Here is a 576,716-nt window from a genome sequence, read left to right as displayed (position 1 = left end):
AAATTTTTTAATATCATGTGACATCATAAATAGGATATTAGAAGACATGATCTAAGCAAATAGGAATAGAAAGTTATCAGGAGAATGAATGGAGATGAAAAGGCAGCTGTATAATATAATTAAAAATCACAAGGTGCCTGAGAGGCTCAGTCAATTAAGTATTGGACTTCAGCTCAGGTCATGACCTCATGGCTTGTGAGTTCCAGCTCGGCATTAGGCTCTGGGCTGACCCCTCAGAGCCTGGGGCCTGCTTCAAATTCTGTGTCTCCCTCTCTCTCTGCCCCTTCCCCACTGGTGCAGTCTCTCTGTCTCTCTCTCTCAAAAATAAATAATCGTTAAAAATAAAGAGAATTGCAAAGAGACCAAAATTGTAATAAGATCATCAAAATCTTCACTGGAGGGAGTAAAATCAGGCTTGCCAGTATAGAAAATTGAATCATTAATGTGAAGGATGCACTTAGAAATACTCTCTGAGGATACAGGGGAAAAATATAAAAAGATCAAAGGATAAAGAAAGAAGATGGCATGTAGGGAGAAGAAAGAAAGAACGGAGATACCTGAGAATTGTAGGGATTCCCAAGGAGCAAGCTAGAACAACTGCTGTATATGCATCAGAGAAAGAAATAATTGGGGGTAAAGGAAAACTTCCAGAGGTGAGAGAAAAATGGATTGGCATTATGGAAAATAATGAATCATGGTAATAATGAATATTTCTTGAACGTCTACTGTGTCAGGTGTTTGTCTAAACAGTTTATCCCTATCAAATTTAATTAATTCATGACCATACAAAATTATGGTCTCCACTTTACAGATACGGCAACTGACTCACACAGAGATTAGCTAACCTGCCTGAGGTCAAAGAAGCAAAGGGCGAAGTCAGGACTAGAACCTTCTAACTACTGCCCTATAATAATGAAATAAAGCCCATGTTTAGATAAATCTCAGCAAATATTGGTAGTTACCTAGGTAAAGAAAAAAAGTCAACAAAAACACTCAAAAGTGAAAATAAGCAAAAAACAAACAAACAAAAGGAAGTCATCTGCAAGGCACAACTAAGCTGATAGGAGCCATAGGGGCAGTTTCAGAGAAATAGTTGCAGTTACACACAGCCCATCAGTTTGTACCATGTGACCTAGGATTTTTTTTTTTATTTTAGAGAGAGAAAGGGGTGGGGGAGGGTCAGGGGAAAAGGGGGAGAGAGAGAGAGAGGGAAGGATAGAGGGACAGAGAGGGGGAGAGGGAGAGGGAGAGAAAGAAGGAGAGAATCCTTAGTAGGCTCCCTGCTCAGTGTAAAGTCTGATGCAAGCCTCATTTCCACAATGCTGTGATCACAACCTGAGCCGAAATCAAGAGTCAGACACTCAACTGACTGAGACACTTGGTACCCCAAGAATTGCATTTCTAAGATTTCAGCTTGAGGAAATAATTGATTATTTTATACACACACACACACCTATTTATACATATATACATTATATAAAATATATGATATATCAATCTATATATTACATATGATTTATGTAAAATGATATTTATCACCATTATTTATAGTAGCAAAACTCCAGTGACTAGTGACCAACAACTAAGATATACTTAAGTAACTTATGTTTGATATGTGTAATGAAATTATTATATAGTCATTTCAGTTATGTTTTGGAAGACTTTCAGTGACATGGAGAATGGCCCTTGATATAACGTTAAGAGGAAGAACAAGAAATGGAACACTGCATATAGACAGATCACTATTTTTCTGATTCAAAATGTGTGCTAGCAGTGATGTTATCTCTGAGTGGTGAGAATTCAGGTGAATATTTTTTCACGTCTAAATTTTTCTGCAATTTATAAATTTCATACAATAGTGATGCATATTAAAGAGTGTTTAAATAATCAATAGTCAAGTGTAAAGAATTAATTTGTGAATAATCAAGAGCAAATACCATCCTAAGTAAATAATCTTTGTAAATAAAAATTCTTTGTAAATAACGCCTATGCAAATTGTCTTTGTAAATAATCAGTAGCAAATATCATCCTAAGAGAATACCAGTGACGATAAATCAAGGACCTTTGACCCAGAGGTTCTTTGTAAATAATCAATAGCAAATACCACCCTAAATAACAAGAGGACCATAAATCAGTGACGATAAATCAAGGACTTCATTTATCAGTGACGATAAATCAAGGACTTTTGACCCAGAGGTTTATTTTATGTATGACTCTGCCTTCATCACCTGGAGGATTTTTTTGTCTAGTTCTTAACCTCTGTAAAGTTTCCATACTTAAAAAATGGCTTCTCCTTTTGGAACGAAGGAGGCTACTGTCCTTCATTCTCACTATTCTCTCCCTTTTCCAAAGAACCAAATGAAAGTAATATGAACGTTATTTGTAATTTGTCAGCTTCATCAATGCAAAGTCCTGTATTGAGGAGAAATCTGTTATTATTTTGGGGATTCCAGCACCCTTTGAATGTTCTATTTTTGAAGAATTCCCCACCTTTGAGTCTGTACCTCTTCAAGACAGACACTGGGAATTCATTTTCAAAATATCTCCTGCAGTGGGACCTCAGGCAAGTGACCTAGGCTTTGTCACTCAGATGCTCGCACATACAACTTGAATTGAAAGTTAGGGACACAGGGGTGCCTGAGTGGCTCAGTCGGTTAAGTGGCCGACCTTGGCTCAGGTCATGATCTCGCGGGGCTTGAGTTCAAGCCGGCGTTGGGCTTTGTGCTGACAGCTCAGAGCCTGGAGCCTGCTTCTGTTTCTGTGTCTCCCTCTCTCTCTGCCCCTCCCCCATTTGCACTCCGTCTCTCTCTGCCTTTCAAAAATGAATAAATGTTAAAAAAAAATTTTTAAGAAAAGAAAGGGACACAAAGATGCAGGCACAGAGGAATTCCTTCAGGGACAGTAGATGAGGCTCTAGGTAGGACCCACGTGCTCAACGGTGAGGAGTCTACTGCAGCAGTCAGATGTTTCCACAAGACGTTTTCCTTTCTGTGTTATCTCCATGAGTGTGTGCTAGCTAGAAGTCCTAAAAAAATTACTTTTTTATTGAAACTCAGCTAGAGTGGATTCTGCCTTGGCCCCAGCAAACAACCTGAATTTGAGTTCCGTTCCAGCTAGTTTCAACAGAAGTCACATATTCTTTCTAAGCCTCAGTTTCTGTACACAATATCTCATTTGATGGCAATAACCTTATGACACTGGATCTGTCTTCTTCAAAGACCCCATTTCATACTCCACTAAGGCCATACACATGCCTTCTTCATTCTCTCCTTAAAGTTACACTCACTAAACTGTCTCTCCTCCCCTTTGATTTGTGAGAATGTGTAAATTTGGGCCATGGGATTGCAATAAATCAGAATCCTAGAATTTGGGGGATGGATAGGATTTTAAAGAATTTCTAGCTCAACCGCTCAACTGATAGATGAGAAGTCAATGTTGGGAACTTGTATGTTGACACTTTATTTCCAATCCATCCAAGCCACTGAACATATTCTGGCCCTCCATATTGCTACGAATGTAGAGTAAAATGTGAAACTAAACCAGTTGTTTTGTCTCTGTGTCACCTAATTTGAGAACTCTTAATAAATGGACTGAGGTGATCAGCAGTTCATGTACTAGAGAAGCTCATCCCAAACAATCATTCCAGAATATAGTAGACATAACAATCTTGTGGGTCATTTTCCTGAGGAAAGCTAACCTGGTATGTCACTTTTGCCAGTCACCAGCACTTTCGCTGACAAGATGATATCTAACAGTTCAAATAGAATTGGTAAAAGAGCCAAGTTGGCAAACACACAAACTGTATTATCCAAACTGTTCTACACTGAACCTTAGGCAGTTTCTCCAAAGTGAATTATTGACCAACTTGCCTAGAGTCTATAAGGCTTCTACTTCAATTTTTCTTTGTATATTTATAATTACACACTTCTCTCAGCATTGTTGTCCTTTGCCTTGGGTAGATTTCAAACTAAATGTAACCCAGAGACCCTGTCCCTTTGCTTACCTCAGATCTTTTACTGTGGGCTCTAATTTTCTGGTTGAAGACTCCTAGTCAGTGACCACATCTTGTTTTAAGAGCATCACGTTTCTTCTTATTTTATGAATATGGGCTGACACAGATGCCACTTGGCACCATAGGAAGAGGCTGAAGGCAAAGAAAGGCCTTGTAGATGAAGACCACAAGCTAGGCTCAGACTCTGAAGCCCTCCAGTGCCCAGCTTTCGGCAGCCAAACATGGCTGTTCCTTTCTACTCTTAGAATCAACATCTCAAGAGAATGTATATACCAAAGCTTTGAGGCAGATGTTCTAGGGATGGGACGTAAGAGTGGGCTCTCCAGTGAACTATTTGGTTCCACCACCTGTGTTCTGCCATCCATTGAGAGTGCCTTTGTGTGCACATGTATGTATGTACACAAGCCCACGTACACATGACTTAACAGGGGCCGGTCTTCTGGTCCACATGTGGACAAGTTTAACCTCAATGCTTCCTCTCCCTGCCTTTGCATTCTGACTTACTCCTCAGTCCAAAGAGGCATTCTCACACTCCCTAGGGCTATCGGGCTCTCATGCTCCACTCTCATTTGCCAGATCAAAATTTCCTCTCAGTATTGAAAAGTCATTCACACTAAAACATTTGGACTTGATGCCCCTACTCCTGTTACATTCTGAATTTCTCATACCTCTTCCTCATTCCTCAATGACTTGGGCACCTGACTTTCCTTTCCTCCAGAACTACTTCTGCCATCATGACTGGTGGCTTTAGCCTCCACATGCTGGCCCATCTACCATTTTGGTGTCTTAGTTCCTTAGCTCAAATGATTGTTTCCCCACCTCACCTCAGATTCTCATTCACATGGTCACTTCCTAGATTTCTGTGACTAGAAATGGTCCAGTTCTCTATCACATTACAACTACTATTATTTTTACCAATTGCCACACCTTTATATCCTCACTGTCCTCTTTATACAGTCCAAATCTCATGATGCACCACAAAAATAATCTCCTTTAAAACACCTAACATTTTTTACCTCACTCTCTTTCTATTGTGCTTGCCTGGCAAACATCAACCATAATTATACTCATTGACCCCTATATGAATAAATTTTACTACACAAAACTAGGTAATTATACCAACTGGACTCACTTCAAATTTATAATCACAAATCTCAGATAGGCATTCAATATTGCATGACGATTCTAGAAACTTCTCTAGTAAAATTAACTTTTCCACTGAAGACAGTTATTTCATACTTTTTTCCCCTCAAATCACACACTCTTTTCCCTATCTCTGTTGATGACTTTGCCTCAGACTTTTTAGGGGGAAAAGGTGCAGTAAGATCAGAACAATCTCATTTTCCGACTATCAGTTCTGCCAACCTGCTTACATCATACGTTCTATATCCCTGCCTGTGAAAATGGAGGTAGTGTCCCTGCTCCCATCAAAGAGAAACCTCCATTATGCCCTGGATCCCATCCCATTTCACCTTCTCAAGTACTTTAAGGCAAATGTCTTTTTTTCTGTTTTAGGTGAAGTATAGTTGAAGGCAAATGTCTTCTTATCTGACACAATTGAGAACCATACTTGATCCGTAAATTTAAAATGCTAATTAAACCCAGGCATCATTAAGATAATTCTAACTAACACATACATATTCATTCATTTGCCAATCTTCTGCAGGACAAAGATTGCATTTCTGGCTCACCTTTTGCATACACTGTATCTTCTGCAAATTCTAGCTTTGGTTTCTTTAAAGTACAGTGAGAACTGAAAGATATTTAAAGATGATGTGAGGTCACTGTCCTAGTTTTACAAATTCTCCCAATCTTTTATAGTTGCCTTGCCCATAACAATGGAACAGCACCTTTTTTAGCAACTTGCTAAAAAGTCTTTCCAAAGCATTCAGCTAATTTTTCATAAAAACAATTTTTTGCATGATTTCTTCATTTTATGTAATATTTCATTAAATTACATAATTACAGTAATGAATAGGCTGTATTAGTCTACTAGAGCTGCCACAACGAAATACCCCAGATGGGGTGGCTTAAACAACAGAAATTTATTTCTCACAGTTATGGAGGCTGGAAGTCCAAGGTCAGGGTGTGAGCAGGTTTGGTTTCCCTTGAGGCTTCTCCCTGGCTTGTAGTTGGCCACCTCCAGCATATAGTTGTTGTTGTTGTTGTTGTTTTTCTCTGTGTGCATGCTCTGGGTGTTTCTTCCTCTTCTTAGAAGGACAACAGTTCTACTGGATTAGGGCCTTACCCTTATGACCTTATTTAACATTAATCATCTTCTTAAAGGCCCTACCTACAAATACAGTCATATTAGAGCTTAGGACTTCAACATAGGAACTTGGGTTGTGGAATACAATTCAGTCTATACATTAGGCATTGGCAAGTTGAAGGATGGACACAATTGCCTCTTTGTAAACAGTAGATCAAACTAATGAACACAGTAGTTCATGGAGTTTCAGAGTATGAAATACCAGCCACGGGTACCATTACTTTAACAGAAGAAAAAGAAGGAAAGAAAAAAAGAAAAGAAAAGAAAAGAAAAGAAAAGAAAAGAAAAGAAAGAAAGAAAGAAAGAAAGGAGGGAAGGAGGGAGGGAAGGAAGGAAGGAAGGGAAGAAGGAAAAAGAAAAAAGAGAGGACAATTAATCCATTCTCAAGTCAAGTGGAGGAAATGGAGGTTAACAGAATTTCAGTTGTACCTAGTATATCTGCATTGTCCATTTCTTCCTGTCTACTGTACAAATATGCCTTAAAATAATAAATATTTTAAAAGGTTTTTTAATGAATCTTCTTTGGCCTCTTGTCCTTCTGTCTAATACTGTTTCTCTTTTCTCTCTTCCCCTTTCCTCCCTTCCCTTCCCATCTATTCTCTTATTCTCTTAAGTCACAGAAGAGCTGTCCAAACTCACTGTCTGCAAGCCCATCTGCACTTCTCATTCTTTGCTATCCACTCTGATTGGGCATTTTTTCCCCACTCTAACCCCACTGTACAAAAATAGTCCCGATCAAGGTCACTGTTATATTCATCTCGCCAAATTCAATGGTCTGTTTTTCTGTTCCGCCTTGAATTCTCTTCGATGTCTATGCAGCCGGTCAGTTGTTCCCCTCCTTTCAAAAATGTTTTCATCTCTGGTTCTGTGACATCCCCTCTCCTGGTTGTTTTCCCTATGATAAAATTAAACCTCTAATCTTGGAGCCCTCTTACTATCTTTGCTTACAATCCCTCCTTGAGGTAATCCTCATCCTCCCCTATGAAATAAAAAACCACTTCTATGTTGATAATTCACCTATATTGTTGGCTAGATATCTTCTCTCGTGATGGGTCTCATCTATCAGCATACACAACACCTCTACCTGAATACAACTCCTGTTCTCAACTCCCACCTCAACACAGCAAAACCCTTCTCTTTGCATCCTTTCTGTACTTAGTAATGGGGCTGCAGTCTAACCAGTCACTCACACCAACAACATAGGAGCCGCCCATGTTTCCTTTTTCCCCTAACATCCTACATTAAATTCATCAGGAAGCCATCAGTTCTTCTCCAGGATCTATCCTGAATCCTAACGCTGATTATACCTCTAGGCTTCCCTACTCTATTGCATCTGCCGCTCTCTCCCCTGGGCCACTCCCAAGACCCCTGTCATCTTCCACCTCCATTCTTGCTAGTATATCCCCTACAGACCATCCTCTACACAGAAAGATGTAAATTGGATCATGTCACTCCCCTACCATAAAATTCTCTGACGGTTTCCTTTATTTTTGAGTAAAATCTAAATTCCTCCTCTGGACTAGAAAGTGATCTCACCTCTACTGACTTTTTGGCCTCATGTTTCTTCATTCTCTCCATCATGCCCTAGCTTTCAGCCACACAGGCCTTCTCTCTCTGTCCCTCAACACAGCAAGCTAGTTCTCATCTCAGAGCCTTCACACATGTTGCTTCCTCTTCCTGGAGAGTTATTTCTCCAGATCTTTGCAGACTTACCTTCTATTCACTTGGCTGCCAATTTGCATGCCATCTCTTCAGAGGGGCCAGCCCAGACCACCCTAAAGCCACCTGCCCAGTCTTTGCTGACCATTTTCTCTGTAGCACACTTACCAGTATCACATATTATCATTTTTATGCATTTATTTACATGTTTTATTTTCTGTCTCCTCACTTGAATGTAATCTCCTTGAGTGCAACGTTTCTGTACGCCTTACTCACTATTCTATCCATAGTATCTAGAAGAATGACTTACCATGGGAGATACACAATAAATAGTTCATTCCTGACAGAATAAATGTAGATGACTACTATGATTAATTACATACGCACTTTTTTTTTTTTCTGAGAGCAGGAAAAATCTTAAACCTAGGGAATTTAATTTTGTACATGGAATTGAGGGTGTTGGTATGTTGGGGGGAAGAGGAAGAGAGGAGTGGCGGCTTCCAGGGCTGCAACAATCAGACCATGTACACTGTTCTGGTTTGCTTGCTTCTTGCCTTCATTTTTTCTCCTTGAAGGAAGGAGTTCAGTTCTGATGATGTGAACTCACATGTCAACCCTGTTCCCTGTGATCTTCTATGAAACCTTACTACTTGCTATTTCCCTATTCCTCAGATATCCATCTCCTGGGGGAACTCCTTTCCTATCGGCTCTCAGAACCAGCCACATAAGTTGTGTGGCCCAGTGCAAAATGAAAATGTGAGGATCCTTGCACAAGATGGTGATGGCACAGCATTAAGCCAAGAGTGGGTCCCTTCTAAGGATAAGGCTCCAGGTGACTACACAGGTCACACACCTATGAAATCCATCCATTAGGTCCTTCTTCTCCAGGTTATAGGCCCGTTTTCTTTCCACACATCCTCCAACACACCCCAATTCTTCCCTCTGTCCTGACTTCTGTCTTCTGATTCCATTCTCAAATGCAACCGAATCCAAAGAAAGGCAAAATGAAAATGAGAGACTAATGAGCAGAGGGATCTGGGAACTTGAAACCTCAGGGAACGAGCATGGGACATAAAGTATGGCAGGTATAAAAATAAAAATGCTTGCTCACATTGTGGCAGGTAACAATCACAGATAGCTTAAAAAGCCTGGATTTGTCCATGTTGATGTTTTTATAATTCTCCCAGTTAGTTTTGCTCACAAAAGGGATTAGACACAGAGTGAAAAATGGTGCTCAACATTTACTGTGGTCATGAATTTCATCTTTTTTTTTTAACTGCCTAGCAAGGGAAAATCCATCTTGTTATTCCAAACTCACTGAGCCCGTCCTTCTTCATCTGTACACGAACTGAGCTGTACAATTTTCCACCGTTTCTTTCCGCTGGGAGAGATTCATTCCGAAACTGAGTTCATACATGAAGAATGAAGCACAGCTCATTGCCAGCAGGCCTGGAGTTTGGCGCTTTTCAGTGCATCCAGGACATGAGCAAGGCTTAGAGAAATGAGGTAAAGAAATGAAGTAAAATATTGGGGCAATGAGAGAAAACTGTGGACTCGGGGACCTTTGTGTCAGTCTTCCTTTCAACAGCCACCTATATTTGATAGGCCAAACGCAGTTTTCTCCTCTTCCCTCCTGGCATTTCTTCAAATGACATGTGTCACCACTGCGAGGCAGTCAGGTCACTGGAAGTAATGTTTTCAGCCCTTTAAAACTTTCAGTGAATCACAGTTCATATGAAAAACAAATAGGCTACTTCTTTCTTTTCGGGACATCACAGCTGCTTCTCTCCTTTTCCCTGCACTTCCCAGAGATTTTTTTTTTTAACAGAGTCTGGTTATGACCTATTTTGGTGACTTGGATCACCATGGAGATGACTGATTCCCTAATTTAAAATATCTTCTGCCCAATTCAAGCTACCCGTTTACTTCGACAGTGAAAGCTGGCACTGAGAGATTATTTTGGAGAACCAAGAAGCTAGAATGCAAATTATCTGAGGTGACATTGTGACGTAGCAACTGCAGTGTGTCACCATCTGCTCTCCAGTAAACCTTAGCTCTGAAGTGCAGGGAACTACTCCATCTTGTTTTCAGCCATGACCCGTGCCTCTTGGTTCCCTTCTGGAGCTGGACGGATCTTGAACCAAAGTTTGAACTGGCATCCGGACCTGAGCTCCTTCTCCAGCTTCTGCTGTTGGAGGGCTGGTTAACAGTCTACAGGGGCCTTTAGTACCGTGAGGTGCAGTCTGCTGTGTGAGTCAGTATGAGGCTCCTTTGGTCACTTCAGACTTCATTTGCCACTAAGCAGAGAGAAGTCTGAGTAATGAGTCAGCAAATAAGAGCAAGATCTTCAAACTAGAGACAACAGAAGGAGAATGTTTCTTGAAGTGTTATGGGAGTGTCTCACTGAAGCCATGAGTAGGGACTGCACCTTTAGGAGATAGGCACCAGGCACAGGCTCTCACCTCCCCTTTGCGTCTACTCGTGCACCTAGCTGCCTCTCTGACCCTCTTCCTCAATCAACATCAGTGTATTCACCAACAGGAGAGCAGACTCTGGAGCTGGGGTTTGCATCCTAACCATTCCATGCCTCAAGTTTCTCTTCTGTAGAATGGTGTGTGGTAACAGTATCTACCTCATAGAAGTTGTTTCGAGGATTAAATGAATTAACACCTGTAACGTGTTCTGAACAATACCTTACATCTATTAAGCTCCCCTCAAACAAAGCTTTCTCTGCTTGCTTATCAGTGTTTCCTGACTCAAGCATGGGGATCCCTGTTCTGATTTTTATAAATCGGGTCTAGAAGCTCTCTGCTAATTGGCCCTGCTGCACTGCATGGCAATTTCATATTCCCAGGGAGCTAGCCACTCCTGGTCCAATTATCTGTGGTAAAGAGTACTGGTGTTGGGGACATATTAGCAGGAGTTAACATTCACTGAATGATAAGTACCGTTCTAAGCACTAATATTCATTAATTCATAACAACCCCAAAATAGTTACTATGATTAACCTCGCTTGTCACATGAGGGTCTATAAGAGAAAGAAATGAAAGTAATGGAGAAGCAGAATTTGAGCACAGGATACATGCATTTACATAGGCCATCAAAGTCTTGCTCCCAGTTTTGAAGCAGGCTCTTGGAAAGAAGACAAAGACAGGTTGAATATGATGGGACTCAAGACAGGGAAGAATGACTAGCCTTGCTTGTGCAGAAGAACCTTGAGGATGGACATCTCTGAAGAAGATACAGTCTCTGTCTGTGTGAACTGATGTTATATCCCGATGTGACCTGAAACCCATGAAGCAGAATTATCTGACTTTCAGTCCCCATGACCTTTGAGTGAGTTTCCGGAAATCACAAATACAATACTACTGAGTCACACTGATGGAATTTGCATTTTGTAAGTTCTTAAATACAATGATCTTTAGGCATTTGTTAAAAATTCTTCTCAACATATGCATATATTTATATGAATGCATTTGTATGAATGGATGTATATAATCCAATGCATTTATCAATATAAATGTCTTATGGTGTGAATTGTGTGGGTGTGTATAATACCATGGAAATTCTTAAATCTAAATATCACATAAGGTTAAATTTAAAACTTTTAAGTTCTTGGCTCATTTAAATTCCAGTAAAGCTAAAAAATAAAATAACCCTGTAGTCACAGGTTATAGCCTCTGATTTTCAGCTTCAGAATCATCTATTCACCCTGATAAGAATAGAAAGAGATCTTTGACTTTTTATAGAGTGACATATTTCTCTTTTCCTCTGTGGATCTCTAGCCATCTTTATTTTTCTTCTCTCCCAAAAAAGAAAGCTTATTATAATTCCTTTACCTAACACTTCTCACCCCCACTGGCATCAAACAAATTTCCACTTCTGAAATGCTTCTTTGTTGCACACACAAACCTTCTCTGCACATTGAGAATCAAATACTGAAAAATCATCTGCTGCATTTCTAGTACCCACCGGATAACTCAACGCCTGCAAATGTGATCCAGCCTTCTCAAAACATCCCAAGAATCTAATAACTTAAAAGAATCCACATTTCAGTAAAGTGAAACCCCTTCAAATTCTTTAAGTACAATTATTATGCCCTAAGAGGGTTCGGACTAATTTGTTCTAAAAATATTAGGCTACCTACCACCCATGTTCAAACTGAATTTGGTATGGAAGGAGAACACAAGACAAGCAAAACTTATGTTTGCCTTTAAGAGTCTTAAAATCAGGGGCACCTGGGTGGCTCAGTTGGTTGAGCATCTGACTCTTGATTTCAGCTCAGGTCTTGATCTCACAGTTCGTGGGTTCAAGCCCCACTTCAGGCTCTGTGCTGACACTATGGAGCTAACTTGGGATTCCTTCTCTCTCTCTCTCTCTCTCTCTCTCTCTCTCTCTCTCTCTCTCTCAAAATAAATAAATAAACTTAAAAAAGAGTCTTGAAATTAAGAACAGAATTTAAGGCCTTTACACGAGTTAATTATTCTGTATCCTTTCATTGCCATGGCACATGTTGGAAAACCAGAATTCTTAATGGCTTAATGGAAAGATTCAAAGTAATACTAAAACAAGTCAGTAGTAATCACAATAACATAGTACAGGAAGAACTGTCTACCAGTATCTGGAAACACATTAAGAGGACTAACATTACCATTCCTTGTCAACCATTCAGTTCTTGCCCATTGGCCAGAACTCTTTACTGACTCAACCCTGTAATTTTGGATACTCAGAGACAAAATCCTCAGGCTCCAGGGGACAGGCTTCAGGGGACTTTGTTTTGCCACCTTATTTCTTACTTCAAATTGTTCCAAACCTTGTCCCATGTGATTAATTCAACATTAATAAGGTGATTATTTCAACATTCTATCACTGTGCAACACTGTAATGTCCTATAACCTTGACCGTAAGGAAATATATGCATGTGTACCAGCCTGGGCTCTTGTGTTGGCAATTGAGTAACCAAGCATCCCAGTTTGCCAAGGACTGAGAGGTTTCCTGGGATACAGGACTCTTAGTACCCAACCAGGAAAGCTTCTACCAAGAGATAGGAAACTCAATTCAAATTGTCTTAATTTAAAAGGAAAATCAGGGGCGCCTGGGTGGATCAGTCAGTTAAGCGTACAACTTCAGCCCAGGTCATGATCTCGCAGTTTGTGGGTTTGGACCCCACATTGGGCTCTGTGCTGACAGCTCAGAACCTGGAGCCTGCTTCAGATTCTCTGTCTCTCTCTCTCTCTCTCTGCCCCTCCCCCCCTCACACTCTGTCTGTCTGTCTCTCTCTCTCAAAAATAAAGACTAAAAAAATGTTTTTAAGGAAAATAGTTAACTTATGTAATGGCAAAGACAAATGGCTTCAGGCATGACTAAATCCAGGGACATGAAAATCACCATAATATAGTCTCTTTCCATCTCTTGGCTCTGTTCCCCTCCTCCCATCCTAGGCAGACTTTAGTCTCAAACCCCACATGGTAAAGTCTCAGTTCTAGGCCTAAATACTCCCAGACTCAAATGGAGCAAAAAAATGGAAGGCTTCTTTCTTCTATTCCCAACACTTGAAACAAGGGCTTAGTTTTTATTGCCTCAAGTTGAGTGATGCACCCATCCCTGAACCAAATCCTAAACCAGAGGGAGAGAAATGCTTGTTAGCTTAAGCCTAGGTCTCATGCCCACGTAGGCATCTAGGACCACTTATTCATCAGGCCCATGGAAGCTGTGGCACCAAGGAGGAGTACATGAGAGGTTCTCCAAAGGAAACCCAAAAGTAGGAAAAAAATGGATTCTGGGAAGCCAAAAAAATTATTAATAATCCATGCAACAAAAGTTGGTGGTGTCCCTCAGTCACTAGTTACATGGAACAGATCAGTTGAAAGCTATTGGCTTAAGAAAGTCTTATAGATAAGAGAGAAAATATTGATGAGAAGGGACAGTTGATCTAAGGAAGACAGTAACACAGCTGGACAGTAAGGATGGGGCTATAGCAATAATTCATTAACACTGATGTACTGATTTTAGGGTAGCTTTTTGGAGATCCTCTATCATTTTTACTATGCTTCATAGTGAACTTTTCTGAATTCTGTTACTGCTTCTTCCTGTTCCTACACAAAGGTATAGCTAAGCCACAGATGCAGAGAAGGCAGAAGCTGTATGGATGTCAGAGGAGGTCTGAGCCAATATCTACATTGGAGTTTGTTCAAATTGCCTCATCTGCTTTTGACTGAAGTTACAAGAATAGAGGCTTGGCTTTGTCTTGAAGTCATAAAATTCATTTTATTCTGGTGTCAGAAGAAGCCAGCCAAGGCCAGAAAGTTAGGAACTTTTAATAAGAATACAGTCTTAACTAAAAATAAGAGAAAAGATTTCAAATCACACTCACTAGCTGACTTCATAGATTCTCTGGGGGGTTAATCACTCAATATAATGAAAAATAAAACGAAAAACAGGTGTCATTAAGACTATATCTTATCTAAACCATGGGCAGGGAAGAATAATGAAATAATCTCTTAGAATGCCTTTGTCCTTCCGGGAGGGAAACAACAGCCAAGTCTCAGAGTTCCACAGGTGGCCTATTCATCTTCAGGTTTCTTGGGAATAAATAGCATTTCATATTTCAAATGTTCTCTTTGCGTTCACATACAATGTTCTCATTCAGTTCTCACAACAAACCCGTGAGGTTGGCAGATAATCGGTTCCATTCTGCAGACAGGAGAAGCTATGTGCAGAACGGTTAAATAACTGGGCCAGTGTTCTAGGACTCATTCATGGATTTAAGAACACCCATCATGGGTTGTGAGGTTTTGTTATTATAACTGCCAAATACCACCCCCAGTAAGCTGTGTACATCAGTAGTTCTGCTTCTCCAGAACTGGACCTTGGCAGGCCCACATGTGGAGCAATTTGTTAATTCATTCATTTGCTGAATGCCTGTTCTAAGGACTCTGCTGGGTGCTGGGGATACAGAGACGAACAACGCATATCTCCTGCTCATAATGAGCTCTCTGCCTAATGTGATTTTCTCTCCTTGTGTGTCACCAGAAAATGTTAAATATAAGTGGATTTTTGACTGTGCATCTTCTTTTCTTTTGTTTTCCATACTTCTATTTTAATTATTATAAATTTAGACAGCAAACATAATAATAATTGCAACTATTTACTATGTTGCATTAACTGCAGTAGGCACAAATTTATGGGGCTTTTTATTATATTTTTAAGAGAGAGAGACAGAGAGACAGAGAGAGACAGAGAGAGAGAGAGAGAGAGCACAAGTGGGGGAGGGGCAGAGACAGAGGGAGACACAGAATCCAAAGCAGGCTTCAGGCTCTGAGCTGGTGGCACAAAGCCTGATGCAGGGCTTGAACTCATGGATGGTGAGATCATGACCTGAGCCAAATCCAGATGCTTAACGCACTGAGCCACCCAGGTATACCAACTAGGCACAAGTTTAATGCAGTTTTCAAACCAGATGTGCAGAGCAAATATAGCTTATTCAACCTAACTATAAATTACCTGATGTTCCTTCTAAGGCCCCGGGTTTTAGTCAAGAAGAACAAATAACTTTGTCCCAATTCTATGCAGAACTCCAGAATAATAATTTAAACAGCCCCTTAGATAGTATTTAAGCAATATCTAAGGAGCAAGTCAAGCCTTTCTGAAAAATCTTATTCTGAACGTTAGAGGTTGAATATCACCCATTCTCTTTCTTTGTATTTTTTTGGAACCAGACTCTAATCCTTACCATACACATACCTCATTACTAGTACTCCTCAAGATAAATGTCCCATGCATCTAAGAAGGTTTTGCATTCGGAAAGGCTAAAAGAGAATAGTTATTAATCACTTAAAAATATAGCTCCTGTGGGGCACCTGGGTGACTCAGTTGGTTAAGGGGCCGACTTCAGCTCAGGTCATGATCTCACAGTTTGTGAGTTTGAGCCCCATGTCGGGCTCTGTGCTGACAGCTCAGTGCCTGGAGCCTGCTTCAGATTCTGTACCTCCCTTTCTCTCTGCCCTTCCCCTGCTTGTGTTCTCTCTCTCTCTCTCTCTCTCTCTCTCTCTCAAAAATAAATAAAGATTAAAAAAATTTTTAAATAATAAAAATAAAAATATACTCCTGCGAAACATACATTATCTCCCCAAATTTTTACAGAAGCTCTAAGAGAGAAGTGGCATTTACAGATGAGTTAGCTGAGATACAGAGCAGCTTAACATCATGTTTAAGACCACAGAGCTTATTTATTTTGCCACGTGCTTAATAATTGGGCCATGTGACTTTACATGTGACTCTCCAGCCATGGCGGGGAAAGAGCTGCTATGTGGGGCTCTCCTCTTCCAGACTGAAGGGTAGCTTCCTGTCTACTGGGCAGAGAATGCCTCATTGTTGTTTGTATCTCAAGTGTTTAGTACAGTGCCAGGAGCACAGTAGATGCTTAGTAAATGTTTGCTGGGAGTTAACCACTTGCAGTCACTCTGGCATGGTTCTTGTTTTCTTTTCTCAATGTCCATTTGACAAACTGGGAAACTGGGCCACAAAGACACAGAGCTGGTGATGGCCAAGAGAGGGTTAGCCCAGGATCCTGATTCCCAGGCTAGATTTCTTCCCTTACCCCTAGCATTGCACACAGCTCTGAGGCATGCCTGAATCTTGCAGGAAGCCCCAGTGAATCACTGTCAGATGGTCTGTTTTGGGCATTTTGGGAAGTGTTCCTAGAGGAGTGCGAGAGTCTTCTCTGAAGACAGGCTCAGCAACTAGAAAACAAAAATTTGAGACCCTGCAAGTTCTGCAATGCCTTCCCTCAGGGGAGGTAGGAACTCCCAAACCCAGGCCAAATTCTGGATTTGCAGGCATATACAATATCTGCTAGCAAGATAAATCAAACTTGATTTGTTATGTCCTGCAATGTGTCTCATAAATGCTGGCAAGAGTAGGTATAAACACTTTACTCATAAGAGGCCATTCAATGATTATAGCAACTCCCCAACATAGGTATTATTACTATTATTATCCACATCCTGCAGCTGAGATACAGGCTCAAGATACTCCACTTTTGCAATGTCCAAGAGATCTCGGGGCTGTCTGACTTTAGAACTCCTTTGAAAACCGTGCACTTCTGCCTTCTAATAGAACAATTCCTGTTCTGTAACTCCAGAGTGCCTCAGTCATTAGGGAGTCAACTTTAACCCTGACCTTGGTTCTCAGCAAGGCTCAACTCTAGATCTCTTGCTTTTATATCTCTAAGAGGCTGCAAGCCATAATGCGGAATGAGCAGGAAATACCAATGTTGAAATCTCAGTCGGGAGATGCCAGCTTGATGGCCCTGACAGGGTCACGATGCCAAAGGAACATGGAAGGAGAGGAAGTGCAAGCTTACAGTGAGGAGTTGCAGAGGCCAGCATTCTCACTCTGTGCTCTATTCCTTTTTAGCTTGGAGGCCTTGGACAGGTAACTAAATCTCTCTGTGCTTCATGGCCCTCACTCATATATTGTGGTTATTTTACAGGGATATTGGGACGACCAAAGGAGAAAGCCCTCCCAAAGCCCCATGACTCGCACATGGTAAACACTCAAAATATGTCACCTAAATGGACAACAAGGAGATGGATGAGCAGGGAAAGAGCAGGAGAAGACACAAGATGTGCTGAGTTCAGGTCAAAGGGTAGAGGAAGCTGGGATACCCAGGAAGTGATCTTACTATCCTTCTGATTCTCCATGCTTTTACAAATTCAACTTTATTCTGCCCTGTGAACTGAGAATCTCTGCTAACACTGACGTTTCAATACTAATAGCCAAAATGTACTGAGTACTAATAAGTGCCAAGTTCTGTGTGTGTTAAGTATGAATTATGTTAACCATCTACACATTACTGTTCAGTAGGCATTATTTGATCCCTGTTCTACAAGTGAGGAAACAAAAGCACAGTGACATTGAGCATCTTGTCCATTCTAACAGGGGTGGACTGTAATTTCAACTTGGCTAGATATCCCCTGAGCCTTTGCTTTTAACTACTCAATGCCTCTTGATGTTTCTGCTACTGACCATGACCACCACCATCATCCTTCTGATCATCATCACCACCATGCTTAATTTTTTTGAGCTGAACCATCCTTCAGGATTAAGAGCTTTACATATATTAACCTGTTTAATTCTCAGTCTTATGAAGTACATATACTTAGCATCCTCATTTTATAGTCGAAGAAATGGAGGGTCTTACTCAAGGTCAGGCTACTGGTGAGTGCTACAGCCACAGTTGAGAGGCAGGCATTCTAGCTCCTGAGCCCATCACCAAAATACTTTGCCAGTATAATACTTCACGATGGCTTCGTGTGCTATCATTTACAGATATTCACATTTTATATATTTTTAAAATTTTTTAATATTTATTTATTTTTTTGAGAGAGAGAGGGAGAGACAGAGCACACAAGTGGGAGAGGGTCAGAGAGAGAAAGACACACAGAATCCAAAGCAGGCTCCAGGCTCTGAGCTAACAGCACAGAGCCTGATGCGGGGCTTGAACTCACGGAACTGAGATCATGACCTGAGCTGAAATTGGAGGCTTAACCGACTGAGCCACTCAGGTGCTCCCACATTTTCTGCTTTAAGCCTCATGACCATCCTCTCAGGTAGGAAATGTTCTTCTTATTTCATGGAGGAGGAAGCTGATGCTCGGGGATGTGATGTGCCCAAAGTGACCCAGCTGGTCAGTAACAAAATCAAAACTAAGCCAGGTCTGTCTGAGAAGTCCTTTGTTCTTTCTATCATACCACAGCTGCCTATAACTGTCCATTCCATCCTTCTTCCCCTCCCCATTCCATCACAGATACCCCATATACACCTTTTGGGACATATTTCTTTTTGTACTACCTTTCTCCTCATTCAAAACATCTCAATTATGATCTGAATCTAAACTTACACAAACCTTTAGTTACAAATCAACCTGAAAATCCAATTCATGTGAAGATGTTAAGTGTTAAACTGCCCTGTCCAGAAAAATAGGATTTAACGTAAGATTCAAGCTGAAGAAATAACACCTTAAAGGTAGGACATTAAGCAAGAGCCAGACCAGCAGAACAGGTATGACCAAGTTCATCCAATGGCACTATCCCCACACCATATGCCCTGCTGATCACAAAGGAAAACTGTTCTCTCCCTCTCCAACAGGTACTTCGCTCCAGTAGCCAATTCAAAACCTCCTTATCTTCAGTCATCTCCCAATCATCTTCAAACCAAGAAGGAAATGGCAGACAAGCCAGGGACCATGCACCATGAGAGAAAAACTTCTCCTTTTCTCTGCTCTCATAGCTACATTTCTTTTTTTTTTAATTTAATTTTTATTTGTTTAATAAACTTATTTATTATCTATTAAACACTTTAAGACTTGTCCATAAACATGTAAATTTAAAAATTAGAAAACAGAACATTCATAGCTACATTTCTAAGAAGAGGGGACAGCTGGGCTCACTGGAGACAGCATCTTAGGCTGCAGGCCATAAGCAAGTAAGAGACAATTACTCCTTAAAATGAAGAGAGTATCAGGGTACCTGGCTAGCTCAGTCAGTTAAGCATCTGACTCTAGATTTCAGCTCAGGTCATGTTCTTGTGGTTCGTGAGTTCGAACCCCACACTGGGCTCTACACTGGCAGTGTAGAGCCTGCTTGGGATTCTTTCTCTCTCTTTCTCTGCCCTTCCCCAGCTCACTCTCTCTCAAAGTAAATAAATAAACTTTAAAAAAAATGAAAAGAATACTTCAATCCCAGAAGGTATTCTGAGGTCTGAGAACCCAACATCAGTATAAACCAAAGTCATGGTAGAATCAATAAGGAGGAAAAGAATGAAAATCAATCATTCCTCTGGTCACTAATATTAAACAGATTAATTTTGCAAAATTATACACTCTTATCTTGGTCATTACCTAGCAAGTATTTTAATTAGATAAACTCTTTGGGAAACAAGACTAAATATTACCTTTTTTTTTTTTTTTTTTTTTTTTTTTTTGGTATTTCACATGGTGCCTGGCAAATAGGAGAAATATTCAAGAAAATAATTGTTGATATGGAATCACTGATTCGGTTGAAGCATTGATTCAATATTGTTACATTTTTACATTGATCCCAAACTTGACAAGTTAAACTTCTGCTTTTATTTCCATTTGCCAACTTGTAACTATTTATGAAGTGCCTACTATGTGCCACATACTAGGATATGCATTTAAAAACACACAAGGGGCATCTGGTGGCTCAGTCAGTGGAGCAGTCAATTTCGGCTCAGGTCATGATCTCAGTTCCATGAGTTCGAGCCCCCTATCGGGCTCTGTGCTGTCAGCTCAGAGCCTGGAGCCTGCTTCAGATTCTGGGTCACCCCCCCCCCATCTCTGCCCCTCCCCCTCTTGTGCTGTGTGTCACTCTGTCTCTCAAAAATAAAGTGTTAAAAACATTTTTTTAAAAACACACACAATTGCTGACCTTTAGAATAATACAATCTAGAGCAAAGACTGCTGAGAAATAATTACCAATGAGGTGAGTTACGGAACAGAGAGGCCAGGATACTATAGGAGTGTACATTAAGGTGCGTTCACCTTGTTTGGGGCTTTCAGCACATCTTCTCTGAGCAAAGCTCAGACCTCTGTGGGATTTGATGAGTTAGACAGGAGGCAAAGTGGGATCCAGGAATATGTGAAGGTTTAGATGCCAGAGAAAAAACTCTTTAGAAGTAAAGAAAGACAAAGAGAAAGCATGTGTGGCAAAAATAAAAAAGCAAGGGTGCCTGGCTTGCTCAGTCAGTTAAGTGTCCGACTTCACCTCAGGTCATGATCTTACCCTGCGTCGGGCTCTGTGCTGACAGTCAGAGCCTGGAGCCTGTGCCAGATTCTGTGTCTTCCTCTCTCTCTGCCCCTCCCCTGCTCACACTCTGTCACTCTCAAAAGTAAAAAAAAAAAACAAAACATTAAAATAATAATAATAATAATAGTAATAATAATAATAATAATAATAATAATAAAAAGAAATAGAAAAGGAGATCAAGGATATGACCTCGGGTGTCTTTTAAGCCAGGGTTAAGACTTCAGGTTTTTTCCTAGAGGGGATTTGGAAAAGACCTTGTGGGTGCCCCAGTGGAGGACAGATGGCTAAGAGCAGATAGCAGGAAACTAGCATACTGCAGGCAAGAAAGGTGTGAAAAGTAACTTTATTAACCAGTAAACAGAAACTGCTCACCTAAATAAGGTATACATTCAAGCAACCACCAAGCCATTTTTGTAGCATTCTTTCCAGAGATCTTTAGAATTTGAAAAGGGAAATAATAAAAGCATAGTGAATAGACAGCAGGATCAGATGCTGAAGGGTAGGTAGAAGGAATTAAATGATTAGTCAGCATGAGTGCTGAGTGCCTTCTAACTGACCATGAATATTCAGGTAAATGTGTCTGGCTGGAAGATTACTGAAACAGCAGGTACCCAGTGGACAAAATGTACTCAAGTAAATTTCTAATTAACAGACAATGTAGTATTGACTGATGCCCTGTTAGGTCTAAGTCTGGGTGTACAGATGGCAGCCTACATCCAGGCAAAAGATGAAATATTCAGTAACCATCTGGGTAGGCCTTGCCATCACACCAGATGTCTGACTCATTGGAAACACCTGGAATATTGACCTGACTGTCTGCTTTTCCTATGAAAACCTATAGTGATGCAAGCCTGGCCACAGGGTCTTGGAGAGGTTACAATATCCATTGACTATGGTAGGAGTTCAGGGAAATATATATTCAGGTAATTTGGGTGGATTCTAGTGCCTAGGCCAGCTGCTTCAATGCCCAAGAATCTAGTTTTTCTGTTTATATATGTAAGACTTGACCCTGCAGTATTATGCTACAATACGAAATCAGTCGTCACTCCAAAACACATTTAAATCCCCATCTCCTAAAACGTGGTCAGCAAACCTGCCATCTCATAATGTGAAATGTCAGTGTTTCCCAAAACTATCCCTCTTAGAACTAAAATGTGTTAGATAGGGTCACCTGCCTCATATGAAATCAAGGACTTCTCACAATGTCCTGTAGAGTTGGCTTTGCTTGGTTATTTCCTTACAGATGCCATAAACTTGTACTTCTTCTGTCTCCTCCAGTTTGAAAACAGAATCAGAACCAGAATTTTAGGGGCAATCACTAAGTTCTGATCAAGAATCTTCCTACAGACATAAAAATGTTGATTCGAAGGGGCACATGCACCCCAATGTTTATAGCAGCACTACTGACAATAGTATAGAAATAGTTCCAAAGTATGGAAAGAGCCCAAATGCCCATGGACTGATGAATGGATAAAGAAGATGTGCTGTGTACACACACACACACACACACACACACACACACACACAATGGAGTATTACTCAGCAACCAAAAAGAATGAAATCTTTACCTTTGCAACAACATGACTGGAACTAGAGTATATGCTGCTGAGCAAAAAAAGTTAGTCAGAGAAATACAGATATATGATTTCACTCACGTGTGGAATTTAAGAAACAAAACAGATTAACATAGGGGAAGGGAAGCAAAAATAAGATAAAAACAGAGAGGGAGACAAACCCTAAGAGACTAAAATACAGAGAACAAACTGAGGGGTACTGATGGGGTATTGGGTGGAGGGATGGTCTAAAAGGGTGATGGACATTAAGGAGGGTACTTGTTGGGATGAGCACTGGATCATATGTAAGTGATGAATCATTAAATTCTATTCCTGAAATCATTACTACACTATATGTTAACTAACTTGGATTTAAATTTTTAAAAATGTCTTAAAAAAAGAATATTCCTACAGACAATGAAAGCCTACCTGAAGGAGAGCTCTGAAGACAACAGAAACCACAGGAACCTCAGAGTCTCACCATTGGGGATCGTCTCTGCATATGCACTGACTCTGTCTTCAGGGTAGTATAGTTCTAGTTTTAAAGTGGTCTAAGAAAACAAATCAGAATAACTGACAAAAGAAAACACATTTACTCTTTTTGAAAAACCCTTTTGAGCGAAATGTTGTCACTTCTTAGCTTATTGAGGACTGGAATCTATTTTAACTTAAAGTTTGACTTCCTCATCAAAATGTTTGGGGATAGCACCCTGTATTGTATTGGCTTTGGATGCTAAGAGACATGATTTCAAGTTCTAACTCTGACACTTCCTAGCTGTTGGATTTTCCTCAACCTATGGTAAATCTTTTTGAACAATGAAATACTGCGTCTAAGTTAGGAATTGTATGATTTTTTTATATTCACATATAAAGTGTACTTAAGGTTCTATCCAACTCTATAATCTATATAATGTTCTTGACTTCTTTTGTGATTTATTTTGTCTTGCTAGAGTGCTAATGTTAATGGTCTAGAGTGCTAATATCTTTCTATTGCCTTTAATAAGGCTCGTAAAAGACAAAGTAAAATATTTGCTAAATAACTTAATACAGCCAATTTAATTAAAATAAGGTTTTAAAAGGTGGTCATGTAGATGTAAACTGGTATAAGTTTGTTTCCTGATTAGAAAAGTATAGGGGCTCCTGGGTGGCTCAGTTGGTTAAGTGTCTGACTTCAGATCAGGTCATGATCTCATAGTTCATGAGTTCAAGCCCTGTGTCAGGCTTTGTGCTGACAGCTCAGAGCCTGGAGCCTGCTTTGGATTCTGTGTCTCCCTCTCTCTCTATTCCCCTCCCCTGCTCGTGCTCTGTCTCTCCTTCAAAATAAATAACCATTAAAAAAAAATTTTTTTAAGTATATGGAATTATTGAAAAGAATCTGAAGACTATAGAAAGCATAAAGAATAAATTTATAAATAATCACTGTACTGAGAGGAATCATTAACCTTTAGGTGTACCTCTCTCATTTTTTGCCTTCTGGGTGTGTGTGTGTGTGTGTACATGTATACCCATGTGACTACTAATTATTAACAAAATTGGAGTCACCACATACTGTTTTGCATCCCAATTTTAAAATTAAGAATAGCTTCTTTTTCACGCATTATTTTAAATAAACTTGATTTTTAAAGGCTGCCTAAGGATTTCTTCCTATGGATGGGCCTTTTGGTATTTAGGCATTGAGACTTATCCATGAATAGGAATGGGGTAACACTTTGGGATTCCCAATGTCCTAAGCCAAGAATTGCCACTTTGCTATTCAAGGAGAAAAAACCGAGAATTGTTTGAAGGTCTTTCTCTAAGCAATAATAAATATGAGTTAGAGAGGCTCCTACAAGAACCCAAACATTAGCAATTTAATTGTCGGTTATCATCTCATCCCTCCCGAGGTCATGGAATCAGGAATTATCTTCTTCATCTTACGCTTTAAAAAAGCAATTGCAAACTTTGTGGTTTATCTTTTCAAAGAGAAATTTGACATATTTGGGATCTCTGGCTACTTTCATCTAGAGGAATTCTAATACAAACCGAAGGTGGAAGAAATTTAGCATTTCAAGAAGAAGGAAAACTTTTCCTAACTCCAGAATTTTGGAAGAAGGGAAGCTTTGTTGAAGGAACTTGAAATCACCCTGGGAATACATGAAGCTTGATTCTTTTATCTGCAGACATAGTTAAAAACAAACCTTAAATCAAAAGGAAAAATTGATGTGAGTGCTTTGAACAAACAGTAATGATTTATAAAAACCTACAAGTCCTAGAAATAGAACCTCCACAAGTCCCTCTTCTGCCTCCTTTTTGCTTCCTGGGCTGTAACCTAAGTTCAGGCTCTCTCCCTGCAGGCTTACCCCCAAACCTCTCACCTTTATCCAGTGTGTCCCACAACAGCTGAGCACATCAGGTAGAAGAGAAAATAGAGCAGGGTGTGTGCCGGGACCGTATTTTCATTTTCAGTACATCCGTGGAGGTTTTGAGATTTGGGGTAGCAGAAGCAATTGGGTGCCATTACTACAGAAGTTATAAAACCTAGTGGTTTTTTTTCCTTTAATATATGAACTTAATGACTTCTAGTCAACCCCCAAATGGAAGTCGGGCTAGATCTTCCTAGAATGGCTCCTTCCCATCACTACATTTCTCCAGAGTCCTGGGTATCCTAGCATATGTCAGCAAGTGAATTAGGGGAAAGCTACACATCATTCCTTTCAAATCTCTTCACTCAATACTCCCTTCATTCATTAATTTTTATGTCACTGAGGCATTGGCCCTAAACCCTCATCCTCCTCTATCCACATCCTTTGTCAATGACTTGTTTTGGCCAGTGGAGTATAGCTCAAAGTGGCTGTGTACCAATTTGAAACCTATTCTTTAAAAGGCACCATATGTTTCTACTTGCTCTCTTGTGATCCTGCCTTCTGCCATCATAAGAACACGTTCCAGCTAGCCTGCTTTTCTGAGCGGGATGAGAGGCAGGCAGCACACCCAACCTACAGCTTGGAACCAAGCCCAGTTAAGCTGTGTCTGATCAGTCAATCTCCAGATAACTTGTATATGCATAAGTGAAATATATGCTTACTGTCATATGCCATTAGGATTTTTATAACTGTTTGTTACACAGCAATCGCTGACTGATAACATTTATGCATGCATGCCTTCTTCATTCAACAAGCACTTAGAGAATATCAGTTGTGAGGCAATGTGCAAGGTTGGCATTAGGCAGAGAACAAAAATAAGATGCAGTCTCTGCTCTCATAGAACATATTTTATAGTAAGATAAGTAAACATGTAGTTATAACATAGTATCCTAATTATTTTAAGAGTGAAAGTACAGGGTGCTACAACAGAACACAAGAATGATACCTAACTTGGAGAAGGTCGATTTAGGATATCTTCGTGTCTGGCCCACAGTAGACCCTATTTGTAAAATAAATTTTGAATAAAAAATAATAAGCTAACACCAGAAGAATAAATAATGAGGCAAAACTAGTGTGCATAAGAATGGACGAGTGAGAGAGAAGTATTCCAATGAGAGAAAACAGCAGGGACAAAGGCCAAGTTGCCAGAAACTATCAAATATGTATTTACCTCTTGAATACTAGTTTGAGATATCTTTGCATGTAAATCTATGGTGCTCAGATTTCAGTGAGCAAACAAAAAAGCTGAGATAACGTGTTTAAAATGTAGATTCTTCGTCCATATATCTAGAAATCCTGACTCAGCAACTCCAGTGGAGAGCCTAGAAATCTGAATTCTAGTAGCTCCCTTGCTGTATTTGAGATGGCAAAACTACAGAAGTAGAATTAACTTCCTCCATAAATATATTATTTTCTCCATTTCCTAAAAGGCTTTGAAACAAAAAACAAAACATAGTCCTTAATTACTGATTCCATTACCTAGTTCTTTTAGTTTACTTCTTTTCTATTTCTGGGCAGGGGGCAGGGTGATTTTAAGAAAAAGAGACTAAGACTTCAGAGCCACTGAGTCAAAAGTTTATTTCTTAGACCAAAGCAAAATGCCTAAGAAGGGTTTTCTGGGACTTCCTTGTTTTCTGAATGGGTACCATTGCTCTCTATACCTAGAGCTCTGATCATGCTGTAAAACTCTCGGTTTCTTCTCTCACAACAGCTATTTTCCCCCTAATTTTTTCTCCTTTACCCACTTGGTGAGACCCCTTAATCCTACAAAACCAGGCTCGAATACTCCACTGGGAAATCTTCCATAATGCTTTGCAGAATTAATGACTCATTCATTCATTCATTCATTCATTCATTCACAGACTTGACTGATATACTGAGAACTTAATATGTGCCAGGCATTTGAGATAGCTTGAGGAACAAGGCTTAGTTCCTGCCATCAAGCTTAAGTTATTCTTCCTCACAGAGTTTTGTTTTTGCAGCTAATTGTTGGAGCTACGTTTGCCAAGCATTTAGTTTGCTCCAGGATCTGTGCTAAGCCTTCTATTTGCATTGAAACCTATAACATGTTTCACTAGCCCCATTTTATAGATGAGAGAAATAAGGCAGAGAGAGAGAGCTTAAAGAATTTTCCCAAGATCTCATTGCAGGGTGAAGTCACAGAACTGGGATTTGAATGTAGTTAGACTGAGTTCAGAGGCTTTGCCTTAATCATGTGATAACACTCCTTGCTATAACTTTATCCAAACATTCACTGTATAGTATTATAATTAGCTATTTACCTGGCTGCTACTCTCATTACACTTTGAACAATTCCAGAGAAAGCACAAAGAGAAAATCAATTTTACGTCACAGAGTACTTGGCATATAAAATATATATTAAAAAATAATCACTGGCTCATAGAAATTGAAATGTTTATTTCCAACAGCGAGTGTGCTTTGATAAGTGAAGCATGACCAGACTGAATTGTTGTGTATTTCTGGAACTGGAGGTATAATGCATAATTTAGAATTTGGATGGTGTTCAATTTTAATCTTGTACTACTTGGCTGGATTCATGTTGTTTGGTTAAAATAGTTTCTTTTATTTTCGGTTATTTTTTTTAAGAAATGCATTGTAGTAAAATATTTATCTTTTGTTATATGTTAATAGGAATTGAATTCAAATCTTCTTTGATATGGTAATAATAGCAAAAGTGCACTAAACATTTCCTCTGTGCTTGACACTATGCCAAGCACTTTACTTGTACTCTCTCAAGTCTTCCTCAAAGGATTTGGACACACAACTCTTTACTGTCAACTCAGACTTCCGGTTCCAGCTCCAAGGTGGAAAGAGCTCATAGGTTATCAGTCCTGCCTTTACAACAACAAAAGGTGGGCAATCTAAATATCAGTAACTTCTGAAACAGGCAGAGAACTAAGGTGGAAGGACAGCCACACTGAAATACAGAGACGGTCACATACAGAGTCACAGACAGAACTGTTTATTGGCAGCAGGAGCCACTAGAACCATAAATTGGTGGGAACACTTAATGGTGATTTTTAATAACCTGATGGAGTCCGAGTATATATAGTAGCATGACAGAAACAGTCTCATGAAGGGGCTACCATCTCAGAGGGCCCTCAAACTTTGATGGGTTCTACCACCAGGAACATACCATGTTCTCATAGTGAAGAACCAGGGAAGATCCCTTCCTGCCTTTGGTGGAGGTGTGGGGGAAAGAAGAGGGGGAGAGCAGTAATCCTGCTGAAATACTCTCAGAACCTTCTCCGTAACAAAAGCCTACTTTCTAAGGAAAAGATTTGGCCAGCAATGCCCTCTGGGAGAAGGGAATTCCTCCTACCACAACCTCCTCTCGGTTTTGTGTCTCACAGAAAGGAGGGAACCATAGTCAACATAAGTCAGGGCTTTAAGAATATAGAATGGAGTGGTGCTTAAGTGGCTTAGCCAGTTGTGTCTGACTCTTGATTTTGGCTGAGGTCATGATCTCATGGTTCTTGGACTCAAGACCCACATTGGGGTCCTTGCTGACAGCTCAGAGCCTGCTTGGGATTCTCTTTCTTTTTCTGCCCCTCCCCTGCTTGCATGCAGTCATGTGTGCTCTCTCAAAATAAATAAATAAGACTTAAAAAAAATAAAAAGGAAGACTGTAATGTAATTATAAGATTATGGAAACTTCTCCCTCTCCACACCTTGTCACTGCAATAATAGGGCTCTGGTATAATAACAGTGGATTACAGTTCAAAGAGCTGCAAGATATACATTCTCTCTAAGAAGAAGCACTTAGGGAATTTCAAAATCAAGGGGAGGGACAAAAACAAAGACACTAGAAGAATATGAACCTCTGGCACCTACAGAGACAGCAAGCATTAAACGGAGCCCAACTCCTAGGCAGATTAACTCAAATCCTTAGCTAAAGTTCTTAGTACCAAGTACAACAAAAACCCAGACTGTTCAAGCTAGAGACATTCTGACCTGAAAGATTCTAAAAATTGAGGCAAAGGGAGGTTTAGGGCAAATCTGTTAAGACATCTTTACCAATATCTGAACACAGAGTCAATCCCAATGAAAGCCTGTCAATTCTACTAGTAGTTAGGGCCAAAAAACGAAACTATCAAACCTGGATTATGCCTTGAGCTGTCAGTCTTGGTACACAGAAGAGCCCAGAAAGTATGGGAAATGGCCACTGGCAGAAGAAGTGTCTTTTTAAGACTTGTCTCCTCTGCTTCTAGGTTCTCACACTTCCAAACCGCACCCTGTTCCCAGGCACTCCTGACTCAAGGTTAGTGTCAAGCTGACGCAGGTTGCCAAACACATCAGAGAAGAGTCTTTTATTTTGGATAGGTGCTCCACTGCCTGAAAACTTTTTCCTTATCTCATTATTTTTTCTTTGAGAGTCAAATCACATGTCCTTCTCTGTGGGATCTTCCTGAATCTCTGTCTCCAGCCTTCCTCAGGATTCTCATGACAATGTCTTCTTTCCTCTGGTGATACACAACTGTAACTCACTGTGTTCATGTCTGTTTTCCCCAATGGACTGCGAGTTCCTCCAGAGGAGGAGACATGTCTTATTCATCTTTCCTTCCCCAGTATCCAATAGTTCTTGGTGCATGCATGGAAAGTGCTCAAAGGAGGTTACTGTGAGGCATAATGATGATAACAATAATAGAAACTATTTGTTTACTGTGTATTATATTCTATACCAGGTTCTCTGCTGAGAATATGCATTATCTCATGCGATTCTCACAATAATCTTTATAAGGTGAATATTGTTATCATTGCTATTTGTGTAAGCAAGAAATTGAGGCTCGCAAAGATAAAGTAATTGCTCATGTCCCCCAGCAGGGCAGAATTTGAACCCAGATGGCTTGTTTCCAAAGCCCATTCTTAGGCTAAGAAACACTGTCCTATTGTGAATATCCCATCACCAAAAGGCAGACATAATTTCTAAAATGGAAAAAAAAAGTTTTATATTTATTTAGTATGGAATAATGTGCCACCAGAGTTCTGTTTTCTTACCCAAAAGATATATCTCAGAAATATCTCAGTTATTCGTTGTAAGTACTTAGCAAATTGCCTTTAGGAGGGTAACCTCCCTTTGAGTCACTGAAGGTAGAACTCCGTAACACAGTGGGTGTATTAGGAAGATGGCTCCACTGCCAAGGGAAGAGAGCAGCATGAGGTCTTTGGATTCGGGGATGTAAGAGGAGGCTCTGCCCAGTCCCCAGCAAAGGTGATGAGGAAGCATAAGGCAAGCTGACAGGCCACAAACACCCCCACTCCCAGGTGGCATATGTGTGATATTCCTCAGGCACTCCTGGTTGCCCAAGAACAAAGGAAAGGAGGAAAAAAAAATGGTTAACTGATAGAGATCATAGTTTTGCAAAACCTAAATCTCCATCATCCCTCCATAGTGATGTGGGAAACAAAGACAGAAGGAAATGGCAGATAGAACTATTTTCCTTATTACTTGCAGCCCACTGACAAATACTTGAGGCTGGCAGAGTAAAATCTTTCTCCAGGAACGCCCTCCTGTCTTAATGTTAATGCTTTGCTAGAGGGAAAAACAACCTTAGCTAGGTCTCCAGTACCTGTGAGTCTTCTTTAGCATATGGAAGTCTCACTGGAAACTTCCCCTGGACTTTACCTCCCCCAACTCCATAGTATATAACCAGTCTCTCCTCATGGTCCCTGGGCAGCTCTTCCTGCCCATGTGCTTCAATAAAATCACCATTTTGCACAAAAGACGTCTTCAAGAATTCTTTCTTGGTGGTCAGCTCTGGACCCCATGAATTCCACTGTCACTCCAAACACCTCATCAAAGGGAGTGGGGGAAAGGAAATTCATCAGGACTCTTGATCCATGAGATGCAGGAATCCTGAGCTAATCTTGTCTAAAGCCAGCATCTAGGAGCTGGATGGTGGCCTGGTTAATGAGCACTATTCTGAATGCCAGAAATGAGCCTGTACCAGCATCTAAGGCAGAAGGCACAATGGAGGATACACAGTGCCCACCATGGTCCTCCAGACCAGCTGGGTGTCCCCTCAGTTTCACCGACTATTTTCCTCTAGACGAGCTGCCACAAAACTGCCTGCACCTCTCCCCATGGTCACAGCTGAAGATGACATGCCCTTATTCCAGCTGCCGAAGGGGACTCTCTCATGATGGCAGGGATTGAAAATACCTCTGATTCCATCATATTAAAATGGCTTACTTTGTTATCAGCTATTTGGCTGTGTCTCTGTTAGGTTTTTCTTCTTACCCATCTAATTTCATCTGACAACAACAGAGATACATAATGTGCAGCATAATTTGGACACAGCCAGGGTCACCTAATGAAACAGGGTGCTGTCAAAAAAACCACCAGATGCCGAATAGAAGTAAGGCAAGATTTTATTCACAGCTGGGCCAAACCTGATCTCCTGATCTTAAGGAGAAAAGTGCAGAGAATGGCCCCGAACGAAGGTAGCAGTGAGTTTATGTGGGTTTTAGCAAGTCAGAATACGCCATTATTTGGTAAACCAATTACAATTTACAACATTTCATGGTAGCGACACACAGACATTAGTTTTGGCGGGAACCTATCAATTTAAAGTTCTTTGTCCTAAGAGGGTTTAAAATGACCAATCATAGTTAGACACCTGGGATGCCATAGGGCAGCTAGTATGTGACTTTTTACACGTTGGTCTTCCCTAGGCCAGATCTTGGTAGAGGGGGTGGGGGAGCGTTTTGCATCCTAAGTTATCTATTTAGCAAGCAGGCGAGGTCACAGAAGCGAGATATGGCAGTTAGTAATTTCCGATAACCCTAATAGGGAACTACATAAGCCTTTTATCTCAATTATTCATAAAAGGTGAGTTTAAGCCAAACTTATATACAATAAGCTTTCTGATATCTTATAAGCTGACCTATTACACTATGAAGGGCCAGTGGGGGTAAGTCTAATAACTGCTGGTGGGTGCCATCTACATGGAAGACATTCTGCTTAAGGTAACAGGAGATCAATGTGGGATGGCATGAGATTTTTCTCCAAGTATATCAGGCAAAGATTTGGAAATCCTCATTTTTCTTGTTCATGCTGAAAAGGTGTGAGCCCTAGAACTTTGACATTACCTCAATTCAAGCTTGAAATATAGTGGAGTCACACACACACATGCACACACTCTCACACACACACACACACACACACACACACACACACACTAATAAAAGGGAGCATGATAGGATGGGGGAAAAAAAGCAGAAAAGCTTCAAACAGAATTAGCCAGTCTTTAAATTCCTCAGGGGCTTCTTAAATCCCATGCCACTACTGGCTGATGATGAGGTTTTTGGGGTGATAGTGGAGTTCGTGGGGTCCAGAGCCGATGACCAAGAAAGAATTCTTAAAGACGTCTTGGATGCCAAAAGGTGATTTTGTTGAAGCACAGAGGCAGGACCCTGCATAGAAAGAGCTGCCCCAGGACCATGAGGAGAGACTGGTTATATACTATGGAGTTGGGGGAGGTAAAGTACAGGGGAAGTTTCCAGTGAGATTTTCAAATGCTAAAGAAGACTCACAGGTAAGGAGACCTAGCTATTGTCAAGCTAAGGTTGTTTTTCCCTCTAGCAAAGCATTAACATTAAGGCAGGAGGGAGTTCCTGGAGAAAGGTTTTACTCTGCCAGCCTCAAGTATTTGTCAATGGGCTGCAGGTTACAAGGAAAATAGTTGTATCTGCCATTTCCTTCTGCCTTTGTTTCCCACAGCAGCTGATGGTCCATTTCTGGTCAGATGGGATGTCTGGTCTGCCTTAATAACCTGCCTTGAACCTTTACTTCCGCCGCCAGGTAGTTTGCATGTTACAGACATGATTTCTGCCTCTAAATGTACATTGTCAGAATTGCATCAAAATCCAAATGCCATTAAAGAGAATCTCCATTTCTTAGTTGAGTTGTGGAGAAAACGAGGCTGCAAACTGCATTCGCCATCTTCTTCCACGGACCAAGATATCACAACTTCCTAAAACATAGTAACTCATCTTGCAAAAGCATTTTGGTCACTCTTACCACTTCCAATACCTCTGAGGATGCTCAAAAGCCTGTAGCATGCATTCAAATTCTGGATTTCAACTGTCAATACAAAAAGAACTATACTGAAAGAATGCCATTTGCCTAGGAATGCATCCTTAATTTGAAGCTCTATCTCCCTGAACACCTATCAGGCAGGGTTCCTAAGGTGGCCTGTACTTTAATGCAATGTGGAAATGTGGAGAAATGGACCACAGCTCCCTTCCTTTATCTTTCTACTTCTAGAAGACTTAACTTCACACAGGACAGGCTAATGGAATTTTCCAAAGGGAAGTTATAAAGGGAACTGGTTTACTTCTGGGTTTTAAGCAGTGGCTGTACAGAAAATGTTGAGCTCAGGATTTTTCACATCATCCACAGCCACATCACCGGTAGTTAATCCTGAAGGATTCAAGATATGCCTGGTTCATTTCAGACTCCACTGAGTCAACAATAACAGAAAGGTGGTTTTCATTTCAGTAGAGACTAGTTTCCTAGCAACAAAGGCCACAGGAAGTTGAGACCCATTAAGAAAGATAAGGAAACACAATGCTATGATTGCTCTGTGGCACTGAAATTCCTCTTTAGACCTGAACTTCCAATCTGTCTGTTTTACAAATTAATTCATATATGTGTATGTGTGTATATATACACATATATATAGAAGCAAGAAAGAAATCCTGGTGCTTTGTCAGAAAGCAGCAGCACTGCATACTCAATTACAGTTTCCATCTCCATTTAAGATTTTGGGAAATACCTGCCAGCATTGAAATATCTTTTTGATAACAGCAGACCTTTTGAGTTGAGAATTTAAAAGATTCTTTGCTCTAAAAATGAGAATTTTCTAGCATGTCTAATTTTCTCATGAATGGTAAATTAGCAAATAAGATATTTGGGTGTTCAATCTCTAATCTGCATAATAATAAATGCTCTCAAAACAAAATCATCTATTTTATATTCTTAGTGGAAAACCACTTTACACAAATTTTAGAGGAGATGTAATACTTTGCATGTAGAAAGCCAATATTTACCTTCCAGCTTTTATATAGCTGTGAATAATAATTAGTCATTCTCCTTCAGATCTCAGCTTTTTCTCTAAGAGAATTTAGACAAAGATTGGAAAGCACTCACTTTTCATGTTCAGGCAGAAAAGAGGTGAGCTCTAGGAGAAAGGAGAAAGATGAAGAGGAGGAGGTGATAGAGAGAATGGTCATTGCCTGAGTTTAATTCAAAGCACTTGTAGAATTGTGGGTGTAAGGAAGAGTAACAGTTTTATAAAATACTTAGCTGTAATGGCAACCAATTACTGGGTGCTTATTGTGTGGGCATCTTGGGCTAAGAGCTTTATATCTACCATCTCATTTAATCCTCACATCAACCCATGAAGTACACTCTGTCACGATCCCTTCTTTCTAGCAGATAAAACTGATGCTTAAAGGTTAAAAAACTTGCCCTAAGTTACGCAGTTGCTAAGTGGCAGAGTCTAACTGGGGCTCCTGAGCTTATGTTCAGTCTTCCTAAACGGTGAAACAAAATTGTGGGTTGCCATCTGTTAGCACGTGGCTATTCACATTATCCAATTTATCCCTGGAAAGCAAGAAGCAGAATGTGGACCTAGCCCATCCCACTGCTGAGTTCCTGTTCTTTATCATGACCCTACTGCCCTCCCATTAGGGTCCTCCTCCCAAAACTAGTTTGCAGGTTTGTTTAGGGTACCCTCGGAGCTCCAAGGAAGATATTTCATAGACTGTACAAACACCAGCATATTCTCAGCCTCGGTAAAAATCTAAATTGCCTAAATATCCTATTCACTTTTGTACATTTTAAATTTTGAGGTTCAGCTTAGATTTCACTTGGAAAGAAAAAGGACAAACACAAAGCAGATCACTAAACCACAATACAATGTCTTTCATCCTTCTCCCATGTTGACTATGCCTATAAGGCTCTCAATCCTTCAGATGAAGCTGAATGTTTTCCTTCAATTATTATTATTTTTTTACTTTGTATCCAGATATTTTGGGCATAATTGAGAATATTTCCCCAAGGGTAGGCTTCCTTTCCTGAATGACTCAACACACTTAAAAAGAAAGCAAACAGAAAGCATACCTTTAAGGAATGATTATACACGGAAATAGCTGTCAAGTGGGGAATTAAATAATTATGCCAGAACATATGGTCTCCTTGTTACTACTTTTTGTACTCATGTGCTCTGCACTGACTGGCTCGCACTGAAGAGATGGGCCAATCTCTCCTCTTTCTGAGTCTTCAGGACCTTATTTTAAAACAGGTATAACATTAACCTTTCAGACACTGTGAAGTTGAATGGGATAAAATGATGACATAAATTTGCAAGCCCAAATTTTGCTCTGCAATAAATGTATATTTTTTCTTCAAATCAACTTAAATCTTTTCCAAGTCTCTACCTACCAGACTGGCGTGAAATTCAAGCACAGCCACTCTAAGGATCTCTCTCCTCTCCTGTCATCATCCTGCAATTGTCAAAGTACCAAAGACTCCTCTAGATATCTGCCTCTCCTGGGTGCCAAGGAGGTCGGGTGGCTCTGCTCTGTCTTGGCACTCTTGGGGTACAGACTGTCAGAGAAACAAAATATTCCAACACTTGTTAAAATGGCAAGGCAGAATTATTCAGGGCTATTGCAATAGGAGTAGAAACTACTGCAATGGGGTTCTATAGTTGAGGAGAAAGCATGGACTGAACTCCAAATACAACAAGGAAAAGTGCCATTTACAGCCGAGGAACAGAATGGGGTGGGGAGTCGATGGATGGAAAATTACTAAGACAATAGGGTAATTCTTGCTAAACTGACCTATCAAAACTCTTACTGAAGTCCAGCCAGGGTGATTAGATATCACCAGGGGATGATGGAGAATGAGGAGTTGGATCATAACAGATCTCAAAGATGGGGATTTCCAGCTAAATTGGCTTAGCAGGATTCTTGCTATATTTGTACTCTATAAGGACAGAGACAGAAGACCAAGTTTGGCCAAGTCAATCAGAGGGCTAAGAGGAGCCTTACTAAGGTTTGGTCATGGAGGGAATCTCTATCAAGATTACTACAGAGAATAGGATCTTGTGCCTGGAGTCCACCATTCTTTGTATATCTGGAGTCAAGCCACCTTCAGAAGCCACCTACAAAGAAGGGACTACAATGCTAGACAGCAACCTAGACATCTCCCTGCTCTGGAGAGGTGGGTGAATGTGGAGGACAGCTCATGCCATTTTGAAGGAGTTGAGATGTTTATAAGCACCAGGGAGAGCTATTCCTGCTTCTGGCCCTTCCATAAACCTCCCATGAGTGAAGAGAACACAAACCTGACTACCTGCCAGAAATGGGGCAGGAGGGGGAAAGGGGGGCAGTGGTAAACTTATAGACAATAAAACTCAAATTAGTACCTCAATAAAATCCCCCACCTTGTGTGTACAGTATCTAGTTCCAGACCTATCACACCAGTAGGAACTCAAGAAGGAACCCTTATTTTTATTCCGCTATGGGTAGTCAATCTCCCTGGTCACTGATTTTCAAACTTATGTTGTGTTTTGATTAGCAGCACAGTCTCTCATCTCGGGAAAGCTTATAGAGAAGTCCCATTTGTTGAAAACGAAAGAACAAAAGGCCAGAGTTGGTGCCCTGGTGGTCCACCTCCTCACAAGAAACCCTAGAGCTCCACAACCCTAGAGGGCACATTTGGAAAACTGGTGCCCTCACTCAAGGGCTGTTGCATTTCTACAGTACTTATTATGTTTTAGAATACCAAGAAAATAATGCTTAATAAGTTTGCTATCATATTTCACTGGATTTAAAGATGTATCAAGTATTATATACACCATTATTTTGGGAATCACCGGCCAGTAAAAAAAATGTAGTCGAATAAACTATGACATGCCATTGCTTAAAAAATACATCTGTCTCTCAGATCTGTTAAAATGTGAAAAAAAATGGGCATTAGAATTGACAAGATTTAGCAGTGAGATGACTTTTTAAGCAGCAAAGGAAAATGCAATCCAAAGCAAGCAAGGTACTTAAGGGATATTGTTTGAATTTTTCTGTTTCAATTGACAATTGTCTCCATTCTCTGATGACAAAATGACACCTTTTTTTTTCCTAAATATAACTATTTAAAAGAGGGATAAAGAGTGAAATGAAGAATATGCATGACTGCAAAAAGTCAGAAGAATTAATTTGGTATTGTAGATGGTTCATTTAAAAATGCTAACTCCAACAATTCAAGATAAGATAAAAACAATGGGATTATTTTACCAAATTATTCATAATTTATCTAATAATACTCAAATAACTACAGAACTTGTCAAATGCAACTCTAGAAAACTAGTTATACATTATTTATTTAATACCTTTGGGAACCTGTGTACATTTGAGGAGCAAAATAATTTGTTATTTTGAGAATAGATATTATAAAAGCCTCCTTTTTTTGAAAGTAATTTTGAAAACTGAAGCATTGCTTTATATCCATTATATGATCCATTAAACACCATCATAAAATAATAGAATTAGTTGTGATTATGTTTTTATTATACCATGCTGCTTTACATTATGCTTAATCCCTATGACCCTAACACATAATAATTTTTCTCGATAGAATCAGATTTAGGGACTGTGAAAATAGCACAAGGAGAGGAACAAATGTTAGGGCCAACTGCTTCTCCTTGAGTATCTACTACATCCATCATTTTCTATTAAATGACTCAGGGCAGAGGGCACCCTGTTGAAGAATGGGGCTTTGTTGGAACAGTGGAGGGAACAGAGGTAGAGGCAGTGAAAAATGCAGACAGCTCATAATTCTGGTCAACCCACTATCTATAGCACCACAAGCCCTGGTGGAAATAAATAAGGTCCTGGCAATGTGTACATAAATTAAAGCAACCCAAATTAGAACAAGCAAAGCCTATTTATTCAGAACTTGCTATGTCAAGGGAGGCAGCCACCACCACTGATGGTATTTGACAGACTCAAAAGCAGGCAGAGAAGTGGAAAAGCCTATAATGGAAAAATGGAAAGCTTCAGGTATGCCTTCATTGGAGCTATTGGCATAGAGAAGCTGGAGGCAGACTAATTACAAGTGGGGCATCCTGTTGTTTAGGGGAACATATTTGACTCTCTCTGGTTGGTCCTACATTGAAAACAGACAAAAATTAGGGAAGCTATCAGTTATTGGCCAAGTCTGGATCCTTTAGGGCTCATTGCTATGGGGGTTGTTATGTGGCTTCTTGAACTGGTTGCTGTAGGTTAGTATTGGTTACTACAGATCATGGGCCAGAGTTCTATTTTTGTATATAGTCTGGCCATGGTTCATTTGTATACTGAGTCTCTCAGCAGGTAGACTGAGAGCTCAAAAGACAAAATTGTCCTGGCCACAACTTGAATTTTTAACACTTTAAAACAAATTCAAATTATGTGTAGGTAGAAACAAGACAGAAAAAGAAAATGAAAAGACTCCATTCCATAACAGTAGTCCCTAGATGTCATCTCTGCTAATAGAGCAGGTGGACTAGACTATTACTTTCATAAACAGAATATCCACTTGTATGAACATGGCACGAGGCAAATGGAGAAAAATGTTTCAGTATCAGCCAATGTCCTTGGTTATAAGCAGCAGAAGCAGACCCTGACAGAATGGGTGTTTAATGAAAGGGTGTTCATTGGGTGCCGCACAAAATCACTGAAAGGCCTCGAGTACTGGATTTGAGGTAAGCTTCTAGAAACAATTCCCAAGCCATGCAGCAGAGCAGATCTGTCAAGAAAGCTAGCACAGCTCTTGAGCCTTAGATGCTAGAGTCTCCATCACTTCTGTGTCTGGCACTAACTTAGCCCACCTGCTTCTCCTAGCAGCACCAATGCTCTCTGGGCCAGGTGCTGGATTTTGCAGTCTCAGCCACGATCCTGCCAGAAATAAAATGGATACTGCATGGTGTCTGCCTCTTCACCATTGCTGCTTCTGATTCAAAGCCCTGCATGGGTCTATCTGACTGGAGGAATCTCTGTCAGATGTGCCATAACGGAATGAGGAAAGGAGAGTTTTCTACTTGGGAGAAGTAGGATTGGTAAGGCAGGAATTTCCACAAATAGAGAATATGGGTGTTCAAAGAGCAATGAGGAGTCACAAAAACATGATAAATGCCCACTACAGAGCAGGACCCAACACTCTGACTTTCTACCTACACTGTAGGTTCCTAAGGGCGGGCAAAGGAATTGTGCAGGTCCTTTTGAGACTCTTTGATGCTTAAAGATGTCATCTGGACATTTAAAAAGAAGCATGTAACTATTACTCTGTAAAAGGCTTTGTCTGAAGCCAGGGATTATCTCATGAGATGGGGAATAGATGCAAAAGCTTTGATGCCCTTCTTTCTCTATTTCAGATTGACTTTCTCTGGGTTCAAGGACAACAGAAGTGCATCAGATTTCAGAAACTTAAGACTCCATTACAAATTTTGCTTTATGTCATATACTGTACATTCTGATTTTCTTACCTTTCTCCTCTTAAAACATATTTTCTACACTGAATTTTATATTCTGCTATATTATCTGTATTTCTCTTCTTGTTATTTTAAATATATTTTTTTGGAAAAAATGAGTTGCTATGGAATAAACAAACAAACAAATATGTAATTTGATTTAGCTCAAATCTCCCTTTCTCACATATGACTTGAGACTTTGTGCATACTATCAACATGAAGAAGTTTCTGGTATCTTAGTTGTACCAGCAAACTTAAAGATGATCTGATCATTCTCATGCCGACAGGGTGATGTGTTTATTAAACTCTTAACTTTAATTTTCTTCAGCTGGGAAGGTAATGACACTAACTACCAATTATGGAACTCATAACATGCCACTCACTGTACTAAGTGCTTTATGGTGGTTATCTTGGTTAGTCTTTATAGCAATCCTAGGAGGTAGGTACCATTATTATGCCTACTTTGTTGATGAGGACACCAAGACTCATGGAGATGTAGTGACTTGTCCATAGTTTCATATTAGGTGGTAGATTTCCATAACTTACAGTCACAGCAGAACACCATGATGAAATGGCCAATGTAAGAAGGAGGAAGAGGAAGAATCAGGGCCTGTGGCCTTCTCTATGGTCTGCAATGCACAATCTTCTGTTGTTCTTTGTGGTCATAATACCACTTCCGGCAATAAAGGGATATCCTTTAATGCTTCAAAGGGAATTTGAAAGGAAATTCTCATGCTCATCCAGACGACAGCCTAAAACTGTCCCGGACACAAGTGGGATGACCACACACCATGCCTGTCCCCATGTAGGTGAGGAGCCTAGACAATATCAAGGCTAAGTCAGCAACTCTTGTCCATCTACCTGACAACCTCAACCTCAAGCTCTCACATGGCTATGCATTCCAAGCAATTCTTTTCTTTTCCATACTGTGGAAATTAAAGGAATATCAAGGCTCATCTAGGCTCTTTAATTTGAAAAATCACTTAACTCATTTTTAGAATACTCAATACTCTACTTTTCTTCTGGCTATGACAGTGCAGCTTCTATCTTGCCTGATTCATTTTGTGGGTGTGTGCTTATGTGAGTTTAAGTCTCTTGGAATTTCATCTGTGGGAAATTTTTAAGACCAAGGTTGAAGATGAGTTTCTCTAGAAATGATTTCCATTTGCTTCTTCCAGACACTTGGATGTTCTTCCTACCTACAACCACTTTAAACAAACTTCTTGACTTGAGGTTTTTAGGGGATACAAAGCCCCAAATGTATTTGTGAACAGGGTTAATATTATGAATCCTCAAGAGAGGCCATTAACCATTCCCTCTCCCCAAGCCAAAGCCAAGACTATCTTGGTTTGTGGGGTTTTATCTTTTCTAGTTTATCCAGGAAGGTGAACACTTTTGAGGAGTCCCTGTTTTGAGAAGGACTTCCCATCTTGTTAAGCTCTAGGTTTTGCCTCCTGTCTCCTATGCAAAGCCAACTAAAACTGAAGATCTAGGCACTAGAGATTCCTGGATACTCTCTCCACTAATGTTATCTTTCCATCAACTTGGTTACTTGTCTGGAATTGAGTTTTTAATCAATTTGGCTTTTTCTGACTTTCTAGTGAGCCAGCTATGCATTTTAAAAATGTTTTTGGGAGCACCTGGGTGGCTTAGTCAGTTAAGTGTCCAACTTGGGCTCAGGTCATGATCTCAAGGTTCGTGAGTTAAAGCATCACGTCAGGCTGTGTGCTGACAGCTCAGAGCCTGGAGCCTGCTTCAGATTCTGTCTCTGTCTCTGTCTCTGTCTCTCTCTCTCAAAAATAAACATTAACACCCAGACACACAGACACAGACACACACACACACACACACACATACACACACACATATTTTTTTTCACCTTTCATTCAGCATTTTTATGATTTCAACCTGGAGTTTTTTTTGAAGAAAATCTAGTTTGCCACAACATAGGAAACATTAATATCACTAGGCTATGTTTTAAAATGTAGGTTTTATTACTGCCATTGAAAAGACAGTTTGTTCCACTCACTGGTCGCAGGAGGTGGGGGCACACCATGCCTGGGGAACGGTGGGATTGGGGGTGGGAAGCACCAGACATGATCAGGAGGCAGAGGGAGAGGGAGAGTTCTGTGGCAAGAGCCTTTGTGGTTTCTTCAGAAAGAAATTAGGACAGAGTAAGCAAGCTTAAGACAGGCTAGTTTGAATAATTCAGCAGGCTCTGGGGTGTAGGAGTTGTTTCTAGTTATCTGGCCCTGGGATGATTAAGGCAGGGGAATAGCAGCCTAGAGTGGAAGAGCTCAATAAAGTTGGTGGTTGGGAGTATGGGCTCCAGATTGGAAGGTTTGCATATGAAAGGCACACTCACAGGCAAGTGATTTGCTATCTCTGGCAATTCCCTAGCCCTGGAAGAGCCTATCCTTCCCTCTAGAGTTAGCAAGGCTCCAAGATGACAAAGCGTCAAAAACACAGAGTAAAAAGACATGATGAATAAGGCTAATACAAATATAGTGGTATATAAGGTGTCATGTGTTTTTTAAAGAATAGTTATCTAAATTCATTTTCATTTCACCTTCTGGATGGAAAACTACATGAGGAGGGGTGTGTGTGTGTGTGTGTGTGTGTGTGTGTGTGTGTGTATCATAAGCCCTGAGAAACTGAGATTCATTGATGGTCATTTCAATCTATCAAACATTATTTGAATGTAGATTCTACCTCTACTGGAATCATAAGCCATGACTTTAAGAAACCATTAGCACTGGGACTATAAAACATTTATGAATCAGATTCACAGCATAGTTTCTAATACTATCTTAGTTGATTGCTTTCTTAGATGTCCATTTTTTCCATTCTCTCCTGTTCCCTCTCACCATTCTTAAAAGACACTTAAATTTAAAACAAAAAATTAAATCATAGGTAAGATGTGTAATAACACACAGTCTTTGCTGGGATTTATCCATAGGTATAGATGATTGTGACTTCAAAGGATTCATGTAGAAGAGCAAAGCAACTTCCTCCTTGGTTTTCTACTTCAATCAAATGACAACTGCTTTTGATTATGAAGTTGAGTAAGTTACCTAATATATTCCAGTCACATGTCAAATTTCCCTTCAATTCCATCTCTCCCCAGCAATGTTTTAGAAAAGCATTCTTGGAAGGCATGTTTCTTCTCATCTATAGACTTGATCCATGCTGAGGATAAAAGCAGTCCGTCCTACAGTTCCATGAGTTTTGCAAGGCACTGTGCCAAATTCTCTCTCAACACTCGAGCTAATCATTATCCAAATTTACATGTGGTCTAAGTGTGGGTCCTATTTGAGGAAGGCTTCTACAAAAAGAATGGAGACAATGTTTGTGAATCAACACATAAAGGCATCCCTTTAGAAATGACAAACCAGGACCACCATTCCCATGTTTGCCTGAAGACTCATGCCAGTGGGATAGGATTCAGCACAAAATCCAGGAATGCCAATGCAGTTGAAGTATTCTCTTTCCCAGCAGTGACTCATTGCCTCTTTGAAGTTACAAACATTAATGTGGGTAAGGGTGGCATTGGACTTCACGTATGTGATAAGTTGTTGGCACTTGAGGCTGTAAATCGTCCGTACCTGATGCCAGCAATCAGCCCATTTTCCATCTGCAAATGAACATTTCCCAAAGCAGAGAACATCTTAATAATCCTCTATTCTTTAGGAATACAGGCTCTCCCTGTTTCTTTGTTTAAGGCAACACAGAGCAATGAGTGTTTGGACTGACTCTATCTGCTCTCTGATAGTTTTATTACATGCACCCTGTGACAGAGGGAAGCCTTCAGCCAAATGACCTCATAGACCAGATATTCAGGGAAGGCTATTCAGACAGTTGAAACATCTGAACAAAAGCCAAGGAATATTTTCTCATTTTCCCCTTCCAGTAATGACCTGAATGAATATGTTACAAGATGCCATGGAAAATGAAAGTAGTCAAATGACTTTCTTTTGGTCTATTTAGTATTTAGGGGAGAAGGGGAATCAACAGTAAGTGGGAGAAAGGATAGTTTGAAGTAAGTGATAAGTTTAGGGACTCCCAAAGTCTTCCAAAAACAGTTTTCAGATCTTTAGAAAGTTGTCATATTTGTGTTTATGTGCTCCATGCTAGGTTTGCTTTTAAAAAAAATCTCCTGATGACAGGGGCACCTGGGTGGCTCAGTCAGTTAAGCCTCAGACTCGATTTCAGCCAGGTCATGATCTTGAAGTTCGTGAGTTCCAGCCCCACAACAGGCTCTGCACTAACTTCACAGAGCCTGCTCGGGATTCTGTCTGTCTCTGTCTCTGTCTCTGTCTCTGTCTCTGCCTCTCCCCCACTTGCTCTCTCTATATATAAACTTAAAAAAAATCCCCTGACATAAATGTTATAGATTTTTAACAGTAAACAGTCTCCAAGCTCTTTTTTATTGTACCCCCCCATTATTAAAAACTATTGATCATCCACCTTCAATATATAGATCTAATTAAGAATTTTCTGAATAAACTATTAATAAATTGCTTTTATTTTAAATTATTAAAATTTAATATATTCAAAAGATACTCAGAATTTAAAAATCTTCCTATTTGTGATGGTTTTGAACTTTTATTAACCAACTCCTTAAAGTAGAAACAAGTCAAATGACAGTAAAGCATGTTGGTGCTCATTCTGTATATTATAAAAGCATGGATATTCACTTCTTTTTTCAAATTTTTAAAAATGTTTTATTTATTTTTGAGACAGAAACAGACAGAGCATGAGCAGGGGAGGGGCAGAGAGAGAGGGAGACGGGAATCCAAAGCAGACTCCAGGCTCTGAGCTGTCAGCACAGAACATACACGGGGCTCGAACTCACAAACCGCAATATCATGACCTGAGCCGAAGTCGGACGCTTAACTGACTGAGCCACCCAGGCACCCCAAACTTAGGTATTTTCTTAATTCATAGGTTTAAAATTCATAATCTAAAAGGCTAGTAAAGCTAAATATTCACCATACTGCAGACATACAAAAATGTAAATTTACTGAAAAGTGACAAGTTAAAGCAAATTTATAAAAAGTTAAAAAACATATACTGTTCAAACATATTTACAGATAAAATGAAGCATTACTGAAAAATAACCCAAATATTAAATATAAACTAATACAACATAATTAAAATTGAAAGTGGAATATATGTGATTTTTTAGAATGCAATCCAAAGTGTGATAAATTAGCATAAATTTGTTTCTGTTTCTGGAAAAGTTTTATGTCTCTACTTAAAGAATGGTAAAGAGAGAGAGATAAGCTAACTCCAAATATTTTCCTTTGAGTCCTAACTCTTCAAATATTTCCTCCGTTTATTATTTTGAGGACATATTAAACTTTTTTTCAAGAAATATAATTTTTTAAATGATGGTAAACTATACTGATTTTAAAGAAAGCATTTCTGATTCATCTTGGTCTGGTTTCATCACATATATACTGAGATTCTAAGACAGATTAAGTTACCTTTATCAGTGTTAGTATTGCCAATTCATTTTCTGCTTATCCAGAAAGTCTCTAAACCCAAAAAAGAATTATTCTTTCAATAGAAACTTTGCCAATTATGACTTTACTCTTTCTCTTGAAGGTTTTGAAGATATTGAAGAACACTTTCTAAGCAGCTGCTTCTGTTTGATTTGAAATTTTAAAGCAGTTTATAACTCTCCAGGAACATCTTAAGACAGAAATAATATAGATTTTAGCTTTTTAATATAAAAATAATTATATTGGACCCCTCAAACCACACCCCCCAAAAATAACAGTGTTTCAATACTTGAAAAAACAGTGCATACCAGAATATCAGGATACTAAAAACTGTGTGATGATACACTTAAGGAAAAGTTCACCAACAATGTTGGTGAAACATATATCTATATATAGTGGCTTTATCAATAGCACTCAGTCATCAGTGGCTGTGTCTATAAGAGGACTCAGATCAAGAATAGAAATTCAGAGATGTAGATTTCTCATTTTTGTTTACATTTTTGGTATTATCTTTAATTCAGGGATTCTTTACATCAGGAATCTTTCTGAGCCAGTATTCAATTTTGTGAGGAATAATTTAAAGCCAGATCATATCATCTCACTAAATTTTCACTAAAGGTATCTTCACTCTACCTTCACTCTACCTTCATTATTAATCTTCACTAAACTAAACTGTCAAAACTTAAAGCCAATGCATTTAGGGTGATCTGTTGTTTCGGTGTCACTACAAGCCATATGTTAAAGCCCTACCCACTTCCCCAAAGGTGTTTGGAGGTGAAGCCTTTGAGAAGTCATTAGGTTCAGATGAGGTCATGAGGGTGGGTCCCCCCATAAAGGAATTGGTGTCCTTACAAGAAGAGGAAACAGAGCTCTCTCTCTTTCCACTATGTGAAGATAAAGTGAGAAGGCAGCTCTCTGCAAGCTGGAAAGAGACACCTCACAAGAACTCAACCATGCTGGTGCCCTGATATTGGACTTCTAGTCTCCAGAACTGTGAGGATCAACTCATATTGTTTAAGCCAGCCAGTCTGTGGCATTTTGTTATGGCAGCCCAAGCAGACTAAGACAGAGGGCATTAATCAACTTTCTCCTGGGTCAAAATCATCTTCTTCCCTTAGGATCCCCTTAGCACCACAAGTGATGATCCTGGGATACATTGCCACTTAAGGTGGTCTGTCAACCAAAATGATGTACTAGTAATAAAGCTTCATTTTCCTTTTGTTTTAGGTTGAAACTAAAGGTGAGTTAAATTTCTAATGTTTCCATCCTTCCTCCCAATAGATGATTTTGCACATCGCATGGAGTACCATTTCCCAACCTCTGTAGGGGAGAGAATGAGCTCAATCAAAAGGACAGGCAATAAACTTGACTTAGGGACCTGGATCTGGGAGGGGTGGGTGGGGACAGGAGCTGGGAGCAGCCAGGTGCATTAAATGAGGGAGGGGGGCTCCCTCTTTATTTCAGGCACTCCTGCTGGGACCATTAACCACATCTTGTATATACAAAGGGCCACAGCTCAGCATAGCACTAGGACATTCAATCAAAAGTTATTAAATGTAATGGAATTAAAGGATTTGGAAACATTATGTGACTAATTTAAGTCCCCAGGCTTGGTACATTCAACAGACAGCCAACATTTGTCCAGGGCTAATTCAGGGCCTACAGAGGTGGTGGCGTTGCCCCAGTTGTGGGATTGGAAGTTTCTCATTATTTGGCAGAGAGATGGAGAAGGAGGAAAAGCTAGAAACAGCTTCACTGAAGGGTTAGATTCAAAACTGGAGCTTAACAATAGATGGAGGGTTTGCAGCGTTTCTAATCTGCTTTGAAAATGGGTCCTTTTTTTTTTTTTTAAATATAAAGGCAAAGCAAATTAATTACAGCAAATTGAGAAAATAAAGATAAGCCTCCCTTGCTAAACAAATAAGAAAAGGAAAGAAAAGAGGGGCGCCTGGGTGGCTCAGTCAGTTAAGCATCTGACTTCGGCTCAGGTCATGATCTCACTGTCTGTGGGTTCAAGACCCACATCGGGCTCTGTGCTGACAGCCCAGAGCCTAGAGCCTACTTCGGATTCTGTCTCCCTCTCTTTCTGCCCCTCCCCTGCTCATGTTCTGTCTCTCTCTCAGAAAGAAAGAAATATTTTAAAATATTTAAAAAAAAAAAGGAAAGAAAAGAGATGGACTAAAAGAAAAAAAATCATAATCTCACCAAGGAGAGACAACTATATATCAGAGTTAAACTTCTAGTGTATATTCCTTCAGTCTTTTCTGTGTGTGTGTGTGCGTGTATACAAAGAAAGAAATTGTTGTATACATGAACACCCTCAAAATTCACTCTTCACTACCTCTACCCCAGGATTGAGGCTAAATTCTTCTACCTTCAGACTCTTTTTGATTGACATTATCACCACTTTCAGCATAATGATCAAATAATTGAAGATACATTTAAAGAGTTGGGGGAGGAGAAATTAGGCTGTAGGAGCCAGGGTAGAGCTAAATTCCTTGGCACAAGGCAATAAGAGGGTTGGGGAAATGGTTCCCCTCTAGTGGCCACACTGTTCCGTAGAGGGCACCACTGCTCCACCCCAGAACTCCCTTGCAGCGCCCAGGGCTCTGTGGGTGCTACATTTCCCTGCTCTGCCCATGACCACTGCTGCTTCTCTGGGTACAACAGGACCTCCCTGTGACCACCACTGCTCCATGGGGGCTCCAGACCAAAGGGGCTACACAGTGCAGCATCTCTTGGGAGACACAGAGAACAGCTCTGTCTGCCTCGATTTACTTTCTGCCAGATAACTGCATGTGATGTCACAGGTACATTTGTTGTATTGTACTCTTTATTTATAGCTGCTCTGCTCTTTAAAAGATTCATATTTCACTCAGGGGGAGGCTCAACAGGAGGATAATCTGGGGGACAACCCTGTCCTACAGAAAGACATCTCTCCACACAGAGAACTATTACTATGTTGCTGGCTCCAGGTGGTGGTATGGAAGTCCTTTTTCTTTCAGCAGGAACTCTTGCCTGATAGCATCCTCAGTCCTGCGCAGACTTCTCCCAAATATGCCTAGACATATATTTGCCCAGCAGAGCATGTGATTTTCGTTTATCATTTTTGTTCCCCTCCTCCCCGCCCCAGGAGGAATCTTAGCTTTCATGGCAAGTAGCCCTCTAATTACCATTTCCACATCTACACCTTTGTGCCAAAATGCCCAGAGAGGTCAGAATTCTCTCAGCCTTATTCACTGACTTCTCATTTCTGACCTAGGCTCAGAAAAGTCCTAAATCCCATTATTACAAGCTGCAAAGCAGGATTCAATCTCTGAACCCACACTATATGGGGTCATATTTTATAATATCTTAGGAAAAACCATGAAACACCACACTAAAGTGTTTGAACATAATTACATAGACAATGAAACCTTAGGGGTGTGTGTGTGTGTGTGTGTGTGTGTGTGTGTGTGTGTGTAGGCACACACACATTTGTTTTTAGCAAAATGTACTTATTCACCTTTAGGGGCTATAATTTTTTTTCAGTCTGCTATGTATGTCCAGCTAAAATTTATTTATATATCTGACATGTATTTATAAATCTCAAATGACCAATGGCTGAAAAAGTTTTAGAATATTTAATAAATACAGAAAAACTTTGGATCGCGAGTAACTTGTTCTGTGAGTGTTCCACAAGACAAGCAAACATTTCTAATAAATTTTAACTTGATAAATGAGTGATGTCTTGCAATAGGAGTAGTATGTGATGCCGAATGTCACATGATCACAACTAAGCCAATGGTTCCTCTCTTCCTCTCTCTCTCTCTCTCTATCTATCTCTGCAGGATTGTGGATGATTGTCTCCCATGCCCAGATGCTCAGTCTCAGGCCCTGGTGTTTGGCAGAAAATAGTGATTGGAAGGTGCCCACAACTGGCACTAGTGTATTTTTTGTCACTTCAAAGCTCCTATGGACAGCCCTTTGCTTTTCCATACAAGAGTAAGCTTAGGAATGCTTTGCTCCATTCTAGGTCAGGCTGCCTGAAGATATAGACCCTTTCCTCTGCTGCCTTATTAGTACTGGACTGTAGTCAACATCCCTCCAAGCATATACAATGGCCCCATGCAGAAAAAGATTCCACTGAGCCAGTAGATAGCTGTGATTCCATTATACATAGTGAAAGTCGTCCTACACAATAACCCTCCTCTCTCTCGTCTCCCTCACCCCAGCCATGAAAGTTTTCGAAGGTAAGTGCAGGATAATTTGTTTTTCTTTACGTTTTGTATTTTCTTCATTATTTTGTATTATATTACAGTATTGTTATCATTTTTACATGAATATTTTGGGGTTGTGGAATGAATCATCAGAGTTTCCATTATTTATTATGGGGGAATTCACTTTGATATACAAGTGCTTTGGATTACAAGTGTGTTTCTGGAACGAATTATGCTCGCAACCAAGGTTTTACTGTAACTTGAATTTAAGCCAAATGGCTTTGTACACACAGTGATTATATTCTCATCTGCTCAGCATCCCTTCCTCTGCAGGAATCAATTCTTACCTATTCCATGTATTAGGGAGTCAAGAGCTAGCCCACTTCTTTCGGCTCCTGGCATCATGTGTCTCAGGCTCAACCAATCAGAGTCCTTCAATCTCTAGGACACAGTGATGAGTTCAGGAAAGGGCATGTGATTCAAGCTCCATCAAAGTCTCCCTGACTTTTTTTTTCACTAGCACCATCAAGAGAGACTTTATCTCTTGTTCTGAATTCAAAGCTATAAGACTATTGTGAGTTTGGAGCTATTTATTGATAATTCGTTTCCCACTACAAAGAGAGAGTCTTCTGAGAATAAAACCAGACAGAGTCTAACTGAGCTGAGAGATGCAAAGAGAAAAACACAACTCTGGTGATATTATTTGAGTGCCTGGGAGCAACCATTCTTGGCTTCCCAGTTGTATCAGCAAATACACTGCTTTTTTCTTCTTTTATACTTAAACCAGTTGAGGTTGGTACCTGGCTTTACTTCATAACACAAAATAAGCCAAAACTGATAACCAGGTTCAAAAAATGAAAGAAGACTTGATCTAAACAAGAGGGAAGTATTGTCCTTCTGTCCTGTGATAGGTAAACAGAACCCGATCAAAGGGAAACAATGATTTGCACAATTTTGTCCTTTTACAGAGAAACTTGAGACTCAGAGAAGCTTATTATCTTGGCCAAGGGAACATAGCAAGTAAGGGGAGAGAGAAGGATGTGCATGTAGGTTTGTCTCCAAAGTTCACCCATTCTTGAGATAAGGAAAAATTACCTACCCTGCCAATATATGTCAATAAGCAAACACAGTGAGGGAAGAAGACAAATAAAATAAGCATGCAGCTTTCCAGCACTATCAATTTATTATGAGTTATATGATTCACTTTTCTGTTCCTTATTGATAAATGAAGTCTCTCAACCTCCTTACCCCCAAATTCTATCCAGGTTAGAACCTGTTACATATTTTCCTCTAAGCCAGAAAAATGGCTGATCCATACCAGACATAAGTGATGTCCAGTGCAAACTGGCTGAGATGCTGTCCTACTCTAAAAGGTGAATGCCTTTCAGTTCTTCTTAGGAGCATCTTTAAATACCTCTAATCACCTGTTCTCCTTTTGTCCTCTGTTCAATTATAATCAATTTAATTCATTGCAATTCAATGAATATTTATTGAAAATATTATGTGCAAGGAGCCGTGCTGGGCAGATGACCTAGTTAAGGAATGAACTGAAACAAACATCAAAAGAATGAGCGATGTTTTCCATTCCTGTGATCCATTTTCCACCCTCCAACCTCCATAACTAATCCTTTGTGTACTGGAGACTGGGTCTCCTGTTGACAAAGAGAAGTAAATTGTTTCAAAAAGTTGAGGCCACTGTTATCGGTTGAACTATGTTCCCCAAAATTCATAAGCTGAAGTCCTAACTCCCAATACCTCAGAAGGTAACCTTATTGAAGTCATTAGGGTGGGCTCTAATTCAATGATTGATGTCCTTATTAAAGGGTGAAGTTTGGTCACAGACTTGCAGAGAAGGTAGATGATGGGAAGATACAGAGAAAATACCATATGAATACAAAGATGACCATCTACAAGCCATGGGGAGAAGCCTGGAACAGGTCCTTTCCTCAGAGCCCTTAGGTAGAACCAACCCTACCACCATCTTGATTTCAGACTTGTAGTCTCAAGAACTGTCAGACAATAAATTTCTGTTGTTTAAACCATCAAATTTGTGATACTTTGCTATAGCAGCCCTGGCAAACTAATGCAATCACAAATTGGCTATCATCATGTAGGGTCTGCTTGGCCTTCATGTTTTTATTTTTTAATTGCACCAAAATTTTCAAGTTAGGAAATTCATCTGAAAAAAATCTGGATTCCTGAAATGCTAGAAAACCCACAATTCTGGAATTTTATTCCCATGTGACAAAAAACACCTGGAACCGAGGAGCAATTTGCTCCTCGCCAGTCCACTATGGTCCTTCCCAGCAGAGTTCATCTTGCATTCGCTAAGGCTGAGTGATTGCTGCCAACTGGCATCATGTTAGAGGCCACTGTCTAGGGGTCTAGCATAGGCTTACTGAAATACTGGGCTGGCCTGACCCAAGATGGGAAGTCTCCAAGGCTAGAGGAGGGAGAAGTAGTATGACCACAGGAAAAGAGGCTGGATTCTAGGTGATGTGAAGGGGGTAGACTCTCCTGTATCAAGAGTGACAGGAATCAGCAATCACAGGAGAGAAGAGGTGGGGTGGGGATAGAGCATGGCTACCTGGATCCTGAACTCATGTTCTGTGTTATTGGGAGCCATGCTGAAGGTTCCTAGAGCCAGTCTGGGCATTGAAGACATGATGTCATGAGTAAAGGCCCTGGAATGATCTATGTGGACAACAAAAATCTCAGTGGCACCATAATGGACTGAAGAACAGAGGCCCTTCCTCATATTTTCCCGACTACATTAACCCAGCAGGACTGCTAAATGCTGCCTATGCCACTAAGCCACCCCGATAACGACTGATAATGGATTTGTTGTCAACCCCAACAAATGAGATTCATTTAGACTTAGAAAAACAATATAGGTGAATTTACTTACACTATAATAGTGCAGAGGAAATTTTCAAAAGGAATGATTGGTAGTACAGCCTACTCTTTTACTTCACATCCGCTTCATAAATGAGGCCCAGAGAGGTCAAGTAACTTGTCTACCAGCACACAGCCAGTTAATTGTTTTGAAAACAAAACCGATTTTCCATCTCCTCTGTGGGTTGGTTCTTCATTAATAAGCTCCCAGCAGGTAGGTTACATGCAGCAGAAAGTTGAGGTTGCTGATGACCTCTTCTCCACCCCTCTTTTAGTTCCAGAGAGTGGAGTGGCTTTTCTTCTCTATCCAGGGAACCTGTGCCCTTTCAAACAGGTCTCCAAGGAGCTTTGCTGAATAAACATGAATACCTGTAATCATTCCGAATTGGAAAGCAGCATAAATGGTCTCAAATGCCACTGCTTTCATCTACAAAGCTTTTCCCCAGTGTTAGAGTTTGGCATTTTTCATCACTGTGCTTTAGCTGAAACAAAACCTGGTGAGGATAAGTGAGGAAGGATAACTGCAAAGACAGATTTCCTAATATATGAAGAAGTATACCAAGTAACGATGCAGATATTTATAATAATCTTGCCTTAATTACCTTCTAATTCCAGAAGTAATTTTTACTGTGTAGAGATTAATGAGAAGCTAACTTAATGAACCTTTGGCAAGTCCTGGAAGAGCACTCTTTCGATAAAAAGATTACTCTGCCATTCACCAAAGTTCTCTTCAGCTCTCAAAACCCTTACGAGTGTGAGTAAATGGGAAGCTAACAACTGCCAGTGAAAATGGAAGAGACTCTGTCCCCGGACCCCAATTCTGGGCCCTGGACCTTCCCCTCTACCAGCTCTCAGATGCAAAAACACACAGTAGTTTCTCTAATGCAGGCAGCACCTTTCACTTATCACTTTCTGAAAGAGAAGAGTGGGGAGGCCCTGGGAAACTTAGAAAGCCTACATTCATTGCACAGAGGAGCAAAATGAGGCCCAAAAATAATCCCAAGATCCTTTGGCTATATACAGGACTGGACACAGGAACCCAAGTTTTCATCCCTCCTTCAACTGTGGAGTTTTCATCCTACAGTAGGCTGGCAGTGCAGGGTCTTAGGGTCTCTGTGGCCCAAAAAATCCCACAATGGGCAAACAGTGACAAAGTTAAATCAACAGGTTTGGTTTTTATGACATCAAGCAAGCAGTTTGATATTCTCTTCAGTTAGATGATATGCTTTTTAAGAATCTTCAAAAATTCTGCCTTTATTGAAGATTCCCAGAAAATTGAAACGTTTATTGAGGACTGATATTTATTGAGCACTTACATTGTGTCAGGCTAATTGCGCTACAACGCGTTATCTCAGTTGATCCCTCCAGCAATTTAATGGGGTGAGCTGTATCCATTCCCTCAACTTTACTGATGAGAACAGAAGCTTAAGAAACTTTCCTTAGTTCATACAGATAGCATGTGACATATCCTGGATGCAAACCCAGATTTGTCAGATTTTGGATTCCAAAATCCATGTATTTATTTTCTATTGCTGCCTAACAAATTATCACAAATTTAATGGTGAAAATAAAATGCATTTTTCTTACAGCTCTCACAGTTCTGCAGGCAACAGTCTTGGTAGGTTTGGCCTGGTTCTACTGAAGGTAACTATCATAAGGCCACAATCAAGGTGTAGGCTGGCTGGGCTCTTATCTGAAGGCTGTAGAGAAGTACCCACTTTCAAGATCATTCAGGTTGCTGGCAGAAAACAGTCCTTTATGACTATAGGACTAAGGTCCCTGGTTTCCTATTGCTGTCAGCCAGAGTCCAATCTATGCCCCTAGATACTACCTGCATTCGCTCTCACTCATCCCCCTCTACCCTCAAAGCAGCAAAGGTACACGTCCTTCTCATGCTCATGCAATTAGATCAGGACCACTAGGTAACCTCTGTTTCTTAAGATCAAGTGACATGAAACTTCAATCACATCTGCAAAAGTCCTTCCCAGCAGTACCTAGATTAGTGCTTTATTAAAAATAATAACCAGGGAACAGGAATCTTACAAGGTAGAAAATGACACAGATTCAGTGTTCGGCAGTACACAGGGTGAGATCAGGGAGTGGTGGGGACTGAAGAGAACCAGCTCCTCCGGTGTCCCAGTCACAGAAGGCTGCCACTATGCAGCTCACCGAGATTGCTGCTACATGGGAAAGTAAAAGGAGTGTTAACAACTCTTCTGATTTTTCAGGGCCAGCCATCTGGATTTTTATAGGAAATCATTCAACTAGAAAAATTTTCCAACCAGTTTAAAAATAAAACCTAGCCATCTTCAGATGAGAAACGACCTTTAGGCCAACAGTTGGAAACGAACGAAACAGATACAATGGTCAGAGCTGCTTACTTCCGGATTCCTTAATCCAGTTACTTGTGGCATTCCCCACGTCTACAGCCCCATCTTTGCCTGCCTCCGTTCTCTGTCTTGAGTACCATACACAGTTGCTTACCCCAATACCCCAATACAAATGGTTTTCCATAATCAAACCTTCAGAGGGGGTTGATCTTCAGAGCTTAATGAAGTCTTTCTGAAGCAGCCGGTATAGGGCTCCTTCAGATGGTCTCAATGACAGATTATCTGTTCTCTTTATAGAAAATCTGTACAGATTGCCCCCAAACTGTTGATTGTCTGCCTGCTCCACTAGACCATAAGCTCAAAGAAAGCAGGAAACGAGGCCCATTTGAATTGATATCCCCTTAAAGTAATTGCCTAGGTGAGCTTAGTAATGATTTCTGCAATGAACAAAAGACATTCTGCCACAATGTTCCTAAAAGGTCACTAGTCATCCTGCACCTATATTCATCAAAATCTGTACGACTCAAGGAAAAGATGAGTGCTTTGCTTGAGAGGCTGAGTTTGGAAATCAGTGAAACAATGGCACTATTGTTTAAAAGTCTTTTGAATGAACATCCATTTTAAAAAGTCATTATCACTCTAATAATTAAAAATGAATCCCCTCTGGGTGTGACACAGCACATATGTGGTCTGTTGAGCCACAAACGAACACCTGGTGCTGTCACCCAGCCCGCTCTATGGTACAGCCATGGTAGACAGAGTCAGAGGAACTTTAAAAGAGAAATGCTAGTAATGCGGTAACTCCAGCAGTCCCTGCGGGTTTTATATTTCAATAGGTAAAAAGAGTTTTAAGGCACAAATTTACAATTATGTATACAGACATTCTACATTTTCGCCCTTAATCCTTATATTAGAAGGAAACCCTAACAGAATGTGTCTAGAACATAGCGAGGGCAAAACCATCTGTTTTCTATCACCTTGTGCCTGTGGAGTTAACTCCAATAACACTGTTAATCCAAAACAGATCAGACCCTGGACATTCCAAGGAAACAACACACTACAGTTCCTTGTCCTTGTTTCTGGGATGTTATCTTGTGCTGTATATATTAACTGGTTTCTCTCTGTTCATTATCACTGCTGTGGAAACGCTTCCTAGTAGGACTGAATGGCCATGGACAGCTCCTGTGGGCCCTTCCACAGATACTCCTTTTTACCTCATTCTAATTAAATATCTGTTCACGCTTCCATGTTACCCCAAAATGTAGCTGGCGTCTACACTTTCATGTCTAAAAGAACACTGGGGTGCCTGGCTGGCTCAATTGGAAGAACATGAGGCTCTTGGGTTTAAGGTCATGAGTTTGAACCCTGCATTGGGTGTAGAGTTTATTTAAATAATTATATAAAAACTTTAAAAAAATTAGTGGAACATTCTTTAGAAAACCCACTGATCTGGAGTCAAAAGGTCTTGTCTAGTCCCATCTGCCATTAGCAAACTCTGTGAGCCAGAGGGAATTACCTCAGCCCTCTGGGACTCATTTTCTTCACTTATGAGAAAAAGTTCCTTTGAACCATAAAGATGTATAAGTCACCTATACTGATTAGGAATGGTCTTAGTTATCAGTACGTCCTTTCTTACACAGTTGGCATGAACTCTTTGGAGTAATTTTCTTTATAAAGAACCCAGACTAGTACACAAATAGTCTGCATCTCTGACGACCAAATAAACCATAGCTGAAACATAAAACTACACAGTTACTCTGACAATTAATTTACACTCCAAAGGATTGTTTCTTTGGTTACATGGAATTTGTTTTCCATGCTTCTCCTCATCTAAGAAAAAGAGATACATAATTATGGAATGAAGAAACTGACTGCTTCTAAACCTTTACTCAGAAAGAGTGGGATTTTTTTAAGCAAGCAAATAAAAAACCTTTAATATTTTTTTTTGTTTCCCCAGAGAGCAAGAAAACAGAATCTCACTGGAAAAAAATACCAGATACATACATCAAATAACACACACACACACACACACACACACACACACACACACACACACAGAGACATCCATCCCTGGCAAACTCCATCGATATAATTCATTGCTCTGATCCCTCCCAACACATGCTGGGACTCAATTCTTTCCTTTGAAATTTTCATGTGATATGGACAAAAATAAATTGGATTAACATTATGAATATGATTTCATGAAACTAGAGTCTTGATATGGAACCAAACCTTTACAGTAAATGGGAATATTCTGAATAGCAGGGGCCAAGCAGGCAGGTGTGGCCAACCTTCAACAGGGAGACCTGTGTTTCAGAAATGAGGTGCACTTCTCATTTCTCAGTGGACTAGTGGTGTACTATGGCCATCTCCACACAGGAAAGTGAATCGCTACAGGGAGTATGTAAGACAATCCAAGAAGTATGAGAAAGAAATTCTAGAAAACACTAGAGCTTCCACTTATGATTATTTTAAGTAAAAATAAAAAGAAATTAAGCCTTGCTCATATTTATCATATGTATTGACACCAGTATCTTCATATAGTATTTATTATGGTCTGAGAAAGTGGATTCCTGAATCATATTGTTTGAACTAAGCTAACCCTCATGGAATAGACAAATATCTATTTTGTAAAGACACAGAATTTTAAAGATAACGTCAATAATCCAAGTACAATAATGGAAGAACAGACATTTGTCCTACTCCAAGCATAAACTCTATTTTTTTAAATACAAGTTTTATTGGAGAAAAACAGAACCACCATGTACACAGGGGAAAGAGCACACAAATTCAACTGATACAGAACAACTGAAAGTCACAATTACCCAATGTTGCTTGCAATTACTTTTCAATTTCTTAAACAGCTCCCCTCAAGTTGTTTTTTTTTAATAGTCTTGCCAGTTTTTCAGTTGAAACAGCATCAAGTTTGCAAAAAAATAAGAGCCTCAGGGAAGGGACCAGGTTTCAAAGATAACAAAAGTGACACAAAGGCTCTCCTCCTAACAGGGACCAATCCAACCTAGAAATTCCTGAAGAGTAACTACTGAGTCTTGTGGAGTAGTCTATATATCTCAGAGACCATCAGGTATGAGTTAGATATAAATAGCAGTGATAAAAATAAAGTACAAGTAAATGAAAGCCTAAAGGAGATTTAGAAGTACTAGCTTTCCAAGGAATTAGTGGATATAAATAGTCAAGTCATGGTAATACTTGGAAAATGATGTATCTGTGACCTTAGGTCAAAGGAGAAAACCAAGTTAGAACAGTATCATGAATTAACTTTGAAACAAGATTTGACCTATAAACAGACCAGGTCTACTTTATATTATATAACCAATTGAAAAATAAATCAATTATACTGAATGCAAACGAGTTTTGTATTTAACAGCATGCAAACAAAAGGGTGGTAAAGATTTCTTAAGTGGAAATGTATTGATAAGGTAAAGGAAGATGGAATGGAATTTGTTGAAAATGTGCCTTTGCTCAAGTACAACTAGAATAAGCAATTTATTTCTTCTTTAGGAGCAATCCAATGATGATAAGTGTGAGGAAATTATTCATACCTGTAGGAGTTAACTTATGATTAACTCTGTATTTGTGATTGTTTTTTTTCTATCATTTTGACCTTACAATATTAGTACCCTGTATGAAAAATACAACACTGTTTGTATAAACCGAATTGAAACAAAAAATCATTAAAGATTAGAATGACAGAAGCTAATTTTATTGGTTATTTATTGCACAATTGTCTTGATTCTAGAGTAGCATCAATTTATAAACATCTTCCAGAAAAAAAGTGAAAAAGACAAAAAAAAAAGAAACATTGTTAGGTATATCAATTTTAAGACACATTCCAATTTCAGAATGTGAAAACATGACTTAGAATCCAGGAACTATGATCTGGTACTGTGCTAAATGATTTGCATAAAAGTAATCACAATGAATCCTTGCAACAATCCTATGAAGTAGGGGTTATAATTCCTATTTTATAATTATCCTATAGGGGTAAGTGACTTGCCCAAGGTCACAGTTTATAAATGCAGGGCCTGCATGGAAGCCCAGATCCTCCTGGCTCCAAAGTCCCTGCATTACAGAAGCTGAGATCATTAATTTTTTAGTGGTCATGTCATCTCTGGTTTCTGGGTCATAAGAAAGAAAGATCTTATTTTGCTTGGTGCTTGTCTTCAAGTATTTCTGAACCTCCCTCATGGCTTAGCTCCAATCTTTCCAAATATGTCTGACTTGGAACAAGATCAAAATAAAAGAAGAAAAAGATGCATGAGTAAACACCAACAGATAGTAGAGACTGGAGAGGCCAGCAGATTCTTAGGAAATATTATGCTCTCAGAGGCCAAGCTGAATGGTGCAGGGAACCTTTGTGCTTAGCAGAAAGGCAGCAGTGAATCACAATGCTCCTGTTCAAGGTCTAGTTCCATGTCATCTGAGGAGCAGCAGGGGCTTTTGCCCAAATTTTCTTAGAAGGTTTAGACTTCCAAAAGCACTTCAGGGATTACATAGCCCCTTATTATACAGAGAAGAGTCCCTATGAGAGAAATGACCTACCCAGGGTCCCATAGGGGATTGCTGATAGATCTAGCAGCAGTATTCAGATTTTCATGGTATCCAGATTTCATTTTAATCATTAATCATAATCACTACCAGTTGTTGAGTATTTACTATGCGCCAGGTCCTGTACTGTTTTGTGCACAGTATTCCACTTAATCTTAACAACAGCTCTGTGATACTGACCCCATTATCATGCCTACTTTACAGATGACGGACATGAGGTGTGAAAGTTCAATTATTTCACCCAAGGCCACTCCTACAGTAAGACATGGAGCAGCAGAATTCCAAACTAGATTTGTCTGAGTGCAGAGCCCACAGACTTCTATGCTTCCAATTTACAATATGATTCATTCCATCAGCTCGGTGCTGTTTTTGTCTACAGGGCATGTCTCCCCATGACACTAAGTACATTAACCACACATGGGATGGATTAACCCACCATTTGTTACTGATACTGAGAGCTATGGTATCACATTTTCATTCCATCAGTCAACTAAATTTTCTGATAGGAAATAAACAAATTGAAAATTAAAATACTAATATTACTTAGCTAATGTGTCTTTTAAAACATGTTGGCTATCCCTCTACCTATCTTTCTGTCTATCCATCTATCTATCTAACTATTCAATGATGATGGAAATTTTTTTCCCTTTTGCCAATAACTAAATAGTAATTGTTCTTAGCCAGTGAGTACATTGCCATGGTAGTTGCCCTGGCTCTCTCCCTTCCCAATTCTATGCCAGTTAATTTCATGAGTTTGAGAAAAGCCCATGTCATAGGCACATTCAGATATTTTCATTGCTGACGTGTAAGCCCTCAGTGTCTAGAGATATAGTTAAAATTTCCTTTCTAATTGGCAATACTGTCCACTACAGCTTTTCTTTATATGATTTGAAAATGCCTCATTTCTGCCATAAGAACTATTTAACATCTTCCTTTAAAGAGTGTTGCTGTGAAGGAACACCTGAAAGGATCTCCAAGGAATGGTCTGGGTTGTTATAACCTAATCAGCAAACCATGGCCTCTGGGCAAATCCTGCCCACCCCTTTTTGCTGTGAATAAAGTTTTATTGGGACATAGCCACACCCATGTTTTATATATTACCTATGTCCTAAGTGAGTGGTTGTATCAGAATATATTCCCCACAAAGATTAAAATATTTACTATCTGACCCTTTATAGACCCCTGGCTTAGTGGATCTGTAGTCACTTCTAGAATTTCACATAAAATGTGCACAGAATGGGTACCTTCTTTGCCATCTCAAATATCCTCATTTAATACTAACCTGCACTGAATGGCTAATGTATGAAGCCTGAACTATGAGGGAAATAAAGAAGCATAGGATCTACTCCTTGTCTTCAAGTTAATACTCAATGGTAGATCCCTTTGCTAAGGGGAAAAGAGATTTCTTATATTCTTTTACTCCCCACATTATTTTCTGAGAACTGCATCCAGCTAGTCTTAGTAACCATAACTCATGATATTTATACAGCACTGTTCCAGCACACAGAGTGCATGAACATAATTTTATTGAATCCAGAGACCAGGATCTCTGTTTTCTTCCCTCACTTAGAGTAGGAGGAAAATATAAAGTGAGTCAAAAGCTGGAAATGAGCAAAAGTTTCCCTAAGTATGAAACAAAGTAGAATAGTTATCTCACCATCCACAAACAAGTAGATAAAGATATGGCACAAACAATGTTGATGCCCTAACAACTATTACTATGAACATGATTCATGGCCATATGAAAAATTCATACAAAATTCCTTTACCCAATAGTCAAATTCCTCAAATTTATGACTCACTCATCATCCCCTTCTATCATCTGAAAGTAAATCAAATATTCAGGTCCTATCATGTTTGGGATACCTTGGGTTTTAATTTATCATTTCTCCCTTTAAAAGGCCTTCAGGGAGAAGGTAATAATTTGATGGATTATACACTTCAATCTTTCTCAAGCCGTGTAGCATCCTACTGCTTTGTGTTAGAGGTAGATTGTTTCCTCTCCACAAGTAAACCTTTAAGTCTCACCCATTAACGTTTTAGGTTACTTAATGGCCTTATATTTATATGATGTAGCTTACAATGATAGCATCAAAAATTTATGGTGCTATCACATTAAACTAGAGGAAGAAAAACTTTATCAAAAGTGGTTTAAAAATACATCTCTATTAAGGTGAACAGCCAGCAATCTTTACAGAAAGTGTTACAGATAAACGGACCTGATTTATTGTAACTGTTTTCCAACCTTGCCACATTCTCATGTTATTGTGATTCATACTGGTAAGGAAGTGTAATTTCTGACATCTTAAAGTGTGACTTGATTTTTAAATCCAAATAATAACATGCCTTTTTGCTTAAATGGAGATAAGTATTTGGTAAGAATGAACTTTCCTAGGGGTGCCTTGATGGCTCAGTCAGCTGAGCAACCAACTTTAGCTCAGGTCAAGATCTTGGGGTTAGAGCCCTGCATCGGGCTCTGTGCTGACAGCTTAGCTCTGTATCTCCCTCTCTCTCTGCCCCTCCTCCTCGTGTTCTCAATCTCTCTCTCAAAATAAACATTAAAAAAATATTTTTTAAAGGAATGAATTTTCCTAAAGATAATATACCTCTGTTTATCATCTAGACTTAAAATTAAGAACAGGTTGGGCACCTGGGTGGCTCAGTCAGCTAAGTGTCTGACTTTGGCTCAGGTCATAATCTTGCCCCACGTTGGGCTCTGTGCTGACATCTCAGAGCCTGGAGCCTGCTTCAGATTCTGTGTCTCCCCATCTCTCTGCCCCTCCCATGCCTCTCTCTCTGTTTCTCGATAATAAGTAAACGTTAAAAAAATTTTTTTTAAATCAAGAACAAGTTTATTTAATAGATTTTAGTATAGACTACAATTGTTATATAATTAACATTAATATATCTTATATTCTAATATTTATCTAGTTGGTTATTAGGATATCACTGTAGTTTACTTAACTTTTAAATATTAACAGGGCAGTATGCATATTTTTGCAGGCACAATTGGATGCCTACATAATATGTACATAATATTTATTCCCTTCACTCAACCTCTTCCTGCCTATAGAATGCTAATTTTGTTTGAATATCCACGTTCTTTAGTCCACTTTGCTTCAAGGGAGAATGGACGCTAACTGGTCTACATTAATCATGAGATTTAGATTAGCATGTGAGGCAGGCCAATGAACCAAGGGCAAAAGTCAGCTAGGGTCTTTATGGGAAACGGTTTTGGTTACTAGAAAACTTTGGAATAATGGGTGCATTACTGGACATTAAAACAACTTTTTTTAACATTTATTTATTTTTGAGAGACAGAGCAAAAATGGAGGAGGGGCAGAGAGAGAGAGGGACACACATTATCCGAAGCAGGCTCGAGGCTCTGAGCTGTCAGCACAGAGCCCAATGCGGGGCTGGAACCCACGAACCATGAAATCATGACCTGAGCTGAAGTCAGACACTTAACCAACTGAGTCACTTAGGCGTCCCTGGACTTTTTTAATGTATACATGAGAGACCTGAAACGTGGCAGTCATTGATACCAGAGGCAAGAAACTAGGTGAGGAAACAGTGGACAGTCTGAGGATGATGCAGAAGGGAGGGTTCTCAATGACGCCCTGAGCCACAGGATTAGTCAACTCAGCAGTTAAGCTACCTCGAAAATTCTTGTTAGAAGAAATGATCTATCTTCTTTAGTATTCAAGTCTATTTAAGTTGAGGTTTTCTGTAACTGGTGGCTTAATGCAGACTGATTCACACTTGCTAGTCAAGCTACTATTTAGCTATTTTGGGGGTTACCGCCAAACAAAACAAAAACATCAGTTCAAAAGGGGAAAGCAGACACAACTTTTAGTATTCCATCAACAATCATCTAGTGGGTACCTATTAATTTCCATTTTCTTTACATCTAAAATAGCTTTGTTCCAGGTACAGGCTCTTAAAGTTGTCCAGCTCTTAAGTGATCTAACTGCACAAGAGGAAGATATTCCTCCTCTGTGACACGTTCTCCTGCCTTTAAAGGACAATTGAAGCAAGGATAACAAGCCTTTTCAAAAATGCTCCAACTTGATAAAGAAAGAAACTAGGATCTTGACAGTTATTCACAGATAATAAAGGAGAGGTCAGAGAGATTTACTATTGTGTTAAATCTCTTAGAAAACATTAGTGATAAAATGACAAAGTCCATACTGTGAGGGTAAATTTAATCATTAGGCACCTGAGAATGTTAAAGTTTTTTACTTTAAATGGTACATATTTTTCCTAAACTTTAAAAAGAAGCATACTTGGGGCGCCTGGGTGGCTCAGTCGGTTAAGCGTTCAACTTCCGCTCAGGTCATTATCTCATGGTTCATGAATTCAAGCTTCGCATCTGGCTTTGTGCTGACAGCTCAGAGCTTGGAGGCTGCTTCGGATTCTGTGACTCTGTCTCTCTCTCTGCCCCTCCCCTGCTCATGCTCTGTCTCTCTCTGTCTCTCAAAAAATAAATAAACGTTAAAAAAAATTAAAAAAAAATAAATAAAAAGAAGCATACTTGTGTGTATACACACAACCTCCAAATTACATAAAAAATGTGTATGCTTAGTGTGTATTATGTACTTATATATGCGTATATTCTCTCTCAAACACACATACATATGCATAAATGTTCAACTAAAGAAAGGTCTGGAAGAATACACAAACTATGAATTCCTCTCTAGATATTAAAGCAGTAGAGGTAGACTAAGGAAGACAGAGAGAGCAGAGAGCCAAAGATGATGATATTTAGTGGTCAGACTTTATATGGAAAGCACAGATTTCTTTTGTATATATAAAAGGCTTTTAAGTACAAGAGCCTTAAAAATGTTCATACTTTTTGACTTAAATTCTCCTAAAACCCATCCTATAAAAATAATCCTGAATGTAGAAAAGATTTATATATAAAGATATTTTCTGCATAACTATTTGTAATAGAAAAATATGTAAAACATCTTTATAACTATAGTAGATTCTTATCACAAAATATTTAGCTATTAAAATGGTAGTTATGAAGAATTATTTGACATGCAGAAATACTGAGACTAAATAAGGAAAAATTATTCAGGATGCAATTGTATATGTATAGCATTATCTTTACCATATAAGAAATCTAGTGATTTTGAAAACAAATGCCAAAATAGTACTATTCATCTCTAGGCTCACATGGCTCTGGATGGTTTTTTTTCTTCTTATTTATAATTTTCCACAATGACTTTTCTATAATGAGTCTAATTCTACCATTTTATTTTTATTTTTACTTTTTAAAATTTTTTGTTAGTGTTTATTTTTGAGAGAGAGCGAGTGAGCACACACCAGCAGGGAAGGGGCAGAGAGAAAGGGAGACACAGAATCCAAAGAAGGCTCCAGGATTTGAGCTGTCAGCACAAAGCCAGATGCAGGGCTCAAACTCATGAACCATGAGATAATGACCTGAGCCAAAGTCAGACACCCAACCAACTGAGCCACCCAGATGTCCCTAATTCTACCATTTTAAAAGTTATTGTAAAATCCTTAGAAATATTAAGTTAGAACATATATTTGAATTAAATACTACTAAGCTTGAACTAATTAAAAAACATATATTAACGTTTGGATATTCAATATGAATGTATAATGCTTTATAATACAGATGAAATACATTTCAAAAATTGATTGTCTATTAAACCACAGTGACAATCTCAAAAATTTTTACATGCTGAAATTATCTTCCCTGGCTGTAACACAATAAAATTAGAAATTAATAACAAAAGAATGACAAAAATAAAAAATACACTTGAAAATTAAAATCAACCCTCAAAATAAGTCCTAAAGAGGGAATATAAATTAAAATTATAAGCTCTTTACTTTAACGATTTAAATGATTTTTTAAAAGAACACTAAATGTCAAGATCTGTGGGCTATGGTCCAACCGGTATTCTGTGGAAAATTTATAGCTTTTCATGCATTTCCTGGGAGATTAGGAAGAATGAAAATAAATCTAACTAGAATTTAGTGGAAGGAAGTAGCAAAAGAACATAACCAACTCAAAGCAAGAAATGTCTAGTTACAAAGGTGAAAATAAGTGATTTTTTTTAAACCTGAAATTTACACAGTTAGAAGAATTGTTCAACAAAATAAAAACTTACTTGACGGCAACATTTTGGCAAATCTCAGCAAGGAAAAATGAAAGAAGACACAAATAAATTGCACCGGAAATGAAATAGGGGACATACTCTCAGTAAAAATTACATCATAGTATGTGTAACTCTTTAAAAACACATTTAAAAACTGGGATGAAATGAGTATTTTCTAGGAAAAGAAAATGATTCAAACTGGCCACAACAGACTAATAATAAGAGAAGAAACTAAAGATGTATTCTGATAACTTCTTTTTAAAATAAAATCACCAGGGGGGCCTGGGTGGCTCAGTCGGTTGGGCATCCGACTTCGGCTCAGGTCATGCATGATCTCAAGTCCCTGGGTTCGAGCCCCGTGTCGGGCTCTGTGCTGACAGCTCAGAGGCTGGAGCCTGCTTAGGATTCTGTGTGTCTCTCTCTCTCTGCCCCTCCCCCGCTCAAGCTCTGTCTCTCTCTCTCAAAAAAAATAAACAATAAAAAAAAATTTTAAATTAAATCACCAGAAATAGTTATAACACATAGAGCTTAGAAAAATATGGAAAAATTGCTAGTCATTTTATAGAATTAGCATAGTCACAAAACCAAAATCTACCTATGATAGCATATATACAAAAACACTCTGTGCCAATTTCACTCATGATTATAGATTTTTTAAAGATAAATAAGATATTAGAGATTCAAATGGAGAAGTACATAAGAAAAATGATGTATCATCACGTAGAGTTTATGACAAGCTGAACCATCCCAAGTAAATATGATTCAATATTGAAGATGTAAATATCCTTTACACGCTGTACCATAGCTACCAAAAACCTACAAGCATAAATACCATATTTAGTAGTCAGGTGGTAGATTTCTTTAAAGCAAATGAAATATGAGGATGCTTAATGTCATCACTGCCATTTTACATTGGACTGGAGGTAGTCGCCAAAGTAATAAGACATTTATTTATAAAAGAAGAGGCAATCTTATAATTATTTCTAGATATTTAGATCATTTACCTGGAAATGATTAATTAATAGAAATCCTCTTTATAGATTCAGACAGGAACTTCTCCATGTCACCACAACAAAATCTGTAAACTTCTTTAAAGACGTACCCATATTTTCCAATTTCTCTCCTGTTCCAGTAGGTGAGTCTCTGCTCCCATCAAAGATAAGTCCCTCCACTGAAGTTCGAGGTTTCACTTCTCTTTTCTCAAGAATTTTGCTTATTTGTATTTTTTCCTCACTCTTTCCTGGATCTTTGGTTACTTCCTTCCTACTGGATTATTTACTTCATCAGACAAAGAAGCTGATATGTAAAATCTTTGAATGACAGCAAATCATCCCCTAATTCACAGGACTTTTTGAATACCATTTCATTTCTTTACCCTTTTGCAAGAAAACTTCTGTAAGGAGTGAAATGTCTATTCTAACTGTCTCCATTCCCCATCTTCCATAATTAATAAGCCACTCCAACCAGGCTTTCCCCCCAATATTCCACCAAAACTTTTTGTAAAGATTTTCAACTATGCTTCCTCTTGTCTAATCTCTTAATGGCTCTCGATGGAGTTCTTGAGGAAGGTCTCTCCTTAAAACTCCATCTTCTCTTGGCCTCTGTGACATCTCTCTGCTGCTATTCCTCCTATCTTACCTTCCCAGCCTCCTTTGCTATCTCCTCCTGCAGTAACGAACATCTAAATGCCACAAGGACCAAGAGTCTGGTAGTGGGTTCTTTTCCTGTCTAATTATCTTCTGTCCTTATATTATTTCATCTGCTATGGCTTTAAATTCTATCTATGCACTTTTGAATTCCAAGTTGATATCCTCAGGACTGACTGTTCCCCTGAGCTACAGACTCATCTATGTAACTACCTATTTGACATATTCACTTGGATGTCAAGTGTGTATTTCAAAATAAACATTTCTCACACAGAAATCTTCATCTTCCCTCTCCTTTGTACAAACCATGATTCCTCAGTGTTTGTTATCTCGGTAAATGGCACTACAATCCACCCAGGTATTCAAGCCAAAGCCTAGTTATCCTATCCATTGAATGCATCAGGAGTTTGATTTATTTCTACATCACAGCGTATCTTGACTGTGTCCATTTCTCTCTTTCCACTGTTGTCAAACTAGTCAAGTTACCATCACCTCTCAACTCATACAATACAATACAACGTCCTTGTACTACTTCTACTCTTGCTCCTTGGAAGCCTTTCCTCCACATGGTGTGAGCAGTTGCTTTACAATGTAAATCAGGTTGTTTCGCCATCCTGACCTTTTAATGGCTCTCAATTTTACTAATTCCTAACTTAAACTTAGAATAATATTTGAACTCCTTGCTCTGGTCTAACTAAAATCTTCCTATTATTTTGGCTACTATTTACCTCTCTGAACTCCCACTTCATCCACTGCACTGTAGCCATGTAAATTCATTTTATGTCCTTAGACTACCAAGCTCCTTCCAGCTTTAAGGCATTTATGTTCACTGTTTACTTTCCCTGGAAAACTCCAAAAACTGAGTCTCTGGTCTTAAGCACCAACTCAGGGACGGCTTCTTTCGTGATACTTCTTAGAGTATCATTCGCCTGGGATATCACTCACCTTTATTTACAGCACAACAATAAAATCACTGTGCTTATGTATTTGTTTCCTTCTTTGTGACTCATCTTCCTCCACTAACATGCAAAATCTCTGGGCAGAGACCTGGCCATATCTCCAACATGTGACACATAACAAGTACTCAATAATTATTTTTCTAATAAAACACATGATGTTAACTAGCTAAGTATTAGAATTAATAAATGAGTTCAAAAAGATGACCAGATACTATAGCAATAGTTAAATTTTAGTGGTGTTCTTTTTAATAACAACTAGAAAATATAATAGATTTTTTACAAACTCATTCATAATGGCAGAAGAATCTTATTAAACTACTATCAGTAAACCTAACAAGAAATACACAAGAACCTATGTGAAGAAAACTATAAAACCTAATTGAAATATAAAGAAAGAAAATTTAAGTAAACCAACATATCATTTTTCTGGATCGGATTTAAGAAACCAATTTTCTTAAAATAAAATTACAAATTCAACTCTGTCTCAATAATCTTAAAGGTTAAAAAAAATCTTAAAGAGCCAATTCTAAAATTCATCTGAAGAAGAAAATAAATTAGAATACCTAAGAAAACTTACTTTAAAAAAAAATTAGAGAAGATTTAACCTTTTCTGACATTTTTAAAAATCAGAAATAACTTAACGGTACTGAAATAGTGTAGAAATGGCATTAGACAAAATCAATGGTTCAGACTAGAAATCCATGTATCTAAAAGAATTGGGATTAAAATAAATGTAATATTTCAAATCAAGGAAAAGGAAATTCTATTTTAAAATGGTGTTAAGAAAATTATTAACTTTTAAATAAAATAAAATAAAATCCATATCAAGAATTATATACAAATACAAATTCCTTATGGACTCAAGAGCTAAAATACAAAATTAGGGAAATATTAGAAAAATGTATGATAATTTCTTTAAATTTAGGGGTTAGAAAGATATAAAACCCCAGTAGATATTAAATGGGCTAACAATTTAAATTCTCTTAATGAAAAATCATAAATGAAGCTTAAAAAGAAGTAAAAGACCTGAGGAAATTATTTGTAACAAATATAATACACAAAGCATTGATATCCAAATGAAAAATACCTATAAATCAGTAAAAGGCAACAATATAGAGAAAAAAAAATGGACAGAGATTGTGAACAGACAATTCAGAAGAAATACAACTGACCAATAAAAACATGAATAGATGCTGAATCTAATAAGAAATTATGGAAGTTTCTTTAACTTAAAACACTGATATTGTGGGGCACCTTGGAAGCTTAGTCGGTAGTGCATCCAGCTTTGACTCAAGTCATGATCTCACAGTTCATGAGCTTGAGCCAAGCGCTGGGCTCTGTGCTGAGAGCTTGAAGCCTGGAGCCTGTTTTAGATTTTCTCTCTCTCTCTCTCCCTCTCTCTCTCCCTCTCTCTCTCTCTTCTCCACCCCAGCTCATGCTCTTTCTCTCTCTCTCTCCCAAAAATAAATAAATAAACTTAAAAAACATAAAAATAAAACACTGATATTCTTATACCCATTGTCAGTCTGGTAAGAAACCAAGAAAAAATAAAAAAGGTGGGGGGACTCATACAAATCAATGGCACAAAAAAAAAAAAAAAGAAAAGAAAAGAAAAGAAAAAAAGAACCTGATTAAAAACTGGATATGGGAAGTGAACAGACATTTTTCCAAAGAAGACTTACAAGTGGCCAAAAGGTACATGAAAAGGCACCCAACACCGCTAACCATCAGGGAAATGCAAATCCAAACCACAGTGAAATACCACCTCATGCCTGTTAGAATGGTTATCATCAAAAACATGAGAAATAACAAGTGTTGGCTAGGATGCAGACAAATGGGAACTCTTGTGCACTATTATGGGAATCTAAATGGGTACAGCCATTGTGGAAAAGAGTATAGAGGTTCCTCAAAAAATTAAAAATAGAACTATCATAAGGCCTACTGACCACCCCATGGTAGTCTTATTTTTAATTTTTTGAGAGACTTCTGTACTGTTTTCCACAACAGCTGCACCCTCTTACATTCCCACCAACAGAGGAGTTACAGCTCTTCTCAGTCCTACCTGAATGATGTGAATCAGGATGTACAACTTCTGTTTATTCATATGTAGAGTTAGAAGACTAATCTGTCCCTTAAATTTACTATGAGAATAAAATTGAAAAACTAAATTAAATAATTAAATAAAATAACTAAATTAAATTAAATTACAAATTGCAAGCTCACTAGCTGGCACACAGCAAGTCCCTAATAAAAGGATAATTACTGATGGTGGTGGTCACGGTGATGATGATAGTGAAGATACTGGTAACAATGATAGCAATAGGTCACATTTGTTTGGCTAAGGACTCTGCTAAATCCTTTAATGCAACATGTCATTTTATCTTTGTAATCCCCTGAGGAGGCATGTGCTATAGCATATACTGTAACAGCCTGAATTTATAGATGAGGAGACTGTGGTGTGATGAGATTAAGTAACTACCAGAGATATCATTGAACAAGTCAAGGACTGGAGGTGGAGCTGTAATTTGGCTGACTCCCACATGACTCTGAAATCCCTTATTTGCTTCTTCCTTTGAGTCAAGAGGCAGGAAAAGTGCCTGTCCTGATAACTTGGGGACAAAATTAACCAGACACATTTTAAATTTTGTTTCTTAAAGTATGCTTGCTGGACTGCTTGCTTCAGATTTACCTTCAGAACTACAACCTGAGAGTGGAGCCCTGAATTATTGCTTTTTTTTTTTTTTTAAACATATTCCCCAGTGGACTTGAATGCACTGACTTTTAAGAACCATGGGTTAATCAAATTATATGGCAGGAACGTGGAATATGCCTTGGCTAAACCTCACCTTTTTTTCTTTCTATCAGAATTTCTAACAGTCCATTTTCTTTTTAACCCTTCATTTATTTCTACTCTAATGTTTATAATTTCCTTCCTTCCACTCTGGGCTTTGTTTGTTCCTCTTGTTCTAAACTCGTTTAGGTATAAGGTTATGTTCTTTGAGATTTTTCTTGCTTCTCCAGGTTGGCCTGTATTGCTATTAACTTTCCTCTTGGAACAGCTTTTGCTGCATCCCAAAGATTTTGAACTGTTATGTTTTCATTTTCATTTGTCTCCATATATTTTTCCACTGCTCTTTGATTTCTTGCTTGATCCATTGATTGTATAGTAGCATGTTATTTAACCTCCATGTATTTGTTTTCTTTCCAGATTTTTTTTCTTGTGATTGCTTTCTAGTCTCACACCATTGTGGTAAAAAAAAAAAGTATGCTATAATTTCAATATTTTTTAAAATTTATTGAAACTGATTTTGTGGAATAACATGTGATCTATCCTGGAGAATGTTTCATGTGCACTTGAAAATAATGTATATTCTGTTGTTTTTAGATGGAATATTCTATACATATTTTTTAGGTCCATCCAATCTAATGTGTCATTCAAAGCAACTCTTTCCTTGTTAATTTTCTGTCTCAGTGATCTATCACTGATATAAGTAGAGTGTTAAAGTCCTCTATTATTATTCCATTACTGTCAATTTCTTCTTCTATGTTTGTCAATGATTGCCTTATGTAGTTAGGTGCTGTCATGTTGGGTGCATAGCTATTTACAATTGGTATATCCTCTTATTGGGTTGTTCCCTTTATCAATATGTACTGTCCTTCCTTGTCTCTTGTTACAGTCTTTGTTTTAAAGTCCATTTTGTCCAATATAAGTATTGCTACCCAAGCTTTCTTTTCCCTTCCATTTGTATGATAAATGTTTCTTCATCCCTTCACTTTCAATATGCATGTGATTTTAGGTCTGAAGTGAGTCTCCTATAGACAGCACATAGATGGGTCTTGTGTTTTTAATTCATTCAGTTACCTTATGTCTTTACCAGAGTATTTAGTCCATTTACATTTAAGGTAATTATTGATAGGTATGTACTTATTGCCATTTGTTCCTTGTTTTATTGTTGTTTCTGTGCTAACTGTTCGTTTTCAAGGTTTTTCCCTTTGTTTTCTAGTCAACTGCCAAGCATAAGCCATAACGTCAAATTATCCTCACCACCTATCTGGGACACATTCCTAAAATTACTTGGGATTACTCTTCTTTCTGACCTTTATATTCCACTGATAATTTAGTCAAGTTGAATTTAGCTTTTTTTCTTAATTTCGGTCATTAAAAAAATTATAGAGGGCTAGGTCTTCTGGATGAGTTACATAGTTCCCTAGGCACATGAATCCTGAGGAGTACACCAGCTGTCTCTGGACCAAGGAATAGGGCTGTGTGTGTCTCTTTGCTTCTCCCTTTCCTCCTTCTCCATTTTCTCCTCTTACTTCTCTCAGGATAAAGATGGAGAGTAAAATTTTTACCTGCTTCCCCTTCTGTAGCCATATCTCTTCTGCTCCTGGACCTCATTGTTTATGGGCCACTATACATTACATCTTAAAAAATTTTTCAACCTCCTAGCACAGAGGAAAGCAGAATACTGAAAGTCATCCTCATAACCCATACATGTGAAAGTCAAATGCTTCTTCTGTGGGAAACTTGTCATGTATATTCTTTTGCCTGCTTTATTCTGTTGCAATGACACAGAATGATATGTGTTTGGAAGTTCCACTGAAACTGACCATCTATAATTTACAATAGCATCCCTCTCCTGTAGCTGCACCTGCACATCAGGAACAATAGAAAGATTATTTTGGCAGCTAACCCCTTCCCTGGAGAATTAGAGTTAGCAGAAGAAGCTAACCCTCTCTTCAATGTGTTCACCTAGATAAAAAAGGAAATATGGCACAAACCCTGGCTCAGTGCCACTCAGTCTTTGTCATGCTCTGATTCGAGCTTATACTTGTACTTAAGGATTGTTGATTTAACTTACATTCTTCCTTTTCAAACATGCATAAAGGGGGTCAACAGGCAATGTGAGTTTTTTCCCCTTTCCCCTCCAAAGTTTCCTGTTTGTGGGCTCTCCACAGATGTTTTCTGTTTGTAGCAGCAATGCACCAATAACTTAGTTCTAACAAAAAAGCAAACAGCTTGCCTAATGGCAATGCAGCTCTGATGGAAACTCCCCCAGCTAGTCAAGGAGGGAATGTGGTTATTGTAAACATTTATTCATCAGGCAGTAGGCCTCTATAAACCCCTACCCTGTAAACCCCCATGCTGGCCTCTGACCAATCTGCCAGGACTTCAAAAAGAACATGCTGGGGGAAGCAAGGAGGCTCTGGAGGGTGCAGGTCCTTTCCCTTGGCTGGACAAGCCATCTGCCATTGTGGTGTGGAGAAGCTTGAGCTCATGTTTATGGGGTTTGGAGTGAGATCCTGGATGAAAAACTGGGCTGCAGTTCTCTTCAAGGGTGGATAGAGAGGGAGTACGTATCCATGAGGGAGGCAGCCGGAGTGTAGGGTTGCCAGATTTAGCAAACAGAAATACAGAACACCCAGTTAAATTTGAATTTCAAATAAAAGTTTTTTAATGTAAGTATGTCCCATGCAACATTTGAGACACACTTATACTGAGAAGTTTCTCGTTTATCAGAAATTCAAGTTTAACTGGGTATCCTCCTGCATTTTATCTGACCCACTCTCTTGGGGGTCTTCTTGACAGTCATGGACCTCTTCTGGCTTATTTCCTTCAGGGATCATTACTTCTCCTTGCAGCCTGACCTGTTGGGATATGCTTTTGGAAACTCTGAAAATGAAATATCCCTTCCCTCACTCCTTTCTCCCGAGGGTATCCAGGTGCAGAGATCCAGTGAAGTCTTTCATTTCACTTTCTGGCATTGAATCCTCAGCATGCAGCCAGATTCTCCCAGTGGGCAAGTTGCTCTGTGGGAAGGGGAGAGGCAATTCTGAAGTTGTGTTAACTCCTTCAAGGTCCCAGGATTCCATTTAGTAGGAGATATTCTTGACAGGAACGTTCTATGCAGCAAACAGCTTTGTCCAAGGGCTCCATTTCAGCAATTTGGATATCTCTGCGAATAGATTTTCAGCTTGACTAATCACTGATCTGCTGTGAACGATTGTTTCATGTACAAATCAGATGAGTACCAGGGGCCAAACCCACGAATGGTGTTGTCTTTTTGCCAGAAACGATCCTAGTATGGCTGATGGTGGTCTGAGAATTCAGCCTAGGTATGGGGTTGAAGACATCTTGTTCTCTAGGCTCAGATCTCTCTTTCGTAGGATGGTTTTAAGTTGTGTTGCAGAGAACCCTAGGTGGATGCTGAAGCAGCCTGCATACTGAGCCCCTTCAGCCCCATGCCAACCAAAGTATAACTCTTTTATACTTAGGGTTTTCTCTAAGACTGCTTGAAAGGAAGTTTATGTAGCTAAAAGCAGGGTTAGAAATGAGTGATCTAGGTGTACTCTGGCTTCCCTAGCAATACCTCTGCTTCAAAAGAGTGCCCACATTTCATCAACACTTTTCCAAAACTCTTCACACGGCCTTCAAGGTCTTCCAAGCACTGGCACCATGCCCCTCCATTCTCTTTACCAAATTCCACATGCCTGCATTCCATTTACACCAGATGCTTTGTTCTCTAAATAACCCATCCTCCTTCACTTCTCTACTCCTGTATCTTGAAAAACTTCTCATCTCTCCAAGCCTAATTTAAATTGGTCTTCATGGAAAAATCCCCATCTTCTCCCTCCTTCTCTCAGAGTTGGAAATAAGCTCTCCTTCCCTTACCCTTTCACGGGGTATCATGCTGTGAACATACTTTTTTATTCATTGTTGATACAACTCCACCCTCGACTTTTTCTCTTGGAGAGGAGTAAACTGGTCTCTGTGCCCCCACAAAGCCAGCACAACAGGACCTTATGTGCAGTAGTGCTTGATGAACCTTCTCCTTGCCTTTGGCTGCTTCTTCTCCCTCATCTGTCTTCACCAAACTTCTCATATTCAGAACCTAGATTGAAAATGGCTTCCTCCAGGATGCCTTCCCTGACTCTCTGTTCTCACCAAACACCTTGTAAGTACTTTTATTATAGTATCACATTCCATTTATAATAAATGATTTAGACACATGCTTTCCTCCCACAAAGTGAGATCCTTGAGGACAGAAACTGTTCTAATCACCTTCATAACAAAGCCCAAGATCTCATATTGAATTGGTACTTATATAATGCTTATTTTTTGTAATCTTTTTAATGTTTCTTTATTTTTGAGAGAGAGAGAGAGAGAGAGAGAGAGAATGAGTGGGGGAGGGGCAGAGAGAGAGGGAGACACAGAACATGAAGCAGGCTCCAGGCTCCTAGCTGTCAGCACAGAGCGCAACGCAGGGCTCAAACACATGAACCATGAGATCATGACCTGAGCCAAAGTCAGACACTTAACCGACTAAGCCACCCAGGCACCCTTATACTTATATAATGCTTATTGAATGAATGAATGAATGAACAAATGAAAGAAGACCAAGTGAACAAAATTCAACCAACCCTATTTCTCACACATTAACCGATTTAGGGAAGCATGGTCTTTGGACTCTGATTATCCAAGTTAGATTCCCAGCTTTTCCACTTATTAGATATGTAACACTGGTGAATTAACCATTTTGTGCCTCACTTTTCTCTTCTGTAAAATGAGGACAATTATTCCACTCTCCTCATACAATGGTTATGAGGATCAAATCAGATAATCAAAGTAAAGTATTCCTTATTCCTAATAAGTACTAATAAATATTGACGATGAGGATGATTACTGTAGTTAACCTCATTAAAACAGGAAAGGCTACTGGCCTTTACAAAAAAAAAATTAATAATCAGTATGATTATTTTAGCAACATGAATCCATGTCCAGGATTTCTGTAATATATACAATTATGATAGCATGGCTTATTAAATATATTAAAATATGACTCCAGCTCTATCCTGGAACAAAAACAAATGCCCTTATACAAAAGGTGTATCAATCCCCAAACTATGGGCAAATTGAAAATATATTTCATCCCCTGATTCCGTCAGATCTCTGTCCCTGTGGACATGTACTGATTGCCCATAGGGATGAATCTGTAGGTGGCCCTGAGCAGCCCCAGCCCTGCAAGTAGATACTTCATTTCTATTTAGACAGGCTCTTTGAGTCAGTACCTCCGTGAAATACAAAGGGACAGAACTGTGAAGGGTTTGACTGTCTCAGTAATGACACATGGAGTAAGTGACTGCTAGAGCTGTTGAACCTTTGCACTCCTCATTCTTACTGCAGAGCCATTTTTTCCCTCTTTTTATGGTAGTCCTTTTCTGTCAAAGTGCCTTAGCTTTATTGATTCTTATAATTACCCCAAGTTCCAGTAGCTTTTGATCCTTCAGGCATATGGTTCTAGTCCTCATTAGCTTAGTGTTCAGCCAGTCTCTATATCTATGAGGAATGGAAATGGGACTATGGAAAGGAATATATCAGCTTTGGCTGCCAACTATTTCCACACCAAGTCACATTCATGGGCTGGTGTCGACAGAAGCCAGAGAAGACAGGAGAGGCCATAATCTATCTGGGAAGTCTTCACAATTCCAAAGACATGGCCAATCCATGGCCCATAAGCAACCCACAGTCAGTAGCTGCCTATTCAAATTATAGCAGGGGTGGATCAGAATATCTCCTTCCAGGTTCCAGAATGGAGAATGGTAGACTTGAGGAGCACAGGGTGGCCTCTTGTCTGGGAAGGAAATATGTGGAATTTATATTCCATATGGGTTTCATCAGAGAAAAAAATATTTGGCACACACAAGGAAAAAAGAATAGAGTTCTTCTCCTTTATAATCACTGCTTATTCTACACAAATAGAGGAAGGGAATTTGGGAAAGAGGGAAGAAATTGATGTTTTACTTTGGCACTTCACTTCCACCTGCTGTAGCACTAAGAAAGAACCACAGGGCACCTGAGTGGCTAAGTTGGTTGAATGTCTGACTCTTGATTTCAGCTCAGGTCATGATCTCACAGTTTGTGGGTTCAAGCCCTGCATTGGGCTCTGTGTTAAGAGCATAGAACTTGCTTGGGAGTCTCTGTCTCCCTCTCTCTCTCTCTGTCTCTCCCCCACTCATGCTCTATCTCTCTCTCTCTGTCTCCCAAAATAAATAAATAAACTTTAAAAAAAAAAGAGCCACAGGCTGAGGGTCAGACGCTCTGACTCTGGTTCACCCTCTACAACTAACTTTCTGTGTGAGAAGTCACTTCAGCCCTCCCATCCATAAAATGAAGGCTCAAAATAGCTCCTGGGAACATCTACAAAATGAAGACTCTTGCAATCAGGTGCCTATAGCTTTATCTGTGACAAGCTCCTCCAGTGATTGGGATGTAGATGACCCTCAGACCACTCTTTGTCCTTCCTATGACCCTGAAGTTCTCTTCAATTATAAAGGTCCACAATTTAGTGTTCAGGTGTCAGCAGAGCAGTGAAACACTATTTCAAGGTTTGGGGACTTACGTGGCCACAAGGACATCAGTGTTCATTGATCATGAAGGTGGTTATCTCCTTTGGGGTTTGTGTTCTAAAGCCGTCCCCCTTCAAATCCTATTTTCTAGGTAGGGTTATGCTTGCCAGTGAAAGGTGGGCAATGATGGGCAGAAAGAGGTTGAGATATGAGCATCTGTTAGTGGAAAAAATGTACTTGTCATGTCAGCAAATATAAAACCAAGGTGGGAGTCAGAGAGAGGTCTGGATTTGGGGTTGAGCCAAATTAAAAGATGCATGTAGTGGGGCACCTGGGTGGCTCAGTCAGTTGAGTGTCCAACTCTTAATTTTGGCTCAAGTCATGATCCTAGGGTCATGGGATTGAGCCCTGTGTCAGACTCTGCACTGAGTGTGGAGCCTGCTTGAGATTCTCTCTCTTTTCCTCTGCTCTCCCCCACTTACTCTCTCTCTCTCTCTCTCAAAAAAAAGACACATGCAGTAAACAGCTGTAGATCTACTTCCTCTAAGTTCTTAATAAGGGCTACTTCAAAAGACTCCACTTGTAGATCAGCAAAATAGGTGAAAGTCCACATGACCTGGGGACTGGCCATCCATTTTTAAAGTCATTGTTATGAATGAAATATAAAAACAGGTTATACACCAAATATCCACTGGATTATAGGCTCCACAGGGAGAAAAGGGACTCAGTTAGTCTTCTTCATCTCATATTCTCAAAGCCCAGCATAACACCTGACACATAATAGATGCTCATTAAAAATATATGGAATCAGGGCACATGGGTGGCTCAGTTGGTTTAGTGTCCGACTTGATTTCTTCTTAATTAATGATCCCCAGGTACGGGGATCCACTGAGTGTGGGGCCTTCTTGGGATTCTCTCTCTCTCTCTCTCTCTCTCTCTCTCACCCTCTCTCTATCCCTCTGCCTCTCCCCCTTCCTCAAAAAAAATCTATGGAATGGAAAATGATATTATTCTTTAAATTACTGGCTATAAAAAGAATAAAAAATAAAATGTAAATTTCTGTTTTTAATTGTCCCTTAGGTGGCAATATCAGAAAGTATACTTTATCTTTTAATGCCAAATTAATGGACTCCCAGTTCTTGCAATGCCTGAAGGTCAATCTGTTCATTAGTTTATGTATTCAACAAATTGAATCCAGCTTGCAAGGGGGCTACTGAGATGGAAGAGACACTGCACACATGAAGCTGACAATCTGGTATGTAATTGCAACCTGTATACAACCTGAGAAATTTCAGAAAGCATTTGGTAAAGCTAACATTTTGATTTACTAGAAACATGCAACAGAACCTCTGAGATCTGAACTCATAATATCCAAAGGAACAAAGAGCAAAATTTCTTTCAAGCACTTATATATCCAACAGAGAAATCCTGAACATCAAAAATAAACCAGAAGCTCACATTATGGGAAATAACTTAATTTCTTTCCCCATCACAATTCCTCCTACCCTCCTTCTACACCACATGCCACACCTCTCAGAACCCACTCTCCTCAAACCAAGCATACCTCTAACTACAGGTGACCCTTAAACAACATGGGTTTGAACTATGCAGGTCCATTATCCGTGGATTTTTTTTCAATAAATATGGTACAAAACTGTAAATGTATTTTCTCTTCCTCATGATTTTTTAAAGTAACATTTTCTTTTCTCTAGTTTACTTTTGTAAGAATACAGTATATAATACATAGAACATCTGAAATATGTATTAATCGGCTGTTTATGTTATCAGCAAGGCTTTTCGAATGTATAGGCTATCAGTAGTTAAGTTTTAGGGGAGTAAAAAGTTACATGTAGATTTTTGACAATCTGAGGATTGGTGCCCTAATGCCTGTGGTGCTCAAGGGCCAAGTGTACTGCTTATTACAGTCAGAGGCGGCAGATTCCAACTGAAGTCTCTGTGAAATAAGTAGTAAACTTTCCAAATGATTAAACACTGAGAAACACTGATAACATTTCTTATGAGAAATGTTCAAAGTCTGACTTGGAGGCTACAGGCCAGATCTAGAATCCATCCTGCTTCCCCTGTCTCTTCCAGGATATAAGTTTTCAGAACACCTAAAAAAAGGTGGAAATTTCTACCCCCTGCTAGTTGGACGGTGGTTGGCCTGAAGACTGCTGCCTCCAGGAAAAAAAAGCAAGGACCCAGAGAGACTCTGACAAGAATCTCAGAGAAGTAAAAGACTGAACAAACATGGCTGGTTGGAGAGGGCACTATGTCGGCTGTGCCATTTCTTTGAGTGTCCTAAACAAGTGGTTTTGACCTTGCCTACTGTTCAGTACAATCTATGTCTCTCTCTTTCTTCTTTAATTGCCATTAAAAAAGTTGAAATGCACAATGAAGGTTGAGTTTTCTAAGTTGATTCTAAGGCCACCAGATTAAGCTCCAGATGGTTATTTCCTTCAATATATCTGTGTGTATTGTGTTGTTGTTTCACAATTTTTTTTTCTTTTTTTCTTTTTAAGGAATGAAGTAAAACAAAGCTGTTTAGAGAAACTTTGGAGTCTAATTCTGTAGCAACCCAGGTGGTTCAAAGATTTGGGCTGGTAGTTCTGAACAGAGGTGGTATAGTTCTTCAAAGCTTGTTTTGGAAATCTGTGCAAGTGCTTAGGTTTCACATTGATAGGGGCACCTATCATTTGGGGAGGCTGGGGATACTAGACATCTGGCCAACTTCAACAATTCAGCAATAGAAAGAATTCTCCCAAGATCTGCATGATTTCTCATCCTCCCAAAGGATAATCCTGTAGCTGAGAAATGTGTTTATAATTATCTTAACACAGAATCTTTGTTTTCACATAAATTTAAAGGTTTTTATTTTGCACTGCTTCAATATAAAGCAATTTTCTACCAGTGCAACTACCATGGATATCTCAAGAATTTTTTTATTACACTTTTTTACTTTCTCCAGAACTTTACCTAGAGCTGTTCACCATTTCAGAAAAATAACAGCATTCAGCAAATGCTTACAGTATTTGAGTCACCAATTCAACTTCTCTGTCATAGTCATGGTGATTCAATAATGTACAGAGGTAAGCATCCAATTACGTCCCTATGCCTTCAAGGGAACATAGGCTTGAACACTATGTATGTTAAAATACTTGGCGTTTCATAATAAATAACATTTATTTTTTTTATATTGTACTTATGACATTTTAATTTCCTGCTATTGTTAGTATTATGTAGATTAATAACTTATACTATCTACAAAATTTATTTCAGGATACAAAAGGGACAGAACCACAAAGTACTTACTACAAAAAGAGGTAGTTAGGTGGGTTTTCTATTCCTACTCCTTATTTTTAATCTGTCTAAAGTGAACTACCTATGTAGCCACCATCCAGGTGAAGCAACGGGGTATTGCCAGCACTGCAGAAGCCCCCATTAGGCCCTCTCAAAGATGATCTATCTCCCTCTTCCATTTAAAAGTAACCACCATTTAGAGGGAGCCAAGATGGCAGAAGAGCATGGAAGTTTTTGCCTGTCTCACATCCATGAAATACAGCCAGACCAACACTAACCCATCATGCACACCTAGAAAACTGATCGGAGGATTGACACAACAATCTGCACAACCTGAACCATAGAATTCAGCAGGTATGCAGTGCAGAGAGGTGAAATGGGGAAGAGAGAAGCTGCGGAGGGGAGGTGCTTTTGCAGGTGGAGAGAGGATGGAGATGGTGGGGAGCATAAGGGAAAAGCACCCCTCCCCAGAAGAAGCTGGAGAGAAAGTGGAAAATTGGAAACAGCCACAGGGACTAAACTAAAAAGGAGACTAAACTAGAAAGGAGAAAGGAAAGGGTTTAAATTCCATTAAGACTGTAAACAGGGGGAGCACAGAGTCTGCAACTCACCAGCTCAACACCTGGCGGTGCTCTGATGGGAAGGGCGAATCCCCAGGAGCGGAGTGGGGTCAAGGAGGTTCTCAGGCCACACGGGAAAAAGCGGTTCCACTGCTGGAAGGACATTTGGTAGAGGCTGTTAGGCAACCTGGGCCCAGCAGACCCCAGAGATGGCCACATTTGCTGGTGCTGGAAGAAGGTCATTAAGGGTGAAGCCTGGTGCCAGATGGGTGTTGTGATTTTCCATAATCCCTGAAACACTGCTGCTACACTGTCTCGCGAACTTATTCTGGGGGGGGGGGGGGGGGCTGGCACCTGGCCGCAGTCTCTGGATATCGGCAGCAGCACAGTCTCGTGAACTTTCCTGGGTGTGGCCGGCATTCGGCCATGGCTCAATGAGACCCTCCCATAGAGGGGCAGAACAGGTCAAAGCCACAGTCCCTCAGAAGTAAGGGGTTGGGGAAATCAGCCGCATCTGAGAAAAAACCGGGAGAGAGGTACTACCTGGGGCTTGGTCACGGACAGTGTAAAAGCGGGGAGTGGATGAAAGCTAAAGACAAAGGACAGGTGCACGATTGCAAATGGGGGAGAATAGAGTTCTGATACTGGACACTGGGTAGCTGGGTGATGCCATTTTCACGGCTCCCACACATGCGCATATGCACCTACAAGCGCCACAACAATCCACCCCAGTAGGCTAGCAGTGCCATCTAGTGGAGAGGGGAGCTGTTACACTAAGCACTGCCCAACTGGGCCAACCTCACTCTTGACACAAGTCTCACTGCTTGCTTAGTTTATGGATGATAAAGCGCTTCATAGTCTGACTTCTAGGGGAAAATGAAGTAATTTCAGTAGTGTTTCAGTCTGTTAAGAGGTCCATCTATTCCGTTTCTTCCTTTGTTTTTTCTTTTTTCTTTTTTTTCTCTTTTTCATTTCTTTTTCTTGAATACAGAAAGAGAAAAAATTCATTTTTATTTTCAATTTTCATTAATATTTATCTTTAAATTTTTTCCTATATTTTTTACTTTTGTGTAAATTTGTTTAAATTCTGTTTTACTTCTATCATTTTATTTTAGTCTACCTCAGTGTATTCATTTTTTCAAATTTTCAAATGATTTCCATTTTTTTCCTTTGTCTCTTTGTTTCTTTTTTTTGAATACAGAAAAAGAAAAAAATTCATTTTTATTCTTAATTTTTATTAAAAATATTTTTCTTCAATTTTTTTCTATTACAGCTTTTACCTTTGTGTATTTTTTTTCAAATACTAGTGTACATCCATTATTTCATTTTAGTCTATTCAGTGTATTCATTTTTTCAAATTTTCAAATGATTTCCTTTTTTTTTCTTCTTTCCCCTTTTTTCTCTAATCTTTCAAGACACTATCAATACCCAGACCAAAACACACCTAGGATCTAGCATCATTTATTCAATTTTTTAGTGTGTGTGTGTTTTTAATTTTTTTAATTTTAATATTTTTTTTAATTTTAACTTTTATTTTCATTTATTCTACATCACTAATTCCTTTTCTCTCTTCAAAATGATGAAATGAAGGAATTCATCCCAAAAGAAAGAGTAGGAAGAAATGACAGCCAGGGAGTTGACAAACACATACACAAGTAAGATGTCTGAACCAAAATTTAGAATCATGATAATAAAACTACTAGCTGGAGTCAAAAATAGATTAGAATTCCTTTCTATGGAGATAAAAGAAGTAAAAACTAGTCAGGATGAAATAAAACATGCTACTACTGAGCTGCAATCACAGATGTATGATGCAACAAGGATGGATGAGGCAGAACAGAGAATCAGCAATATAGAGGACAAACTTAGGGAGAACAATGAAGCAGAAAAAAAGAGGGAGATTAAGGCAAAAGAGCACGATTTAAGAATTAGAGAATTCAGTGACTCATTAAACAGGAACATCAGAATCATAGGGGTCCCAGAAGAAGAAGAGAGAGAAATAGAGGTAGAAGGGTTATGTGAGGAAATTATAGTGGAAAACTTTCCTAACTTGGGGAAAGACACAGATATCAAAATCCAGGAAGCACAGAGGACTCCCATTAAATTCAACAAAAACCGACCATCAACAAGGCACATCATAGTCAAATTCACAAAATACTCAGGCAAGGAGAGAATCATGAAAGCAGGAAGGGAAAAAAAAGTCCCTAACCTACAAGGGAAGACAGATCAGGTTTGCAGAAGACCTATCCACAGAAACCTGGCAGGCCAGAAAGGAGTGGCGGGATATATTCAATGTGCTGAATCAGAAAAATATGCAGCCAAGAATTCTTTATCCAGCAAGGCTGTCATTCAAAATAGAAGGAGAGATAAAAAGTTTCCCAGACAAACAAAAATTAAAGGAGTTTCTGACCACTAAACCAGCCCTGCAAGAAATTTTAAGGGGGACTCTCTGAGGGGAGAAAAGATGAAAATATAAATAAATAAACACATACATACATACATACATACAACATACATACATACATAAATACATAAATAAATACATAAATAAATACCAAAAGCAATAAAGATTAGAAAGGACCAGAGAACACCTCCAGAAACTCCAACTCTACAAGCAACATAATGGCAATAAATTCATATCTTTCTGTACTCACTCTAAGTGTCAATGGACTCAATGTTCCAATCAAAAGACATAGGGTCAGAGAATAAGAAAACAAGATCCACTTGTTCACAAGAGACCCACTTTTAGACCTAAAGAAAACTTTAGATTTAAAGTAAGGGGATGGAGACCATCTATCATGCTAATGGTCAACAAAAGAAAGCCAGGGTAGCCATACACATATCAGACAATCTAGACTTTAAAATAAAGACTGTATCAAGAGATGCAGAAGGGCATTATATCATAATCAAGGGGTCTATCCACCAAGAAGACCTAACAGTTGTAAACAATTACTCCCCAAATGTTAAGCACCCAAATATTTAAATCAATTAATCACAAATGTAAAGAAAGTCACTGATAGTAATACCATAATAGTAGGAGACTTCAACACTCCACTCACAGCAACGTACAGATCATCTAATCAAAAAATCAACAAGGAAACAATGGCTTTGAATGACACACTGGACCAGATGGACTTAACAGATATATTCAGAACATTTCATCCTAAAGCAGCAGAAAATACATTCTTCTCCAGTGCACATGGAACATTCTCCAGAATAGACCATACTGGGACACAAATCAGCCCTAAGCAAGTACAAAAATATCGAGATCATACCATTCATATATTCAGACCACAATGCTATGAAACTCGAAATCAACTACAAGAAAAAATTTGGGAGGGTAACAAATACTTGGAGACTGAAGAACATCCTACGGAAGAATGAATGGGCTAACCAAACAGTTAAAGATGAAATTAAAAAGTATATGGAAGCCAATGGAAATGATAACACCAGAACCCAAAAAATCTGGGGCACAGCAAAGGCGATCATAAGAGGAAAGTATATAGCAATCCAGGCCTTCCTAAAGAAGGAAGAAAGATCTCAGATACACAAACTAACCTTACACCTTAAAGAGCTGGAAAAAGAACAGTAAAAAAAAAAACACCCAAAACCAGCAGAAGACAGGAAATAATAAATATTAGAGCAGAAATTAATGCTATCGAAACCAAAGACCAAAAAAACAAACAAACAAACAAACAAAAACCAGTAGAACAGATCAATGAAACCAGAAGCTGGTTCTTTGAAAGAATTAACAAAATTGATAAACCAATAGCCAGTTTGATCAAAAAGAAAAAGGAAAGGACCCAAATAAGTAAAATAAAGAATGAAAGAGGAGACATCACAACCAACACAGCAGAAATAAAAACAATAATAAGAGAATATTATGAGCAATTATATGCCAATAAAGTGGGCAATCTGGAAGAAATGGACAAATTCCTAGAAACATATACACTACCAAAACTGAAACAGGAAGAAATAGAAAATTGGAACAGACCCATAACCAGCAAGGAAATCTAATCAGTAGTCAAAATCTCCCAAAAAACAAGAGTCCAGGGCCAGATGGCTTTCCAGGGGAATTCTACCAACATTTAAGGAAGAGTTAACACCTATTCTCTTGAAGATGTTCCAAAAAAATAGAAATGGAAGGAAAACTTCCAAACTCTTTCTATAAAGCCAGAATTACCTTGATTCCACAACCAGACAGAGACCCCACTAAAAAGGAGAACTATAGACCAACTTCCCTGATGAACATGGGTGCAAAAATCCTCAACAAGACATTAGCCAACCGGATCCAACAATACATTAAAAAAATTATTCACCACGACCTAGTGGGATTTATACCTGGGATGCAGGGCTGGTTCAATATCCGCAAAACAATTAGTGTGATTCATCACATCAACAAAAAAAGGGGACAAGAATCATATGATCCTCTCAATAGATGCAGAGAAAGCATTTGACAAAATACAGCATCCTTTCTTGATAAAAACCCTCAAGAAAGTAGGGATAGAAGGATCATACCTTGAGATCATAAAAAGCCATATATGAATGACCCAACGCTAATATCCTCAATGGGGAAAAACAGAGCTTTCCCCCTAAGGTCAGGAACAAGACAGGGATGTCCAGTCTCGCCACTGTTATTCAACATAGTATTGGAAGTCTTAGCCTCTGCAATCAGACAACACAAAGAAATAAAAGGCATCCAAATCGGCCAGGAGGAGGTCAAACTTTCACTCTTCACAGAGGACATGATACTCTATATAGAAAACCCTAAAGATTCCACCAAAAAACTGCTAGAACTGAATCATGCATTCAGCAATGTTGCAGGATATAAAATCAATACACAGAAATCGGTTGCATTCCTATACAGCAACAATGAAGCAGCAGAAAGAGAAATCAAGGAATCAATCGAATTTACAGTTGCACCAAAACCCAAAAAATACCTAGGAATAAATCTCACCAGGGGCGCCTGGGTGGCTTGGTCGGTTAAGCGTCCGACTTCGGCTCAGGTCATGATCTCACGGTCCGTGAGTTCGAGCCCCGCGTCGGGCTCTGTGCTGACAGCTCAGAGCCTGGAGCCTGTTTCAGATTCTGTGTCTCCCTCTCTCTCTGCCCCTCCCCTGTTCATGCTCTGTCTCTCTCTGTCTCAAAAATAAATAAATGTTAAAAAAAAAAAAAATTTAAAAAAAAAAAAAAAAAATCTCACCAAAGACGAGAAAAATTATACACTGAAAACTATAGAAAGCTTAAGAAAGAAATTGAAGAAGACATCAAAAAGTGGAAAAAGATTCCATGCTCCTGGATAGGAAGAACAGATTTTGGTAAAATGTCAATACTACCCAAAGCAATTTACATATTCAATGCAATCCCTATCAAAATAACACCAGCATTCTTCACAGAGCTAGAACAAATAATCCTAAAACTTGTATGGAACCAGAAAAGACCCCGAATAGCCAAAGAAATCTTGAAAAAGAAAAAAGAAAAAGAAAAAGAAAAAGCAGGAAGCATCACAATCCCGGACTTCAAGCTGTACTACAAAGCTGTAATCATCAAGGCAGTATGGTACTGGCACAAGAACAGACACTCGTATCAATGGAATAGAATAGAGAACCCAGAAATTGACCCACAAAGATACAGCCAGCTAATCTTTGACATGCAGGAAAGAATATCCAATGGAATAAAGACAGTCTCTTCAGCAAGTGGTGCTGGGAAAACTGGACAGCAACATGCAGAAGAATGAACCTGGACCACTTTCTTACACCATGCAGAAAAATAAACTCAAAATGGATTAAAGACCTAAATATAAGACAGGAAGCCCTCAAAATCATAGAGGAGAAAGAAGGCAAAAACCTCTTTGATCTTGCCCGCAGCAATTCTTACTCAACACGTCTCTGGAGGCAAGGGAAACAAAAGCAAAAATGAACTACTGGGACCTCATCAAAATAAAAAGCTTCTGCACGGTGAAGGAAACAATCAGCAAAACTAAAAGGCAACTGACAGAATAGGAGAAGATATTTACAAATGACATAACAGATAAAGGGTTAGTATCCAAAATCTATAAAGAACTTATCAAATTCAACACCCTAAAAACCAATAATCCAGTGAAGAAATGGGCAAAAGACATGAATAGACACTTCTCCAAAGAAGACATCCAGATGGCCAACTGACACATGAAAAAATGCTCAACGTCATTCACCATCAGGGAAATACAAATCAAAACCACAATGAGATACCACCTCACTCCTGTCAGAATGGCTAAAATGAGAAACTCAGACAACAACAGATGTTGGCAAGGATGCGGAGAAAGAGGGTCTCTTTTGCACTGCTGGGGGGAGTGCAAACTGGTGCAGCCACTCTGGAAAACAGTATGGAGTTCCTCAAAAAGTTAAATAGAACTACCCTACAACCCAGCAATTGCACTACTAGGTATTTATCCAAGGGATACAGGTGTGCTGTTTCAAAGGGACACATGCACCCCCATGTTTATAGCAGCACTATCAACAATAGCCAAAGTATGGAAAGAGCCCAAATATCCATCAATGGATGAATGGGTAAAGAAGATGTGGTGTTTATATATATATACATATATATACATACATATACATATATATATATATATATATATATATACACACACACACACACATATACATATACAATGGAATATTACTTGGCAGTCAAAAAGAATGAAATCTTGCCATTCACAGCTACATGGATGGAACTGGAGGGTATTATGCTAAGTGAAATTAGTCAGTCAGAGAAAGACAAAAGTCATATGACTTCACTCATATGAGGACTTTAAGAGACAAAACAGATGAACCTAAGGGAAAGGAAACAAAAATAATATAAAAACAGGGAGGGGGACAAAACAGAAGAGACTCATAAATATGGAGAACAAACTGAGGGTTACTGGAGGGGTTGTGGGAGGGGGATGGGCTAAATGGGTAAAGGGCACTAAGGAATCTACTCCTGAAATCATTGTTGCACTATATGCTACCTAATTTGGATAGAAATTAAAAAATAAAATTAAAAAAAGAAAAAAGAAAAAAGAAAAAATACAGTAAAAGTAACCACCCTCTAGACTTCCATGAATATCTCTTTGTAATTTACCACCTAAGCACACCTTCCTGAACACCAGTTTTTCTCCCTCACCTGCTTTTGTTGAATCACCTGTAAATGCAATCATAGAGTGGATGTTTATAGTTTCTGATTTCTTTTGCTGTACATTATGTTTACAAGATTCATTTGCATTGTTGTGTCTAGTTAGTACTCATGTCTTTTCATTGTTGTATAATATTCCACTGGGTGAACAAACCACAATTTACTTTTCCATTCTACTGCTGAGTAACAATGGAGTATTTCCAGGTTTTGGTGATTACAAACCATGCTATGAACATTCCTGTCCACACCTCCTGGTATATCTGTGCACACATTAATGAGGAGTATATTTAGGATTGCCAGATAAAATACAGGACACCTAGTTAAATTAAAATTTCAGATAAGCAATAATTGTTTATTATAAATATGTCCCAAAGATTGTACGGAGCATACCTATACTACAGATTTATCCTTTATCTGAAATACTAATTTAACTTGCATTCTATATTTTTATACTGCTAAATCTGGCAACGCTAAGAATAAACCCTTTAAGGGGAAATTGCTACTTTATAGAATAAATGTAACTTCAGCTTCACTAGATAATGCTAAACAGTTTTACTAAGAGGCTGAACTAAACCACAGCTATCAGCGTATGAGGGTTTTGTCGCCATAAACTATATGTCCACATATATGTGGGTCTTTTTGTAGATTCTTTTCTATCAGACTATTGGTCTATTATGGTGCCAAAGCCACACTGTTATCATTACAAAACACTAAGTCTTGATTTCTGGTAAGGCAAGTTCTCCCACCCATCTTCTTTAAAAGTATCTTATCTATTGTTGGTCTCTTGAATTTCCATACACATTTCAAAGTCAGCTTGCCAAGTTTTATCAGAAAGTTGCTAGTATTTTGATTTGATATCACATTGACTCTACAGAACAATTTGGGGAGAATTTACATCTTTATAATATTTAGTCATCTAATTCATGAATACTGTATATAACTCTGGTCCTCTTTTTTTTATAAAAAGGAATTTTTATTTCTCTAAATTTCTTTCTAGAGGGTAATTTTTTTTTAAATTTTAGTTCCAGTATAATTAACATACAGTGTCATGTTAGATTCAGGTGTACAATATAGTGATTCAACATTCCATATATCATCCAGTGCTCATCACAAGTGCACATTCCTTAATCTCCACCCCCTATTTCACCCATCCCCCATCAACCTCCCTTCTGGTAACCACCAGTTTGTTCTCTGTACCTAAAAGTCTAGTTTTTTGGTCTTTTTGTAATTTGATTTGTTTGCTTTTTAATTTACACATGAGTACAATCATTTGGCATTTGTCTTTCTCTGACTGACATATTTCACTTAGCATTACACCCTCTAGCTCCATCCATGTGGATGCAAATGGCAAGATTCCATTATTTTTCAAGGCCAAGTAATATTCCCTTATATATAGGTACTATATCTTCTTTATCCATTCATCTACAGATGGACATGTGGGCTGCTTCCATAATTTGGGTATTGTAAATAATGCTGCAATAAACACAGAGGTGCATATATCTTTCCAAATTAGTGTTTTCATTTTCTTGGGTAAATACCTAGTACTGGAATTACCAGCTCATATAGCAACTCTATTTTTAATTTTTTAAGGAAACTCCATACTGTTTTCCACAGTGGCTGCACCAGTTTGCATTTGCACCAATAGTGCACAAGGGTTCTTTTTTTTTCTCCATATCTTTATCAATACCTGTTATTTCTCATGGTTTTTTTAATTTTAGCCATTCTGACTGGTGTGAGGTGACAACTCATTTTGGTTTTGATTTGCATTTCCCTGATAATGAGTGATGTTGCAAATCCTTTTATGTGTCTGCTGGCCCATCTGCATGTCTTCTTTGGAGAAATGTCTGTTCATGTCTTTTGCCCATTTTTAAATTGGATTATTCGGGTTTTTCTGGCTTGAGTTGTACCCATTGTATAGTGGTATCTATCATATTTTAGATACTAAGCCCTTACTGGTTATGTCTGGTCCTCTATTTTTTAAATCAATTTATCCTTTAACATATATATCATAGTTATTTTAAAGTTCCAGTTTGATAATGCCAACACTGTATCTATTTCTGAGTCTAATTCTATTGTCTTTTTTCCCTTTTAACCATGAATTGCATTTTATTGCTCTATACATGTCCTAAATATTTATGTTTTAAAAGACAGTAGAAACAGAAGTAATATTAATTCCTAGAAAAGGCCACATCATTTCTAAGAGGCTCCCTGTATGAGAGGAATGAGGAATCCAGTCTGTAGTTTTATTGACTCTAGCTTTATTGCCACTGTAATTAGATTCAGCTCACCAGTGATTCAAATGTTCTAGGAGACTGAGTGAGATCTGCCATTCGGCAAGGCCTAGAATCCAGTCCTTAGCAGATGCTGGAGATTTCTTTATGCTTTAGAGCTGAGCCACCCATTTTCTGAGCTAGGGAAGATCTTACTTCGCTCTATAACCAGGTTACCAGCTTTGGGGGCCACGGGGGAGTACTCTACTGTTTAAATACAATTTCAGCTTTTGGCACACCTCAGAACCATTCTCTCCACCTCCCTCCTGCTCCCAGTTGTGGAGAAAAGCTGGGATGGACTCAGTGAGGATCTGATGTACTTCAACCATTTTCTTAGCTCTTTGTTTTTCTCTGACAACTCAGAAAGCAACTTTAGTGCCCTTGATAATAGTAACTTTTTTAGCTTTTATTATTGATTTGATTTTCTCTGCTGTAGAGAAATACAATTAATTGTGTGTACTGAACTTTATCCAGTTGTATTGCTAAATTTACTTATTAATTCTACTCATTTGTCTATAGATTCCTCTGAGAGCCAAATACAAGGAAGCTCTCAAAGACCTCAGTAACCAAACCTCCGCATGCCCCTTTGGTGAAGAGTGTAATTTCTTTCAAAAGATGTTTTTAATGTTTATTTATTTTTGAGAGACAGAGAGAGACAGAGCATGAGTGGGGGAGGGCCAGAGAGAGAGGGAGACACAGAATCCGAGGCAGGCTCCAGGCTCTGAGCTATCAGCACAGAGCCCTATGCGGGCTCGAACCCCGAATCGTGAGATCATGACCTGAGCCGAAGTCAGAGGCTTAACCGATTGAGCCAGCCAGGCACCCCAGAGCATGTAATTTCTTGAGCCAGATTCCTGGGTTTAAATTCAAGCTCTGCCACTGTATGCTGTATGCTGTTGGACGAGGTTTGTTTGGGGTTTTTTCTTTCATTATTTTTTGTCTCAATTTTCCTGCCCTATAAAATAAGGATAATAACAGCACTGACTTCATAGGTTTGTTGTAGACATTAGATAAGTGAATATATGCACGGTAGTGAAAACAGTGCCTGGTACACAGTGAGTGCTCTCCAGGTGTCAGCCCTCTCTGCCTTGGTCTCCTTTCATACCATTGTCACAGGCCTCCCTCCACAAGGCTCCCTGCGCTCCAACCTCAGCCAAGCGTTTCCCCATGGCTGGGAACACACTTCTACCTTTTGTTACCTGGCCAACGCCTAACTCCTCAACTTTCAAATCATATAGTGCTGCCCTGAAACACAGAACCCACAGCACTGCCACCACTCCAGTAGAACAGATTCTCTAGCTCTGCTGCCACCAAAGAGCAAGCAGCAGAAAAATACCGCCCTCTGTGTCACACACACAAAGGACAGAATTCTTTCTTTATCTCAAAGAGCATTTCAGTGTGTTTCGACATGTGTACTCAATTAAGTTATTAGACTCTATTGTATCTTTGGTTAATTCTAAATACTGTAAGAGAAGGATTATTTTTTCCATAGAAAAAGGGTTTTAAATTTTTTATAAAAATTGTATGTGCTGTCCTAAAATGCAGCTGGAGTTTGTTTGCATAATATCAGGTTTCTCAAAGTATAGTGTAATAATTAGATACTGCTGTCATGATGAGAGTTTGGAGCTCTGCCGGCATGTTTTTGCAGTGCTGTTGCCATCTCAAACTTCACCCTCTCTTTTGGAAACTCTCCATATTTTCCTTTGGTACCAGCATAAAAAAAAAAAAAAAAAAAAAAAAAAAAAAAAAGGCTATGGAAAAATATAATCTCCGTCCAGACTCAAAGAGATCTCCAGTGAGATATGCTGAAACAGTACAGATATGCATCTGTTTGGGAGTTTTGAGGTGTTTTGCTTGGAACAAGGAGATGGTTGATACCTTCCTCTTCTTAAGTCTTACTTAAGACGTTATGCATCAATACCCTGAGACCCATTTCCCCTCCATGTCACCACCAATTTATTTAGTGATGCTGAGAAAATTCTTCAATTTTCTGAGCCTTAAAGTAGTACCTTTCAGAGATGATCTTATAGATGGGAGGTCAGCAAAGTTTTGCCTTTTTCTTTCACTATAAATGGCCAGATAGTACATCTTGTTGGCTTTACAGGCCATATGATCTCGGCTGCAGTTAATCAACTTTGCTGTTTTAGTGTAAAAGCCACTAGAGCTATTCATCAGTGAATGACCATGTTTATGTTCCAACAAAACTTCTTTTTCAAAAACAGGTGGCAGTCTGGATTTGGTCTGTGGCTGTAGTCTCTGACCCCTGCTGTAGATAATCACCTAATAAACAAGAATATAATTTATTCATTTGTTTGTTTATTCACTTATTCATTCAAGGAATATTTATTTAGGGTTACTCTGTGTGTCAGGCACCACTCAAGGCAATGGAGACACAGCGACAAACCAGAGAGGTCTCTGAAACTTACTGTCTTGACAAAAGACTAACAGTAAGTAAGTAAACAAATAATTTTGGATAATCATAGGTGCTTTGAATATTCTAAGGCTGATGTGTGCTGGGAAATGTCTTGGGACTGTAGGACAGTGCACATGGTATTTGAGATATGAGTCTCAGGAGGTGACAGCACGTGTCTATGTGCTGGTGCCTTAGGTAACATCATCGTTAACCCTCATTACAACACGACAAGTGGCATTTTGATACTTTTTTATAGAACAGGATAAAAACTTCAGAGGCTCAGAGAATAAAGATAATGTGCATGCAATTCATAACTGCTAATGACAGAATGAGGATTTAAACCTAGGTGCACTTGTCCCCAAGAGCCAAGGACTTCCAGTTTCTCCCACGAACTTTGCTAAGAGTCCTATGCAATGGTCCTTCTAGCTTTCAATGAATTATAAGAAATCAGAACTGGAAAATAACTGAGAGACAACGTTATTCATTCATCCTTTCATTTACACATCATTCATTCCTCTAATGTTTACTGAGCACGTACTGTGTACCAGACACAACTGAGGATACGATGGTGAGACAAACAAGGTCTCCGACCAGAGGGATGCTGGTGAAAACTGAAAAATGGTTCCGTGGAGGTGGAGAGACCTGACTTGTACGATTTGACAATTTCTATGATGTTAAAACGTCCCCCATGGTTGATTTCCAGCTGCCAACTTGTGAACTGGCTTGCAAAATTTCAAAAACCTGACAGCTGGTTTTTGTGAGCCCCTGAACCCAGCTGTGCACACCAGTGTGCTATACACCCTGAGGACTTACAACCTAGTGGAGACACAGACAAGTAAATGAACCATTTCAACACAGGGTAGGAAGTACTACTGTAATAGGGGGTGGAGGTAGGATCCTTTTGGTGCTGGGTTAATGCAAAGAATGGGTACTCAACCCAGACATGAAAATAGAGAGAAAAAAAGTAATGGCTGTGACATACTTGACACCAAGGATGCAGCTCTTTGGAAACATTTGTATTTTTATTGATAGAAATCTTCACTTCTTGTAGAAATACCTGTCATCTTGTGGGCATACTTCAAATGGCCCTTTGACCAAAGTGTTTAGATTGTTATTCTGGTTCTTTACGTGGTAAAAGGGAGCCCAATGTAACTCAAGGTTTGGAGTTCGAGTCTCCTTTCTGCTGCTAACTGCTCCTATAACCACAGCCAGGCGACTTGGTTCTCCGTGTATCGGTGTCTAAACGTCATAAGGAATGTCAGATGTCAGCACGTCACTATCAAACCTCTCCAGTTATAAGAGTCTTCTTTAGATGAAGCCTCTTTTCTGTTCCCCTCCGTGAGGACTTTCAGAGGGGCACAAATGACTAAATGGAATTCTGTTCTGGTGTATCATTGGCCACTCCCATTTTTTAATCCCCAGAACTACTGAGAGAAGGCCCAATCTTGAACGAAAACTATAACTGGGCTCCAAAAGTAAAAATACCTGTAGAATCCACGGTATTTCAAAACTGAGATAGGCCAGGAACACTGATGCCATGAGGATGGCCTTGTGAAAATGTCACCAGCTCTAAAACAGCTAGCAAACTAAGACAATTCCTGGGACTTGCAGATCTTGAGAATCTTTTCAGTCACATCTGCAGGCATCTGCTGAATTCTAACACTCACCCTCTCTGCAAAGAGACTGGGACCTGTTCACACATCAGCTGGAAACCCTGTTTGGGAAACAGCTGTGGCAAGAACACTGATGGCCAACATGTGTGTGGCCATCTTCACACCCCAGAGTTGTAACTGCTTTTCTGGTGTTGCTGACAGGCCAGATCCTTGAGCATTTTCAGGTTGCATCCCTGGGTTCCCTGCTTCCCACGGTCTGCAGCTGGTTTCACTGAGACTCTCTTTCCACAGTTAGCTCAGCTCAGTTTGCCTCTTGTACGTCATCTGTGTGGGCAGATAGCTCGGGATGGCTCCAGCACAAAACACAGCAACTCCAAGCCTTGCCTCACTTCATTTTTAAGTGAGGCTCACATCTCCATGACTGGAGATGTGATTAATAAGGGGACCACAGCTGCAACCTGAAAATCTATTTTTATGACTGTTCCAAACATATGCATTGGGTTCATTTGGAATCCGTTCCTATGACTTTAGTTCAAAAGCAGTACCTAGCGGTTTTCAGAACATATGGACAGTGAGCTGGGATGAAGGCCTTGTCTGTATCCCCGAAGCATAAATTAGATCTAGAGACTCAGATTCTCCACTCACACTATCTCCCTTGATGTGGTTAACCATTTAATGACCAAATTCATACCTCACTGTGTTCTTTGTGAACAAAATCTCACCCCACATCAAAAAGCTACCTAGTACCTGAATCTGTATGAACCACATTACAATATTCCACAATACAATACATTACAATTGTAATGTACAACAATACATGGCAATCTGTATGGAACCATTACAATATCCCCATTAAAGTATCAGTAATTGTATAGTCAAGTGGATTGACTGATAGGCAAAAAAGAGGTCACAAATTTTGTCAGAGAGACCCCAGGGGATGCTGGAGACCATGGAAAAGTAGAAATCTCTGGCGTCAGGAGGCAGCTTTTCTTTTGTTCAGCAGATTGCTGTCATGTGGCAGTGTAAGCCAGGCCTACGAGGGCTGCTAACATTCCAAAGGGAAGCTGCGATCTAGAGTTTGGTGTAAATCACCTCCATTTTCAATGGATCACAATAAATTTACTTTTTGTTTAAACCCATGGGCCAAACATCTTTGAGTTTGAAGATGGCATACAGACCACAATTTTGTAACCTCTGGAATTGATGCAAGAACTCTCTACAAAAACTTCTAATTTTTAGAGATGTTGCCACAGCTTAAAAAGGTTCTCAAACTTCATCTCCTACCAGTGCCATACACCCTTCTTTTTAAAATATATTTAACTTAGTTATGATACAAGTTCAGGAATGTGCATATATCCCAAGTGCTTAAGTGCACAGGTTCACAAACTGAATATATACATACAACAGGCACTCCGTTCTGGAAATAGAATATTATACGCACTCTAGAAACCCCCCTTATAGTCACTACTCACGCCCACAAGATTAACCACCATTGTACACACTTTTCTGTTACCTTTTTTTCTGAGTAAAGTCAAATTAAGGAGTCACACAAATGCTATCTGTGCATGAATCAGTACCAATAATGCAAACTGGGGGTTGCCAAAAGGCAAAGTATATATATCACTGTCATGCTGGGATCTTTGATCTTATATTTCAGGCAATTTATCCACACAGTTGAATAGAACAGCCTTGGCCAAGTTTTCCATCCCCTTTGTCTGTACAAACAAAGCCAAAGGAAAGGCTTTGTATTCACCCTCTTTATGTTACCTAATCCGGGTCAGGGGAGCCAAGCGCTTCGCTAACTACATGTGTAGATAAAATCCAAATCCATATGTAGTTTCCTGGTCTCTATGATTTGAGTATCAAGACTCTAGCACATTTTTTTTTTTCATGGAATTAGCTGTATGTATGAAACACAGGACTTTGCCTCACTGAATTTATTTATCTTACCTAGTTTATGACAGACCATCAGGGAGGCCCGCTGTGCTTTGGCCTCTCAGTATGTTTTTCTTTCCTTCCTTCAACCATCAGCAAACAGTTTAAATTTTTTGGTTCTCATATTTTTTGTTTTGAAAGCAACCTGAATCTGGCAACTTTTTTTTTTAAGTGAGAAATAAATAATCTGTGAAGCACGGTATGGCACATTTGGCACAAGATAGTAACACAAAAAGAGAGACGTTTGTACGGTTTGGGTGGAAACACACGCCAGCAACCGGGGAAAGCAGTCCCGTGAACTCACCATCGATCGCGATCACTTCCTGATTGATTCAGCTGCAACACATGTGCTCTGGCTTCCGGCTACAACTCCCAGCCGCTCCTCCTCCATGCCCGGCTGCGGGCAAAGAGAGAACCACATCACGCTGCCACCACACAGCCCTGCGGTCTGTATGCATCTCTGCATAACCGCATGCATGGACCATTTCACAAAATGCCCTTTAAAATCCCACTTCATTAATAATCTACGAAACACAATTGGAGAAACTCTGAGATGCCTTTTCACCTATCAGAGGGGAAGTTTGTTATTGCAATGTTCGTTGCTTTAAGAGTAAGACAGATGAGACTTGAGAGCGAGGAAACGGGAATTCTCGTTGAATGCTGGAGGCAGTGTAAATTGCTACCCCACGCACGTTTTGTAAGGAAACACATAGCAAGTCTGGGAGGCTGGATTTTGGTGTCCATGGCTTTTGCTCCGACAGGACAAAGGGGCTTTTCAATGTAATTAAGGCTGCTAATCAGGTAACCTTACAATAGTGAGATTATCCTGTATTATTAGACGGGCCTAGTGTAATTACTTGAGCCCTTCACATCAGAAGAGGAGGCCCAGAGATGCGGTAGCATGGGAAAGATTTGACACCACTGCTGGTCCTAAGATACAGCAGGCTCCGTGCAAACACTGAGGAGGGGGTTGTAGGGGCTTAGGGAGGCCCCAGCCCACAGCCAGCAAGGAAACAGACACCCAGAGCTACAGCCTTAAGGAAGTAAATTCCATCAACAACACAACGGAGTCAGGAAACAGATTCTCCCCTGGAGGCTATAGAGAGAATACACCCACTGATGCCTTGATTCCAACCTTTTGAGACTCAAAGCAAAGAAACCAGCCAAGTCCACTTGATATTTTTTACCTACAGAACTATGAAATAATAAATAAGTGTTGCTTTAATTCACTAGATGTATCTTAATTGGTTATGGCAGGGTATCAACCACAGTTCCCTAGAGGAACAGAACCGATCGGATACATACGTACATACACAGTTGACCCTTGAACAGCACGGGGTTAGGGGCGCTGATCCCTAGTGCAATGAAAAATCCACATATATCTTTGTCTAAAAACTTTGATAGCCTACTGTTGAAGAGAAGCCTTACTGAAAACATAGCCTATTAATACATATTTTGTACAAATATCACATAGTGTATCTTACAATAAAGTGAGGTAGAGGGGCGCCTGGGTGGCTCAGTCGGTAAGCGTCCAGCTTCGGCTCAGATCATGATCTCACAGTTTGTGTGTTCAAGCCCCATGTCGGGCTCTGTGCTGATAGCCCAGAGCCTGGAGCCTGCTTTGGTTTCTGTGTCTCCCTGTCTCTCTGCCCCTCCCCTGCTCTCACTCTGTCACTGTGTCTCTCAAAAATAAATAAACATTAAAAAAAATATTTTTTTAAATAAAAGGAAAAAATAAAGGTAGAGAAAAGAGAGCATTAAAAAAAATCATAAGGAGGTTGCATCTGGGTGGCTTAGTTACTTAAGTGCCTGACTCTTGATTTCAGTTCAGGTCATGATCTCACGGTGATAAGATTGAGCCTCCCTGGGTCAGCTCTGCACAGACAGCGCTGAGCCTACCTAAGGTTCTCTCTCTTCCTCTGCTCCTCCCCTGCATGCGCTCTCTCTGTCAATAAATAAACAAATAATCGCAAGGAAGATAAAACACATTTACTGCACTGTATAGAAAAAAAAATCTGTGTGTAAGTGAACCTGTTCAGTTCAAAGGTCAACTGTATATGTAAGAGGAGACTGATTACAAGAGTGGGTTTACCTAGTGAAGGGAGGCAGAGAAGTACCACAGTGTGCAATGTGCAAGCTGGAAACCCAGGAAAGTTGCTGGTATAATTCAAACTAAGTCTGAGGCCCCGAGAACCAGTAGCTCTGACGACCAGGTGCAGGAGCTGATGGATGTCCCAACACCATGTTGATAGAATGTTCTACCTGGGTTCTGGCTAGGGTCCTAAAGACCAAGAATAAAACTCTAAGTGTAATTTGCTCCACACGGTTGGCACAGGAGGTCCCTGAAAATTAGCCCTCACTAGTGCGGGTGAAACATCCAGGGAACAAGATGCTCCTGGGCTCTTCTCTTGACCATCTGTTGAAGGGGATGAAGGTGCTTGGTGTTCATCTTAACAATGTATGATAGAGGGGAACTTCAAAGGGCACCTACACAGAACTTGCTACCTTCTCTGGAGTTTGGAGGACACATGGGTTGGGGTGTGACACATTTCTTAGTAACTCATTTGTTCACTTATTAATTCATTCAACCAATATTTACTGAGCCAGCTAACATATACTATGCATTGGGCTAGGTAGTAGATTCTGGGCCTCATTTTGTTTGTTAAACCTTCAAGTAATCTCATGTATTTAAATAAAGGAACTAGATTGCATCCCGGGTGAACATTAATCCTTTCCCCAAATCCATTTGTGCTTAATTTGCATAAGTTCCAAATTTGAATTTGGTAATTTTCCCCACCCCAACCTCAGGACATATGCTGCACTCTCCCTTTAGCTCAATGTGGCATAAATGATGTAAGCAAATCGATGCCCTTTATGTCCCTAATCATAAGTGATTGATTTAGGTATAAGCTATGAACCTAACAGACCAATGAGATACAGTGAAATTTTGGCAGGGATTCTTTGGATAGAGGCAGTTTCTCTTGTTCACTAGATGTGAACTTGAGGGTAAGCGGGAACTGGAATAGTTATAGCCATTTTGCTATTATGAGAACCCTGGGAACTGGGTGGCTACAATGGAGAGAGCTTAGGGACACTGCTTGAGCCCAGGATAAAGTCATAACTGAAGCTAGCCTTCCCCCTGTAGTACTTATATCTATGAGCTAATAATTGTCATTTTGTTTAAATAATTTTGACTTGGGGGAGTACCACTTGCAACAAAAAATGCCCTCATAGTGACAGCATCCTACACTCCTTCCTGCTTTCAACTCGAAAATGTTGCAAGGTTGAATTTAAGTTACCAAAATAGAAATTCTTAGAGGAAAGGCAATATGATAATCTAGTAGGTTTAAAACTATACACACATTTGATTTTGAATGCGATAAAAATGACTTTCTATCTTCAAATATGTCTAACCTAAAATTTTAAATCAAAATGCCCTGAGGACTGAGAAAGTGTGATAAGCCAATTAAGAAAGATGAGAATGCTTTCCATTCTCTTTTAAGCTTCTTTGATTAACCCTCTTATTTTCCAGGTATGCACAACTCAATTTGAAGAGTAGGTGTCTGGAGAGAAAATGCTAGAAGGGTAATAGAAGAGAAAGAAGTCAGCAGTTATTCCAACACCTAAATATGTGTCAGATGCCTCTGATCCCATGAAGGAACTTTGATTTTAGCTACCAATTTCCTTTTTTTGAATTCTCTCCGGGGTCTGTGCCTTCAATAACACACTAGAACGCATCTTGTCATATCCTTAACATCTGGAATAAAGAAAGATGTCCCGGAGAACTTTTGGCTGCCTTACACTCCCTTGGAGGAAATTCCCTGAGAGTTAGGATAACAGCGTGTTAAACAGCCATCCCTCATCCGTATGACAGTTCAGCATCTCACCACATAAACGGATAAAACGCCCCTAATTTTTGCAAGTTGACCCTGCGGTTAGATGACTTGTTACCAAAAAATTCAATCAGCCAATCAGGTATTTGCAAGTATCCAGAGGTTTGACATCTTGTCTGCATATCCTGTGACAGTACTAATTGGATGATGTAAAAATTCCCATCTCCCTTGGTCATTAAGCATTTACTATCATTCACATATGTGCCAGCCAAATAATATGGATTGATTCACACCATTGTTCCTGCCCCTCATGGAGTTCGCTAACAATTATATTAGAGTACACAGAGTGGTAAGCAGAGAGCAGCAGAGTACCCTGGAACGGGGCAAAATCTGCACAACTGTGCATGAACTCTTGTGTCATAAATAGTACTTGACAGAATGAGAAGTCCACTGGTGAAGAATTCTAGTGTTGATGAATTCTTCAGCACGAGAGCTTCGTCAAGGACCATGTGGTTTCCATCTTTTTGCTCTGGCGTCATGAGTATGTGGTCTCTTCCGGCTCATCCCCTCATGGCTATGAAAGAGCTGCTGCTGCTCTAAGCATAACTTCTCTTCACAACTCTATCCAAAATTAGCAAAGGCATCTTTTTTTTAATCAAGGTGTAAAAAGTTTTTCCAAAGGCCCTTGAGAAAACCTCCCCTTATTTCTTGTTAGCAATAGCTAGATCATCTGCTTATTTCTAACATAATTTTTAATAACAGGGAATGAACGATCAATTAGTTGGGACCAATCGAGATTCTCCCTGTGAGGATAGGGAGGCTATCAGATTCCCTTGATGCACAGATTTACCCAAAATTAACAGAAGTGAGCTCTGGTCAGAAGAAAGAAGGACAGGATGGCTATTGCGGTTTAACAATAAACGATGCCAACCACAAAGTTAATAGAAATATAACAAGTGCTACAAAAGCACCGGCAGGGTGGGGGGGCCAAGACAGTTAATTCTTCCAACTTCACAGAAGCCCTGATGCTGGAATTGGCACTTGACACATGAGGATTATTTCTCAGGTGAGTAAGGAATGGTAATAAATTCCAAAACGAAAGAAAAAGAAAAATATTAATTTGAAGGTTATGATACTTCTTATGATGAGATAAATGTTTCATATACTTATACAGGTACCACAGAGACACTGTAGGAAAAATCTAAAAGAATTTTCTTTTCATTTTTTTTCAAAACTGCTATGTATTTTTTTATTAAAGCATACACATATATACGTAAGCATTATTTTTTTTTATTTTAAACACAAAAAGTTAGAACTAAATAAAAAGGGAAATTCTTGGTTCTCACCCTGGGAAATTCAGACCTAGAGGCTTAAACTAGGCTGTGCACCTCAGTAGGGACAAGTTTTCAACAACTCTAAATCCAAATCTTGCAAACTTAACAACCGCAGGGAAAGTGAATGGTTCTCTCCCTTTGTGTGCACTAATGTTAATACACTAAAGAAGAACACTGATTGGTCCAGTTGGGTCAGTTGCTCAATCTTCAACCAAACACAGTTGCCAGAAGGATGGTGTTACCCATCTAGGCCACTGGTCCTCTCTAATAGCGGCCATACTGGATATTACCCTTCCCCTTAAACACCCCTAAAGAATCAAAATCAAAAGACCACGTAGTAGATAATCCCATTTATGTGAAATCTTCAGAAGAGGCCAATTCACAGAGATGAAAGGTAAATTACTAGTGGCCAGGGGTTAGGCAAGGTTAGGTATAAGAAGTCAATAAGAATAATGACCCCTAATGGATAGAAGAATGACCCTTAATGGTAGGGAAAATTTCTACAATTAGACTGTGTTGATGACTGTTGAACTCTGTGAAGATGCTAGAAACCCCTGAAATTAGCCCATTAGAAAGGTAAATTTTATGGTATGTGAGGTCTATCTCAATAAAAAAAAATCTTGTGTGTGACAGTTAATACCACTACCACCTAGAGATAATCATGTTAATATTTTTGTGTACACCATGCAGACTCTTCTCCAGGCATGCATACAGAACACGCATTTTATTGTTAGCATGAATTCAATCATATATATACCACATAATTGATTTAACTATCCTTCCCTTAAAGGAGGAAATTTTTCAAAGCGCTTTCCCTCTGCTTCTGATGGGTTTTGTATTTATGAGTTAGGATAAAACTCTGACTCATGCCTAAGACTTTATAAAACTCATTGTAGAAAGGAAAAACAGAAAATCCCAAGCATTAATCTATTTATTTTTAAAACTACTGTTGTCAGAACAATTTCATGTTGACTTGTAAGTGGAACTCTTTTTTTCTTCCATGCTATATTTAGAGCATTAGTTTCCATAACGACAATATGTAATTCATTGTATAGAGACCCAACCTGAGGGGCATTCTCTGTTAAGAATCTTTATACTACGAAAGTGAAAGGCAGTTCCATAAGTCATTAGGTCCAGTCTTGTGTCTCTGGGATAGATTGCCCAAAACCTTTCAAATAGATGGGCTCTAAGCTTATTTTAGAAAAATAAAATGAAAAACAAATCCTGAGGAATCAAAATCTTACTATCTCATTTCAAACTCTGGTACAGGATTCTGTAACCAAGGTGTAAATGATCTAACTCGTAGGCATTCTCTGCTCAGTACAGTCTTAAATAAGTCTCATTGATTGTCCCCTTGAATGCTAAAAAAGTGACCCAAATAGCCTTTCTTGACCCAGCCTTATCAAACATGGCTAGGCTTGCTTCTTCAATCCAAGAACATACTAGCAATGTGCAACTTTGCTCACAAAGGGGAGATTTTTCTTCCATGCATTCGCTTCTTCCTTTGTAATTAATACCAGTGATATTTAACCATTTTGGCTTAGCCATCTCTTTGAGACTCTGATGAAATCCAGACACTATTTCCAGAAAAATACACATAATGCATACAATCTTATTCAAATTTCAGAGATTTCATGAGTCCTCTGAAGCCCATCCAAATTCCTGCAAGGTTAAGATCCCTAGATTACAGACTAATAGATTTCTCTCTCTTTCTCTTTTTCTCTCTCTCTCCCTTCCTTCCTTCCTTCCTCTCTCCTTCCCTCCCTTCCTCACTCCCTCCCTTCCTTTCTTCCTTCCTTCTTTCCTTCCTTCCTTCCTTCCTTCCTTCCTTCCTTCCTTCCTTCCTTCCTTCCTTCCTTTTCCTCGTTCATTCATTCAGCCAAACATGTAGCTAAAGATATGCCCCAAACTCTCCCAAGTCCTTTGTTGTCCTGTGGACTTCTGCTGCACCTAGGAGATTTTGTGGGGACCCACAGTCTCAGAAAGCATGACTGTTCTCCATGCTCTGGCACAGTACAATTCTGTGCACTGGGAGAGATTCTCCTTGCTCTACAGAAATTTGAGTTACTTTGATGCACCTCTGTGATTTTCTTCTAGATGGGTAGTTCTTTGTAGCTGCATGAAAGCCGTTTTCTTAGCAACAGAAACAAGAGCTGGAGAAAACAAGATTCTAGGTCAGAGGTGTGAATTCAACCTCAGCCCCACTACTTTTGCAGCTGCATTGACCTGGAGAATCACTTGATCTCTAATCCGTAATCTCCTCCTCTGTGAGATGAAGCTGCTAATGACTACCTCACATTACCTCCATCTGGGTGCTTGAGTAAAGTAATAAAAGAAGAAAATGGATGTAAAAGCATTTTGTGAACCACAAAACAGATGATCATTAGTATTATTGTCGTTCTTGTTATGCTATTGTTGTTGAAAATCAGGCTCATATCTTCACTCCTGGCTCTATAGGGTGGCAGACAGGTGCCAGAGCCTATTCCTAATCTGACTTTTTCTCCTCTATTTTGAATTTGAATAAAGCAGAACAGGTAGCACATTTCCAAAACTGTGAGACCTCTCCCAAGGCAGTTCTCAGCCTCTTGTCTGCAGCTGTGTGATGCAATCAATTAGAGGGCATTATACACACGCATTTACTCCACAGAAATGTAGATAATGACTAGACATTTTAAAAAATGAAGGCAGATTTTAATTGTTTTTCTTGGAAGTATCTTGAAAATACCTTTTTCAATGGTGTAAGGAGTCTTTGGGTGGCAAGTGATAGAAATCAACTCATTTGCCTAAACTCTCAGATGAGAAATAGATTTTCAGGATGAGACAGTGTTCTGTGGATTACGTGAGTGGGCCTGATCTGTGGGACAGTCGGGACCCTCAGAACTCTGCCTGTTTCTCTGGGTGGTGTGCTACCGTGACTCTTGGATCTTTCTCTCCGATCAGCTTCCTCTGAACCTCGGGTCCAATGGCAGGCAGAATGTGGCTTTAGTCAAGTCCTAACTTGACATATCTGTGCCCAATGTCCTAAACAGACCCCATTTACTTCTCTGTCCCAATCTCACATTCCCCCAATGAGGAAATGGAGTCTTATTGGCCTGAGTTTATCATGGGCTCCTTGGGATTTAAAAGGACACCAATGCTCCCAATTCTGTTCCCTTCAACATCTCTGGCTTTTGTACTCTTCAACTCTAGAAGAGGGAATTCTTGTCTTGTTTTGATTTAACCTAACATGCATCAAAGTTGAACTGCTTGGTATAATCCGGATTGGGGGTGGGGTGGGTAATTATATCTTGTAGTTACTCTTTTATGAATGATGACAACACACAAGTGGCCTCTAAGGAGGGTTCTGGTCTACAGGAACAAGACAGGAACAAAGTTGTCTGTGTCCTGCACATAGACCTAGGCAGTCCAGATGCTGGGCTGGGCTGGGCTGTAAAGGGGAACACGTGGTGCAGAGATCCACTATGTATAAACCACACATGATTTTATGGGAAAAGATGTACGCGACTGTGACTTTGCTCTGTGGTCATGATGAGGAAACAGACCCTTGTCTTTATGTCCTCGTGGATGTTACAGGACACAAAATACAGATGAAATTGAAGTCTTGAATTGAGATTTCTCTCGGGACTGGCCACCAGAAGGCCTTCCTCTTTGAGTGTGCCTAAGGCTCATCTCGGAGCAATATGTCTCAACATTGGGTCTGTAACACACCTCATTTACAGCATTTTGCCTTTGCGCACACTGGACGGCAAAGCCTAGTCTTTCCACATCTGGTTTGTAGTCCTTGGTTGAGAACTGAACTCTTCCATGGCCTGCAAGGCTCTGAGTGATCTAGCCCCAGCCTTCCCCTCCAGGCCCAACCCCAGCCATCATTCTGCTCACTCAGCGCTGTGGGCGCAAGACCTGCTGGCCACATCTCCAATCCCAAGAGGCTTGGCTCCCTCCAATCTCAGAGTCCTGGGCATGTTCTCCACTGCATCTGACCCATTCTTCCTTAATCTCCTCTTTCTCCATTTATTTGACTCCTCTCATTTCACTCTCAACATGAATGTCTCATTTGACAAGAAAGCTCTTCTGGATCCCCAGGCCAGACCAGCCATGTGTTATCAGAACTCCCATTGCTTTTTCCACAGCACATACTGGCTTACAACTATGTACCTCTGTTATTATTTGATGAACACTCATCTCCACACTAGAGCACAGCTCCATGAGGATAGCTCTTTGCTGTTTTGCTTGCCACACTAATATGTTAATATATAGCACAGGTAATTAAAATTTCTGGCACAATGATTAAAATTTCTGGCTTTGGAGAGGTACTACCTGAGTTCAAATCTCACCTCTACCACATAATAGGTAAATGTCAGTATCCTCATCTGTAACCTAAGTATAATAAAACTGCCTACTCTCATAGGATATTGTGGGAAACAAACTCATTCATACATGCGAATTGCTTATTGTTTAGAACAGCACCTGGCAAACAGTATTCACTCAATAAATATGAACAATAAATGGAGGGTTAAAAAAATCACGGAGAAACATTTCCAGAGAAAGAGTGGCAATGCCCCATTTTGGATTCAAAGAAAGGAGAGACCACTCCATCTTGAGTCCAGATTATGTCCTCGAATTTGAATCCAACATATCCTGGATGTTTATCAAACTTCTAATATAAAGTTAAATTGCTTAGTCTCCTAGCAGAGCCCTCAGAGAGTGCATAAACAGCACACTCACAGGAAAGCTTACTGTGATAGGAGAAATGAGCCCATCCGTGTTTATACAAATGATAAATTCTAGGATAAGACCATAATGTTGTTTTGCATAGCAAGTGGCAGCTATGATTCAGTTGTTTCTAAACAAGGACAAGATAAAGGTGAGCTTGCAAACCTGTAGTCACCTTTTTCCCAACTGAAGGGCAATATTAAAATAATTTGTCACTCAAGATTCATCTTATCACACACATTCCTCCAATTTGTTTCTTCAGGGAGCAAGGCAGAGTCATGGAGAAATATAAGGGGTTTATTGACAATCTGGGCTCTCACTCACCAAAGTGGCTCGTTTTCTTTTCTTGTCTGTCAATCTCCTAACTTGTTTTCAATATATCTTTTTACCAAGTCATAACCATGGGATAAGCCTCGACGTGCTTCCTGTTCTAAAGGCATTTACTACTGATTCAGTCTGGGGTTGGAACATCTCATGGCACTTGTGTGACCTTGCTAGGCCACTGTAAAGCCTAAGGAGTGGATGAATGTGGGGCTCAGATGAAACTGGGATTACAGATTACATACACAATTGAATGCTTTCTCTCCCATTCCCATTTCTGCTCTTTCTTCATACCTTTTGTTTTTCTCCCTACCTATAGGCTTTTCCACATAGCAGAAACATGGCTGTTGACATTCCCCAATTTTAAATGCTTGCAGCTTTACCTCCCTCCAGGAGAGGATGACAGTCTTATCTAGAACTCCAGTCCAAAACTTCCAGAGAAATGTCCTGAATGGCCAACTTAAGTCATATGGCTTTCCTGGACCAATCAACTGTAACAGGTGAAACATGATGAGTAAGAGCTAGGGATGTAGCCCAGAAATGGTGGGCAGACAAAATAATGTGTCTAGCCAATGTACTCATATACCCCTCTTCTTGTAAGTTTCTGCCATGGTCTTTATCACTTATAACCTCCATACATTAGAGAGAACATGTTCACAAAGTGAAATGAAGGAAGTCAGACCCTGCGCATCTGCAATGACGTCCATCAAAAGCATCTGTGTGAAGCACTCAGATTCCGAGCTTCTTTGCCGATCTCATTAAAGCTAGTTCATGGTTTTATATACATAACATCCAAAGAGCTCCAGCTGGTTTTTTCTTCTCCTCTGCCTCTCTACATCTCTGGAGGAGACATATTGCTAACTATAAGGAACTAAGGGAAGCTGAGTCTCTGCTGGCATCTGGACAGATGTAAGATATATTTTAAACAGCTGCTGTTGTATTCCCCCAAACATTCCCTTTTGGAGTATTTTTTATAAAAAGAAAAAAGGAGGACTTTTGAGAAAGGGTAAAGTCCTAAGGAAATACATGTTAAATGGGAGGATTTCAGGAATCATCAATAGGCAGGTGGTGGTGCTGATACTGGTGAGTAAAGGGAAGAACCCTCCAGTCATGCTTCAAATCACAGTGGTGCAGGAAAACTAAGCGGAAATTGCACTGAAACAGGAATATTCCACAGAAACCTTTTTTTTTGGGGGGGGGGGAGGGGTGTTGGAGCACAAAGATCGTTACTCTTCTAAGTACTAAGATGTCATATCAAATACAAACCGTATTTTGTAGTTGAGTATATGTAAGTGCTTCAGACTTTTAAGATGAAGGAAATCAATCTGGTAAATGAGTTCATTTTGTAGACGCAATTAAAGAATCCACAATGAACTTATACTCAGAGAATCAAATTTTTTTGAGTTTCTATTTACTGTTGATTAGGAACCAGACATTTTATAACTCTGTTAAGTTAAAGAAAAATGATCAGGTACCATGATTTTCTCTCTTGTCTCCTAGAAAATGATAATCCAGAAATTTATGGTTTTATTCTCTTAAAGGGCATTTCACCAGTTTTGTATCCAATTGAACAGTCTTAGCCCAGCCTTACTTAGTTTTTCCATTCCCTCCATGATCCCAGTTTTCCTATCATCCTTGGAACGTGCTTGGTCATTCTTGTAATGCTTTCATGAATACATTAGATGTATTCATGTATTCTCTCATGAATACATGATAACTTGACAAGTGATGAACATTTGTACAAAAATGATGTTTAAATGTGTTAACATAATGACTCAGTTTCTCTCTGGGCTCCAATTTCCCATTCCTGGCTTCCTTTTCAAATCTCCTGCCAGGTAGATACTGGGCCTCTCCCCAGAGATGCTAATTCAGTGAAATATTGAGGAAAAAGTCTTTTTTTAACATCCTTCGAGTGATTCTAATACATTGTTAAATTTGACTCACTGCCTTGGTTAACATTAATAATAATATTAATAGGAAAACCATTACATTTATTACATTAGATCAGAGTAATAAAAACTATTGAGGGCTTACTGGTTAATGAGCCCCTATGCTAAATGCACTTCATGTTACATGTGCCATTAATCTTACCTAATCCCTGTCCGAAGCCTAGAGATAAAAAGACCCTTGGAAAGCTACATTAGTTTTTTAAGGCAACTGGGATAGATACTAGGATACAAAAAGAATGCCTTCTAAAGTAAAAATAACAACAGCTGATCTTAATCAAGCTCCGTTCTCTTTGCCAAGGTCACTACTAAGGAATTTACACTTGGTCTCATCCCTTTGCCTCACACCAAAATTCAGTGTTCTTGCATGACCCATCAATCCATTAACTCATTCAAACAGCATTTTTCAAACTTCTCCCATTTTCTAGTTACCCTCTTAGGGACACCAGGGAACATTGTACCTCATCTTTAAGAAGTTTATCATGCTTACAAGGCCAGAAATAACTTCTTTTATCCAGCAATTAGGCTCCATCCAATTTGGGTATGTTTCACTATACTCCAACAGTTGCCTAGGATAATGATCTCCCAAATTCATGACCTTGGATGATAATCATCGCAGAGCTGATCTGTCAAGCTCACTACCTCATAGACCTCCTAGACTCCTTGTTAGAGGAAACCGAGGTCCTACCAATCACTGCAAACCCCAGCGTTTTTCTCTCAAATGGATTCTGGTTTGAAAGGTTCAGATTAAGTCTTTTGTCAGTAAGGAAGTAGTTATATGGTACAGGAGTCTGCAGATCTCAAGGGCTCATGGGTACAATCCAGGAGGTCTTTGAACTTGGATGGGAAAAACCGCATCTTTGTTCTTATTAATATCTAATGGAAATTACTATTTCCTTCAATTATGCATCTAGGTAATAAACCATAATATCTATGAAATCAGTGACTTTATTATCAGTACAGATATTTTCACACTATATTAGTTTTTGTAGGTATCTCTTAATATCATTTATACCTATCACCTCTTCAATATTATGTTTATTATACTTGCATCTAGATCTTGTTATTCCATGCATGAGTAAAAAACCACATACATAGCTGCATCACGAATCTGCTTTTAAATATTTTGATGACCGTATTTCCATATAATTAATTGGCTTCCTTTGTAACCTTGTGTATTTTTTATGCATTTGAAAACATTACTCTAAGAAGGTAATCCATAGGCTTCACACCACACACACACGCACACACACACACATGTGCAAACATTAAGATTCTGTATACATGTCACTTTCCCTCCCAGCCTCATGATAGATGCTATGCAATATAGAGAAACATCAGGCAGAAAGCATCTACAAAAGAGGTATCTCAATACCACCATGATTACCTAAATTCAGAAATGCCACCAAGTACAGCAGGTATGAATCTCAGTACACAAACTTGGGTGTGCAAGAAGTTAAACTATTTTTTTATAACTTAGTTCCTATTATGAACCTCTTTCCATCAGGAGGGCAGAGTTCAGGGTGTATCCTTTCAGGGGGTGGGTATATGGATTTCAGAGGGGAGTGTAGTGCCTGGTCATTGTGGAACAGGCTTTATCTGACCAGTTTCCCCTCTTCTTTGGTGTCTTCAACCCTGACTGACCTCAGTCTCTTGTGCAGCAGGCAGTTTCTGGGTGGCACTTATTCCTAGCCCAGGGCTCCTTTGGAGTGGTCCCTTATTGCTGAGCCCCACCAGGTGTTTGGGAAAGAAACAGCCTGCTCTTCCCAAGCCATGCCTAGAGCTCTGTCCTTTTCTGCATTAGGACCATCTTCCTGGAAGTACCCAATAGCATTTCTACACTGCAATCTCATTTTCTCCCAGGTGCAGCCAAAGCTGGGTGACTCTCTTCTCTCAGATCCCCCAAATGTTCTAGCCTTTTGTCCCCCTTACTCCTAGTATTTCATCCATGTGGGCAGCAGTGGGGGAAGCAGAAGGGAAGAGATTGAAGCCATTTTTTGATATCTGCTTGAGTCTAAAATTCCTTATTCCCCTGCTCCTCCTCAATTACTCTTAATTTGAACAACTTTCTAGTCTAGAAGGCTAGAAAGCTTTGATCCTACTTTCCCTATGCTTGATTCTCCCCCCTCCCCCAACTCTAATCCAGCAATGTGAAATGCAAAAGCATACTATTAAAAATTCAAAAGCCTGTGCTCTATGTCTGCTTCTCCCAGAAGCAATCTTGGCCAATTTAGGGAAGAGTGAAGGGGTTCACAGGAAGCATGAGGAACAACACATAGGGTAATTTCCAATATTCTTTCTGCAACAAGAACACACAAATTCAAATATCAAATACATGAACTATCATTGAAAAGAACAAATCCTTTTTCGCTGTCAGTGAGAAATTCCATAAATTAGTGGAAAATAAAAACGATGTGTTGCGACATGGATGCTGGGTGTTTGGAGAGGCTTAGTCTGTAGTCAAATGACGTGCTTCCGTGTGCTGTGTTCTCATGTTATGGCAATCAAAATAACGGCTCCATAAATTAAGAATGGTTGCCTGTCATCTTGTATTAAGTTCTGTCTAAGCCCCCGGATTGTATGAGTTTGCCTGTCCTGTGTTTCTACAATACTCTAGGTAAACATCTATCTTTTAACTCTGGGAAAACTCTACAGAATAAGGCAGTAAGGAATGAGCAGTGAGGAAGACTGTGTTGCCAGGCAGAATTTAGCTCTGAGGGCAGGGGAATTGGGTGGGTCTTCTACAGCAAAAGATAACAAACCAGTCTGTCTGTGGGGTGGGAGGCAAGCCAAGCCCTGTGATATTGATTGCCTGCTTCCCTCTGGGCTTGTGTGCTGGGTCAACACTGGGTGTGAGTCAATACAGAGGTTCAGGATCTGCTTCAGGATCAGTGTCCAGCTGCCCCTGCTACAGACCCAACGGGCTAAATTGGGATTATGGTTCTCAAGTCCAGTCTGCATTTTCCAGGAGCTAAGAGGTCAGACCAAGGCCAACACAACTTAACACTTTATTATCTGCTAATCTTTCAGCCTCCTGTGAATAAGCTCTTGGAGGGCAGAAACCATGCTTTACTCAGTGCCAAGCCCCATCACTCTGCATGGGGACAAGCAGATAGGATGCGCTCAGTAATACCTACTTCCCGGTGCTTACTGAGTACGTCTGTTGTGTGTGGTTCTGGGCTGACACTTGAAATGCACTATTCTATTTCAGCTTCACAAACAGCCTCTGAGATACAGACAACATGTGAGGGAGAACAAACATAGCACCTCAGGTCACACACCTGGTGAGTCACAGGGCCAAGATTGGAGACAGGAGTGGGGGAGAGCTGAGGCCTAACCGTTAAACACCTGCTATGCTGAAGAGAAAGCCCTCAACGCATTCTACAAGTTCACCAGGTGTCCGGAGCCTGCACTCTCCATGTCCAGAGCAACCGTAGCCAGAGATGCAGAGATGTGTCAACTATAGGATTTGCGTTTCCATGGTTGCAGGGCCTGGCAGGATTTCTGCCTACCATAAAGCAGAGGTGAGAGTCTGAGCTTCTTTGTCAAACGATAAATCCTGACATAGCTATATTTGTATTCTCCAAAGAGTCCAAATTCAGCTCACTGTGCAGCAGCAAGAAAACCCACACGTACAGCAGCACCAATAGAATAGGCACCCTAAGCTCACTGCATTTTCTTAGGGATGGTCCTCAGGCTCTGGTTTCCTAATTTGTAAAAAAAAAAAAAAAAAAAAGACACTTGTGGTTCTCTATCTCTGGACTGGCAGCTCAGGTTTTCAAACACAACTTTCAGGTTTCTGCTCAACAGAGTTTTAATTTCAGCTGTTCTGAGGCCAAGTCTGGGAGTCTGTATCTTTGTTGTTGTTGTTGTAATGTTTATTTATTCTTGAGAAAAAGAGGCAGAGCACGAGCTGGGGAGGGAGACAGCAAGAGGGAGACACAGACTCTGAAGCAGGTTCCAGGCTCTGAGCTGTCAGCACAGAGCCCGATGTGGGGCTCGAACTCATGAGCTGTGAGATCATGACCTGAGCTGAAGTCGAACGCTTAACCAACTGAGCCACCCAGGCACCCCCGGGAGTCTGTATCTTTAAAGCTCATGTAGTGCTTCAAATGCTCAGCCTAGTTGGGGAAATATTAGTCTGGGTCATTTAGTCAGTCTCTTCCTGACTGGATCACCCATTTCGGGGATTAAATCCCTGAGTATTGCCATGGGTTTAGGGTGCTATGGAATTTTTTTTTTAGTAAGTTTATTTATTTATTTTGAGAGAGAGAATGAGTGAGTGAGGAGGGGCAGAGATAGAGGGAAAGAGGGAAAAAGAGAGAGAGAGAGAGAGAGAGGGAGAGAGAGGGAGAGAGAGAGAGAGGGGGAGAGAGAAAATCCCAAGCAGGATCCATACACTCAGCACAGAGCTCAGTATGGGGCTTAAACCCATGAACCACAAGACCAAAACCTGAGCTGAAACCGAGAGTCGGACACTTAACTGACTGAGCCACCCAGGCGCCCCTAGGGTGCTATGGAATGTTTAAGAGGTATTTGGGGATGGAGACTAGGGAAGATATTTGAAGAATATGAGCATGCTAATATATCTGATGGGTATTAAGAAAGGCTTAATAGTGGACACCTTTACAGTGGACATCTATTGCCTTTGCCTGTGCAGGTTCATTTCCCTACTTTTGAAAATGATATTCTTCTTAGAAATTGTTTCATTCCCAATTCTTCACCCATATATTTTGGGTGGTGTTGAACCCACCCTCTTCCTGACTTCAGAGGTAAGTAGGGGTTACCCTTGCATGGCCAAACAAAATAGACGTGGGACTTAGAAGGCAAATGACGCTGAGTCTCAGTGCTTTTGATGGCTTGGTTACAAAACTTGGCACTGTAATCTTACAGCTGCTGGCAGCCTTCTTCTCTGATTGCAGGGAGGATGCTCAGCGGAGAAAAATGAGACCAACACATAGGAGACAGATATCGTAAATAAACTTTTAAAAGCAGAGACTACAAAGTTTTAAGCAATGATGAATTTTATTACATGAAGATTGAATTTCTGTCAATGACACCGTGGATGCATTTAATAGGAGGCTGGCAAAATGTGACAAAGCATTTATAATGTGTGTGTGTGTGTGTGTGTGTGTGTGTGTGTGTGTGTGTGTATGTGTGTGTGAGAGAGAGAGACAGACAGACAGAGACAGAGACAGAGAGACAGAAAAAGAGAAATATCTAGAATATACAAGGACCTCTGGAAATCAAGGAGAAAAAGATTGCAAATGGGCACAGGATATGAATAAGAGATTTACAGAAAAGGAAGCTCCAAAAAGAGACAAGCCTATGATGACTGCTCAAAATCATGGTGGTAAGAGAAGTTTAAATTAAAAAACTACATATGACATATTGTTTATATCCATCAAGTTGGCGAAAATCAGGATATTGCCAAAGGTTGGGAGCAACACAAGGATACAGGAACATCCATATATTGTTGAGAGTGGAACAGGGTCGGGGGGGTGGGGACCACTGCAACTCTTTGGGAGCAATTTGACCCAATGTGGTTAATTTAGTTCTACACAAACCCCATGCCAGTGACCCAGGAATGCTTCTCAAGGGTCTGCATACCAGTGGGTGTCACAACCAGGTCCACAGAAGGACATGTTTTGGGTTTTCGTAGAAATACTGTCTACACTGGCAGGCAGTTGTAGGTTCCCACCCCTGGAAGAAAGAGTGAGAAATGAGAAAGGACTACACCGTGGATTGCAATGGAACAGTTGGAAAAAAGAAATGAAAAAGAAGAACGTATAGAGACATACAGATGTGTGTAAGAAAAGGAGAGGACAGTGAGAAAAGAAGAAAAAAGTGTAAGATCTATAACCAAGTGCTATTTGCATAAATTAAAAATATATGCACATGCAGGGCTCCATCTCACGACCCTGGGGTCATGACCTGAGCTGAAATCAAGAGTCGGACGCTTACCCAACTGAACCACCCAGGTGCCCCAAAACAATATACATTTTGAAAAAACACATTCAAATAAAAGTATATACACATTCAACACATTAAAATGAATGCCCAAAGAGGATCCCAGCTCCTATGGATTTTAAGCAAAAAAGTGAACAAATAAATATTGGATGATGTCGATAAGAGCAATGAAGGAAAAAGCAAACAAGCAAACAAATGAACCCAAGTGCCAGGAGAAAGGCTAACAAGAAAGATCTACTTTGTGCTGGTAGGTAGGTCAGGGAAGGCTTCTCTGAGGTAGTGATATTTTCATTGCAATGGGACCCAGGGATAGTATTGGGGTCAATAGTTTTGGGAGAGCAGCTGAATGGAAGAAAAGCCACAAGAAAAGTTCTGAGGTAGGAGAGAACTGGACAATCAAGGAACTGAAAGAAGCCAGATGATGGTGACCAGAAAAATGGAGTCCTTTTCCTTGAGAGCTCCTGGGTTGTGGTGTGACATGTGTGAAGATGGGAATACAAAATCAGAACCACCAGAGCGCAGGTTGGGAGGTGTCCAAGGGTCCTTAGCGCTAACAGGCAGCAGACTACTCCCCTGGTAGCGCTGTGCTAATGCCACGTAATTAGCCTGAGCTGTAAAATCCATTCTTAGTTTGCACAGTCATTATGGGGAGGAAGAGTAACACGTGGTCCACGGAAGCCTCCTTGTAGTTTTGCAACGACCAGCGGGGGTCTGGAAGGGAAAGTTCTGCAATTTTAATGTGAGGCCCCTGCGTGGAATTTATGCACTCACCAGCTCCCGCCTGCTTTAAAGCCTTCACAAAAGAGTAGTCTGAATAGATGGAGGCTGTGTGGGTAAGTGGGTAACAGCTCAAGCTTGGGATCTGAGAGGTCTTGTCTTTTTACAGTGGCAACCTCAGTCTGATGCTCCGTAGGGGCTCAGTTGTATCCATGGGATGGGTAAGTAAAGAGCACAGGCTCTGGAAAGCAGAATTTTGAGTGAGAAAGGCATGACACAGGAAGAACTGCACACCTGCAGTTCTCCCCCCCACCCCCACACATGCACAAACACACACACACTGCCAAAGCCATAGAGAAAAGCAAAATTAAACGGAGGAAGCACCAACATGCTGGCAGTAGTTATATACATTCCATGGTGGGTCTGTGGGTGAATTTAATCTATATTTTTCTTTCTGATATTTAATATATATTTCTGTAACTTCAGTTTTCATATATTTCTTTAACAGAATAATTTTTTTTAATGGAAAGGAGTCATTCATAAAGGGAAGAAAGAATGCTATTGAAAATGGCCCTGCCACCTCCTTTTAGGAGACGAACTGCATTCATATGTTTTTGGTGACTAATGGTTATGTATGTTGCTATCCATATCTGTATCTATATCCCCAAAGTCCTGCTTTTGAATGTGCAGAGACTGGGGGCTCAGTCAGTTGAGCATCCTACTTCGGCTCATGTCATGAACTCGTGATTTGTGGGATCGAGCCCCACATGGGGCTCTCTGCTGACTGCGTGGAGGCTGGACCCTGCTTCGGATTCTGTGTCTCCCTCTCCCTCTGCCTCTCCTCCGCTCACAGTCTGTCTCTCTCTCTCAAAAATAAACATTAAAAAAATTGAATATGCAAAGATTGAATTGGAGCATCGTTTCAGGTGGAGTTGAAAGCTAAAATTGTTGTGCATGAAGAAACAACAAGATACATGAGTCTGCGCTTGCATCTGGGGAGAGAGGGGCCTGAGAAACACGGCAGCAGACAGAACCCCAAATGAGAAATGAATGCTGAGAAATCTCCCATGATGCGGATTTTGGAAATTATTGAGAATAGCCATATCTAGGTTTCCATGTTGCCGGCTGGTAACAAAATATCTCCTATGGGCCAGACCATGTGCTTGGGGTTAGGGCTATGATATGAAAAGGAGAGACAAGACCTCTGTTTCTGTGGCCTTTATGTTCTGGGGGAGGGGTTCCTAATAACAATTTGTATTTATATAGCACTTAATATGTGCCAAGCACTGTTGGCAATACTTCACATACGTTAGTGCCTCGTAACAATCCTATGAATTCCTTATACCACACATGCAAAGCCTTTTTGAAAATAACCAAGTTAAATAACTTTCCCAAGATCCCTTAGCCACTAAATGATGAGGCTGGGATTAGAACCCACCACTCTGCTTCTCAGGTTCACAAACAAAGGCAGTGACAGGTTTCAGTGATTAACAAACCAGGAAACCAGGGATGGCATCTCCATGGACAAAACAGACAAGGACAAACCAGGCAGTAGACTGTAGGGTATCTCAGTAGAGACCAGAGGGAAAGAATAAGGAAGTTACAATCCCTTCTTCCTCACCCTGCTCCAAGTATCTTTTGCATGGTATCTTTAAGCCAGTTTCCAAAGAGACATTATTACAAACCAGCACAATATAAAGCGATACAGAATTAGCCAGGTCTTGCAGGGCTCCAAATTCATGCCCAAAGTACACAATGTGCTTTTTAAAAGCAAGAAAGTAAGCTTATTTTGAACAGAGATGCATGGATGGTAACATTGCCCATTCATGAACGATCATTGCTAAGTGGAAAATTATTCTAACAACTTTTATTGTCCGGAAGTAATCAGGACTAAATAGCTTGTGAGAAGCAGCTATAACTTTCCAAATGAGACCCATTCCAAAGTATTGCCTTGGATTTTCTGACCATAAGAAAGGCTCTTGGTGGATTTGATAGACATGCCGAAGTACGTGCCTTGCTTCCATCCCCCTGCTTCTGAGTGGGCCCCTTGTGAAACACCTTGTGAAATCTGCTGGACCCTGCTGCTAGGCAGATGTTCCTCAAGAGATCTCCATGCTGTAGAATCTCCTGTCTCCTTTATGCCTCTCCTCCATGTCCCTCCTTCTTCCTTCCCTTTGAACATGCACCACATTTTTGGTGGCCAGAATTAGATCATACATACCAATGTGGCTATATGCCTTCAATTAAAATATTTTATTTATTTTTTAAATTTTTAAAAATGTTTTTATTTATTTTTGAGACAGAGAGAGACAGAGCATGAGCAGGGAAGGGGCAGAGAGAGAGAGGGAGACACAGAATCCAAAGCAGGCTCCAGGCTCTGAGCTGTCAGCACAGAACCCGATGCGGGGCTCGAACCCGTGAACCGTGAGATCATGAGCTGAGCCGAAGTTGGAATCTTGATGACTGAGACACCCAGGCACCCCCCCACTTACTATATTTTTACCCTGTGTCAGTCCTTCACTTTGGTACTTTACCTACATTTAATCTTCAAAATAATCCTACAAAGTTATTATTAGCCCTGCTTTACAGATAAGGAAACAGACTAGAAAAAGTCTCCATATTATAAATGCTCTTAAAAGTTACCCAGTGTAGGGGCGCCTGGGTGGCTCAGTTGGTTGAGCGTCTGACTTCGGCTCAGGTCATGATCTCATGGTTCATGAGTTTGAGCTCCCCCTGCCCCGTGGGGCTCTGTGCTGATAGTTCGGGACCTGGAGCGTGCTTTGGATTCTGTGTCTCCCTCCCTCTCTGCTCCTCCCCTGCTCACACTCTGTCTCTCTCTCAAAAATAAATATTAAAAAAAAAAAAAAAGTTATCCAGTGTAAACATTTCACAGAGGGGATTACAGCCTGGAGGTCAGAAACTTTTCTAAAGTCCAGTCAACCAGTGGCTGAATTGAGACCAAAGCACTGGCCTCTGAAGTCCCGAAGAAATTCTCTTTCAATTACAAAGCACAGCTTTTTGTGACCTTTTATCCTTAAAAAAGGTCAGAACTCTGACAAGGCATTTAGCCTCTGGGAGCCTGTTTAAATAGGCAAAACATTAGAGTTTATCTCATAGAGCTTCTTCAGGGTTAAATAAATAAATGACTATAAAGCACCAAGTGCAGCACTTAACACATTCCAAGGACTGATCCTCTGGTAGCTTCCACTCTTACCACTATTGTCATTTATCTTAGTCTGTTTGGAATGCTGTAACAAAATGGCACAGACTGGGTGCCTTATACACAATAGAAACTGACTTCTGCCTGTTCTGGAGGCTGGAAAACCAAGATGAGGGTTCCAGCGATCACATAAGGGCTGTCTTCTGGGCTGCAACCTGTTTGCCGTGGCCTCACATGGCGGAAAGGGCTAGTGAACCCTCCAGCCTGTCTTCCAGGAGAGTACTCACCCCTTTCATAAGGGTTTTACCCATGACCTAACTAACACCTCCTGAAAGGCCCCACCTTCCAAAATGTCACACTGGACATTAAGATTTCAACATAGGAATTTTGAGAGGATGCAAACATCCAGACCACAGCAATTTTATTAATTTATTAATAGGAAAACTAAAGGAAACAGTCACTGAACGCCTTGATGGTAGGGATCATGCCTTTAACTCAGCACTGCATGGAACTTCCTAGCACCCTGCCTGATCAAATCAAGCCAATGAGCTGGCAAACATATGATGGACCAGTCAGCCTCTTTTTACTCCAATGCCAGTATCTTAACCCAAGTGAGGTGTGCATGTCCCTGGTGGCATTTAGGATGATTCCAGATGGCACGTGTTTTTACATTTTAATAGGTATGCATTTATTTTAATAAGTATTAGAAAAATACAGCTAAAAGGTAAAATCACTGATATAATGGATAATCTTGCTCAGGATGGAGCTAAAGTAGGTCAATTTAAGGAAGAATATTAAGCAGATAATAGAAATGGCAGTGTGCCATTACAAGAGCTAAGGTGGGATGCAAAGACACTTTGGGAAGCAGTGATTTAACATACTATGATGATGACTGGGCTTGTCAGTTGAGAATAGTTTTATTTATTAGTAGCAGTAGTCTTTTTATTTTACCACTATGCTCTCTTCTGAAATAGCTCAGTCAGCCTGTATTTTACACATACCCTCCATGTCTCTGTTTTTGCTCTAACTCTGGCTTAGAAACCCTTTTCTACTCTCTTTACTTGGATAACTCCCACTGGTCCTTTAAGTTTTGGGTAATACACGTGTCTCATCAGAGAAGCAGTACTCTCTGGTACCTTTCCTCTAGCTTCGCCAAGCATCTGCTTTACAACCCCATCTCTGCACTTAGCCTGTTGTACAGGAAATAAATGATCACATGTCTCTCTCTAGCCCTACATTTCTGGAGCTTCTCAAGGGCAGGTATCATGCCTTATTCATCTTTACATCACCAGCACCAAACACAGTGCTTGGCATAAGGAAGCCACTCAATGTTTGTCTGAAATGAACTATGACTCCAGGCTGCAAAAGAGATAAAAACAATGTTTCTTCTTGTTGGCCCCTTGAAACTGACTGCCTGTGGAATGCACAGGGCAGTCACCAAAGAACTTTGTAGCTATTCTGTCTCATAAATATTTTTCAGCTTATCAAATGTGAGAGAGTCAAGAGGTGAATATACTGAAGAAGGGATAGCATGTGTTCAGGCTCTAGAATATGCAAACTTCTATTCTTTGGAACTGGTAACCTGGTTTGAACTTGCAACTTTTAATTGGGACAAAGCCCTGGGGAAAAAAAAATCCCTCCCATATGCAAATGATTCCATCTGTGATCCTGTTAAACATTCGTTACTTCAGCAGAACCTTGCCAAACTGCCACATTATGTCTTCTTTTTGACAATTAACATTTAATCCAGCAACCAAAGAATGGAGAAACAAATAGACTGTGGACTCATTTTAACTAAAGTGAATATTAAATAAAACACAAACCTGAACATTCATTAAGGTCCTGAAGAACTTGCCAGGAATTGCTATTCCCGCCAGTGTGATGAATCACTAGGCTATGAACTTTCTATCAGGACAGAAAAGTATACTGGGGGTAGGGGGTGGGTTGTGAAGAGATACAGATTCTATCTCCAATTTTGCTCTTGGGTAGGGTCTTGGGCAAGGCAATGAACCTACTTAGACTTTAGTTTCTTCCTCTATAAATTAAGGGTTTGGACTAGGTACTCCTAGGGTTTATTATTAAGTGTTTAGTCAGTACTTATATTTAATTTAGTAAGTATCTGTTGAGTACCTACAATGTGCTAGATAGGCACTGTTCTGGATCTTTATAGGCAATAATTGGCAAGATAGACAATGTCTCTGTTAAACTGGAATTTATATTTATTTTTTAATGTTTATTTATTTATTTTGAGACAGAGTATGCACATGAGTGGGGAAGGGGCAGAGAGAGAGAGAGAGAGGGGGACAGAGAATCCCAAGCAGGCTCCACACTGTCAGCACAGAGCCCGATGTGGGGGTCAATCTCATGAAGTGTGAGATCATGACCTAAGCGGAAATCAAGAGTGGGACGCTTAACCAACAGAGCCATCCAGGCATGCCCCTGGATGGAATTTTTAGTCTGATGATAGAGGTTAAACATTAAACAAATGATTATGTATGATTATGCAGGTAACGATTTAAGTGTGGTCACACTAAGCACGATGAGGATAGTGTGAGCACACATGAGCGAAAGGCCTTAGGGTAGTCCCAGAGGTCAGGGAAGGCTTCCCTGCGAATGTGACATTTCATAGCAGTATCTGTGGGAAGAGAGTGGCCCAGGGGAAGAACAAGATGAAGGCTGGCCCAAGCAGAGGAAGGAATCCAAGTGCTTGGGGAACTAAGAGTAACTACTGAGGGGCTGGACAGTCACATGAGCTGTAGCCAGTCCGTGCAGAACAGTGCAGGCCGTGGAAAGTTCTGCTTCTTTCCATGGCAGTGGGAAGCCATCAACAAGGGTGAGATAATTGGAGCTAAAAGACAGTAATTCTGATTAAGAGAGGTTTCTCTTCTCTATCCTTATCTCCAATTTGTGATAGGCCCTTGTTGGCACGATCTTAAGGTGAATCTGTGAAAATTAATAAAAGGGAAGCCTCACCGAAGTAGACCCGGGACAGCAGGAGGGGAGCCTAGAAGGGCAAGCTGAACTACTCAATGTCAACTTTGGAAGCACTGCCAATCACAACCCTAACGGAAGAATCTCGAAGGAGAAGTCACCAATGACAGGCGTCAGCAGGGAAAGATGTGCACCTTATCTCCCACAGGTAGTCGACACCCCTGTAGCCCAGCCAATGAGAAACCATCAACAACCTGAACTCTTGCTTCTCACTTTCCATCTCCCACCCTCTCCCCCATAAAATAATGTCCTTCTCCTCTGTTTGCTGCAGTTGCCCTTTGTTTTGCCGTAGCTTGCTTGTCCCAGATTGCAATTCTCTGCTATTCTCTGCAATTCTCTCCTGAATAAATCCATTTTTGCTGGTAAAATAACTGGTAGTTTTGTTTGTTTGTTTTTTAAGGTTAACAGATTCTTCTGGATTATAATTACAAAAGCAATATTGCCATCAGAGGCTTCTCTGGGGTTCTTGACTAATTCCACACGGGCTCACGGACTTCCCACAGTTGGCAAAGCTTGCTTTGCACATTACCACAATATTTCAGCAAAGAACACGATGCCAGAAGCTTTTGCAAACTCTTACCAATGGCGTGGCCACCCAGATGCTCTTAGGCAACAGACCCTTTTGTAAGAGCAAGGTAGACAGTGTTTTAAAGGAAGTCAGTGCCCAGCTTGCTATTTGGACTCCAGAAAGCTCACTTTCCCCTATTTCTCTTTTCTTTTTAAAGGATCTAATAGCTTCCATTTAGAGGTTGAGGTGAATTTAAATCATCTGCTCCCTCTTTCAGGGGAACTAGCATCCTAGATTTAACTCCTATTGTCGACTGAAAGGCTCTGTACTCAAAAAGACTCAGAAATCAGTCAGTAGATGGGGAGGAAATTGTGGTTGTTTGGAGGGGGAGGTATGGAAGGTTGGCTTGAGAAGCTTTTGAAGTGTGTCTGTGTATGCTTCAGCCACATGTCACACTAACCGTGAAGCATGTAGGAGCCATTTGGAAATTGGCTATAGCACCTACCCCCTCACAAATACTCCAGGAGATTTTTTAAAATTCTGCCCTCAACAAAAATATTATGTTGTTTTTTTCTGTATTTAAAAAAAAAAAAAATGTCATCGCTTCCTAAAATGCTAAATCCTGCTACAAATTGTTGATGCTCTTGAGCACGGACCATAACAAGTTGACCCAGTTTGGGGACCTGAAAGTCTACCTTGCTCTGGGATAGATTCAAGGCTCATAATTCATCTAGTAAAGAGACGCTATTTGTCGTTAGGCTGTAACTTTAACCATTTGGTGTAGAGCCAATCCAGCAGTTTACCCTGAGGAGACTGGAAGAGAAACAGGTAGGATAGAGTCTAGGCCTGTAATTCCTAGAAGGGCTATGTGGTTAGGGGCCTGGGCTACTGACCAGACTGGAACAACAAGCCCAGGGTGTTTGAGGATGTGCTTCCCTGCGGAGGCCAGCACTTCCTCAGACAGCTCTGCTGGAGGTTGTGGTCGTGAAAAGCCCCATCTTCAGATACTGTAGTGAGAGCGGAGGTGACAGAATCGCCAAATTCTGCTGTCTGGGGCCACACTGCAACAGTCTCTCAGAGTTGTCACAACAAGGAAAACATGGTATAAGAGAGTGGGTTTTTTTGTTTTCTTTAAATTTTTTTTAATGTTTATTTGTTGTTGAGAGAGAGGGAGAGAGAGAGAGAGCACCAGCAGGGAGGGGTGGGAGAGAGAGAGGGAGACACAGAATCCAAAGCAGGCTCCAGGCTCTTAGCTGTCAGCACAGAGCCAGATGCAGGGCTGGAACTCACAAACCGTGAGATCATGACATGAGCAGAAGTCAGACGCTCAACCGACTGAGCCACCCAGGCGCCCAGAGAAATCCTATTCTGAATTAACTGTAGGTCATGGTCAGCAAACAAACAGGAGACCCACAAATGTCAGAAAGCCGGCTTTAAGTGCAACGTACAGCATCTGAAAAACACTCACTAATTTCCTTCCCAAAGCATATAGCGTCTTACCTTTAACCAAGAATTTGTGGAAGGAAAGAAGGTGGGTCCTCTTTGTGCTCTGGATCTCTGGCAACTCTACCATGTTACTGTCCTGTCAGTGAGTGCTTTAAAAACATTAGCTTGAACCCAGCCTACACTATTAATCATCCTGTTTAAGGAGATCCATACTGGCCATTCGGCAGCTGTTCCTCCAACCAATATGACAATAATTTCACAGACTAATTCCAGCTCCGACAAAGAGGGATTCAGATTCTACCTCTAGTGAGGCAAATGTCTTCAGCTCTCTGAACTCCATTTTCTTCGTATATAAAAATGGAAAAAGCCTTTTTACCTTTGTTGTCAAGGATTAAACAAAGTGACTTTTTTTTTTTAAGTGCATAACAGGAGTTCTGACGCATAAAGGATGGTCAATAAAGAGACCGTCTTACCTTTCCTCCTGCACCTTCTCAGCTCCTCATCCACCCCTCCCCCCCCCAGCCCCCCACACACCCCGGGATGACCAGTGGCTTCCATCACAATAGATCACTGCCCCCAAGAAGGCAGACACTAATGATGGACAGAAGCAGTAAAACATGCTTCTTAATCTCCCATTTAGAAGCTGCATGACCACCGATAAGTCATTAACCAACCTGTGCCTTAGTTTTTTTTTTTTAACTGTTTGATGGAGATACCAGTGACTACCTCAGAGGCTGACTAGGTTAGGATCAGGTAAGAACATGTACGTAAAGAGCTTGGGACTCTGCTTGAAACACATACCTTGTCATGAAAACTAGGTGTCGTAATAGGTTGTTGCATTTGATGTATAGGCTGGGTGATGGTAAGACAGGTATATGAGAGAGAAGGAGAAAAAGAAAAAAATCTCATTTGTTATGAAGAAAATAAAATACAATATATTATTATCAGAGAAATGTAGCCTGATTCCATAACTATGTTAGAGCTTCCCATTCCATGATTTTACCTACATAGTTAAGGAATGGTAGAGAGGGAAGAAAACATAGCTCAATTATTATAGTATTTCCAAAGTTTTTACAACATGGCGGGCAAGCATTTTCTGTGAAGGGCCACCAAGTAAATATTTTAGACTTTACAGATCACATACAGGCTCTACTCATATGTTTTTATTCTTTTGTTTTTATTTTGTTTCTTGCAATTTCTTACAAACATTAAAACCATCTTTCGGCCCACTGGCCAACATTTGCTGGTAAAATCAGTTACCGTATTTTAGAGAAATTTGAAGAAGGATGTAATGAGTAGCTAAGCTTAGAGTTTAGAGCATTACATAATTGCTGATAAGGGAGAGAGATGATTGCAGTATGGGCAGTTAGACTGCTAGTCAAAACCACTGACAGATACAAGCAAGACAAACCTAGAGTCTAAACCCAAGGCTTAACGAGACATTCTCTCCACACCTAAGTGTCTTGGGATTTATTTGTCGCAAAAGCAGCAGGAAATTTGTTTAGCCAAAGCTGCTTATGACTGTTAGAAGAGAATTCTCCATGGGCCTCTTGGGTTTCTGCACATCTTGCAAGTAAAGCACTCACTGCCCATCTGCTCCAGACTATCTTTTAAGGGATACTGGTGTAGTGAACAGCCTCGTGTCTCTCAGGAGCAAAATGCAAGCATGTTACTGCCTTCTATAAAAGATCTGGGTTCCCTAAACTTTAGGCTCTTTTCCTATGACACACATCATTTCACATGCAAATAGCAGCTGACCTTCTTCCTGATGCAAGGAAAGGCCATGAGTAATGAACAGCCCTTCATTTCTTACCGTGAAACCTTACATCATCTGTCAACATCCACAAACCTCTGGCAGGATTACTTCTTAGCTTGCATGTAGGGGGAAAAAAAAAAACCTCAAACTTTTTACAATTTTTAACAGTGACAGAAATGGAATGAAGATGAGGAAGAATGATCTAAATCAAGGAAACCAGAAAACACTGTTTTAAAAGCTACCTTAACAAAGAGCATTTAACAAAGTCTGAAAACGGTTTGATGCCCTGACACAGGAAAGAAGATGGAAAGAGATGGTAAACACTGACTCGTCCAGCCTGTTTGGGTGATTTGAGTAAATGTGTCACACCGCAAGAGCCCTCCACATCTCTCTGGTGCCTCTATTAAAATCCTACCCACTGTTCAAAGGGATTTTCAGATATCACACTACCTGGAAGTGACCTCTCCATTAAAGCTCAGAAATGTATACTACCCATGTTAACATAGCATTTCGATAGTAGTGATCTCACAGGCAGATTGAGGTCTCTTAAATGGTAAATCCAGAGCTGATAGCAATGTGATCAATAAATGCATGTTTTATTTGTTTAGCTTTATATTATGACTTTTTCAGTCTTATGTAGATTTAAGAGCGATGACCCATTTTTACTTGCTTTTGTATCCAAATTGGATGATTACTGTGGGCTGAGTTGTATCCCCTTCAAATTAGTATGTTGAAGTCCTAACCCCAGTACCTCAGAATGTAGCTGTATTTGGAGATAGAGTGTTTTAAAGAGGTAATTATGTGGTCATTAGGGTGGGTCTTAATCCAATATGACTGATAGCCTTATAAAATGAAAATTGGACATGGATAGGCACATAGGGGAGACCATGTGAAGACATGGGTAGAAGATGGTCATCCACAAGCTAAGGAGAAAGGCCTCAGAGGAAGCCAACCCTGCCAACCCCTTCCATCTTGGACTTCTAGCCTTCAGACTACAAGAAAATAAACAGGCAAAAAAAAAATCTGTTGTTTAAGCCAAAATCTGTGGTATTTTGTTACGGCAGCTCTAGTAAACTAATACAGTCCTCTATATTTAGTTCTTAAATAAGTGGACTTCTTAAGAAAGCTATTCCTGCCTCTGGGTTAGATATCTCTCCTATTTATTGCATGACAGCTTATACTAACCTCTGTCATATCATATATCTTTCACACTGCATTATTATCTTTCAGTTATTTATTACTAGGCACATTATTATACAGTATCAATTACATCTAATGCAAGTGACAGAAAATCTGATTTATAGAAGATCAAGCAAAGTGGAAATCTACCGAAGATTCAGGAGTAGATCTAGCTTCAGGCATGTTTTGATTCAAGGACTCAAATGACATCATCAGAACCCATTCTATTTCTATCTCTTAGCACTGCTTTCCTCCACACAAGCCTTCATTCTCAGACTTCATGTGATGGCAAGATGGCTGCCAACAGAGCCAGGCTTATATAATCCCAGGTTCAAGGCCAGCAAAACAGAAGAAAAAGCTTGTTTCTCAGTAGTCCCAGCAAAATCCACCAGGTTTCATCTTGTTGGATCGGACCACACACTCATCTCTGAACCAATCAGCGTAAGCAGGGATGCAATGCTCAGGCCATGGTGGAGTTACATGTTCCCCCAGCAAGTCAGAGGTAGAGTTAGACACCTGGTATGCATGGACTGAGGGAGAGGTACAGGGAAGAAGAAAATTGAGATCCAGGAGAAGGGAGGATGGGTGCTTGGCAAGCAACTTGTTTGTTGCTCTGATATGACTGTTTAGCTCTCAGAAACTAGATACCCCAGTCTCATTCTATCTTCTGGACCCAGCAAGTTTACCTGAATATAACAATAGCACCAGGGAGTGTGTATTGAATGAATGAATGCGGCAGATGTGGAGTCATCAGTGAAACATGAGCTTTTCATTCCTGCTGCAACTGGACGGAGTACCTATGAGTCTCTCTCATCTCCATAGTTAGAAAACAGCTTGCAGCCTCACAGGCTGAGCCTGGCCTGGTGGAGGAAATGGCCCTCTTATCTTCCCCAGCAGGGAACACACAACAACCTTGGTGAGATTGCGCATATTGACTCCGTGATCAAATTCTATCTAGACACAGAGGAGTGGGTGAAAATTAAGACAAACAAATGGGGAAGGTGTGGAGACACGAATCCTACCCTAAATGTTTCTGTTCTTCATCTCAGCCAGCAAGTGGGAATTGAATCAGATAGGTTACAGAACCACCTAGTGGTCAAATAGCATCCACGCTCATGGTGTACAGACTCCAGTTGGTGTGTGTAATGAGCTTAAGCATTGTCTTTCTGGGACTGTGGTGTACCCGGGTCACCGAAGGGTCCATGTGCCCTCCCTGGCTTCCACTTTTTCTCCTACTTTTGGAAATGCCACTGGGAGAAGAAATTTGGGATAAAATGAGTCCACTAGATTGGTTTTTCATTTCTACTTTTGTTACAGAAATTGTTGAGAAAGGAGGGATGTTGAAATGGCAAAGGAGACTAAAAATTTTAGTGAAAATGTCAGTGCAACATGCCCTCCTTATATCTGGTAATCTGTGGGCATGAAGGTCATAGGAGGGTCCTTCAATTTCTACCTCGTATACTTATGTATTCTTTGACTTATAATACATAACGAAGTAGATGTCATTGGATTAGGGAGCTTTTCTCTGATGTTCTGGGACCAGCGTGTGGTCAACCTGCACTAATTGATTTATGAATCTCCCATACATGGGATAAACAAATGACATGGGCATAGGCAGTGGCTTTGGCACTAAATGGTGCTGAAGTTGTTCAGCTGAGAAATTAGTTAATCCATGGGCCTCATTGGTTTGGATACTCCAATATTCTACAGGGACTCTTGTTTCTGGCAGTGTGAGACTCTAAGATCCTGTGACTTACCCCCAAGGGAGTTGGTCTGCTGAGATGTTTGGAGGAAATGAGGCTGGCAGATGAATTTGACATCTTATTCCATTTTGCTAATGGACACACAGCCATGATTTAAAATGCAGCTATGTGACCTAAGATGTTCTATGTGAAGAGTTCTAAAGGTTTTAGATCTAAAGGGTGGCTCAGTCGGTTGAGAATCCAATTCTTGACTTCATCTCAGGTCATGATCCCAGGGTCGTGGGATTGAGACCCACGTTGGGCTCCACACTGAACATGGAGACTGCTTGGGATTCTCTCTCTCTCTCTCTCTCTCTCTCTCTCTCTCTCTTTCTCTCTTTGCCCTTCTCCCCTTCCTCTAAAAATAAATTTTAAAACCTACAATTTTTAGATCATAGTATATATAACAGAGTTAGTGACAGTTAAATACATGATATTTACAGAAATATTATCAAAGTTGTATTTAGAAGGGTTATTCTGTGGCCCAAAGGACTGGAGATTGAGAAACATTGGTTCGCAAGATACCAATTAGGAATGCTTTATATAATAATTCAGGGCAACTGTTAAGATAATTGTCTTGACAACTTCTTTGCTAACATCAAATCTTCCATGTGCCTATTACAGTGCCTGGAGATGAACATGCTTTGGTTGAATGCATGTTTATGTAACTCTGGATGACCACTCATAGCACAGTAGGGGAAGGAGGCACAAGAGAGACACGAAAGAATACAGAAGACTTATCTCATATTGGATGGAAGGAGCTGGGGAGAGAGGACATCAAATGAAGAAGACTCTGCCGCTTGCTCATCACTGGAACAGCTATGAGAGAAAGATGGAAATGGAGACGAACAGGGTGGGGGGACTTGTGGATTGTGGAAACGCAACCTGCCAGGGCCAAGGAGAGAGGAAGAGAGAAGATGAGTTTCATTCACTGTGTTTATGTTAGGTTTGAGTGGATTGAACAAGGGTACAGCTTAAAGAAATGCCCAGCAGGCTGCTAATGACAGGGATTTGAGCATAGGTGAGGGGTTAGTGTTTGCAATACAGTTTTGGATCTCTAACGTGGAGGCAAAGGTTCAAAATGTAAGAGAAAATAAACTACCTTGGAGAGCAGGATGTAAAGACAGAAAGCTGAGGGCCCACAATTGAGTTCTGAGGAACATTCACTATTCCAAAAAGCGTTGGGAACATTGGAGAAACTTGCAGATGATAAGCTTCTCTAATTGCCAGGTGAATCCATCTCTACTAAAGGCCAGGAGAAATTACTTGACATTTTAAAGGCAGACTAGGGAGAGAGTTGTTCAATGTCAGATATAAGGGGAAAATCCTTCGGAGATACACAGAGGGTATAAAATATCTCCATCCTTCAGTTGTGCTGTTTTAAAATTCTTAAAAGCAACAAAAATCCAGGTACTTCAATTAAAAAGTTTGCAGCTGAAGTTTGCTTTCATTCCAGCCCATTTGAGTGCACTTTTTCCCTTCTATTTTTGCTTTGTCTCCACTTTGTAAAGAGGTTGTTTAAACCTGTGCCTCAAATTCTCACAAAGCAACCCAGCCACGAAGGGAAAATCAAAAAGGAAGTACAGTGCATTTATAACAGCTTTGCTGGGAATCAGTGGGAGGGGAAACCAAAGGATGCTGCCCAGACCAGTGACCCTTGAGCACTGGGAACAGTTAATTGGCAAACCAGGAAGGAACATAATGGGACGGCCAAGAGTGGCTCAGGCAACCTTTTTAGGATGAAAGGACTACACCTCTGGCAGTTACCGTTTTTCACTTCCTTGCTTCCCAATGGCCCTCCTTTTGTACATTAACAAAAACAGTACCTTTCTAGATGTAATCAGACATCTGGGAACAAGGGACAGAAGAGAGGAGCAGGTGAGCACAATCGTTGCCTTGGGGAATGCCTAGGCATCAAGTAGCTTGTTGGAGGACATGTTGAAATGAACATAGGTGAGTTTTACTGATGGGAGAGAAATCAGTCTCTCCTTTTCATCCTTTTTTAAGGATGTGTGTGTGTGTGTGTGTGTGTGTGTGTGTGTGTGTGTGTGTGCGCGCGTGTGCGCACGCATGTGTGTTACCAGCTTTGATTTGGATAGGTAAATGGAAACACATGATTATTGCATGGTGATGTAAGTATGATCGAAACAATACACTTTTTTACTAGGCAGATATCTCATGGAAGCAGGACCCAGGTGTTTCCTTTCTGAAGGAAACTCCCAACAATATTGAACAGCACGGAAATCCACTGTTTACAATGAGAACACATTGACAGAAGAGCCCAGTAATTCTCAAATCGAATTCTTTAAGTCTTATAACACTGTAGATTCAGCTCATGAAGCTACTGAAAGGGGGATAAATCAAAAAGCAATCATTTTAATTATCATGTTTATGTCAACTTTAGCCAACTGCTACAATAATATCACTTGGCTTGTTTTACTGTAATTAATCCAGTAAGTATACAAAGAAAACAAATTGGAACTATTTATAGTTCTGGAGCTAAGTGGAAATGAGATATTGCTCAAATACTACTATAATAAATATAGACTGTTGACACTCCTTCAAATTATGCTTAGGACTTTTAACCATTCATGTTCTTCTTCAACTGTATTAACCTCCATGAAACCAAGAAAATTCCAATAGTGGATCTCATCAAACTTATTTGCAGATGTGCATATGAGGTTGAGTAACCAGGCACTTGCTTTAAGACAAAATTGGATAAATATAGTTAAGGAAATGTTAACTAACATGCATATGCTGAGTGCATTTAAAAAAAAAAAAGTCTTTGCAGTGAGGTGCAAACATATGTGACTTCATGAGTCAGTTCCACAGGATGAAAGCCATGATCAAGATTCACATCATTTAAAGGGCATGGATGCTTCCAGGTCCAGACAAAACTGAATTATATGTAATCAAAAGAAAGTATACATCTGGCACAAAATGGGAAAAATCTATATTAAAGATAATTGTTTTTTTAAAAGTAATGTCCCTCCATCAAAAAAAAAAAAAAAAACAAATGAAAATTGTATATAAGACCACTGTTCCACTGTTTATGCACAATACATGCAAATTAGGTCCCAAGTAATGATATTCATAATTGTAAGAAAAAAAATGTCCAAATTTCCTCATGATGCCAGGTTACTACTGCTGCTGAGACTACTACTGTCCACAATGATATATGCTACTTACTACCAGTGCCAGCTTTCACTTTACAAGGCACCATGTTAAGTCCTAAGCATTCTTTTGCTCCATTAATGCAGAGCCCCATATGTAGATGCTGTAGTTAACCCTGTCCTGCAGATGACAAAATTGACGCTGAGAGAGGACATTTCCACAAGATTCTAATGGGGAAACTAGCTTCTGAGCACTAACTGGTCAGATTAGAAAGCCTAGGCTCTTAACCACTATATTTTCTCCTAACAAATATAAATTTTAAATGTGGCGAGTTTGAGGGGGACTTACAAACACAGTCGAACTAGCCTGCTCTCTGTCTTGGTGTGAACAGGCCAGCTCTGTGATTCAAGGGGTCTGGCTGAGGCTCTGAATTTCCCCCAACCACAGGTTAACACAGCTAGTGTATGAACATATAACTAGGTTTGTTATTTTAAAAACAGTGCCCTGAATGTGAGTAGCTCTTTGGGTTGTGTAAAGCCATTTCACATAAAGGGTCTTTTTTGATCTTCTACTTCAGTGAAGTGGACAGAGACATCATTTTTACCTTCGTTTTACAAGGAGTATGAAATTTAAATTTTACTGAAAGCTATATGATGGGTTGGGGCAGAGAGAGGGGTAGAATCTAGTTCTTTTCTTTTTCTTTTCTTTCCTTTTCTTTTCCCTTCGTCCTTTCCTTCCTTTCCCTTCCCTTCCTTCCTCCTTCTCTTCCCTTCCCTCCTTTCTCTCCCTTTCCCTCCCCTCCCTCTCTCCTCCCCTTCCCCATTCCACCACCCTCCCCCCTTCCCTTCCTTTTCTTTTCTTTTCTCTTTTCTTTTCTTTTCTCTCTTCTTCTTCTTTTCTTTTTCTTTCCTTTCCTTTCTTTTCCTCTTCTCTTCTCTTCTCTCTCCTTGCCTTTCTCCCAAACACTATCCACTTCTGCTTGGCCCTCCCATGTGAGGGAACATATACAAAACACACACATAAATGCACATACAAGATAACTGTGGTGCCCCAAAGAAGTCCTCTAGGAGCTTGCTAAACAAAGTAAATAACAGCTGGTAGGGTCAAAGCTTCATGTTCTCCTTTAATCTAGAATTTAGAATAAGAGGTACACATCGCTAGTTAATTCCAGAACTGAAACAAAATTACCTAATCCAAACCTCAGAGAGATATATCAGCTTCTGATTTGTTGGGGAAAAAAAAGAGAAAGAAAGAAAGAAAGCCCTTTGGGAGATGGAAAATTTTAATTTACCTATCAGTTTAATGTCATGTATGTTTTTTTTTTTTTCTAGTTTTGCCTTAGGACCGAAAATAAATTATAAGGCAGCATGAATCTTTTTCAAATGTCACCATCTTTTTAAGCTTTTATAACTACTCTCTAAGTCCATGGCTACACTCATTTTTAGCTGTGTAACAAATGGGCAAATACTTTGAATCTTTAAAATAATCTAAAGCAGTGATAATAATAATGCCCACCTCATTGGATTGTTGTGATCTTTAAATGAGATATAGATGTGACACATCTGGCAGGGGGCCTGGCACATGGTATGTGACAAGTACTTTTTAGTGACCAATTTTATGCCACAACATATTTTTAAATGCATACTTGAAGGCAAGTGTGCAAATAGTGATTATGCTTTTGTCAATTTTTTTAAAATCTTGAAGTTAAAGTTAATCAGATTTATTGCCTATCAAATGCATCACTGAAATGGGAATTGATAAACACTGATTAATTTGTATTTCTCTTAATAAAGGGTGTAAGTTGCCAGACCTATGATGACACAGTCTCTGTCTTGGAGGAAGTTACTTAGTTTTGTCTTTACTCCCAAGTTTGCTTTGTGAGAATCTCCCTAGCTTGCGAGCTCCTAGAAGGCAAAGTTAGGTGTTTTCATTTGTATTCTCTCAGGGTCTACCACATACTAGCCACATACTAGCGAAACACTTGTTGAACACTGATTTGATGCTAGGAAACTAAAACTCATTCACCCATTAAAAGAATGTATAACGGTTTTGAGACTCCTGCTTTATTTGGTCAACCATAGCACCTTTATTTATCTGGAATCTAAATTCTACTCTTGGGCATGCACTGCTTTTTTCTATTCTGAACAGCTCTTATAACACACACACAAAGGGGAGGGAGATAAAAAGAGAGAAAAAGAAAGAAAGATATAAGAGAAGTAAAGACAGAATAAATGGAAGAGGACAAGAAAAAAGAATAAATTTCACTCTTTATCTTTCACAGAATACCCTTCAGTATTTTATGATTGTTTTTGATATGTCCATTTAAAATTCTTATCATTGCCCTTCCATCTAGTTTCTCATTCTTTGAGGGTATTCTATAAAATACAAATTTGAATCAAATGGTAAAGATTGACCACTGTCTCAGGCTGTTTCTCCACTTAAAGGGATCAAGTGTTTTTGTTTCAATATTTTAAAAATGGGGCACCTGGGCAGCTCAGTCAGTTAAACGTCCAACTCTTGATTTTGGCTCAGGTCATGATCTCATGGTTCATGAGAGTTTGAGCTCCGCATCGGGTTCTGCATTGAAAGTGTGGAGCCTGGGAGAGGAGCCACGATGGCGGAGCAGCAGGGAAGCTTTTTGTGTGCCTCGTGTCCATGAAATACAGCCAGACCAACACTAAACCATCCTACACACCTAGAAAACCGATTGGGAGATTAACACAACAATCTGCACAACACAAACCACAGAATTCAGTAGGTACATGACACGAAGAGCTGAACTTGGGGAGCAAGAAGCCCCGAAATGTAGGGAACCGCTTTTGCAGGCGGAGAGAGGATGGAGACTGGGGAGGAGGGGGGGGAGTATACGGGAAAAGCACCCCTCCCCAAAAGCAGCTGGAGAGAAAATGGAAAATTGGAAACAGCCGCAGGGACTAAACTAAAAAGGGAGAAAGGAGAGGGTTTAAATCCCATTAAGACTGTAAACAAGGGGAGCGCAAAGGCTGCAACTCCGCAGCTCGATACCTGGCGGTGCTCTGGTGGGAAAGGTGTATCCCCAGGAACACAGTGGGCTCCGGGAGGTTCTCAGGCCACACGAGGAAAAGCGGTTCCACTGCTGGAAGGAGATTTGGTAGAGACTGTTGAAGCCACCTGGTCCCAGCAGACCCCGGAAGGCAGCCACACTCGCTGGTGCTGGGGCAAGGTCATTAAGGGTGAAGCCTGGTGTCAGATGTGTGTTGCGATTTTCCATGGTCCCTGAAATACTGAGGCTACACTGTCTTGCGATTTTTTTGGGGGCAGCGGGCTGGCGCCTGGCCGCAGTCTCGGGGCACCGGCAACAGCAGGATCCAGTGGGCGTTCCTGGGTGCAGCCGACATTCAGCCATTGCTCATTTGGCCATAGCTCGGTGAGGCCCTCCTGCAGAGGGGTGGAGCAGGTCAAAGCCACAGTCCTTCGGAAGTAAGGGGCCGGGGAAAATAACTGCATCTGAGACAAAACTTGGGAGAGAGGTACTGCCTGGGGCCTGGTCACGGAGAGTGGAAAAGTGGGGAGTGGACGAGAGCTGAAGACGGAGGACCGGTGCACGACTGCTGATCCAGGAGAACAGACTGGGTGGCTGGGTGCCGCCATTTTTCACAGCGCCCACGCGTGCGCATGCGCACGCGCACCAAGGAGCACCGCAACAATCCACCCCAGTAGGCTAGCAGCGCCATCTAGGGGAAAGCAGAGCTGTTACACCGAGCCCTGCCCAGCTGGGCCAACTTCGCTCTTCAAGAACACAAACCTCACCACCAGCTTAATCTATGAACTATAAAGAGCTAGATGGACTGACCTCTAGGGGAAAACAAAGCAATTTCAGTCTTATTTCAATCTGTTAGCACGTTCATCTATTCAATTTTTTTCTCTCTCTCTTTCTCCTTTTTCTCTTTTACAATTCTTTTTCTTAAATACAGAAAAAGAAAAAACTCATTTTTATTTTCAATTTTTATTAAAAATATCTGTCTTTAATTTTTATTACTATATTTTTTACTTTTGTGTAAATTTTTTCAAATTCTACTTTACTTCCATCATTTTATTTTAGTCTACTTCAGTGTACTCACCTTTTCAAATTTTCAAACAATTTCCTTTTTTTCTTTTTCTTTTTTTCTCTTTTTCATTTCTTTTCTTTTTCTTGAATGCAGAAAGAGAAAAACTTATTTTTCCTTTCAATTTCTTTTAAAAATATTTTTATTTAATTTTTATTACTATATTTTTTGCTTTTATGTAAATTTTTTCAAATTCTATCTTACTCCCATCGTTTTATTTCAGTCTACTACAGTGTATTCACTTTTTCAAACTTTCAAACAATTTCTTTTTTTTGTCTTTTCCTTTTTTCTTTTTCTATCTTTTTTCTCTTTTTAATTTCTTTTCTTTTTTTCTTAAATACAGAAAATGAAAAACTTCATATTTCTTTTTAATTTTTATTAAAAATAATTTTCTATAATTTTTTTCTACTATATTCTCTACTTTTGTGTATTTTAGTCTACTTTAGTGTATTCATTTTTTTCAAATTCTCAAACGATTTCCTTTTTTTTTCTTTGTCTCTCCCCCGCTTTTTTTTTTGTTTCTCTATTCTGTCAAACCACTTTCTACACCCAGACCAAAACACACCTAGGAACTAGCATCATCTATTCGATTTTTGTGTGGCTGTGTTTTTAATTTTTAATTTTAATTTTTTTAATTTCAATTTTTCTACATCATTAATTCCTTTTCTCCCTTCAAAATGATAAAATGAAGGAATTCACCCCAAAAGAAAAAGCACGAAGAAACGACAGCCAGGCATTTAACCAACACAGACACAAGCAAGATGTCTGAACCAGAATTTAGAATCATGATAATAAGAATACTAGCTGGAGTCAAAAATAGATCAGAATCCCTTTCTGCAGAGATAAAAGAAGTAAAAAATAGCCAGAATGAAATAAAAATGCTATAACTGAGCTGTAATCATGGATGGATGCAGCGGCGGCAAGGATGGACGAGGCAGAACAGAGAATCAGTGATATAGAGGACAAACTTACAGAGAATAATGAAGCAGAGAAAAAGAGGGAGATTAAGGCAAAAGAGCACGATTTAAGAATTAGAGAAATCAGTGACTCATTAAAAAGGAACAGCATCAGAATCATAGGGGTCCCAGAGGAAGAAGAGAGAGAAATAGGGGTACAAGTGTTATGTGAGGAAATTATAGTGGAAAACTTTCCTAACTTGGGGAAAGACACACACATCAAAATCCAGGAAGCACAGAGGACTCCCATTAAATTCAACAAAAACCGACCATCATAGTCATATCATAGTCAAATTCACAAAATACTCAGGCAAGGAGAGAATCATGAAGGCAGGAAGGGAAAAAAAAGTCCCTAACCTACAAGGGAAGACAGATCAGGTTTGCAGAAGACCTATCCACAGAAACCTGGCAGGCCAGAAAGGAGTGGTGGGATATATTCAATGTGCTGAATCAGAAAAATATGCAGCCAAGAATTCTTTATCCAGCAAGGCTGTCATTCAAAATAGAAGGAGAGATAAAAAGTTTCCCAGACAAACAAAAATTAAAGGAGTTTCTGACCACTAAACCAGCCCTGCAAGAAATATTAAGGGGGACTCTCTGAGGGGAGAAAAGATGAAAATACATACACACATACATATATACATACATAGATACATACATACGAAAAGCAACAAAAGATTAGAAAGGACCAGAGAACACCACCAGAAACTCCAACTCTACAAGCCACATAATAGCAATAAATTCATATCTTTCAGTACTCACTCTAAACGTCAATGGACTCAATGCTCCAATCAAAAGACATAGGGTAACAGAATGGATAAAAAAACAGCACCCATCTATATGCTGTTTACAAGAGACCCACTTTAGACCTAAAGACACCTACAGATTGAAAATAAGGGGATGGAGAACCATCCATCATGCGAATGGTCAACAAAAGAAAGCCGGAGTAGCCATACTTCTATCAGACAATCTAGACTTTAAAATAAAGACTGTATCAAGCGATGCAGAAGGGCATTATATCATAATTAAGGGTTCTATCCCCCAAGAAGACCTAACAATTGTAAACACTTAGGCACCAAATGTGGCAGCACCCACATATATAAATCAATTAATCACAAACATAAAGAAACTCATCGATAGTAATACCATGATAGTAGGAGACTTCAACACCCCACTCACAGCAACGGACAGATCATCTAATCAAAAACTCACAAGGAAACAATGGCTTTGAATGACACATTGGACCAGATGGACTTAACAGATATATTCAGAACATTTCATCCTAAAGCAGCAGAACAGGGGCACCTGGGTGGCTCAGTCGGTTGAGCGACTGACTTAGGCTCACGTAATGATCTCACGGTTTGTGAGTTCGAGCCCTGCGTCGGGCTCTGTGCTGCCAGCTCAGAGCCTGGAGCCTGCTTCTGATTCTGTGCCTCCCTCTCTCTCTGACCCTCCCCCAGTCATGCTCTGTCTCTCTCTGCCTCAGAAATAAACTAAAGCAGCAGAATATACATTCTTCTCCAGTGCACATGGAACATTCTCCAGAATAGACCATATACTGGGACACAAATCAGCCCTAAGTAAGCACAAAAAGATTGAGATCATACTGTGCATATTTTCAGACCACAATGCTATGAAACTCCAAATCAACCACAAGAAAAAATTTGGAAAGGTAACAAATACTTGGAGACTGAAGAACATCCCACTAAAGAATGAATGGGCTAACTAAGCAGTTAAAGAAGAAATTAAAAAGTATATGGAGGTCAATGAAAATGATAGCACCACAACCCAAAACCTCTGGGGCGCAGCAAAGGCGGTCATAAGAGGAAAGTATATAGCAATCCAGGCCTTCCTAAAGAAGGAAGAAAGATCTCAGAAACACAACCTAACCTTATGCCTTAAGGAGCTGGAAAAAGAACATCAAATAAAACCCAAAACCAGCAGAAGACAGGAAATTACATAGAACAAAAAACAGTATAACAGATACATGAAAACATACAAAAAAACAGTATAACAGATCAATGAAACCAGAGCTGGTTCTTTGAAAGAATTAACAAAATTGATAAACCAATAGCCAGTTTGATCAAAAAGAAAAAGGAAAGGACCCAAATAAGTAAAATAAAGAATGAAAGAGGAGAAATCACCACCAACACAACAGAAATAAAAACAATAAGACAATATTATGAGCAATTATATGCCAACAAAATGGGCAATCTGGAAGAAATGGATAAATTCCTAGAAACATTTACACTACCAAAATTGAAACAGGAAGAAATGGAAAACTTGAACAGACCCATAACCAGTAAGGAAATTGAATTAGTAGTCAAAAATCTCCCAAAAAACAAGAGTCCAGGGCCAGACGGCTTTCCAAGGGAATTCTACTAAACATTTAAGGAAGAGTTAACACCTATTCTCTTGAAACTCTTCCAAAAAATAGAAATGGAAGGAAAACTTCCAAACTCTTTCTATGAAGCCAGCATTACCCTGATTCCAAAACCAGAGACCCCACTAAAAAGGAGAACTATAGAAGAATTTCCCTGATGAACATGGATGCAAAAATCTTCAACAAGATATTAGCCAACCGGCTCCAACAATACATTAAAAAAATTATTCACCACGACCTAGTGGGATTTATACCTGGGATGCAGGGCTGGTTCAATATCCGCAAAACAATTAATATGATTCATCACATCAATAAAAGAAAGGAAAAGAAACATATGATCCTCTCAATAGATGCAGAGAAAGCATTTGACAAAATACAGCATCCTTTCTTGATAAAAACCCTCAAGAAAGTAGGGATAGAAGGATCATACCTTGAGATCATAAAAGCCATATATGAGCGACCCAATGCTAATATCATCCTCAATGGGGAGAAACTGAGAGCTTTCCCCCTAAGGTCAGGAACAAGATAGGGATGTCCAGTCTCGCCACTGTTATTCAACATAGTATTGGAAGTCTTAGCATCTGCAATCAGACAACACAAAGAAATAAAAGGCATCCAAATCGGCCAGGAGGAGGTCAAACTTTCACTCTTCACAGAGGACATGATACTCTATATGGAAAACCCAAAAGATTCCACCAAAAAATTGCTAGAACTGATTCATGAATTCAGCAATGTTGCAGGATATAAAATCAACGCACAGAAATCGGTTGCATTCCTATACACCAACAATGAAGTGACAGAAAGAGAAATCAAGGAATTGATCCCATTCACAGTTGCACCAAAAACCATAAAATACCTAGGAATAAATCTGACCAAAGAGGTGAAAAATCTATACACTGAAAACTATAGAAATCTGATGAAAGAAATTGAAGAAGACATCAAAAAGTGGAAAATGATTCCATGCTACTGGATAGGAAGAACAAATATTGTTAAAATGTCGATACTACCCAAAGCAATCTACATATTCAACACAATCCCTATCAAAGTAACACCAGCATTCTTCACAGAGCTAGAACAAATAACCCTAAAACTTGTATGGAACCAGAAAAGATCCCGAATAGCCAAAGAATTCTTGAAAAAGAAAACCAAAGCAGGAGGCATCACAATCCCAGACTTCAAACTGTACTACAAAGCTGTAATCATCAAGGCAGTACGGTACTGGCACAAGAACAGACACTCAGATCAATGGAATAGAATAGAGAACCCAGAAATTGACCCACAGACGTATGGGCAACTAATCTTTGACAAAGCAGGAAAGAATATCCAATGGAATAAAGACAGTCTCTTCAGCAAGTGGTGCTGGGAAAACTGGACAGCAACATGCAGAAGAATGAACCTGGACCACTTTCTTACACCATACACAAAAATAAACTCAAAGTGGATGAAAGACCTCAATGTAAGACAGGAAGCCATCAAAATCCTTGGGGAGAAAGCAGGCAAAAACCTCTTTGATCTTGCCCGCAGCAATTTCTTACTCACCACGTCTCGGAGGCAAGGGCAACAAAAGCAAAAATGAATGACTGGGACCTCATCAAAATAAAAAGTTTCTGCACAGCGAAGGAAACAATCAGCAAAACTAAACGGCAACTGACAGAATGGGAGAAGATATTTGCAAATTTGCAAATCAGATAAAGAGTTAGTGTCCAAAATCTACAAAGAACTCATCAAACTCAACACCCAAAAAACAAATAATCCAGTGAAGAAATGGGCAAAAGACATGAATAGACACTTCTCCAAAGAAGACATCCAGATGGCCAACCGACACAAGAGAAAATGCTCAACTGGAAATGCTCATCATCAGGGAAATACAAATCAAAACCACAATGAGATACCACCTCACACCTGTCAGAATGGCTAACATTAACAACTCAGGCAACAACAGATGTTGGCGAGGATGAGGAGAAAGAGGATCTCTTTTGCATTGTTGGTGGCAATGCAAGTTGGTGCAGCTACACTGGAAAACAGTATGGAGATTTCTCAAAAAACTAAAAATAGAACTACCCTATGACCCAGCAATTGCACTACTAGGCATTTATCCAAGGGATACAGGTGTGCTGTTTCAAAGGGACACATGCACCCCCATGTTTATAGCAGCACTATCAACAATAGCCAAAGTATGAAAAGAGCCCAAATGTTCATCGATGGATGAGTGGATAAAGAAAATGTGGTATATATATACAATGGAGTATTACTCAGCAATCAAAAAGAATGAAATCTTGCCATTTACAACTACATGGATGGAACTGGAGGGCATTTTGCTAATTGAAATTAGTCAGTCAGAGAAAGACAAAAATTATATGACTTCACTTATATAAGGACATTAAGAGACAAAACAGATGAACATAAGGGAACGGAAACAAAAATATTACAAAAACAGGGAGGGGGACAAAACAAAATAAATATGGATAAATATGGAGAACATAAATATGTTATGGAGAACATAAATATGGAGAACAAATTGAGGGTTGCTGGAGGGGTTGTGGGAGGGAGGATGGGCTAAATGGTTAAGGGACATTAAGGAATCTACTGAAATCATTGCTTCACTATATACTAATTTGGATGTAAATTTTAAAAAATAAAAAATAAAGTTAAAAAAAGAAAAATAGCATCAAACTGTGATTATAGGAAAAGGAATCACAATAAAAAATAAAAATAAAAAAATAAAATTCTTATCATTAAACTGAAAAAAATATATAGACAGCTGGTGGTTTCTGTGTTTAAACATTTCAGTTAAAATGGTACCATAACTTGGGACCTGATTTGTTAATTGTAGCCATTGTCTCTGAGGTTACTGGAAATATTAAAGTAGCAGAGTAGAAGGAAAACAACATGGCTTTGAAATTACACACATATAGCCCTACAGTAATATGTATTACCTTTCCCAAGCTATTTAACCCCATGCACTACCATTCTTCATCTTTAAAATAAAACTTAACATTAATTCCCCTATGCAAAAATGGCTCCAACATTTGGCATCAGGGTAACCTTGTGTGAACTTCATTTTCCTTGTGAATGAACTGTAGGTAGGAATATCTATCTCATTAGGGTTGTTAGCAGGAATAAATTAAATTAGATAATCAGGAAGTATTCCATTCTACATGTTAGTACACCTGTGTTATCAAAAACTATGCTCAGTTATTATTACATTTTTTATTTTTTCAAAAAAAAATTGTGGAAATTTGTTTTGCTTTTTGTTTATATAGCATTACATACACCATATATATATGTAATATATATATATGTAATATATATATTATATAATATATGTATAATATACATGGTATACATATTATCCTTACTTTTGCCTCTTGGCCCGCAGAGTATAAACTATTTATTACCTGGCCTTTTACAGAATAAATCTACTGACCTCTGCTTTAGGAGATAGGAAGTACCACTATCCCAAGGCATGGCTTCCTCTAAGGCATATGTCTCATACTAATGAAGCCAATTCCAGGGGCCTGTGGGTAGCAGAGGCAACAAAAGGTAGACACATTTTAAAGACAGATTCTTGTCTTTAAAGTGGGGGAGGGGGGAAGGATTCCTTTTTTCCCTTCCATTCTTTTTAGGGCTAACCTAGAAAGTGCCTTATGGTTAGCTTAACTGTCCCTTTCCCAGATAGATCAACGGTTACGAAACAACTAGTGTTTCATGTGGGAAAAAGCAAAATTGGATCCTTACTTCATGTGCCAGGTGGATTAAAAAAAAATTAAATGTGAAAAGCAAAACTTCAAAATCCTTAGAAGAAAATATTGAAGCTGCTTTTAATGGCTTTGGGATAAGACAGACACAAGCCATGAAGGAAGAGATCTAGCATCTGAGCCCTATAGAAGTTACCAGGAAAAACCTTGCACATATGTGCACAAGACATCCACAGGACCGTTTAGAGACCGGTTTGTGAAAGCAAGCAACTGGAGACAAACTTAATGCTCATAGCAGGAAAACGGACCAGCATACTGCAATATATTAATGAAGTATTACATACTAGTAAACAGAGATTCATGAAGTATGCACATAGCTGAATCTCACAAACCTATGGGTGAAAAAATCAAGTTACAGAAGAAAAGCCTAGTGTGATGTCATTTACATAAAAGTCAAAACACTGCTAAATAATCCTACATTGTTTAAGGACAGGCACAACACATACATACTAAAAAGGTAAAGGAAAGCTGAACGATAAGCCTAAAATTCAGAATATTAGTAACTCTGCTGGGAAGACGTGGATTGCAATTAAAATATAAAAAGGGCATTTCAACTGTACTTAATAATGTTTTTACATTCAATCTAGAGGCAGGGTATGTGGGTATTCATTCATTGTATTATACTTTTTATCCTCTTGCATGTCACATATTCTAAGTATAAAAATCCATTTTATTAAAAAGGAACCAAGACAACCCCTCCTGTTCCTTTTTTTTTTTTTTTTTTAGATTTCTTTTTCTTTTTCTGTCTTTTTTTTTTTTTTTTTTTGGCATTTATTCATTTTTGAAAGGCAGAGAGAGACAGAGCGCGAATGGAGGAGGGGCAGAGAGAGAGGGAGACACAGAATCTGAAGCAGGCTCCAGGCTCTGAGCTGTCAGCACAGAGCCTGAAACGGAGCTCGAACTCACGCAACCAACTGAGCCAGCCAGAAGCCCCCCTCCTGTTCCTTTATTGGCTTTGCCTTTTGAGAACCATGCTGGTTTTTCCCGCACTTCCCATGTTGCTGAAATGGACATAATTGCTGCCTCAAGAATAGCACAGCTTTTATTTTGTCCAAGACATTTTAATTATTGAACTAAGGAAATGGCTACTGGAGCTTTTGAAAGGAGTTATGTTGTACTGCAGGAGGCCAGTGCTAACATAGATAAAAGTCCTTGGTACTTTAGAGTAAATTAGGTATTTTTACAAGATAGAGGGCACTGATGAACCAAAAAAAAAAAAAAAAAAACAAGAGAGAGAGAGACAACTCTAATGGTAGAGGAGCAAACTCTGGCTCACGGGTGACGTGCCTATTTAATATTTTTTTATTGCAATTAGATTAGAAGGACAAAATGTTTAAAAACTAAAATTACATTAGGACTTATTATGGCAAAATCATGTTTTCTTTCTAAGGTATAGTTAAAACTTCTTTCAATCAAATTAAGAGCTCTGGAAAAGACCATCTACTCATTAATTCCCTCACTTAATAAAATATATGTGCCAGGTGAAAAATCTGATTTGGTTGATATCTCAAACCACAGATATACCTCCTTAAATAAGATTCATTCTTTTTTGCTTTCCTTGTTTGCTCTATAAGTAGGCTCCACGCCCAACACGGGGCTACAACTCATGACCCTGAGATCAAGAGTCACTAAGATGGCTTCACTAAGCCAGCCAGACATCCCTTAAAAATGTCATTTTTAAAAACAAAGATGTCATTCAATATATTCTTCTATACATACTTACATATATATATATATATATATATATATATATATATATATATATATGGCTTTGGGATAAGATAGACACAAGCTGTGTGTGTGTGTGTGTGTGTGTGTGTGTGTGTGTATAAGGAACGCTTTCCCATGTCAATATATATTCTCTTTGAATAAGACTAAGATTTTATTACCAGGTCAACAATATATGCATATTTATATATTCTCTATATAAGTATATAACATGTAAAATATATATTACACATTATATATATTTTAGAATTGAAATGCCTCAAAAATTTCATACAATGTGTTCATCTTATAGAGAAAAAAACCAAAGCTCAAAATGACTTAATCGAGGTCTCACCAATTATTAGCACAGCTAGTGCTAAGGGATGTATTTTCCACTTTTAGCTTACAGTTCAAAAGCACACAGGAAATACGTCTTTCTTAACCACACAAAAAGAAGTAAATGTGAGGTGACTATTATATACATATATGCATGAAACATTCATGTTCTGATCTGGGCTACACAACTAAAGAAACGTGAAGAATTTGTAAAGGATTTAGAGGAGAGCGCCAGGGCAATCAGAAAAAGAAATTAAGTTGTGAGTGAAAGCATGAAAGCAGAGAATATTCAGCTTGGAAGGGGGAAGCCAAGGGCCGGACTTGGTTCACAGAAGGAACTTAATGGTTGGGGGCCAAATTCAATGGGAAAAGCTCAATGAGCAAGGCGGGAAAACTTCAAGCAAGGGCCTCATTCCTCCCTGTAATGCTGCAAAAAGATATCAAGTCTATTTTCCCCATCACTTAGAGAGGCAATATAACGTTTTTGTTAAACAACTGAGAATAGGCAACATAAAATTTTGATATGCACAACAAATGTTACAAATACATCTCATTGCTATTATCAGGGTCAGTTAAAGTTGGAATACACAGACCTCAAAAGGACAGAGGCAGGGATAGAAGCCAAACCCTGGGCAGTAGTTCTATTGTTTCTCTTAAACATGTTGACAAACTGCTTACTTTTCATCGCTCTTTAACTATTTCAATTCATCAGCTCTGATCTGAATCATAATATTGTAATTGCCAATATGGAGAAAATTGTTTGGAGGGGTACCAACAGCCAGCGCACTCGGCCTCGCGGAGGAGGCAAGGGCAGATGAAATGAAGAGTATTATGGTGGTAGTTAATGAATACTCTCTTCCAGAGCTTGGCCAGGGACCACAGGTACCCTGCTCCAGTCTTAGAGGATGGAGGCCCGATCCCGTCTGTCTCCAATAAAGAAAGGAGGGAGACCAAAGCTGTGATAGCAGCATGCACAGTTTAATAAGAAAAATTTCCCAACCCTAGGGCTGGCATGGATTCATTTGCGAAAGTTTTTGCAAACATGACTATCAGCAAGAATTGTATTGTGTTGTCTGGATATTTAAAAACTGCTTTACAGTTGGATTTCTGGATAAGAGTGATTTTTTTTTTTTTTTTTGATAAGAGTGATTTAAAGAATTAACAGCTTCCTGCTGTTTGATTTCCTTTATTTTAGTACTTACTGCTTTTACACCAATAATGAAAATAGGCTGTATTTTGATACACTGAAAATTTTATATTAGTGTTCATATGACATAGTATAAGTATTAAAACAAATCTCCTAGTACATATTAGCACAATCTCTCCCACTGTCTTCCTGTTGATTCTGTTAAGGCCCCAGATTCTCCACTATCACCCTCAATTCAGTCTTGATTTTCATAGTCTCAGCTCAGCTTCCCGTTCTGCTTCTAGCTGGGTCCTGGTTAAGACAAGAGGTTCCATGGTTTGTTCATAAATGATTCTCTCTTATTTTTGCGATATGAGTAAGAACAGAAAATCAGTATGACTCTCACGTCAAATATTAAACTCTAACTTTGGTTCAGCAAGGACAACCTTGTTTAAACAACATTCACCTCATTGCAGATGCAGTTTAATCTTTTATTAAACCATAGAAATGATTCAATCTTTTATAGAAAAACCAAAACCATGTTATCGCAGGAAGATTGTGACCTAGGCCAGTCAGAATAAAATATGGTCTCAAGAGATGGTAAAAATTGAGACTGGGTTAAGTATGACCTTGTGACAGACCTAGATATGCAAGGAGTATCTGAAATGTCATTAAAGCTAGAAGATTCTTTTAACAGGACTGCTCAAGCAGTGATGAAAATGTACCACATGGAAACAGTTCAGAAAGTGTTTTTTTTTTTTTTTAAAGTGCATTAAAAAAACAAGCCGTAAAATGTAAATACAATGCTAAAGTAAACAAACATCCTCTAAACAAACAACCCCATGCAAACAAACAAGCAAAAAAAAAAAAAAAAAAAAAAAAAAAGAAGCATTTTAAATCATTTTATTAGGAAATTCAACTCTGAGAGCTCAATAAAAATTTATATAAAAAACTGATTTCTGCAGATGTCTGAGTAGAGATGTTGGTTTTAGTCTCTTTAATTGCTACCATGGTACAGTTTAACTCTTGGGAATTGACATAGTAACAAATTGGGTAACAAGGCCTAATGTGAGCAGAGTCACTGTCAGATCATACTATATATTTCATATTCTAAAGAGAACTACAGATACAATTAAAGTACAATTAGAGTAAATGCTGGGGAAGGTCCTGAAATGACTAAATCATGTAAGCACACAGATCCACTCAATGAGAAATTAAAAATGGTCACATTTCAGAACCTTTTACAATAAGCTATGTAAAGGAGTGACCTAAAAATGACATTGTCAGACTTATTCTTCTACATGGGCAAGGAAAAAAAAAGCGCATTTTCAGTGAAGTCTTCCCTTCTGATGTAGGAATAATCTGAAGCGTGGGTGTGACATGATACTTTTACCAGTATTCCCATTCTGCTGCTTGAGTAGTATAAATATGCTGAGGTAATAGAGAACCACAGAGCAATGCTGTTTTGAAAATTAAAACATATAAAAATAGTAGGACTTGTAGGACCATTTCTACCTAAAGAAAAGACTATCAAGTCATACAGCATTATCAAAGATCACAAACTGAAAACTGTAAGCAAATTTATCATGAAACTCTAAGGACCTTTGTTTGATTTATATTTACTTGGAGAAAAAAAATGAAATAACCATATTGCTTTGTCTACTTTTAAGATAATCAGAGTAACTCAAGTAAGTATATAAATTTACAAGTATCTTAAATGTTTCTGAGCACTTCATTTGTTTTCTCATTTTTAAAATTCTTTTTGTGCCACTAGTGTTAAAAAGCTATTTAAAACATCTTAATGCATAATCACTCTGCATGCTATCAGATTTAGTGGTAGTTTCAGAAATAAGCCAAATTTATATATGCAAGGTAAGCCTAATTAGTTAGGCTCACAAAAAATGTAATATCCGATTTTCAGAACCTAATGTGCTCAAGAAAGTATTTGTGCTTTTAAATTAGGAGAACAGCTCTGTATTTAATTAGGCCTCATTTGAGGACGTAATCATTTTAATTTATTTGCACAAACACAGGACACTGTGCTCCATCAGCAGACAATGTTCTTCATTAACTAAAGTAGGGACTAAAGTGCACAAGGGTAGACAATGTATTCCTACCTGTGATGCAAGATCCTAACTACACACTGCTAGATTTCATTCTTCAGTTTATAGTCGCCATTCTGAGACATACACTGGTCAATATAAAACACTTTTAAGTAAGTACTCTGCCAATCCCTAGAAATCGATAATATTTAATGTTTTATTTTACCTATTTCCTGGTTATGAGTATTCAATTATTAAAGAACAAAGAAGCTTATTGAAATTCAAGTAATAGTAATGTATTAAAATCCAAACTTCAATAATTAGGATGGTGGTAGAGTTACAAATCAATTATGTCTTCACTGGTGGTGTAAAATATTAATAGCATAGATTGTACAGAGTGGTGAGAATAGGTTTTACTTAAGCTGTTTGAAAGTAACTACTGTATTCTTGACAAGCTAATGATATGATAGGTCATTCTTATCTACTATTCATAAAAGCACAGGATCCAAACAGGACCCAATTCTTCCTTAGGGCATTCACAACAAACTTTGATATCTTGTTATTTCCATTCCTTCCCCCAAATCCTAAATACATCCTAAAAAAAAAAAAAAAAAAAAAAGGAATCTCTTGTTAACTACTGTAACTCTTTGAAAAGGTACTTATGTTTTTGCCTAACTCTAAATGTTTATAAAATATATAAAATGCCCTGTGAGATATATATATATATAATATATATACATACACACAATTATATATACACATTATTGTTATATGTTATATATACATATATACACACACACACACATTATTATTTATTTCTCTCACAGGGCAAGTTAAGAAAATTGTCTGAGTCATTACATCAGCTCTGCTCTATACGACAACAGGCAGATCTCCAATGTGCTCCTGAATTTCCACAATTCTCCACAACTAGGTCACAGTACCCTATAGGAGAAGATTGTAATTTCTAGAGTTCTCCTTTTGCCCAAAGCTCTAAATTCTTCCATTTATATGGAAAAAAGTGTATAACTTCAGAAAGGAAAGTCTCCTTTTTTTTAAATAGGTAATGAATACTATAAAAATAATGCATAATTTGATCTTCAGAGACAACTGTCCTTACTTAGCTTTGGAGTATATTTGAGTTGAGCAATGCCCATTAAAGCTTACAAATAAACTTGGAAAATGTCAATGCACAGTACTTAAATTCTAACTGAAATCATGTCGTTAGATACATTTTAAAAAATTCTCTTTGACTGGATGCTTAGTACTTGAGGACATAATTAGCATTTTAAGATTTATAGAATTTTGCACCATCTTTATAACTGTGTCTGGAGGAAGAATGCCTCTTCCTACAAGCTTAGTTACATAGCTCTTGGAAGCACCCACTGGTAAACGTGGTAATGTAACATGGTATTAAAAGTCATAAAATATACATTTATACCATACATACAAGCAGTTATCTGTCCTTGATATACATGCATGCATGCATAAGTAACACATAACACAGTAGCTCCAGTGAGTGAACTTGCAGATCCATTCATGGTAAATTTATTATCCAGGAACAATCACTAAGTGAGCTTGAAGTTATACTGAGTGTGTCTAGTATTTAAAGGTACATGTATATGGTTTTGGTATAAAATGGGCCCTACCTAAAAGCAAGCTAGATGCTCTTCTTGTAACTTAACTCAAGAAAGAGAAACCTACTACAATGCCAGAGAATAAAGTTATTACATATAACTTTTTGAAACATAGTTTTTCAGTTTTTAAAGTATGCATAAATATGGCTACATATATTGCATTTTAAAGAGAAATTTTAGAAGGGAAATTTTGGCTATACAGGACTCACCAGGTAGCAAGCAAACTCTAGAACTAACCTTTTACATTAAATACAATTCCACTATAAAGCTGTTTTGACAGGATAACCGTTATATATAAAATGGGTTTGCATGTAATCATTTTGGAGTTCTATAAGACAAGTAACAATAGTCTCTCAATATTGATTTAAATTAAAAAGTATTATCTTGGGGCTCGGAGAGGCAAAAAAATAAAACAATTTGATCCATTTGGGGAATCTGGCTGAAGATTAATGGTCTAAGTCTAAGCAATAGTAGGGAAATTTAATTCCCAAAGCATCCTCTACACTGATCATTGGGAAAAACTGGATATTCACAGAAGGCACTCATTATATCTACCTTAACAATATTAGTGTATATTTATAAAATGAACTGAAAAAGACAAAACAAATACTATACACAGATTACAATAAAAAATATTCTAAAACACTTTGGTATGTTTGAAAACCCAGCCCAAAACAAATTAGTGAGAGTATTCCTCTAGGAAATTAAGTATTAATGAAGAAAAACATATTTATATGATTCCAGAGATCAGAAATCATGATCTTACAAGAAATGTGTTTTATTATCTTAACCTCCTTTTATGATTGAAAACTAACTTTTAAAAAGAACCATTGACATCAGTTTGGTGTTTGTTTTTATTTGGTCTGAAAGTCTCCTTTTTTGAAAAAGGCAACATTTTCCTTCCCATAAGGCATCTTTCTCACAACTGTAAATGAGCCTGTCCAAAAATCAGAGGCAGTTTTCTTCAGAAAAAGCCAATGCTGTATCAAAATACAAGATACAGCATTTTCTCATAGATTCTCTGGCAAGAGAACATGACATGAACCAAATAAATTTAATACAAGGAAATAATGTTGTAACTCAAAGTACATTGCTTTTCATTTAATCTCTTTTCTGATTCTATACTAAATGACTTCTATTCTTCAAGCTTAGAATAAATTATGAATACAAGTTAAAACCAGAACCTAATTAAAGAAAATGCGACACCGAAAACAGCAAAAGTCAACTCAACACAGTTAAAACTGGGAAAATTTTAATTACTAAGCATCAAATGCACTTTACATTGATAACTGCAGTACTGAAACTGTGACGTTTTAAATCTATTTCTCAAAAAAGGTTAGTGATTTTCTTTTTCCTAGGAAACATGGAGATACGACTATGAACATTAATGCGTTCAGTCTAGGTCACTATGGTTTAGTTCATGCTAACCTCAACAGGTGCTCACACTTCCTGTCTACAATCAAGTAGACTAGGAACTTGTTGTCTTGTTGAATTTTAGCAAAAACTCCATGAGATAATTTAAAGGAATGTCAAATTTATGCAGGGCAAACTCATAAAACTCTACATTGGGATCACTTTTTTGCTTCAAGTGCATCTAACTTGAGAATACAGGCAATTACAGGCAATTTTTCTTTCCCAATCCCTTGGAAAAACATTTCTGCAGTAAATCTTGTGTCTTCTTAACCAAGACTGGGTTGTTTTTAAGAAAAGATTATCAGCCCTGTGGTCAGTTTCCCACAGTTGATAAAAACCTATCAAAAACATCTTAATATAATTTGCAAGAAAAAAATCTGTTTTTCAAAGGCTGTAGAACAGGAAAGAAATAGCACTTCTTATTGGTATAAGCACAAACATTTAAAGCTAGTCATACTGCAAGTAAATCCAACATAGTATTCAAAAGTTCTATAAAAATGAACAAAAGATGTATGTTTACTTCCACTGCGCCAATAGTCAAACGTTAGATCTGCACGGGAGTTGCACTGTAGCAGTTCGCTGGTCCAATATAAGAGTTCAAAGTCCTTTTGGCTCAATGGTGTCCACATGCCAGATCAATTCAGTTCAAAAAACGGAAATTAGGGCAAAGACTCCATATAACAAAGCACAAGGATATGCTACTAGAAGTTGCTGTCCTTCCATGGCTAATGCAGAAATAAAAATTTTGGAAGCCGAAAAACTACACCAACCAATAATTCCAGCAGTGAGAATGATTCCTACCATTCCTCTGTAACCGAAAAGGAAAAACGGAAGGGGGGGGGGGGGGGGGGGGAGGCAGTAGATGAGATTAGATACCGTAAGAATATAATAATAACCCAATTCTAAAGAAAAGCACTTTAAATCCACATTGTACACATCTGAAGAAATGGTCAAGATTTTGTTTTCAAATGCTAAAATAAAGTACCTCACAGTGAATTCAATAATGCTGAATCATTCACATCCACATTCAAAAATCTCATTTATAATTACATTTTATGCCTGTCAGCACAGGAGCCAGGTTTCTCAATGTTGGCATCACTGACATTTGGGATGGATGCACTTTTGTTGTGAAGGGCTGTTCTGTACATTGTAAGGCTGGTCAGCAGAACCCCTGGCCTTTAACACTTTTGCATCCCCCAAAATTACTTCCAGACCTTGCCAAATGCCTCCTGAGAGCAAAACTGCTCTGGTTAGAAAATAGTGCATTCATAGAAAATCTCTTTTGTAAAATTCAAATATAAGTGTACCAATCTCAACAAATGAAGAGTCAAGGTTTCTACACTGAAAATCTGAAGCATTTTTACGCAAAGCAGAAACACTGTGAGGCCATCATCTTGCCAAATCTCTAGTATCGAAGAGCTGCTACACGCTCTTGTCCTAAACCGAGGGTAACAAAGCCCCATCACTGGTTGTGCCAGGCACTAGCCACAAGGAGGAGCCTGAACTGTTGATAAAGAAGCTGCATGCTGGCTGTGAGCAGAGAATTTATCAGCAGGAATTTACACCTTTCCTTCTCACTTTACCTAAAACGTTATTTAACAAATTACACACTTAAAGCTGCTTACATATACATCTGAGAACATGGTAGGCTACTAACAGCCTCTTGCCATAAAAAGAATGCTTCATTTTCACTTAAAAAGCTGCCAAGTAGACAGTATGTGTTTTATTATTCATTCACTTAACATATGCCCAACATCTTTAAGAAATTAGCTATAGTCTAAAAACTGTGAGATGGAAAGTATAATTTTCACAACCTGATCTTTTCATGCAATATTTGACTTAACAATCACTACTGTTCAGTGCCAAGTAAACACAAAAGTAGTGAAATTCTTTATCACAGATAAAAGCAGAGATGGAATTAAAAAAATTTAAATTTATTCTTAGTTTCAGTATTTATCACTGAAATTAATGGAGGATAGTCCTCATTCACAACAGGCACTATCTCAAGTTTGATGAATTAGTGATTTATCCTAAACTGATCGTGAGGGAAATCCTACTACAGAGAACTGGTCAATCAACCCCCAAATAAAGATCAGTACTTACTGCAAAGAAAATATCACCGCAAAACTGGAAAGTAGGATCATGGGAAGAAGACAATATCCAAGGACACTTGCCACACAACCAAATGAAACACCTGTCATACTCATTAAGTTTAGTAAACAGAACATTCCTAGACATCCAATTGCACTGATCCCATATACGTAGCCAAACTGGATTTTGCCAGCCTATGGGTAAAGAAAAGATTATGGGTTAAAAGGGAAAAAAATAAATTATTTTTGGCTTTATTTCACCTAAAAAAGTACATGTAGAAAATATTCAATTTGTGAGCATCAAAATCTGTACACGTATCTATTCTTTAAGCAGAGTAGTAAAACAACAATTGGCTATTATACCTTTCTCAGGAAGTCTGAAGTACCTACTTCCCAATATACATATATTTGGTTTTTCATTTTCCAGGTAGTATATGAACAATTCAGCAAATAAAGACACAAAATCATGCTACAATCACCTTTAAGCAGTAGACTTCTAAAAAGAAATCTGTCTGATTTGAAGCAAATAAACTATAGACCCAAGATGGAAAATCCTGCAGAATGTTTGGATAATAGCCAATATCCCTTGAAAGCAACAAATACCACCAAAAGGAGCTAACAGAAAGGAAGTCAGGATAAGCAGGACACCAGGGTTCTATGGGGAAGGGAGGAGAAAAGAAAAATGACGAACAAGCAAGAAAAATATAATGGAAGATGTACTTCTCTTTCATTATTTTTCCAAACCATTGGTGGAGTTATACAGTCTTTTGACAAACCAAAAAACAAAACAAAACTGAATTATGCTCTTGTAAAAGACATTACTGAACAGACTTAAGACAGTAATGTGTTAGGGGCACCTGGATGGCTCAGTCACTAAAGTGTGTGACTCTCAATCTCAGATCAGGTCATGATCTCACGGTTTGTGAGATGGAGCCCCGGGCTGGGCTCTGCGCTGACAGTGCGGATCCTACTTGGGATTCTCTCTCTCCCCTATTACGTGCACATGCATTCTCTTTCTCTCTCAAAATAAGTAAATAAACCTAAAAAAGTATTTCCAAATATATTACATTTATTATCAACGGAGAAGTGATGAATGGGTATAATTTCAAGCAATTCAATACCATTCAAAACACATGAAAGATCTGATGTATAAACAGTCTCAAAAATGGCTCTTGGCCATTAAAGAATGTTGTTTAATCTCATACTGAGAGTTTAAACTAAAATCTTACCAGTAACAATGTGGCTCCAAAGGCAAGGCAAAAAACCATGGGTCCTGCCAAATCAGTCTCATTCATGATGCTGCCATCTGCTACTTTTAATGGATGTAACACTGTTAGTGTTTTTTGCCAGATGTGGTCAAAATTGATACCTAATTCTAAAGGAAGAGAAAATAAGAAAGTCAATTAGGATTTGTTGATATATCTTTAGTTTACCAGAATCTATGTTGGAACAGGAGACAGAATGAAACACTCAGCAATATGAGACATTATTGTGGGGAGTCCTCAATACCAGTCTTCCCTGACTGTGGTGTTTACTCCACAAAAGTCTTATTTCTGCTTTGGTGATGGAAAAAGTGTTTGGATGTGACAAAACAAGACATTCTCAGCTACGACTGCGTAAAAAGGATATATGGACAGGGTTCGGAGTAAGGGGTTCTTCACCTGGGGCTTCAGCAATACCTGGAGATGCTATGAAATTGTATATAAAACTATGTTTCTATGCACAGGTGTGCATTTTTCTGAGAAGAGTATTTGTTTGATTCATAGCTTTCGTTAGACTTTCAAAGGGTATCCGACACCCCCCACCCCCCCAAGCCCAAAATGTTCAGAAGTACTGCTTTATGGGTTTTGGAACAGAATTTGAAAATCACCGTATTTTTCAATGATGTTACTAGTTTTGCCAACTTCTTCCATATAGAATAATCACTACCATGCTATTTCCTTCCATTTCTTCCACTGACAGAATTGAATCAATAATGTGAAGTAAAAGTCAATGTTCACATATTGACCTAATAATCACTTTATAAAGATCTATTAAAAATCTGGTCCCTTATGGCTCAGTGTGGTTTCATACACACTCTGTTCAAAATGGGTTACTTAGTAGAAAACATTTTTTCTGTAACATTATTCTCTCAAAGGAAGGGATAACTTCTCCCAACTCTGATTTATTTTCACTAACCAGCTGGACACTACAGAGTACTCTGCAACGAATCCTACCTTCTAATAAAGGTGGCTCATCCTCAAAGTTGTTTCCATAGAACGGCTGAGGTGTTGTTGGAGTATATGCCTGAGTTGGCTGGAAAATCTGCCCGGTGTATGGCTGTTGTGGCTGCATCATGTCTGGAGGGACAAATCGGCCTTGCTGCGAATAGTCATAGCCAGCATACTGCCTGTAAATCAGAGTTCCATTTCTGAGAATTACGTCAACAGTGGATATCCCTGAGAGCGAGAGAGTCACAGTCACACAACTCCTAGGATAGCTACTTGGCCAGTTTTCGCAAATGGTGTTGAAATGATTACTAGGATCAATATGATTATCTCCAATGGTAAGTTGTCAGTGTTTTTCAGAGAATCTACTTGATGATGCCAACACTCACTTCTACAGCGCTTAAGAATTTTATAAACTATGAAACTTTTAAAGATTAGGTGGTCAAAAAATGAAAACTTAGAAATCTTATCTACTTCTCCCCCTCTAGTAGTATATATAATATAAAGATAGCTGAGGAATAAAATTTATACCTAAGACTATGGATGAAAACTGAACATGATAGACTTTGTACTACAAGTTATGTAATTTCCCACTGTGGTTTGAATCTCCATTGAATGTTCAATCATTCTTTACTCTCTGTAGTATGTTATTTTTTTCCAAATGTGTAAATCTCTTTAAGAACAACCATCAATTTCAAACACAGAGTGGAAAAATTCAAGCCTCTTTCTCGAAAGCTTTCTGAATATAACAAAACATTATTAGTATTACCTTGCATTTTAATAGCACTTAAATTTTTTCAAAGTAGGTATACGCTTACTGTCTCATTTGATATGTGCTGTAGTAAAATCCTGCACTGTAGAAAAAGAGGCTTTACCATGGCTATTTTAGTGATGAGAAAAAACCAAAAAAACAACAGTGAACAGAAGGACATTGAAGCAGTATCTTTAAAAACTTGTTTTACCATGTTCTGGGGAAAAATATGACTTACCCATCAATGGGACTAATCTAAATACACAGTAAGAAATACAGAAGTAAAATAATTATTTTAAAAAGAACTGAGAAAGCTTAAAGATCCTTTAATTACCTTTTAAAATTTTATAGTTTCCTTTTGATAAATATAAGACTAATGACTGCCATGAATATTACTTGAGATTTTAAAATTAAATCTTAAATTAACTGAACATCTTGATTAAAAGCAAATCTGAAGCGCCTGGTTGGCTCACTAAGTTAAGAGTCTGACTCTTGATTTTGGCTCAGGTCATGATCTCATGGTTTGTGAGACTGAGCCCCACAACTGGCTCTGCTCTGAGAGAGCAGAGCCTGCTTGGGATTCTCTCTTCCCCTCTCTTTTTCTCTCTCTGAATAAATAAGTAAGCATTTAAAAAATAAAATAAAAGCAAATCCAAATAATGGGAAAATTTCAAATATACATAACCCTCTGGAGAGTCCAATGGGACTCTCATGATTTATTTACCACTTTAGTCCAATCCAAGCTTAAAAAAAAACGTTATTTAGTTTTCTGGCTATATAGTAATATAGAATTTGATGAAGCATTATTTTTTTTAATTTTTAATTTTTATTTATTTTGAGGAAGAGGGAAAGAGAGAGAGAGCGCACATATAAGCAGGGGAGGGACAGAGGGAGAGGGAGAAAGAGAATTCCAAGCAAGCTCTGTGCTGTCAGTGCAGAGTCCAACACAGGGCTCGAACTCACAAACTGTGAGATCATGACCTGAGCTGAAATCAAGAGTTGGATGCTTAACTGACTGAGCCACCCAGGTGTCCCAAAGCATTATTTTAACAGCAAACGATAAAAAACAAAATAAACAGTTATGAGTAAATATCCTGTAATATGGCATAAATTACTATGCACTTGTTAAAAAAAAATGAGGTACTTCTATGTGAACTAATAAGGAATGATAATCAAAAAATACTTAGTGGGCAGAAACAAAAAAGACCCAATGTTCAGAATAGTATATGCCATATGCACCCACTCTGATTGTACTTTTTAGAATACATCTGTATCTATATATTTGAATATGTGTATTTTATACACATATACATACATTACGTATAATTACATAGGCTTAAGTATAATGTAACATTTAATATAATACACATAATTATACAGGTTAAGGGACTTGGAAGCAAGGGGAAGTGGAAGACTTAATTTTCACATTAAAAACTTCTGCATCTTTAAAATTGTTGTACATTTATTATTTATCAAAATTCATTCATTCTAAAATATGTTACAGGTAACATATAGGTACATATTAGCTACTGAAAATTTACAGAAATACAAGTCACCTAACTGAATGTTACTTTGTAAAGCACAGTTTTAAGTGTTTAATGTGCATTATATCATATTACGCCACTATAACTTTAGGAGGTTGCTTTTAACATCCTTCCCATTATAAAGATGTATAAACTAATATTTAGGTTAAAATGATTTGCCTATGGTGGTGCCAAGATTCAAAACTAGACTTTTTGACTCCGGGGACCAACTTTTAACAATGATAATAATAATCACCCCCAAATCCTAATTTATGGAGATATCTATAATATCTTTTTTTTCCCATATATGTCTTTTTCCATTTTAGTATGAAATATGTTGATTTCTACTTACTTAAACATACACACACATATCCTACAGGATTAGCAGGTTGAACTGAACTAGGGGAAGAATTCACATTTTCTGATTTAGTACAATATGCTATTATGTTGATCTCTGTTAGAATGTATCATAAATCTAAAACTGGGTTTATGAAACAGCTAGAAAAGCTCCATATGGAGGCTGATACAATCTGCATCAACAGAATGTATTTTATTCTCTCTCTCACAGAAAGACACACACAGAGACAGACAGAGAGAGAGAGAGAATATGAATGTGCATGCAATTAAAAAAAAAAAAATGGTACAGACCAGTGGTTCTCAAACTCTTTGTTCTTAGGATCCCCTTTCACTTTCAAAATTTATTACTGGGAAACCCAAGTATTTTTTATTCCTGTGGGATGTATCTGTCAATATTTATCATATTAGAATTTAAAACTGAGAAATTTTTAAAATATTTAATGGGGCACTTGGGTAGCTCAGTTGGTTAAGCGTCTGACTTTGGCTCAGGTCATGATCTCATGGCTTGTGGGTTCAAGCCCCATGTCGGGGTCTGGGCTGACAGCTTGGAGCCTGAAGCCTGCTTTGGATTCTGTGTCTCCCTCTCTCTCTGCCCCTACCTTGCTTGCACTCTGTCTCTGTCTCTCTCTCAAAAATATATAAACATTAAAAAAAATTAAATATTAGTTCATTTAAAGTAACAATAAACTTTTCATATATTAGCATAAAATTTTAATGAAAGAATTTCTTTAAAAAATTACTGAGAAAAGTGGCACTGTATCATATTTTTGACAATCTTGGTCCTGTCTGGTTTAACAGAAGACAGCTAAAAATTCTTGTATCTGCTTCTGTTGTCAGTTTGTGGTAATATATTGTCTTAGTCGAAGTATCTGAAGAAAATCTAGTGAGGCAGACAAGTAGCTGGAAAATTATTTAACAACTTTTTCAGATTATCATGGATATTCTTTTCATTCTGCATCAAAATTCAAAGCAAGATGATAGTTTTTTAAACTTAAGTTGCAACAGAGAAGATGGAACTACTAATAAACATCTTTCTTAAGTTTATTTGAGAGAGAGACAAAGAGTGTGTGCATACACACACACATGCAAGCAGAGGAGGGGCAGAGAGAGAAACCCAAGCAGGCTCCACACTGTCAGCAGGGCCCAAGGTGGGGCCTGAACTCACAAACCATGAGATCATGACCTGAGCCAAATTCAAGAGTCAGATGCCCATGGCACAAAAACAGACACATAGACCAATGGAATAGAATAGAAACCCCAGAACTAGACCCACAAACGTATGGCCAACTCATCTTTGACAAAGCAGGAAAGAACATCCAATGGAAAAAAGACAGTCTCTAACAAATGGTGCTGGGAGAACTGGACAGCAACATGCAGAAGGTTGAAACTAGACCACTTTCTCACACCATTCACAAAAATAAACTCAAAATGGATAAAGGACCTGAATGTGAGACAGGAAACCATCAAAACCTTAGAGGAGAAAGCAGGAAAAGACCTCTCTGACCTCAGCCGTAGCAATCTCTTACTCGGCACATCCCCAAAGGCAAGGGAATTAAAAGCAAAAGTGAATTACTGGGACCTTATGAAGATAAAAAGCTTCTGCACAGCAAAGGAAACAACCAACAAAACTAAAAGGCAACCAACGGAATGGGAAAAGATATTTGCAAATGACATATCGGACAAAGGGCTAGTATCCAAAATCTACAAAGAGCTCACCAAACTCCACACCCGAAAAACAAATAACCCAGTGAAGAAATGGGCAGAAAACATGAATAGACACTTCTCTAAAGAAGACATCCGGATGGCCAACAGGCACATGAAAAGATGTTCAACGTCGCTCCTCATCAGGGAAATACAAATCAAAACCACACTCAGATATCACCTCACGCCAGTCAGAGTGGCCAAAATGAAGAAATCAGGAGACTATAGATGCTGGAGAGGATGTGGAGAAACGGGAACCCTCTTGCACTGTTGGTGGGAATGCAAATTGGTGCAGCCACTCTGGAAAGCAGTGTGGAGGTTCCTCAGAAAATTAAAAATAGACCTACCCTATGACCCAGAAATAGCACTGCTGGGAATTTATCCAAGGGATACAGGAGTACTGATGCATAGGGGCACTTGTACCCCAATGTTTATAGCAGCACTCTCAACAATAGCCAAATTATGGAAAGAGCCTAAATGTCCATCAACTGATGAATGGATAAAGAAATTGTGGTTTATACACACAATGGAGTACTACGTGGCAATGAGAAAAAATGAAATATGGCCCTTTGTAGCAACGTGGATGGAACTGGAGAGTGTGATGCTAAGTGAAATAAGCCATACAGAGAAAGACAGATACCATATGGTTTCACTCTTATGTGGATCCTGAGAAACTTAACAGAAACCCATGGGGGAGGGGAAGGAAAAAAAAAAAAAAAAGAGGTTAGAGTGGGAGAGAGCCAAAGCATAAGAGACTGTTAAAAACTGAGAACAAACTGAGGGTTGATGGGGGGTGGGAGGGAGGGGAGGGTGGGTGATGGGTATTGAGGAGGGCACCTTTTGGGATGAGCACTGGGTGTTGTATGGAAACCAATTTGACAATAAATTCCATATATTAAAAAAAAAAAAAAAAAAAAAAAAGAGTCAGATGCCCAACCAACTGAACCACCCAGGTGCTCCACTGATAAACTTTTTATACTGTTTCACAGAATACAGTAATGTGCTTTGCACTTTGAACGGATCCTTTCTTTACTCATTTTTGATTCCGTAACCTTCACTGGTGATTTAGAAAATATTAGTATGAGTTATACCTATCTCCCAAATATTAACATATTTAATATAAAGACATATATATGAAGGGTAAGTATAAGAAAATCCCATTTGTTAATATGGCCAATGATTTAATCAGAAAAATGGTTATTACTAGGAAGCTGACAGTTATGGACAGTTTTCCCAAATCCTCATTTTTACCTGAAAACTTGAATTTAACCACTGGCTACACATACTGTCAGTTTTTTTTCTTGAAGTAAGGGGCTCAACTATTTCATCTTCAAGAAAACATGTGCCCAGTACTGAAGTCTAACCATAGTTTGTCAGATGTTCTTTCCAATAGAAATGGTTTTCAAAAAAAAGCAGCTACTTCAGCCTGCGATTCAGAATGCACAGGGTCTTTTCCTAACCACTGCTCTCCAGTACACACCAGAAGTGCTTTAGGACCTTTTCCCATTTCGTCATGCAGCACAGTGCCACTCTGTGTGCACTGAAGGGTCAGGATTTAATAACACGGTAATTTTTACTGCTTCATCAAGGGCATCCGTATATAAAAGTGGTTCCCCCTTACACCCCAGCAAGTGTGTGGCGATGAAGAATATAATGATTACTGGAACGATTTGATGCCCTTGTCTTGATTCACATTCAGGTACTAGCAATTTTATCAACCGCTGTTTTTAAAACATGAGTACAAATGTCAACACACCTAAAAAGGTATATAATGTCTTAGTACTGTTATAAAAATAGTCTTGTCCTTACAGACTCCTTGAAAGGTCTCAACAACCCTCTAGGGTCTGAAGGCCACACTTTAGAATGGTGATGTAAGACTCATAAATGTCATGTAACGAAGAGAAATAGTCCCCAAGAAAAAGACTGCTTCAAAAGTGGTGTCTTCATTCCTTTTTTAAGATGCAAGAAAGACAACGCCATGGAATTTTACAGTTTTCCTTTTCTGGTAGGACCTGGTTGGGAAAAATTCCTGACTTGCTCCTGCTGGTTTTAAACTAGAACACAGTATGGTAAATACGATCTGTACTGACTAAATCAACACTGTATTCCATAAAGATATTTACCAGTTAAGTCAAAAATGAAAAAATACTAGCTTTAAATACTTTAAAAATATGTAATTGGTATTTTACAGGCATATCTAACACACAATGTGGGACCTGTCCAATATGACAGTCATAAAGCTCAATAGATTAAGATCAAAGGGAATAGATTAAGATCAAAGGGCCTTTAACTTGTTGCTGTTGTTGTTATATGAACATATAAATGATACTTATAAACGAAACCCAATTGTGACTGCTAATACATTAAGCTTTCTGTTTTCCTAGGCTTCATCTATAAACTCCTATTTGTTAATTGCAATAGTGGGTATGCAAGTACCTGGAATAAAACTTCATTACACTGAAACAATGCTTACTGGTACACGATTTGATTGTAATGGAATTGAGAATAGTTAGCAACAGAATATGTAAACCACCTCCCTGCAGAAAACTGAAAGGAGAAGATGTTAACTGGGATGCAAAGATAAGCCACACCTTTAAGTGATGCAAACACGGACAGGGCAGGAAAGAAAGGCAGAGATAAATACCCCTAGGAGGCTGTAATCCAAATGTCACAGTTCTGTTGAATGCAAACACCATTTAGCTAAAAACAGGCCCACATACAGAGGCAGGTTTTCCAAAGCCCTGTGGCTGCACTCTGACCAATCTTGCATTGATTTTCCCTCTTGTACACTGATTAAAAAACAAAACAAAACAACAAAACACGTTTTTAAGTAAATAAAGGAATGGATATTTCTCAACATGATGTTTCCAATTCTGCTCATTGAAGGAGTCCTGGACCACCCAAACAAGGTTAATACACCTTGGTATACTTAATGCCTGATGACATTACTTTCAAAGTTCTAAGAAGCTAAGAATATGATGTCCTAGAGATTGGTAGAATGCCTCAGCTAATGTATTTGTTTTTTTTTTTTTTTTTTTTTCAGCTAATGTATTTCTACCACTAACACCAAAGCCTATTTAAAAAGCAGGGTGTTTTGTTCTGTTTTGTTCTTAAAAGTTCAGGGCTGAAAGGTTTTGAGATCCCTCTTCTGTCTGCAACTGGCAACTTGTGTGTACTGAGCACAAGGTTTTGGTAAGAAGAGTAATAAAAATGATTATCACTTGATATATAAAATCACCTGATGATTCACAACAGGCAGCTTACACTGCTAAACAGTGTCACTAAGCACTCTGAGTTAACAGTGACAAGGTCTGAAATCTGGACTCATTTAACTTCTAAACTAGCCATCACAAGATTTTAAAATTTTAACTGGTTCTGTGGACTAAATAGCCTAGGTATCCTCTAGGTCCTTCAAGCTCCTACCCATATCTTAAATGATGTAGAAATACTATTAAGAGGAAACAGTTCTTTAACAATCAACTTTTGCACTCAGGCCCACCCAAAGATTTTGCAGAAGGCACCAAACTCTAACTAGGGCAATCCCTTCACACCAAAACCAATGTCATAGATCTTTCCAGAGGAAGGAAGATTATGAAAAATCATCTTCCTGACAAGGGAATGTTGCCACATTCAGTTTTAGGCAATACCAAACATTCAGGATACATGCTTTCACTTTAATCTTGACTAAATAAATGGTCAAAATTGACAAGTTACTTGCTATAGGGTCCTCCACTTCCTCCATAATCATAGGACTGCTGTGAATGGTCATCGATGCTGTAACTTGTCTGGTAGAAATCCGTGTTTAAGTTATCAAAGCCTGACATTGCAAATGATCTGCAAGAGAAGAAGAATGGCAAATACTGTTTATACCCAAGGTCCTACTGAATTCGTTTCGATACTAGGCAAAAAGCCTCAGAAGGCAGTAAATTATTTCTTCTGGAATTTGAGGCACCAGCATTTGGACGATAGATCTGGGTGGCAGTTACAAAGGAAACGTCTAATCTCGAAATCACGAGCTGGGAAGACACCTCCATTACAAGGAGCCAGTATGCCCAGGCTCCTTATCATCAAATTGTTATTACAACTGTCATTACAACTAGGGGAAGGGTCGTGGGAGAACTGGTTCCTTGGAAGTCTAAAAACAATAAAGACGATTCCTCACCTCGGGGGAAGGGCTTTGCCGCTGACAATGCGACTGCCTCTTTGCAAAATAAGGCCTGAGCCTGCCGCGACGGTGCAGACTCCTAGAAAGCCACGCTTGAGGTATAGGGGACGCGTCAAAGCAAGGACCTGAAAGGGAGCGAGGGTCTGAGCGAAAGGACCGGAACGCTGCGCCGAAAGGCGGCAACAAGCCGCGCTGCACTAGACTGCGGAGAAGCCGAACAGTGTGCCACAAGCTGAAACACTCACCAAACGGAGAAGCGGCGGCAGCGGCTCCGGCAAACCCCCAAAACCCCCAAACACCGCTTAGGGCCCTGAACTAGCTCCGTTGCTACGTGTCACAAGGCCAAAGAACCGCTTCCGGGGCACGCCCGCTCGCGCAGGCGTGTTGGTAGACTTTGCGCCTCTCTTGGGTCGGATGTCCCGGCCCTTGGGCGGGCCGGGGAAGGGGAAACCTGATGCGGAGCATGCGCAGTGTCGATTGATCAGTCTATTTGCGGGCCAACGAGAAGGGAAATACTTCCCGAAGCCTGGTTACCGACAGAGGCAGAAAGGCGCAAGCGCAGAAATTTGTTAGTTACTGTCTGGAGGAAGAATTCCTCAATAGACCGGAGACCTGGAGGTGGGTTTGCAAATACTGTTAATAAGCGGACGGAGCCGGTCTCCTGTCCACAAACCACAGAACGCCGGTCTCTGTGGACTTAGTGTAATTCAGACAGTGTTACAGAGTTTAGGTGTATTATTTAATCCTTACACCCTAATGAGATGATCACGCTATTACTCTCCTTTTGTAAGTGAGGCTGTCAAATGTTCATTTAGTAACATTGAATGCAGTGTTGCATGACATCTCACCTAGTTGTGCTGTTGGAGATACTATGATGAATGCAAGCTAAATGGTACTGCTCACCTGGGATTGGTTGGGGTGGGGTTAACACATAAATATATGTAAAATGGTTACTAATATTGTTAAATCCTCTATAATTTTTTGAAAGAGTGTAATATTCATCTGGGACGGAAAATCTGGAAAGGTACTTTGAGAAGGGAATGATCAAAAGGAGTTAAAGAAAAGTGAAAAGGGGAACAGAAGGGCATGGATATTTCAGGCAGTAAAAATAGTGTGTGCAAGGCTTAGGGTTAAGGAAAACATGGTGTGAGGAAAGGTGTAACCTTTGCACTATTAACATTTTAATCTAAATGATTCTCGTGGGGCAGAGGGGGACAGGGGATGCTGCCTTGTGCACTGTAGAATGTTTGGCAACATCCCTGAACTTTATCAGCTATATGCAAATAGTACGACTCCCATCCCCACTGCCACCTTGTGACAACTAAAAATGTCTCTTGGATAACATCAGAGTTTGGAAATCACTGGTCTAAATGAACCCAGGATGATTAGACAAATGAGGAAAGCCACATAGAAGTTGAGACTGGAGCTAAAGGCCAGGATCAGGGATAGAGTGTCTTGTGGGATTCTGGTACTGGTTCTAAAAGAAAAGGGGAACCACTGAAGGTTATGAACTGAAGAGTGGCATAATTTGATTCTTTTATTTTGATTGCTCTGGCTTCTGTGTGAAATCACTTTCTGTAAGTAAAGGAATTCTAACTCCAAATGCCATGGTGTTAACCAATGAGCAGAACTGTCTTCAGAGCTTATAGCATTAAAATTTATACCACAAGCCCTTACATTATATGCTGGCCCCCAAATCCCATGGTCTTTACAAAGGAAACCAGGCCTTTTCTCTGGGACCAGTTTCCAAAGGAATAATAAAATTTCAGTAGTTAAAAGGTTTTTTTTTTTTTTCAATATACAAACTATATTGAAACAAATAAAAACAAACAAAAAAACCTCCACACACCCCTCCAAAGGAAAGAGTTATAGGAAAAGGACAAAACTGAAAAACCAAAGAATGTACTCATGAGATGAATGGAAGCTATCCTTTAAAGTATCAGAAAATATCTGAAATAGCTCACCAAATTTTTTAATTTACCAACTTTTGTAAATAACTTTATAATTTTTTGATGTAGTTACCATCTGTACAACTCTTGGAAGGATGACCACTTAGCCTAATTGACTGAAGACAGCCATGTTGTCCCGTTTTATGGCTGTATTTTACAGCATAATTATTAATATTCTCCTTTTTTTTCTATCAAAAATATCCCAGTTTGGTTGACAAATTATTTGGTTATACTCTCTAAGCTATATTATCTATGAAGCTGAGTTTCTGGTTATCCATTGTATGCAATAATTTATTATTTCATCTACTTAATGTTCTTATGGTTGAAAGAAAATTCTAGTCTCTTTTGTTTCTTCTGATATTTCTATTTCTTCCTATCCAAAGGAGAAATTACTCTCAAATTTAAATAAAATGTAAGAATATGAGTGTTCAATATTAGCTGCTTAGGCATGAATTGTTAGATATAGATGTTATTCAAATTCTGCTTCTGTCTGTAAAAGCAATGACCATATTTACTAGATTTTCTTTCTTCTCTAACCCTTGCCCCAATTGATAAGACAAGGAAAAAAGTTAAGTTACACGATTAAATCTTCCACAATTGTTTGTTTGACTTTGAAGTATAAACCAAGATATCCTGCAGAAACCCCTTGGGGATTTTGAGAATAGCAGTCAATTTTGTGGCTAGTCAGGTAGACCTTTCTTTTTGGAAAACAATTTTTTTTTTCTTTTGGTATGGCATCCCCCCCACCTCAGGATAGGTTCCAGAGAGTTATTTTAAAGGAAACTGAAGTACATGGTAAATGTGCTGACTTTTGTTAAAGTAACTGAGTTGTGTTCATTAGGAGTAGAAAGCCTTAAATAGGTTAAGAGTTAATAGAACATGAAGTGGGCTTGTAAAAGCTGCCCAGTCTTCCCTGGGACCTAGCATGTCAGTTACCAAACCAGTGACAATCAATCAATAAATCAATAAATACAAAAAGAAATAATATTTTAATCATGAGTGATACCTCCTAATTTAGTTTGACAACTATACTGGTATACAAACTAACACTTTAATGGATTTCACAAACACACACAAAAAACTTCCATTTTTTTGGAATGGCCATGAAATTGTCCTTAGTTAGATGTGCCTTATTTCCTCCCTGTTTTTTTTTTCATTTGATTGATTGATTAATTGATTGATATTTAATCCAAGGTGGTTAACATATCATTAATAATGGTTTCAGGAGTAGAATTTAGTGACTCCTTACATATAACACCCGGTGCTAATCCCAACAAGTGCCCTCCATAATGCCCATCACCCATTTAGCCTACCCCACCACCCAACACCCCACCAGCAACTCTCAGTTTATTGTCTATATTTAAGAGTGTCTTATAGTTTGCCTCATTCTATGTTTTTATCTTATTTTCTTCCCTCTCTGTTCTCTAGTAAATATGTCGTGGGGAATTGTGCCAGAAAATTCTGGCTTGAAGATGGGTAGTTCCCCCTACTTTTAGCTGTATCCACAAGCACCTAATGAAGTGGATATTTGGCAGCTGTGACCTTAACCATGTCAAATTCTACAATGAAACCTGATAATTATGGTAAAAACTAATGTAAATACCTAAGATCTGTTTCCACTATTCCTGAATATTAATGACATAACTCCATATCCCAAATACAATAATTATATTTCCTCCAAATTATCCTTAGAAAAAGATATCCCTTATAAAAGAGTTTCTCATCAGATTCTGCTCCTGTTATTTCAATTATTTGACTTTGAACAATACATTACTGTCTTGGGAAGATAGATTTGCCTGGAACAACATGAGATGCTTTTAGGCAAAATGGGTCTTTAAAGGCAAAGAAATTTAACCCTAACTTAGCAATTATTCTTGGGATTTTGACTTGAAGATTCTAAGTGCCTCGTGTTGTTAAAAAAAAAAAAAAAGACTTGGGGCGCCTGGGTGGCTCAGTTGGTTAAGCGGCCAACTTCGGCTCAGGTCATGATCTCGCGGTCCGTGGGTTCGAGCCCCGCGTCAGGCTCTGTGCTGACAGCTCAGAGCCTGGAGCCTGTTTCAGATTCTGTGTCTCCCTCTCTCTGACCCTCCCCTGTTCATGCTCTCTCTCTGTCTCAAAAATAAATAAACATTAAAAAAAATTTTAAAAAAAGGCTTTGAAAGATAATTTTTAAAACAATGCTGTAAGTATTTTTATTGTGGAGATCAGACACCCTCTTAAATAGCAAATAAAAACATTTCTAATATCAGGTGAATGGATATTGTGGTTTGGGATAAGAATTTCCGTGGAAATACCAGAAGTTCTGTATCTCAAGCAACTTAGAAGGGGAGATGAGCTACTGTATATGTGCTGCCAACGCGAGTACTAGAAGGGGAGATACTGGAAAACAACATCAGAGAGCTGGGCTCTGATGATGGCAGAGCCCCACATGCCAAAGGTGCAAGTGAAACATTTGAAAAAATTTATAAGAGCTAATGTGCCAGGCACTGCTCTAAGCCCTTCACACCTTTATACTTAATTATTTTTCCCAACAACCCGGTAAGGTAGATACCATATACTTGACATATGATGAAACTGAGAACAGAGTGATTAAATACCTTGTCAAACGTCCTAAGGTAAGAAGTAGTAGAATTGAGATGTGAATCCAGGCTGGCTGCAGGGTCCTTGTGCTAAACCTCTAGACTGTATTGTGTTATGTAACATGAACATAACCAAGGCAATATATCTAATGAATGTGCTACTTTACCTAATATGTAACTATACATATATATGCATATGTGTATGATATGTATATGTATATATACACTAAAATTGCAATTATTTGATAGTTGTATCTACAGCCCCAAATGTGTATATATTCAGATTGATAAAAAATATTCTTTGTAATCTACTCAGTGGGCATGTGACAAATCACCTAATGTTCAAGTTTACCTTATATTAGTCATGTAATTTAATTAATAATGTATAGGGGTTAAGGATGCACGTCTGGAGTCAGACTGCCTGGGTTTACATCCTCTACCACTGACTAGCCATGAAGTTACTGAAATCTTTTGCCTTACTTTTCTCCTGTGTAAGAGCAAGATAATGATGATATTCATCTTCTGTGCTTGCTACAAGGATTGTGTGGAATAATGCATGTAAATATCAATGCCTAAATACTAAGTACTCAATGAATGTTTGGACTAATTGTCATTGCTGCATCTATACCTCTACAGAAGCAGTATGATATTGTCAGCAACCAAAATGGACTTCTAAAAACTGCAATGATTGGGTTTGAACAAACTGTTTCTGCAATCAGTCATACACATTTACTCTGATGCTTCCCTGAAGGTTCTGTATTATTTTATAATTTGTCTTTTGATCCTATGGACTGTATTAAAAATATGCTTTTGTTGGGGCATCTGGGTGGCTCAGTGAGTTAAGGTCCAACTTCAGCTCAGGTCATGAACTCGCATTGGGCTCTGTACTGACAGCTCAGAGCCTAGAGCCTGCTTTGGATTATTTGTCTCCATCTCTCTCTGCCTTTCTCTCTCTCTCTTTCTTTCTCTCTCTCTCTCTCTCTCTCTCTCAAATAAACATTAAACAAATTTTAATTAAAAAATATGCTTTTGTCATCTTCTGTCCTAGGTTTTTCCAGTGGGACTTGTCTGTATTGTACAGTTTAGTCTCACAAATAGCTTTTGATATTACACACTATTGGTTTAAGAACCCCTCATACATTTGAGCTGTTATACTTGAAAATTTTGAACAGTGCTACCTGTATGTGATCTTCTTGGTGTGTTTCATGTTACTTCAAACTTTAAAGAAAATGTGTTCTTTCTGCTTTGCCTCCCTTCCTGTGTTCTCTTCTCACAACGCACAGAATTTGTAAGGGCGCAGTGCATAAGGTGACTTATGTTGTGGAAAATATGTTTATTTGCAAAGAAAGAAAATGGCAGTGTCCTAGCCAAGTAAACCAATTGCCATAAAACTTTTAATATATAATGGTTCTTAAAATGATAGAGGGATCAGGTTTTATTGTACTCAATAAGAGGGCAGCCTAGAAATGACTGTAAGTTTAATATATTATATTTCTTTTAGGCAATTCATTTTTTTATATTTTGCCATTAGAATTCTTCATGCTGCCCTCAGTTACAGACATTGCCAGCTACCACTGCTTTTCATTACAGAGTAACTCTTTGCAGTTATAAAGAATGTCCTATTAAACTTTATTTTATTATAAGGCAGTATTTCCAGCACAAGATATTGCTTGTCTAGGAGCTTTCAGCCAGATACATTTAAATATAAATTTGAAACATTCTTTGGAGTACACATGCCCAAGCTACAGAATTCTAATTTTTTATTTTGATTTGATTTCATGTCAATGTCTTGATAATAACAGTGTCTTGCCGCAATAGGAAATAGGTCACCGGGCATGAGGCAGGTGGCTATGTGGGAGAGCATCCTAGCTTATAGCCCATGGGCAGCAGCACACCCTTTTCATTATGATTCTTACTTTCTTCAATTCTTTCTTAAATGTTGGAGAACATGTTTCCTGAGCAGAGAATGGTTACTGTGATGGCTACTAGGGAGAGCAGGCTACTCTACTTTAACCATAATGCTCTCTGTGCACTTAGATAAGGGTTTTGTTATTAAGACTATAGATGATAACATCAATTAAATTCTTTTCCTGACATGAGGATAATTTTATTTTAAAACAATCAGAGGCATATAGAATCAAACATAAAGTTTCTATTACAGTCTGCAAATTTAGCTTTGGAAGTCAAAGACAAACACATTTTTTGCCTTTAGATTTAAACTAAGCTATCAAAATGTTTTGCCTCTTCCCCTGCAGTCCTAAGTTTGTAGGATCTAATGAGTATCACAAATCCCCTACCGTCTGAGATAAGGCATTTTTCCTTCTGGAAGAAAGTACAAACAATTCTTAACTCTAACTAAGATTTTTGTTTTAAAAGGTGAATATCAGGGGTGCCTGAGTGGCTCAGTCAGTTAAGCATCCAACTTTGGGTCAGGTCGTGACCTCAAGGCTCATCACTTCAAGCCCCGTGTCAGACTCTGCGCTGACAGCTCAGAGCCTGGAGCCTGCTTCGGATTCTGTGTCTCCCTCTCTCTCTCTGCCCTCCCCCTGCTCATGTTCTGTCTCCCTGTCTTTCAAAAATAAATAAACATTAAATTTTTTTTTAAAAAACTTAATAAATAAAAGATGAACATCAAGTAAAAGAAGAGTTGATTTTAGGTTTATAAATATGATTTCTTTCCTGGACTCTCTAAAAGCTCTTCCTGTTAATTTCCAAATTGACTTCTGTACTAAATGTTGTGACATATTCCCCTTCCCACTTCCTAGAAATGAAATGCTTCAGCTTCACATTAAAATTTTGAGAGGGCCTTAGGAGTTTAGCCTGAATTCACTGAAATGTCTCTAACATGAACAAAAATAGACTGGTTTTCACAGACAAATCAGGACAGCAAGTGCCTCTGAGAGTGAGCTCTCATTTGAGTGGCTTCATATAATGAGAAATAAAAAGAATTAACACTGACAGGAATCTTGAGATCATTTGTTTCCCACGGTCTGATTTTACAAGGGAGGATCTGAGGCCAAGAGATATATGGTAAGACCGAAATGTCAAGCGCTGCCTTGACATCTCTGACCCCAAAGCCTACATTCCTCTTCTCTTGCCAGATTTGCCCCCAACCCAGCGGTAAGGGCTCCAGACCTGGCTAGTTCCCACATCAGCCACACCAGCCCCACCCAACTTGGTCCTCAACCTAATTGGTTCTACCTTCTTCTACAAGCTGGTGGAATTATTAGAAGAAGCCAATAATATACCCCCATGGAAAGCAGGGATCACCCCGCCCTCTTGAAACTACAAAGTTTGTCTCCCACAGCCACTGCCGGTTTGCTCTATTCCTGTGAGTAAATGTGATTAATAATAAGCTGCTGCACACCTCATCTGTCCAGTGTCGTGTCGTATGTTCAGCGAATCCTTCCTTCACCATCAGGCTGAATAGGTGATCAGAACAAGGGATTTGATCAATTACTAACATGGCTAGTGTCATAATCATCACTGCATCCTTTTTGTGACTTTCAGATGCTAGGTGACAAAGATGAGATGGTAAATGCGTGAGTAATTGGAACTATCTCATTACATCAGAAGCTCTATTAAGAGAGCAGTCATGTTTATGTTTACTTTGTGTTCCAATGCTAGGACAGAATAATGCTGTGTGTGTGGCATTTATTTATTTAACAAATATTTTTGAGAATCCCCCACGTGGCAGTCACTATATGTGACAAACAGACTCTGCGTCTGCCTCTTGGTGCTTTAAGCTTGAAGGAGTCCAATATTCCCATGCTCCCTTGTAGACCGGCTGCACGCTAGTCATCTCCAGCCATCCTCTTTGAGAAATGCTCCTGCTCCTCAGTGCCTTCTGCTTGATGAAGCCATTACTGAGTTTCTCTCCAGCCAGGCTTCCATTCCTTATTTGTGAACTAGAAGGTCCAGCCCAATCAAGGGCTCTCATGTACGGATCTGCTGCTTGGGAGAATGTTTATAGTAACCTGCTAGTGGATGTCAGTGATAATAATGCCCTTAAAGCGCAAGGCTTGATTTGTCTCCAAGACTGCGCTGTCCTGAGCATTAGTGCACATGGGATGTGACAATGAGTGATAGCATATAATGAGCCTCTTTTTTTTTTTTTTATTGTTTTCAGGGCAGGTGACTGGGTCCAAGCCAATTGGAATCTACAGAAGCACTAATCTACTCTTCTGACATTTAATTTCTTAAATTATCCTGCCATAGTCCCAAAGACAGTTATCTCCTGCTCTGGTTATCTATTGCTTGGTAAAAATAACACCTCAAAACTTTATGGCTTAAAGTGACAATAACATTAATTTTCCTCACAAATCTATTTCAGGCAGGACTCGGCAAGGATAGTTCATCTCTGTTCCACACAGCTTCAGCTGGGGGGCCTGAAGCCTGGGGATTGGAATGGTCTGAGAGCTCGCTCATTTAGAAGTCTGGTTTTTTTTCATGTTTATTCATTTTTGAAAGAGAGAGAGAGAGAGCATGAGCAGGGGAGAGGCAGAGAGAGAGGGGGACAGAGGATCCAAAGTGGGTTCTGCGCTGACAGCAGCAAGCCCTATGCAGGGCTCAAACTCGTGAACCGTGAGACCTGAACTGAAGTAGGACGCTTAACCTACTGAGCCACCCAGGCACCCCATACAGGTCTGACTTTTGATGGTAGTTGCAACTTGGGACCTTTAATGGAGCTCTCAGCCAGAATATCTACATGTGGCCTCTCCCTATGGCATAGGCTTCCTCAGAGTTTGGTGACTGTATTCTGAGGAAAAACATCCTGAAAGATAGTCAGCCAGAAGTTGTGTGACACCACTCCACTATTCTCGGAAATCACACAGCATCATTTCTGACACATGCTATTGGCTAGAAACAAGTCTCTGAAGCTGGCCTATGTTCAATTAAAATGAATTAAAATTTTTTTAATGTTTATTTATTTGAGAGGGAGAGAGAGAGTGTGTGTGTGTGATGGGAGAGGGAGAGAGAGAGAGAGAGAGAGGGAGACACAGAACCCAAAGCAGTCTCCAGGCCTGCAGGCACAGGCAGGAGAGGAATAGGGAGACAGGGAGAGAGGATCCCAAGCAGGCTCTGCAATGTCAGTGCAGAGCCCAATAGGGGCTTCGATCTCACAAACAGTGAGATCATGACCTGAGACAAAAGGTCGGAGGCTCAAGAGTTGGAGGCTTAACCGAGTCACCCAAGCACCCGAGATTTTTTCCATTTTAAAACTACCACTTTCCAATGGGAAACAAGTGGAAAAAAAATAGCATACATTTTTTTTTTTTTTTGTAATCAGAAAGACTGATACTCATTAGTAACAATAAAGAAATGAAGAAGAATTCTAAATAGGTATTGGATCCTAACATCTAATAAATATAAAGGCTAAAGGACTATGTCAAGACCGAATATGTTGGTTGGTATTTTGTGGTTCTGTAGATGTGGTCTTATTATATGCATTTAGGGATGCCATTCAATTACTAGTCAAGTATTCTGCTCCTTACATGCTGTTATTCCTCAAAGAAACATGATCTCTAAATCAGGTACTTTATTCATAGAATAAACCATAGTTATTTTGATAGTTATTTGAATAAGTATTCTGTAGAGCTCTTTCCTTACCTACAATAATATACATTTATTGTTTGCTTATTTTTTTCGTGCTACAAAAAGGATGACTCCCTTTTTAAATATCTTTCTTAAACATTTTTGTTTAAATTCCAGCTAGTTAACATACAGTTTAACTTTAGTTTCAGGTGTACAATATAGTGATTCGACAATTCCATACATCACTTGGGGCTCATCAAGGCAATCACACTCCTTGATCCCCATCACCTATTTTACCCATCCCCCACCCACCTCCTCTCCAGTAACCATTAGTTTCTTCTCTATAGGTAAGAGTCTGTTTCTTGGTTAGCCTCTCTCTTTTTCTCTCTCTTCCCTGCGCCCCTTTGATCGTTTGTGTTGTTTCTTAAATCCACGTTTGAGTGAAATCATATGCTTTTGTTTCTAGAATTTTACATCAGTAGAATGTTTATGCCGTGCTCATTTTGCCCCCTAGTGGTTTCTTATGTCCTCGTTCATTCCACATTTACATGTAATTTTCAAATCTTTTGGAATGTTAGGAAGGAAAAGTGTCCCCCTGACCCCCTTGCCACCTGCATCTCATTGTACAGAAGAGGGTATTAGGACCCAGAAAACTTATGGGACTTGTCTGATGTCAAACATCCAGCTAGAACCAGAAATTCAATATTGTTCTCCCATCCCACTAGAAATAAGCTCTACAAGGGCAGGACAGTTTTGTTCAGTAATGAACATGAACAGTGCTAGTGACTGGCAAATGGTAGGTGCTCAATAAATATTTTATGAATGATAAAAATGAGTGAATTAATGACTCAAAACTGGAAGGACTATCTATAGATCCCATGCCATATCTATCTATCATCTATCTATCTATCTATCTATCTATCTATCTATCTATCTAAAATTCCAGGTAACATACAGTTTAACTCTAGAGTCTGTCTTCTCATCCTCATAATAAATCTTTCACATAGCACTAGATACTTGATTCCATTTTACTCCACAATATTTCAACCCCTTAAACTACCTCATACTTCACTTGATTTGTCATTAGGTTTATTTCAGTATTATGATTCATTTATTCGATGTTAGTGAGTACCAGCTGCATCAGGCAGCATGCTACCTACAGAGCTACCAAAAGGTTGTTAAATTTTTTTTATTTAAAAGTTTTTATTCTTAATTACAGCAAAATACACATATCATACAATGTATCATCTTAACCAATTTTTTTAGGTGTACAGTGCAATATTCACATTGTTGTGCAACCAACCTCTAGAACATTTTCACATTGCAAAACTGAAACTCCATACCCTTTGTTTTTCAATGTTTACTTATTTATTGTGAGAGAGAGAGAGAGAAAGAGAGAGAGCGGGAGAGGGGCAGAGAGAGGAGAGAGAGAATCCCAAGCAGATTCTGCACTGTCGGTGTAGAGCCAGACCAGGGCTCGATTTTACAAACTGTAAAATCATGAGATCATGACTCATGTAAAACGGAGACCATGACCTGAGCTGAAATCAAGAGCCCGATGCTCAACCAACTGAGCCACCCAGGCTCCCCATCCATACTGTTTTAACAATTCCCCATTACCCCTTCTTCCAGCCCCAGCCACCACAATTGTATTTTCTATTTCTACACACTTGAAAACTCCACATACCTCACAAACTTGGAATAATACAGTATTTGTCTTTCTGTCATTGTCTAATTTCACTTAACATAATGTCCTCAATGTTCCTCAATGTGGTACCATAGATCAGAATTTCCTTTACTGTTAAGACTGAATAATATTCCACTGGATGTGTATACTACATTTTATTTATCCTTTTATCCACTGATGGATATTTGGGTTGTTTCCACCTTTTAGCTATTGTCAATAATGCTTCTGTGAACATGGGTTTACATGTATTCTGTTCAAGACCCTGATTTCAATTATCTCGGATATATACTGAAAAGTAGAATTGCTAAGTCATATAGTAATTTTTAACTGTTTTTACTTTTAATTTTTAAGACAAATTTTTTGAGAAACAGCCATACTGTTTTCCATAGTGGATGCATTTTATATTCCCACCAACAGCATACAAGCATTCCAATTTCCCCACATCCTGGCCAATGCTTGCGGTTTTCCAGTTTTTTGATGGTAGTCATTCTAACGGGCGTGAGGTGGTATCTTATGGATTTGATTTGCATTTCCCTAATGATTAGTGATGTTGAGCATCTTTTCACATGCTTGTTGGTCATCTGCATGTCCTCTCTGGAGAAATGTCTATTCAGGAAATTGCTACGAAGAGGCATTTTTGATTCATCAGTTTCTTCCTCTGGATACAGAAAAATGTCAGCTGGCAATATAAAACCCATTCTCCCTACTTTTTCTTTTGTACACTATGTCCCCACTTATTTAAGATCTAAATAGTAATGATAAGATAACTAAAGCTTGCATCACACCTGCACAAGTTCTGCCCCAGGCATTGTTCTGAGTAACTTGCATATACATTAATTTAATCTTCAAAACATCCCTATAAGGTGGCTATTATTACCATCTGCCATTTACAGAGGATGTTGTGGAGGTACAAATAGGTAAGTGACTAGCCCAAAGTCACACGGCTAATGAGCTGTAGTGCCAGGATTTGTACCGGGTGGGACAGCTGGTTTCAGAGTCTATGCACCTAACCACAACATTATTTCTCCCCTCTGACACCACTAAATCATTTTTGTATCACCTACATCTTTTTTGTGATATCTTCTTGGGCAAGTCTTCTATGGAGGTTTACATGATCTTGGATTGCAGATAATGAAAAATAAATGCAAATTGACTACACTGTAAAAAGGAATCCATTGCTCTGCTGGATGGCAAGTCCAGGGTACAGTTAGCTTCAGATATGTTTGAATGCAGTGGCCCAAGAGGTATTATAAGCCCCAATAATATCAGCAAATGTCCTCAAGTCACATCCCTTTGGCTCTGATTGAGCCCAATGCCCATTGCTGGTGAATCATGGTGGCAGGGAGTATGATAAAACCAAGTAAGTCCTATGCCCACAACTGTAACAAACGTGGCATGAATACCACCTCAATTCCAAAAACTTGCAGTGGTGGAGGGGTGGTCCCTAGGAAGTATTACTGGACACCAATTTACACTGGGGGGGCCATTGGTAGGGAGGCTGTTTTTTCTTCTTTTTGGGACAAATACACAGGCAAAATTATTGCTTTCAAAAATAGTTTGCTTATAATTGTGTGAGTAATACAAAACATTCATTTGGTGCTCACTGTATACCAAACACATCCTAAGTATTTTACATGTGTTGCCTGACTAATCCTCACTTGAACTCTGTAAGGCAAATTGTATTATTAACCCATTTTACTGATGAGAAAACCGAGGTGCATAAGTGGCTGGGTATACCTGGAAGAGAAGGTCATAACTTGCCCTCAGTGATCCAGTTTATAAGGGGTGCGGCCAAGATTCTCATCCAGGCAGACTGGCTCCAGAGCCTCTTTTCCACTTCCATAGTTATGGAGGTTTCTTGCTATGTATAGAAACTAAAGCTCGCAGGGGTGCCTGGGAGGCTCAGCCCTTTAAGTGTCTGATTCTTGATTTTGGCTCAGGTCATGGTCTCTTGTGGGTTCAAGCCCTATGTTGGCTCTTTGTTGACAGTATAGATCCCTGCTTGGGATCCTCTGTCTCTTTCTCTCTCCACTCCCCCCCCGCCCCCCCCACCCCCCCACTGACTCACTCTCTGTGAAAATAAATAAATAAACATTTAAAAAAATACAGAAAGAAGCCAAAGCTCAGAAACTTCAAAGCCTGATATTCACTCAGGAAAGACATCAGGGACTCTCATTGGTCAACACTGCTTACACCTAATAATTTGGGCTTACACTAAGCAACCAAAATTTATAAATATATGAGGAAAACATATAAATATGTAGTCTGTGCTAGACCCTGATTTCTAAAAAACTAATTGTACCTGTTCAGAGTTGAAGGAATGTGATTGAAAATTAAAAAAAAAAATATCTGTACTATCAGTCAAAACCAGTCATCATCATAAGCATTGATTATTTTATTTAGAAGAACTTCAGTAGCATTCTAGTTTTTCAGTTTTTTTTAATAAGCATAGCTGCAAAGTCTCTCTTTCACCTGTTAAAATAAAGCAAAAGGAGTTTTTAACCAGTTATCTTAGGCAAGTACCCACATTTTCTCTGCAAGTCACTCCCAAGGAACAAAGCATCAAAGGCAATATACCAGAGATACATTAAAGTTCTAATATCTTGCAAACAATGATTAAGATAAAAGATTTTTGTTATATTTTCCTTTAAAATAGTCATACTTCAATGTGGTGATAAAAAAAATTGAACAAATTGGCAGTCCTCAACGAATTGGAAGGAGACAGAGGATCATTCTAGAGACAATTTTACCACTAGGTGTGTAATAGTAGCCTTTTAGCTATTCTTGGCCTCAACTTCCTCGACTGAAAAATGAAGGAGTCAAAATTGGAATGGGGGTGTGCCAATATATCAATTCATCCAATGACTGTTTATTGAGCACCTCTTAAGTACCAGGCACTGTGCCTGATGCTGGTGAGGAGCTACAGAGATGAAAAGAATGGATGGGATTCCTATCTTGCAGAACAGTCAGTGCTATTGGGGGACAGACCTGATTCAAATAATCACTTATCAAATAGTCAAGACTCCTTACTTTTCAGTTCCTAAATTCCATATGCACAGAAAAATAAAAGAATAATTCATAAAACACAAATCATCGTATGTGTTTATTTGAGAGATGTGATAAATGCCATTTTATTTTTTAGACTCATTTCCTCCCCAGACTGTTAGCTATGTATACTGCAAACTACTCATGATGATTTTCCACCTGTCAATGCCATAATGCATTGTCCTGGCTCATGATTGTAATAACAGTACTATGCACATTGAATGCATAATTTCAAATGATAATTCAGTCTTCATTTTCATCTCATTCTTAGAACTTTTTTTGAGCAAGAAGAGATTGAAAAATAATACAGTCTTATTCTTAAGTCTGTGACAGCAGTTGTGATGTCACAAGTCAGGTCCATAATGAAATCTTCTGTAGAGATTTTGGTTTTATCTTTAAAAACTATCCTACATGTTCCACCTGTCTCTAATTGGGCGGAAAGTGGGAGGGGAGGAGAGTCAACCAGTAGCCTGCTTAGAATATTTTTGTCAGCAGCTATTCCACCTCGGGCTGTGATTTCATGAAAAGGTATTTGTGCAAGACATTGCTTCCCTAACCACCGCCTTCAGCCCCACCAGAAGTGGATGTGATTGGTTTAGTGTATAGCACTCTTCACTATGAGTCTAGTTTATGCATGCTGCTAGACTTATGCATACATTCCATATCTGGACTTGTTTTTCATTACAGTGGACAAGAAGCTCTGATCATCTGTAGTCATGATAGGTTCCTTGCTTCTTGTCGCGATAGCAAGCCTGCTTTGATGTAAAAGAGGTTTGACAAATGTTATGTTTGATAATGAACTTGCCCAAATCTTAAGAATTCATCTGGCTTTTTCAGTCTTGTGATTCTTCTCTGCAAATTCACCTTTGGTACTTCTGAAAAGCTAGCAATATTTGCTTTGTGTCACTCTCAGACTCCCTGTTATCTAGCAGTAGGGAATCACCAAGGCCAAATTATCATCTTAGATTTTCTTTTTCCATACGCCTTCCAGTGAGATCCATGAGAATACAAAGTTTTAATAGTCCATTTTATGGTGCACTTTAGAGTTGTACATCTAGAGGTGAGCTTTCTTGTCCTGTATTTTTTTTCTTAATCTCTGAAGGACAGTTACCTCAAAATGACCCAGCTGATGGTTAATAGAGTGGACATTTCAGCCTCTGGCACATTTGTCATTGGGCAGTATCAGTAAAGGACTGGAATAGGTGTAGGGGGTAGAGTAGGAATGGATGGGAGGGTGTGTGTAACTTGAAAACACGAGATGGGTTATGGGATACTGTCTTTCCCAATCAAATACCTCCCCCTCACACACTCACACAAAGGTTGAGAACCAATACAAAGCGATAGCCCTCAAGAGCTAATCTTCCTGTACAGAAGTGCCAAAAGGAAAATAAAGGTCAACTACATACAACATAATTAAGTGAAAGCCCTGAGGTCTTGAACTCATTTGTGGGAATCTGATGGCAACACTAATTTGCAAGACTTTTGATGAATATGATGAGTAACAATGGTATCAAAGTATTCACTTAGACTTTTCAGAACTTCTTAATTATGTCTATAATTAAGACTATATTATACTTAAATTTATTGGAGTAGTAGTTCTGAAAATATTTAATGCATAGCTCTGAACCTATGTGGGGGACATAGACTATTTTGAAATTCGTGTGAACTCCATAATCTCTAGAAAACATGCAACAGGTACACAGAGTTTTACATACAATTTCAGGGGATTCATGAATTTTGTGAAGTTCATACGTGGACAAGGTTAAGAATGGGATTTTTTAAAATTAATTTATTTATTTTGAAACACAGAGACAGCACAAATGGGGGGAGGGGCAGAGAGAGGGAGAGAGAGAGAGAATCCCAAGCAGCCTCTACACTGACAGCACAGAGCCAGAGGTGGGGCTCAAACCCACAAAACCGCGACATGTCGACCTGAGCCAATAACAAGAGTCGGACACTTAACCGACTGAGCCACCCAGACACCCCAAGAATGGGATGTTTAAATCAAATTTTGCTGGGTAATGGAATATAGATTTCCTGTCTGACTGACTATGTTTTCAGTTGCCTGAACAATGCACATGGCCTTGAGTTTTTCCAGTGGGTAGCCAGCATCCTCTTCCCTCTTCTCTTCCATTGTAACATGGCACGGTTATCTCATTTTACTTTGCCTGGTTGTCACATTCCTCATCCTTTTCTGAGGGTTTTTAAGGTAAATTGCTATTTTATTATTTTTCTTCCTTCTCCAGAATGGTTCTAAAGAGTTTATGTGGCCCCTGTGTCAGAACTACTTATTGCATGCAGGATGAGGCTGACAAACCACAACCTGTGAAGACAGACTGGGGAAATCCACCGGAAAGAGTCTTGGGAAGGAACTGCAGATTGGTTGTGGGTAAGCAGGCGCAGAGAGAGCAATGAATTACATAAACACGAATGTCTGCATTTTGATGACTCCCCCCTCTTCCCACCCACGGTCAGGCACTTAGTCACTGTTTCCTCTGTGTCTCCTTAACTCTATTATACCTTGATTATAGCTCCTATCACTGCACTAGGATTATTTGTTTATGAGTCTGTGTCTCTTACCAGACTATGAGCAATTCCAAGACAGACTCCATGACTTATTTATCTCTGTACCCCAATCCGGTGTCTGGGTTAAGAGTGCAGGCTCTGGAGTCAGACTGTCTGCGTTCAAATCCATGCTCTGTACATATGAATAGGATGACTTAGTCAGGCTATGCAATTTATTTGAGCCTTGGTTTTTGTCTTTCTCTTTTTTTCTTTCCTTTTTCTCCCTTCCTCCCTCCCTCCCTTTCTTCCTTCCTGCCTTCCTGCCTCCTCTCCTTTCTTTCCCTCAATTTCCTTTGTACCTAAAAGTATCATACGACTAATATTTATTGGTTAACTGTGAAGAATAAATGAAATAATGCCTAGCACAGTGTCTGTCTCTACAGATATAATAATAGATATTACTATTATATCTATTATCATTACTGTTGATTGTTGCATATCATTACTTACTGTAGTTCACCTGCTGGGAAAAAAGCCTTTTAAGCTTAAACTACCAAAGAGCACACATTTCTCCCACCTCTTTCCCTGTCGCCTCTGCCCTCTTTGCTACTAATGCCCCTCCTCTGCAACATGCAATTGATATCCTCCTTGCTTTACCTTTTTACCTTGTACTTATCATCATCTGACACCTGATATGTTTATTTGATTATTGTCTAGAATGTAAACTCCATGAAGGAGGAGCTTTGGTTGGTTTCACTGCTGTCCCCACTACAGCAATGCCTGCCTGGCACATGAAATATTCTCAGCAAATATTTGTTGAATGAATCAATGGATGGATGGATGGACACACAGAGACAACAACACACATAAAGCATTCTCACTCTTGGATTTAGGTGAACCTTGCTGATTGTTGCTCCATGTTAAGCACTAAATGTGTGCATTCCTTCACTTGGCCAAATGGTCAGAGAGCAGCTTTTACCTTTATTTCTCTTTCTTCCATGATTGGGAGGGGAAAATACTTTCCAAAAGTGTTGCAAAAACTGAAGCGATTAGCACTTCCATGTCAAAGCTGTACCCTTCAGTGGAGTTGTGGAGGGAAATGGCTGAGGGGCAGGGGTCTCCTCTGAGAGGTGAGAAAGGACATGGCAGGACAAGGGTGGGCAAGCTCTCTGTGACCTTGTGGGAGTGGCTGTTGTTAAACAGCTTGTTTCTGTCATGTCTGCTCAGAGACTCTCAGTGACTGTTTGTCCTTCACAGATTTAAGTGCAAAGTCCTCAGCAGCTCTCCTCTTCTTGTTCCACAGGTACCTTCCATTCCAGCCAAACTGGATCATTCCCTGTTCTTTACCAGCTTCCATACTCCTGTTGTGCGCACACACACACACACACACACACACGTTCTCTTTCAAATGGAATTTTTCCCTTCTGCAAAGTACTTTTTTTTTTTCTCCCTAGATTCTACAGTCCTTCAAGGTGCAATTACAGCCACTGTCTAGCCAGGATATTTCCTCTCATTTCTCTCCCATTTCTCCACCTTAAACTTTGGAAACAGCAGCTGAGTTCTTTCTCAGATTCCTTCAAGAATTTTTACCTTCTTTGGAGGGGTGCTTGCCAGCCTTTCCCTACATAGCGCTATCACCAGAATTGTTTGCTAAATTGTCTTGAGGGATAAGACTCTTTTCTTTCCGTTTTCTACATGAACCAGACATTCACTGAACATTTCTGAGTAATTCTCTGGGTATTTAGCTGAATATATCCATTTTACTAGCAGAAGAAAGAAAGAAAGAAAGAAAGAAAGAAAGAAAGAAAGAAAGAAAGAAAGAAGAAAGAAAGAGTGAGTCCTTAGGGCCTCTCTGATGATAACATGTTAAATATGAAGTGTTTTTCCCATATGGTCAATACAGGTGAATTTTTTTCACCATCTATTCTGTAAAAAGCAAAACCATAATGAATATAAACACAGAGCTGAGCTTGTATTTCTTGAGCCCACAGTGAGAAGTGGTCATTTTCTCACAACCCTTGGCAGGACCCCGGGGCGGGAGACCTCATTGCTAACTTTTTTCGGGACTTGAGACTTAGCAAGTAGAAAGAAACAAGCAATTGAAACTGAGATTCACTCTGAGGGGGTGGATAAGTCAACAGGGTTACTCAGCGGAATGTTCAATTAGTTCCTCAGCACCTCAAGTCTGTGTGAGAATCTGTGATAACACTGCCCCCTTCTGTTCCTCTAGATTGTTAGTGCTGGTGACTTCTCAAGTCTGGTTTGATGGTCCTGACATGAATTTTAATTTCCAAGAAATGCTTGCTTAAGGCAGAGAGGAAGGGAACTCTTAGGTTTAATGTGAGACACGATTTTATTCTGTCAAGTTCTCTCTTTTTATCGTTCCCTTGGCCATTAAATTTTGTTGTGGGGTTTTTGTTCCTTTGCATTATAATTGGATATTATATTTCAGGGGAACGAATGAAGTCAAGAATTGTAACAAAATTAATTCACTTATTAGTTCGTATTCTAAGGGATTACTTGATTTTTCTCTAGTTCCTAAAACTTCCCTATGTCTTCCCTTGGAAGTTAAAGCACAACCACTGGTCAATGCATGACCAATGATTCTTTTCATCTAAGACAGAGCCTCTCAGATTGAGAGCAGTTAAAGAGCTAAAAATGCTGGTTCTTCACGTACAAAAGCCAGCACCACTTCCTCTGCAGAGCACTGTTTGTGAAATGACTTACCTCAGAACTTCTGAACTGCTTTGTAACTCTTTTCTCCTTTCCTTGCAAGCCCCTTTATGTATCTCTAAAGTAGTTGAGGCCAGATAGCATAGGGCTTTGGATCTACATCCATAACATTATTCTAAAAACAATGGGGAGCCAATTAAGATATCTGAGCAAACAACTTTGCACTTTGGAAGGAGGACACTGTCAGCTTTGTGTTGAATGAACCGAGATGAAAAAAGCTTGGAAGGAAGGAGAACATTAGCAGATCCACATAATGATCCTGGCGCCGGTATCTACACAATGCAAGCAAAATCCTTCCTAGTTTTTCCTCATTTATCCTCTCTCAAACCTAGTCCAGCCACCAGGATCTATCACCTGGATCCCTGCCATGTTTTCCTAACTCATTGCTATACAACCAGTCTTGCTTCCCTATAATCCATTATCTCTCCCAGCAAGCTAAACTCAACTTTAAAAACCAAATGATTTCCCATCATACTTAGAATGAAATTCAAGCTCCTACTGTGGTACATGGGGCCCTGCCCAATTTGACCCCTGTCTGCTTCTCAGACCTGTACTCTCATTTCTGTTCACTGGCTCCTACTCTCTGGCTTCCTTGGTTCCCTGAACAAGCCAAGCTTAGTCTCACCTCAGACATATGAGCTTTTGTTCCTGTCATTCCATTAGTCTAGAGCATGCTGTTCTCAGAATTTTACATGGCTGTTTTCTTGACTCAGCTCAAGTATCACTTCCTCAAAGAGTTCCAGCGTGTAGTGCCCCATCCTTTTCTCTTTGACTCCCTACTCCCAGCCCAAGATGTTCTTTTCATATCAGCTGGTTCTATTTTATTTATTACCCATATCACAATTTGAGATTATCTTGCTCATTTGTTTACTTGTTCAAGATCTATATTCCTTGCCTAGAATGGAAGTTCTATGAGGTCAAGAATCATGTCTACCTCATTCACCTCCAGGTCCCCAATACATAGAGTTTGCTGCACCTGTTCATGGTGAATCCTCAGTAATTTCTTGTTGAACATATGAATCTGGGTAAGAAGTAAAGAAGAAGGGAAAGACGGTTGAACTGGAAGAGAAGAGATATTTAAAAGAATTAGAGACAAGATACAGTGGATAGGTTTGATTATTGGGTATCAGGAGCCAATGGAAGGAGGGGAATAGATAATGGGTTTTCACTTGGACAGTAGAGAAAGGCCAGTGATGCCATCAACTCAGAGAGAAGTTGGTGGAGTATAATGGATGGGAGTGGCCAACGGATATTTGGCTTTGGCCTTGAGTGTGAGATGCTTCTAGGTTTATGGGGGAAGCCCAGCAGGTATATATAAGTTGAAAAGAGGCCAAAGCCAAACATTTAGATTTTGGAGCCACTTGCATAGTGATGATAGTCCATGGAGACTGAATTTTGCCAACAAGGGAAAGTATGTAACTGGAAAGAAGAGAACTTTAAAAATGTGCAGATATTTGTCCAAACATCCTTGTGTACAAGAAATCATGCTGGCACCAGTGACATCTAACAAACGAGGAGCAAGGGCTGGAGTTTCATGGGACTGGGGATGGAGATGCTAACAATTTGGCAGATAGAGACTGTGCCATTCAGGCAAGGAGAATGACAGCACTACCATATGGTGCCCTCTGACCTGCCCAAAATATCTCTCTGTAGGAGGCTCTGCACCCTGAAGGGATCTGTGTGACTGCTCTGCTTCCTTCCCTTCAAATCCATAAGGGGTCCAGAAAGAGAACTGGGTAAGCTTAATGATGCAGCTTCATCCTCTAATCTAGGCAATGAATAATGCAGAACAATTTGGGGTAAAACATTAAGAAAAGCTACATTTCTTGAGCACTCATGAACTAAGTACTCAATACATATTCTCTTATTTAGTCCTCGCAAAATCTCTAATAAAGAATGACAATCATTACCCATCTTATAGATGAGAAAACTGTGGCTGGAGAGGTAATGTAATTTTCCCAACTGTTAAATGATGGAGGTGGGATGCGATTCCAGAATGGCCTGATCCCAAAGCCCACACTTTTAACCACGAGGCTCTAATGCTTCCCTATGTAGGAAATAATTGTTTTTAGTGCTTAAATTTTGTTGCCATATTCCTTTGTAAGTTTCTTTCCCTTTCCGTCCCAAAGTTGTGAATATTAGGTTAATACGTCAGGCGAACTTTTTTTTATAGTAGTGAATGGTAGCCAAAATTACTCTGAGGTTGTCCTTTTGTGCTGAACAAAAGTAACTCATTCTTTTATTAGATCTCCTCTGTGTTACACAATTGCCTTAAAGAACTGCCATTGCTTACAGACAGTCTACTTTTCCAAACCCTTAGGATATCCTTAATTACAGGGCTCTTGGGGTATCTGAAATAGAAATAGTGTTTTGAATCTTCCTCCACCTCCACCCCCGAGTTTTAACTACAGGCATATCCCGTTTATTGTGGAAACCTGCTCTTGGAAATGGTTATGTTAGTTAAATTGGTGCTCTATGTGATTATTATGGCATGATAGAATGGAGATATGCAGCTGTTGTCATACTTTGGCAATTACCCTTCTTTCTCTTCAAGTCTCCCGAAGTTGCGCTATGCCTCTGGCCTAACATCTCTTCTTTTTATCCTCAATACTGTTGTTAGCCAATCTTTCCAGGCTGCCGTGAGGCTTATGCTACTCTGCAGAACATCAGAGGATTTCTCCCAGGCAACTTGTGTCTGCTACTCTGGGTTTCTTAGCCTATCTCCTTGGAGGCACTGGGAGCTGTTGCAGCGAGGCCTACCTGCTGCCATCCAGGATCTTCCTCAATGTCTTGTAGAATCCTTAGCACTATCACTTGCATATTTTTTGTCTGCCATCTTGAACCAGTGTCCATTGGCATGAAAGTAATGGCAGAAAGAGGGACCTGCTGGAGTAAGCACATGATTGGGAAAGGCCCCACAAATGGCTCTTAGTCCTCATTGGCTGAGAACCAAATATAAATTAGCTGTAGGTTCTAGTGCTGTAATGGGCATACATTTATATCTGCATATAAAATATTTCTGAGATCATCAGGATTCGAATGAATCAGCCTAGTTTGGGGCAGTTCTAAATGCATTCTAAATGAGCATCCCATAAATGTGTAGTAATGCAAAGTGGCACTTCCTTTAGCCCATCCATAATTTATTAATGGGCACTTTGTGCTAGGCATGATGTTCCTTAGAGTTTCAAAAAAATGGCTTCATTCTAGTTCGCTCCATGCCTCTCTCATGGAAATTCTTGCAGTTTTTTCCAACAGCAATCACCGCCTCCTCCATGCTGCAGTAATCAGCCTCCACATTGGAGTTTCAGGGTTTTCCTTTATTTTGCCCTGCTGGATTATCAGCTTGCGGAGGGTAAGACTCATGCCTGATGAATCTTCGCCTCTTCTACAATGTCTAACATAGTTCTTTGTACAAATATATATGTAAATACTTGAGTAAATGGATGAAGATAAATGACATGAAGTAGGAGAGGGATTTTCAAGGAGTTTAAAGCTTCTTTTGTTGGACTCCCTCAACCTCAGCTGTTGTTACCAATTTGGTGTCTGGGGAAGGACTCTTTGTTGGCTCGGATTAGCCAGTGGTTCTGCAGATGAACTTTTTTGAGAGGAGGGGGTTATTATTGTGAAGCTCTGAGGTTTTCAACCTAGAATTTGTTGGTCACTTTCATTGGGCAGTTTCTTTCTTTCTTTACACTTATAGGCATAAGTATCCACGGGAAAAATGGCACTATAAGGAGTGCATTTGCTTCCTCTCTTTGGTGAAAATAAGGACTCCATCACTTCTCCATCCCTGGCCCTTTTATCTAATTTTTCATCTTAATTTATTATTTTATCCGATATCCCATTTAGGGGTAATCTTAGCCTCTGTGTCCACTATGATGGCACTTCAACAACAGAGATGTATGTAACCACTTTCAAAACCTTATTTACATATATGAAAAATTCAAAGGGTTGGTCAGGACACACAAGATTGGATCCAGTTTCTATCGGATACATAAATCTTTTTTTGTGTCACTCCATTTGTTCATAGGCATTCTTTTTCCTGATGAATGGCAACCATATTTCTCAGAAAGATAGATGATATTGTGTCCATCTCAAACAATTACCTGATATCCTCTGGCAGCCATTGGAACCACACATTGCAAACCAGCCTGTCATTTTGAGAGACCCTAGGGTAATGGTGAGATGTGCTTGAGGCTCAGATCATTGTCTGTAAAGGTAACATACAATTTCTTTGGCAGAATTTCTTTGGCAGAAACTGTGCAAATCTGCATTCTACGGCAAAGAGTGATGTTTCCCAACTCGTGTTTGAATTGTGTGCCATAGCCCTTTATTTTGTGTGCCCAGTATGTGTGTCTGTATAGGTCAACTACTACTGGGTCTTTCAACTCCACACTCCACTCCACACACATTTTTGGAAGGGAAGCAGAATGACTGACACATAAAATGGCTGTATTAGAGTTGCCTGGTATCTTTTCAAGTTGTTTTTTTAAAGTAAATCATACTTTTCTAGATCTATGCATTTGCTTTTTTTTTTTTTTTTTTAATTGTTCTGGGGGAGAGTCTTATCCCAAAAGTAGTTTCTTATTTCTAAAATCTTCTAAATTCTGCAACATAAACACATAAATGTGTATTACTCATTCTTTTGGATTCATGAAGGGCTAATTCTCAAATGCTGAGATACAAACTTTTTATTTTTCATCGCTGAAATCATTCTCCCATTTGGAACCAACATTTCCAAAGTAAAGAAAATTAGACACACCACATAAGATAGGCTTTTGCTGTATCCAGCTAGAATTTCTGGATACTTTTGTTCCAGTTGGTAGTTTGTCCATTTATTCATTATTTGTGTATTCAGTCATTCACTTCATAATTCTAACAGTCCTTGGACAAATACTTATGGAGCGCTTACACTGTGTCTGGCATGGAACCAGGATTGCAATATAGTGGTAATCTGTGCTAGGAATGTGTTGTTGTTCTGTGCGATGCCAAATCCAAATATTGGGCATATATTGAAGATATTTAGTAAAAGGAGCTATATGACTGGGTAGTTAAAGGGGGGGGGGTTGTGATCAGGCAGGTTTGGTGTGACCCGCTGTTAATAATTCAGCCTCTTGGAGCCTCTTTTAATTCTCCCTACAATGCCGGCAGTTCAAGATTGCTACAGGAGTTGAAAGAGATAATGTATGAGAAGTTGTCTGGTAGTCAAAGTCAGTTGTATTTGTTAATTTTATTAGCGTATTTGGCCACAGACACAGACATGGATATTTTAAGAAATTGGCATCAATAAAAATTTGAAACTGGAAACTTTGTCATTTCTTACTCTTCTTGTTGGGGTGTTCCTTTTAATGGCTCTTTTTTCATTCCAGTTTGACTCCACACTGAGTCTGTGCATGATCCGTTTGCAATGGTGAATTCATAAAGGCTGGGTTTTTTTTTTGCAGCTAGTTTATTTCTCTGGACTTGACCAAATGAAAAGGTCCCTCCTAGCCTGGAGAACTCAGTGTGTTGTTAAATAAACCGAAATCAGCTGCCGTATTTTCCCAACCAACAGCTTGTTCCAATATGACCCTTCCGACTTCTTAACATATGATTTTCTTGGGCTAACTTGAGGATACACTCTTGCTCCTGCAATTAAATTCAACAAATACATAGAGAGCACCTTCAAAATATGATCTCCTGTGCTACTGGTTGGGGGATAGCAAGATGAATGATAAATGATCTCTGCCCCATGGATTTCTTGCAAACAACTCAAAAAGCAAGGAAAGAAGTGCTCTGGATACCAAAAGGTATTTCAGAGCATACATGAAACCCCCAGCTTTGACTTTTCAAGTCTTCTAATAAAACAATTCAATATTGTTCCTTGAACTAAGTCTTTACATTTGTTAGTTGGTCTTTGTCCTTCTGTCCTCCTGCTGTGCCCCATGGGCAGATGCCACTGGCAAGATTCATTTCAACCTGTGAGAATGACATGTTTGGATTTAGTTGTAAAAAATGTCTTCCACGAACCAAATGCTACACCAAAGTGTCTGTGCTGAATCACTGTAAAATGATGTGAGATATTTTGAATGAGCCAGCCTGTTCATTTGCTTTCCTCCATTCATCATCCTTTGAAAAATGTAGCCACTTATGAAGGCAGGAGAGTATTTTTTAAATGAACTAACTGTCCATCTCCAAGGACAAATGTGCTTAGAGTTCAGGTATCGCTTTCCTTTCTTCTGTTCCCCTGCTTGAAGGAAGAAGCAGACTTTCAGAAAATGCATTGGTCACATCACCAGCGTTAATGATTAATGTGGTATCCTTCCATCCACTCATTCACACAGACCCGTGGGGTAGGCACAGGGAGTGGAGGGAAGAGGGGCAGAGAAGGTGACTGAGCCAAACATAAATATAACCACACTGCCCATTACTTATTAAACATTTGCTATATTCCAAGCACTTCCAGCACATTATCTCTAATCCTTACATCAATCCTGTAAAGTACATATTTTTATTTCTTTTTTTTAATGTTTATTTTTGAGAGAAAGAGAGAGAGACAGAGCGTGATCAGGGTAGGGGCAGAGAGAGAGTGAGACACAGAATCTGAAGCGGGATCCAGGCTCTGTGCTGTTAGCACAGAGCCCAACGTGGGGCCGGAACCCATGAACCAAGAGATCACAACCTAAGCTGAAGTTGGATGCTTAACCAACTGAATCACACAGGTGCCCCTTGATTTCTAATATATACATAAGGAGAATATCTTGGGAGAGGTACAGTAATTAGCTCATGATCCTAGAGCTGGTAGGTGCCTCTTTCAAACCTGGATCTGCCTGATCCTAACACCTGCTCTTTTCCATTGTAACCAGGATTTTCAAGCTCTATTCCCTGTAAGTTGCCACAGGGGGTTAATAAATTCCATTTATGCATGTATAAAACTATTCAGAAAAAAATAAAAGTGCATTCTAGAGACCAGTGACATATTGTTGCAATTTCTGACTGATTTTTTTAAATAACTGTTTTTGAACTTAAGACCTAAGTTCGTTCTGTTTTGACTGCTTGCACTTGCTGCGTATTTTGGAAAGATGACAGAGAAGTGGTTTGAAAAATGGGTTTCCTAGGTAGGAGATGAAAGGTTGACAGTTACTGGCCTACAAATTACTCTACTCCTTTACCAAGAGATATATTGTATAATGTAGAGCAAACATAATAAGGACTAAGCTGACAAGTGTAATAAAACATATGTAACAAGCATCATACAGCAAATAATACAGCATGGGTAAGCAGACTGTTAGGAAAAGGACTGTAGGGAGAGGCGAGAGTAGACATCTTTTGTTTTTTATAGCTGTTTCTAAAATATTGCTTGTGTATTTGCTGGCATTAATTGCTTGGCAGTTGGGCAGCTATGTTCTATTTTCCCCCTCATCTCCCACCAAGTCTGTATTCCACACTGCTGAGATCACAGTTTCAAAGTACATATGTATGGGTTGGCTTTACTCAACTCCATGGACAAATTGTGCACTCCTAACTTTGACCATGTGCCCCAGAAAAGCTTCCTAGTTTTGAAGGGAAACCTACAAGGTGGCCACACATCCACACCTACTACAGAAATATGTACCATCTTTTCTGCGTCACATGCACATATAAAAAACCTTAGACCCTGCTAATATAGTCAATAATGCCACCTTCATACTTGAATAGCAGTACTTTCTGTTCAGATCAGCATAAAAAATTTTGAAAGCCCAGGTCTTAAAAGGATCATTCCCTTGGAAGAACTGTATTCTACAGACTTCCTTTCAGAGGCATCATGGTGACATGAACTGCTTTAGCTATCATATATGTATTTTATGAGAGTATAGTTCAAGAATGTTTTCAGGAGAGACCAAGAGAAATGACTTAGACTGAACGTTTGCAGTTATGTAAACCTTGTAGGTGGACCGGAGGCTTCAGTGGGTAACCGCCAAGGGTTTCCCTTTTCAACTTTAAGATTATGCTCATCTAATCCAAATTCATTCTTGCAAGGTGTTATGTTAACAAGATTGCTGTTTGCTGCTTCTTCCTCTGTTTCTTCCATAGCAAATTACTGCCTGGTATGTCTCTGAAGATTTGGCGGCTGTATTTCATCATCCCTTTGCTGTCAGTCACAGTATCCCTATAAAGGGAGATGGGTTCATTTTGTAGGCAAGGAAGCAGAAGCCACCCTGAGGTTAAGTGGTTTGTCCAAAACATATTTTAACTATATAGCACCCAAAGCTCAATAGAGCTGCAGGCATCTTTCTGCAAATAAGAAGCAGTGCTCAAGAATCTAGGACTTTTTAATCTTTGCCTTCCTTGGTATGATTTTGAGTATGAATGTGTGTTGTATGCGTTTGAGCTCAGAGATTCTCTCGAATTCAACTTTGTATCTTGAGTACCCAGCACTGTGCTGGACACAACATAGGCACTTATTAAATACATGTGGCATGAATGAAAGGGTACCACGAATGTAAACTCGTATGGCAGAAGATAGTGGCATTTTCATTTTTAACCATTGTGGTACTATTTTCAGCTCCCCGTTTGGCCAACCCCATCTCCCCCAGCAAATCCTGAAATCCCCTCATTATTAATACACATGTGTGTAACAAACAATGATCCTTACCTACACCTGCATCGTGAGAAGAACAAAGATTTTGGAAGTAGAACTGAATTTCAATCTTTGGGCATCTTTTGTTACTTATTTATGCCTCAACTTGAGTCTAACAACAACAAATGCAGTTGCTTCTGCCACTACCAGGGGCACTACTGGTATTTAGTAAGCACACGCCTAGGGCCAGAGAGTGTGCGGGGGGTCTTACATGCATCATAGTATTTCATCTGCACAACACACCGGGGAGGTGGGTCTTCTTATCTTCATTGTACCCTGGCTCCGAGACACTGAGCCTCTTGTCCGATGTCCCACAGCCATCAGGCAGAGCTGGAAGAGGGATGATGTCTGTTGTGAGTTCTTGGTGGTTGGCACTCTGTAACCAGTAGCTATTATAATGATGGTGATAATGCAGGAGTCTTTGGGGCACGTTACACAATGAGTGCACAGCATTTCAGTATACATTTATGAGATCATTCCCTCCCTGGTAGCAAAGACAGTCAGCATAAAACTGATCTCTGCTTGAGGGGAGAAGAAACTTAAGGATGTGTTAGAAGGTAAGGATGTGGGAAGTGAACACATTATTCCAAGATTAAAATTGTCCTTTTGAGAATATACTCTTCAACATTCAGCTACGGGGGTGTGTGAAGGTAGGGAACAGGAAACAGGCTAAGACACATTTTATCAACTCCTCAATTTACCCATAGTGTATCTTGATGTGCTAGAGTCTTGAATATTACAAAGAACAGGATGAAACATTCTTTCTTACTCTTCCCCTAAGAGAAATCTGTTGCTGTGTGTTCGGTCTTTGGGCCGAGTGTGGCATCCCACAGTGTTTCAGGGGAGAGCTGCCAGAAGAGAACAATAACACTAGCTGTGTTATCTGCTGACACGGAGGACAGATATACGCTTACAGCCTAGACTTGGCTTCTTGCCTCTTGTTAAGGCACCAAGCAGCTGGGCTCACTGACAGCCTCCCTGAGACACAGGCGCTTACTCCAGCACTATTTAAATCTCTCTATATGGTGTATTGCTTTGTTTCCTTCAAGCCTGTTATCTCCTTAATCTCACTTCTCATTTGTTTGCATCCCTAGCCTAAAGGAACAAGAAAATGTATTCATCAGAAGATGCTAACCCAGGATCTGCAGACCCCAGGTGAATAGGCTTCAGGCCAATCTGGAGCCAAATCCCTGACCTCTCAAAAGATGAGAGAGATACCCAAGCACTGTTGATTTCTGGAGGCTCTAGGTAGATTAAAAAGTAAATATACCTAAAGAGGGTTAACAAAACAGTCATGTATTTCTAACAGTTTAACATCATAAATTAACATTTTGAGCCCCAAAGTATAAAGCAATACAACTGTGCAAAGCACAGGACACTTACAGTATTTATTAAACAATATGAATTCAGAGTGCATCTCAGGTGATGTGGTCCAATATGGGTCATGAGGTGAAGGTTATCTGGTGAATGTTTTATTTTTTCAATCCTCAGAGTGTGTCTGTGTGAGTGTGTATGTAATCTCATTTCAAAAAGAAGGTTCACTGTCAAAATTCAAGGAGTTCTGGGAATGTAAGTCTCTGCCCACATTGCTCCCTGGTTCCTCTTTTTATTCGGACCTTTCTGAGAGGCTCTGCCCCTGACATTGAATGCAAACTTTTAGTCTTGTTTATTTATTTTCTAGATTTCTTAAGATTCTCCAGCCAGTCCATTATCCAAAAGAGGTTAAGAACTACTTGTCTCAAAAATAGCCTAACCTTTGAAACCCAGACAAACGAACAAAACTCCTCAATTTTTAAATTCAGAATCCTCTTATTTAAATGGTAAGATCTTTTGGACTTGCAATTTAACTGAATATTGAAAACTCTTTAAAATGACCTGCCATTTTTTTTCCCAAATGGGTAGCCTTGAAATTCTTGTTTCCTTTATTTGCTTCCACTCTATCCCTATTCTAGAATACGTGCACTTAAAAAAAGGACACTGGTCGTACTGAATTGGCAGTGGTCTAACCCTTCCTCCCCGCCCCCTACTCTACAGCTGTGTGACCTTGTGGAAGTTCTTTCCCTCTCTGGTCCTCAGATTCCGTATCTCTGAGATAGTAATTCCTATTTCTCAAGTTCTGTTGAGATTTAATTTTTTTTAATGTTTATTTATTATGGAGAGACAGAGAGACAGAGCATGAGCACAGGAGGGGCAGAGAGAGGAGGAGGCACAGAATTGGAAGCAGGCTCCAGGCTCCGAGCTGTCAGTACAGAGCCCAACGCGGGGCTCAAACCCACAAACCATAAAATCACGACCTGAGCCGAAGCTGGACGCCCAACTGACTGAGCCACCCAGGCACCCCTCAAGTTCCTTTAAGCTTTAAAAGGCTATGGTTTTTCTCATTCCTGTTCCCCACTTCCTGCCCAACTGTCCCCAGAATATTTTAATACCCAATCTCCAAAGTTGTTGTCATGGTGTATTGCCTATTCTGTTAGAAATAAAATGAAGCATTTGCTTATTTTTAACTAGGACAAACCCAGTACTTAGTGAGCATAGACTCAGACTCATTTCTTTCCTTGTTCTGTTGGCAGCTAACTTTTTATTCTGTCATCATGGTGAATAGTGCGTGTCTAATAATACTTAAACCAATACAAAAACTTTAAAATAAAAAAATCTAACTTTTGGCTCAGGTTAAGTGGTCAATTACAGATCTGCACTGATAGTTTATAGACACTAGATGGCGATACAATTGCACCAAATAATAAACATTTCCTTGATTGGTCCAGCATTAAAATCCCAATGATTGAGGCCAGAACAGGTTAATACATTAGTTAAAAGAAAAAAGTCAAATATAATCAGGTGTTGGAGTGTTAGCTAACACTCTGAATGTGTTCAGTAACCTGATACTTATTGAAAGAACAGATTGTTAAACTAGAAATTAATTTATCCTGCTGTTGAGTCTATCTTTAAGCTACTTCTCAGGGCAAGAGTTGGCAATAACACATGATCCCTTAAAATGTATCTAATTCATACTTTTATCTCCATTTTTGGTTTTCATTTTTTTAAAGTAGCAATTATTTGGGATGGAGTTTGCCTCACATATATTATTCATAGATGAAATGCTATATTCTGATTAGGAGTGTAAGTCCTAAGACACTGGCATTTTAAAGGAGAAATGGCCGACTTACTGTAAGCTATTGGCTGGGCCATTATTGACTGGCGGGATCGACTGGAAGCACTTTGTTAGTGGATTAGGTTGCCCTGGAAATGCCTTCCTGAAACTATAATGATGCACTTAAGGAAGCCCTCTGGGACCTGAGTAAAATGTCTCTTAGCCGGGAGTGTCTTCCCCTGAAGTCCTCTTGGGATGAGTTGGGAGCGGGCTGGGGACGTCCGAAGAGATGCTTAGTAAAGAAACAGCCCCAGAAAAAGGTTGCAGGTAACAATTTCTATCAGGTAAGCGAAGATAATGACTTACTGATGTAAACTGTGGGCTTTCTGAGGGTATCAGTGCCTCATGCATGCTTTGGAAAGAGCATGGATAATTCCAGAGAGATTGTATTTATTTATTCATGCTGGGCAGGTGTGTGGGGGGGGGGGGGAGAGGGATGGAGAAGAGGGAAAAAAAGAGGGCATCTGAATGAGGACATGGTTTAATCCCCTTTGATTTTAAAGAAAAGCCACTTTGTACCTTGATTATTGGGGTTCATTTGGTGTGGTTTTTTTCTTTAAAAAAAAAAAAGCTTTTAGAGGGGAAATTTGTCCTTCAACAAAAATTCAGTGCATGTGCAGATTTGTTTGTGGATTTCCAAATGCATAATCACTTGTGTTTATGTCACCGCTGGGTTGGGGGGCTTATTTCTGGGGAATGGTGGTGGCGGTGGAGGTGTAAAGGCGGGAAGAAAAGGAAAAGCGAAGGCCCTTGCAAACTCCAGACTCGCGGACAGGACGCCCAGGGAAGTGGTTGCGCGGCGGCGCCGCGGCGCCGCGTCCCCGCGTCCCCGCCCCAAGCCCCAAGCCTGGAGCTCGGGAGTCGCGTGCTGTGGCCAGTGCGCAGCGTCCCCGTGCAGTCCTGGCGACCTGTCACCGAGGACGACGTGACTCGGAGCTTCCTCCGCTTTCTCCAAGCCCTATTCCTTTAAGATGATGTAATAGTCATTTCCCTGGATGGTATCTTGCCTGCACTGCTGAAACAACAGCATCCGAACTGCACTGGGAACTGTGGAACCACCCAGCTCCGCCGCCAGCCGGAGAAGCCCGAGCTTGAGCCCCCCGCGGCCCCTCAGCGCTGCGGCGGCCCGGCCGAGCGGCTCGCGGCGGTTCCCAGCGCCTCCCACCTGCCTGCGAACATGGGAGTCCCTTTGCCCTTGCCTGGCAGGTGGGGTGGCTACCTGGGACCCCAGCAAGGCATATCTCTCTTTCTGTTTCTGGGCTTTCTGAAAGGCTTCTAAGTCCCAGTACCTTTTGCAACTCTTCTTTTGTTTTAAGGATTCTTTCTAAAGGTTCTCCCCCACCTTCCCCCCCCCTCCCCACTGGAGAAGCTTTGTCTGGATATTTTTCTCTGCCTCGCTTCTTCAACCCAACCACCTCTCATCACGCTTTAACTTTTTTGTGACTTGTTTCAACTTGGGATTGGGAGTGAATACATACCTATATACATACATACAGATATACATTTATATAAATATTTATATATATAAAAATATTATTTTCTAAGAGCACATCTCTCCTGCACTTTTCATTGATACCTCTATCCTTTACCTCTTCGGGATTTGACAAGCTCCAGATGGTGGCTGTGGATTCTGACTGCTTTGCAAATGGGTATTTCTTCACAGGAGCTGGGTTTTCAGCACTAAGGTAAGTTCTGAGACTTCTTGCTTTTCCTGATCAGCAGGGAGGAAAAATCCCCTTTTAGAAGTTGAAAATCTTGTATCCCTTTTTAAGGCAGAAATACAAATAGAAAGATTTTTAATGATGATTGCTGGGGACAGAGGCATATGAATAAACATGTAGACACAAAATAGCTTGTGAGAAGCCATGATTTAGTTGAATGGCTGAAATCAGTAGTTCCAGGGCTGCTTATGTCAAATAATCTCTCCCTCCCTCCCTCCCTTCCTCCCTCCCTTATTCCCTCCCTCCCTCTCCCTCCCTCTCCTCTCTCCAGCGGTGTCTCTTTTTCTGACTCATGCTGGGTTTGAGGAAATAATTTTCTCTCTTTTCCTTCAGACGGACCTCTGAGTAACTGGGGACTTGGCCTGCCTTGCCTACTGAGCTTGGGGCAGATGCTCCACATCTGAGCTTGGGGCAGATCGGATGGAGATGAGTTGATTATATTCTATGAAGTAATAGCTCACCACCAGCCAGGGTTTAAACTACTTTTGCAGCATCACTTCACCTGTGGACTCTTCTAAATTTTGCTTGCTTGGGGAAAAAACTGGGGTAAGAGAGAAGGTCATTTTTAAGAAGTTAACATCCTTCTCCCTCTTTGACAAGTTGATGCAAAGGATAAGGCTGTGACTCCATTGGATTGCGCCTTCAAATCAAAATAGGAGAAGCAAAAGAAGACAGGGACAATGGCTTTGAGTGGAAACTGTAGTCGTTATTATCCTCGAGAACAAGGGGCTGCAGTTCCCAACTCCTTCCCTGAGGTCGTGGAGCTGAATGTTGGCGGTCAAGTTTATTTCACCCGCCATTCCACATTAATAAGCATCCCTCATTCCTTCCTGTGGAAAATGTTTTCCCCAAAGAGAGACACGGCTAACGATCTAGCCAAGGACTCCAAAGGAAGGTTTTTCATTGACAGAGACGGATTCTTGTTCCGTTATATTCTGGACTATCTCAGGGACAGGCAGGTGGTCCTGCCTGATCACTTTCCAGAAAGGGGAAGACTGAAAAGGGAAGCTGAGTATTTCCAGCTCCCAGACTTGGTCAAACTCCTGACCCCTGATGAGATCAAGCAAAGCCCGGACGAATTCTGCCATAGTGACTTTGAAGATGCCTCCCAAGGAAGCGACACGAGAATCTGCCCTCCTTCCTCAGTGCTCCCTACAGACCGCAAGTGGGGCTTCATTACTGTGGGCTACAGGGGGTCCTGCACCATGGGCAGAGAGGGGCAGGCAGATGCCAAGTTTCGTAGAGTTCCTCGGATTTTGGTTTGTGGAAGGATTTCTTTGGCAAAAGAAGTCTTTGGAGAAACTTTGAATGAGAGCAGAGACCCTGACCGAGCCCCAGAAAGATACACCTCCAGATTTTATCTCAAATTCAAGCATCTGGAAAGGGCTTTTGATATGTTGTCAGAGTGTGGATTCCACATGGTGGCCTGTAACTCCTCAGTGACAGCATCTTTTGTCAACCAATATACAGATGACAAGATCTGGTCAAGCTACACTGAGTATGTCTTCTACCGTAAGTACAAAGGGTTCTTTCTATTTTTCATCTGTATCAATTCTCTCTACAGATGTTTGTTGTTTGCACGTTCAGTCAGTGTCTAAGGAATACTCTGGGTTTTGTTTGTCTGTTTTTGTTTTTAAACTCCTGAGGTATAGCTAGAATACTAGAGGCTATAATTTGGGTCTCATGTCTATCTAAGCAATTCTCATCTGTTTTATCAATGACATCACAGAATATTCAGAGGCCTCAGAAATCACAAGATGCAAATGATACTGGTTTAGGTGATATGGGGAATGAAAGCAGACATGTATGTCTGTTTGCCAGATATCAAGTTGTGAGGATAAGATGATGGTTAGAACTTGGCTGTTGGTCCACAGGAGACTGGCAGACTCAGAGTGAATGTGGTGGTGCTGTCCATTCTTTTTTCGGAACTTTGGGATCTGTAAAGCCAGTTGCTGGAGACTTGCTTTCCTTTAGGGGCTTTGAAAACACAAATGGATTTAATACCAAATGATGTGGTCTTGCTTAGATAGATGGCAGTATAGGCTGATAAAAAGACCCCCTATCTGCCCCACCAAGTCTGAAACTTGCTTTTATAGGCTTTACAAATCTATCTGATTCTTTAGCATTTTGTACTGAGACTTGAGTTGCACTGCAGACCTCATTGTACTGAACTTTGTCTAAGATCCGTCTAAAAGGAACTAGATCTTTGAGAATTGTCAATCACAAGCAAGTATCTCCAGACAGCTGAGATGATAGAATTACTGACATCAAAGGAAATGGGAGGGGGTAAAAGGAATGGAAGCAGTTGTTCTGAAGCATTTTAAATAAGCACTTAGAGGTCAGTCCATTTGCTTAAATGATGACATAAGGTACAGATTGCTTTGTTTTATGAAATGGCATTGTTCTAAATAAACTTTAAGCCTTGATCTCTGGAGGGTGAACAGTAAATCAGTCTGTAAAGTTTAGTGCTTGATTTAACAGTTGATTTTTAACAAGGCCTGGGGGTTGGGTGAAGAGAATTCCATAAGAAATGTTTCCACTTTAAAATTCAGTTTCCTCTTATTTTAAGGTAAATCCATAAATTTGGGGGATTAAAATGTCTATTTCTTTTTTAAACATAAAAGTATGACTGAATGTCCTGGACTGATTTTTGCCTACAGTTGTGTTTATTCATGTGGAGATGGTTCTGGGAACCCTGGTTAAAGAGGCTAGTGGCAAGCTGAGTTGTTCTGTGCTGGGTTATGGCACATTTGATTTTTAGAAGTGAGGACACACGGATTGTGTGGAAAGGACAGCCTGTGGAGAAAAATGAAATCAGCTATCAGTTCAAAAACATATTGATGTGTAATAACAAGCATTATTTGGTCCAACAAACCTATCAATGGCCTTTATCTATAATCTATATCTTCCTCTATGATGGAGCTTAGTCACCAGATACCACCCCATGGGTGTTGAGATAAGACTCTAGCTTTTTAGCCTTCTATAAAGGAATCTGACATTATCCGTAATTCTATAGAACAAATATCTCTTCCTAACTTTTTGGAAAAATGCATCGTAGAAAGAGTTCAAATCTAGGTTTGTGATATTTACTTTGTTCTCCAATTTCTAATATTTGAAAACAGCATCTTAGGAAGCTTTAGGCAAGTAAATGAAAACACACCCACCATAACCATCTCAAAAAAGACCACATTAGATTTCTATCACTTGCTCATCTAAACAAAACCCAGAAATGTATTTGCCTGCTAGCTCAGTGACATTTGGGTGTTCATCAAAGACTCATCCGTCTAACACTATGTCCTCTGTAAATTGCTCTGAACAGGTTCTGCTCTGCTGATCATATAATTGCTTCCTTCTTTGTTGGGTTTCTGAGAGGTTGCTGAGGAGCAGTTTGCTCTTCATCACTAATGGACAGGCTAGCACAAGCACAATGCAACTTCATATTGCACAGCGTATATATCATATATGATATACTTCCCTTTGTATGTAACATCCAGAGCTAAGTATTAACTCTTCCTCTGTCTTAGGACCAATAAAACTGACAGCTGGCTTTCTAGGGTGCATAACAGCTTCTGTGCAGACGCTTAACCATAATTATTTAATTAGAAGCTGCCAACTGTGCCTATATAAGCATTAATTCATCAAGCTGTTGTGCTTGGGTTAATGGGCTGAAACTATGGGAGGTGCTCTAAAGCAGGAAGTTGACTATGCAAAGATGCTCTTCATCCAGCATTAGCCCTGCCCAGCCCTGCCTAGTGCTGCTTAGCCCTGCCTAGCACTGCCCAGCACGTAGCTCTGGTGTGCCCTGTGTGAGCAGAGCACTTGGAACCACCACCTGAGAGACTGAAAGGGGCAGCATGTGTCCCCAGGAGCACCTCCACATCCTTAAAAAAACCCAAAAAAATCAATCAGCCAAACAGCAAACAAAAAAAGATGCTCTTTGAGAGAAACTCAACATGCTCCTGGGTTTTAAAAAAATTGTATTGTATACACAAACTCCTTAGATCCAAAGAATTAACTCCAAACAATCAGACACTTCTAATAACCCAGGGATAATACAAAGTCATTCTTCCTGGTTCCATAACACAATAAAAAGTGAACAGTGAGAAATGAATACATCACATATGTTGGCTGACAGTCATGGGGGAGAACCCTTTCTTTCCCTGTTTGCCCTATTTTCTTACAAGTTTTCCAAGGGGAAATTGAAAGACCAAAATCTCCCTGTCAATTATTAACAGGTTAGATTCTTGTCTTATTTAATCTTAATGTAGACCTAGAATTGATGGTCAACATCAGGTAGACTGAGTGTTCAGTTAATGGAGAACTATGAACAATTAAAGTCAATAGGTGTTTGTATGTGTTGAAGAGGGTGGTAAGAAATGTGTTTGTCTACATTGCTTACACACCAAAATATGATACGTGAGATGCTATGGATTATGATTCATTTATCCCCAACTAGGAAAGTATGATTGATGTAAGAGCACAGAAAAGAAATGTCTAGCTAGGATTCCCTCACAAAGCATTATAGATATGTCCTTTGTTTTAAAACAGTGATAAGGTAGCTTTCCTTCTCTCCCACCCCACTAGGTAAATAATTACCTCTCTTTTCTCTTCAAGCATTACATAGAAGGCAATAACACAGAGAATGCCTTTTTGACTCACCTGTAAATGTAATGGGAGCTCAGTAATTGGAAAAGAAAAGTCCTGATTTTGAACCAGAGATTCAGGAGCTCTTCACACCACTTAGAAATGAAATCACAGGTGCAGAAAAATAAATGAACCTTTTAGTTAGGCCATCTTCCAATGCCCAAGAGTCAGAAGATTGTTGTCGGTTGGAGAGAACTATAAACAATTTTTAAAATCCTACTCATGAGTGAGTTCCTTCAGATAAATGCCTGAAACACTCAAATTCAAAGGAATTTGCCTCTAATAAAACTGATAACATGACAAGTAGGGAGTTTAATTCATAGGATGCTACTTCAAAAACGTTCACTCTGAGGTCTGTGAATTATAGTAGAGACATCAACTCATCACCTTTTCAACAAATTGCTGCTTGTCAGTGTGTTTTAATCTTTCATCTCTTTACTTTTTTTCCTTAAATTTAAAGGGTTGTTTCCACAAAACTCTCTAAATGGCTTTATGTACTGTTAATCTTAAAAATGAAGCTGGCAGTTATTTTACCAGCAACAATGGGTTTATTCAGGAATAACAGAGAATTGCAATTCAGGACAAGCAAGCTATGGCAAAACCATAGGTAAACTCAAGAACAAAGAAGAAAAATTATCTTTTATAGAAGAGAGGGGTGGGGGTGGGCATTTGAGAAGGGCCGTTACAAACAAAAAACCCATTGGAGTAAACTAGGGGTTCTCAGTATAATGGCTTGTCATTGGCTAATTTGTGACAATCTCTTATTGGCTGGGGCTTTTGCCAGGGAGAGTAGAAAACGTTTCTTTCCTCTGCAGGATAGTAAAACAGTATGGACTTGCAAGGTCCATCTCTTCCTGTTGGGTCTGCAATTGATGACAAGTGTTTAGGTGTGAGAGCTTTCCATTCTGGGATCTGGATTCCACTTTAAATGAGCTTTCCTTTTGTAAAATTTTCACAGCACATAGAACTTTAGGGCTGTTGACTGAGACGGGGTATTGGAGAAACGTCAATCAGAAAGTGATTACTCAGAATTCAACTGTATGACCTTGTATTGGGAAGACATATGTGGTTGTGGCCACCGTGAAAAATTTACCCAACATTGACTTTGGAAAGCTTCAGTAAGAGGGTTTATTCTTAACAGGTAGCAATGCATCTATCCTGAAATTATTCTAGCTCTTTTTCTACTGGTTACTCAAAAGATACCAATGATAACTTTTGTTCTATTGCCCAGAGAGATATGATGTTGTCACGTTCAAAACGAAGTGACAGAGCAATGTAGTCAAAACTGTGAAGGACTGGTCTTTACTACCACCTACCTCTCCTCTTTCTGTGTTGTTTCACTGTCTTCTCCAGCTTAGATACTCTCTTTTGGTCCTGTTTTAGTCATTCCTGCTTTCAAGTTATTTCTCTCCATTGTCAGTAAAAATTCTCTTCTGCCATGTATTTAGAATACTTCTAGGGTAAGGTGTTACTTTTCTCAGGGGTTTTGGTACACAAGAATCCCTTTGATAGTTGTAGATCAGGTGACTTTGCATCTTGAAGAGAGTGCTCTTAAGGCATGAGGCTTTTTAATGTATAACTTAAAAATATAGCACAATTTAAATATAAGGCTTTATCATGAAGTCAAAGTTGACCCATGTGTGGGCAGATATGGAATGGTAATAGTGATGGCAAAGGGTAGGTGTATGGATGTAATTTTTAAAAATCTCTTTAAGGTCCTGTGCTCTGAGCATTGGTTTCAATATAACAGTGATATAAGCATGCTAGTAAAATATTTTCTTACACTATTTTCACTTTCATGCCAAACAAGATATGTCACTTGAGCCCAGCCCCTTGTGCAAATTCAGGTACCTTCTTCCTAGGTCTGTAGCATCACTGAATGAATTTGGCAGCAAAAGAAGTGTCAGTATGTGGGCAGAATGGGGAGGTCTCTGAGACTGCCCTTAAGTAGTGTCTCAACATGTTAAAAAATATGTATATATTATATGTATATTTATAAATATTATATTTATTTTATATATTTATATATAAATATAATATTTATAAATAGATAAATATTTATTATATATATTTATAAATATATATATATATATATATATATATATATATATATATATGTAAATGGAAAGAGAAGACCAAATATGTTCCTGACAGCCTAATGAGGTTAACATTGTATCAAAGAAATTAGAAATGGAAATAGCTGAGAATGTGCCATTTGGAACACCTCCAACATGAATAATGGAGAGAGTATGCATCCAATATACAGAAGAAAGTTCTTCAGAAATGGACACATGGACACTCAGTTTCTGCATCATAACTATTGTTCTTGTTCTTTGTTCTTTGCTATGGCTTTCCTCAAATGCTGTATTTCTTGGCAAGTCAGTTAAAAAAACTTCACGCAGAAATTTTCAGATGCATCCAAATGTAGACACCAAGTTCCAATAATTACAATTAACATTACAAGAGCAATCTTGTATTATAGATATTCATACCTACTTTCCCTTCTGTCTGCACTGCGTTATTTTGAAGTAAATTTCAGACATCAATCATTTCATTCATCCACAAATACAATACTGTATGTTTCTAAAATAAAATGAAAATAAAATATAACACAATACTGTTATCACAGATAAAATTAGTAATTCTTTAATATCATCTAATATCTAATTGATGTTAACACTTCTTTAATTCTGTTACAATATTTTTTAAAGTTGGCTTCTTGAGTCAAGATTCAGATAAGGTCTATTGTCTTTGCTACTTCTTTTTTCATTCAAAATTAAAAAAAAAAAAACCTGTATTTAAACCATATGCAACAAAGTAGCAAAATGTATATATTAAATTTTTTTTTTTTTTGAGAGAGAGAGAGCGTGAGAGTGAGAAAGTGAGAGAGAGGGAGATAAAGAGAATCTTAAGCAGGCTTCAGCCCCACCGATGTGGGGCTTGATCTCATGACCTGAGATCATGACCTGAGCCAAAATTAAGAGTCAGAAGCTTAAATGACTAAGCCACCCAGGTACCCCTTAAATCTCTTTTAATCTCCCCTTCCTCCCTTCCTCCCTTCCTCCCTTCCTCCCTTCTTCCCTCCCTCCCTTCCTTCCTTCCTTCTTTCCTTCCTTCCTTCCTTCCTTTCTTCCTTCCTAGTTCCTTCTTCCCTCCCTCCTTCCCTTCCTTTCTGTTTGTTTGAAGAAAGCAAATTACTTGCCATGTTCAATATCCAGCATTCTGGTTTTACTTATACATCTATATGATCTTTGTGATTTCATTAAAACTTTTTTTTTTCTGAACCTTACATTTTCTGTGAATTCATTAGATCTGGACTCTAGATTCTAGTTTCTAGAGACTAGAATTCAGATTCAAGTTCAGTATTTCCATCAAGAAATCTTAATAAATGATGGCAAGTCCATTTTTTAAATTATTGAAGTGTAATTAACATACAGTATTACATTAGTTTCAAGTTTACAACGTAATGATTCAACAGTTTAATACATTACTCAGTGCTCATCATAATAAGTATACTCTTAATCCCCTTTATTTCACCCAAGGCAAGTCCATTTTTAATTTTTAATTTGCTTTAGAAGGCAGTAAAAGAAACCCTTATTTTTCTTTCTAGTAATTTAAGAACTATTTAATATTCCATTATTGTTTTTATCATTAAAATGGGCTAATATCATGGGTGCAATGAGCTTACTGAGATGTACAGTGGGTCCCATAGACTGGGAAGAGGAATCATTTTGGGTGAGAAAGTTCCTCTCCTGGCTATTCACATTTTATATTCCTGGATTCTTTCAACTGTATTGAACTCCACTTGAACTCATCATTTGTATTCCCCCAAACCTGTTCTCTTCTTGTGTTCCTTATCATAGTAATTGGCATCATTAGTTACTCATTCTCCCAGGGGAGAATGAAGCCTGGGTGGCATCCCTGACTCTTCCTTCTTCCCAGCATATAGCAAGTCCCATTGGTTCTTCTTCATCTCGCTCAAGTCCATCCATTTCTTTCTATCACCACCGATGCTACCCTGGTCCAGACCACCAGCACTGCTTTTTGTTGCTTCTTAAACCTGGGAGCTTCCGAGTGAGATGAAACACTGTTATGGGGCTGACATGGGGAGCCTGATATGGGGCTAGATCTCACACATCGTGATATCATGACCTTAGCAGAAATCAAGAGTCAGATGCTTACTCGACTGAGCCACCCAGGCTCCCCAAAATGAATAGATTTCTGCATCCATCTACCAAATCTTAAAAGTTTATAAAGAGGCCTTAATGGGATTCAGTGACATAAACCATCCAGATGGTCTCAACACCATATCACTACCTCAAGCCTGTGTCCTTGGAGCACCTTCTGGGAGCAGGGAAGGCCAGCAGAAAGCACATTCCAAGGACAGGGGAGGGGTGGAGGAGCTTCTAATTTGCCTGGGTCCAGCTCATGTGTCAACCAGTGGCTATGTCCCCTTGATCACCTCTCCCAACACTTTTCTAGACTACTACAAAGAAACTTAAATTTTCCTCCCTACCTCAAATTCAGTGTAATCCCCTTTGGATCTCTTCTCCCTGCTGCAAAAATGGTGAGATTTCTGAAATGTGAGTTTGACCATGTCATTCCTGCTTAAAGTTCTTCATTGCCTTACAACTGCTCTTATAAGTTAAATGCAAACTCCTTACCAGGAATCACATCTCTTTATGAAATGACCATTGTTTCCTTCCTCAGAATCTTCTGTTGCCATCCTGCCCTTTGCATTTTTAATATCAGCTATACTTGATTTCTTTAAGTTCCTGAATGCTGTTATATACTTGCTTGGTTTTGTATGTGATGTTCTCTATGCCTGGAATTCTGCCTCCATCTGCTTTGATGAACTACATCTTCAGGTCCCAATCTAGAGATTATCTTTTCTGGGAAGTCTTTCCTAGTCTATCGTATCTGGATTGGGGATCCCTTACCTTTGACCCGAGGACCTTATTCTCCTTTACTGTGGCACACATAATATTGTATTATAATTGATTATTTAATGGTGTCTTTAACATTACCTGTAAACTTTATGAAGATAGGAATTGTATCTGTCATGTTCGTCACAATACCTGGCACAGTATCTGGACTAAATGTAGGTCCTCCACAAATATTTTTCAGAAGAATGAGAAATAGATGCCCCCTACAGAGTTCTATTATGGTCCCTGATGCCACTGTTTGCATATACCATTACATTATCTCTTTACAGAACAACTAAAGAACAGCAATGGAGTGATGATACTTTAAATAATAACAACAGCATTTCCAAACTTCCTCTAAGTGCTTTGGGCACTCAGATAAGCACTTTACATACAAATTGGAAATCTTACCAAAAGATTTGCTCTTAGCACCTGCACCCACTGAGATGCTAGCTCAAAGGGACTGAGAAAAACACTTAGCAGCAGCAAAGGCTGTGGTCTCCTTTTAGTTGGTTCACCCAAGCAGGAGCAAATTGAAGGTGGGGTGTGGCCATGGTTTAAGGAACAACCTAGGAGGGACTCGAGATTCAAAAAAGTGCTTCAAAATAGAGAAAGTAGCTCCAGTAGGAAGAGAACTGTACCAGAATGCAAAGAATGTTATGAGACCAACAGGTTGTCTTCTTAATTCTCTTACCACTAAGGTATTCCATTTCCTCCTCCCTGCCTTCCTAGGCAGCAGAACATGGTAATTAAGGGCCTCGGTTTTGAGGTCCAGACTGCTCGAGGTTGAACCCCTAGCTATTGGGATCCCTGGCAAATTATTTTACTTCTGTGCTTCATTTTCCTCACCTGTAAAATGGAGGTAAAGACAGTTCCTGACTCATAGAATCGAATGGATTGCTATATATAAAGCGCTTATGACAGTGCCTGGCACCCGGTCAGTGCTGTGAAAGTGTTAGTAATTCCAGGATGGCTAGAAATACTGGACGGAGGAGACACAGTTGCTTTCTTTAAATAAACCACCTGATTCTTTCTGATACCCCCCTTGGACACTTTGCCCAGTATGTTGATTCTATGCATTTTGAAACAATCAAACAAACAGATCCACAAATATTTTTAAAAAGGAGATTCAAACTGTGCATTTTACTTGAATCTGAATATGTATAAAAGGAAATACCCCAAAAGCCTTCAAATTCTAGTAACTCTTTTCTTCCCCTGGCTATTCCATCATGGGAGTCATTAATAGTGCCTTTCCCTCCACTTTGTTTTCAACTTGTGGCTTTTCAGAACCTAGGCTGATATGAGGCAGAAATGAAATTTAAGAATACGACTTAAATTATATATTCAGTCACTGCAGAATTAGAATAACCTTTTATGAATCTCAACCTAGAGAATATTCTCCTTCATGGTGACAGAAAATGGTTATTGAGCATTCCACTGACAATAGGATCATTCAAATTGCTCCAAAAAAAGAAAACCAGACATTTCGCTCCACACTGAGTAGCTGAGCTGTGTGGCATTAAAAAGAAATCGGAGCATTAATGCAGGGCTGTAACCGTGTGACCTGCTCATGGGAAGAAATTGATACTTTCCACTTTCATTCATCAGTCACATTCCAAAGTAGAAAATTCATACCATTTTCCCACCCCAATTTATACTGATCTTTTATTCTGAGTGTATTTAATATAAAACGACTGTGAATTACTTCCATTGATGAAAATAGAAGGCAACCCATTATACACAACTTGATGGCTCACATAAGATGCCTTGGGTTTTGGGGCACCAGGGTGGCTCAGTCATTTAAGCGTCCATCTCTGGATTTCGGCTCAGGTCATGATCTCATGGTTCGTAGAATTGAGCCCCGTATGGGGCTCTGTGCTGAGAGTATGGAACCTGCTTGGGATTCTCTCCCTCCCTCTCCCCTGCTCTCTTTCTCAAAAATAAATAAATAAATAAACTTAAAACAAAAATAGATGCCTTGAGGTTGTTGCATATTGTGTTTTAGACAATATTGTAGACTGTCCAGGTCAACAGTACTGGGCAGTGAAATAGAGAAAAGGGGAGGTGGGCTCTAGTAATGGTGACTTTCCTGTAAAGGGGATCCTGGAGCAGCAGAGACTTTCTAGGGACTGGGATAAGAGCAAGGGGTGTACAGATGTTAGAGTTGCAGAAGCATACAATCAAAACCACGGGGAGACTTGAGACCTGGGGAAGCGTTACAGTTCTGAAAACCCCCTAATCACAAGGAGAGCTGGCCTATGATACAAAGCACAACAAACACTGTTTGGGAATCATGGCTCATTGTCTTACAGCATAAGTATTCAGTTATGTCAGGTGGAAAAACTTTCCTGTGGGCATTGTGTTTGCAAATTTGCACTGGAATGAAAATGGAAAATAGGATTCAGTTCTCATTAATTTGCTTTGTAGCCAGTGAGGTGAAATATCTTTGTTTCTTTAAATAGAGGGGTACCTGTGTGGAGCCTTACAACTTGCTAAGCTGCAATGAAATAGAAAACTGTCAATTTTGATTTGTGTAAGAAAAGTATGCATTAGAAAATGAGCAGTTTTGCTTGGCTTTTCTGGATAGGATAACCCTGTGGCATGGAGCAGTAATGACTAATGATATAATGTGTGATACTTTCAACATTATAAAGGCCCATATTGAATGCTCAATAATGTAAAATATTTGTTTGAAAAGATCTGATGGCTTCACACTTACTAAGGGACTGTTTTATATCAAGTACTTTTGTTTTGGTAGGATTGTCCAGTTGAGATGGATAGAAAATATCATATCTGTAGGCAAAAAAAAATTGATAACTTCATTCACAAAGTCCTCATGCTAATGATTTTCTAGTACTTTTCCACAATGTGCCAGGGAAGTGATTCACAACGTGCACAAGCCTCATTGATTGGAAACTGCCGGCCCTTTAAACCTTCTTTCGTCTGCATCCTTCCATACAGACAAGGCATATAGTGAACCATAATCTTTTTTTCTAACAGATCTTGACATCCATTCATCAGAAGGGTCTTCACTAATAGGCAGATTTAGATCTAGCTCCAAGTTACTTATATAAAATTCTGTTCTCTGTCTTCTGTCTATGTGAGTAAATGCCAAGCACTGTGACCTTGCTATGCCCTTTGCTTTTGTGTATGTTAGGGTCTTAGACATCTCTGCAATGATTGGCCCTTATAATTATTCCATAAATATTTATTGAACACCTACTATGCACCAGAGACTTCATGCAGTTCCAGGGATTCGCCTGTAAATAAGAAGCATATGGTCAATGCTTTCATAGAGCATATGGTTTAGGGAGAGAGTAGACTAGTAAATGGGCAATTTCGATCTAGTGTGATAGGGAAGTGTAGATTGATATGAAAATAGAGAAGGAGCTCCTAATCTGAACTTGGAGTGTCAGGAAATTAAACCAGGGCTTATTTTAATGCTTGAAGAGGAGAAAATGCTTAAATCTTTAATGCATTTGTTGACTTTAAGGTACTAGCTGGCTGATGGAGTCATAAAAATTACATCCTAGGATGGCTTCACAGAACCTTAAGATCACCAGCAATCATTTCCGTTCTCATCAGAAAAGTCTCATTAGATTTTTTCCAGAGATCACTGTGTGAGTGATTTTAGTCAGTCCAGGAACCACTATCATAAAAACACTCTTCAATTCTCTTTTCCATTCAACCCTTTGTCTTACAAAAGTGTATGTGCAAAATCCAAAGCCAGATGATAGCCTCAGAGGACTAGCAATTGACTTTAAAGGTACTTTATAATTATGTCTACAGTGTCTTTTTGTAATGATAAATGCCATCATTATTATTTTAACTTTAACTCAGGATTGCTGACTTACTTTGTCAATCTCATGCATGGCTCAATTTCAGTAACTACCACAGTGTGAACACATAGGAGGTGATCATAAGCATTTGCTGAATTAATGAATAAATTCATAACACTACATTTTTAAATAAAGAAAATGTGAAGTATAAAGTGAATGAAATTTGCTTCCAGTTTAACTTGACATTTACTTTTAACCACAGGTGCATTCTATAAGACACTGTGAGTATGTGGTTGAAAAACTGTCAGCATTAAGATCTATCCAGATAAAAATCTTAGTTCTGTCACTTTCTAGCAGGGCATCTTTGGGCAAATGTCTTACCCTCTTGACACCTCAGAGCACTTATCTATAAAAGGGGAACAAGGAAACTTCTCTGTTGACAGTGTTGTGAGGATTAAGCCAGGGTCATACCATCTTATTAGCTTGGCTCCTCGGTAGCCATGTCCATCTCTAGGCTCTTTTAATTCATCTTACAAACAGATGTGTTTGGACCTAGAAGAAGAAACTGAGGGAATATGGATTCATTAGGACTGATCCTGCTCACTATCACAGAGAAAGTTAAGCTGCTACCCACTGGTTTCACATTGGACTATTACTACACACACTTCATGAACTTAAAGGAAGGAAAAACACATCCCATAACACATGCTCTTCTAGTTCCCTTAATATGCTCACCACTTTGCCCCCTCTGAAAACACTTGTCCAGGGGCACCTGGGTGGCTCGGCTGGTTAAGCATCTGACTCTGTATTTCAGCTCAGGTCATGATCTCATGGTCTGTGAGTTTGAGCTCCACATCTGGCTCCATGTGGAGCCTGCTTCTGATTCTTTCTCTCTCCCTCTGTCTCTGCCCCTCCCCTGCTCTTTCTCTCTCTCTCTCTCTCTCAAAATAATAAAAAAAAAACTTTAAAAGAAAAAACAAACAAACAGTTGTCCATCCACAGAGCTCCATAACACTGACCTTTTGGCAGTTCTTCCTGCAGGCCAGTCTGTTTGCCACCTCAAGACACTACACTTGTGTTGCCTCCCTTCTAATCCTTGCCTTTCTGAGTCCTGCTCATCCTTCAGTCAGGCTTTAATGGGTTTTCCTTGGAGAGGCTTTCTGTTACCATCCCAGCTGAAGCAGAAGATATCATCATTCTCTATTCAGCACCGTGTTTCCAGCATAGCACTGTTCACATGTGTAGTTGTCTGCTTGATTTACTTACTTATTCTCTCTTTCTCTCTCTGTCTCACTTGACTGTAAGCTTCATGATAGCAGGAGCTCTCTTGTATCCTTAGCATCTAGCACAGTGTAGGGACTTAATACGTTGTATTTCCTCTATCCACTTTACCCCACCATGTAAAATTATAATAGTAGGGTTCCCTCTCATGGTGAAGGCAACTGATGATATAAATATAGTGCATGTGGTACATAAATAATCCATGACTAGTAGAGTAGAAGTGAATGAAGGTAAAAGAAGAAGGCAGCAAATGTAAACCCAGAGAGGTTGGATAACAGATGTAGACAAGATTGGAAACTTGCTTTGATGAGTTCTTTAGCCTCTCCAGCCCTCAGGTACTGCAGCTGTGTAATGGGAATAGTGGACTTCATTGTTTCATAGGACACTAAGTACTAAATAATGTGACACCTGTGAAGAAGCTATATAGCTTGAATGGATGTGTGCAATGAAGGCAGATTTTATCTTAGCTTGAGTGAACATCAGGAGAATATCTTAAGAAAAGGTAACTACACCCAAGAGAAGAGAGATTAAATCTGCTCATTTGGAAAAACTCTTAAGGCATTTAGATACGAATAGTCAAAATGTGCAAATGAGTTTTAATGGGACTTCAACAAATTAGTATTCTTATTGTATAAGGCTGAGTAGCATACAGTCAACATATGGGAGGTGGATATTCTGATCCCCACTTGTGTAATTATCATAGATTTATGGTATGAAGATTCCGGCCAAATGGACAAAAACAAATCCCCTTTGGAAGCCCCATAAACTGTCTTGCTGGATAGGAGCTTGAAGTGTATCTTTCATGCCAGGGAGAGTACCAACTTGATTTATAAAATCAGAGCATCCTTGGAAATGGGGGATCTTATGATTCCATGCTTCAGTTTCCTCTCTTTGAATCTCCAGGCTTGAAATGAAGTCCTAGGTAGAAGCCAACACACAGAATCTTTTAAAATGGTGTCATTTTGATTTAAGTGAGAACTGGTTGTAAGACACTCCTCTCCATTTCCCCTTTCTGCTTGTTTTCTTGGTGACCCTTGGGGAAGCACCAGGAAATCTAGGGCTCAGTGTAGCTTCTGGAAAAACCATAATCCAGACACCGTAAACAAATGGTAATTTTCATCTTTTGAAAAATTGTCTTTTTACATTTTTGGTCAGGTTCTTACCGTGTACTTTTTTAACTTCTTTCATTTTCATTTGACTTCTGTTTCATTCTGAGGACAAATGTAAATGAAGGATGAACTGAAGAAAGGCAATTATTAGAAAAGGTAAAGAGCAAAAATAAATTAATTTTGCCTTTATCTTTGATATGTCACAGAGGAAGTTACCGTAATTTTCTACTATAAATTTTTGTGTAACAACACAAGTGATGGGACTTATTGAAAGAAAGCCTGGAAAAGAGTTTTTACAACCAACTTTATATGCTTCCTACCTAGTAAGTTTGGAATTGTTTTCTATATTGTGAATAAAGCATAAGGTTAGCATATTATTCTATTATATCAATATAATGTATATTTTCTCCATTGAGCCTAAGGGGCTATGGTAAAATCTCTGGGTAAAATGGTGCTTTCTATCCTGACATGAAGAATTAATTGTAAACAAAAATTCTATTTTGAGGGTGTTTGGAAATAATACCTCACACCAGCCATATTCTTCTGTATAAAAACAGCAGGAAACTTTCTTTTTATCATAGCTATATTTTCATATTGTTTATAGTCTGTGATTTGCCTTGGTAATTTGCTTCCTTTTATAAGAAAACAAGTTTTCTTCCCAACAACCAGATGCAATGCAATCAAATAATTGTTATCTTAATTTGCTGCTAAAGTCCTCCTGAGGAGAAAGAAAGAAAGAAAGAAAATACAGGTATGCAGTGACGTATATTTGAATTCAGAGATGTTAACAATAATCATAGCTATCCTTGATTGAACTCTATATCAGGTTCACATCAAGTGCTTCTCATTTAATCCCCTAGAAAACCCTAAAAGTAAGAAACTGGGGCTCAGAGAGGTTCAGATTCCTCAAGGTCACTGTTAGTGGCTGCGTCAGAATTGCGGTATAGGAAAACCATGTAGTGTTAAGTTTCAGAGAAGTTCATTTGTTCATAACAAGAATAGGGTGGGGGTAGACTGATGGAGATCAAGGGTGGGTGGGGCACATGGGTGGCTCAGTCGGTTAAGGGTCTGACTTCCGCTCAGGTCAGGATCACAGGGTTCATGAGTTTGAGCCCCATGTTAGGCTCTGTGCTGACAGCTCAGAGCCTGGAGCCTACTTCAGATTCTGTGTCTCCCTCTCTCTCTGCCCCTCTCTTGCTTGAACTCTCTCTCTCAAAAATAAATAAACATTAAAGAAAAAAAAAAGGGGGTGGGTGATGAGGCTTAACATTAATTCCTCTACCTCTCAGACCCAAGTTGCTGCTGTGGGATGTAATAACTGGGACAAGCAGAATCAAATCCCCAGTTGCCCCAACCCCAGTTCTGGCACTCTTCACCATCATGCCATACCACAGAGGTACCAGATGGAAGTGCTATCTTTTTTGACTGGCCAAAAGTAGCTCTTCAAGGGAACCACCTCCCAAGATTGAGTGAGGAAGTCACATCCAGCCTCCAGGAGGAGGTGGGATGGCAGAAAGTGCTGGACAGGGATAATTGCCCTTTCTCTTTCCCTTTCAAATTTCAAGCCTTAGGAACACGACTTCCCCCATGATACTGCTTTAGAAAAATTAAACCAGATTGGGCTGAAATCTGCGAATCTGTCCTCAGTTACCCACACAGAACTTCTGGGACACAATCTCTTCTCCCAGAGACTCCTACACAGCATTATTTTTAAGAATTTGATTTCCTAGGACCACAAATATGAAGAGGCACAAGACTTCATAGTACAAAAAGATGTCAAAAACATTTGAAATGGAATAGGAAGAATTTATCCTTGTCTTCCTAAATACCTAAGCACACACACACAAAAAAGTACATATACACATGTATAAAATCTTTAAGTGTAAAAAAACCCACAAAGGCATATTAGCAGTTTCTCATTCTAGAATCACTGTCAAACCTGAGATGAGTGAGGTAGTCATAAACAAGATTAATCCAGATGCCTTGACAGGCATTGTTGGTCCCCAGAGAAAAGGCACACTTGGACATGAGCCTATGACAAACTCAAAACTCTGTTTAAATCATATATACTGAGGGGCGCCTGGGTGGCTCAGTCGGTTAAGCGGCCGACTTTGGCTCAGGTCATGATCTCGCGGTCCGTGAGTTCGAGCCCCGCGTTGGGCTCTGTGCTGACAGCTCAGAGCCTGGAGCCTGTTTCAGATTCTGTGTCTCCCTCTCTCTGACCCTCCCCTGTTCATGCTCTGTCTCTCCCTGTCTCAAAAATAAATAAAAACATTAAAAAAAATTAAGTCATATATACTGCAGCTCACCTAGTTACTCATTTGGGGAAAGTTACTTAAGAATATAATTGTAGGGGCACCTGGGTGGCTCAGTCGGTTAAGTATTTGACTCTTGATCTCCACTTAGGTCATGATCTCGTGGTTGGTGGGATTGAGCCCCGCATCAGGCTCTGCACTAAGTGGGAAGCCTGCTTGGGATTCTCCCTCTTCCTCTCTCAAAATAAACATTTTAAAAAATAATATAATTGTGGTTAAGTATTTTATACTAATAAACTTTGTATTACCTTAGAAGCTTGGCCCTATGTATCAGCAAGGTTATAACCAAAAACTAAAAAGAAACATCAATTCTTGGTTTTAAAACAATTGACCTTCCAAATCTTGATGAAAATCCTAGAACCCTAGAAATGGGGGCATATTAAACTTTGGTCTTCCCCATCTCTTATAGCTTTTGTTTTACTCCATTTAACTGTTTGCTCTTTTCTAACATTAATTACATATGCCACTGACTGAGTCCAAATCATACAGCAAAGACTGTGATAAGTGTTTGTACATATTACCATGTTCTCTCTTCAGAACAATCTTAGGGGGTAAGGATTAATTTTTTCCATGTTACAGATGACAAAACTCAGATGTAGGGAGATCCTTACCCAGGTTCGCAGCTAGTAGGTAATAAAATCAAGATTTAGACTCTGGTCAAGTCTGTCTGACTCTAAAGACTGTGAATGCTTTTTAATTGCTAAATTACCTTGGATTGTCCATATAGTACAGATCCTTCCTATAGAGTGAAATATAGAAATTAGTAATACAGAAAGTGATATCAAAATATTTTTTTAAAAGATGGTAGAAGAAACAGTATATTTGTATGCTGATAGGAAGAATTCAGTTTTTAGGGAAAAAGAGACAATATAGAAGAGAAAGGAGAGATAGCTGGAGTGAGATACTTGGGTAAGTAAAAAAGTAATGGGATTGAGGGCATAGAGTTGATCCCTTTGTTATGAACCTTGTCACTTCATCCAGAGTAATAGAGTGTATAAATATTAATAGATATAGTAATAATAAATGTCTACACACATACATGTACAAAAATAATATATATGTATTAATATATATTAATATAATATATGTTATATTATATATTACTACATATATTTATATAATAAAAGAACATATAGGTACAGACATGGTTGATGTGCTTTGGTGGGAACTTACTGATGTTCCTTTGGGTCATTTCTATTTGTTCAGTAAAATAAGTAGCTTTAAGACTGAGGATGGGGAAGGAAGTATTTGAGGTTTGAAGAGAGAAAATACACTATAAAATAGTTAACCAGGACTCTGGGGAGTGAATGAACTAGAGGAATGTATTACTCACTGGGAGCATTAAGGACTCACTGGAAGCAAGTGGCCATGAATTTAATTTTTTTTTTTAGTGCTTATTTATTTTTGAGAGAGAGAGCACACGCAAATGAGAGAGGGGCAGAGAGAGAAGGAGACACAGAATCCGAAGCAGGCTCCAGGCTCTGAGCTGTCAGCACAGAGCCCGATGTGGGGCTCCAACCCACGAACCATGAGATCATGACCTGAGCCAAAGTCAGACGCTAACCAACTGAGTCACTCAGGCGCTCTCCAAGTGGCCATGAATTTAAAATGAAATCATTCAACATGGTTTTATATTTTTCTCCAACTGCATAGGTGCAGGTGGGGAGCAGGCCCAGATATGATCCTAACCATTGGATGTGAGGTTTTGCAAAATGGGGGCAAAAGAGTTGGAGATATAGGCAGGAGAGTTATTAAAACAATTGAATTATTAATAATAAAATTATTAATAATACAATAAGGTAAGATGTTCAATGAGGACATGATGGAGATAAAGGATAATGAAAAGGCGTAAGATCAAATGGGTTGATTCCCTGTGGGATCAAAAGGTTGTTGGGATCTACTATTGGAGAAAATGAGCTGGAAAACCAGGAGGAGATGGTGTGATGCATGAAATTGGGCTTACAGAGAGTCAGGCAATGATAAGGACTCAGTTCTGGCCATGACCATGAAAGCACGTGGCTGAGGGAGAGTGGAAGATGTGATTATTGTAAGAGAGCGGTTGGGAGTATTCAAAGATCATCTTGAAAGCAAAGAATAATGTTATTTCAATTTCATAACAGTCCTATTATCCTCACTGTAGGAAGAAAAATTGAGGCTTGGAGTTGGTTATTAAGTCCAAGATTCCAGTGCTAGGAGGCATTTGCATTGGGATTTGAATCTCGTGTGTAAGACTCATGTCTCTTACCCACTGTGCATGGTGGCTTAGGTATGGAATGTTCTCTGCCTCTATGCCATGGCTAAAGGGGCTGAAAATTTTCAAATACTTTGTGTCATTTGCCTACCAAATCTGTCATTCACCAACATGGATTTGTTAAGCACCTACTAAACACCAGTGTGCCCCACTGTTCCATATACAGTGCCACAAGGATGAAAGGAATTATATGAAATTGCAGTTGAAAATTCAGTTGCAGCTGTATTATCATCCATGCCAGTAAGAAAGTACTTGAATCATTATTTGACTATTTTATTGTATCTTGCCCTTATTAGCTTATAAAAAATGAGTAGAGAGTAGAAAATGAAAAGTGCTGATATTGGTGATATGAAGCATATATCTCATAAATTTAATATAATTGAGACAAAGGTGGAAATCTTTAGGCATACTGAAAGAGGCAAAGAGCCTCAAGTGGATATCATTGGATTTAAATCAGTTGAGTGAGTTTTCAGTTAGGAATGAAAAAAATCAAGTTAAAAGAAAAGGTATACAGTGTGAGAACTGTATTTCAAAGATACTGTCCTTGTTTGGGAATGTCTATCATGTAAGATGCCTATGTTTTGATTTGTGCAACAAGGTCTTTATACATGACTAAAGGGATATGTTATGTATGAATATATGGAACACTTATAATATAGGATGGATATAGGTATTGGGAAGAAAGTAGAAGAGGAAATATTCAATTCAGTGTGGAATGATCAAGGATGTCTTCCCTGAGGTGGCCCTTTTTTTTTCTTTTAATTTAATGTTCATTTTTGAGAGAGAGAGAGAGAGAGAGAGAGAGAGAGAGAGAGAAAGAGAGAGAGTAAGAGTGGGGTAGGGGCAGAGAGAGAGGGAGACACAGATTTTCAAGCAGGCTCCAGATGACAGATGACAACTTGGAGCCTGACTCAGGGTGGAACCCACAAGCTGTGAAATCATGACCTGAGCCAAAGTTGGATGCTTAACCTACTGAGCCACCCAGGTGGCCCTGAGGTGGCCTTTTTTTTTTTTTTTTAATGTTTACTTATTTATTTTGAGAAAGAGAGAGAGTGAACACGAGTAAATGCGGGACAGAGAGAAAGGGAGAGAAAGAATCCCAAGCAGGCTCTGAGCTGTCAGCATGCAGCCGGACATGGGGCTTGAACTCATGAAATATGAGATCAGGACCTGAGCCGAGACTAAGAATCACACACTTAACTGAATGAGCCACCCAGTGGGCTTTTTAAAAGCAAAGTCACAGGGGCACATGGGTGGCTCAGTCGGTTAAGTGTCTGACTCTTGATTTTGGCTCAGCTCATGATCTCATGTTTTGTGAGTCTCTGTGCTGATAGCATGGATCCAGTTTGGGATTCTGTTTCCCTCTCCCTCTGCTCCCCCCGCCCCCCACTTGCTCTCTATCTCTCTCTCAAAATAATAAAAATAAACTTAAAAAATTATTTAAAAAATAAGAGCAAAGTCATAAAGAATGAGGAGCTTATCAGGCCGATAATATAAAGAACAACGATATAGGCAGAAGGGCCAACAGATGCCAAGGCATGGAAATGAGGTTGAATATGGCTTGTTTTCTGAACCTCATAGTTGGAACTTAAGGGCAGGGAGCAAAGTCTCTGTCTTGAGAGCTAAGATAGAGCAGATGGTGAAGGGCCTTATATGACATGCTAAACTACTGGACTTTATCATGGATGCTGGGGAGACTTGTAGGTACCAAGGAACCACAAAACATTTTTATCAGTGTCTTCTTTTTGTTTTTGTTGTTAATATAATGTTAGTTAAATTCACATCACTGTTGTTTGGTGCTTACAGAACACTTTGTGATATCTATGATCTGGGGTATACTTTTTTTGGACCATTGTCATACATTTCTTCCTTTCAGCTATTTGGCTTACTGAGTCTCTTCATTCATGTATTTAGATAAATATTTACTGAGCACCTACTCAGTACCAGTTATGTTCTAAGTAATGGATTCAGGATGAATATAGTTACTGCTCTCATGATGCTTATATTCTAGTGGGGATATAGATTGATAGGTAAATTCATATGCAAATTACATGTTATCCTAAATTGCTACTTCATACTAATATTGTTAATTTCTTTCCTGTGACTCCTCTTTCTTTCTATTCTGTAATCTTGTGATAGAGACCATGGTATGTATCCCTACAATGTAGGTTGGAGGAGCCAAATAGTATAGGCTTAAATCACTACGCATGAATACTGTCTATATAGGATGCGAATTAGGCTGAACTATGAAGTTGAAAAAGTCCCTCCCTATCCTCTGCTATACCTTCGTTGCTGTCTGGTATCAAGAGTGGTCCAGGGGCACCAGGGTGGCTCAGTAGGTTGGGTGTCTGACTTTGGCTCAGGTCATGATCTCACAGTGTGTGAGTTGGAGCCTCACATTGGGCTCGCTGCTGTCAGCCTGTCAACACAGAGCCCGCTTTGGATCCTTTGTCCCCCTCTGTCTGCCCCTGCCCTGCTTGCACTCTCCCCAAAATTAATAAATATTAAAAAAAAAGAGTGGTCCAGAAATGGAAACACCACAAAGGAAGGACAAAGGTTTCCAATCATATCATTAATTCATCATTAAGAAGAGAGAACTAGTCTCAAGTTTTCAATGTTCTCTTTACTTGATGGTTTAGCAAAGGATAGACTATTATTCCCTTGAAAATTCAGTGGTCTATAAGATCACTAATTTTTTTAAATTCATGTTTCAAATTTCAGATAATCTCCTAATAATACTCAAATAACAACAATAGGGGCGCCTGTGTGGCTCAGTTGGTTAAGCATCCAACTCTTGATTTCAGCTCAGGTCATGATCTCACTGTTGCAGGTTCGAGCCCCACATTGAGCTCCGTGCTGTCAGTGTGGAGCTTGCTTGGGATTCTCTCTCTCCCTCTCTTTCTGCCCCTCCTCCACTTGCACATGCTCTCTCTATCTCAAAATAAATAAATATTAAAAAGAAACAAATAACAACAATACTATTTTAGAATTGTTGCTAGTGAAAACAATAGCAATAAATAGCTAATACATTCCGAGCGCTCACTTGCTAAATATATTATATCCACTATCTGAATACTCAAAATGTTGGGCTCAAAGTGTTTAGGCAGCTTGCCTCAGGTGGCACTACTAGTAAAAAAGCAGAGTTGGGTTTCACACCTGAGACATGGGTTTTTTTTCCTAGAACCTGGGCTCTCAGCCTCTGTGGTATGTGACCACGCTGCCAGAGGTCCAAGCTACCACGTGGTCTTTTTCCTTCTGGAAAATGAACATCTTTTGATGGAATCTAAAATAGATTCCTCCCTTAGATCTAAGGCAGATTTTGTCCCTATGGGAGATTCTGCCGTGTTTCAGGCAATAGAAACATAAAGCAAACCATGCATATAATTTAAAATTTTCTGGTAGCTACATGGAAAAAAAAAGTAAAAAGAAAGAAGTAAAATTAATTTGAATAAAATATTTTATCTAACCCAATATATAAAAAAATTATCATTTCACTATATTTCCACATATTTTTCATTCCCTCAGTTTTTGAATTTAAAATAATTAAAACCAAATAAAATTTAAAAATTGAGCTCTTCATTCACACTTGCCATCATTTAAATGCTCAGTAGCCACCTGTGGCTAATGGCTACTGTCTTAAGGAAATGAAGCTTTAGAGGGTTCCATTTTAACCTCAAGTTAGGAGCACCTCAGTAGCTCATTCCGTGAAACTTCCGACCCTCAGGTCATGATCTCAAGGCTAGTGAGTTCCAGGCCCAAGTTGGGCTGTGGGCTGACAGCTCAGAGTGGGGAGCCTGCTTCGGATTCTGTGTCTCCCTCTCTCTTTCTGCCCTTCCCCTGCTTACACTCTGTCTGTCTCTCTCTCAAAAGTAAATAAACATTAAAAAAAAATAACCTCAAGTTAAACATCAAGTTGCTCAGTAACATTCTGTACAGATTCATCAGTAGACCCTGAGATTTTGTAGTTACTTTTTTAATGCACGATTAGAAACATGGAAGCTATTTCAGGCAGAGCAGGTGTTTTCCATTCATTGTAGAATTGTGTCTTCTAGAATTTGATAAGTGCTTTGTAGCTATCTGCCATATTTCCAGCTTGAGTGAGCCTCCAGGCTCATAAAGGAAACCATATCAATGGTTAAATAAAAGAAAGTGATGTCAGTTGTGAAAGTTAAAGTTGAAAAAAAATTTTTTTTTGTTCTTGTAGGCATAGGTGGAGGTGCAGGCTGTGATCTTTATCATTTCCCTTCCATCCCCGAAGAAATTCTGATTCTATCATTTAAAATTCATTACTTTATTATGTTGAAATCTACATTGTGAGGGCTTGATACCATCAGGGTCGACTCTGTTTCCATCTGAGTTTTACAACCTACAGGGAGTCTAATCTATCAGAGCTTCCTTCCTAAGCCGGGAAAAGAGACAAGGAAGAAAGAAAAGATACCTGAAGTTTGCATGTCAGCCCTACTCAGAGGTCTTTTTTCTTTTCCCATCCCATCCCATCCCCCTTTTTTTTTATTTTATTGAAAAAAAAAAAAAACCCACAAAGAGTTTAGTGATAATGGCTTCCCCTGCTGTCCATCATAGTCCTGTCCGAAAAGGACTGTACTATTACATTATTTGTACATTAAATGGAATTCATTGTTAAAACCAGGTTTTTCTTGTTTTACACTTTAGATCTTCCATAAACAGTACAGATAATGAACATAAAAGAACCCAGCTTACCTAGGAAGATAAGGCAAAATTGCCCAGGTGTTTGAATTGTGCTGGCCAGTTTTATCTGGTAGTGATAAATCCTCTCCAGTTTTGGCAGTTAGTGCTGGGGGGTGGGGGGGATGAAGAAGAATTAAAACACACTAATAAGTACCCCCCTTTAATGTCTACAGTATCTATTTTACACATAGGACCACATAGTATTTATTAGACAAAAGTCTCCAATGTTTGAAACACAATTATAATAGTTTCTGCTTAGGTAAAAATAATAAATAAAATTAAAATAAACAGTAGGAGATGATCTGTTGCAAAGAATCTAATCTTCAATTATTATATTTTGCTTTTGTACAGAAGCATTTACATTCCCTAGTCATCTGATGCCAAACAGGTGCCATATCAGCAGCCAAGTCTCAGCAATGGGAAGGAAATGAGTTATTTTTTGCTTTTGATGTTGCCTTTGGATGTTCCAATTCAAGTCAAGATGAATTCTTCAAACCTCCCTATTTGATAGGGACTCTGGCCATTTATCTCTAAAACTGGTGCTCACCAGCCTCATTCCACAAAAGAAAGTTCAGATTTTAACTCTCTTGTGAGAAATGTAATATATAAAAGCTTCACACATTAATTTTTTAATTCAGTCTGTCTTGGTTGAATCACTCATATTTCCCTTGTATTTCTTCTCTATCCTGGAGATCACAAGTTAATTGGGTGACCTGCTGAGCCATTTTTTTTAAGTTTATTTATTTTGAGAGAAAGAGAGGAAGAGAGAGCTGGTGCACATGTGTGCAGAGGAAGGACAGAGACAGAGACAGAGAGAATCCCAAGGAGGCTCAACGCTTAGCGTAGATCCTGACATGGGGCTCAATCTCACTGCTGCTGACTGGGAGATCATGACCTGGGCCGATATTAAGAGTCAGATGCTTAACAAACTGAACCACCCAGGTGCCCCATGCTGAGCCAGTTTTTAAGCAACTTCACTCAAACCAGAAAGACCAATGAACATAGTGCCTGGTTTAGTAAAAGATCCGAGACTTGGAATCAGACTAGAGTTGCAAACACCAGTTTTGTTATTTAAAAGCTTTTTGAGCCAAGACAAGCCACTGGGCAAACTGAGTCAGGCTCCCTGTAAACAATGGGAACAAATCCACCCTCATCAAGTTGTTGTATGGCTCAAAGAAGATGATGTCTACAGGAGAACACTTGGCAAACTGTAATGCACTGTAGTGAGAACGTTAATACATACGTAAACCATACTCATCACAGTCCCTTCCTTTTCCACAGACAACAGTTACTATGACAAAAAATAAGTTACTAGGATGGGCCAGAAACCAGTCTCTCCCTCAAGGGACCTCAACCTTTTCCTCTCTCTCCTAATGAAAACAGAAATACATCCCTGTCTCTTTGGATGAAAGCTAAAAGCTGTCCAATGAGCAATAAATAAATGATTGCCAGGAAATATATACACTAGCCTCACTAGCCTCACTAAAGCTAACTCATGAAAGCACACAAGCACAGCCAGCTGATGGAATAAAATTTTCTCAATCTATGCTTTTAGAGGGGATCATTTTGCAAGGGCAAAAATCTTGGTTTTATGAACAAAGCTTAGTCTACCAATTAAGTGATCTCAACCTATTAACAATTTGTTCCTTTAGGTTGGTATAAGTCACATGTTTTCCCATTCTTTGAAGGTTCTAGTACCTTTCTCAGCGTGTAGCTGCCTTGTCCCTAGGGAAGAGAGGCTAAGCTAAAATCCTCTATCTCCTCATTAGCACCAGAAGCTTCCATGAATTTACTGAGCTCTAGATTTCCATAGTCTGTATTTAACTAGAATAGGAGCTGCGCAATCAGTCTGACTGGGTCAAACTCTACCACTTATTTCTTGTTTGATATTGTGCACACAAATTACCTAAACTTTTGGTGATTCAGTTTCCTAATCTATAAAATGGAAATGATGGCAGTAACTATTTCATGGAGTTGCTGAGAAGGTTAAATGAAATTATAAATATAAAGTGCTTAATGAAGTGTCTGGATCATGGTAAACCCTCAGTTAATACTAGTTTTTCATGTTACTATTATTATTATTATTATTATTATTATTATTATTTAAATGAGAGGTTTTTAAGCTTTTTAGATAGAAAATTATACTATAATATTCCTTATTCCTTATATGTCAATATAAGGAATTATATTCCTTATATATTCCTTATATTCCTTATATGTCAATGCCTGGAACATAGAACAAGAAAAATGGTGTAGATCTTGGCAATGACTCTGTTATAGTATCGGCATCATTAGATACCAAATCATTTACCTAGGTCCTCTTGCATGCGAGGCACTGTTCGATGCTGAAGACACATAAAACCTTGTCTCTGCCCATGAGCTGCTAATACTCTAGTAGAGGCACAAACACAAATAGAAGTGCTTATTAGATAATTAGGAAGTGTTGTATCTGAGGAACAAATAAAATGCAGAGGGAGAAAGCAATTCTGCCTTTTGGACGAAGTCAGGGAAAGCTGAAGAAGAGGCAACATTTGAGATGGGTCTTTGAAGATGAGCGGGAGTTGGGCTGGTGGCGGTCTGGAAAGGGGGAGGGCCATTCAGGCAGAAGGAACAGTGTGTGCAAAGGCACAGATCTTCGAAAGGATGGCTCCTGGGAGTTATATGAAACTAGTGGTTGGTTTAGTATGTCAAGAATAAAGTATGATAGAGATTGTGCTATTAATTACACTTACTTAAAAATTATGGACATAACTCTCCCATAGTGATATAGAGATAATACAAAATATGAATAACTCATATTTTGTGAAGTAGAGCTAAATATTATGAAAGATACTGTTGTAGAGAAACATGCTTCTAGCATAGTAAGACAGGTGGAGAAATTTAGGACGGCATCAATGTGAGCCTTCCCTAAAGGTTTTATTCGGTAAGGAAGATCTATGTAAATGCCTTTAGCTGCTGGGACTCTGGGGGAGGCATCATGGGACTAGCAGTGGTCCAGAAGAAAGATCTGTTCGGCTACCAGCTTGGTGGTGACCTGGGAAAGTTGTTTAACCCTGCAGGCTTTATTTTCCTCATCTGTAAAGTAAAGGCTTTGGACGAGATGATTTTAAAAGACTCAAAATTTAAGGATTTATCATCTTGGCAATGACTACCTCAGGACTGGAGTATGTTTTAATGGCTTGCCTGCTCCCCACTGAAAAATGCCCCATGACTAACCGATGACAGTAGGTCAGGTGGTTAGGCACAAGTGACTAGCCCTAGAAGGACAGAAATTCTATTAAATCTCCACTTAGATTCTCTAGCTTCATTGTTCCTTCTCTTCGGTGCTAGGTCCTTGGGTGTTCTGAGCCCCTTCCCAGAATGTTTCTCCTACTCTGAAAGTCTGGCTGCTTGCGGCTCTGCCAATTATATGCCTCTATTTGGTTTTCATCAGGGTGAACAGAAAGCACTAAAATATTTCTATCCAAGTTGGTTTGGCTCTCGTTTCTCATCCTGTTAAAGAATGGTCACTATTTAGATCACACGCCATGAGGCTGCTGTCCTTGCTATCATAATTGTGATTTGGCAGATTGATACAGTATTAAATTCCAGTTGAGCAGATGGTGCCAGGATTTAAACTTATGCTTATCAGATACAGATGGTCCAAACAGTGAACTTATCTGTTGGTTATTTTTATTTGGAGTAGGTTAAATATAAATTACTTTGCATCTTTTTTCTTTGGTGACTTTTATTTTTTTAGTGATTACAAATTACTTCTCTTATTCTTTATCCTTTTGTGGGCAAGATCTTTGATTTTAACTAATACATATTTCCTTCTATGTTGACCCAGATTATCTCCCCTAAACCTCTTCTATTTGTTTTCCAGTTTCTCTGGAACAAGAGAAAAAAAAAACCAACAAAAAACAGTCTACACTGTTAATTAGTCTGGAAGAAAACACTTTATGGTTATCAAGAGTTCCTAATCATACACCCCCACTCTGCTCCACCCCCAGGAAAAATTGTCAGTAGCACAGCACAGCAGAACTTAGCACCCAGGTCTAGAAGGGCCCATGCTCACTTCAGAGATGACAAAGTAAAATAGAGCATCAGAGAAACTGAGTGATTTATCCAAGGTCACATTGAAGTGTTTTTAAGAGTGAAGGCCAGAACTGTGTCTTCAAATTCCTGTTTGGTACTCTTTTCAGACACCACACAGCCTCCTGGAACCAGTCCGGTTGCTTAGCATCAGATACTGTTACTAGCGACTGGCATATTTCCCACATGGGGAAATTGATGCCATCACTATGGAGGACAAACTCTCTGCCAACTTTCTGAAAAACCGCAAGTTCTGCAAACATTTCATGGTTCTGATTCTGAAGGTGGGACTTGTGCAACCAAATAGCTATGGATTGAAAGAAGGAGATGTTGCAATGAAGAAGGGAGGAGCAATAATGCTGATGTAGAATGTAGGAAACAAGAACTAGGACCTGGATGCTCTGGCTGAAAAAGACTCAGGGAGGCAAATATGTCACATAAATTTCGATTGCCTTCTTGAAGATTTTCAGGAGCTGACTTTTCAATCTCTTAGGAATTTATTTCAGTATTTTGTCACCCTGAGAGTCAATAAGCCTCCATCACTTTCATTTAGGAGCATTAATCCCCTTTAGTTTGATAACTTCAAGTCAAAAGTTGTTGCTTCTCTCATTTTCTTCGGAAGAAGTGAGAGTTGCCTAAGAAGTGTGACATAGTCAGGATTGAAACTTGTTTAGATAAACGGCTTTTAATGGAGAGTGTGATAGTAACCAGACTTCATTTCATGCTTCTCTAATGAGCATTTAGTCTTATTGACTCTTCTCAGGGATAGGCTTTTCTCCTTCCCAAGAGTGCAGTGTGTTAGTCTCCTAACAGCCATTCTCTCTGTTGAGAAGAATTGGGTTATAAGACACTAAGATCTGGAAAAGCGAGGATACAACTTGCATTCATCCAAAACAAGTAATTTGAGCTCTTTTGGCACACCCTTAAGGACCATTTATTGAGTTGTCTCCATTCATCTATTCTACAAGTGTTTTACTGAGTGTCTTCTTGGTGCTGGGTATTAGGAATACCTAGGACAAGACAGATGCTTGCCTGCAAGGAGCTTGTAGTCCAGGGGAGGATTCAGACAATTAAGTTGATGATTGTAATCCATAACAAGCACAAAACTGTGATAGAAGCAGGCATGTGAGGTGGAGAAAACACACAGTGCAGGGAAGCCCAAGGGAGATGCTCACTAAATGCTTATTGAATGAGACGAGAGATCTAAAATTGCAACTTACTAATTGTACGATTTTTGGCAAGCCTGTGCCTCAGTTGTCTTATCTGAAAACTGGGGTTAATAATAGCTTCTAGATAGCTTCTCAGAGTTTTTATGAGAATCAATGAAAACAATACACTTAAAAGCACTTAAGAAACCGTAATGCTATATAAGGGAATTATTAAAAGAAATGATCTTTCTCTTCCTGATGTTGTCTGTGGTCATGGTATCTCAATGTGGAAGTTATTCAGAATTTTTGGGTAAATTTCCTGGGAGAATGGATTTCAGCCAAATAAATGTGTCTGTGGAAGTCCCTGAGAGACTTTATTTGAAAGTGCCTTCTTTACAAGACAAAAACACATGACATAAACCCTAGAGACAGTAGTGAAGAATCTAATTCAGTTTGCATTTGGAGTGAAGAAGATTCTGAAAGACTTTTATTTCATTTTTAAATGGCTTTTAAGAAAATGTTTACCTCTTCAACACCTGTTTTGACAGGCCTGTAAACTCCCAGTGATTAAATCCATGATGGTACCAGATTCCCCTACAAACATTCAAAAATACCATAATCATAAACTACCTTCTCTTTTTGAATGCCTACTGTGTGCTCAACATTGATGCCAAGGAAAATCTCAGAAGAAATGAGGTGGTCTTTACCATCAAGGATCATATAGCTGATTGATGGGCCATGACCACCCACACAAAATGATAATGAAGAAAAACTACACAAACATACATCACATACAGAATGGGTTGGAGAACTTATCATGGGTTTATGAAGGCATTGAGGTTCCATTGGTGCCTGGAGAATGGACAAGATTTGCATAAGGCTGAATGGAATGGGTGAATTATTAATTTTTAGTGTCAGTTTCTGTGCTAATATTAATGGCTTCCATTTATGAAATGCTTTCTATATGCCAGACATGTGCTAAGAGCTTTATGTGTATGACTCCATTTTATCTTCATAACAGACCTATGAAGTTGATACTATTCACATCTCTATTTTATGTATGAGAAAATTTAGTTTCAGAGGATTATGTGTCATTAGAGACCGAACTAATAAGTGATAAAGTCGGGCCTTAAACTAAGCTAAATCTTGTCTCAAAGTCCATGTTATTAACCAACGTATTATGCCACCTTCTGACTCTGTGTGCGTTGGAAAGGTTTCAAATGAATGACTCACATCCACTGAGGAATTAGTCAGCATTTTTAAAATTTCCTGAATATCTCTTTAAATTAGATTCTTCCTCCTTTCCTTTCTGCCTCCATTCCTTCCATCTTTCCTTCCTTCTTTCCTCCTTCTTTCTTTTCTCCCTCCTTCACATCTTCTCTCCTTCTCTTCTTATAATATGGTGGCTTTTTTTTCTTTGTCTTTTTTTTTCAGTTAATTTTTAAATTTTGAGATAATTTAAATCTAATAAAATAGTTTTAAAAAATACAATGTCTCAGTCCCTTCACTTGGCCTTTCTTTATGTTAATATTTTATGTAATCATAGAACATGTGCCAAAACTAAGACATTAACTAACCTTAGTACAACACAGCACAATTAGCTGATATACAGGACTTATTAGCATTTCACCAGTTTCCTCTAATGTCCTTTTTTTTTTTTTTTTTTATTCTAAGATCCAGTCCAGATTGCGACACTGCCTTTGGTCGTGTCTCTGTAGTCTCCTCCAGTCTGTGACAGCACCTCTGTCTGTCCTTGTCTTTCAGAACCTTGACACTTTTAAAGAGTACGGGCCAGTTATTTTGTCTAATGTGTCTCAGTTTGTGTTTATCTGATATTTTCTTATGATTAGATTGAGGTTATGCATTATTGGAAAGGATACCAGAGAGGTGATGGGTCCTTCTCAGTGCCTCATGTCAAGGGGTACTTGATGACAGTATATGGCTTTAAAATGTCCTTTGATGTCGCTAGATTGTTTAGGCTAGTGAGGAGATAGAAAAGGAAACATAACTCTGAAAAACAGAATTGGGTGGGGGTACAGGCATTGCAAGTGGGAAGTGATGAGCTCTGCTCCTATACCTTATCCTCCACACTTTGAAGTTAATACAGGGTTCAAGAGGACAAATTCTTCTGTCAAGTCACACAGGGTGCCTGAGGTCCTCTTAACTCTGAAATTCACTCTGAAGGGGCTAAGCTTTTGTCTGGACATGATTTTCTGCTTTGATAGCCTGGGGATAGTGATAGCGGAAGGAAGGGCACTAAATGAGTAAAAAGCATTCCAAATAATGCAGTTCCTCTCTGACCTCACTCACGTTCTCACAACACTTCAGGGGCATTAAAGGATGGGACTGAAAACCTGACATACAACTTTCATTATGGCTGAGGTGGAAAGATTATATTAAAGGGACTCATGTCTGGGAATAACAGGATATTTCAGTGGAAGCACTCTTTTCATGAGAGCCTTTGAATTTTACACATGAAGTAGATTGGAAATTGCAATCAGGTCAATTAAAGGCACACTACTTTTTACACGAATCCTTTCCTTAATCACTGACTTTGGTGGATGTTTTAATTTTATTCAAGGAGGCAAATACGGTTGTGTGTGAATAAAAATGAAAAGATTATTATAAAGACTTTATCACTAGTGCTCCCCTGTTGAATACAGTGATTTTCTGGTTACCTGATCCAAAATGAATCAAAAGTCAGTGGCATAAGAGAGCACAATACAATAATTCAGGGCACAAAGTTTTGCCTATGAAGCATAAATATTTGAACATTTGCATTACCATTTCTGAATGAGTGGATTAAGTAGCTATGAAATATTAACTCATGTTCTTTGGGGTATGATTGAAATATTACATTCAGTATTTACCCCCCACGAAAAGCCCCCACAAATCCCTGTGTTCTATGAAACGTGAAAAGAATCTCATTTCACTGTCTTGCTTCATTTAACTGGTGCCAATTCTATGATACGACATGGCAACCATGTTGCAGTTGAGAATTTAAGATTTTCATTGTGTTTTGGGAGGAAGAGTACACAGCTGTATCCCATCACACCTACTTTCTCTAAAGGTTGTTGGTAAGTTGAAATTGATAAATTCAGAAGAGCTGGTAATCTAAAGAGGTTTTTTTTTTAAAGGGAACACATTTTTTAAATGTTTTATGTTTTACAAGCTTGCTATTGTAAATATGAAAAAAATGTTAAAGCAAGATGCATTACTTGGAATTCTGAGACCAGAAACTTCTTACCTATTTAGGGACCATGTACCAACATTCTACTTTACTGATGGGGTCATGTTAGTCTTGTTTGGAAAATAATACAGTTCTTAGCAGGTGACTTTTTGTAGAAAATGATAAGCCTTTCAACAAAATACAATATCATCATTATCATTATTATTATTGAATAAATAATACAAACTATTGTCACATATTTTAATTCTACATGTATATTAAATCTCACCAGACATTATAATAATTTTATATAGCCCATATTTATTAATGGACCAATATTGATACATTATTATTAACTGAAGTTCATAATTTATTCAGATTCCTTTACTTTTTACTTAATATCCTTATTCTGTTCTAGGATTCCAGATTACATTTAGTCATCTCCTTTCCTTAGGCTCCTGTTGGCTGATGTTTTTCTAATGATTAGGTCAGAACTGTGGGCTTTTGTCATGTCATATCAATAGTACACACTATCAACATGACTTATCATTCTGATCTTGACCTTGATCATTTAGCTGATTTTGTGGTTGTCAGGTTTCTCCATCATAAAGTTGCACCTTCCCTCCCCACCCTTTCCACGCTGTATTCTTTGAAAAGAAGTCACTATTGGGGCACCCTGGTGGGTCAGTTGCTTAAGTATCTGACTTTGGTTGAGTCATGATCTCACAGTTTGTGGGTTCAAGCCCTGCACTGGGCTCTCTGCTATCAGCACAGAGCCCATTTCAAATCCTCTATCCCCCTCTCTCCCTGCCCCTTCCCTGCTCATTCTATCTCTTTCTCTCTCTCTCTCTCAGAAATAAACATGTAAGGAAATTAAACAAACAAACAAACAAGAAAAGAAGTCTCTATACATGGTTCACACTGTGTTCCTCCTCAAAGTGAGAATATCTACAGAAATTATTTGGAATTCTTCTGCATCAGAGATTTGCCTCTTCTTTCTCATTTATTTCTTTATTCAGTCATTTACTAATGTTGTGAACATTTATTTTATATTTTATACAAAGTTATAATTCAACTTTGCATTATACTTTATTTACTTTTTGTTCAAGTTCTTCCAGCTTTGACTCTTGGCAACTCTTTCATTTGTCATCTGTGTTCCTTTGACATACCAACAGCTTTATGGGTTTTTTATTTGTGTGTGTGTGTGTGTGTGTGTGTGTGTGTGTGTGTGTGCATGTGCTCGCGTGTGTGTCTTTAAGCACTTCATTATTTTCTGGTACTACAAGTTACTCTGGGCTTATTTTGAATATTTCTTATTCCAATCTCAGGAATTATTCAACCATTTCTATGAGGAAGACTGGTTTCTTGTATTGGGTAATGGTATTAAAAATCAAGAAGTGGGTGTTCAGTGTACTTCTTGCTACTCAGGTGACATTACTTCTAGTCTCTTGCATCTGACAGAGCAAGAACACACATTATCATATGTGTATACTAACTATGTATGTATATATACCTAAAAATATTATACAGGATATATGTAAGTATGATACAGATAGCATAACCATCTGTCATTATATTAAGCTAAATAGGAGTTCATTTTGATGACTCCAGCTCTAATCCATTATTACATGGATCATTCTAGCTTCCTCCCCTTGCTTATCTGTAAACTCCCTCCCAACAGAGAGAAACCTGTTCCTGCTATCTGCCATCCACTTACTTAACTGTTCAATTCCAGTATGCATGTGTAGCAAATTCAAAATTGTTAACCTGTACTCTGTGGGACATAGCTTTACCAACTAGAGAAAGGTACTTATGTACAGTTTACTTTGCTTTGGGTCTTAACAGACTCCATCCATTTCTAGAGTTACTTAGGTCAGCACCTTCGCCAACCAACTATTATTTGGATCCCATATGAGTTTGTTAATGTTGTCTGTTTTTGTTTTTGTTTTTTCTTCTCTTTGTGATCCCTTTGTCTTATTCCTTCTTGGGCTTGGTTTTTTGTTTTGTTTTTTTTTTTAATTGAGTTCCAGACACTGTATTTGAAATATCAGGGTAAAGTGAGCTCTAAGATGGTATTCCTCTAGACAGGATTTATTTTTGCTTCCAACAGGAGGCTAGAGCTAACAGAAGAAGTCCTGGATAACGTTAACTCAAACTCAAGGATTGAGATAATTTGAATCAGCCCTTTTATCATTGTGAAGGTTGATGCATTTATGGTATATAGTATTTTAAGGTACCCAAGGCAAAGCATAGAGAGTTTCCACGACTCCTGATCCTTTGTGGACTTAGGACTTCATTTTTTGTCTTTCTAACTCAACAGTGTAAATCTGTACTCGGCTTCTTAGTCCACTCTTTTGGGATTGACTGGTGTCCAATGAAGTCTGTGTAAGAGGTGGTTGAGTCAAATGATGTATAAGACCCTTGAGTGTGGGGCACTGGGTTGTGCTTAAATAAATTGGTTCCTACCAATTTCTATTTTAGTTGTCAGATTAAGAGTATACACAAAAAACATTGAGAGCCAGTGGCATTGTACAGGCCAGTCAAGACTAGCAGAATCTATGTTAAGTTGGTTGTTTGTACAATAGAAGGAATAAGCACAAAACAGATACATAAAGGAGAAACTGGTGAGAGTTTCTGTCTAAGGTGTGGAATTGAACTAACAGGCTTCTTTTCTATTTTTCTACTTCCCTATCCGATATACTCTCTGGCAATATATATATATATATATATCCATCCCAATCTATCTCAACTTTAACAAAATGACCCCTTTAATAAATTAAGTCTGTGTTTTGTTTGAAGTTGAAGAAATACATCTATTTTTAGATATCTTTCCCAATGAGTCTTCAGAAGTGGACCCAATTTCCAGCTTCTCACCTTCCTTTTTTCTCACCTCTGCCAGGAGTCTTCGTGGCATGATTAGAATTCTAACTTTTTGTCTTATCAACTATGTAGCATTTTGAGCCTTATATTCTTTATTGGTAGATCAAATAAATTGTAGTATTTAATGTGAAACTCCTTAAAATCTGAAAATTGTGTGTGAATTATGCATTATTAATATCGTTTTGGCCTGTCATCTAATTGTGAACTATGGAGGTAGTAAGATTAGAAAACTTTGGATATGGGAAGACAATAATGATTATTCTTATAAAAAAGCTGATTGAGACCCTCAAAAACCTGTATTATAATTTTTTATTCATTTTAACATTTATTTATCCATTTACTTATTTAATAAGTAATTACTGAGTAATGGGCCTGGCACTGTGCTGGAGGCTGGGGATTGCAGAGCAAATATGCACACAATCTTTGTCCTTGAGGAGCTTAGAGTCTACTGTGGGAGATACAAATTAATCAGAGAATCAAACTAATAAATGTGAAGTCATGCTGAGATGGATACCTTGAAGGAAGGACTTTAAGAGTATATATGAAGGGATGGAGGGTGTGACCTGGTCAGGGAGATTTGGGAAGATGTCCTTAAGCAAGTGCTGGTTACTGTGAGACTTACTGTCTAGGGGTTGGCCAGATACAGGGAGGATATAAGAATATTCCAGGTCAGGGAACTACCATCTGCGAAAGTCCTAAGGGGAGAGCAAGACTGACCTGCTCAAAGACAGTAAAGAAATACAGAATGTCTGGAAGACAGGGGCAACGAGGAAGTGGGACATCAGGTAGGGTTGAGAACCATGCAGGGTTCAGATCCTGAAAGTCTTTATGGTCATGCTGAGTATCCTGTTCTTCATCGCAAGGACAATGGGGGAAGCCACTGAAGTCTGCAGGGGAATGAAATTATGAGGCTGATGTATCTCAGACATCAGGTGACATTTGGGCAGAGAGATGGTCTTCAGCTGTTTGACTCCTCCATTATCTACCATTATGTTCACAGAGAAGAGTAATTTAATGTGAATTCTTCAATATACAGCAGGATCTGGAAGTTTATGCCCAAGAGTGCATTACTGAAAAGACACTGACTGTATGTAATTCTAGGTAGCATTAAAAAATCATCAGAATATTCCATTTGCTCAATGAATAAATGGTAGCTATTTTGCAGAAGTCATTAAGACAAAACCAAGCCAAATTTGGCATTGAGTTACATCCACTAAACATTCATTTAAAGAGCAAAATATTGAGAACATTCAAACAATCAAATTCTTACTTCAAAATGTTTAAAATATAATGGAATAAAATGGATAGTATGGAACTTTGATGGTGTTTGATTTTTTAATTAAAGTTTTAAATATTTGGTTTGTGTTAACTTAGGAGGAATTGTATGTAGGCTATTGTCTATGCTATCTCCGTATCCTGTGAAATAAAACAAATGAAATCACTAAATGATAATTGTACATTGACCAGGTACCATCATAATGCCCTACTGCCTACTGATTTTCTTTTTGTTTTCCTAATTACTACTCCTTTTCTCTCACTTTGATTTCTGCATTATTCTCCCAACCTCATATCACTTTGTTTATTGAGCCTCCTCTGGCCATGGGGAAGATATATTAGGAAGAGCATGAACTCTGGAGTTAGTTATACATTTACCTGGCTCTCAGCAACACCAGATGTCAGCAATGTGATCTTGAGCAAATCATTGAACGTTCTACAGTTCAGTTTTCTTTTACACTAAATTTGAAATAATGCTGACTATCTAACTGGGATACTATGATAATTAAATTAGGTAATTATGTAAAATGCTTATCATAGTTTCTGTGAGTTTCCAAAGGTGACCGCAACAGTATCTCCCAGCTTCTCTGATATCAGGAGGTGAGGTTTATGTCCTCTCTGTGGCTTGTGATTGCTTTGGCTGCAGAATATGGTGGAAATGATATTTTGTGACTTCCAAGGCCAGGTCACGAAAGGCACTGCACCGTCTGCGTTGTATGCTGGGATACTCCCTCTTGGAGCACTGAGTTACCATGGAAAAAGCCTGATCACCCTGAGAAGTCCAGGCACATGGTTAGACCACAAGTAGGTGCATGGTCAAAAGCTCCAGTTGAGGTCCCAGCCAATAGCCAGCATTGGCTGCCAGTTGTATGAATAAAGACACCTTCTCTTGATTTCAGTTGCCAGCAATCAAGTCTTCTTAGCTGAGGCTCCAGCCATCATGAAGCACACAAAACCTTTCCCACTATGCCATTTGAATTAACTTACAGAATCTATGAATATGATAAATGGTAGTTTTAAGCTACTTGTGGAATAGTTAGTAGTAGTAACTGCAACAGTCTTCAATAAATTCTAGCATTATCATCATTGTGATTAATGTTATTACCTCCTTCATAGGGTTATTTATATATAGTACATTATAAACCAATGAAAACAAACCAATCTTACTGATCATAAAGTCTGGAAGATGCTGTAGAACACGTCTACTTCTTTACCAAGTCAGTGTTGTGGTAAATGGGCATCCAACAGTGCCTTCTCTCTCAGGCCTTCCTAACACTTCTCTAATTTTCCTGCCATCTTTTTTGCCCACTGCGCCTCCCCCAGTCCACCCAGGGTTCCAGCTTTGGTCTGGAGAATGGTGCCTGGGTGATTTCCATGCTCAGTGACACTGACCTGTGGAGGAGGCTTGTGAATTTCAGGTTCTTCATTTGATTAATAAATATTTATTGAGCTCCTGTTATGTGGTATTGGGAACACAGCAATGAATAAACAGACCAACAATCTTGCTCTTACAGACCTTATATTCTAGTTTGGAGTAGTATATTCTAGTTTGGCCCAGATAAATAACTGAAATCTATGGTATGGTAGATGTGGGTAAGTACTATGGAAAAGCATAAAGCCAAGAAGGGAAAAAGGGAGTGTTGGGGACAGTGGTGCCATTTTAGAGAGTGGGACTGAGGATGGCCTTATTGAGAAGATGGAATTTCAGTAAAATCCTGAAACAGGCAAATGAGAAAGGCTCATGGATATCTATAGAATGCATTTTATGCAGAAGGGCCAGGAAGAGCCAAGACCTGAGGTAGAGGAGGCATAAGTGTTCAAGGAGCAGCAAGAAGGCCAGTGTGGCTGAAGCTGAGTCAACAGGAACTTGGCATGAAAGGCCGACAGAGAAGCAAGTAGGCTACATGGGGTCAAGCCTTACATGACATTGTGAGGACCTTGATTTTGACTCTGAGATGAGAGATCAAATGGAAGGTTTTGGACAGAGAAATAATATCATCAGACTCTTTCTGACAGCTGTATTGAAAATAGCCTGCAGAAAGACAAGGTCGAAAGCAGGGAGATCAGCTAGGAGGCCATTGCAGTCATCTGGGCAGAGCCGAGTGTGACTTGGGCCATGGTACTTCCAATGAAGAAGGTGAGGAATAGCCTCTGGCTTTGCTGATGGATTAGATGAGTCGAAGATGCATTCATGGTTTTTGTTCCAAAGATGGAAGCATTTAATGACCATTTCTGAAAGAGGGAAGAAATGGAGAGAAATCCTACTGGAAAGAAATCTCAATTACAGCATGTTGAGACTGAGATGTTGATCAACCTCCACAGTGGAAGAATCTTTTTAAAGCCAAATATTGGCTGCCTCTATGAACAAAAACACTCAGTGTTACAATGTTAACAGACTCTACCTCTTTACTTGATCTTATCAAAGATCTCCACCATGCAAATCAGATTAAGTCATTGTCCTGCTTAAAACTATCTAATGGCTTCTCAGTGAATTTAGAATAAAATCTAATTCTTTGCCACACTCTCCAAGGCCCTTCCCACACGTATTACCTGTCCAACTTGTCTGTTAAACCCTCTTCTTCATTCATTATACTACTACTGCAGGGGCCTTGATTCCGTAGCTTAAACATGCCAAGATAATTCAGTCTTAGGGATTTGCAGTTGTTATTCTCTCTTCCTGGAATATTCCTCTCACTATTTCTTTTTCTTCTGTGCCAGAGACTCTTTGTGATCATTCGGATTGCAGACTATGTGTCTCCTCCTCAAAAAGTTCTTTTGTAATCATTATCTCCATAGTGCTTCTCATCCTCAGAAATTATTCATTTATATATTTGCACATTCTTTGATTGCCTGCTCCCCTGAAGGTATCTTATCTGATGAGTTTGCCACTGTATTCCCAGCACCTCATAAAATGTCTGGCACATATTAGGCACTCAGTAAAGGTCAGTTAAGTGAATAGAGGTAGGAAGAAAAGGAGGTAGAGAGAAAAACTCTATTCTTGCTTATAATCAAATAGAAAATATGTATCACATATGGTCTTTATGTTAGCTATAATTTTTGCCTCCCTCCATTGATTAATGCATTTTATGTTGTAGACCCTATATATTGCAAAGTATTTCATGTGGGTTTTTGTATTAACAATACCAAGTCAATAGTCAGGCCATCTCCAATTTACATATGAAAATGAGGCTCAAGGGACCAGCTTGTTCTGCTTTTAAGGGACAGTCTGACCTGACCTTGAATCCAGGTCTCTTGACTTTGAGTCCGGCATTCTTTCCGTACACCTTGCTAGTTCTCGAGAATACCGGGGGCACTGATATTGTCACAAGAAGCAGCATGTAACCAAATGGGTCAGATAAAATTAGAAGTGGTCTCAAATTTTGCTGACTCGAGTCTTTGCCCATTTTAGAACCAAAATCAGATTTATTAATATCTTCTGGCCCTGGAATTTTTAAATAACTTTCTTTAATTTACATACCTATTTCTCAGACTGCTGGGAATCTAACTGGGAATACAAAAACTGCCCAGGAAACGTGCTCCTTTCAAAATTTTTACCTGATTTTACAGTCTCTGCAGGCTTTGTAATCTCTGAGAAGCCTGAATTAACGGCTGGTTCCCATATGTTCACAAACTACAACTTTGCACAGCATTCATAGCAAGGTGAGCGGTTGTGAATTGCTTCAACCTGGGGATATTTCTGGCAGGGCCTTATGAAGAGGATCCACTGCACACTGGCGCTTTCTGCAGTATTCTGGTCCATGTCAGGGGACCTAGGGGCAAAAATAATGCCCAGTTAACATATGTGATGCTTCAAGGGGCACAGGAGGCATATTTCTCCCAGGGATTCAATAGCCCAGGAGTCACAAAGTTGCCACTTTTATTTGGAATTCTTTGCCTTTACTTAATTCACTTCCTTACTTTCCCTCCACTTATTACTTATTGTGCTCAGAATTCTGTGTGTGTGTGTGCTTGTGTGTGCGTGTATTTGGGGGCAGGGGAGGGGCTGGAGATGCAAAATCTAGCCTTTGTTCCAAGAGGCATGCAGTTTAGTAGGGAGATATAAAACTTACTCTCAAACAACTATAATGCAAATTAGAATTTGGAATAGATGCAGCCTAGATTGCTTGGTTACAAGCTTGCTCATTAGAGTCAGACAGTCTTGGAGTTCTGCTGCTTATTAGTTGGGTTGATTTGGATAAGATGCTTTAACTTCCCTAAGGCCTGGCTTCCTCTTCTAACATCAAGGTAGCAATTCAGACATGTATTATTACATATAAGTGAATTCGTTATATGTTTGTGTAAAATGGATTAAATGCAGTTCTTGACAAATAGTAAATGATTGATCAATCATTGTTAGCCTTTATAATTATTATATATCTGTATATGTTTTAAAATGGTTACAATTCTCCCTCTGCCCTTAATAAGTGACCGCACTTTAACTCAAGGAAATACCATCAGTAAAGTAATGGAATAAGAAAGTTCAGGATGTCTGGGGAAATGGCCAGTCCTAATCTGGCCAGAGTCTGACATCTGTGTGGAGAAGTCTTAAAATACAAGAGATAAATCTGGAAGGGTAATTAGGTAAGGCTTGAAGAGTTTTGAGTGACAAACTAAAAAAATCTATATTTAAACCAATGTATGTGGTCAGTTAGTAAAGGATGCTGTTGAAAAGGGAGTTCTGGAGCCCAACCACCTGGAAGGCTTTACACCCAGGCTCCACCGATGACTACTGCATCACATTGGGCAAATTAGATAATCTCTCTCTTCCTTAGTTTCTTGACTTGTATAATATCACCAACATCATGGGCTTATGGTGAGCATTATGAAATAGGACATATTTATTACATCGCTGAGAGCCTGGGAAAACGCTAAATAAAAGGTTATTATTGTTATTATTTGCATATAACTGAGTAGTTGATTTTCAAGTAGCAGAAGCAAAAGACAACACTTTCAGCATTGTTTTATAGATAGACTGGGCACGGTGATCCATTTTCAGTGAGACAGCCATAAAATGTGACATTTTAAACATCTTCTCCAATCCCTAAACATTTGGTTTTTCTCCAAGAGTTTCCTGACCATTATTAATTCAGTCAACTTCTAGCTGGAGGAAACTTTAAGAATTTCTATGCCAGGTGGCATGTGCAGATATGATTTACATGTACAGGCATGCCACTGACAGCTTGTGGTTTGTGATATATCAATACAGTGCATGAGTAAATCTATTCCTAAAAGTAGAAGGTATGTAACTTTTTGTACATTGAATAATTTAAGCAAAAAAGAGGTCTTTCTTTAGAAAAATGTGGTCATTCGTTTATTTTTAAAATGTGTGAGAGACCACCACCCCATTTATCATCTTTTTAAATCCAAGCATTCACTTGTTTGGGTGAACAAAAGTCTGCATAAACAATATCTACCAAAAAGCACTATGGGGAGGGCTACCAAAAGATAAATCCAAGTGAATCTTGATTTTTTTCTTTACTGCCTTTTCAGAATATCTATAAATATTTTAACCTGTCATTATTAATATTCAGTGTGTCCGTTTTCTCTAGGTACAAACTTTGGACAGGTGGTCTTAATGCTTTTTGTGAAAACTCAAAGTAGGTGGATACTAAATTGGAATGTCACTTCCCTAGAAAAAGTCAAAGAGCCAAAGTATTCCCCTTTGATTAATATAGGCTAGGGTGACAATGACACCTACAGCCTCACTGGTGAGATTTTCTCAGCTTTCTCAGTGTAGTTCAACCAGATAACAAAGAATCAATCCACAGAATTCTTTGGATTTCAGGGCAATAAGGAGGCTCATGTCAAAAAACCTTACTGGAAGATTTTGCTGGAAAAGACATGCAACTACATGATACTACATTAGGCAAGTTTCGGAACAGAGGATGAGAATCAGAGAAGTTTCATCCATCTCTATCCCTAACTCAGGGGTTACAGCATGGCTGTCACGGCCTAAGCAGCTTCTTTTTCTCGCCTTGTGTTGTCTTGGTTTTCTTCTACCCCCACCCACCTCCACCTTTTCCTTCCTCACTATGAGGCAATGTCTCTAATATTAGGAATTAATTTTGCCAATAACCAATAGGAACCCAACAGGTCATTTCTGTGAACTACTGTTTCAAGCCAGACCTACTATTTCTAGTTCTCTTAATGAAAAGGGTAAAGTGTTATAATTTAGATGTATCCTTTGGCAAGGGATCACCAGCTACATGCCAGATATTGTATGCTTGAAGATCCATGGTCATCTTGCCGTGTGCCACACCAAACTCCTTTTCATTGTCATCTTTATCCCTAAGCCAGCATGTTTTCTCCTCCTATCCCACTACTTACAGGTACATCCAGATCTACCAGTGTCACATATCATCAAGCTGATTGCCTATTTATTAAATGTAGTTCCTTCTTCAAAAGTAGGGAACAACTTTGTATAATTTCATTCCTTGGACCCCACCCCCCGTTCAAAAGTGCAAACCTGTGACTATACAAAATAACAGGATTAGGGGCACCTGGGTGGTTCAGCCAGTTAAGTGTCCTACTCCTGATTTCAGCTCAGGTCATGATATCATGGTCATGAGATAGAGCCCTGCATCAGGCTCTGTGCTGGGCGTAGGGCCTGCTTAAGATTCTCTCTCCCTTTCCGTATGCCCCTCCCCTTCTCCCCTCAAAAAAAAAATAGAATCAGCTTTTTTTCATTTTTTTTGTTTTTTTAAAAAAAGACCATTTGGGCAGCTCTCCATAGTTTTTAATTTTTTTAATTTTATTAATTTTTAAAAAATGTTTATTTATTTTTGAGAGAGAGAGACAGAGACAAGGTGTGAGCTTGGGAGGGGCAGAGAGAGAGGGAGATGCAGAATTTGAAGCAGGATCCAGGCTCTGAGCTGTCAGCACAAAGCCCAATGCAGGGCTCAGACTCACTAACTGTGAGATCATGACCTTAACTGAAGTCAGACGCTTAACCAACTGAGCCAACCGGATACCCCTTTCTGTAGTTTTTAAAAGATGTTATGCCTGTTGACAGGAGAGGGATTTATAACAGGCTTTTTCTTCTACTGAAAAAAGTGTCTTTTATTACAAATTGAGATAGCAGCTATTTGAAAGTACTTGACCCAGAGAGATTAAATGCCTCTCAAAGGGAAAATAATACGTACACCAAGACCAAATCCAATGCTAATGAAACCTGGAAGTTTGTTTTATATTTAAACTTTACAAAAGAGTTTTTTTAAATATAAAAGTCCTGGGTTTTCTTTTTTTTTCAGGAATTAAAAAAAAGGATTGTTGTCTGCTATGTTTCTACTAAATCTCCATCACATTAATTCCCATTTGGGACTTGAGGAAGAAGTAGGAAGCTGATTATAGGCATCTCTAGGGTCACAACCCATTGTCTACTGACCGGTGTATCTGAGGCCTGTGTAGGTCTCTGGAGAAAACCAATCTGGTTGGCAAAAGCATATTCCACCATATTATCTAGAAAACACTTCCCTGGAGATTGAGACTAAGCTGGCAACGCAACCAGAATACCTTCTTCTTTCTATTTGAGGGTATTAACTCTCACCCCAACTAATTTCTGATAATTGAGAGAAGAGGCCAAATTGCCTCTGAATTTGGAAAAAATGTAGTTCCTGGGGCTCAAAGTGATTTTAATCCTATAATCACTTGATTTTGCTTCAGACAATTGGTGGGCATATAAAACTACAAACATTCGGCAAAGAGGAAATCTTAATCCATAGGATTTTGAGCAAATGAAAACCTTAAAGAATGGCTCACTCTTGTACAGATGATAAAATGGGGATTTGGAGAAATTAAATGACTTGGTAAGGTCATCCAGATATTTACTGGTAGAATTGGATCTCTAAAAGTAGGTTGCTGGATCATATATAATTATCCTGCGAGATATTAATACTGTAAATGCCAGGCTCATATTGCATCCATTTTTTGTTCCCACAAATTTTACTGGGATGCTTTTAAGCCTCCATTGGATAAAATATGACTGTGACCATTATGTTGCTATTACCTGGGTTTGAACCCGGGGCATTTAAGATCTAGATTCCTCCTTTTTAAAACTCCAACTCTATTCTTCACCGATCAGAAATCACCTATGGGAAGAGGTAACAGCATCATTTGAAAAAAAAAAAAGTACAATGATGGCTCTTTGCAGGAATACAAACATCACATTCTACATTCTATTCCTATCGTTTGCAGTGTAAAACCAAAGAAACTCTTCAATTATTCTAAACGCTGTGACCTCAGCCAAAACAATTGACTGCTGTAGGCCTCTTTTTGAAAACAAAACAAAACAAAACAAATAAATCAAGGAGATTGCAAAGTCTAGTCCTGAGAGAAAGGCTGTTAGAACATCTCTTTGAGGTGAAACTGTTTGGGGTCCTGCAAACAGATTCATCCCAAGGTTAGTGTATAGGAACATAGAATAAATTTGCGTCCACAAGTTTATTATTTCCTGTGCTGCATCAGGAAGGACAAGACCAGGGAAGACTACCAGCTGAGACACCCAGAAAATCCCCCAGGAGTCTTTTAATAGTGATAATCTGTCTGCCTTACTTCCCCCCCAGGCTGGATGGAGAGGAGTGCTTTGCAACAACACTTCGAAAGCAACAAGAAGTCCTAAAAGGTCTAGGGATCGTAAGTGGCAGTTTGGGGGCCATTGATCATGTTGCTAGAGGAAATTCCTTATTTAAAAGAAATTTTAGGATTTTCATACTATTGCATATGATGAATATGAGCCACCAGTGAGATTATATATATATATATATATATATATATATATATATATATATATATTAAGTACAGTAGAGGCTTGGGATAATAAGTGTGATCAACATCTTCCCTCAGAACCTGAAAAGGTGGTTATTAATATCTTAAACTCAGTTATTAATAATCCTTTTGAGTGGGGAGTAGTGATAAATCAGAATATGCAAGGAGGATAGTGTGGCAAAAATGCTGCCTTCTGTAGGTAATGGGTAAGTCATGATTACTAATTTTGTATTTCATTCTTCACTCTATATTTGAGTTATTTATACATGTATCTGCATCCCTACCAAATCGTAAGTTCTTAGAGGGCAGGGATGTGTGTATCATTTCCCCTGATAGTCCCCAAAGCACAATATTGAACAATCAAATTCAAGGAATCGTTTTTATTCTAAAACGCTCCTGCCACCACCACTCACAATAGAGCCAGAATTTCATAGAACTGTAAGATAAGTGTTCATGAATTGTGAGACTAATTGCTTTTTAGCTGCAAGGTAGGACCTATTTAATTGAGGACTTCTATAGCTAGTGAACAGCTAGCACAAACATGTTGGTTTCAACCTTGCAAATGCTAAAGTAATTTCAGACGACCATTTCTTTTCTTTTAACACGGAGTAAGTCGGCAAAGGTTTAGGCACAGTTTTTTATTAGGCTCTTGGGAGTTGGCTTGTCTCAGTGAGTGGTGTGCTGTTTGGGACTGACTTCACCTGGACGACACAGCATCATCTCTCAGCCCCACCACAGAGCTGGAAGAGCTCTGTGCGACCTAGATTGCCTGCAGCTGCTTAGATAATCTATAACCATATTTCCCCCCTAACTATAGGTCCATCCTTCTTAATTCATGAGTTATACTCCCATGTTTCAATTTCACCAACATTTATACCAAGACTAGTCACTGGTGCATCAAATGTACACAGAATATATTCTATGTGCAAGAACATACAATGGTACATCCTGGAATGCTAAAATGAGTAAGATCGAAACATAAAAGCCAATGATATGGGAGTAACTGCTCTGTGAAGACAGTGTCCTACGAACACCAAACCTTCAGTGTATACCTGGGCACGGTAGTTCCCGCCCTCAAAAACAAACAAACAAACAAAAACAAAAAACAAATTATAAATGAGTGGAGAGGTATCCTGGTTTGATCATAGGTATTTATCATGTTATTTACATTTTAGTCATTAGAAAAATATAGAGGGAACACTTGAAATATACCCTAAAAGTACATTTATAGAAGATGCTAACGGCCCTTGTACACAAGGATTTTTCATTCAACTGAGGAGACAATAGGTATTGTTTAGTGTATAACTAGTGGGCAGTGTGATTAAAACATTAAGCAGCACAAGAGGTAACTCATGGTTGTATACGGTTGCCATGAAACTAAAATAGACCTTACGTGCAATGTGAACAAATTTCAAAGGAAACAGCGATCACAATTGCTGCTACAAGTCCCTGTGTTCTTCATTCACTGACACACAGACTTCCATTCAAAAGGAGGGAAATAAGAAAAATACTCCTGTTTCTTTAATACTTACTACTTTTTAGACTTTGTACTGCTATAAGCCTACTTATACCTGATCTTATTTCGCCTGCACAATTATATGAATTTTGTGCTATTATACCCATTTTAGAGAAGAGGAAATGGAAATAGGATTTAGTCATTAACCTACAGAGATATGGCTCTAAGTCAGTGGGGAAGCTGGACTCAAATCCAAGTCTCTGTCTCAAAGCCCCACTCTTTTACCATGCCACACCCCTATCTGAAAACCTTGGGCGAAACTTTGAAGTAGGTACTAAGCAATCATCATGGGAATAGCCAATGGGTCAGCAGATTAGACATGAGCATAGATGCTGCCTGATGAGTATCAAATTGAGATGCTCTTTCAAACAAATTGTATATTTTATTTCATTTTCTATAGTCCCTGCAGGATTTTGATGTCATTTCTAAATGTAGGGGATTTGGAGACAACTTACAGAACCAGTAGTTGGATACAAAGATGCGCCCATTTGCAGACCTTGTAACTAGCCCTCTCTATATGCCCCAAACCTGTGTGTTTGCACTGTGCTCAGATTAGTGACTGAAAATTGGGTATTCCCATTTGTTTTAGTTCATCCTTTAAAGAATGCCTTCCCTTGCAGAGAAGGCTGTATTTTCTTAGCTTTTATTCTCCTGTAACATGCTTTGCACTCAGTGGGTGCTCAATAAATACTTGATGTTGGCTGAATAGGTGATAGTGGTGACACCCTGAGTTGCTTTCTTTTAAGTCAAGATAATCAAGTTCTTTGCCAATCAAACAGAACAAATTAGGTGTCCTGTCAAAAGCTGGAGAAAACCCTGCAGTCATCAAAAAGTCACTTATCTTGAAATACCAAACATTTTCTTTATAGTATCTCAGTCTCTGTTTAGGATGCATTGCCCACAGGAATTTAGTAGTTCAGTCGTTTTCTAACATGTCATAATGTTCAATACTGTACTGCCAGGTGATGAATTGGAGGGTGGGACAGGAGTTTACAAATCAGTCCCTAGGGACTTTGCATTCCATCTTCCCAGCCAGCATGAAGTGATAGGCATCTGTTAAGATAACTAGTTCAAAAGCCGAGAAAAACTTTGGCACACAAGGGAGAAATATGACCTAGGGCACCCAGTAGATTGGCCCCACTCCATTCCCACAGTCCACGTATGAGGAGACAAGAAGTCCCGAACCCTAATGCTGGCTATGTGCAACCTCTCCTGTGGCTCCATAAGCAGTATTCACACAACCAGAATCATGGATATAGTCTAGGATGCACCCAGTAATGAGCTGGTGGGTGATCGCTGACAATGTGTAGGATGTGACCTGGAAAGAACTCTGTTATGTGTGGCCTCTTGGCAGCTAGAAGGCGACCAACTATCTTCTGATGAAATGAGATTTCAAAGGTGAAGGAGTTAAAGAAAATCTCAAAGAGATATGATGAACAGAAAAAGAACGTCAAGACCTGCAGCCTCTTCAAGGAGCGGTTCCAAGGACAAGAATTTTGTCTGAACCCATCAAAAGGGCCAAGGAACTCAGTTTTCAGGGAGAGCAAGGTGCAGTAAGGCAAAAAAAAAAAAAAAAAAAAAAATCCTTCCTACTCCTGAGAGCAAGTAATAAAATTAATTAATGCCAACCTCCCTCCCAAAGAAAACACAATTATAAGGTCAAGAAAAACATAAAGAGAGCTATATGGTCATTTGGGCAAAGATCACAAGTATATAATCGGTGTAGCATGTTGGAAAAGGTGGTTTCCTTTTTTTTTTAAAGCTTTTTTACAGCTGTTGCCTTGACAGTTTTACAATTAATGTCTTATCTTTGAGTCTGTGTTTGCCTTGCTGAAAGAGATCATTATCCTGAGAAAATGTTCTATTCTATTGGAATTATTTCTTAAGTAACTATTAATACTGTTCTTATAAATGGATATAATTAACTCATAGACTGGCAGCTTTCTTTGAAATTCTCTTTTCTCCTTCCTGAGCTTATTCTAATCTCTGACTGTAACTTGTAAACATCTGTCTAGAATTGATGAAATGACCTCATTTGGGTCCCAATCAGCTCAGCAGCAGAGACTGTCATGCTTAGGAACTGAGTGCCACTGATGTAGGGTAAAAATTAACAAACTAAAGTAAGTGTTGTAGAGGGAAAACCTCACAGGCAAATCCCTCTAAATATTCCCTTTATACAGAGTTGGGACTTTAGGAGAAAAACGTTAAAAGAAATGATTGCTAGAGTAATAACTTATACAAGTGATTAAAACACTCAATGTACTGAAAGGAGAGTGTTTTCTTAGAAGATTAATTTGAAAAATAATGTGCCAGAGCCTCCCCTTAAGTGTCCTGAAGTCTTCCTACTCCTGTCTGCTTCTACAAAAGGGTAGAGTTTGACCCAGCATATTACCTCACTCTCTGTGTCTCTCTACAGAAGTTATTTCATCCAGAGATTTCAAAGTGTCTTTACAAATGTAAATTAACAAGCCTCATCACTTCTCTCCATAGAGATGGTTCATTTAAGTAACATAGAAATTTACCAAAATGGCTTACTCAAGGTCACTTGAGAAATCCTTTGTGTAATCTGGAAATGGATATTCAAAGTGTAAAAATACCTTGCAGCCTCATTGCAGATCCAGACTTCTGTATCTCTTGGCAAGTACCACTGGAGGGTTGAATAATCTTCCTTTATCTTTACAGTGAGGCTCCAATCACTTGGTCTTTTCTCAACCTCGCGAGGCTCTCACAAACCTGGAAATCCAGAAGTCAGCCATTCTCTTTCTTATCTATTCCCAAAGCTAAGTGAGGAGAGAATATGACTATTTTTTTAAAGATTTTTATGAATTATTTTGATTAAATAAGTACTTGACTATATATATATATATATATATATATATATACACATATATATATATATATATATTTTTTTTTTTTTTTTTTTCCCTCCCAAACTCTTCTTTTGATCCAGTGAACAAATGTTTGTTAATCACTTATTTTGTTGCCTCTCACTATCCTGGACACAGGGAACAGTACAATTTCCTCCCTTCATGGGAAAGACGAACAATAAGCAAGAAACAGATACATCTTGGTCAAGTGCTGGAAAGATGATAAACATGAGGAGCTGGGTGAACTGAGTAGGTGTGGGTGGACCAGGGAAGGCCCCCCTCCAATCAAAACTCTTTTTGCTTTCCCTCTATGGGGGATGGACCCATAGGAAGATTGGACCATTGGAAGATGACTGAAGCTTAGAGCACTGGAGTGAACAGCAGGAAATGTGGCTTTGGAGGAAGGGCAGAGTGTGTGGGCCATGGGAAAGAGTATGGATTGTATTCCGACAACAGTGATCAACCCATGATGGGTTTGAAGCAGATTAGTAACATGATCTATGTTTTCATTAAAAAAAATTTAAATTTTATGTTAGCGGTAGAGTGCAAGCTGGGAAAAGGGGCAGAGGGAGAGAGAGAGAGAGAAAGAATCCAAAGCAGGCTCCACACCAATGGGGAACTCAATCCCATGACCCTGGGGTCATGACCTGAACCAAAACCAAGAGTGGGATGCTCAATCAACTGGGCCATCCAGGTTTCCCTCCTCTGAAATATTTTTATCTGTCTCTACACATGTAATGTGAATCTTGTAAAGATTCACCAGACAGGCCAGGCTTTCTCATACCTTATAACTATTGAGGAAATATGCGTAGGAAACTGTTCTTCCCCCTTTAATCCTTACTGCACCAAGTTCCCCAAATGCTCATGGATGCAAAGTAGAACATTATTTTACAAGGGACAGACCTAGCTGCTTCTGTGGAGCTGATTCACCAGTTCTTACACTATGGATTAGCTGGTCTTCTTGCCCTTTTCACTGAGGAACCTCCAGTGTTCTTTTGTCTCATCTGCTCTCCCTCCCTGTGACCCTTACAGCACAAGGCACAGACCTATGCATGACCTTTACCACTTGCATTGTCATTAAATGTTACCTTACCCTGATCTTCTGTTTGTGAGCTCTTTGAGGGCTGGGAATTAATCTTACTCACCTTTGTATTTCCAGTCATAATCACAGAGCCAGGTCCAGGTGCTCCAAAAAGGACGGGCAGGAGAGTGAACAGTGTGGTGAGAATATAATGGATTATCCCAGATTGGAACACATTTGAGTGAAAAGTGATGTGATGAATGATTATGCTGGATGACAGTGTAAGGTTGGACTGGACCTGTTGAATTGGGATCTATGGTAACTTTTATAACCACTGCAATGACTTATGGGTGAAAGTGTGAACTCTAGGGGGCGCCTGGGTGGCTCAGTCGGTTAAGCACCCGATTCCTGATTTTGGCTCAGGTCATGATCCCACAGTTTGTGAGATGAAGTCCTAAGCTCAGAGCCTGCTTGGGATTCTCTCTTTCCCTCCCTCTCTCTGCCCAGCCTCAACTCGCCCACACGCTCTGTCCCTTTGTGCCTATTCCCTGCTCGAGCTCTCTCAAAATAAATAAATTTAAAAATAAAAAAAAAAAAAAAGTGTTAACTCTACAATTCTAGAGGTCTTTTCTGAGGTGCTAGTACTCCACTTGCCCTGGCTGGTTTAGACCAACGGTTCTCAAATGGGTCTCACAGGAGACATAATAGTATAGGAAGCGTTTGTAGGTGGCAAGGGCATCCAGATTAAATGACATAGATTTCCACTTTCATAATGTAATTCCATGCTCAATTCTGCTTTAGCTTTTCTAATTATTACATAGGTGATCTCTCAGTTTTGTGGCAGATTATCTTTAACTCCCTCAAGTCCCTGCTAATCTTACTTTTTTAATGAAAACTGAACAAGCCTCAGGATCAGAGCTTTTGAACAGGAAATGGTATTTGTTTGGAATTTAATGTTATTTTGTTAATTATATTCGTTTTGTGGTTTCCTTTTCTTTATGGAAAATAATGATCATTTTCCGGATAGGATGAGAATATAAAATTTCATTCTTCAGTGAATCTTTGGAAGTAAAAAGTACAAGATTTAAATATATACGATAAAGGTCATACACAAATTTTGGCAAAAACCATGGAGCTGATGTAAAATGACTTAACATTTGGGAAACTAGATTAGACCAATGATTCCTAGCCTTGTTTCTGAGCCTACCTTTAAGGTGCACATTTACTGAAAAATAGTGATATGAAATTAATATAAATTAATGTAATTTAGGAAAATAAATATGCCATGTATATTTCTATTTTTATTTATTTTTACAATATTTTTCTCATTATAAGGATCAGGCATGTTTATTTTTGGAATATAGGTCCTGGAAAATATATAATGGCATAAAAATTAAAAAATGCATAATGGCATAAAATAAAAAATACATAATGGCATAAAGATAAAGAACTCAGAACAGTATACTATAGGGACAAACACATTTAAGATGTGAGTTGTTTTCTTTCTTGCTTGATTTTTTTTGTTGTACTTTTTGGAAACTGATGAGATGATTTTGAATCTCAAAATGTTAATATGTATGTAAATCTGAATTTACATAAGAGAAATGAAAGGGTTATGGTTTTGTTTATTAAAAACAATTAACAATAGAATGACTTTAAGTATCAAACCTTCCCCTGTGTACTTAAAAGTTTCATTTACTCAAAATTTATATACATATAATATTAAGCACAATACTTGTCAAGCAATTTAACACATACCTTTAATAAATAAAATTTCATACAATTTCAATTATAATGAGATGAGTGAAGGTTCCTTTTGGAAATCATGCACTTAAACCCTGGCTTTTCTTACTTGCCAGAAACATACACTTTTCAGTTCTTTGCAAACTTACCTTCCTACTAATGGAAGGATAAAAACATGCCAGATTGAGCTGTATTTTAATTTTCAGTGAAAGGAAATGGCTTTGGCCCTACTGCCATACCAAGCCAACAGGTGTAGGAAAATAATTAACCGCTCATACACATGGTACTCGTATTGGAAATGTCTATTTACAATTTTTTTCCCCAAAGCAGAACATTAACATGATGTAATATTATTACCTTAATCCCAAGCAACCAGCAACAATAATAACCACTCCACACCAATATTGGAACCTGGTGTTCCAATGAAAGTTTCATTTTCCTCTCCCTCACTAAGCATTTCTCTACTGAGAAGAATGACAACTCCATTACTTGATTTTGATGTTCTAAGGTGAGAGAGGTTTACATTATAGGATCTTGTTATAGTACTTTGTCAGGAAATGTGATGGAGCTAAGAGGACAACCCATCATCTTGAAATAAACTCCAGTGGTTCATTCCACCTGGCTCCACTCAAATACTAACAATTCTCAAGACTATAGTCTCCAGGAAGGCTAGAAATCCATGAGGTTCGCTATATCTTCTGTGCCTGAAACAGTGCTCGGTTCCTAAAGGACCCTTCAGTGTTGTTGAATGAATGAGCCATCATTATAATAGCACCTATTTCTAAATACCCAAGATGTATTTAGATTTACCCAAGATGTGGGTGTCTGGGTGGCTTGGTGGGTGATGCATCCAACTCTTGATTTTGGCTCAGGTCATGATCTCCTGGTTTGTAAGTTCAAGCCCTGTGTTGGGCTCTGTGCTGACAGTGAGGAGCCTGTTGGGGATTCTCTCTCTTCTATCTCTGCCCCTCCCCTGCTCATACACACACATACACACTCTCTCTCAAAATAAATAGGTGGGCTTAAAAAAAAAAGTTTAAATACCCAAGATGCAATAGGTGCTATTATTTACTGTACCAACTCCAGTTCTAGTAACGGCTAAACCTGTAGTGGATTATTATCTGCGTTGTCTCATTGAGGAAACAGGCTCAGAAATGTTAATATGCCAAGTTCATACAGTGAAGGGATTAGGATTCAAAGCTAAATATGTCTGATGCCAATGCTTCCGTTTTTTTCTCCTACAGAATGGAAAGTGTTATATGACCTCAAAAAGGGTGTCATACATAAAAATGAAAACTCCAATGGTGCAGATTCAATTTCTTTTGGGTGATCTAGTAACATTATCCAAAAAAAAAAAAAAAAGAATCCATGTTTGTTTCTGGGATTTTCCCATTGGCTTGCCTCTGAAGGGCTGGGACGAACCTTTGGTAAGTGACGGTTATTAACACTTTTAGGCTCTGTTAAGAAAAAAAAAAACAGCATATGTGTATGTATGAGTAATATGTATATGCATGTCAGTCCATTTTTTTCAATCTTTTGTTGCTGCCTAATCTCTCTTCAGCAACCTGGCAGCTGGGGATTGCTAAAGGGCTCAGACTTCATATTAAGTATCAAGTCAGGGGCATCTTGACTTGATACCTCCTTCCTACCCATTGCCTCTCATCAGCAGCTGGGCCACCTTTTGAGGTGACTGGGCAGCCATGGCCAGAGAGAGCCCAGGATCCCTGCAGAAGGGAGCAGAGGGCAGTGCAAAATAGCCCTCCAGGAGACGAGAACATCAAAAAGATTTGTTCACCAGAGTTTGCAGTTCCCTGCAGTTTTATAAATAATTCACTTGGGTAATGTTTTATCAAGAACGGCACAATTGTCTCAAAAGCCTGAGAATCTGATGGGCTTAAAAAAAATTCTTAATCGAAAAACATCAAGGCTTTGACTGGATACCTTTATCCTTTTTTCCTTCTTGGAAAAAAAAAACCCGTAACACGCAAATGAGTTTGTTGTAATTGCCCACCTAGTGTGTAAAATTTCGGCTTCAGTGTCACGCTTAACAGGGAATGTGCATAAGTACATGAAGCCAGCCGAGCATTCAAGGTTTCTATTTGTTGTTTTTCTTTACCAGCCAGCAGTTGGACACTGTGCTCGTCTTCAGGAAGAAGTCATTAAATCAATTCTTTATTTAACCTCTTTGCTGACTTATGTTCCCTGTCCTATGACGAAGGTATTTTAGTCCACCTGCTCCTTATTAAGCATGAATTCCCCTCATAGTGTTTTAATCCACTGGTTTGCATTTCTGGAGATACATCCCTTGCATGAACTAATAGTAAAATCTATTTCTCTGGTCACAAGGTGAAATAGGCAAGAATACGTGAATGATTCATGAAACTCCATCATTGCTCAGGAGAGATTCTAAGTTATTTGCCAAAGATGGTGACTCTTTAGAGAAGATGGATAGGATTGATTTAGTGGTAAAAGTGTGGGATCTGGGTCAGATGACCTAGTTTGTAGCTAAGCTACACCACATGTGAACTGTGTGACCCTGACCACCCTCTTTAACTCTCTGTGTCTCAGCTTCCCTGCCTATTAACTGTAGATAATAATTATTCCTACCTAAGAAAGTTTCTGTGAGGATTAAGCAAGTTAATAAATGGAAGGCACTCAGGGCAGGGCTAGAGCAGAGGATGTACTTTGTAAATGTAGCTGCTCTGAGTCATTTTGTCTCAACACACTTTCTGGGTGAAGCTCTTCCTCCTGACATATAGCAAATGTTAATTAAATAAGTGCACACATGTTTCCTGGAGTTTCCACCCTGAAGCTGTGGACATATCGGCTTTTATGTTTTTCATTCTGCTTTCCATCACTAGGTTAAATTTAATGGATCAGTGCTGTCCTTTTGTACCCTAGATTTTCCATATAAGATTCCCACAGAAGGATGCACATGACCAGTGGACGGGGGAAAACAAAGAGGAGGCAAAACAAAGAGGCAGTCTATCAAATTAGCTGCCATTCTTTTCCTCCAGTGACAAATCTATAGTGATCAATTTGAGCTGCAAAGACTTTAAGCTTTTACTTTTTCTGCTTCTCAACAGATAATCTCTTTGAATTGTTAAAAGATAAACTGAGGCCTATTAAAATTTTTAAAAGTTGATTTGAACAAAAATCAATTTGAATCAGGCAGCATGTAATCTGGCAGATAGAGAGGAGCTCCAAGGAGTTGCACACAATGAAAGACTTTTATAAGCAGAAAGGAGCAGGAACAAGGAAGTTATACTAGGCAAAAGAACAGGTTGGTAATTGCAAGGTTACCTTCCTTTAGGGACAGCAGAGGCCTATCAGGCAGATTACTTAACTAGTACTGACAGGATGATTCTTTTTTGAGTAAGATTCCGTTTCACAGAAAGCCAAAATTGTAATTAGGTCTTGCTTTGGTGGTATTAAGCTTAGCATAGGCAGCTCCATTTTGGACAGACCTGTTGCCTCGTTTTCAACAATTCCCCTCATTTTACTGGACTCTCTGCCTACCTGAGAGAGGTCTTTAAAATTTAAGGCATGAGTGCCACTCTCAGCTAACTCTGGGGTTCTCACAGTTTTTGCTGAATCTCTGTGTGATATTCACAGGTCACAAGTTCAGATTCACATGTTTTTAGTAAGTTTTTAATTTTAATTCCAATATGGTGAACACACAGTTTTATTTTAGTTTCAGGTGTCCAATACAGTGATTCAACAATTCCATACGTCACCCAGTGCTCATCATGACAAGTACACTCCTTAAATTCCATCACCTATTTAACCTATCCCCCCCCCCCCCCCTCCGGCCATCCACCTCCCCTCTAGTAACCATCAGTTTGTTCTCTATAGTTAAACATCTGGGTCTTAATTTGTCTCTTTCTATCCTTTTTTCCTTTGCTCATTTGTAAGTTCAGATTCTTTTAGTTGGTCATTATCTTTGTTACTTTTCCAACATTCTATTCATCAGGAGATCTTTTGTTTGTGGGAGGTTGGCTGTGAACATGCATTTTGAGAGAATTTAGTGCACCAACAAGACTTATGATTATTATAAGCAGGATAACTTCCAATGTTTGGAATGCACTTTGGAGGCTTGGTCTCCAAGACCCAAACCAATGAGAATCAAATAAGTAAAGGAAGTTCCCATAGAAGGCATCACTTTCTTAAGCCAACTGGCTTATTCATTGATCTCACGTAGCTGGGTCCCAACTTCCCCAGAGATGTTAATCCAAGTGCAGGTGGTATTTGCCATAGCATAAACACCTTCTTCCTCAGCTAAAATATAATTAAAGACTTATACTATTATGAGAACAAGTTTGGTCAGAGAGTCTAGGGATTTTGTTGGGCAACCACTGCTTTGCCAGCAGATTCGGGGATAAGTGCAAGAATTAAGGAACATTGTCTTCCCATGCATTTACAAAGAAGAAAAGCAAGGCGCAAAAAGGCAGAAGAATAAAGGTTTCATACTGGGGATGAACATTTTGATCCGTGATCTTGGGAAAGCTGCCCACCTCAAGATGCCGTCTGCTTCTGGGGAGAAACCTCCCTAGTCAATTTTAATTTTAGATTTCCAGCTGGTGTACAGTTCCAAGAGTCTGAAAAAACCCTTTTTAATTGGGATATATGAACCTAAAGTTCAAGTCCCTGAAGTTTGGCTGCTATTTGGGTAGTGAGAAGAACCTGGTATCATCCCTTCCAAGGACATTCAAGGGCGGTCTTTGTTCTTCATAATTCCAAACCAGAAGGGTGGGAGAGAATTTAGAAACATTAGTTTTTGAAAAGTCATAACCAGATATTTGAGGAAACTAGAGGAATTCAGCATCCAATTCACTTTACAGGTATGGAACACACCTCAAAGACAATTAGCAGGATTAGAATTTAAATACAGACAAAGGTCCAAAGGTAATTTCTCTCTCTATAATCAACCTCATTTTACCAAAGATAATCACAGTAAAGCTAATTTGTTTGCATTAAACTTGGTGTGGTATTATTTACCTAAGTCCAACAAGAATTCCTTTATAAGAAATCTCAGACTGAACTCTTAAAGCCTTTTGAGGCTAGGAAATCAAGCCCAGGACTTGCCATCAGATGTGTCATCAGACTTCGCCTGTAATACCTATAGATTTGGGTGAATTCTTCCCTTTTTGAGGTTCCACAGTTATCTTGTTTCCTGGGCCTGCCAGGACGTCACCTTTTTTGCTTTCCTGGTAAGGCAGCTGGGAACCATTGTAAGCAAGGTCTTTCCAAGGGGCTTCATTAGCTCCATAAAGTAAACCTTAGTTCCTTAAAGCTGTGGCCCTATCTGAGTCTATGTACGTTCTCAAATATGACATTCCAGCGAAGGCCTTGGCAACATAACCAATGTTTCCAATTGTGTCCTGTTACAAGGAGAACAGTATGAAAGAGACTATCCTCCCAAGATCCAGAGTCACTCTCAAAGATAACCAAAACAGACAATTCCCCCTAAGAACCAGCAGGAGTTGGTGGGACCCTAAAAAAGAAAGCAGGGTAACCTACATTTCTGCCCAGGCATATTTTGGAGGACCCCAATCTGACGATTGTCAACCTAAGTTGGTAGGACACAAAATGAGACAAACAAGAAGGGAGTAGCTGTCCCTGGGAAAGGACCAACTAATGGTACCCGAGAGCAAATTCATGAGTCACAATTCAAAGACCTAATTGTTACAAATGTTTTTGTTTTTGTTGTGTTTGTTTGTTTGTTTTTTTCTTGCCAATCTGAATTTGGAAAGGAAGAGGCAAGGACATTTTACCTTCCTCTATCGACCAGGCACCACAGATAGAGATAGGAGAGCCCACTTTGGTACGAATGCTTACCCTTTAGGTGGCCTCGGCCAGTTTTCCCAGAATGCCCCTGCCGGCCGCCGAGAGAGCACGATGCCCCAGCGTTCTCGTCCTGGTCACCAGATACGTCAGAGGAGGACCAATATCCCCTTTCCCTCACGGTGAGGGCTCGGCTGGGACGCCTTTGTCTGGAGGGCACCGCGCAGGTGCACGAGCAGCTCCCGGACAGAAGAGCTCCCGCGAGGCCACGGTAACGCGAGACGGTCTTTGTGGAGCTTCAGCTGCTCGTGCAGCCTTCCAGCCGAAGGGCTCGCCGCCCGCCACCCGCCGACCCGCCCCGGCCCCGCAACCGGGCGGTTTTTACAGCGGACGCCGAACAACCCGAACTCAGTCCCCCTTCACAGTCGGACCCGGTCCGGTTTCTAAGCCGGAACCAGTCCGGCCCCGAACTTCTTCCGGTTTTGAAGTCGGACTAAGTCTGCCGTGGGACCCGGCCTGGTTTCGAAGTCAGACCCAGTCCGACTCCGGCCGGCTTGTGGGTCCAGTCAGGAAGAAAAAATGTTCCAGGAACGCTTGAGAGCTTCTCACGTAAAAGCTGCTGGGATCTCACAGGGGCGTCCCGACCACCTCCTGAGGCAGCGAGAAGCAGCGAGCTCAAGGATCCTGTTGCTGGAACTCAGGGGGCTCAGCAGGTACCTGGGCCTGGTTGCTCAAGCTCAGGGGGCTCAGCAGGTGCCTGGGTCTGGTTGCTTGAGCTCAGGGGGCTCAGCAGGTACCTGGGTCTGGTTGTTCCAGCTCAAAGGGAGTAGCAGGTACCTGGGTCTGGTTGCTGGAGCTCATCGGGCTCAGCAGGTGCCCTGGTCTGGTTGTTTGAGCTCAGGGGGCTCAGCAGGTACCTGGGTCTGGTTGCTGGAGCTCAAGGGGCTCAGCAGGTACCTTCCTGGGTCTGGTTACTTGAGCTTAGGGGGCTCAGCAGGTACCTGGGTCTGGTTGCTGGAGCTCAGGGGGCTCAGCAGGTACCTGGGTCTGGTTGCTCGAGCTCAGGGGGCTCAGCAGGTACCTGGGTCTGCTTGCTCCAGCTCAAAGGGAGTAGCAGGTACCTGGGTCTGGTTGCTGGAGCTCAAGAGGCTCAGCAGGTACCTGGGTCTAGTTGCTCAAGCTCAGGGGACTCAGCAGGTACCTACCTGGGTCTGGTTGCTCAAGCTCAAGGGACTCAGCAGGTACCTACCTGGGTCTGGTTGCTTGGGCTCAGGGGGCTCAGCAGGTACCTACCTGGGTCTGGTTGCTGGAGCTCAAGGGGCTCAGCAGACACCTTCCTGGTCTGGTTACTCGAGCTTAGGGGGCTCAGCAGGTACCTGGGTCTGGTTGCTCCAGCTCAAAGGGAGTAGCAGGTACCTGGGTCTGGTTGCTGGAACTCAAGGGGCTCAGCAGGTGCCCTGGTCTGGTTGCTCGAGCTCAGGGGGCTCAGCAGGTACCTGGGTCTAGTTGCTCGAGCTCAGGGGGCTCAGCAGGTACCTATCTGGGTCTGGTTGCTGGAGCTCAGGGGGGCTCAGCAGGTACCTGGGTCTGGTTGCTCGAGCTCAGGGGGATCAGCAGGTACCTGGGTCTGGTTGCTCGAGCTCAGGGGGCTCAGCAGGTACCTGGGTCTGGTTGTTCCAGCTCAAGGGGCTCAGCAGGTACCTGGGTCTAGTTGCTCGAGCTCAGGGGGCTCAGCAGGTACCTGGGTCTGGTTGCTTGAGCTCAGGGGGCTCAGCAGGTACCTGGGTTTGTTTGCTCGAGCTCAAGGGACTCAGCAGATACCTACCTGGGTCTGGTTGCTTGGGCTCAGGGGGCTCAGCAGGTACCTGGGTCTGGTTGCAGGAGCTCAAGGGGCTCAGCAGGTACCCTGGTCTGATTGCTTGAGCTCAAGGGCCTAGCAAGTTCCTACCTGGGTCTGGTTGCTCCAGCTAGGGGCTCAGCAGGTACCTGGGTCTGGTTGCTGGAGCTCAAGGGACTCAGCAGATACCTATCTGGGTCTGGTTGCTTGGGCTCAGGGGGCTCAGCAGGTACCTGGGTCTGGTTGCAGGAGCTCAAGGGGCTCAGCAGGTACCCTGGTCTGATTGCTTGAGCTCAAGGGCCTAGCAAGTTCCTACCTGGGTCTGGTTGCTCAAGCTAGGGGCTCAGCAGGTACCTGGGTCTGGTTGCTCCAGTTCAAATGGAGTAGCAGGTACCTGGGTCTGGTTGCTGGAGCTCAAGGGGCTCAGCAAGTTCCTACCTGGGTCTGGTTGCTGGAGCTCAAGGGGCTCAGCAGGTACCTACCTGGGTCTTGTTGCTCCAGCTCAGGGGGCTCATCAGGTACCCGGGTTTGGTTGCTGAACCTCTAGGGGAGCAGCAGGTACCTACCTCAGTCTGGTTGCTCCTGGTTCCCTCTTCCATCGCCAGGACTGTGAAAACATAAACATGAGGCATATTACAATTTCAAGACGTTATGTGGACAAAAATGGATTCGGATCCAGCAACATCCAATCTAGCAGATCGAAAGGAGCTCCAAGGAGCTGTACAGAATGAAAGACATTTACAGCCAGAGGGGAGCAGGAACGAAGAGGTTACACTACTAGACAAAAAGGCAGGTTAGTTGTTGGAAGGTTACCTTCCTTTAGGGGATGGAGGGGTCTATCTGGCAGAATAAGTAACTAGTGCTGATCGGGAAATTCTTCTTCTTTTGTTTATTTATTTAATTTGAGAGAGAGAGAGAACATGGAGCAGGGGAGGGACAGAGACAGAGGGGAGTCCCAAGCAGGCTCCGCACTGCCAGCATGGAGACCCATGCAGGGCTTGAACCCATGATCCATGAGATCATGATCCTATCGGATACCAAGAGTCAGATGCTCAGGGAACTGAGCCACCCAGGTGCTGCTGATGAGGGGATTCCTGATTGGTTTAAGATTCCTCTTCTGGGAGAGCAGGAACTATAATTAAATTACGCTTTGGTTTGGTGGTATGGGGCTTAACATAAAGGACTCTATTTTGGCCCGGTTGTCTCTTTTTTTTTTTTTTTTTAACAATACTGCAAAAGCACCACTTGCAAAACTTATCTGCAGGCTTGTTAAGGTAATTTATTAAAATTAAAGGAGGCAATTAGTTATTTTAAGCCACATGGGAATTTTAAGGAAAAGGTTAAGATTTTGAAGAGCTAGAATTTCTGAACTTTTTCTCCTCTTCTTTTTTTTCTTTCTCTTCTTCTCCTTCCCTTTTCCTCTCTTTCCCTCCTCCTCTCTCTTCTTCTGCTCTTCCTTTCAGTGCAGCTCAGTGTGTGGCATTGGTGGCTGGAAGTCTTCAGTGAACCTAGGTATGTAAGAACAAGGTAGTTTGGCTATATTAAAGCTTACTGTGAATGGGGCAATCAATAGTTGGAAAAGTAGGTATAGGATAGATCCAAGAAAGCTTGAGATGCTGTGCTAATGCATAGTAACCCAGAGTCACTGAGGATGAAGAGGCAGAGGGAATGAGATGCATAATGTTTCTTATTACTCTGGACATGAGGTTATAGCCTAATCAGGTTTTCTCCAGAATCCACAAAAACTGAAGTGTCCTGGTTACTCTTGTAAAAATATTAAATGGGAAGAGTGGGCAGAAACAAGCTTTATGTGTTGCTGGGACTCACCTGTCTCTGAATTCAGCCTTCAAACTTCAGCAGAGTCGAAACGGTGGTGCGGGGCACCTCCAAGAGACAGCGAAGAAAATTCTGCCTTCCTGTTTCCTCCTTCAGATGATCTTCCTTTCTTATAACTAACTTCCCCCAACTCACTTCTGCTTTGATTTCTGTACTGAAAGTGTCCATCTTACCTTTAAGGCCTCTAGAATCAGAAGGTTTCTCTTTTTCTTTTGGACTTTCTTTTTTACAAGGAACTTTTAACAAAGTCCAGCAAAGCCGTGGTGCTCCTGAAAGCTTGCTCTGTTTAAATTGTATCCAGAATTATAATTTCTTTAACGGTGGCCATTCCTCTGGTATTGTGTATCACGCTGAAAAAAAGATATTTTGAAATTCTTTAACAGCATATTAAAATGCAAATCGGTCTTCCTATTAAAGATTTCTGGAAGTTCTCTGACAACACATTTAAATGCAAATTGCTGAAGTGTAGATGCTAAAATTAAAATTGGGAACAGAATACACCTCCGTGGAGGGGCTGGTGCTCTTAACAGCACAGAGGAAAGCAGTGCTCTAGGCCCCCTGTTTTGTAATCACACAGTCAGTAGGTGACCCACCGAATCGGGACAATTCCAGAGGAGAACATTCCCACCTCTCAGTTGCTCCTCCTCTTGCATTTAATTCTGCAAAATGGATCTGAGCCGAGTAGGCTCATGGCAACCTAATACAATGCAGATTTTTTCCTCCTCTTGTGTCGTGTTGTCTGGACAGGGGCAGGCAAAGCTCCTAACCCACTGGTATTATTTACTTTGCAACTCTGCCATGGTCTATTTACATCTTGTCTGAGATTTCTTCCCTTTCTTCTGCTCTTCCTAGAAGTGGATTGTTCTAGGAGGCAGGTCCCTATGGCAACGATACAAGCCAGTGCTTTTCCAATTCTGCTTTTGTGACACTGCAGGGTCCCTCTAATTATTCCAGGGGGGTGTCATGGGACTCTTAAAACAGAATTAGTTTTAATTCACTCTAAATTTAAAAATAAATATGTGTCATTCTGTGGTTTGGGGCCACTGGATGGTAAAGAATGTGGGCTGTGCGTAAGGATGATGATGAGAGTGAAATTAAATAATGATCTGTTCAAAACGACTTGAAAATTTAATGGTAGAGATTATTTCAGGATGATGTGGTTTCTTCAGAATAATGGAGAATAGACTCCTAGTCCTTTAAATGTGGCTCCCAGGTTGCTATTCTCATATAGGCTGGGCTAGGAGGAAAGCCTTTCTTGGCAAGGCTGAGCACTCTGTCTTCTGACATTGTTTTTCTTTTTTTAATTTTTTTAACATTTATTTATTTTTAAGACAGAGAGAGAGAGAGAGAGAGAGAGCATGAACAGGGGAGGGTCAGAGAAAGAGGGAGACACAGAATCTGAAACAGGCTCCAGGCTCTGAGCTGTCAGCACAGAGCCTGACGTGGGACTCGAACCCACGGACTGTGAGATCATGACCTGAGCTGAAGTCGGACGCTTAACCAACTGAGTCACCCAGGTGCCCCTTGACATTGTTTTTTCCAGGTGATGTGTCCTTCGGACTTTTTTAAGTAGTCCTGGGAAAATATCCTGGCTCAATAGGTCTCTTTGGTACTCTTTATTGGATCCTCTGTTTAAAAGTAATTTTTAGTTATACAAATACACATGAATACATTTTCCCTTAAAGGCTCTTTTTCTTAAACCCAGTACCCTCTCCTTGTTCTGGGAGTTAACTCCTGTTGTGAACTTAATAGGTACTCTTCAAAATGCTTACATATATATCTACAGATGATATGTAGCACTATTGTTAAACTATCGTTTAAAAGTCATTCTAGGGGTACCTGAGTGGCTCATTCGGGTTAAGTGTCTGACTTTGGCTTAGGTCATGATCTTGTGGTTTGTGAGTTCAAGCCCTGCATTGGGCTCTGTGCTGACAGCTCAGAGCCTGGAGCCTGCTTCAGAGTCTATGTCTCCCTTTCTCTCTCTGCCACACCCCCCCCCCCCCCGCCCCTGCTTGCACTCTGTGTCTCTCTCAAAAAATAAATAAACATTAAAAAATTTAAATATATATAAAAGTCTTTCTAAAATAAGATCTTTGTCTATCAGTGTGTCTTAGAGGATTGTCAGTTTTGATGTTTATAGCTTTAATTCATTTATTTGCTTTTAGTGTTACATAATTATATTATAGTTTATTTAACCAATTTCTTAATGGTATACATTTAGATTACTTGTAATTTTTCATTATTACAAATAATGCTGCAAGGATACAAATAATGCTGCAAGGAATATTTTTGCATTTGGCTCATATTAGGGTAGATACTGAGAAATGCAATTACTCTGAACCTACTTTTTCAAGGAATTTGCCCCTTTCTCTTAGTCTTCTGTATCAGCAGATATATCTAGAAACATTCCTTTTTTGACTGGTAGGTTCTGGTTTCCTGAAAAGAGAAATTTTGTTCCCTGTTGAAACTCTTTTCCATAATCTGTGTGATTAAAAAAAATCACAATATTGCAAGAAATTACATCATAATGGCAGTCATATCCTGTGTTTTATCCACAGCGCAGATGACAGGGCATAAAGCGAGCTCTGAGTGATGGAGTTAATATCATTGATTCATTGCTGCTACGTGTCCATAGATTCTGTATTCTTCTCCAAGGGTCAAAAGCTCCCTATCAGTTTTTCCCCTAAGTATGTCATTTCTCTTTGAAAAGTTTGCCATAGAGCAGAAATAATAATTCTCAATTGTATAGTTCTTTGTATTCTTTGGTGGGCCTCATAATCTGGAAATAGTGAAATATCTGGTGAATTCAGAGAGTGTAGATAGCTCAAAGTTGGTAATGATGGCGATGATGATGATAGTGCTCCAGTGAGCTAATGGGAATCCTTGCTGAAGGAAAAAACAAACTGCTCAATGACTTCCTTCTGTAGAGTACATGTTAAGCTTAGTTAGGGAATAGATAAGCTTTTGCATGATTTTATTTATTTATTTATTTATTTATTTATTATATTTAAATACAAGTTAATGAACATAGTGTATTAATGGTTTCAGGAATAGAATTTAGTGATTCATCACTTACATACAACACCCAGTGCTCATCCCAACAAGTGCCCTCCTTAATGTCCATCACCCCTTTAGTCCATCCCCCAACCTACCTCCCCTCCAGAAACCTTCAGTTTATTCTTCTGTATTTAAGATTCTCTTATGGTTTGCCTCCCCCTCATTTTTTATCTTATTTTTCCTTCCCTTCCCTATGTTCATCTGCTTTGTTTCTTAAATCCTACATATGAGTGAAGTCATGATATGTATCTTTCTCTGACTTATTTCTCTTAGCATAATACATTCTAGTTCCATCCACGTTGTTGCAGATGTCAAGATTTCATTCTTTTTGATCGCCAAGTAATATTGTATGATGTAATTTTAGTTGCAGAAGGCCAAACTTGGAAAAGCACTTAGACAAACACCCTCATATTCTTTTAAGAAAATTGGGTCTCGGGGCACCTGGGTGGCTCAATCGGTTGAGCATCCGACTTCGGCTCAGGTCATGACCTCATGGTTTGTGAGTTCGAGCAGGCTCTGTTGTCAGGCTCTGTGCTGACAGCTCAGAGCCTGGAGCCTGCTTCAGATTCTGTGTCTCCCTCTTTCTCTGCCCCTCGCCTGTTTGTGCTCTGTCCCTCTCTCAAAAATAAATAAACATTAAAAAAAAAAAAAGAAAATTGGGTCTCAAAGAAGTGATATATCTTGTCCAAGATCACTTAGGAAGATAGTGGTAGCATCAGCATTATAAATCAGATTTTTGAAATTTTATTTTTAATAGTTCTATGAATTTTGACACATTCGCTAATACATCCAGGATGCAAAACAATTCCATCATTCCAAAAAACTGTGTTTCCCCTGTGTAACCAAATCTGACCTCCATCCCTAACCTCTGGCAACTAGTGGTCTCTGAAATAGAAGTGCTTTTTCAAGGATTTCGTATACATGAAGCATAGAGTAACCTTTTACATTTGGCTCCTTCCCCTTAAATAATGTGTTTAAGATTCCTTCATGTTGTTGAGTGCATTAGAAGTTCATTCCTTTTTATTTCTGAGTTGCATTCCGTTGTGTGGATATATCGCAGTTACTTCATCCTTTCACCCACCGGAGGGCAATTGGGTTGTTTCTAATTTCTGGTGATTACAAATAATGCTGTTATAAATATGTGTGTACAAGTTTTTGTGAGAACATAAGATTGTATCAGTCTAGAGTAATTCCACTGGAAGCGGAATTGCTGGGCCATACAGTAAGCATATATTTAACGTTAGAAGAAGCTGCCAAACTTTAACCAGAGTGGCTCTACCATTTTGCAGTGCCGCCAGAGCAAGATGTTCAGGTATTTTCACCTTTGCCAGCACTTGCTACTGTTCGTGTTGAGATTTCAGCAATTTTAATATGTTTGCAGTGTATCTCACTGTAGTTTTAATTTGCGTTTACCTAATAAGGAACGATGTTAGGCAGGTTTTCATGCCCTTGTCATTTGTAGGTCTTCTTGGGGGAAATGCCTGTTAAAATGCTTTATCTAGTTTTTAATGGGTTTATTTATTGCCTTTCTGTTGTGTTGGAAGTTCTAGCATCAGCAATCAGACAACAAAAGGAAATAAAAGGCATCCAAATTTGCAAAGATGAAGTCAAGCTTTCGCTTTTTGCAGATGACATGATATTATACATGGAAAATCCGATAGACTCCACCAAAAGTCTGCTAGAACTGATACATGAATTCAGCAAAGTTGCAGGATACAAAATCAACGTACAGAAATCAATTGCATTCTTATACACTAACAATGAAGCAACAGAAAGACAAATAAAGAAACTGATCCCATTCACAATTGCACCAAGAAGCATAAAATACCTAGGAATAAATCTAACCAAAGATGTAAAAGATCTGTATGCTGAAAACTATAGAAAGCTTATGAAGGAAATTGAAGAAGGTATAAAGAAATGGAAAGACCTTCCCTGCTCATGGATTGGAAGAATAAATATTGTCAAAATGTCAATACTACCCAAAGCTATCTACACATTCAATGCAATCCCAATCAAAATTGCACCAGCATTCTTCTCAAAACTAGAACAAGCAATCCTAAAATTCATATGGAACCACAAAAGGCCCCGAATAGCCAAAGTAATGTTGAATTTTAAAATTAAAAATATGTATATATTCAAGATGTAAGTACTTTGTTGAATATGTGATTTGTGGCTTGGCTATTTTTCCCCCCTAGTGTGTAGTTAGTCTTTTCACTTGCTGTCTTTTGCAGAGCAAAGTTTTCAATTTTGATGAAGTCACATTTATCAGTTTTATTTTATGGGTTGTGATTTGATGTCACATCTAAGAGCTTTTTGCCTAACCCAGGGTTTCAAGAAATCCTTGTTGGCATCAAAAAGTTTAATAGTGCTTTGTTTTCTATGTAAGTGTAGGATCCATTTTGAGTTAATTTTTATTTAACACATGAACTATAAATACAGGGTTTTTGTGTTTTGTTTTTTGTCTTTGTTTTTGGCTTCTATATGTTCAATTGTCCATCCACATTCATTAGAGTCTATACTTTTTCTTCATTGACTTGCTTTTGCTCTGTTGTCAAAACTCAGTTTTCTGTATATCTGTTTCTGAAATCTGTATTCTGTTCCATTGATCCATATGACTCCCCTTGCATCCATACCACACTTACTGTCCTATTTACTGTAGCTTTATACTAAGTGTTATGGAATCACATGAGATATCTCACTTTTGTTCTTAATCTTTAAAATTGGTTGGGCTACTTTGTTCTTTTACCTTTTCATCTAGATAGAACCAGTTTTTCAAAATTTCAAAAAAAAATCCTACTAGACTCTTGATTGGGATTGTATTATATCTTTAGGTCCATTTGGAGAGATTTGAGGAAAATCAAAATCTTAAAACATTGGGAAAATTAAAATCCTAAAATATTGAGGCTTCCATTCTGCACATATAGTATATCCTTCCACTAATTCACATTCTTCTTTACTTTATTTCATCAGTGTTTTAAAGTTTTCAGCAACAGATTTAGCACATATTTTATTAGCTTTATCACTAAGTATTTAATTTTTTGGAGCTTTAAAACATTTTTTTTAATCTTCAAATGTTCATTGCTTACTGTAAAGAAATATGATTGATTTTTGTGTGTTGATCTCATATGATGCAGCCATGTTGAACTCATTTATTAGGTCTAGGAACTTTTTGATAGATGCTTTGCAATTTTCCATGCTGACAATGATAGTGCCTATGAGTAGAGACAATTTTATTTCTTCTTTTGCAATCCATATGCATTTTATTTCTTTTAGTGTGTCTTATTGCAGTGATAGTGGGTATCCTTGCCTTGGCCTCCATTCTAGGGAAAGCATTAATTCTTTATTCATTAATTATGATGTTTGCTGCATGTTTTTAAAGAGGTCTTTATTCAGTTTAAGAAAGCTCTTCTTTTTAAAATTGTTTTAAAATGTTCATTTATTTTTGAGAAAGAGAGAGAGACAGAGCGTGAGAGGGGTAGGGGCAGAGAAAGAGGGAGACACAGAATCTGAAGCAGGCTCCAGGCTCTGAGCTGTCAGCACAGAGCCCAATGCAGGGCTCAAACCCACGAACTGCAACATCATGACTTGAGCCAAAGCCGGATGCCCAGCCATCTGAGCCACCCAGGCACCCCAGCTATCTATTTCTTCTTAAGTGAGTTTTGGTAGTGTGTCTTCACCTGGTGCACTTCATCTAAGTTGTTGAATTTATGGCCATAAAGTTATTCTTACCATTATCCTATAATCCTTTTAACGTCTCTGAAGTCTGTAGTGATATATTCTGATATAGGTAATTTGTGTCTTCCCTCTTTTTAATTTGTCAGTCTGGAGGGAGGGTGGTTTTGTTTTTCTTTTTTCCCCATAAATTAAGTTGATCTTTTCAAAGAAGCTGCTTTTGGTTTCATTGATTTTTCTTGTTTTCCATTTTCTTCTTTATTTACTTCCTTCTGCTTGCTTTAAGTTCCATATGGTATTCTTTTCTTAGTTTCTTAGGGTAGAAACTTTGATTATTGATATGAGAATGTTTTTCATTTCTTTTTTTTTAAGAAAGTTTATTTTTTTTAGTAATCTCTACACCCAATGTAGTGCTCAAACTCATGACCCCAAGATTTCTAGCTCTTCCAACTGAGCCAGCCAAGCTTCCTCATTCTTTGTTTCTAATAGAAGCATTAAATGCTGTATGTTTTCTCTTAAGCACTGCTTTAGGTGAATACCATTGTTTTTGACGTGTTGTATGTTCATTTTCATAAAAGTTGGAGTATTTTCTAACTTCCTTTGGCTCCTGGATTATTTACAAGTGTGTTGTTTAACTTTCAAATTTTGGGGGATTTACTAGGTATCTTTCTGTTACTGATTCCTGGTTCAATTTTGTTATGAAAAATATCTTGCATTAGTTAGATTAAACATTTTGTTAAAGTTAGTTTTTATGACAGCATATGGTCTGTCCTGTTGAATGTTCCATGTGTACTTGAAAACAACATGTATTGTACATTATTGAATAGAGTGTTTTATGTCAATTAGGCTAAATTGGTTGATAGCGTTCAGGACTTCTGTGTCCTTGTTGGTTTTCTTTCTGCTTGATCTTTGGATATGAGAGATGAGTTTGCAAGTCTCCCAAGTTTCATTATGGCTTTGTTTCTCCTTTCAGCTACACTCATTTTTGCTTTGAATATGTACTTTGAATATGTTATTAGGTACAAATACACTTAGAATTTTTATATTAATGAATTGGCCCTTTGAAAATAATTTCTGTAACATCCCTCTTGATCTCATAATTTTTCTTGTTCCAAAGTCTTAATCTTATCTTTATGTAGCCCCCACTATGATCAACTTGGTGGCAAAGGAGCAAGAGAATAGGAAGAAAGACTCCTGAGCTCACAGCAGCCCTCTTTTCCACTTCCTCTGATCATAGCAAAATATGGCTTTCAGATTAGATAAAAATCTGCACAGGAGTATAGCCTCATGATTTAGGCTTGCCTGGGGATAACACAGGAGGCTAAAAAATATTAAACCAGTATTCCCCTCACAGTGCTATCCATCCCACAGAGGCCCCTTTCCTGGTTTTTTGGCCTTGAAGAGAGGGGAGAGAACCCTCCTGAAGTGTTTTCTGATTACACCTGCTGCATGGTCTTGAGATTCAGAGTTTTGTGGGGTTCAAGCTGGTAGATGGGGGGGGGGATAGGAATATCTGTACCATATTGGTCATGCTCACAGTTCTATTATTTACTTGTAGGGTAATCAGGTAGTTGCTTAATGTATATTCTGCTCAGTGTTCTTCATTGTAATCAGGAAAAGAAAGTATGGAGTGAGCTTACTCCATGTTAGGGGGAACCTTCACCTCAGAAATCACACTGTAATCCTCACTGGGGACAACTCAGACTTCCCTCTCACTATCTGTCACTTTGGTCAAAAATACCTCTCAACTGGTTCTATTATTCTTCTTGAAGCCCTTATGTTTCATACTAATTTTAACATATGTGAGTAATGCAAATGCAATACCCAGCTGTTTTTAGCCAATTATGCCTTAATTCTAAATCTTTTAATAGATAATCACTAGTATAGATCATAACCAAGAGATAGCAGAACCAAAAAGGAGAATTAAAATTCCTTGGTAGAAATAAAAAGAAATCCTAGAGACTGGCTTTCTAGAGACCATGTCTTGGAAGGGCATGAAAATGTATGTCCCTGAACCCACAAAGGACAAATAAGAACTTTGATTACCTGAGGGATATAAATCAATAGGTATTGGGTTTTATCAGTAAGTACTCTTTTGGTTGTGATCATAGCACTATTTAGCTTAAGCTAAAAATAAATGTATTTACAAATCTAAGGGTAATATGATTTCAGAAGTGGCTAAATCTCGTTAGTTAAATTATACAGCCAGGAATGTCTTCTTCATTTTTTTGGCTTGTAGAGTTTTCTTTTGGCTTCATTCTTGGACAGATTCTTCCCATGATGTGTTAAGGTCACTAGTAATTTCAGATTTACAGTGTTTCCTCAAAGTAACTCCAGGAAATAGAGTATCTTTCTCACAACTGTAATTGAAAGTTCAAGGTTAGCACTGATTGGCCTGGTCAGGGCTTTGTTCCCGTTTCTCAACAAATGACTATTCTGATTTTCCTGGTCTGGGTCTGGAAATGGGAAGTAGGCTCAGCCACTGATAGAGCACAGGCTACCAGTGAGGAAAGAGCAAATCCTCCAGGAAATTTGAGGTCCTGTGATTATAAGAGGGCATTGATTCTAAAAAGGCAAAACAAGCTATCCACCATGTTGGCGATGTTGAAAGAAGGGTGGAAAGCTATGAAAAGAAACCTTTCCTACTTTGCAGTCTATTTTGTGTGAGAAGGAAACTTTAAAGGCTGATTTTCTAAGACTCTAACAGTAACAATTCTCTTGAATCCAGGGGAGTAAGTGAATATACTGAGTTTTTGTAGTCAATGATTTCAGCACTGACATGTATAGTAAATGCCATTCTTCAGTAATACTGAATGGCATATACAAAAGACAGACCAATGTCTCCTTTTTTTTCCCCCACTAATTGCTACCTGCTATATTTTGTTACTTATAAAAAAAAATTAAGGAACAGGTTTCAAGTTAGATTGCTTTTCACGTTAAAAAGTATATCAGATACACTTTTTAATTTTGACATATTTATAGCTAAGAGAAAAAAAATTACTGGGAATTAAAAGCAGAACATTGGTTGAAGAAAAGAATCTGGAAGAAGAGAGTAGGCATTTCCAAAGTTATGGGTGCTGCTTTCTCCTCTTCCATATGTCTCACCACAAACTGGTGTACTGGGGGTTCAGGGTTCAGTGTCACAGACAGAATCCCTTAAGTGATCATCAGAAATACGCCATCCCAGGAGCACATCACTGAAACCACCACCACCACCATTCAGCTGCCCACAGAGATGCGGAGGTGAGAAGCTTGCAGGTAAAACTGCTGCACAAAAGATTGTGCCTCTCCCCATCCAAGGCGAGTTTGTGGGAGGCTGTGAAGATGTTCTGTGCCAGGAGGGGTTTGTGATTTCCCTGCAGCCCCTGTATCACAAAAGAAACATTTCCTGAGAACTGAGGAAGAGATTGGAGATTGAAGCAAATTTCTCGGCCTGTTGCAAATGGCAAGGTGACTGTTGGAACACTTCAGAAAATCCAAGAGCCTAAAATGAGTCCTTACACACACATCTTTGGGATAGGAAGAAAAAGGAAAATAACCATCAAAAAAAATGCTTTAATGTTTTATTCAAAGTCTGACATGTAGAATAGCTGGCATAGCCACCTCTAACTGTTGGAAAGCATCTCAGGATGAAAAGTTAACTCACAGCTTTCTTAACGTTCTTTCCTTTCCCTATTTCTGGTTTTTGTAGAGTCAGGGGACCTTCAGGTGATGTGTATGGCCCAAATAATATACTCTGGAACCAAGCTTTTTGTTTTTCTGAGACCGCATGGATGTAGTATGGTTTTTCACTAGGGTCTACCCAAACTCTTTCATAATATACATGTTCCCATGTGCTGTTTCACTCTACAAGTATGAAATTACTGGATCATGGATGAAGCATTTCTATTTTAATTCAAAAATTGTACGACACATTGCTATTTTGCAAACATAGGGCTTTAGTTTCATATGATAATGTTTTATAGTTGGTGTTCTGATGATCTGACAAGACCACAAACCTTTATTAAAAGACTAATCCCTTTATAAGTTTTTGCCTTATTTCTTATTCTTTCTTATTTCTTATTTTTGCCTGAATTTCTTCAAAATTCAGAGTAGATAGAACAGTTTTTAAATGTACAGAATTTTTGTGTTTCAACCACAGGCCTAAGTGGAAAGGATGATAGTAATGGCTGTCATACTAATTTCTTTTTCCACTTTAAGCCTTCTGCTAATGGTGATAGTAATTACCGGATAAAGGATTTAAATCACTGGCATCATTACTTGATGTTTTGGGCAGTCACATGTTTGATTTTGTTTTGAATCATTGCCAATTGCAAGGCCTAGTTTGATGTGAAACTTGGAGGTTTGGAGATGTTTGTTATGTGTTTAGATAGCTCTCTTTCTTTCTTTGTTTCATTTAAAATTTTTTTTTTAATTTTATTTTTGAGGGAGAGAGAGACAGAGTGCGAGCAGGGGAGGGGCAGAAGGAGAGGGAGACACAGAATCGGAAGCAGGCTCCAGGCTTGCAGCTGTCAGCACAGAGTCCGACACAGGGCTCAAACCAACCAACCATGAGATCATGACCTGAGCCTAAGTCGGCTGCTTAACCAACTGAGCCACCCAGGTGCCCATCTCTCTTTATTTCTTTATGTTTTCGGCTGCTTTATTTGAGATCATAGTCATGCATTATATATATCACAGTGTATGAATAAAGATACCTTTTGTCCTTCCCCCAAATAAAAATATACTTCTATTTGGATTGCAAATTGAGTGAGTTGTAGGTATACTCATAGGCCTGGATTGACCCATAGATTCTCTAGCAGAGTCACTATTGTGATTTCCACTATCATTTTTGGGAATTGACTTGGTTGTACTTAATCTAAAAAAGTGTTTGTCCAATGATAAAGGGCTATAGGATTTGTGATGGAAAATAAACCACTTAACAAATAATACAATCTTCTGCTTCATATACTGCAAGCCTTTGATTGAGTTGCACAATTTAACAATCCAATTTGGTAAATAGTTATGAACACCCACCATGAAACAGACACCATGAGAAATGTGGGGCTCTGAAGATGAATGAGACATTGTCTCTAAGGATGGAGGTACAGGTGGGAAAACATGTTATAACAAATGGACATGTGCATTGTACCTTAGAGTTAGCCATTTAAATTCAGACTCCAAAATTTGGTTTTATAAGGGAGAATTATGACTATTTCTGTTCTTAATTTTAAGAATACCTGCAAAGTCCTTTTATATAGATTGAGTTACCTAGAACTGGATTAGTGATAACACTGTGAGTTAGTTACCATGGTTGGTGAGGAACAGTCTACCTCCCCTGGTCATTAGGATGATGGCTGTAGTGGTAGCCATAGTGAGAAGCATGGTGATATTATGTCAGATCCTTCTTGGGCACTCACTGTGTCCCAAGTCTGCTTCTAAAATTATTCAATTATTTACCTCACTTTATCCTTACGTAGTAGTGTAAATCCTCCCAGAAGTAGATGCCAAGACGGGACAACACAGGAAAGCATTTTGTTAGCGAGATGCCTGTGAGAGAAAATGGGAGGGAGCCTGGGAAGGCTGGTGGGTCTGTCAGGTTGTGATGTGAGTTTCACCTCAGGTGTGAGAGGGAAGGTAGGTTTGGTGGAGGTGTCTGCAGTTACATTAGTCTGAGGAAGGTTAGGCAGGGTGGGCAGGGAGTCCTTGAGTCAAAATGAGCCAGTGAAGGAGTCTCATGTCTTCTAGAAACTAGCCTGCCTTAATATCCTTCCTGTGTTCTGCTGAGGGCAGTGAGGGGTCTGTGTGAGGGCGGGGGGCCTTGGTGCATATGCTGCTGTCCGTTTCACGGGGCACCTGCCAGTGTCCTTGGTTGCTTAATGGATTACAGCTCCCCATGGTTGGAGTCTGTGGATATGTTCTCCTGGCCACCATACTTTATAACAGTTCCATTTTACAGATGAGAAAACTAAGGCAACAGATTGAGTGATTTGCCCAATGTTAGCAACTCATAAGTGGCCAAGACTCCAACCCATGCTGTTTGGTGTCAGATTCTCTGCTTTTAATCCCTTGACCAAATCCCAAGGTTATACTGTCATAGTCTGATACTATTGAAACAAAAATCTTTATGCTGATTTACAAACTGTAGTACCGTATGAAGATATGCAGCAGCATTTCTTTAACTTCAGACTGTGTACATTCACCCCAGAGGTGCAAATGAATATAGCTTCTCCCCCTACAAATTCTGGTGTAGTAAATCTGGGGTGCACCTTCAGGGTATACATTTTCAAGGGCCATCCCTAGTGATCCTTTACAAATGCTTCTTGAATCGGACTTGTACAAACCCTGCTCTAGAGAAAATACTGGGTATGGAGACAGAAAAGAGTGGTTTCACTTCTGATTGTGCCAGTTTCTAGGTGTAAAGTCTCAGGTTGCTCTGATTTGCCTAACTCGGCTTACAAATTTGCAAATGGAGATGATATAACAGCAGTAATTAACTAAATAGGGCTCAGCAGGTCATTGTGAGTTTGTTGGACTAGATGTGAAGGCATTGCTTGGTGAGCTGGGGAGAGCACTATGTAAATGTCTGCAGTGATGCTGCTGGCCGAGGTGCCCTCAACGGTAGCATCATCACTGTGTTGTTGGATGGTTGGGGCCCCTGGCTGTTTGTGGGTATGTGGTGTGCTTCCGATGCGAGAATATTTGATAGCTGCCCTTGAATCCAGGTGAGGGAAAAGGGGTGTCTTTAAAGTGGTCAATAAAACAAAGAATAATTTCTCTTCTAGTTCTGCAGTAATAACTAGTATATCCAGTCTTTAGAGATCATCCTGGTTATGTGGGAGGCTCAAAAATGGAATCCTTGAAAAGGCATTTCATTGGTGTTTTTTTCCTTTTGTTCATGGCATTACTACTGGTTCCTTTGAAAAATTAGCAGGGATAGTAAATCAGGGTGCTGGGGAAGATGAAGAAAATATTCATGTAATGCATGTCTCTTCCTCCAGCTTCCTGTGGGACCCGGATGTGCTAGAACCTGCACCCTACTGAGTTTAACCCGAGGTATCTAACATTCCTACAATTCTTGAAAGCAAATTTCAGGCATCAACTCAAATGCCTGTCTGCCTAGGATTTAAGATGATGAGGTTTAAAGCTGTGAGGTGCCTGTCGTTAATATTTTTACCTGTCTGTAGAGATTGCTTGTCACTGATCTCATGTTACCCTTCCTCTGCCTGTCTGTCTATGAAGCAGTATCTGGTAGGAGAGGGGTACCTGTTGTCTGAGATTGGGCACTGCCGCACACATTCCCTCCATGGATTCTATCCTGGTGCTTTTCTCTTCTCCATTGTGCTCTTCAACCAATGATCTTAGGAAAGGAAAAAGCCGCTTAGCCCCTCTGAGCGTCCTTCTCTTTACCTGTAACTTGAGGGTAATAATACTTTCCCCTTCTGTTTCAGTGTGGATCAGGTAAGGTAGAGGCAATCCCTTTCTTAAGACCTAACTGGCTATCAGATTATGGTTACACAAGAAGCTCTCTTTAATACTGATCCCTCCTTCCAACAGGGAAAATATTTTAAACTTTTGTTCCTAGAATTACATTTCACACTATAAAATTAACAGAGCTACCAAAAGTAAAAGAAAAAAAAAAAGAAAATCCAGATAAAAATTTTTCATGAACATTTATTAAGTATATAAAACCAAACAATAAAACCTTCTGTTATAAATATTCCTTACAGGAAAATTTTCACATGGACTGAATTGGATGAGATATACACTAAAATATACCTGTTTAGATTATGATTATTTTTTGTACTGGAATTTTCCTTTTACAGTCATAGGTGTTCTTCTTAAACAGATTTATGATTGAGTCAGTGTGCCTGAATGCCTCTTAATTACTAGACGAGTAAACGCCCAGGGAGAAGCATTTTCCATAATGCCTTCTTTTTCAGACATCTTTCTTTCTTTTATACTAGTAAGATCTTTCCTTCTAAGCATCCATCAGTGATGTGCCTTGTAAACAAATGTCAAATTTTCTCTTTTGGGTATGTAACATTACCAAGATATTTGCTTCCAAAGAAGTCCTGTTTTTATTTTCTTTTAATGCCTGTCAGGAAGGGTAGTTTTCACCTTCAGCGATTTCAGCTAATGTCCCTGGAAGTCGTTCCTGAAGTGTCTGCATCTTTGCATGCAGCTTCCCTTGAACTCTGACCTCATGCCAAGCAATTATCTTTCTGTTCAGATAGAGCCACAAGGATTATAAAGAAATTTTATCAGTTTATTTACAACAATGTTGATTCCAGCGTATTTTAATGTGGATTACCAAGATGTAACGATCGAGGATGTTAAAATAATTCAGAACATTGAGAGCTGGGGTTAGGCAGTGAAGACTTTTTAGAGAAGAGAGGTGTTAGGTCTAGAAGAAATAGTATATACATAATAAGTTTATAAATAAATGGGAAGATTGGGTCTCAGAGCCAATGGAGCAGAATGAGAAGTATGGACTGCATAATACTCTTTGATGATTCCTCAGTTGGCATCCTTAAGTATATAATATCATCATCCTGGTCATTCTTTCCTTTTTCTTCTTTTCTTCTTCTTCTTTTTTTTTTTTTTTTTTTGTTAAAAGAAAAAAGTTGTTTTTTATTTGCTGCACATTTGAAAATCTGGACTATTAATCTTTTAAAATATTTTATTTTTTATTGAGATATAATTGACATATAACATTGTGTAAGTGAGGAGTATGAGGTGTTGGTTTGATACATTTACATTTTACAATGTGATTATGACAGAAGTGTTAGCTGACTCCTATATCGCATCACATAATTCTCATTTCTTTTTTGTGTTGAGAACAATTAAGATCTAGTCTTAGAGTCGCTTTGAAGTTTATAACATGGTTTTGTTGACTATACTCACTCTGTTGTAAATTGGACCTCCAGAATTTATTAATCTTCTCTTGTATACTGTCGTTCCTTTCAAGCAATCTCAGTTCTACCCCTGCGAGTATCCCTCACCTTCGTGCCTGTATACATGCTGAACTTTTTTTCAGATCATTTGTCTTGCTTGGCTCTCCCAGACAAAGTTTATGACTCTTCCCTCAGTGCTGCAATATACTTTTTTAGAGAGGAAAGTTTCCAGGGGCTTCTGTGAGGTTTACCTAAAAATCATTAGACCAGGGACTGTTAAAATGAGATAAAATTCAGAGGGTCTGGGAACGTAGTTGGAAACAAAATTCATCTATATTTTTATACACCACTATCTTAACTGAATATTTATTTATTTTTTAATTTTTTACAATTTTATTTGAAAGAGAAAAAGAAAACACGAGTTGGGGAGCGGGGCAGAGGGAGAAAGAGAGAATCTCAAGAAGGCTCCATGCTGAGGATTTGCGGGGCTCAGTCCTACAACCCTGGGATCATGACCTGAGCCAAAAACAAGAGTTGGACATTCCACCAACTGAGCCACCCAGGCGCCCCTTAAACTGAATATTTATTTTAGTTATGAATCATGGCCACCAAACAGGGTAATATTAACAATATCTCTGATTTTGATATTAGTAGAACTTACAAATGTTTTTGTGTCATATCAGTTATTTTAGATTCTTCAAATGTTGTTTAAGGTCACTTCTTCAAATTTAGCATAATTATTAGACTCCTGCTAGATCCTGTTATTTAATGCACCAGTGAAGGCACTCATATATTTACGTATAGATTTAAAATAGCACTTTTACTATTTTTCAGCGTTACTGGTTTCCTATGTAATCATTTGTCTTTTATTTTATGCATCTAAAAACTTTTATATGAGGAAGGATTCATGGGATCTTCATCAGATCGCTCAAGGGACATTTGGCACAAAAATAGGAATACTTGCACTATAAGCTCAATGAGGTCACAGCCTGTGAGGGATGTTGGTGGTGTCCATACAGGCCCAGTTCAAGGGAGTGGTATTTTGGGACATGGTGAGAATATCCTTGCTGTGGTAAGGAATTTAGCATTGAAGGCCTGGTTAATCCAGGATATAAAGAGCAGAATTTGATTTGATGAAATCTTTCTTACAGTGTTTTGTTTTGTTTTGTTCTTTTTTGAGAGACAGAGAGAGTATTTGCATGCTTGCATGCACTAGCGGGGGAGGGTTAGAGGGAGAAGGAGAGAATCCCAAGCAGGCTCCCTGCTCAGCTCAGAGCCCAATATGGGGCTCAATCTGACAACTGTGAGATCATGACCTGAACCAAAACAAGAGTTGGACGCTTAACTGACTGAGCCACCCAGGTGCCCCAATAAAATCATTCTTTTAGGAAATTGGGTCTGTTTGTCCTTCCTGGATTAGATTAGGTGGATTAGAGTGTCAAACTCATTTAGAAATTTATTGTAGTCCAGGTATGAGATGAGGAGGCCCAACCAAAGATGGTGGCCATTAGGATTTAAGATGAAGAAATGGCCTGGACTACACAAGAGGCAAAATAGAGCTAGATGGAGATGAGCACCGAAGTGTTTTTCTGGGTAGGAAAGACCAAGAGTGAGTTTGATTGTTCTCTCTTTGAGTTACCATAAAAGTCTTGTAGGTTTAGATGCTGGTTTGGAGTTTCATCGTGAAGCTAGGGACTTGAAAGCTATCAGTACAGAGAAGTGAATGACAGAAGAGGCTGACAGTTAGGCAGGAAAGCTCAGAAAGAATAGAAAGTTCTCAGTTTTCCACCTCTCAGAGCAAGCTCTGCTCTGAAGGCATTCACCCTCTGTGGAGTCAGGATCCAGAGGGCGGGCTGGGCTCCTGGGTTGCATGTATGTAGGAGATAGTTATGCTGCCCAACAAGGGCCAGTGTTCAGTAGTGACCAAGAACACAGGTTGGTTTCAGACTGTGATGCTCCTGGCATATAATTCCTTTTTGTACAGAAGCTTGGTGACCTCGAAGGCCAAGTCCCGCGCACATTGCTATGTGACTCATTAGGAGCTTGCTCTTCCTCTTCCCTGGCCTCACTTCCTACAGCTCTCATGGCATCCAAGTCCCACTCTTGATATGACTAAAGCTATTCTCTGATTTCTCCAGATCCTTTTTCTCTTCCATTGTGATTCCTTCTCTCCAGGGCTTTCCTTTCTCTGTTAATTTATGACGCTTTTCCCATGTGTTTGATTTTGAAGTCTTACGCTGTCTTTCAAGCTTTAAAAAATTTTTACTGTCATACGGAAACCCTCAAACCTCTGCTCCCCTAATTTGTTCCTTTTGCAAACATTTAAAGAACTGTGTGGATGTTTGCTCTTTAACATGTTTCCAATCATTTAGTGGTTCACGTTTATTGCTTCTATAATTTTTTATTGTGCCTTTTGTACACATTTCAATTTTTGTTTTTTAAAGGTTTGCTCTTAAAAAGAAAGATGCATTGTGCCTTTATTTTTATATGTCACTACTGTCTCTGACTTTATCTATTGCTGAAATTCTATTTTGAAGTATCTTATAATTTTGACTGAAACTTGATCCATCTATAGGGACCTTCAAAAACCTTCATATTAAGCAGGAAGGATGGTAACCTGCTTAGCAGACTGAATTTGGAATATCAATTCCCCTCAGGTCCAAGCCAATTTCAATGATGAACTAACCACAGAAGCGTAGTTTAATAAAACGAAATATCCATTTCATTTCATTAGTCAGTTTTTATGTGATTAAACAAGAAGCCAATTGCATTTTGCATATAATGTTAAATGTTTTTTAGAAGATTATCTAGTAATTTAACTAGAATATAAACCCTGCATCCTCTTAAAGTAAAACTGCGGTATTTTTTGAATGAATACCAGTAAGTCATATCATATTTTGCTTTTGCTGACACTAAGAGGGAAATAATAAAAGAAAAACCTGAAACATATTATCATGAATTTTTAAATAGCTGTGAACTTAGTTTCAGTTGATACCCATCAAAGTTAGGCCGATAACTTTAGAATTCAGTGCTACTTGCTTTTTTAAAGATTGACTTTATTTTTTTTAGAGTAATTTAAGGGTCACAGCAAAATTGAGCAGGAAGTACAGAGATTTCCCATATGTCACCTGCCCCCACACACATATAACCTCCCTATTACCGACATTCCCCACCAGAGTGGTGTATTTATTACAAATGATGAATCTACATCATAATCTCCCAGAGTCCATAGTTTATATCAGGGTTCATTCAGTCTTTGTGTTATACATTCTATGGATTGGACACATGCATAATGCCATGTATCCATCATTATGGTATCATGCAGAGTATTTTTACTGCCCTAAAGCCTTCTGTGTTCCACCTATTCATATCTCCCTCTTCACAACCCCTGGCAGCCGGTAATCATTTTACCATCTCCATTCTGGAATGTTGAATTGTTGGAATCACAGTTTATAGCCTTTACATATAGGCTTTTATTACTTAGTAATATGCATTTAAGGTTCCTCCATGTCTTCCATGGCTTGTCAGTGCTGGATAATATTCCCTTATAAGGATGCACCACAGTTTATTTATCCACTCACTTACCGAAGGACATCTTGGTTGCTTTCAAGTTTTGGCAAGCATGAATAAAGCTTCTGTAAACATCTAAGTGTAGATTTTTGTGTGGCCCTAAGTTTTCAGCTTCTTTGGGTAAATATCAAGGAGCACCATTGCTGGATTGTACGTTAAGAATATGTTTAGTTTGGAGGGAGAGGGAAGATGGCGGCGTAGGAGGACGCTGGGCTCACTGCGCGTCCTGCTGATCACTTAGATTCCACCTACACCTGCCTAAATAACCCAGAAAACCGCCAGAGGATTAGCAGAACGGAGTCTCCGGAGCCAAGTGCAGACGAGAGGCCCACGGAAGAGGGTAGGAAGGGCGGCGAGGCGGTGCGCGCTCCATGGACTGGGGGGAGGGAGCCGGGGCGGAGGGGCGGCTCACCGGCCAAGCAGAGCCCCCGAGTCTGGCTGGCAAAAGCGGAGGGGCCGACGGACTGTGTTCTGACAGCAAGCGCGACTTAGCGTCTGGGAGGTCATAAGTTAACAGCTCTGCTCAGAAAGCGGGAAGGCTGGAGGACAAAGGGAGGGAGAGCTGCTGAGCCCCCGGAAGACAGAACTCAGTTTGGTGGGGAACAAAGGCGCTCGCCAGCGCCATCTCCCCCGCCCATCCCCCAGCCAAAATCCCAAAGGGAACCAGTTCCTGCCAGGGAACTTGCTCGCTCTGTGCAAACACCCAACTCTGTGCTTCTGCGGAGCCAAACCTCGGGCAGCGGATCTGACTCCCTCCCGCTGCCACAGGGCCCCTCCTGAAGTGGATCACCTAAGGAGAAGTGAGCTAAGCCTGCCCCTCCTGCCCCCGTGCACCTTGCCTACCCACCCCAGCTAATACACCAGATCCCCAGCACCACAAGCCTGGCAGTGTGCAAGTAGCCCAGACGGGTCACGCCACCCCACAGTGAATCCCACCCCTAGGAGAGGGGAAGAGAAGGCACACACCAGTCTGACTGTGGCCCCAGCGGTGGGCTGGGGGCAGACATCAGGTCGGACTGCGGCCCCGCCTACCAACCGCAGTTATACACCACAGCACAGGGGAAGTGCCCTGCAGGTCCTCACCACTCCAGGGACTATCCAAAATGACCAAACGGAAGAATTCCCCTCAGAAGAATCTCCAGGAAATAACAACAGCTAATGAACTGATCAAAAAGGATTTAAATAATATAACAGAAAGTGAATTTAGAATAATAGTCATAAAATTAATCGCTGGGCTTGAAAACAGTATAGAGGACAGCAGAGAATCTCTTGCTACAGAGATCAAGGGACTAAGGAACAGTCATGAGGAGCTGAAAAGCGCTTTAAACGAAATGCAAAACAAAATGGAAACGACGACAGCTCGGATTGAAGAGGCAGAGGAGTGAATAGGTGAACTAGAAGATAAAGTTATGGAAAAAGAGGAAGCTGAGAGAAAGAGAGATAAAAAAAAATCCAGGAGTATGAGGGGAAAATTAGAGAACTAAGTGATACACTAAAAAGAAATAATATACGCATAATTGGTATCCCAGAGGAGGAAGAGAGAAGGAAAGGTGCTGAAGGGGTACTTGAAGAAATTATAGCTGAGAACTTCCCTGAACTGGGGAAGGAAAAAGGCATTGAAATCCAAGAGGCACAGAGAACTCCCTTCAGACGTAACTTGAATCGATCTTCTGCACGACATACCATAGTGAAACTGGCAAAATACAAGGATAAAGAGAAAATTCTGAAAGCAGCAAGGGATAAACGCGCCCTCACATATAAAGGGAGACCTATAAGACTCATGACTGATCTCTCTTTTGAAACTTGGCAGGCCAGAAAGGATTGGCACGAGATCTTCAGTGTGCTAAACAGAAAAAATATGCAGCCGAGAATCCTTTATCCAGCAAGTCTGTCATTTAGAATAGAAGGAGAGATAAAGGTCTTCCCAAACAAACAAAAACTGAAGGAATTTGTCACCACTAAACCAGCCCTACAAGAGATCCTAAGGGGGATCCTGTGAGACAAAGTACCAGAGACATCACTACAAGCATAAAACATACAGACATCACAATGACTCTAAACCCGTATCTTTCTATAATAACACTGAATGTAAATGGATTAAATGCGCCAACCAAAAGACATAGGGTATCAGAATGGATAAAAAAACAAGACCCATCTATTTGCTGTCTACAAGAGACTCATTTTAGATCTGAGGACACCTTTAGATTGAGAGTGAGGGGATGGAGAACTATTTATCATGCTACTGGAAGCCAAAAGAAAGCTGGAGTAGCCATACTTATATCGGACAAACTAGACTTTAAAGGCTGTAACAAGAGATGAAGAAGGGCATTATATAATAATTACAGGGTCTATCCATCAGGAAGAGCTAACAATTATAAATGTCTATGCGCCGAATACCGGAGCCCCCAAATATATAAAACAATTACTCATAAACATAAGCAACCTTATTGATAAGAATGTGGTCATTGCAGGGGACTTTAACACTCCACTTACAGAAATGGATAGATCATCTAGACACACGGTCAATAAAGAAACAAGGGCCCTGAATGATACATTGGATCAGATGGACTTGACAGATATATTTAGAACTCTGCATCCCAAAGCAACAGAATATACTTTCTTCTCGAGTGCACATGGAACATTCTCCAAGATAGATCATATACTGGGTCACAAAACAGCCCTTCATAAGTTTACAAGAATTGAAATCATACCATGCATACTTTCAGACCACAATGCTATGAAGCTTGAAATCAACCACAGGAAAAAGTCTGGAAAACCTCCAAAAGCATGGAGGTTAAAGAACACCCTACTAACGAATGAGTGGGTCAACCAGGCAATTAGAGAAGAAATTAAAAAATATATGGAAACAAACGAAAATGAAAATACAACAATCCAAACGCTTTGGGACGCAGCGAAGGCAGTCCTGAGAGGAAAATACATTGCAATCCAGGCCTATCTCAAGAAACAAGAAAAATCCCAAATACAAAATCTAACAGCACACCTAAAGGAAATAGAAGCAGAACAGCAAAGGCAGCCTAAACCCAGCAGAAGAAGAGAAATAATAACGATCAGAGCAGAAATAAACAATATAGAATCTAAAAAAGCTGTAGAGCAGATCAACGAAACCAAGAGTTGGTATTTTGAAAAAATAAACAAAATTGACAAACCTCTAGCCAGGCTTCTCAAAAAGAAAAGGGAGATGACCCAAATAGATAAAATCATGAATGAAAATGGAATTATTACAACCAACCCCTCAGAGATACAAACAATTATCAGGGAATACTATGAAAAATTATATGCCAACAAATTTGACAACCTGGAAGAAATAGACAAATTCCTAAACACCCACACTCTTCCAAAACTCAATCAGGAGGAAATAGAAAGCTTGAACAGACCCATCACCCATCAATTTCAGCAAAGAAATTGAATCAGTTATCAAAAATCTCCCAACAAATAAGAGTCCAGGACCAGATGGCTTCCCAGGGGAGTTCTACCAGACGTTTAAAGCAGAGATAATACCTATCCTTCTCAAGCTATTCCAAGAAATAGAAAGGGAAGGAAAACTTCCAGACTCATTCTATGAAGCCAGTATTACTTTGATTCCTAAACCAGACAGAGACCCAGTAAAAAAAAAGAGAACTACAGGCCAATATCCCTGATGAATATGGATGCAAAAATTCTCAATAAGATACTAGCAAATTGAATTCAATGGCATATAAAAAGAATTATTCACCATGATCAAGTGTGATTCATTCCTGGGATGCAGGGCTGGTTCAACATTCGCAAATCAATCAACGTGATACATCACATTAACAAAAAAAAAAAAAGAGAAGAACCATATGATCCTGTCAATCGATGCAGAAAAGGCCTTTGACAAAATCCAGCACCGTTTCTTAATAAAAACCCTTGAGAAAGTCGGGATAGAAGGAACATACTTAAAGATCATAAAAGCCATTTATGAAAAGCCCACAGCTAACATCATCCTCAATGGGGAGAAACTGAGAGCTTTTTCCCTGAGATCAGGAACACGACAGGGATGCCCACTCTCACCGCTGTTGTTTAACATAGTGCTGGAAGTTCTAGCATCAGCAGTCAGAGAACAAAAGGAAATCAAAGGCATCCAAATTGGCAAAGATGAAGTCAAGCTTTCGCTTTTTGCAGATGACATGATATTATACATGGAAAATTCGATAGACTCCACCAAAAGTCTGCTAGAACTGATACAGGAATTCAGCAAAGTTGCAGGATACAAAATCAATGTACAGAAATCAGTTGCATTCTTATACACTAATAATGAAGCAACAGAAAGACAAATGAAGAAACTGATCCCATTCACAATTGCACCAAGAAGCATAAAATACCTAGGAATAAATCTAACCAAAGATGTAAAAGATCTGTATGCTGAAAACTATAGAAAGCTTATGAAGGTAATTGAAGAAGATATAAAGAAATGGAAAGACATTCCCTGCTCATGGATTGGAAGAATAAATATTGTCAAAATGTCAATACTACCCAAAGCTATCTATATATTCAATGCAATCCCAATCAAAATTGCACCAGCATTCTTCTTGAAACTAGAACAAGCAATCCTAAAATTCATATGGAACCACAAAAGGCCCCGAATAGCCAAAGTAATTTTGAAGAAGAAGACCAAAGCAGGAGGCATTACAATCCCAGACTTTAGCCTCTACTACAAAGCTGTCATCATCAAGACAGCATGGTATTGGCACAAAAACAGAAACATAGACCAATGGAATAGAATAGAAACCCCAGAACTAGACCCACAAACATATGGCCAACTCATCTTTGACAAAGCAGGAAAGAACATCCAATGGAAAAAAGACAGTCTCTTTAACAAATGGTGCTGGGAGAACTGGACAGCAACATGCAGAAGGTTGAAACTAGACCACTTTCTCACACCATTCACAAAAATAAACTCAAAATGGATCAAGGAGACAGGAATGTCTGAATGTGAGACAGGAAACCATCAAACCTTAGAGGAGAAAGCAGGAAAAGACCTCTCTGACCTCAGCCGTAGCAATCTCTTACTCGACACATCCCCAAAGGCAAGGGAATTAAAAGCAAAAGTGAATTACTGGGACCTTATGAAGATAAAAAGCTTCTGCACAGCAAAGGAAACAACCAACAAAACTAAAAGGCAACGAATGGAATGGGAAAAGATATTTGCAAATGACACATCGGACAAAAGGCTAGTATCCAAAATCTATAAAGAGCTCACCAAACTCCACACCCGAAAAACAAATAACCCAGTGAAGAAATGGGCAGAAAACATGAATAGACACTTCTCTAAAGAAGACATCCGGATGGCCAACAGGCACATGAAAAGATGTTCAACGTCGCTCCTTATCAGGGAAATACAAATCAAAACCACACTCAGATATCACCTCACGCCAGTCAGAGTGGCCAAAATGAACAAATCAGGAGACTATAGATGCTGGAGAGGATGTGGAGAAACGGGAACCCTCTTGCACTGTTGGTGGGAATGCAAATTGGTGCAGCCGCTCTGGAAAGCAGTGTGGAGGTTCCTCAGAAAATTAAAAATAGACCTACCCTATGACCCAGCAATAGCACTGCAAGGAATTTATCCAAGGGATACAGGAGTACTGATGCATAGGGGCACTTGTACCCCAATGTTTATAGCAGCACTCTCAACAATAGCCAAATTATGGAAAGAGCCTAAATGTCTATCAACTGATGAATGGATAAAGAAATTGTGGTTTATATACACAATGGAATACTACGTGGCAATGAGAAATAATGAAATATGGCCTTTTGTAGCAACATGGATGGAACTGGAGAGTGTGATGCTAAGTGAAATAAGCCATACAGAGAAAGACAGATACCATATGGTTTCACTCTTATGTGGATCCTGAGAAACTTAACAGAAACCCATGGGGGAGGGGAAGGAGAAAAAAAAAAAGAGGTGAGAGTGGGAGAGAGCCAAAGCATAAGAGACTGTTAAAAACTGAGAACAAACTGAGGGTTGATGGGGCGTGGGAGGGCGGGGATGGTGGGTAATGGGTATTGAGGAGGGCACCTTTTGGGATGAGCACTGGGTGTTGTATGGAAACCAATTTGACAATAAATTTCATATATTTAAAAAAAAAAAACAAAATCCAAAAAAAAAAAAAAAAGAATATGTTTAGTTCCATAAGAAACTGCCAGATTGTCTTCCAAAATGACCATACCGCTTTGCATTCCTGCCAGCCACAATTGAGAGTTCTTGTTGCTCCCCATCTCCTGGCCAGCATGCAGTATTGTGAGTATTATGGACTTTGGCTGTTCTAATAGGCATGTAGTGGTATCTCATTGTCATTTGCACTTACATATGCCTGATGACCCATAACATGGAATATATTGTCCTATGCTTATTTATCATCTGTATATTTTCTTTTGTGAAGTTTCTTTTAAGGTCTTTGGCCCATTTTTTAATCAGGTTGTTTATTCTTGTTGGTTTTAGGAGTTCCTTTGTATTCTTTGTATAACCATCCTTTATTAGATGTGCTTTTGCAAAGATTTTATCCTAGTCTGTAGTTTGTCTTCTCATTCTCTTGACATTGGCTTTTGCAGAAATTTAGTTTTTAATTTTTCTTTAAAGTTTTTTTTAATATTTATTTTGTTAAGTCATTTCTACACCCAACATGGGGCTCAAACTCTTGACCCCAAGATCCAGAGTCTCATGTCCTACCGACTGAACCAGCCAGGTGCCCCAGTTTTTAACTTTAATGATATTCAACTTGTCGATTTTTTCTTTCATGGTTCCAGCTTACTTTTTAACTTGATGTCTAAGATGTGTCTTCTCTAAGATTCGTAGAGATGTTTCATGATACATTTCCAGATACCTACCTCACTCTCTGGGTATGTGTGGGCATGTTTACACATGAGCTTTATTTTTAATTATCTGGCAGTTTTTCTTTAGTTACTGCATTATCAGATTATCTGATCCAAATTTTGCAAGTCTGTTCATAGCTGACAGATTTTTTTTATTTTTATTTTTATAAATGTGCCCTTTGCTGATCAAAGTCTTAAGGGCTATTAACTGTGGAAGTATCCTTTTATAAATAACTTCTAGTTCAGGTTGGGATTTGGAGAGAGGGAAGGAAACCTTTCTTCATTTCTTTTATGTAGAGTTTTCAGCCCTGTGTTCTTTTTTAATTGAACAAATAGACTTAGGTGGCAGAATAGTATAGTTAAAGCATGGACTTTGGAGTTGGCTAAACTGGGTTCTAATCACTGCTTCACTATTTATGACATACAAATGCTAATTTAACTCTCCACACCTCAATTTCCTTATCTGTACTGTTAAATCCCTCATTCACCTATCATCATTGAGCATTTACTATATGGGAGGCACTACATAAACTGCTAGGGATAGGCATGGTCTTTGATTTTTTTGGAGCTTACATGTAAATGGAGGGAAAAAATAGTATCTACCATATAAAGTTATGCAAATTAACTAATATTAGCCAAGGAAGTGGTAAGCTAAGTGCTAGACATGGATTAAGTGATAAGCCAAGTACTAGACATATTAAGCATTCAATAAATGGTAGATACTTTTTATAACATTATCATTAGCTTCTAAGTCTCCTGACCAGTCACTTTTGTCTTGTTTCAGTGCCTAGCATATTTCATAGTGCCTATCTGGCTTTTGTCTTAGGTAGGATTCTTCAGAAGCAAACTCTAAGAAAAGAATTATGTGCAAATAATTAATTAAGGAAGTCCTCCCAGGAGAAACATAACAAATTTGAGAAATCAGAGCAGTAAAGTAGAAGAAGCCAAGGAAGGGCAGGATTCATGCAAACTTCAGTGGAGGTGACCAGATGCTTCAGGAGACTCTAGAGGATAAATTACTCCTCAGAGCAGTTCAAGACAAGAGAGGTATCAATCTTTGTACCTGTCAGTAATTGTCTAATGGCATCAAGGGGAACTATGGTGGATAGAATATTGGCTCCCAAAGAATTCCATGCCCTAATCCCTGGAATGTATGAATATATCACCTTCCATGGCAAAGGAAAATTTGCAGATGTAATCAGGGGTATGAACTTTCAGATAGGGAGATTCCTCTGGGTTCACGGGGTGGGGTCAGTTTGGTCACCTCAGTCATTAAAAACAGAAAGTCTTTCCCAGCTGAGGTGAGAGGGAAATCTGAAGACAGATGAAGGGTCAGAAAGAAGTGATACTGTGGACTTTGAAAATGGAGAAAGTGGAGCTATAAGGCAGGGAATGCCGCAGGCTTTAACTAGTGGGGAAAAGACAGGAACCAGAATTTTCTCCAAGAACCTCTAGAAGGAAATACAACCTGGCAACACCAAGTGAGAACCATGTCTGAACTGTAATTCTGTATTACCTACAGAACTGTACGGTAATAAATTTGCATAAACAGGGGTGCCTGGATGGCTCAGTGGGTTAAGCATCAGACTTCGGCTCAGGTCATGATCTTGCGGCTCATGAGTTTAAGTTCCACATCGGGCTCTGTGCTGACAGCTCAGAGCCTGGAGCCTGCTTCGGATTCTGTGTCTCCCTCTCTCTCTGCCCCTTCCCTGCTTGCGTTCTGTCTGTCTGTCTGTCTCTCTCTCTCTCAAAAGTAAAAAAAAAAAGAAAAAAAAAGAAAAATATTAAATTTAAATTGAGAGACATGCACGGTCACCTGAGTGACTCAGTCTGTTGAGCATCTGACTTCAACTCAGGTCATGATCTCACAGCTCATGGGTTCGAGCCCCACGTGGGACACTAAGCCTGAAGTCTGCTTCGGATTCTTTGTCTCCCTCCCTCTCTGTGTCTCCCTAGCTAGTGCTTTGTCTCTGTCTCTCTCAAAATGCAAATAAACATTTAAAAAATTTAAATTTGTATAAATGAATAAGCTACTAAGTTGGTGGTAATTTGGTATAGCAATAGAAATCTAATATGGGGACATGAACTCCTAGGTATTTTAGGCTCTTTACTCTCTGCTCTCATGTGCAAGGCAACTCATTTTGCCTGTGGAAAGTTCTCCAAAGAGCAGTGGCAGGTGCAGAAGTAGGAGGCTAGAGTACACCAAAGTAGAATGAACTCAAAAATGGTAACAGAAGATCTGGGGAGCCACCAACAGTGTTTGCTAAAGGGTAAAGTAAGTATTTATTAACTGAACGGATGGATGGATGAATGAATGAATGAATGAACCAACATATTTATGTAAACAACTGGAAGAGAGAGCTTATGTAAGAAATGACTTCTTACCACAGGTAGGCATGTTGGCAGTTCCCATTCAGAGTGTTTAGTAACCAAGATGTTCTTCTACATTTAATGCCTTCCCCTTGTTTTCAGGTTCTCCAAGGGGCCAGTGGGCTAGGAAAGTAGAAGTATTCTATAGACACAGTAAAAACAAGCAAACTTTAAAGTGATATTTATGCTGTAGAAATCCTCCAGAAAATTCAACAATTCTTTGGAGAATTTCATTGCATTCTGAGTACCTGACTTATAAACTGCTGTAACTAACCAGCTGGAGAATTCATCATCCTCTGGAGCATTTGGCTTGCTTGGCAGAAAAAAAGCAAAACAAAACTACCTAGGCATGGAGAAAAGAGAAGCCTTTAGAAACACATGTTTTGAGAAGTCAAAGTCAAGAAAAATAGGCTATAGGAATATTTCCCACTTTTTCTGTGGTCCTTCTCCCTCCCTATTTTCTGTTTTCCACTTTCTGTGCTTAGGCAGAAATCCCAAATGAATTGTGTTTCCCATGTTAAGTTAGAATAAAATCTATGTGTGTGAGTGAGTGATTCCATATCCATGTTTTCAAGAGTCAGGGAAAGATAGCTGAATGGAGTAAAAAATATAAAGGAAATGAATTTGCTGATGTCCTGAGTTTTGGGATGTGATTTCTGTAATTTTACTTGGTTTCAGATCATCTAATCCCAATAGATGCTTTAAATCTAATAATAATATTTTTGGCTGCAAGTAAGAGAAAATGTAACCAAAGTAGGCTTAAACAATAAGGAATTTGTGACCTCTTAATAGGAATTCAGCAGACAGGACAGGTACAGGATTGATACAGTGATGCAGTTGAGGACCCAGGTGCTTTTCATATTTCTACTGACCATGTCAGACGTGCCTCTGGTCACAGCCCCAAGTTGAGTGCAAAGGTTCTGACATTATGTGCAGATATACTACGTAGGGTGAAGAAGAATTTTACTTTAGTGAGTTCCCTTTAACGTGGAGTAAAGTATTGTCAAGTTGCCTCCACACTACCCCAGCTTACTTTGGATCACATTCCATGTCCAAAAGACAGCAAGGCTTAGAAATTGAACATATGTAACACTGTTTTCAGACTTTACATTGGGAGATCGGTTCTGCCAGCAAGGAGGAAGATGAAATGATGGTGATGGCAGTTGGACATTCAGCCCTGGGTCTGGGACCTGGTTGTTGTGATAGTGAAATGGCATCATGTGGTTAAGTGCTTAGAATGGTGCTGACAGGTGCACCCAGGCTCAAGATGCCTTCTGGAACATGGTTCCTTGGCAGATAATTTTCTTCTGTGATAGCCATTTTAATGTCCAGTGGTAACACCAGTCCAATATCCAAACAACCAAGGCAGTGTTTAATTACTTAAGGAGACTCTCAGAGCAGGTATGGGGCTATTGTTTTTCATGCAGTGAAAAATAGCCAAATATTCTTCATTCCTTCATCTTCCCCTTTCTAACCATCTCTTGCTGTCAAAGCTATTCCCTGCTGTACTTGGGTCTTTCCCCAAGTCCTGTATCTCTGCATCCCTTTTCCTGTCTTCCTCCTTTCAGATGCAGCAATTTGTTACACAGATCAATTTAGTCTCTCTAGTCTTCTTTCATTTTTCCTTTTCACCCAGTATCCTGATCAGCACAGTGAGGTCAGTAATGGAGCAAGCTAACATAAGCTTCTCTTAAGAGGCAAGGAATGAAATAGAATGTTATAAATAAATAAAATGGAGCAATGCATTTTTCTTTTCCCCTGTCACTGAGCTATTTGATGTTGCCTAGAAGTCCTAGACCATGGACCACTAACACTTTGGCAAAAACCTTCAAGCTTTTTCATTCCCTTAACCAGAGAGGACCAAGAATGCAAACCACTTTGTCATTCATCATAAAAATCCACTGTTTCTGCCTTGCTGACAGCCTTGCTGAATTAGAATCACACCTCATGACCTACATAAAGATACATTGGCAAAATTTGAGGGAGGAAGGAAGAGGAGGAAGAAGGAAGAGACCCTAGTGATCTTAAACATGCTCTGTTGTCATCATGGTTTTAATTTCATTCTGCCCGTGGCGGATGGTGACCATACAGACCTGAATTCATCTTCACTTTAAAATTTTTATGCTCTATTTTGATGTTGCTCATATAAATGGGCACTCCATTTGGGTTTCTTTTTCTTTTGCCACTTGTCTAATTGTACCAGCTGCCCTCTAAGTTTGAAAGGAGAATTAGTTACATCCACCGTTAGTTTTATCACTTTTGTGTGTGTGTATTGTCTGAAAGGAAGTGCTCAGACACTTAATTGCCGAAACAAGTAAGTGCCTTGTACTTCGGGGATAATACTGCTGATGATGCCTTTAAAGGTATCCCAGTCATTGAAACTAGTGACTGGGTAGGAAAATCCAGGTCTCTTTATATCAGGTATATTCTATTACCATTTTGTTTTATTTATTTTTTAAAATGCTCATTTATTTATTTTGAGAGAGTGTGTCAGCTAGGGAGGAGCATAGAGAGAGAAAGAGAGAGAGAGAGAGAGAGAGAGAGAGAGAGAGAGAGAGAGGAGAATCTTAAACACGGTCCATGCTCAGTGTAGAGCCCAACTCGGGGTTCAGTCTCATGACTAACCTGACTGTGAGATAATGACCTGAGCCCAAATCAAGAGTCAGACGCTTTAACTGACTGAGCCACCCAGGTGTCCCACCCCTTTTCTTTCTTTCTTTCTTTCTTTCTTTCTTTCTTTCTTTCTTTCTTTCTTTCTTTCTTTCTTTCTTTTTCTTTTCTTTTCTTTTCTTTTCTTTTCTTATTTAAATAATTTGAAGACTTCTTCACTCACGTCTTTCTTTTTTAAAAATAGTTGATATATCTACATCTGTATCTATATGTCTATGGAGAGGGTGATAGTGAGAGAGAATAGTTGGCATGCAATGTTACATTAGTTTCAGGTGTACGACTTAGAGATTTGACAAGTTTATACATTATGCTATGTTCACAAGTGTAGCTACCCTCTGTCCTGTTAAATTGCTATTGCAGTATCATTGACTATATTCCTTATGCTTACCTTTTTTTTCCTATGACTTATGCATTCCATAACTGGAAGGCTTTATCTCTCAGATCTTTTACTACTTTAGGACAATTAGAGCTTAAACAGAGAAATGTGTTATATACATAAGTGAGTCAACTTTGGGTTCTCCACTTGCTTCCTTTGAAGGCCAAGACTATCTTTTGGAGCTATGTATTGATTCATTGGAAAGAAGGCCATGTGAGGGGAAGCAGGTGGCTTTTATTTGCTTTCTATAGAACAAGGTAGAAGGAGAATCCCATTTCTGGCTGTGATGTAATAGGAGGACGTCTTGGCCCATTTCTTTTGATATCAATCATGGGATCAAGGACACCAGAGTATAGGAGACAGAGGTCACAGAAGAGTTAGGGTGAGAGAGTACCAAGTCCTTTTTCACAAGAGGAATTGAGGCAGTTCTCTCTACACATTGGAATAAAAAAGGATAGTTTTGTTTTGAGTTCAAGGAAAGGTGATAAAAATAATAGCAAAAACTTCGTATGTTAAGCATTTCACACAAATCATTTCACACAGTCCTTAGTAAACCTCTGATGTTGATATTACTATTGTACTATTATTCTCATTTTATTGAGTAGGTAAGAGGTTTAGAGAGGTTATGTAACTTGTTTAGAGTTACACACCTGGTCCTAACCCCTATGTTATATGGCCTTTCTAATATGGTGTTAGGATTTATCAGTATCTTTATGGAGAGTGACATTGGAATACCTGTAATCAAATATGAGTATCTTCATTTCAACCAATTCATTTTCTATGACCAAAACATTCACATGTCAATAGGTTATCTGATTCACTAGATTCCTCTACTGAGAAATAGAAAAGTGTCCCATACTTTCTTTCCAACCTTATAAATACTGAGGAGTGATAAATTTTCACTTTTTACAGCTAGGTCCCTTGGCGTAGTGTTTTAGATAATGTGTATATGCTGGGATTAGAATAATAGAAAGAGACAGAAGGTTTGGAGAGGAAATTAGATGGAAAGGAAAGGTATTTGTAACTAAACATAATAGAAAAATTAGAATTTCATTTGAAATGGTCCAAAAATACAGTGACATGTATTAATCTGTCTCACAAGAAAAATAATAATAATGCTGGTATTACCAGCACAAAATACAATTTTATTGTATGTGGAGAAATGAAAGTATGTAGCCAGAAAAACTGGTCAGGGATCAGTTGTGGCTGACTGTCTTAGAAATCAATATAGATTCCTTCATGATCAATATACCTGCATTGCTTCTCAACCAGTCAAGCCTAGTGGCTGTGGTTGACTTTAATGGAGCCACATGGCCACACTCAGATATGATCTAAATGCATGCTTGTATTATTACCAAAACATTTTCAGCCTCTCAAATGTAACATTGAATCAAAGAAGATATGGGCTCATTCAGAAAGTGTAGGGCAGTAAGTCTGTTGGGCTCCTGATATAGCAGGTTACTCCCTTGCTCAAATAGATCTAGATGTTTTATGTTTGGCATCATAAAACACCTCTGCTTCACTGTCATCCTTCAAATCCTTACTTCATATCTCTTTTTCCAAATCTTTGCAACCTTCCCTGAATGCTGCTGCTAATTTTGAATACCACTTTTTACAACTTACCAGTTGTACTCTTTAATATTCAAATTTCTTTGTACTGCTTCATTGAGATAATGTAGCAGGAAGCATCTTGTAATCCTCAGGGTATTTTGCAATGTAATTTATTGTATGACTATACAGTATGTAAGTTATAATTGACTGTCCGTATTCATTCATCAATAAATACTCATTGATTATTCACCCCATGGCAGACATCTTGGTAATTACAGGAGATATGAGATGAAGGAGCTATACCGTGAAGATGAAGGAGCCCCCACTAGTGAGGAGGGCCTGATCCTCTGGTGAAGAGTATAGCCATCGAAGCCTATAATTAATATCAGTGTGTCTGGGTGAAGCAGAATTCTCCCAAAGCATTTCATGTTATATGGTACTCCATTAGAAGCAGACATTTGCTAGGATAAGTGGAGAAAGACAGGCCAAGTGGAATGTCTAGCAGATCCAGAGTAAGGTTTAACCATGCTTAGGAAATGGTGAGGAGTTTGATGAAAATACGTGGTGAGGAAGGTGGAGCAAGGTAAGAGAGGGAAGTAGAATCAGTGAGACTGTCAAGGACCTTGACAGAAATGCTGGAAGACGCGGGACCTTCCGTTCCCTTCCGTTCCCTTCCGTTCCCTTCCCTTCCGTTCCCTTCCGTTCCCTTCCCTTCTGTTCCTTTCCCTTCCCTTTCCTTTTCCCTTTTTTCTCTTCTCTTCTCTTCTCTTCTCTTCTCTTCTCTTCTCTTCTCTTCTCTTCTCTTCTCTTCTCAGAGACAGAAAGAGAGAGCAGGGAGGGGCAGAGAGAGGGAGAGAGGATCCTAAGCAGGCTCTGCACTGTCAGCACAGAGCACAACGTGGGGCTCAAACCCACAAACTGTGAGATCATGGCCTGAGCCAAAACCAGGAGTTGGCTGCTTAATCAACTGAGCCACCCAGGCACCCTGAAATGGGATTTTTTTCTAAAGGAAGAATTTTAGGTAGAGAAATTATTTGATTGGAGCCCCATGGAGATTGCGCTAAAGGAAGTAAGGCCACAGGTAAGATCAATTGCAGCTATTTAAGTAGGTAAGAAGAAAGACAGTCAATTCTTGAACTAGACCAGAGTGTATACCTTGACTTATTGATAAACCCTGAGTTCTTTGTGGGAACATCAGGTATAGGTTAGGTTTTGCTGGTATCTTTCTTTGTTCCTCATATAATTCTACATACATAGTAGGTTCTTGGAAAACACTTGCCTTGTAAATAGATTGGGATCCACCTCTACCCTAAAATTTTACGTGCACAGCAGAGTCAGGACCCAGTGAACAGGATGACTTTGATAAAGCTCTGTCATTTTTAGCATGGAAATTACCACTTTGGGGATCACCCAATGAATAAAACAGTGTCTTGATGATTCTCTTGGCAGCAGAGTGGCTGAAGTTTGTCCGTCACAAACTCATCTTTTGGTATCTTCAAAAAAGTAGCCTTTAAAGTTTTAGATATGTCTAAGATTCATGGAGATGAAAACAAATCTCAAAATCATGTATTTATTTCATTTTTATTCAATTTTATTTTACTATTATTGTTTCTAATAAGAGTGATAGTTTTCATTTATTGGATGCTTATTCTGTGCAATCCCTCTTGTAAGTACCCGGGGATATCATCTCATTTAACTTTTTTAAAAAAGTTTGTTTATTTATTCGTTTATTTGTTAGAGAGACAGACAGACAGACACTGTGTGGGGGAGGAGCAGAGACAGAAGGAGAGAGAGGATCCCTAGCAAGCTCCACTCTGACAGCACAGAGCCCGATGCAGGACTCAATCCCATGAACCATGAGACCATGACCTGAGAGGAAATCAAGAGTCAGACACTTAACCAACTGAACCACCTGGGCACCCCTCTCATTTAACTTTTTATACAATCATTTTGAGGTAGGTTTTATTATAATCTCATTTTCAAAGTGAAGAAATTGGGGCACAGTTTAAATAACTTGTCTAAGAGCAACAGCTAGAGGAGAAGAGTTTTCAACCCAGGTTTTCTGACCCCGAAGCACATTCATCACCATACAAAACTGGAGAGACAAGCACATTTAACACAGCATAGTAGTTTAGTGCTGAGACTCTAATAGTATCATTGTGATGACATTGTAAATTTTGAGAGACTCTTGGCAGGCTTCACAGAGTAGAAAAAAAAAAAAAAGGAAGAAAAGAAGGGAAAAAGAGAAAGACTGAGAAATGGTTTCCAAACAAGAATATATGCTGTCACAGTAAGTGTGAAATCAATATTTTTGAATGAGATGACATATGAAGGACAGAAACAATGGAGGATTTATGGCAGAGAGTGAAAGAGGGCCCTCCACCATGGCTTTGGATTCCATCCCTCGTATGGAAAAACCATCCACATCCACTTAGAGTATAAGAGTTTTTGGGAGTTTCAGCTTCATTTACTCGTAATCTGTTTCTAGACCTATTAAGAAATTCATAAATCTTCACCCACTGATTTTTCTTTTGGGTCAGAATTAGCTGAAATGACTCTAGCTTCCCAAATAGTTATCATACTTCAAATACAGTATCAAAAAAAGAATAACTTAATTATAAAACAGCTTTTTTTGTCTAATTCTGGATCTGAGATTCTTACACTCAGTAAAAGCAATTGCTCTCTGTATGAAATATGTTCTCAAATAACATGCAAGATTATACCACAGTTGTATGTGAAGGATTGAATGTTTTTGATAATTTGATACAGGCAGAATGATTAAAAAGCCCCCTCACCTCTTCCTTCTTCATTGTTCTGTCTCTTTTAATTTGGATCCCTTTGGGTTGGCTATAACTGGAGGAAAAGAAGAGGGGTCTATAGAATGAGCAGCAGGATATTGGGAAATATGGAAATCATTTCTATATTGTAGGGGAGAAATCTAATTACCTCTTTCAGTCATTCATCAGTTTTTCCTCTCTTCTGTTTTGTTTAGTATTCAGTTATATAACTGGCATCATTAGAGCATTAGTGCCTCCTTTCACAAGGCATGTGGTTGCTGGTCATTAGCAATCTTGATAGACATGTCAAAGAAAGCAGACCTAAGATTGCCAGCAAACTTTCTCTCCACAGCAGAATAGCTGGCTTTCTCTAGTTAACCCATTGTTTTCTGCAAATGTCATTGGAATTGTATTTCTGATGTAAACCCCCTATGCTTCAACTAACTGTTAGTTACCCAAGCCTTGGAAGTGATTCTTCCTCGAGAGTGGTAGTAAAGCACTGCTTTATAGGCCTTTGAGATGTATGTTAAATCCATTATGTTTTGTTAAAAACTCAATTAGCCCTTTTAAGATTCTTTAGGGCCTCCAGGTGGGGAGGGATTGTTCAGAGATGGAAATGAATTGTGAGTGTGGAGCATGGACCATGGGAATGGTACAAGGTTCAGCCTCTTGTCAAAAATAAAAGTTCCAAAAGTGATTGGGCTTTTTATGTGTGTTATCTCAGAGTGATATGTACCTGTTTGGTTGTCATAAAAATATTGTTTGAAATACCTAAATTGGTATTTAACTGGGCTGGGGTTCAGGCTCTCCATCAAATAGCTGTGTGGCATTGGGAAATCATTTCTCCTCTCCAGCTCCCATCCTCCTGTTTCATGTGAATTGGCTGAATTTAGGAGTTTAAACTCAAATGCCACTAGAGACCTGGAAAACAAACAAACAAACAAACAAACAAACATAAGACAAAAGGTAGAAATAAAGTCTGGGGCAGTTGGAGAGTGTATGTCAACCTGGCTTAAAGGTATTACAGCCTAAAATCCTTAAAATATCCTGTCACAGAAAATATGTCTGTGGGCAATGTTTGGCCATAGCTGTCAGTTTACCACCACCTGATCTACCACTCCCCTCCCCCTTTTTTTCTTTTGGTCTAAATTTTCTGGTTCTACAAAATATAAGAAGGTAATGAAAGACATACATGAACTACCTTATAGCAAACAAGGACAAAGCAAATTATGTGAGGATAAAAACTGGCTTAGTTTAGTTAGAACAAAAAAAAAAGACCAGAGTGTCATAGTTAAATGTCAGTGGAAAGGGAATCACTAGTGTATTCGTGTTGCACCGAAAAGAAAAGGCAAGAGAATCCTGAAATGCGTCATGAGGAACATGTCATACAGCATTGATAAGTCATTGTCCCACTGTCCTCAGCTTTGATCTGACCCTCATGGTGGGGGAATCCAGATGTGGTCAGTGACCCTTAAAAGGATGTGAAGAAGCTGAGAGGCACCCAGAGCTTAAAAAAATGAATAAAATGTTTCTTTGGATGAAAGGCTAAAGATGTTTGAATTTATTAGCCTGGAGAAGAGAATCTGGGTTAATTATGCTTCAGGGATATGATGTATTTTCATGTTGAGAATGTAGTTTTCTCTCTATTTGTGAGTGAAGACATTAGCCAGAATAAGTGAACCTAAATAAAAGCACTGGGACTGTGAGTGTGTATTAGGAGGAATAGTAGCTTGAATAGTAGGGTGGTAAAATACTGGAAGGATCTACTGAGAGATGCGGTCATGTGTTGTCCTCAGATCATCAAGTAGACAAAGGTAGGTAATGAATCTGGTTATTCTAAAGGTAAGGAGGGACATTTCAGCAGTCCAGTCTGGGACTGTCTTGACCGATCTTACCACCTGTGGTTGCGCCCCTCAGTCGTAACAGATGGATCTCACACAACACGAAGGCCAAAGGGCTTCTTGAGATACTGGAAACAGAAACCTCACAGCCAGCGAGAGTATCAAAAAAAATTTTTTCCCCCTGCGCTGTCCTTTGCTGGACAAGTAGACCTTATTTTTATGTCTGTATGGTTGACCTGACATGTGGGAAACTCTGCATTTAGAGTTCCTTAGAGCAGGAGAACAAACTGACTTACCATCTCTTCACTCCAAGCCTAAATCCCCAGGACAGAGATTCCATTATGTCTCACCTGGGGCAAGTATTCATCTTGATCCAATAAACTGTTTCTTGGGGTAGAAGTTCCTGGGTAGGAGAATCCACCAGCACATGTGGTGTTATAGGATGAATGGTGCCCCTCACAATTCATATGTTGAAGCCCTAACCCTCAGTACTGCAGAATATGTCTGTATTTGGAGAATAGGCCTATAAAGAGAAAAATTCAGGTAAATTTTGGGCCCTAATCTGTTCTAACTAGTGTCCTTATGAGAACAGGAGATGTGGATGCACAGAAAGAGACTGGGGCACATGTACACTAAGGAAAGACCATGTGAAAATAAGGAGGGCATCTGAAGCCAAGGACCGAGGCCTTAGGAGAAAACCAAGCCTGCTCACACCTTGATCTTGGACTTCTTGCCTCCAGAGCTGCGATACAATAAATTTCTGTTGTTTAAGCCACCCAGGCTGTGGTACTTTGTTATGGCAGCCCTGGAAAACTAATATAGATGGTCATTGTAGTGCTCGGAGAAGTAGAGTTTATTGTGGACTGAATAGACCCCACAAAATCTGCTGCATCACTATAATCCTTATCATTACTCTATATCAGCAGCAGGTGATGATTACAGAGAGACTTATCCAGCCATAGTACCCCACTCCCCTTGCTAGGAGTTTGTAACTGGGTCCAGTATCATGCTTTTCTAGGTCTGGAACAGAGAGTTCAGCTCTGTCTTGCTTTGTTTCTCAATTATTCTCAATATCCTCTGGAGTGTACTTGATTGGAACAAAAACTTTAGGAAAGGAGGCAGTCATAGTATTTGGTGCTTTTGCAAACTGGCTCCTGTGGCAGGACACCTATCATGATCGTCCCTGCTGTTTCTGCCCAGCAACATAGCCTTTGGGAGTCTTGTCCTACCCTCTGTGCTTCCCCGCTTTTGACTTCCACTGGTAGAGCTTCGCGTAGGGTGGAGTTAGTTCACAGCCCACTTCATGCCAGTGATTGCCATTGGGACTGTCTTCACTGTTCTGCGGGCTTTACAAACTCCTCAGCAGATAATAAATGTGTAAGGATTAAATGACTTTTACTTGGCCTGAATTGCTCACATCATTTCCTCAATTTTCTACTTGACTTGGGCTGTGGGGACCTGCCTTGGGATTGCCTGGGAATGTAGAAACAACTCTTGCCATCATTGAATCTCACCTAAACCTCCACTTTCCCTTAGGATCTTTCCTGTTGGCTATCAAGCCTTTCTAAAGTCTCCAAAATAGGATTGGATACTCTAGCTGTTTTTTATAGGAGGTCAGAGTTTCTCCCCTCTGGAAACTTCTTTGCCGTGCTGTAGACAATATGTTCAATTACATAGTTGTTGTTGTTGTTGTTGTTGTTGTTGTTCTTCTTCTTCTTCTTCTTCTTCTTCTTCTTCTTTTTCTTTTTAAGTTTGTTTGTTTGTTTATTGTGTGTGAGTGTGTGTGTGTGAGAGAGAGAGATAGAGGGCTCGAGCAGGGGAGAGGCAGAGAGAGAGAGAGAGAGTGAAAGAATCCCATGCAGGCTCCCTGCTGTCAGTGGACACAGGGACATGAACTCATGAACCGTGAGGTCATAACCTGAGCCGAAATCAAGAGTCAGATGCTTAACTGACGGAGCCAACCAGGTGCCCCTTGTATAGTTCTTTTTTTTTTATGTTTTATTTATTTTTGAGAGAGAGTGAGTGGTAGAGGGGCAGAGACAGAGGGGGACAGATGATCTGAAGTGGGTTCTGCAGTGACAGCAGTGAGCCTGATGCTGGGCTCAAACTCACCAACTGTGAGATCATGACCTGAGCTGAAGTCAGATGCTTCACTGACTGAGCCACCCACGTGTCTCCCCTTACATAGTTATTCTTAACATACCAGAGTCAAAGAAAAATTCTGTCCCTCTTTATCTCACCTAGGCATATAATTCCTTTCCTTGAAATGGTTGATGGCTTCCCACCACTTAGAGAATAAAGCCCCATTCCTTTGTGTGTTATTCAGAGATTTCTAATCAGACACTGACCCACCTTTCTGGCCATGTCTATAACCATACACCAGCCTCACAAGGAGACATGTTGTTGCTCAGTCATCGCTTCCCATTCCTTTAGTGGTGTGACTTTCTCTATCTAAAGCACCTTTGCTCTCATCACTATCTCTCTCAGTCTATCTCTGAAATCCCACATCAAATGTGATCTCCATAAAAACCTGCTCAGTCTCTCAAATGGGAATGAATCACTTCTTGAGTTACCACTCATGATTTTTATAACTCCATTAGAGCCTGGCCTGTTCACAGATGCATTATTTCAGTTAAGAGTGTTTACTTTGGCATTTTCCACTCAACTCCTTGAGGACTGGACAGCATCTTGTCTTCCTATAGATATACCCCACCCAGTATCCATCCAGTGCTTTTACAATCACAATTATCATTTATTGAGCACTTACTGTATACCACACAGTATGTTAAGAGCTCAACATACATACTTTATTTAATAGGCAATATTTTGGGGTGCCTGGGTGGCTCAGTCAGTTGAGCATCCGACTCTTGTTTGACTCAGATCATGATCCCAGGGTCTTGGGATGGAGCCCTCCATTGGGCTCCATGCTAAGCATGGAGCCTGCTTAATATTCTCTTCCTCTCTCCCTCTGCTCCTCTCCCCTGCTCACAATCTCTCTCTAAAATAAAATTAAAAGAAATAATAGGCAACATTTTTTTTAAATGAAGCCACTAGACTTAGAGAGGTTGAGTAACTTCTCTAAAAGTATACCATTTGTGAATGGTGGAGGCAAAATTCAAACCCATTTCTCTGTGACTTCTCAGGAGGCTGGTCTACAGTGCTGCCTTTCGGCCCTCAGTACATTCATGCTGAATTGATATGGATGAAATAGGCTTTCCATTTTATTTTATTTTATTTTATTTTATTTTATTTTAATTTTATTTATTTTTTAAAGTAATCTTGGCGCCCAGCGTGGGGCTTGAACTCACAACCCTGAGATCACGAGTTGCATGTTCCACCGACTGAGCCAACCAGACACCCCAGGCTTTCCATTTAAAAAACCTATTTATGTTAAGGCGAGTTCACAGAACAGCCCCAGTCACAATTGCTGTTGTTGCAGCTGCCACTTTTGCTACCAACTTCCTTTTCTAATTCCCAGCCAAGAAAGTTGCCTAATGGAGGTTCAGGGAGATTAAGAGCCCCGAGTGTCATTAAGGATCGAGGTGCATTGCTGATCTTGGCCCAGCCCTGCGGCAGCTGAACAAAGGTGATGTGTTGGATGCATTTGCCATGCTAAGGAAAGAATAGCTGAATGTTAACCAGCACATTAATCATGCTGACAGATGGTCTGCCTGGCTCGGGCTCTTAAACAGACTCTTCATATCTCATAAGCTCACTGCTGTGTACCTATTAGTCTGAAGGGAATAATATGAGATACAGGTTTAGATGGTGAGCCAGGCAGTCTTATTAATAGCGAGAAGAATAGATTAGGCTCTCCAAAAATTTAACTGCCTTTATTCTGTTTGCTCAAGACACCGACCCTTTTATTTCTGTCATAGCATTCCCCTCCCCCTCCACTCACATATATCAGCACCTTTAAAATATATGCTCACATTCTGGTCCCACAGCCAAAACGTTCCCCAGTTACAGCTTCACACATAGCACTGAAAATGGCTACCGCCAACCAGTCAGGTAAGTGTATATTCTGAGGAAATTTTCTGTCCCTTGGCTTTATTTCTGCTGGCTCAGTGGGCAGATTCTAATTTGAACCAGGCAAAATTTAGCCTGCCTGAGGCTGGTGGGCAGGTGTTGATTTTTGTGACTGGGCTGCTTGAATTGCTAGGGCATCCAGATATTGCAGGCTGACATCACCTCAATAGGGCACTCAAGTTCCATCTGAGGAGTCTGGGGTCTTGGTGAATCCCATCATGCACTGATGTGACTGACAATGCTCTGACCTATCATTTGTGGAGATACATATTTCTATGTATTGATATCTGTGTATATGAACTATCTATTTACCTGATCTCTCTCATTCTTTTAGAGAGGAAGAATTCTTTATGTATATCATTTTCTGTGTATTCATTCTATATATCATTCTATATCTATCATTCTGTATCTATCTATAAAACTTAATTTATTTTTATTTCTGTATGGTATCATTGTGTATATTTAAGAAATAAGTTGTGAAATCTTTTTTGGTCTTTTATGAAATTTTTTTCTTCTTTCCAAATGAGGCCCACTCAACTTAAAGGATAAACATAGACACAAAGATAGAGAAAGCCTCCATTCTTGAAGTGTGGTGGGCAAGGATGGAAGAAAGAAACTTGTTAAAAAAATAGTGAAAGCCAAAGAGAACAAAGTGTAACAGTGTCCCCCACCAGCCTATTTTTGTTTTTTAATAAGAGAATTAACTTTCTATTGAGAAATTAACTTCTATTAACTTCTTCTACTCTGCATTGGGCAGTTCTTACTTGGGTCTCATTGAATCCTCACACTAGATCTTTGAGATGGGTTTCATCATCGCTTTCACACAGAGACTGAGAGCCAGAACAAGTAACATGGCCAGTCACAGATTGTCAAGTGCTAGGGTGGGGATCTAATGTGGGCTCATCTGATCCTGATGCTCTATGGAGGATGTACTGTGATAAACTGTCACATTTCTGAACACATTTCACACTGCCTCTTCTCTGAAACAAACCAATTAGTAGTGAGAGGAGGTGAAATGTTAGAAGGAATCAATACATTCTCCTTTATTGCAGCGTTTAATGGACAGTTCTTTGCCAAACTGCCCAATGCACTCTTAGAAAGCCTAAATTTGAAACTCTTGATCAATACACCCTACAACTCCAGAAGGGAAGATAGCCACCTAGAGTAACATCCTCTTGACTGAACATCTAGGGCATTCATACCTCCTCTGAGGTTTTTTTTTTTGTTTGTTTGTTGTTGTTGTTTTGTTTTGTTTTGTTTTTCCCAGGCAGAGAAGATAACAGCGGTTCAAAGTCAAGCTGATTTCTTGTAAAACCCAGGAGGTGTGATGTGGGTTGACACATTCTTGGCATATTTTGAATGAAGTCTTCATTGGTAACATTTGAATCTTCCAAACCTTGTTAGTTTGGGAAATGAGCCAGGTCAATTTGTAATCCTGATGACAGAGTCCTGAGACCAGACAAACTTCTGTTACTGTTTTGGGCCAAAATATTAGTACTCAATCCACTGGAGGTCTGGATACAGATGGCAGAATAGACCTCAGAGACATATCCTGGAGGCTGTACATCTGCTCAGCCAACCCATAGAGCCATGGCTTCTTAAAACTCACATTCCATGCCTAAATTTGAGAGACTCCCAAGGATATCCTAAGAGAAGTGGTTGATTTGAGGTGTGCTTAGTGGGATATACAGAGACACACTTATTTGGGAGCATTTATTTCTTTGGGAACTTACTGAATAACGTGGAAGCAGAAGAAGGGTGAGAGGGGAGAGGAGTAGAGGGAAACTTGTATACAGTGCCATTTAATTTATTTTTAGTTCTGTATGGTGTCATTGTGTATATTTAAGAAATAATTTGTGAAATCTTTTTTGGTCTTTTATGAAATTTTTCTTCTTTTCCAAATGTGCTTTTTCTTAAGCCAGGAGAAACACAAGTTTTGTTTTGTTTTGTTTTTTTAATTACTTAAAATCCTAATGATTAAAACTGGATATTAAAGTCCAATTCATATGACTGACCTCTCCAATATACAGGGGAATCCCATAAGCTTAGAGCTGAGGCCCTTGAGTTTTCTATATTTTTTACTCTCTCCGCTTTGTGTGGCTCAATTGGTTGGTGAACGTTGAAAGTTACCAAAACTGAAATGCCTCGAGAGATGTTAGGGTATCTTTCTCCCACCCTTGTTCCTGTGTCCACCTAATGTTCAGTCCCATTGGACAGCTGTAGGGACTGGAAAAGAACATTCCCTACAGTGCCAAGGCACACTCTGCCTCACAAGACTGTAGTGGTGGCTTCGTGGTATTTTTAAACAGTGGTTTAGGTCTATTGTGATTGATTTTCCAACTCCTATCTGTGATTGGCCTTTCCCACCAAGACCATTCATAGTAATCCTAGTCTTCTCTTTGATTGGTTTAGCTGTGGGCTTACCGGGTCAGTTGGTCTCCTGAGACTTGCCTGAGGCTCTTGACAGCCAGTCTCTGGGAGACTCCACCTCCCCATCTTTAAAGTGGAGACATTAGTAGTACCTAACTTATGGATTATTATAAAGATTACATGAGTTATTGTTTAGTAAATACCGAGCACATAATAAACACTCAGTGAAAGGACTGTTATTGTTTTTTAAAATGTGCTTGCCTTGGGGTGCCCGGGTGGCTCAGTAGGTTGAGCATCCAACTTTAGCTCAGGTCATGATCTTGCAGTTCGTGAGTTCGAGCCCCATATGGGGTTCTGTGCTGACAGCTCAGAGCCTGGAGCCTGCTTTGGATTCTGTGTCTCCTCTCTCTGCCCATCCCCTGCTTGTGCTCTGTCTCTCTCTGTCTCTCAAAAATGAATAAACATTAAAAAAAAATAAAAAATAAAATAAAATGTCCTTGACTTTTATCCAGACATTCTGCTTCTAGGAAGTATGCTGAAAACATAATTAGTTATGAATGTGAATGAAAAAATATATACAGTTATAGATAGATGTTCATTATAGTATTATTTATAATTGGGAACTGAATTATCCAAGAACTGTACAAGAGTAATTCACAATGAAGTTTTCACTGCAAGGAATACTCTGAAGCCATTAAAAGTCCCTTAGAAGAATTTTACTCAGTGACAGGGCAAGTAGTTTATGGTATGTTATCTTACAAAGAGCAGATTGTTTTCCAAAGATAGATAGAAATAAGATGCAACTATATACCCGTAAAAATACAGGTATATGAAGACAGGCAGGATATCTACCAACAGTGGCAGAAAGATGTTTTTAAAAATTACAGGCCTTAAAACACTATACAAGTAATACATATTTAGCAGTCCTTTTTTAAGACAGAAAAATATAGATATTTAGAAAATCACCTCTCATCTTACAGAATGTTGACAAAATCTGGGAGAAATGACTTTTAAATCTTAAAAGATTATCTCTATTTTCTTGTGTCTATTAAGAAGCATTTCAAACCTTTCCTGCATGAAAATGCATTGCCATTTTACCTTTTAAAGCTACTAAAGGTATACACTGCTAAAAACATTTGGCCACAGATTTCTGCTGGCACTCTAATCAACTCCATTCTGCAAATATTTGTAAAGAGCCTACTAGATGCCAGGCCCTTTATTAGATGGCTCACAAAAATATACGGTGTCGGCTCTTTTAGAGTTAAGACTGTATCAAATCCTCCCAAAGCACAGAAAAAGGAACTGCATTTGACTTGGTTGTCTCTGTTAATCGAGGTGGGAGCTGGGGCTTTGCTTCCCCATGTCCCTTCTGCCACGTACACAGGGGTTGAGCCAAAGGCTCCCAGACAGCTGCTCAGTGCCCTCAGTAATGTCCATCATCCTTTATCCTTAGCACTCCTCACCCTGGTTACACATACACAATTGAAGCAAAAATAAAAGTGACTTCCGGTGCAGCTTCAACTAACCTCCTCTTCGAATCACGTTTCTGTCCTATGTCCTCCCATGTATACGTGCTGGAGCTGCCTGCCTCTTCCTGAGGAAGGGAGCCGAGGTGATTTTAGGGGCTTCCCTTACTTTGTTCATTCACTGATATGTCCTCAAAATGGAATACGATTTTCAGTCTAATTTTTTAGAATGAACACAATGAAGAAGAGAGGAATCTTAGTCTTGATCTGTGCTCCTGTAAATGAGGTGTCTTCCACAAAGGGTCAGTATAAGATGGTGCCTGTGAGGAAAGTGCTGGAGGACCCTCTGTTGGAAGGGCTGTGGAGGATTCTTATTTATCCCCTTCCTGAGCATTTCTCATGGACTTCAGAGTGGCTGTAAAAACATGATGGCAACACAACTTCCCCTTCTGTGAGAGGAAGTGACAAGGCAAAGGAAACTTGTTTTGACTTTTCTTTTAAGTTTATTTATTCTGAGAGAGACAGACAGCGAGCGAGCGAGCATGTAGGGGGCAGAGACAGAAAGAGCGGGAGAGAGAGAATCCCAAGCAGACTCTGCACTGTCAGCACAGAGCCCGATGTGGGGCTCAGTCCCACCAACTGTGAGATCATGACCTGAACAGAGATCACGTGTTGGATGCCTAACCAATTGAGCCACCCCTGAGAAAGCTGTCAAACTTATGTGTCCTAAGCAGTCTGTAAGGGACAATTTTAATAATTCTACTTCTGCCAGTGGACTTCAGTCCCAAGTGTAGGTGAGAAAGGTAAGCGTAGTCATGATGGCAGGAGGTTGGACTGACAAGACAGCATTGCAGAAAAAAGGGTATAATATGTATGGCGATGTAGGGTACCAAGAAAAGCTGATGGAACATGATTGTTGAATTGGTGGTGGAAGTGAGTGACAATGTTTGGGGTTTGTTTTCTATGGCTGTGATGAGGTAAGAGATCAGTACAAAACAAACAGCAGGAATATTAAATATACTAAAACAAAGAAACAAAAAAGCACATTAGCATTGATGGGTCAGATTCCCATAGCATCCATCTGCTGCTAGACATAAGCGTTAATAAAATCTCAACTTTTGCCATCAAAAATTTTCTGCCAAACATAGCCAAACATATTATGTCTTAAGCTAACGGTGAACATTTTTTACCTTGATGGCCTTGGGGCTCCTGGGGCATGAATGAACCTTAGCTTGTCCCTGTGATCACACATGAAAATACCAAACCCATCACTCGGTTTTATTATCAGAGGGTAGATCAGAATTTAGAAAGTGCAGCTACAGTTTGTCGTTGTTGTTGTTTTTTCAGATTCTGGTGACAGGAGCAATTGCTACAGATTTATGAATGCTGTTACTTTAATTTAATGGTACTCAAGATATAGGTAAATCTTATAAACAATACTGCTCTTCCCTGTTTGGGAGCCAGGAAGTGATGACTGACTTCTTTATGATTACAACATCCTTGTCGTGGCAAGCTGAAAATTTATGTGATAAAGTTGATCCATGCGGGTAGTCAACCTGGAATATTCAGAGCCTCCAGAACTATTTTTGCCTCTCAGTGGTAGTGGTGTTGGTAGTGGTAGTAAACTTTTACGGAGCCCACAGTATGCCAGGTGCTGTCAGTTATATTCACACTGACAGGGGTCTCGAATTAGTGTTTGGTATGTATTATCTTATTTTGTTTTTGCTGTAACCCATTGAGGCAGATGCTTTTATTATTCCTGCATTTTACAGATCAGAAACTGAGATTTAAAGGGATCTGTTAACTTGTTTAAGAGGTAAACAGCAGGTTTTGACTTGGAAAGCCGAGTATCAGGCACTATGCAGTTAAACGCCCATTTGTAACGATCACTGGAATTATCAGAATAATTTCCCGCTTACTTTCATTTCACTGGGAACAAAAGAGATTTGGCAATTAGCAGGTTTATTAACCAATGCAGGTGATTAATACACATATTACAGTTAAACCCCAGAGTATTCACATGATAGATACTGTAAGTACTTTGTTCTTTTTTTTTTTTTTTTTTTTTTCTTGACTGGGAGGCATGAATTCTTTGGAACATTGGGGAGTACTCAACCACAGCAAATTGAGATAAAGCATAACTGTCTTGGGAGTAATGAAAGCATGGGCAGAGGAAATTTCTCCCACAAGTTTTTAGGCTATGTCATCTGCTGTTCCTAGAGTTGACATATCTGGTAAAACAAACAAACACACAAAAAACTATAGAAATGTGCATTATATTCTTATGTAGGAGAGGTTGGTCAGGCAGCCCAATAACAAAACTCTTGCTAGAGACTGGACCACAAACTCCTTGGAGAGCACCTTGTGCCCAGGTGTCTTTTATCACCCAGCTAGCATCATGTTAGGTCTTTAGGGCTTGTTACAGGAGCTAGGGGAGGAAGCAGGAAGGACTGCAGGAGGGAGGGATGTTGGGATTATGTATGAAAAAAATCCGGCTGTGACCTTTGCTTAGTTGCACTTCTTTTAAAAATAGAGAAGTTATTGCTTTATTTGAATACAGAAAGGTTTTATGTTATATTTGTTGAACTGTTCTTAATAGAACATACATGAGTATGTATGCGTGCATGGGCCCCCGAGCATGCATACACCACACACGCATGCGCGCGCACACACACACACACACACACACACACACACACACACACAGAAAAATAAATGAAATTTTGAAACCTTGGAAACTTCATGCTGAAAAACTGATGGGGTAATAAAAAGGACAGGACCACATCTCCTTCCCTATATTCATTTCTAAGTCTCACTTTCCTGCCCAGACTTCTGTCCTACTAAAACTTCTCTAGAAATCTGTGGTAAAGTACACAAGTGTTCCAGCATGGGTATGCTCTAAAGACCGTGGGGATCTTTGTGGCTCAAGGAAAGGTACATCCATTGTCATTTATTAGGCCTATTGTTGGACATGTTGTTTCTGAGTTTCTAATATTCGAAGGTATTTTAGAGACACAAGCACCTCCATGCTATAAACTGCGAAAGTGGTCTCACCCAGCTTTCCTGAAGATAAGTGTGCTTGCTCTGACATATGTTGCTTTGGGACATTAATTCGAGTTTCATCTAAACATTCTCTCATGAACCTTTATTGCAGTAAACCCTACTGTGGACCATCATCCCTGAACAAATCCAGTTGTGTAAAAAGAGCAAATGTGTTCTATTTCCCTCCTGTCCCTCCTTTTGAAACAATTTCCTGAAATACTTTGAACATTTTTATCTAGATTAAAGAGAACTTCCCTTTTTCCTACTCATTTTCAAAACATAAAAATATTTTTATCAAGCATAAATTATATACTGCTTATTATAGACATTTAAGCAGTGGAGAATTATATAAATTAGAAATGGAAGTTCTTGTAACCTCATCCCAACTGTAATGATGATGATAATGAAATATTTATTAAGTACTTTGTGCCATGCTCAACTTTTGGACTCCTTAGCAGATATATCTCTCGTAATAGTTCTAGGGGGTAAGTACTATTATTTCCCAGCTTAGTATGTGAGGGAACTAAGGGATAAAAGGTTAAAGGGACCTATACCACATACGTAGTCAATAGCGAAGCCAGACCCTAATTTACTATATTAAGGCATTATCCCTGGGGACCCTATTCAAAATGTTAAAAAAAGAAATCGTAAAAGATGAGCTATGCACATCATAATACTTTAACTTAAAATATACATCATTTATACATTAATTCCTTAACCAATGATGTAACACCAAGGCTATTTCTTTTTTTTTTTTTTTTTAATGTTTACTTATTTATTTTGAGAGATCTAGAGCACGCAAGTGGGGTAGAGGCAGAGAGAGAGGGAGAGGGAGAATCCCAAGCAGACTCTGTGCTGTCAGCAGAGTCCCCCCATGTGGGCCTCAAACTCAGGAACTGTGAGATCATGAGCTGAACCTAAATCAAGAGTCAGACACTTAATCCTTTAACGGACTGAGCTCCCCAGGAGCCCCCCAGGCTATTTCTTAAGTTTGGCTACGCCAACTGACTTTTGCTTTGCTTTTCTTTTTTTAATTTTTAATGTTTAACTTTTTTTTTTTTTTGAGAGAGAATGACATAGTATGAGCCAAGGAGGGGCAGAGAGAGAGGGAAACACAGAATCTGAAGCGGACTCCAGGCTCTGAGCTATCAGCACAGAGCCCCATGTGGGGCTCAAACTCGTGAACCATGAGGTCATGACCTGAGCCGAAGTTGACGCTTAACCAACTGAGCCATCTGGGAGCCCCAGTTTTTGCTTTTCTTAAATAAGCAACACCCATAACATAATTTTCAATTGTAACTTTATAGCAGGTGGTAAATTTTTCAGAGGTTTTGTTTGTTTTTTTAGCAATTAATTTAGTTTTCATAGAAGCAACTCTTTTTGTTCTTATATTTTACCAGTTGATGTAATTTTAAAAGAAACTGGATCATTATAACAGCAAATATAAAATTGGCTTTAACCAACTTGGGCACAAGAACCACTGATTCTTGGTGAGCAAACAGTAGATCTGGTGAGGCAGTGGTGCCTGGGGCTTACTAGCTCTAAGCCCTCAGCACTGCCCTGGGCACCAGCCTGTACTTTTGAGCCTGTCGGTACTTGGCTAAAGTCAAGTTCAGATAAGAGAACTTCTTTATGATGAAATTATCAAGCATGCTAAGAGGCACCCCTGCAGAAGTTACTCATGGAGAGGAAGTTATTCTCTTTTTCCATGTTCCATACATCTAAGGGGATGTGTTTATTAAAGCCGTTTATCTACTTCTTTTTCTAGGTTTTTTTTGTTTTTGTTTTTGTTTTTTTTTTGCATCTTTCATATGAAGTTCATATACCTCTCTCAGTTAGTCTTGGTAACCACGTCTTCAAAACATGAACATTAAAGAGTACGGTGAATTTCCCAGGAAGGAAAAATTCCAAAGCCACTCCCCAGAGACTGGGCTGATAAAATAAAAATGAAACATAACTGAAGAAATTAATAGCATAAATCCAGCATTAAGAACTGCCTTTTTTGAGGGGGCGCCTGAGTGGGTCACTCGGTTAGGCATCTCGCTTCGGCTCAGATCATGATCTCACGTCTCATGAGTTTGAGCCCTCTGTGGGGCTCTGTGCTGACAGCTCGGAGTCTGGAGTCTGCTTCAGATTCTGTCTCCCTCTCTCTGCCCCTCCCCCGCTCGTGGGCACACACCCTCTCTGTCCCTCTCTCTCAAATATAAATAAACATTTATTTAAAAAAAAAAAAAAAAGAACTACCTTACCCTCCCCCGCTGAGAAAGCCAACCTTATTAATATAAGCATGGCCTGTAAGGCCCTGTATGATCTGGCCCTGCCTCTCGTAGCACAACCAACCTACCATGCTTGATCCTGCCATGTTTGTCTGGGCTCAGTCCCTCTGCCCTTGTTCCTTCTTGGCATGTACACCTTCACCTTTTCGTTCCTATACCACTAAGCACATTTCTTCAAATCCCTGCTTGTGCCCTCCTCTCTCTGATTCCTTCCTGCACTTACCCCCTGAAGCAGAGCCCAGTGGTTCCTTCACTCTGACTTTACTGTGTGGCTCCCCCTCTACCTTGTATTTCTATTTTAGCACACATCAGCCAGATTTGCAATTAAACTGTAGCTTGTGTGGCACTCCTACTACAGTGTGAAATCTAGGAGGGCAGAGATGGGGTTTTATTCATCTGTACTTCCCCAGGGTCTGTGCCCCTGGTTGGTAAATAATAATGCTCAACAAACATCTGCTGAATGAGTGCACAAGTACTCTGGGGGAAGCATGCTTTCCACTCAGTCTGCCACCACACTGAGACTGGCAGGCATGAATGTTTTCTGGCTGTGATGCATTCTCCTGCCTCCACTGCTTCCCTTCAACCCTGGGTAGGGGAGATTGAAGAAGGAAGCTTCTTATAGTGGCCACCCTTGCAAATCTCCTTCTAGCCTTGAAAGAGGGATCAAAGGCACAGCTCTGAACTGCCTGCTCAAGCCTTTTTTAGTACTTTCCCTTTGTAGCTAGGGACCAAGGGGAAGATTTTCTGTATATGTTATCAGAGGCTTTGATCTAACTTGGTTGATGCGGATGGAACCTTGTTCACACTACGTTGCCAGTGAGACTATCGTATAATGCAATAAGGAAGGGGATGTCTGTGTGACAGCCCGGCGACACGGAAGAAATGTATGAGATTATTACATTAGGAATAGTGTATTCTCAGCAGATGCTGGTTTGCATGCAGAATGTGATTCTTGGGGTGCCACAGCAGGTATCCTCTGTTACAGGAAGGTAATTGCATTAACTTGCCACTTTCAGACTCATTAAGGGGAAGCTTGAGCTCTACCTAAGTATTGTGAGTCCTGCTCATGTTCACAACTATTCCTCTGCAGTTACCTTTCTGTCAGGCCTTGCATCTCATTGGCCCTGCCTGACAGCTGGACCCCAGATACTTCTTAGCACTAGGCTAGGACTGCCCTGTGTTATTGCAGAAACGTTCTTTGAGGATGGGGGCACTATCTCTGCATTCTCCAAAGTGAACTGTGCCACTACTGATGATTTTAGGTGGTGCATGGATCAACATTTACAAATGTTTCATTGTTCTATGTTTATGTTAATGTGTGTTAGAAAGAGTTAAACTGGTACATAAAACCTGTGACTTCGTAGATTTGATGTTTAGGAGCCCAAATTAGGTGTTGAAGGAAAACTTAAATTTGAAAATAACTAGGAGGGGCGCCTGGGTGGTGCAGTCGGTTAAGCGTCCGACTTCAGCCAGGTCACGATCTCGCGGTCCGTGAGTTCGAGCCCCGCGTCAGGCTCTGGGCTGATGGCTCGGAGCCTGGAGCCTGTTTCCGATTCTGTGTCTTCCTCTCTCTCTGCCCCTCCCCCGTTCATGCTCTGTCTCTCTCTGTCCCAAAAATAAATAAAAAACGTTGAAAAAAAAATTAAAAAAAAAAAAAAGAAAAGAAAATAACTAGGAGAGTGGATCTTGAACGTTTGCGCCACAAGAAAAAAAAAAAAAAGGAAGTTGTAACTATGTGAGGGATGTTAACCGGGCTTCTGTCGTGATCATTTTGCAGTATATACCAATATTGAATGATAACGTTGTACACTTGAAACTAACATGATGTTATGTCAGTTATACCTCAATTAAAAAAAAAAAATAATAAAGGAAAATATAAGAAAATAGTATTAAAAATAGTTTGAGGAAGGGCGCCTAGGTGGCTCAGTCAGTTGAGCATCTGACTCTTGATTTCAGCTCACGTCATGATCTCATGGTTCAGGGGTTTGAGCCCCACGTCGGACCTGCTTGGAATTTTCACTCTCTACCTCATTCTGTACCTCCCCCCAACCAAAATAAATAAACTTAAAAAAATAATTTGAAATAGTTAAGGTGATATTCCAATAACCAAATTGTGGAAATACTGTGATACAGTATAATTCCTGATACGTAGTATGTTCTTGATAGGTATTTATTGGAATGAATGAGTAATAAAAATAATAATATTAGCTAAAATTTATTATACGATGATACTGTGCCCAGTCACTGGGCCAGAAATGTTACATACAAAATGCCATTTAGTTCTGACTTGTAAGTTGCCCTTTTGTCTTCCTTTTATAAAGAAGCTGAGGCATAGATAGTAACTTACACAGGGTCCCCCAGCTAGTGGTGATAGGTCTGCTCTCCCTTGTCACCAAACCCCAAGTGTATTTCTTTGAATCCCTAGATAATAGATTTTGAAAGTTAAAATGGGGTTTTTATTTCCAGCCCCACCTGGGTTCCCTAAGGTGGTAAAAATATTCCAACATGTTAAAAGTTAGCTCAATTAGCTGTGTGGTCATGAGTGTGCTGCCACGCTTGTGCCTTTGATAAATCACGCTGGACCCTGCCCGTTTGCACAGCATGTATGTTGTGAAGTCTTAGAGGTCCCTGGACACGCCTTTTAGTCTCTGCTTCTGTCCCGTCCTCTGGAACTCCTCTTCAGTGTCACTGCCAATGTTGTGAGAATGTTCTGTCACATCTCAAGCTGAGATTCCTGAGGACTTTGTCATATAATGACCCAAACAGTACTCTATCTCAGACACCTTTTATGACAATGATGGTGCTGTACTGTGCTTTGGACAGCTATGCTGCTTGATGCAAACAGTGGCTCTGATGGTCACCAAGACATGAATGTCAGTGGTGTACATGAAGGTGCCGAGAGTGGGATAAAAGAGATTTTCAAAATTACTATACTGTTTTTTGTTGATTTTACATATAGATGTATAAATAACTAACTTATTTTGCCCATTTCACTCATAAACAGTTATACATTTTAAGTGACCAAAAGCTTCCCACCCCACTCTTTATATTTATAGTATGTCTGTGCTGTGCTGGGCACAATGATCTATTAGCCAGAGCTGTAAGAATGGGCTAAGTATTGATTAAGTCTCTCAATCTGATAAATAAAACTGGTTAAATTCTTGAAAGCCATTCTCAGATCTTTGGGAAATCTCAGGATACCAGTAGCTTCTAATTTACCACAATTGTAATCTTTTTAAGTTTAAGACTATTTGCATTCTCTATAAATAGTCCCCACTAGGTGAAATTAGAGGGCTAAAAAGGAAGAGGCCTTTGGAAAAATATATTACAGAGTTTTCTTAGTTTCATTAAAATTATAAATTGTTCCTCACACCTTGATTTCTTCTTTATGATAGGACATGAGTGTTAAGGTTTGGAATAATTTCCGAGCTGAGTGGTTATTTTTCTCTTCTTTTGCTTTTCACGTTTTTTTCATGCTTGTTTTAGGGAAGAGATGGGTCAGACCGTAAGTAGATAATGGGGATATGGGCATTTCATATATGAAGCAAATGCCACTTTCTGACAAAAACTTCTCTAGTATATCTGGGAAGGCCAACGATCTCATCATTGATCATTAAGACTGGAAGGGCCCTTTGAAAATCTTCTTTCTAGAATTCCTCAAAATGTGGGTCATGCATCTCATGGACTTCAGAGTCACCTGGGTGTAAAAAATACACATGCCTGATTTCCACTCTAGACCTTCTGAATTAGTGTCTCCAAGGGAGACCAGGAAATACAGATTTTTCAGAAGCTCCTTAGGAAAGTCTTATGAACACTAGTTTGGTAAACACTTTATTCTGATCTCCTCATAGTACATAGAGATTGAGGTATAATGCAGTGAAGTGACTTATCAATGGTAAAGTAGGCAGTAAATAACAAATCACCCTGCCTGGCTATTCAAAACCACGTAGGTGAGCTCCAATTTTTAATTCATTTGACATGCATCTTTCTGCCTCAGCTGTGTAGTTATGTAACTTAATTACTTCTTAGTTTGATTTGACGGCTTTATTCTATTAGATAAGATGTGTTAATTACTCTGATGGCAATATGTGGTAATAATGGCTCGGTGTTACATTAATAATTTCAAGATCATGAATAATATGCAACACCTCGGTGTCTGAGCCATTATTAATTTGTTTCACCAGTGCTGAAGTATTTAAAATTCAGTTTCAAGCATGTCTTCTCAGAGGAAAAAAGAATAATACATGTACTGAAAAACCTTTCCTTTATTCTGCTATTAACTCTGTCCTTGCTACACAATTTGCTGTATATTGTACCTAATTAGCGAGGTACACATCCAATTTCATTTTATTTTTTAAAAATATAAGTAAATCAAAACAAATCTTTGTTGATAAAGGAGAAAGAGTAGAGGCAATATAAATCTTGTGCAATTCTATCACTTTAATGAATCTCAAGGGAGAAGAACAATTCCTCAAGTAGAATTTTTTATTAGCTTGAGTTTTTGAGTAGATGTAAAGTCATGTTTACACACACACACACACACACACACACACACACACAACACACATACACACACACACGTCCTGCTTCTCACTTATGTGAAAATTAAGCAGTGGATTCCTAAGCAGATGAGAAGGCTACTGAACAGCTATTCTACCTGCCTGCCCAGCATTCATTTCCCTCTAATGGTAGTAGCACCCTGATACGGAATAACCATTTCCCTCAGAGTCTGTGTGCTTACACCTTTAACAGTCAAAGATGGACAGTCAATCCAGCCCTGACTAATCAGCATATTTCATCCTCCTGGGAACTGTGATTGGTTTAGGATGGCCTATAATGTAAGTTGGTCCAATCAGAGCTGATCCTAAACCTGTCTAGGATGATTGAGAAAGATGTACAGAAAACATGGGGCATAAACTTGGAGAAACACACTCATCTTGCCACCATGAAAGAGAAGTCTACTATCATAGAACAAAAAGGGGAGGGAGGCATGAGACCAATTCCTGATGACAGAATGTAAGTCCCTGAATCTAACCAAGTCTTAAATCACATACTATTGTTTTTGACTGTTATACAATCAAAATATTCTTTTTTCTTGTTTTATTTTTTTAAGCCATCGGTTTCTATCACTTGTAGCAACAACAAAAAAAAATGTTAAACATTTAAAACACTTTTTGAAACTTACTAGTTTCCAAGAATAGAAAAGGGTTTGCACTGGGCACTGGGTCTTGCATAGGTCCTCCTGAATCTCTGTTGTGACCAGTAGAACAGATTAGTTGGCCTGGGTTATAGGTAGGGTGACTATATAATTTTTATCTAAATCAAAATACTTATTTTTCTATTATCTTCTTATTATGGAGAATCTTAAATCTACATAACAAGTAAACAGAATAATATAATAAACTCCTATGAACCCGTCACCAAGCTTTAACACCAATTTTCCTTCTTTTGTATTCCATAAAATCTTTCCATTTAGTTTTATTTTGAAGTGAGTCCTGGATATCATCATTTCATTGGAAGAAATTTCAAGAAGGAAAAAGTGGGACAATTATGACAGGATAGCAGGTGCAAACTAAAACTATTCCACAAAGATTGAGATTGATAGTATGGAATAGATTGAAAATAAATGGATTAGAATCTGTAACCTTAGTACCGGACTCTTATCAGCTGAGATAATACATCGAAGGGAGTGCTAAAAAGCCATGAGATCTTTTTCATTTCTATCAGTTTTTATGATTTTATATATATATATACATATATATGTATATATGTATATACACACACAGATCTATATCTATATCTATATCTATATCTATATCTATATCTATATCTATTTCTTATTGAACACCATCTTAGTCTGTGTCCTCCAAGAAACAGGTGCCAGAACAGGATAAAATGTGTAATAATTTCATTAGGGAAACATCCCTATGAGAGAAAATGAGGAGGAAGTCAGAAAAGGCTGGGAGTATAGTTGGGCTGTGGTACAAATCTGACCCCAAGGGAAGGAGAGAAGAAGGAAGTTTGGGTAGAAGTGTTCTGTTTTAGGTTATGCAAACCTCTCAGGGTATCCTCAGTCCAAAGCCAAATGTGAGAGAAATCCCCTAACTCCTAAGAATTGTCCACTTCTAGTAGGCCCACAGTACTTAGTCCTGGGCTCAGAGCAGCCCCTAGAAAGTGTGCTTGAGGTGTACAAACATAGTGTTAGTTTGTGCTGCTATAGCAAATTACCATAGACTGGGTGGCTCATAAACAACAGAAATTTTTTTCCTCACAATTTGAGGGGGGTAATGAATCCAAGAGTAAGGACCAGCAGATTTGATGTCTGGTGAGAGCCTGCTTCCAGATCCATAGATGGCTGTCTTCTTGCTGGGTCCTCACCTGGGGGAAGGGGTGAGGGAACTTTCTCAGGTCACTTTTATAAGGGGACTAATCCCATTTGAAAGGGTTCTTCTGCTCTCATGACCTAATTACATCCCAAAGACCCTACTTCCATATACCTTCATATTGGGGGATACAGAGACATTCAGTCTATAGCACACAGTGATGAATTTCAGAACATGGCAATTGAGGCCTTTGGTCAGATTTCTCCCTGTAATTGGCACATTTTTATAGCCACTACACATACTAAGACTTTCTTCTAAATATTATCATGTAGTGTAGCATAGTGATTGAAGTGTGGACTTCGATCAGGGCAGCCCTATTAAAATCTTAGCTTATTGCTTAGAAGCTTTGTGGACGTGGGCAAATCACTTAACTTCAGTATGCCTTAAACCTGAAGTGGTAATAACAACAGCCCTTATATCATGGGCTTCATGAGAAGATCAAATGGGATAAACTATACATAGTGCTATGCAGAGTACATGGCTTATAGCAAGTGCCCTGTATTTGTTAGTGATGAGAATGATAATGATGATGATAGTAACAAACATGAAGACTTTATGAATAGGCCTATTTAGAGGCCTGTAGCCATAGGTACTATTTTTAGAGACTGTAGCTGAACAAATGATCTGAAATGAGTCATTTTATACCACTTAGGAGTTTTGGCCCTAAGTCTTTCAGGTCTGTCTCATTTTCTTTTGTTACACGAAAGCCATCCTTCTCTATCCTATTCCTGAGCCTTTGTAACTCGGCATTCCTACTCTCTGGATCACTTTTCCCATTTCTCTCCTTTATCTCATTGCTTTGTACTTATTTTTCTGATTTCAGTTTCAGAATAACTTAATCATGTTAAGACTACCCTGACTCTACAGTCTAGTAAAGCTTCTTTTTTTAATATACCTTCTAAGAATTGTGCTTATAAAATTGCATTCCTTTTATAGCTAGGGCTACTGTTAATGTGTAATTACACATTTATTCATATGAATATTTAATCAGTGGTTGTCTTTGCCATGTGAGAGCAAGGACCATGTCTGATTTTGCTTACAATTTAAATCCAGTGCCTAGCACAAAGCTAGCTTAGAACATACTCAAAATATTTAACTAAATGAATAAAGTGTATCTGCTTCTCAGAAATAATTGGGTCCTTGTCAGTTCAGTCTTTGTAGCCTATTCATAGGAGGCTGCCCATAAAATTAGCTTGGCAATATATTGCTATAAAAAAGAGGAGATAACTAACTAGGGCAAAGCACTCCATGTCCTACATTAATTTCCTTTAATTTAATCTATTTTTGTTATTCATAGATGTTTATTTTGGTAAGAACACTTAATATCAGATCTATGTACCCTCTTAACAAAATTTTAAGTGCACAATACAGTACTGTTAACTACGGGCACAATGTTGTACAGCAGATCTCTAGAACTTACTCATCTTATATAACTGAAACTTTATAACTTTTGAACAGTACCTACCCATTTTCCCTGGCTCCCAGGCCCTGGCAACTACCACTCACCTCTTTATGTCTATGAATTTGACTATTTTAGGTACTTAATATAAGTGGAATCATGTAGTATTTGTCCTTCTATGACTGGCTTATTTTTACTTATTAGGTGAAATAAGTGATACTGGTTCATCCATGATGGTGCATATGGCAGGATTTCCTTATTTTTTAGGGGTGAATAATATCCTATTGTAATATATGTCTACTTTCTTTATCCATTCATCCACAGGTGGAAATTTACATTGTTTCTGTATCTTGGCTATTGTAAATAATTTTGCAATGAACAAGAAAGTACAGATATCTCTTTGAGATCCTGATTTCAGTTCTTTTGGAGATACCCTCAGAAATGGGATATTTGGGTCTATTTTTAATTTTCTGAGGAACCTCCCTACTGTTTTCCAAAGTGGCTGCACCATTTTACATTCCAACAGTGCTCAAGCATTCTAATTTCTCCATGTGCTCACCAACACTTGTTATCTTACGGGTTTTTTTTTTTTTTTTTTTTTTTTTTTTTTGGTAATTGGTCATCCTAACAGGTATAAGGTGGTATCTCATGATTTTGATTTGCATTTACCTAATGATTAGTGTTGTTGAGCACCTTTTCATGTACCTGTCAGCTATTTTTTGTGTCTTCTTTGGAGAAATGACTCTTCAAGTCCTTTGCCTATTTTTAAAATCAAATTATTTTTTTCTTTCTTTCTTTTTTTTTTTTTTTTTTTACTATTGAGTTGTAGGATTTCCTTATATATTTTAAATATGAATCCTTTATCAGATATATAGTTTTCAACTATTCTCTCCTGTTCTGTAGGTTAGCTATTCATTGTGTTGATTTTTTTTTCTCTGCACAAGCTTTTTAGATTGACGTAGCCCCATTTGTCTATTTTTGCTTTCATTATCTGTGATTTCAAGTGTCACATCCAGGAAATCATGGTCACCATAGAAGTCATGAAGCTTTCCCCCTGTGTTTTCTTCTAGGATTTTCACAGTTTCAGATCTGATATTTAAGTCTTTAATACAGTTAAACTGATTTTGGTGTATGGTGTAAGATAAGGTTACAGTTTCATGCTTTTACATGTGAGTGTTCGGTTTTCCCAACAGTATTATTTGTAGAAAACCTTAAAGACTCCACACAAAACTGTTAGAACTGATAAAGTTGCAGCATGCAGACACCATCATGCAAAAATCAGTTGTTTCTGTGTGCTAACAGTGAACTCTGCAAAAAGGAAATTAAAAAAATAATTCTGATTTACAGTAGCATCAAAAAGGATGAAATACTTAGGAATACATTTAATAAGGAGGTGAAAGACTTGTACATTGAAAATAATAAAACGTTGGTGAAAGAAATTAAAGAAACCAAATAAATGAGAAGACATCCTGTATTTATGGATTAGAAGACTTAGTATATTGTTAAAATTTCTATACTACCCAAAACAATATACAAATCATTGCAATACCTATCAAAACTCTAATGGCATTCTGAGACAAAACAGTCCTAAAATTCACATGGAACCACAAAAGACCCTAAATAGCTGAAACAATCTCGAGCAAGAACAAAGCTGCAGGCATCATTTCAATGTCTTACAAAACTAAAGTAATTAGCTAATTAATTAGCTAGTATGGTGCTGACGGAAGAACAGACATAAAGACCAATGCAACAAAGAGCCCAGAAGTAAACCCATGTATATGCAATCAGTTGATCTTGAACAAGGGTGCCTAGAATACCCAGTGGGAAAAGTATAACGTCTCCAACAAATAGTGTTGGGAAAATTGGATATACATGCAAAAGAATGAAATAGGATCCTTCTACCATACACAAAAACCAATTCAAATCAAGTAAATACTTAAGGTCTGAAACTGTAAAACTTCTAGAAGAAAACGTAGGAGAAATTTTCATGACTTTGATCTTGGCCATTGTTTCTTGAATATGACACCAAAAGCAGAAGCAACAAAAATATACCAGTAGGATTCCATGGCCTATTTTACCATGACTCAGAGCAGTCTTGCGTGAGGATCCGTAGGGTAGATGAGATGTTGGTGAGAGAAACATTATTGTCAGATGCAATTAGGGATTCATATTACTCATATATTTTCTCTGTCCATGGTGAACTCTTCTCCCAGTGCTCAAAATTTCGTGTTTGAGAAGTACCTGGGTAGCTTGTTTAAATAAGAATATCCCCAGGCTGCTCTGCAGAGAGATTCAGACTTAGTAGGTTTATGATAGAGCCCCTGATTTGCATATTTATAAAATGGATTCTGATGATCATACAGATTTAGGAATCACTGTCCTGCATTCTACTAATGATTCAGGACTACTGACAATGGCACAGCTTTGGCCAGAACCTGATAAGTTTTTTCCTCTCCACAATGATGACTCTCAAATATTTTGAACTATTTTGAGGAGTTAAGATCTTCATGGAACCTTCCCCATTAAAAAGTCCTTGCCATGCTGTGTCATAACTGCCTCTTGACTTGCCCATTTCCCCTTTTCCCTTGACTGTGAGGACCATGAACTTAGGAACTATTCATTGCCAAATCTGCAGTGTCTACAATAACGCTTGACACATGATAGGCATTCAGTAAATGCTTGTTCTGTAAATAAAATAATTCATGTAGAGACTTTGCAACATATGGATGATTTTATGTGTATTCCATTTTGTTTTCATAGAGAAACCTACCAGAAAGGGATTAATAGTTAATCATAATAAGATACTCAATAAAAGTTGGTTTTAATATGGTTATTTTAATGATCTGGTAAAATGTCCTGTTTTTTTCATAGAACTGAGGCCATTCATAAAGGCAACTATATTTTATAAAATGTTTTGCAGTTGTTAAAAGGAAGACACCAAATGGTACAAATATGTGACTATTTTTTTCTCTTCGGTTACCATGGGATACCTCCCTTCAGAAACACTCTAAGATAGATGCTCATGTCTGTGACAATAAGGTCCATGAAGTAAATTGACTTTGAGAGAGTAACAGTAAATACAGAATACCAATGTGATCAGAGTTGATGGATGTCAGAGCCAGCTAGGAAAAAATAGAAAATAATTATCTGATAGAGGAAAAACACACGTATCTGTAGTGTAATTTTTTTTAATGTTTATAGCCTTTGCTATCAAGTATACTACTTTGTGATGAGTTGAAATATTTTGCCATCCATTTTATCAAACTCCACTCAATATATGCAACTCAATGTATTAAAATGGAAATGGAAACACTTGTGTCACAGATCAAATTGACCTTATAACTAATTGTGCCTCCTAATTTCAATACCTCCCACTAGTCTCCTCTTGATTGTGGATTACAGGAAGGAGATTTTTATGGCTGCTTCTCAGCCTGACTTTCACCTGGTTTGAAAATCAGTTGGAATTCGCTCAAAAAACTGAGGGAAAAAGTTCTGTTTATTTGCTTCCAAGGCTCACCTCTTTGCCTTTTGGAGAATAGTTCTGGGTTTATTTATTTTGAGAGAAAGAGAGGGCAAGTGGGAGAGGAGCAGAGAGGGAGACAGAATCCTAACAATGCAGAGCCTGACTTGGAGCTTGAACTCATGAACCCTGAGATCATGACCTGAGCCCAAGTCAAGAGTCAGATGCTTAACAGACTGAGCCACAAACAAACACAACAACAACAACAAATTTAAATATTTAACTTCAGTCATAATACATTCTACAAAACAAATAAATTGTTCTCATAACCAAACGCTTTCCTCTTCCCAAGTATAATGTTATGGCCAGCCCTTGAAACTTTTGAAGTGCTTAGGATATCGTTACATTCAATATTGTTTGGGAGTTCTGAGGGAGTTCAGGAGGTTTGAGGAAAACAGGGCATAACAGAATAAGGGAATTAAACCATCCAATTTGAGTTTATTTATGGAAGCCCAAGTTTTAGAATCAGCAACCATGGTGACAGTTTTGTCAGGGGTGGAGATTATGCCTCTAGGGCCAGCGTGACATTGTTTCCTCATACTGAAGTGTACAGTCATTTCTAAATCTGCATAACATTGGTGACCAGCTAAGAGCATGTGTTCTAGTGACGTTTGGGATTTGGAAGTTATTTGTTTCTAATGAACCCTTGCCAAGAGTAACATATACCTACTTGGTTAAAGTTTAGTAGTTCCCCTCTTCTAGAATAGGTTTGTGCCTTTGTGCTTGCTCTTCCAAATATAAGGCTGGTTCTCTTTTCAACTGTTAACGTTTTTTGGATAGCTTTGTTGGGCGTCCCTGTTTCTTTTCCATTAGAATTCAAGAATGCTTCCTTGTGTTTCCATGGCATCCACCGTCGAGCTATGTACACTTGCCACACTGTTTTTAAATAATTTAATTAATTATAAATAATTAATTGTATCCTTACCACAATCCCTTTTTCTACAGATAATCATTGTTAAGTTTCTTGTGTCTCTCTCCATAAAAACGAAATTTTGTATATTGATGATATCACATGTAACTAAATATAAAGATAGATTTTTAAAAAACACACAAAAAGATAATATTTCAGGCGATCTTTCTCACTCTGCTTTTTATTTACTGTATTTTGGATATATTTCTGGTAACACCTATAGGTCTGCCTCATTCTTTTTACAGCTGCCTACTGATTCTGTTTTATGGATGTTTTATAGTTTATAATTGCTCAGGCTCCCAATTAGAATCATTTTGATTATTTGCCTTCTTTCTTCCCTTTTTTTTTTTTTTAAAATTTAAGCCCTGCCATGAAAAAATCATGCCTTGTGAACTTTTGTGAATATGTCTTCAGGTTTCATCCCAGTGAGATTTCAGGGTCAGAGGGCCTGTGTGTATTGACTCCTGGTTGATTGACTGTACTGTAAAGTTTGATATCAGTTAGTGTCACACTGTATCAGCATCACATTACATATAAAAATTGGTTTACTTTTCTTTCTTGCCACCTAGAAGGTGTGAAAATTGGCATAGGGTGGTGCGTTTTTTCTCTTGTTCCCTGAAGCATCTAGCATAGTGCTCCATGAATATGAGCAGGACGAAGAAATGATGAATGAAAAGTTCTGCCCGTATTTTAGGTTGGGCTAACACCGTGGAGCTCTGTCAGAGGTAATATCAAAGTCACACGTTAATGTGACACTGAGACAGGTTTGATGGTTCATGGAAAGGTATGAATGTGGTTGTGAATTCACCAGGCAGTTGTATGCAACCTCCTCATTAATCTTATTTCGAGGCCCAGGAAGAGGAAGGAGGGATGGTTCCAGAGTCAACCTGTATATCTTTTCTTTCAGAGTGGACCATCCTCAAGGGTCAGCAGACATACTTCCTGGTGATAGGGGTGCGTGATGTGAACAGGGAGGGAGGGGTGAACACTCTTTTCTTTGCCCCAAGCAGTGAGTATGTACTTCTGCCTGATGAAGTGCTGAAACATTAGTTTCCTCATGTCCTATACATGATGCATGTGAACACTATTTATGGATCCAAGGGCCTAACAGATACACTCTAAACTCTGTAGCGTGACCATCCATACCCTCCAATATTTGGCTTCAAGTGTGTGTCCTGCTACTCTTGGTAGCTGGAGACCTGTGGACTCTGCCAGGCTCTTTTTGGGGATCATTCTATCCTCTTCATTGTGAAAAGAGTTTACCTGTTTCTGAATCTTAGGGCTGTAAGAGCCTTTGCTACTGCCCCTCGCGCCCTTCCCTTTTTTAATGTTCATTATTATTTTAGAGAGAGAGAAGGGGAGAGGAGCAGAGAGAGAGGGAGGCAGGGAATCCCAAGCAGGCTCCGTGCAGTCAGTACAGAGCCCGAAGCAGGGCCCTGACTCATGAGTTGTAAGATCATGACCTGAGCCACACCAAGAGTCTGAGGCTCAACCGACTGAGCCACCCAGGTGTACCTCCCCGTCGTCTGATTTCTTGTCTGATTCATTGATGCCAGTCATCCTTAGTTCACACTGGCTGTCACAGTGATGTTTAATCCGTACCCAGTTTTTTAGTGAATGAACTGTAAATATGTCACCCATTTATATTCCAGCCTAGAGACTCAAGGCAATTTTTAAAACCTCCAGTGCTTTCCAAGGCACATTTATTTTGAAATAATAAAATCCCCTCCTCCTGGGGGGAGGCAAGGTGAATCTTAGAGGTACTTACTTTCGCTTGCCTCTCCACCAGGCTGATGCCTATTTGGCTGATTAGCCGAGCCTGGCTCAGTACAGCTTTAATGAATGTCTTAGATTACCCAGCGACTTTGAGCTTTAATTTTTATCAGCTCGGTTCATTCAGAGAGCACCTCTGTGCCCCCGTAGTCTTCAGGATACCTCCTCTCTACAGGCTGATAGGATTTATGGCCCAAGGGTTGGAAAAGCATAAAGATGAGATGGTCCTCCTGAGAGGTTTGTCTCTTCAGGTTAGTGTTCATGCAGAAGTCAGATTTACCCACTAGATCCCAGAACCATAAAAAGTAAATCCACAGCAGAGTGCTAAAAGATGACTCTTGTTCAGAGCCATTGCAGCATCTAAAACTGACACCGCAGTTCAGTTGAAAACATTTTATTGGCCCTCTTGGGTTTTACTACAGAAAATCGCAAAACTCCACTATGCACCAAAACAGCAACAGATTTTGTTGGTGGCCTTGAATCAATCTGTTAGATGTATTTGAAGGAATGTGGATATTAGTGAAGTTGGATAGGAATTTTCAGGTGGTGCCAAGAAACAAGCTTCTACAAATAAACAATCAGTCAAATAAATAAACACACAGACATAAGTATTTGCATAGGCCTCACAAATTTGTAAAATATTTTTGCATATATCATATGTTCAGTCCCCTAACCCTAGGAAGGGGCAGGTGTAACTCATATAGTTATTCTCTTTTAGAGATGAGGGCATATGTAGTTCAGAGAAGTTGAGGGATGTGAGGTTGAGATTTTCATGAGTGGCTTTGTTGTCTCTGGTGTGTGTTATACCCCATGGCTTGAGAAATTACCAGCAAAGCTATAGTGGCTTCAAATCTAATCTTCAAGTCAAATGTACCAAGTCCAAAGAATCAGCATCTCGAGTGAAAAATAAAGCCACGGTGTAGGTATTCAGTTTACTGGAATAGGATGGCTAATCCACAGGGATAGTTCAATGTCTTAAAAATAAAGACATCTAGGGTTTTATTTACTTGGATTTTAAAAACAATTTGATTACTACAGGATTACTCAAGTATTGCTTCATTTATTCATTTAAAATTTGCTGAGTATTTTCTATGTACTAGCCATTGAACTGTAGTAGATATGTAAATGAATAACCTAATTTCTACTCTTAAGAACAATAACAGTATTAGATAATATTTCCTGATGTTAGCTTATGATATGTCAGGTAAAGTGCCAGTCACTTAAGATACATTATAACATTTATTCCCAACAGTCTTTTATGATATAAGTTCCCTTATTGTCTCATTTTTTAGAGAAGGTAATTGAGGCTTACCTCCAATGTAAACAGTATGTGGGAGAACGGAATTTAATTCAAAGGCTGGTGTGATAGAAACCCATACTTTTTAGCCTCTCTGTAACTCTTTCTCCCCATGCTCTGATCCCTGGCTCATGGTCTGGAGTAGACAGACACAGGAACAGAAAACTTAGCAGTGAACTGAGGGGAGTTCACTAGCAAAGAAATGAGTGAAGTGTTGTGGGAACATAAAGTAAGGAAAATCATAGAGGGCTCACTTTAGTAGATGGAACTTAACTTGGGTCTGAAAATAGCCATAAAAGTGTTGTAGACAAAGAAGGAGAAAGGACATTCTAGGAAGAGAGGAAAACATGTGCAAAAACATGGAATCACATTTAAGGGTTTCTTCTTTGGGCTGCTTGGAGAGTTTTTTGAATCCTCATAGGGTTCATGGTACTGTTTGAGTTGCTTGAGGTCCTGCATGATGGTCCTGTCATTACTGTCACTTCAAGCTCAAATGAGTTCCTCAAACTTTTACAAAAGTTAGGGCCCAGAGAATAACACCATCACTGGACTAGCTTCAGGAGCGCACAGCAGAATGGATTTTAGTGCAGATAAATGTCAACAAATTGGCCTTTAGCTGCCCTCCGCAACATGGTGATTGCTATTTAAATATACGAAAAGATTTCACGTCTTCATCTAATCTCATAGGAGACAATAGCATAGGTTGAAAGCAGGGAGTATATAATTACCCAGGGGCAAAATGAGTGAGTGTTGTCAGCTGTCAAACAATATGTTATCCTAGTTCTGATATATCCTTAAAGTTGGTGGGGCTGAGGCAGTGGTGGTGGTGGGTGGGGGGAGTCTGTCCATTTCTCTTGAAGACCTTGGGGTCTCTTATTTGAAGGTACAATGTGACTTCACTCATCAGTGTTGATTTCATGTCAGTAAGAGTCTGACAAAATCATAACAGCATCCTCGGAGTACCTTCTGTTCTTAAGGAACACCAGGGAAGTCCTAGAGTTAACTGGAAATAGAAGACCCATGGAGTGTGCTTATCCATAAAGATGCTTTGGTGGAGTTGAATTCAACTTAATTTCAAACTTAAAGTTTCATCATGCTTAAGTTCTGTATAGGAAGCAAGTAAGAAAGCTCTGCTCTGCCTTTTAAAGAATAGTCTTTATACTCAGAGCATACATAATTGTCCTGATTACTAAGAGCATAGGAAGATGCCAAGAATTATTTTTTTTTAAGTTCATTCATTTATTTTGAGAGAGACAGAGAGAGTGCAAGCAGGGTAGGGGCAGACAGAGAGGGAGAATTCCAAGCAGGCTCCCTGCAGTCCGTGCAGAGCCCGATGTGGGGCATGAACTCACAAAACTATGAAATCAGGACTTGAGCTGAGATCAGGAGTTGGACTGTGTCACCCAGGCACCCAAGCTACCAGGAACTCTTAAAGGAAGCCCATGCATATTAAAAAATAAAAGAGAGGGTGCTTTGGTAAAAGTCAGCAGGTTGAATGAATACACAGGTTTATTTTTCCTTCTGATCCCGAGTACGTGCCTCTAAAGTGACAAAAGAGGAATAAAATGTCATAAAACTACAAGGACAAAGACAGCACTCTAGAATATGGTACCCGATGTACAATGTCAATAACACTTTGCAAGTTAGAAGGTGGATGGGCAGGTGATGGTAACTGTCTTAGGAGGGAGTAGAAAGCTGAACCTGCATGGAGGGGAAAGACAACAAGAACTGGCTGAGCCTATGAGCCTGACAAGGCCCCAGGAGACTGGAGATCCCAAGTCACTGAAGATGTCAGAAGGAAGGACGGCCAACAGCGGTGTCCTCTGAAAGCCTGTGTAAGGAGCAGTGAGGCTACCCAATCAGTCACCCACCTTATACAGCCAGTAACCCACCCTCCCTGACCTGGCAGGAACAAGGGTTTTCTTCAAATAACTGAATCAGGGAGGCTTTCAACTCAGAGATGATAACCCAGGAAGGGCAGTGCTGAAGTATTTCCCTGAAAATAGGGGGTTAGGTTAAAATCTACACATGGATTCAGAAAACCCTCAATTTCTGTCCTCTGCATATTTCCCTGAACTCTGAATAGTTCAGCAAGAAACTGGAGTATTGCTCACTACAGAAACTGATATGCCCAGCAAGGAGTGAGGAGACACTGGTAAAACTAACACAACATTCCCCCAAAGAAACAGCCAAATCTTGGATCGTGCTACTGTAAAACCTGTAAGTGTGTTATGATGCTATTGGTCCCTTTTTCCCCCAAAACAACATGAATTTTAAAAGTAATTACATTATACATACTTTAGGATTTTTAGGATGAGATTATTAATACCAGAACATTTCAGTAATCCATTCCAGAGCATTGGAATCTCTAGGTGTTTGTGCAAAAGGAGCTTCTACTTATGAGTTCCCCAAAGGCTCTTGAGAAGTAATATGTATTTGCTACTGTAAGGTGGATTTTCTTCTGTTCTTCCCACTTAGTCCTTGGTGTATCAGTTTTGTATTGCCACAATAATGTTGCAAAAGAAGCCTCCCCAAATCTCAACAGCTTAACACAATAAAGCTTTATTTAGCCTAAGAGTGTGCAGGTTGGCTGGGTGGTTATTCTGTTGGCTGGGCTCACTCGACTCATTTGTGTCTTGTCAGCTGGAGGTAGGCCTGATGGCCCTGTATTTCTTGCCTGCACTCTCTCTGACAGTCTCTCTGTGTGTCTGGGGATCAGCTGGGTGTTGACAGGTTGAGGGTTGTTCATGTGGGGATGATTTGGGGCAATTCAGTTCTGTTTCCTAGGTCTCATCCTCCTGCAGTCTAGCATGGGTGGCAGTCTGGCAAAGGCAGAGGGGCAAGAATGAAAGCAAGCCTCAGTGTGTAAATGATTTTCATACCTCTGCTAACATCGTGTTTGCTAATGTCCCAATGGCTAAAGCATGTCACATGGCCAAGTCCAGAGACAAGGGCAGGTTAAGAATTGGGTCTGTCAGTGGTATTAATTTGTCACATCTGGCTTCACCTTATTCCTCTGCCTATCTTTTTTTTTTTTTTTAATTTTTTTTTTTAATGTTTATTTATTTTTGAGACAGGGAGAGACAGAGCATGAAAGGGGGAGGGTCAGAGAGAGGGAGACACAGAATTGAAACAGGCTCCGGGCTCTGAGCTGTCAGCACAGGGGCCCGATGCGGGGCTCGAACTCACGGACCGCGAGATCGTGACCTGAGCCGAAGTCGGCGCTCAACCGACTGAGCCACCCAGGCGCCCCACTGCCTATCTTTTATGTATGGACTTCACTCAGAAGTTTAGGGGGTGTAGATTTTTTGGGGGTTGTCTTTACCCAACACTTTACTCTTGGCTTAAAGGACCCCAAACTATGTACTTTGTGTCAGTTTACTTAAATATACAACTCCCTGTGAAACCAAAATGCATTTGCCTTAGAAAGCCACTGACATAAAAAGGAATCCCTTGGAGGTTGAAGGGAACCAGTTTATACAACAGACTTCCTGTTCTTTGAACTGTGGTTATGAAGGATTTAATCAACATGGGACTGAATTTACAAATCCCCATTCAGAGTAGAGGTGATAGAATTACTTTGGAGCTTCCTCTGATCCATCTTCAAAGTCCAAACTTTTGGACCACATATAGGGAGGTGTCCTGGAAGAGTAGGCATCTTTTAGCACTTGGTTACAGGGCTCAAGCTGGGTGACCTTGACAAGCCACTTGACTCTGCTTCCTTTATTGAGAAAACAGGGTGATTATCCTTTTAAAGAAAACTTAATGATTCAGTGACAGAAATGGGTGATGATACCTAATCTAAATGTATAAGATTATAGATCAGTTAAAATTTTTGTATCATCAATGTGACAAAAACTGTTTGATCATGAACTTAGCCTGTGACAGGATTAGCTACAATAATGATGACTGCCATTTGCCGGCTGTGTATTACGTGCCATGCACTATGATAAGCCCTTCAGCACCGTAATTTTACCCTTAATGGGAATGCTATGGAAGTTAATACTATCCCTGTCTGAGTGTTAGGTCAAATAACTTACCTGATTTCACAGGTATTGAGGAGTGTATAATGAAAAGAATCTGGCAGTTCAATTCCAGAACCTGTGTTCTTTTCTTCCCTTTTTTATCGGAGTAAAATTAACATATAGTGCTATGTTATTTTCAGGTGTACAAAATAATGATTCAACAATTCTAAACATTTCTCAGTGCTCATCACAATGAGTGTACTCCTAATCCTCTCTATCTGTTTCACCCGTCCCCCATCCACCTCTCATTTGGCAACCACTAGTTTGTTTTCTGCATTTTAGAGTCTGGTTTGTTGTTGTTGTTGTTGTTGTTGTTGTTGTTGTTGTTATTGTCTCTTTGCTTTTTTGTTTGCTCACTTGTTTTGCTTCATAAATTCTACATATGAGTGAAATCGTATGGTATTTGTCTTTCTCTGACCAGGTTATTTCACTTAGGTCCATCCATGTTGTTACAAATGGCAAGACTTGCTTTTTTTTGTGGCTTAATAATATTCTGTTGCATATATGTACCATCTCTTCCTTATTCGTTCATCTATTGATGGACATTTGGGCTGCTTCCTTTAGTTGGCTATGTAAATAATGCTATAATAAACATAGAGGTGCATATATCTTTTTAAATTAGGCTTTTGGAATCCACCTTCTTAATTACTCTTGTCATACTGTACATTGTAGCAATCTTATGTCCTTGTGAACTTTATGCACTCCCTGAAGTGTTCACCCCTGACTTAATTCCCATGATGTAGTAAGTTGCGTTAAACAGAAGTCATGGTGCTATTGGTGATGTTTGTTAAGTATTTACTGTGTACAGTATACTGCTCAAAGTGAGGGGATAAGAATAAGAATGATAAAGAAGACTTTTTAAATATGTGGTCCATACTTAAAGGGAGTAAGTAGCTTATAGCCACTGGTGGAGGGCAAGGGGATGATGGTGACTGAAACGAGTCTGCAGAGCTATACATGTGAAAATGACTTTTGTTTGTTTGTTTAATGATCACTTATTGGAAATCTAAGAAGAATGGTCAGGGGATTGAGGCATGAGTAAAGCAGGCCTTGCCCTAAAGGAGCTCATATTCTAGTGATGGCCACACACACACACACACACACACACACACACACACACACACACAGTGATAATGTAGCATGGCAAAGGGTTGTAATAAAGACTGACTTTGGATTGATGTGGGGGAAACAGGGTCTGAGTCCAGGAAGGCTCCATGGAAGAGGTGACAGTTGAGCTGAGTCATGAAAAATGAGAAGGAACTCCTCAGAGAGAAAACCAATAAGTAAAAACAGAAGTAGGAAAGCCCATTCCAGTGTTTACAATGCTGAGGCATGGACAGGCCATTGCAGGTGCAGGATAGAGTGCAGTGTGAAGGCACAATGGGAAAAGAATGTGAAGAGGCAAGCAGGGCACAGGTTATAAAGGGTCGTGTGGAGAAAATGGAGATGTTACTTCGAATGTTTGAGCCATTGATTTTAAGAACCTGAAAATCCATAATTAAGTAAAAGTTAAAATGGTAAAATGCTTCAGTACCCATGTTGGGCAGGGTTTGCTCCTGTTTTCCAAGAGGACTAGCAGAGGCACAGATTGGGGATGCCACTTGTCCAGTGCCATCCATCTTAGCTGAAAGGACCTTCCCGGGAGACCACATGGCATCCCCACACTGACAGAATCCAGGCAGACAGGTTGTCTTGTGCACTGGCCCTTGCAAAAGCAGAGCTGCTATAAAATCTGTTTTGGAGAAGTTCTCATTTTCCCCTGTTTGCCAGCGCTGGAGGAGCTGGGGTGCCGGATGAGCAGGCTCCTGGCACAGCTGTTGACCTCATTCTCTGGCACTCCGACAGCAGTATGGGCAATGAGCAAAGCAGGAAGGTGTATGTAAGCCTGAACCCCAGTCCACAATGGTGCACAAAATCTGTTCCTGCAAGACTGGAACAGGTTGTGAAAGAATCAGGCAACTCGGAAGCCAGTAAGAGCATCTGCATTTTCATGCTGTGAATTAGTAAGCAAGCTGTCACTGCGAATTCTCCTAATGTCATCGTTTGCTTCTCTCAGCCTGAAAATACTTCTGAAGCCTCTTTGTCCCTGGTCCCTTACCTGACTCATGACCCAGAGGTCATCACTGCTATGTTCTGGTTACATCCAGGGCATTATTCTAAAGCTCTGGGAATTTCTCACCTTTGTAAGTGAAAGAAGTTGCCAGGTTGCAACAGTAGGTGCTTGGTAAGGCTGTTTCTATGATTTCTTCTAGATGAAAAAGATAAACTGTTCTCCAAGAGTTCCCAGAAAGAAAGTGCTTGTTCACATGTGATGAATCCACTTCCACTCATATGCTTCTCCTTCCCTGTGAAACTTGCCACACTTACCCTGATGCACACATCATACCAACGCATAGAATAAAACACACTCATACATGTCCCTCTTATCTGTAAAACTATATGGAAGGTTACTGAGGTCTAGGGAATTCATAGTTACATCAAACTCGAGAGGAGGGAAGTCTGTGCGATTGAGGGCCAATATTCTGTATATAACTTTATATTTTGCCTTGTCGTAAACACTTTCCAAGTTTCTTCATTGTCTTCATAATTACTGTCTTCGTGACTACAACATAATATTGCATTGATTAATGTATCATAGTTCACTTGCTTGTAGTCTCATTTTGGACATTTCCATTTTAAATACATGTGATTATCAAATAGGCTATAATGGACATCTTTGCGTTGTTTGCTGCAGAATGATTTCTCTGGGATAAGTGTCATAGAGTAGAATTACTGGGGCAAAACCTATGAAAAACTTTTGTGATCCTAATTATTTTCATGTTGCTTTCTAAAATAGGTAGTGCAAACTTTTTATGTCACTAGGCTTGTGAATGTACCAATATCACCAGAATTTTCCCGGTAGTATGTTATGACTTTAAGATTTTTGTTTGTTTGTTCTACTAACCTATTAGTAGAACACATTAGTGGAAAATGATACAACAAAGTTGCCTTCATTTGAAATTTTATGATTAGTAGGGCACATGAATATTTCCCCACTTACTTTATATTTTCTCTTAGCTGCATTGTTTATATATTTGGTGAAGATATGTATCTATCTTCATGTTTCTCTTGAAGTTTAATGACTCCTTTACACGGCATGGGTATTAACCACTTGTACACCATGTTAGACATTTGTAGACATTAACAGTTTGCTTCTTTGAAATGGTTTCCCCCAAGTCTTGGCTAGACTTGCTACTTATCATTGTTCAGCTGTCTGCTCAGATGCCAGCTTCTTAGAGCACCCCTGACCTCCTCTAAGGCAGAAGAGTGGCTGAAAATCAGTGCACTAGAGTTGGACAATCCAGGTCCACATCTTGGCTCCACCATTTACTCTGTGGCTTTAGGTAGAACATGAAATAGGGATAGTAATAATAGCTACTCGTAGGACTGTTGTGAAGATTAAAAGGATTGATAAAAGCAAAGTGCTTGCTATGGATGGCTGAAATCAAGAACTGTATAAGTGAAAAAAAAACAACTATATAAATGTAGTTATTACAATTTTAAGAGAATCAGAGGGAAATGACGCCTGAGTTTTTAATGGGCGGAAAAGATAAGGGAAAGTAAACGGTGACCTTCTTCCAAGTTTTTTCCCAGTCCTATCCTTGCTGCTTACGGCCCTACTTCATATTTCAGTGAACGTTGATCAAGAATCTTCTACATCAAATCCCCGTGATAAACTGCTATGTCCAGGGAGAAAGTATTTTTTTAAAAATCAGCCTTCCAGGAGGTTTAAGTGAAGAGATAAGAAATAAACATGTGTGTTAAATAATAGCATGGCAACGTGGATGGAGCATGGACTTAGAAGACTGGCTGACCTGAGTTCAAATCCATTCTCTGTAATAGGCTAGCTGTGCAGCCTTGAGCAACTTGCTTGAGTTTTCTGAGCCTCATCCAGACCTTGTTGTGTTGTTTGGAGAATTAAGTAAGTTGAAAAGTGTATGTGTATGTGTTGTATACATAGTAAACCTGCAGAAAGTTATAAGCAGTATTGAAAAGGCATGAGTAATTCTATTTTGGGTGAGTGGAATTTCTCTTATGGCCTAAGGGGAAAAAAAAATCCTACAGCTTCAGAGAACAAGAGAGTTTGAACTGGTCCTTAGGTGACAGATTTAAGGGTTAAAGAGAGGCCATCAATGGGGTAGGGTGGCATGAACCCAGACTTTTGGTAGGCATATCCAAGCATGTGGGGGAGCATAGGATGAAAATCATGTACTTCAAGTGATGTGGATGGCTGAGGTATGGGAGTGATGGCAAATAAGCTGGAAAGGTAGGCTTGGATTCTGATGGTGGGAGGCTTGCTCCCTGAGATACATTGGGATGATCGTGATCCCCCTCACTTTTTTTAAAAAAAAACTTTTTTAACATTTATTTATTTTTGAGAGAGAGAGAGAGAGAGAGCGCATGAAGAGGGGAGGGTCAGAGAAAGAGGGAGACACAGAATCTGAAACAGGCTCCAGGCTCTGAGCTGTCAGCACAGAGCCCGACGCGGGGCTTGAACTCACGGAGTGTGAGATCATGACCTGAGCCGAAGTCGGGCGCTTAACCGACTGAGCCACCCAGGCGCCCCATCCCCTCACTTTTATTAGGGCCTTCAGGACCAGGGCAAAGAGGCACTGAAAAGGCACAGACCAGTTTGCTGGTGATGAACAGGAGACCGGGTAGCATTGTGTTTTGCAGCTTCACTAGAGAGATCATCTCCATTGATCAAACCCCTGGGTTTTGAGGCAAGGTTTGTTCCAGAGGACTACTTCCACACTCCTACAGAACAGCTAGATTAGCACCACTTTTGGTCAGTATAATCATCTACTGTCCATTGAACACTTACTGTAGGCACTCTGCAGAGTCATTATCTTATCTAATCTTCTCAACAACCCTCAAATCATGTGCTCATTTTATTCTCCTTTTACAAATGAGGAAACCGAGGCTTAGAGAGCTTGCACACCTCGTAAGAACTGAGGTCAGATTCAGATCTAGGACTACCTGTCTCCCAACCTGTGCTCTTCCCAGTCCCTAACGTTAGCGTTACATAATCTCTTTGCATAGTTACTGTTCAGTTGCTGCTTTCTCTCCTTTCTTCCCCAGTGTCCCCAACCCCGGCCCCGTGCATTGCATTTCCTTTCTCTCCACCTCTCCTCTCCTGTTCTTGCCCTTGCCCAAATGCTTGCTCATGTACTCAATCCCTCAACATTTATGGAACTCATATAATGTGCCAAGCATTCTGCTGAGTGAGTCTATTTTCCTGTGTTTTTATTTCTCCGTAATGTCTGATGCAGTGCTGGCAGAAAGTACTCAATAAGTACATGGTGCTGTTAGGTGTGGTCCAGTGCCCTCAAGGACTTGAATAAATGCAAGATGTTTGAGCTGACACTCCCAAAGATGGGAAACACTTTTGTCTGTTTTCCCTTCTCTCCCTCCTCCTCACCCCATGACCCCCCTCCTTCCCTTCCTTCCACAAATATTTGTCAGATGAGTGTTCTATATCAAACACTTGGCTTATTGCTAGAGGTACAGATAAAATGCACAGCAAGATGGCCGTGATTAAAACCTGTTTCTGACCCACTGCCAGGCTGCAGTGCACATTACCTGGGCCTCTGCTTCAGTGCTTATCCCTCAGTCAACACTTGGTAAGATAATGCTTTGACTGATGCCTTTTATAAAAATTCCAAACAGAACAAAGCTATTGGACAAGAAGGGCAGCACCGAAGATTAAACGAAGGGGTGGAGGGAGGCTTGGGTAAATCTCATCTAATTCTGTTCCATTCACTGAGCAGACATTTGGAAGCAGGGCAGATGGGATCCTATGGTCATGCCTACAAGTCAGGATCTGCGGGGCAGAATTAGAGAGAGGAGCTTGGCCAGAACCCTGGGAACTGGATGAGGCTTCTCTGGGGCATGAAGCACCCAGCCTGAGTCTGTCCACATTTCTCCAGCAACATGACTAGATGTCTATTGTGAACGGTTAACAGGACCCGGCAGGACCCTTTATTTTTCATCTGGGTGGAGCGAGGATGGGCAGAATAACACTATACCACCTTGCTCACTTGAGGGGAAACAGTATTTTCCAGATCAGAGACACACATCAGAGATCAGAGACCCTATAAAAGCATTCTTCCTCATGCCAGCCCTTAGCCCATTGGCTAATAGCCCTCCCTATTGTGAATGGGGACACAGCTAAAGACCTATTTTGTCAGCAGACATCTGAAGATCCATAACGAGCAAGACTATGTGCTACAGTGGGTTAGTGTCATTACAAACAGACAACATCTTCAAAAGAATATTTACATGTGGATCTTGAATTTCAATGAGAAAAACCCACTACCAACTGGTTGATTCGTTGCATTTTGGCGGTGGTGGCGGTGGGGGGGGATCTCTGCAAGTCTGAGTTCCTGTTTCTTAGCCACAGTAGGACATAGAGTTAGATTTTAGGGATCAAAGCATTCCCACTTGTCTGTAGCATATGCTCATGTATTTATTACATGAACAGACTGTGCATAGCCCTATAGGAAATGTAAGTGCTATTCTCTCACTCTGTCACCCATTAAGCACACATTTGTGTAGCAATTGGATCCATGGATTGGTTTCACGCAGTTTCTTATGTAAGTCAATTCACAGAAATTTTCCAGTAGTATATTATTGCCTTCACCTTCCTTTCAGAGATCTCCTGGGAATATCTGAACTGTGGGAGTGGCCACAAAGTCACATTACGTTAAGAAGTTTAATTAGCAGAAAATGCAATGTAACACACATGTCACACATTGATTTTTATAGGCTGTGGGCAGATTAGATACTGAGAATTCCTTGGTGATTTCAGACTGCAAACCCATTTTTCTTCAAACACATTATTTACTTTTTTTTATTCTTAACCAGGATGGGTATAAGAGTTTGTGCCTATCCTCACTCTCATTCTTCCATTCTCTTGTTCAGAAGGTATTTCCTGATCACCTGTCTACACCAGGCACTATCTTGGACAGTAGGAATACAGCAGTGAACACAAATAGGTAAGAGCACCGCTCCTGTGAAACTTTCATTCAGATCAGTGCTACCCACTGGACCTTTCTGTAATGATGGAAATGCTGCAAAGTGATTAGATTAAATTAGATTAGATTAGGGGATGATTTGTTGTCCAGTACAGCAGCTGCCAACCACTTGAAGCAACTGAGCACTTAAAATGTGGAGAGTGCAACTGAGTAGCTGAACTTTGAGAATTACTTAACTTTAATATATTTACATTTAAATAACCACACAGAGCTAGTGTCTATGATATTAGCACAGTTCTAGTGGGAGAGACTGACTTGAAACCAGTGTATATTCAGATTGTGATAAGTGCCAGGGACGAGGCAGAATGTGCTGACGGTGGTGGGGAAGGCTGACCTCAGACAGAGCAATTAGGACTGCCCCTGAGGTGACTTTTGTGTTGGATCTGAAGGATGTACGAGAAGGAGCCGGACTTGGGAGGAGCTGAAGGAGGAGGACACCAGGCAGAAGGAGCAGCAAGGAGTGCCCTGAATGTGCTGACTCTTCCCCCTGAATGTCTATCCCTCCCAGACCCACACCCGGGCTGGAAGCTTCTACTTTGGATGAGAGCCCTCCTCTGGAAGGACTGGCTCTGCCTGGGAGCACGTACTAGGCCGCAGAGCAGCGAGGCACATGCTGTTCCGTCCTTCTCTTGTTGAGCTGCCATGTCTGGTCTGCCCAGTGGCTCCACGAATGCTTTTTGAGCTTCTCACACTCCAGGGTACACAGGCAGCACAGGAGATACTTGCTGCCTAACCTGCGTTCTGTGTCTCACCTTTTCTGATTTCTCTGGAAAGAGAACTTAATTCCTTTCTCTGAATTGTGTATGATCCACCTTCCAATGCCTAAAATTTTTGTGTCTCCACTGCCTCCCCGCTGTCCCCCCCTCAGGTAGGCCCCCCGTAACCGCTTCACTGACTTCTCTCCCTGTAGCCTCCTTATTCTGGTCCTAGTGTTCTCTCAGCGCCGCAAAGTACTTGCACGTATGGGAACACATGTGAAGTGCAGCTGCTTTTATCAGTATTGTTATAACTGTCACAGACATCATGATCACCATCCCCATACCCATTTTTACAGATGAGGAAAAAAAAATTATTCTAGAGAGTTGCATTTTCTTGTCCCAAAACATGGAGATGGTGCCTTGACCCAAATCACCAACTAGGTGTCTGACTTTGAATTCAGTGCTTTTCCCAAATACTCTACCTGTCTTCCTCATCTTGTTACTTCAAGCTGTTGTTCAGTGGCCTGCGTCTCAAGTTTGAGAGCTTGAAGAACCCGAATATGTGGTTTCTTCTCTCAGTTTGAGAAGCCTTGGTGTATCTGCTCTTTCCATGATTAGTCCTGGAGCCCTGGTCAGTTACAAAGAGATGGCATTAGGAATAATTGAGAACGTGATTTATTATTTATGAAAAATTCTAACTGATAGGGGTGCCTGGGTGGCTCATTCGCTTAAGTGTCCAACTCTTGGTCTCGGATCAGGTCATGATCTCGAGGTTTTGTGAGTCAACCCCGGCGTTGGACTCTGCACTGACAGCACGGAGCCTGCTTGGGATGCTCTCTCTCTCCCTTTCTCTGCCCCTCCCTCACTTGCATTTTCTCTCTCTCTCCTTCAAATAAACTTAAATTTTTTTTTTCTAAATTTCAACTGATATTAAAAGACATAAATTGGGACACCTGAATGGCTCAGTCAGTTAAGCATCCAACTTCTTCAGCTCAGGTTCGTGATCTCATGGTTCATGAGTTGGAGCCCCGCGTCAGGCTCTGTGCTGACAGCTCGGAGCCTGGAGCCTGCTTCAGGTTCTGTGTCTCCCTCTCTCTCTGCCCTTCCTCCACTCATGCTCTGTCTCTCAAAAATACGTTAAAAAATGTTAAAATTTTTTTTTAAAAGATATAAATTTAAAATAAATTCCCTTAAAGAGTCTTGGATCTCAAAGTACCTTCTTGTTTTGTTTTGTTTTGTTTTGTTTTTATAGATTTCTGGAGGTTGAGAAATAGTGATTTGTGTTTGTGTGTTTATTCTGGTCCATAGTCCTATTCATAGAAGGCAGACTCTTCCTGCATCAGCCCTGAAGGATACCTACCAGCCCCCCACCTCCCTGTCTTTTTCTGTAAGTACAGTGTCCAGAGGTTACAAGGCAGGGCAGCCCAGATACAGGGAGCTGACAGAAGTCTCGTGGGAAAGATGGAGACAGGGTGAAGCCTTCTCAGTTTTATACTACACTGGCATTGTAACTTTACATGGAAGAGAAGTCTCAGAGTTAGTGACTTACCCCAAAATTCCTACCTAGGTAAATAGGAGAGTTTTTGACCCCATGATGCTCCTCTTTGCTGCAGAAAACCTCTAGTATATGAATACTTCTGAATTATAGCTGCTGCAGTGGAAATGTTGAATCTTGGTACTCAGAGCTCTGGGTGTGCATGTCTAGAAAAGAAAACAATACTTGCAGCATTATGCAGTTAAGATCTTCATGAGATTATGGTCTTTCTCTTTTAAGGTAAACCTGCAGGAGTGATACAGTTTTCCTTTTTCTTTTCTTTCCTTTTTTTTTTCCCACTCTCCTTGTATTTCCACAGACAACAGCTATATTAGCCCCCTCTATTACATGTGGCTGCTTTATGCTGAGACCTTCAGATATTTTGTTTTCTAGAGAATGCTGAGTGGCATGAAACATACACATATTTTCCATAGAAAAGAAAATTGCCCCTAAATCCAGGTCTGTGAGTAAACCTAATTGGTAAGAATCAAGGCAATTATATTTCAATTTAAAATTTAAACCTGGGTGCCACTGAGGTAAAATATGCTTGGTAAAATATGCGTGGCTCAGTTGAGTGTCTGACTCTTGACTTTGTCTCAGTTCATGATCTCAGGGTCTCCAGGTTGAGCCACGCATTGGGTTGCATGCTGAGCATGGAACCTGCTTAAAATTCTCTCTCTCTTCCCCAATCTCTCTCTCCCTCTTTCCCTCTCCCTCCCTCTGCCCCTCCCCCCCCCCCCCCCCCCCGCTCATGCATGCTCCCTCTCTGTCTCTAGAACTAAAATAAACCTGAAGTAAAATATGCTTTCAACATAGATTACAAAGTTGAATGGAACGTGTATATATATATATGATGCGTGATAGGTGAGAGGGCTTATGATCAGCAGTTCCTATTACTTCCCTTTAAAGTGTTTAATGGAGAAGATTTTTGATCCTTATCTTGTTCTTCATGTCTGACTTCCTGTCTCTCTTTTTCACTCATTTATAAGCCTGTCTTGACCATCCTGTGAAGGATGTAGTACTGGATCAGGGTGGATCACGCTTGGGTCTCTGATGAGGGCACCCACTCTCTGCTGACCAGAGGAGCTACTCAGACTGGCTGGCCGTACAACACAACGTAACAAACACAATAGCTGTGATATGGTTAATGTGACCTTTGGATAAAGAAAGGGAGTATTTAATTCTTCTCTAAGAAGCTTCTCCAAGGAGTCGGCATTGGACTTGGGCTTTGGACATTGGGCCCTCATCAGACACGGAAGGAAAGGTGGGGAGAAGATCGTAGGCTGCAGAAAAACATGAACAGTGGTCTAGGACATGAAGGTGCGTGTCCTGTTTGGTGAATGGTTTGGAGAGGAGGGAGTGGCTTACCAAAGCGTGGTGAGCAGTAAGTGGAAAGAGAGGATATGGCCAAATCCAAAGCCTTCTATGCTGTGCTAATGGATTCGAACTTGATTTTGTGGCTAATAAGGAGCCAACAAATGCTTGAAAGCAGCAACACAATATGATCATGTCCACTTAAGAACACAGTAATGTCAATGGCAAATAAATAACCGTGGGCTGTTGATTCCATCTGGCTTGGGGACTGGTATCAGGGATAGGAGGAAGGTAAACCGGGTAAAAATGTGGAGGAATTGCAGATCACAGAAAATTTCAAGAGTGCCAAGAGAAGGAGTGTAGGCAGAGGATAACAGCTGAGCAAATGCAAGGGAATTGGTGGTGTCAGCTGATAACCCCTTCCCGCCAAAATGTACCTGTGACACACATACCGCCTCTCTGGTTCTCACTCCTGAAATGGGCGCTACTTGGAAAATTCTTTTGATTGCCTGTTCTGTCCCCCAAGGTTTTCATTCCAAGTTTCCTATCCTATACCTAATTGCTCTTCGGTTTCCGTGGTAGCAAAACCTAGCAAATTGAGCACAGTCCCTACAGAGCACTGAGTTGTGGATGTTAAAATTTACGACAGAGCAATTTAGTTGTGCCCTATTTCCGAAGAAATGAAGACACTTAATTTTTCATCTGCTTCAGTGGCAGCACTAGCTATGATTTCAGATCAAAAGGCGGTACAAAATTATTTTTGAATTATTTTAACACGTGAAATCTGAACATTGGAATGATTTATGGAAATAAATCATCTAGCTTGGCACTAACGGGTTTTTGAGCCTTATCTTCCATCCATTTATTTTTAACCTCTCTGAATATCCTCTGCTTTACTGACACCAACACTCACTTCTGAAGCCGGTGAGCTGTCTGCTTATAAATACTGAATCAACCAGCAAATCACGCTTAATTAGACTTTGCTCATTCCACTTAGCTTTTAAGAAGGTAACGTGCCTTTTAAGCTACACAAACCTTGGTAATCTAAATAGGAGCAAGGCTGAGGAAAAGCCTTATTAAATGTAGACCAGGGCTCATGTTTGCCACCTGGTCTCCCAAACCTGTAGGAACCTTTGAAAATAGTGTCTGCCCCAAAGGGCCATGGTCAGACCCTGGTACATTGTTGGGGAAGTAGGGCCTAACGAGCACATTAGCTTTTGAGAGATCTTTGAATAAGCTCTTTACACTGATCTGCCCTGCGTTACTGCTCATTCTTTTCCTCTTTGGGGAACACTCTGCCTTCATCACAGCTGGACACAAACAGTATATTATTTTCCAGGTACATTTATATAATTTCTGTGGTCAGGGGGGTGGAGCTAGAAGAGGTGGAGAAGGAGAGGTGCACTGTTTAAAACTGAAGCTTCAGGGGGGGCGCCTGGGTGGCTCAGTCCGTTGGGTCTCACTTCGGCTCAGGTCATGATCTCGTAGCTTGAGTTCAGGCCCCACGTTGGGCTCTGTGCTGACAGCTCAGAGCCTGGAGCCTCCTTCGGATTCTGTGTCTCCCTCTCTCTCTCTCGGCCCCTCCTCCGCTCAGTCTGTCTCTCTGTCTCTCTTTCTCTCTCTCTCAAAAATACATAAAAACATTTTAAAAAAATGAAGCTTTAGGGACAGGCAGAGATCTGTAGGATCCTTGCCACTGCTTCATCCTAGCTATGAGACTTAGCATAATTTTCAGTCTCTGGGCCTCAGTGTCTTCACTTGTAAACTGGGCATAATACATTGAACTTATGTTATAATTGTGGGAATTAGGTAATGCATGCAAAGTGCTCAGACCAGTGCCTCACATATTATAAGAACTCTGTAATGATGCGTGTATTATTATCACATATTTGTATCCATGTGAAAATATTTGAGAGCTGGGAGGAAGAAATCCTCTAGCTGTAACATATCATGGTAGTGCTGTTTTACCGCTGGAGAGTTTTCCTAGATGTGAGGAACTAGCATTTAATGATACCAAATAATATGCAAATGCATTCAAACATTGAATTTCTGTAGGTAGATGCACATTCCTGTGACCTAGTTTATTTGAATAGCGTGGAATAAAAGTAAGGAGCTTGAAACTTATCTACATTGTTTTAAAGGAGAAAAACCCATAAAATATTTGCTCCTTGAGAAGAATTTAAGCAATTTGGAAATACATACTTACTATATCTTCTTGACTTGAACTCACCCCCAATTGCAAGACTTATTATATATTATTAAGAGTTTTCTGGCAGAAGGGAGCAAACAAAACTTAATTAGATGCATATTTTGATTATATGGTAAATTCTGATTTCATAAATATTAAAATGTGGAGAAGAAGTAACTTTTACTTGAGAAAATACGACATTTAAGAAGAATACCTCATGTATTAGTTTTATTCCCTAAGATAACCTTTATTAACCATCATAATATATTTTCTAAGCTGTTTGTTTGTTTATTTATTTATTTATTTATTTATTTAGAGTGTGCACGAACAAGGAAGGGGCAGAGAGGGAGGAAGACACAGATTCTGAAGCAGGCTTCAGGCTCTGAGCTGTCGGCCCAGAGCCTAATGCGAAGCTTGAACTTACAAACTGAGAGATCATGACCTGAGCTAAAATTGGACACTTAGCCAACTGAGCCACCCAGACTACCCTAAGGTCTTTAAAATAAGTACATAGTACATACACAGGAACACATGTCTATACACGATTTAACTTTATTTTATAAAAATATGTTAACGTATATGCTATATATGATGTCTGCTTAGAAACACTACATGTATTTAGTATATATAAAAATATGTATCATAAACACCATTCTGCAACCTACAAAAAAATCTGTAACTCATTTTTATCAATGTATCACAGACTTTATCAGTCATATTCATCTACTTAACTGTAAGAACTGTTACTGATTATTGTATATGTGTTTAATTATTGACTTTATTATTCCCTTATTGGTATTGTTTATTAGATCTTAAAGTTTTGTTATCATGGAGTCCTTTGAAAATCTAATTATATCTGTGGGACCTTTTAGCATTCCCAATTTATAGAGACTTTATGGTACCCCTGGAGGTCATCCTTAAACCCTCTCTACCCCACCACTACAGCCAGTTAAGACCCATGGAACTCCCAAACTCAGCAGAAATTGCCTGCGTATGTAATCACACATGCAAACAATAATAAACTGTAAAACACAAAACTTTATGTTGAAATTAAAATACCTTAGTTCTAGATTTTATGATTGCAAAAATTGGAATGCACTCATTGAAAAAGAAAGATGCCATTTATGGGGATTCCTGCTTTGCTGGGTCTGAAGCATGTACTCAGTCTGTGTATTAGTTAATATAAAAACAAACTACCCATGGGAACCAGAAAGCAGTCAGTTTCTTAGTGAATTTCAATTGAGACTTAAAAATCAGAACATAGTCTGATACCCTAGGATTTATCTTCCAATTTTTCTTCTACAACGTGGTGTATTTGAAGGTATTAGAGCCAATAATAGCTAACATTTGCTGAGGACTCAACTTGTTCCAAGCTTGTTATTAAGTACTTTACATGCCTTATCTTAGTTGGTCTCTACAGCATTCCCAGGAGTTGAAGGATTTTATCAACCTAATTTTATAGTTAAGGGAACCTAATTATAGAGACTGAGTGACTCGGCCAAAGTTTTGGAATCAAAAAACAAACCTACTACTGCCATGTCCATGGTTTCCCTCTACCCATTCTATGGATTGGCACTCACTTATTATTGTGGATGATAATGACATTGAGCATATTTTTTGAGATGTAGTTCTCTGGTTATCTGCTGTTCACATGACCTTAACTTTGCAGATCAAAACAAAAATATAAATTTATGTTCTTGCTATTCAGTTCGGAGGCTTGTAAGAGGAATGTTTAGAAAATGGCCATATACGTTTAAGGAATATCAGATCTCCAAACTAACCTTCAAACTAAATTTCTACGTTAGGAAATTGAAGCTTCCGGAAGAGTGTCACCCATTGGGAAGAGACAAGTAGTGGGCACATGGTGGACTATCCAGAAGACCTGCATAATGTGGCGTATCTCTCACCTTCTGTGGGCCTTAGTGTCCTTCCATAAATTAGCGGGCAGCTATACAACCCGGAACCTACTCACAGTTCTCAAATTAATGTATCCTCCTACCATTATTTCTGTTTTCTTTTGTTTCTTTTTTTTTTTTAAGTTTATTTATTGATTTTGAGAGAGAGGGAGAGCACAGGTGGGGGCAGGGCAGGAAGAAGGGAGAGAGAGAATCCTGAGCAGACAGTGCAGAGCCCAGTGCACCCATTGCAGAGCCCAGTTCGATCTCATGAACTGTGAGATCATGACCTGACCAAAATCAAGAGTCAGATGCTTAATCGACTGAGCTACCCAGGTACTCCTCTTTATTTTTTAACCTATCCTTTTTCTGTAGTTTCTGTCAATTGATCCTTTGTAATCATTCTCTATTCTCCTTCTTCCTTTCTTTTATTCTAGATTTGTTGAGGCCTGTATTAGGAATATACCATGCTGGTTTCAGGCTTCCTTTTTTTTTTTTTTTTTTTTTTTTTTTCCTTTCCCCTCTAGCTATTCCCCTTGCCCAGAATGCCCTTCCTGTTCTGTTCTCTCTATTAAAATCCTATCTATTTTTCTAAATCAGCTTAAGTCTAGTAAGGTCAGCTCATTTGAGAGAAATATTTCTGTAGCTTCTGAGACATTGAAAGGAAAAATCTTAGCCTTTGTTGACCTCCCTCCAGGAGCTTGTAGAACACAATTAAGTTCTCAGTACTTTGGAGTTTATTGCTCTCTTGTTTCATTTGTGAATGTCCTTTTACTAAAAAGGTAGCAAAACTTTTAAGGCAGGGACTATGTCTGATGCTTCTATAATTCCCATATATCATTGCTAAAATCCACTACAGTCTTAGTGAAATGTGTATGTGCTACGGTCTGAATGTTTTTGTGCCCACAGTCCTCATCTGTTGAAATCCTAACCCCCAAAGGTGCTAGTGTTAGTAGATGGGGCCTTTGGAAGGCGATTCCGTTTTGAGAATAGAATCCTCATGAGTGGGATTCATGCTCTTATAAAAGAGTCTCCAGAGAAATCTCTAGTCCATTCAGCCAAGTGAGGATGCAAGAAATTTGCAGCCTGGAGGAAAGTCCTCACCTGACCTTGCTGGCAGTTCCCTCTCATCTCAGGTGTTACTCCAGCATGTAACCTTATGTGATGTAGGATGAGAATCTATGGCCTCTTCTTGAAGTTTGGAATCTTCCGGGACAGATTGTGACAGAGAAGAACACACTATAGCCATCAAATTTATTGAATATTTCTCATACCAGGCACCGTGTAAATAAGATATAACCATTGTATGCTCTCTCTCTCTGGAAGCTCGCGGCTCAATGGAGGTTACAATAATGGATGGAACAGGGAATTGTCCGAGGGATTCACAGGGTGGTTACACTTGAGCCGGGCCTGGAAGAAGAAGCCAGAGTTTGTTAGGCGGAGAAGGAAGCGAAGGAAAATGTTGGAGCTTAAACTTGTCAAGTTGCCCACAATTCTCTGTATTTCCCCTTTGTCTACTCTCCCGGGGAAGATACCTTTTTTTTTTTTTTTTTCTCCCTTCTCTTTAGCTAAATCCCTGCTTGTTAAAGTGTGCTCCCAGGGCATCTGCTTGGAATCACCTGAGGTGCTTGTGAAAATGCAGAGTCTCAGGCTCCATCCCAGAGGTGCTGAAATAGAATCAGTAGGGCTTGGGTACAGGCATTTATGTTTGTAATAGGCAGAGCCTCAGCGATGCTGAGAAATTTATGCTAATTCCATTTTTTGAAGCTCCTAGCATATGATATTGGAGAAATGCCACAGTAGGAGGAGCAAATCTCTGACTTTTAATATGGTTACATTTAGTGAATTATTTTAACATAGGTTCAAAATAGAACGACTGTATGTATAATCTCACTTGGTGATAGCGCAGAGTTAACATCTGGGACCCTGGGACAAACAACACTCCAAGCCCCTGCCCACTACTCCATTGTCTGCCCCCTCTCCCCCACCATTTACAACTTCCTTGGGGGCATCTTACACGGTTTGCCAGGTGCTAGTCTCCATACCCACGTTTGGATTTGCTGTGTGGTTGTCTGACCTCAGTCTACAGAGGAAACTGAGGCTCAGAAAGTTCAGCAAGTGAGAGATACATCTGTATCTGTCTTCATATTTCTATCTTTCTATCATATACACACATTAATAAGATCACATTTTTATGACTGAAAGGATCTTTGAGATCACATGTCCATTTGCTCATTTTCCAAATGAGAAGAGCATGCTGAGGATACAGTATGCCACTAATAAACACTTCCTGAATTGGAAACTGCACTTCTGCAGGTGCTTAATAAGCCTCATCTCTGTAGGACTGATTATAAATGGAACAGCCTCCCAGAATGTTTCTCACAGTTTAGGTTACCAGTTCTCCTTGTTACAAACACTTCAGACTGTTTGTAGCAGAATCATTTCTGCTCGACACCTGTCAGATGGTGGTGTGAGGTGATAGAGCCCAGGTACTCTTCAATGGAGCCAAATTCTCCTAAGTAGGTGTCGTTAGCTCTCTTTAGTGAAGAGAGTGGTCTTATCTGTCATAAATGAACAGCACAGAGTCAAAGTTGGGAGTTTTGCAATGTTTATACTGTACTTCTTCACTTTTTATTAAACTCTGATTTGGTCTATATTGCATTCTAATAAGTCATGTCTACTTTTTATCCCCTGGTGAGATTTTCTTGCTCCTACCTCTAGAAGAGTGGCCAGTGCCCTAGCAGACATTTGGCCTTGCCTGGAGACATTTTTGGTTGTCTTAATGGAGGTGGGTTGTCTTAATGGAGTGGGTAGAGGCTCGGAATGCTGCTTAGTGTCCTACATTGTATAGGACAGCCCCCAGTGACAAAGCATAATCCAACATTAGATGTCAATAGTGCCAAAGTTGAGAAATCCCATTCTAGAACGAGTGTTCTTAACCTGGGGGTGCTGACAGTCTGGGAGTCTATGGGTGCCACAATTACACTAAATATTTTACTCAGAATATCTTTATATACTAAAAACAGATAACATTTAGAAATCTCATTATGGATACAAAACACTTGCCAAATTAGGGTGTGTTCTTGTCACAATCTGTAGCCTATATAGCTAAAAAACCTGTAAGAAATTCAAAATCTGCATAAAGCTTAAGGAATTTATGGACCCCTGACTTTTTTTTTTTTTTTGCAAAACTCTGTGTGTGTGTATACACTATTTGCAGGAGAAGGTCTATGATTCCCATCAAATTAGCAACCCTCAAAGATGACAACTGTCAATGCTTCTGTCCCTGTCATTTTTCATCTCTAGAATGTTTTCTCCAGTGCTTTTTCCTAACCATGCCTCTTACCTTCATTGAAAACTTACTTCATATGGCTCTGTAAATGTGTCCAGATGAGGAGGATGAGTGTTTGCCCTGAGATACTGGGGACATGCCAGACCTAATTATCAATAACAGCCCCTTTCACTCTCAGATATATCAGATCTGGGTTTGGATGGTAAGTTAATAAGGCTGCTAGTCAGAGGCATTGCATCCATCTCAAGTCTCTCCGTGATTTTAGGAATCCCTCACTGCGGAGGCATAAACTGTATGTTTAAAAAATCATGAGTGAAAAATACACAAATATACAGAACCCCTTCATTGCTGAATACCACCTCAGGCTATGTAATCCTTTTGGGGTATAGGAGGAGGAAAGACTCTATGACAAGTGCCACAATTACACTAAATATTTTACTCAGAATATCTTTATATACTAAAAACAGATAACATTTAGAAATCTCATTATGGATACAAAACACTTGCCAAATTAGGGTGTGTTCTCATCACAATCTGTAGCCTATATAGCTAAAAAACCTGTAAGATATTCAAAATCTGCATAAAGCTTTAGTCCCAGGAGAGGCAAATTTTATATAATTTGTTCTTGTTAGGAGGCTAGTATTGTGTGTGTGTGTGTGTGTGTGTGTGTGTGTGTGTGTGTTTATGTGTGTGTATTACACGTTTGTCTAGAAATTGCTTCTGGAAAAGTCATTTATCATTTTTCTGGATTCAAGAAAATAATTGTAAGATGAGGGAGTTGGAGTAAACTTTCTCTAAAATCATTTCCAGTCTAAGGTTCCATGTCTGTTCATTTACTTACTTACTCTTTCATTCATTCCTTATTCACTCATTCATCTCTCTAAAGAAATTGGACACTTGCTGTCAGCTAGGTCCTGTGCATGGCCCTATAGGTGCAGACACAAGAATTGAAATTTTAGACCCAGTAGGGAAAGAGGATAGTCTGTACCCAGGGTACTATGGGAGTGTGCAGGTGAGTTCCCTACTATACCTAGGGAAGTGGGGAAAGGTGATGCATACAAGGAGAGGAAAATGTGTTCTTTTACCATTTGAATATAATTCAGTAATGAATTCCTGTGGGAAGGCGAGAGGTCCTCCACTAGATTATAGACTTCTCTTTGGCAGAAAATCCCCCTTTCCCTTTGAATCTCTCGTGTAAGAGTGCTGAAGGGTGGTGATGAAGGGTACAGGCTTTGCTCATTTAAACAGGGTTTGATCTCAGCTCCAGGACTTACTTACTGTGTCATCTTGGGCAAGAGTTCACTTCCTAATAGCACATTTTCCTCGTCTGTGGAGTGGGAATAATAATAGAATTATCCCTGGTTATTTAATAGTATTAGTTAGTAGCGTTGAAGAAAATGATGTGTATAAAGCATCTGTAAGTAGTCATAAGGAGTTAGTTCTGGGGTGCCTGGGTGGCTCAGTGGGTTAAACTTCTAACTCTTGATTTGGGCTCAGGTCACGATCTCATGGTCTCATGGTTGGTGAGTTTGAGCCCTACGTTGGGCTCTGCCCTGACAGTGCGGAGTCTGCTTGGCATTCCCTCTCTCTCCCTTTCTCTCTGCCCCTCCCTCCCCCTTCCTCTATAAATAAACATTAGAAAAAAAAAAAGAAGTTTTGGGGCTCCTGGGTGGCTCAGTCAGTTAAGCATCTGACTTTGACTTCGTCTCATGGTTCACGAGTTCGAGCCCCTCATTGGGTTCTGTGCTGACAGCTCAGAGCCTGGAGCCTGCTTTGGATTCTGTATCTCCCTCTCTCTGCCCCTCCCCCACTTGTGTATGTGCTTGCTCTCTCTCTCTCTCTCTCTCTCTCTAAAAAATAAATAAACATTAAAAAAAAAGAAGTTGTCATTATTACCTGGTGTTGAATGTGAGTGTCAGGATTGAATGAGCATGGGCTGTTAGCATCTGGCTGACTTGAGTGCAGAGTCAAGTCCGGCCACTTACTATGTGATACTGGGAAAGGGACTTTTCAGTCCTAGCCTCAGCTTCTTTATCAGTTAAATGAGAATAACACCTATCACACAGAGTTCTTGCAAAGATTGAGAAGACAGTATGTGCAGGGTGATTGGCACTTAGCAATAGTTTTTTTTTTAATATGAAATTTATTGTCAAATTGGCTTCCATACAACACCCACTGCTCATCCCAATAGGTGCCCTCCTCAGTACCCATCACCCACCCCCTCATCAACCCTCAAACTGAGCAATAGTTTTTTTTTTTAAGAAATGTTCTCTCTTTTCTTAATCCATTCTTTAATTTACATTGCTCCTTAACTGAAAACTTCTATAAAGACCCTCTTTCACTCATTTACTTATTTTTTTTAAATGTTTATTGTGTATTGAATTGAATCCAGTCCTCAAGACCAGGGAGGATGGCACCCATATTTTATCTGATTTATCCCTTCACCCTCCTTCTGTGGTATGGCCCCTGTGGTAATAGCTTTAGCCCTGTATCTCTGCACACATATTCTCTGCCCTTGCCTCTTCCTACTCCTTTGTGCTAGGCTCTTCCCTCCCACATGAATACTTGACAAGTCAGCACAATCTCTGCTCCAGGAGCATTGGGACAAACTGGAAAGGAGCAAGTTTTCAGAAAACAGCCACCTCTGGAGAGGCTGTGTGGCCAAGAGTAGGACGGCATGTGCTGAGGTGTCTACTTGCATTTCATTCTCACCTCCTGTGTGCACACCAGGGTCTGTACCTGGGTAGCACCTCTCAGAGATCATCAGTAACTGTTGAGAAAGCCACCTTCTTGTCCTTTGTCTTCTGCCTCCTTGAATCTCTTCCTGGGCATGAATTCCCTTCATTTGAATTATGTGTAGTAACCCAGGTATAGTACAGCTTGATGGGCTTTATTTAGTTTGGTGGTACATGGTTTTTTCATGCAACTGATATTTTTTTTGTGTGTGAAATCTAGCCCTATATTTAAAAGAAAAAAATTAAAAAAGGTCTTACTTGATTCCCTATGGTCACTTTTGGAACCAAAATAGTATCCTAAGACCATAAACAACAAATGAATGATCCAAAACAAGTCTAAGCCTCTTTCCTGCTTTTGAATCCGGGCATTTTGGGTGCAGTGATGATATGTAGGTAAGGCTGTGGTGGCACTTTTAAGCTTATGCACCTGCAATTCTTGAATCTAAGCCACTGCTGCTGAGTTTTCATCAAAAAGGACACACTAAAAAGGAGGGTTAGGAACAGATTTTTACTTTTCATTTTTTATTTCTCTCTGCCCTAGTGAGTGTGCTTGGACGAGATTGAGAACTGGTGGCAAACACCAAATGTACATTGTAGCCCATTGGCTTCCAGAATGCCAGGCAGAGCAATGCTTATGACTGTAGAGATGACCAACAGGAAGTGCAGCAAATGGCATTTTATTGTGCTAGGCTCTGAAAAATAAAGAAGCACTTATTAATATGTAACTACACAGTCATTACATATTTATGCTCTATAGAATATGCAATTAGAGCTACCCTGACTGTATAATTTATCGTTGGTAGACATAGTTAAGACTGTTCAGATAACCATGTACTGTAATTATGTAGTAATTGCTATTCTTTGAGTAAAAGTAGTAACCAGTAAAGTGAAAACTGTCAAGTAATTGCTTTATAATTATTTGCGGGAAGGAATTGTTCCAAGTAAAACAACTGGAGATAAACAGATGAATCTTTCATTTGATAGGCAATGCTAGCCAGCTATCAGAAGCCCTGCAATCATCTCAAGAGAAATGCCATGGTATTTTGATTTATTATTTATTTATTTTTACCTTAAGCAATCTGGGCAGCATGGTCTCCTTAGAACGCATCCAACTTATGGCTCTTTTAGTGGCTGTCATTAGCAGCAGCTTTCAAAACTGGGTGCAAGTTAATTTGTGAGCAGAGTAAACCTCTTTTTTTTTTTTTCCTGCATCTCCCTTATTTGCTTCCTTGATGAAAAGTTGTCATTACCACAAACATGGCAGTGAGGTCACCAGTCCTAGGAGCATTTCCATTTGCTATTTTTAACGGTAACTGGGACAGCTCTTTTTGTACCCCAATTTCCGTGTTGTGAGAGCGTTTAAAAGATTCCTCTTGGAGACATTTTGATATGCTATAGCTACTCATTTATTTGGTGCTGGAGGGAGTGGGGAAGAGAAAGATAATGTACTCAAGCCACTCATCTAGATTGTCTTATGCTCTATAAAGGTGCACTTTATTTATTTAATATTTACTTATTTTTTTAATCATGACTTCTGACTAGATCAATAGGGAGCTTTTTGTTTGTCTAGTTGGCGGGGGCAGGGGAGGGGGGAGACAGTTGTAAACTAATTAAGTCCATGCCAGATAAACATTTCTTTTCCCACTTGTTTCCTGTTCCCATTTGAAATTCGGGTAACACAAATTGCATGCATCTTCAGGAACAAAACCGATAAGGATCAATACTCTTTGTTACTTGCTTGAGGTTACTCTAACCTGTTAAATTTCCCTGAAAAATCCTTGTGTTGCAGGTAATGTAAAATGCAGAGGGATGTGAGTACCAATCAAACTGTGTAGTTTCTCAGGATATAAATGAATGTGTTCATCTGCACCCAGTTACAATCAATGGGTAACCCAGTAAAGGATTAGAGTCTGTATAGCAGGTGAGGGTATAGTAGACAACTTATTTTTTGAAGTTTATTTATTTTCTATGTGTTATAAAGGCAAAAGCATATCTATATATAGTATACCAAGTTGAAACAACTCTCAGATTTACTGTTAAGTAAAAAATACTGGTGAAGAAATGCATGAATATTATCCTGCCACTGGTATAAAATTAATTGGCTATTGATCTGTGATTGTTGATACACACATTATTGTTAGAAGGCTACTCAATATGCTGGTGACAAAGTTTGACTTTGGGAGGAATGATGGGATTGGGATTGGAAGGAAGTATACTTTTACATTAACATATTTTTTACATACGCATGTTTTACCTACTCAAAATCTATATGTACATACACATATATATTTACATGGATTAGAAAAGAACCTGATACTAATAAATGCTCAGTGAAGATTAGCTTGTATTGCTTTTATAAGTAGTCATATAAAAGCTAGCTCATGGCTGAAACTGTGCTAACACACACATCTGAGTACCCTGTCAAAGACTTCACTACTGCTCAGAAGACTCACCTTCGGGGTCTCATTGAACTGCAGATCCCAGAGCAGAGTGCAAGAATATCAGACGGCCAGACTACAGTTTTTGTGCCAGACATTACTTATGCAAGGCTTCTGTCCCCTGACATCCCTAGCTATCATTATCCGCTGGAAATGGAGCACGTGGTTTTCAGATGTTTCTGTAAATTCCAGTAACTTTTCCAAGACAGTGAATTGGAAGAGTAAGGAATTTGGAGTTCTAATACCTGGAATAAAGACTCAGCTTCACTTGTGGGCAATTGATGCGCCTTCAAGATGCTGCTGTACCTGTGGCCCTTGTCTGAGGGAAGAGCCTGAAGGAAGTCTTTTTAGTATAACCTCAGGTGTCCACAATGTGTATCCCGAAGGAAATCAGCCCCGCTACCCTAGTCACAAGTGACTGCACAGAATGCGAACCAGCAGTGGCCACATGTGGCCTGGCTACAAAGTAGGCCTGTCACCTGAAGGCCTGTTACCCAGCACAAGTTTCTTGCCTGATCAGATGGACAGTGGCAGTCAGATCCAATCAGATCCTCACTTGCAAGGAGGTTTGATTGCTCAGAAAATACATACAAAGAGTGGGTCTTTTGAGTTCTGGCTATATTGTGCAGAATGCTGAGAAAGCTCTTGAGCCATGTTCGCCCAGCTCACAGGCTCTGCCTCTCTGAGAGTTGTCCCTCCATACACTCACACACACATTTGGGCCTGGCAGCAATATCCACCCTGCATGACTTTGCCCCTCTGGGTATAGATGGACAACTAGTTAAACTGTCCCTGCCATATTTAGAATCCAAACCTAGAATCCCTTGTCAAGTTGGGCACTTGAACTACAGTCAGGTAAATTCTGGATTTGGGGGAAAGGGTGGGAAGTGTAGTACTGTTAAAGTAGGCAGATTTGGAGATGCCTGAGTGGTTCAGTCAGTTAAGTGTCCAACACTTGATTTTGGCTCAGGTCGTGATCTCACGGTTCATGAGTTTAAGCCCCATATCAGACTCTGTGCTGACAGGTGGAGCTTGCTTGGGATTTTGTGTTGCTCCCTCTCTCTCTGCCCCTCCTCACCTCCCATGTGCGTGTGCATGCTTTCTCTCTGGCTCTCTTTCTTTCAAAATAAATAAATAAGCACTTAAAAAACAAAAGAAGGCAGGGGCACCTGGGTGGCTCTGTCGGTTGGGTATCCAACCTCAGTTCAGGTCATGATCTCGAGGTTTGTGGGTTCAAGGCCTGCATCGGGATCTGTGTTGACAGCTCAGAGCCTGGGGCCTGCTTCAGATTCTGTGTCTCCCTCTCTCTCTGCCCTTCCCCCACTTGTGCTCTTTCTTTTTCTCTCTGTCTCTTTCTCTGTCTCTCAAAAATAAATAAACGTTAAAAAAATTTAAAAAAAAAAAAGAGGGCAGATTTGCCAAGACTAAGGAATTAATAGGTATGCAAAGGTGAGTGGCCACATAGGAGTGGCTGCGTGGATTTCTGAGGCTTTCTTGTCTCTGGTTCTAGTCTTTGGTTACAGGCTATGTGATATCCTTTTGTGCCCTTAATATTAAGTTCTTAAAACATTTTCCTCTTTTTTGTTTATGCTTTTTCAAGGGGATTCCCACTGCTTGAAATCAGGAGAGCCATGACTGAGAAGTCTGGCTTTCTGTGATGGACGCTGCCATGCATCACTCCCAGAAGTTCTGAGACCCAGAGTAACCTTGTGTGCCCCCAGGGAGGCCACAGCCTATAGGCTCAGTGTTCTTGCCATAAATCCCCGTTGGGGAAAGTAATCTGTGTCTTTTTCACCACACCCTGGAATCCTTTCAAGTCCTAAACTCTTCTAATACATTTTAATATCTGTATCATGGGAATAATGATGCTACCTCCCCTACTCAGGAGCTATTGTAAAGACCAAAGTTAGAGAGTATTATTATGTTTTTTAAATCTCTATGCCTTATAGGCAGTCATGGTAAATAGACTATGCACCTATGTATAGCCAGCCTGTGACTAGTAATTAACCAGGAATAATTATGATAGTAGAATTTTGGCCCCCATGACCTTTGCATTTGATGTTACACTCATACATACATTATGTTACATGGCAAAGGGAATTTGCACTGACTGGCCTTCAACTTACTAATCAGTTGCCCTTAAAATAAGGAGATTATTATGGATTGTCCCGGAAAATTACATGAATCCTTAAACGTAGACGAGAAAGGCAGAGGCCGGGCTCTGAGAAGGACTCTGTGCAGCACTGTGACTGCCTGGAGCAGGACAGGGGAGAAGGAGTGCAGGTGTCATCTAGGAGCAGTGTGGCCCCAGCTCACAGCCAGAAAGGAAATGGGGACTTCAGAGCTACAGTCACAGGGACCTGGATATTCTGCCAACCAGCAGAATGAGCTCGGGAGTGGCTTCTCCCCAGGAAACTGCATATGGGAACCCAGTGCTGTCAGTACTTTGATCAGAGTAAGACTCTGAGCAAAGAATGTAGTTGAGTCATGCTGTGCCTAGACTTCTGACCTGTGCAAACTGTGAGCTAATGAGAGGCTGTTGTTCCAAGTTACCGTGTTTCTGGCAATTACTTAGGGCATTGATAGCTGCTGCACCAGTGCTAAGGGCTTTCCAGGCCTTCCACCAGAGTCATCTAGGGGCCCTAGGAAGGAGAGACTCTTGAGTCTCTCAGTTACAAATGAAGAAATTACGGCTCACAGAGGTTAAGTAACTGCTTTAAAGTAATAGAGTTCAGTAATTGGCAGATAGGATTTGAACCGAGGCGAACCTGCAGGAGGCGCAAACCCAAGTTGTTCCCAAAGTGGGACGTGAAACTTTGGCCATCTGGAATTGAGAGCTTGCCCCATCATCCTGGAAGATACAGTGAGAACTACTGCTTGGACTGTTAGGCCGAGTATACAGCTCATACTGCCTCGTCTCTGCTTGCTTGTCAGGGAGAGAAAAGGAGCCAGACAGCAGCTGTGCATTTGCAGGACGTGGCCCGGCTGCCCCACAGGGCCCATTTAGCCTCAGTCAGTCCACGGCAGGAGCTCATCTGGGGCCCAGCTCCCACCCTGCTTGGCAACCTGAGCACCGTGTCAGAGTCAAGCCTCCGAAGCATGAAATGGGGTTTTGTGCTGAAGCCTGAGAGACACGGTGCATGGAGTTTGGTTGGGCTATTTCCCCCCTACTGTTTGTTTTTAAAGATGAAATAAGGGCAGGCATGAAAAAGGTCTCTCGGGTCCTCTGTATGATATGGCAGCGGGTGGTGCAGGCTGGAATACAAATCAAGGGGAGATAAGGCAGTCCTTGAATCCCAGCAGTACTCAACACTCGATATGCAGTGGTCATTTGTGTTGTTACTGCCATGCCATTATGATACGGTTATTTCAGGGGCAGGGAGAAAAGCTGTCTGCCTCCAAAGTGTCTAAAGTCACAATTAAGGGATCTTTCCATTCCTTTGGTTTCAGATTAATGTCCTATAATATGTTTTCTTACCTTTGTGACCCATTCCTTGACACCTCCAAAATGCACATGGTTGTAAGAAAATAGCAAGCAGCTTAAAAGATGTTAGGAGTTTTCATTTGATCCAAATCTAATACCCCTGGTAAAAGGTATTTGTTATTCATACTGTAATAAAGCATTGTGCACATATAAAATTCATACCACTAGGGACACATGACCTAATTTAGGTGATTCACAGATGAACATGTGATTTTCGTTGTTGTGTGTTTTTAATACGAGTTATGAGAACACATACACACCATGTTAAGTGCATGATTTCTAACAAGGCTAAAGTTGGTAGCAGGTAAAAATAGTGTGTCTATTGAAAGGAAACTATTCAATAGATAATTATATAAATTATATACAGGGAGTACAAAGATAGGGAGATATTATGAAGGCAGTTTGTGGTAGATGGAATCTCTGCTTTAGTGTGACTTCTCAGTTCATCAGGTTAGTGCCAAAGAGGACATTAAGAGAAGATAGAAGACATCCCAGTCCCCTGGGGATTAAGATGAGGATAGGGTGGAGGTTTCAAGGCTGCCTGGAGTCACAGTGGAGGATATAAAAAGCCCCTTACAGAGAGGTTTAAGGTCATTCATGCCTGATGTGGGAGCCTTCAAATTTTCTCTGAGTTCTATCAGCCTGAAGGAAAAATGAGTGTGATTCTTACTGGCCTGAGAGAGTGACGATGGCTCCCAGAATTGCTTTACCTGCAAACAGGCTCTGCACTAGGAGATTCGTTTATTTATTTAGCAGTAGCACAATTTACTTTGGCTCCATTTGATAGAACAATAGTCTTCACAGTATCTTGGTGCCGGGAGGGACCTGACCTACCTCATCAGTTTACAGACAAGAAACCTGGAACATGGACAAGTAAGTGATTTCTCTAGGGTCTCACAGAGAGCTGATGTTAAAGCTCGGACCACTGTGCATATCTTGTGATGCCTCCCCAAATGTACTTACCCTGATGCTGACGTTGTCACAGGCAGGAAAGGAATTAAACCTCGGACCCTGGCTTAATATTTGGTAGAGAACAAACTCAGATGAGGGTTCCAATCCACGGCGTCTTTTCTGCCAGTCTCCTGCTTTAGCTTTAATGTACCCCCTCATGGGGTATCTGGGTGGCTCAGTCAGTTAAGCGTCTGACTTTGTCTCAGGTTATGATCTCGTGGATGGTGAGTTCGAGCCCCACATTGGGGTCTACACTGACAGCATGGAGCCTGCTTGGAGTTTTCTCTCCCTTTCTCTCTGCTCTTCCCACACTCTGGCTCTCTTTTTGTCTCAAAAACAAATAAATTTTAATGCTTCCCCCTCTTTTTTTTTTTTTTTTTTTTTTTTAAGCAGGCTTCATGCCCAGCACAGAGCCCAATGCAGGACTTAACTCATGACCCTGACGTCAAAGACCTGAGCTGAGATCATGAGCTGGATGCTTAACTGAGTCACCCAGGTGCCCCAGTGCTGTCCCCTCCTATGTTCCATCACCTAGTCTTAAGGACCATCATAACATGCTACAGATTTAAAATTTTTAAATAGTTGAAATGCCACTCAGAGAATGTGCTCAGAGAGCAGTCACCTGGTCTCCCTGAAACCCCCTTAGTTGTATTTCTGCCTTTCTCCCCTAGTAAAACTTTCTTTAAAGGCTATTTGATGTCATATCTGGTAGGAGGTTTTAAAAACTCCATGAGCCAAGGAGTCTGACTTAGTGTTGTCTGAGTCCTGTGGGAAATAACATTCTTCCTGCTATGCTTCCCCCCACACCTGCCTTTCCCATATGGAAGCAGCTTGGGATTCTGTAGCTTATAGGAGCAGTTGTTTATAAAGGACAGAATCTGCTACTAATCCTTAGGCATCTATTTGGAGAATAGGTATCACGCAGATTCTTACTTATGGGAATATAAATTGTATTTATAAGGCAATAAAGATCGAAGGTGAGCTGGATATGACCTGTAACAACTCCCTTGCTCACTGGCATTACCTCCATTAGACTTGAGAAACAAATATCTTTTCAAGAAAATACAAATGCTGCTGAAAAACTATAGAGGATCCCACTATTCCATCAGCCATCCATCACAGTCCTAATGATAAAAATGAGACAGTCCTTTTCCTGATGGATGCCATCATTTGGGAAAAAAAGAGAATTCTACTAGTTTCTTCTCTGGTTCTGACTAACCCTGTCCTTTCCCACCCTTTTGTTTGGTCATATGAGCTTCTTGGTTCTCCCTTTGGGGTGCAAGACACTTTGGAGTGGTTTTTGACAACTACAACCCAAATTCCTGCTTCACTCTGCTTTGACAAGCTGGGTGTACCAGACTCATATTTACTCTTCCCTTTACCCAAATTCTCTGTATCGCACTATGGTTTTAGTCTTCTGAAGTGTTTCTGGAAATTTTTTTTTTCAACCATAAGTCTGAAATAACAATCTCGTTGGTAGGGCAAAATGGAAATTGTCCCTGTTTGCTCATTTCTGCTGTGACTGAAAGGCATGTATTTCAAGACTCTTGGGATCTGAGAGTCAAGCACTACATTTCTGTGCAGCTTTGTCCAAATGACAGCCTCTCGGGCCTTGTGTTTCTCTTTTGTAAGATGAGGATCTATTATCTGCTTCTTCTTCATATCTACCAGGGAAGGTTTCTGAATGTTCCTTGTTCCTGGGCAGCAAGCACAACAACCAGAGACTGCTGATTCTATATATGTCACCAAGCAGTTAGCAAACTCTGCTGGAATTAAACACATTCTCTTTAATTCAGGTTCCATGGCATTGATGTTTGTGGAAAAGCTCCCAGGAAGTTAATAATGTGGTGAGGAATTGAAATTCACCTTGGAGGCTGTCTTCTTAATTTAGATTTAAGAAATGGTTGATCAAAACCATTGCTCTTCTTTTTTACTGTCATGCCATTTATGGGATAGCTGCTAGGCAGGAGCCACAACTTACTGTTAATGAATAATTAACACACTACTTAATAACACCAAACCTCCCCTTCCTCTCCTCCCACTAGCTGTCAGTGGATTCTCGCCTTATGCTCTGTTTAATAACATCCCTTCTCACTTTCTCACCCCATTTTCAACACAAGAAGGAATAAAGGACAGTGGATTGGACACATCTGTCTCATTGAGGGGTTAAGAATTAGGCCAGAGTCATACGTGTTGGACAGTAACGGGAAAGGTCAGGAGGTTGCTCTCTCCCTCCCTCCCTAAATAGAGGTCATTGTCCTAGAGTCAGAATGTCTCAGCTTCTATGCAAGTTCTAAGTAGGTAAATTTGGGAAATTCATTTAACCCCATTTGTGCTTTAGTTTTCCTTACCTAAAAAATGCAAATAATAGTATTAACCTATCTGATAGGATTTTTGTAAGGATTCATTTGGAAAATGTTACACATTGCCTTCTATAGAATGAGCCTCCAATAACTGTTAGCTGTGGGGGTGCCTGGGTGGCTCAGTTGGTTAAGTGTCCATCTCTTGATTTCAGCTCAGGTCATGATCTCATAGTTCGTGGGATTGAGCCCCGTGTCAGGCTCCATGCTGTGGGCGCAGAGTCTGCTTGGAATTCTCTCTCTCTCCCTCTCTTTCTGCTCCTTCCCCTGCTCACACACACACACTCTCTCAAAATAAATAAATAAACAGTAAAAAAAAAAAAGGTAGCTGTTCATTCATTTATTTATGAATTCATTTGGCAACCATTTAATAATTGCCTATTTGTGCCAGACACTTCGCTATGTGCTGAGGGATACATAAATAAATAGAACACAGTGGTTTTAGGAGTTCATAGGTTGGATGGGGGTGTGGCTGCAGATTCCATAGCAGTTAATTACAGCATAATGGCAGATACTCTAGACTATAGCTACAGCTGTGGTATGTTACAAGGTACTGGTAAGTTGAGTTTAGGGACCAAGGGGCCTAACTCAGGTGACAGAGGAGGCAATATCTGTGTCAAAACTTGAAGGGTGAAGGGGTATTACTGGATAGATCAAGTGGGTATAGCAGGTAAAGAAACTGCATGTTTAAAGGCATGGCAGTGGAAGAAGTTCTGTGTTGTTGTAAGAATTATATCCAAGAGGTCTGGGTGGGGGATAGTAATAAAAAGACAGAAAGATTGGAAGTACCAGATCATGAAAATCTTTGCCAGACCATTTGGGAGCTCTTAGGCCAGAATACATAGCCTGTGAAGATCTATAAGGAGGCAATGACTTTATTTACTCATTCATTCATTCATTCATTCGTTCATGCCTCTGAGGAGGCAAGTCGGGTGAATACCATTTATAGTCAATGAGCCCAGCTAGAAGGGTATTACTTTACTTTGGGGAAGAAATTATCAAGTGACCTGGTCTAAATTTACTAATAATAGTGAGAATGGAGGTCAAGGAATAGATTCAAGAAAAACTTAGGGGATAGAATGGGAGAATTTGGTGAATGCTGAGATGTGGGATACAGGGGATTAAAAACAGTGCTGATGCTCTGGCTCAGGCAACTGGGGAGGTGGTGGTATCATGAAACACCATATGGAAAAACGGGATAGAACTGGGTCAGGGAGAAGATGGAGGTTCCTGTATTAAATTCTGTGGTACGCCTGACTTGTGTTTGCCTTCATTTCCCCCATAAAATACATTGGTGTTGCTTTTGGTAGTGCCATGGTAGAAACAGAAGGACCTTGACACGTAGGTGCTAGAAGAGTCCACGACAGTGCTGGCAGGTACATCAGTCATGGAAAACCATGAGCTATGTTAAGTCTTTGTGGGTAAATAAAACCTGTCTTTTGTCCGAGATAGAAAAACCTCCCTGCATATTCATGTTGTTAAAATAATAAAACTGTATTGTAAAAAGAAACATGAACCAATACAGAACTGAAGAAAAGGAAGGTTATCCTATATTTCTACCCTTTAGAGACAGCCATGCTGGCCAATTGGGTGTGTATCCTTCCAAGATGTTTGAGAGATACCTCAATTCCTGTAGTATGCTGCTGCCTATTATCTTTTACATGGTATATCATCTCTATCAGCATAGAGGTCAACATCTGTAGATGGTTCTTATTCTTTTTAATGGATGTTTGAAATCCCATCTTCCTGTTTGATTTGTATATGGAAAAATGTAATTGGTAAAAAAAGATTAGTTAGCCCATGTGATACCATTGCTAATTAGGAGGATACATGTATTAGTTTTATATTGCTGCTGTAACAAATAACCACATGCTTTGTGGTTTAAAACAGCATACATTTATTTCCTTACAGTTCTCTAATCAGGTGGCCTTTGGCTCCTGGCTGTCTCATTCCAATGACCATGTCAGTCATTAAATCACATTCTCCCTCTTGCTTTCTTCTTATGTGGATCTTTATTATTACATTTGGGGCCCACATGGGTCATTCAAGAGAATCTCCCCATCTCAAGATCTTTAACTTAATGACAACTGGCAAGTCCCTTTTTGCCCTGTGAAGTAACACATCTACTGGTTTCAGAGATTAGGATGCGGACATCTTTGGAGGGGCATTTAGTCAGTCTTCCAAGTGACAATTTTCTCGAAAATGAAATGCTGGGCTTCCAGTAAGAAGTGTTTGAGATTCAAAGCATCATGAAAAATCAGGACTTGATGCTTTGAAGATGACCATGAATGATGCCTCATGCATTCTAGTAGGTGTGCTGGGACATAGGAGAAATTATGAAATAATTTCAGCTTCTGAAGACATTAAAATCTAGCATTTTGGGGGGAATGTGAGGCTAAGATTGGATAGCAAGGTTAATATTTGACATGATAGAAAAATTGTCAAGATGAAATAGCATCTTCTGCTAAATGCTGTGGTGCAGATGAAATGGAAGGCAGAAAGCAAAATAATTCCAATTTTTCCATACATCCAAATTCTTTCACTGGCATGAGATTCCACACCATAACTTCCAGATTTTTCATTTCTTTGCTACTAGAAGTGAGTTTGGCCATGTGTGGTAAAAAGGAAAGCAAGGAGGTATTGGATGATAACTCCTTTCACTCTTCTTTCTTTCAGTGGCCTGCAGCCAGCCTTGTGGTCTCTATGCTCTCCCAACAAACAAAATAGCACCTTGTTTTGTTTTTTTTTGTTGTTGTTGTTTGTTTGTTTGTTTTCCTGATAAAGTTCAACTCAGCTAAGGTGAATGATATGCCTGTAGCCCTCATTACCACAATCTTCTGTGCTGCTTTCCACTGGGGACAGGTTTATTTTTACTCTACTTTCTTAGCTTCTACCCAAGAATAAAACAAAACAAAAAAAAAACATGTAAAGCCTCCTTCTCAGGGGTTTTCACTTTGAGACTGCTGTCCTCTCCTGGTCCGCATGGATTTCTATTTCATTCCCCAGCAATAATGCATCTATCGTAATGCCTTTTAGGTCCGTTGTATAGCACACTTCATTGCATTGCAGCTTTGTTCCTGATGACAGCATTGGCTTCATCGACATGGGCTAGCTATGATCTTCTTAGGAAGGGCTTTCATTCAGAATCTCTTCTACTTCTTGTGATCTCATTTCTTCTGTTTATGGTATTCTTTGCCTAGCTCTTTAGGGGGAGAGAGATCCTAGAGAACAGTGCCAAATCTCTTGGTTAGGATCCTGAAATGGTTGGAATAGCACACGATCTCTGGCAAGTATCTTACCTTCTTGATACCTACACCAGCCTGCTCACAGTCTCTTCCAAAGTATACTTCCTTTTTTCTTTTCATTACAATAGAATTTCACCTGATTCACTGGAGTCTACAGTTGCATACGCATTTCTCTGCAGAAAAGTGTGGAAATGCAACCTAATTCTCACCCATGATATGTAAGCACATGTAACAAAAAGCTACTTACTTAAAAGCAAAATGCTTGACCTGGACTCCGTGTCTTTCTCTCTTCCACTGATCGGGGACGTGGATGTGACAGTGCCATGCTGGTCTGCGGAAGAGGCAACGTCCCAGGTGATGGTGCAACCACCAGATGGGTAGAACCTAGGTACCAGAAAGGCTTATGTGGTAGAACTACCCCCACTGTGGTGTGAGAGGAAGAAGGTTCTTACTTCCTCAGTTGTATTTGCTAATCTTCTTGTTACCAAGAACTTTGCCTTAGTGTTCCCATCTGAAAACAGAGAAGTGGAACCCCAAGATGTGCTTTCTAGGGCCCATACTGGAGGATTGCCACATCAAGGCTTTTTCTCCACTAAACCTTCTTCATTCTGACTCATTTCTACTTTTTTTTTTTTCTCCTCTTGTTATAAATTCTTTGGGACATCTGGATCCCAGTACTCTTCTTTTCATTATGATTTAGCTTCTTGCTGATACATATTATTTTATAGCATCTGTAGAAAGTGGACTAGAGCACTATAGAAAGTGCAGGTTTTTTTTTTTTTTTTATCAAAAAGAGGTATACTGGATACATGTGTAATGATATGGGAAAAATGTTATAATCTTGGTCTAGCGATTCCTTTATAGAAAGATATAGGCTTTACTGAGAAAATGTTTTGATGAGACATCCACAGGGGAGAAATGAGCCACTGGGTCCCACGCTCGAGATTGGCACCCAGGTGTGATTCAGAAGAATGATGCTCCCCTGTACAATAAAGCAGTGAGAGTCAGAAGGAGAGGGTTGTGATTTACACAAGGAGAGAACAGGATAGGATGAGTTAAGGAGCCTGATTTACAAGAGTAGCCAGGGATTCTTGAGAGAGGAATCATGTATTAGTTGATATCTTTCCAAATGAAATGATGGTGGAGTAGGATATGGATCCTTCCTGCGAGGCCAACTTTTTCAGTTAGAAATGTCCTGCAATATTCTTCCTCTGTTTGGTTTTCTGGTAGAAGCCTGTAAGGATGGGGAGATGATGAAGTTCATAAACTAGGAAGTACCATCTCGCTGGCTGTTGTCACTAACAAAATAAAGCTGAGACGTACGGTGTGGCCACCATACTGAGCTCTTTGCACCATCTGTAAACAAGCAGCCATTTAAGTTCCCAGAATAAATCCAGCAGAATATCCTTTATTGGAGACCTGGGTGCATATACCTGCCCATGCACATTTGGGATGATATTAGATGAAGTGGTGAAGTTTGGACAGTGGTTTCTGTCCTTTATGCAGCTCATTTCCTCCCCCTCCTGCTCCTATAGGCCTGTAATTGTAGCTCTGGGTGTTGGCCCTCCTTCAAGAGCCTTTCTCTGTTTGTGAGAAACATCCACTATTGAACTTCTCTCCTTTTTACTTTCCCCTGGGGTTCCTCGATCATCTTAACTCTAACATCCTCAAATTAAGTGTTTCTGGAGATCTGGGGGATAACAGACAAGTGTCAAGTGGCTGGGTGTTAGACTGTAAGAAATGGTCAAGACTGTGGCAATCTTTTGAATTTATATCCTGGCTAAAGGGGACAGCTGATACTAAACACTAGCTGATTGTTACCAGGCAAGTATTTGGCTACTGTAGCCAGATACTCTGATTTTCAACAGAATATGGAAATTAGGAACTTTATGTGATCCTTATTAATTTTATTGCATTGCATAAATTTAAAAAAAAAAATGTATCTCTGGGACCAGAGTTAGTCCGTATCATCGGTTTATGCCCTTGGTTTAACCCTTTCTTCTCTAAACTTTACCTAACCTGCTGCACACATTTCAGATTCTACAGATTGAAGAAGGGAGGGCAGTGGCCCTCCCTAAGTTTAGGCCTGTTCAAGATTATCTAAAAATCAATCCACCGTTTCATAGTGCTAAGAACACATCCTGCTGACAAGTCTTCTCCAGGCTCTTGTGTTAAAAGTGTCATCTAGGGGCACCTGGGTGGCTCAGTTGGTTAAGCGTCCAACTTTGGCTCAGGTCATGATCTTGTGGTTCGTGAATTCGAGTCCCATGTCAGGCTGTGTGCTGACAGCTCAGAGCCTGGAGCTGCTTCAGATTCTGTGTCTCCCTCTCTCTCTGCCCCTCCACCACTCATGCTCTGTCTCTCTCAAAAATAAATTATAAAACATTAAAAAATTTTTGAAAAAAGTGTCATCTAGGGTTCACTAAGTCCCCAGATTCAGGAATGAGGAGGGACATGATAAAGAGAACATTATTAATAAAGCTCTCCATCCCTCCCTGGCAAATCTCTTTCCACAATGCCAGGATTTTGTACAGTTAACTGAGTTACTGTCTTTCCCGTCTCTCTCTCTCTTTTTAAATAGACTTCATTTTTATTACTTCATTCCATTGCTATTAGGGTGTGAGGGTGTGTGTGTGTGTGTGTGTGTGTGTGTGTGTGCTCTCACCTACGTACATATCACATAGAATCTGTTGGGGGAGCATTAATCTTGAAATAAATTAAGAAGAACTTAAACACTCATCATCTATCCAGATTTCCATGCATGGTTTGAGGGGTTGTTTGTTTGTTTGTTTGTTTTTAAAGAGAGAGAGACAGCTCTGGGGAGAGTGGCAGAGGGAGAGAGAGAGAGAGAGAGAGAGAGGGAGAGAATTTTAAGCAGGCTCCACTTTCAGTGCAGAGCCAGACACAGGGCTCGATCCCTTGATTCTGGGATCATGACCTTGAAATGAAATCATGAGTTGACTGCTCAACTGACTGAGCCACCCAGGCTCCCCTAGTTTAAGATTTTAAAGATGTTTTTTTTATGAATTTTAAAAGATGTGGCCTTTCCCCCTTCTTTATTCTCCTTCCTCTTCCCCAAGGGAAGGGACACTACTTGCCATGAGGCTGGAGAGAGAAAGTATGTTTAGAGCTTTAAGAAAAATCCGTAGTGAAAAGCAGTAGAGGAACTTACACCTAAGGAATTCTAGACACAGGGTGAAATCAGATGGATACATATATGGATAAATCAATATATAGTCAAATAAAAATATACCAAATCTAGCTCCTTGCTTTGTCAGGTTATTAGTAAGTGATTTATAGGATTTAAATCAATCTTTTTAAAAAATTTTTTCAGTACCACATCTGAGCCATTATAAGCTCTTACTCTCCTGAAAGCTAGTAGCTAGCTTGTAACAGAATGGTTTTCATTTCTGTAATAAAGTTAGAGAAATAATTACTTAGTTTCAGATGTGCGCAGATATGCTAAAGCCGATCTGTACTTTATTTTTTTAACCGCTTTGGAATCCAATGTTATCGACTGGGTCAGTTCTGTGTTTTTGTTATTTTAATGTGTGATTTAAGTAAATATTTTATGTGCATTAAAATCATTTTACATGTGTCATCGCTGGCAGATTAACTTCATTAAGTTTAGCTCTGGTCAAGGCAGCAGAAGAGACTTGTGTTTTTAAATTAGGTAAACAACTAATGTAGCAGACATAGATTGAGCTGGACCAATGTATTATTTGGCCTGTTCTCTCCACTTCGGTGCATATGGACACATGGTTGCTTTGTCAGATGACTTTTTACACGTATTGATCTTCAACTAACATTCATCACAGGAGAAAATGCAAGCATCCATGAAATAGGATTTTGCTATGTTAATTGAAGGCTTTCTCTGAGGTACCTGGCTTCAGAGTGAATATTCATTTACTAGACAGGGTGAGTAATACATACTTTGGGTATTGCCAGAGGAACTTCCTGCCCTCAGCATGCTTTGTGCTCAAAAGTAGATTCAGTCTGTCACAAAATCCTCCAGGCAGGTATGTGCCTTTTACCACCATCTGCACTTTCTTTCTCTCCTTCTGTTAGCGTTCCCACTTTTATGACTCCTCAGGTGTTTCCACTGATGACAAGGAAGTCATAGGAAAGAAGCTCTTTTGTTATTTAGGCCCTGTTTGCTTACACCTTGGGTTGAACTTTGGATGGGGTTAGGGGATTAGTAAATAAAGAGATCTTTCATGTCCTGGAAGAAGAGGGACTTACCTGAGATGGGAATAGAATTATGCTAAGATAAATCTAGGTGTTCTGTAGCTAAGCTTTGTGACCATAAGGGCCGTGAGAAACCCGAATGCATTACTGAGGGAGGCTTTGGAAGATTCTTTTGGAGGATATCTGTAAGGACATCATCCTGATAGATTATGGACAAGGGGTTCATCAGGGGGATTTGTGGGCATCCTAGAATTCTAAATAGAGTTATTTTATTTTCAAAGATAAAACTGTTGACAGTTTTTCAAGTAGATTTCTTTGTACAGGTGTGATAGGAAATGTGGGGCTATCCACTCTTTCTTTTTTTTTTTTTTTACTTTTTTTTTTAACGTTTATTTATTTTTGAGACAGAGAGAGACAGAGCATGAACGGGGGAGGGTCAGAGAGAGAGGGAGACACAGAATCTGAAACAGGCTCCAGGCTCTGAGCAGTCAGCACAGAGCCCGACGCGGGGCTCGAACTCACATACCGCGAGATCGTGACCTGAGCCGAAGTCGGACGCTTAACCGACTGAGCCACCCAGGCGCCCCTCCACTCTTTCTTTTAAAGTTCCGCAAAGAGAGCCCCTACACAATGCACCAAATAACCCATGCTTAGTGTCTGATTTTGAAAATTTTAGCTCACATGAATCAGTGGTTGTAGCTTCAAATCCTCATCACTCCTTTCAGAAATATGCCAAGGAAGTTATATTCGAATCAACCAAAATGCAGATAAAAGAATAAACCAGTCATCTAAGGGTTTCCAACACTGATAAGCACTAGATCATAGAAGCTGTCTATATATTTAATTTTTCTAATTTTCCTCCCATATAAATGTGCTCCAGCAGTGTGCCAGTTTCATGCACACATCCCTTTGCAAGTGTGGTTTCTTCTGCCTAGAGTGCCATTCACCATAATAAAGAATTCACCTTTAGAAGCCTGCTCAGGCATCAGCAGCTCTGAGAAGCCTTCATGGATCCCGTGGCCTTCTCCGACATCATCCTTGGGCTCCTCTGAGTGAGCTCACTCTGTTTAGGTGCTCAGTGAACATGCATGGCATCAGTGGATATTGAATAGATGTATAGCCTTTCTCCCATATTAGACTATGAGCTCCAAGGAAACATGGAACTTGTTGTTCACGTTCACGTGTCGAGAGCTAGCACCATGCCCAACATAGGGTGGATGCCTGATAGCCAAGGGGCGAATGGAAGAATGAATGTTTATTCTTAAGGAGACAAAGTCTTTATTCAAAGTGTGTCTGTATCCACTGCAAGACCCTTGATGTTCGTGTCTTTCACTTGAGAATTTGCTCATGTACTTTGGAAGTGCACGGAGTTGTTCTGGTAGAATCTACGTGGATCCAGAAAATACTACTGGGACATCAAGGTCACCGCTGGATTCCACATTGCTTTGCCCAACTCGTGTGTATCTTGCACCCTATTGCGTACATGATTTTCCTTCCATTACAAGCCCTCAGAATTCTCGGGGAGGGAGCATCAGGTTGTTTTTCTGACTGTATGTACTCTGCTAAGATAGTTTTGGCGCTTCACCCTCACACTTCCTTACTGTCACCTCTGCAGAGAAGCAGCCATCTTCACATTCACTTTCCACAGATAAATGGGGTTGTTTCACCTTCCCTGGTGTCATACAGAGAAGTTTGAAAAAAACGGAAGAAAGTACAGTTGAAGAGAACCTGGGGACTCTCTTAAATGACAGATAAGGAGTTCGATAGTTGCCCGCCTTGGCTGTAAACTGCACTTGCTGGGCGACTTGAGGAACTGAAGGGCTATCTTCATCCCATGTTGCTGAGGTTTCTCTGCAGTCAGAGCCGCCATCTTGACCTTTATTCCCACATCCTGTCAAGTTATTCACTCCCCGGCTCAGCTTCTTTTTTTTGAAATATTCACATCTCACTTTTTTTCGTGGGATGGATTCCTTGTTTTGTCCCTAGCATTTTCTCATGCCACTGAACTGCATCATGTGTTAATAAGCTTTTTACTGTGCTAAATTGCTTTGTTTCTGTAGCTGATTTGAAGGCAAAAAAGGCCCTAGAGGGTGAAAGGGGAAAAAAAAAAAGAAAAGAAATGATCTAAAGTAATTAGAATGATTACAGCAGCTGAAAACATTGTTTTCCTAAAATGGCAATATTTTCTCAGGAGAGTTTTTTTGTTTTCTTTTTTTTTTTCTTGTTACAATAGCCCATGAGGTTCCAGAATCAGTGTTAGCAAAGGGAATGGTGACTAGTAGTTTTTCATTACGGAGTCAAATGAGAGTCATACATCAGAAATTTTCACATGCATTATTGTGACCACCCTAGGGTTATCTTGCTCATCCTCTATTTGGTGCCACTTATATCATCTGCCTTTAAGACCATGTGAGCCTGAGGCTTAGTAGCAATCCAGATGGGCTTGAAACACTGGGTTAAAAACCAATATTACATAAAATATATAAAAATCTATTCATTAAAAATGATGAGCTGTAGACATATCTTTGATCAGAAAAACCAAAATAGTAAATGTGGCAGCTATGAATCAACAGTTATAAAACAATGATTTCCCCTAATTAAATATTTAGTCCTTCTGCAGTGGAAAAGTAGCGATTTTTCCCCCCAAGGAAAAACTAGAAGGAGAAGCCAATAAAATGGGAAAGGGCTTAAGATAGAGAGTTGCTATGTTTTACACCCTTCTCATATTCTCCTCCATGCTGATCAAATAGCACAGTGGTTCATTTCTGAATGTATTCAAATCTGTGAAGAATGGGTCCCCATGATTTCCTTGTAGTGGACATACAAGTTTTATGCACTTTTCTTCACCCTTGCAGGTGTGAAAAGCTGGTAAGGAGACCAAGGGAAGGCGTCAGTACTGGAGAAAGGAAGAGGGTAGAAAAGAAGATAGGCCAGTCCGTGCTTGAAATCCTTTCTCTGTTGTCTCTATTTAACTTCTGTTGGAAACAGCAGCACCAGCTACATTACTTCTGAATATGGTGATACCTCATGATGAAGTTTTCAACATAAATATATTTTACAAGTGACTTTAAAATAAAATTCCACTCGGAATATAAATCTTTCTATGTATAGTCCCCATTTTGCTATCATCTTAAGACAAATCCATTGAACATAATTTAACTTTTTCTGATGACTCAGGATAAGTTTTACAAACATCCTTTAGGCATTGCTTATATTTGCAGCACTACTTATTTAGTGTAGAGACTAAATGTTACTAAGCTAATGGACTTTGATTAAAAGTCCTAAAAATTGTGGTCAATTTTTAGGGTTATATTTCTGTCTTCCAGCTTTTTATTTTTAATGATGGTCAGTTGACTACTCTTCAAAGTTTCAGGATAAGTAAATAGGTAATCAGATGTGTAAAATAAGATAAAGTAAGATTCAACATAATTGTAAGATGAACCTTTCATTGAATACATGTTCCATATTGTGGTGTCTGTTTTGGCTCTTTAGAGGCTCATTCCCTTTGGACTCATTGCTGGAAGCCTGACACTTTAGATAAATGCATTATAGTTTTTGTATGGCTAACGGGGTGATGTTTGCAGCTAGGAATAAATAGTCAGCAAACTCATGAATCATGATTCCCTTCATATTTTATTGTGAAATAATAATATTTGAGCTTAAAATTATTTGCCTGATTATAGCTGTCCCTAAAGGGAAATGTTGATTGAGGATATAACCTTTCATTAAAATATAAGGCAAACTATAAGGTGCAGAGATTCAGAAAAATATTTTCATTTAGTCATAGATACTGAGGACTTCAGTGAAGACCATATATTGCATAAAGTCAACAAATCTTGATAACAAAAGTGTAATCAGGAACATGACCTATGGATTCGTTATTTATTTTTCCATATTTAGTTTTAAATAGTTGTGGGTAATATTCTTGGAGTCAAGTCATAGGGATTTTTTCCCCTCACATCCATTTCTTTTTTCTTTTCTTTTCTCTTCTCTCCTTTCCTTTTTCTTTTCTTTTTTTAAGTTTATTTTTGAGAGAGACAGAGATAGCACGTGGCAGTGGGGACAGAGAGAAAGGAGAAGAGAGAGAATCCCAAACAGTCTCCATCAGTGCAGAGCCCAATGTGGGGGTTGAACTCATGAAACTGTGAGATCACGACCTGAGCTGAAACCAAGAGTTGGACGCTTAACCTGACTGAGCCGCCCGGGTGCCCTGGATCTCCCTTTTCTGGTTTGAGATGTTACATCACTTTCACTGACAATAGGTGGAATGGGCGAAATAACATCATCCTTTTTCCATCTTAAATCTCTGTATTTCCTCTAGACATCTGCCTTATGCCACTCCATCAGTATAGAATGATTTTCTCTGCTTCCCATTCTCATAATGGAAATTATGGCCACCATATGTCGCCAAGTTCGTGTATTATCCATTTGTTCAGAAGAGACAGAATCAACTCTTGGCCCCAATTCCAAATTTGCACAAGTACAGTGTCTGCCTCTGGAACATTCACCTGTTTCATGAATAGTGCTCAGTGCTGCACAGAAATGTTGCCAACTCTCAAATCATGTAAGAGTGTTTTATTTTACAAAGGCGGAAAGTTGCTTTTCAAAAGTTTCACATGCCATCTGTTCCTCATTAAAAATATTGGTGGTTGAGAGTGAGGCTGGGCTCTGTAGTAATCACTGTTGGGGATGTTAAAGATTGTTCTTACAATGTTTTCACATTGTCTAGCTGATACTGAGAGATAGTACTTTTAGAAATGTATAAATAGAAGATGAGAAATGGGTATGTCTGCTGGATTGGCAGAAAGACTCAGTTAAGAGCAAAGCTTATTAATCTCTTCACTTAGTCTTTTCTACAGACCTGAATACCTGTTGACTTTCATTCTCAGCTGATTGTAAAAGGCCCTGTGTAGTGAATTGAGTGTGTGTCTAGGGTGGGTACCTCACATATCCTGAATGGCAGCATCCCACCTGTATTGGTAACCAATTCCAGAGAATCCTAGATAATTCCATGCAGTTAGTGACAAGAGACATTTCTTAAGCATATATTTCTGGAGATTTCTAGACATTGTAATAAGACTAACAATTGGTGACATGAGATTGGTACATTCTTAGGTCACTATTGGCAACTCTGTGGTAGCACTATGGTACTACAGTCACATGTGTTCTCTTTCATTTACACATCTTACTTTGAACTCTGTATTTGATATGATCGTGTAGTCCATTTTGAGTGCTCAGTACACATTTGCTAAATGAATGTGTGTTTCCAAAGGACAAGGGGACATATCCTCATTTTTTAATATCTCCTAGGTTTCTTAGCTTAATGTGGTACTTACAAGAGATGTTCATTTATTAAGTAGTGGATGAGAGAATAAAGAAATGAAAAAGGATGCATTCTAAAATGGGTTTGAAACTTTATTTGGAAAAAAAAAAAAAACCTACCATTCCTGATAGAATTAGAACTTAGGACAGAATTTCAGATTACATCCAAATGAGTTAACGCACGTGAGAGTACTTGGTCAACTGTGAAGGGGGTATTCCTGTTATCTCAAATGACAACCCCATGTTCATCAGACTAAGATAGTTTACATCTGTAAAGCCCTTTACCAACTGCAAGGCTCTTTCATACACAGCATCACTATCAGTTTTCTCAACAACCTCACGAGGGAGCTATTTTGTTATCTCCACTTTACAGATGAAGAAACAGATTCATTGAGAGAAGATAATTAATTGGTTTGAGATCACATACTCAGTAGTGAAGTCAAGGTTCAAGCTCTGTTTTTCTCAAGCTAGGTCAGAACTCCTTCCTGCACAATAGCACAAATACTACAGGGTAATAACCTTCTGTTTTAGTGAGTAATGGTGCTTCTTACTCATTTAAAGAATTAAGAAAGGGTTACTCCTTTGCTTTGTCTAAAAGGAAATCAAGGAACCCACAGATTTTGGAGTTGTGCATGAGCCACAAGCTAGGCACAGAGGCTCCAGGCAGAGCAAAGGGATTAAAGAGCTCAGGAGTATGAGACTGTCTGTTACTCCATGAAGACTTTGTAGGTGTCACTTCCTAAGTGGATCTTTGTACTCAAAACATGACCCCTCCAAGAGCTTTGCCACCAGGTGGACATTTCAGTCCAGCTGTGAGGAATAGGTACTTTAGCAACTGCTTTATAAATTAGGAGTTTATTCGTGACCCCTCCCATTTAGTTTAACCAATCAGCAATTCTGAAGTCAGAGAGGTTTAGTGACTTGCCTAAGGACACAATGCTAGCAAGCAGCAAAGCTAGCATTTCTATACACCTCCTTACTTTTCCTCACCTTTTTAAGCTCAAATTGCAGATATTATATAGAACACATCATCTATTATTAACCGGAAAAAAACTGAATTTTAAGAATAAGCTTTTAAAATAAATGAACTTCTTTTGTGTTCTCTTGCTTTCCTTTCATTACCAATTTTCACCCTTTTAATTAATTCACTCTGAGTATTATCTTGGATTTAATACATGTTCTTGAGATTTTTATCCTCAAATTTAGGCCTCTTTGACAGTTGGATACCATAGAAGAGCCACTGTTTACTGCAGAAGCAGACTTCTATTTTAACCCCAAAGTTCTAATTCATGAAGTCTCAGCTCTCTATGCAAACGTGTGAAGCTCTCTGTTTACATTTTCAGCCTTTGTGATGTAAAGTAGAATGAATTTATTTCAGACTTTTATATGGGGTATTACAGTCTCTTCTTCCTAGACATGCTATGAGGGAGCACCCTAAGGAAAAATATCCATTCAACAAACAGTTGTTGAACACCTACCATGATTGGGGTACACTAGTCAAGACAGAGAGAACCCATCGATGAACTAACCAAAGATCTCATTCTCGTGAAATTTTAATTCTGGTAGATAAAATACATTTTAAAAATGTGTGTGTGTGTGTGTGTGTGTGTGTGAGGGATAGAAATGTCACAGAGAAAAACAAAGCTAGGTAAAGGCATGATGAGGAATAACAGCTGTATGTTCTAATAATGGGCGGATGTTCTATACAGGGTGGACATGGAAGACCACTGTGAGGGTAACTTCCTTCCTTCCTTCCCAAGAGGCAGGTTCCCTGTGGGGTTGCCCATTGCAGCAGACTACATGGGTCCTGGGGTGGATGGACATTTCTGATCTGTGAGCAAATCAGTGCAAATAAATGATTACCAGAGGCAGACATCAAGTAAGGGACAGCCAGGAGAACTGTAAGTGGTGTGTACAGGGTATGAAGTATAGGCATGTTGGTAAAAATTCTCTTGGCTGTATCAAGCTGCCCTTTGTGTTGGTTATGCAAGTTTCCGGTTCAGAAGTGATTTGACCCTTTCCTTGCTTGGGAGAAAGAACAGTTTCTCTTTCTTCCAAAGGTCTTGGTTATTGCTGGAGGAATGACCTAATTAAAATTGGATTCTAGCTTGTAGACTATCTCTGAATGTGTACTATCTTCTACAGAGCCTCTTGAGGATATTCATTACCTAATCTCATATTTTAAAAAATTCTTTTGTCCAAACCAATGAGTCTTATCATTTATCTCTGAAGCAAGTGGCTATACACATTTAATGTTTTATGCAGCTCTTTTATATGGATGTGAGTGGAATTATAGCCAATCTATTTAGCACCTTTTCTGTGCATGATAAGTTATCATGGCTATCTGCCCAGGCAGGTGGATTTCTTTGTTTCTAGTCCAGGCCTACCAAACAGTGGTTTTGGATTTCTTTTTTGAGAACAAGGAGAAGCATGTACTGGGGGCACCCTGTGGCAAGAACTGGAAATGGTGATGTGTTCAAAGGAAAAAGGTGAAGGTTGGATTTGGAACCCTTGGGCAGAGGGAGAGAGGAAATTGGGGTCTAGCTCCAGATGGTGTTGGAAGGGCCTTGCTTTGGCATTGGGAGTGAAGTTCACTTATACACTAGCTGAAAACGCAGTCATGACATCATCTTGAGTATTCATGAGAAGAACACAAACGAGCGTTAATTGTATTCTTCTCAAACCAGGATCAAGCTCATTCATCACCTGTAGGACACAATTGTGGCATTTCTCATCCTCCTTTCCCTTTTTCCATTCCTCCTGTGTTTCTTCCTTTTGTTCCAATGTGGTTGGTGCCTTTTGTGAGCTTCCTCCAACCCCCACTCCCAACAATTCCTGCTCACTCACTTCTTGCCTCTATCTTCTCCACTGGGATTCCACCTACCCTGCATTTCTACCATGATCCTTGTTCCCATTAAAACATCTGCCTGTCCTCCTGACCATTCCAGCTAACCTGGTACCTTGAATCTGTGTTCCATTGCCAGCCTCTGGCATACAGTAGGTACTTGAAATGTGGTCATAGCTTAATATGTAACCTCTACCAAATACCACAGGTATCTCATAAAGTGTTCTTAGAAATATACGTTGGCATGATCTAAAGGTAGAGCTTTCAAGGTCCTTAGGGATATCAGGGAGAGATACATTTATAAAGCTGAACCCTTGATGAAGTTCTTTTGTCTAATCAATTCCTTTGGGCAGAGATTCTGAAATGCTTAGTAAGAATGAAGGTCATTCTATGCATATCTGTACAGAATCTGGCCCAGGTGTTATATTAATAATTTTCCTTTCATTAACACTGTCCCACATGAATACTTCTAAGGCTGACCTTCTTGAATCGAGAGACAGGATGGTGTGTGGAAAGCGAAGCAGATGTACAATGAGAAGTCTCTTAATTTAGCTCCTAACTCTGCCTCTTACTAGCAGTAGGATACTGGGTGAGTCTCTTCATTTCTCCCAGCTTCTATTATCTTATTGTAAAATGGCAACTTCATTAGCTGACCTACATACTGTGGATTCGAGGGATCATTTGTCATACTGGATATGAATCTTCTGCACAAATGGTGAAGCGTAGACAAAGATACAAAGACATGTTTAATTCTAACATTGAACTTTCACTGTAAATCTCAGGTTAGTAGCTTTGTGCTACACTTCTTTTAACTGATTTGTTGATCTTCATTAGACATTAGCAGAAGTGAGTCTGATTCACTTATCCATGTGGTAGTTGAGTGGTCACTGTATGGCAGGTAGTGTGCAAAGTGCTATGCCTAGGTATGGAAAAAAAATATTTTATTTTCCCTTAGGGAATTTACAGAGGGAAAAGGATATTAAGTAAACACATAAATAACTATATAATTATGAATTTATAATTAAAAGCATATTAATTGATTTATGAAGAAAAAATAAGGCCTGTGAGAAAGATATGATAGAAAATGAAAGCCTAATATTGAAGGAATGAGTAGGAATAAGCCAGGTCACAATAGAGAGAATAGCACATGGACAAAGCTTCATAAATTCAGGAAACTTAAAGAAGATCACTGGTGGCTCTGAATGAGGTGGATAATGGGAAGTGCTTTCCCTGGATCCAATAATGAGCAGATGGAGGAATTCATAGATGTATCCAGAGGTTGGATCATGCAAAGCCTTGTAAACCCATGGTTAAGATGTTCAATCTCATTGTAAGTTCAGTGCAGAGTGACTGAAGGGTATTGAAGCATGAAACTGATAGGACTAGTAGATTTATCTTAAAAAAGAAAAAACAGACAAACAAAACACTTCACTCTCTCTGGTTGCTCTGTGAATAGGTTAGAGGTAGACCTGCAGTGGAAACATGTAGACAGGCTAAGACTTAGTTTTATTGCATTGGTCCTGGCAAGAAATGGGAGTGATTGTGGTTATCACTGGTGCTGTTCATTGCATATTTCTACTTCTCTTCTTTCTGGATTTCATTTGTCAGTTCCTTTTCAGGTATGAGCTTTAAATTCTTACTTTGGTTAGTGAAACTGAGAACTCATGTCAGCTCTGGACAGAAAATTTAAGAACTAAGGGGCGCCAGGGGGGCTCAGTCGGTTAAGCATGCGACTCCTGATTTTGGTTCAGGTCATGGTCTCATGGTTCGTGAGTTCAAGTCCCGTGTCGGGCTCTGCACTGATGGTGTGGAGCCTGCTTGGGATTCTCTCTCTCTCTTCTCTCTCTCTCTCCCTCTCTCCCTCTCTCCCTCTCTCCCTCTCTCCCTCTCTCCCTCTCTCCCTCTCTCTGCCCCTCCCTGCTTCTCTCTCTCTCTCTCTCTCAAAATAAATAAATTAAACATTTTTTTAAAGGAAGTTTAAGAATTAGTGTGCGTTTCTGTCTTTTCTGTCTTTCTCCTTTGATGTGTATGGAAATAACTTATCCATGGAAGTTTCCACCATTGTGAGCCCCTGAATGACTATGATTGACAGAGTCTCCCTGCTGACCAACGCTGGATGTTAGTATAAGCAAACAGTACACCTTTGTTGTATCCTGAACCGCTGAGATTTGGAGGATGTTTGTTACTACAGCAGAAAGTGTCTTGACTGATACCGTGCTTCCACATAAACATGCTCATTAGTTTGCATTTTTACAAAGATGTTGATACTGCAATGAATGACCCTTTTGAATTCTTTTGGTAGAACTATAGCTCATCTTTGTTGCACTTGTTTACGTTCTGATTCAGAGCATTATTCTTGCAACATTAATTAGTGAAATGTATCAATATCCTGGTCTTTCAGTCTGTGCCGTTAAGCACTTTCATAATTGTTTTAGTTACCTCCGTCTATTTATTATCGTTTGTATATCCTTCAAAACAGAGATGCGTTTGAACAGCTGAACATACGGTGTGTCTGAATTGTTACATTCTTTAATTTGTGTTTTGAAGTAGTGGTGGATTTGTATGTCTCTGCATGTGAATATTAAGACTCTTGTGAGATGCTTTTTTATTCCTGTGTCATCCCTGCCCATTCTAGGCAACAAGCATAATTTTGGGCATTCAAATATATGTTCTTAGTCTTCTGTGCCTATTTAGTGTGTATGTGTGTGTATGTACATACATACAGACATACACATACATATATACACACGCATAGATTTATATATGCATATGTGTGTATATAAATATATATAAAATGTATATATTTGGGTATATTTAGATATGTATATATGAAAGCCAAGTTGGTTCTTCCTTGCCACCTGCATGCCTGTTTCTTACCCACTCACATACCCATGCTATAGGAGAGAGTAGGCTGTGTATTTAAAGCATTGGCCCCTTCCCTAGCAACCTGCGTTCTGGTGTTTAAATGGCTTGCAGGTTGCAGCAAGGACAGGAAGAGTTAATTGCTGGCTTTATTTTGTTGGGAGAGGCAGCTTTCATTTCACATTGATTTTCTGCATTCTCTGTGCCAATTTGCGACAGCTTGTTTCGCAGCCCCACATTTGTTTAAAGCTCTATAACAGACTGATTCTATTTTTTTCCCCATGATTTTTCTTTTTTCTTTCTTTCTTTCTTTCTTTCTTTCTTTCTTTCTTTCTTTCTTTCTTTTTTTTTTTTTTTTTTTTTTAACTTAGGAGAACATGGCTTTGCACGTGGTTGGGAACCTAGATAAGCCTCTCTCTCTGGAGACCTTGATTGGCAGCTCCCCCTGTCGTGCAGATGTGAAATGAGAAAAACTAATTTTCCCATCGACTTTCTAGTTTCTATTACTATCTGTCATTTCACATTGGTGCTCATTACAGCCATCTTCTTGCCAGATGGAAATCTGCCTACTCACTGGTGTCTATTTTCTGCCACTCATGGATCATGACAATGTCAGACAATATGTCAGTAAACTCCCTTCAATATCCTTTCTTGCACTGGATGGATCGGTGACATTGTGTAAAATGCTTGATATTGGCAGGCAACTACCTTCATGTTATATGTGAACAAAGGAAAGGCAAGGCCAGAAAATCCAGGTTCCTTGAGAAAAGTTGCCCATGACACCAGAAGAGATAGATGGTGTTGGCAAAACAGATGAATGATTTGGTAGCCATAGCTGGTTTCTGAAAACTGAACCAGCGTGACTAATCACCACTGTGAACGACTGAAGTGTTATAATGTGCCCAGCTGATGTTGGAAGGTCCTATACTGTGGTGACAAGTCACATTTAGAAACCAGGCCTGGGTTAAACCAGTGTTTCTCAGAGTGTGATCCTGGACTGGAAGCATCAGTATCCCCTGGGAACTTGTTAGAAATGTACATTCTGAGGTCCCAGCCCAGTCCCACTGAATCAGAATCTTTGGGAGTGGGACCTAGCAATCTGTGTTTTAAGAAGTCCTCCAGGCGAGGCTGGTGCTTGCTAAAATGTGAGAAGCACTGACTTAAACTGAAGTGGACAGTGGAGAATCGGTGCAACCATGGGAGAGTTATTTAATTGAGTTGATAACCCAGATAGTTGTTTCCATTTATCAATTTCTTTTTTAATGGGTAGGCATGGGGAGGGGATGTTTCTGTATCTGTTGTATTGAACCATATAGCTTAAGAAATGTAGTCAAAATGCCAGCTTTTTTTTGTTTTCCACGCATCCTTTAAAATTTATCGACCGAAACAAGGCCTTCCCTGCCTTGAGCAGAAAGCTCATGGAGGCCTCTCTAAGCATTCTGAGGCAATGAAAGTCTTATGAACTCTCTCAGGGCTAATAGGTCTCAATGCAATTGCTAGGCTGCGTCTCCACTCTAGCTGAGCTGGCTGCAGGGGGAACCTCTAGTAGGGTTCTTTATTCCTCACTCACACCCTCCTCCTTGCATCCTTACATTCTGGCAGTTCTCTTGATGATAGTCTCCCTGTTGAAGTTCTAATGCCCTCCCAGGTAGTACTTTTGGGCACAGTTCAAGCAGTTCCAGGCTGGCTTTGTGTTTCCAACATGGTCCTTATCTGTACCAAGGGAAACCCTCAATCGTCTTTGCCTAAGGGCTACAGTCAAGTAAGCTGACCACACCTCAGTAGCCACTCGTTGGGCTGCACTGCCCAAGATATCTGTCAACTTCTAGATCACATGCTGGTAAACCATGGCCCATGGGCCAATTCTGGCCCACTGCCTGTTTGTTTGTTTGTTTTTTTGTTTGTTTTTAATGTTTATTTATTTATTTTGAGAGGTTTGCCAACCTTGTTCTAGAATTTGGGTGTGGGGGAGGGGGAGGACAGGGGAAGGAAGCAGGAGGAGGAAATGGGAAGTCATACTCCAATCCACTTTGCCTCTCAAACTCCAGGGATTTATCAAGTTCTTCAGGTAGTCACCTTGAAGGACTCTACCCCTCTCTTGCCTTTAAGGAAAGAAAGTAGCTACATGGCAGCAGCTTATGCAATAAATTACTGTAAAAATCCTCTATTTTTTTTTTAGCTCTCAATGTCTGTGTTCCCTTTGTGTAAATGAGGAGTCATAGTCATAAAGCCCATCTGGGCCATCCATTTTGAAAGCATGGAATTTAGTTTGGTACTTCATTTTGGTGTCTCAAAGTTATCACCTGAGGTCTTTAGCCAACACTCATGATTTATATCCCAATGACATTTGTGTTTAAACAGTTAAATAAAACTCAGCTGACATTCTGGGATCTTGATTAGAGAAAGATGTAGGGAAACTATTTGTGGACTTAATTAAAACTTAGTTGATACCTTCTTCTGTCGTTGAGAATCAAGGTTCAGAGACATACTTTGAAGAGATAAGCAGGGAAGCTTCCTGAGATTGTTTACAGGTTACTTGCCTAAATAATATGTTTGGTCATTTCTGAAATCCACATCAGGCTTTCTGCCCAAATCTAATGTTGCAAATAAAAAAATCTAAGCATAATTTTGTCTCTTTCAGAGAGGCTCAAGATAGGTTTCATGCTGATCAGTGCTCCTGTGTGAAAGACAGATTAGCCTCTTTTCCAGTCTCTGAGATGTAAACTGACTGGTAACATCTTCTAGTCAAGTACAGTACTTTGTTTATTATTCATTTGCTAGTTGTTTCTTTTTCTTTTTTAGCATTGTTGGATTCACTTTATAGAAATACTTGTCTTGTATATTTTGGAAATGATGGAGACACAGGCAAATGGTCCATAAAAAAGAAGCCATCCCTCATGCTGGTAAGGAGAGCATGTCTCAGATTCCCTTTGAGATGATCCAAAAAAAATAAATAAATAAACATGTATAGAACATGTCACATGAGGCCTTCCATCCCAGCCTTCACACTAGCAACTAGTGCATCCCTGTGCAGGTAGGCTGGTTTGATGAACAAGTAATCAAATAGCTGAACCATGAAACCATGGATTTGACTATTTTGTATTCTTCATACCCAAATCCAATGAACTTTCTGGTGAGCTTACTGACTTTGTGCTTTGCCACCAATGGAAATCCTATAGCTAAACCTATTGAGTGTATTTTGCTCACTTTTTATGTTTTATTAGTAGATATGTTGCCAGTTTATAGTTTTACAAAATAGTAATGTGTTTACTACTATTTTTCATATTTATAGTGGAATGGTAGTAACATATTAGGTAGTAAAGAAGAGAGCTTCCTGCATCTGTTATTAGTATATATACTTTAACATTTTTATTAAATCCTGCTTTTCCTCAATCTTCTTATGTTTATGTCCAGTCTGATTTATTTTAGTCTGACATGATTATGAGCTCATGCTAATTTACATAGCGAGAGTACAAGGCAGGTTGTTAAAAGAAAGTGGGAATTTGCTTTAATTTACTTCACAGCTAATTCCTCATTAAGTCCTTTCAGCATGAGCTCTAAAAATATTAGTTATCTTATGTCTCCAAGTTGTTTTTAAAAGTTATTCACAAGTTTTGTAGCTTGACTAGATGTGAAAATGCCTCCTTCCATAAAAAGTTTGGAGTAGTTAATACAAATAAGCTATTGGTATAAACACTTGAGAATATATTGTATACACACACACACGTACATTTATGTAAATTCACCCCAGAGAGAGACTCCCATATAGGTTTACCTGCTTTAGTTATTTATTTGTACTATTTTATCAGAGTTTTGTTTTTTTTTTTATTTCTTCAGGACTTAGGTCTGCAGTACAAACAACCATGTTTTTTATTGTTACATCTCAATAATTCCTTGCATTTGTACCTATATACCATAACTTTTTGAAACCTTTGCTGTAAGAGTAAAATATGAGATCCTCAACTGGTTTCTGGTTTCTGTGAGTTAAAGGCTCTAGTGTGCATCTATCCTGTAGGTACTGGAGAGAAATGACAGCAAGTTTGCTAATACAGAGGAGCAGGGTGCTGATTTGTATTCCCTTGAAGCAGATGTTGACTGAACTCCTACTATGTGTGAAACAAGATGCCTGGTGCTCGGGGGAATCTGAAGATTAAAGTGACACCATCACTGTGCATACTGAGCCTTAGGAACACTCCTGACCTACATGTACAGTTTTACCAGAGTTATCTAACTATGAGATGACTCACATGAGATTATGTTGTGCCCTCAAGTTACATCTAAGTCATTCCTATTTTCTCCATTCCTTGAGGTGCAAGTGGCTCACCATTAAGTGGAATTTTTTCACCTGGCATTTTAAGAACCTAATATTCTTATACTAATATTTAATATCTAATATCCTAATATCTAATACTGCAACTTTACAACATTATATAGAGGCAGAGACAGAGACAGTAATTAGGCTTCTCTGGCTTTTGTAATATCTTTTCTCTGATCATTTCTAAATAGAAGCCATTTCCAGTGAACAAAGTGCTCGCGTTTTACCATTTGGGGGCCGCCATATCAATTACAAGGACATTTGTTGAGATGAAACCATTTGAATATATAATGACAGTTTATGCACATTTTTCCTCATTCTATAAATCTTATTGAAATGTTGAAGTATATTTCATTAAAATCCAGTCCAGTCCACAAAGTCCACTCAGTATAATCTTCCTGAGTCTGATTGATAAATCAGAAGAACAAATGGCATTTCATATATAGAACTTAGTTTATCATGAATATAGCAACAATTATTATCATATCCTTATACTCACCTCATTTTCTCATCCTCGGCCCATCATCTGGCACCAAATGCATACTGCAGTTCTCTATTTTCTAAATCTCCACATGAGAAAAGATCTCAGATTGATTGTACCTCTGATAGCAGAGCAAAGAACTAAGGAATTTTGGGTGCGAGAATTATTCCTTTGAGAATCTGTAAACTCAAGTTCAAATACTTCATTGTTTTGGCTTTGTCTTTAACTTATGTTCCCATATCCCCCACTCATAATGCCATAGTCGTAAAATAGGCACAGCTATGATCTCAGTGCCTCTTTACTTTCAGTATGTTTACTTTCTAAATATATTGATTGTTTTCTCCGCATGATACACTTTCACCCTTGGCTTACAACAAGAGTTTCAGTTCTGTGTCACACAGCAAAGGAAGTTTGAATAAATCAAGACAGAATTCTTATGGGCATAGGAGCCTGCTGGATGGGACAAGGGGCTTGCAGTAAAGAAGGCAGAGGCTCGAGAGGCCTCCTTGAGAGATGTCCACCACACGTGACTCACAGGTGTGATATCCCTACTAGTTTGATACAAGGAAGGGATCAAGAGCCCAAGGGGGAGGAAGGAGGTGGCCACCTGGAACCCTGTAGCATCCGATCAGGTAGAGTTCCTAAGCATGGTATGTGTATCAGCACCTCTTGTCCAGAGCACAGCTGCAGGGAACTGCTTACCACAGGAATCCTCCTGCAACACATCCATGTGTTTATTTTCTTTTATTACTGGGTGCAGTGCTTTGGGGGAAGAGAGATGTCTAATAAGTCGCAGTAAATTTTAACATGATAGAGAACATTATACATGGACGGCAACCTGGAAATTACTCATTCAAAACCATCTCTATACCAGGCACTGTTTGAGATCCTAGGATTCAATGATGGGAAAGACAGATAACAGTTCCTATCTGTGTGGACCTTACAATCTAAAGAGAGGAGTCAAACAGTAACAAAGCAAGCAAATATCAAGAAAACATTATATATTCATAAATACTATAAAGGAAACAAACCAAAATCATGATAATCATTAGATTTTCACTTTTAAGTTGGGCAACTGGAAAAGACCTCCCTACATGGAGTAATTTGAGCTGAGCCCTGGTGGAGGAAAAGGAGCCAGTGATAGGAAAATTTGAGGGAAGAGCATTTCCAGGCAGTTGGAACAACAGGTAAAATGTCATGAACTATGAGAAGCTTTATATGTTTGGGAACAGAAAAAAGGCTAGTGTGATTGGGACAGAGTGAGGGAGGGGAGTAGTTGGCCAATGTTTGGAAAGGTAGGTAGAGGCTATATCATGAGACCTTGTAGGCCGAGTTATAGGTCAAGTATGAATCCCTCCTCTTAAAGATAAAGGAGTTGAAGCTCAAAGACACATGGTGCTTTGTGTCTTTACCAAGGTGGTGAGTGACAGCCCAGGCTCCGATTGCTGCTCTGACCTCTATGTCACAGTCACATTCTTACTAAAGGTGTAGTTCACTTGAATTCTTACATTATACATTGATTTTCATATATAACGGGGAGTTACAATGTCAATCATATGAAATTCATAACAGAAATATTGATAAAAAATAAAAGAAATGAGCATACTTCCAGAGGGGAAATATGCCAAACTTGCACTGTCTTTTTCAATTCTGCGTGATGTAGGATTATACTTCCTCCTATATTCAACTGAAACACACACGGAATGCACAGACACAAACACAGATACCATATGTGTGAAAAGGAGAAAAATATTATTCCACTCGTACTTTTAATTTGTTTCCATGTAAATAGGGCTTAGTTGGTGACCTTTGGGGAAGCTGTGGCCATCTTGAGTCTGCCAACAGCATTGACAAGCGGGAGCATGCAGTTTTCTGTGCACTTTGCAGACAGATGTATGTTTGCAATATTAGCATTGCTTTGGGGCAACAAAAAATGTTCCCAACTTACCTTTACTCTCCATTCACCCATCCATTCATCCATTGACTCAGTCATGGCTGTTTCATTAAGAGATAACTTACGGGGCACCTGGCTGGCTCAGTTGGCAAAGCATGTGACTCTTGATCTCAGGATCTTAAGTTTGATCCCCATGTTGGGTTTAGAGGTTACTTAAAAAGAAAATCTAAAAAAAAAAAAAAAAAAAAGATAACTTATGTGCAGTACATCTTGCTGAGTTCTCTAATGCTCCATAACACAAAGTCATTGCCTCCCAGATTTTAAATTTGTGCCTCACAGATAGGGAAATAAGCTCAGTGAGGAGAAGTGAATTACTCAATTTAACACAGCTGATAGATGGTAGGAATGATGTCTGGATCTAAGCATTGCAAACTCCTGTTCTCTTCATTTATCTAGTATTTGTGGAGCACCTCTTTCCTAGGCATTGTGTTAGGCCCTGACAACAGAAGTGAGTATCAGACATGGTGCCCTTGTGGAGCTTACAGCCTATGCTGGACAACTTTCCAATGCCTCAGAAATAGCCCAAAGAACTAGAGATGAGAGGATGGTTTTCTTACATTCAGTTTTTGGAAGAAAAGGTCAGCTTGGTGCATTAAGCCAGAATCTGTTGGCACACGGAGTACCCAAGGCTGTTATTCTTCTGCCAGTTGGGCACTGGCACCAGTGATTGTTCATTGGCTTCAAAAGAAGCTTTACTGGACTGATTGATTATTTCACAATAGCATTTGTGGCAGGAAGATGTTTACTTGGCCTCTCTTTCACTGCCTCCCCTTAGGTGGCCAGGTAAATAGTGGCTACTTCTCTTGTATAAAGACAAATGACGAGTGTGGCACTTTCACAGTATTTGTAGACCAAGCTTTATGTCTTGTGTCCCGTGAAGTCACCTATCTGACGATAGATGAATAGAGTAAGAGTATGATGTGCTGATAAAAGAAAATAGAAGTCCTGGAGTCAAAATGATATGAGTTCAATTCTGACTCTACTAATTGCTACCTACAAGTGATTTATTGTTTCTTGACCTCATTTTTCTCAGCATTGTTCTAGGGATAATAAGGGTACCTGCTGCAAAGGGTTGTTGAAGTGTTCATGAAGCACTCGAGCGGCTCAGTTGGTTGAGTGTCAGACTTTGGCTCAGGTCATGATCTCACGGTTCATGAATTCTAGCCCCACATGGGGGCTGTCAGCACAGAGCCTGCTTCAGATCCTCTGTCCCCCTCTCTGTCTGCCCCTTCCCTGCTAATGCTCTCTCTCTCTCAAAAATAAAACATTAAAAAAAAAAGTTGAGATAATTCTTCAAGAGAGCTTAGTTGAGTGGTATAACTTAGTTGTTAAAGGTTTCTGGCATGGTTTTGGTGTTCAAATTCTACCAAGCGCTCATTTGCCTCTTGGTAAGGGAACTGAATCCCCAAATATTAATGGAAAACAAAGTGTAAAAATTATATATTTTTTAATTGCCTAGTGTTCAGTTTCCTATTCTTGCTGTGTCAAATTACTCCAAACTAGGTGGCTTAAAATAACCTAGATATATTACATTTCTGGAGGTCAGAAGTCTGAAATGAGTTTTACTGGGGTTAAAAATCAAAGATGTTCACAGAGCTAATTCTTTCTGGAGGCTCCTGGGGATAATTTGTTCCTTGCTGCTTCTAGCATTGGTGTCTGTTTGTATATGGTGGTATATGACTGGATCACTCCCATTCCCCTTCGTAGTCAAATAGCCTTCTTCTCTCTGACCTCTGATCCCCCATCTCCCTTTTATAAGGAGCCGTGTGATTCTATTGAGCACACTTGGATAATCCTGGATAATTTCCCCATCTCAAGATCCTTAATCATATCTGCAGTCTTTTTTTACCATGTAATGTGGGTTAAATTGTGTCTCTTAAAAATATATGTTAAAGCCCTAATCCTGAGTACCAGTGAATATGACCTTGCTAGCTAAAAGTTATTTATTGTTTCTTCTATTATTCTTCTCAGCTTTGTACTAGGAATAATAAGGGTACCTGCTGCAAAGGGTTGGTTAAGCACCCAACTCTTCGGCTCAGATCATGCTCTCAGAGTTGTGGGTTCAGGTCCCACATCGGGCTCTGCACTGACAGTGATCAAAATAAATAAACATTTTTTAAAAAGGAAATAGTGTCTTTGCAGATGTGGTCATGTTAAAGTTCGTTTATACTGGGGCACCTGGGTGGCTCAGTTGGTTGGGCGGCCGACTTCAGCTCAGGTCATGATCTCGCAGTCCATGAGTTCGAGCCCCGCGTCTGGCTCTGTGCTGACAGCTCAGAGCCTGGAGCCTGTTTCAGATTCTGTGTCTCCCTCTCTCTGACCCTCCCCCTTTCATGCTCTGTCTCTCTCTGTCTCAAAAATAAATAAACATTAAAAAGAATTAAAAAAAAATAAAGTTAGTTTATGCTGGATGAGAGTGGATCCTAATCCAATGACTGGTATCTTTATACAACAAGAGAAGTTTAGACACAGACACACAGAAGAGAATGCCATGCGAAGACGCAAAGATAGAAGTGACCTACAGGGAGAATATTTTGTGACTATAGAGGCAGAGATTGGAGTGACATGTCTGCAAGCCAAGGATGGCCAAGGATTGTATTGTCAGCAGACCCTGGGAGTTAAAAGAGAGGCTTAGAGCAGATTCTTCCTCTGAGAAGAAATTGCCCTACTGACATCTTTATTTTGTACTTTTGGCCTCCAGAACTGTGAGAAAATAAATTTCAGTTGTTTTAAGCGACTAGTGTGTGGTAATTTGCTCTGGTAACCCCAGGAAATTAATGTACTGTGTAAGATAACATAGTCACGGATTCTGGGGATAGAAATCTTTGGGAGACCATTATTCAGCCCACCTACCACACACATTGCTTAGTCTTCCCTACCCCACTCTCTCCATGCAGGACTCTCTGGTAAGTACCAAAGCATAAGTGGTAGTTCTGGAAATGAAGATAAATGAGACTTACTAATATCCCACCCCAATTCTAAGGTGGTAGAGCAAACTCAGGGTCCCCTTACTCTACACTGTGTATGTGCAGTATGACAGCCAGAGGGCCAGGCCTGGGAGGCAGGCCTTGTGTACCCCCTTGCTGCCTTACTGGAAGGGCAGAGTAGAGTCCAGTCTTCCACACACAGTACTCTGACCCACCACTGCAAAACACGGCCTGAAAAATGTCTCAGGATCTACTGGATCCATTTAATAACACTTCTTCTGGGGAAAAAAGGTAGGAAGATAGAAAAAAATGTCTAGAAACTTTATATATAACAGCCCCCTCATCCACTTGAAGATGGGGGAAATACTATTCCCTATCAACTGGTGTGGAAACAAAAATGAGGAGAAGTCCCTCACCTCACCTCACCAATAGTAATAGGCATCCAATAAATATCAATTAATATTGATATTATCATCATGTTAATAGCTATATTCTGCCTTTTCCCACACTCTAGATGGTTGACTATGTGTCTACCCTTCATATTCAGTGAATACTCCATCCCTGTCAGTTTGGAATTGTGTATGATCTGGTTGGCAAATCTTCCGATAATGGGGAATATCCCTCAAGTGTAATTTGTACATGGCAACCCCTTCTTATCTGTGTCACAGGAATACCAAGACCATGATACATCTGAGTTGGCATATGTGGACATGCTTTGAAAAGAGAAAAGCAGAAATATATAATTATGAACAAAAAATGAGTAGGCAAAACCGATGGGCCTTATTCTTTGTTGAGAAGCCAGAAGAGTGAATTTGGCACCGTTGCATGTTGGGAGTATTCTGTGATGAATCTCACTGTGGTAAAGAGGTGGCAGGTGGAAATCTACACTAGAGAAAAAGGTAGGAGTGGTCCCTGGACCCCATCTACACGGCTGCATGAAGACTCTCCCATGGCTGAACTGCCCTGCACTTCAGCAGATGCAGAGCTGGCCAGAACACAGCTTTCAGGGAATCCAGGCGTTTGGCTTCCATTCTTTGTCAGGAACAAATTAAGCCAGATCTTGCTCGTACCATGAGTAGAGTTTAGAAATGAACACTAATAGTAATAATAATACTTAGTTCATATTTATTGAGTACTTTATTGTAACAAGTGCTCTCTTAAGCCCTTCACACATTATTATTTTCCTCATGGGGAAACTGAGGTTAAGTAATTTGCCCAAGATCACAGGTATAAAATATCAAAGCCAACAACTTTGAACCTACAACTTTCTAACTCCAAAGGCCAAGCTTTAAGCCATCTTACAGTAATTTCCTCTGGAAATTAATATTCCATGTTAAATAATACTCATTTGATTTTAGTGTTTTCTCTGTAAAATGTGGTCTGGAAATTATGGTACAATCAACAGAAGGTTTAAACATGGTTTCTTATAGACCACGATTTGCTGGAGATTGGAGTGAATTCAGGCCAGTGAGAATGTCATGAGCTGAAAAGACTTTCCTAGGACCCTATGATGTTTAGAAAATTACTTTCCAGGTTGCCTTAATCCCTGCTGTCACAGCGTGAACTTCATTCCTCTCGTTCTGTCCTCAGTAGAGATAGTGACCTGCCGGTAACTATTTCCACAAAATAAGCCTTCATTGTACCTGAAGACTTCTTTGGACCCCTGTCTTAGTTTCCTTTCTATCTAACACATGAGAAGGCTCATCCTGCTAAGATGGGGACTTAGGTTCTGCTTTTCACAGGCTCCCCCCGGTAGCTGTGAACTTGCAACTCCAGGGCCACACATTCTAGCAAGTGTCTCCTCCACAGGAAGCTGGTTCCCTGATGACACGGCTTCTTTGGGCTTTTGTTGGCAAACAGCTCTGTTTTTCACACAATTGATTGGGAGAGCAGAAGGCAGCAGTGGGGTTCTCCCGAAGAATGGAAGAATGCTCGGAAAGACCCAAGACAATAGGGCTCTCTGCTCAGGCTGTGAGTCTTACCTCTCCCTTGTAGCCTCTTGGAAGCTATTGGTGGTACTAAGCCCCACTGGCAATCATAGTTAATTTTGAGTGTCCAAGCGAATAGATGAAAAAGCTGATCTTGATTCTGTTTACAGGGCAGATTTGCTAAAAAGCAGGAAAATTGTTGAACTCTTTCATTCTGGTGAAATACATTGTACATACCCTGCAAACAAGGCTATTTGCATTAGCAAATGATGTGACTATCCTAGTCCTTGTGCCTGACCACAGTGAGAATTACTTGATAGCTAGGAATCACCCTGAGAATTCCCAAAGCTATTTCAATGTAATAAAAAGAAACTCAAACCAAGCACACAGTGATTTTACTTTGGACAAAGGTTGTTCTAGCCCTATGCAGTGGCTCAGAGGCAGTGATTGATGTTTTCCCATCACGAGGCACAGTTGGTTAGTTCCTTACTTTGTCTCAAATTTATTGTCACTGAAGGACATTAGTTTGTTACAATATGCCAAGAAGGGCAGGAAAAAAGTCCTTAAAGGTCAGATAGTTATTAATGAATTGAACTGACGAAAGGATTTAAAAATCACCTCCGTGGTACGGCATCTTTTAAATGCCTTACCTCAATGATCTCTTCTAAAAATCTCCACTTACAAGTGACACTTGTCTCCCCCAGTTGTCAAAAGGCAAGATCCCCCCCCCCTTATTATCCTGTGGTCCATATGCACTAGTTATGGTTCATCTCATTTCATGATAAACACATACATCACATTGGTGTGAATAATCAAGCAGGCATCTGTTTCATAAAACCTGGCCAACATCCACTCAGTAACAACCAATGGAGGGGCAAGAATGGTTTGATGGTGTTGGAGGGTGAACACTATGAGGAAGGCAGAGGGGTGACGCAAGGGAGATCCCAACAAAGTCTGTGATGTGCCAGTTGACACAAGCCCCTCCTGGGAGCTTTCCTCTCCTTGACGCCTACCTCCCTATGCAACTATGCACAGAATACCTTTTTGGTTAGTCTCAAACTTGATACTTCAGGGATTTGGAGGCTGAAATCCTGTTCCTGATCCCCTCCCAACTGACTGATCAATCTTTATCAGTAAACCCTATTAGACTATCTCAAACGGGTCACAAGGGCAGGATTTTTAGCTGATCTTTAAAGGTAAAACTTGGATCCGTTGGCCCTGTGGTTAGGTGAGTAAAGAGCAGGAAGTCTTGTGGCAAAGCCTAGGAAGGGAATGAGCAGGTATTTCATTGTAAAGTTCATGCCTCTTTAAGAAAGGTAGGGGGAAGGGAGGCAGTTGGGGAAATGGCATGTTGTAGGGTTATCAGAGTCTCCAAACTTTTCATACTATTTCTTCTAGTATTCTTTTTTTTCCTCTCCCACCATTCAAATTTTGGATTGAAAGTATTAGAATAAATAACACAGAAAATAGTTTCACTTAGGCTTCTTTAGAAATTCATCACTTAAACTCACTGAATTCATGTTTAGTATAAAGTGGAAATGTAGAGCCTTGAATGACCACATATGTTTAAAGGCTATTGATCTCAGCTACTTTTTCTTACCGTTGCTCTTCTGCACATTGCCTAGTGGGATAAGGCACAAAACCAAGAGCAGAAGGGCTGGTATTTGAATAATCTTTGTAAACAATCACTGGCTCCTCACATCCCTGGCAGAGAGCATTCTCATTGGAACACTATTTTGGATACCATAACTTGGTGGGATTCCCAAGGCCAAGCTGTACTGTATGGTTTAAGCACCTGGGCTCCAGTCAGATTGTTCTCAGAACAAATACTCACATAAGCCTATGTATAACTACAAATCCTTCCTAATTTCTGGGAAATGTATTAGAAATGAACCCTTGGCTCATTTGCTATATTAATTCTTAAAAGTTTTTCACTCTGTTTGACTTACCAATTCAACAGTAATGATGGGATAAAGCAAGACACTGTAGTTTGGTGAAAAAGACCTCTGAAGTGGGTATATACCAGTCACATCACGCCTTCTCAGAGCTTCCAATTACACCTAGAATAAATCCACACTACTTACCCTGGCCTCTTGGGCTATAAGTTATGTGCCCTCTGCCTGTGGCTTTAGCCTCACCGTCCACGATTACCTTCATTGCCTCTTACATTCCCACCTTACATTCCCACTGTCCTGATTTCTTTTATTTGATTCCAGTGCTCCAGTTGTCTTCCTATTTTATTGCACCCTACTAGATCTTCACATAGCTGACATTTGAATTTCATGTCAAATGCACCTTCTTCAGACAGACCTTCCCTGATCACGTTGTATAGCAACAAGCTCTCTCTTGTGTCAGGTTTTGTTGTTGTTGTTGTTGTAATTCCTTTTTTATTTGTCTGTCATCTATCTTGTCTCCCCAGAACACATGCTTTATGAGGACGGGATCCTCACTTCTCTTATTCACCTTTATAGCCCCAGTGACTGGCACATAAACATGTTTAATCAATACTACTCAATAGTTGAGTGAATTGGAAGTAAAAAAAAATCTATGTTCTGTCCCATCTCTCGCATTATTGTGTCAATTTCTAGAACTCTCTAGGCCTCAGTTTCACCTTTTGTAAACTAAAAAATGTGAACCAGATTTCTAAGTTGAGTTTCATATTGGACTTTAAGTTTACATTGGTTGTGCTTCATTAAATTCTGTTTCACATTATGAGCATAGAAGACTATTTCCACAAAGGTATACCATAGTTCAATTTGTAAACAGCTTCCATGACTGAGTCTTTGACATAGTTCTTAGGACAACTGTGTAATCTATCACTCATTCAACAATCACTCTGAGAATCAGGCACAATATTAGACTTTGGGACTATAACAATGACCAAGACCTTCTCTGCCTCAAGTTTCTTACACTCTCAATAAATCAGCAATTAACAATAGTGATTTCAATACAGTGATGAGTACCAAGATGGGGGAGTATCTATGATGGCCCACAGGCAGAATACCTAATGCAAATGAGACATCAGGGAGACTTCCATGATACTGTGACAGTTCAAATAAGACTGGAAGGGTAGTGTTGCCCAGGTGAGGATGAGGAGGGGAGGGGTGTATCAGGAAGAGGCATTAGCATGTGTGAAGATCTCTAGGGAAGAGAGAATATGACCTGTTTCAAGAAGCTTTATAGTTAGAAAGGCGGGAGCAGAGAGTTTAAGAAGTAGATGACTAAGAAATGTAGCTAAACATCGCTGTGCACAAGCTCTTGCAAAGCAAAGGGAAGATCATCTTAGGTTGTTTGGCTCTCTGGTTCCTAAAAGAGGCCTTCATTAATACCTTCTCAGGCACAAGGTCCAGAGTAGGATCAATCGTATGGTCTGTGTGTCTGTTAAATAATTTATTCTCTATGATAGTAGCTTCTTAAATCTATTTCTATAGAAGTTAGATTAGTACCACCTTGCTATTTCGTTTGACTTTCGTAATACCCTCCTCATAACTTCATATTTAACTGAGATAATTCTAGGGGACTATTTGCAAAAAGGAAATTCCTCTTTTTTCCCTAAAGAATATAGAAAATAACTCTAACTAACGCTGTGGATTTTCAAACTGTGCTACTTCCCAATAACATGGACTTATTCATTCCTTTGTGACATTTGGTTTTTATCCTGCTTGACCTGTTGTGTCAAGTTCCTCAGGTTCTCAGCCCATGTCGTCATGGTACTAGGGATCTGGTACCAGGCAATACATATACTGTTGGGAAAATGACATTTCAGAGATTTCTTTTTTTCCCTCAAAGCCTCGATCGTGCCTTGAACAGAAAAAAAAAATGTTTTCTTGTTCTCATTTGTAAAAGTCTGATAACTTGAAACTTTTGCTTAATATATATAAATACAGTCCTGCTAGAAACTGAGTATTTGGGGACCATGCCTCCCCACCCCCAATACACATGTTGAAGTCCCTCAGAATATGACTATATTTGGATATAGTCTTTAAAGGGGTAATTAAGGTTAAATGAGGTCACATGAGTGGACCCTTATCAAATTTAACTAAAGTCCTTAGAAGAAGAGATTAGGACCCAGACAGGCACAGAGGAAAGACAGTGAGAAAACAGAGGTGGAAGACAGCCTGCAAGACAAGAAAAGGAGCCTCAGAAGAAATGATCCTGGTGACCTCTTGATCTCAAATTTTATCCCCTACAACCATAATGAAATATACTTTTGTCGTTTAAACCACCCAGTCTCTGATACTTTTATGGCAGTCCTCACAAACTAATACAAGCTCTATCCCATTTCTTAAGTGAATAAATTGAAGATTACAGGTAATTCATTCATTTGTTAACTGCCTGGTATATCTTTTATTAATTTAGAGCAAAATGTTTATGTGTATTTTTCAGGAATGTATTATCAGTGTTTCTGTCAAGAATGTTATCAGCTTCCCCTAGGAGTCTGCAAGACTCCTTGAAGGGGAAGAGAATCAAGGAATATAAGAAAGATTAGAATAAAGAGAATTGCCTAGTTATTAGGAAAATGGTACTTACTATAGTAACATTAGTCATTCATCTTTAGGGCATGGTCAAGATGGAGAATCCTGTGATCTGCAGTTATACCATAAGCTTTGGAATGAATATATAGTTTATGATTTATAAGATTTGTAAGTACTCTCTCTTGAATGGACAGATTACCAGGGGTTTAACTGGCTCTGGAGAGCCAGGTTCCGGTTTGAGGTCTGTCATTAGGTCTGTGGAACCTTGACCACTGCTTTTCTGTGTGGATTTTACAGTCTTCATCTGTGAGCTGAAGGGATTGGCCTTGATGACCTTATAGGTCTATTTTACTTGTAACATTCAATGTTGTTAAGTGTCCCCAGTGGGCTAATATGGTTGAGAAACATTTCACACCTATAAAGATTTTTGGTGGGTTTAAAAGCCATCCATATGGTCACAAGTTATAGAAGTCAATATTTAGAAAAACTTCTCTCTGCTTCCAAACTTTCAAGGTGTTAGTATAGGTATATTAAACTGTCATTTCTTCAGTATTCCTTTAGTTATTTCATCCATATTGTCCTCTCCATGGGGTCAGTGTTATATGGTACTATAAAATGAATCTATCTACTGATTGATAGTATGAAAAATGCTACATACTCTCAGAACTCAAATAGGTTGTCATGGTAACTGATGACATTTCTATCCTGCAGAGTGCACTAGGAGTGCATGGCCTGTGTGTCCCTGCAAACTATTTCATGTTATTTTTGCAATGGGAAATCTTGAGCCAGTAGTAGTGTGAAGATAGGAGGTTATCCAGCTCAAATCTTCACTTTCTAGGCTTAACTTAGGCAAAGAAAATGTCTTCTTAATCACTGAATCCCTAGGCCTTACATTAGAGTACACACTTAATACATGATTTTTGCATAAGTCAATGAATAAATGTCAGAATCTTGCTGGTACATGAACTTCTGTATAAAAGACGATCATTTTAAACCTGGAAAGTTTTATTTATCACAGGAGATAGATCATTGTGTGTTTTACTGCCAGCATCTACTAACACTCCAGTTTTCTTCTGGGATATGACTCCCTCTCCAACGCTTTGTCGTGGGTTTTGGGTTGAAGTCACTTTTACACCAACCACAAAAGTGGGGATGTGGCTTACGTCTAGCCAGTCAGAGCATTGTATTCCTGTGGCCACATTAACTGGTTTTAGACACGTGAACCCGTTATATTAACACACACTGCTGAGAAACAGACAGATATGTCCCATTTGAGCTAGCCTTAAATCTGAGTGTTGATTGATCTGAGCTATTGGCCACCATAACACCATAAATGGATCCTGAGGATGAAGTTCTCAAAGAACAGAGAAAAGCCACAGACTGGGGAGGAACTTGAACCACACCCGAAGTTCCTTTGGACTTAGCAACTTTGTGAGCCAATAAATTCCCTTGTTGTTTAAGACATTTGGGTTGCATTTTCTGTCACTTGGAGCAGAAAACATGTCCATTGAAGTATGCCCCCAGCAAGCTTTGAGGAATAGTGGAAAGAATCCAGGTCCGTGGACAGACTCTTTACTATTTGATTTTGGGCTAGTACTTCTCTGAAAATGGGGCCAATTATCCTAGACTGTCCTATTTCTCATGGTTATTAAGAGGAATAAAGTTGAAAATGTATTTTGAAGTATTTTTTGAAATGTAACTACTGTTAGCTCTAAAAATTTTGACAGTAGGTACTACAAATGATGCTGAAAAGCAATGTTGTGCTGGAAGCTGCTAAGTCCATGATATTCAAATAAATATCTGTTATTTCATGCCTCATAACTAAAGGAAACCTTGTGATATGAAACAATTGGGTGCTGAGTGAAAAATTGAAGCTGCTTTTGGACTATTTCTGAATATATAGATGTTCTCATAATGTAGAATAGGTGGTAGGATTTTAATAATAATGCTAATCATTACCACTTACTTTCTGACCACATACTCTGTGCCATGTTTTACACGCTTGATTTTCTAATCCCCTCAACAACTGTATGAGGGAGGTGCTATTATTTCTCCTGTTATATAGATGAGGAGGTTAAGATTTAGGGACACCAGTAACTTCCTCAGTGTTGTAGGGTCAGTAAGAAGCAATAGCAGAACACAAACCCAGGCTGTGTATCTCCAAAGTAGTTAGCTTTTTCCTTAACACAAAAGTTTAGAAGAGAAATACAGGTATAGGCAAGCATTCTTCCTTATTGAGGTGCCCTGTTCTGGTAAATTGAGTTTTGCTTGCATTGGAAGATTAAAAGGCAGAAAACAGTAGGCCAAGAGTCAGTCATGTCTATTCTGGACTCTGCCCAAATCTGGATAAGTTACAACATTATTCTGAGACTCGGTCTCCCAAGGAGAATGCTGTGAAGATTGGATGAGGTATACCTATGATAGAAATGGGAGACATTTTTATTAAAGGTATTCCTTGTTCAAGTCAGTATGTCTCCACTGAGGAACTGAATTGGCTTTGTTTTATAAAAGACAAAGTACTTTTACTTTTTAAAAAATTATTTTTATTATTTAGAAAATATTTTTTAATGTTTATTTTTGAGAAAGAGAGAGAGAGAGAGAGCACGAGCAGGGGAGGGGCAGAGAGAAAGGGAGGCACAGAATCTGAAGCAGGCTCCAGGCTCTGAGCTGTCAGCACAGAGCCTGATGCGGGGCTTGAACTCAGGAGCCGTGAGATCATAACCTGAGCCGAATTCAGACACTTAACCGACTGAGCCACCTAGGCACCCTAATTTTTATTATTTTTTTAAAGTTTATTTATTTTTGAGAGAGAGTGAGATAGCATGTGAGTGGGGGAGGGGCAGAGAGAGGGGGAGACACAGAATCCAAAGCAGGATCCAGGTTCTGAGCTGTCAGCACAGACCCTGATGCGGGGCTCCAACCCATGAACTGCAAGACCATGACCTGAGCCAAAATCAGACGCTTAACCACTGAGCTACCCAGGTGCCCCAATTTTTTTTTAATTGAGATGAAATTTATGTAACATAAAATTAAGCATTTTAAAGCGAACAGTTCAGTGACAATTAGTACATTTATAAATTTGTGTAACCACCATCTCTGTCTAGTTCCAAAACATTTCCATCACTCCAAAGTAAAACTCTGTACCAATTAAACAGCCTCCTCCATTTTCCCTTCTCGCTAGCCCCTGTTAATCACAAATCTGCATTCTGTCTCTATGGATGTATTTATTTGGGATATTTCATATCAGTGAGATCATACCGTATGTGATCTGTGGTGTGTAGTTTGTCTCATTTAACGTAGTATTTTGACGGTTCATCCACACTGCATGTATCAGTACTTCATTGCTTTTTATGATTAATATTCTGTCATATGTATATACCACAATTTGTCTATCCATTCATCCCTTGATTGATATTTGGGCTCCTTCTACCTTTTGACTATTGTGAATAGGGAAGCTATGAATATGTGTGTACATGTTCTTGGTTGAGTATCTGAGTATCTGTTTTCAGTTTTAGGGGGTATATACCTAGGAGTAGAATTGCAGGGTCATATGGTAGTTCTGTTTTTAGCTTTCCGAGGAACCATCAAACTGTTTTTCAGAATGCCTGAACCATTTTACATTCTCACTAGCAACGTACAAGAGTTCCAATTTCTCTCTGTCCTTGCCAACACTTGTTATTTTCTTTTTAAAAAATATTATTATTGACATACTAGTAGGTGTAAAGTGGTACCTCATTGTGATTTTGATTTTGCATTTTTCTAATCACTAATAAAATTAAGCATCTTTTCATGTGTTTTTTGGCCATTTGTATATTTTTTTTGGAGAAATGTCTGCATAAGTTATTTCCTCATTTTTAAATTGGGTTTTTTGGGTTTTTTGTTTTGTTTTGTTTTTGAGTTGTAAGAGTCCTTTGTATATCCTGGATACTAAATCATATCAGATAAAGGATTCACAATATTTTCTCCAATTCTGTGGATTATCTTTTTATTTTTTGATAGTGTCCTTTGATACACAATTTTTTAATTTCAATAAAATACAATTTATTTTTCTTTTGTTTGTGGTTTTGGCATAGTGCCTGAAAATCTGTTGCCGAATAAAAAATCCTAAAGATTTACCCCTGTTTTCCTGTAAGAGTTTTTAATTTTAGCTCTTATGTATTAGGTCATGATCCATTTGCATTAATTTTTGTGTATTGTGTGAGATAGAGGTCAAACATTTTTTGCATGTGGATATCCAGTTGATTCAGTATCATTTGTTGAAAGAATATTCTTTCCCCTTGAATGGTATTGGCACTCTTGTCAAAAGTCAGTTGGCCTTAGATATATGAATTAAATTATCTTTATTTTTGTTATTACTTCTCACAAGGTTGAAGAAAAACACAGGAGAGTGATTATTGTTTTTCTTTAGCCAGTGGGGAAATAGAAGTTCAGAAGTTACATATATTAATAACAAAAATATCTTCTATTTGCTACAGGCTTTCTGTGTGCTAAACCATGCTGGCAAAGATGTACATATATTATTTCTGAACTACACAACAATCCCACAGAATCATGAGTCTCTTGTAGAGAAGAGGTACCATGAGGTAGAATCATACACACTGGCTTGTGCAATCCATTAATGTCATGATCATCTTTGGAACACAGATCCTTCAACTACAAAGCTCATGCCCATTCCATTGTACCACACTGTCTTTAGCTATACAAGTAGTCATGTCTCTGCTTCTTGTCTTGTTCCCCACTCTTTAGTAGAATTGTAGGGATCTTCCTAAAAAACAATCAAATCAAATAACTTATATGGCTATTGTAATATTGCTTAGATTTGTCCATTTGACATGTATTTTTTGCTCAGTTTCCAGTATATTTTGCAGAAAGAAAAAAAAGAAAGAAAGAAAGAAAATTGCACTGTTGCATTTTGCCTTCCTACTATGCCTAGATCTCAGACTACCTTTCAAACTAAACTCGGAAAGGTTAATAGGGCAATCTGTTGCATGCACCTTTTTCTGAACTCAGTCGCTGGGGTTTAAAATGCCCTTTTAGCTTACTTTACCTGATCTTTTTCTTATGACCAAAACAACAAAAATAAGTAAGAAATTCTGCCACAAAGTGATTTGCTGATTTTTTGTCTTTCAGCCAATAGAATATCCCTTTAGCATAAAGATATACCCTTGCCAATTCATATATTGCTCTCTTGTTTATGTCTAATTTGAATGGGAAGATTTCCCCCACAGTTATCAAGCATTGTGTTTCTTCCTCTTTCTCTGCTGCTGTCAAGATAATGTCCTAAAGGCAGAGGTAAAATGCCTTTTATTTCTAGTTGTTATTTGTGGAGATGAAGAAGAAATAACCCACCTCATTTCTATAGACCAGCACTGTCCAAAAGAACATTTTGCAGAAATGGAAATACATCTATGCTTTCTAATATTGTAGCTATCAATTACATGTGGCTATTGAGCACTTGAAATGTAGCTAGTGTGATTGGGGAAATGACTAAAGTTTTAATTTTATTTAGTTTTAAATAATTTAAATTTAAAGTAGATAGCCACATATGGCTAGTTGGTACCATTTTGGACAAGGAAGCCCTTAGAAATTATGACCTCTGAACTCGGTAAAGGTAGGAATGGAGTTATAGAGCAAACATAGATAAAAGTAACCCTGGTAGCTGATAAGCAAGAAACATTAGATGAGAAGTAACTGAGGGGGAATTAGCAAGGCAGAAGACAAATGACTTTTGGCAATTTTCCCATCTGCTTTAATTTATGCATTTATGTATTTCATACTACTGTATTTGAGCACCTATTATGTATGAAGCTCTGTTCTAGATGCTGGTGATATGGTAAAGAACAATATAATTTCCTGCCTTTGTCCTTATATTTTAGTGCAGGGTTTCTTAGCCTTGGCACTATTTTGGGCCAGATAATGTTTTGTGAGGGGCTATACTGTGTGTTACAGGATGACTGGTGACATCCTTGCCTCTTATTAGTAGATGCCAGTAAACACCCCCAACTCAATTGTGATAATCAAAATATCTGCATACATTGCCAAATGTCTCCTGGGGCAGGGGAGCAAAATACCCTCTACACACATACCCTGAAAATCACCAATCTAGTGGATGGGTAGATAATTGTACTTACTTGTTTAAAAGAAATGGACAAATTTAGTCCAAGATGTCATTTATTAAATGAATCATCATATCTTATTCCAGCATCCATTACATCTCTGCTATGGACCAAATGTTTGTGTCTCCCCAAAATTCATATGTTGAAGCCCTGGTCCCACTTTGATGGTATTTGGAGGTGAGGTCTTAGGGAGGTGATTAGGTCATGAGGTGGGGTCACCAGAAAGCTTGCTCCCTTTCTCTTCCTGTGTTGTTACAAAGAAGAGGTCAAATGAGGATACAGTGAGATGGCAGCCACCTATAAGCCAAGAGAAAAGGCCTCAGGTTGAAACCTACCTTGTGGGGACTTTGATCTTGGACTTCCCAGCCTCCAGAATTATGAGAAGTAAATTTCTATTGCTGAAGCCACCTGATCTACAGTATTCTGTTATGGCAGGCCAGCTTTCAGATACAACCTTCCAGGCTCTGACCTAGGCCCTGGAGATGCAGTAATAAATACAACATAGTCCTTGCCTCCAGAGTTCACATACATATACAGGGAAGAACTACATATACATGTAAACAGACAACTAAAACATAGTCTGCTTAATGTTATCTTAGTATATGCCCATCCTGGGGCAGACAAGTAGGAAAACAGTTGGGGAATGGACCAGGCCCATTATAATTATAAATGTATAGCAGAGTTATAAATAGGACTAAGAGAGGTGAAACAGGTGACAAATGCATTCCAGTCAGAGGGTACTATATATGCACAGGCCTGGTGATGGCAGAAAACATTGTATATTTGGCAATTGTGGTACCTGATCTGGCTGGAGTGAGCAATGAGGGGTGGAAATGACCAGAGCTGAGGCTTGACTACAGCTGGTAGAGGCAGAAGCCACATCATGATCTGCTGTGCTGTTCTTAGGAGCACAGACTCCCTGTAGGCATCAAGCATCCTCAGAAGGGTTTTAAACAGGACTATATCTTGGCCAAATGTGTTATTTAATATCTGGCTGCAAAGTGAAGGATGGGCTGTGGAGGACATGACTGGTTAAGAGACTGCTGCAGTCATTTAGTAAATGATATTATAGCTTGGGGTGCCTGGGTGGCTCAGTCATTAAAGCCTCTGACTCTTGACTTTTTTCAACTCAGGTCATGATCTCCCTGTTGGTGAGTTCAAAGTCAGCATCATAATCTGCACTGCCATTGCGGAGCCTGCCAGGGATTTCTTCTCTCTCTCTTTCTCTCTGCCCTTTCCCCGCTTGCACATGCTCGCTCTTGCTCTCTCTCTTGTTCTCTCTCTCGAGATGAATAACTAAACTTAAAAAAAAAAGATACCATAGCTTGAGCTAAGGCGATGGTAATGTGGGCAAAGAGAAAAGAGGTAGAATATGGAGATATTTAGGAGGTGGCATTGACAAGCCTTGATGACTGATTGGATCTGGGCGGTAAGGGGAAAGGAGGAATTGAAGATGGCTCCAAAGTGACTTCCTAAAATGTGTGTTTGTGTTCCTCTTCCAGATACCATGGTTAAAACAGAACAGCTTTAGTTTCCTTGAGACTGAGAGCTGGAACCATACTTGGGTGTGCTCAGGGAAGAAACTGCCCTTAATTCCTGTCTTGGGAATGGGGTACTTCACAAGTCTGATGAATCGTGCAGAGTCATATATACATGGGCAGTGCCTCTGCTTGAAAGCTGGTTATAATCCAAAGAGAAAATGCCTTGCTTATAGCATCCTGGAATATATAATATTATATTGCAAGATTATATTGATATTAATAATTAAAATTTAATCAATAATATGATGTTAACATAATATATTAATATATCCTGGAAGGCAATATTCTTAGGGACCCTAAGAGCGGACTGAGGCAAAAGTAGCTGTCAAGTGCTCACTGATAACCATCAAGGTAACTTCACCCATGGCAATGGTTTGGATTGCCCTGTGAGTGTGAAATGCATGCTTGATGAAATCATCTCAAAACCAATGGAATGAATTCATGCACAGGAAATGAGATTTGTGTAATCTGCTCTGGCCTCTGTTTTGTTCAGCATCTCAAGCTTCTCTCTGCTCCTTCTCTCCCTTAGTGGTTTTAAGCTCTACTTTGTTATTCCGGTTTCTCAGAACTTTTCCCAGCTGTCATGTGGCAGGCAGGCCACAAGGGCAAGTGTAGGCATGTCTTGGTTACTTGTTTTTAATTGGAAAATCTTGTTCAGAATACACAGGAAGATTTTTTTTTTGTCCTTAACTCCAAATGATTTAATGTGGGTGTTTCCCGACTTAGATTTTGAAAATCAGACAAATCATTTGATATTAAAGTGAAATCAAATGATTCTCTCAAGCCCCACATCTCCCTGCAAGAAGATGATTTGACCTGTATTAAAAGGGTGTTCCTCTGAGCCCCGACTTGTATTTATAGTTGATGTGCATGTGAATCTGTTGGCCTGGGAATCAGTCAAGCATCTATTTGTGTGGGTTGAATTATAAGAGGGGTTGCTGTGTGTAAAAGAGTAGGAAGAAGTTTTTGTATGTGATTAGGGTCTAGAAGAAGGTGGAATGACATGAGTAGTCCACCTGACTCCTTGGACTAGGTTTGGATGTCAGTGGAGTTAGAGGGTGAGTCAGAGCTGAAAGGATTTGTTTTCAAAGTGAGAGAGTGTTACAGAGAGACAGACGGCCTCTGCCTCTGTCATTGCATGAACGTTACAGTTACTCTCACAACTCTAGAACTGGCAACTTTGGGAACATCCAGAGCTAACATACTTAGCAGAGACTTTGGTTGTAAGAATTATAAAGATGAGAAACATGAATAGATTCATTCTGGGGCACGCCTGAGTCAACCCTGGGGATCCCCAAGAAGTAACTGAGAGAGACTCTGTTAGAGGATGCCTGAAGCTTCCCAAAATAAGTGGACAAAACTTGAATAGGGTTTGGATAATCTTACATCTTTTGTCCTTAAAGGCATGTGAGACCCAGGATGTTGTATTAGCCATAAAAGCCCTGGACTGGAAGACATTTGTCTACATGTGTGGTGGAACTTCAGTCAAAAATCTGGAGTGGGTCCCCCTGGTAGAATTTTAATCAGTGTCCTTCGTCTACTTATCACATTCTCTGACTCTTAAATGTCATCTAAAATCTCTGCTTTCTGAGTGACAAGACAGGGCATGTGAGACCAGAAACAAATTGTCTGGCTAAACTGCGGGATGCTTAGTATGTAAAACCTAAAAGTGCCATTAACTTTGCTGAGCTGATGATCATCAAAGCTGTGGTCTAGTGTTCGTGTAAGAGAAGCCAGGACCAGGCTCTCTGAGCTATTGATTTCCATCTAACTGTTTCTGTCTGATTGTTTGTTGATTTGGGAATCTGAGTGGTATGTCCTGTACTAATCTTCCCACTTACTCGGGCAGCTTGAAAGTTAGAACATCCACATTTTAAAATTTTCCAACAGATCTACAAATGGAAGTATTTATGTTCCCCTTATTTCCGTAAAAAATACAACAGGCTGTACTGAAAAATTTCAGCAAATGCTATTTATTCTTATTGCTTGGCCTAGGTCCATTTCAGTTCTGTCTCCAAATAGTACAGCCCCATGTGTTTGATTTGGATATCTGGTTGGGGAAGTGAGTGTCCGTCACTATTCAATAACATCACAAGTAAAATTCATTCCGTTGGCAAAGATGATGTGTCCTGTGATCCTTGTCCACAACATGAATGATAAAGGAGCTTATATAATGAGGTGAGAAAAGAAAACAAGCTAATACCCAACAATAGGGAATTTATTAAGTAGGCTATGGTATTCTGTAGAAGAGTATGTTACCACTTAAAATGAAGACATTTAAGAAGAGAAGAATATCTAATGATATGGAAAGATACTCATAATGCTAAGTCAAAAAAGTAGGTTACAAAAAATAAATATATACTTCCAAAGGGGATGTTCCCAGCCCTTGATTTGTGGCAGCATGAGGGCTGTGTTTGCCCCATTTATAGGTACAGTAGATCCTTTTTTCTTTCTTAGACCTTGTGAGAGGATGCCAAGTTAGGTGGCAGTATCTTCCAAAGCTCTGTCCTCCAAGTACAACTTCTGTATGCCTTGCAACCCATTCTTATTCCAAACCATATGAAATAGATAAAATCATGGTCACCCCTCCACTGCTGTTGCTTGTCTGTTACTCAGCATCTTGAAAACAATTCTACATACCAATATCGTGCTTGTCTTCCCGATGCCAGCCCTTGTGTAACAGCCAATTACAAGGCATTTGTCATTGTTTTTACACCATAACTTGGTAGTTCGATTTAGACAGGGGCATTTTCTGTTGATAAATCTAGGTGGATTACCAAGTCAAAATACATTTATTAAAGCACCAATTAGATCTTGCTCCCTCATTCATCATAAGACCTTTAATTCGTGTGTCGTTTCGGCGGGGTGTTCCAGGAAACATGTTCGCCTGAGTGAATGACTTAAATTGGCATTTTGCAAGGACTACCTTATCTCAAAATTTCAAAGCAAGCTCTTCTTTTTTATGTATGCTATGAATAATGAGCAATACTGTTTTCAACCCTTAGTACTCCATTGTTGGGATACAGCATGGAAAATAGCAAGTGGAGAAGGTGGATGCCAAAAGGTGATTATTTTCTAAAGTGAGATAATCTCCCAGATGCTTTGTAAAGTCAGGAGAAATGCACCAGTCACATGAACACAGTGGAATGCTGAATGAGCAGCAGTTAAGTTCTGGAAGAAGAGATGGGGCCAGTGAGCAGAGCAGATGCTGTTTCCTAAATGCTTGTTTTAGATGTTCTTAAGCTGAACACCATGTCTTCTCCGACCCCTGTCTCAACTTTTGTTTTCTGACATCAGTTGACAAGAATAATATCTCTTTTTTCCTGAAGTGTCTTTTCAAGATTAGGTATTCTGCTGCATACTACTTGGACTGACATCTTGCATGAGAACATCTGTAGCAGGTAGCAGTAAAATACTTCTCCAAAGGAGAAAACAGAAGACAGATTTTGGGCAGGAAGAAAGGTATAATCTAAGGAAGCAGAGATAAGAAAAATGGAATAGAGTGATTTGGAATAAAAACCCTTCAGCACATTTTCATTAAGCATTTACTTGGGTTAAGGCATTATGAGTGTTATTATCAGGAACTTTGGGTTGAAAGTCAAAAATCAAAAGTCAAGTTGTGCAAACTTGAGCCAAAGGTAAAATTTATTGGAAAGATACTGGTGTAGCTCACCAAACGCAGAGAACAGAAGAAAGCTGGGTTCCCTATGGCTTCTTTGTCTTTCTGCAAGTTGCTATCATCCTCTTTAGCTGCAAGGGGCTCCTCTCTGAACAAAAGGGAACATGGCCTCAGGCAGTGAACTAACACCATTTTATTTGAGTGACCCAAGATGTAGATGCAATATTTAACGGCTTAACTTAAACAGTCTTGCGAAGGACTCTGGTCCAACTTGGGTCACATACCTCCCTTTAACCAATCATGTGCCATAGTAGAAATGATAGGGTACGATTGGCCAGATCTGAGATATACACCTGTTTCTGGCTGATGGCAGGGTACCATAATTAGCATTTGACAAGAGAGCCATGTTTTTTTAGTTGAAGAGAAGATATTCCCCAAGGAAAGAAGGAAAAGGTTGGAGTGGGGGTGGCAATGATAGTGCACAAACTTTCTCTCAGCAACAATGGAAGCTAAAATGAAGAACACATTTTAGATGAATAAGGCAGACAGATATATATACAGCCCTCAAGGAATGTACATCCATACAGAGATCTAAGACATATTCACAAATAAGTTTAATATCCAGGGATCAAAGCAAAAAATGAAAGAATAAAAAAAAAGTAAGAGAGAAAGAAGGAGAAATGGAAAAAAGAAGGAAATGGGCTTAGGAGAGACTTTATAGGCCTCACTTTTATAGAACAACAAATGTGTGAGGTTGTAAGAGGACTAGAATAAAGCAATAGGAAAAAAAAATACAGTATGAAATATACAAGTTCCGCTAGTCTACATAGTATCTCAGGGAACATGGGTCTTGTGCAAGCTTCTTGTGTGTTTGTGTGTGTGTGTGTGTGTGTGTGTGTGTGTGTGTGTGTGTAAAGCAAAGCAGTGAAACCAAAGACCTCATTTTTAATTCCAATTTTGCAAATATGCTTATCTTCCAGTTACTAATTAATTTTATTTTATATTCCACAGACATAGCTCACTGTTTCCTTAAAATAAAAAGATAAGAAATTTGAAATGGGAATTGCTCAAAGCCAAGATGGCAGAGAAGACTCAGGAAAGAATGATAAAGGAGTGGGGCCAGGTTGAGGCAGCATTCAGGAGGAAATGAGTTCTCAGTGTTTGTCAGTTTGTCTGTGGCAGATTTAATTTACTTCTAGGACAGGCTGATATAAACTTGTTATTTGGCCTCAGGCAAGTTGTATCACTTCTTTGAACCTAAAATATCTCATTTCTAAAATGAGAGAGATTGAATTAAATTAGGGATGGCAATTTGTTTCATGATATGGGCCCATTCTGATCAATTAGTAGTAAGAAGGGTTGTGTCTGGATTCACTGAAAAGGACTTCAAGCAATGAGACAGGTAACATGTTAAGCCATCATCTATCATTAATGCTTTAGTGGAAGTTGGTTTGCTAGGTTTTTTTCCCTGTGACAGATGAGGCATTTTCCTTCTAGGAGGAGTATAAGGAAACTGGTCCAACCCCCCATACTTCCATCCAGAGGATCTCCCATCTATACTGACAGCATCTCTGGAATGAGTTTTCTGTAATTGCTTTCCTGGTTTTCATTTCATAGTGGTTTGTACCCTCTTTTTGATGCATAGACCTCCCTGAGAATCTAATAGCTGTGGATGTGCTACCTAAGAACATAAATATTCCATGTTTTGCATAAAATTTCAAGGGTTTCATAGTCCTTCTGAAGACCAAACATGTAGCCCCAAGGAAACTTTCCAGGATATTAAATGCCTGATGTTACTTTATCATCATGTCAAAACATTTTTAATTGTGAATTGTGAAATTAGAAAAAAAATCTCATTGTGTATTTAAATGAAGTATCCTATGTCAACACTGAATAGCAGCCCACTTGTATGCACATGTAACATGTTTAGTCTACTTAGTAGAAAAAATCAGGCAATTTTTTCTTCCATAAATGACTGATTGTTTCACTGAAGTATGATAGCAGCTAAGTCACTCACTTTAGAGGGGTGAAGAGACTTGCTTGTACAAGGGCGTGGTTAGATGCATGATTTCTTAAACTCGGCGTCAGTTTTAAGTTTTTAATGTTCTAGTATATAGTTAAATAGTTGACCAGTGCATCATTTACTAATGAAAGGGAGTTTAGTTCTTAACTCAGTTGGTATTAGTAGATAATTGATTCTTCCACCTCAGGGGTTATACAAATCACAAGGTGTATTAAAATGCAGGTTGACAGGTGCAGATCACAAAACTTTCAGCCCCCAAGTTTGTGAGAAGAGGCAAAAAACGTGCATTTGTAAAACATTCTGGTGATTGTGATGCGGAGGGTTCCAGGGTTACACTTTGAGAAATATTATAGTAGAGGGTTTGATAGCGTGAGGCAAAGATCATATCTTGTTTTTATTCTGACACAATACCTTATACATAACAGATACCTAATACATGCTCATGAACTTGAATTATTCCCGCTTGAGTGAATCATGGGAAAATTGCTTGGGCTCAGAATGTTTCGCAGAGCACTGTATACCATAATATACGAAGGAATGGAAAATGTTAACACCAAACCATATGTCTTAGGAATCACAGCTAAATTTTCCTATACTATGTTTTTTCAATATGTTGATCATTCTAAGCTGCTCATTTTCTAATCCTGTGAAAGGAGCCATTTACGTTCTATAATTCAACAAAAATGAAATAGATGATGTGGTAACTTCCTTCTTTCTCTCTTATTCTAATTCACCTTGCAAGTAGATGCTTTTTTGAAAATATGTACGTTTAGATTATTGTAATGCAGTTTCATCAGTGTTTGAAATTGCTCTGGTTTTCATTTAAAAATAAAACCAATCTCGGGGCGCCTGGGTGGCTCAGTCGGTTGAGTGTCCGACTTCAGCTCAGGTCACGATCTCGCGGTCCGTGAGTTCGAGCCCTGCGTCAGGCTCTGGGCTGATGGCTCAGAGCCTGGAGCCTGCTTCCGATTCTGTGTCTCCCTCTCTCTCTGCCCCTCCCCCGTTCATGCTCTGTCTCTCTCTGTCTCAAAAATAAAACGTTAAAAAAAATTTTTTTTTAAATAAAATAAAAAAAAATAAAACCAATCTCATGTGTTTTTTTTCCTTTTTAAATCTAAGTAGTATGCTTTTCAAATGAATCACTACAATGAAGGTAAATGGAATAACCATGTGTTCTGCTCCTTTTATGTGCTAAGAACTTCAAGTGCTTTAAAGACATTGTGCTAAGCCTCACTGCAACCCCTTAAGAAGCAATTGTTATACCCAGTTTACAGATGAAAACATGGATTCAGGGAAGTAAACTGCTCAGTCACCTAACTAGTAGCCAGTAGAACTGGAAATTTTTTTTTTAATTTTTTTAATGTTTATTTATTTTTGAGACAGAGAGAGACAGAGCATGAACAAGGGAGGGGCAGAGAGAGAGGGAGACACAGAATCTGAAGCAGGCTCCAGGCTCTGAGCTGTCAGCACAGAGCCCGACGCGGGGCTCGAACTCACGGACCGCGAGATCATGACCTGAGCCAAAGTCGGACGCTTAACCGACTGAGCCACCCAGGCGCCCCATGGAAATTTTTTTTTAATGTTTATTCATTTTTGAAAAAGAGGGAGAGTGAGAGCAGGGAGGGACAGGGACAGAGAGAGAGGGAGACACAGAATTGGAAGCAGGCTCCAGGCTCTGAGCTGTCAGCACAGGGCCTGATATGGGGCTTGAACTGACGAACTGTGAGATCATGACTTGAGCCACAGTTGGATGCTAAACCAACTGAGCCTCTCAGGCACCCTTGGAAATGTGTGTGTGTGTGTGTGTGTGTGTGTGTGTGTGTGTGTGTGTGTGTGTGTTTACCTGTTTATTTTGAGAGAGAGAATCCTAAGCAGGCTCCACACTGTCAGTGCAGAGCCTGACATGGGGATCCAACTCACAAACTATGAGATCATGACCTGGGCTGAAGTCAAGAGTCAGACACTTAACTGGCTGAGACACCCAGGCACCCCAGAACTAGAAATGGTTTTTACCTAACATTTCAATTACCTTTTTCTAGCATAGATATCTTATCAGGACTTACTGAAATGATTCCTTTGAAAAAAACTTAATTCATCAGTGACTGTAATTTGTCAGTGGTCCATGTGGGCCAGAGAGAATACTTTATGTTGGATCACATTCATACCATAGTGGCAAAGACTAAAACAAAGTTTTATATAAATATATATGAAGTCCTTGGATGTTTTGGAGAAAAGCTAGATAACTAAGACTCTATAGCTTATCCAAATAAATTTCTTTCCTCTGCTAATCTAATTTTATTCTATCTTGTAAGTCAAGCCCAATTTTTCTTGAATTATGTCAGTTTTCTTTCTCTGTCACTTTTTATGTTCTCATTGTTTTGCCCAGTTTTATGTATCTATGTGTGTATATATCTATGTCAAGATATTCTTGCCATAATTGTTCCCATTTTACTCATGGAAAAACAAATTTGTAGAGAGAAAATGATTTATTCAAGGCCAAACAATATTAAGTGGCAGAACCAGGGGCTATTCCCAAGTCTCTATGACTTCAAAAGCCTGTTATTGTCAGCTTCTTATCAGCTACAGCAGGTGTCACAAACTCAGGTGCCTATAGAGTCCAGACTAGTCATGAATATGAACATAGCAGGTCAGGAGTGAAAAAAAGAAATTACTTGGCTCTCTTGGCCACTCTTCTGTTTTCCCATTTTGTATAGAGAAATATTGGATACAGAGCAATATTTCTCTGCTATCTGGAAATAATAGAGCAGTGATAGTCAAGTGCAGTGATAAAGTACAGCCTATGTTCATTCCTGGTACCCAAACAGCCAATGTTCATTCCTGAACAGACTGTGGTGAACTGGGCCTTTGAGAGGAGCAGGCATTACTCCTCTCCAGCCAACTGCTGCCTGAGAACATGATGATCCAGAGGGACCAGATTTTCTGAGTTTTCAAGAAAAGTTGGCACTCTGGGTTTTTATGTAATATCTCCTAAGTTTTAAAAATTGGCTATAGGTTTAATTATTTATTTTATTTTAAAATGTCACCTAAATAGGGGTGCCTGGGTGGCTCAGCTGGTTAAACATCTGATTCTTGGTTTTGGCTCAAGTCATGATCTCACAGTTTGTGAGTTCAAACCCCATGTCAGGCTCTGAACTGAGTGCACAGAGCCTGCTTGGGATTCTCTCTCTCCTCTCTGTGCCCCTTCCCTGCTTGTGTTCTCTCTCAAAATAAATAAAAATAGAAATTTTTTTCACCTAATTCAAACATGTATGGAACCCTAACGAAGTTGCTAGACCACTTGTTTTCTACTGCTGTGATTATTTCTTATCTGTCATTTAAGAATGAGTAGAAAACAGCATATGAAGTAGCATCCAGCTTTTCTGAGTTCCCAAGTTGACTGTGATAAGTTCCTCCTGTTTCTGCTATGTTATATTCCTTTGTTCTTTCTCATGTGCCTGGTAGAGTTAACATGTCTACAATAATGATGATGGTTGAAGTCCTTAAAACTTTGTCTTTCTTGCTCTAGTTACTGCATCGTGCCCTATTGCTTATGAAAAACAATGTGGTGGTATGCATTATTTCCTTGTCGATGTAGCCTCTGTCATTGGGCTTTTCAGATAATGCATTCTGCCGAGTAAGAGCCTGTCAGTGGACACAGCTGCCTCTGTGTGTTGTGTTATCATCTGCTGATTATGCTGGCCCTGAAAGAATGTGGGAAGTAGGTCTCGCCATCTACCAATATCACCAGCAGACAGAGCCCGCAGCTCTACTAATCTGTGAAATTGCTTCCCACTTTCCAGCACACTAAAAGCTAATTGCTTTCTTCAATGAAACAAAACTATCCACTGAGCCAGTTTGTTGAGCCGAGAGGTTACTCACCTGTGGTGGTCCGCTTATCTCTGGGAAATAAGAAATGTTAAAGAAGTGTTTAGTATTTGGATGTAATTAACCTTAAAGATCGAGTTTATCATCTGGGGATCTTTACCTTTATGGACAATCTTTGTGCCTTATTTTAATACTTGAAATCCACTCCCCAGCTGAGAAGTGATTTCCCTTTACTTGATATTAAAGCAGTCATATATTTATGGTTGATACAAGAATAAATAGCTAAGTTGATTATATTTTGCAGACAATATAATAATATTCCTAAATGTAATATTCAGTATGTGGACATTAAATGAGGGAGGGATGTATAGCTCATGGAATACTATTGCTGATGTAAATTATGGTAATCTTTCTCAAAGGCCAGAGAGAAGATTAGGTCACATTGGCCCCATACTTCATCTCATTTACTTACACCCCTGTTTTTCAATCAGTGTCAATTTAATGCTATTCATTATACCATTTTTGGGTATGGTACAAGTAGTTAATTGCAACTGGACAAACCTGATGACGGTTTGAAAGAATCACCCAAAACTGACTCCTTTTCTAGTTGAAGTGATTAGAGTATTGGCCTCAGTACCTAAAATATGTGTCATTAACACAATTAGATCATCGTGGTAGTTACTGTTCTGCAGGTCACATAAAACACTCTGTTCTGCATTGTTATGTAACGCAGGCTGTGGGATGCAACTGAGCAAAAGAGCCTTTAGTCTGAATATCAATACATATTTCCTATGATGAAGGCTATTAGCAGGTAGGGCCATCCCTGAGCAAATAAGAGGAAAAGTCTTTCTGTTATTTCAAAGCAGAACAGGGAAGCATGCAAGGAAGGCAGCTGAGAGAAGTGTGCTATGGGGGCAGGTAGAGAGATGGCCAGAGGTGAGTGTAAAGCAATCTGTGGGCCCATAGTTTTTATGGTTTCTTAAAGAGATTTTCACAGTATTGTTTTTCTTTCTTACCTACTTTTTTTTTCCAGCTTCATAAAAAAAAATGCTCATTCATTAAAGAAAAATAAAACCCTATGGAATTGTATAAAAGGAAAGACTGATAGTTAGCCCCTCACCCTCTCCATTCTTTTGAACAGCTATGACCTTGGCTAATGTGTTTCACCTCTCTGTGACTTGCTTCATTTCCTTATCCATAAAGCAAAGATAACAGTAGTATCAACCTTGTAGGTTTGTTGTGAGGTTTAAATGAATTAACATATAGAAAGAGCTGCCAGCCCTGTCATTCCACATCATTGGATCTGTCTATTGATCTGGGTTATCTACTGTGATATTCCTCCACTAGCTTTTCCCCCCACCAATTTATCAGGGGTATCATTTCATATTCTCACGCACAGAATAGTCTTGTTCTTTTAAAGTCAACTTTATATTCCAAAATGTGAATGTACTGTAATTATCAGGCCCCTTTGTATAGACATTTACATTATTAACCATTATTGGGCTATTAAAAACAAAACTCTGCAGTAAATATCCTTGTACATGTACCCTTCCATATTACCAGAAAGAGGATTGCTAAGGCATCTATGGATGTAGTCTGATAATATTGGTGATTGTCTTTCAAAACAGTTGAGTTGATTTACACTTCTGTTAATAGTATCAGAGAGTTCCCTTCTTCCCACACTTTTGCCAGCAGTGATAGAGAGAATTTTGTTGTGGGATGGTTATTGTTTTTGTGTAATTGTATGCTCACGAGTGCTCTGTGCTGTGTGCGTACATGTGTATAGTTTTAATTCCATTCCCTGACGCATTGCTTTCAGCCATCCACATACCCAAAGGCCATAGACCAGCTGTGTTTCTAGGTGACTATTTATAGAACTGCTCTGTCTGGCTCCCCACGGAAACCATTTTGGTTTTAACTAGGTGATGTTGTGCAGATGCGATTCCAGAGTGGAAGCTGTCCAAGCCTTGACTCTAATCTTCCTCTCTGTTGGGCTAAAGCTAAAGTTCTGTGCAGCTTTAAGGAGTGTTTACATATTGAGACAGGCAGCCCTGGTGTAGTGGAAATAGAGTTGACTGCCAACCACCTATTACGATTATCCGGTTCCCTGAATATCTCTTGCACTGTTCTGCCATAGTGTTGAAAATTCTCCCCTTAGGATTTGATTTTTAGGAAGCATATGAAAAACTTTGCACTTTTATTTTATTACTGTGTCCTCATATTAAAAAGTCTATTGTTTGTAGCTTAGGGAATTGGCATCATGGAAAGAAAGCTGATCTTGGGATCAGAAAACCTAGATTCTAGTCCAAGGATAACAGATAAAGTGACGAGGTCTGGATCCAAATTCCACTCTGCCAAATACTTCCTAGGCAATATGGGGCAGAATATTTAACTTTTTAAAGATTTAGTTTCTTTCTGCATAAGATGGTTATAATAATATTTCCTATTGGTATCAATCAACATTCCTATTTGTAGATAATACAAATTTATTCTAGATGTGTTAAGCCAAAGGGCGTTTACTGTAAGAATTTAACCATGACTTCTCAGATAAACAGAAGGGTACAGGTTCAGTTCTAGGAAACAAGCAAAATTTCAGCCTCTTGGGAGGCTAGGCCACAGGCAAAATCTCGCTAGGGTACTCCATCTGTAACAGGAGAATGTGGACCACTTGACATTTAAGCTATCTAACAATGCCAAGACACTATGAATGAGATTCAGGAGAAGGCAGAGAGAGTCTGGCGGGAAATGGTAGAGCATGGCCTAGAGTTTATTGCCCGATAAGATTGGCACCAGCCACATAGGGGTGTTGAGCACTTGACATGAGGCTAGTCTGAATTGGGATGAGCTGTATGAGTAGAATAAACAGTGTATTTCAGAGTCCTCAGAAAGAAAGAATATGAAGTATTCTAATAATAATTTTTAAAATATTTAATTACATGTTGAAATGATATTATATATATACAAATATATGTTAGGTTAAATAGAATATATTATTAAAGTTAATTCCACCTATTTCTCTTTACTTTTTTTAATGTGGAGGTTAGAAAATATGAAACTACATTTGTGGTTCACATTATATTTCTATTGACCCTTGCTGGACTAGAGCAGATATATGGTTGAGCCCTCTGGAAACAGTTTAATGTTCTTTGATCCCCACATTAGTTAATTTATTTTCATTTTCAATTGACAGAGATCCAACTTAATGTGCTCTTTAAAACAAAAGGGGGTAATTAGAATATTATGGCTCACACATAACTAAACAGTATGGGAATAACCTGTCTTCAGACTTGACTGGATCAAATTGATGTCATTACCAATGTGAGGATCCATGTGGATTCTGCGTGTCCGTCTCTGTTCTGTTTTCTGCTGTGTTGGCTTCACTCCTCAGCATGTTCTCACTTCACATTAAAGACAGTAGTAACGTCTATAGCTTTTTACCTCCTAGTCTAGAAGAACAAGAGATGGTCTCATTTCCTCAGTTCCAACAAATCTAGCTTGGGTCATATGCCCCCACTGCACCAATCACTGTGGCGTGGCATATTATGCATTGATTAGACAGGCCTCTCTCCGGGAGGCTCCCTAGAGCACAAGTGGAGACAGTCATTTGAAACCCGTGGACCAAGAATGAAGGTCACCAAGAAAATAGGTTATCTGTTACCAGACCAAATGTGAATGGCTCTTGGGCAGGGAAGATCAATAATCAAAGGCTGTCAGAGTAGGAGAGAATTATCTAGTCTTTATCTCATACTCACTGGAGTCATCAGTCCCTAAGTTGTCTCCTTCCACTTCTTGCTCACACACTTTATCCATTTGGTCCCCATATCATATTAATTTGCCTCTAAAGAGCTACATATAAATACCCCAACTTCCCCTGCCTCTTCAGTAGTTTCCTATATGTTCTTTTTAGTTCTGATTTCATTTTGCTGAAATCCAAAATCTATGCTCCCCAATACATCCAAAGTAATTATGTATTTATTTAATTAAAAAAATATTTTAAAAAACCCCACAGATATAGAAAATGGTGCAAAACAGAATTTGTGACAATGAATTATTCTAAGACAAACATTTTTTTTGAAACCACATCCAGGTCAAGAAATAGAACATTTTTACACAATCTAGAAGTACCTTCCATGTGTCCCATTCCAAACACAACTCCTTAGCGCTCTTGTAAGTAAGCACCACCCTGAATTTTATACTAAATATTTCCTGGATGTTCTTATGATTATCCCCCCATCACTTCCTTTGACTAACAACTAATGTGTTGAAAATTCAGGCTGTTTGAACTGTGGAATTTCTCAGAGTTTTGGTTGTGGCTGAACGCAGGCACATCATATTATTCAATGTACTTCTCTGTCCTCTGCAAATATATTCACTCTGTTGGGAAATCATTACCACATTCTCATCTTAGACCATTTTGTCTCCCCTCAAAAGAAACCCTGTACCCATTGGGAATTACTTCAAATCCCAACCCAGCTCAGCCTGAAGCCATAGGCAACCACTAATCTACTTTCTGTCTCTATAGATTTACCTATTCTGAACATTTCTTATAAATGTAATCATATACTGCGTTCTGTCATACTTGATTTCTTTTACTCAGCATATTGTTTTTAAGGTTCATTCATGTTGGAATAATTCATTACTTTTTAATTATAAATGTTCCTTTGTATGAATTTATGAAATTTTGTTTATGCATTCATCAATTAATGGATATTTGAGTTGTTTTCATTCTTTGGCTCTACTGAGTAATGTTGCAGTGAACAGCTATGTACACATTTTTGTGGGGACATATGTTTTAATTACTCTTGCTTATATACCTAGGAGTGGAATTACTATATCACATAGTAACTCTCTGTTTAACTTTTTGAGAAAGTGCCAAAGTGTTTCCCAAATGGCAGCACCATTTTACATTTCCATCTCTAATTCTACACATTCTTGCTAACATTTATTATCATATGACCTTTTGATTACTAGGCGTGAAGTAATGCCTCATTATAGTTTTCATTTATATTCTTTTTTATGCATTTACTGATTATGTGTAGATCATTTTTGGAAGAATGTCTATTCACATTCTTCATCCATTTTTTAATTGTGTTACTTACCTTTTTATTACTGAGTTGTGAGAGTTTTTATATATTCTAGATGTAGCACAAAGTTAATTGTTTTGATGTAGCCCATTTTGTCCTTTTGCTGGTTGTGCTTTTAGTGTCCTGTCTAAGAAACTGTTGCCCAACCCTAGGATAAAAAGGTTTCCTGCTGTGTTTAAGAGTTTTATATTTTTAGTTCTTATATTTAGGTCTATCACTAATTTTGAGTTATTTTTGTATATAGTATGAGATAGGAGTCCAACTACGTTATTTTGCTTGTGGATATCTAGTTGTCTCAACACTATTTTTTTGTTATTGTTTCATATCAGTTGTCTTGATACCCTTATAAATCAACAAATATAAAGATAAGATTTTATTTATGTACTTCCAGTTTTAATCTATTAATTTATTAAAATTTTTTTGACATTTTTTTTTGAGAGACAGAGCAGAGAAGGGACAGAGGGAGAGGGAGAGAGAATCTCAAGCAGGCTCCGCACTGGCAGCATGGGGCCCAGATGTGGGGGTCAAGTTCATGAACTGCAAGACATGACCTGAGTGGAAACCAAGAGTTGTATGCTTAATCAGTTGAGCCACCCAGGCATTCCAATCCATTAATTTAAATGTCTATCCTATGTACTACCTATACCATCTTGTAGCAAGTTTGAAATAAGGATGTATGAATCTTCCAACTTTGTTCTTTTCAATATTGCTTTGCTTATTCTGAGCCCCATCCACTTCCACATGAAGTTTTAGATTGCTTGCCAATTTCTGGAAAAAAAAATCCCATCTGGGATTTTGATAGGGATTGCATTGAACCTGTAGATTGATTTGCAGAGTACTGTTATCTTAATAATATTAAGGCTTCCATCTATAAACATTTTAACATATCATTAAAGAAGAATATTTAGATATTCTTTAGTTTCTTTCGACAAATTGTGTAGTTTTTAGTATCTCAGCCTTACACTTCTTTTGTTAAATTTATGTCTAAATGTTTTATTCTTATTGGTGCTACTGCAAATGAAATTATTTTCTTACTTTCATTTTTGGATGTTCATTGCTACTATATGAGAATGCAATAGATTTTTGTGTATTGATCTTATATCCTGATACATGGCTGAACTTGTTTATTGGGCCCACCATTGTTTTGTTTTGTTTTGTTTTGTTTTGTTTTGTTTTGTTTCTGGATTCTTTAAATTTTTTTATACAAACTCATTGCCCTATTGCCCTGCCTAGAACCTCCAGTACATGTTGAATAAGATGTGAAAGTTTAAATCCTTGTCTTTTTCCTGATCTTAGGGAGAAAGCATTTACTTTTAACCATTAAGTAGGACTCTAGCTATCATATTTTTTTTGTTTTTTGTAGATGCCCTTTATCATGAGGAAGCTACTTTTCTAATTTGTAGAACATTTCTACCATAAAAAGGTATTGAATTTTATCAAATGGTTTTCTGTATCTATTGAGATGATCAGATGGTTTTTATCCTTAATTCTATGAAATGATTTATTATATTGATGTTTGCATGTTAAACAAAATTTGCATTTCTGGGGTAAATCTTTATTGGTTGTAGTACATAATTCTTCTTTACATGTTGCTGGATTCCGTTTGCTAGTAATTTCTTGAGGCTTTTTGCATCTGTATTTTAGAGATATTTTCTGTGGTTTTCTTTCCTGTGATATCTTTACCTTGTATCACAGTAATATTGGCCACATAGGTTGTATTAGGAAGTGTCTTCTATTTTTGGAAGAGTTTTTGGAGAATTGGTATTAGTTCTTCTTTTAATGTTTGGCACAATTTCTCACAAAGCTGTCTTGGCCTGAGCTCTTCTCTGTGGGAAAATTTTAAGCTAGTAATCCCATCTCTTCACCTGATGTGAACATATTCAGATTTTCTATTACTTCTTGAGTCAGTTTCAGTAATTAGTGTCTTTTTAGGAATTTTAAAATTTCATCTAAATTATGTGGTTGTTGGCACATAGTTGTTCAGAGTAAAACATTATAATCCTTTGTTATTTCTGTGATATTGGTAATGGCATTCTTCCTTTTATTCCTGATTTTAATAATGTGCATCTTCTTTACTGTTTGCTCAGTAGAGCTAAATGTTTGTCAGTTTTGTTGATCTTTTCAAAGATCTTTTGTTGATCGTTTCAAAGATTTAGTTTTGTTGATTTTCTCTGTTCTAGTCTTTATTATTTCTTCTAGCTTTCTTGGGTTTTGTTTGCTCTTTGTTTTCTAGTTTCTAAAGGTAGAAGCTTAGGTTATTGATTTGTGACCTTTCCTTTTTTTTAATTTTTTTACTTATTTTTGAGAGAGAGACAGAGTGTGAGTGAGGGAGGAGCAGAGAGAGAGGGAGAAACAGAATCTGAACCAGGCTCCAGCCTCGGAGCTGTCAGCACAGAGCCCGATGTGGGGCTTGAACTCACAAACTGTGAGATTATGACCTGAGCTTAAGTTGTACGCTCAACAAACTAAGCCACCCAGGCACCCCATGATTTTCTTTTTTCTTTTTTAATGTTTATTTGTTTCTGAGAAAGTACCAGCAGGGGAGGGGTAGAGAGAGGGTAAGAAGATGCTAAGCAGGCTCTGCCCTGACAGCAGCAAACCCGATGTGGCACTCAAACTCACAAACCATGAGATCGTGACCTGAACCGGAAGTTGGTCGCTCAACCAACTGAGCCACCTAGTTCCAGGCAAATATACTAACTTTACTTTTATAAAACTCCATTTCCTCCCACCCTTTTTGTGAGATATCTATTATACACTATACTAATATATACTATTATGTCTATGTATGTTACAAATCCAACAAATGCCTTGTTATAATTTTCAGTTTGCATAATCTGAACTGAAAGAAGAAAACAAATATATATTTATAGAGTTTGTTATATTAGCCTTCTTATTTACCTTTACTGGTTTAATTCATTTACTGTCTTTTGTATTTACTTTTGTATTTTTTGTATTTACTGTCTTTGGATGTAAGCTACCATCTGGTTTCATTTTCTTACTACAGTATGGCTTTGTTCTAACTGGTCTCTTCTGTGCTGTTATTGTCAAATACATTACATTTTGTATGTTAAAGGCCCCATGTTACAATTACATTCATATTTTTTATGCAGTTGCTTTTTAAATCAGTCAGGAGAACAAAGGAAATGAAATATATAATTATACTGTCTTTTGTAATTACATAGATAATTACCTTTAACAGCATCCTTTGTTTTATCATATGGATTCCAATTACCATCTGGTATCACTTGCTTTTTAACATGAAGAACTTTTTTTTTAGTTTTTCTGGTAGGGAAGATCTGTTAGCAACAAATTCTCTTGGGTTTTGTTTATTGGTAATGTCTTTATTTTGCCTTCATTTTAAAAAAGAAATTAGTTTTGCTGGGTATGGGATTCTTTGTTGACAGTTTTTACTTTCAGTACTTTCACTATGTCATCTCACTGCATTCTGACCTCCATTGTTTCTGATGAGAAGTACGCTGTTAACCTTATTCAGTTTGACATGATGAGTCATTTTTCTCATGCTGCTATCAACATTTTGTCTTTGTCCTTCAACACTTTTATTATAATGTATCTTGATTTCAATGTCTGTATTTATCCCTCTTGCAGCTTATTGGAGTTCTTGGATGTGTGATTAATGTTTTTAATTACATTTGGAAAGATTTCAGCTATTATTTCCTTAAATAGTTTTTATGTCCCTTTCTTCTTTCTTTCTAGTACTCCTGTTACACATATTTGGTGTCAAGGTAATGAACTGGTTCCCTGTTCTCCTTTGTGATGAGTTACTTTTTTTTTTTAATTATCATTAACTCATGGATTTAAACTAATTTGATGGGTTTAGATATGTTATAATTATTCTCATTATGAAGCTTAAATTGTTCTCTGTTTGGCCAATGGGAACCTCTTCAATTTGCTGAGTCTTTTTAATAGGATTTTCATTTTCATAGTCATTGATCATTTAGTAGCAATCGGGTATCATGAGGTATTCCAAGCTCATCTTGTATATTTCCTATTCCAGACCTAAAATCAGTCTTTTCCAAGAAAGTTTGGTTTATTTTAATGAGAAACAGTATTTGAAGATCACAGTCTGGGTACTAAGAATACTCATTGCCACTGGGGTAGCCATTATTTCTGTGTCTCTTCAGTGGACAGAGCTAGAATGCAAATACACATAGAAAGATAAAACACCTGATTAATTCCTATTGATACTTACAATACAGATGAAAAACTATAGGGTTTTTATTTAACTGTTCTGTAGTATATCTGATCTCTTTTGTTCTGCTTCAAAAAATCATGATATATAACCTGTGCATACTATACTCTGTTCCTCCTACACTTCATTAATCTTAGTTCTACAAGGGGATCACTTAGGGTTTGATAAGTGAAGCAGACCTTTCCAAATGATATGGTGTGAGATATGGGTCTTAGGGATTAGATTTTACATAATTGTGGAAGCTAATGAAGAAGTCTGTTAAGGATGTTTCCTCTGATTCTAGAATGTGTAGGTCTGAAGCTGTTATAGATCAGTAGGGAAGAAATAGTATATACGAAGCAGGGAAAAACAAAGAAAAAGTGGAACCCCATAAAGAGAATCTGGGTCTTATGTCTGTTTCTCACTCCCTATAACCCCAACAACATTGGTAATCTGTAGAAGAGACTGGTGCACTTTGCCAAAGAGTTGCACACATGCTTAACAACACATGACTTAGAGAAGCTAAAGAAAGATGTTTTATTGGAACTGAAGGAGTTTAAGTTCTGACTGATGGTAGAGACCAACAAGGCTATCCAATAACAACTATATGGTGGGTGAAGCAATAGTAGTACATGGAATCCTCATCTGACATACACAGCATAATGGCTTCTCTTTCATTTCTGCTTTCTAATTCTTATGAAAATTTGTTTTATAGACAGCTTTAATCTAGGAATATATAAGGAAAGGCATTCTGGAAAGCACAATTCTAGCTAAGCTAATTTGACACAGTAATTAACTGCTTCAAATAAATATGTATTTACTGTTAACCACAAGTCCTAATCTTGACCCCTCTCCAGTTATTTTGGTTCACTAAATCTTGTTGTATTACAGATTTCCCAGAAAGCTCTCAAGAGAAGACTATCCCTAGTTCTTACACTTGGTAACAGTTTGTGCCACTGATATATGTAAGTTAGTTTTGCTGGATATAAAATCCTTGGTCTACACTTTCTTTCCTTGAATATCCTAAATTTGATTATTCTCGCATTAAGTATTGCTGTCAGAAAGTCTGATAATTTAATATTATTTCCCTAAAGAGTCACATGCTCTTTCTTTTTCCTTAAAGTTACTTAGGCATATATGAAATAATTAACTTTTTTAGATAAACAGATCTTAACATTTGGTCTATTCCTTGCTTCAGTTTTCTTGTTTAGAAATACCTATTATCTGATTGTTGATTTTTTGTTTTTGGTTTTTTTTTGGCCTATCTTCAATATTTATTTGTCACTTTCTCTACAACCCTTTTGATTTCTTTTTTTTAATATTTTTGTAAGTATTTTTATTCCTTTTTATTTCTAAGACATTATCTGTTGTATTCTTGCACTCCTGTGATCTTTCCCATTTAGTCTTCATTTAAAAAATTATTTATTTGTCTGTTTATAATTCTTTCATAAATACTGTCATCTAAATTCCTAGTCTTTTCCAATTCCAATTTATGTTATCCTTCAGTGTTTTGTATCAGTTTTTCAATGTATTTGAATTCATTTTTAAATACTAAATTGTAGTTTTAATCTTTTTTATGTGCATGTCATTCTATAATGCATTTGCTGTCTGTAGGGATGTTATTCTGCTCTTTTTTTTCTATTTCTTATAATACATTTGTATAAAAATCATATTCTCTCACTTAGTCTTCCTTTCTTATATCTTTGTATAGAATTTGAGCTCAACAGTTTTATATTGCTTACCTTTATGTAAAATTATCTTTCTTGGCCTTTTAGAATAAGGTGACGTTTATGGATGTTCTAATTTCACAAAATTCCTTTTCTTTTGTTTTAGTATAATGTTGAAAATCATGGTTGCTACCTTCTGAGATTTCCTAGCTACATTCTCCTTCTCATCTTAGCCCACACTCTCTCCTTTTTTTTTTAAATTTTTTTTTTTTCAACGTTTATTTATTTTTGGGACAGAGAGAGACAGAGCATGAACGGGGGAGGGGCAGAGAGAGAGGGAGACACAGAATCGGAAACAGGCTCCAGGCTCTGAGCCATCAGCCCAGAGCCTGACGCGGGGCTCGAACTCACGGACCGCGAGATCGTGACCTGGCTGAAGTCGGACACCCAACCGACTGCGCCACCCAGGCGCCCCCCACACTCTCTCCTTTAATCTGTTTGTTCTATTTCCTTCCTTTCTTCTTCTTTTTTTTTTTTTCTACTCCCAGCAATTCCTTCTCAGTAAGAGCCTGTCTTAGAAAGGAATCTAGGTAGGTCAGTAACTAGGGTTTACAGAGGCCAGACTGCTTCAGTCTATTCAGTCTATACTGTGGGCCCTCCCCCAGAATTGGGAGGGGGGTGGTCTCAAATGGCGTACTGTGCTTTCAAGTGCATGTGTGTTGGCTATTTGGGGGGTTCTCCTGTTCTCAAGTCCTTTATGTCCCACCTTGTTGCTTTTTTCCACACAGATACCATTGTCATACAGGCCTTGTAGCTGTAGGTAATTTGTACCTTCCTATTTGTATTTTTATTTGTTTACTTGAGGGTCTACTTTGTCAGCTAGTTTGGTGATAAATGTTTTCCATGGGTTTTGCTTTTGCTATTTTCTTTTGTTTCTTGGATTTTATTTTATTTTATTTTATTTTATTTTATTTTATTTTATTTTATTCTATTCATTTCTTTTAACTTTTATTCATTTTTGAGAGACAGGTACAGAGCATGAGTGGGGGAGGAGCAGAGAGATAGAGAGAGAGAGAGAGACACAGAATCTGAAGCAGGCTCCAGGCTCTGAGCTGTCAGCACAGAGCCTGATACAGGACACAAACTCATGGACTGTGAGATCATGACTTGAGCTGAAGTTGGATGCTTAACCGACTGAGCCACCTAAGGGCCCCGGATTTTATTTTATTTTTTAGCTTTATTGAGACATAATTGACAAATAAAATTATAAGATATTTAAAGGACACATCATAATGATTTGATATATGTATATATTGTGAAAGGATTGCTTCCATCTAGTTAAGTAACACATCCATTTTCTCACTTTTTTTTTTGGTGAGGGAGAACATTCAAATTCTACTCTCTTAGTAAATTTCACTTATATAGTACATTCAGTGTTATCAACGATAGTCACTATATTATAAATTAGATCCTCAGGCTTTATTTATCTTATAGCTAAAAGTTAATGCCCATTTACCAACTTCTTCCTACCTACCCCACCCCTAGCCCTTAGTTACCACTTTCCTATTCTCTGTTTCTAGGTGTTTAACTTTTTTGGATTTTGTATATATGTGATACCATGTAGTATTTGTCTTTCTCTGCCTGACTTAATTCACTTAGTACAATGTCTTCAAGGTCCATCCATGTCATCACAAACAGAAGAATTTCTTTCTTTCTCATGACTGAATAATACTCTGTTATACGTATATGTCATATATATCATTTTCTTTATTCATACATTGGTGGACACTCAGGTTGTTTCCATATCTTAGCTACTGTGAATAATGGTGCTGTGAACACAGAAGTGCAGATTTCTCTTCCAGACCCTGATTTCACTCCTTTGGATACATACCCAAAAATGGTATTGCTGGATCATATGGTAGTTCTATTTTCTTTTTTTTAATTTTTTAAAAAACTGATGTGGGACTCAAGCCTATGACCCTGGGATCATAACCTGAGCCGAAATCAAAAGTCAGATGTTCAACTGGCTCAGCCACCCAGGCGCCCCATATGATAGTTCTATTTTTAACTTTCTAGGAATCTCCATACTATACTATTTTCCATAGTGGTTGTATCAATTTACTTCTCAACAGCAGTGCACAAGGGTTAGCTCTTGTCCACATCTTTGCTAGTGCTTATTCTCTTTTGTCTTTTTGATGGTGGACATTTTAAAAGGTGTGAGGTAACATCTTGTTGTGGTTTTGATTTGCATTTCCCTGATAAGTAATAATGTTGAATACCTTTTCATGAACCTGTTGGCCATTTGTAGGTCTTTGGAAAAATATCTATTTAGGTATTTTTTTCATTTTTAAATCCAATTTTTTGCTATGAATGTGTGAGTTTTTAAATATATTTTGTATGTTAGCCTCTTATCAGATACATGATTTGCGAATATTTTTTCCATTACTTGGTTACCTTCTCATTTTGTTGATGGCATCCTTTGCTGTGCAGAAACTGCCTAGTGTGGTGTAGTCCCACTTAATTATTGTTGCTTTGGTTGCCTCTGCTTTTGGCATCAAATCCAAAAACTTACTGCCATGATGAATGTTGAGAAGTTTACTCACTGTATTTTCTTCTAGGAGTTTTACGGTTTGAGGTTTCAAATTTAAGTCTTTAATCCATTTTCAGTTGATTTTTGCTTAGGAGGATGGAGATCCCTTTTCATTCTTTTGTGCATAGCTGCCCAGTTTTCCCAACATTAATTATTGAAGAGACTCTCCTTTCCCCATTGTGTATTCTTGACTCCTTTGTCGTAAATCAATCATATATACTGCTTTTTCTTTTTTCTTTTTATGTGGGTTTCCAAAGTGTTAAAAATAATGCTGTCACATCTGCCATTCCCCCCCAAATCCCACAGAGCAGTTTTTTTAAACAAACCTGAATGTGGCACTTCTGTACTTTAAAAATGATTTTATATATTTTTATTATCCTTAGATGAATTCCATGCTTCTTTTAATAGGCTAGAACAGTGGTTCTCCAACTTTGCCCTGTATTAGAATTACCTAGGGTGCTTTCAACAATCCTGATGCCCAGATTTTACCCTAGGGTACAAGCATGGGATCAAGCATGTGCATTTTTTAAAACTCCCCAGGTGATTCCTGTGGGTGGGGGAGGGGGGCTTGAGTAGAAGGCCCTTTACACTATAATCTAGCTCTTTTCTCATTTCTCCAACTCTCTGTGTTGATATTCACTGGCAAGCCCATAAATAACCCATGTATCAGCCATATCAAACGAGTTATAGTGTTCAAATTCATTACCCTGTTGCTTCTTTGGTCTCTTTACTTATACTGTTCTCTTTGCCTAGAATTACCCCTTCCACCTAAAATGTCTATTCACCTGATAACTACCACATATATAGCTTGTAGGTAAAAGATTTAAAGATTATTACAGGTATATGGTCTTAACGTAAGGCAAGAAAATGGCTGATAGGCTTTCTTGCATCATACTGAACCCCTTGTTGAACCCTAACTGAATGAAAACATGAACCAGTTCTTCCTCGCTCGCAGGTAAGCCCTCAGCTGTCTCTGGGTATCTCCATGAATTCCTGGACAGTAAGTTTTGGTCTTTGGAAAGTTTATTGAGAAGGATGAGTTGCTGACTGGGACCTCTATAGGATGTTTGCTTCTCCGTGTGATGATTTATATTCATAATACCCAGGCTGCAGTTGGAAATTAGACCTGCCACTTTAAAATATGCTTGGTCTGGCTCTGGTATTGTGAGGAGTGGATTCTTATCAGTGGTTGCATTAAAACAGCTTCAGAGACAAGAGCAAGCATATTTTTTAAATGACATCTCTAAGAGGACTTCCTGTTTTAGATTAAATCATGATTCCAGAAGGCTCTGTCCTGGATTAAAGATTTTGATTTGTCTCCATATTCTCTTAATCAAATCTCTTTTTCTTAATGCTTCCGCCCTTAGGAAAAAAATGAGAAACTACTTTTTCCTAATGGGTTTTATTGTATCACATTAAGTCCCAGGAGACACCAAACAACTTATCTTGATTAGAAATAAGATAAACTTTTGGACCAGCCAGTAACTACCATGAAGCTGTTAAAAATAATGTCACAGGTTCATCTTTACAGTTATGGACAGTTGACGATACAAAGTCTGGAAGGATTCACACCAAAATAATAAAAATGGTTACCTCTTCTTTGATAAAATTGCAGCTCATTTTAACTTTTTTCAGTGTTCTTAATTTTTTTTCCAGTTTTCTTACAGTGGCCATATATACGTGTGTGTGTGTGTGTGTGTGTGTGTGTGTGTGTGTGTGTGTGTATGCAAGTATAGTTAGAGTTTTCCTCTAAGCTAGTAGAAGTTGCCTTCTTACAGACTCTGTCGAGGGATTTGTAGAATCTATTACTCTTCATATATTTTTTATCTGAATAGCAGAAACTAACGTGTCTCTTAAAGCAACTTAACCTGCCTCCATTCATTTCTCAGTTCTGTAGAGGTCTCAAGTTATGATTTCAAATTAAAGGAGGGAGGTGTTTTTTGTTTGTTTGTTTGTTTGTTTTTTCCCCCCTAGCAGGGTCGTCAGTTTATTAAAATCGGTCTTACTCGCCAACTTATACCTGGGGTAAATGGCACGAGAAGATACAGAAGAGGCCACCTGATGATTCTGCGTCTGTTTTTGTGTAGTGTGGATCAGGTCACCCCATGGAGCTTGGCTTTGACTGTGCTGGTTCTGCCCCATCAAGAGATAATGGCTAGGAGGGAGACATTAATTACATGTTAGAAAGCACATACTAGTGCAATAGCAAGGGACTTAAATGCAGATCTCCTTGGTGGTTTTTTTTTTTTTTTTTGAGTCTCTATTAAAATCAAACTTTAATCATGAATTGTGAAATAGAACACAGGCAGTTAGGGGCTGCTAAAATATTAACACATCTATTGAAACAGAAACCCAGGCACTTTATTATCCTCATGACCAGCTCTGGGATTTCATAATTAAGTCTTTCAGTTTGATTTATTTAGACTCTAAGCAAATTTTCAAAGTGAGTTTGAGGGGCTTTGTACTTGGAACATGAATGCATTGCATTTCCCGAGGCAGTTGTGAACTGGGGTTTCATCGCTTCAACGCCCTGGCTCAGAAGCAGGTATTCTGAGATACTTCTCTTGAGCATCCTTACTCATTAACTGTGAGAAGGACTTCACACATCTCCCTTAATAGTGTGAATATTCAGGAGGGAGGGAGAAAGGGAAAGATGTTACACTTAGGAGTGAAACTGTATCAGTCATAGCATTTTAATTTCTCTTGGTCTCTTCTCTTTGGTGCTACAAATGGACACTTCTCTCCTATCTCCCAACTGATCCTCTGGCTGGTTCAGAGCCAGTAGAAAGATGTGTCCCTTCCATATTTAGAAACATTGTGTCTTTCACCCTGAAAAAGGCACTTTGGTATTGAGGAACATTGGATTTAGCCTAATCCTGAGATTTAACATGGGGCAAATTCTCAGATAATCTGAGCTTGAACATACTATGTAGAATTTAACCTATCTCAAGGAACAGGATAGGTGAATCAAGGAAGAGAATGAAATCTAAATACAGTACAGACTTAAAGATGGCAGTTTATCCAATGACACATAAGAATCTTCGTTCCAGGCAGAGAAAGGAAGGTGTGCCTAATTATTTGTTAATGCAATATGAGAGAGTGAGAGTGAGAATGAGAGAGAGAGAGAGAGAGAGAGAGAAAGGAGAGGAGAGGAAAGGAGAGGAGAGGAGAGGAGAGGAGAGGAGAGGAGAGGAGAGGAGAGGAGAGGAGAGAGAAAGTAAGGAAGGGGAGGGGAGGAGAGGGGCAGGGACGGAAGGAAGGTAGAGGGAGCATTGCCATAGGAAAATACAGTATCCAGTATCCAGTTTTTTAAATATGGGGTTTACTTTAGGATATCCATTTGGAGAATGTGCAGATGACTAGTTGACCTTGGTCATTTGCCAAATCAGCTGCCAAAGCTGGACCAAAATTAAATACCACACCCTTTAATCACTGTGATGATGGAAACAACACGAAGCTTGAGTTCAGCACCAGCATGAACAACCAGCATGTTTCAACTTCCTGGTCTGCTCACCTTTCTCCCCACCATCAAAAAGGAGGTGAGGGGCGCCTGGGTGGCTCAGTCGGTTAGGCGTCCGACTTCAGCTTGGGTCACGATCTTGCACTCCGTGAGTTCCAGCCCCGCGTCGGGCTCTGGACTGATGGCCCAGAGCCTGGAGCCTGCTTCCGATTCTGTGTCTCCCTCTCTCTCTGCCCCTCCCCCATTCATGCTCTGTTTCTCTCTGTCTCAAAAATAAATAAACGTTAAAAAATTAAAAAAAAAAAAAAGGAGGTGAAATACATCCCATTCTAGTTTTCCTCTCATGTTGATGTTGCAAAAGAAGTCGCTTCATCCTGAGTCATAAGACTCTCCTGACCACTTTACAATGTCTCTGTGGTCTGTTTAGATCTTCACAGGAGGTTCTTGAAAACAAAATGCCTTAAGAGAACCAATGATAGGATTTAGTATCATGAGCCCCCAGTGTGAGTCCACACTAACTGTGGAACCTGGAAAAGGTCCTTAGTTAATATGAATCACAATTCATTAATGTGGCAAATGGAAGAAAGTATCATTTATTTCACAGGATAAAGAGTAAAATGTGATTAGAGTCATATATAATTCATTGCTAATGCTCTTGAGCATTGAGCAATTATTGTTTGGGTTATTACTTTTATCATGGTAGAATTCTTGACTGGCCAGCAAAAGAAGTATTTTTGGCAGAAGAGGAGGGGTGCTACCGTTGAGATTGTAGTATCGTATCCCGTAGCAGCTACCTACTCTACTGGTTTTAGCCTGGCCTCAATCTGGGACTGAGATATTAAACTACACCAAGCCTTTACAGGAATTAATTTCTCTAAGGTCTCAGAGGTGGCCTCCTTTGACTCCAGTGTGACCTCCTGGAAAAGCTATTAGTGTAACCTTGAGCCTAGCCAAACTCAGTAAATTTAGCCAGTGGGGATGAGACGTGTACTGGGATCAAGGAGGACTGACTCTCAGATTTCTTTCAATGACAAAATTGACCTACATTGTTCTAACTAGGGTTATAGCTATGATGGAGAAATCAAGAGTGAATTAATAGACCCCAAGCTTAAATCTTTATGCTATGCATTATTTTGCTACCGAACCTAGAATTGAGGAAGTTTACCATGAAAATATTTTTCAATTTTTGTACTTCAGTAAAAAAAAAAAAAATCTTTGTTAAAAAAACTGAAGTTAATAAAATCACCCATGTCTGGGGCTCAGTTAGTTGGGCGTCAGACTTTGGCTCAGGTCATGATCTTGCAGTGCATGAGTTCAATCCCCACATTGGGCTCTGTGCTGACAGCTTGGAGCCTGCCTCAGATTCTGTGTCTCCCTCTCTCTCTGCCCCTCCCCTACTCTGTCTCTGTTTCCCAAAAATGAATAAAAACATTAATTTTTTTTTAAATCACCCATATCTTTCATAAAATTAAAGCATTCATAGAACCAGAAGTACTCCCTTCAACTTTATGGGTTTTTTGTTTGTTTGTTTGTTTGTATGTTTTTGTCACATGGACAGAGTAAATCAGTATTGTAGTTTCTAGGAAACTCATTATTATTATTATTTTTTTTTTAGGAAACTCATTATTAATACTCCTCTATCATCTGCCCCTGATAATATCCAGTAAATGTGGATTCTTCTTTCAGCCAACTTTTTAAGATGTTTAAGGAGTTTTTAAGGCCCACTGTGAATGGGCCACATATCTGCAATTCTATAAATATCAAATCTGGGAAACATTTGTTCATATAAGTAATGTTAAAGTTTGTGGTTGGGCCCTAATTGGCATCAGAAGCTTCTTAAAACTCATTACAGTTTCTATGGGAAGTGTTGGGATATCATTTGTAAAGATCCCTCATTGATAACTCAATTTTGAGAAGGAGGCACTTTCTGTCATTCTCTCTTTGTTACCCTACATGTGTGGGTTGCCTTTTTCTCCTTATCAGGGGTTCATTTGCATGAGTCAGGGACATGTCTTTTTTCTGTGTTAGTCCACATTTTGATTCCTTTTAAGAAAGCGTGACACCTAGGTTTCATAATCTTGATGGAGAAATGCTCTTGGTGACTAGTAGACAAACAAAGAATCTCAAGTTTCAGGTCACCAAAAATGTGGAGTCCACCCAGGACGTGATTGTGCTGCCCTTTTATTATAGATCCCAACACTAAAATAGCACATCGGGAGTTTACCACATTCTGAAGTTACCACAGCACTTTCAACCATCTGCTTCACATTTCCTCCTTTTTCTATTCACATGTCTGAGATAATGTGGACTGTGTAGTCTGTTAGTGGTCATGTTCACAACAGGCATCCGCTTCCATGCTGGTGGTGACCTGTTCTCATCCTCTTTCCTGGTTGTTCTGGGCAAATATGACCTCTAATAACAACATCCACTTGGAGCTCCATTACTCCATTTGAGGCACATTTAGTGCCCAGTTCCACTCCATGTTGTTCGGGAGCACCACTACGTGGCAAGCAGGGAACTTTTGAGCATATTTTTCAAGCAAACTTTGAAAGTGTTGGATATTTCTGGGGGCACCTCAGTGGCTCAGTTGGTTAAGCGGCCGACTTCAGCTCAGGTCATGATCTCACTGTTCGTGAATTTGAGCCCTGCGTCAGGCTCTGTGCTCACAGCTCAGGGCCTGGACCCTGCTTCAGAGTCTGTGTCTCCCTCTCTCTCTGCCCCTCCTCCACTCATGCTCTGTGTCTCTCTCAAAAATAAATTTAAAAAAATTAAAAAAAAGAAAGTGGATATTTGTTTTGTTGCAATAATGTGGGATACATCATTCTGAGAAAGGTGCACACAGGTCTTTATTTATCCTTGCTAAGGACACTAGGTAAAAGTTACTATTTTATTGCCATTTTTCCCCCAAAGAAAGGGAAGTATCATTGAATATCTGGTGACTCCTTTGGGGAAATTTAGAGCTGTAAAAGCTGCTCAGACTAATGTTTCCCAGAACGGGAATATGGTGATGGAGATATAATGGCCAAAGCCAGTGCATTACACTGATTCATTCAATGGATATTTTGGGGTTAGTGTCTACTATGTGCAGATATTCTTTTAGGCAGTGAGGATACAGTAATAGATAAGATGTTAAAAGCCCTTGATCTCATGGAGCTGACATTTCTAAAGCATAAGCTAAGCAAGGTTTAGTGTTTTGGAGGGCCCCAAGAGGTCGCAGGCTCCCTGCTATCTGGGAAGGCCCCACCCCCAGCTTTACCCCTGTGAGTTGTAGCAGATCCTTCCTCCTCTTCTGCAGCATGGCAGCATGGAGGAGTGTGCACACCTCTGAGTCTGGAGGAGATGAGGGAGAGGCAAGTGTGGAATGTCCCCTAATTTTCTCTTGCTTCTGCATAACCTCCTCCTTTCCAAAGTGTGTGATTCTGTGAGACTCCTCCTCCTCGTTTAGCCAGAATCCATTTTCCTACTGATTGGGTTCCTCCGAGTGGTACCCCAGCACCATTTGACAGGAGGAAGACACATTCAATTTCTGCAACAGTACCTAATTTTACTGGCTATTAGAGCATTCTCTTGCTGTGGTGGAGGTCACAGTAGTAGATGATATGGAGACCAAGAGAAGGAAGAGTCAGAGAATAAATGAGTTTGGTGTGGGACCTGGGGGCAAGCCCCAGCTACTGTGGCCCCTCTGGCTGAGCAGGATCAATGGAACCAAGTGGTGTGATGGAGAGAGATGGACTGGGAGAATGGTTGTGCCTGATGCTTCAGTGGGGGAGCAAGGGATTGTAGTAGTCTGAAAGGTAAGTAGCAAGGGGGAGGAAGGAGAAGGAGTATTTCTGGGCAGGACTAGCCATGTTCAAAGAGGGCAATCAAACATTGAAGTGGCGGCTTCCACAGTCTGTGATTTTTAAGAAAGGGCCTTGCATAAATTGGGAGTGAACCCGTCGAGAATGCCTGATATGGGTACAGTTCTCCAGGGGCTGTTGTCTTGGTGCCCTGGGTCTATGCCCTCTTCTCCTGCAGCAGCATCACAGAAGGGAAACTTGTGCCCAGTGTTACGTGTTTAAATGTGCTAAAAATGTCAACTTGATTCAAAGATAAACTGCAAGCCATTGCCATGTGTCATACTATACCATTTTCAAATTGTATCAAGCTTACACGACCTTCTGAAACCCGTAGGAATACATACGTAGTACACACATCATCTTCAAATAATAGGCACATGATTGTCATTTGGGAACTCAATCGTTTTCTCCAGGTATATCTAAAAAGGCACATGTAATTCTTCATATATATATATATATATATATATATATATATATATATTCACTAATTTAAATTCCTTACCTATTTTCACTATTTTAAGTTCCTTATTTCCTTCACACACACAAAGAGAAAAAAGTATAATTTTTCTGGGATTTTGAAGAATAGGGATAATATGAGAGTAATGTACTGCTTTTTGACTTTTAATACTCACACTTTAGCTTACAAGAAAATATCTGCATGCTTTTAACTAAAATTAATTATAACTAAAAACACAACCTGTCTCTCAACTCAGGGTGTACTTTTTTCCTCTCTCTGACTTGCTCTGTCACTTTGTTCCTCTCCATTCATCCCCTCTCCCTACGCACACATACGCATGCACGTGCACACACACACACACCCACCCACCCACACATACATTAGGGGTATATTCCAGTGAAATTTCAATATCAGACTTCTGCCCATTTTTCATTCCATTGAGGAAGGTAAATTGCCATCGTCTCAGGTTACTCTTCATTTTCCTTAATGCATGATTCAATGATTTCATTTAACTGAGGAATGTATTTTTGACTGATTCATTTTTAGTTGGGTAGATCTAGGCTTTTGAATTGATGTTGGCAACAGTATCTCTGAGACTACACCACGTCTCTTTTTTCCTGGTTGATGTAAAAACAAACAAGAAAATCAACCTCTTGCAATGGCTGTAAAGATGAATATTTGAAAAGATCGGCTCTTTAAAATTGTCTTTCCCTCAACATTCTCTTACACCTTATGCTGTACAAACTGTTTTTATTCATAAGTGGTCTCTAAAGATCTGAGAGAAGGAGAATAGAGAAATTTTCTGAGCAAAATATGCACAAAGCTATAGATGAACAGTGAAGTTGAAGCTCCAAGTAACATCGTTGAGGAAACACATGAAGCTGTGCTCACGTGATGTGTGGACTTGGAAAGGTGATAATCACTGGACTGTGTGTATTTAAGTGTAGTGAATATTTAATGAATCTGTGGTCAGCCTCATCGATTAAAAAGTGTTTCATTTACTTGTGAAACTTGTGCTCACTCATGTGACTAGAGCGGGGTGGCCCTTGTAAGCCCTTTGCTCTCCTGTGGGCATAGAAGATGAACAAGCATGGTCCCTGCTGGTGAGGGTCCTAGAGTTTGATGGAGGATCTCCTGACAGAGTACAATACAGTGGTGTGGGTGCAAGAGAGATTGGGGGAGGGGCATAAGAAGGGTCCTTACCTTGACCTCTAGGGCCGTGGTGGTTGGATATGGTGGAAATGAGAAGACTTTCTGGAGAATGTACAACTAAGCTGACTCTTCAGATGAGTTATCCAGGCAAATGGAAGAGGGCACAGGCAAGGTTTTCTAGGCAGGAAAGGCAATCTGAGTCATCAGTGAGGCAAGAAACCTAATGTACAAACACTAAAGAGTAAATATGGGCAAGGAAGGAGACTAGATTAAGAAGAGACTCCAATATCAGGTCAAGAATCTCCTCTGTCAGAGAAAGACAGATACCATATGTTTTCACTCTTATGTGGATCCTGAGAAACTTAACAGAAACCCATGGGAGAGGGGAAGGAAAAAAAAAGAGGTTAGAAGGGGAGAGAGCCAAAGCATAAGAGACTCTTAAAAACTGAGAACAGGGGCGCCTGGGTGGCTCAGTCGGTTGAGCGTCCGACTTCAGCTCAGGTCATGATCTCATGGTACGTGAGTTCGAGCCCCGCGTCAGGCTCTGTGCTGACAGCTCAGAGCCTGAAGCCTGCTTCCGATTCTGTGTCTCCCTCTCTCTCTGCCCCTCCCCTGCTCATGCTCTGTCTCTCTCTGTCTCAGAAATAAAAAAAAAAAAAACAAAAAAAAACTGAGAACAAACTGAGGGTTGATGGGGGGTGGAGGGAGGGGAGGGTGGGTGATGGGTATTGAGGAGGACACCTTTTGGGATGAGCACTGGGTGTTGTATGGAAACCAATTTGACAATAAATTTCATATATATTAAAAAAATAAATTAATTAAAAAAATAAAAATAAATAAAATTAAAAAAAGAATCTCCTCGGTCATGCACAGGAGAATAATCCAGTGGGTGAGACCAAACTAAAGACTGACATTGAGAATGATAATAATACCAAAGGTACAAATTCTACCTCAAATTTATATGTTGTGATACTATTATAATTTTACAAAATATATTCATGCATATTCTCATTTGATGGAACCTAGCAGGTTTTAAGTGGGGTAGTAATATTATCAAAATTAATAATGAGAAAAATATAGGGGTTTTAGGAATATGGCCAAAGCCATGTAACTTGTTGGTACCAGATAAGTACCTAGAACAAGAATCTCACACTGTGGCTGGTGCAGTATGCCATCCGCCCTTGTAACGGAGGTACCTTTACGCAAGGTCTTCACTGTATCCTAAAATGTAGGCCAGCTGTCTGTTCACCCGTGGGTTCATTCAGATGGACTTCTGTTCGGTAGAGTAGGACAGGGTCAAGGGTCAACCCCATTGATGAGGAGAGAAAGCTCCTATTGTACATATAATTCATATGTACGATTCATTCCCTTTACATGAAAGAAACAGATTAAGGAATAATCCATAATAATTAGTGATGATAGATTGGTAATTACCAATTACTTATAATTAGTAACAATCTATATTACTAATGTATTATTTGTACTAATAATAACTGGTAACAACAATGACAAATGTGTTTAGTTCAGGAGCCATGTAAATACACTTTGCATTTACTTCACAACCCCATGGGGCAGGTACTGTGATTGCCCCCATGTTACAGGTGAGCAGACAGGTTTGGCACCTTGCACAAGTCACACAAGTTATAAGTAGCAGTGTGATTCATACTGAGATTTGTCTGACGTCACAGCCCAAGTTCTTCACTGCCACGTGAAACTGCCTTTCTCTTATACTGCTGCTTGATTTACACAGCACCTATACTGTACCATATGTGAATTGTTGGTATTTAATATACCATATGGAGACTGCTCTCTCTGTTCCAAGAATTCTGCTGCAGAGGCTGTTCTTCTGTAGATAAAAGAACCCTGTCCTAAAATGTTTACTAACTACTCCTTGGTCCTGCTGTTAAAAAAAGAAAGAAACCAAATGTCTTATACCCTAATGCAATTTGGGTTACTGTTTGTTTCATAATCCAGCCTCATGGGCTGGGCTGTAATGGAAATCTAGTAGGAACTCTGTTTCTTGAAATAAAACCTAATGTGCAAACCAAAGAATAATGTAAGGATTTCATTGAACATACTGAAATCTGTTAGTTTTCACTGGTTCTGACCTTCAGGTTTGGCTCCTGTTTCTGAGAACCCAAAGGATGCAGGGGTGTCTTCGTGCATTTCAATATGTTGGCAGCTATTTTCCCTCTGCCTGTTGTGGGGAACGCACAATCAGGTACTAAGATGTGACAAGATGATGGAAATGAGAAAGTAAAGACAGCAAGTGGGAAGGAAGTAATTAACCAGGATGCATATTTATCATAGTCTGTCATTGTTTACAAACAATATAATGATTCCTGATTGTAGAATTAAACGCCAGGCTCCCAGTTTGTGAAGTCAGTCACGTAACCCCAGCAGGTGCAGATCAGCTAAAGGACTGACTAAGTAAGTGTTCTGATGTATAGGATAGGGCTAGATACAGTGAAAACATCTTTTCTCAAAAACGGATTGCTTGTGGAAGATTTTAATAATCAGTGTATTCAGATGCCTTAACCACTGACACAACCATGACTGAGGGGGGATAACTGTACTTCTAAACAGAAAAATTCTCTACTCTCCTACCCAGCTTTGACAAATCATTTGCTTTCCTGAGCCTCACTTTGCTCATCTGTAAAGTGAGACTAAGGAAATGTATTTCTTCGAGCCCCTGCTCTCCATCTCTACTCTTACAAGTCACTGTTATCAGTTGCCTGGGCTCTGGAGTAGCCTTCTAACTGATTTCCCTACCTCTCTTCTTGCTCACTCATAATCCATGCTCTAGCTTACTCTGCAGCAAGAGTAAGCTTGTTGTAAACACAACTGAAAGTCATGTAATTCCTCTGTGAACGCCTTCCTCCCTAATGCCCTGGTATAAAACCCTAACTCCTGATTGTATCCTTTGAGGTCCTACTCAGTTTGGCCCCTTTCTGTCTCTCTGACCTCATTTTCTACACTTCCTTCTCTGTCACCGCATTCAAGCCATGCAGGCTCTCTTTTTTGCTCCTTGCATATGCTCTCCTATTCCTACCTCAGGACCTTTGCACTTGATGTTCCTTTTGCCTGTAATCACTTCTACAAGATCTTCACAGGCTACCTTCTTTTGGACATTGGGTCCCCACTCAAATGTCACTTTTTCTGGAGATGCCATCTGATCACTCCATCTGTTGATTACAACCTTCTCACCCTAAGTCACCCCATCATATTATCCTGTCTTATTTTCTTTGCAGCCCTCTACACTATCTGAAATTTTATTATCTTTTAATTGTTTAGTGTTATTATGTAAATCCCTGTGGCTAGCTGTGAACCCATGGCCTAGACAGTGTTTAGCAGAGAGCCACCAAATATTAGTTGAGTGCCAAGTGAATAAATTTCAGAGAATCAAATGAGGTATAGTGAATGGAAATGGTTCTATAATCTATTAAGTATTGTACAAATACTAGGTTTCATAATTTCTTATCTCATGCTAAGTCAGGACTCTTCTCAAGTCATTGTCAGAGTGGAATGAATATAACTTTCAGCCAGAAATGAACTTTCAAATGGACACTTACTTTCCAGGAGGTCATAATAGTTAAATGAAAGACAAGATTAACATAAGAGTAAAACTGAATGTCTTACAGAAAATATAAGATATCTTATATTCATATTGTTGAGGTCCGTTTTCTGTTTTACACCATGCTTCTCTATACAACTGTATAGATGCAAGCATGTCACATAGAATTATGGAAACAAAGATGTCTTCATGGAAAGAGATGAGAAATGTGAGGAAGGGGGATGGAATTTGAAATAGTGTCTGTCTTTATCCTCCCCCCACAACCGCCAACCCCCAACCCCCAACCCCCAACCTTTTCCTCATCCTGGAAACTTTTCAGGTACCTGTTGGCCTTTTGTATGCCTTATTTGGAAAAATGTCTGTTTAGTTCCTCTGCCTGTTTTTTTAATCAGGTTTTTTTTTGTTTGTTTGTTTGTTTGTTTGTTTGTTTTGCTATTGAGTTATATGAGTTCTTTATATATGTTGGGTATTAACCCCTTGTCAAATACACGATTTGCAAATGCTTTCTCTCATTCCATAGGTTGCCTTTTCATTTAGTTGGTTGTTTTACTGCATAGAAGCTTCTTAGTGTGATAGAGTCCCACTTGCTGATTTTTGCTTTCTTTTACTGTTTGTAATTTTGGTGTCCTATTAAAAAAATCATTACCATGGGGCACCTGGGTGGCTCAGTCAGTTAAGCAACTGACTTTGGCTCAGGTCATGATCTCGCAATTCATGGGTTCGAGCCCTGCGTCAGGCTCTGTGCTGACAGCTTGGAGCCTGGAACCTGCTTTGGATTCTGTGTCTCCCTCTCTCTCTGTTCCCTCCCCTGCTCATTCTCTGTCTCTCTAAAATAAATGAATGTTAAAAAAAAATTTTTTTAAAAACATTACCAGGACCAGTGGTCAGGGCATTTTTCCCCTGTGTTTTCTTTTTGGGGTTTTATGGCTTCAGAGTTTGTTTGAGTCTTTAATCCACTTTGAGCTAATGCAATCCTTATCAAAATTCCAATCACATTTTGCAGAGAAATAGAAAGAAAAATCCAGGCTTACCTGGCTGGCTCAGTTGGTGGAGCATGTGACTCTTGATCTTGGGGTCATGAGTTTGAGCCCCATGCTGGGTGTAGAGTTTACTTAAAAAATAAATAAACAGAAATTAAAATTTAAAAAAAGAAAGAAAAATCCTTAAATTTGTATGAAGTCACATAAGACTCTGAATAGCCAAAGCAGTTCTGAGAAAGAAAAATAAAGCTTTCTGGGGCTTTCTGATTTCAAACTATATTACGAAGCAATAGAAATCAAAACAATATGGTACTGGCATAAAAACAGACCCATAGTTCAATGGAACAGAATCAAGAGCCCAGAAAAAAACCCTCACATATATGGTCAACTAACATTTGACAAGGGAGCCAAGAGTACTCAATGAGCAAAGGATCATTTCTTCGATAAATGGTACTAGGAAAAGTAGATAAGCACATGCAGAAAAATGAAATTGGACTCATATTTTTTGGTTCTCTTTTTAAACAGTTATTTTCTAGCTATTTTCCAAATATTAACAATTAAGAGTGTGTTACTAGGGGGACAGGCACCTGGGTGGCTCAGTAATTTAAGCATCTAACTCTTGCTTTCAACTCAGGTCATGATCTCACCGTTCATGAGTTCAAGCCCCACGTCAGGCTCTGACCTGAAAGTGCAGAGCCTGCTTGGGATTTTCTCTCTGCCTCTGCCCTGCTTGTACTCACTCTCTCTCTCTCTCTCTCTCTCTCTCTCTCTCTCAAAATAAATAAATAAACTTAAAAAAAAAAAAGAATGTGTTACTAGGGATCTAATCATCAATTAAGAGAAGATAATATATTTAACAACCACAGACCAAGCAATATAGAATTTGGATCTCTCTCAGTGTAACTTCCCCAGGGTGATCAGAGAGACATTTATTTTCCATGCCCTACTATGTGGAAATTGTCAGTGCTTATTTATGTTGGCAGTACCCCTCTGCTTTCATTTATATTGGATATATCTGTCAAAACACTTTAAAGACTGTTTTATATGAATTAACCCTGGTGTGCTCCATGACTTAAGGGTATTTCTCCGTATCAGGGAAGAGTGAGTTGGGCAATTTTATGAGGTTGTGCATTTGTGTGTAATAACTATGACTTAAGAGAAATGGGAAAATTATATATAAAGGTGTAACTCTGAACTCTCATCACGGTACACAATTTACCCCCTTTCAGAAATTCTTTTGCCCTAGAGTCACTGCAGTCACACCAGAGCCAGGAGGAAGAGAACTTATCTAGTAATGTATTTGTTCTTAAGCAATGTTTTCCTAAATATTATCAGTCTATGCATTGGGATTAGTTTTTTGGTAAACAGCCCACAATGAGAATGGAAAGTAGAGATCTGGGTTAAGTAACATGAAGATGAAGAAAAGGAGAAGAAACAAGAAATTACCTGTCAAGTTATCATTATTGAAATTGCCTTTTAAATTTTTCACAACTATAACTAACACAAACATTGCCAGTTAGGGTGTCAAAGTGATCAGTTATCTTTAAAAAAACCCATTGTTCGATGGCATCAAATACATTCTAGGACCCTAGTCATGCTGCGGACAAATACCACTTAATTCTTGCGCTCCCACCAGAGAAGTGTTGTTGTTTCTAACATGCTCAGGTGAGGAAGCTGCAGGTCACCAGCTGAGTTGTGCTCCGTTCCTGTTTCTCTGATTCCAAAGCCCAAGTTCCGAACCACAAGGCTTTAGTTATTGCCTGACTTGTAATGGAAATGCTGGGGCCGGACCATCCAGGCCTGCATCACAGCTTGCCTCTTAGAGACTTTGGGTCAGCTATGGGGCCTCAGTTAGCTCTTTGGCAAAATGCAAGTCACAGCTGACCCTACCTCAGAAGGATGTTTTATTTATTTATTTGTAATTAATTAATTAATTTTAATATGAAATTGATTGTCCAGTTGGTTTCCATACAACACCCAGTGCTGATCCCAACAGGTGCCCTTCTCAATGCCCATCACCCACCCTCCCTTCCCTCCCACCCCCCATCAACCCTCAGTTTATTATTATCAGTTTTTAAGAGTCTCTTATGGTTTGGCTCCCTCCCTAACTTTTTTTTTTCCCCTTCCCCTCCCCCATGGTCTTCTGTTAAGCAGAGACCTTTTATTTTTTTCTTATTTTTTTAATATGAAATTTATTGTCCAATTGGTTTCCATACAACACCCAGTGTTCATCCCAACAGGTGCCCTCCATCTTACCCATCACCCACCCTCCCCTCCCTCCAACCCCCCCCCATCAACCCTCAGAAGGATGTTTTGGATCTCAGATGAGATCCTGCAAGGAAAGGACAGAGCAACACTTGGAATGTAGTAACCACTCCATCTGATGTCGTTTATTATCATGAGGTGATTGTGAATATAGGCTGTGGCCAGGTGGGAAAAGTCTTTGGGCAGAGCCTCCATTGTCCTGTTTTGAAACCCTAAATAAAAGAACAGTAATGAATCAGTGACCATGTAGCAGAGATAACACGTTCAGGCAGAGCTGCTAAATTCTGCACATCTTTGTATTCTATTATCTGAAGATAACCTGGCAAAGATGAGGTGTTCTTTGCATTTTATGAAAAGTGAAAAGGCAAGTCAGTTTTCTTCATTTCCTTTTACTCAGCTTCTTTTGGAACTTCCTGTGAATGGAAGATTTGTTTTTCAGAAAGGCAGCATTTCTCAGGAGCACCACAGCATAACAGTGGAACAAGTGGAACAGTCTTAGAGTCAGATCGACCAAAAATCTAATCCTGGTTTCGCCTTTTTAGCTGTATGATTCATGGGCAAATTAGTCAAATTTTGTGGAATTCAGTTTCCTTATCATAAAATAGGAACAGTGTTTATTTACCTCAGGACAGTGGTTCTTAACTGGAGGTGATTTTGCCCCCCAGAGGATGTTTGGCAATACCCAGAGACGTTTTTAGTTGCCTTGACTGAAGAAGGGAGGAGAGGGTGGTCATAGAGACCAGGAACGGCCTGCTGATACACATGCTACAGTGCACAGGGCAGCCCCCATGGCAAGGAATTATTGAGCCCAATGTCAGTAGTGGGAAACCCTGCCTTAGAGTGTTGTTAGAATAAAATGTGTATAAAGCACTTAGCATTGCACATGACATGTGGGACATTCTTATTTTTCATTAATGCCATTTGTGAATTCCTAGGCCTCCTCCGCTGAGCCCAAGCATTGTGATAAACTGAGGCACACTGATGTGTCATACTTATTCTTACACTGTGGGTACATGCACTTTGAAATAAGGCCTTTGAGAGTTGATTCTAAGCGAATTCCTCTGATGGAATGTGAGTCTCCCTAGGAGCTAGGAGATTCGGTCCCCCTGAGCCTCTTATCCAGGAGGTAGGAATTGCAATTCCTCACCTCTCTTCACTGGTTGTAATGATTCGATGAGATGGTGCAGGTGAAGTGCCCTGTGTGTGGCTCAGGGTGGGTGCAAACAGAGGTCAGCATTATCATCAGGTAGAGGTACCACTGATGCTGCCTCCTTCTCTCTGTCTCTTTCTCTCACCGTTAGGCGTGTGAACATATGGCAGGAATCTGCTCTCTCCAGACCCTTCTGTGTTTTGCTTACCTTGACTGGACTCGGCAGTGGACTCTCCCTGTGAATTTCCCCACCGCAGATGAAAGACTGTCCAGACGTGAGCCCCTCTCCAGCTGGCTTTCATTTTGCCCACAGAGCTGCACATCTTCCTAGCTGTGTCTCTGGCAACGTCCCAGACAGGGCTCCAGGCTTGGAGTTTGGCTCTGACACTTACTGTTAGGCCCCTTTCTTTCTCATTATAAAACAAGGATGCTCAGAGGCCTCAAAGGTCCTTTCTTTAGCTTCTGCGTGGGCCTTCCCACAGGGAGCTCGGCACCGTGGTCCAGGTGGGCCGCCTCATGGCCGGCTGTGCTTCTCATGGTTAACCCAACTCCCTTCAGAATAGTTTTAAGGTGACTTACAAATGTTTAAAGCACCTCTTTTATTGAATCTGTGATTCTCATAAAATGCACAGGGTTCTCTGTTTCTGGCTTAATTTGCCCTTTATTTTTTTCCCCTTCTACCAGGAGGATCACTCCAAGTTTAGGTTTGCATTTGCCACTAAACCATAGATGGTCATGTTTTGATTTTTTCTGCCTTTGAGGAGGTATCACATATCGGTTGGTTGTTGAAAATCCATGGAGCAGTATTAGTAAGCATTCTATCTTAGTTAAGTGGCAAGAGGCTTTTTTTCCTGTGCTAAGTGAGTACTTCAAGGACTGCAGGTTGCTAGCACGGCACCTGTGTTGGAGCTGAAGCATGGCGGGTGGAGCTGGCGTGCCCACACAGCAGGAGGAGTGCCCGTAACACTTCATCCCTCGTTTAGTCATCTTCAGTTCTTTCCTGTCAGCTCGGGAGGCAGAACTAGCATTTCTTATATAAGTGTGATGATAAAAGTCCTACAGATTCTCAAGTTGCTCAGTGAGTCGGTTACTTCTAAAAGTTACTGAAGTGCTGGAGTCACTGGGACTACCATGACTTAAAGTCAACACTTGGACCCTTTGGGCTTACTCCACTTTTTAATATCTCTGGTGGAAAACTTCCATGATACTGAATATCGTGTCCAACAAAAAGAGCAGAGGCTTTGTATAAAAGAGATCTGGATCTGAATTCTTAGTTTGCCACTTGTCAAATTAGTTAAAAGTTACAAGTGATTAATTTTTTTGAGAGAAGAGCACTTTTTTTTTATTTTTTATTTATTTTTGAGAGAGAGAGAAAGGGAGAGACAGAGTACGAGCAGGGGAGGGACAGAGGTGGAGGCAAAGAATCTGAAGTAGGCTTCAGGCTCTGAGCTGTCGGCACAGAGCCCCACACGGGGCTTGACTCCACAGACTGTGAGATCGTGACCTGAGCCAAAGTCAGATGCTCAACTAAATAAGCCACCCAGGTGCCTCTGGGTTTTTTTTTTAATGTTTATTCTTGAGAGAGAGAGAGAGAGTGAGCACTAGTGGGAGAGGGGCAGAAAGAGAGGGTGACAGAGGATTCAAAGTGGGCTCTATGCTTTGAGTGAGCCTGATGAGGGGCTGGAACTCACAAACCGAGAGATCACAAAGTGACATTATGACCTGAGCCAGACCCTTAACTGACTGAGCCACCCAGGTGCCCCTAGAAGAGCATATTTTTAATTCAGGGGTGGGAGGGTTGCTTCCTTTCACACAAAGATGCAGTCCGTATGAGTGGCAGACAGATGGGAGTGGAGGTGACTGACAGGAGGGTTGTCTGGTTCTGGGGTGGGAGGGGCAATTCCAGGCTCTGGGCCCTGGAATACAGAAGCAGGCTGCCTGTCTCAGGGATGGGGCCCAGTGCCGTCTGGCCACCTCTGCAGAGGTCAGCTGGGCCTCACAGCCACCATTGCAGGCCTGCGAGATCAGGCTACCTGTCCTGGGAAGGACATCTGCCCTCTGTGTCTGAGTGGTTGTGCCCTCAGCAAGGTGGGCACAGAATCACATCGGAAAGCCCTCATTCCCTGGCCTTTGCTCCGACCCTCATGGGGACCTGTACAGTTCTGCCAGCAGGGTGACACAGGGGCCGCAGTCCCTTGTCACCTGGGCTGGAGCTCAGCATCCCTGCCACAGAACCATCCCCCTCATAGTCATAGATGAGAGCTGTATCGTAGAGCGGGGAGGCTTGGGTCAGTGTCTGCCACCTCCAAGCTGCCATTGATGAATTCAGAGATGTCAGTGGGGCTCGTGGACAGCATGTGGGATGGCTGGGGTAACTTGATCAGATAATTAACCACTTTGAGCTATAATTTCCTCTTCCACAAAAAGGAAAGAGTAACATCCACCTAAGAGAGCATTGTGAAGATTTTATAAAGTACTGAACACAATAATAGGCACATAGGGGGCTCTCAATAAATTATATCTGTTATGCTAAGTTTCTGGTTTTGGAGATACAGCTATTATCCACTATCAGAATAATTGTGTATAACAGGTGGCAAGAGAGCCTTAGTACGTCTGAGAGTGTTAGCCAACTTCATTGGAACTCGTATAGTGAAGAGGCATCATTCCATAAAAGAAACAAGTTACCTATGGAATAGTTTAGCCAAGTAAGAGCAGTTGCCCCTAGAGAACTGGTCACATTAGTGCTGGAGTGACACAAGGATGACAGAGGTAAATCAGGCAGGCCTTGAGTGTTCATACGAAAGTAATGCAGTGTTCAAGACTCCTTCCCTACTGGGGGCACCTGAGTGGCTCAGTTGGTTAGTTCGTGGCTTTGAGCCCCACATCGGGCTCTGTGCTGACAGCTCAGAGCCTGGAGCCTGCTTTGGATTCTGTGTCTCATTCTCTCTCTGTCCCTCCCCCTGCTCATTCTCTGTCTCTCTCTCTCTCAAAAATAAATAAACATTAGGAAAAAAAAAAAAGATTACTTCTCTACTGGACAGAAAACTAACTCTCATGAGATTAAGCAAAGAAAATGCCTGGCTTATGAAATTGTAAGCCTAGGAATGGGGCCAGCTTGAGGCACTGCTAGATGTAGGGTTCTGTCTCTTGAGTATTCTCAGCTTTGCCTGTGTTGGTTGGCTTCTTTCCACATGAATGTCCTCTTCAACTGGTGGGAAAGATGGCCAGTGAACTCACATCCCTCTAGCCTGGTGATATCGCACACTAGAACATATTTTACCCATAAGCTACAGCAGAACAGTTTCAGTGAAGACTGATTCACACAACTGGGGTCACACGATTGGGAGATGGGAGGTTCAGATAGGGGTCCAGTGTCCTCTCCTCGTGGCTAGGCACGGCAGCATGCGTGACAGTCGCTTGAGGACAGTATGGGGTCAGGAAGAGGCAGTTCTTGAAAGGGAGACAAAGGGTGTTTCTACTGGAAAAAGAGAACAAATAAACCCTATCATCATTACATATACATTTCCTTCTAAGAGACAAAAGACCATTAGGTATTGGATGAGAGGAGTTATAGTGGGCATTATTGTTGGAGGGAATAGTTCAAGCTTATGAAAAATGGGTGAAGAAAATGTAAAATGGAGCAGCCACGCTGAAGAGGACTGGGTAGGAAAAGGGATCGGGATGGGCCACAAGACTTACCTCTGAAACAGAGAAATGAGGACTTTTGAGGCAGGAGTAACTCATAATGATCTTAACTGAGAAATGCTGAGACCTTAACTGAGAAATACAGTAAGGAGGAAGAAAGCAAGAAAAGGGCAAGGAGAACCTGGAAAAGGGTAAAAAGCCCCTGGAAATAAATGAATCATCCAGGAAAATTCAGAGAGCAAGGTGGTAGGCCTGGAAGTCCGAATTCAGCATTTCCTGCTTTATGCAAACCATCACATTGTTTTATTGAAAGAGAAATCCCACAGGTGAGAATTCTGAGGTAGGAGGATAGGTCTGAGCATTACCAAATTGGAAAATAATATGAATAGAGACCATGGTTGAATGGTTAGGAAAGTTAATTTTTACTGAAGTTGTGTAATGTCTATATATATATATATATATATATATATATATATATATATATATCTCCTTAGAGAGATCACAGAGCATGAGCTGGGGTCAACATGGAGCCCAACACAGGGCTTGATCTCACGACCCTGGGATCATGACCTGAGCTGAAATCAAGAGCATACACTCAACCAAGCAAGCCATCCACACACCCCCAAGGGTTTTTTACATCAATAAATGATTGAATGATGGTCATTTAAAAAATTACATATATATATGTATACACACACACATATATATATATACACACACACACATATATATACACACATACATATACACACACACACGTACGTACATGCATTATTCAATTCTGGGTATGCCTATGGATCTTGCCATTATTTCTACTGGTCAGCACACTGTTGTCAATGCATATCAAACGTCTAGTGATATGCCTAAATATTTTCCATTTTAATTTTTTTTCAATGTTTGTTTTTGAGAGAGAGACAGAGCGTGAGTGGGAGAGGGACAGAGAGAGGGAGACAAAGAATCTGAAGCAGGCTCCAGGTTCTGAGCTGTCAGCACAGAGCCTGATGCAGGGCTCGAACCCATGGACCACAAGATCATGACCTAGGCTGAAGTCGGATGTTCAACCGACTGAGCCACCCAGGTGCCCCATTATTTTCCAATTTAATTACATTTGCATGTCAAATTTTTCGTTCCTGTGTGTGAACGTGCATGTGTGTGTGTGTGTGTGTGTGTGTGTGTGTGTGTGTGTGTGTGTGTGTAGGGTTTACTGTCTCTATCATACACTCTGAACCAAAAATTTAAATTTCTATACACCCCATCCATTTCCTCTCCCATTCATTTATCATGCAGATGTTTCCTGGGCCTCTACTACTATGTGCCCTGAAACACTAGTCTGTATGTGGCCTGGAGTGTGCATTAAAACGCAGAAGGGAACAAACACAGGCCTTACAGTTGGGTGTGGGAAGCAGACGTTAAACAAATAAATGTAGAAGCACGTGCATAATTACACATTGTGGTGGTGCAGAAGAAGCGGTCTAGAGGCTGGGGACTGGCTTCCATCTGGTTGGGGGATAGAGGTGAGGCTGCTCTGAGAAAGCGACATCTCAGCCAAGCATTGGAGGACAAAAAAGAACAAAACAGGTGAAAATCAGAAAAGTGAGTGTGGCAGAGGGAGAACAAATACAAAACCCTCAGGTATAAGAAAGGGCAGAAGGGCAGGCATGGAAACGAGGTGATTGGTTTCTGTCCTTTCATTTCTTGACTCCTGCATTTGAGCACCTGTTCCAGCAGGTCAGGAACTGTGTCTTTCTTTTCTTTTCACCCCGTGGCAGGGTCAGTGTGCTCTTATTAAGCTGTTGTCTCTGAGCCCCAAACCCACCCCTCCCCGTTCTGCTGTGTGATGCTGGGGATTCAGCTCACCTCATTTTGCATCTGCCCAGCGGGCTTCCCGGTGGGTTCTGTGCTGTCCAGAGGAGTTGCCAGATGAAGGCTGTTAGTCGTGAACAGAGGAGGGACTCCTTATCAGCTCACTGCTTGTAGTTTTAACACAGATTTTATTTATCTCAGAAGCAGTTGGTCCCAGTTCCCAACTTTGTTGTGTTCTGTCCTCTGCAGAGAGAGGCCCTTCAGACATACCAGGACCAGCAGGCCACATGCCCTCCTCGGATGCCTGGGTCCCACCTCCACAGAGTGACCCTTGCAAGCTTCCAGGTTCTAATGACTCCGTCTTCCATCTGTCTCCCTACCCTTAAGTTTGGTAGCTGCCCCCCTGCAGTTACTGTATTTGTCTCTTCAGTGCTGTCTTTCTTCACCTTTTTTCATCCTTCCAATCCCTGTTTAGCCGATTCCTTATATTCAGTTCTCCCTATTAAGATTACAGGTGGCATGTGCGTTTTCTTGACTGGCCCCGACTGACCCGTGACTGATTTAACTGTCTGCTCTTACCCAAATTTGCCACCCCTTAATGAGGAGCCCCAGCTGGGCCCGTCCAAGGCCAAATGTCCATGAGTGGCAAAGGAAGCAAGAAAGGATGATCACCAGGCTTGAAAATGTATTCCTCTCAGAAGCTTGCACAGCCTGCCTATTCCCAGTCTCTACTATGAAATATCTTTTCCAAGGTTAGCAGAATTATGAAAACATCAATTTGGCCATTATTGACTTTTCAGCCAGGATACCAAGAAAGTCTTTCAGCAGCCTCAATAAATTAAATCTAGCCACCTAGCTCCCAGACTGGCAGGCTCCTACATCATTGACAGGGAAGACAGGGGAAAGCAGTTTTCCCAGCTGTTGCTGTAAATGATGTGCATTGTGCTCACAGCCATTAGCAGGTGGAGAATTTGAAGTGTGGGTAGATTGCAGAGCTCCCTCTTTTAAAAATGCATAAGCACTCTGTGAGTTTGCTAAGTCATGTTTCACGTGGCTCGGTTTGAATTTTTCATAGGGGAGAAATATTCTGTAGTCTTTCCTCTTTCATTCCTCCTTTATCAGTAAGGACTTCTGCCATTAGGGCTATAGTCGAAAGGGGCCGTGTACAGTCGTACAGTTCGCTTGATTGGTTCTTAATATTTCCAAGTTGTACAATGTTGGAAGATTTGAGCTTTAAGGACTTAGGCCAGTTGAGGGTCCTGCTTCCTCCCCAGTTAATCCAAACTACAAATTACTCCCAGCTCTGGGTTTAAATTTATTTTATGTGTCTTCAAGTCAATTTTTATCTCAGAAGATGCATCCATTTGTGAAATTCTAAGCCCTGCACGGTAAAGGAAACTTCTTTCCAAAAGTCTCCCTGGTCACGTACTGTGTTGTGTGCTTGTGGTCACGGTCCACTCCCACACCAACAACAGACATTACTAAATGGCATTATACATTTTCTTGATGAGTCCAGTCTCAGCATTTGTGTCCTTCCTCACGTGATGTTCCAGCCAGGCCTAACAACTGGTTGTATAGCCCATCGGTGGGAACCTACTAATCTTATCTAACAGGCTCCTGATTTGTTTTGTTTATGTAGGTTAGCATCTGGCTTTTAGTAGAGCACTTATGTACAGATGAAAGCAATACTTCTTGGTGCTGCCTGCCAGCCATGAAACACCTTCACGTTAATTGTCTCATTTTTCTAAAACCTCTCTGAGGGAGATACTATTATTGGCCTTATTTTATTTTATTTTACTTTTTTATATAGAGAAGCAGCACTCAAGCACGTGCACGAGCATGGGAGAGGGGTAAAGGGAGAGGGAGAAAGAGAGAATCTTAAGGAGGCTCCATGCCCACACGGAGCCCAATGTAGGGCTGGATCTCACCACCCTGAGATCATGGCCTGAGCTGAAATGAAGAGTCAGACACTTGGCTGACTCTGGCTCACTGACTGAGCCAGACAGGTACCCCTTGTCTTACTTTTTATATGAGGAAATTGAGGCTCATAGAGGTGAAGTAATTTATCCAAACTGACAAATTGTGGGGCTTATTCTGGAGCCTACAAGCTGTGCCCTGTTAGGATCTTAATGCAATTCAGCATATGTGTTTGGGCTCATTCATTCATTCATCAAACATTTTTTACCAAACCTCTATTCTGTGCTGGGCACCACAAATGGTAGAATATCCAACAAATTCAGCAATGGTTTATTTAAAAATAAAGAGTGCGGTTGTGCTGTTTGACCATTAAAGAGTTAATAAACCCCTCGAAAAACAATTTTTTTTTTTTTGCTTTTTTAGTATCAATAAATCAGACTTTTCTTAGGATGAAATGGTTTTCTCCCTGTATCTGGCTAATCAGTTGTAACCTATTTTCTCTTCAAATGGAGAGAAATGTTCCAGCCTCTATAGAAAGCTCAGCAGATTGGGAGCAAAAGTATGTTATGATTTTAAGGCATTCATGAGATCGTAATTGGCTATAATTGAGGGGATCCTAGAACACCTTGAGTTACAGAAAGATTGACCTTTTGCAGATCCTTCCACGTCTGCCAGGACTGCTGAGCACATGTCAGTGGGACTTTAAGGGCGGCTGTGTCCAGCTCCCACACACATCACTTCTCTCTTCTGGTTGAAAACCTCTGCTCTGTTTAAGTTCTTGGGAAGCGGGTAATCGGAGAGACAATGCTTCCAAAAAAAGAAACAGAGTGGTGTCTGTCTTCTTACATTTGAGTATCTTTCACATTTCATGATGACTCTTCACACAGTATCTCCAGCTGGATTAATACCATTCTCTTCCTTGATTCTGACCTAATATACAGACTTCAGAAGCCTTCTTATGAATTATCTTGCCAAAAATGTTAAAACATTCAAATGTTCTCATAAAATATTGAAACACATGGTAGTATAATGGGCTCCACTAAAATTAAGTTGTTCAATTTCCCTTTAATAGTGATAGCGCCTGGAAGAGGTGGAAAGTAATATTTCTATTTGCCCGGAAGCTGGAGAATCCCAGCTGACATTGGAATCCACGATCAGCCCAGCGGTTAGGGAGGATTCCGCATCTATCCCAGGTTCCTGGCCTGGATGTGCAGTGAGTGTTGTGTACGTTTTTCTGCAGAAACACACAGCGCTCTGTCCCATGATGGTGTTTGTGTTACTAAACTGACTTTTAGGAGAGCCCGGGTGTCCCTCCAAGTCCACTGAAGGAAATGACTTTTTGGTAGGGAAGGTAACTCTTAGGGAGAAGAGCACAGGACAGGCTTGCACTTCTGCTTGTTCAGCAGGGTTTATGGCCAAAATTTTTTGTCATTTCATTGTGAGATAATGGGCAGGCATATCTCAGCATATATTTCTTCTTTTTCTCCCTTCTATCTGTCTCTTCTTTCCTCTCCTTTCTTTTTCTTAAGATTTAGGTCAGTTTCTGCACTTTTCTCAAAAAGGATCAAACTGGATCAGCTCTGGCCTGATATGATTACTTTTTTTTTGGCCCAGTGCATTCGAGCCATTTCTCCATCAAGTCATATTAGTATAGGGATGGCTGGGTTTGGAGAGGTGGAGGCAGATTCTGCCTTCAGAAGGAGAGAAATGATACCCTCAGAATCTGAGCTGGCAGACAAAACATTTTCTCTTGCTGATATTTTCAGTCACCAGCTGGTACATGTTGAGCATTTTCCCTGTTGCATGGAAGATATTTATTGGTAATAGCCCGGGAGAAGTAGAACATTATTGCTGTGGTGATTCCTTTTGGCTAATTGGATTGTTGCATTTCATTTAATGGGTGTATAAATACAATGATTACAGTCACATTTTAAAAAGTGGTCTGAAAGAGTGGGTATACTTTAGAGATAATTGTGGAGTTGGGAGCTGCGATTCACAGGGACTCTTTTTTTTTTTTCTCCCTCTGGAAAATGTTTAAGATAAGTGTCTATAAATATTTAAATTACTTAGATATGTAGATGACAGGCCTTTTATAAGAAGACAGGACATAACTTTGCAAATAGTTTCTTTTTCCCTTTTAGGTTTCCTCTACCTTGACCATATTAGAAATGGCACTAAAGTGGGATCTTATTATAATATGATCCATTATTTATGAGAATAAGATATAGCACAAATCAAAATTGGGTCTCCTTTTAAACACATAAAGATACTACATTATCCTTGTCCTCAATATTAGCATCATAAAGGGGACTCATTTCCCTTTATTTTTTATGGCTTAAATGCAATGAGCTATATGAAATGTCCAGCATATAATATACGATGAGTAGATAGTATCAAGTTCATGACTCTAAGAAGACTGTTCGGAGCATAGAAGGCTGGGGGCAGTGACTTATGTTTAGGAACTTGCTTTGTTCCCTAACTGTAGATTTTCTAGTTCAGAGAGTCACCAACCACGTATCTGAAAAATGAGTCTGTCTCCAAACAGCTGAATGCAATGCTATGAGTCAAGACTGAGGGGAATAGGAAGAGAGGAACTCACATTGGCTTAAATATAATACAATGGTTCATAGAGCTTAAAAGCCTACTGACAGTACCAGCTTCAGGTGTGGCTAGATCCAGGACTTAAAAGTGACTGTTAGGATACAGCCTTTTATTGAATTTGTGCACTGTAGTCTGAGCTATTTGCTGGGGTTACAACAATGGACACTATGCTGTGCCCACTTCAGGGAGCTCATGGTGAATAGCTGAAATGCATAAAGTAAAAAAGAATTATAACAAAATGTGATATGTGCAATAATAGAGGCACTTAGAAAACAAAACCATAATTCAGAGAAAAAAGTGATAAATATTTCTGAGGAGAGGTGAGCAAGGACTGCAGAGAGAAGTTAAACCCTGAACATTGTTTTTGAAAGAAACGCAGGAATTTTTACAGTCAAGCAAATTCAAGAAGAATGATTAATTGCTTTGGTTATGGTATTTGGGAAATTTACATTCAAATCTCAGCTCTGCCACTTGCAAAATGTACAAACTAGGGTAAGTTTCTTAAATTCTCAGGGTCTGTCTCAGTTTCCCTGTATGGGAACTAGGAGTGGGGCTACTGAGCTCATAGAATTATCATACGGCTCCCATGAGTTGATGGCTGTGCAGAACTCACCTGGGGGCTGCCACAAAAGAAGCCCTCCCTGACCCTTCCCCTCTTGTACCTGATTACAGTAACGTGGAGCTTTGGATCCGGGTTTAACGTCAGCCACAGTAAAATCAGGTAGCATTTACGGAGGGTAAATATCATGCACTGCATTAAGCATTTCACTTGATTTATTTAAATCCTCCCTACAACTCAAGGTAGTAGGAGGATGATTATACTCACCTTCCCAGTGAGGAAACTGAAGCTCTGAGAATGGAAGGGGACTGCCGGGGTGACAAGGTTAGTGAGTGGTACAGCTGAGCCGTTGGTCACAATGCCTGTGGACGGAAGCGTGATGCCATCCTTCCTTTTGTGCAGTAGACCACTAACTTCCTTCCATCAGCAGATTTGGCTTTTGGGTAGTCATGCTGTAGCCTGGCCTGTGTGGCCCCCTGCTTTTTCTGAAGACGTGGCTGTGGACGCTTGGGTGCGTGTGTGTTCAGGTGCTGTGCTGCTCCTCCAGACTGAGGTGGCTGGCATTAACCCCTTGGGTGCTGTGCTTCCTTGCAGGTGAGCCTTCCAGGTGGTCATCCTCACACTGCCACTGCTGCTGCAAGAGCACCGCAGGCGACAAAGAAGGGGAGAGTGGCACGTCTTGCAACGACCTCTCCACCTCTAGCTGCGACAGCCAGTCTGAGGCCAGCTCTCCGCAGGAGACGGTCATCTGTGGGCCCGTGACACGCCAGACCAACATCCAGACTCTGGACCGTCCCATCAAGAAGGGCCCCGTGCAGCTGATCCAGCAGTCGGAGATGCGGCGGAAAAGCGATCTGCTCCGGACTCTGACTTCGGGCTCCAGGGAGTCGAACATGAGCAGCAAAAAAAAAGCTGTTAAGGAAAAGCTCTCCATTGAGGAAGAGCTGGAGAAATGCATCCAGGATTTCCTAAAGATCAAAATCCCAGATCGGTTCCCCGAGAGAAAACATCCTTGGCAGTCTGAACTTTTACGGAAGTATCATCTATAGGGGAGGGGCGGGGGGCGGGGCAATGGGAGAAGAAAGAAATCATGTCACCATTTGGAAATAAACCTCCTAGCGAAATTCACATTTGAAAGAAAAGTAACAACTAACAATACGTTTGTGAGAACACAGTAGCCCATCGATACACTACTGCCTATTTACCTAGTTCACCTTAACATTTAAATCCACAGGGTAGATCTCTTTCCAGATGTGGAATTATAAGAAAATCTCTTTTTGGTTACTTGTTTGTTTGTTCACTGGGTCCCATGTGCTGAGCATCTTAGTATAAGGAGAGCCAGCTACAGTGGAGTAGCTGAGAGGCCTTGGGAGTCCTCTCTCCCCAACTGGGTTTTTCTCTCATCTTCTCCCTCCCTCCTTTGAATGAGAGCATGGTAGAAAGAGATCTGGCCCAATGGCATAGGTTTGGGTTTTTTTAATTTTCCTTTTCCTTTTTGTTTATGGGGTGGGGGGGAATGGCAGATTTATATGACTTTTCACTCAAATCTATTATGTGCCAGTTTATATTGACGACATACGCATGAGTATTTGTGCAAACACAAGCACAACGATGTATGTACATACACACAGTGCACACGTCCCCAGGGCCGGGGCATCCTAAGGGGATCACCCCTGCTCCCAGCAGCAACCTCTTAGACTCCTTCAGACAGAGGAGTCTCAGCTCCTTTCTTAAAACCCTTCTGGGACGATTTCCCAGCCTCTCTTGGCAACACTTTATACCATCAGGTAACCCTCATCATCAACAAATTGTCTTCCTTATTTTGAAATGAACACCCTCAGGCTCCATAGTACGGTTTTGCTCTTTGTCTGCACTAGGAGAGGGTGAGAAGAGCTAGTAAAACATTCTTTGTATTAAAGAAACAGACATTCCGAGCCGCGAAAATTCTCCCTGACCCCACACTCAGCCTTCCCCACCCTGAGCTGAGTTACCTTCCTTCTCTCAATGTTTCCAGAGTCCTTCCTGCCCACGTTTTAATGGCGTGGGCTTTTCATGTAATCTGCATTCAGTTCTCTGCGTCCCTATATGGCTGTGGAAGTAAGAACAACACACAGGACTTGAATAGGGGTCCAGCCTTTTGTTTTGTTTCTTTAAGAAGCACTTGTATTCCACGCTCTACCTGATTTCTCATAGCCTTTTCAAACTACAGTGCTACATTGTTACTTCTGGTAGCTGGTCTTGTCTTTAGTATTCTGGGATTTGGCTGTGTCTGTACTATGATGTGGCTGTCATTTCCTTGATATGAATGCACAACCCAACTGGATAACTAGAGCTTGAAAATGAAGGTTTTGGCTTTCTAAGCTATCTTTCTTGAGTCCATCTTTGGCCTGTAGAGACACAGCCAAAAAGAAATTGTTAATAGCCATCTATCCATATGGTTCTGTATTCCATAAATGTACTAATAGGTCTTTCATAGGCTTGTGGTAAATGAGGATGAAAAGACCAGTTTTTATTTTCAGCATTCCTCATGCATTTCAGTGGGAACTTAAACAATAATTTGTCAATCATTGTTTGTGTGCCAAGCACTCCTATTTTTATTTTTTATTGTGTGTGTGTGTATGTGTATATGTATCACAGGTAATAAAGGCAACTGGATGATGTCTGTAGGAGGGAAAAGTAATGACCACTCACTTCCTTTTGAAATATTTTGTTGATGCACATTTATTATGTAAGAGGTTCTCTCTTGATTCCTGTTACTAGTGCCTATTTAGTATATGGATATCTTTCTGAATTTTTGTAATTATTGCCCTCACCTCTGGGTGACAAACGCAGCCAATGTTTTCCTGTCCTGAGGTTCAAATGGAATTTAAAGGTCTACTTAAGTGAAAAAGAAAGTTCACCTAGGGAGTTGAGTTGTTAAGAGATTTACCATTTATGAATTTAAGTGGTGTCCGTTTATGTATTAGTATATTAGCAGGCATTTGTTCGTAACTACAACATAATTTTGTAAAGCCTACCAATATATCTTGTTTCCTTTCAAAGTTTCTTAATACCATACCCAAATACCATCATCCCAATGATAGCAGTCCTGCAAAGAATCACAGAATTGAATGGGTCAAGAAGAAATTGAATACAGATAAAATATCCCCAAACTCACTTAGGTCAGATGATTCCTGTGGCCCTGTTGGAATCTGCCATCTACATTAACTGCCCAAAGTTCCAGCTTCCTTAAATTTCAGGCCTGACTATAATGGTGTCAAGACAGAGATGCACTAGTAAGAACTGGAGGAGGAGGAAGATGTCAGTCCACCCCACTGCTTCTACCGCCTGCTTTCAATAGGAAACCCAACACTGCAAAGAAAATGTTCATGGCGTACGTCCCTGACCCTTGACCCGTCGTGAATTTTTTTCTCCATAGGCAATCCTTAGACCTCCCCAGTGAACAAAACTGGTGGTAGGAAATCTGATTAAAACAATAATAACAGTTTTAATCTGGGTCAGCTCTAAACTGACACCTACCCGTAGTCCAAATAGCTAAGACAACTGTGGGTGTTGATTATGGAGATGAATATAGACCTGATCGGGAAATCTCTGAGGAGCCACCAAGTCCGTGGGAAGCTTCTGTCCTTGTTTGAGTGCAGTCATCCCCTGAGGAAAGTGTGGCCTGCCACAATGGAAATGAGCTCTAAGTGAGTTACACGATTAAACCTTCGGTTACCCCTGATTCATGCCAGTTTCCCAGAACTTAGAATAGCTTTAGGAACTTGTAGTTCACTTCTGGACAGAACGATATATGTGGTTCACTTCTTAAATACTGGTTATGATGAGGGCCGTAATTTGCTGATATGAGGAAACTAAGAACATCCGATGGATCGAATGAATGAGGAATCATGTGTAGAACCCCAACTTAGGTTGCAGTGCTAAAATCCAGTGAGGTTGGGGATGTCACTCTCTACAGGTCCATGGATCTCCTGAAGTCAGAAACACATTTATGAAGTCCTCCTACCCACTATCAAAAAGGAAGTGACTTATGTTTAGCAGGAAACGGGGGAGACAGGAAAATAAAACTGTGAGATCACTGTGGTGCCGTGATCTCCCTCCCCCTGCTGAGAAAAAATTGCACTGAGATGTGGTCATAAAACAACAAAGTGAGGTGGCTTCCAGAATATGCTGTGGTGTAATCCTTTATGATTGTAGGCAGTTATCTTACTGGACATGCATGCCTGGTAAATTAAAATAAAAGGGGAACAACGCACAAATCATGTGTTCCCTTCGCCCTTTATTCCTCCTTAGCCATGTCTACCCTCAACTGATTCACTTAGGGAGACACATTTATTAGAAGAAAACTAATGGACATTTTCACTTTTCAGTTGCCCTTGTTTGATTCAAAGGCACCTTTATTCCTAGGCACAGATGTGTGTTCTTCATCGTGGGCCCTCTTAGTTGTCAACAGCTTGTGCTTTTGCATTACTTTTGCTTCTCTAGGCTTTAGATTCCCCTCTGATTATCCTTTGTTGCTGCCACAGGCAAAACACGCTCCAGTGAGAAGAAGAAAAGGCATGTATGGTGTTTGGCAAAATTTCCTGACACCAACTCCCATAATGGGAGCCACACGTAGATTCTCAGACATTTTCCTTCGTTATAGTTGTAACCTTCCAACTTTGTATGTACCATGACGAATTAACCCAGCGCATTTGAGTGCTGGTATTTTCTGCCACTAGATACCATGCTGTGGAATTTGACTAACCTTGGTCTTCTAGATGATCTTTGCTAGAATGAATGAGAGTCTTTCTGTGAACTTTTAGGGAGAATTCTTTGTCACCTCCACTTGACATAGCAATTTTCAAAGGAAAAATGAAGAGAGTCATTTTTTTCCCCCTGGTGACTCTGTAGCAGATAAATGCTTTTGCCAATTTGCATGCTGGGTTGTAGGTTTAGCATGGGCCATTTCTCTCCTTAATGTCTTGGCATTGTTGGCATCTTGCAATCTTGATGGCCCACTGTTCCAATTTATTTATTTTCTTTTATTTGTCAAATAACACACTAGAGAAGGAATCTGAGTGAGTATTCTGTATTCTGAGTTAAAATGGAGTTAGATGTCATTTGTACAGGACTGTACAATGATTAATATCTGCAGAGAAATTAGACCAAATGAAACCTGCTGGAATGAGTTTGATTTATATTGCCTTCATCACTCTGGATTTAGATGAAATGGTTATTGCTCTCCACCCCTGCTAAAAGAAAAGAGTCTTAAACTTTAATAATCACCATGTTATGATGCAACCACAGAACTTATATGTTTGAAATATCTGTATTTCTCATCTTGCAACATACATTCAAATGGAGATTCTTTTCCTAGTGACCTCCACTGCAAACTTTTAGCAGTGTTGTTCAATACTTGGTGTGCACAAAAATCTTTTGTAGTACCTGTAAAAATGCAGATCCCTTTACCATAGCTCCAGAGAGAGTGATTCAGAAACTTCTAGCAGGGCCAAGGAATATGCATTTTGGCCCAGCATCTTTAATGATTTTGATGGGATGGTCTCTGGACTTTTAAGAAATTCTGTTGAGGGAACTATGCAGAGGTCTGTATTTTCTCACTTCCTTTCACTTTTATTTCCACTACAAAGAAGCCAAGGCTTACACTATTCATTATCTTAAGAGAAAAGGCCCAAAGAAAAGAATCCTAGGACTAAGGCAGAGTAGATTCCATGGTTCTTCTGCCCTTTCATCTGCCTGTCAACCACAGCACCTCTCCATTTTGTGCATATTTGTGTATTTTGTTTTTGTTTTGTTTTTTGCCAGACTGAAAGCCTGCATCAATATAGTTTTATGTCTTGGTACTGAGGGTAGATGGGAGCACATCTCTGAGTGAGATGTATCCTTATGATACCCATCAAGGAAGGAAAAAAAGGTGAAGTTTCGCAAGGACAGTTGTTTGTTTCCAGGCCTTGTGCAGTCTGAGTCAGAGGAACTTGATAATGATCCATAATTTAATGGTGGTGTGTGTGGCCCCAAAGGCGGTCCCATTAACTGCACATATAAACACCACCAAAATGAATAGGCAGTGATTAGTGAATTTAGCTGCATCTCACCAATAAGATCCTGAGTCACTGAATTGCTAAGTTTGTCCAATTTGACTTACGCAAAATTATGACACTCTCAGATAGTTGAAGATCCTGAATGCTGATATTAACTAAAACTGGCAAGCAAAACCCATGAGGGAAAATAAATATGGAAGGAAGGAAGGGAGGATAGAAGAAAAGAAGGAAAGGGGAGGAGAGGAGAGGAGAGGAAGGAAGAAAAAGAAAATTCAAAACACTGTTCATATTTCATATACGATGGCAAGAAGGAGATGAATTTCTATAATTTTCCACTCTGACCAGAAGGGATGGCCATACTATGATTATTAAGATAGAAACCATTTTAGGGAGTTTCAATGATCCAGTTGGTTCTACCCATATAACAGAATAACTGGGCAGGTATCAAATTCCCACGTGATACAAGAAATAGAGAATGAATGGCTTAAATACACTCTCATGATGATCCTCCATGAATATTTAAACACCACTGTCATAGGAAAGTAAAGAATGGTTAATGAAATTAATAAACTTAAATTGCCAGTTAAGATTATTTGGCCAAGATTTTTTAAAAATGTTAAATTGGATTCAGCTTGCTTCCCTCCTCTATTTCCCAAGTAGGGTCCCTTCATTGTCCCAGCTTCCTAACCTTTAAAAAAACATTTCTCTTGTTTGTGAACAAAGTGTGTTGTTTACTGGGGAAAGAATTTTTAGTTCCTAGACTGTCACCCATGCTTTATTTAGGAAATTTACTTTGAAAAAGCTAAAGAAGAATGTACCCTAGCCCTGCAACTATCTAGGGGTTTGTCCTGGGTTGAACAGGAGTGGTGATTTTCCTGTTAATCAGCCTCCTAAAAGCACTTACATGCTGACTGGAGGATTTAGTGTCTCCTTTCTCCAGCAACCTCTTTCATCTTGTCAGTTGATTCTTAGAATTGACCTTTAGCTAATTTACCTGCATTTGCACAATAAAAACCAGCCTCACTTCAGACTTTCTCTACTGCTGGTGGTTGGCTCCATCCATCACAAATGGAAGCAAGATTGATGCACCAGAAAGTAGCGGAGACTTGCTTAGTAACTGCACCTCCGTGTGAGTGTATGGGAGTGTGGACGCACACTTGTGCGATTTTTAGGTCAGGGTTGGGTCAGTGGCTAATGTCCGTGATAATGCTATCTGCATGCATGGAAAAAGTCTTCGGTTACAAAGTTTCAAAGCTTTGAATTCAGCACGAATTGGTCTTTACTATGGGTGTCAGTGCCTGACAATGTTGAGCAAAGCTGGTCTGCAGATGTGGATTTTGAGCACCACGGGTTTCAGGGTAAACATCAAACTCATTTTTATTCATATAGTCACTAGTAGCAATGACATTTACTCAAAAAAGAAAAAAAAAATAGAAAAGGAAAGGGAAGAAAAAAAGATAACCATGAAAGCTAAAATATACACAGGATTCTCAGTGATTACTGGCAGTTTTTCTCAATTGCAGCCAGTGGTCATTGATTTATTCTTGTATGTGAGAGAAACAGTCTCAGGAAACACTCTTCTTCGATTTGTGTGGGTTACGTGTATTTCAGGCAGTGGGTCTCATTCAGGGGTGATTTTTGTCAAAGCCCCAGGGGACTTTTGGCAGGTGCCTGGAGACATTTTTGATTGTCATGACTTGAGAGGTGCTAACTGGCATCCAATGGGTAAAGACCAGAGATGTTGCTAAACATCCCAGAATGCACAAGACAGCCCCACAACAAATAATTATGCAGCCCCAAATGTCAATAGCGCTGAGATGGAAAAACCCTGAATTAAGGGTTGGCTCTCATGTTCCAAAGCATTGTTGCCATGAAGAGAAAGGACATCTGGTTCAGGAGATTGGATGAGGTGGTGTGATAGTAATTATACCACCTTACATCTCTACAGGGTTTACTTAAGATGGCATACAACTGTCCTTTTATGCAAATGTGAATGCTGAGATTTAGAGAAGTTTACATCCTGGTTTCTGGGGTGTCAGTAATGACGGGGTAGGTCTGCGGTCTGGGATTCTGTCTTCTAGTCACTTTCTGCCTCAGAAAAACGGTATTTCAGTGAAGTCATCAATCTTACAACTAAATGGGTTTGGTGTAAAACACTTTGGGAGCATTTTGAGTTCACACGACCATATTAGGGATGTTTTTCAAGCCAAACCACAGTAGCTAACAGGTGCTCTTAAGAAATGAAACAGGAAAAAGGGAGAAAAAGTACTGAGAATAGGCCAATGATTTCATCGTCTTAAACTGCTTATCATGTACTTAGTTTCTTTAGGCCGAAAACCCCCTTGCTAACGATGACACTTAGAGCTAGGAAAATATTCTCATTCTCATACTGGAGGTCCCCATGCCCTTATTTTCAAAGACGTGACAAGTCTGAGCATAGACCCTGGCTATTGAGCCATATTATTTCATTTGTATGTACTGACTTCATTAGGACACAAAACATGTTTGTGTCTTAAATATTTGACATTTTTCTTTCAACTTCTCATGCTAACATCCCAGTGTTGGAATAAAGGTCAGAACATTCTATCCTCATGTCATCCAAGGGAAACTGGGACCCAGAGACTTAAAAGTCAGTCATGCATTCTTTCCTTTTTCATGCATTCATTTGGCAGGCTTTTGTTGAGTGCCTACCATGTACAGGCCACTGTGGTGAGCATTATAATGTACTGGGGAATCACGTGTGTGATACAGCACTTGAATTCCTATCCCTCAATTCCTAGACTAACATTATTTTTGTATGTAATTCTGATCCACATTCTAGATTTCTAATTTAAATATTAAGTTATAAATGACGTATATTAAGGATAGTGTGCACACAAGGAATATGTGCCAGAAAACATGCCTTATCTAACCCTATAATTACCCAACAAAGTAGGCCCTGTTACTGTCCTCTTCTCACAGATGAAGTCAGTGACAATCAGAAAGGTAAAGTCGCACATAACTTGACAGTGGAAGAGCCAGATTTCCATCTGGGTTTATTAGACTCCAACCACCTCATTATATAATGTTTTGTCTCTGTTCTCTGGATTTCACCTGTTTCTGGTTTCTTCTACTCTAACCAAAAGGTAGCCAGGAAGAACCCAGCCTGACACCCTTCCGGAAAGTCATTAGCTAATAAACTATAAATCCCATTAGACATGCACCTCCCTAGGAGATAAAGAAGGGCACACCTGGAGGGGTAGTCTTGCCTCCCACAGACTGTACTTCCTAACACACGCCCTATCAAGGGGCAGTAACATTACAGAACACATGTCTGGGGAACACTGATGCCCTAAGAAACCCAAAGTGGTGAGATACGTTCTGTGTTAAGACGATGGTGCCTACACCTGCTTCCTGGGCATTTACAGGTTACCAGGGAGATCTCACGGGAGGTAAAATAGGCCTGCGTGCGTGTGTGTGTGGGTAAGTGCATGTATGTGCTATTTTCACCTTTGGGCCTTCTAAACAATATCAGTTTTTTCAAGATAGGTCAGAAATCCAAACATGATTGGCTGCCCCCAGAATGTCATCATTACTGTTCTAAGTTGGAAAATAAGAGAGGCGGCCACGAAAGGAAACTGCACTGAAATAGGAGTGTGTGTATGAAGAATATGTATATATGTGTGGTGTGTATGTGTGTTAATATATAACTTTTATGTATATATGTATATATGTGTGTACATCTATCTAAATGTATATATCTATCTATATCTATACATATGTATACACACATAAATCTGATAGTTTGAAACTGGGATTTTGAGTTTGAGGGATTATTATTATTATTATTATTTATCATTGGTTTCCTAGATAGTTCTGTTTTCCAAAGTTATCTCCCACTATGAGTGTGTATATATTATGGTACCAAAAATATGATTAGAATACCTTGGTATAACATCTATGGATACAAAACCAAAGTGCATTTAAGGAAAAGTCAAACTTGTAAAAACTGGCTTTCTTATTTGAACTAGTGGTTTGAATTCCAAACTATGTGTTTTCGAACATGATCATTCCCACCCCCCCCCAAAAAAAAGTCCCAAAAGAACAAAAAGCAAAAACCCCACCAAATGAATATGATGATATTTAAGAAGAAAAGAATAAGACTATATAGGTCTACAAGAGCACAAATTCAGTGGTTATTACACTAATGGTATTTCACCTGCTATCCATTAGTTTATTCTTTCCCTACTGGTTTCACTTTAGCATTCGTGGGAAGGGGATCCCTGTAACCCTACACAATTTGTATGTGGAGCTAGTTACCTGTTTAATTGTTTTAAGACTATAGTAAATAACTTGTAATATGCACATTGTAAATATATAGTACAGCTTAAGGGCACGTTGTAATAATAACCAAACACTTTCCAGACTCCTGCATATAACCCAGTAAGCCTGTTCAGACACCAAAACAGCTGCTCAAAGAGGGAACAACATACAGTGAAGTGAAAGACAATTGCTTATGTTTTGGCATCTTATAGACAGAATGGCCAAATGACTAAATTTAATCGTGGCACTCTTACGAATATGGTAAGTTATGTTTTCGTTCATAACCACATGCTTTGCATGTTTTGCGTATTCAGTCAACCTATGCAAACAGAGCTTCCCTGGAGGTCCATGGGATCAGTTTGTATGCCTACAAGCCCATCCCCTCAGAAATAGCCTGACTCCCAGCCCAGGGCCAGCCTACCTGTCCAAGCACACAATCCTTCTCCCAGGGACCTGTCAGGTTTGCTCACACAATCAGAAGCGTTTGCAAGATAATTCATTACGGTCACTTTTTTTTTCCCATAGGCTCCCTGCAGATGTGGTCTTAAAAGCATATGAAAGAAAAATCAATTTTGTAGCAATTAAACGTTCTAATTAGCTTTAAGAACACTTGAAAAAGGAGTGGTTGTTTGTCCCAGCGATTTTGGAGCAGAGGGGGAAGTTTTACCTCATCCCTGGCTTCAAGTTCCCCTATCATTTTCTCTCATTGATTTATTTTTAATTCCAAAGGAGAATGTTGAATCAGGAGAATTTTGCTTGAAATATTCTTAGTGTATAAAAGGACAGAGTAACGTGTTTTTTGTAAATCAGGAGGGGTAGAGAAGTGCCAAAACCCCTGATTACTCTGTTTCTGATATAAAGAAATGGATTCATGAATTCATGGAGTGGTATCCTTCTTAAAACACATAGAAACACAGAGGCACCTGGGTGGCTCGGTCAGTTAAGTGACTGATGCTTGATTTCAGCTCAGGTCATGATCTCACTCTATTTGGGTTTGAGCCTGGTGTCGGGCTCCTCACTGACAGCATGGAGCCTGCTTGGGTTTCTCTCTCTCCCTCTCTCTCTGCCCCTCCCCTGCTCATGTTCTCTCTTTCTCTCAAAAATAAATACATAAACTTTTTAAAAAACACAGAGAAATACAAACTTAGGGGACTTGCATTTCAGAGAGTCCTATTGAAAGCTTTAATGGGATCTGCTATAAATGGGTGACCTTTTAGATTAGTGATGGAGTCCAGTTTGCTTCCCTTATAAGATTTTACTCTGTAAAATCAAGAATCTTTGTGTTGGCTGAAGGAATTGAACTCATGATCTCAGTTGAATTCCTGTTCCCCTCATCTTTCAGAACCAGCAGAGCACTGGGTTGAAGCTAACCAACAAGATAATTTGTCCAAATTAAATGGACACATTTAAATATTATCAGCATCACCCTCGACACTTATAAAAATCAAGACCCTGTTGATGAGGTCACCTGGAGATCTCCAAACACGGTTTGCCAGGAATTATCAAGCTCCTCCTACATCCATTGCTGATGCTTTGAATGTGATGTCAACATAGAGGAGTCTGAATTTTGCTGGTACTAATATCGAGTGGTGATCTGTTGGGGCCTTGCTCATGTTACTTTTTCCTGACCTCATTCAAGTGCTTGATGACTTGGGTCAGTTTGTTGCACACTGATGTATACCAAGTGGCACCCACTGAAATTACCTCTTCTCCTTTCCAATGCAGTTCGCTTGTACATAAGTGTAGTGTCAAATTGTTTACAGGTTCTTTTTGTGTATAATTGTGATAGCAGATTTAGCTCAAATTTTAAAGGCATCTGTTTATTGAATGGTGTTAAAATGAATGTGCTTATTACAGCATAAACATCATTAATTATGGACTCACACGAATGCATGTCTACATGTCGTCAATTTCCAGCAGCTCGGTTATCCAGCAAAAAGTCTGCGGTCTGTGAAAAGCAAATATACATAAACTACTGTGACTCTAATAACTCAGTAACTGTTTTTACCTTGGTATGTAACACTGTAGATTTTAGCCTGCTGTATTACTTTCTTACCTATTTGTTTGGGGGAGAGAGACATAAAAGGTAGTACTACTAATTGTCCCAATGGCATTGCACACCATTTTGGCCACCATTGGTCCACCTAAAAGGCAGCTGCCTATTGATGGAACAATGGCCCTGAGCAACATATAAATATATACATACATATCTATGTATGCAATTTCTACAATGCTAATTACTACCATCTATTTTCACTGCCAATGGAAACTACTATTTTCTTTGGAATCATTGATGATATAAAAAACCAATTTGCTATTATCTGCTTTCATATTCTGTTTAGCTCATCTAGTATGGTAAATGATACAGGTGCAGTATCAGTATTGTAAAATTGTGTGGTGAAAACTACAAAAGTCATTCTGTGGATATATTTTAAAAGGCAGACCAGAAACTATATTTCAGATTCTTGTGTGAATATAATTACAGAAATAGGCAACTATTTTTTATGTGTTTCCATAAATGACTCCATTTCATATACATTGTAACTTAGCACCAATCATAATAAATCATTTGGTAACATAGTTGTTATATATATATATATCTATTTTCAGTAGACCTAAGAGACTGATGATTCAACATTATTTCATGTGAACTCAAGAATTTTAGATGGAAGGTAATTACCATTGCAATTAGTTTATTTCTGGTTTGTTGTGGCAGCTTGCTGGATCGGGGTACAAAAAAGGAGACAGTAACTTGTAATTTAAAATTCTTAGAATAAGGGGCACCTGGGTGACTCCGTTGGTTAAGTGTCTGACTCTTCGTTTCAGCTCAGGTCATGATCTCGCGTTTCAGCAGGCGGAGCCCTGGGGTCGGGATCCATACTGACAGTGCAGAGCCTGCTCGGGATTCTCTCTCTCTGTCCCTACCCACGCCCCATCTCTCAAGATAAATAAACTTAAAAAAAAATCTTAGGATGGAATTACAATGAGTGGAGACCTTAGCACTGCCTCTTCTTACTCAGGCGGCTTCACTTTACTTATCAAGCCTCTTTGAACTTCAGTTTCCTCCCCTGTAGGTAGGGAACAAAAATAATAGATGCTTCCTAAGGCTAGTGTGAGAATTAAATCAGATAATTCAAGTAAAGCATTTAACACAGTCTGTAGTACTTTAAGTAAATAATAATCCCTAACTTTTCTTATTACTGTTTTCCAAAATGCATATTGTAAAGAGGAGTTTCCCTTCAACCCTCTCAATATTTGTATATATTTCTTCTCTTTTCCTCTTCAGCCTTTTATGACATCACCGATAGAGCTAAGTATTCTGTATGATTTTTAATCAAAAGGGAAAAATTACACAAAAGAAAAAGAGAATTCTTTTTCTTAGAGGGGCTTTAGAAATAATTTTGCCTTTTGCTGCCCATTGAAGTGTATTCAGCAGAACACTTGTCACATGATATGTGCTGAAAAGAGGGAAAGGGACTAGATGATGTAAGGCTTAGGGAATATAACTTTCTACCCACCCCACTTGATAATGTTAGTGTTCTTTACCATACTGAAAGCCCAGGGAGTTATGCAGTAAAGGAACTTTCAGACTTTATTTAACCCAGAACCTTCCAGACTTTTCTCACCAAGGATGCTTCTTGTCACTGCCTGGAGCAGTACAGCCTTGGTTCGTAGCCTTCTGGCAGGAAACAACTCAGCCAAGAGACCAGAAAACTCCAGCAAGCAGAGTTTACTGAGCACACTCACGAGAGTGGGGTGTAGGCCTCTTGGGGGAGGCTTAAGTGCCCCAGCAGAATTGGTCCCAGGCTTTTTACTTGTTAACTGGGGGACAAAATATTCATTACTTGGGGCAAGAAGCAGGGTTTCATGCCTTTTCTTCCTAATTTGGTGAGGGCTTCCTGTCCTGGTATCCTCCATCTTGGGTCTGTCTGGTTTGATCCAGCTCCTTGTGAGGTACTGACAGGACAGTCCTTTTACCTTCCAAATAGCTGGCCATGAAGGAAGGCTCCTTCCTTGGGGCCATGCGCCTTCGTCAAGTTCTTTTGTCTAATTCATTACATAGCATCCCTTAAGAAAGCCCACCGGGAGGGGGGTGGGCGAAACCACAATGCTAATGGATGTCCTGTGGCTTCTGTATTCGAATTTCCTTGACCATCTGGGCAGGATATGTCTGACTGCAGGTCCCAGATATCTCCAGCCCAACATCCACCCCCCCACCCCCAGCTCCTCCTCTTTCCTGTGGGACCCGGGCCTCACACAACTATCTAACTGCCTACCACACACACTTCTAGTTTTGAGGTGCACATTTTGGGAAAGGCTAATTTATCCTGTCTCTACTTTGTACAGGAGGGAAAGCTGAGCCCCAGGGAGAGGAAGGGATGTGTTCAAGTTGTGGTCTAGAACCCTGGGTCTAGAACCCCATCTATGGCCCCAAGCTGGGACATTCCTCCTAAAATACTCTCATGTAGGTGGCTGACAAAAGCAATGGAGTTATTCTGAAAAAGTCTTCTAAATTCACGACATCTGTCCTGCACAGACCCACAGTAAAGAGTCACACAAGGTACCGAAGTCCAAGCAGCAGAAAAATGAGGATCCAGTGTAGAGGAATCCTTTCCTAGACTCCGTCGCCTGCCAGATGACTTGGGGCAGGCCCAGATACCTGCCTGGACACCCCTATGCTATCATTATAGATCATTGCTACTACCAACACAGATGTGGCACCACGCTGTCCCTTAGCCCAGCAGAGGGATAAGAGCTTAGATAGACCAAAGTAGTGGAGGGGTTTGGAGGGCAACTCTCCTACGAATTCTTCTTTTTTAAATTTTTTAACGTTTATTTATTTTTTGAGAGAGGGAGAGAGAGAGAGAGAGAGAGAGAGAGAGAGAGAGAGAGAGAGAGAGAGAAAATGAGCAGGGGGGGGGGGGGACAGAGAGAGAGGCACAGAATCTGAAGCAGGCTCCAGACTCTGAGCTCTTAGCACAGAGCCCAACATGGGGCTCAAACTTATGAACTGTGAGATCATCACCTGAGCGGAAGCCAGAGGCTTAACCGACTGAGCCACCCAGGTACCCCTGAATTCTTCTTTTGTTAAAAGTAAGCTCTGTACACAACCTGGGATTTGAACTCTCAGGGCCAAGATCAAGAGTCACATGCTCTACTGATTGAGCCATCCAGGCAACCCCCCACCCCATGAATTCTTATGTGAGTTGTTGTGGCTTTCCTCCAAAAAAATTTAGGAATACCCTGTGTTGGGAAATTATGAAGTTCTTGACCTCCAGCCCAGAAATGGCTTAAATAGAGCCAATAACTTTGTTAAACGCACACTGTAGGGAAGACTTTGCTTCCATTGTTCCAAAATAATATAGACAAGTGAAGGATCGATGTCAACAGGATAAGCTGGCTTTAGGCTTACAGGCTACAGCTTTAAAGAACGAGAAGCCTCAAGAACGTATGTGACACCATTGTCCTACCTAGTACAGCAGCTGGGTTCTCCACAAACCAAGGGTCCAGAGAACACCCTGCAGAAGCACTGTGATGTGGGTAGTGAGGATATGAGGCTGCTCTCTGCACTTACTTGGGAAGCTGTGTAGAAGAGAGTGTATGTGAGGACCCAGTGGGAATGTACTGATGGTGAATCAGGAGAAAGACTTCCCCTTGAGCTTTCTGGAGAGACCTGAGTGAAATATGTCCTCATACATCTCAGCCCTGAAGTTACAAAGAGCCAGCGGTTACATACAGCCACTGTCCAAAAACTCATCCTTCTGACAAATTGAGTTGAACAGGACTTGATCAGAAAGATCACAGCTTTTGGAATGAGGGCACTGAAATAGGGAAAAATACCACCTTCTCAGACAACACTTCTCCTCCCCTCCAATTTCAACCTAAAAGAAGCGTTCCTTCCCATGGGAGGAACGAAACGTAGGAGCCCTGTCAATCTCAGCCCTAATGGCAGCTGTCAGGGACACAAGTCACCATAGGTGTTTATCCCAGTAGGGAGTAGATAACAGCTCCTAGCCTGGCCGAACACCTTCAGCTTTTAATAAGTGAGATTCACCTTGAAAGCCTTAAAAATAGCAACGCGGCGGCAGCAAAGGCCCAGGAGGGTCGGTTTTCCAAACACTCAGAGTCCCAGAGAGCTCCGGATTCACCCCCGTGGGATTGTTGCTTAGTGTCGACAACCACGTCATGAATGTACCAAAAGGAAAGTCTGGGCACCAAGTTTGGTGTTTGGCTTGTTATCTCCCTTTCTTCTCGTTCACCGTATCCCCTGTCTTTAGGGTAACAAGAAACAAAACACCCTCTGTAACCTGAAGATAGCAGGTACATTGAAATGAGTTTGCTATTTCTCTGCTAAGAACTGGATCTGGGCTGCAACGTGCTGTCCAAAGCTATAAAATCCCTGGTGGAAGTGAAACAATTCAATGTGACGTCCCCAAGACATAAAATCACCAAGCCACATGTCCCTTCTGACATACAAAAAAGCCGGTTTTATTTTTTCCTTCATCCCTCTTGGTTTCTCTGCTTGTGCATCTCTGCTTTTCCGTTTCTCTCTTTTTGTTCTATTTGCTTTTCAAATGTCTGATATACAGAGTAAACATGTTTGATATATATGACCCCCCCACCCCCAGTGCCACACTCTTCTCTAGGCCTCTGTTTCCTTAACTGATCTGTGAACAAGGACTTTGGAGGAGGTGCTTCTATGCACCATGCTGTCATTCCTCCTCTCTACTGGTTTTTGCCTGGGCCCTCACCAGTCCCCTAACTTGAGGGTATGCGTGGAGGGGCCGGATGGGAGGCTTTGCCGTCTCCCCCCAGTTAACAGTTTCAGATGGTCTTTGAGAGAAAACAGCTGGTCTATCTAAGAGAGAACAAAGGATAAGAAAGAGGTAAGGTGGCTGTGGGTGGACCTTTCAGATGGTGTTGTTCCAAAGTCTTCCTGAATGGGTGGGCTGTCCTCACTCTTCCCTCTGACTGTGGGCCTCCCAGGGGCTGACATAGGTACCCAAGCCCTTTCAGTGTTGATTTCCATATGTGCCCAGGTTTAATGATTCATCTCCTGCATGACCCAGAGCTGCAGGTTGTGTTTCAGAAAGTCCAGTGTGAATTTCCAGTTTGCCTTCAATATAGATAGATTGGACAAGGGTAGACAACAATGGACAAAGAGTCAACTAATGGGAGTTGGGGATGGGAGCACCACGGCTGTCAGCAAATTCTTCCTTCTCCCCCCTCTCCCCTGGGAAAGAATATATCTTGGTACCTAGAAATGAAATGTCAAAGATGGACACTGGACTCTCTCTCTGCCACCTCCATGAACAAATGGGAGAGGGTATGAAGAAAGAAAGAGAGAAAATAACACTCTATGAATGGGAGGCATGAGAGTATTTTCCTGCTCAAGTAAATGAATAGCATAGTGATTATCTTGGTCCACTCTTAAGGAAGCTGCTACCTGTAGGTCACTTTGCAGAGCCTGGTTTCCACATTCACAATGGGAATTAAATCCGACTTACCCGTGAGGTTTGCAGTGAGTATGCTTTTTTCATCTAAAGTTCTAAAAGCAGAAGCAAAAGGTCAGGATTTGGAAAGTTTTCCACCATTTACCCCTTCTATCATCCTTTCACATAACTTCACATGGGTCTGTTAGCCATGGGGTACCTTACACTGATATTTATGAGGCCATGAGGAGATTCTGGAATTAGAGCAGAATGAAAGTTAGTGAGACGACATAGAGACATGTTCAGTGCAGTTGCCTCCCATATTTTGTAGTATTCTTTTATTAATAAATGTCAACCAAAGACAAAAACACACAAGGGGTATCTTGGGTAGCTTCTTACTGAGTTGGGGAAAATTGATTATTTTCTGGCTTATGACATGCAGGCAGGGTAGATGCCATCTTCCGCCCCAGCGGAAGCACCCAAACAAAAGACACCTCTGAAATAAGCAAGACCCAGACCCAAGGAGACCCATAGGGGTTCCCACGACCCTAAGGGCAGCCCTGGAGGAAGTCATCGCAAGTGCTGAATTCCAAGGGTCTTTCTTTAAAAACCCTGGGAAATACCCTTTGTAGCAACGTGGATGGAACTGGAGAGTGTTATGCCAAGTGAAATAAGTCATACAGGGAAGGACAGAGTCCATATGTTTTCACTGCTATGTGGATCCTGAGACACTTAACAGAAGACCATGGGGGAGGGGAAGGAAAAAAAAATGGTTAGGGAGGGAGCCAAAATATAAGAGACTCCTAAAAACTGAGAACAAACTGAGGGTTTATGGGGGGGTGGGAGGGAGGGGTGGGTGGGTGATGGGTATTGAGGAGGGCACCTGTTGGGATGAGCACTGGGTGTTGTATGGAAACCATTTTGACAATAAATTTCATATTAAAAAAATAAATGAATAAAATAAAATAAAATAAAATAAAATAAAATAAAATAAAATAAAATAAAATAAATAAGTAAAAACCCTGGGAAATAAAACAAATGGTAAGAGGTCCAACAATTATATTTCCTACAGGCACAAGACCTTGGGATGTTTCTCATGGGCCCAACTTCATGGGCCTAATCTCGTGAACTTGACTTCCCCCAGATCTTTCCCTCCCTCTGACCCTGTTTCCCTCCCTTGCTGTTTCTGCTCTGAAATTCTCAGAGTAACCTAGGGGAAAAAAAAAAAGGCAGAAAAGAGGCAACAAGGAGTTGGAATGAAATAGAGTCTGGGAGGGGAAGGGAAAAAGGTCTGGAGGCTTGCTTCTCAGGGGATCCTGTGCATAAGCAGCTGTGGCAGTACCCAGAGGCATGTTAGAGCTACAGGCTCTCAGGGCCACCCCCCCCCCCCCCACTCCTACTGAATCAGAATCTGAATTTCATCAGAACCCAGGTTGTCACACACAGGTCAAAGTCTGAGAAGCATTGGCCTGTAAGGTATGGCAGGATGCCTAGACATAGCCTTGGGGGCAAGGAGGTTCAAGGTGAAGGGATGTATGAGAGGTGGATGGCTCCGAGTGGAGCCTTGGAGTTAGGTGATGGGGAGGTTGCTGTGGCGATAATAAAAATACCACCGGTGGGTGAAATTACACTTCATGTTTGAGTGAAGAAAACTTTATTGGTAATTTTTAAAAGTTTCTTACTTTGGATAAAAGATGGTCAATGTGAACGTTTAGCAGCTAAACAAAAGAAGGCAATAAAAGTTAACTGTAGTTGCAACATCAGTTATAACCAGAGTTAACATTTTATCCTTTCTTCCGCTTTCTTTGTGTGTGAGTATATTATATAAAGACGGATACACAACGACATATGGATATAATTCATCAAGGTAAATATTTATTATTAAGAATAAATTAGCTACAGGGGTGCCTGGGTGGCGCAGTGGGTTAAGCGGCCGGCTTTGGCTCAGGTCATGATCTCACGGTTCGTGAGATCAAGCCCTGCATTGGGCTCTGTGCTGACAGCTCAGAGCCTGGAGCCTGCTTCACGTTCTGTGTCTCCCTCTCTCGCTGCCTGTCTCTCTCTCTCTCTGTCTCTCTCAAAAATAAAAATTAAAAAAAAAATTTAAACATTAAAAAAAGAATAAATTAGCTACAAAATATATAAATAAATGCTAAACAATATAATAACAATATATCATATACAATCATTTATATGTAATATATTGATTTTATAAGAATGGGAATATAAATGCTATGTTTTCACTTTTGTTTCCTGCTTACATCATATTTTGATATTTTTATGCATGTGAATTTTGTGAAGGGTTATTTTTCATTAATACTATTGATCTAAAAAAAAAACCCCACATTGATACTGAAAGACTGACCAGCTTAATTAAATGCCCATAAGAATGAAAAGCAATGGGAACTCTCTCTCATATATTTCTTGTAGGAGAATTACGTAGTAAAGCTACTTTGGAAATCCCTTTAGCATCATCTGTTAAATATCAGTATAAATTCCACACTACAAACAACCTGAATGCCATTCCTTAACAGATTGGATACAAACAAGAATACATACTAGATGATTCCTTCTATGCAATATTCTAAACAAGCAAAAGTAAGATGTGCTGTTAAATATCAGGAAAGTGGGGGCGCCTGGGTGGCTCAGTCCATGAAGCATCCGACTGTGGCACAGTTCATGAGCTCAGTCCCTGCGCTGGGCTCTGTGCTGACAGATCAGAGCCCAGAGCCTGCTTCCGATTCTGTGTCTCCCTCTCTCTCTGCCCTTCCCACTCCCCTGCTCATGCTGTCTCTCTGTCTCTCTCTCAAAAATAAAGAAAACATTAAAAAAAAATCAGGAAAGTAATTCCCATTCAGGTGTGACAGGGGATGCAGGATGGGGGCTTCTGGAAAGTCAGTGGTGTTCAATTTTTTGACCTGGGTGGTCAAGAAATACACTTCAATACATTTGAAAACAGAGAAAGCAGTAACTGACATTATCATTTTGATAAATGTTTCCTTAACTTTTTCATTTCTTTTAAAAATGCCTCTTTTTTCTCCTAAATCCATATAACATGTACCTATTAAAATAAGACCCTAGAAAATCAAAGGCATGAAGTAGGAAGGGAAAGATCATTGCAATTTCATCCTACAGAGGTACATTCTGTTAAAATGTAGTGCTTCCTCACGAAGGGTTATTTTTAAAGTGGATCTTTTATTTAATAAATAAATGGGGTTTGATAACTTCATCTCCCTCCCTCTCTCTCTCTCTCTCTCTTTATGGCTTGCTTGATTTGTTTTACTAATTTCCCTTTCCATGCGTCCCCATATATTAAACTTTATTCCGTTAAAGAAAGTGAGTCACTACCTCCGGCCTTTTGCTATCAGGGTACATGATTGAGGGAAGGGAAGAAGGAAAGGAGAGATTAGCTTTGACTGGGACCCACAGGTCATCCCAGAAGGGTGCTCTGTTTGGACATCTCAGTGCTGGCTCCCAGTGACTTGCTTTTCTCCGACAAAGGCAAGAGCCATCCTTTGACACTCAGAGCCTTTCCTGGTCACAGGCCAGCCAGTAGCAGAAGTCTTAAAAAGGGGGGAAACAATTGGTGACAGAAGTCTCCTCTAGCTTCCTTTCTGTGCTGGGCTGTCGAGGGGAGGTGGACTCTGACAAAACCTAGTGGTCACAAGGTCCCGTGAAATCACGTAAGCCAGTGGTTCTCAGCTGGGTCAATTTTGTCCTGCAGGGAATGTTTGCAACATCTGGAGACAGAGGAGACCCTGCGGGGGGGGGGGGGGGGGCGGTGCTTGCTACTGGCATCTAATGGGTAAACACCAGGGATAGTGCTTACTATCCTGCAATGCATGAGGCAGCCCCACACCCAACAACAAAGAACTATCCAGTCTAAAATGTCAGTAGTGCTGAGGGTGGGATACTGTTGTGAGCGTGTGTGTGTGTGTGTGTGTGTGTGTGTGCATGTGTGTGTTGGGGGAGCTGTTGGTTTCAGCTCTGGCCTCCTAACAGGTATGCAGATAAACAGCCATTGACAAATTTTATTAATCCCCAGGGAAATTTCCTTGATGGAGGGCAGATAATGATTCAGTTCATTCTACAATGATTTGGGGCACAACACTCACATTCTTCAAATCGATTGGCATTGGGTTACAGAGTGAGAGCATGCACATACATCTAGAGTATGACAAAATTAGTAAAAACAAAACAAAACAAAACAAAACAAAACAAAACAAAAAAACCATGTCAGCCACGGCAGTCTTGTGGGAAAGAAAGAAGTTGATTATCCCAAAGAGGCAGTCTGGCAGCCAGCACCCAGGCTCCTTGTGGGCCAGATGGAAGAACCCCAGACAAAGAACTACCCAGCTGAAATGATGCTGAACAGAAACAGACAGTAAGAAGTGATGGCAGGGTGCCAGGGGAGGGGAAACTGGATTCTCTGGGCAACACACAGGACTCACTGGGGGACCCTGGGCAAGTCATTTAATAGCTCTAGAACTCTTTTCCCCATATTTATGAAACAAAGGAGAGGGAAAGAAAATTAACATTTACTATGAATCTACTATTTACTAGCTTATAACTTTCTTTCATTCAGTCTTCATCATAGCTTGGTGGAGTAAATAGTGGTATCTCCATCTTACATATGAGGCTCAGAGAGGTTAAGTTACCTGCCCAATATCACACAGCTAGAAAGGAGTAGGACCAGGATTTCAACTTACATGTCCTGATGGCTTTTATTTTTCATGTTTCTATAGGTCTTCTTTCCTCAACATGTAAAATAGATGATGCATAGGTTTTTGTGTGCAGATTTATTGATATAATGCCCGCAGCTTCAGAAGAACAGTAGACAATAAATGCAGAGCATTGTTTTTTATCATTATGATTATTTAGGCATTTTTCATGTTCAAAAAATGTCCTCTCATTTGGGAGAAACGACTGCTTAGAAGTAAAATTCAGTCATTGTTATTAGATACCAATTACAAAGCAAACGTATGAAGTTCTTTTGGAATAAGAAGTCTCCTGATTTCTCTTTTCTGCCTGATTCAACTCACTTAGGACTTGGAATCCTGACTTGGAGACAGAAATCAGGCTTGCCTGGGCTTCAGTGCCCGATTCACCAAGCAGGGGTCTCCCTGCCCTCCAGTGGCAGGCAGATGGGAGTAAATGATACCAGTAATAATGACAGTGAGCTAAGCTTCTCCACCAATATCTCAGAAGTTGCCTTTCTCCTTGGTTATCAGGTTCTTGAAATACTCTCCACAGATTCTCAACTGTGAGAGTAAATGATCCCAGTCTGGGAGGTTGAGTAATTCAGTGTCAGCAGTAAATATAGGGGGGAACAGAAGTATGGGAGGCATTAGTTGCATGTACAGGCAACATGTGGTTTTAGACTCCTGCAACCCACTAGCAGCCCCCTTCCAGCAACACCTATCAGGGTGCCTGCAAGCCCCAACCTTAGAATCACACCTCCTGAGACATCCAAGGCTCTTGTTAAAATGCAAATGTTACTTGGGGCAACAAATGTATGAATATGTTAGCAGGGATAAATAACGTGTTTGTTTATCAGATTAGCTGTCCTTCAGAGAGCAGATCCCTGGGGGAATAGGAGCTATTTTGCATTTGTATTGCTGTAGAAAAAGACCACCCAAGGGGTTTGGTCTCCATATAGAGTTTAAGAGATACCTACTATCACTTCCTTTGGTGTTTACAAGCTTGCTCTAGGCGTGGCAAGAAGCCAGGGTCAGAGAATTTAGGAGCTGCTCCCAGGTCATCAGACAAAGCTAAAAGGGGGCTGAAGTCTGGCTCAAGGCCAGGAGTTTTAATTTTTTAATTAATTAATTTATTTTGAGAGAAAGAGACAGCATGAGTGGGGAAGAGGCAGAGAGAGAGAGAGAGAGAGAAACAGAGAGAGAAACAGAGAGAGATACAGAGAGAAAGAGAGAGAATCCCAACCATGCTCCGTCTGTCAGTGCAGAACCCAATGCGGTGCTCGAACTCAAGAACCATAAGATCGTCGCAGTCCTGAGTTCGAGCCCCGCGTCAGGCTCTGGGCTGAAGGCTAGGAGCCTGGAGCCTGCTTCTGATTCTGTGTCTCCCTCTCTCTCTGCTCCTCCCCCGTTCATGCTCTGTCTCTCTCTCTGTCTCAAAAATAAATAAACGTTAAAAAAAAAATTAAAAAAATAAATAAATAAAAAAGAACCATAAGATGATGACCTGACCTGACATCAAGACTCACTCAACGGACTGAGCCTCCCAGGTGCGGCAAGGCCTGGAATTTTAAATCTAAGTTTGATGCTGGCAGTTTAGTGGCTCCTTTGTAGGAAGGCATGGTGGAACAGCCCTGGTGAACAAAAGCATGGAATTTGGCACTCGACTATGAAGACTGAGGTTTGGTGTGAGAAGTAACGGAGGTGATTCATTTTCAGAAATACCAAATAAAAGCTGTACTGTCTAGCTAACAGTAGGTTTACAACCTATTGGAAATATGTAGGAACTCTCCCCACAACGGAGTCCCACACGCTTAGACACTTCACTTCCTGGTTCTTCTCCCAGCCCCCTACCTCTCCCCTTCCAGCGCTTACTTTCACGGGCTTTGCAATGAGCATGCGCCAAAGAAGACAGGGAGGAGGGACTGAAAGCCTCTCAGTCACCTCAGGGAATGTGCAGTTGTTCCAATCAGACAGCTTTTTGCCTTATATGGGCACAGGTGACGTCCTGGTAAGGCTGTAAGCTCTGTAGTACTGGGCCAATGAGAAACCAGGGGAAGGACCTGGGTCCTAGGAATTAAATCGTCTGCTGTGACTGCCCAGTGTGCGCCTGTCAGACACCTGCTCTTGCAAGAACGTTGCTTAAAGCCTCGCTTTGCTGTGCTTCGAGTCCCCGCGTCCCTCCTGTGACTGGGTCAGTGGGTTTATTTCTCACAAATTTGGGATTTAAGACAAGAAGTTACTTTGCTTTGTTTTAAAGATGGAGGTACGGCACGGATTGATAGTGCAGAGGGAGATGGGGTGGCTTCTTTTGCCAGAACCTACTATGTTTTATTTACTGTCATCTGAACCAAAAGTAATATGCCTTTCGTCTGGGCTCTCAGTCTTTTACAAAAGGGACCCTTGCCTTCATGTTCTGTCTCATGAGCTGCGGGTAGGGGCAGGGGTGGTGAAGTCGGGCCTTCCGGGAAATCTTCCCTGCCTAGGATCCCTGCCTGGACTCTACATGACTGTGACTTTTGTATGTATAACAATCTAAAAAGCACCTAGCATGATGGGGCCTGGCACATAGTATATGATGGGGTTTTGGGTGATGGGGGTTCGGAGCCGATGGCCAAGAAAGAATTCTTGAGACGTCTTTGGCGCAAAAAAAGGTGATTTTATTAAAGCACAGGGACAGGACCCGTGGGCAGAAAGAGCTGCCCCAGGACAATGAGGAGAGACTGGTTATATGCTATGGATTTGGTGGAGGTAAAGTCCAGGGGAAATTTCCAAAGTCATATGCTAAAGAAGACACAGGATCCTGGAGGCCTAGCTATGTCAAGCTAGGGTTGTTTTTCCCTTGAGCAAAGCATGAGCATTACGACAGGAGGGGAGGGAGTTCCTGGAGAAATGTTTTGCTCTGCCAGCATCAAGTATTTGTCAATGGGCTACAGGTTATAAAGATTTATTTATGTATGTATGTATGTATGTATGTATGTATTTATTTATTTATTTATTTATTTATTTAATTTATTTTAGGGAATTTAATTTATCTGCCGTTTCCTTCTGCCTTTGTTTCCCACATCAGTATGTTTGTATGGTTGCGTTGAATTCAGATCAGAAGGCTTTGAGCCTCATTCAGGCAATTACTCACTAACTGTACACTCTGACTCCCCCCCCCCCAACATTTATGAAACCTGGGGTAAGAGTTCACAGGGAAGTCAGCATGCCATATGTCTACATGTTTAAAGATAAAAATCAAGCTTAAAAGCCGTTAAGTAAAATATATTCTATCATCCTAACTTAATTTCCATAATGACAAAATCAAAATGTGTAAAGTTTTAGCTTTTGTATGACCGGAAGTTCGCAAGATACCAAAGATGATGGAATTTAATTATTTCATACGTCTGGGTGTTTTGTGAATAGGCCAGCAATATTTGAATGAGGAATGAAGACGCGCATAACTAGTAAGGTATTATACACTCATTTCCTCAAATTTTTTCCTGTTTTATTTCAGCCAAAGCACTAGCAAGGCTGTTAGAATCAAGATTTTTCCAAATAATTTGGTTTTGGAGTATTTAACTTAAAACGTTAACTTAAAAGGTTAAAAAATACGATTATATCCAAAATGTCCACAATTTGATTATATTCTCCTCAAAAAAGTAAATTACAATAAATGTAAATAAAGTCACGAACTATAAAAATATTTTCTACCCGTCGTCAAAGTTAATTTTTCTAAATTATGCAAAATCGTGAAAATTAAAAGGGAAAATTCAAATTATTAATAATGCACATCAATGCTGAAAATAGTTTCTTAAATTAAAAAGTTGTAATTTAATTTTAATTACATTTTGAAAATGTGATTACCTTTTATTAAATAGTTTTATGTTAATTAAACTGTTTATAATTCTACCATTCAGTCATCTAATTGACATGGGAAAAGTCGCAGCATGCTATGGGAATTTAGGAGTAATGTCAGTTGTTTAATGTGGCAGAATATTCCTCAAACACTGCGTTGCGGATACTGCACTAATTCCTAAGTGTCTCTGGAACTATGAATCCAATGAGAAAATGGACTCGCTCTGGGGAAAGTATACTTTGTAGTGTAGGAAAAGACTGCTTTCATACTATGTGAGGGAAAGGATTTGACAAGTTAATGAATTTGCCTTTCCTTTTACCTAACCACTTCTGCTGCTCAAACCCCGCCCTCCCTCTGAAGCAGAGTCAGTTTCCAACACCCGCAGCCGGCAACCACAGGTGTTCACAGCTTTGGGGTATAATTGCCTTTTCAGAGCATCTAGGGCAAGAAAGGTGGAGAGAGTGGTTTCTTTAGCCTGAACAGTATCAATCAGGAGAGGGGATGTTTAGGGCCACACTGTGCCAGGTCTGAGTGCTGGATTCTGAGCCCACGGATTCTTACAGTTAGGTGGTGTGTGTTTTTATCACTCAGCGCCCCCTCTGGCCTGGCTGTAAGGCTAGTATTATGTACGTGCATTTGGGCAAGTCGTTTTTCCTGGCATTGGCATTGTTTCTTTCACTTGAGAAAGGGAAACACTACCTCCTGATCTACTGACCTCATAGTGCTCTTGAGAAAAGTAGACAGTGTGTTCACATGCCTTTTTTTTAGAATGTATTTATAATTTTGGTAAAAAGCTTGGTATTGAAGGAGCATAAACCTTTGCAGAAACAGGGTTTATTGTTTGTCTGGATTTCTTTTTTGTGTCTACATATTAACAAAGGACTCAAAGTGAATAAAAAAGACATTGTTATCAACACCTATGAAATGTCAATCAGCTGGTAGTTTTTATTAAAACAGGCTTTCATGCAAAGGATTCTGGAAGGGTTTTATTCTTTACCTTACTAATATTCTAAAGTACATGAAAAATTATAATATCTGTACAAAGTAGAATGCAGGTGGCATTTATCCCATAAAGTCAAGCCATACGTGTCCATTTGCCCATGAGAACAATATTATCAGTTCCATCTTTCAATGGGACAGTTCACTGAAATCTTGCCTCTGCTCATTTTTGCATCTTGCTCAATTTTTTCTAATATGAGAAAATTTTGGGAAGACATTTAGTGCCTATTCTTGGGTAGAATCTTTTGCATGTAGTGTTTCATTAAACCCTCCTAATCACCAGATTCTATTGCCGTGATCCCCTTTCTAAAACTAGGAAACAGAGACTAACTGATTTGCTCAGGGTCACATAGGTAGTGACTGGAAGGACTGGAAATAAGATTAGTCTGATATCAAAGCCCAAGTTCTAAATGAGTGCAGTGTACTGTCCCCTCTAGAGCTGGAGGAAGATGTCAGTCTGGGTTTCAGGATTCCGTCTGCTCTTGAACACTTATCTGTTTGGATTAGAAATAGAGTCCTGATAGCTCTGGGAATGGGAACCAGTCAGAGAAAGTCTGACTCAGAAAGCTGAGCTAGGAGCATTCTAGGTTGACAATACAGGTTCCCAGTTGTGCTGGGATATATGGAGTACTGATTCCGAGCGCCCCGGTCCAGGACACTATATAACTTTGATGTGAATGAAAACATCAGCGTGCTGTTTTGGGCACAGCTGTGTAATCAAAGCCACACAGCCTAGATGGATTTCAGCTAACCGGCTCAACAAAAACTTACAGCTGGACTGGGATGGAATGGAGCCGTCTGCCGTTGTGCACGCGGACCAGCCTCAGTCACGTTCCCTGGCTGCCACGCGAACAGATACCCTACTTTGTAAAGAGGCACGGAGTGGTGGCACATAAATAGCTCAGCTGTTTAACATTTGCAGACATTCACGGTAATATATCTGCTGTCAATACGCGGCACACACATTAGGGGGGATGGCGACAGTATTGCTGACACACTATTGATTCATGGCAGAGGCTGTTTATCTGTGACGAGAAAACATCAGTTGATATTGACGAATCATCTGAAAATACTCACCTACTTGCACTCCATCAAGTTGAGTGAAATATGCAGTAAACTGACTGCGTGGAGTCCAAATGGATCCACAGGGAGAGAGTATCCATAAGATACTCGATATTCTTTCTAAATACACAGTCCAGGTTTAGTGATGATCAAGGAATAGTTTTCTCCCTGTAAGGCCAAAGACCGAAAACCAATTATGTTAATAACAGGAAAGAACTATGAACGAATTTGGAGCAGGGCTTGGGTATGTAATTCTGCCCTGTTTTATTGCCCTAAAAAATGAGTTTGAGAAGCTGCCTGGTGTGCAGTGCTGGGTGGGTGAAAGAGTCTCCCTTCTTAGGGAGATGAAAGTGTGCTCTTATTTTTAAAAAGCCATGATTAAGATGGATGATTTCTAATTAAACCTATATTTTATAAGCATATTACAGAATTCCTCACCTTTCTTGTGGAGGCGGGAAGTCAACAATGATTTTGAAATTGTGGTGCACATTCTGTCAAGCTAGAGGGTGAGGGTTCCATATAAATTACCTGGGGGGGGTGGTGGAAAGATTGCCATTGGTCTATAAATGCTGTTTGAAAAAATGTATTCACTTGTCCACCCAAGATTGATAAGCAAGAGACAAGTCCCTGACCTCATGGAACTTATATCCTAGTTCGGGAGGGAGACAAAAAGAGGAAATATAAAATAAGGAAATATAAAAATGAGTAACATTAAGTTGTAATAAGTAACGTGTCAGAGGATATTTTGAAATGGATTTCTGCTAACATCAAGAGAGTCCTGCATGGTAACAGTGTACTGTGTTGGGCATATCTGGATATTTCCCAAGTCCTCCATTGGCATACACCCAGGGTGAGGTGAGGAGGGTTAGGGAGGAGAGCTTGAATTTATTCGGTAACTAGTATGAGTAAGCACTGTACTAGGCACAGTTATGTATAGTAAGGATTGTGAGTATCAGCTTGGTGGGAAGAATTCCAGATTTGAATTCAGATCATCTTTATTATTAAAAAAAAATATATTGTTTATTCTGAGAGAGAGCCTGAGTGAGTGGGGGAGGGGCAGAGAGAGAGGGAGACAGAGAATCCGAAGCACACTCCAGGCTCTGAGCTGTCAGCATAGAGCCCAATGTAGAGCTCAAACTCACAACTCACAAGCTGGGAGATCATGACCTGAGGCGATGTCTAAGTTGGATGCTCAACTGACCGAGCCACCCAGGTGCCCACATGATGTATTTCAGTAACTATTCCTGCTTCCATCACTAGCTCTGCTGCATCGTGGCCTCCACCGTGGCCACCTCGAGCACCTACGTCTATAGGCATCTTACCCCTGTTAAGCCCTCACAATGTACCAGGCACAATGCTAAGCCGTGGACTAGATTGTCTAACCTGATTCTCACAACAACCCCATGTGATGATGTTATAACCTCTCATTTTATAGGTGAGAATTGGAGGCATGCTCTAGGTTAAGAGACTAATTCAGCTTCAAGCAGCTGGTAAGGTGTGGGATTGGGCTCCAAACTCAGGCAGCCTAGTTCCCCCAAATTCCTCCCCTAAGCTGTGTACACATGCAAAACTAAAATGAGCTTTTTAAGGCATTCTTTAGTCCTGAGTTGTTAAAGCAGCTACAGGAGCCGCAAGCAGTCAGTTTCTGTGATCATCACTAGCCTGGAATCAGCTAGACCACCTGACTGCAGGCTTGGCAGTGTCCCAGGCTGCTCTTTCCCTTCAGGGTACAGCTCAGGCCCAGGGAGAATCTGGCTCAACAGGTGCTAATTGATAGTGTTACAATAAGGAAAAGACAGAAGGAAGATCTGTCGTTAAGGCAAAGACTTGGAAGTAATATGTTCTATTAAAAAGCTTTCTCATGAGTTATTAATAAAAGTCAAGAACTGGTATTTCCTTATTTGATCGGGTCCCCTGTTAAGGATAGATTGAGTTCACACATTTGCCAATTTACTGAAAATAACTTGAAGTGTCATTAAGTGAATTTCCATGGAGTCCAATTTCAATCTGCCCTCTCTCTTTGTTTATAGCCACTATTTTCTGGGGTACTGCAGGGGACTTTCTTTCTCTCCAACAGATCTAATAGAAGCAGGAAGATATTTTGCAGAATTTATAGGAATCCTTTTCCCTAGCTTGTCTCAATGTACTTAGCTCAGTTGCCTATTATGTTTTATGGTTATTTTGTGTATGATGTTAGTGGTGTGGCTTTATGTCTTAGGAATCAATTCCTTTTTCAGTGATAAGCCTGTAAGATCTTTGGGGGCTGTCTCTGAGGTGGGACTATTTTATAGGTGAAAAAATGTTACCTTATAATAAGTCCCTTCTGGAATTTTGACAATAAAATTGCCCTGGGTAAGAACTAAGACCTAGGTCATGTGAAATTCCAGGTTAGACTGGGATCTCCTTTAATGGGACATTGTTGTATTGGGGATGGATGTGTTGGGAAATAAAGTAAGTGGAGTGGCCTATAAATTATTACTCATTGCAACTAAGAACAGTGTTTGTTTCTAGTTATGTCATTTATACCTTTTAAGCCAACTGGCTTCTGCTTGGTTTCTGGTTAATGATAGTCACAAAATGATATAATATGTTTTGCCTACTTTTTTTTTTTTTTAATGTTTATTTATTTCTGAGACACAGAGAGACAGAGTATGAGCAGGGGAGGGGCAGAGAGAGACGGAGACACAGAATCAGAAGCAGGCTCCAGGCTGAGCTGTCAGCTGACGCAGGGCTCAAACTCACAAACCATGAGATCACGACCTGAGCCGAAGTTGGTCGCCCAACCGACTGAGCCACCCAGGCGCCCCTGTTTTGCCTACTTTTAATTAAATCTTGATTTCCAGAAATAATGAAATAGTTCAGTGTAGTAGCTTTTCCAAATTGGAATTAAGTCACTGAGTTTCCCAGGGTGCCCAATCCACACGATTCTTAGACGCTGGGGAGGTCAGTGTTTGGTGGGCATATTTTCTCCTTTTATACAAAATGAAGTAAAGACAGGGTAACTTGTAAAAAATCTTACATAGAGTAAGTGGTGGTCCTAGGATTTGAATAAAGATCTTTCAGACTCTAAAGTTTAAATGTTTTGTAATTTTTTACCCTCATGATATTCTGATTTCCTATGATCCAAATAGAGAATTGAGATGTTTCTAATGTTCTGTTCATGTATATGTGGCATTGTAGTTTTTGCAGGCCCACTTGGAAAAGCATGTGACTCTTGATCTCCCGGTCATATGTTCGAGCCCCATGTTGGGTGTAGGTATTACATAAATAAATAAATGAGCTTACAAAAATGAAATGTACTTTAAAAATATTTTACGTTTATTTATTTATTTTGAGAGAGAGACAGAGAGACAGAAAGAGAAAGAGAGAGAGAATCAATGAGCAGGGAGAGAGAGGGAGAGGGAGAGGGAGGGAGGGAGAATCCCAAGCAGGCCCATACTGGCAGTGCAGAACCTGACGTGGGGCTGGAACTCAGGAACTGCGAGATCATGACCTGAGCTGAAATCAAGAGTCAGATGCTTAACCGACTGAGCCACCCAGTTGCCCCAAGAAATGTACTTTTTGAACCTTAAATGTCTCCCTGTTTCCCAGATGTTACAAGCTTCTATTTAAAATCCCATTCATTTACCAAATATTTATAAAACATTTACCCTATATCTGAGGATACAAAGATAAGACCTGGGAAGTTGCAATCACGAATCTCCTAGTTCCCCAATCTATGTCCTGTTACTAGTTCTATATGTCAAAGTTTTCATCATTATATTCTCAACAGAATGCTGCAGTGTTTGTTGTTTTTTATTTCACTGTTGATATATGAATAATAGCCTCTTTTATGTTTTACCTTTATAAGTCCCAGATCAGATATTTAAATGATAGAAAATATTGCTTCACCACCATGAAGTTAAATGATCTTCTTTTTCTCCACATTTTATTTTATAATAGTTCCATCCTAAATCTTCATGAGAATTTTATTATTTGTCTGAGGGAATATTTGCATAGTTATTAGCATATAATCTAATATAATACTTGTCATGATTTTCACTGGAGCAGCTAATCTAAATGGAATGGTTAACCGAAGTGGACTGCACTACACAATTAAGGAAGAGCATTCTGAAAAGCAGAGAAAACAAGATATCGTTTGCACAGATCATTCCTCAATATGCTTATTATTGTCGAGCTCATGTGTTCAGCCTTGCATCTTTGTATCTAAATATCCTTCTGTAGAGACTTCTTAAGCTAAAGAGCTATCTTTTTCTCAGTAGTTTTGAATGTTGGAATCACCAGTATAGCATAGGATATTAATTGAAGCTGACAGCAGCTTGCAGATTTTAAATTTCAAATGATATACCTTGGCTGATGCTTGAGTCTTTGAGGAACCAAACCAATCAGAGAGCACTCCTAGATACATAGGGGAGAAATACAGAAAGGGTATAGAATTTGTGGCCAAAGACGCTAGATCTGAGGTCAGTTGCTAGGGCTGAGCTCTGGTGTCCTGACAGTTGGCTACTAAATGTCTCTGAGCTTCTATTCTAGTTTTCTCACTTGTAAAACAGAGACAATAACAATGCAGTACCTGGCTTCTGGGTTGGTTACATCTTTGTTGGGAGGAGGTTCTGGAAAATATTCTTATAGCTGTTTTGTAAAGTTGGGCACATCTCCACTTTTCCTGATTTTCAAATGCTCTAACTGGATCCAACTCTAATTTCCAGCAGCTAGCTTTGCACCTATCTGGAACCTCCACAGATGGTAGCTGTTGTTATGATTAAAGACATAAAAGTTCCAATGCAGGACATTAAAGCCTAGAACACCAAGCTTTCCATAATCGTTCTTGCACAGGTTGGCTTTATGTTACACATGCAAAAATTCTCTCTGCATTCGTTTTCTGCTGGGATTATTCTATGTATATCTGGCCAGGCAGTCTTCACAAAAAGAACTCCGTCCCTAGGAAGATGAGTGAGAATACAATCACTTCTGAAATCAAAATATTTCCATGTACAAACAAGTGTTTTATTTTTTAAAAAATGTTTATTTATTTTTGAGAGAGTGCAAGCAGGAGAGGGGCAGAGAGAGTGGGGGACAGAGGATCTGAAGCAGGCTCTGTGCTGACAGCAGCGAGCCCGATGCGGGACTCAAACTCACATTCCATGAGATCATGACCTGACCTAAGGTCCAACGCTAAATCAACTGAGCCACCCAGGCGCCCCCTAAACAAGTGTTTTATTGAACTCTATCTGGTACCATATCCTCAATGCTTTCTCTTAGTTTTCATGTTTCTTCCAATAACACCTTTGCCTGACTCAAGAGCCAGATAGATAGTTTGCTATCTTTGCCTTTCTAAAAAAAATAATGTTTATAACTTTGATATTTTTAGAGAGAAAGAAAATTACCAAAAATGTGTGCTGAAGAAAACAATTGCCAGGCAAGGCATGTTCTAGAACACAGGAGAACTTGACTCAAAGATAGGGGAGTCAGGACCCAGGAAAGGGGCTTTGACTTTAGGAACTGCAGTGTCACCAGAAAAATTGGCTTCAGAAATCCTGGAAATGGTTGTGAATGGGAGAGAATGCAGGTCTTGTGCAGATGATGAGTAGGTTTTCTTGTGTTTCCTTTGCCTACCAGTACCCACCGAGCTCCAGCAGTCTCAGGAACTTCTGTGGTGCACAGTCACATATTCTGTGCATAAGAGCATTAGGTACTGTAACTGCAGGCATGAGACCTTCATAAATGCTTTGGGTAAAAGAAACTTGATTTATAGGAACAGGATCATATATGCTAGCCTCTCTATGGGCATGGCATTTCAACTCCTATCATTTCAGTAATGTTTAATCATAAGAAGCAGATCATCCATAGTGACTCACTTGTATATGTTACATCCTTATTTATCAATATATTGCTCTTACCCTTTGGTTTATAGAGAATGTTAGTAAGCTTTGTGTAAAACTAGATCTTCATGGGAGAAATCTACTATACAATGCTTTCCCCCCCTTTTTTTTCTTCTTAGTAAAATAATTCTAACAAGTAAGTCCTAACATTACCTTAGGTAGCGGTATGGCACCTAACAGTGGATCGTTCTGGAGCCCAGCCATAAGGCTCTATCAGAATCCAGGCTCCACCACTAGTTAATTTTGAGTATCAGTTAATGCTTAACTTATAGACATGGAACCACTGTAAGTATTAGAGAATAGAAAGTATACCTTAGCCATTGGGTGAATCAGGGGAACAAAGGGTCCAAAAGAGACCAGAGAAAAGTGACTGGCACAGGTGAACCAGTTTGGGGCATGTGAGTAAGTTGAAGCCTGCAGGAAGCTAGGCATGTCCAGTGTGGGGGGCCGGGCCCTGGTGCCAGGCTGAGACCGGGTTGAGCAATGTTCCCTGTTGACTCAAGCCAACCCGGTGGTTCCCCCTCCCATTCATGTGGGAGGCCGGGCCCCGGCGCCAGGCTGAGACCGGGTCGAGCAACGTTCCCTGTTGACTCAAGCCAACCCGGTGGTTCCCCCTCCCATTCCCCCACTTTCAAGGGCATACGAAAGCCTGGTCAAGGCTGAGGAAGTTAATTCCTGAAGCCTGTGGTCTGCAGGTGTTGGCAGTAATGCTACCTCCCTTTTTCTACCCCGAGTCAGATAGAAACAAACATGGGAATTGTGTTTTGCTAGCAATCTTATCAACAAGGTCTTGTTGTGACCCGTCTAGAAAATGCAGAAGAAACACAGAACTAAATGTTTTGGTGGGCAGCGATTATGTGAAACCTGTTTATTCTTAGAATGGCCTGACCCATAAGAGTCTGGATATAAAAGATTGTGTACAGCAACAATAAGGTCGTCACTTGGGCCATCAGCCCAGGGGACCCTCCTGTTCCCAAACTTTCTCTCTTTCTTTTTTTCTTGCATTCCCCTACCCTCAGGACGCTGACCTCGGTGTTTGTCGCGCGGGTCGCGACAGTCCAGCTGCTAACGGGCAGAGAAGACTGCAAATGGGCTGGTATAGAAGTCTATGAAAGATTGTTGACTCTGTAGGCATTGCTTTTGTGAGATTTCAGTGAGATATCCGGGTGTAGTCTTGGAGTTTCTGCAGAAACTCAGTCAGGAGGAAGACATGGACTCAGACTGGAAAAAAGTAAAGACTAACAGTAACCTCTCTCAAACCACTAAAATGGTTGCTGATTCACTCTGTTGCCAAGATTATAGCTAATGTTCCTTGTGGTCAACCCTAACCTGAAGTCACATGTGGAAGGGGATTGTGGGGTTTGTAGTTCCAGGATAGCTAAGTCAATGCAGCACAAAAACATTATTCTGTGTGATTTTAGGTAAATTTCTTAAACTTTCTGAGCATTTTTTTCTTATCTATACAGGAATCATAATAATAGTACTTACTCTGCAGCATTATTTTAGGATTAAGTGATGTGCTTTATGTAAAGCATCTGGTACAGTGCTTAGCATGTGCTAAGAGCTCAAAAAATTAGTTCTTTATGTTTTTACATCTATATTCTCTTGTTAGGTGCTGCATATGCCCTCCCATGACTGCTCCGTCAATCTATGTTTACCTTTGCACTTGGGATTCATTCTTTCTTTCTTTCTTTCTTTCTTTCTTTCTTTCTTTCTTTCTTTCTTTCTTTCTGATTGTGTCAACTTTTACTAAGCAAACATTCAGGGACAGGATGTTCTGCTCTCTGAGGCTGTTCTAGAGAGGGTTGGTTCTGGATTCAGAAAGAGATTATTCACATGAAAAAGATAATTCTCTACTCTCCAGTATAGTGGCTCCTAGAGGATGAGACTTGTTCACTAACTGTCTTTACCTGGGAAGAACCATATTCTGATCTGTGCTTTGAATAAAAGCAAAACTCTTTGAATGATCCAATCTGCTCAATGCATCACACTGTCATGGCCAGGCAATACAAGATCACTCATTTCTTGCTTTTCTGGAATATGTTCATGGTGCTAATGATCTTTTTCCCTGCTTTGTCCAGTCTGGGGAGGTTGTTAGTTCACTGCTGTTTGTAGCTGATCCTAATTTTAATTAGGATTTGGGTAGGACTTTAATTGATTTGGGTAGACCAGGAGGCCCAGCTCACCAGGGATGGATGACACCTAAGTTCGTTTCAGATGCTCTTCCTTTAATAGGTGGACTTTACTGTCACCCCATAAAGATAAATCTACTGCTAGCACTAACCTTTCCACAGGTCAGAACACTGAGACAGGTGGTGACCTTCAATGGCCTGGACCTCCCCATGCAGTAGTCCTGTGGTTGTCCTACCCAGGCTGGATTGTCATAGACACTTACAGTGGTAGACATCTGAATGGGCAGCAAAACTTTATTGGTAAAAATTAGTTTCAGCTGTGGAAATTGAAAAACTTGAATCTGGGGACCCAGGAGCAGCAGTGGAATAAAAGTAGGAAGGAGTCAGGGGCTATTCATCAGACCCAGTGTTCTTGTATTTGCCAGAAAAGATGTGGTGTGTAGTTGTACCATGGGCCAGGGAAGTCTAGAATTGGCCTTCACATTAATTCTACTCCTAGTTTTCAATTACATACCACAGCCAGAAGAGACAGATGAAGGCCTCTTTTAAGATTTATCTAGCAGTTCATCTTCCCTTAGACTTCTTCTTGACCATCATATCTTGGCCTATTTCCAGTCTCCATTACTTTCCCCACCTCTCCAATCTGAGTTGATAGAATTCTAGCTTACTTTGTGTGACAGTTAATTTTGTGTGTCAACTTGAGTGAGCTAAAGAATACTCAGATAGCTGGTAAAACATTACTTCTGAGTGTATCGGTGAGGCTGTTTCTGGAAGAGATTCACGTTTTAATTTGTGAACTGAGTAAAGCAGATAACCCTCCCCAACATGAGTGGGCTTCATCCAATCCTTGAGGATCCAGATAAAACAAAAAAGTGGAGGAAGAGCACATTATTTCTTCTGCTTAAGCCGAGACATTTACGTTCTCCTGCTCATGGGTATTAGTGCTTGGGCTTTTGAACCCAGATTCAGACTTATACCCTTATTCCCCTGATTCTCAGGCCTTTGGACTCAGACTGAGTTACACCACTGGCTTTCCTGGTTGTCCAGCTTGTGGATAGCAGAACATGGAGCTTCCTGACTTCCATAATTGCATAAGCCAATCTCTATAATAGACCTTCTTGTATATATCTATACATATCCTATTGGTTCTGTTTCTCTGGAGAATCCTAATACCCTTTGTATTTGTTCCATTCTTACATCTGGATCACACTGTATCTTTATTGGCCTGCTTATATTGTTCTACATTATTGTCTTTGATCTTAGTTGTAATCTACTCCAGTACAAAGACTATATATAGCCCTATAGGTCGCATGCACTGTAATCTGCTGCAGTGAACCAACTAGATTATCATTCCATATCCTGTGTTGTCATTTGCACCAGTGCAGCAACTATGGGTCTATGATACAGACAAATATAGACTCCAAGAACCCAGAGCCCAAAATTGTTCATCACATTGTTACTATCACTTTGGCATGTCAAGGGACAACTTCACAAATAAAAGATTCAAAATCTGAATGCAGACTTGCAGAAGATAATGCAGTAATACAAAAAAATGCTGTTGATAATTAGATTCCTTATTTGCCTGTATCCAGAAGAACCTGTTCTTTCACTAGATCTTTTAGTTTCATGGGCTTCAAGTAGCATCTGTGATTACTTACAGTCAGTGCTACACTGTTTAATCTGAAACTTTAGTTCTCGTGATTATATGCATGGAACTAGTAAAGATGTTAAGGTGTAGGTAGTGTGTTCCCCTGATAACCAACCTGTGGATTAAAAGTAAAAAGTCTCTATCAATCAATTAGAGGTTTCTGGAACCAGCTGTACATACAATGCCAAGTAGTTGAACATTTGGAAACATCTGGCTAATTGACAGATTCTTGTTTTAAGCATCTAGATCTTTGATATCACATTGACTTGATTAACACAGAGGTTGCTTTCAAGATTTGGGACTCAGAAATAATCCTCACTTAATAGAAATAAGGCTGTGAGGCGCACCTGGGTGGCTCAGTCGGTTAAACATCCGACTTTAGCTCAGGTCATGATCTCACAGCTCGTGGGTTCGAGCACCGTGTAAGGCTCTGTGCTGACAGCTCAGAACCTGAAGCCTCCTTTGGATTCTGTGTCTCCCTCTCTATCTGCCCCTCTGCCACTATCATTCTGTCTCTCTCTCTCAAAAATAAACAAACATTAAAAAAATTTTAAAAAAGAAGGCTGTGAATGGATATGAACTATATACAAATTTAAAAGTTTTGAAGTTAAAGAAGAATTTTCCCTTTAGCCAAAATCAGATTTTAGATTCCTTAAAATATTTCTAGGGAAATGGAGGATTCATCTTAAGAAAACCTGACCTAAGATAACACAGGAGTTAAACCAGATGCCCTTGGGTATGGCAATGACTATAGAGAGAATACCAAAGGCATGATCCATGAAAGAAAGAATTGATGAACTATACTTCATTAAAAGTAAAATTTTTGCTCCTCAGCAGACAATCTCAAGAGAATGCAAAGACAAGCCATAGAGTGGGAGAAAATATTTGCCAAGGACATTTCTGATACAATAAGCTTTTAAAACCCAACAATAAGAAAACAACCTGAACAGACCCCTCACTGAGCCTCACCAAAGAAGATAAGCAGGTGGTGAATCAACATTTGAGAAGTTGTTTACATGTTCATAGGTCATTAGGTAATTACAAACTAAAACAGTGAGATACCACTATGCACCTATTAGAATAGCCAAAAAAACCTGGAACACTGACTGTACTGCCTGCTGGCAAGGACAAAAAAAAAAAAAAAATCACCTTAGAAACTCTCTTCCTTCCTAGTCCAGGTCCCTTATCAGTGACGGTCCCTTATCAGGGAAACTCTGCCAAGGGAGTTCTTCCAGGAAAGAATGAATGGCTAGGTAATCCTTACAGAACCTTCGATTAATGACGCACAAAACTCGCCTGCCTTTGCTCCCAAACCTCCTCCTCCTCTGCTGTCCGAGAGCAGTGCAGTTATTTCAGGCAGTGGGGCTCCACGCATCTATTCTTCCTCTTCTTTGCCTTTCATTTCCAGCCAGTGAGTAAGCGCTTTCTCTGGAGTCAACTTAGAGGTATATTCCTACATATCTTTTGCCTCTCCTCCTGAGATTTAAGTTCATATCAGACCCCCTTTATTCTCCAGAGTAAGTGTTCAACTTTTTTTCTTAGTTTATTTATTTGTTTTGAGGGAGAAAGAGAAAAAAAAGAGAGAGAGAGAGAGACAGAGAATGCCAAGCAGGCTCCACACTGTCAGTGCACAGCCTGATGCGGGGCTTGAACTCACAAACTGTGAAATCATGACCCGAGCCTAAACCAAGACTTGGACGCTCAAGTGACTGAGCCACCCAGGTACCCCTCACCTTCTTTTTAATTATAAGAATTATTCATGTTTTTTTGGGTAACAAATTCATTAAAAATTTTTTTTAATACTTATTTATTTTTGAGAGGGAAAGAGACAGAGCGTGAGTGGAGAAGGGGCAGAGAGGGAGGGAGACACAGAATCCGAAGCAGGCCCCAGGCTCTGAGCCGACAGCACTGAGCCCAATGTGGGGCTCCAACCCACAAACCTGAGATCATGACCTGAGCCGAAGTCTGATGCTTAACTGACTGAGTGACCCAGGTGCCTCTTGGGTAACAAATTCAAATAAAAAAATTGACTAAGATAAAAATTGAAGCTTTCCTTTAATCTCACTGCCCAACTGTTGTTAACTGGACGGTGGTTATTTCCTGATTTCATTATGCTTATATAACATATTTATATTACCTCCATGTATCAATGTGCTATATTCATATCAATATATACATCATGATCACAAATGAGCTAGTGTTTATTGTGGAATTAGTATGAGCCAGCAGTGTGTTGTGCAACGTACATAAATTTTCATACGCAATCCCTGTTGTACACTCTGGTAAGCGATTTAATAAGAATTCTAACCTCTGGCTAACTCCAGAGCCTCAAACTTTGCTCTTACTATGCACAAAAAATATTCTATAAAAAAATGAAATAAAATCGTGATGACATTATACTCGTTTTTCTATTTCCCTCTTCTTAATAGCCATATCTGTTACATGGATGAATAATTATTCAGTTAAAATATCCCCTATTGATTGACATTTAAGTGATTTCCTCTTTTTTCTCTATTACAAAAAATGCAATAAATATTTTCATATGCTAGAATTGTTGCTGTTGAGTAAGTTCCTTAGAAGTAAAATTGCAGTAAGTTCTTAATTTGTTTGCCCACCTCTACTTTCTGCTCCCTCAAATATCTCTTTTTCATGCCATCCAGATTTATCACTACTTTACTGCTCTTGGCTCCCTCAACTTTTGGATAACTTATAAATACCTTGCCTCTTCTGGCTTTCCAAATTTTATGTACTTTCAACCCCAACTGATTGTACTCGATTCTTTCACCCACTCAGTGCTCCAATATTAAGTGTTTCTAGTACTTCCTTAGCCTGGCATTACGTCCTCTTCCACGTTTTTTTTTCAGTATGGTTCCTTCTTACCATCAATGACTCCTTCCTTTGCAAGTTCTCCCCAGCTGGAAATTATAGCTCCTTAGCTCCAGTTTCCCAAAGCATCTGGTCCATCTCTCTGTTTGCACAGCTATCAGGTCCTACTTTGAAAAACAAAAAATAATAATGCCCAACGAGGGGCTTAAACTCACACTCCTAAGCTGAAGTGTTGCATGTTCTATGGACTGAGACAGCCAGGCACCCCCATCAGGTCCTGCTTTGTAGTAGTGCTGATCTATATATAACACATGCGTCACCACCCTCTGAAAATTCTGAAAAAGAAAAGAAAAAAAAAAGAGGAAAGAAAATCCTTTGGGCATGTTCCATATCTAATGCGTCCTATATTTCCCAAGGCATGTAGTATTGTCTTGTTCATTAAGTGGTTATTTCTTCAATTAATTTGCATTTAAATGTGAAGACTATTTTACTGTTTCCTCTAGCTTCTTTCTCTACATACTAATGACATGGAGCTATCTGAACATGCTAGTTTGAGCTGTGTACCTTTCTATGAAATAAGCATTCTCCTACTTTTAAAGTGGTCTTATTGCCTTTTAATTGGTGGTTCACTAAAATTTCTACAAACCAGGCAGTGACAGGGGCGCCAGGATGGCACAGTCGGTTAAGCGTCTGACTCTCGACCTCGGCTCAGGTCGTGATGTCACGGTTTGCGAGATGAACCCCGCGTCCGGCTCTGCACTGGCAGCCTGGAGCCTGCTTGGGATTCTCTTTCTCTCCTTTTCTCTCTGCCCCTCCCCTGCTCACTCTTTTTTTCTCTCTCTCAAAATAAGAAAATAAGACATTTTAAAAAATAAATAAAAACTGAAATATTTTGGCTGATGAGATCACAAACCTTTCACGTAGGTGTTTGTAGAAAATGGCCCAGTTTCTGATTCCTGACCTTAGCCAGCCATAGCCATGCCTCTCCCTGCACTGCTCCAGGAGATTGGACTGAGGATCAACCCCTGATCTATGGACAGGCAGTCTTGATGCCGGTCAGTATACTGGGGTCTATTTTCAGCAACAAAACATAAAGTAAGCCATGCAGATTCTCCTTCAGGATTTGGAATTGAGAACTGTGAGTCTGTGATGTTATTTGGAAAGCAAAAAGTTCTGTGGGAATGCCTCAGTGCCCAGCGTTATCAGAATGCATAAAAGATGGACAGTGGAGTCATGTATTAGAGGTTGGTCCCTAAAGACAGTTGGTATTACAGGCTGTCAAACCTACCCTTGACAATCCCTTAAAATGGTGCCACTTTGGGACCAGCATACTGTTTCTTGGTAAGCTCAACATAGCATGATTTTTCTATAGCTTTGGAACACATTATTCCTTTTTCAGTAGAGCACCAGATGAAGTAGTTGGCTTGCATTTAGGGTCCCTGTTTTACTGAAAATATGTACCTTTCAATGACAGAATTACGCTTCGCACAGTGAGTCCTCACAGTATGTGAGACACTTGGAGACTGAAGCTGACTGAGGGAACAGCAGTTTTAGGACACCCGTCTTTTGCTCACTTCTGCGAGTATGTGGGCAGCACTGCGAGATGAATATGCATCAGCTAAATCCATGCATAATTTGGCTCCAGGGTAGAGAACAGGGGAGGAGTCCTGCAGAGGGAGGAAGTGGAGGAGTTTTGCAGAGAGGAGGTGGGTTGTCTTGAGGTAAAAGCTGTGAAGCCCCTGAGGGAGACACAGGAGAGCAGGTAGCCCCTCAGGCTGGCGTCCATTGGGAACAGTCCTGTCTTCTGCTGTAGTCCTTGCCTATCCTTACAGTAAACGCCCTTCCTCCAGATGACCTAATTGGGTATCTGTTCACTACAACTGAGATTATCCTGACTAGTCAGTGCAGTGACAAAGACACTGCTTCTTCCCCTGAAGTTTGTATCCATGAACATGCCTCTGAGTAGTAAGAACAGAAAAACATCTATGGAAAATGTTTACCACTGTGTACTTTCCAGAGAAATTCTATATTGGCATTTCTGGAGTTAGTACAATTAGTGTTTGGATCAAGGAGTGTTACCTGACTAATATAGCCCTTTCTTTCTTTCTTTCTTTCTTTCTTTCTTTCTTTCTTTCTTTCTTTCTTTCTTTCTTTCTTTTCTTTCTTTCTTTCTTTCTTTCCCTTCCTTCCTTCCTTTCCCTTTCTTTCTTTCTTTCTTTCTTTCTTTCTTTCTTTCTTTCTTTCTTTCTTTCTTTTTCTCTTTCTTTCTTTCCCTCTTTCTTCCTCTCTTTCCATTTCTTTCTTTCTTTCTTTCTTTCTTTCTTTCTTTCTTTCTTTCTTTCTTTCGTGCATAGCATATCTAATGTGTTTTATAGCTACCCAAAGTTACCTTTCAAGGTAATTCAGACCAATTTCAGTATTTTTAGCCATAGATAAATCATATTTTCTGCCCCCTCTTGTATATCACAGCAAAACAACTTTTACAGTGAAATAAAATGCTTTTTTTTCTTTCCACAGAAAGAACATGCATAATTTCAAATGGTCGTCTAGATGATAGTCAGCTCTGAATAGATCCTGTTCCCTCCTTTTTTGTGAGAAGCTTGTACAGTGAACATTCTGGGATTTAGTCAGCAAACAGTAGTGCAGAATTAGCTTAGAAAAATACCCCTCTCTAACACGTCTGCTCTTCAGACAGACATTGTGCACTGCAAGGCAACGTCAGACTTCAGAAGGAAAAACAGGCTGCCAGGGAAGGGATGGCAAATGGCAAATCTGGACTGCCTTGTGCAACATCTGTCGGGTGTCCACAAAGTACCGGGTGGCGTGCAACCTGGATTACACTCATCACCTGAGGTGCCAGGTACCCCACCAGTGGGAAATGGCTTCCAGGTCTACTGGGCTGGTGCCAAGAGGAACACAGAACATTCTTGGAGCAAGAGAAGGAAAATAGTTTTGGATGTGCTTGGCAAGAAAAAAGATCTTTGTGCCAACTTTAGTTTTCGTTCTTCTCCTTAGGGAACATTGGTCTTATGATCTGGGCTGAAATTGTTTTTCTTCACGTACCAAAAGCTTAGATTGGAAGTCACACACACACGCACTCAGATGTTATCTGAGAACTCTAACTGGCACACACCGCTTCATTTTCGAAGAATAAAAAAGGATCCTTCTCTCTGAGGTACTTTACAGTAGAAACATGCCATCAACCATAATAGCCTCTTTTGTTGCAATATCTCTTTCCTCCAAACCAATAACTTCTGTTTCCCATGAATGCACTTGTCTCCTCTTGCCTAAAATGAAAGCCGACCCATCTTTGCTCTCCACTGATCAGAGTCATCGCACTGGCTTCTCATCTTCGTTCAGACAGATTCCGTTGACGATTCTGGCAAAGCTATTTTGTTCAGGAAACCAGGATCCAAAAGTATCTCTAGAATATTCACAGATGGGGTTTGACCAATGAGTGAGGAAGCCAGACTTTATCAAGGCTAATTAGAATTTGCATACATGATTTCTAATAAGAAAACTAGTCAGAAGACAGAGAAACAGAAGTGAAATATTTACTGACATGTAACGATAGTAAAATCTCACAGCGTGCCAGTTTTATGGTGTTTTATGTAGGTTTTCTCATTATTCCTCAAGAGTTGCCTAAAAGGAAGGCATTACTATGTATTTTCCTGGCCCAGATATTGTGTAATCTGCCTATAATTAATTTACTTGGTAAGAATAAAAATTTGTGTGGCTCCAAGTTTGAAGACTCCCCGATCTACTCTACTGCCTCAGTAGAGTGTTAATTGTTCTTTCATTAACAAGTTATTGAGTGTCCATTCTGTTCAGGCATTTGTCCAGTACTGGGGAGATGGTGGTGAAGCAGTTTGCATTTTCTTCTCAAAGTGAAAAAGGCCCTGGGAGGGAATCAAATCAAATCTAATCTCATCTAATCTAACCTAGCCTAAACCAGGGGGGAATCAAATCTCCTAAGCTTTGAAAACACATTAACCAAACAGTTAAAACATGGGCTCTGAATCTGGGTGTAAATCAGGGTTCTGCATTTTCTAGTGGAGGTCTGTTCTCTCCCTCAGTAAAACGTGGTTTGTAATAATAGTACTTTACCCACAGGTTTTTTTGTTTGTTTTTGTTTTTGTTTTTCAAGACCCAGGAAGATAGTGCACAGAGTGCTTAGTATATCCGTTTGCACAGAAGAAAACCTTCATAAAAGGTTGTTGTTGATTGGGATAGGGATGATGATGAGAGATTCTGGACAATTATTACAACAATAAAAGGGCAACCTTTTCATTCAGAGAGAGGAGTATCTGAGGCAAAACAGGTGATGCTTAAGTTTAGAATTCAGGGCTCTATCATAAGGGAGATGTACCTTGTCTTAAAGAGATTCTTAAAAATGGGTCAAACTAGATCGCCAGTTAGGCTGAAGAGTTTTCAGGTTGGAGGCCACAATCGTATGAACCCCTTTTCTTGGCTCATCTCTGCAAGTCCTTGGCCAGGTACGTGACTTCTGCAGAGAGGTATGGGGTCAGTGTGGAGATCTCACACTGGTGTGTGGAGCACCAGGGGTAGAGAACTGGCATTCACCATGGGAGAGGGGGCTTTTCTTTGACTCATGGGTGCCCTTCTTCCCCACCAAAGGATGTGAACCACTCTTGTTACAGAGCCCGGCAGCCCATCCATGAAATGCTAGATGGGGAAGAAGACCATATAATGAGCACTTATGTTTGAGTTGTGATCTAGAGAAGGTTTAGACGTGTTGGCTCAATGGATGGATATAAATGCATATTCAGATTGTCTGGCTAGGTAATCATGTTCACATTTACACAGGTTGTTACAAATTCCCAAACTTTAAAAGACTGGATGGGCTTGACACTCTCTGCTGGCATAGCTCATAGATCCTGCCCATTGTCGTCTAGAGCAGCACAATCTGGCAGCTTCTAAAGTTGCTAATTAATAAATACTTAGGTGTTAGAGATGAGACTTTTTCTTGTCACTTACCTTCATAAGTGAGTTATAGGCTTAGGACAGATTCTCCTTCCTTGCAGACTGCTAACATCTCTGTTCAAGGACACCAGGAGATCGCAAGGAAAACATTTAACCTCCCTGTGCCTGAGTCTCCTCAACTATGAAATGGAAATAGTCACATCTGTCCAGATACTCATGTGAGACTGTATTAAAATAATAGATGTGAACCCTCCAGTTAGAATGAATGTCTCTAAATTTTTGGAGCAGTCATGGCACAATTCACTTTTTCTCTGTATGATAGTTTTTTTTTTTCCTTAAAAAAAAAAATCCCTCTGTCTTGTCTTCTTTGCCAGACCACAAGCAACATTAGTTTAAGGTTAGATGTCTCTTCCGTCTCTATACCTTCCTTCCACAGCTCTGCATGATCTTTAATTCTGTTTTTTTTTCCCTTTAATAAAAATTTGAGGGGCGCCTGGGTGGCTCAGTCGGTTAAGTGTCTGACTTTGGCTCAGGTCATGATCTCATGGTCTGTGAGTTCGAGCCCCGGATCGGGCTCTGTGCTGACAGCTCAGAGCCTGGAGTCTGCTTCAGATTCTGTGTCTCCCTCTCTCTCTGACCCTCCCCCATTCATGCTCTGTCTCTCTCTGTCTCAAAAATAAATAAAAAACATTAAAAAAATTAAAAAAAATTTTTTGAATAATTTCTATGTGCCCATTTCTGTGTAGCTGGAAACCTTGCTCTCTTTTTCATTTCATCTCCTTCCTTGGCTGCTCCAAGATCAGACTCAAGGTGGCTAATTAAAGGGAATAGTGCCGGTTTCACATGGCTGGTATATTGTTGTTATTTTACTTCTTAATTAAAAAAATATATTTATTTTAGAGAGAGAATGCGAGTGCAGGAGAGGGGTAGAGGGAGAGAAAGGGAATCCCAAGCAGGCTGCACTCTCAGCGTGGAGTCCGACACAGGGCTCTATCCCACAACCCTGGGATCATGACCTGAGCCAAAATCAAGAGACGCTCAGCCAACTGAACCACCCAGGTGCCCCTTGTTGTCTTTAATAAACTTTTGATTTTAAAAGTTTTCAATTTAAAGAAAAGTTATAAAGATGGTACAGAGAGTTTTCATCTACCCCTCACCCAGTCTTCCCTAATGTTAATGCCTTACATTACCATATAGTACATTCTTCACAACTAAGACACCGATATAGTTACACTGCTATCAACCAAACTCCACACTTTATTCAGACTCCACGTGTTTTCTTACTAACATCCTTTTTCTGTTCTAGGTTTCCATCCAAGATGCCACTTACCTTTTGTTGATTTACCTTCTCTGGTCTGTGAAATCTTCTTTGTACTTCCTTACTACTCATGACCTTAAAAATTTTAAGAAGCACTGGTCACTTATTTTGTACAATGCCCCTTAATTTGGGTTTGTGTGATATTTTCTTATCAGATTTGAGGGTATGAGTTTTGGAAAAGACCACAGTAGTGAAGTGTCCTCATTATATCATCTCAGTGTATATGCTATGAACATGACATTTACTGGAGATGTTAATCTTTTTTTTTAATGTTTATTTATTTATTTTGAGAGAGAGAGAGATAGAGAGTGAGTAGAGTTGGGGCAGAGAGAGAAGGAGACAGAATCCCAAGCATGTTCTGTGCTGTCAGCACAGAGACCGATGCGGGGCTCAAACCCATGAACAGAGATCATGGCCTGAGTTGAAATCAAGGGTCGGTCACTGAGCTGACTGAGCCACCCGGGTGTCCCCGATGTTAATCTTGATTATATGGCCAATGTAACGTTCAGCAGATTCTGCATTGTAAAATTGTTTTTCTTCCCTTTTCCTTATACTGTTCTTTGAAAGTAAGTCACTAAGTCCAGTCTGTATTCAAAAAGGTGGGTGAGAGGGGCTCTGGTCATGATGTTGTAGTTCATGAGTTCAAGTCCCACATCAGGTGAGCACAAGCCCTGCTTTGGGTGAGCTTGTGCCCTGCTTCCGGTGAGCCCCCCCTTCTCAAAAAACAAAAAAAAAAGGTGGGTGAGGGGAGAGCTAAGCTTTACCTTGGGTACTTGCATAAATTATTTGGAATTTCTCTGTAAAAAAGAGTTTTTTTCCACCTTTATGTATCTATTTATCACTCACATATATTCATTCATTTATTTAAATCTGTGGCCTCATGTATATTTATTTTTTCACCCTTTGTATTATAATATGATAGTATGTTTATTATTTATTATTTATTTTGTTGCTTAATTGGTTTCACCTTTGGGCACTGGCATCTTGTTCAGATTGATGCTTGTGTGTTTGGCAAGCCCCCAACCTTTTGATTTTTGAGTATTTCTTTATTTTTACACACTAAAAGATGTTTTAAGATCACCTTGTATTTTCCTACCCTGGCCTGATAATTAGCATTTTCTTCAAGGAGCTGTGATTCCTCTTATTGGGGAATAGTATCAGAAACCAGAATCTGGGTGCTACTGGGGTATCGTGGATTTTAAGCCCCTCACTGGTTGGTATAATTTTAATGCAGCATTGAATTCTCTGTATTTTGGAAGATTCACAGTTGTCTCTTCTCCCTCGGAACATGCTTGTGGGTTCCTCAGAGGTCCCTCCCCTGGAGTTAACCAATAATGGTTACGTTATTGTCATTTGGGACCACTGATGACTAATGATTTTTAAATGCGGCATGATAATGAAAGCCGTATTCTAGAAACATCACTTGCATACCGATTTGGGGGATAAAATGGAGTAGAGAGTGGAATAGCCAGGCCTGTTAGGAAATTAATGTTCTAAGTTTAGGGCTATAAAAAAAGAAATCTGGACAGGATGATTATTTTAAAAGCCAAAAGAAGGGAGACGGACATAAGAAATATTTATTAAAACTGTTGAAGATCTGGGTATTCTCAGGAACTTCTTGCCATTGCTGTATACTTCAAGGATCTTCCTAAATCCAGTTCTGGTGTTACTGCAATATAGAAGCTGGGACAGCTTCTACCCCAGTCAGACTCTCAGGCGTTTTACAATAGGAGATTCACAACATGGTTCCATAGCCTGGATCTCTTGGGTTCGAGTCTCAGGACTGGGTTATTCTCAGATTCTCCATTAAAAATTTTTTTTTTAATGTTTGTTTATTTTTGAAAGAGAGAGAGAGAGAGAGAGAGACAGGGCATGAGCAGGAGAGGAGCAGAGAGAGGGAGACACAGAATCTGAAGCAGGCTCTAGGCTCTGAGCTGTCAGCACAGAGCCTGACATGGTGCTTGAAATCACGAACTGTGACATCATGACCTGAGCCCAAGTCGGACGCTCAACCGACAGAGCTACCCGGGTTTCCCACAGCTTCTCCATGTTAGTATTATTGGACGTTTTGCGATTTCCCTCTAGGCAGTAGGTAAATTTAGGCAGGCAGTGTGACTTGACACCAAATGATGGTTCGAAATTGCTCTTGTAATATTGATCCTCTATTTGACCATTTCCTGTTTCTTCTAAGAGGGAGGATGAAGAAAAGTACTGGAATAAGATATTTATGATTTTGTAACGGTGAGAATGTGCCATGTGAGAGCTTATGGGTCTTAGATAGCTCTTTATGAGAGATGAGTTTGTAGCTCTGTAGCCCCAGAGGGCAATTTTTTTTTTTTTTTTTTTTTTTTTACTGAATGATATGGAGGACTCTAAATGGCTAGGTAGGAAGTTGGTATTTGGTCTTCTCAGAATGCTACCCAAATGCAGTCCACAGGACAGCAGTAGGGGCATCACCTGGGAGTTTGTTGGAGGTGCCAAGTACCTGATACCATCCACTGAATAAGAATTGAATCTCTATTTTAATAAGATACCCAGATTATCCATATGCACATTAAAGTTTGAGATGCAGTGGTCTAGACTGCTGGTCCACTAACTCAGCTGTGCATTAGAGTTATCTGGAGAGTTATACAAAATACTGAAGCTTGGGTCCGATGCCAAAGATTCTGACACAATTGGTATTGAATGTGATCTGAGTATTTAAATTTTTAGAACTTCGCATTATGCAGCAAAATTTGAGAATCACTATTGTAAGCCAGTGGTTCTCAGTTCTATTTGGACATTATAATCACTTAAGATGCTTAAACAAAAAAAGATGGGTGGGTCCCATCATTTGTTGGAGAAGGTCTTTGAGAGGATGTTGACCTGTGAGCTGGATGTGGGCAATGGGGGGGGCTCCTTACCCCTGCTCATCCTTGGAATGTACTGTCCCGTGTTTCCCCCCTAAAAGTCATTTTTAAGGATTTAAAGTTTTGAGAGAGCACTGTGTTGTTGAGATCATCTGGATGGTATATATGACCGAAACTTGTTAAGTTTCTGTATAAATGTTTGAGATTCTGGCAGGTGGATGTGGAGATCTCCTTGTCTTGTAGTTGCCAGAGGCCAGCTTCATGTGTAAATCTCCTTGCTTATCAAACCTGCCACCTACCAATCTATAATTGTCTCCCTCTATCTTCAGTCTGTCCTTGTCCTCTATGTACGGGGGCCAACAATTAGTAAGCCAGTGGGTATAGCAGATAAATGGGTCTTGGGAGAAAGGTATCCTCAGGGGAAATTCGCAGCTGGCCTTCAGCTTCAATGTGGGGAGAGGTGGTTTGTGTGTTAGATGCGTGTGGACCACTGTGTGAGGACGGGGATGCCCTGAAAACATCAGCTGGTCTAATGTGCTTGTTTGAGGAACTGCACACAGAACATTGAGGCAAAGAAGGGAAAAAAAGTGGCTGCCACAGTGGGCTTCTCCCGTGCGCAGTTCAGCCGGCCACTGTGCCCAATGAGAAGATGAAGCTTGAGTTAACATTGGAAGAAGAACACTGGAAGAAGAGTTGATGTTAAAGAAGAATGTGCGTGTGTCTACTACTGGACTAGCCTTGGAGCTAGCAGGTAAGGTGGGAGAAGAAGATAATAAGTTGGAGACCTTAACATGCCATTTTACAAAGTTAGAAGAGCAGATAATGCAGGCGCTTAAGGTCCAATTGCTTGTGAAAAGCCTGATTGAGACAATAGGAGGCAGATTCCCTGGGAAAGTGAGAAGAACAAAGGGAAGAATGGTACACCGATTGACAATGGAATGAGTGAAGTGCCCCACGCCATCCAACCTCTAATACAAAAGAAAATTTTAAATAGAAATTACCCTGGACTCCTGATAATGGAGAAATACACTCCAAAACTGAGAGGAAAACTTGCATTTTTTTCCTCTGTCCCTTCAAGACCTAAATCTTATTATGTTTTTGGAATATAAACACTCCACAACATAATTGAAACACTGCCCATGATTGCCTGAAAGGAAGAGAAAAAAGGAAAGTGACTTAAAATACAGGTCTCTATAGAAGCTCCCTTGCCTGAAACCTCGTCCCTATAGTTTATGTAAGATTATTTGTCAAAAGCAAACAGAAACCTTAAAAGTCTTCTCCACAAATGCTATTAAAAAGCCTTAGCCATTTGAGTGGGTGAGTTTGTTCTGTTTGCCAGAGACACGATTTGGATTCAACTGTTACGTATAAATGAGTGAGTTTTTATACAGTTGTACCTGATTCATGGCTCTGATTTTGGGATGAAAGTTATCAGCTCTCTGTTTAGGTCTGTTTGTGTGTTGATGTATGTGGACGGGATATATGTTACATATAGGGTGTTTTTCTACCTCCAGATGGCATTGTCAAAATTAATTGGTGAAAGAGCTCTATTTAATTGGCTTAACGAAAAATAAGCCTTAATATCAATATCATACTTATATAAAGCTGAAATGTAATTTTCCTTCTGGGCCAGAAAGACAAAATGTTATTGGATTATTGGTCTACTTTTGATAAGATCGTGAAGGCTTTTATTTGCCTTTTAAGTAATCTGCCTGGGAAATAAAGATTCTGTGTTTTATCAAAATAACTTCCTGTGCATCATGTTGTCTTTATCAGTTCTTTCATTACTTAAGAAAACTGAGTTCTTTATTAAAAGAGTAAAGTTTTCTTTTCCACTTCTTTCTTTCTTTCTTTCTTTCTTTCTTTCTTTCTTTCTTTCTTTCAATTATGTGACTTTCTGTATTGGCTATGAAGTATTTAACTGTCACTTTGGCTAAATGGATAACTAAATACTGCTTCCCAGTGACTTATGATCCTATTCAATCAAGTGTTTTAAAATGTTTTGGCTTTTTTTTTTTTTTTTTTTTTTTTTTACAAAATTTCCCCAAATAAATGAAATATTTTTTTTCAAATGTTTATTTACTTTTGAGAGAGAGAGAGAGAGAAACAGTGCGAGTGTGGAGGGGCAGAGAGAGAGACACACACACAGAATGTGAAGCAGGCTCCAGGCTCTGAGCTGTCAGCACTGAGCCCGATGCCGGTTTCAGACTCACAAACCGTGAGATCATGACCTGAGCCGAAGTTGGACGCTTAACAAACTGAGCCATCCAGTCTCCCCTTAAATGAAGTTTTTTTGACCTTGAGCTAACTTTGGGATTTTCCAGAGTCCTTGGAACATTTCAAAAGTTTATTGTCTTTGCATACAGAAAATGGTATTAAACTCAACTTACCTGACATGTTAAATTACATGGGAAGCATTGTCAAACAAGAAGTGATACTAATCTTTCTTAGGTTATATTTGTATAAATGTGAGTGTTCCAGAAATTATATGAAGTTCCTAAAAATTTGATATGTCCTGATATAATATGATTTGTCATAATTCTAGTTATTATTTTAAAATGGTTGTCATATAAATAACCAAATCCCCTTGTCAATTGCATTATAATAAACTCATCAGATCTCTAACCATGACCACTTTTTAAATCTTTTGTCATTCACAGACAGTTATTGTTTGACTCTGATGTTTTTGAAAAAAATGTTCCTGTAAAATGCTTCCTCTTCAAAGAGATTCATGGAAAAGACCAACAGGTACAGGCTTCTGATAACTAAGATCATACCACTGGACTGAATACGAATTTACAGAACTCTAAAGGAAAAACTAATGAGGATGATTGTAATCTTTATAACTTTCATTTCAAATATTGTTGGCTCTTTTATAGTTTGCTTTTTTAGATTTAAGAAAACCTTTTTCTCCTTTCTCTTAAACTATCAGCAATTTGCCAACACGTACCTTTGTGAACAAAGATGAAACATTTGTCTTTTCCTCTCTACCTGATCCCTCCAGAATTTGGAAGCTCTTAGTATTGTTATTTTTATGGCAATATAGTTATTTGCATAAGTTCATAAGAACCTGTTCTCCTTGTAACAAAAAAGAACTGCAACTGCCAGTGGGCTGAACTCAGAGTGTTTTGGCTGGAGATCACTCATAAGCTTTGGCTATTAACCCTTTGCACAGACAACTGGGGTGTCCTAAAGGGATTGTCTGTATAGTGTGGACAATGGCAAGTCAAGGGATGATGTGTGACCCCATATGGGGTCAGGATACGTGGAAAGACATTTGGGTTCTCCTGCAAAGCTGGAGGAAGTCCTCATGTTTTCCACATCCTGGCTCATAGATGCTGAGACACCTTTAGCAACTGGATCCTTCTGTAGATAGAGCAAATTGGGTATATAGAAAGAGCAGCTGGGGCACCTGGGTGGCTCAGTCGGTTAAGCATCCAACTCTTGATTTCGGCTCAGGTCATGATCTCATGGTTCCTGAGTTTGAGCCCCACATTGGGCTCTGTGCTGACAGTATGGAGCCTGCTTGGGATTCTCTACCTCTCCCTCTCTCTCTGTTCCTTCCCTGCTTGTGCTCGCTCACTCTCTCTCTCAAAAATAAATAACTTAAGTATTTAAAAAAAAAAAGAAAGCAGCCACGGTAGCACCTTGGCGGGATGGCATATTGCTAAAGATGTTGGATTACTATTGAAATACAGTAAAACTTTGGTTTGGGAGCATAATTTGTTCCAGAAACACTCCTGTAATCCAAAGCACTTGTATATCAAAGCGAATTTCCCCATAAGAAACAATGGAAACTCAGATGATGTGTTCCACCCACAAAAATATTCATATGAAAATGATAGCAATTGTAACATAATATAAAATAATGAAGAAAATACAAAATATACAGAGAAATAAACAAATTAACCTGCAATTACCTTTGAAAACCTTCATGGCTGGTGTCTGGGAGACAAGAGAGAGGAGGGTTATTGTGTAGGATGATTTTCACTATCACTAATGGATGTTGACTACTGCCCAATATCAATAAGCTCTCGTCATATACTGTATTTAGTGTAACTGGCAACAAGGCAGAATAAAGAGTCTGTATCTGTAGGCAGCCTGATCTAGAATGAAGCAAAGCATTCAAGCTTCCTCTTGTATGGAAAAGCAAAGGACTGTCCACAGGAGCTTTGAAGTGCCAATTATTAGTGTAATTACATGAGTGCCAGTTGTGGGCACCTTCCAACATTCTCAAAAATCACTGATTTCTGCCAAATACCATGGCCTGAGAGTGGGCATCTGAGCATGGGAGACGATCACCCACAATGCCACAGAGAGAGAGAGAGAGAGAGAGAGAGAGAGAGAGACAGAGACAGAGAAAGAAGAATCATTGGCCTAGTTGTGATCATGTGACAGTTGGCATCACATACTCTCGTATTGCAAGAAATTGCTCATTTCTCAAGTTAAAACTTATTAGAAATGTTTGCTCGTCTTGCAGAACACTCGCAGAACAAGCAATCCAAGGTTTTATTGTACAGTGACATTGTTAATGCATGTCCTGTGTGTTCTAAAAAACACCCAAGTGAACTACTAAAAAAACGTGACATCATACACCAGAGTTCCCAACCAGTGAGGAACTGGGAAATTAATTAGAGATAACCCTTGAACTACATGAGTTTGAACTGTGAAGGGCTATTTATACACATACGTTTTCAATAAATATGGTGCAGTATGGTAAATGTCTTTTCCTTACAATTAACATTTTCTCTCTCCATTTACTGAGAAATTGTAGAAATACATATAGTATCTAATACACATACCATGCAAAATGTATGCTACTTGACTTTATGTTATCGGTAAGGTTCTTGTTCTATAGTACACTATTAGTAGTTAAGTTTTGGGGGGGTGGTCAAAAGACTGCAGGATATCATTGCTTCTAACCCCCAAATTGTTGAAGTGTCAGTTGTATCTTGGCCCCTCCCTCTGAGTGAGGGGTCTAAATGTGCCTTGGTTTGTGTGGTCACTGCACTTGGCCTAAACTAAGCTTCCCCTTTGCCAGGCAAGACAGGCTGGCACCATTAGGGGATTAAAGAAGTTAAGTATGATGTACAGATGTTCTCGATGAAGAGACAATGATCAGGGGTAACATTTCTAAGGTCATGATGTGGGAGATTGGACAAAAGAACATGACATTGAATATAGGTTCCATCTCCCTATCATCTGTGAGCAGGAGAGTTGTTAGAAATGAAGAATGAAATATTAAAGCAGCAGACTAAATTGCTTATAAGTAAAACCACCCTCCCCCTGTGGACTAAAGTTCTATCCTAGGATTTAACACATTTAAAAAATCAACCAGTAGGTCCTGTTGTCCCATATGCCAGCATGGGGCCCCCTACTGAGACACCAATACTGAAAAGGTATAGAAATCATGGTAAACAGCCACTTCCCTGACTCTCACAGTGGACCAACGTGCTATGTATGCGCTGAGAACACTGAGTCCCATCAAGCCTGGGAAAATCACTATTTACTGGAATTTACAATGGAACATCCCACCAGAATGGATGACTCAATTTGTACCCCTGGCTGAGGGGGGCTGTTTAATCTCCACTAGGATCCCATGGTCTTGCTGCAAGCCAGTCCTGTTAAAATGAACTATACCTGGAATGGAAGAAGCACTGCTGGAAGAAGGGAGAAAGTGGAAATTCTGGTCTTGCGTATTCACTCAGTCTGTCTCCTCCACATTTAGACCCCTCACATTTAGACGCCTCACAATCCTACCTCTCCTAATCAACATGTGTAGCATGCGCAACATGGTCACATTTCTATAGCTGCAGTTCTATCCTCTAAAGATCAGACCACAAGTGCAAATCTTATAGAAGGAGAAGACCTTCCCATAACAGTTCCTACTATGTATCTGTCTTGCTGACTTTAGAGCTCTGCTGCATGTGGTATCTAGCCATGGCATGGGCACCTGATGCAAACACCTTCCTGCAGTGGGCCCACATGTATGCCCAGTAAAGGAATCAATCCAACTGTTGGGTATGTGGGCGGCTGAGCCACTGTAGCTTGTCAGGATTGCCATGGTGAGTATCACCATGCCAGAGGGGGTTGGAAAGCCCTAAAGCAGTACATTAAGGAAGAACAAGCTAAGGCTAGTATTCTTAATTCATTTTATATTACTAATGCTAATCCCCAAACCTGGCCTGTGGCATCCACTATCAGTAATGCAGCCCTGGGTATTCTTTTTCTGTCAACCTAACTACACAGGCAGCCATTCAAACTGCTGACTAGAAAGGTCCTAAAAATACCACCAAAGCCATAGGTGACTGTATTCAGATTTGGGATGGGTTAATGTGGCTCTCCCCAGGTTATGGACATTTGAGCATATGGGCACCCCTATGTTGGTGTTAAAAAGAAAATCAAGGGCCCAGGATGGAGTCACTTATGCCAGTCCAGATCACCAAACTGGACCTTAATACCTATTCTAATAGTGCCAACTTCCCGAGTAATGTAGTCTTAACTATTCAGTCAGGTATTTTCTGGTCAGCACCTATGAAGGAATCTGTCACATGGGCCCTTTCATCCCCCAAAGCAAGATGGAATAATCCAGCTAACAAGTCCCTCCTGCTGTCCCACTAAGGGAAGGTGACCTGCCTGCAGCAATCCTTTCTTTTGCTGATAGCTTCCTTGCTTAACCTCCTTCCTGTAGAAACCTTCCATTTCATACAGTTCCTCAGCGCTCCCGCTCCCATCTCCTCGCTAGATGGGATGCTGCCTGATGCATAGATCTTCACATTTACTGAGTCGAATTTTTGTTCTTTAATGTTGTGAACAGAAAAATCACTCTGAACAGAACCAGGAATATGAGATGTTTTTCACCACAAGTGTGTAGTCCTTCTGTCACATTAAAGGATAACGAGTGAGGATGCCTGGCTGGCTCAGTCAGTGGAGCATGCGACTCTTAATCTCGGGGTTGTAAATTCAAGCCCCACATTGGGTGTAGAGATTACTTAAAAATAAAATCTTAGAAAAAAAGGATAGCAGCTGGTTTGGCACTGAGTGGTTGTGCTTTCCAGGTATTTATTTGGTAGTCCCAGGGTGGGACCCAGTGGTTGTATGGCACAGATCTTTGGCTGTGGCTTCCACCTCAGTGGCTGGGCTGCTGTATGCTGGGTTTTCCATGAGCACAGGGGAGAATCCAATGCGTAGTAATGTAAATTATCAACCTTCCTCTCCTCGAGGCCACCTGGTCACGTTCTGTCTTCCACTTCCAAAGGTGGGCCGCCACCTTTGTCCCCTCCATTGACCTGGAAGACTGTTCCAAAAGTGGAGTAGTGGCCTTGAAGGAATTAAGTGACTTGCCAAGAGAGGAGGGATTGGAGGTGAGGACTTTGAAATTGCTGTCCTAACTGTGGAATGAGGTTCCCTTCCATTTCCGAAATGAGTAGCACAACACTGTGTAAGTACTAAATATCCTCATTACTCATACAAGAATTTTATTACTCATTTGACTCCTCTGGGTAACATGAATCCTATGACATTTGCAAATTTGGAAGGAACTGCTTTATCGATACATGTCACATTGCCTCTTGGAAGCCAGGTATTAGTCACTGCTTTGCGTGACTCCCGCATCTCTACCCATTACAAATTTGAAGCCCCCCATCCCCCACGGATTTCTTCCTTCTACTCCAGAGCACTCCAATGCATCTCTACAAGCTTGGCTTCTCCCGTTGCCGCAGTGATACGGACACTGAGCAGCCTTTTCTCCTGTCTTTGCAATCTGCTCATACTCTCCTTATAAACACGAGCTTCAGCTTTTATTTTTAGTCTTCTAATACATTCTGATAAATGTTCTCCTCCTAAGGGCTTGTCTGGAGCAAGGGTGATTGATAAACTGTTTCAAAGGAAAGAGAAAAATGTTCTCTCGAATATCTGCCATTGTGACAGATTACATAAATAATGTTCTAAGGCTAATCGGTACCAAATGGATTTTGTATTTTAAATGTTCTCTGCAGCCGTCCAGGTATGAATCACATTTCTGTATCAAAATCATTAGGAGGGCTGCCTTGACTTGTAAAATCAAGCAAATAAATATGGGAAGCCAAATGGTGCTAGATATGTGTATAAGCATTATCAGAGCATTGTGTCTTTAGCAAGCTCATAAATCATCACTCTGTGGGAAAAGACTTGCCTTAAAAAAATAAGAGCTTTGTCCTTGGTCATCAGCATTGTCAGCTTGGAGAGGTGTTGAGTTGTCTGTCAGACAACAGCTGTTCACTTCTTGTTTGAGTTTGTTTCTCTTTGCTTATATTTCAGGATCGTTTGTGTGTGTGTGTGGTGGGGCGGGGGGAGGTATAGGTTTCTGAAGAGTGTCAGGCAAGGTGATGTTAGGTGGTACATAAGAGCCTATTTGGATTTTTGACGGTGGTAATATCTTTCCATTTTGTATTAAGTCTGCTGTGAAGTTTACTTATTTCTCCCTTTGCCTGCAAAGGGTCAGAGCAGGAACAAGTAAATAGAGAAATGAAAGAGGGATTCAAACAGAGAGGAGGGTTACCTGGGTGGGTCGGTTTGTTGAACCTCCAACTCTTGGTTTTGGCTCAGGTCAGGATCTTGTGGTTTCTGAGATGGAGCCCTACGTGGGGCTCTGCACTGACTGTGTGGAGCCTGCTTGGGACCCTCTCTCCTTCTCTCTGCCCCTCCTCTTCCTCTCTCTCTCCCTCTCTTAAAAGAAATAAATAAAACTTAAAAAGTCATTGTTAAAAAAAAACCCAGGAAATGAGGAAAGTGAAAAGAGAAGATCCGTTGCTAATGGAGAAGTACTGGACTCAGGGGTTGTAGCGGAAACACAAAGATTTATAGACGTGGCAGCATGTGTGTGTCTGTGTCTGTGCATGTTTAGAAGCTTCTTCCTAACCTGCCTCACCGGGGGAAACCACTGAAACCCCAGCTAGACAATTCTGCTCCTGATCCCATGTACCCACCCTTAGAATCAGGGGGAGAAGAGATTTTGGAAAGGTGAATGAAGACAGAGATGGTCTGTGATTTAAAAAAACAAAGGGTTCAGGGGCTCTCGGGTGGGTTAGTGGGTTAAGCCTCCAACTTCAGCTCAGGTCATGATCTCACAGTTTGTGAGCCCGAGCCCCACATTGGGCTCTGTGCTGACAGCTCGGAGACTGGAGCCTTCTTCGGATTCTGTGTCTCCCTCTCTCTCTGACCCTCCCCTGCTCACACTCTGTCTCTCTCTCTCTCAAAAATAAATAAACGTTACAAAAATTAAAACAAACAAACAAACAAAAAACCCCCAAAGGTTTCAGAGATGCAAGACTAGGCAGTTAAGACTGCGGCTACAAGATTTTTAGCATAATTAGAGGTTCAAGCCTGCCCAACTCTGGAGGTGACTGTGCTAAGACCTGCGATAGGGCAACTTTGCATGTGTAAGGGAAATCACTGTTTTAGAAATTACTGAATATAGGGGTGCCTGGGTGGCTTAGTCGGTTAAGCGAGTTAAGCGTCTGACTCAGGCTCAGGACATGATATCGTGGTTCATGAGTTCGAGTCCTGCGTCAGGCTCTGTGCTGACAGCTCAGAGCCTGGAGCCTGTTCTGGGTTCTGTGCATCCCTCTCTTTCTGCCTCTCACCCTGCTAATGTTCTCTCTCAAAAATAAATAAAATATTTAAAAAATAAAAAAGAAAATTACTGAATCCCCAGCTGTGTGTTTAAGTCTATGATATAAGTATCTTCCCTTTGAACTTCAGTTTTCTCTTATGTAAAAGGCAATGTTTAGATTAAAAAAAAAAATAGGTTTCATTGCCATTTTGTAAAAGAATAAATCCAGTATGATGGGGTTTTTGTTGTACATGTGGTTACATGTTTTAAATTACCTTCTGTTCATGGTGGGTGAAATTGGTTTTCTATTTGCCTTGAGGTAAGCTTATTTAAGTTAAAATGGTTGTACTTGGACAAAGTCAATAATTATAGTAGGAGTTGATGGTTTCATGACATTTTTTTTCCTGTCAGGCTTTACATATATTTAATTGTCATTTGATTTTTAGGATCTGCATACAATAATATATTCTCAGTTGACAGATGAGGACTCTGAGACAGAAGTAAAATATCTTAATATCCCATAATTCTTAAGTAAAGGAAGTCAAAGATAGGATCCAGGTACTTGGGCTCCAAAGTCAATGTTCCTCTATTATAACAATGTTACTCTCCTCCATTAGCCATTACTGTACTAGCTGTTACATATCAATACAAAAAGAATTATATTGCAAAAGCAGGGATGTTTCTTATTTAAAACTTTGTCTAATAAGTAAGGTAGCTGCTAAAAAATTGCTGTCATAGATAAATCAGTGAACTTTCTTTCTATATCATAATCAGTAGTATCTTTCTAAAGCTTGAAATCTATCACGTTATTCCTCTGGTTGAACTTTTTTAGTGACTTTCTTTTAAGGTTGCCAAATTAAGCAAATAAAATATAAAGGGTCTCTAGTTAAATTTGGATTTCAAATAAACAATGAATTTTTTAGTGTAAGCATGTTCCAGGCAATATTCAGAACAAACATACTAAAAATGACTCATGATTTATTTTAAATCAGATTTAGTTGGGTTCTTGATTATGTCTGGATACCTTACTCTCCATAGCCCTCAGAATAAAGTCCAAAATCTTCAATTTGCTTTAGAGTCTGTAACCTGCTTACAGATGACTTCTCCAACCCCATATTAGACCATTCTCCACCAAAAAACCCAAAAAACAAAAAAAGCAAAAGAGCATTGAGATTTTGCTCTGAAGACCTTTTGATTTTGTTACTCTCTAAGCCTCAATGAACTTCTTGGTAAAATGGGGCAAATGATGGTTACTTTTGGAAGAATGTTGCTTTGTAACTTTTAAAACATTTAACTTGAGCCAGATAATTAGAAGTTGTTGCTAGTCTTTGTGTCATTTGTCTGCCTACCTGCCTGTTGGTTTTTCTTTTCTATCACATACATGTACACATCCACCCTGGGATATTTGAGTGAAACCACCTGTGCTTTCCATGGATCAAACACTGGCTCAAAGCAACCATACTTGAGCATTAGGGAAGCCAGCCTCCTCTGTCATGGTTTGATAATAACTATGTTACTATTTCAGGGTGTAGCAATACTCACTAACCCTAGTGGAACAGGTTACATAGTTCTAATTTTACCCCAAGTGGTATCAAATGAACTGGATTGTTTTTTGTGATTCTTGCTGCCCTGTGGATTTTGTAGGCCTAGGAAGGATGACAGTGTATCTGGTGGGGTTATAAGCACTTTTCCTACATCTCAATGTGTCTGGTAGACTTTCCAAACCTGCTGAATATCAAGTGTGTGAAGTTCTGTGATTAAATTCCTCACCTGGGAAAATATATGTGCCTAACAATGTTAGCAATGATTGGTTCTTAATAATGAAAATTTGGAAATAGCACCAATATCTATAATGAGAGTTAGTGGTTGTACTTCACTGCATTTACTATTAAAGAGTGTCAATAGATGCTTGCTCTAATAAAACTGTATTCTGAGCAGCCCCTGACTCTACCTGACTGCCCAGAAGACCGAGTGAATTCACTTCTGGAGGCATATCTGAAGTCCATCTATTGCATTCTGGGAAATTCTCAGTTATAGCATGTATGTACAGTGGAGTACTTGTAGCTACAAAAAAATGATAACGTAGATATAAATGTATGCCATGAAAAGCTATCTACTGCCAACTGTATAGTAGGAAAAAAAGGTTGCAATTGAGTTTGTGTAGTTTATACAACTTCAGTATAAGTGCACATCTAAAATACCTGAAGGGAGAACCATCAGTATTGTATTCCTAAGTGATACGATTATTATTATTATTACTAAGCGATGGGATTACTTGTTATTACTAAGTGATAGGATTCTATTTTAGATCTTTTTTAAATTATATATATTTTTAATTTAAAAAATGGTTACCATGAGTAGGTAGAACTTTCCCAAGATGATAATCCTATACATTTTAAAACAGGAGTGGGGCCCATCTGTTGTTGGTGTTGAGTTTACCCCCCACACCACATCCTGCTTTTTCCAATGTGTGTACTTTTCTGCAAGGGGGCCATGATCACTCCAGGCCAGTTCTTGTTAATTCCACTCCTCTGATTCAGGTTGATTCTGGAAGATAATAAGATAATAAGAACACATCAACTTTTCAGGCCATGGGAATTGGTTCAAGTTTGGGAGTCTGACTCCATTTGGAATATGGAATTGGGAGCTAAGTAGTAGTTTCTGGAAAAGTTTTCTTGGTGTTATTTTTTTATTGTTTATTTATTTTTGAGAGAGAGAGAGCAAGCAGGGGAGGGGCAGAGAGAAGGAGACAGAGGACCCCAAGTGGACTCTGTGGTGATGACAGCAGAGAGCCCGATGCAGGGCCTGAACCCATGAACCATGAGATCATGACCTGAGCCTGTCAGACATTTAACCGACTGAGTCACCCAAGCACCCCAGTTTTCTTGGTTTTAAAATAGAGATTTAGGGAGGGGATTATTTCTTCTTTCTCTGGATTTTTTGTTTCCTGTTGTTGATGTACCTTTTTGCCTGAACATTGAACCAGAACCAAGAGAATTAAAAATAAATGGCGTCAGAGTCCCTAAATTAAGCATTCCAGAATCTTATTTACTGTTTCCCAAGCAAATACTTTTCCTAGACCTCAGTGAGCAGTCTGGTTTTCTCGTCACTGAAAGCATTTCAATGGATCCGTCTACTTGGTTAATCCCACGTCATCTATATATCAGATATATATAGTACACATACACATGTGTGCCATTTTAACGTAGATGTGAGATACTTTGTGACATTTTTTTTTAAATCTCAGTGCTATCGAATTATGTATGCCACATAGGAATTTAAAAAGTATCATTGCCACATTTAAAAAAGTAAAAATAAACGTGGGGAATTAATTTTGATAATGAATTTTTAACAATATATCTAAAATATTTTTAACATTTCATCAGTGTGAAATTATTAGCGACTTGTATATTATTTTTTATACTAAATCTTTGAAGTGTGATGTGTATTTTGTACTCATGGAACATCTTCATTTGGGTAAGTATGTGTGAGTCCTCCATAGCTGTCGGTGGCTAGCATGATTAACCATCGTGGGTTTATCTCCATGCTGACAGATTCTAAATGCTAGCAGCATAGGGGAATTTGGAAGGTTACTCAAAATGCATCTTAGGTCCACTTCAGACCCACTGAATCAGAGTCTGCACTTCAACAAAAATCCTAGGTGAATTTTTTTTTTTTTTTTTTGTCCATTACAATTTGAAGAGCTACTGTTTTTATTGTTCTCACTTATTTTGGTGTTTGCAGAAGTGAACCATTCATACCTATTTTCTAAGCTATATGGCCGGTTTGTGGCAGAAGGGAGGTACAGTTAAATTATATTGCAGACAAATTCTTCAGTGTGGGCCCTGTGGGGCTCCTCCAAGAATGGCATAGACTCGTCAGGCTGTGTAGGCCTGATGCTAGTCCTGAAATGGGTGCTACAATCCTAATAGTCCTATAGCAGTTTCATTGTAAATCTCATGTGAATGGCACAGCTGTAATGTGTTGACATCTTCATAATCAACAGATTTATTTTTATGGTCTGGTTTTGCACAAGAAATATCTGATAAGGGATTTTTGGTAAAATATTTACAGATTTTAAAATTTTCCTTTGGAAAGATAGGCTAGGAACTGAATTGAACAATAGAAGGTCTTCATTAGGCCTAAATCCATGCCAGGTTTCTGTAAATTTGTTTTGCTTTGATTCCTGTCTGCTTTGTGTTTTCACCATGATAAATTGTATCAACTTATTAAATAATAATTTTCCATTCACTGAAAGGAGAGACCAGTGGATTTACAGAGAAAGCATCGCTAGTCCCTCATTTCAAAGTGAGTGTAAACCTGGGTGCATTTGTCTTCTCCATAGTTATTTTTCTATTCATCCCAAACCTCCTACAACAGATAATAAACCACTTCATGAGCAGATGTACCACTTATTCATCTAGTTCTGTAGTGATAATGAACAAAATTTAATCTGGAGTGTCTATGGAGGATGAACTAAGGCCAGATTGGAATGAATAATAAAGTCTCTGTTGAAATGTTGGGTCCCACATGAAAAGCCAATAATTATGTACTTGTCAATGCCATCTTTGATAAAGTCCAATAGTGTATAGAAACAACCATCTCTTGGGTGCTGGATTCCACGTGGAGCTACTGTTTCTACAGATGTAAACATTCTAAGTTGCTTAGAACATAAAGGATACATTTTCTTGCAGCTGGAAGCAACATCTGACATTGCAAAATGTTGCAAACATGTTGGAGGGATTGCTTTATTCAGACAAATTTAAGATAAACTCAAAAACATGTGTGGCTTAAGATTTTTGGTTTAAAACAAGTAAACAAAAAGAAACACCACAAATTGAGACCACTGTACTTGCAAAAAACTGCAGAAAGATCTCTTGGGGGAGGAGGGGATAATGATTAGCTTCAAACCTGCCCCGCATTTGACCTTCGTTTCATACGTGTCATGTAGCTGCCCTTGACAGAGCTATCTTCTCTGTAGGGAAGAGGCAGTTTTATGTTCCGTGAACTCCAAAAAAGTGTTATTGTATGGATGATGTTAACTTCTCATTTCTTAGCAAATCCAGTGTACCAAACAACTATAACTTGCTGTAAACTCTGGAATGTCGATTTTTGTCTCTTATTCTGAACATGTCCCACGTTTTCAGCACAGTTATCATTCTTGTCTGCATTTGTGTCTTTGTTTGGGAAATGTGGGTATGAATGAAAATCAATTTGCCTTAAGTATATATCGAACTGAATAATTCTGTTCATTTTAATTTTTTGAAGTTTATTTATTTTGAGAGAGAGAGAGAGAGAGAGAGAGAACGAGTGGGGTAGGGGCAGAGAGACAGAGAGAGAATCCCAAGCAGGCTATACGCTGTCAGTGCAGAGACTGACATAGGGCTGGAACTCATCAACTATGATATCACAACCTGAGCCGAGATCACGAGTCTGACGCTTAACCAACTGAGCCATCCAGGAGCCCCAATTTTGTTCATTTTAGAGTGGGAATTTCATGGAGAGCTTAGGTGGTTCAGTCCGTTAAGAGTCCGACATGGGCTCAAGTCATGATCTCATGGCTTGTGAGGTTGAGCCCTGCGTAGGGCTGTGTGCTGACAGCTCAGAGACTGGATCTTGCTTGGGATTCTATGTCTCCCTTTCTCTCTGCCCCTCCCCCACTTGTGCTCTGTCTCTCTCTCTCTCAAAAATAAATATTAAAAAATTATTTGGAGCACCTGGGTGGCCAGTCAGTTAAGCATCTGACTTGGGCTCAGGTCATGATCTCATGGTTTGGGGTTTGAGCCTCGTGTCAGGCTCTGTGCTGACAGCTCAGATTGGAATGAATAATAATTCATTATTGTTGATATGTGTCTCCCTCTCTCTCTGCCCCTCCCTGCTCATGCTCTGTCTCTTTCTCTCTCAAAAATAAATGAACATTGAAATAAATTTCATTAAAATTTTTTTTTAGAAGTTAAAGTGGGAATATCTTGGTAGCTGCTTATAGTAATGGGCATCTATATAACTCTATCCTGCTCAACAATGCAAAATAGTGTGTTAAACCCAGAAAAATCCTGCCTTTGACCTATGTACACAGCAACATTCAATAATTCAATTAAGAGACCCCATGAGAAACAGTTAATAATTATTTCTTAAAAGTCAACATGGTTGTAAAACAGCTTGCCAATATAAGCAGAAGAGGGAATTTGTAATAATAAGTCCATGCTGTACTTACATTTTCTAGTGCATTTAATATTTTTTAAGGTGTCCAAAGCAGTAGCTCTAGGGAAACTAAGAAAGTTGTTTAATGGAGAACAAATAGAATATTAAGTTGTGCCTCAGGAAAGATGTTTTGTATTCAAATCTTACTGTTGAATGATATTTGATCATGAATTCTCCAGGTTTACTGTACCACCGACTTCTTCCCACCTTTCTTGTTCTCTCCTGTTCCTCGTTTCTGCGAATGGCTCCATTACGCAGACTTTTTGTGTGTCTGTGGCAGTGACAACCGGACCTTGTGGAGCTCCACATCTACTTACATGCGACAGGTCCGGGACTGACATGATTACATTCCTGTGCTGGTTTTTCTGCTGGAATCAGTTCCTCATTCCTCTTTTGACCTCTTGTCTTCCTTCAGCGTCTCTACCTGCAGTAGGTTGGCTCACCTCAGATATGCCTTCCTTCACAAAGCCGCCGTTGTTTTACCCTTAATGCCAGGCCTGGCCTGGCTTACTTGCGCTCATGTGATGTGGTGAAACGGAGGCCCTTACCACTCTGCACCACCGCCCCTCACCCCCCCACCCCGCCATGCTTATTTATCTCCCATGCTCTGTGGTGAGCTGCTTGAAGACAGACGCTGAATCCTATCAGTCGTGGTATCGAGTATCCCCAGCAGGGTTCTACTGCTCAGGAAGGGTGCTCTGTATAGGGTACACGAGTAAACATGTGTTGAGGGGATAGAGGCCTTAATAATAGCACCTAACTAAGTAAACCACACTGGTAAGCTAAACCCTTTAGAATGCTCTTTGCTTACCTCGTGCGGGGTTTTGAAAATTATTTTAAGGCCTAATCCCGTGGATGTCTTATAAATCTTCCTCTCGTGCATTTCATTAGCTCTGCTAATTGTTTTAGGATACCCTGGCTAATCCCTGTTATCTATGTTGCCTAAAGCCGTTTATGGATCTGTAGGGAATCAGGACTCTGTTATGTTCTGTGGAAATGACACAGTATGGAGTCTTCAGAGGCAGGAAGTGCAGTGTTCTCTCAGCAACAATTGGGCCGTGAGAATACGATAGAACTGTTTTCTATGAATATCATAAAAAATACAGAACTCTGAGAAAGAGCCACTTTTCTTCATGTGCCTGGGAGGAAGGAGTAGTGGATGATTTGGGGGTAATCTGCATTCCTTTGTAAGGAGTTTGAGATGGCACACAGCATTTCCCCTGTGGTCTTCAGACCTCATTATGAGAGACATGCCCCAAGTTACTGCAAATCAACATTATCTGTTTTTTTTTAAATGTTTATTTATTATTTTGAGAGACAGAGAGAGAGAGAGAGAACGAATGGGGGAGGGGCAGAGAGCGAGGGAGACGCAGAATCTGAAGCTGGCTCCAGGCTCTGAGCTGTCAGCACAGAGCCTGATGAGGGGCTCGAACCCCCAAACCGTGAGATCATGACCTGAGCTGAAGTCGGACGCTCAACCGATTGAGCCACGCAGGCGGCCCTCAACTTTACTGTTTATTCTAGGACACCCCAGCACATGTATGATGCAAAGGTTGCAGTGGATAGAGTTTTAGGGTTCTTATTTTTGTTTTTTTTTATTTTATTTATTTTTTTTCTTTTTGTGAGTGCCTCTTTCTCTCTGGGAGAAAATTCTAAGGATGACTATAGGACCCAGGGCTCCAGAATGAAGGGGATGGGTAAGGAGAAAGGGCCAAGTGTGTCTCCCCAGCTTGTCTCTGGTTCACCTTAAGTGAGAAGGATGAGGCATCTTCAAGTCCTACATGTGCTTCTATCAAGGTCAAGGCGAGTCTCCTCCCTTTGTCTCAGGGAGAAGAGTTTAAGATGCTCTTGTATTCTGATCATGCAAGGTCAGTCCCTGATGGGTATTTGCTCACATTTGTCCTATATCTTCCTCATTGATATTTACCTATTTAAAGGGACTGAACTCTTCAAAGACCAGTGTGAATCCTGTTTGGACTTGATAAGGTTTGACAGCCCAACTCACAGTGCTGCAATTTAAAAAAAAAACAACCTAAGTCTTCCCTTACTGACTAGAGTCAATTCCATTCAGTAAACGCTTGGCGAGTGCCGACTTTGTATGTGTTCATGTCTGTCTCCAGCTCTCCCCCTGCTTCCAGCCCCCATCCCCCTCACTGCCATTGCAGAGTGAATGTTAATCCAGTAGCTCCCACTTTTACTAACAATGATGGCATTAGCACCCTGATCTACTTCTCTCCTCTGACATTTTCTCGAAATAGTGTGTAATCAACACTTCTATGATGCCAAAATATTGTTGAAAGTTGCCTTTGCTCACATGGCCTTTGTCTAAGCGTAGCATCCAACAACCTCACTGACAGAATTGTTTAATGAATTGACCGTGTTGATGTTGCAAAGACCTAATCCTTTATAATCCATAAGGTCAATATTTGTCAAAAGATTAATATTTTCTCTTAATAACCAGTGATTTTGATCAACTCCAATTTGGCTGGAAATAGTTTTTTTTTTTTTTATGACAATGAATATTCTTAGTCTCTATTAAGTTTTTGGTAATTGGTTAGTCTAAAGGAGCAGTTCTTTTTTTCAATATCTTTAAAAATGTTTTTAATCCAATTTTTCTTACTCCATTTTTTTTCAGAATATTTTTCTCTTCTACTTTAAAATCCATAACTCAGGGTGCCTGACTGACTCAGTAGGTAGACCATATGACTCTTGATCTTGGGGTTGTGAGTTCGAGCCCCATGCTGGGTGTAGAGATTACTTAAATAAATAAATATTTTAAAATGTATAGTCCATGTGAAGAAATATATTTACTAAAGTGCTTTTAAAAATCAGCTCTGGGGCCCCTGGGTGGCTCAGTCGGTTAAGCATCCAACTTCAGCTCAGGTCATGATCTTGCAGTTCATGGGTTCAAGCCTCACGTTGGGCTCTGTACTGGGAGCTCAGAGCCTGGAGCTTGCTTTGGATTCTGTATCTCACTCTCTTTCTGCCCATCCCTGTTCATGCTCTGTCTCTTTCTTTCAAAAATAAATAAAACATTGAGAAAAATCAGCTTTATGGAGGTGTAGTTTACAAACATTACCAACCTTACATATACAATTTAAATGAGTTTTGGTAATTTAGTACAGTTACATAATAATCACTAAAATAAAAATATAGAACTATTACATAATTTCAAAGAATTTTCCTGGGCCCTTTGGCAAACACTTCTTTATCCCTACCAGGGTGTCTTGAAACAACTGATCCTTCTTATCACCAAAGGGTCTTCTCCAGATTTTGATACCAATAGAATGATAAAGTCTGTAGTCTTCTATGTCTGGCTTACTTCAGTCAGCATAATGTTTTGAGAATCACCCATGCAGTTGTGTGTTTCAGTAGTGGGTTTCTTATTATTGCTGATGAGTATTCCATAACTGTCTATGTACCACAATTTGCTCCTTCTTTTACCAGTTGATGGATCTCTTGGTAGTTTCTAAGATTGGGCCATTAGCAAAGCAGCAGTGTATGAGGCTTCTGGTCTCTCTACATTCTTCCCAATATGGTATTGTCAACTGTTCAGTTCAAAATAGTCCCATGTTGTCTTGTTTATTTTTTTTTTAATTTTTTTTTTTTAGGTGGAAAGTGATCCACTTTTTAAAAATGTTTATTTATTTTTGAGAGACAGAGAGAGAGAGAGAGAGGGAGTGGGTGAGGGGCAGAGAGAGGGGGAGACACAGAATTCGAAGCAGTCTCCAGGCTCTGAGCTAGCTGGCAGCACAGAGCCCAACGCAGGGCTTGAACTCATGAACCGGAAGATCGTGTCTTGAGCCGAAGTTGGACGCTTAACCAACTGAGCCACCCAGACACTCCCCATGTTGTCTTTTTATTTCATTTTATTTTATTTTATTTTATTTTATTTTATTTTATTTTATTTTCCATGTTGTCTTTTTAATAGCTGTAATTGTGTCTATTCTTTCATTCCTAATACTGGTAATCTAAGTCTTTTTTCTCCTGATCAATATGATGAGAGCTTTATCAACTTCATTGCTGCTTTTGTTATTACTGATTTCCTCCATGGTTTTTCTGTCTTCAACTTCATTGATTTATGTTCTTAATTATTTCCTTCCTGCTGTTGACTTCAGGCTTACTTTGCTTTCGTTTTTTCCTATAGTTTCTCAAAGTTGAATCCTAGATCATTGATTGAGACCCTTCTTTCTTTGTCATTTATTTTTTTAATTGAAGCATAATAATGAAGAGTGCTGTATTAGTTTTAGGTATACAAAATAATGATAGAACAATTTCACACATTAGTGCTCATGAAGATAAGTGTACTCTTAGATCCTTGTCTCTATTTCACCCCTCCACCCTCTCACTTCTGCTCTGGAAATCACTAATTCTCTGTATTTGAGTCTGTTTTTTGTTTGTATGTCTCTTTTTCCTCTTTGTTCATTTGTTTCTTAAATTCCACATTTTAGTGAAATCATATGGCATTTGTGTTTCTCTGATGAACTTACTTTATTTAGCATTATATGTTCTAGGCCCATCCATGTCATTGTAAATGGTAAGATCTCATTCTTTTTTATGGCTGACCAATATTCCATTGTACATATATATCACATTTTTTAAAATGCTTTTAACATTTATTTTTCAGAGAGGGAGAGTGTGTGGGGGGAGAAGGGGCAGAGAGAGGGAGACAGAGGGTCCCAAGAAAGTTCCATGCCATCAGTGCAGAGCCCAATGCAGAGCTTAAACTCACAAACCATGAGATCATGACCTGAGATGAAACCACGTCTAAGAATGCCTAATTGTAGCATCTGGGCCACCCAGGCACCCCAATACTACATCTTCTTCATCCATTCATCTATCAGTGGACACTTGGGCTACTCTCATAGTTTGGCTATTGTAAGTAATGCTGCAATAAACACAGGGGTACATATATCTTTTCAAACCCTCTTTTATAATATAAGTACTTAATGCTGTAAATTTCCCTTTAAGCATCATTTTCCATAAAGTATAATAGGTTGTGGTTATATTTTCATTTAGTTCAAAATATTTTCTAATTTTGCTTATGGTTTCTTCTTTGATGCATAGATGAGAAATGCATTTATTATTTTTTAAATATTTGAAATGGTTTACTTAAATAAAACAGGGCAGCATTTACTTGGCTGGAGTTGGGAGTCCCTGGACAATTCATCTTTATGATATTGAGATTAATTAACTTAAATTTTGAGACCAACTTTTAATCACATAAAACCTGTTGACTTCGGATAATGTTAAAGGTCTGTCACAGATATTAGAGATATTTTACATTTGAGTTACAACTAGAAGAATATCCTTATCCTTATTTGAAGAATCTTAATTCCTTGGTTCTGTGATTTTAAATACTGTGTTCGGTAGAGAATATCTTTTATTGGGGGGCACCTAGGTGGCTCAGTCGGTTGAGCGGCTAACTTCAGCTCAGGTCATGATCTCATGGTCCGTGAGTTCGAGCCCCACATCGGGCTCTGTGCTCACAGCTCAGAGCCTGGAGCCTACTTCAGATTCTGTGTCTCCCTCTCTCTCTCTCTGCCCCTCCCCCATTCATGCTCGCTCTCTCTCTCTCTCTCTCTCTCTCAAAAATAAATAAACATTAAAAAATTTTAAAAAGAATATCTTTTGTTGGATTCAGAAAGCTATTACAAAGAAATAGGTATGTTGTGGTCTTGCAAGAGCTGTGTCAAAAACACCAGACTAAGCTGGACAGGATTAGACCCAGCATTACTGCATGTTATTACATTAAAGAGACCAAGTAATTAGATTTTGGGAAATGAACATTCTGTTCAAGAGACCATGATTGGAGCAAATACCCTTTCCTCTTTAATTCTCCTACTTTTGTTTTGCCTACTTTTTATGGGTAGACTCAAGTCTAAGAATGCCTAATGAGAAACATTTCAAGAAAATTTATTAATGTGAAGAAATTTATGAAAATTTATGAATGTGAAGGGCACCGACTGTCAGTTTTAAATTGTAGCATCTGATTTTGCTGATCATTTTACTGATCTTTTCAGAAAAGTGACTTTTATTTTTGTTGATTCTGTTATTTTACTCTCTATTTGATTTTCATTTTAACCTTTCTTTAAGCTCGCTTTGGGTTTCTTTCGTCCTTCTTTTCCTAGTTGCTTAATGTGGAAGTTAGCTTATTAATTGGAGATCTCTTTTGTCGAATTTTTTTAGTGTGGTATGAACACTTGAAATCCTAATTTATAAGTGTACAATATAGTATTGTTAACTATAGCCACAAGGTTGTACAGCAGATATCTGGAAATTACTTTGTAATAGAGACTTTAGGCCTGTTAATTAGCATATTCCATTTTTCCTTTTCCTTCAGTCCCTGACAACCACCATTCTTTGTTCTGATGCTATGAATTTGACTATTTTAGATACCTGCATAAATAGAATCACTCAGTATTTGTCCTTCAGTGCTGGGCTTAAATTAGGTTTTCTTTATCCATTCACCTGTTGATGGACCTTCAGGTTGCTTCCATGTCTTGGCTATCTTGGAAAGACACCTGTGTTTACATGTTCATTGCAACACAAGGAACTAATGGCCAAGGTATAACCTTTGTTTTTAACATGGGTCTTTATAGCTATAAATTTCACTCTGAGCACTGTTTAAACTGAATCATTTGTTTTGGTAGTTTTCATTGTTATTGAAATCAAAGTATTGTTAAATTTCTCATGATTTCCTTGATCCACTGGTTATTTAGAAATTTATTACTAACTTACCACATGGTTGTGAATTTTCCAAATTTCCTTCTGTTAATGATGGCTGATTTCATTCCATGGTGGTTGGAGAACATCTTTTGTGTGATTTCTAACTTACTAAAGCTTTTTATTTGTTGTATGGCCTAACATATGGTCTATATCCTGTATGTGGTTCCATGGACCCTTAAGAAAGTATGTTTTCTGTTGGCTGGAGTGTTAATTTCTTACGAATTTCTTGTTAGTAGTGTTATTAAAGTCTTATGTTTCCTTGCCTATCTTCTGTCTGGTAGTTCTCTCCATTATTATAAATAAGGGTATTCAAGTCTCCAGCTATTATTTTTGAATAACCTATTTCTTCTAGAATCTCTGTTTTAAAAGGCAGTTGCTTTTGCCTATGACAAACAAAACAACCAGCATTTGTTTGCAAATACCTACAAAGCATTACACACCATTTGTTACTGAACTTTACCTTCAAAAAGGGAACCTTAAGGTTTCTTAAGAAATACTGCTCTTTGAGTTCTTTAGGTAGGAAACTTAAGAAATAATATACTTGGGGCACCTGGCTAACTCAGCAAGTAGAGCATGCAACTGTTGATCTCAGGGTTGCAAGTTCAAGCCCCATGGTGGGCATAGAGATTACTTTTTTTAAAAAGTAATATTCTTCACCCTTTCTTTTAATAGTTGAGGAAAAAAGTGATACTTAAATAAAATACCTTGACCAGGTTGGAACTGGTGAAGCTAGTGCTTGAATTAAGTTTTGTTCACTTAAAATCCTGTATGCTTTCCACTGTGCTGTGGTGTGATCTTCCCATATCCCCATTCCCCATGCATCAGGATAATGGCTCCATAACTTCTCTACGTGGACAGAGCCCCATCCACCTTTCTTTCCCTTCAGTCCACCAGGTCCTTCTCTTTTTCAGCCTACTGATTTTGGCAGAGTCCATTCCATGTCTGGCTCCTACCCAAGAATCTACATCATTAGCTTACCTCTTGGAATGGTGTCTTCTTTTGTTTTTTTGGCCAAGGGCCAACAATTTCTGGTGATAGTAGCCAGTCCTGCCCACCTGTCCATTCAAACCCTGCCAGCTTGGTAGTATACCTTTCTGCCAACCACCTGCCTTCATTCCTCTTCTGCCAAAGCACCTCTCTCCCAATCCCAGCTCCCGATCAACTATTCTCTTGGAACACTCAAGAGGAACATGGCAGGCTAGAATTATATAGCAGGAATTTTTCAAAATCATTGCATGGGAATAAATGATAAAAGTCTGGATCTAACTACTGAGGACTAAACAGCTGAATGGAAAGTGAAGAGTCAGTCAGCTATTTGTTTATAATCTGCATTAAGCCAACAAAAGAAAAAATGGCTGATTTTCTTGGTGAATTAGCCAGATGTGTCCATGTCATGTAGATTTATGATGGTTCAGAGGAAAGGGGACATTTGACCTCCACGCAATCCACTTTGGGTTGTTGCAGAAAAAGTCTGAGGTTTGAATTTGATGATAGGGAAATCTCAGGGACTTAGGTGTATATGTGGAGCAAGAGGAAGACCAGGGGCTTGGTTTGGCTCCACAATGAGAGTTTGGAGTGCCAGAAGTGAGAGAAAAGAGAGCCGATTGAAAAGGGACATGAACATTTTGCCAGGGCATATAGTTTTCATTTTTGTATAGATCTCTTTATTAGGCACGCTCTGTGACAAGTAAATTGATGTTACATTTACATATACCAGTATATGTGACAGAATATGAAACTTGTACCTGAAGTATTGCTCACAGAGCAAGAAATAGATCCAAGGGATGAGATCACTTTAAAGTCCAGATAGATGGCTAAGATTTTTTAGGCAGAACATGTTTGGTGTGTGTGTGTGTGTGTGTGTGTGTGTGTGTGTGTGTGTGTGTGTGTATTTTCTGCCAGGGAGACATTTTTGGAGAGCTTTTGGAATATACACAAAGAACAACTTGAGGATTCAATAATTTAGTGTCTTTGTCTTTCAAAGTTGGTTTATCATCCTTTGATCTCTGCTTCCTCACACTGACTTGATTCTGAGGCAGTTAAGGAACACTGAAGGCAAAAAAAAATCCTTACTTTGTGGGTGTTTGTGGGATAAATATGGCCACTGATAATTCTGGGATTACATGTACCTTAGAAATAGGATCTCTGTGAAACACTTGCAGCAAGAGTCCCTTCTTGGGAAGGTCCTTCCTAGGTTCCATGATTGGCCAGGCCCTGAGTCATCACTCATTCACAGAGCTGGTGGAATAGGGTAGGCCTCAAAGATGGTGGGAACTGGCATAGTCAGGAGGAATAGCACACTCAAAGGGAATGTGCACAGTATGGAATGGCACCTGCCTAGAGCGAGTGAGCACCTGCCTAGAGGGGTGCCCAGGGATCAATCAGACGAGTGAGGAGAGGTAGCACTCCCTCCACATTGGAAGGGCAATATGGCAACAGATGAAAAAAACTGCCAGGCCCCAAATTTCTGAATTTTTTTCTCTTTTCACATAAGAGAAATTCTTTGTCATTTTAGGCAGCAGAAAATTGTACATGTGCTTGAGAGAGATTATTTTGGTCAGAACTTATAAGATGAATTGGGGAAAGGAAGCATTAGTGACATAGATTCTAATTAGAGATTCTTGGTAGCCTCATGGTGGGAGACAACAGATATAATATTCTGAATTGTTCTTCTTAATAGTGACTACAAAACCAAGGCAGTGGACAATTCAGTCATTATTTATATTGAGCTTTAAAACTAGTAGTCGTTCTTTGAGCTTTTGTTTTTTGTGTGTGACTTCTTGGAGGGGATGTAGGCACTTTCTATGAATAAGTTTTGATTTAAGATCAATGTAAGAAATATTTATGAACTTTTTTCAGCTTTAGTGACTTATAATTGACAAAATTTATGGTCCTTAAAGTGGATATCCTGATGACTTGGTACACATACACATGGTAAAAGGAATCCTCTCATCTAGTTAATTAACACACATCATCTTGTGAAAAACATGTATATATTTGAGAATGTTAAAGTTCTACACTCAGGAAATTTTGATTATGCAGTAGAGTGTTATCAATTATACTCACCATATTACACATTTGATACTCAGACCTTATTCATTTTAATGTTGAAAATTTGTGCCCTTTAAACAACCTCTTCCTATTTCCCCCATACTGCCCTAGAAATATTCATTAATTCTTGTGTGCTAAGTGCTGCTCTGTGTTTCCTGGGATTAAAAAAATAATAAGTATGGGCCCTCAAAGAGCTTTAAATACAGCTAATGAGAATAAAAATGAATTCACTACATAAAAGAAAAATACAAGAGAGACTGTGGCCTATGTTCTTTGCACACTTCCCATTGTAGCACACAGCAGGTAGTTGAAAAGTAGGAGAACGAAGGTGACCAGAAAGCTGCTATGGTCACATGGAAATTACCCATTTGCAGCTGCACTTAGAAGATTAATGAAGAAATGGGTGTACATAGAAAACATCTAAATGACTATATTTTTACATTTGGAAACTGCTGGTGACATAGGCCCACACCATCTGTTGGCTTGGCAGCTGTGACAGTTGACAACATTGCTCAGCAGAGAAGCCAGTGTTCGCTTTTGGGAGGATAAACACACAATTAAGCCTGGCTGGGAAGGCTTGTGAACAAGTGGTTAGAGGGGCTAGCCCAGAATCGACTTCCTTGATTTTTATACCCACCCAAGGCTTGGAACTTTGAAAATTCCACCTCGGCACAACTTTCTCATTTCTCTTCACCCCAAATAAACCTAGTCTCAACCCAAAGCCCATAAGGCCTTTCTTACCGAGGTTCTCATGCCTCTCAGCTGTCTTCGTTCCCTTATCTGTTTTGTTTTTTTTTTACCTTCAACGATTGCACAATCCATTTTGCCAACCTCTAATTCTGAACAAGCTGTTTCATTTTCTTGAAACACCTAGGTTTCTAGCGAGATAAATGTGAATGAAATTGCTGACTTGTTTTGTTCTAATTTCACACAGACAAGATACTAACATTACAAATCTCAATTCCTTATGTGTAATTCTAATGTCAAAAGAAGTTTTGGAAATGAAACTTTTTTTTACTCTGTATTTGGTGGCTACACTGATGTGGCTTGCACTAGTTTGTCAACAACTGGAACTGGCCTGAGGCTGTTTATTTATGTATTCTTCTTAATCAGAAGATTAATATTTCACTGAAGAAATATGATTACAAGATGATTTCCTTGGCCTTATTTGGGTTGGTACGTAATAGATGTTATTCTTGCACTATTAAGTCTCTAAAAGAAATTTCGAATTCTGAAGCACATAAAAACCTAGGTATTTTACTTAAAGAATTGTGGACCCATACCCCCTTAATTTTATGGGTTATAAATAATTCCACCTGTGCTACCTTCATTACTGCTTAAGGCAATCCTGAGACGTAATGAAAGCATGACTGCAAGCATTTTCAAAGACTGAGGTTTAAACATGTAGGTCTCCAGTCACATAATTAATCACAGAGAGAACAAGGATTTGAAGCTAGGTTTTCTATTCTAGTCCCTTAGTACTTATTCAGATTTTTTTCTTTCGTTAAACAGTTACAGCTTTTTTTTATTATAAAATTAATTGCAAGTTTTCATTAAAAATCAAATGTGAGTAGAAAGAAAAGATTCAAAAATGCAGCTTTGAGATAACATTGTTGTTAATATCCTATTACTCTTTTGTTCATTTACAATATATTTAAACATTACTGAGATAAACCATATATAATGGTTGGTATTCTGATTTATTGGTCATTTAAATTTTATACATGTGTTCTCATGACATTAAATTATTTTCTGCATCATGATTTTTTTTTAAGTCTCTGGCACAGAGAATTCAGGGCACATTTTTATTGTCAAAATTGTTCCTCTTGTTCCTGACCACCAATCATTTTTAACCCTACCCTCAACCCACAAACACACCCACTCTACTATGTTGGGTACATGGCCCTGGATATATGGGTATTCTTTTGAGTGCCATAAAAGAAAATAAGTTACCTGTATGTTTTCCCCATTGAAATATTTTTCAGACTGCTTGTAAGTGCTTCATAGTATTTATAATAATCATCCATTACATTTGATTTTTTTCATTCCTCAACTGATAGACACTGTACCATTATAAACCATGCTGTGAGGAATACCCTTGAACATGTTCCCTTATGAGTGAGAATTTCTCAGGGTTGTATCCCCCAGAGTGTGATTTCTCCATCAAAAGACATATGGAAATTGAATTTCTATAAATAATACCAGATACTTTGGGGAGACAACTCTTCCAGATAAGCCTCCCGTAAGCAATGCTTAAAGTTCTGATTTTCTCGCATTAAATCTAGGTGTGATCAAAGTTTTGAAACTTGTTTAAATCTAAATATTAATATGAGTTATCTTTATTTTCATAAGATGATAGTGAATTTGAGAAAATCTTCATAATTCTAATTATCCATTTATGGTGTTTAGAAATTGCTTGTTCATGCTGTTTGCACATTTTGAACTGGATTTCTATCTTTTTATTTCAGTAGCTTATATAAATATGACAAAAATATTCTATTTTATTGAAGTATTAAATTTATTTTACGTATTTCCTATCATATAATATTTTAATAATATCTACCTGCTACCATTTTATATAATGCTGGGATGAGAATTCTAGCATATTTGTATATACTTTTAGTTCTTAAATACTTTATTTTAAATAAAAGTACTGAAATTCAACTATGAATTTGTTTAAAGTGTTAGGTAATTACTTAAAAAATAAAGTGTTAAGTAATTACTAATTAGTTTCTATCAACTTAGCACAGTGTATGGCATTTCCTATTTCTCCAAACTCCTGGCAACTTTTCAGTCTTTATCTGAATAATTACTAGTGAAACCTGTTTTAGTTAGCAAGTCTTCAGTAACTAATGCATTGAACATGAGAGTCCCATCAAACTTCTGGTGTCTATTCACTTACTAGTACTACAGAGTTTTAATTATAGTACATTTAAGACCTGTTTTTATACACTGTAGAGCTGATCGCCATTATTACTTTTTTTTTTTTCCTTTTTGAAATTTTCCTGGATGTTCTTGCCTCTTAATTTTTGTGATTGAATTTTAGAATTACTTTTTCTAGTTTCTCCTCACCAAAATTTTACTGGGTTTTTCTTAGTTGTGTTTTAGGATTTTTCTTAAGTTTTTAGATCAATTTAGAAAGGACCCACTTTTTATAGGTTGAGTCTTCCTATATGAGAACATGGCATCCCTTTAAATTAAAGTCACTTTTACATCTTTTAAGATGCTTTAAATTTTCTTCATACAGATTCTACACATTTCTTAGCTTATTCCTAGGTACTAACCTTCTTTGAAGGGACAGGAGAGTTGACATTTTAAATGGGATTTATTCTTCCATTATAAATTCTAACTTATTGTTTGTATAACAAGACTATTGATTCCCTGTATTAATTTTGTGTAGTACCTCCTTATTAAATTCTCCACGTCTGTAATTGGTTCCAGTTAATTTGCTTACAATATCATTATTTGCAATAATAGCCTCTTCAAATATTGGAAATTTTTGACTCCTTCCTATTAATTTTTGTATCTCTAGTTTTAGTTCGCTAATTTCAGTTTTAATCCTCCAAAACAATGTTAAATAATAATGATGGCTATGGAATCTTTTATTCGGATTCCTGATTTTAAGGGAGAATGTTTCAAGTACTTACTATGTAAAATGTTGACTTTAGTGTTGCGATGGTTGTAATTTATGATGTTAGGCAGTAGGCATTTTGTTCCTATATTATTAAACACCATTTCTATTAAAAATAATTTTAGATTTTTAATTTTTTAGCATCTATGCAAATAAGCATAATTCATCTTTTTAGACAAGTTATGTATTTTAATGTGTTGAAGTTTAACTACACTTGAATTTCTCAAATCAAGTCATTTGGTCATGGTACATAAATATTTAAATGTGTTGCTGGGTCCTGTCAGTTAATATTTAAGGATTTTTAAATGACATTTTAAAGTAATGTTTGTATATAGAATCACTTTGTCTAATGTTTCTGAATCGTTATCAAGGTTATATTCATATCACAAATAGGAGGTTTTCTTACTTGCCTATGTTCTAGAAAACTGTAAATAGCATTGTTACTGTTCCTCTCTCTCTCTCTCTTTCCCCCAAATATTTTGTAGAACTTGGCTCTGAAACTTGTAAGTATGGTGCTTTTTGGGCTGATAATATTTGGTCAACTTCCTGTCTGTCTTTCTCTAGCAATGGCTCTCAACTGGGAATAGTTCTATTTGGACCAAGAGGTGGGCCGGTGGTTCAGAATGTAACATCTTTTCTTTAAGAGAGATAAACTCATTTGCAAACATGAGGTTTACTCATTTGATGAGTTTCTATATGTGTGCTCTTTTCTCTGGATGGTTGATGGGTATATCATCTGAGGAAACCTCTCCAACCTGTCCATGTGCCCTTTTGGACCAATGTAGACCAAGAATAGAGATGTTGGACCCATGTGTGCCTCCTCTCGCCTTCGTGAGAGTAGTTTGAGCCATTGACTATCTATCTGAGGCCATGACTTAACTCCATGATTTCTTGCTTTCTCTGTGAGACTTTGGCCGTCTTTTGGCACATCTTGAGAAGTGAGGCTTTAGCTGTCTTTTAAACTGAAAGTAGAATGTGCACATTCTCTTTTGCTTTTAGGTAACTTCTCAGAAGAGAGGTATTGGAATGCTTGCTTAATGACTTGGTTTTGAAACAAACAGTGACTAAAAAGCATTTTTCTGTGGTTTTTTAAATTCCAAATAAATTTGCAATTTAGAAAAATGTTCTTGTGCATTTCTCATTTTGGGGACTTAATGTATTATGAAGAACATGTTAAATTTTATCAGTGCTATTATACAATGTATCAAGATTATAAAATTTTTAAATCTTTTGACCTATTCATGCAATGAAATATATTCGTATACACTTAAAGTTAAACCTCTTGCATTCATTAAAATAAATCTATTTAAAAAGGTAACAATAACCAAAGATAATATTGAGTATCTACTCATACACACTCAATAAATGCTACTAAATACTTTGTATTATCTTTTTAAATCCTCACCACAATGCTATGTAGTCAGTGCTGTTAATGTTTTAGGGTTGAAGAAATGGAGGCTCACTGAGGTTAAGTCATGTAAGTTCACAAAGTTAGCATTCATGGTAAACTCAGGTTGTAAACCAGGCTGACGGACCTCATAACCCACTGTTACATTATTTTAATGTACTAGTAGATTAAACTGACTGACAATTTATGAAATATATTAGATGTATTTCAATATACCAGTAAGATTTGCTGTAATGATATTTTAAGAATGGAAAGAAAAAAAACGAAATGCTGAAGTTTAGTTGTATGAGGTGATGGAGAGTGGGGGTTGTCCCTGTCTTAAATAAGCAATGGTTATCACTTATAAAACCATTTAAGAACAGTGATGAATGTCAGAGGCAATTATTCAACATCTTTTTCTGGGGTTCAGTGGATCCATTTTTTTCTTTTCAGGTAGATTTTCATAATTTTATTTTTCTAGAACTTGTTCTTTTTATTTAAATTTTCCATATTCATTTAAAACTATATATTTTAGTACACACAATAAGTACCTACCTATATAATATACATCTAGATATATAGATAAATATATACATACTCAATATGTGTGATCATTTTCTCTATTGGCTTCATGCTCTTTTCTTGATTTCAGCAGACCTAAGACATTACTGCACCCACCCAAAAAACACCTCTTAGACCCCTATATGATGTCTTGGCTTTTGTTTGAATGTACTTGGTTAAATTTGAATTAATGTTCTTTTCCTCTAATATTTAAATATTTCTTTTCTCAATCTTGAAGTTAGAAGTTGCTTAATTCAAAGGTATGAATTTCTTTGAGCTTTAGCCATTTTCTGTGTTACAGTAATCTTATTGTCCTTATTTTCTAAATATCTTATAATTACAGTTTTGATTTTCCCCTTTTAAAACAGTTTCTTCGTTAGGTCTCAAAAATATACTTTTATTTTTTAATTCTGCCTTTATTGGATGGTTATTAGGGAAAGAAGTATATAATTTCTACCTTTGAGAATTTATGCAGGTCTTATTATTGCCAAAGAATATAACCAGTTTTGGTAAATGTTCCATAATCTTTGGAAAATAAAGTAGATTCTTGGCAAAAAAAAAAAAAAAAACCCACAAAAAAACAAAAAAACCCCCAAAAAACCTGTTCCATACATAATTATGTATTATATTTGAATCGTCTGTGTATTGTTTACATATATGATTTTTTCTGCTTGTTCTGTCAAAAGCAGGGAATGGTATATTAAATTTTCCTACTACTTTTGTGCTTCTGACAATTTCCTTCTATAATTCTGGCAGTTTTTGATTACTATATTTGAATTTGATTTTCTCTACTTGAAGGTTCATGACTCACATCTTTAATGTCCTTACTGTTTTTAACTCTTGTCAATATAAATTACTCCTTTTTTTCCTTTTTCCTTTGATTTAAATCTTACTTGAATAATTTTGCCAACCCATTCTTTTCCCCCTCTGATAGGTCTTTATAAGTTCTTGCATTTGGTCACCAAACCCCCACATCGGTAATTCTTTTTCTTTTAGTAGGAGATAGAATTCATTTAAAATTATACAGATGGCTGATAAAGTTGAGTCTCCTTACAGTCATTTTCATGACACTTACTTTTTTGTTCATGGTTTTTCTCCTTCCATAGCTTTATTATGTGTCTCTCATATACAAACACAGATGTTTTTGCTTTTATTTTATTAAGGTAATTTGTTACCTTTTTTTAAGGAGGGGGTATAGAGTCATCTCAAGTAATTGGAACAGTCACCCTTAGCAGTACGTCAACATTGAGTCCCTAATGGTAGGCTCCCTCAGAATTGTAAAGCACCCTGGAGTTGCTGAGGGGATCTTCCTGAAGAAGTCAGATGAAAAACTCGCTTGTCCAGAGGGATGTGTTTCTGAGTCCAGCAGGAGGTGGCCTGCAGCCTGTTCTGTATTGGCATTCCCAAGAAGGATGAGGACGGCTTTCTGGAAGGTGGTTATACAGACCCAGGCAGCAGAGTGCTCAGAGCTGTAACCTTAGGAACCCAAACCAGGAGTACCTTGCCCAGTCCTGCCTTGATAATGCTCTGGGAAGAATCTACAGTTGGTACAGCAATCCCTCCCAGTGATGGGCGAGAACCTTTTTCAGATTGCTAATAACCACTCAGAGCTGTGGTCAACACACCTTACTTCAGGCCATTCTCTATTAGGTATGTAGTAAACTAACCCTCTTGGGTGTGAGTAAAGCCCTCAAGTTGGTAGCTTAATGGGGAGAAGAGAGTCTCAAAAGGGGACAGTGGAACCTCCTGCCAATTGGGTATTTGTTGGTAAGAGTAATTGGGAAAAAAATGTATGTCACTGTATCTAAACCCCAAGTTTCTGGAAAGGTTAGGTCATTTTTTAAACTTAAAAAAAAAAAAAAACTTTATTCATTTTTAAGAGACAGGGAGAGAGAGAGAGAGAGAGAGAGCGAGCACATGTGCACCAGCAGGGAGGGGAAGAGAGAGGGGTAGACACAGAATCTGAAGCAGGCGCCAGGCTCTGAGGTGTCAGCACAGAGGCCGATGTGTGGGGCTTGAACTCACTAACCATGAGATCATGACCTGAGCCAAAACCAGGAGTTGGATGCTTCACTCACTGAGCCACCCAGGCGCCCCCGGTCATATTTAATTTTAATTATGGCTACTTTGAAATAAAAACAAATTTTTAAAGTTACATTTGTTTACTAAGATTGATACTAAAATTTAAATAATTGACTATGATGAGGTACCTGGCTGGCTCAGTCGGTAGAACATGTGACTCTTAATCTGAGGGTCACTTTGCGCTTGGAGCCGACAAAATAAATGAATAAATGAATAAAAAAATGAATGAATGAATGAATGTGTAACATAAGAATTTTAGAACCATACAGTTTACATTCTAAAGCCATATTGCCCGAAATTATTTCAATGTTACCTTGTTTAATTTAGTTATATTGCACACACTTCAGCCTCATTTTATAATCATTCCCTTCTCGAGATGACTATTTTGCTTTATATCTGCAGTGCTGTTATATAGCTTCAAGTAATTTGTTTTTTAAGAAGAGTATTTTGGGTGTTATACAAGTAGAATCTCTTTTCTTGTCATCTATTTATAGGTGAGATCTTTTTATTCTTGAGATAATTGCAAAAGTTTTTTTGGTCTCCACTTTGTACAATACTTATGGTACTTGATACTTATAGTACTTGGTTGTACTTAAAAAAAAACTATTCATTTGTCACTTTGTATCCTTTCTCAAGTTAGCAAAGTTTTCTTCTATTATTTTCTTTTGCTGCTTGCTCTTTCCCTTTTGTTTCTTAATTATCATCTTTGTCTTATTTTTCTATTCTCCATCTCTTTTTGATTCTTCATATAAATCTATTTTTCATGTCTTTCATCATGTTAATATTTTTTGGCATCATTATGAATTTTTTGAATTTTTCATGTATGTTGTGAATTTATGGGAGGTATCTAACCTGTGGTTTATTCTAATATTAAAACAATGTAGGGGCCCCTGGGTGGCTTGGTTGGTTAGGTTTCTGACTCTTGATTTTGGTTTAAGTCATGATCTCATGGTTGGTGAGCTCAAGCCCCACATCAGGCTCTGTGCTGACAGTGAAGAACATGCTTGGTATTCTCTCTCTTTCTTTTTTTCTCTCTCTCTCTCTTTCTCTCTATTCCTCCGCCACTTGAGCTCTCTCTTTCTTAAAATAAATAAATAAACTTTTTAAAAAGATAATGTTCACTTAAAAAATGTTTATAAAAGTCTTTACTGATTATAGAAGATGTTTCATAGATAAAACAGTCTCTGAAATCTTTTAGGAATAATACAGAATTCTTTAAAATGCTTCTTTGATTTTCGCTATGTTAGAGTGGTTTCCTGTGATTTCTTTTTGTAAGGTGATATTCTTTTTCTGAACTGCACTTCAAATTTAGAGTATTTCCTCAGTTGGAAGCAAGTCAGGTGATTTTTTAATTTTTCTGTTGAAGTCATATTTTCTGGAAGTCCTGCCTCATTACCATCTCTTCAAAGTCTGCGTCCTGCAATAGCATGTTTCCTGTTCTCTCATTTAGGGCATTTATCTGGGATTGAGTGGAGAAGTCCTTCAGTTCTTCTCCAGGAAACCATATCTCATGAGAGAAGTCATCAACAGTTACCCTTTCTACCTGTATTCTGTCACTTTCTGAAGATCACCTACCAAAATCACCTAGATTACCTAGAAATTCCTTGATTTTTTTTTTTCTGGCACCTTTCTTATTTCAATTTCTGGTCAGAAGTTTTCCCTATTAAAAAATCCATATGAAATACTTATCTAAATGGGGGAACAAGGTACCAGCACTTGTGTGTAATATATGCTATGCAATATTTTATAATGTGATATATTATATTACATTGTATCTTATATAATGTACTATATACACAAAGCAAGCTATACACATAATATAGTTTTCATAAACTGATATCCTTCGTTAAGCTCTACCATGATAGCATACAGACTGTTTATTCCAGATGTTTCTTAATCACTTTAAGACCCCAGAACACTAATACAATCCAGTGTGACCTCCCCCAGCTATCAACACAGAGCCTGACATGGGGCTCAATCCCATGAGCTGTGAGATCATGACCTGAGCTGAAATCAAGAGTCAGACGCTTAACTGACTGAGCCACCTAGATGCCCCAACACCAATTTCTACTTTAGGGAAACATTCTGAAGGTTCTCTTAATATTCACATATCCTGTAAAAGTTTTACAATGCAAAAATACTTGATAACATGTTATTTGTAAATTTCTTTCAAGTTCCATTCCTTTCCCCTCCAGAAGAGTAATGTTGAAAGTGTGTAAGCAGTACACACAGGTGACCTTAATGTTTTTGTTTTTCATCATTCCCAGGTAACCATGTTCTGAGATTTACCTATTCCTTATGACTGATTGAAATTGAAAAATGACGCTTTCCATCTTTCAAAAGAGTTCTGTAGTTCTTTGCAGCATCCCCTTCTAGCTAGCAAATTATCCAAATTGGTAATTTTGATTAAATGTCTGGTACATGACAGAAACATCACTACAAGCATGAAACCTACAGACATCACAATGACTATAAACCCATATCTTTCTATAATAACACTGAACGTAAATGGACTAAATGCACCAACCAAAAGACATAGGGTATCAGAATGGATAAAAAAACAAGACCCATCTATTTGCTGTCTACAAGAGACTTATTTTAGACCTGAGGACACCTTCAGATTGAAAGTGAGGGGATGGAGAACTATCTATCATGCTCCTGGAAGTCAAAAGACAGCTGGAGTAGCCATACTTATATCAGACAAACTAGACTTTAAATTAAAGGCTGTAACAAGTGATGAAGAAGGGCCTTATATAATAGTTACAGGGTCTATCCATCAGGAAGAGCTAACAATTATAAATGTCTATGCGCCGAATACCGGAGCCCCCAAATATATAAAACAATTACTCACAAACATAAACAACCTTATTGATAAGAATGTGGTCATTGCAGGGGACTTTAACACTCCACTTACAGAAATGGATAGATCATCTAGACACACGGTCAATAAAGAAACAAGGGCCCTGAATGACACATTGGATCAGATGGACTTGACAGATATATTTAGAACTCTGCATCCCAAAGCAACAGAATATACTTTCTTCTCGAGTGCACATGGAACATTCTCCAAGATAGATCACATACTGGGTCACAAAACAGCCCTTCATAAGTATAAAAGCATTGAGATCATACCATGCATACTTTCAGACCATAATGCTATGAAGCTTGAAATCAACCACAGGAAAAAGTCTGGAAAACCTCCAAAAGCATGGAGGTCAAAGAACACCCTACTAAAGAATGAATGGGTCAACCAGGTAATTAGAGAAGAAATTAAAAAATATATGGAAACAAATGAATATGAAAATACAACAATCCAAATGCTTTGGGATGCAGCGAAGGCAGTCCTGAGAGGAAAATACATTGCAATCCAGGCCTATCTCAAGAAACAAGAAAAACCCCAAATACAAAATCTAACAGCACACCTAAAGGAAATAGAAGCAGAACAGCAAAGACACCCCAAGCCCAGCAGAAGAAGAGAAATAATAAAGATCAGAGCAGAAATAAACAATATAGAATCTAAAAAAACTGTAGAGCAGGTCAACAAAACCAAGAGTTGGTTTTTTGAAAAAATAAACAAAATTGACAAACCTCTAGCCAGGCTTTCTTTCTCAAAAAGAAAAGGGAGATGACCCAAATAGATAAAGTCATGAATGAAAATGGAATTATTACAACCAATCCCTCAGAAATACAAGGAATTATCAGGGAATACTATGAAAAATTATATGCCAACAAACTGGACAACCTGGAAGAAATGGACAAATTCCTAAACACCCACACACTCCCAAAACTCAAACAGGAAGAAATAGAAAACTTGAACAGACCCATAACCAGTGAAGAAATTGAATCAGTCATCAAATATCTCCCAACAAATGAGAGTCCAGGACCAGATGGCTTCCCAGGGGAATTCTACCAGACATTTAATGCAGAGATAATACCTATCCTTCTCAAGCTATTCCAAAAAATAGAAAGGGAAGGAAAACTTCCAGACTCATTCTATGAAGCCAGTATTACTTTGATTCCTAAACCAGACAGAGACCCAGCAAAAAAAAGAAAACTGAAGGCCAATATCCCTGATAAATATGGATGCAAAAATTCTCAATAAGATACTAACAAATCAAATTCAACAGCATATAAAAAGAATTATTCTCCATGATCAAGTGGGATTCATTCCTGGCCTGCAGGGCTGGTTCAACATTCACAAATTAATCAATGTGACACATCACATTAATAAAAGAAAAGATAAGAACCATATGATCCTGTCTATTGATGCAGAAAAAGCATTTGACAAAATTCAGCAACCTTTCTTAATAAAAACCCTCGAGAAAGTCGGGATAGAAGGAACATACTTAAAGATCATAAAAGCCATTTATGAAAAGCCCACAGCTAACATCATCCTCAATGGGGAAAAACTGAGAGCTTTCCCCCTGAGTACAGGAACACGACAGGGATGTCCACTCTCACCACTGTTGTTGAACATAGTGTTGGAAGTGCTAGCATCAGCAATCAGGCAACAAAAGAAAATCAAAGGCATCAAAATTGGCAATGATGATGTCAAGCTTTCACTTTTTGCAGATGCCATGATATAATACATGGAAAACCTGATAGACTCCATGAAAAGTCTGCTAGAAGTGATACATGAATTCAGCAAAGTTGCAGGATACAAAATCAATGTACAGAAATCAGTTGCATTCTTATACACTAATAATGAAGAAACAGAAAGACAAATAAAGGAACTGATCCCATTCACAATTTCACCAAGAAGCATAAAATACCTAGGAATAAACCTAACCAAAGATGTACAAGATCTGTATGCTGAAAACTATAGAAAGCTTATGACGGAAAGTGAAGAAGACATAAAGAAATGGAAAAACATTACATGCTCATGGATTGGAAGAATAAATATTGTTAAAATGTCAACACTACCAAATCAATCTACACATTCAATGCAATCCCAATCAAAATCGCACCAGCATTCTTCTCGAAACTAGAACAAGCAATCCTAAAATTCATATGGAACCACAAAACGCCCCGAGTAGCCAAAGTAATTTTGAAGAAGACCAAAGCAGGAGACATCAGAATCCTAGGCTTTAGCCTCTACTACAAAGCTGTAATCATCAAGACAGCATGATATTGGCACAAAAACAGACACATAGACCAATGGAATAGAATAGAAACCCCAGAAATAGACCCACAAAAGTATTGCCAACTAATCTTTGACAAAGCAAGAAAGAATATCCAATGGAAAAAAGACAGTCTCTTTAACTAATGGTGCTGGGAGAACTGGACAGCAACATGCAGAAGGATGAAACTAGACCACTTTCTTACATTATTCACAAAAATAAACTCAAAATGGATAAAGGACCTGAATGTGAGACAGGAAACCATCAAAACCCTAGAGGAGAAAGCAGGAAAAAACCTCTCTGACCTCAGCCGCAGCAATTTCTTACTTGACACATCCCCAAAGGCAAGGGAATTAAAAGTAAAAATGAACTATTGGGACCCCATGAAGATAAAAAGCTTCTGCACTGCCAAGGATACAATCAACAAAACTAAAAGGCAACCAACGGAATGGGAAAAGATATTTGCAAATGACATATCGGACAAAGGGCTAGTATCCAAAATCTATAAAGAGCTCACCAAACTCCACACCTGAAAAACAAAAAAATCCAGTGAAGAAATGGGCAGAAAACATGAATAAACACTTCTCTAAAGAAGACATCCAGACGGCCAACAGGCACATGAAAAGATGCTCAACGTCGCTCCTCATCAGGGAAATAAAAATCGAAACCACACTCAGATACCACCTCACGCCAGTCAGAGTGACTAAAATGAACAAATCAGGAGACTATAGATGCTGGTGAGGATGTGGAGAAACAGGAACCTCTTGCACTATTGGTGGGAATGCACACTGGTGCAGCCACTCTGGAAAACAGTGTGGAGGTTCCTCAAAAAATTAAAAATAGATCTACCCCATGACCCAGCAATAGTACTGCTAGGAATTTACCCAAGGGATACAGGAGCGCTGATGCATAGGGCACTTGTACCCCAATGTTTATAGCAGCACTCTCAACAATAGCCAAATTATGGAAAGAGACTAAATGTCCATCAACTGAAGAATGGATAAAGAAATTGTGGTTTATATACACAATGGAGTACTACATGGCAATGAGAAAGAATGAAATATGGCCCTTTGTAGCAACGTGGATGGAACTGGAGAGAGTTATGCTAAATGAAATAAGTCACAGAGAGAAAGACAGATACCATATGTTTTCACTCTTATGTGGATCCTGAGAAAGTTAACGGAAGACCATGGGGGAGGGGAAGGAAAAAAAAAAGGTTAGAGAGGGAGGGAGCCAAACTGTAAGAGACTCTTAAAAACTGAACACAAACTGAGGGTTTATGGGGAGTGGGAGGGAGGGGTGGGTGGGTGATGGATATTGAGGAGGACACCTGTTGTGATGAGCACTGGGTGTTGTGTGGAAACCAATTTGACAGTAAATTTCATATTTAAAAAAATAAATAAACATTAAAAGAATAAATAAATCTCTGGTACATGACAGTAGTTTAAATATTTACCAAAAACATACTTTTAAAATCAATAGACAGTGAATTATGGGATTTAAAATGTAACGATTTTGTTCCTCTTTTGAGAAATTGGTTTGGGGATGGGTCTGGGGAGCTCCTCTGTCAGACTCACTGGTTGGTGATTAAATTGTAACATGTAGGGTGCAGGATTAATTGGTGAGTGATGGTGCCTCAAGTTTGTGCAAACTTGTGCACAAAACATTTGAGTTTATGACATACTTCTACAATTCTATTCCACTCATCTTTACAATAACTTGATGAGATATGTAGAAAATGTTGAACTATTCTCACTTAATAGGCAAGGTGGGGCACCTGGTTGACTCAGTTAAGCATCGGACTCTTAGCTTTGGTTCAGGTCATGATCTCACTGTGAGTTTGAGCCCTACATTGGGCTCTGTGCTGACAGCGCTGAGCCTGCTTGGGATTTTCTCTCTCTCTGCCTCTCCCCTGCTCGCATGCACACTCTCTCCTCAAAATTAATAAATAAACTTAAAAAAATAGACACGGAAAAGTAAGGGTTGGAGAAGCTGCGTGGATAGAGAAGGTGACACAGAGTGTCAGATTCCGGTTTCAGATTCTGGCCTCTGATTCCAGAATCAGTGTTTCTCCCTTAGACAATATTATCTTGGATGTGTACCTCACACATACCTGTTGGGTTGCCTGGGTGGCTCAGTTGGTTAAGTGTCTGACTTTGGTCATGTGTTCAGCTCAGGTCATGATCTCCTGATTTGTGGATTTGAGTCCCATATCAGGCTCTATGTTAGCATCCTGGAGTCTGCTTGGGATTCTCTCTCTCCCTCTCTCCGTCCCTCCTCTTACCTCTCTCTATCAAAATACTACTACTACTACTACTACTACTACTACTACTACTAAATGTTAATAATAATAAATACATATCTGTTATTTATTATTTATTTATTTTTAATTCGGAATCCCCTCCTTGAGTGTAACCCCATCAATATCAGTGGCCTTCTATTTATCTTTGTATTCCTAGAGACCATCACAGCCACAGTGAGCAGAGTTGCTAACTATGTTGGTATTTGATAAATCAATAAATCCATCTCAATAGTAATATTTACTGAGTGTTGACTTGTTTCAGATGCTAATGCTGATAGTGCTTTGTTGCAGATGCTAATGACTTCATTAACTCATTTGGTCCTTGCAATAACCTTATGAATTCGATGGGGTAATTATTATCTCTATTGTATAGTGGAGGAAACTGGGTCAGCCAAAAGTGATGTAATGCACCCACAGCCAGGAAGTGGTAGAGCTAGCATTTAAAGTTTTTTAATGTTTATTTATTTCGAGAGAGAAACAGAGAGAGAGAGCCAGCGAGCACTTGCAAGGGAGAAGCAGAGAGAGAGAGAGAGAGAGAGAGAGAGAGAGAGAGAGAGAATCCCAAGCAGGCTCTGTGCTTTCAGCAAGAACCTGACGCTCGGCACAGACCCCATGAGATCATGACCTGAGTTGAAATAAAGGATCAGACACTTAACAGACTGAACCACTCAGGTACCCCTAGAGCTGGTATTTAAACCTGGCACAGATTTAGCTCCTGTGTTCTCCTGTCTTGCAGTATTTGCTTCCATTTTACACAGATCAGGTAATAATGGTGTGGTGGTATGAAAGCGTAATGACAAATTACCAACAAGTCTTCCATGGAAGAGTGTGAAATTATAATCTCTTCTGTTAAATCTGGGGAGTTTGAAAGTGACATTATGTGGCTGCCAACAAGACTGGGCCATAGATGGCCATGCCCCTTCCACCTTGTTACACGGAACATCTGTTAATAAAGTCCTGAACTGCAATGAAAGTCCTCTAACTAACCAGAGGATGCCAGACTGACAAAACCCAAGGTTTGCAGAGAAGTTCTGTGTAGGCATCTCCGATTAATAGTCCCAGCTGATAGTAGCTTTCTAAGTTGACTCAGTGCTGCTGTCAGCAGCCTGGAGAAGGCTCTAGAAATTTCCTCCCTGGGTTTGTGCATCACTCCCTGCCATTCTAGTGTTGCCAGCTAAGGCCCCAGATATTGTGGCCTTTCTGTATTCCCAATTCATAGGATCTGTGAGCATAACAAATGGTTGTTGTTTTATGCCACTACAATAACCAAAATAATGGGATTTAATCATGGTTAAATAAACATGCCCATATCCTGAAGCCACTTGCTTTCTGGTGATATTATTCTAGGGCTGTTGGGTTGAACCAATCAAACATGTCCTGTGTTACATACACCACACCAGAGGGTGCCGTGCATTAAGCCGACAAAAGAGTTTAAAGGGATTGGCCTGTTGAATAGCTCTTTGTTTCCAAGAAAGCCACAGGAATATGGAATCTCTTGTTGATATTCTGCTGAGCTCAGTGCGTTGTGTGTTTGTTCTTGGCTTCTTGCCCAAGAAGTCTTGGCAATCAAGTTGCTCCTTCACTGATTATTTTGCAACTGGGTATGAATTACTGCCACTGTACTTAGGTTTTATTCTCCATGTAACGGCTGCTTTGGCTAGCTTCCTTGACCATGCAAGTCTGTTCACCACCCCTAGCTTTGTCCAGGACAAGCCAGACCTCAAGAAATTGAAGAATGGCTACTGTTAGCTAGGGCTCTCCTCTTAAAGCAGGATACATTTTCTTGGTTTTGTTATTTGTATATCCTCCTATAGACTGAGGGTATCAGTTTGCTCATCCAGGTTCTAGGCATCTCTAAGAATGCATTTGTGTATTCTGAACACAAAAGACATGAAAGGACCTTATTGCTAATGCATATGAGTAACAGCAGTTGTGATGTGTTCCAAGCCAAAATTGCTATCTGAACCATTCATTTATTCATTCATTGAAAAATGATTAATTGAAGTCTACATGCAAAGTATTCTGAATCTCCACCTAAACCAGAAACACACTACATTCATTTCCTTTTCTTTTAGTTCTATCTTTGTAGTGCCTGTACTATGGAAGGCTGTGCCCTTATCCACAGGGTACCTGACACAATTTAGGGGCTCAATTTCATATTTGTTGAATTACTATAAAACACAGGTGATTTTTTCCCTTTAGCGTGTGTTTATTCATGAAGTCTTTGCTTATTTTCTTATCTTGTATTTTGCCTTTCCTCTAAGCTCCAGATGTCTCAAATGTGTACTTCTTATGTTATGGAATTTGGATTTTCTATTACACTTCTATGTGCTTTAAGTCAGTAAGTGCCTTATCACCCGCTAAGCACTATTTGGTTGATGATCCACGAGGCATTTGATGTTTGGCAAGTCCTTTTTTCTCTCTAGGCCTCAGTTTCCTCTTCTATAAATTAAAGCATTTCACTTAGGTAAGTGGATTGCACTCCGCATGTCAAGAACCTCAGGGACAAGGTTGAGGAGTGGCTATATTTTGTTTCTAAGACCTTCCCATTTATATTTAAAATGGAATTTGTGAGAAACATAGAAGGGATCCTTATACAGGCAGGTCAGAATTATTGATCTGTTGGCAAACTATGACCAGCCAGCAGCTTGTTTTTTATAGCCTACACGCTAAAAATGTTTTAACAATCATTTTTAAAATGTAAAGATCAAACACCAAATAGAGAAGAAAGAGTATGTGACAGAGACGATACTATGACCTGCAATGCCTAAAATATTTATCTAAAATATTACTCTGGCTCCTTACAGAAAAAGTTTGCTGATGCCTAATGTGGACCAAGGATGATATGGACGTGGCTTAGATGCTGCTGTTCTGTTTTACCGTGCGCGTGGCAGACACCTTTAATGGGTTACAGAAACATTCTCCGACTGCTTTAGGATCCCCATCAACTAATTACTCCTGGAAGTTCATACTAATCTAGTGGGGTTGCCCTTTTACCCCTCAAGTTTGCTAAGAAGACTTTTGAGGCATTCTCTGCGAGTGCCCCCAGCCCTCTCCTTCTAACCTTTAGGCGCATTCTAGCAGAAGTCTTCTGCCATTATCTTCCTGTCTCGTGCCCAAGGGCTTTCTCCAAGTCGCTGAAGGTGCACTGCTCCGGACTCCTAACAGGTCAGAAATACCTAGGAATTACCACCTCTGGGAACAGCTTCAGGAGTTGGTGTATAAATACCCCAGCTGTCCTGCTTTTTGGATAGGATAATTTGAGCCGTCCTTAACAAAATCTGAGTTTCCTCATGAGGTTAAGCTATATTCATTCGCTCATTACGGAAGCTGGCTAAGTAATGCACATCGATTAGCTGCCTTCCTTTTTCTTTGACATTTTCCTCTTTCCTGCTGATGCTGTCTGCATCTCTCCAGTAAACCTCTTGTATCCAATTCCTTATCTCAGAGTGTGCTTCTGGCAAAACCTAAACCAAGACTGATTTCAAATCTGCTCTTCCAGGGAAGTAATGCTTTTACAAAAGCCTCTAACTTAAAGCATCAAGAGTCTCACTTACAAGTCCTGGAAATTGCTGGCTGCAGTTACTGATTTTGAGGACAACCCAATTTTGTGTGGTCTGATGTCTCTATTGTTGACTCTGACATTATGGATGGGTCAACCAATTAATTTTCTGATTGGATACTGGGAGCTTTCAGCCTATTTCTCCAGATGCCTATTTCTCCAGACTCCTATTAGTGAAGAAACTTCCTAGGTGCCCTTATAATGGAAAATTCACAACCAATAAACAATTGAATCTTAAGATTTACATTGGCCAGGCAGGTTGCTATACCAAGCTCTAATAATAACTCCATTTTTCCTCACACCCTGGCAGAAAATGCAGGCAGCTGTGTCCAATTATGCTGAGCACAGCAAACTCAAACTTATTAAAGGTAGGAAACAGACTGTTTCAGGATGTGAAAAACTCAACATAATGTAAAGATAATTTCTCAAGTGTATGGTTTAGCTCCTGTTTTTATTTTATTTCTTAAGCCAGAATTAAGTTTTTAGTTCCCAGTATAGAGGAGGGAACATGGTCTTTTTTAATACATGAAAGTCAGAGTCCCCGTATATGAGTTGTGTTTCTGGACCAATCAACAGCTAAAGTGAATGACCCACACAAATGATTTGTTTGATTTTTGTGGTCCAAATATGCAATTAATAATGCCTTCCTTGTAAGAGGAATTTCGATTAACATTTATTGTGGGCTTTGAGATCTAATATCAACATGTGGAAAAAAGGAAGTTGGAAGAGAACTTTAATTAATTGGCTCATGGGTTTACATGGCATTTGGGAGCAGTGTTTCATGAAATGACTTTCATGATACTGAGAAAAAATTCATTTTTTTAAGAAAAAAAATTTTTTTCCAAATAACTTTTCCTCCTTTCACCACCTCTGGCTTCCCCTGAGAAGTTGATTCCATCAGCGGCTTGTTCCATTGCCATGATTCTGCTAATCTTTGCCAAGCTTTTAAATAGAGTTTTCCATGGTGTAAGGAAGACCTGGTTCAACTTTTCTCCCTCTTCTAATAGAAATAATTGATCCCTCTGCTTGCTGTCTCTAATGAGAGCCAACCAGGGATCAGTCTCTCTTCTAACTCTTGGACTAATGGAATGTTTTCTGCATCATGTGATGTTTTACACCTGTTTTGCAGAACCATACACATAAGGTGTTTCATGCTTCTGAAATATTGTACCTTATTTTTCTATACAACTTTCCTGTTTTCCCATCTAAATTAGATCCTTTGTCACACTTACTCATGACTGTGTGTTTTCTTTTCAATGAGTTTAGCGCTGTTTTTAATTAAGTATTCATTTAGTTGGTTATGTGACTAATGTCTTTGTTTCCCCAGTAGCCTCTATGTCCCAAGAGGGCAGGGACCATATTGGTGCATCACTATATTCTCAATGATAAGACTTTTCCTAATACATAGTATTTTTAAATGATAAGAACTGCATATTATGTATACTTACTAACACACATATATATTGAATTATAATTATTGTTCAATACTATGTTCTATGAACATACTTAACCCTAGAAGATATATATATATATATATATATATATATATATATATATATAAAATTTATACACATGCATATGTAACATATAAAGTATATATAATAAAATATAACATATAATAAAACAATGCAATAAAATGTATAATATATATACATTACTATATACCACATAATATACACATATTACTCTATACTGTATAATATGCAATATACTATATAATGCATATGTATGTGTATTAACACATATACATCTATGTAGAAATATATGTGTGTGTATATCTATATCTATCTATCTATCTATCTATCTACATGATGAACTGAATCTAAATAGCCTTCACCCCTTCAAAATGTCCGATTTTCATAAGTTTCCATCTGAGGGAATAAGAAACTTGTTGGAGTCAGTTGTCCAAGTTGTGTTTATTTTTAATTTTTTAACAGATTGTTTTAACAATTGTTTTTTATTGTTTCAGACTGAGAATGTACAATGCACTGGCTACATTTATATTAGTTGCCATGGTTTCCAATACTTTAGAAATTGTCCAAGAAAGGAGTGGAATTTTTCTCACTATGCAAAGATGTTTTTCCCCAACTTGTTTGTGCCCACGTAATGTACCAGTTTGAATCGTCTGCTTCTCTCTTTCCCATCTGTGCTGTTTGCAAGGGGCGGGAGAAAACAAAACCAAAAAAAAAAAAAAAAAAAAAAAAAAAAAGAAAGCAGGTGGAAAGAGTTAGACACAGCTTCCATTCCAGAGGCAATGAGCTCAAAATTAGACTCTTTCGTGTATACTGAAGGTCTCTGTCTACATGGTATAGATGTGGCACCTATAGTACATTTCACCTTGCTCAAATCACTCCTACAGGAAAGTTTAATAGTTTTTGCGGAGATGGTAGGGCAAAGGCCACGGTTGTCAAGAGGCAGTCCTGCTGGAGATACCGTGCTAACAGCTTCATTGCTGCTGCTGTGGCAGTGGTTCTTATTTATTTTTTCTGACCAGTTGAAGGGGTCTGCCTTCACAGGGATGACTGCCTTTGGTTCTGCTCTAATTGCTTCTCTGTATTTTTATCTCAATTCGCCCAAAAAGGAGAATGCATCTTTCTCTTGGGAAAGTGTTACTTTGCATTCTCTGGCTTGTTTTCCTTGAAGTAGCTTTGGTGTCCTGGCATGACTTTCTTAATAATTGCTCTCATTTCCTGAACACTTGCTTTGTTCCTGGAACCAAGGTTAATGACAGTGACAGTATTCACTCGACCTTCAAAATAACCCTGTACAATTGATGTTGTTATTATCCCCATTTTATACACAAAACAGCTAGAATCTAATTCATGGGCGTGGGACTTTAAAATAGATCTTTGTAAGACCAGGCATTTCTTAACTCATTCTCTTATGAAATTTGCTGAGAGCTTACTATGACATAGGTAATTTTAAAAGTGCTGGCAACTCATTACTGAACAAAATAGATAAAGTTATTACTGTCATGGAGCTTCCATTCTACTGGCCTTGAATCAAGGTTATGGTATTTCTCATATGTCTTACTGAAATCAAAGAAATATTTTGCCAGAAAATATTGGGATATTTAATTATGTAAGTTAGGGTAACACTCATATCAGCAAAGTTGGCTGGACTATTTCTAGAGAAGGAAGCTCTAATAGAAAAGTTTGGAGTACCTGCTTAACCTTATATTCTCTTCTCTGAGTGAGTTCCTTCCAATCATGGGAATATGCCCAAAGAAGCATGTCTTTTCTATATTACATTACCCTCTCAATCACCATGGCCAAACCCATGGGCTCTTACCATGGCTAGATAAATAACATTTTTTTCCTTAATTTCAAATTCCAAATTCTATACTAATGATACTTAAAAGACTGCTGATTATTTGAAGAGAGATTTAAACTGATTTTTGGCTGTCATTCTTGGCTATGTACATGCTGGAATACAGGAAGTTTGCCTTGAGGGTGAGAGAGAGAATTGTGGCGGAGGGGGCAAAGTAGTAGATGTGCACAGAGAAGCAGTAATAAAGAAGCATGTGATCCTGGAGACAAGAAAACCCAGAGGGCCCTCCCTTCATATAGCCCTTGAGTTTCTTTGTGCTGTCACGGAGCTTGCCTATGAGATTTGGTACCGGGAGTGGTCCTAGGAAGCAGCCTGCTAGAAAGGAGTTTTGGAGGGGATCCCCTCCCACCAGTTGGTAATGGGGACACCATCGCTGATGGCAGATGGAGTTAGCAACAACCTCTAGCATGAAGTCACAGTGTATACGCTAGGCGGTGAACCAGTAAAGGGTACAACGGAGGGGATGTACCAGCCGAGACGCTTTCTCACGCATTTCAAGGGTAGAGAAAGATACTAATTATAATGATACCGTGCTGTCCACCATGGATATTTTGAAAAGAAGAAAGGACAAGCTCAGGATAATTGATAACCAAATTCAACTAAAGCATGAGGGTCAAAGGGCCTCCTTGGCAGCTTTTAAAGAGAATTTTACCAGCTGCAACTGGAGGGCATACCCAGGTAACAGACCTGGGGGGCTGGCAGAATTTTGGAGATAGCTGATTCCCAGCCTCTGTAAGTCTCCTTTGCCAAATCAGAGCCAGTCAAGTGTGTTCCAGGAATGGGGATGACTGTAACTGGGTAGACTTACTTGAGCAACTTGAATTTGCACATGGTCCCGATCCCTTTGCACCTGAAGAAGTGCAAAGTGCAAAGTGCAGAAGTGCAAAGAAGTGTCTCACTTGCTCTTGTTGGAAGATAGAGCCCAATCCGCCCATCTATCCCCATACCTTTTACAGAAATCGCAAATGAGGCAGGTGCTTTTTAAGATAATTTTGGTCTTCAGAATCTGCTTCCTGCTCTTCCTCCCCTGGTTCGCAGACCAGTAATGAAGAAGGGAGGGCAGAAAGAGCTGCTCTGATAAGGTGGAATAGGAGTTACTTGCTAAAGAGGCCACACTATTTGACTGTCTTATATTAACTGCAAGTACAGAGTTGGAACCTGTGGCTGCAGAATCAAGGTATTAAATTGAATAAGGAGAGCTTGTTGATAGGAGGCACTCTCCCATGTCAAAGGATTGGCATTCTAGCAGGACGCTGGAACCTGGGCCTGGTATGTTTCTGGAACAAGCCTTAGAAGCTTGAATAAATTGGTCCCATGTTCAATGACCTAGAGATGGCAGAACTTCCATGGCAGATAAAGGAGGAAGGCATCAGAAGACTCAGATAAGTGGCATGCTAGAAGGGGTCTACTGTACAAGAATGGAAAACCCACGAGCTCGCTGTATCTTGCGAGGCTCCTGAGCGCACTCCATTTACTAAGGGGATAACTGACAAAGTTTGGAGAAGAGTATTGGCATGACATGGTCCTTGAGAAGCTCAGTGGGGGCTGTCACCTGAGGCCAGAACTGACAGTAGGACGTGATGGTACAGAACTGAGATGTCTGGTGACAGTGCGGATAATAGGATTTTAGATTACCAGAGGCCAGAGGGAAACTCTTAATCATCAGAAGCAAAGTGGGCTTAAATATCGTATTTATTAATTATGCTGTAAAGTGAGCAGCAAAGTTAGAATGGCATCTAAGAGGCCTGACCTATGGGAATCGATGAGATGTCTAATGAAGCCCTCCTTGCATAAATCATGAGTTTCCAAATCCTTCTTTCAGGCTTACATCTAGGGGACTTGACATAAGATGACCCCTTATGTAGCCCTAGAACTCTCCTGTCTGGGCCTTCGTCATTTTGGAAGCATCGAAGAGAAACCTTCTCATTCTAAAAGTTACGTCTGGGCCTCCCAGGAAGTTGCCAGGCAAGGGACAGCAGGATGGCAGCCATTGGTACGTACCTACCTTGTCCCCCTAGAATACAAACAGATCTATTTGCTCAGCCCAGAATAACGGCCCTGGAAATATAGCTTGAGCTGGTTGATGTGGGAGCAGGGAGTGCTCCCTGTGGTTGCCAGACGGTATAAGCTCACACAGACGAGGCGTGTGGACTCTACTGGATGGACTGGGGCAAGACCAGGTGAGTCAGACGGTGAGTGAGGGTCCAAGTTGGTCACAAAGATGAGCCCCAATAAAAGAAGCATGTGCTTTCATAGATGACTTGGTGCTTTTTAAGTGGCTGTGTTTTCTTTGGATACTGTAATAGGTTGAGTTATTTTGGGTTATGCAGGAGAGAAACACACTTAAGTTCATTCAGAAGGAAATCTATTAACTCACAGAACTCCAGGGAGGGTTGAGTCAGCACACCACAAAAAAGGCAAGTGAGTAACCAAGTCAAGAACAAGTGGGGCCAGGAACACAAATGCTGTCAAGTCTTAACCCCTGACTCTCCATTTCTACCTTTGTGTTTTTTCTTTTCCTTTTCTTTTAATTTTTTTTAATGTTTATTTATTTTTGAGAGAGAGAAAGAGAGAATATGAGTGGGGGAGGTACTGAGAGAGGAGACACAGAATACGAAGCAGGCTCTGAGCTGTCAGCACAGAGCCAGTTGTGGGGCTCGAACTCACGAGCCATGAAATCATGACCTGAGCTGAAGTCGGACACTTAACCAACTGAGCCACCCAGGCGCCCCAACCTCTGTGTTTTTTCTTATGTGAGGTCCTTAAATATTTGGAGTCTGTTGACTCATCAGTACAATGGAAATGACTGCATCTACCTCACTGGGTCATTAAGAGAATTAGAGGATAACACGTGCAAAGAAATAAAATACCACAGTAGGTGTGTTAGCATCCATTAGCATAACAATGCCAATAGCTTTAATCTCCTGGCAGCGTGAGTTCATGGACTATTGGGGTTACGTTTTATGCACATTCACTTATTCCTATAAAGTAATGCCAGCATAGGACTTGCCATGTTAATCAAAATATGACATATATTTTCTGCACCTTTACATTACAATAGCCCACCATCCACATTTAAACCTATCACTCACCAGTTTAGAAAAGAAGTACTGAGTTTGGATGGACACATGCACACCCAGGTTTGCATTATTATTCTATCCCTGGCATTACCATATTAGAAACTACTTATTTATGTGATCATAAGTAGAGTTATGTCATTGTGATTATGGAGCACTGCAGGTGAATTTTACACTTGATCTTAGCCAAAAGGCCGAGGAGCGATGTAAGTGAATTTTTACATGGTATCAATGCATAAAGGATGGGAACATGCAATAAAGACCACAATTACCTAGTGTTTTCACATCTGAAGATTTATTTAAGGCCAACGTATTTAGAATTTGTATTATTTAGACACGTGTTAGCTCTACATTTCATCAGCATATATAGATACATGCTTTCTAAGGATTTCTGAAATAACTCTTTTCCTTTATAGTGTCTGTTTTTCTGGGCCTGTTGGACAGATTTTCTTAGAATAGAGGAGAAAGGAAACACATGTTAATTTTGTTTGCTTGGAGAAGGTACTGGGAACCTGTCTCCTGAGGTACACCTGTTCAATTCTAGCTCTGGCTTGGAGCCACACTTTCCCCAGACTGGTTCATTTCTGGGGAAATACCATGCTTTTTCAATCCCACCTGGAGTGAGGCCTGAAAGTGACATTTTAGATTCTGGTGTTGGTTCCAGGAGGTTCATTTCTCCGCTTTCACAAGGAGGGTCTTTAACAACGCATGGCCTCAGTAGACTGGATTCCCAGGCCAGTGAGTTCTATTTAGCACTGGAGGCAGACCAAGAGTAAGAACATTCCTGTAGGAAAAGAAAGACAAGCCATTCATTATTTGCTTGCTTGTAATTGTGCCTTTCCTTGCTCACAGAGCTGTAGCCATGTTTGTGTTGTTTGGCTTAAAGCAGAGGAATGCTTTTTCCAGACATAGTTTTAAAGCAGATAATACACAATCCTATAGTTATGTGGTTTCCTAGTTTTCTTCTTCCTTTTTTGTTCCACCTCCAAAACAAGTGAAAAGCAGCACTGTCACTTGCACTTACCTCGGAGCTGGGCAGTTCCAAATTGTCTTAGCCTGAGTTTCTAGAAAGCAGAGCCTGGGTGAAGCCTTTTGTGGTACCATTTCACAAAGTGGATGGATACAGTTCCAGAGAGTCTCACTGAAGGGAGAAGAGGTATGAGGCAGGGAAGGAACAAGAACCAATGAGCCAACATAAACCACATTACTAAGTGAGCAACTACTTAGTATCAAGTGGGACTGATCTCTCCATCTTGCAGGGCTGTCTTCACAGAAGTTTATAGACTGCTTCTCAGGAAAGATCATGCAAGGGAAGAAGGAAGACATTTATTCTCTCTTGTTAGATTTCCATTGGCCCAACGTTTCCCCTAATGAAGCATTGATTCCCTCATACTTGCCAGCAGTATCTCTTACCTCAGTCTCTGAGGTAGAGACCTGAGGAGAGAGATAAGCTGTATACAGGGTGCATGTGAAGTGTAATGCTCTGCAGCTGTGTCTGTGGGGAGTGAAGTCCAGCTGAGAGCTAGGTGAGGCTGAGACCAGTGGTCAGAAGATCGACAGTAACCCCTAAGAGGTGTTTTGTATACATGTGAATTTGCAAGTAGACCTTTTTCTTAAATAGATATGGGGTACAGTACTGCACAGTGGTTGAAAGAATGGGCTTTCATTCTGGCAAAGGGGAGTTTAATGGTAGCTTTGCCACTGTGGGATTTGGGGACACACAGGATTCTCATCTGTGAAATGGGGCCAAGAAAAGGACCTACTTGGTCAGCTTTTGTGAAGATTAGGTAAAATAAGTCATGTATGGCATTTCACACACTATCTGACCTCTGACAAGAACTGAAAAATTGGTAGGTAGTGTTACTGTTACCCCATTTCTGGCATTCATTTCTGTGATAATAAGACTTCATGTATAGAACCTTTAAATATTTTTCCCCCAAATCCACAAGTTGGTTTAGGAATAACTGATTATTTCTGTGTATAGTTTGAGACACTGAAATGGAAGAGGAAAACTAGTTAGAGGGGAGCTGATAGAGACACACATGCAGAATTTCAGTGATGAGTTGCAGAGGAAGGAATCTGAATTTAATAAGTTCTCTGTTTGTTGTGATACAGCTTATCCACAAGCCAACATTTGGAAACTACTTTTATAGACTATAACTACCTCTAACCACAAGCTTTGACATTCCTATCAGTTCCAATAGGATTTATGAGATTTTGGGTGGTGTTTTTCTTTTATAACTTCCCTAAGGTAAAATCACACAAACACACACACACACACAGGCACACACATTTTCGTGGGTTTTTTGTTTTGCTTTTACTTGAGGATTTGGACACAGGGTACAAAGGAAATAATTCGAGTGCTGTAAATTGCTTGAGTTTAATTATTTTGGGGAATGTATAGAAAGAAGAAATGATGAGTTTTCCCCTAAACTTCCCAACTTTCATACATATTCTTAGTAACTAAAAATTTTAAAAGCGTTCTGTGGATTCGACTCTCAGTTATGCTTTACAGAGATTGTCTGTTTTGTGAACTCTGAGCACCAGTTGTGTCTCCATGGCCAGCATGTGAGGCTAGCTGGCTTGCCTCCCTTCTGAGGAAAGCATGAGTTTACCCAGGAAACAGTCACTCAGTTTTAACATTGGCCTCAGCAAAACCTATTTGAAGGCAAATCCAGTGATCCTGAAAAATTAAAATCCGACTTGAACACCTTCCTAAACCAAGTTGAAATGACTTTTGGATTATCCATGGTAGTAGATTATTCACACCACTGCTCTTCTATTAACAAACAGTTGAGAGTTAACCATCCAGACGGTCTCAAAACTGTGAATGGGCACCATTGCAAGTCTGTTGGACCCAACTCAGAACATGCTTCCATGTAAGATGTGTAAAGAACTGTGGTTAGACTCAGAGATCAGTGGTTCTCAAAGTGTGGTCCCTGACCAGCAGCATCAGCATCGCTTGGGAACTTGTTAAAATTCAAGAAGTTCTTTAGCTTTGTTTCTGTTTTTTTTTTTTTTTTTTTTTTTTTTTTTTTAACCTTTGGTTTTAAGAGAGAGACAGAGTGCGAGCAGGGGAGGGGCAGAGAGAAAGGGAGACACAGACTCCCAAGCAGGCTCCAGGCTCTGAGCCGTCAGCACAGAACCTGATACGGGGCTCAGACTCACAGATCATGAGATCATGACTTGAGCTGAAGTCAGACGCTCAACCGACTAAGCAACCCAGGTGCCCCAGAAGTTCCTTAGCTTTTTGTATAATGAGATATGGATAATAAAAGAAACATTGTAATAGATGAAATGAACTGCCTTGTAAGTCTCCAATGACAGGATCCACTGGGTGTTGCATGGAAACCAATTTGACAAAAAATTATTTTTAAAAAATTATTTGTATACAAAAAAAAGATTCTTGCTTTAGGTGAGGCATTAGATGAGAAAGTTGCTAAAGTTGTTTGCCACACTGACATTATTTGCTATCAGCAAGAAGTGGGTGGTCAGCATGTCCGACCTTGGTGTCGCCGTTTAACTCTCATCCACGGTTCATGCAGCCACACGAGTACTCATTACTTTCATATGATTGCAAATCTTTTCCTGAGTTTTGCTGCAATACGTACATGTACTCCAAAAAATGTTTCGGAAACAATTTTACAAATGAGTCTTGTGATCAGAATTTCTGAGGTTTTAAAGACTTTAAAAAGTAATGAAAACCAGTAAAAGAAATCTGTGTCAGGGATGAGGTAAAAATGTTTTACATTACGGTTTAAATCTATATTTTCATCCTTATGGACGGAAGATAATTAATAATAACATAGTTTATCAAGTTTTAGCCTAAGTTGTTAGTATCATGAATAATAAGGAAGTAACATTTGTGTAGTGCTTTGCAGAGTAAAAAGTGCCTCCCCAGATATGACCATGCTTTCTCCTTCTGGTGACCTTGTGAGCATTTATGATAATTACTCTCATTTTATGAAAGAAGAACCTGGTTTGGGGAGTGCAGTTACTTACTTATCTAGGATCACTGTTCTAATTAGTGATGCAGGAGGAAGTGGATGGAGTCTAGGCCATTGATTTTATAAAGTCCATATTCTTTCCCCTGCACAAGTGGTTTTTAAATGATTTTACCTCAGGACCTCATTTACCAAGGACCTTGAAGATTTTTTCTTCACAGGACTTATATCTATAGACATTGACCATATTGTAACTTAAACCTGAGAAAATATTAAAGTACTATTTCATTTATCTTGAAATTTTTTAATTTTTTTAATTTTGTTTTAATATTTTTTCAATATATGAAGTTCATTGTCAAATTGGTTTCCATACAACACCCAGTGCTCATCCCAAAAGGTGCCCTCCTCAATACCCATCACCCACCCTCCCCTCCCTCCCACCCCCCTTCAGCCCTCAGTTTGTTCTCAGTTTTTAACAGTCTCTTATGCTTTGGCTCTCTCGCACTCTAACCTCTTTTTTTTTCCCCCCTTCCCCTCCCCCATGGGTTTCTGTTAAGTTTCTCAGGATCCATATAAGAGTGAAACCATATGGTATCTGTCTTTCTCCGTATGGCTTATTTCACTTAGCATCACACTCTCCAGTTCCATCCACGTTGCTACAAAAGGCCATATTTCATTCTTTCTCATTGCCACGTAGTATTCCATTGTGTATATAAGCCACAATTTCTTTATCCATTCATCAGTTGATGGACATTTAGGCTCTTTCCATAATTTGGCTATTGTTGAGAGTACTGCTATAAACATTGGGGTACAAGTGCCCCTATGCATCAGCACTCCTGTATCACTTGGGTAAATTCCTAGCAGTGCTATTGCTGGGTCATGGGGTAGGTCTATTTTTAATTTTTTGAGGAACCTCCACACTGCTTTCCAGAGTGGCTGCACCAATTTGCATTCCCACCAACAGTGCAAGAGGGTTCCCGTTTCTCCACATCCTCGCCAGCATCTATAGTCTCCTGATTTGTTCATTTTGGCCACTCTGACTGGCGTGAGGTGATATCTGAGTGTGGTTTTGATTTGTATTTTCCTGATGAGGAGTGATGTTGAGCATCTTTTCATGTGCCTGTTGGCCATCTGGATGTCTTCTTTAGAAGACATTTTCTGCCCATTTCTTCACTGGATTATTTGTTTTTCGGGTGTGGAGTTTGGTGAGCTCTTTATAGATTTTGGATACTAGCCCTTTGTCCGATATGTCATTTGCAAATATCTTTTCCCATTCTGTTGGTTGCCTTTTAGTTTTGTTGGTTGTTTCCTTTGCTGTGCAGAAGCTTTTTATCTTCATAAGGTCCCAGTAGTTCATTTTTGCTTTTAATTCCCTTGCCTTTGGGGATGTGTCAATAAGAGATCGCTACAGCTGAGGTCAGAGAGGTCTTTTCCTGCTTTCTCCTCTAGGGTTTTGATGGTTTCCTGTCTCACATTCAGGTCCTTTATCCATTTTGAGTTTATTTTTGTGAATGGTGTGAGAAAGTGGTCTAGTTTCAATCTTCTGCATGTTGCTGTCCAGTTCTCCCAGCACCATTAGTTAAAGAGACTGTCTTTTTTCCATTGGATATTCTTTCCTGCTTTGTCAAAGATGAGTTGGCCATATGTTTGTGGGTCTAGTTCTGGGGTTTCTATTCTATTCCATTGGTCTATGTGTCTGTTTTTCTGCCAATATCATGCTGTCTTGATGATTACAGCTTTGTAGTAGAGGCTAAAGTCTGGGATTGTGATGCCTCCTGCTTTGGTCTTCTTCTTCAAAATTACTTTGGCTATTCGGGGCCTTTTGTGGTCCATATGAATTTTAGGATTGCTTGTTCTAGTTTCGAGAAGAATGCTGGTGCGATTTTGATTGGGATTGCATTGAATGTGTAGATAGCTTTGGGTAGTATTGACATTTTGACAATATTTATTCTTCCAATCCATGAGCACGGAATGTTTTTCCATTTCTTTATATCTTCTTCAATTTCCTTCATAAATTTTCTATAGTTTTCAGCATACAGATCTTTTACATCTTTGGTTAGATTTATTCCTAGGTATTTTATGCTTCTCGGTGCAATTGTGAATGGAATCAGTTTCTTTATTTGTCTTTCTGTTGCTTCATTATTAGTGTATAAGAATGCAACTGATTTCTGCACATTGATTTTGTATCCTGCAACTTTGCTGAATTCATGTATCAGTTCTAGCAGACTTCTGGTGGAGTCTGTCGGGTTTTCCATGTATAATATCATGTCATCTGTAAAAAGTGAAAGCTTAACTTCATCTTTGCCAGTTTGATGCCTTTGATTTCCTTTTGTTGTCTGATTGCTGATGCTAGGACTTCCAACACTATGTTCAACAACAGCGGTGAGAGTGGACATCCCTGTCGTGTTCCTGATCTCAGGGGGAAAGCTCTCAGTTTTTCCCCATTGAGGATGATGTTAGCTGTGGGCTTTTCATAAATGGCTTTTATGATCTTTAAGTATGTTCCTTCTATCCCGACTTTCTCAAGGGTTTTTGTTAAGAAAGTTTGCTGAATTTTGTCAAATGCCTATTCTGCATCGATTGACAGGATCATATGGTTCTTATCTTTTCTTTTATCAATGTGATGTATCACATTGATTGATTTGCGAATGTTGAACCAGCCCTGCATCCCAGGAATGAATCCCACTTGATCATGGTGAATAATTCCTTTTTTTATGCTGTTGAATTCGATTTGCTAGTATCTTATTGAGATTTTTGCATCCATATTTATCAGGGATATTGGCCTGTAGTTCTCTTTTTTTACTGGGTCTCTATCTGGTTTAGGAATCAAAGTAATACTGGCTTCATAGAATGAGTCTGGAAGTTTTCCTTCCCTTTCTATTTTTTGGAATAGCTTGAGAAGGATAGGTATTATCTCTGCTTTAAACCTCTGGTAGAACTCCTCTGGGAAGCCATCTGGTCCTGGACTCTCATTTGTTGGGAGATATTTGATGACTGATTCAATTTCTTCGCTGGTGATGGGTCTGTTCAAGCTTTCTATTTCCTCCTGATTGAGTTTTGGAAGCGTGTGGGTGTTTAGGAATTTGTCCATTTCTTCCAGGTTGTCCAGTTTGTTGGCATATAATTTTTCATAGTATTCCCTGATAATTGCTTGTATCTCTGAGGGATTGGTTGTAATCATTCCATTTTCATTCATGATTTTATCTATTTGGGTCATCTCCCTTTTCTTTTTGAGAAGCATGGCTAGAGGTTTATCAATTTTTTTTTTTTTTTTTTTTTTTTTTTTTTTAGAGGTTTATCAATTTTGTTTATTTTTTCAAAAAACCAACTCTTGGTTTCATTGACCTGCTCTACAGTTTTTTTTAGATTCTATATTGTTTATTTCTGCTCTGGTCTTTATTATTTCTCTTCTTCTGCTGGATTTAGGCTGTCTTTGCTGTTCTGCTTTTGTTTCCTTTAGGTGTGCTGTTAGATTTTGTATTTGGGATTTTTCTTGTTTCTTGAGATAGTCCTGGATTGCAATGTATTTTCCTCTCAGGACTGCCGTCGCTGCATCCCAAAGCATTTGGATTGTTGTATTTTCATGTTCATTTGTTTCCATATATTTTTTAATTTCTTCTCTAATTGCCTGGTTGACCCACTCATTCTTTAGTAGCGTGTTCTTTAACCTCCATGGTTTTGGAGGTTTTCCAGACATTTTCCTGTGGTTGATTTCAAGCTTCATAGCATTGTGGTCTGAAAGTATGCATGGTATGATTTCAATTCTTGTATACTTATGCAGGGCTGTTTTGTGACCCAGTATGTGATCTATCTTGGAGAATGTTCCATGTGCACTCGAGAAGAAAGTATATTCTGTTGCTTTGGGATGCAGAGTTCTAAATATATCTGTCAAGTCCATCTGATCCAATGTATCATTCAGGGCCCTTGTTTCTTTATTGACTGTGTGTCTAGATGATCTATCCATTTCTGTAAGTGGAGTGTTAAAGTCCCCTGCAATTACCACATTCTTATCAATAAGGCTGCTTATGTTTGTGAGTAATTGTTTTATATATTTGGGGGCTCCGGTATTCGGCACATAGACATTTATAATTGTTAGCTCTTCCTGATGGATAGACCCTGTGATTATTATATAATGCCCTTCTTCATCTCTTGTTACAGCCTTTAATTTAAAGTCTAGTTTGTCTGATATAAGTATGGCTACTCCAGCTGTCTTTTGACTTCCAGTGAAATGATAAATAGTTCTCCATCCCCTCACTCTCAATCTGAAGGTGTTCTCAGGTCTAAAATGAGTCTCTTGTAGACAGCAAATAGATGGGTCTTGTTTTTTTATCCATTCTGATACCCTATGTCTTTTGGTTGGCGCATTTAGTCCATTTACATTCAGCGTTATTATAGAAAGATATGTGTTTAGAGTCATTGTGATGTCCATAGGTTTCATGCTTGTAGCGATGTCTTGGTACTTTGTCTCACAGGATCCCCCTTACGATCTCTTGTAGGGCTGGTTTAGTGGTGACGAATTCCTTCAGTTTTTGTTTGTTTGGGAAGACCTTTATCTCTCCTTCTATTCTAAATGACAGACTTGCTGGATAAAGGATTCTCGGCTGCATATTTTTTCTGTTTATCACATTGAAGATCTCCTGCCATTCCTTTCTAGCCTGCCAAGTTTCAGTAGAGAGATCGGTCACAAGTCTTATAGGTCTCCCTTTATATGTCAGAGCATGTTTATCTCTAGCTGCTTTCAGAATTTTCTCTTTATCCTTGTATTTTGCCAGTTTCACTATGATATGTCGTGCAGAAGATCGATTCAAGTTACATCTGAAGGGAGTTCTCTGTGCCTCTTGGATTTCAATGCCTTTTTCCTTCCCCAGATCTGGGAAGTTCTCAGCTATTATTTCTTCAAGTACACCTTCAGCACCTTTTCTTCTCTCTTCCTCCTCTGGAATACCAATTATGCGTATATTATTTCTCTTTAGTGCATCACTTAGTTCTCTAATTTTCCCCTCATACTCCTGGATTTTTTAATCTCTCTTTTTCTCAGCTTCTTCATTTTCTGTAATTTTATCTTCTAGTTCACCTATTTTCTCCTCTGCCTCTTCAATCCGAGACGTGGTTGTCTCCATTTTATTTTGCAGTTCATTGATAGCATTTCTTAGCTCCTCCTGGCTGTTCCTTAGTCCCTTGATCTGTGTAGCAAGAGATTCTCTGCTGTCCTGTATACTGTTTTCAAGCCCAGCAATTAATTTTATGACTATTATTCTAAATTCACTTTCTGTTATATTGTTTAAATCATATTTGATCAGTTCGTTAGCTGTTGTTATTTTCTGGACGTTTTTCTGAGGGGAATTCTTCTGTTTTGTCATTTTGGATAGTCACTGGAGTGGTGCGGGACTGCGGGGCACTTCCCCTGTGCTGTCTTGAATACCTTGAGTTGGTGGGTGGGGCCGCAGTCAGACCTGATGTCTGTCCCCAGCCCACTGCTGGGGCCATGGTCAGACTGGTGTGTGCCTTCCCTTCCCCTCTCCTAGGGGCAGGATTCACTGTGGGGTGGCGTGGCCTGTCTGGGCTACTTGCACCCTGCCAGGCTTGTGGTGCTGGGGATCTGGTGTATTAGCTGGGGTGGATAGGCAGGGTGCACAGGGGCGGGAGGGGCAGGCTCAGCTCGCTTTTCCTTCGGAGATCCGCTTCGGGAGGGGCCCTGCAGCACTGGGAGGGAGTCAGACCCCCCAGAGGGATGGATCCGCAGAAGCACAGCATTGGGTGTTTGCCTGGTGCAAGCAAGTTCCCTGGCAGGAACTGGTTCCCTTTGGGATTTTGGCTGGGGGAGGGGCAAGGGAGATGGCGCTGGTGAGCCCCTTTGTTCCCTGCCAAGCTGAGCTCTGTCATCCGGGGCTCAACAACTCTCCCTCCCATTGTCCTCCAGCCCTCCCGTTCTCCAAGCAGAGCTGTTAGCTTATAACCTTCCAGATGTTAAGTCCCGCTCACTCTCCCAACACACTCCATCCGGCCCCTCCACTTTTGCCAGCCAGACTCGGGGGCTCTGTTTGGCCGGCAGGCCACCCCTCCGCCCCGGCTCCCTCCCGCCAGTCCGTGGAGCGCGCACCGCCTTGCCGCCCTTCCTACCCTCTTCCGTGGGCCTCTCGTCTGCGCTTGGCTCCGGAGACTCCGTTCTGCTAATCCTCTGGCGGTTTTCTGGGTTCTTTAGGCAGGTGTAGGTGGAATCTAAGTGATCAGCAGGACGCGCGGTGAGCCCAGCGTCCTCCTACGCCGCCATCTTCTGAAATTTTTTTAAAATATTTTTTAAATGTTTATTTATTTTTGAGACAGAGAGAGACAGAGTGCGAGTGAGGGAGGGCCGAGGAGAGAGACAGGGAGACAGAATGCGAAACAGGCTCCAGGCTCTGAGCTGTCAGCACAGAGCCTGATGTGGGGCTTGAACCCATGAACAGTGAGATCAAGACCTGAGCTGAAGTCAGCTGCTCTACTCACTGAGCCACCCAGGCGCCCCTATCTTGAAAATTTTTTTTAATGTTTATTCATGTTTTGAGACAAGGGGCCAGAGAGAGAGAGAGACCCAGGATGCGAAGCAGGCTCCAGGCTCTGAGCTGTCAGCACAGAACCTGACAAGGGGCTTGAGCTCATGAACCATGAGATTGTGACCTGAGCCGAAGTCTGACATTTAACCGACTGAGCCATCCAGGCACTCCATTTCATTTAAAGTATTTCATTTAAAGTAACATAAATAGGGGCGCCTGGGTGGCTCAGTCGGTTAGGCATCTGACTTCGGCTCAGGTCATGATCTCAGGGTCCGTGAGTTCGAGCCCCGCGTCAGGCTCTGTGCTGACAGCTCAGAGCCTGGAGCCTGTTTCAGATTCTGTGTCTCCCTCTCTCTCTGACCCTCCCCTGTTCATGCTGTCTCTCCCTGTCTCAAAAATAAATAAACATTAAAAAATTAAAAAAAAAATAAAGTAAGATAAATAAACCAATCACACTGTAATGCAACTATGTATATTTTTTACTTAAAAAATACTTGGCAAAACAACGAAAAATAACAGTATTTTTGCAAAAACAACAAAAATGTTATGTCTTTGTAAATTTGAAAATATTTTTTAAAGGTTTGGATTAATAGAAGACAAGTAGCCTCTCACATTTTCTTTTGCATTTAATTTGTTTCAAGGGGATGGTTTGGTTGATGGGTGTAGAAAAAAAATTGACCATCTAGATATACATGGTTGGAAATGAAGGCAGTTTTTAATATACTTTACAGATGATTGTGGATGTTTTTCTTTGTTACTACACCAGAATTCAACCGGTGATAGTCTGTTGAAAACTAGTTGTGATATGGAATGTGTACTCTTTTCAGTGAACTTTTTGTATTCTGTCACATTAAAATACAGTGGTCTACTTGCATTTTGAATGAGTATTTTACCAATGCATGATTTGATAAAATCATGCTCTGGTTATTTGAAAATACTGACTTACTGAGTTGTGAAGTTTTTTTCAAATACCATCATAATTTATTGTATAGTCTCAAAAAAAAAAAAAATCACACATGTTAACAGCACTACTGATCTTACCAGAAAGGTCCTGACATACTGAGAAGCTTTCAAGTTCATGGTTTCAGACACATGGTTTTCAAAATTCTCATTTTTCCATTCAAATTTCATCTTTAACAAATACCAGTTTTTCTTAAAGTTACAGGCTCACTTCATTATTCTCAAGAAATTCTCAAGAAAATTATCTTTATGCCACATTTCCAAGTCTTAATGACTAGAGTTTATGTTTAATAAGGGGGGGAAAAAACAAACTTTGAAACTCAAACATTCACATAAGCATTTTTGCTCAAGACAATCCCACTTTGGGTGTGCAGCATTAATGTCTCATGCATACCTCCCGATTCATCATTTCTTCACATACAGTGTTAAAAAGACGTGTACTTAAGATTGAGAGTCAGTAAAATAAAGTATACATCTTCAACAAGGATAGTCTTTGGTGATATATATATATATATATATATATATATATATATATATATATATATATATATATATATTCATTATGGTAGAGAATACAGTGTTTCCCAGTAGTACAGTCTGGTGGTACTGACTTGATTTGTACAAAGGCATCAGAAATTTTACATGCCATAGCTTTTGCTCTGTTAGTGCAAATATCAACCCAGTGTGAACAAGGCAGTGTTGGTATACTCTGAACACAGTTCTGAGCTCATGGGTGCCCTGGAAATGTCTTGGGGACTTTGCTGTTCTTAGAATTGCTGCCTTAAATCCAATCTGCCTTTCTCTTGAGTAGCTAGAGTTTGAACAATTCAATTCTGTGCTCCATTTTTGAGTGAACAATTCAGATGCCAAATGTATTACTGTTGCTTACACATCTCCGATTTTGTGATTCTCATGGCCCATTTTGATGAGCCAGTACATTGTAGTCCCACTAATCTTTCTATCAACTCCCTATGAATCGCTTCTCAGCCTTTTGGCTAAGATCAAGTGTAGTATCTATTAACTGCCTATGTTTTCTCTAGGTCCTGCGACTATTCACATACTTTTTCTTCAACTAGGAACACGAGGGTAACATATACTCAGATATAAGCTAAATATCATTTTCTTAATAACATGCTCATTGATACCTACATTTGTACTTACTTTTAAACATCTGTTATATGCTATGGAATAGGAATTAGGCATAAATTTGTAAATTTTGGATGTTCATTTTTATGAGTTTAATGTCTATATCATTCACTTTTTTTAAAGTGTATTTATTTTTGAGAGAGAGAGAAAGAGAAAGTGTGAGTTAGGGAGGAGCAGAGAGACAGGGAGAGAAGACAGAATCCCGAGCAGGCTCCATGCTGACCTGGGGCTCAAATCCATGAGCCGTGAGATCATGGCCTAAGTTGGAGTTGGATGTTTAACCGATTGAGCCAGCCAGGAGCCCTTGTATCATTCACTCTTAAATCAGCCCCCGACAAGGTGCCTGTTACGCAATATTCACTCAATAAATACTTGTGTATTATATATTCTTCACAGTCTGGAGTACAGGTGACCCAAAATGTTAACTATTTTTCTGTACCTCCGTTTAATCTCTGTCATGTTTTCCTTTTACCTGTCAGCAAATAAATAAATAAATAAATACGTTTAATTCTAGGTAATTCCATTGTTTTTCTACTTATAGGTAAGTGATAAAATTCAGGGTTTCTTCCTTTTCTTCTCCCTGCTACAGATTTTATCATCTAGGATTGACTCAAGATTAGAGTACCTGGAGATGGGTACCCTACTGCTTGGTCTGGATCCATGTATCCTGGTGCCCATCAGTTAATGCAACAACACTGTTGTGCTTTGTGATAGGCAGACTCCATCCCCCGTGGCATTTGTACATAAGACGGTACATCCCTACATGAAACTAACTAAGATGGCCTCTAGTATACAGCTAGCCGGTCCTCATTATTTGCAGCTTTCACAATTGTGAATGTTCATACTTGCTGTGATTGGTTTAGAATCTTAAAATCAATAGCTGGCACTATTTTGTGGTCCCATAAAAACATGATTAGAGCAGTGTAAAAATCCGCTGTGCATAATCCCAGTTGGGGCTGAATATAGCGATGCTCAGTGTTCTTGTGTTACTTTTCCTGCGATAAGCAGGGGTCCTTTTTGAGTCTATGTAGTGCTGGCTTACCCAACATTTTTGAGCTTTTTTTCTGGTGATGTTGCGTTTAAAATGGACTCGAAGCGTAGTACTGTCGAGTGTTCCTAATTACGAGAAGGCTGTGAAATGCCTTATTGAGAAAATGCCATGTGTTAGAAAGGCTGCATTCAGTTCTGAGTTATGCCGTTGTTGGCTGTGGGTTCAAATCAGGTGAGTTAGCTAGCATTACATGTGAAATAAGGTTTCTTTAAACAAACGCACACACAAAACAAGGTTCCATATTGATCGGTTGATAAAAATGGTGTGGCCAAGGGGCTCGTGAGAACCTAAACCTGTATTTCTCCTAGAAGGAATGGTTTAATATTTGCGAGTTCTATATTTGTAACTACTTGATAAAACATTAATTGCCATGAATAATGAGAATTTACTGTGCCATTTTCCTAGGACTTCCTGCAGTCACTGAGTGTGCAGTCATGACCCTGAATTCTGGTTCTAGCTCCACTATATACTCACTGTATGCAAGACCAAGAGTCTTTCCAAAGAAGCTTCTCTAAGTATAGAAGAGAGTTATTTTTTTCCTTCTAATCTGTGGTGGTTTGAAGTGTGTCCCCCAAAACATTATGCTGAAGTTCTATCTCCCGGTACCTGTGAATGTGACTTTATCTGGAAATAGGGTCTTAGGAGATGTAATAAAATTAAGAAGAGGTTGTACTGGATCCAGGTGAGTCCTAAATCCAATAACTGGTGTCCTTACATACAGACAGATTTGGAGATCTAGAGACAGAGAAGAGACCTATATGAAAGAAGACCAGCTACAGATGGAGGTAGAGATTGGACTTGGCCAAAAAGCCCAAGGATTGCTGGCCGGTACCAGAAGCTAGGGCAGAGGCATGAAACACAGTCTTCCCCAGAAGGAGCCAACCCTTTAGACACCTTGATTTTCGACTTTAGTGTTCCAAAACTTTGAGATAATACATTCCTATTTTAAGCCAGCCCATTTAGGGTACTTTGTTACAATAGCCCTGTGAAGCTAACACACACCCTTTAACATTTTAAGGTAGTATCATTGATGAGATCCCACAGAAAAATAAACTCCAAAAAGATCTATGAGAAAAGGGTATTTGATCAAATGCATCATGGTAGTTCACAATTGGCAAGTCCTCTGCTAATTAACTGGAAATTCTAGCCTCCAGTTTTCAGATAGCGGGTGTCACTGAGAAGTAGGACGCTGGAGAGCGAACTCATGGGAAAGTTTCTGTGTGTGCCATTTCACACTCTCAGATCAAATGCTGTTTAAAGGAGGAGTGATAAATATTAATGTGGCACCTGCTTCAATTACTTTCAACTAGCAAGCAGGAGCTGACACAGTGCGGCACACCCAGTGAGACCCTGAGGAAGCAGCTCTTGACACTGGCAGACGTACCTCAACGATCCTTCCTGAACCAGACCCAGTACCTTTCCTAATTGGCCCTCTGAGGTGGGATGTTGCTCGCCAGCCTGAAGACCCTTAGTGACTGCGGGGCCGTTTGCCAGCTCTCATGCAACACAGGGGTTGCGTCCGTGCCTCATATGTAGGCTGGTGGGGAAGGGAGCTGTTGACCAGCGCTCCCTTTCCCAATCAAGTGCCTGGAGATGAGCCTGTGGAAGCTTAGCTCCTTCCACTGTACGTGGAACAGCCACCTTGCCTCAGGATTTTCCCGGAGGTAGTGTTTGACTCATTTGCTTGCACTTCCGGCTGCTGCTGGGGTCACACACTACCATGAACCTGGCAGGGTATCTTCCAGGGGATGTTTCCCTTCCCATGCTTCAAGTTATTTGTGGGGGCACCAGGACTTGAGAATCCTGCATAGGAAGGAAGTAAAATCAGGAAGGCAGCACTAAGTACCAGTACCTGTGTCTGGGCCTGCCTCTAGCCATGTAAATTATTTAGAAATTGCTCAATGTAGCCCTCTGTGACAAGCTTCACCGAGAGAGTGGGAGAAGTGATAGCCTATTCTCCAGAAGCTGCATGCAAAAAGAGCATCTCCAAGTGAAATTTTTCAGCCATAATTTATATAGGATTCTAGGTGTGCCAGCTGCTACATGATGTGCTTAATAAGTTTAATTCTTCAAATTCTAGCAACCCTAAGGTGGATCAACTATCATTACCTATATTGTACATATAAAGACTCCTAAGAATAGTAGAAGTGGAGTAAATTTTCCAGGCAACGACTAGTAAGTGATGGAACCTGCTTACAAATACAGGTCTACTTGACTCCATTTCCAATCTTCTCTCCTAAGCGCATAACCTCTGATTGGAGCTTGAAAACACAGCACATGCGTGCACACACACACATACACACCCCCACACACACATGCTGGACCAGAGCTTTAAATAATATAGACACACATATATGCACACATACATATGTTGGATTCTTAGGTTAGAATAAAGTCTATGCCTGACATATTACCAATAGTAATATTTCACATGGATATACCAGTAGATAGATATCTTAGAACAGAGACGATTTCTGTTCTACCAGCCGAGAATAGTACAGCATTTGGCACTAAGGTATACACAGTAAATATTGGTTGAATTACTAAGTGAAACAAATATACAGCCAGATAAAATTCTTCTATTGATTGCAGTTCTGTACCCTCTATAAACTTTTTAATTCCCAGACCAGCTTCAGGAAATAGGCAGAATAAAAATGATCATTCTTACCTTGCAGACATGGAACTGGAACTTATATTTTCTGATTGCTGGGTTTTGCTCTCTCCACTCCATCTTTCTGATATGGCAGCCTTGGGTTCAGCTATTACTCCATACGTTCTTGTTGTTTTCATTGGCCTAATTTGAGACACTAGACAGACGTTGCTGATTGCTGAAGAGGAGGCAAAGAATGACCTGAAAATCCCCAGAGTTTGTACTTTCATCCTTTAAAGAAACTGTGAACATGCTGGGATCTCTTCCTCTTCTTTTTTTTAAATGTTTATTTATTTTTGAGAGAGAGAGAGAGAGAGAGAGAGGGAGAGAGAGAGAGAGAGAGAGAGAGAAGGAGGTAGCGTGAGTCAGAGAGGGGCAGAGAGAGGGAGAGAGAGAATCCCAAGCAGACTCCATGCTGTCAGCACAGAGCCTGACATGGGGCTTGATCCCACAAACCACAAGATCATGACCTGAGCAGAAATCAAGAGTCAGAGGCTTAACCGACTGAACTACTCAGGTGCCCCTGAGATTTCTTCTTAACTTTGGGAAAGGTGCTCCCATTTGAACAGTAAAATTTGGAGCTGGCAACTGAGTACCACAAAGATCATTCCATTTTGGGAACTAGAGACCCTTAGGTGAATCCTAAAGTACAATCAAGGCATACTTACCATTTCAACGTGTCCTTGGTGATACAGAGAGATGTCCCTGGTTTGACACATCAAATTACTCAAGAACTTTAAGGAATAAATCTCTGTTCCATATTTTGGAAGAAGAATAAAAGAAAGATATTTAAGTGCATCTAGAGCTGTAGATACAGATAGATATATGAAAAGTCACAAATACCTCATGGTTTTTAACTACACTCTCAGTTGTGAATGATATTGGAAAATAGTATTTTGGGAAAATTTAAATGTTAAACACATACGTTACTGCTTCTAGCTTTTCCTCTGTCTGTTCTACATTGCCCATGGGTAGGATGGATAATTCTCAACCCCTCCTGTGGGGAGTTTCTCTTGTAGCCACATGTAGAAGGCCAAGATTATATATCACCTTTAGGCAACCAGATACCAAGAAATCAAACATGGTCTTGTATATTTACCAAATATTGTAAGGAAGAGCCCAGAGATGGTTAATGACCTACCAGAAACTGCAACAACTATTTTGGACCTATTCCCATCTATTATCTTCCTGTGAAAAGCTAATACTAGATATCTATTCATTATATTAATACAAGTAGAAAAGCTTAATTAATTTCTCCATTTTTCGTAACAGAGCTGCATCTCTTGAAAGATGCTATTTGGGTCCACTACAGAGTTTTGAAGTCCACTACTAGGGGTAAACTCCCTTAGACTCTAGCTCATTTTACATACGCACCTGATACTACAGACTCTTGTTCTTCCCTTTAGGCTCCATATCACCATCACATTCCTTGTGCCTTAATGGTAATGACCTTTCCTTTCTTTTTCTGATTTCAGTTTGAAGCTCTTAAATCCTTATTATCAATAGTCAGTTCTTCTTTCTCTTTATATACAGTATCTCATGAGCTCCAAGTTTGTTAGATTTGGCTTCATAGGTCCTCTTCCTTCCCTTTTTACTACAACCTCTCTCTTCCATTTTCCTTGAATACCTTTACTCTCTATCTACAACTTTTGAAATTTAAAACCTCTTTTCAGAGTCCTCTGAGAAGCTATGATCTCTAAGAACCTTCTGAAAGTGCAGCTTGCCCAATAAAATTTGAGATTGCCTTCACCTGAAATGCTATAGCATGTGTATTTCTTGTTAAAAATCTATCTAGTATGATATGGTTCTATCTATATAGCATGATAGTTATGGGGGCCCTGTTTGGTTCTCTCCTTTTTTGAAATATGAGAAACATCAGTCTCAGATGCAGCCCTTGGGGGCTGGCAGTATACTACACCTATTAGCTTTGCTCCTAATAGATAGTCTGCTATAGAAATTTAAGGGTTCTATAGTCAGGCTGGCTAGATTTGAATCCCAGCTTTGACATATAGGACTTCAGACAAATTACTTAATTGCTTTGAACCTCAGTTCTCTTATCTAACAAAGACCAATGACTGGTTTTGAAATGTGTGTTTTAATGCACATTAACTGTTATTCTTTGAGTACCTATTCTGTGCTCAGATACTTTTTTTGTGTGCTCAAAAGATACACATTGGTAAACAAGACAGTACTTTCACAAGGTGTAGATTCTAGTGGGAGGAGACCAAGGGCTGATGTTAACCTGTTATGCAATACCATGGCTGTATCACTTCCTGTTTTCAGTTAAATTTCCATCCTGTTTTCAGCTAAATTTCTAATCCATAGGTTCCTACATCATTTTGGTTGTTAAAGATAGTGAATGTAATTCTGTGTACAGATACTTAGCAAATTATGTTGAAAGGGACGTTTTGGGTGAGGCACCATGACAATAAATACCATACTCCAAAGTGAAATGAGAGGTCATGATATAAACAATTCAAAAGTGGTGTTGAAATCCACTTCCGTATCTATTAAAATCTTCTCATGCATTGAGTATAACTAAATGTCAGCTTGAAGATAAAAGAAAAAAAAATGCTGTTGAGAGCATTTGGGATCCTCTAAGTGCTACCTTTTCCCCTAAGGATGGGAAGGGTGGGTCTGCTTCCTTCTTCTGCTTACATTAAGAAAGATGTACTTTAAGGAGACCATTCAGAGTTAAATATGATTTCTCCTTGTTTTGGGGAACCCTGTACACTTGAGCCGATTCCTTCTGAAAGATCCAGAAAGTGAAAGATAGGTCAGCTAGTTGCTTTGGTACTGGAGTGATGGAGTATTGAGTGGTCTGCATCCCTTGACTTTATTGAGGAATATAATACTTAGATATTCCCCATGGACAAAGTATGCATGGAAACAAGGGGAGGGGTGTTTCTGGGAGGGCTGTAGAAAGATTGAATAGACATCAGAAGAAACATCTTGAGGTACCAGTTGATACCTATGTCCAAGGAAGGAGTAAGTAGACAGCTGCAGTAGAAATGTATTCATATTCATCAGTAATCAATATTGACTGAGCTGTTGAGATGCTTAAAAGAGATTTCATTTATACTCATATCAGTAAACAAGATAATTTGAGCATGTGGTAAAAGCCATGAGGAGATAGGTTAGGACAACTTAATAGATATTGACTAGGATAAAGCAGAAGTAACTTGAGAGTGGATGCTGAAGGGAGGTCTCTCAGAGCAGGTAATAGTAGATCAGCAGGAGGTAGGCAGGCAGGTCATGTTCTGAAACCTGAGAAGGTTCTACAGGAAAAGGGAGTAGCGAACATCAGGACCACTGGGTGGGAATGAGGTCAACATATCTTAGCAATCCAAAGAAAGCCAGTGTGTTGCAACTCGGTGAGTGGTGGTGATGGAAGATTACTGGATGTCACCAGATAGAATTGTAGAGACAGATCAAGTAGGATTTTGCAGGGCATGCTAAGGATCTTGGGTTTTATTTTCAGTAGAAAAGAAAGCCTCTAGAGACTTTTAGGCAGGGAGCAACATGAGGTAATTTACATTGTAAAACTATCCCTTCTATTTCGGAGTAAAGTAACAGAAAACTGCAAAGTACAGGGATAATGGAGTGATCAGAAATCTCCTGGGGAAGATCAGACTTGAACTACACCTGGAAAATTTGGATTGAATTTAGAGAAGCTGGGGAAAATGGATGGAGGCTGCATGGAGGAGCATACACAGGTACAGAGGCAGGAAAGTATAGCACAAGGCACAATTTCCCTCCAGCATAAACAATACCCAGTCAGTCATTGGGATCCTGAGTTCTAGGTTGGTTGATGGGATTAATGAGCACTGGCCAAGCAGGGGTCCAGAGGAGGGCAACAAGATACAGGGTCCAATCAAACCAAGTCAAGTTTCCAACTGTGATATCCATCCAAAGGGCTAAGTGAAAAGTTACATTTCAGGAGTAAGGGACCTGGGTAAAAAGATTCCAAAGGCTGGTGAGCTATAAAGTCCAAAAGAGTGGCTAAGATGTAGTAACAGGTTCTAGCTTATCGGTGGTCATGGATGGAGAGGAAGCTATTAATAGTATGAAGACAAAGCAAAACTCTAATTGCTTGACTGGGCTACTGTTTGCACTTTTACATTGGCAGTTCCTTGTTTAGAGCTCTTAAAATCCAAATGAGCCTCTATATGGCAACTTCATGGCATTAGTCTGAATTGTGCTTTTCTATCTGTGGTATTATTTAACTAGCATCTGGTTCCACAACAAGGCGATCAGCTCAGTAAAACTAAAGCCATTTCTAATTTTGCTCACTAAGCTATCCCTGCATGATGCCAAGCACATAATAGTTACTCAAACATTTGCTGAATGAACGGCTAATGCATCACCTTCTAAATATTTCATGAGTTTGTCTTGCTTCTTCCAAATCCAAACAGACTAGCACCCTTCTAGATTGTGAATGAGACGACACAGACTTTAATTTTTTTATACATCCAAAAAATCTTGATTGACACCTACTATGCGTTACCCACTGTGAAAGATGTTCACTGATACACTGATAAGCATGACTTTCATGCCCCTATTCTTAATTTTTTTTACATTTATTTATTTATTTTTTGAGAAACAGAGTGAGACAAAGCATGAGCGGGGGAGGGTCAGAGAGAGAAGGAGACACAGAATCGGAAGCAGGCTCCAGGCTCTGAGCAAACAGTCAGCACAGAGCCTGATGTGGGGTTCGAACCCACAAACTGTGAGATCATGACCTGAGCTGAAGTTGGATGCTCAACCGACTGAGCCACCCAGGTGCCCCAACTTGCCCCTGTTCTTAAGGAACTTAATGTTTAGTGCAGGATGTTAAATAATTTTGCACAAGGTTATTTAATTATAGTTAACATATGTGCTAACGAGGAAAAATACAGATTTCTATGAGTAGCATAAAAACCCATTTTCTACTTTCAAAACCAAAAAAAATATTATAATCTTGGAGGAAGATTACTTGCAATTTGTATGGTACCTAGAACAGGCCCATTCAAAGTGCTAAATGCTTGTCCAAGTAGAAAATCAAGCTGACATATTGACAATACATGACAATACATGCTGACCATGCTAATCAGTCTATCACTCTATTTGTTCTATCAAAATAGCACTGAAATCATGATGTCTTTATTCTTGTCCTACAGATAAGGTGATCAGGGAATTACTGAAGAGACTTTCCATGGGGTAGGATAGTAGACATTTCTTTTCCATCTGTCTATGCATACAGAGGTGTTGGCTCTTTCCCTGTGCCAGAAATTAGAATGATCAGTATAGAAGAGCTGGAATTAGATGTGTGCAGAGAATACCTTTAGTGATTAATAAAGGACTAGAGTCCCCTTAGAGATTTTAAATTGGGCCGGATGGTCATCTACCTAAAAGCACTGAAGAAATTCAGGGGGAAAAAAAAGAAAATTTAGAAACTTAAGTACATAAAAGTAGGAAAATAGAAATACCACAGTGAGGATGCCAGGATTTGATGAATCCCAGTGGAAGATTATTTTGTTGCCTAGCTGACCCTGAAGCCACACTCTTTAGGGATTGTTGCTTGCATTCGCTGTACCTTCTTCCCTGGACTGCTTTGTTCCTGCCCCTTTCCCTATTTACCATATTTTTGCACTTGAGATCTAGCCCAAGAAACTTGCCTCAATGACCTCTTAAATGTTGGACCTTCTCATTTACTCTTTCATTGTCCTGTTATGTCCTCTTTAACATCACAATGTGCATTTACTTTATTTGCATAGTTTTAGGTTCATTTTTGTTTTGTATTAAAATATATATAGACACCTGGGTGGCTCAGTCAGTTGAGCATCTGACTTCAGCCCATGTCCTGATCCTGTGCTTCCTGGGTTCGAGCCCTGGGTCAGGCTCTGTGCTGACAGCTCAGGGCCTGGAGCCTGCTTCGGATTCTGTGTCTCCCTCTCTCTCTCTGCCTCTTCCCAGCTTACACTCTGTCTCTCTGTCTCCTCAAAATAAATAAACATTAAAAAATTTATATATATATATATGTTATGTACGTATATGTGTATATATATATAATCAGTGGGGGAGAGGGGCAGAGGGAGAGACTGAGAGGATCTCAGGCAGGCTCCATGCTCAGTGCAGAGCTTGACAAGGGGCTCAGTCCCACAACTGGGGAATCATGACCTGAGCGGAAATCAAGAGTCAGAGGCTCAACTGACTGAGCCACCCATGAGTCCCAGTAATTTGTATCTTTAATTACATTTTTTTTAGGGAAAATCTCCCTAAAATGTAAGCTTCATGAAGTCGTCTATCTATTCTGTGTTAACTTCAAACTTAAAAAGTAATCGGGCATGTGAAAAGTGCTACATAAATATTTATGAAGGAGGAAATGAAAATTGTTTGGCTATGATGGGGACTGTAAGGATTGCATTTTACATTGGTGAAAATCACTTGGATTTTCCAGGCTCACAGAGAAAGAAACTCATTAACTCTTTTCTTTATTTCTTCCCTTATTTAAGTACTTTTAGCAGGCAGTTTTTGTATGTGTGTATACCTCAGAGTGTACTTATATTTCCCCCCAGCTTTATTAAAGTATAATTGACAAATAAAAGTTGTGTATATTTAAGGTGAACAACATGATGTCTTGATATACATGGTGAAATGATTACCACAATCAAGCCAATTAACATATTCATCACCTCAACATACTTACAATTCTATGTGCATGATAACAATTAAGATCAACCCTCTTAAGCAAATTTTAAGTATATAATACAGTATTACTAACTATATTCACCATGCTATACTTTAGCCTTAAATCATCTCACACAACTGGATTTTTACAATTTTTTCCCAGTTGAAATCCTCTGATGCTTAAACTGAAGCTTGAGGCCTATTTTTCTCCTCTAGTGATAAGAAGCTTCATGTATTTATTCTATCCTCTCAGTTTGCTTCTCTTTAAGTAATTTCTTTCCCCATCCCTCTCCTGTGAGGAAGTAGAAAGAGCACTGACTGTGTGTCTGGGAAAAAAAAAAGTGAATTTGCCATTGAGATTTTGGTCACAAAAACCTTCTAAGATGTGTCACTTATTTTTTTTTTAATTTTTTTAATGTTTATTTATTTTTGAGACAGAGACAGAGCATGAATGAGTGAGGGTCAGAGAGAGAGGGAGACACAGAATCCGAAGCAGGCTCCAGGCTCTGAGCTGTCAGCACAGAGCCCGACGCAGGGCTCAGACTCACGGACCGGACCGTGAGATCATGACCTGAGCCGAGAGCCGAAATCAGACGCTTAACCGACTGAGCCACCCAGGCACCCCAGATTTGTCACTTATAAAATGAGCAAGTTGGAGTAGATGATAATGTAAAGTGCTTTCTAAGTCTAAGATGTTATGATTCATAGGAATTATTTTTAAATCTTTTATTCCTGCTTCCAGCCAATCTTTCTAGAAGTCAGAATTGGACAACAGATGCTAAAGAAGGGCTTGGCTGAAGCTTGAGTTAAGTGAGAAGGTAATGTCAGTGTTAATTTAGGTTTTGATTTTGCTGACTGCTCTTACAGGGAGCCCCAAATACTCTAAATCACATGGGAACCTTAATTACTAAAATTTGCCCATCCCTATGGAGATGCTCTGGAAACTCAGACATAGTTTTCAGAATAAGCCATGATGTTGGCTGAAGGGAAAAGGCCAAGGGATGATTTT

The 576,716-nt window shown here is 39.6% G+C and overlaps 2 protein-coding genes, 2 long non-coding RNA genes and 1 pseudogene across 5 annotated transcripts; 3 read left to right on the top strand and 2 right to left on the bottom strand.

Moving 5' to 3' along the window:
• Positions 1–123,662: 123,662 nt before the first annotated feature.
• LOC109252099 (uncharacterized) lies at positions 123,663–129,080 on the top strand. Its single transcript, XR_002073854.2, has 2 exons — positions 123,663–123,787; positions 128,336–129,080. It is a non-coding gene; the product is annotated as an uncharacterized LOC109252099 (long non-coding RNA).
• Positions 129,081–145,220: 16,140 nt separating this feature from the next.
• On the bottom strand, positions 145,221–148,009 carry LOC109252240 (uncharacterized). The gene is made up of 2 exons (XR_002073901.2): positions 147,294–148,009; positions 145,221–145,488 (listed from the first exon to the last, which is right to left on the bottom strand). It is a non-coding gene; the product is annotated as an uncharacterized LOC109252240 (long non-coding RNA).
• Positions 148,010–149,688: 1,679 nt separating this feature from the next.
• Positions 149,689–163,433, bottom strand: YIPF5 (Yip1 domain family member 5). Of its 2 annotated transcripts, none has more exons than XM_019424576.2 (6): positions 163,305–163,433; positions 162,609–162,728; positions 154,572–154,744; positions 153,585–153,730; positions 152,369–152,550; positions 149,689–151,073 (listed from the first exon to the last, which is right to left on the bottom strand). In XM_019424576.2, the coding sequence occupies exons 2-6, from the start codon at positions 162,716–162,718 to the stop codon at positions 150,911–150,913; spliced, it is 774 nt and encodes a 257-aa protein (XP_019280121.2). In that variant the 5' UTR covers positions 162,719–162,728; positions 163,305–163,433; the 3' UTR covers positions 149,689–150,910. The 2 variants fall into 2 exon arrangements, with proteins under 2 accessions (XP_019280121.2, XP_019280122.2); XM_019424577.2 differs by lacking the exon at positions 163,305–163,433 and adding an exon at positions 163,057–163,246.
• A 32,230-nt stretch (positions 163,434–195,663) lies between these two features.
• KCTD16 (potassium channel tetramerization domain containing 16) lies at positions 195,664–465,076 on the top strand. The gene is made up of 3 exons (XM_019424578.2): positions 195,664–196,527; positions 196,897–198,075; positions 452,750–465,076. Exons 2-3 carry the CDS (start codon positions 197,244–197,246, stop codon positions 453,202–453,204), a joined length of 1,287 nt encoding a protein of 428 aa, XP_019280123.1. The 5' UTR covers positions 195,664–196,527; positions 196,897–197,243; the 3' UTR covers positions 453,205–465,076.
• A 100,090-nt stretch (positions 465,077–565,166) lies between these two features.
• On the top strand, positions 565,167–565,286 carry LOC128778498 (U2 spliceosomal RNA; annotated as a pseudogene).
• Positions 565,287–576,716: the final 11,430 nt, after the last annotated feature.

The sequence above is a fragment of the Panthera pardus genome, unplaced genomic scaffold (genome assembly GCF_024362965.1).
Source record: "Panthera pardus isolate Hobbes unplaced genomic scaffold, ASM2436296v1 HiC_scaffold_2, whole genome shotgun sequence".
NCBI lineage: Eukaryota > Metazoa > Chordata > Mammalia > Carnivora > Felidae > Panthera > Panthera pardus.
The sequence above is the reverse complement of the archived record's forward strand: the minus strand, read 5'-3'. Positions and strand labels throughout refer to the sequence as shown.

Excerpts from the sequence above, each read along its gene's own strand:
- YIPF5 (XM_019424576.2), bottom strand. The coding sequence starts at position 162,718 with ATGTCAGGCTTTGATAACTTAAACACGGATTTCTACCAGACAAGTTAC. Across the intron at positions 153,731-154,571 it reads TGAGCCACCTTTATTAGAAG|AATTAGGTATCAATTTTGAC; the intron begins GTAGGATTCGTT and ends CTCTTCCTTTAG. Across the intron at positions 151,074-152,368 it reads GCGGTGATATTTTCTTTGCA|AGGAATGGTAGGAATCATTC; the intron begins GTAAGTACTGAT and ends TTTCGGTTACAG.
- KCTD16 (XM_019424578.2), top strand. The coding sequence starts at position 197,244 with ATGGCTTTGAGTGGAAACTGTAGTCGTTATTATCCTCGAGAACAAGGG. Across the intron at positions 198,076-452,749 it reads CACTGAGTATGTCTTCTACC|GTGAGCCTTCCAGGTGGTCA; the intron begins GTAAGTACAAAG and ends GCTTCCTTGCAG.